We start from the raw sequence: 576,716 nt of genomic DNA on the forward strand, positions 1-576,716 counted from the left end.
AAATAAGAACAAAGTTGGGAGTATCACATCCTATTTCAAGATATGTTACAAAGCTGCAGTAATTGAAAATAGTATGGTACTGATGTAAAAACAGATATAACAGGACCATGGAACAGAAGAGAGAGCCCAGAAATAAGTCTATGTATATACAGCTAGCTCATCTTCAACATGGAAGCCAAGAATACATTTGGGGAAATGATGTAGAATAGTACACAGTCAACAAATGGTGTTGGGAAAACCAGATATCCACTTGCCAAAAAAAATGATATGACTTTTAGACTAGACACCCAGACAACTGGGTCACAAAGTAGAGATGTATGAAGTTCAGCCTCTTTGAAGAGAGATCTAAGCATAAGAAATATAAGGATCTTTAGAGAACAGAGAGTGGTGGTCTTGCTGAATAAGGAGGAAAGAAAATAGAATGAGCCTTGAAGATTATTTTTTTTTTAAATGTAGCATTTAGCACAAGTGGACATTGTGTTTAATCCAGGAGGTATTGAATGAAATGGGTCATATTCTATAGGAAAATTTATTGAAGGTTTTAGGATTCCTTGACTCCTCCCCTCAATACTTTTTTTTTTTTAAGCTTACTTATCTTTTATTTTTGGCTGTGCTGTGTCTTCGTTGCTGCATGAAGGCTTTCTTTAGTTGTGGTGAGCAGGGACACTCTCCAGTTGGGGTGCATGAGTGGCTTCTCCTGTTGCAGGGCCCTGCTAGGGTGCGAGCTCAGAGTTGTAGCCCATGGACTTTGTTGTCCCAAGGCCTGTGGATCTTCCTGGATCAGGGATTAAACCCATGTCCCCTGCACTGTCAGGCGGATTCTTTCCCTCTGAGACCAGGGAAGCCTTTCTCTACCTCAATTTTTTTTTTTTTTACCTGAGTTGTAGCTATACTACCCTTTTCTAAAAAGGAGATACTCTACTTCCCCTTTTCTGCTCCATTTCCTGATAGAAGGAAAAATAATCAAAAATCTTAATTCTTGTCTTGTATTTGAAAGAAAATAAACATTTCAATTTTCTAATATTTAGTCATTACTTTAGTAATAATGACCCACAGTTTTATTTTAAAGTTTTCAAACAGATTTTCCTTGGCAGTGCATCTTAATTTTGAGATGTCACAGGCTTTTGAAAATCTGACAGAATGATAGACGCTTGTCTCAGAAGAAAGTGAATAATGCCACCTTTACAATTTTGTAATCATGAGGCTCAGGGAGCCCCTGAAATCCATCATCCAACATACCCTAGACATGGGAGATTAAGCCCTCCTTCTCTAAAGGAACTTAGATGGAGTGTTTTTCTCTTCTTGCCTTAATTTTAATGATAAAACAGACTTCTTTGGTTTTGGATATATTAGGTATTTTTCTTGAATCCCTAATATTTTGCGTAAGTTTTGTTTAAAAACCCATGGTTTTTAATGATAATATATTTTGAGACTCTTCATGCCACTGAGCTTCTCCACAAATAACAAGGTGGAAGATCAAAGAAGTTTTGAAGAAAAAAAAAAGCAAACCTTGATTTCACAAAATCTATCTCTAGAGAATAATTTTCAGCCCAATGAATTTTCCCTTTGGCAACAAAATTATTTGTTCCTTATGCACAAACATATTTATTTGATTTTTCCTTATTCTTTTCCCCTGGAGGAGTACACTGAAGCTAAGCCGCCCACAAAGTATGAGAAATCTTTTCTAGACCTTTATCTAAAACAACAGATTGTAAACAGAGTAATATAAGACATGCAAAATTAATGTCTCTGCTTTTCAAATAATTTTTTAATAGCAACATTTCTTCATTCTGAGAGTTGCTTGCTGAGACTGCAAAGCCACTAGATTTTATTGTGGTTTTTAGCTCTTGGCGTTCCATTTTATAGCAATATATTGAATATATGTTCGTTCTCTAACTGCAATGTTACAGTCGATGTAGAAGATTCTTCAAGATAAGCATCTAGTCAGAAATGCTTTATTCAGGCCTAGACCTGTTCTGGTCATTGGTCCCAGGACCTTGAATAAAGAAGGATTCTATTACCATGACCTCTGTCTGGAGCACAGCAAACCTGCACTAATTGCTGCCACTCACCAAGCCAAGTGTGACTCCGTGATGCTAGAATATCTAACTCAGAATCATAGCAGTGGCCCTGCTCTCCTGCAATGGGAAGAGGGCACTCAGGGAAGCATCAGGTTGGTGAGACTGGCGTGCTTTATTAAAACATTCCCTTAGAGAGTCAGACTTGTGTTTGATATGAAAATGAAAGCCACAAGATTTCCCAGGGTCAATCTATGCAAAAGGGAGGGGAAGGGCTATCCGAGCTGATGAACAGAGGCCTTGGGAGAACAGAGATGCAAACAGAGATTCATGGGGCCAAAGAGAAAGTAGAACAAGCTGGAAATGGTGCTCTTGACCAAATGCAAGGAACGTTGCCAATGTTTAATTTTCTCACCTAAATATGATAACCCAAACAGAGACTGAAAACCTCTCCAATTTTTCTTAAACACATGTTTTGGAAATAATATAAGAGGAACATAAACAAAGTTGTTTCATTTTTTTGAAAGCCTTTAGATTGTTCAAGATAAGTGCAGCATTAATGCAAATGCCTGTGGTAAGAATCCAATATAAATCCAGCAACATTGTTTTCTTTGGTTAGTTCTGAGGGCTATGGCAAGATGTTCCCAAGAATTTGAATACTGAGGACTTTTGAGACCAATACATAGTAGATCCCTGCATAGATGTGCAAGGTCATCTAAAGCACCCCTCTGCTTCAAGGTACGTGAGGAGGATGGGGAGGATGGAGAGGGAGATACCTATAGGGAGCAGTGACTTTTTCTTTTTAAAAATTTTGTCAAAGATTAAAACAGAAATTAATGTTCTCACCATTCTGAAGGCTACAAGTTCAAGCTCAAGGGTGAGCAGGATTGGTTCCTTTTGAAGGGCTGAGAGGGAACATCTTTTCCACGCCTCTCTTGCAGCTTGGGGTGGCTGCCGGCAATCCTTGACATTCCTGCAGTATTCCAATCTCCTGTCATTACGTGGCTGTCTTTCTTTGGGCATCTGTGTCTTTACAGGGCATTCTCCTCTCTTTATCTGTCTCCCTGTCTCTTTTATAAGGACACTAGTTATGTTGGATAAAGGGTCCATCTTACTCCAGCAGGACCTCATCTAACTAATTATATCTGCAATGACTTATTTCCAAATGAGGTCCCATTCTAAGATTCTGGGAAAGACATGAATTGAGAGGGGCAGGGGATACTATTCAATCCAATACACTTCCCTTCATTCTCAATTTAAAATAGGCTGCAGTATAGTTTTGGAAGTGTGTCTATAAACTTCCCTGGTGACTAAGTGATAAAGAATCTGCCTGCCACTGTAGGAGAGTTGATTTCAATCCCTGATTCAAGAAGATCCCCTGGAGAAGGAATGGCTATCCACTCCAATATTCTTGTCTGGAAAATCCCATGGACAGAGGAACCTGGCGAGCAACAGTCCATGGGGTCACAAAAGAGTTGGACATGACTTAGTGAATAAACAACAAGCAACAAAAATCTGTAAACTTAGTTGTGGGCATGTGTGCTCAGTTACTGAGTCATATCTGACCCTTCACAACCTCATGGACTGTAGCCCCCAGGATCCTCTTTCTATTAAATTTCCCAGGCAGGAATACTAGAGTCTGTTTCCATTTCCTATTCCAGGGGATTTTTCTGACTCAGGGAGCAAACTCACATCTCTGTTTCAAGCATCGGCAGGCAGATCCTTTATCACTGAGCCACCTGGGAATCCCATTAACTTAGTCATACGTTGCTTATTATTGTCCAGCGGTGAGCAGGGCACTTCATTAAACCACATTCCAAGCATTATACTCAATTTCGGGTACATCATCCATGAGAGGGAATGTCATTGAACCAGAATATGAACATGATTATGAAGATTTTAGAAATGATGTTTAATGGGTAATAACTAGAGTTGTGCTATTGAAGAAGAGACTTGGGATGCCTTCACATCCTTCTGGAAGAGGACTGTCCCTTCAGAGGAGAGACAGTAAGGAGGATCAGATTGTAAATTACATAGATCACAAGTATGATCTCCTGCCTGTGTGAAGCCTGGTTCTGCATTCTGGGTGGGTGGGAATGGGGCTACCCTTCTCCATTAAACCAGATCCAGCTTCCATCTCTCAAAGGACAGGGAATACTGACTTTATATACTAATGTGATTACAAAAAAGACCTAGTCAGTCAGATTATGAAGCCACCAATAAGACTCAGAAGTACAGGGAAACAAGAAAAAGAAGTACAGAAAAAGAGAGAAACCTAGAACACTCATAATAACTAATGTGTTGAGAACTGAGTGTGTGTAGTGCTCAACAGTTTTCAAAAGTTTCACATACATGATTTCATAGAATCTCATAATAACTTTTTTCCTTCCTATCCCAGTATTGTCCCTGCTTCCTCCCCTTCCCCCTCCACACTGGTAACCATTAGTTTGTTCTCTATATCTGTGAGTCTGCTCCTGTTTTATTCACTAGTTTGCTGTTGTTTAGAGATTCTACATATGTGACATCATACAGTATTTGTCTTTCTCTGTCTGACATTTCATGTCCCATAGTACTCCCCAGATCCATCCTTGTGGCAGTGAATGGGAAAATTTCATTCATTTTTATGGCCAAGTGGTATTCCATATACTACTATGAATATATGTTCTATGTATTACCACATCTTTATCCATTCATCTGTTGATGGACATTTAGGTTGCTTCCATATCTTGGCGATTGTAAATAGTGTTGCTGTGAGCACTGGGATGCATGTGTCTTTTTGAATTCGTGTTTTTTGAATTATTTTTTTTTCCTAAATGTATATCCAGGAGTAGAATTGTTGGATCCTACAGTAGTTCTGTTTCCACTTACCATTTTTTATTTACTCGTTTGCCAAAATAATATTGAATATCTTTCATGGGCAAAATTTGTGCAAAACATTGGGATACAAAGTCATGAGTAAAAACAGACACAATTCTTTCCATCATGGAGCTTACAGATAGAAAATGGCAATGGTGACGAGCGCTGTGAAGGAGGAACATGGGCCTTGGAGAGCCTGGACCAGGGAAATCTGTTCGAGTCAGTGAGGCCAGGGGGCAGTTTTTGAGGATGTCCTATCTGAATCAAAATCTGGAAAAAATATGCAACAGTAACTCTGTGAGGAAGGTAGGGGTGCATGAGGGCACTGAGAGGAGGAATAGCAAGTGCCATGCTCCTGGGGCTCGGGGAGCTACAGCAAATACAAGACCCTGAAACACCAGGGTGTTCAGAGCTGGGGGGATGCACTGAGGCCAGGCAGAACCTCAAATGGCATTTAGAAGATTTGTATTATTTATCCCAACAGCCCTAGGAAATGATTGCTGGAGGAGGCATGGGATAATGATAAATGTTTTAAATATTGATGAACCATTATAATTATAATATGAAGGGTAAGTTGGAAAATGGAAGCCTGGAGATCAGGTCAGTTATTGTAGTTGCCCAGGTGAGAGGTGAGGGTAATTGAAAGATAATTTTGCTGATTGTGATGGATTGAAGTGTAAATATTGGTGAGACTTTTTTAAATGCTAGAATCAACAAGACTCAGGAAAGAATCAACTATGAAGGTGGCAAGGGAGAGGATCTGATCAAGGATGACTCCTGCTATTCTTCCTATGCTGCCAGGTAAAGTTAGTGCCATTCTACTGAGATAGCACACCAGGAGAGGCGGTTTTGAGTGGGAACTTCTTGAGCTGGTTTCAGGGATGTGCTTATTTTGAGATGCCTTTGAGATTTTCAAGTGGAAATGTCAAGACTGATGGATGGATTGGAACTCAGAGAGGAGGTTAAGGCTGAGAGATACACCTTTGTGAGTCATCTGCCTCTATTCCATGATATAAGATCTGTGTGTGGGTGAGATAGCCTGGGGGACAGATATAGAAGAAGGCCAAGGAGGGAAGCTGGAGAAAGTCCAACATTTATTCCAAGCCCCAATCTCTGGTTCCTGCCTTCCCAGCAGCCTTCAGATTCAAGGTGAGCTGACTCCAGAGAGAGAAGGCCTTCATCCTGGGGAGATCAAGTGGTCTCATTCCCAAGCCAGCCCTTCACATGTTGTTCCTGAGAATGATGTAGATTCTAACATAGGGTGAACACAAAGGGAGAGTGTGCAGATCGTGTGAATGAGGCAGTTACATTGCATGTTTTTGAAACTATTTATTTGTTACTTTTGGCTGCTTCGGGTCTTAGCTGTGGCACATGAGAGCTTTCCTTGCGGCATGTGAGCTCTTGGCGTGGTTTGCAGGCTTCTTTCTAGCTGCAGCACACGGCCTCAGTAGTTGCGGCGTGTGGGATCTTAGTTCTCTGACCAGGGATGGAATCCGCATCCCCTGCATTGGAAGGTGGATTCCTACCCACTGGACCACCAGGGAAGTCCCCTATTTTGTATTTTAGATTAGTGAGTTAGCGCTCTGATGCTTACACTTGTGCATTTCAGATGCAGTGAGTCATTCTCTCAGAACTCATAGGAGAGTCTCAGAGCCTTGGTCACTTTCAGAGGAAGCATCCAACACAGCTCTCTGTCTTATAGACCCCCTTTTCAGTTCCCATAAAACAGAATTATTTTCACATCCCAACTTTCAGTGTCTGTGGAACTGAGATTCTTAGAGGCCCAGACCTTGAGGAAGATGGAAACGATTGGGGATGAGTATTATGTGAAGTTCAAGGAACCAACATAAAGTATGGAAGGGGATTATCTGGCAGTAAAGACCCAGTTTGGGCTTCCCAGGTGGTGCTAGTGGTAAAGAACACGCTGCCAATGCAGGAGATTTTAAGAGGTGCAGGTTCGATCCCTGGTTCAGGAAGATCCCCTGGAGGAGGGCATGGCAACCCACTTCAGTATTCTTGCCTAGAGAATGGACAGAAGAGCCTGGTGGGCTACAGTCCATGGGGTTGCAAAGAGCTGGACATGACTGAACTGACTTAACACGCACACACACATGCAAAGACACAGTTTAACGTAGACATTCAGAATTTGTCAGAAAACTGCATTGCAATGTTATACAATTTTCTTCCTCAAAACCAAGGACACAAGCCTTAATTCCTTATTGTGTTCTCTGGATGTTCTTTTTGAGAGAAGAACAGTTCATTGTTAAATATTTAACAGGGATTAATGTTTACAGTAGGGAAGTATAATGGGCAAATCCATTGTATTTTGGTTTAAGCTTTTCTTGTCAAAGCCATTTTGTTTAAAAAGTCTCTTCCCTAATTTTGGTCTTTAGAGCATGAATGTATGTTCACATCTCCATAATTGTGTTCACATTTGACATATATTGCTTTTAGACCTTTTGTTTTGCTGTCATATAATCAAATTATGTCTTACAAATAAAAGTAGAAGTAGAAGGAAATGTAGACAAGTTACTTAACCTCTTTGTACCTCAATTTTCTCATCTCAGAGAAGGATAATAATATCTACAGAATGGGGAAAACAATTTTCTCCCAGTTTTCTCACTGTCCTCACATTTCTGCCTCTACATAGAAACTTCTCCTTCTGAGAGATCTTGGTATAAAGCTTTCTGCTCTTCCTTTCACCTTTCTTATTAGCTTGTCCCCACAGGAAAAGGAGTAATTTATATAATTGGTGGAGTGAAGAGTGTCTGCGATCCATTAATCAATCCGTGTTGCTCTGCTGGGCAGGGATGATATGCTAAAGTTTGATGTAAACACGGCCTTTCTCTCTCTGCTCCTCTATTTTGGTTAGGGTAAATGTGTGTGCTCAGTCTTGTTGGATTCTTTGCAACCCCAGGGACTGTAGCCCACCAGGTTCCTCTGTCCATGGAATTTTCCAGGCAAGAGTACTGGAGTGGGTTGCCATTCTCTTCTCCAGGGGATCTTCCGAACCCAAGGATCGAACCCGTGTCTCTTGTGTCTCCTGCATTGGCAGGCAGGTTAACTGTAATAGCAAATAGACCCCTAATGTGTGTTGTGGCTCATTTACAACAAAGGTTTATTTCTCTTAACCATCAGAGGAAGATATTTCTGGCTGCAGGAGGTGGGGTGAGTGAGTGAGTGAGTGAAAGTCGCTCAGTCGTGTCTGACTCTTTGCAACTCCATGGACTATACAGCCCATGGAAATCTCCAGGGCAAAATACTGAAGTGGGTAGCCTTTCCCTTCTCCAGGGGATCTTCCTAACTTAGGGATCAAACCCAGGCCTCCCATGTTGTAGGTGAATTCTTTACCAGCTGAGCCACAAGGGAGGCCCAAGAATACTGGAGTGGTAGGTAACTCCACCACTAAATCAAATACTTGGATAAGGTAGCTTATCCCTTCTCCAGCGGATCTTCCCGACCTAGGAACCAATCTGGGGTCTCCTGCATTGCAGGCAGATTCTTTACCCACTGAGCCATGAGGGAAGCCCCGGGGGGTGGGCGGGGTGGAGGGGTATCTTTCCAACATGTGATTCAGAGACTGAGAATGCTTTCATCTGTGGCTCTGCTGTTTTCTAGCATTGCAGTTACGTGAAGAGAGGGAAAGATGGTGAGGAGGGACAAAACCCCATCTTAGAAGCCTTGGTTCAGATTGGCACACCTCAGAGACTTAGATAAAAATCCACTAGTCTCTCAAGTGTGGGGTTTTTCGGCCTCTTTGTGCTTGGGGGGTTTGAGGCAGGTAATAATTCCCTAGGGTGTTTTGGAAGCCCAAATTCACAAAGTGTGTGTGCAGAGATATATATCTGGGCTGCTATATGAGGAGGGCTCTTCTCGCTTCAGAACTAAGTTAGATTCTTCAATCCTACTTCACAACATACTTGTTAAGTGCCCTCTCCTGATGCCAGAGTTTTGGGGTTCAAATATTGGTCTGCTATTTAATACCACATGTCCCTCTTTCTTCCTTTGTCTCTCTCTCTCTCTTTCCATTTCCTTTTCTATGAAAAGGGGATAAAATAATCAGAGCATTATTAGGCAATTAATTAATCCCTGTAAAGCACTTACTAAATGCTCAATACCAAATGAACAATTGTTATTACTAGTAAAAAGGTATTGTTTTGCTCTGACACCTGTCTGTCATTTCTCAATGAGACTGAATGCAAAAGGAATAGTCACATCACTATTAGTTGATCACTGATCATCTAACACTTACCTTCAAGTATACCTGACCTGTTCCTGGTACATGCTAGACATGATAAAAATGGAAAACATTATAGGTTTTCTGGTTTGTATCTTCAATTTGGGGCCTTAATTTTTTGTTGGTGTTTCTTTTTGTCTGTAGCCACAACACATACTGTCATCCTGTTCTCATTTGTAGTCTATAACTTGCTCTGTCAGAATGCTTAGATTTTTGAATTTGAATTTAATGTGCATAGATTCTCCACAGATGGCTCATCACTTGGTTTCTGTTTATTTCTTAATTGATGTTCAGCTCTGCTTGTAGACTGTCTCTTGCATCTTTAGTAGTTGGGGATCACTGAACATGATTTTTCCCCCTTTTTTTATTGAAGTATAGTTGACTTACAATGTTGTGTTAGTTTCTGGTGTATAGAAAAGTTATTCATATATATATATATATATATATATATATATATATGTATATATACAGGCCTACATGCTTCATATATATCTGAATACATATGTGTGTGTGTGTGTGTGTAATCTGAAAGTGTAATTTGTAGAGCCATAATGTTATAGAAAGAGCTTAGTGTTTTACATTTGTATAGTGCCTCCAACTTTACAAAGTAGTAGATCATATATGCTCTCATTTAATAACCAAATGAACTCTGTGAGTAGGTACCTCGGTTTCTGGATAAGCACACTGTGAATTTAGGAGGTTAAGCAACTTTGTCAAGATCACCCACTTTGCAAGTGTTTGGGCTACTTTGCAGGAGTCCTAGTCTCATATTAGACATTTTTTTCCATTTAAATACACTTCTTTTGAAATTGGTAAACAGATGCAATGTCAAATATCAGCTCTGCTATTTTATTCATCTTTTCTGCCCTCTAGTTTCTTCAACTCTCAGATGGGATTAGTAATATTGATCCCTAAGAATTTCTGTGAGGTTGGCCCCTAGCAAGCCTTCAATCATTGCATTAAAAGAAAGAAAAAGAAAACAGAAGAAGCAGATAGGTTAAGTCCTTAGAGAGTGAGGTTAAGTCCTTAGAGAGAAACATGATGGTTATGAGAGATTGTATTTTGCTTTTTATAATTTCCCATCTCTTCCATCTAAGAAGTTATCCAGGAACTTTGGGTTCCCTTGTCTTAAGAGGAGTTTGTGGGGCTAAAACAAAAGTATCTGAAGATGACACCCACTTCTTGTCTAAACCGGTAAATTAAAATAGATTTGCTAAGGTTAAAGTCTTATGGGATTAGTGGGGATTCTCAGCCATTTTCAACCCACTCCCTAGCAGTGCCTGAAGGAAGCGACAGAATCTTAAAAAAGGCATTGTAGATTCTGGAAGTTTGAACATTTGGCTCTGAGATTTGGGCATCAATGAGATTCTTAGGCCCCAAATGTAGCAGAAAGGCTACTGATCTTCAAGGCCTCCCCTGGGCTTAGACAATGAGAATGGCCTGCAGTAACCATGATGGATTGAACATAAAGGGTTCCCCTTCCATTTCAGTCAAACACATGAGCCATGGGACTCCTTAGAAAGTCCAGGAAAAGAAAGCAGTTGTCCACCAAATGGCTGTATTTTAATCTCCAAACAATCCAGCACAGCAGGGCTCCAGTTAGGTTTCTTTTTTATTCGAAGGAATTAAAGAAGGTGATGTTCCTTGCACACCTTATTTGGGGGACTAAGAGTTTCAACCACCAAATCAGCATTAGAGGGAGAGAGAGGAGGAAAGAGAGGTTTATGCCAAATGTGATTAACCATTGGAAGAAAAACAAAGTCTACACCTGAGAGAAAGAGAGAATGCCCAAATATGACTGAAGAGCAAGAGGACTTGAGGGCTTAAATGCTAATGGGTAGAAGTCATGAATTCCCATTAATCTTTTTTAACCATCCTGAGGAGAGGGGGATACCATAGCTTCTGCATAATAGTTGCCTACTGGACAACTATTGAGCAAATGCCTACATTCTTAGAAGCCTGGCTTAAGCAGCAGCATCAGTGGCAAACTACCAGAGAGGCCACCTCACTTTTTCATTCCTTGATGATAGGAACTATGCTACACCAAACTCATCTTTATATCCCTAGCATCACGTAAAAGAATGTACTCAAAACTCCCCTAAGCACATGATGGGCTGAATTATGTAATGAATTCCACTTTGCACAAGAACTCTGGGCTACCTCCTACAGATACTTCAGTTCAGTTCAGTTCAGTCGGTCAGTCCTGTCTGACTCTTTGTGACCCCACGGACTGCAGCACGCCAGGCCTCACTGTCCATCACCAACTCCCAGAGTTTACTCAAACTCATGCCCATTGAGTTGGTGATGCCATCCAACCATCTCATCCTCTGTCCTCCCCTTCTCCTCCCGCCTTCAATCTTTCCCAGCATCAGGGTCTTTTCAAACCAATCAACTCTTTGCATCAGGTAGCCAAAGTATTGGAGTTTCAGCTTTAACATCAGTCCTTCCAATGAATATTCAGGACTGATTTCCTTTGGGATGGACTGGTTGGATCTCCTTTTGGTCCAAGGGACTCTCAAGAGTCTTCTCCAACACCACAGTTCAAAAGCATCAATTCTTCAGCACTAGCTTTCTTTATGTTCCAACTCTCACATCCATATATAACTACTAGAAAAACCATAGCCTTGACTAGACGGACCTTTGTTGGCAAAGTAATGTCTCTGCTTTTTAATATGCTATCTAGGTTGGTTATAACTTTTCTTCCAAGGAGTAAGCGTCTTTTAATTTCATGGCTGCAGTCACCATCTGCAGTGATTTTGGAGTGCCCCAAAAGAAAGCCTGCCACTGTTTTCACTGTTTCTCCATCTATTTGCCATGAAGTGACGGGACCGGATGCCATGATCTTTGCTTTCTGAATGTCGACCTTTAAGCCAACTTTTTCACTCTCCTCTTTCACTTTCATCAAAAGGCTCTTTAGTACTTCTTTGCTTTCTGCCATGAGGGTGGTGGCATCTGCATATCTGAAGTTACTGATATTTCTTCCGGCAATCTTGATTCCAGCTTGTGCTTCATCCAGCCCAGATATTTCACTATACATTAAAGAGTGGTCCAGGATTTGTGTGGTGGTGTTGGTTTAGTCACTAAGTTGTGTCCGATTCTTGTGACTCCCATGGACTGTAGTCTGCCAGGCTTCTCTGTCCATGGGATTCTCCAGGCAAAAACACTAGAGTGGGTTACCATTTCCTTCTCCAGGGGATCTTCCTGACCTAGGGATTGAACCCAGATTTCCTGCATCGCAGGCAGATTCTTTACCTACTGAGCTAGGAGGATTTGTGTAGCAGACCTCAATGGCTCAAAACTCCCACTATTGTTTATTATCTGTGATCATCTGAAATTGCATTTTCCTCATTCTACATGATTACTGTTTACTAATCCAAACTCAAAGAATACAAGTTAATGTCTATTTGCTTTGAAACAGTCAGCAGGACATAGGCCACGTAATCACCCTCCATCTGTTTCTTGATGATTCCACACAAAATAGCAAGCATCCTCCCTGTAAGCCATAGTTCTTTTATGTGCATCTGGTGGTAGAGAAAAGGAATGCATTGCCCTCTGGTTTATGGTTCCATTTTAGTAACTGAAAAAAATACAAAAATAGGAAGACTATGTATAAATAAGTAACTGTAGCATATTTCTCTCCACTGTTGGTACTCATCACTTTATAATAGAGATAATAATTTAACATATGCTATTAAGTTGGACTTTATAATAGAAGCCAAGATTTTTTAGAAAAAAATCAATGCTTAAGTTGATATTTTATTTTAAACTGCCTTTTGTACGGGTAAATGCAGGGAAAGGATTTAATAATTCAGTCCAGCAAGCAATTACTATGCAACCACTGGGTGCCAGCAAAATTTGGGGAAGTTGCCTTTAACACTATAAGAGAAGCAAGTTTCTGTGATTTTTTTCAATCTACTTGGATCTTTCCTGGCTGTTTGAATTTTTAAAAATCTTTATGCTCAGTGGAGAAGTGGAGGAAAAGGTCTAACAATATGCATACTTAACTGTGGTCCAAACATGATTCTTATTTTTTCTCTGCCTGGAAATGGAAAAAATAGACAAATAGTTTTATTATTTACAGAAAAAAAAAACCTCTAAAGATTATTTTGTGATCAAAATACCTATTTGAAAATAAAATTTGGGGTATTCCTAAAGTCAGAAACCATGTATTAAGTAAAACAACATCATGGTAACAAAAAGTGTTTAATACACGGCTTTTATGGTGCTATTTTTATTTATCCACCACAGCTGACAAAAGCCATCAGTCAATAATCACCGAGAGCAGTCAGTCTGACTATTCTGATTAAAATTTCTGAGAAACCTAGAAAGCTCAAAATAAGTATAAGTAGGATGTCTTCTAAAAATCAATACACAAGCTGTGGTAGCATGAAGAAATATATTTAAATAAATGAGCAGTTGGGAAGACTTCAAAATAACTTTTTTATATTATTTATTTATTTGGCATATCTCTGACTTCTGCACTGGCATCATATAGGAGAATTTCTGTGCTCTCCTGATCACAGCTTCTCACATATCAGATCTAACAGCTATCTGAACTGGCACATCTACACAACCGTCCTGACAGGAAGTGCGTTAAGACAGTGGGTGTAACTAAAGCTGCAGATTTAGAGAGATAGCATCCCCAGTGACCAACTGGGCATGCGGCCAGAATATTGCAGGTAACATTTGTCTTTAGAGAAAGGGATATGTCACTGCACAAAGCCACCATCAACTCAACTGAAGTCCTTCTCTCCTAGGACTTCTTCCAGTCTCTTCTCGGAGTGACTGGCCACAGCTTAGGACTGTTCAGAGTGCCCTGCATGATATATGAACACCATCTTTTGAAAATGTATGTTTTGCATGCAGCCATCTTCACAGTTTATAAAACCAGATGTGTATAGGATACACCAGGAAAGAGACATAACAGTTCAGATGAAATAGTTGGGTTACAGTATGTTGAAAAGATTAAATAAAATATTTTTATTTTATAAATTAAAATTTGAAACCAGAAAACTTGACAACTGGATGACTTATAACCACACTGGAGTGATGAGCCTTTTCGGAGCAGGTGTTATGCAAAGGACTGGAGCACGGAAGGAATGAAGCTGTCTTTCAACATTTTTACCTCAAGGGAAATCATACAGAACGAATGGCAGAGATAGATCCCGAGCCAAGAGATGACAAGAGGACTTGCTCCATTCTCTGGAAAATACGATGATAAGAAACAGATTTCAGCTGTTCCTGAAGTTTTCCCTCTACTGGACAACAGAGCTGCTAAGAAATGAGGATACGCAGATTATGACATACATGTCACCCCTCCACCTGCACTGCGTCCCGACAAGTCACAAAGACACAAGTGTGTCTTTGATCCAAGTACGGGAGACCTACCTGTGAAGTAAAACCGTCTTCTTATTGAAAACACTGTATTCTGTAGAAGAATCAAGTAGGGCAAATGAGTATTTTTGTGACATTCTTTAGAAAGCAGCTCAAAATAACCTTTAACATTGGTAATCAGAGGTTCACATAAACACTTCTCTAGAAAGTAGAATCCCACTTTCACCTCCACCAATAAAAACAGACAAATAACAACTGAAGTTAAGAGAAATTAGGGGCAAAGTTCTGTTACTCTATTTAAGTACATATTATTTTTCAGTTACGCCTGCCCCTAACATTTGCGGAGCCCAAGGCATGAGTGTATATGAGTATAAACATATCCTCTACCTTGTAGATCAAATAGTTTTCTACTGTGACAAATATACTTCTATAACAAAATCTGAAAATGTGTGAAGTTACGATTTTTCATATGGCTGACATTTGGCAAAATACCAAAGCTGAATGAATTTAATTACTTTTGCTCATGTTGGGCATTTGGTTAATAGGTTAGTGATGTCTTGATAAATCATAAAATAAACAACTGTGGTATATACATTATCATATTTTTTCTATAAAATTACTTTCTTGCACTCATTTTTCATCTCAGCAAACTCATTATGTTGTGAAATCAAGATTTTTTACCTAATATATTTTCTGATAACAGTAATGATCTAAGGAACTAAATATACAATTATATCCAAAGTGTACAAAATGTATTTTCATCAAACTATGAATTTAAAAACATAAAACAATAAACATAAATTATGTTTATGTAAAAAACATAAACAAATTATTTTGTTTTCAAGGTAACTATTTCTTCTAAAATATTTATACAGAAAACTACAATTTATAATTAGTAACTATAAACACTTTAATCAAAGCAATTTAAATAAATCTCATGAAATAATTTTATAAGAATCAATTAACAATGTCACTATTCAAGGTTCCTGTGCTTGCCAGTGTAAAGAGTTAGTATCACACTTTATTGCTAGTCTTCAAATATAAATGTAAAAGAAATGAATTGTTTACTATCCCACAGCGTTCTTCAGCTGCCATGTACCAGAACTGAAAGTATCACACTAAATTTGTGAGAATGAACAGAATGGTAAAAGGAAATATATAAAGAAGCAAGGCACACTGGGACCTAATCAGCACAGCAAGATTGAGGGTGGTGAATAAACTGTTACTGTGAAACAAAAAACTCCCCAGCTGTTGGGTGACTTCATGAAGGGACTCTCCTGTCCAGCTGTAGAGTCCAAAGATGTTTGATGAGGTTGGGCTTGATTCCAGCAGGTATGGCTGTCCAAGGAGACCCAGCCTGCAGAATGGGAATACAGCCAAAGGAGTCCATAGGCATCAGCCTAGACTAGAAGTCAAGAGACAGATGGAACTGTGGTTTTACATGATATATAGCAGAACCTCCTTGAGCAGTGAGAGGGTCCAGGTAAGAGAGCTCAGCCTCCATGGATAAGCCCGTCAAAGTTAGGCAGAATGTCAGGGCCCCGGCCAAGTGGGCTTGGGTGCAGGGAAAAGCTCTACATCCAGATGGAGTTTGAAGTGATGAGAGAAAACCAAAACAGATGTCTGGATATATACACAGATTTAACCAACACAACTGGGGTAAGGGGAAAGTATTCATTCAGTAAGCAAACGGTGGGGGAAAACAGCAAGCACATGGACCCCAGGTCCTCTCTTCTTGCGAAGGGTGCAGATGTATTTTCTGCCATGGTGAGAATCATTCCAGGCTTTGGTTGAGGTTTGAACTTGAATGAAAAGGGCATTTGTGATTATTGTTGAGTGGCACTAAGAAGACATGAACTGAACAATTTAAAAATAGTGCCATGGCTTGGAATACATATATATTTTAAGTGCTTATATGGGATTGCTGGGCTTCCCAGGTGGCTCAGTTCTACAGAAGCAGATTGCCAATGCAGGAGGTGTGGGTTCGATCCCTAGGTCCAGAAGATCCCCAGGAGGAGGAAATGGCAACCCACTCCAGTATTCTTGCCTGGAGAATTCCATAGACCGAGGAGCCTGGCAGGTTATGGTCCATGGGGTCACAAAAGAGTTGGACATGCCTTAGTGATTAAACAACAACAACATGGGATTGTTGGGGAAATTATTTATTATGGTTTTAATGCATAGACCCAATATATTGGTGAAGTTTAATTTAACTATGATTACATTTTGACCTGATCTTTATGGGTAAATTTTGTATTGAAACATTATGAAAGTTTTCATTAATTTATTTTAAATGGATGTATATTATAAAATCAATTATAAAATCCTTATTATACCTCTTCAGACTCTTGAAACTGCTATTCCCTATGCATCAATCTGGGTCCTCATGACTCAGCAGTTACCTTAACATGGATGGTTTCTGCAACAATGTGAATGACTGAAATTGTGTACTGAGTTTTTGGCATCAAGCCTTTCCTGGTGACCCAGATGGTAAAGAATCTGACTGCACTGCAGGAGATGTGGGTTTGACCCACATCCAAGGAAGATCCCTTGGAGAAGGAAATGTCTACTGACTCCACTATTCTTGCCTGGAGAATTCCATGGACAGGCTACAGTTCTCAGGGTTGCAAAGAGTCGGATACAACTGAGCAACTAACACTTTCACTTTCATAAAACATATCTCTCTTATGAAACTAAGCTAATCCATGGACCAGCTCTGTCCATGAAAGTGCAAGTTTCTGAACACATGATCTTAAAAGAAAGACAAGTTATATGTTTTCAAGTGCTGAAAAGTAATTCTAAATTACTTTACATTCTAAAGATGACTTTCAATGCTGTCAGTAATACTGCTGTTGCATGAGATGTCAAAGAAAAGGGCTTTGGATTAGGAACTTGGATGTCAAGGGACTGGTGAGGATAGTGAAGTATTTTCCTGTTCTCACTGACTTTACATTGCAAAGGCTTTTTTGTTTTTATATGACCCAGGAGAAGCATAATTAAGGAACCAAGTAGTCACTTATATTTAGGGGCTGTACACTTTAATAATAAGTGGCGATTAGTGAATCACAGGAAATGGACACTATTTTTGTTGATGTTTTTCCTAAAAAGTTTCTATCTTAAATAATATTTTAGGTCCAGTGACTGATCTGAGATAGGAAATGACCTCTTCTAAGACCACTTTGGTAGAAGCTTTATTTTATGGACATTCAGCCAAACACTTTGATTTTAACTCATTTTATATTATTTCCTGCTAAATGCATTAGAAAAAACAGCAAACAAATTAATCTTCCTTTAAATACATGGTCTATTTTGCTGAAATAATTCTGCCAACTGTCAGTTTATTGAAATGTATTGGTGTTACAGAGATATGCTGTAATGTATATTTTATTTTATTTTTTTGTAATGTATATTTAAAAAATATATTTAGTAGGGTAACTTTAAAAAAATGAAGCAAATAAATAGTAATTTTTAATTCCAAAAACATCTGACAACTTGAAATGGTCTTAAAAGAGGTACTCTGCAAGTATTAATTAATTATCACTTACAGTTGATTTACCAGCATCTTTCTTTTTTACCTGTGGTAAAGAACACATAACATAAAATTTACCCTCTTGATAATCCTTAAGTGTACAGTACAGTATTGTTGACTATATGCAAATTGTAGGACAGCAGATCTTTAGGATGTTTTCAACTTGACTGAAACTCTGTACCACTGAACAGGAGCTCTGCACCGCCCCTCCCTGAGTCCCTGGCAACCATTCCCAGCATCACTTTTAATGAATGATCCTTGACTTAATATTATACAGTTCTAGAATTTTCCAAAAGTGTCTAGATGTATTCTTAAGGAATTTTTGTTGTTGTTTTGTGTTGCTTTTACTGAATAATTGTTTCCAGAACCTTTGAATGCTTTCCAAGGATGGATAGCCAATTTTTACCTCTTTGTTATCTGATGTTTCTGTTATAAAAAATTATTTTTAAGAGGCAGTTTTAATCAGATGAAAAATAGGAAATGTAATTAGTAGATCTTTGTGAATACATTCTATTCTGTAATCTCTATATCTGGCTTCAAGGTAAAAGACTAATTTTCCTCCATCTATAAAATAGTTTTTAAAAAGTATTTCTTTATGTCTATCTGTGTAGAGTGGCAGCTCCCTCACTTGGCTCTCAATACTAAATTGAAGTATAAAACTTCCAACAGTGGGAATTAATCTCTTCTCTGCCTGAATCTTAGCTTCTTCTTTAAAAAATTATTTGGAAATTCCCTGGCAGTCCATTGGTTAGGACTTGGTGCTTTATCTGCCAAGGCCCTGGGAAAAGTAAGATCGTATAAGCCAAGTGGTGCGGCTAAAAAAAAAGTGTTTTTTTTCTAGTTTATTTGAGATATATATGACACATGGCATTGTGTAAGTTCAAGGTGTATGGCCTGATGATTCGTCTTATACACATCAAAAGATGATAACTTCATACTGAAGATAGTTCTCAACATTGTGAATAAGCTAGACATTGTATATGATTTAAAATACAAAAAAAGCTTTTGAAACAAGGCAGGTATAGCATAGAATTCTGGGTCATCATTTACTAGTTGTACCATCTAGTGTAAGCTACTTCATATCATTGACCCTTGGTTTTGGGAACTGTGAAAAGACACTAACAATGCCCATCTGGTGAGACAGGGAATTCAGTTATACAGTGTATTTAAAATAGCTGGCATAGTGCTGGTAGAATGCCTCAGCAAGTAAAGAACCCGTCTGTGGTGCAGGAGACACAGAAGACCCAGGTTTGATCCCTGAGTCAGGAAGATACCCTGGAGGAGGAAATGGCAACCCCCTCTAATATTCTTGCCTGGATAATTCGATGGACAGAGGAGCCTGGTGGGTTAAGTAAGGTACATATGGTCGCAAAGAGTTGGTCATGACTAAGCACAGACACAACAAAATAAATACCTTTATTTTCCTCTGTCTCTATACCAGAAAGCCAGTTTAATTTGGCAGTAGGTATGCAGATGACACCACCCTTATGGCAGAAAGTGAAGAGGAACTGAAAAGCCTCTTGATGAAAGTGAAAGAGGAGAGTGAAAAAGTTGGCTTAAAGCTCAACATTCAGAAAACTAAGATCATGGCATCTGGTCCCATCACCTCATGGGAAATAGATGGGGAGACAGTGGAAACAGTGTCAGACTTTATTTTTGGGGGCTCCATAATCACTGCAGATGGTGACTGTAGCCATGAAATTAAAAGACACTTACTCCTTGGAAGGCAAGTTATGACCAACCTAGACAGTATATTAAAAAGCAGAGACATCACTTTGCCAACAAAGGTCTGTCTGGTCAAGGCTATGGTTTTTCCAGTATTATGTATGGATGTGAGAGTTGGACTGTGAAGAAAGCTGAGTGCTGAAGAATTGATGCTTTTGAACTGTGGTGTTGGAGAAGACTCTTGAGGGTCCCTTGGACTGCAAGGAGATCCAACCAGTCCATCCTAAAGGAGATCAGTCCTGGGTGTTCATTGGAAGGACTGATGCTGAAGCTGAAACTCCAATACTTTGGCCACCTCATGCGAAGAGTTGACTCATTGGAAAAGACCCTGATGCTGTGGCAGGAGGAGAAGGGGGTGACAGAGGATGAGATGGCTGGATGGCATCACCAACTCAATGGGCATGAGTTTGAGTAAACTCCGGGAGCTGGTGATGGACAGCGAGGCCTGGCGTGCTGCCATTCACGGGGTCTCAGAGAGTCGGACACGACTGAGCAAGTGAACTGAACTGAACTGAGCTGAAGAGAGACAGTAAAGGAGATGGGGAGGAGGGATAAGGGAAAACAATGTACTCATATAAGGTAGAAGTGTGCATATAGGCAGCCACCATGTTTGGCTTTTTTTAGAGTATTGTCGGCAATGGAATTGGCACCCATACCCAGAGTCAGGTTAGAAGATGGGTCAGTCAGGCAGTTGCCCCGTGCTCTGATCCATTAGGGATACAAAATTACACTGAAACAAATTGGAAATACAGTGTATGTTTGACTCCTTTTATAACTAGCAAGCTAAAAAGATGATTACTCCCTTGAATTGCAACTCAGAAATCCCGTTGGGTCAGAATCAGCCCGTCTCCACTGGAAAGTTTTGTAGCCTACTCGTAGGGGGCCTGGTTAATAACCCTGAGACTTAAGTCTCTAGTTCCCGTCAGCTGAAGGATAAAACTGACTGCAGAACATGATCTATGCTATTTGCTGAGAACCAATGATTTACAACTAAAGTTTAGATGCTTCTTCTGAAGCCTCAAAAAAGTAAAACCGATGCTAGAATAGGAACCACAGGAAATTGGGAAATGTTTTGCTGCCATGAATGCATGAGAGGAGGCATGGAATTTAAATGCTAAAAAGAAAAGAAAAAAACAACAGAAAACCTTGTAACCACATCCATTAAATTGTTTTGTTGTTGTTTAGTTGTGCTGGACTCTTTTGAGACCCTCATGGACGGCAGCCCACCAGGCTCCTCTGCCCATGGTGTCCATGGGATTTCCAGGTAAGAATACTGGAGTGGGTTGCCATTTTCTTCTCCAGGGGATCTTGTGATCCAGGGATCAAACCTGTGTCTCCTGTGTCTTCTGCTTTGCAGGTGACCTCTTTCCTATTGAGTCACCAGGGCTGAATGTTGGTGATTAGTGCAATTCAATGACAGTATAGATGTGAGTGATAATCCTACCTAGGTTAAAGTATTGTGTCACTTTCCAAGCATATAATAGGTTTGTCATTTTGAACATAAAGAAAAATACCTGTTGAACAAATATTTTAAGGATATTGGTTAGAAGGAGTGATACCTGCATGTCTTAATTGTGACTGTCCATCTTACTACTATTATTGTAGGTCATAAATGTTAACTCTGCTTCTCATACAGAGAAACACACTCAGGAAACAGATACAATTGCATTTAAATACCTAAATGCCACGTGTACCTAGTCACATACTTACATATAAATATACTTAATAAATAAATCAAGAAGAAGAAAATAAGAGTCAGATTATAAGGGCTTATAATAGTAAAGAGAAATACAACTTAAGCTGTTGTAATTAAACAGAAGTAGGGAATGATTTAAAAAAAAAAAAAGAACAGACTTGTTTATACTACCCAATTTCAAGACTTATAAAGCTTCAGTAATCAAGATAATTTGATACTGGCATAAAAATAGACAAAAGGATCAATGGAGAGAATATATATCCAGAAAAAGACCTACCCATACCTTAATTAGGGCTTCCCAGGTGGTTTTGTGGTAGAGAATGCCTGCAATGCAGAAGACAGGGGTTTGATCCCTGGGTCAGGAAGATCCCCTGGAGAAGGAAATGGCAACCCACTCCAGTACTCTTGCCTAGAAAATCCCATTGACAGAGGAGCCTGGTGGGCTACAGTTCTTGGGGTCACAGAAGAGTCGGCCACGACTCAGTGACTAAACAAGCATGTGACAATTAACAAAGATACAAAGGCAATTCAGTGGGGAAACAGACTTTTTAACAATCTGTGCTGGAACAATTGAATATCCAAGGACCAAAAGCAAACAAACACACAAAAAACCAACCAACCCCAAACTTTGAGTCATGCCTCATCCCATATATAAAAATGAAGTCAAAAGGAATCATTGGCCTAATTCTAAAACCCTGAACTATAATACTTACAGAGAAAAACAGGAGAAAATCTTTGTGACCTTAAAACAGACAAACATTTCTTGGGTCAAACACCAAAAATGAGATCTAAAAACAAAAAAAGATGAATTTGAGTTAATCAAAATTAAGAATTTCTGCTCTTTGAAAGACACTGACAAAACACAAGCTGAGAGAAATGTTTGCAAATTACTTGTCGTACACAGGACTTTTGTTCTGAATAAAGAACTCTCAAAATCCAATAAGAAAACAGCAATGGAATTGTTTTAAAGGGCAAAAACCCCCCCAAAAACGAAAACCCAAAACGTTTGTTGTTGTAGCCCACCTGGCTTCTTGGTCCATGGGATTTCCCAGGCAAGAATACTGGAGTGGGTTGCCATCTTCTTCTCCAGGGGATCATCCTGATCCAGGAATCCAACCCATCTCTCCTGAATTGCAGGCAGATTCTTTGCTGCTGAGCCACCAGGAAGCCTTCAAACACAGCTCCTGGTTTGCAAACAAAGCGGTCCTTGTGAGAAGGAAGGGGACCGCCCCTAAAAGCCAAGAGGCAGGGAATTTCCTGGTTGTCCCGTGGTTAGGTCTCCACACTTCCATGCAAGGTGCACGGATTTGATCCCTGGTTCGGAAACTAAGATACCACTTGCCATGTGGTATAGCAAAAACACAACAGAACTTAAGAGACAAAGAAATGGAAACCTCAGCTCTATAACTGCAAAGAACTAAAATTCTGCCAACAACTGGATGAGTTTGGAAGTTGAATTCTTCTCTAGAACCTCCAGATGAGAGCCCAGCTCTCTAAACCCCTTTGCTGTTGTCTAGTTGCTGAGTGGTCTCCAACTCTGTGACCACATGGACTGTAGCCCACCAGGCCACTCTGTCCATGGGATTTTCCAGGCAGGAATACTGGAGTGGGTTGCCATTTCCTTCTCCAGGGGATCTTCCTGACACAGGGATCGAATCTCCATCTTTTGCATTGGCAAGAGAATTCTTACCATTGAGCCACCAGGGAAACATTTAAAACCCTAAATTCCCATCATATGACATCTTGAACTGAGAATGCAGTTGAGCCATGCTGGACTTAGGACTACAAAACTGTGAGCTAATAAATTGGTATTGCTTAAGCAGCTAACAAAATGTAGAATAAGGAAAATAAGAAAAGAGGGAGGAAGAGGAGGAAGGGGAGAATGGAGATGAGGGGAAGAGGGGGAAATGACTTGAACAGATATAGCACCAAAGATGTATGAAAATAAGCATATGAAAACATGTTCAACATCAATAGTATTAGGGAAATGGAAATTAAAAGTATAATGAGATACTACTATACACTTAGTTAGATGTCTAAAATTAAGACTGATCCTCAAGTGTGGCAAGGATGTGGATTAACTGGAACTCTCATAAGCTGCTTATGGGAATGTTAAATGTTATAACTACCTTGGAATAAGTCTGGAAGTTTCTTAAAATATTAAACACTACCAAATGACTCAGCCATCCTGCTCCTAGGTATTTAACCAAGAGATATGAAAGTTTATGTTCAAATAGAGCCTTCTCATAAGTGTTGATTGCAGGGTTGTTTGTAAACTGGAAACAATTCAAATTCTGTTCATCAACAGATCAATGGAAAAACACATGGTAATACAGTCAGACAAATAGAATATTACTCAGAGAAAGACATGAAAAGAAATGAACTATTAATATGCACAGAACATGGAAGAATTTCAAAATAATTATGCTCAGTTAAAGAAAGCAACTCTCACCCCTGAAAAAGTGTATAGTGTTATTTCCATTTATGTAGAATTCTAGAAAATGAAAACCCATCTCTCCTGACAGGAAGCAGATCCAGTAGTTGCCTGTGTCACTTTGCAGTGTAAGTAAGGGGAGACACTTGGCCAAAATTATCAAAGGTAATGGATCACAACCTTCCAGCCCAGCACTGGCATGTGATTAACTTCAGGGAGGAGGGAGAGAGGAATGAGAGGCTCCTGATGCAGGTTCCCATTGGTGTTCAGCTTGGAACTGATGAATTTAATGTTGACATCATTTGTCCATTTCAATCCAAGGACTGACTCTCTGGAACTGACTGCCAAGAAAATAAATGCCTTAGCTTCACATCCACCATTGCAGACAACCTCTTTTCTGATTAGTTTGTATATCACAGGGCAAGATCTTCACACATGTGAGGGCAAAGATCTTTGTTGTTTTGTGCATTGAGATTTCAATGCTTTTGTTGGAGCAAAACATGCAAAAATGAAAGAACAGAATGAAAAGAACAAGAAAAAAAAGATGAAAGAATAAAGAGTATGGGAAAGAAAAGTACAGGATAGTGGAAGACTATATGTAAGGCCATAAATGTATAATTCACTTGCAATTATTAAATAAGTTATAAATTTTAAGATATTTATTCATTCAAAGGGGCAAATTAATTAAATTTATTGCAAAAGCTTTAAATGAATTGATTTTTGTCATTTATTTAATAGGAATCTAATCATCTTAATAGGAATAATAAGTGGATTAAGCATGCTTTATGACATGCAAATATATAGTGATGCCTTTAACATAATAAAGTGTCTTTAACATTTGGAAAACCAACTAATGCATTTATACAAGTGACTTAATATTATTTTATAACATTAATTATATATGATATATATCATACAATAGTACAATATTAATGAAATTAATTATATTAATATAACATAACAATATGTCATATAGTAGTTATATATTAACATATTAATATAATACCTTAATAATATTAAGTTATTTGTATAAATATTTTAATTGGTTTTCTAAATTTTGATTTTCATTAATACTTTCATTATTGTGTTGAATTTTGGGTTATGCTTACCTTAATTATTTCTAATAGATGGTGTGGATTATGTTAGGAAACAGTCTATGCATGCTTGAATAATTTATTCTTAAAAATATGTGGTATGCATGTATGTTTTATGGGGGAGTTTCTATCACATGTCAGAGTGTGGTCTTTGCAGGTGTCTATATCAGATTTGGGAAAAATCAAGCAAAAATGATAGACAAAGAAAGACTTCCACAGTATTTTATCCTGAACCTTCTGAGGGATGGTAGAGGAGAAAGAATATGAATTTAACCAAAACACCTTGGCTATAGCCAGGAATTCCCATTCCTGAAATAGATCCTAATGAAGATATGGCTGTTTGAATGGAGACTACACTGAGTTAACACATAGATTTTGCAGTTAAAAGACATATATTTCAAATGTCAGATTCATCACTTAGAGGCTGTCAGACTATAGACAATTTCTCAACCTTCACTTCCCTATCTGTAAAATATGGTGGTAAAGGTACCTATCTGCCAGGGCTCTTGAGAGGATTAAATGAGATCCTAACATAGACTGTGCTCCACAAAATGCCTAATACCTAAAAAGTGTTCAGGGCTGGTAGCCGTTTCATAAAAGCGGGTCAGACATGGCTGTGGAATATACTAGAGCAAGAGGATCCAGGCTAAATAAAGCTTTGACCGCCGGGAGGAGTAGGCAACTAGCTTTTAAGTGAAATCCTTGTGTTGTTCAGCGTAGTAGCCACTAGACAATGTTGCTGTGTACATTTCAATTAATTAAAATTAAATAAAACTTAAAGTTTAATGCCTTAGTCACAGTAGCCGTACTTTATATGCTCAGTAGCACACGTAGCTGATGGCTACCACGTTGAGGAGCATAGGTATTAAACCACCTTTGTAGAAAGTTCTACTGGATGATGCTGGCTCTAAAGAGTCTATCCAGGTTGGGCTAAGCATCAAGGCAATATTCATGAAAACTGGTTAATTTAGCTAAGGTCCACATCAAAACTAATCCTCTTTCTACTTTTTGATTTTTCTTTTATTATATAGAATCTGAGTCTTATAAAAACCCTGTTAACCCAAATCTGTGCCATTTTCAAGCTGTTAGAATATTTCTGATCTCTGTTTATACCAGTGCATGTAATTGCTTTCAGAGAGATTCTACGAAGGAGGCCGTCCTTGGTTTTTCGATCGAGTTTCTGAATTCTATCATTAGCCTCAACATCTCTGCAATTATCCATATCTGGTTATTAGCATGTTATTTCTACACTCCTCCTCCACCTCCACATCTCTGAACTGGAAGTGGGGCGACTGGGAGATTTTCAAGTGATCATTCTTTTAGTAGCAGCTGGTTTTTAATTGCCCTGGGTTTGTGACAGAGGGGAACAGGATCTCTATCCATTGCTGCTTCTTCCTAATTACATTCCTAATAAGACGGCAAGTTTGGGGATAAAGCATGGTTACATTTGTAGTATCTACAGGGTAGCATTTTAAGGTATGCTGGGAAATGTGGAAAGGTAACATGTGTAGCCAATGCATTGACTGTCATTAGTTACCCAGACAGCCTGGGTGCCTCTTTCAGCTCCCTGACCCACATTTCATCCACGCTCTGGTTTTTCTCCTGCAGGGTTATTTCCTGAGAAAAGCCCAGAGCTTAGGAGTCCCTCAGCAGAGAGCCCTGTTCTGACCTCCCTTAACAGGCAGTTTCACCTGCTGGGCTAGAGCCTTTCTGCTTCCTAGTCAATCTGTTAAGATTTTAGCAGGAGATTCTTGGATACCTTTCCACAAAACATATGGGAGATTGTAATTACTTTGGCCTGGTACAATTTTAGAATTGAGAGAGCAAGGAAGAGGTGCAAATCTTCTGTTCATAAATAACCAAATCTGTGGGCGCTTTAAAAGGCATCCTAGGCAGCAGGAGAATTTATGTGTCACATTTCACCCTTGGCACACTTTCCAAATGAATTGTTCAAAGAGAAGTTGTATTAGGACAAATAGAAATGACGACAAAGACCAGATGTGGATTTTTAGTTAATATTTATGCAACACCCAAAGGGAAGATGGTATTGCACAATAAACTAAAAATGTCTTAGGAAATAAGGAAATCTTTACCCCAAGGAACTGGCACTGCGGAGGTATGAATTATACAACAAAGGGCTGGGAATGCAGAACAAATGCAGGGTAGGTCGGGGCAACTATAAAAAATAATTCATTGAGGAAGTGGTGAGGTAGCAGATGTGTGGAAACTACTTGGGGAAAATAAGGGCTTAGCACTTTTTCGGCCAGTCTTGTATCTAAGGTAGAAAACTCAAGGCAGCTAGCTTAATTTCCTTCATCTGTGAAGAGCAATAGTAACTTTCAATAGAACATATATATATGTATATATTTCAGAACTCAAGCAGCAATCTCACAATGGGTAAGTACACTTTAATAAATTAAAAAGGAATGTCCTCAGGTTTGAAATGATCTCCAAGGAGAGTGATGACATCTTTACATCTTTAATCTGATTTCTCCCCAAAGTTGTTTAAGGAAGGTTGAAAATGCAGGCATTGGCTACTTCTGAGCCCTTGGAAAGCAGTGAAAGAGACCAAGACTTAATGCACTGGAAGAATACTGAGACCCATGTTAAATTATAGAAGGAAAATTTGCTACAAGCAACTGGATTTCTCACACACAGCTGGATCTCCAGCCTTTCATTCATCAGGGCTGGCAAGATGTGCCACTTTGTGGCATGTCTCACAGTGTCCTGTGCTTCTAATTCAGAGGAACTGGAGATGGGGAGAGGAGAAAAGGAGGGGGCGAGGGAGGAGTATAGGAAATGTTCCTTTAAAACTGTTGGAGTCTTGAAAATGGAGACAGCTCTGGGAAATGCTTACAAGCTTTTAGCAGGCTGAACCCAAAGCTCTTATACTTTCATTCCTCTGAGTCCTCTTAATTATTGAACACGGCTGTCTGTGACTTCCTACCTCTTCCACTTTCCTGCAGAGTCGATGCATTCTTAAGAAGTTTTAACTTACTTCCTCCCTCTCTCCTTTGTTAATTTTTCACTAACTCTAACATAGAGAACAAATCAGTTTGCCTTATTCTCTCAAGATTAAAGTTTGTGTATTTTCAGTCGTTATGGTTTCTGCTGAACATATTTACTTGTTTATTTATTGTCATTTTTTTTTTTTTTTTTCCTTTTAACTGTCCAGGTATTTATAAGTGCTGGGCATCACATGGGAAACAAGACTGATAAGGTCCCTCGCCTCTTGGGAGTTGCTCTTCTGATGGTGATTCTGATACTGATACCTACGATGAAGAAATTAAATGCAGGCAGAAGGGATAGGGATCGCTGGTGGAGAGGCAACCTCCTCAGGTGTGGGCTGGAAAAGCCTTTCTAGGCGATGACATTTGAACCAACTCTTGAATGCTGAGAAGGAACTGGAGGTCTGGGTAGAAGGCATTCCATGCGGGAGAAAGAAAAGTGTAAATTCCAGAGGAACAGGATGTCTGTGTGGCTGGGGTACCAGAGCACAGTGAGATGGGGAGATTCACGAGGCCAGATGGAGGCTTGGCTGGTCGTGGTAAGGATTTGGGTTTTATTCTATGTATAACAAGAAGTCACTGAACATTCCCCCCTCCCCCGCCCCCCCACCTAAGCAGGAGTTCATAGGGTTTCAGAAAGTTATAACTGAGGAGGGGGGGAAATTACAGTCAAAGCAAGGAGACCACTAAGAAAGCTTCTGCATTAGTCCATGATGGGAACATGGGTAGCTTGGATGAGGACTGCAACAGTGTGGATGTGATGAGATGTATTTTGGAGGTAAACATATAGGTTGTAATTGACAGCCTAAAGGATAAGAGGAAGTTAGAAAGAATGAAAGTGAAAGTGTTAGTCACTCAGTGGTGTCCAACTCTTTGCATGTCTATGAGCTGTAGTTCGCCAGGCTCCACTAGCTCATGGAATTTTCCAGGCAAGAATACTAGAGTGAGTAGCCTGAAGGCAGATTCTTTACCATCTGAGACACCAGGGAACCCTGGAGAGAGTAATAATAAGAGTTACCACTTCTATTGCATTTAGGTAATAAGTGCTTTACACATGTTGACTACTTTCATCTTCATAATTATGTACCCAGAGATAGGTATTATTATCATCACTGTTTCATAGGTGAAAAAACTGAGGAACAAAGAGGTGAAGTGATTGGCTAAAGGTCACCCAGATGGGAAGCACTAGAGTAGGGACCCACACTCAGGAATCTGATTCTAGAGAAGCTTGATCTTCTTCCAGCGTCCTAGGATCCAGTATCAATAGGTAAGTGCAGTGGAGAGATAGAGAGGACCTTTGATGGGCCAAACTTTTTGACAGTGGGCAGAGGTTATGTGGCTAAAAAGAAAATAAAAAAGTAAAGATCAGTCTCTACTTTTAAAGATACAATTCCCTCTTATATGCGTTTACATAAGTTTTTCCCAGGGCACAAAAATGGGCGCATCGTGCATGGCACAATATAATGAATAGTCATGGTTTCATCTGTGTCTACATCGATTTCCTTGTGAACTCGGGAAAAGATGGAGCTTTGTTTTGCAGACACCCAAACCACGGTACTTGATTTTCAGGCCACTGCCAGACATCCTGGGGATGGGGGTGGGGGGCTGATCAATTTCTCGGCGCCGTTTTGGAGAACTTGCTGGTTAGGCGCTGGCTAGGTTTGGGGGGCGGGGGAGAGGGGAAGTCGGCCTCTCCGGGTCAGTTTTCTATGCTCTGCGGCTGCTAAGCAGCAGGCGGCGCTGCAGCAGTGTACTTCGTGGTCCAAGGGCGCCGCTCATCCAGCCGGAAAGGCCGAGTCGAGAAGAGGTGTGGCAGGCAGCCCGCGGTCCTCTTCGGGCTTGCAACTTTCGTACCCAGAGCTCGTTCTACACAGACCGTTCTTCTACACAATATTTCATCGTGTTGGATGCCTTCCATCCAGTCCTGCATCCGGGCGGAAAGGAGAGGGCATTAGCTTCCCGTCTTTCTAGGTTTACGGGCAGCGCTGTACGGGGTTGTTAAGACGTCTCTCTGTGTTCTCCCAGTCCGCCTGACAGTTCCCTGGAAACCACGAAAAGCCGCCGCAGCTGCGGGTACGCCTGTGTGCGTGCTAATCTTTTTGTCCTCTGTTGGGGCCCTTTCTTTTTAAGCTAACTGCGGGAATATTTCCCTCCCCACCCGTCTCTCCATTGACATTCGGGACAAAGGTCGGCCCGGAGCTGAAATCTCTCCCTCCTAAGACGCCCCCTCAAACTCGTCCACCCCCCCACCACCCCATTTCGGCTCACACTGAGGGTGTCTGACGCGTCGCGTGTGTGTTCGTGGCGACCAAGTCTGCAGCACTAGCCAAACCTGTTCTGCCTCTCCCGGTCCCCAGAAGTCTCTGCAGCTGACCGGACTTACGCCTGGCATCGCTTGGCACACGCAGCAGCGCCAGGGTTGAGATCCAGCTGGTGGTGCCAGGCGCCGCCAGGCAGCAGCGGAGCGAGCGACCGCGTCCTGCCGCTCTCATTTCTCCTTTAGCTCCCGCGCCCAGGGCGCACTCCAGCTAGCTCTCTGGGCAGTTTTCCAGCCGTCGACCCTGGGTCCCCGCGGCTTCCCAGAGTGAAATCGAAGGTGAACGCAACAGGGGGAGGCCGGGAGGTGGGAAGGCGGAGCCTCCCGCCCGGGAGAGGGTGGGAGGAGCCTCCAGCCAGGGGGTGACGTGGGCGGGACCTTAGGGGCGGATCTGGGTGGGGAAAGGGGCTGGGCGGTCCGGGGATGGAGGGTTGGCCACGCAGGCGCGGGGGCCAGCGCCGCGAACCCCACGCGGGAGCTTCTGGAGGCTCCAGCCGCCGCTTCTCACTTCACCGGAGAAGGGGCTAGGGCCGGGAGGGGCGTTAATAAAGAGTGAATGAGCTGCAGCCGCTGTGGCGGCCGGAGTCTGCCCGAGCGCACAGGAGCCGTGCGCCCGGGAGGCGGCGAGGGGAGGCGGTTTGCCTTGTCCGTCCCAGCCGCCCTTCTCGCTCTCTCTTCCTCCCGCTGGTCCCAGAGCCCGGCTCGGTCCGGTCCCTCTGCCCCCACCCCGCACTCTCCCACCTTCTCCGAGTCCCACTCCGCACCTAGGGCGCCCCGCACTGCCATGGGTTAGGGTGGCGGCTAGCAGCCGCGCGAAGGACCAGCCTTGTGGATCTGCCGGGGGACGCGGAGCCCGAACGCCGCTCGCCGCTCGCCGGCGCAGGGCATGGGGAGCGCGGTGTGAGCCCGCACCCGGGGAGGACGCAGGAGCTGCGGAGACGGGCGAGGAGGAGGAGGAGAGCGGTGGATTGGAAGGACCCGAGGGAGGAAGGAAGGGTGGGGAAGCGAGGGAAAAGTGAAGCTGGGAGGAGAAAGCGGCGGAAGGTGGGGATTGATGCTTCTGTTTTTTGTTGCCGCTGCTGCCCTCGCGCTGGGAGCCGAGCCGGAGGGAAGGCGGTGGAGAGATGATTGCAGAGTTGGTGAGCAGCGCTCTGGGGCTCGCCTTGTATCTCAACACCCTGAGTGCGGATTTCTGCTATGATGACAGGTAAGGGGGTGAGAGGAAGGGGTGACGGGCTGCCTGGGGACTCCGCGGTGGCTTTGAAGCTTCCCTCTTTAAGGCTGGAAGTGCATCTTGGAGGGACTCTTCCCGCACCTGAAGGCTTAGGAGACCCGTAAGCATCGGAACCTAAAGCAAACATTCGGGACGCGGGCGCTCAGGGCGGGCTGAGGGAGTTTGGGTTCTTACTTTGCAGCAGGTTCCTCTCCCTTGCTTCTACACTGTTGGCAGACGCTTAAGTTTCTTAGCGGAAGTCACAGCAATTTGGGAAACTGTTTAATGAACGCATTAAAAACAATTCTTAGGTATTCCTTGGTGCAACAGAAGCACATTGAGCGATTTTATGTCTGGGCTGGAAGGAAGCTGCTCCCTGCCCTCTAATAGATCTTTCCTGTAACGTTTCCTTTTATTGATGGGACACTTTTATTTCCCGAGGTTAAAACACACACTTGACAGTTGCCAGAATAGTGGGGAGATCGCCCTGTTTCCACTTTGCCTTTTGACGCGTGGTGCACATTACTTTGCGCCAGGGCAGTGCTCCCTCACAATCGATGGAGTATTACTTTATAAAAGCCTGGGCCTTCATTTCTGTTTGGGAGTTTTACTTTAGACGTTAGCGACTCTTTTGTGCTAATTGGGGGAAGAAGACGCCCCTAGAGACTGAAGTTGTCTTCTGCATTTGGGTTAGTTTGGGTGGCTAATGAGACCTGAACTGTGTTGTCAAAGAAACTGCATCGATTTCTGGGAAATGTCACAGTTGTGCTCGTGTCTCTACCTATTTTTTTAAACGTTGTTAGTGTTTAGAAACTGATGAAAAGCTCCATTAGGGGAAATTCCAATTTGTGCCTTTCCGGTGACTTAATCTGATTACAATTAAAACAGATGCATAATTAAAATATATTAGGGAGAACAGCACGCCTGGCTAAACTTACTAACCGTCCTGGGGTGTTTCATGCTCCATTGAAATTAAACCATCCAAAAAGTGAGCACAGATTTACTTTGACAGCTTTTCAGCAGCCTCTCTGGGCTATGGAAAGTGAATGGATCCCCAGGGCCAGGGCGAGGCAGTGAGTGAACTTAAGCAAAGTGGTTGATAGGGAAGTTGAAGGCAGAATCTTCTCTTGATGGTGATTAGCCAGATTCTATATCCTCTACTGTACCCCCTCTCCCACTTAAAAGCGTGTTCATGGTTGTACGCCTCAAGTCACCAAATCTTGGTTCACACCCACGTCTGTTATGAAATCCCCTGGTAATAGATGCAAGATCCAGTAGACCCTTCTCTGTGCCTTATATGTAAGTGTCTATCAGATACTGGTTGATAGAAAGCCACTGTTAGACGTAAACTTTTCCTTAACTTTCAAGCAATGTACATACGGTCTTTAGCAATTACGCTGCAAGCTCTGAGGAATAAATGGTCTGTGTGTAAGAGTGATATGAGCTGCTTCTGTTCCCTCCAATTCTATGTTACTATGCACCTGCTATTTCTAGCGTACTGGCAGAAAAAAACTCTTGCTTTCCAGAGTTGGGTGACTTTTCACTCAGGTGAGCTCAGGGGAGAATCTGGGCTGTGACTGGTAGGTACTGTTGGGGACAGTTTGAAGAGTAAGTATTTAAGCCAATAATTAAGAGTTTATGTAAATAACTTACTGTAATACTGTAACTATTGTAGAACACTCATAAATGAAGCATCACTGGCGTGGCTACTCTTTATTGCTGTCCAGTTCTTTAAAAAGTACATGTCAGAAGAATCTATCCAATAAAGATTAGGGCTGGAACTAAACTACATTTGAATGTACTTTTCTCTGTAGACTTAAAGTTTATTTTGTGTTCTTGAATCCTCAGTCAGAAGTGTTAGTGTTGTAACTTGGGCAGAGTGTAAGTGTGATGATAAATTAGTTGTGCTTTGATAGTTGGCAATTGTAAGTTCTTTACCTGCTATAGATTGAATGGAGTGTCAAAATTCCTGACATACCTAGCCGCATAGACAAATTTAGTGTGATAATTTGCCCATATCATCTAGTTGATGCATGCCCAATATATGATATATAGACAATATATACCAATATGATGTTGAAGGCCTATAAATATGAATTATAGTTAGCTACAATTTGAAAAGTGTATTTGACTCTAGTTTTTCTAGTAGCAGAACTGCATGTGTGATTACATAGTCTTCAGAGTATGAAGTCTTACAAGTATCACTTGGTTTTTATGAATCCTAGAAATTATGAAGTATGTATTAGTAGGGGCGTGGAACTTACTCGGTGTCTGCATAGCATGTTCAGGTAATTCAGTGCCAAGGTGAACTGTAGATTGTGACTTTACAGGTAGACTTTCTGACCACTGTTCTAACTCAGTGGTGTGAGAAGAGGGAAAAAAGCTGGGAGTGGCAAGTGGCAATTGTAGGAGGATGGTAATGTGTTTATTTCCACCACTCCATTTCAGACTACAAGGACTCAGGTGTGAAACTTGTTTAAACTACATCTGTGGTTTCTGCTGCTTCCCTGTTTCCCCCCACCTCCCAAGAACTTTAGTGAAATATGGTTTCAAAGGAGAGAGCAGAACTGGGAGGGAGAGAGCAGCTCAAGGAGAGAGATGACTTTTATGCTCGACTTGCTTAGTGAAATCAAGACTCTGCATTTTAGCTGACGAATCTGGCATTTACTGTAGGGGGGCTTTCTATTGCTTCAGCTTAAACGTTATTGCTGTGGTACTTCTCCAAGTTATCATTTCTTTTAAATATAGTGATCAAGTTTACTTTATAAACTATATATGTAATTACATTCAGTGTTTGATGTAGCTTGGTTGAGATTAAGTGGTAATCTGAAACCTTCTTTTAGCAAAAGCAATTTCCCTATGGTAAAATTTAATATTTTACAAGTGTTTCTGTACTAAAGTTAAGAATATGGCTCTGATGTGATGAAACAAACAGTAAAAGAGTGGAATTCACCATATCTGATGAAAAAGCATATATGGTTTCAGCTTCTTCCCCCTCTCCCCTAGCCCTCAATCTAGTAATAACTGTATTGAATCTTAATTTGTGGTTAGAGTAAAATTGAAATTATAAATATACAGTCGTTGCTAAATTTTAAGTCATGTTGCATGTGACTTCTTGAAGGACCATTTCATTTTCTGGAGAAATTTAATGTTAGGCTAGTGGGGAAAACTTGCTGACCCCAAATTCTCTGCTCTCTGACATATTTTTTGAGGGTAACATTGTGTCACTTTCCCTTCATCCTCTTTAAAAGTTCTGTTATATTTTGCATAGAGATAACACCAACAAAGGAGTCAGTTTACTTCAAAGCAACAAAAGTAAACTATAATTGCTGTTTCCTACTCTGATTTCATTTTGCACATATCTTCTAATTGAATGCATGCTTTTTATAGTAGATAACAAGTAAATAAGTTAATGCCGCAAATTTATCTTTTTATTCTAATGTGAGTAAAATAAGACATTAGTTTAAAAAGACAATTTTGCGTTTCTGAAAGTAGGAAATGGACTTGTGGCTGCTTTGAAAAAAATCTTCCTTATTGCTCATTCTGCAGTTGTTAAACTCAACCATGATCATTAACATTATCTTTGGGTTTCTTAGTTACTGGTACGCAGTAATTTTGTAAAACTTGGTGAAGCAACTCCACAACAGGAATTTCTTCTCTTGAAATCAAAACCACCCCAGATTTTCAATAGCACATTCCTAATTTAGTTATTCATTTAGGTGTAAATGTAAATCTCAGTTTTAAAAATACTCATTTTTCCCCCCCTGAATGTCATAAAGAGTTTCATTAGCAGTATTTAAATGAAGAAATAGAAGATTTAAAGTATACACACTTTTTTTAAAAATATTTTTTTTGTAAAGATAGTAAACTGTATTTTCTACTTGATCTTTTAATGTTATTATCAGTTTGGGCTTTTGACCTGGTATAAGAATTTCTTGTGAACTGACCAGTTCCTCTAACTTCTCTGTTTAAAGTTCTCTCAAATAAATTTGCCTTGGACCAATCTGGGTTTGTTATCTTAAAGTTGTAGTATGTTCAGCCATTGAAGATGTGTCTGGTATTTAGTAAATGAATATTTAGGAAGAATTACTATAAAATCAAAGTAAATAAGAGAGAAGTTTGCTTTGTATCTAAGGTTGTCTCTTCAGGTCTTTACTGGAAGAAGCCAGTGTGTACAAGAGTGTTATTTCATGCTCGTTTCTTTCCCAGTTGAAAATGTACGGAAAAAACGAAAAAAAGGCCAGTGGATACAATTTACAGTTTATAAAATGTTTTATAGGACATTTTATTTTCTAGCTAAGTTTTGACTGTTTAATCAGATCTATGTAGAGAAAGTCATTTTGCTGTTTGAACAAGTACATCTCTTAACAGTAAATTAAAATTAAGTGAAGCCAGTATGGATTGCTTTGCCTTACCTCTGTTGAGCTTGTCACATGGGGTTTATCCTAGCAAATGACCCAAATACAAGCACTGAACGGACATGCACAAATGCCATAGGGAAATTTCTTGCCAGCCATCTGTCTCTTGTTGTTTTCATATATAAATGTACTGTATTGGCCGGCGGGGGTGGGGGGGAGTGTCTGTGTTATTGCATATTATCAGTTTACATCATATTGTCATCTGCACTTAGTTATTCAGAGCTAATGTACCCTGTAGTAATAGAATTCCCTGCTGCTATAATTCTGAAAGAGCCTCAGCTTTTTGGATTCCAACATGAGTTAAGAGCAGTTTGTCCTCTTAATCTCTTTGTTGCTGTTCCGCATGCTAAAAGCACCTATTTAAAATGCCCTTGATGGTGCAGCTGTTTATCAGAGGTGAAGGGTATGTTTTGTCTAAACCCAGCACCGTCAAAATACTAGGAGAGGACAAAGTTTACCTTTAAGGCCCTCTGGTAAATCTGTGGCTGACAAACCTACTTTCTTATAACTTCATTGTTCTCACCTAACATGCTTTTAACACACTAGTATTCATCTCTTAAATTTTTGATTCTCTCATGGAAGCTAAATCTTATATGAACTTTGAGTCGTTCCTTTAATGGCTTCAGAAAATTGACAAGTGTGGCAGCCTTGATGGAAAGGACAAGTGGGTTGCTGAATGCAGTGACCTTCTCTCTATGAATAGCTGTCTTCATTAAGAGCCTCGCGGAAAAAGAGGAGAGAACCCATCACCGGGAGCTACATCCGTCTACTTTTCATGGGATGAAAAAGGTGTAATATTTTGAATCATTACAGGTGGAATAATGCACAACGCTTGATGGTTTCTTTAAAGATTTGATTTGTATGTGTTTTTGAGGCATAAAGGGCTACATTGATTAATTCACTGATTATAAACACCACTAGACATGGGCTTCCCACGTGTATGGTGCGTAAAACAAACAGCAGCTGTTCCCCTTGCCAATAAGCGTGCCTGCCCATCCCTTTCCTGCCTACACTTTATTAGGTGCTTGTATAGTGTTTGAATCTGGGAGTCTGATGCTAGACATGAAGAAATGCTGATAGCTTGTCCTTTAGCAGCGTTTCGGTTGCATTGACTCATATTTATTTTGATGGATACTCACAGTTTTCAACTTTTACTGGGCTTCTGTTGGCTTCTTTCCTGGAGCATCTCTGCTGAGGACCCATGGTAGATGGTTTGAGCTGGATTTATTCTTGATCCAGTGCTCACTGGCACTTATTTGTACCTGTGGAAGTTTTAGAATGCTTTTGCCATATGGCTCCTTCCTGTTGTCCACGTCAGTTGTTTTCCATGAAGGTCTGCATTGGCTAACACTTTGAATTAGCTGGATTTGCCTTGACTAGTCATAGGGATTGAAGACTTTTGTCTCAGGTATTATTTGGGCTGTATTTTCTAGGCAGTTAATTCTAACAAGGTGCAGTGCTATCAAATTTCTATTGATCTTCTCCTCTCTGATGATTTAATTTTTCAGTTATGTTTGTCAGTTTCTCTGGTACTCAAGGTTTCTTAGAATAAAAGGTATAGTTGTTTGTTTAAGTCTTTTAGAAATTTTTTGGGATTACCATTTTGGGTTCATCCATGACCTTTCTTCTTTATAGTTAAGTGGGAAAGAATTGAGTAAGTCCATTTACTCTGGAGAAATTTGAAGAAAGTAGGAACACTGAAATGATTTATTTTCCCGATTCTATGTTAACCATTTTTATCATGTTTTAAAAGTAATTTATCTTATTTAAGGGCATTTCATCAAGTTAATTTGAGTAACTAGAAATGATTATTTTAAAGATGAGATGGAGAGAGATTTTGAACTTGCTCTTGTCTAAAGGATTAATTTGGAAAAGAGATTAGGATTGAAAATTCTCACTCCACCTTTAGATTCCATTTTGTTGTGGAAATAAGTGAAATTATATATACATTTACTTATTCCAAGGCTATATACACTTACCCCATTGCTTGAGGGCAGTGCTAATGTATTTGTTTTAAACGTACCTTAGAACATGGCAGAGGAGATGCTGTTTGCTTTCAATTATTTGGTCTAAGCTTTTGTTTTTTGATTTCTTTGCCAGGGCAGTTTGTGATATCAGAGTGAGGCAGGGTCTGAAGCATGGCTCAGCATGTAGCTCTAGTCAAGAAAACTGGGTAAATTACATACTTGTCAAATGAAACTCACATCAGTGCCCTTGGAATAGCAGCGGTGTGTTAGGTGTTGAGGCCAAATAAAGTACTTCTTTCCCTTTGTCTTTGATGATTGCCCTTTATTTCTGTGGAATTTATTATGATACATGTGTGATTATTCCTCAGGAGCATCACGTTTAGAAAAAAAATTCACTATAGGCTTATGATTATGGTTTAACTAGGAAACAATGTGTAAAAATATTGCCGTGGGGGAAAGGAATTTACTGACATTTGAAACTGAAAAATTCACAACTTTTGATGATGAAAGTGCTGTTTTCCTACTTGTCGTTCCAAGGATTATTGATTTCTTTAAAAGTAGAAAAATTCGACTGTTATAGCCTAGAAATTCTCACTTGGCATCATTTAGGAGTATTTTGACTTCAAAGGATGTGTTATTTGCTGAAACTTGGCCACTGGGGCAAAATGTGGCTCTTGACACTTTGAACGGTGTTAAATGATGGCACCGAAGTATTTCAAACAGTCATGATTCAACATTGTTTAAAAATCCAGTGGGAAAAATGACAGCCCATAGAACCGTGCATATTTGGAATTCCTTGGGTATTCATTTTAAGTGCAGTTCACAAGTTTGCTTTTTACAAAATGCTGTATTTTTTTTTTTTTTTTAAAGAAAGATGAAGAAGGCTAGTGAAATTTTTACAGCTGGGTCTTTTGGAATTTTGTGTTCTTTTTTTCAGTTGCTTTTAAGCATTCTATCAAGGCACTGAAAAGATGCAGGCCATAGCCTTGTTTTTTGTTTTCGCTTTGCTTTCTCAGATGGGTTATATGCCTATATTCAGGATATTATTGTAATGCATATTGTTATCCAGCATCTATTATAAATCCAAGATCATAAAAATAGTCTTTGAGCGAGGCAGATAAGTGAAAACACTTGGGGATAAGTAAACACCTTGTTTTTGTTAATTTCCGAATTGTCTCAGGTCAATGCTTTCTTTTCTCTTTGGGATATCTTTTGGATGAAAAAGTCAGTAGTCTGACTCTTTACAGTATCAAGTGCACGTTGACATGACATTCCTGCAAATTGTGGCCTCCACAGGGGCGCCTTGGGTGGTGACTGTAGAGACTGCATCTCAGGCTTGACTGCTTTTTGCAGTTTGGAGAGGACACTTGCCATTATAGAGCCATTTGGGAAAGGGGGGTAAAGGTGATAGCTCTGTTGTTCCCCTTAGGGACCTTTCTCGTTGTTTTCTGCACTAGCTTTTGTCCACCTCAGCCCTCCTATCTTCAGGTTTTTAAAGGTGTTATAAATACGGAGCCTCCTGCCTTGGATTGTAAAAGATGTCTTAAGGTAGATCACTTGGGTCCAAATATTTTGTCAAGTGTACTTCTTTTAGAATAGGATGTTTCTCTCCTCCTTCAGGTAATTAACTGCAGGTCTGCTTTCCCAAAGCAATTGAAAAGAGCTCATTTTGACAAAGCAAGCTTCTAATGACAAATTTCCCAACTACAAATTTGCAGAGGAAAAGTTCTCTGATGATGAAGAAGTTTAATCAGGCAAAAAGACATTTTTATTTGCAGAAATAGGCCCTTTAGAGGGAGGTAATTACTTATAGCTGATGTGAAAAACTGGTATACCTGAATTCATTTGGTAAACCTCATTTAAAATAGGAAGGTTATTCTTGTTATTCTATTGAAAGGAAAAGAATGGTACTATTGTTATCACTGAATTTATATGAAAGAAATAAGGTTTTACACTTGAACCCACTCTCACAAGGATACGTACTGACTTAACCAAAGAAAATGAATTTGAGATTTGAGGAGAAATCTATTATAAAGAATTGGAGAAGGAAATGGCAACCCACTCCAATATTCTTGCCTGGAGGATCCCAGGGACGGGGGAGCCTGGTGGGCTGCCGTCTATGGGGTCGCACGGAGTCAGACACGACTGAAGTGACTTAGCAGCAGCAGCTATTATAAAGACACCAGTGTCCAGCCTGAAACTACCAACTGTAGTTTGCCATAGGTAATCTTCCATTTAAAATATCCTGTTGAAATGATGTCTTTTAGGTTGCTTCCTCCACCTCTATATTTTCAAAAGCCTTTGCATTTTTCTTTTAAAAACAATAGTATTTTTTGCTTATAGTATTCCATGTTGAACAGAAAATGAAATTTCACTGTTACTGATGACTCTTACATGTCATCCACATAAAGTAAGCCATTTCTGTGAGAGACTATTTAGTACCTACTTTTTAAAAAAAAACAGTTGGGATATAGTTGCTTTACAATATTTTGTTAGTTTCTGCAATATTTTGTTAGTTTCTGTACAATGAAGTGAATCAGCTATATGTATCCATATAGCCCCTCCGTTGTGGACCTTCTTGCTCCCATCCCACGCCTCTAGGTCATCACAGAGCCCTGAGCTAAACTCCCTAAGCTATACGGCAGCCTCCTACTAGCTGTCTGTTTTACACATGGTGATGTATATATGTCAATCCCAATCTCCCAATCCACCCTTCCTTCCTCCTCTCCCAATGTATCTGTTCTTTACGTCTCTGTAGCTGCTTTTAAGTTCAGACCTGATTATGATATTGAGGATGCCTGTGGCGGGCAAGGGGGCTTAGACCAGGTCCTCTCTCATAACTACCTTCCCCTCCATACCCCACCTTCATTCTTTGATATGGATGATTGTCTTTTAAAAATTCTTCTAAAATGCTTTTTAAATTCTCAGTTTCTTTGAAACAGATGAAGGTCTTTGCACCTCTGCTTAAAAGCACATTTTCAAGCTGGGCTTCTTGTTGGATCTCTTTCCATCTATGTATGTGTATATGTATATATTTCTAGATCATTGCTTTCCAAACTTCAGTCTACCTGCATATCACCTGGGCTTGTTAAAATGCAGATTCTGCCTGGCTCCGGTCTAAGAATCTGCATTTCTGGCATTCTTAGATGTGATCAATGCTGCTGATTTCGTTAGCTCTGTGTGTTTTACAGACATTTGGAAAAGACTGCCTAAATTCCTGGATTAAAAAGGATTTAGCATAATCTTTTATATCTCAAAAGCATATGAGTTTTACCTTTTTATTTAATCTCTTTGTTTTGTTTTCTTATTTGCTTAATCATGGCATCTTTAAATTGATCATAAGTGTTTGAGATATTGTATATATTTTGAAAATGTAGACAGCCTGCTAAAATCTAGATGATCTCTATCGAAATATCTGTCGCTATCTTGTATTAAAATATCATCTTCTTTGTAACATTACTGTGGAGACAGATGTTGGGTTCTGATTTTGACAGACTGATAGGCAGTTGCCTTAGGCTTATGACTTGAACAGATTTGTTGTTGTGGTTCGGTCGCCCAGTCGTGTCTGGCTCTTTGCGACCACATGGACTGCAGCACGCCAGGCCTCCCTGTCCATCACCCTCTCCCGGAGCATGCCCAAGTTCATGTTCATTGCATCAGTGATGCTGTCCAGAAACTGATGCCTAAACGAGACTGTAGTCAGTGCCTTGATGAGTGGTACTTTTTTGAGCAATCCCTTGTAAGGAAACTTGGCTTACATTGCATGAAGACTCTTTTATGTCAGGCATGCAGCAAAATATGAACATTTAGGCAGCTGAAAGTAGGAAAGAGAAAGATTTATTAATGATATTCAGGCACTGGGTGATACTACTGAATAAAGGTATATCTACCTTTTGAAATGTGTTAGAAATGCTTGGGCCCCTATGATTTTTTTTTTTAACCTGGTACACTATACCTTAACTTTTGGGATTTTTCTGAATAGGTGAACTCCTTGTATATCTGACAGTTTACATGCCTACTTAGTAGAAATCGTTTTAAATAATTTATTCTAAAATAAGTTAGAATTATTTCTTTTTTTTTGAAATACTGTACTCTGTCTACAGAAGAACAGTAGGCCAGCATAAGAGAGTAGCATTTTAGTCTCGGAATTAACACTTTATTAACTAGTACTTGAGGTGCTAAGCCTCTAAAACTTGCTCTTCTAATTGGTCAGAAAGTGCAAATAATGATAACAACTGCCAACCACAGAGTGAAGATCAAAGGAAATAGTCTGATGAATGTTTTCTGTGTGTTTAAAGAGATGCAGGAAGATACAGTTAGAGGTAAGGGTGTTGGACCAGAGGATGAATGACTCGTTGTCCCTGAGTCATTGGCATCTCACTCTCTTCTCACCGGAAAACAGAGCTGTGTTCTCCACCATGTTCTTGCTCACTCTTTCATCTGGAGTCAGTGGTTGGACTCCTGCTGTCCCAGCTTCTGATCCCCCACCCTGCCACACCCCATCTTTGCTTCTCTTCTCTGTTCACCCTTTGATCAGTTGTCCCTGGTCTCACCATGGAAGCAGGTTTTGTTCTCATCTCTACCTTTTCTCCAATAGTTTGGCCACTTATTGGAAAAGACCTTGATGCTGGGGAAGATTGAGGGCGGGAGGAGAAGGGGGTGACAGAGGATGAGATGGTTGGATGGCATCTTCGATGCAATGGACATGAGTTTGAGCAAACTCTGGGAGATGGTGAAGGACAGGGAAGCCTGGAGTCGTGTAGTCCATGGCGTAGCAAAGAGTCAGACACAGCTTTGCAACTGAATAGCAACGATTCCTTTTCTGTTGCTTTCCCTATGTTGCTGGTCTCTGTGCTTATTTTGGATAGATATTCTGTCCAATCTGAGTACTTTTTTCCTTCTGCAAGGTAAAAGGACCAATTATAGTGCATCGGGTGTGAATAATCTTTGGTACTCTGGTTCTGCTTCGTAGGGCGTATTGTTACTGAGTACTCATGGTCTCTTTCTTCAATAAAACCTTTTTCTTTTGGGAGTATGTTCAGAGTCAGAGCAGTACCGGCAGCCAGTGATTAGGAAAGATATATGTCAGGTAAGCTGAAGTTCTTCCTGCATTGAAGTGTTTGTGTTAATCAGTGGTGTATTGAGAGTTTCCAGGAAGTATGCTTAGTACATGTACTGGAGGGTGACATCTAATATCTAAGCCTGGTGATATAATTTTGTAACTAATTACAAGTTTTTTTTCCTTTTCTTTTTAGAACTTTCCAAGCAACAGAGTGGCAGAAATTAAGAAAGACCACAAGAATTTTGAAATCAGATAGCCTAGGGATCTAATCCCAGAACTATTACTTGCTACTTATGTAATTTTGATTGTGTTACTAAAATTTTTCTAGCCTCTGTTCCCTGTTCTATAGAATGAGGATAGGAATACCTACTTTATAGTGTTGTTGGGAGAATTTATTAAGTTTTATAAAGTGCAGTGTTAGGGTCTTAACAAATATTTCTCATAATCAAGAAAATATTCATTAACTCTATAGCTGATACTTTAAGATGATTATTTAATAACATCTGAAAATATTGTAGAATATTTAGGGTTTTTTCTTTAAAGTCAATATTCAAAAGTTAAACATTTCTGATAATTTTTCACTAGGTATTTCAGATAGAATTAGTGTCACTGAGAGGGTTCAGTGAGCAATATTAAGTAATTACTAATTTTAAAATTCAGTTTTCACCTTGGGTTATAGGTTTGGACAAATGATTTTGAAATTTAACCATTATATACACACATATGCATATATGTATACACACCAAATTTTACCAGTAAAATGTTTGTGGTCTATACTCAATTACATGTATAACTGATTCACTTTGTTGTATACCTGAAACTAATACAACCTTGTAAATAAACTATACTCCAATAGAATTAAATTATTTTAAAAAACCATTAGCAATCAATTTAAAAAAAGTATATACAAAAACCTGAACTCAGATGTCTCCCTGACATCTTCACTGCAAAGTAACTTTCTTCTTTAGATTAGATGATAGATACTGTGTGTAGGAGCATATGAAAAATTATGATTTCTTAGCTTCTTGTAAGAGTTGTTCCACTCTCTGATGCATATCTTAGATTTTTCAGGAAAATCATTTAAGGACATATCTTAATATTAAGATATTCCTTATTAATATTAATAAGAAAAACATGGGAAAATATGGAAAAATATGGAAAATATGAAAATATGGAGTTATTTTGAATTATGTTGCAAAAGGTTATGTTGAATTGAGAGCCCAGATTCCAAGAATACTTTTTAAAAAAATTAATTAATTTATTTTAATTAGAGGCTAATTACTTTACAATATTATGGTGGTTTTTGCCATACATTGACATGCATCAGCCATGGGTGTACAGGTGTCCCCACATGCTGAACCCCCCTCCCATCTCCCTCCATACCCCATCCGTCTCTCTGGGGACAACCCAGGACTACTTTTTATATATCTTTCATTTTACAGTGAGTCTATCAGGTATAAAAGCTCTGCTTTTTGAAGCCTTTTCTGGGAAACTTGTTACTCTCTCACTGACTTGCTCTTTGATCAGGACCTATGACTCATATTAATTTATTTACAGTAGTTCTGCCTTTAAGAATATTGATCTCCCTTTTGATTCAACAGATCTTTCACATGTTTACTTACCACTTGACACTAACATTTCTGGCTTCCTTCCCCACTTCCTGCCCTCCTCTCTTCCAAACAAGAATTATTTTCCTCCTCAAAGTACAAGTAAGCTTAGGATGTTGAAGGTTTGTGGAATTGATTAGACTCTTTCCTGTTTAAAGGCTAGGTGTGGCTCTAATGATTTTCCAAGGTTTCTTCCAGCATAAAGCAGGTCACAATTTTAGGGTTTGGGATTTGGGTCCATTTGTCTAAAAAATGTATCTGAAATTGGCCATTGGGGGGCCATTGATAATGTTTTCAGTGAAACGTGCATTTTGCTCTGCATACAGTGGAAAATGAAGCACTGATAGAGCAAACCACATGAACCAAAGATGTTTTTACCTCAGCCATAATCGGCATTTTCTCTTATGTGTTACCTTCTTCTCAGTTGGAATGTTTACTCTGTTCTTATTGATAACTAAATTCTAACAGCAAGTGGCAGACTCTTAAAAAGGAGAGCACTTTTGGTTCTTGTTGGATAGCAGCCTAGTTTTCTCTAATGCACATCTGTTCCTTGGAACATTTTTAGAATATTCAGGTGAAAATTCACCCAGTATTTTAATAAACCAGGTTCTGTTACTGACGGGTTAAAACCATTTTTGTCATACTGTTTTAATTTATTAAAGGGAAACGACAAATGGTTTCTGCACGATGGCTCTCAACTCTCTGGGAGTGATTTAAATGAGTACAAGAAACCAATAATTCAAAGACCTCATTAAACATGCCTCAGCAGTTGATTTCTAAGACTAAAGAAAAGTGTAATAGCTGGATTTCTCCAGGGTGAGGGATTGGATGGGAAGAGGGGTTATCTACTCTGAAGGAGCTTACGCTTGGTATCCCTATAAATGAATTTTGGTGAAATTGGGAGGAGTTGACTTGAAGAGGATTCTGCCCGTTTCTTGTTTATGATACAATGCTTTCCTGTTAGGAACTGATCCTGTTAGGGATCATTAGAGGAGGGATCATTATGAAGAAATCAGGATGGGAGACAGAGGCACTGCAATGGAAGATGGGTCATTTTGATTGAGTACCTCTGTAGATTGGAACCAGAGCAGCAAATGATTGTCAGCTTCTTGAGGTTAAATCAAGACAGGTTGTTAGAATGGAATCCTCTGAATTCAGCTCCATTTGTTGGAAAGTGGTTCTTTGGCATCTTAAATTCTATGACAGATTTTGATTGCATGCTGAATTTGGGGTGTGTGTTATAAGACAGGAGCATGTTTGTATTTTTTTTGAAAAAGGCAGTTATCATAATAAGTACCCAGATGTTTATCTTTGTGTATTTGGAATTTGAATTCTGAGGATTTATTATTTTGGGAGAGGATTGGGTTTATTTTTCTAAGTAAAGCCTGAAATAATTAGCTAATTTAATGTTAAATTGGACACTTTATTCATATACTCAACCTTCAGATTTAATAAATGATATTTTATAAATGATATTTTAAAGTTAAAATTGTCCTAAATGCTAAGAATAATCTAGAGTTGAAATTTTGACTTTTATTTTGTGTCATCATTATTTGTGAAAACTGGTTGACAAAGAAGTTCAAAAAGTTAAAACCTAAGTTATGAAAAGAACATTATTTACTTTAAAAGTTGTCTCTAAACCTGAATAAAAGCTTAAACACAAACCAGAACTTAGCCCGAATGTGTTTCCTTTGAGCATCACTGGCAATCTGTATAAAAATAGAGTAAATGCTTTGTATGCTGCTTACCTACCGCATTTGGAAAAAATCTTTTGTATGTGTCTTCAAGCTATTTGTGTGTTCAGAAAGAATTTACCGGAATCGACTGAAATTGGTAGAAAGAGGTCAAAGAAGCAGGATAGCTATAACTTTATTGAAAACTGGATTTGTATTCTCTGTCTTAATCTTGAGTAAATGGAAGCTAGAGACTGATTTCATTTGTGAAATATTATCACTCTTCCTTCATTTAACGGAGATTCTTTGTATTTTAAATATGTTTTCCCAAGAAAATCACATGAGTTGCTGATGACTTCTATCTGCATTGGTTTTAGAAAAAAGAAAGAGATGAATAGAATGTAAGCAAGCTAATACAAAACTAATAAGGAGACAATTTCCTTATACCCATATCAAAAGATTTAATGATACTTAGTTATAACATTATAAATTGTTTTGTGTTTTCTGGTCACTTAACTCAGAGGCTGCAAACAGCTGTTGTTACTAGAAGTGATGGAAAGAAAGAAAACATATAGGTATGTTTACCATTTAAGTAGCCTGACTTGTGCAAGTTATAGTATAAAAAATGATAATTCTATTCAAAGATTATGAGAAAGATTTGAATGTGGTTCATTTTAAATTCAGGAAATCGACTCAAATAGACATTGGCCTTTGATTTAAAAGTGTTAAGTCATTCTTATATAGAACTGTTCTCTCTCTCAAGAAAGCATCAGTGTGGGATGCTTTCAGCTCATGTCATTCCTGTTTTTTTTTTTTTTTTTTTTTTTTTTTTAAGCAAGCATTTCTAAGTGCTTAACTGTGTCAGGATCTGCATATAATATGGGGGGGCATAGACTCTGAAGAAGATGTAGTCCATAATCTCAAGGATTTTAGAATCCACAGGGGAGACCAAGTAAATAGATAGTTTCTCTAACAGGAAGACATGCTTATGATTGTTAAGTACGTAAGAGGGGCACTTGACCCAGACTAGGAGGGAGTAGATAAGGAGCTCTTGTGAGAACTGATTCCTGAAGAATAAGAAATAACTTAATAAATATGGGGGAGAGGAGAGAGGGAGAGGATATGCAGGAAGAGAAAGTTATGGTGTCCGAAGAGCAGGGCATAAAGCTAGGGCAGAAGGTAGGGAGCGGGAGGGAAAAAAAAAATGTATTGGCAAGGGAGGCAAAAGTCAGATCATTGATGGTCTTGTGACCCCTGATAAAATTTGGAGAACTGTCTGAAACAGGGTGAAAGCGAAAGCACAGCGGCCAGAAAGATGTCTGTAATAGGATTATATTGGAGGATTTGTGTTCCTGGCGGTGATGAGGGCTAAAAGTAAGGTAGGGACAGAGGTTTAAAAAAATAATAAAGTATATTGGGAAAAGATGAAGAAAAGTTGATGTCACTTGCCAACAGGCTGGATGTGGAGGGTTTTAGGGGAGGGATTCTTCCCGGGTTTCTGTGTTTGAACAAGTGGGTAGAAAAGGAAGAGAGCCGAGCTCGGTTTGGGGGAGCCGGCGGACCCCTCAGTGAGAAGCTGTCCGCGCGTGGATGCGCTGAGCGCCCCGCGTCAGGCACGCTGTACCATGGCTCTGAATCGCCGCTGACACCTTGTCGTTGGCCCTTTATTTTTGTTAGCGTGTTATAGACTTTGGTAATACGATTTTAAGCGCCCCAAACCCAGTTCAGGAAATACAGAGCCTCCTGCTTGTCTGAACTTAGAGCCGCGTCTCTGGGTCTGGGCATCTCGGTGGCCACTGTGGCCAGTGGCAACCTCAGGCCTCTTCCCAGGCTCTCCCAGAGATGCTCCCGGCGGGGGAGCCTTCATCGTCCGGGCTTAGATGACGAGCTCATGGCTGAACGCACCTCTTGCCGGGTGTTGGAGTAAAGAGGAGACGGGCTTGCTTAGCCCATGCCACATGTAGTGTAGGAAAGAGGGCGTCTGTTAGGAGAAGGGACAAGCGATCCTGGGAAGGGGGCGGACTGCAGACGTCCATGCAGCCCAGGATGTCCGCGTCCAGTCTAGTAATACCCGCGGTCATTTGAGTAGGACTCTTTGGTTCCAATTCGATCATAAATGCAGTCTCAGAAGTCATGTGCATTATAAGGTGGTCATATATATGAGGTAGAACTTTCAAATAGGATGTGTGTGTGTGTGTGTACTTTGGATTATCATCCAAATGTTGGAGTGGACACTATAGCCGTCAGCCAAATCTACCCTTTACCCTATTTTTTTTTTTTTTTTTAAATATCCACATCTGTCTGCGGACCTGTTGTCTCAAGCTGCTGACCCTACAATGGCAGAGTTGGGTTGTTCCAACGGGGACCTTGGGGCTTGTAAAGTCTGAAATGAACTCTTGCCCTGAGGATCTTTCTGGTCCCCGAGATCACATCTGTGCCCTCTCAGGGGCCCCCTGACATTTGATGGGAAACACAGGTTTGAGATATACTTGTTAGGAGTGAAAGCTCAGGGGTCAGACTTACAGATGTAAAATGTTACTGACTTCCTTTTGCCTGGGGCCAGTATGACAGTGAGCCCTCGCAAGTGATTTTTTGGTAGAACTTGGCAAGCCCCCAGCTGGTCTGTCTAGAATAGCAGTCAGGGACTGGGGTGGCGGTGGTTTATGGGTTTTGTCCTAACTTGTCCCTGGATCCCGAGTGTGTTGGTGAGCAGGGCTTTGGGGGGCAACAGTGAGTCTTTGTGAGTTGGTGTCCCCTGCCATGCGGTCTGGCTGTCCCTTTGGGCCTGCAGGAAGCGCCCTCTGCTTCATCTGAGAGCAGCTGCCTGGGGGATGCTGCTGGAGCTGTTTGTGAGCCTGGCCCCCCTGACTCTGGAGCTGCAGGCTGGGGTCTCCCAGCAGTTGTTGCCCAGCTGTCTGCTGCTTTGTTACATTGTTTCAAAGGCTGCGCTTCCACGGTGCTCTCCAAGTGTTTTGCTTGACCTCCTCCTGGGTTCAGGCCTGGTTTGAGCTCAGCCCTAAGCAGCTGTTTGGTAGTCTTCTGGTGTCTGTTTTCTCATGGGGTAGCCCACTGGTCCTGATTTTCTGTGATGGAGGTTTTCACACCTGCAGAGTGACTCTGCATCACTACTTGGTTGTTGACAGCCTCCTCTTGATGCTTTTTTGTTCTCTGGGCTTCCCAGGAGGCACCCTCGATAAAGTGTGTTCAGTAATGCACTGGTGTTTTTTTTTTTTCCTCCCTTATTGGCAAGGAGAAAGGCAGTATGTTTCTGCTTTGAACTGGATTGCTTTCCTCCACCCTCTTTTAGAGTCTCACAGTGTTCACTGGTTGTGGTTTGGATGTGGTTGTCCTCAGGTAGAAAATCGATGTCAAAACCAGGACTGCCTTCTGCAGGATTGCATCTGAGTCTTGCACTTTCTGGGAGTCTTGTTAACTTGCCAGGTGAGAAGTGTAAGTTTTATAAAGCGATTGTACCTGGCTTTTCAAAATGTGTTTCTCGAAGTTTGGTTTGCAGATTTAAAATAATAGATTAATCCTTCCTGAGTGGAAAATGCTGCCTTTTATATTATTTTCAGTAGTTAGTTTGAAGACTAACTAATTATGTTTGCATGTGAAATGAACTCAAGAGGCCTGATAAATGCATGGAATACATTTTAGCCAGAAGCTACCAGTTCTGCTTAAAAACACCACCAAAAGCCCATTCATTTGATTTTCAATAAGGGCCTATTAAAAATTGTTAATGGATATGCCAGGTAGTAAACAGTTTCTGTGAAAGGAGACATTTAGATAGAAAGGCTTTAACCTGGAGCTAGTGAAATCAATTAAAATAATTAAGCTGGAAGAAACTCATTGAATCAAACATATATTGTAATATTGTTTAAAGGGTATCATAATAGTATGAGTTTGGGGAAAGTTCAATTCTAATGTTCAGTTTTATGAGTAGATATGTAATATATATATAAGTTTTTAGCAATTGTCTACTTGCCATAAACCAGAGGAGAAACAATCAATTTACAAATAACAGAGAGGCTGTAAATTTGCTGGCTACAGTTCTAGGCCTATTGTAATTCTGTAGTTTTTTCAATATGCAAGTGGTGAATTGCTAATGTTGCTCTGAGCCAAAGATCTGGTGATTTGTGAACGTGTCCAAGCAGTACTTACATTATGTAAGGCTTGGAGGTATTTTGATATCGGCGAAATACTTTATGGAAGTAATAGGAAAATTTATACTGTTGAAATCATATCTATAAAATCAGTGTTTATATTGAAGTTGCCCTCCCAACTCACATTTCAGATTTAAGGGTTTGGCTTGATGCTGTGTGATCAGTTGAGACATAGTTCCCCTCTGGCAGGGGTTCATGTCTGAACCTAACATCTTATTGGCTCTGCTCTAATCACATTGATCACTTTGAGCTATCGTCAAGGGGAGCGTGACTTCCAACATGGGTGCCCTGTTCTCTCCCACGAAGTTCCAAGTATTCAATACATTATAGTCTTCCTTTCAGTTGCTCCTCTTTTGTTACAGCTGTTATAGCTTGGGTTCTTTTTTTTTTTTTGGCTTGGATTCTTGCTTTTGCAAGGATGCTTCTTTATCTTCTGGGCAGTCCAATATTTCCATCTCAAGTCATTTCCAGCCCATCTATTGTGTACCTAAATCAAGATTTGAATGAATCATGCTTGTTATGAACATGATACTTGAATGCTGCATTACAAAAAGAAATATTTAGAAGTTGTGTATGTTAATTCTCCAGGGAAATAAGAGATTGAGAAAATGGGCTAATTATTTCTTGTTAATAGAGAGAAGAAAAATCAACTATGATGGATCATTGACTAATAGGAATCCTTGAGTTTATTCTTCAATTTTTTCCTCTCTGGTGGTGTGACAGTGGGCAAGTCAGTGACTTGTCTGAACTTGGGTTTGCTCTTTTATGGAGAGGACAGTAATTCCTGCTCTCATAGGGCTGTTATGAGCATGAAATTCAATTCAGCTTCATACACTTTAATTTTCTGCCTAATCCATTAGCTACTCTGTTAGTGGAATGGCATGCAAATGGTGAATCATGTGGATTTATTGAGGAAATATCACATTGTTAGAAGGATGGAAACCTCAAGACTGTGACTGCACAGTTTTGCATGTGTCCTCAGCATGGATAATGGTAGATGAGAAAAAAAAAATCTGCCTGCAATGATGATTCTTGGCCTAGCAGATAATGAGGGCAAGAATGGGTAATGTGGCTTAATGTTGTGGAGTTCAAATGTGGACTTGTCAGTAGTCTGCAGATGGAAACTAGGGTTAAGGCTGTGGTACTTGTAGCTCTTAGTTTTAGGTCTTCTGATGCCATCCATTCATTTGAGAGGAAAGTAGGCTCTGATTTTGAGGGTTATGTGAAAAATGGCATCATACTGGCAATGATGAAGTTTTAGAGAATGGTACAGCTATATGGAATATTGACAGTATATGAGAAATTCCATAAAAGTATGTAGGCATGAAGTAGATTATTGTATCTTTTAAATAGTTCAGTTTTGTGCAAAATATCATAGTAAGTTCTTTACATATTTCATCGCAGTTAATCGTTTCAACCCAATAAGGCAGTTATTGTGAACATGGAAACAGGCTCTGTGAAGTAGGGAACTTGCCTGAAGTCATTGGCTATTAAATGATGAATCAGATTTGAACATGTTCACATGTTGGAGCTCAGCTGCCTGATTCCCTCTGTGAAACCATTGGTATACATGAGAGTTCTGGAGATCTAAATTGAATCTTGTTTTTTTCCCAGTAACTGTAAGATTGCACAATTTACTCAAAGGCGTACTGAGTTTGTCTTACCCCACCTTCTTACTACAGAGCATACAGAGCTGCGTTGAGTGAATTTTGCTTTCAAATCAGATTTTTCTGTGTCATGGAACCCTTTGTCCATCTGATTCATCATCAAAACCCACCATCAACTTCCATTGAAACCCCCAAGCTTGTAGTGAACCAATATAGGATTATATGGGCTAACAAAATGTTGACATTTTGTTTCTGTCTTGGGCTTTGATTAATAATTTTATAAATTCAGTGATCTTAGCATTGAAGTGGCTTATATTAGTAAGAAAATCTGATTGTTAACCTTGACTTTTGATTAATAATTAGTTGGAAAATACATTGTGAAAAGACAGAGTTAGACGTAGAAGCTGTTAGATAGCAGGCTTTGGGTTGAGTGCAGGTGGATATATTTAAAGGGGTCTGTGGAGAAAATACTGGAAACTGCTGATTTGGATAATCTTTTAATACCTCTTTTAACTCTTGATTCTTTCACCCAAATATCCTTGATATTTATGGCGTATTGAAATAAGTCTAGTTTTCCGTGGATTCTGATGAAAGAAAAAGAAAAAAATGAAAACAGATGGAGAACCTGAAAAGTAACTCTTGGTTGATTGACAGTAAATGTGGAGAATGCTTTAGAAAGGAAATGAAATGTTGTCTCCAACAGATGGAAGTGTGTAAATTTTCCTTCCACTTTAGAGCTAGAATCACTGTGAGTGGTGATGTTTCAGAATGAGAAAAATAGCTAGAAAAGCAGTATGATTATCATCACAGGTAGGAGGAAAAGAAAGGGTTCCCATTGTTAGGAAAGTCTCATACCTAAAAGAAAAGCTTCCCCTTAGAGATGTGGGCCTACCCCTTCTTCCTCTTTCCCCTTTGATATCCTTTGTCCTCAGCGAGCAGCTTTTACCTTTGTTATCTTTCAATTTTCCCTCCTCCCTTCCTATTCTTTCATATCCTCTCTCTCTTTCCAGTTCCTGTTTCCTCTACACCCCCCTCCCTCCTCCATGCCTTCCCGCCTCCACCCTTCACCAAGGTTAAGTGATGCTGCTCTTGGGCTCACGAAGAGCCGCTTCATTGAGTTCCTGACACCGTGAGAGATTCTTTTTGACTCATTCACCTCTGGACAGAGGAGGTACCTCCCAATCATGCTTGGTGGTAATTCATGCCTGGGAATTTGATAGACAAAGTGCTGCTTGAGCTGAGCTTTAGGAAAGGCAGATGGCCATCTTAGGGATTCTATGAACTGTCTGGCTTGCCTGAAGTGCTAAGACTGCCTTACACATTGAAAAAACAGCAGGTTTTTCAGAACAACAGGTACTGAGGGCGTAGTTGGGAGACTGAACAGGAATTGAAATACAGAAATAGGTAGAAGTCAGTTTGTGATGAGGCCTGGGTATCAAGGTAAGGAGCGAAATCAGGATGGCCCTTGAAGGAGAAAGAAATGATCAGATTTGGATTTTAAGAGAGAATCCTCTAACAGAAGTGAAATGGATTGGAGGAGAACCCTATTGAAGGTAGAGAGGACAGATAGGAAGCTTTCACACTAAATCAGGAAAAAAAGCATGAGAGTTTTAACTGAAGCTAAGGGGATGAAGAGAAAGGCAAATTCTAGGGGTAAGGAGGACTCTAGAAAATTTGCTGCCTGGATGTGAGAACGGGTAAGAAAGAGTGTCACAATTTGTGAAAGTTTCTGATAACTGCTTGTAAACTCAGAATGTCCTCTGTATGAAGGAACTTCGAAGGAAACCAGTTTTAAAGGAAGAGATAAAGAATTCATCTTTGGACATGTTGAACTTGAGGCTCTCCCCTGATACAGAAACTAGTAGAGTTACAGGCAAACTGTAGTTGAATATTAACTGCTTTACACAATACTCAATGAGGTATTGTGTCCTTGACATGTGCCAGCCAGAGTTCTAAGCATTTTACATGGATTCTTCCATTTATTCCTTGTAATAGTTCTGTGAAGTTAGGAATGATTATTGTGAAGAAAGCGAGGCATAGCAAAGTTAAGTGACTACATATTTAGAAAGTGATAGAATATCAGCATACGATGTCATTTATGTACAAGGCCTAGAAAAGGCAAATGTCTATAGAAGAGAGAAAGTAAGGTGGTGGTTTCCTGGGAGTGGGCTTGGAATTAATGCAGATAACATCAGGGATCTTAATAAGGCTGAGAAAACATTCTGAAACTGATTTATTGTGATGGCTTTCCCACTCAATAAATTTACTAAACATCATTGAATTGTACACTTGAAATGGGTGAATCTTGTGATGTAAAGTAAAACTCAATTAAGTTGTAAAAAAAGTGTTTGGAGTTGGGATCATTATAAAATATTTTATTGTAGTTGCTGTTTTCACTGGGTTGCAATAGGAAAGTGCTCGTAGAGGTATCTAGGTATGTTGTACCTGTACTTTAAAAAAAAAAAAAAAGGTGTTTTTCTTTTCTTTTCTTTTTTTCTTTTAATGCCAGTCTTTCAGCTGTTGCTTGATTACCGTCTGTGAAGCCTGTTCCTGTTGCCTCTTGTGACTTGCTGTTTCTGATCTCTGTTGACATAAGGTGCTAGGTGACTAAGCTGGCTCCTCCTCCCTCAGGTTCTCATTTGCTCGCTCCCTTCCTTCTATATTCAGGAACTGTGTGAGGGACTAGGAATTAAAAAAAAAGAAGACAAAGCATTCTCATAACTGGTAGTCTAATATTCTAAATGACTCAGTGGGCCTCTGAGGCTTCCCTTCTACAGACCAGGAAGGAATCTTTACAGAATTGCTCCTCTGTTTATGGCTCTTGGTTTATTTCTTGGTTCATGGGATTTGGTTATAAGTAGAGCACAACCTTGGTTAAAGTGTTCACATTTTGTTACAGTCAATAAAAAGGGTTCCCTGTGACTGCTTTAGCAAAGATAACCTCCAGAAGCCAGATAATGACCAAAAAAAAGCAATTACTTCCTTCTCTCTCCCACTCTCACTGGCTCCCAAGTCCTGTCACATTCTCATCATTTCATTTCTGTCATAATGAAATGGTGAAAATTAAATTATGTATTATGATTGAATACAAGAGGTGCAATAGCCGTTTTGGTCCTTTTGTTTCTTTTGGAAAACTTGGTATGTAAATCATTTTTCTTCTTCTCTTTTCTCTTTGGTCAAATGAATCTGATTTTGAATGCCATAGACTTTTCTGGTAAGTCTTCGGCAAATCTGGTGCATTTTCAGGCAAAATGCCCATTTTTCATTGTATTTTATGACATGAAATGTAAATATTGTCTTCTGAGGAAAAAGGTTTTACTTTAATTCATCTATTCTTACTTGTGCCATCCGAAAATGGCGCAGATTGTTGGTAGAATTAAAAATGACCAGGTGCTTTTATCAGAATTAGTGGACACTTGTCAAGTGGGGCTTCTCAAGTGGTGCTAGTGGTAGAACCTGCCTGCCAATGCGGGAGACCTGGGTTCAATCCCAGGGTTGGAAAGATCCCCTGGAGAAGGGCATGGCAACCCACTCCAGTAATCTTGCCTGGAGAATCCCATGGATAGAGGAGCCTGGCAGGGTACAGTCCATGGGGTCACAAAGAGTCAGAGGCAACTGAGCGACTAACACTTTCACTTTGTCACATGTTAGTGGTTCATTCATATTTGAGTGCTTTGGAATATTTGGTAAATTGTTTCTGTGAGTGCCAATTAATTGTGGGAGCAGACATATGTCAGGTACCTGGATTTATCACCAAATCAAGTAGAGTGTTGCTTCAAGGCTGTGTCCAATAGTACCTTATGGTGCATCATTCATTATGTAGAAAATAAGGAGGTTGGGACATAAAACCAAGACTTAGTTATTGAAATGAGCCTTTTCTAGTTCTTATATACAAGCATTCTTAACACAATTTATAGAGAAATAATCATCATGTATAAAGCATCACACGTCTAAGGGTGGAAGATGAGGGGGTGATTTAGAATGTTGGGATGTTTGTATCCATGAGAAATTTATCACCTGTTCCCTGGTGTGCCAGGAAGTTGAGGACCTTCAAGCAATTCAGTGATAAAATTCTTTACCACATTGTGAACCTGCTCCCAAGACAAATTTATTATCTGCTGATTTTACTCGTAAGAGTAATAAGTGAAGGGTAATTTTTATGTTGTGCACTTTAAGAGGCTTATTTTAGGCACTTAAATTGAGCAAATAAAAATAAGCTCTTCAAAAAATTGGAAACAATTGGAAAATCAAAAGCAGGAATTGAACGTCACAAAACACTTTGAAATTTCCTATTAATTATCCAGAGGGCAGTCATTCAGGAAATCGTTTGGCACTGACAGTATATCAGGCATTTTGTAAATTTTTGAAGTTGTAAATTGGCAGCCTAGTTTTTTGTTTATTCTGAATTGTGTTACAAAAAAAGTAAAAAGCAAAGGAAAACAGAACAAAACAAAAAACCAGTAGGTAGCCAGACTGTAAAAATTAGAACACCCTACTGCCTGGTTCATATTTACAGCTTTCTTAATTTTAAAAGAAAATTAAGAATTTGACAACCATGGGCTCATATTCCTGCACGAACCAATTAGCAGGAGCAAAAGAGTGCCTGCCCCCTCATTACCAGTTTTATAGATGAGACAATTTAAGGAACAGTGTTAGGCAGCATCCCCAAGGACACAAAACGGGTTGTTGTGGAGTTATATTTCAAACTTCATCTAATCCAATTAAAAACCAAAAAAGCTTCTTCTTCTCTTAATGGTGCACAGTACACTTGGAGTTGCAAAGCGAAGCAAGATAGAAGCTAATGTTCCTTACATGTGGCACTGCTTTTTAATCTATGAAACTGAGCTTATCCAGTACGTCCCAACAATACACCTGTAAATCCAGGCAGGAGTTTTAATTCACAGGTTTCACGGTGGGAAACCCTGGGCATAATTTGCTCAGTCACAAGTCTACTAAGCCACTGTGTTGGATTAGAACCCTGGTCCCTGGACTCTGGTGCTGGAGTCCTTGTGATACAATGAAGATCAAGAGTTGGCCAACAGTTTGAGTATAAAGTCTGAACTTTATATTAAGTCAGAAAATGTGTAATTCTTAAATGTAGGATAAACCGTATGGCAGTGCCGTTTTGTCTGCCAGCAGTGGTCAAATTCAGCAATTTCATTTGATTCAGTGACTACGTGTGTAGATCTGCCTATTTACCATTATTTTTGATGTGTTTTCCTTTATGTTTACAGAGACTAAACCTTTCATAGGAAGTTGGAAATAGGAAGTTTTGAGCAGGTCTGTTGTTGTTCAGCCGCTCAGTCGTGTCTGACTCTTTGCAGCCCCATGGACCGTAGCATGCCAGTGTCCTTTACCACCTCCCGGAGCTTGCTCAGACTCACGTCCATCGAGTCGGTGATGCCATCCAACCACCTCATCCTCTGTTATCCCTTTCTCCTCTGCCTTCAGTCTTTCCCAACCAACATCAAGGTCTTTTCTAGTGAGTCTGCTCTTCACATCAGGTGGCCAAAGTATTGGAGTTTCAGCTTCAACATCAGTCCTTCTAATGAATATTCAGGATAGATTTCCTTTAGGATTGACTGGTTTGATCTCCTTGCTGTCCAAGGGACTCTCAAGAGTCTTCTCCAACACCACAGTTGAAGAGCATCAATTCTTTGGCGTTCAGCTTTCTTTATGGTCCAACTCTCACATCCATGCATGACTACTGGAAAAACCATAGCCTTGACTAGATGGACCTTTGCTGGCAAAGTAACATCTCTGCTTTTTAATATGCTGTCTAGCTTTGTCATAGCTTTTCTTGCAAGGAGCAAGTGTCTTTTAATTTTGTGGTTGCAGTCACCATCTGCAGTGATTTTGGAACCCAAGAAAATAAAGTCTGTCTCTGTTTCCATTGTTTCCCCATCTTTTTCCCATGAAGTGATGGGACCAGATGCCATGATCTTCATTTTTTGAATGTTGAATTTTAAACTAACTCTTTCACTCTCCTCTTTCACCTTCATCAAGAGGCCTTTTAGTTCCTCTTCACTTTCTGCCATAGTGGTGGTGTCATCTGCATATCTGAGGTTATTGATATTTCTCCCGGCAGTCTTGAATCCAGTTTGTGCTTCATCCAGCTTGGCATTTCATGTGATGTACTCTGCATATTAGTTAAAGAAGCAGGGCGGCAATATACAACAGTGCTGGGTGAATGCCTTTTCGTTCTTTATACCTAAATTACTTATGTAGTAATTTTCTTAGGGCCTGATAGGGAAAACATGATTCTGTTTCCTTTAATTAGGATCTCATAATGTATGAGAAAGAACACAATTTTGGTGTCAGCTAACCTTGGGTACGAAAGTGAAGAGGAACTAAAAAGCCTCTTGACGAAAGTGAAAGAGGAGAGTGAAAAAGTTGGCTTAAAGCTCAACATTCAGAAAACTAAGGTCATGGCATCTGGTCCCATCACTTCATGGGAAATAGATGGAGAAACAGTGGAAACAGTGTCAGACTTTATTTTTTTGGGCTCCATAATCACTGCAGATGGTGATTGCAGCCATGAAATTAAAAGATGCTTACTTCTTGGAAGGAAAGTTATGACCAATCTGGATAGCATATTAAAAAGCAGAGACATTACTTTGCCAACAAAGATCCGTCTGGTCAAGGTTATGGTTTTTCCAGTGGTCATGGATGGATGTGAGATTTGAACTATAAAGAAAACTGAGCACCGAAGAATTGATGCTTTTGAACTGTGGTGTTGGAGAAGACTCATGAGAGTCCCTTGGACTGCAAGGAGATCCAACCAGTCCATCCTGAAGGAGATCAGTCCTGGGTGTTCATTGGAAGGACTGATGCTAAAGCTGAAACTCCAATACTTTGGCCACCTCATGCGAAGAGTTAACTCATTTGAAAAGACCCTGATGCTGGGAGGGATTGGGGGCAGGAGGAGAAGGGGACGACAGAGGATGAGATGGCTGGATGGCATCACCGACTCGATGGACCTGAGTTTGAGTGAACTCCGGGAGTTGGTGATGGACAGGGAGGCCTGGCGTGCTGCGATTCATGGGGTCGCAAAGAGTCGGACATGACTGAGCCACTGAACTGAACTGAACTGAACCTTGGGTACATGTTCTGGTGCCATTGGTTTTGCAACTGTGTGATCACAACTTATGCTTCCTCTTAGATTCTCATTTAACTCACATTCCCATGGAAATAGCGCATCTGAATGTTAAGAAAGTTTGAGATGACTGTTGTAAGGTTTCTACAAATGTATGCCAGATAAATGGTAATTTTTATTATTTTTTGTTTGTCGAAAAGATTTTTATAATGAAATTTTTACAGTTAAAGAGATTTGAATTTTCAAGGGTAATGATTATTTGATCTCTCAAATTGCATACTTTGTGTTCTTACATTTTTTCTCTTTTGACAGTAGCTTTATTGAGATATAACTCATTTCATACAGTTCACCCATTTTAATTGTACAATTTAAACTGGGCTGGATGCAGCACAAGCTGGGTTCAGTTGTACAATTTAAGTGTTTTTACATTTATATTTTAAAAATTTAAAAAATTCATTGGGGAATAATTGATTTACAGTATTGTGTTAGTTTCAGGTGTATAGCAAAGTGAATCTGTTCTACACATCCCTATATCTACTCTTTGTTAGATTCTGTTCCCAGATAGGCCATTAGAGGGTATTGAGTAGAGTTCCCTGTGCTATAGAGAAGTTTCTATTTATATTTTAGATGTATGATATGACTAGGTATACATATACCTAGTGAAATGATTACTATTGTCAAGCCCACTAACGTATCTCCTCTAGTTACCATTTTTATATGTGATGAGGGCACTTGAAATCTACTCTCAGCATTTTTCCATTGTTTAGTACGTTATTAAGTACAGTTCTCATGCCTGTGCATTGGTATCTGCACTTATTTGTCCTACATAACTGCAATTTTGTACCATTTGCCTAGTATCTCCCCACATTCCCCATTGCCATGGCCTCTGGTAACCACTATTCTACTTCCTGTTTCTGTGGTTTGATTTTTTTCCCTTATTTTTAGATTCCAATAAAAGCAAGGTCATATAGTATTTGTTTTCTCAATCTGGCTTATTTGATTAGCATAATATTCTCAAGGTCCACCCATACCACCACAAAAAACAGGGTTTCCCCGTTTCTCATGGCTGAGTAATGTTTCATTTTACATAGGCATGTATATTTTCCTTTACACATTCATCTGTTGAAGGGCAGTTGATTTGTTTCCATATTTTGGCTAGTGTGAATAATGCTGCAGTGAAGATGGGAATACAGATATCTCTTAGATCCTGAGTTCATTTTTCTTGGGTATATACCCATGGTTTTTAATATATTCACAGATTGTGCAACTGTTACCACAGTGGTTAAAACACTTTAATCCCTTCAAAAAGAAATTCCTGTCACCTCTGTCCCTTCATCCTTCCTTGTCCTATGCAATAATTAATCTTTATTATATAGATTTGCCAGTTCTGGATTAGTTATATAAATGGAATCACATAATATGTAAGCTTCTGTGACTGACTTCTTAGTGAAATATTTTCAGGGCTTAACATGTTGTAGCATACTCAGTACTTTGCTTCTCTTTTATGGCCACCTATAGTCACTGTGGATTCCATTGTGTGGATACACCAAATTTGTTGGTATATCCAACAAATATACAGTTGTTGTACTTTTGAATTGTTTCTGCTTTTCGATTATCATGATTCATGCTTCTATGAACTTTCCTTTAACAGCTTCTGTTTGAAAACCGATTTTTAGTTGTTCTGGGAATTTTCTTAGGAGTAGAGTTGCTGGTAACATGATAACTCTATGTTTAACCAGTTGAGGAACTGCTAGACTATTTTCCTAAGTGGTCTCATTACTTTGCCTTCCCACTAGTAGTCTGTGAGTGTTCCATTTTCTCCACATCTTCATCAACATTTGTTACTGTCGTTCATTCTTGTCATTGTAGAGGGTATGAAATGGTTATCTTCTTGTGGGTTTGACTTATCTTTTCTTGATGCCTCCTGCTGCTGAACATGTTTTTATGTTTCCTTTTCATTTAATTAGAGCAAAACCCGGATTTTTGTATTACTTATCTTGTCCAGTTCCTAATGGCTGAAGGGAGGGTTGGATGGGGAGAAAGATTTATTTGGATCCAGGAAACCCAGCAAAAGATAAGTTAATAAAAGTTTCTTACCTCTGCTGTTTTTTAGCTGTTAAGTAGATGAGGAAAGGAAAGTAAGAATAGAACTAATTGCTCATCAAGAGAGGAGTTACAAATATAAGTGGTTCCGATACACATTTAAATTAGATTACATTTAATGAGAGGTTTTCTAAATGGAATTAATTTGAAAGGACACACAAGTCATTGGGTTTAATCTGTGTACCTTCCAGTAAATAGCTATGAATCCCTCCTCCCCTCTCCAGTTTCTGGTAAATAAAAGTTACTGTTCAGAAGAGCCTTTTTCTTCCTTGTTTCCCAAGCTTTCTGTAAATGGCAGCTGCTGGGTGGCTTCAACCATGCATGCCACCCAGTAAGAGATGAAACTCAGGCTTGTTCAGGTTTCATGTGGACCAGAAAACATCAAAGGAGTTTTGAAAGTAAAAAAAAAAAAAAAAAGATGATCTCTGTTTGCTTTTGTCTGCATAATAGTTTGAATTGTGTTTTCTATTTTCTGTTTTTTTTTTTTTTTTCTGAATTCCACAAATTCTGTTTTGGTACTTTCAGTGTTCACATTTAAAGAACTGAGAAATGACTTCTTTGTTATAGCTTACTACTGAATCGGGACTATGTCCACAATCATGTGATGAACCTGTTGTCTAAAAATGACTCTTTCCATCCAACAGTTCACTATGAGGTAATTTCTAAAAATAGTTAAGAGGACAACTGATTGATTTCAGCAAACTCCTTGAAAAAAAAAATCCAAGTTAATTTTGGTGAGAGAAGACAGAAATAGAGATTAAAATATGCAAGCTATTTAAAGATTTATGGAAAAGTCAGTGCCTTGCTCTGACTACATTTCTGAGATTTCTGTGATGATATGTGTGACCATTTATGTAGGAGGTAGTTTTTTTCAAAGTGCTTTCGCATCCCCTATTGTGTTTGACTGCTCATGAGAACTATGTGGTGTAAATAGGCCAAGAAGTTTTAGCCTCACTTTGTGGAAGAAATTGAGGTCTCAAGATGGTAATGACCTACCCAGATCTGTCTTCTGGTTATCCACAGATTGAGGATTAGAAATTGGGTTCTCTGACATCATTACTGCTTTTTCTGACACATTCTGTGGCTGTTTTCATTTTTGCTGGATTGCTGCTGGAAGAAATATAAGGTTTTTTCCCTTTGTGTATTTTGCAAATTGTTCACCAGCTCTCCCATTTCTGCCATTATAAAGACTCTCCTAATGAATTATGCATCAGCATTTGATTTAAAAAAGAAAAATCAAAGGACTTGGATTTAAGTAGTATTCTCACATGGAAACATGCTACTTCTTACGTGCTTTTCTTTTCCCCTAAAATGGTTTGTGAAAGAATGATTTAAATACTAATGTGAAACTTTCTGTAATGTTGCCACCTGAAGAAGATGTGATTTGCTAAGCTGTGGAGCAGAGGTAGTTTCAAGAGAAATTAACTTCAGTGGCATTAAAAAATTCTATTCTGGTTCTTTCTCCAGATTTCATGGAGTGTCAATAAAATCTATCCTAAGAAACAAAGCAAGTTTTGACAAGCAGCCCTCACTTTCCTGCCTCTTGTTATAATTATTTGACTGAAGTGTGCTCTGTCTTTAAGACTGCAGGTTTTTCATGACAAGTGCTAGTTCGTTGAATCTTCACAGTACCTATCGCAGAGCCTGACATGTTGCAGGCACTCATTAGATATAGACTGAATGAATGAATTAGGATTCAGTCATTCATCATCTGATGTGAAGGAGGATGATAACCATAGAATTGAAGAGACATTTACAACTATAGTAGTTATGAGACCTCAAGTCTTGTAATTTGGTACAAGAATGGGTTTTTGAAGCTTGAGAGTAACTGGTACACTTAACCCACTCACAAGTGGGATGCTGCTTGTGAGGGGAGAGCTTGTGTGGAGGTTTCCATTTGTTTCAGTTTAGGAACTCCCATTGCAGTTTTCTCCTCCCTATTAGCTGTGGTTGTGCAAGGCCTTCTGGGAGATGGGACCTAATACAGCTTTTTGCGCATTACCAAACCGAGGCACGGTCTGGAGTACATTGCAAAGCATCCTAGGACTTCTGAAAACACACGTCACCTGCTCAGTGCACTGAAAGGCAGCGAATAGGCTTTCTTACCAAGTAACCATTTGAATGCCAGCCTTTGTCACTTATAGCCTGAGATACATCACTCAGTTTCTCTGAGGTTTGATTTCCTCATCAGTAAAATGAGGATACAGAGAGCCTCTGGGTTTGTTATAAGAATTAATTGTTCTTATAATTTGTTAGAAGAGTTAGTGATAATAAAGGTTAATTACCATGGGGAAGGAAAATCTTGTCCAGTTTCCTTCTGATACAGCTCAAGTTTGAGCATTGAGATGTGCAAGCTAGGCTGGAAATTCAGAAGCAATCATTTATTAACTTTGGAGTCAGATGAAAGTGCCATAGTGTGCATTAAAAATCTATCATTACCTTAATGAGAAATGAAGAGAAATTGTCTATTGAGTCAGAGCCTCTCATCTGTCAGTCTTAAATAGGAGGGACATTACAATCATGCTACTTGTTAAACTTGAAAGAAATAAAATTGTTAGATGGAGACTTGGAAAAGAGACTGATAATCAGTTGTCAGGCTTATATTCAATCATGAGTCTTTTAGAGGTAGAACTGGTATGACTCTGAGAACATGTGGCCATTATTGAGTGACAGTATTGTCGCATATTTTGTTTCTTGTAGATAGCAGTATCCATTTATACTTTCCTAGGAAAAATTATTGAGTGACTTCATGACCTTTGATGGTATTCTTGTACAATAAACATCTCTGCCCTTGGTGATGAGGAGATGATACATGCAAACCGTAGAGTGTCAGAAAGTGAAAGTGAAACTCGCTCAGTTGTGTCCGACTCTTTGCGACTCCACAGACTATACAGTCCATGGAATTCTCCAGGTCAGATTACTGGAGTGGGTAGTCTTTCCCTTCTCCAGGGAATCCCCAGAGAGCAAACCCAGGTCTCCTGCATTGTAGACAGATTCTTTACCAGCTGAGTCACAAGGGAATCCCAAGAATACTGGGGCAGGTATCCTATCCCTTCTCCAGTGGATCTTCTTGACCCAGGAATCAGACGAGGGTCTCCAGCATTGCAGGTGGATTCTTTACCAACTGAGTTATCAGGGAAGCCCTGAGTGTCAAAAAAGGCAAAGATAACAGCTTCAAATTTTTGAGACCTCTTCCTATTAATTGTCCAAAATTTCAGAATATTCTTTTCTAGAGGTAAGAGAGCAGGAAGGGAATTACAAACTAGATTTGGAGCAAGAGGCATTTTACTTTTTTAAAGAAATGTTAATAAAATGTCTTAAAAAATCAGTAGAAAATACTTTTGGACGACATCCAGACTTGGAAGTAGAGTTAAGGGGGATTATTTTTTCAAAAGAACGTGCTATTCTGTATATTCAGAGTCAGTTTTCTTTTTACCAGTCACTTTCCTAGACTTGCTCTTTTATTTTCTGTCAGCTTCGTAATACCTGGAGGTGTTCTCATTAAGTGCAGATGTATTTGTTCTGAATATTAATTTTCTCTTGAACAGATTGCCTTAACAAACTGAAGTTATGATTTATGGATTCCATTTTTGTGACAAATCGTTCACAAAAGTGGTCAGCAAGCATAGTTGGGTCTCTCTGCCCTTGATTGGAAGTGGTCCCCAGTCATTAATTATATACCCAGATTGAGATTACAAACACAGAGAAAGCCTTAGATGATTGAATAGTATGTGTGACACCGACCTATCAGATGATGATAATGAGATGGTAATGACCCTGTAATTCTTTTTCCTAGTGAAAAAATTTGAGTTTTTCATATGTGCCAGGTATGGGGTTAGGCACTTTACGTAGATCTCCCAGTGACCCTGATAGGAAACTGAGGTTCCTGGACATAATATATTTTTCCCAAGATCACACAGCTAGAAAGTTGTAAAGGCAGGGTTTGGGCTCAGATAATATATTTTTGGGCTTCCCTGGTGGCCCAGATGGTAAAGAATCGGCCTGCAATGCGGGAGACCTGGGTTTAGTCCCTGGATAGGGAAGATCCCCTGGAGGAGGATGTGGCAACCCACTCCAGTATTCTTGCCTGGAGAATCCCCATGAACAGAGGAGCCTGGTGGGTTACAGTCCATGGGGTCGCAACGAGTAGGACACAGTTGAGCGAGTCAGCACAGCCCAACACTGTATACTTTTAACCAGTTATCCCACACCACCATTGAATTGCTGTACATTCCGAGGAAAGCTCCTTTTCTTGACTGATACACATTTGAGTGACCTGGTTAAATAAGGAAGGGTTGATGTTTTCTTTGTTTGCCCTCTTATTCTGATCTTTTATGTTGGCTTTCTTAAAACAGTTAAAAAAGAAAACACATAACATTTTTTCCCCAATCATAAATGCTCATTATGGGGGAAAAAAAAGGAATTAAACTGTATTTCTACCACCTCAACCCTATCATTATTCTTAACCCTTTGTTATATTTTCTTCTAGTCCTTTCCATGTATGTATTAATTTATTTCTTCTATTGAGATTAAATTACACTACTTATTCAGAGCATTTGCATTCTGTTTGTTAGGCCTTTGAGTCTTCCAGTTTGATTCTCTTTTATGGGTGTGACTGAATTGTCTCCAGAGATGCCAGTCTCATTCTGAACATAGGGGATACACAACTTAAAAAAAAATATCTAGTTTTAATTCAAGCCTTTACCCAGAAATCTGAGGGGTGGGGGTAGAGATCACTCCATAATGCAGCTCTGCTTGAAAGCACACCAGTGTCAGAGCATTCCAACAAGTCAAAAAGAAAGAAAAGAGAGAAGAATAGGGGGGAAAAAAGAGAGGGAGAAAAGGAGAGAAAAATCACAGTGGTATAACAGAGTATTATATTGTCGTACAAGTTACAGCTGATAAGCACTTTCATGATTGTTATTTTGGCAGTCATGAAATTTTTTTATGAATCATGAGACCTTTTAATGAGATTGAGTTTTGAGAGCCTAAAGCAGGAATGTAAAGTGCCTCACAAAATGGCAGAGCCACAACTAAGGATCTGGTCTTCATTTTCTTTTGACTCCTGGTGGTACCAGGAAGTCTCCAGCATTTGGAACACGCACGTCAGAAGGGCTGGAAATACCAGGCCCTCTGGTCCCTTCAAGGCCCTGGTATCACTTACCTAACTGGAACGCTTGCTTCTGTGCTGGCCCTTTGGTTGTGAGAAGTTTGCTAATAGAGATGAAAGTCCTATTCGATTTCTTATTTTGTGTGTGCCTGGAGCCTGTTAAACAGTAGGGACATTATTACTTAAAACTTGTTTTGAGATTATTTAACTTTCTTAATTTTTATAAGAAGTTTGTTTTTATTGAAGTAATCCTTCTAATTTGAAAAGTCAAAGATACTGTAAGACGGTTAATGAAAACCAGAGCCAGCCTCATCCACTCCTTGTCTTAGAGTGGTGTTTCCCTCAAGCAACCACTTTCATCTCTCTGAGCTCTTCTCCTGAATGAGTATCTGTGTTTCGGAAAAATAAGAGGGTGGCCCAGGGCCATTTATCAGTTATGTCCTAGGAAGGAAACAGTGCTGGCTACCCAGCCCACAACTCTGTCCATTTTAAACAACAATGAGTTAGCAGCAACAGATTTTTGGGTTTCCAATAAATGCTCTTGACTGTTGCCCATTCTCTTCAATTCACGTCCTTTACAGAGATTAACAATCTTACCATATTTATTTGTACAGTTTTATGTGTATTGCATAAATATTCTTCAGTGAAGCCACTAGTTTAAGAGTGAGCTGGTTAAGAAATCTCAGAATCAGAGACAACAGGATGAGAAAAATTGAATGGGGCCATCCCGAAGAGGAAGCTGTGGCCATACCTCAGTGCCCTCTGTTATTATAGCTGCCTTCTTTAGAATTTAATGAGCACACGTGCAAAGTGAGATCTACTTAGAAACTGTGGGATAAAATATTTAGAGCGGTAAAAAAATGAAGAAGTATGGCATACAGATATCGATATTGCCTCTCCAAGTATCTAAGTTGTTCTGATTAATGTGTTTGGACATGGAAAGCTATTGCATTCAGAGTAGCTCTGCAGCTATTTCTGGTAGCTTGTGGAGAAGCAGACATCTTCAATAAGGTAATTATTTTAAGTGCATCTGCAGCTATGTAATGTGCACATGTGTTTGTCATTACAGTTGGCACATTTAGAATCAAGTGCCAGTGTTATCTATGTTTATATATTCAAGAATTGAAAAAAACCTATTGAATATTGGCTGCTACCTTTACAAATGTGCGTTGTTTCAGAGTTTGCCAAGCACAGTACTTGATAGTTGTCACCACTTAAATTTGCTGTGTAATGTGTAGCACATAAGATTGTACTGGGCAACCTAACAGGCTTATCGCCGAACTGAGCGAATGCGACTTTGTAAGTTGCCAACGTGGGGCTCCAGAGTGTCTGGCCCTGTGGTGGTAAGACTTGGCATGTAGGAGTTCAGGGTTTTTTCTCATCTTTTAAAGGAAGAAAATTATATGTTAGTGAGTACAGTAATATTTTCAGTAAGGAGAAATAACATGCTGTCAGGACATAATTTGTGAGAAGTATTTAGTAGGTCATATACAAATTTTAGAACAGTGGGGATTTGGGACTAAAAATTTATAGCTGTGTGCTCTTAAAACTGTAGGCATCAGAAGCCTCTATTTAAATACTTGATATGTGTGTTAATTTGTTTACTTATCAATTTGTTGAAACTTTCAGGCTCGAACTATAAATAATAGGCTTTATTTTTGGCCATGCCAAGGGAAAGAACAAATGTGGGATTTAGCAAAAGTAATATCTTAGCTATACAGATTAGTTATGTGTGTGTACTGCAATTAGACTGCTGTGTATTCAGGAACTAGTAAACCAAGTTAAGTGTTTAGCTGGCAAGGTTCTGTTTTATGAGGAATAGTGTGTGTAATAAATGGCTAAATGGCTTGGCCTTAGTTCTTGGATCATGATAATATATGCAAAAACAACACACAGCCAATTCCTGATTAATAGTAAGTTTACCTAATTTGTAAGTCATGAGAGCTTTCTCTTTTTGCTCTTTGTTTACTGTCTCACCCCTTTCCCTTCTTATTTTCCTGTCCACTAGGAGGTAATGCTTGGAAAAACAGGGTGAGAGAGTGGTTGGAAATTTGTTTGGTTGCAATTGTTGCTGGTATTTTGGGAAGCTAAGGTTTGTTAAAGTGTTTTGCTGGTGTTAAATTTCAGGGTTTTTTTTAAATGTATTTGAAAGATTATTCAGCCTTCTTTACCAATGGCAATTTCAAGTTGATGCTGGCTGTGTAATACTAGTTTTGGAAGTTTGAAATTCTCTATCATGCTTTACTATCGATTTTTACACAGATTTTTATCAGAGTAAATGTCTCAACGGGCTTTTTAAAACAATTTTATTCGGGCTACTGTTTTATTGAGGACAGCTGTAACCTCTTTGCGTTTTGGTCCTCTTGATCTTAAAGTCTCAATGAACAGTTGAATATGATAGTTACTCACAAATAGATGAGGACTAATTTAGGTTTCCAGCTGTATAGAAGCGTGGTTTATCTGAATTTTTGTAGGTCACAGAAGTAACTTTATAGTTCTAATTTGGAATATTCCAGCACCTACCTAAAACACTGTTAGCTGGAGCTTAGGATATAATGAAACAGGTTCCTCTTGGGTATCATCCAGATAAGGTTAATTGCCCTAAGAGGACCTTGTAAGGGAATTTTCAAAGCATGGATACTAATACCAGCATCATGATAGTGGGCTGCATTTACATAATTACAGCAATTAAAGGCTTTGACTAATATTTTAAAAAATCATGGAAATTACTTTTATTTTTCTAACCTCTTTTTATTTTCTTCATGATACTTTCCATTGGTGAAGCACTTTCCCTATTCATTAGTATAGAAAAGTGAAAGTCTTAGTCACTCAGTTGTGTCCGACTCTTTGTGACTCTATGAATTGAGTAGCCTAGCAGACTTCTCTGTTTATGAGGATTCTCCAGGCAAGAATACTGGAGTGGGTTGCCATTCCCTTCTGCAGGGGATCTTCTTGACCCAGGAGTCAAGCCCAGGTCTCCTGCATTGCAGGCAGATTCTTTACTTTACCAGGGAAGCACATTCATTAGTGTATGTAAATAAAATTAAGAAAGCAAATTGAATAACAGAAATGCAGTTAGGAAACAGTGAATGTTGGGAAATGTAATTTATTTTAAGCCTGCTGATTCATAGAGAATTCACTGCTGTAAGGTAAGGGTAGCATATATGTTTATGGATACCAAAAATCATCACAGATTTCAGTGCCCTTTCAGTTCAATAAATATATATCGACAGCAATTCCACTCCTGGGTGTATGTCTAAAAGAAGCCCAAAAAATCCACTAAATTAGAAAAGTTACATGTACCCCACTGTTCATAGCAGCATTATGTATAGTTATCAAAATATGGAAGTAACCTGTGTCCATCAGCAGATGAATGGATAAAGAATATGTGATGTGTATATATACATACATACATATAATGGAATACTACTCAGCCATAAAAATAAATGACATTTTGCAATTTGCAGCAACACTGATGGGCTTTGAGAGCATTATGCTAAGTGAAATAAGTTAGAGAGATAAAAATACTTCATGATATCACTTATTGTGGAATTAAAAAATATAGTAAAAAGGAAGTAGGCTCACAGATAAAGAGAACAAACTAGTGGTTATGGGATCAGGCAGTAGGTTGCAAAGTGGGAGATACAAACTTTTGGGTTTAAGGTGAGTTACAAAGATGTGCAACACAAGGAATATAGCCATTTTCTAAATAACTGAATAGAGTGTAACCTTTAAAAATTGTAAAAAAGTAAATGATATTGTACACATTAAAAAAAGCATGTAGTGAGTACCTACTGTGTTACTAGGTATCATGATTAGTGTTAGGGATCAAAAGATGAATACACATACAGTGTACATGCCAGCTCCCTCCTTTGTGTAGAATTTAAGTTTATGGATGGCAGTCAACATTAAACAGCTAATTCAGTGTTTTGACTTTTTCCTTGTGTGTGTGTGGGTGTACCTTTCTAAGAACTGCTTATGGACAGTCAGTCTAAGTGACTAGTTTTACCTTTTTTTCCCTTGTAAATGACATGCCTTTGAATATACCTTTTTTACTTAATTGAAGTAAAGTTAATGTACAATACTATATTAATTTTAGTTGTACAACATAGTTATTCAACATTTAAATATATTACAAAAAACGACCACCACAATAAGTTCAGTAACCTTCTGTCCCCGTACAAATTTTTCACAGTATTATTGACCATATTCCTTCCGTTGTATCTTACATCCACATGACTTATGTGTTTTTTCACTAGATGTTTTTACCTCTTAATCACCTTCACTTATTTTGCCTCCTACACTCTCCTCTCCAGCAGTCACCAGTTTGCTCTCTGTATCTATGAATCCTTTTGTTTTCTTCTGTTTGACTTTTTGGGTTTCACATATAAGTGAGATCATATAGTATTTGTCTCTCTCTGTCTAGCTTATTTTACTTATTGTTAAAGTAAAACATCCATATTTTTAAACCTGGGTCCATCCATGTTGTTAAAAACGGCAAGATTTCATTCTTTTTAATGGCTGAGTAATATTCCATTGGGTGTGTGAGTGTGTGTGTGTGTGTACATGTATGTGTATATATAAATAACATCTTCTTTATTCATTCATCTATAGGTGGATGCTAAGGTTGTTCCCATGTCTTGACTATTGTAAATATTGCCACAGTGAACATATTTATGCATAGGGTGCAGAACTCTTTTGGAATAAGTGTTTTTGTGTGTTTCAGATGAATTCCCCGAAATGGAATTGCTAAATCATATGGTAGTTCTGTTTTTATAGTAGCTGCACCACTTTTCACCCTCACCAACAGTGCACGAGGGGAAGTTTGAAGTAATTATGAGGGAAGTTTTTTCAGACATGGTAATTTTGGGTGTCACCCTGATGACAGCGATGAAGCTGGAAGGCAGAGCAATTGGAATGAAGAGAAATAAGGAATGTGGTGACATCAGGGATATTTTGTTTTATATTCTTTGCAGGGGACACAGTGCAAAAGCCATTCTACACCTAAACTTGTATAGTTTTTTATAGATTATAAAATAAAGCTGAAGTTATACTAAGTAGATATCCGAAGTTTACATAGTTGTGGCACTGGTCTTTGAAATGTGTATTCTTTCAATTACATAACAAGGTATAGAATGACAAAGTTAGCTAACCAATACTGACTGAGGGACCATGTTAGACTTAACTTGCTTCTGTTACATCATTACTGTCGACACCTTAAACCTTTATTAAAAAACTAATGCGTGAATTCATTCATTTCTTCAACATCAGCTGTGTGCCTCTCATATATCTGGCCTTGGGCAAATCACACCAGGATGTGTGAGTAAATCTCTAGACCTTGGTAGTAAGGAGCTCAGATGAACAGATACATAATTATCATGCTTTGTAATATAAAGTTATGCAGGAATTGATATATTTTTCTGTTGGACTGCATAAACAACTACTGTAAGTTTAAGTAGGTCTGACTATGTTATCTTCTTAGGGTCTAACAAGATAAAGCAGAGACATCAACTGGGCTTTCATTTGGAGGTTCTGGGAAAGAGCTGCTTCTAAGCTCAATTCAGATTGTTGGCTGAATCCAGTTTCTTGTGTGTGTGGGTCTGAGGTTCCCATTACCTTGCTGGCTGTTAGCTGGGGACAGTGTTCTTCAAAGCCAGCAGTGGTGTGTCTAGTCCTTGTATTTTGAATTTCTCTGACATCCCCTTCTGTCACCTGCCAGGGAGAACTCCTTGCTTTTGAAGGAAGGGCTCATGTGGTAGTCCCACTCATATGATCACCCTTTTGCCCTAATCATAGCAGTGACACCAGGGGACAAAGATCATGAGGGTCATCTTAATATTCTGCCTACCACACTTGTTACTGGAAACAGAAGAGGAGATCCAAAATGCAATGAGAGAAGTTTAACATGGAGTTGACAGTTGCTGAGCCAGAGGAACTCGTACCTGGGTTAAAGTCTAGCACTCTCTTTATTGGCTTTGTCATTATCCAACCAGTATTTACTGAGGGCCTGTGTTAGGAGCAAGTCACTCTCAGAGACTCATTTTCCTTAGTCATAAAATCTGAAGAGTTATATTTGCCTTGAAGGGTTCTTGTGAGAATTAGAAGTAATATAAATAAAATACCTGACAAGAGGGGTGCTCATAAATGGAGCTATCAAGAGAATATATTGCAGAGAGTCTGAGATTTGTTGCAGGTGGCAAGGAGATATTGACATAAGTTAATTTGCACATTCTGTCTTTCATTTAACAGGTATTTATTGAATACTAAAAAGCAGCTGAGACTAGGAGGAAGTGAGGGAGATACTTGCCTCGAGCATAAAGTTTTAGGGAGAAAGAGTTGTACTGAAAACTTTTAATAAGGTAAATTATATGCTAATGTAATATTTAAAAAAATCAAATTAAGGCCAATTCAAAATGATGAATCAAATTTTCACATAAAGGCAGAAGCAATAACCACTTGTGCTTAGCCATATACCACTTGTCTGAGCCAAAAGGAAAAGTTGGTAATACTGCTACTAAACCAAACTTAGGTCTGCTCACTCACCCACGTGCAATAAAGCCAATCTATTGACACCAGGTTGTGGTGAATGAAGGTGTGACTTTTATTTTAAGGCACCAAATGAAGAGTCTGGGTAGCCGATGCTAGAAGGACCTGAACTCCCGGGTGAGTTTCAGGGAAGGATTTTTAAAGGCATGGTGGGGGAATCAACCTGCCTGACTTCAGACTCTACTACAAAGCCACAGTCATCAAGACAGTATGGTACTGGCACAAAGACAGAAATATAGATCAATGGAACAGAATAGAAAGCCCAGAGATAAATCCACGAACCTATGGACACCTCATCTTTGACAAAGGAGGCAAGGATATACAATGGAAAAAAGACAATCTCTTTAACAAGTGGTGCTGGGAAAACTGGTCAACCACTTGTAAAAGAATGAAACTAGAACACTTTCTAACACCATACACAAAAATAAACTCAAAATGGATTAAAGATCTAAATGTAAGACCAGAAACTATAAAACTCCTAGAGGAGAACATAGGCAAAACACTCTCCGACATAAATCACAGCAAGATCTTCTATGACCCACCTCCCAGAATATTGGAAATAAAAGCAAAAATAAACAAATGGGACCTAATGAAAATTAAAAGCTTTTGCACAACAAAGGAAACTATAAGTAAGGTGAAAAGACAGCCCTCAGATTGGGAGAAAATAATAACAAATGAGGAAACAGACAAAGGATTAATCTCAAAAATATACAAGCAACTCCTGAAGCTCAATTCCAGAAAAATAAACGACCCAATCAAAAAATGGGCCAAAGAACTAAACAGACAATTCTCCAAAGAAGACATACAGATGGCTAACAAACACATGAAAAGATGCTCAACATCACTCATCATCAGAGAAATGCAAATCAAAACCACAATGAGGTACCATTACACGCCAGTCAGGATGGCTGCTATCCAAAAGTCTACAAGCAATAAATGCTGGAGAGGGTGTGGAGAAAAGGGAACCCTCTTACACTGTTGGTGGGAATGCAAACTAGTACAGCCACTATGGAAAACAGTGTGGAGATTTCTTAAAAAACTGGAAATAGAACTGCCATATGACCCAGCAATACTACTTCTAGGCATACACACTGAGGAATCCAGATCTGAAAGAGACACGTGCACCCCAATGTTCATCGCAGCACTGTTTATAATAGCCAGGACATGGAAGCAACCCAGATGCCCATCAACAGATGAATGGATAAGGAAGCTGTGGTACATATACACCATGGAATATTACTCAGCCGTTAAAAAGAATTCATTTGAATCAGTTCTAATGAGATGGATGAAACTGGAGCCCATTATACAGAGTGAAGTAAGCCAGAAAGATAAAGAACGTTACAGTATACTAACACATATATACGGAATTTAGATAGATGGTGGCGATAACCCTATATGCAAAACAGAAAAAGAGACACAGAAGTACAGAACAGACTTTTGAACTCTGGGGGAGAACGTGAGGGTGGGATGTTTTGAAAGAACAGCATGTATACTATCTATGGTGAAACGGACCACCAGCCCAGGTGGGATACATGAGTCAGGTGCTCGGGCCTGGTGCACTGGGAGGACCCTGAGGAGTCGGGTGGGGAGGGAGGTGGGAGGGGGGATCGGGATGGGGAATACGTGTAACTCTATGGCTGATTCATGTCAATGTATGACAAAACCCACTGAAATGTTGTAAAGTGATTGGCCTCCAACTAATAAAATAATATTTAAAAAACAAACAAAAAAAAAGGCATGGTGGGGGAGGGGCATTGCAGGGTGTGTGATCAGCTTGTGTCCAGCTCTCTGATTGTTTAATGGCAGGGTAGCAGTGCAGTGTCACAAGGGTTAACATTATCAATTCTTAGGCTCCAGCTGGTCCGGGGGTTACACGCTCACCTTCATCATGTCTTTAACTTCTTCCATTTGGTAGAGGTTTCAGTATCTGTAAAACAACTCAGATGTGTATCAAATACTATTATCTATGTACTTCAGGGAGGAACCAAAGATTCTGTGATTGCCATGTGGCTGATTTACTATTTAAATTGTTATCAGTTCTCCTGACCTAACTGCTACTTTTGATACTCCTATTCACATCTTTTAAATCACTGATTCTTGAACCAGGCTTTTGTGACTCAGGAAAGGCTTGGGAGACTAGCTTTAGGCAAACAAGAGACATTGGGAGAGGTGTCTGTCCTGAAAGGTCCCGTTTGGTCATTTTACTGATTCTGTGTTTTATTTAAACATTTTTTGCATTAACTTGATTTTTAAAAAGATTATTTTACTTTCTTGTCCTCATTACTGAGTTTTTAGTCTTGTAGCTAAGGTGAAGACTTTCTTACCTAACCTTAGCCTGGGCTCTGCTCACCTGGTTTGTCTTTTCTTTTTCTTTGAGGTACCTTGGAAATAAGTGATAGAACATATTTAAATGGTGAGTAAATAGTATGGAAAATTTAATCAAATTTAAATTTCATTTTGAATACTATTTTGACTTCATTTAAGTATTATTTGAGGTTAGTATCCTGGCATTCTCAATAGCTCTTCCATTTCCTCATTTATTAAAATATTTATCAATCATTGTCAAAATGATTAACTTATTTTTTGACAAACATGTCCTGTGTATAAAGAACAGAATTTCTTTCTGTCTTAGAATTGCTTCAAACATCTTTCAGTATCAATAAAGTACCATTAGAGTGTTCGTATAATAAAAAGCTTGCCAGTTTTAACTTCTTTAATTCCTCTTTGATTTCAGTAGTTTTGAAGCTATTGCATTCTATTATGTATGCTTTTCAGTAATATAAATGGTGAGGGCAAATGCAACATAGTATCAGAATAACTTTTTTATTTTAAATCTTTACTCCGTTGTGTTTTCCTTCTACAGTTTTGTCTGAAAAGGCTAACATTTTCTATGGTCTGGGCATTATTCCCATGATGGATATTTAGTCCCATGATTACTATATTATTGCTAGCATTTTAACATTTCTGAGAAGTACAAACCAAGATTGCCACTTGCTGTTTTGAATGTGTTTCAAACAATAGGCTTTACCTAAGAATAAACAGTTGAAAAAGGAAAATGTTGGTTGCTTTCAACAAATCCAAGCTGAAATCTTTAATGAATGTTCCAGCTATACAACTTTTAAGATATTGTAGGGAGATTTATTAATCTCCCTTTTACCTTACAGATGAACAAATGCTGTACTTTTAGGCACTAATATATCCGTGATTTGAGATCTTCTTAAATTATGAAATGTAAGCAACTAAAGATCAGTTAGCATTTATGACTGTTAAAATGTCCAAAGGGAGGTAATATTGATTGATCCATTTAGAAATTGTGCTGAGTGGTTATAAACTTTGAATGACTAATGCTGTGAGTATTTTCCTTAATAAAATTTTGACTAGGAATTGTAAAATTATGATATTGTTTAATCTCCATCCTTTTGAGAAAATTAACATTGATTTAACAATAAAATTGAATAACAGTAAATATAACACTAATTTAGTCAAATAATTTCTTCCTCTGTTATGTACAACTGAACAGTCTAACGTGTACTTTTTAAAAATATTAGGTCTGAAATGACACTACAGGGAGAGTCACGTTAGTAATTAAAATTGTTATGTGCAGCTTTGTTTAGAAATGAATTTGAACCTACACTCAAAGCACCCATACTGGGAGACTAGACACTTATGTTTACTGCTTTAGAGCAACCACTCTGTGGGAAACTTTTAAAAATAGCCACATGATTAGTATATTTATTTAAAATGGCAGGCAGCTCTGCCTACCCCAGGAAGGGAGCAGGAAGTAAAAGCCATGGTAAGCAACATAATAGGCTTGTGTCTAGGTTTTGTTTATATACATATTGCAAATAGTTCAGGAATAAATGAATAAATAGTCAGAAGTTAAAGATTAAAACAAACATAGAACTTTCCAACTACAGATTTGATTGATTTTAAAGAAATTTGAGGTTGATTTAAATCTGTGATGCTCAAACTTCCAGAGAGTAAGCCACAAGCACTCTATTGAGTTTTGTTATATGCATTTTAAAGAGGGAACATGTTACTTTCAATACCAGTACCCAAAGGGAGACAATTCCCTGACGTCCTTCAAAAGATCACATTCCAAAGAAAGTATTTTAGGCAATGATGTGGAATAATAAATATATGCTGGGAGAAGGGAAGAAAGTCCATTGATATGGAAAGTTAGCTTTCAATTCTCAACTTTCCTGATAGGAGACATTGAATTCTGGTATTTTTCATTTTGCCTCTCTAAAAATTTCTAATAGTTCCAAGTTAAATAAAATAGTGTAACTCTTTTGATTTAATATAATTAAGTACTTTTCTTTCTTTTCTATTCATTTGCAAGTTTGCAAAGGGCAAATGGCAAAAATGATTGTGTTCCCTTAAATTAGTATGCCAGGGACAAACCTATATTATCTTTAGTGGATAAATGGGAGTGTCTTCTTTATTCATAAAACTACACCCTTCACGGTGGTAAGTTAATGTCATGGAGGAACTCATTTTTATCGTATGATTTTAGCTGCTTTATCAGATGTTCTACCTTTCAGTGTCTTATGAGAGTATTTCTTGTGATTTTGATTAAGAAGAGTGATCTGTTGCCTTTTAAATTTTGTGATCACTTATTGAATGACAGACATTTGCATTCCAGTTGTTAATAGTTTCTTGTGTTCTCTCCAATAGATATAAGCAACAGGTGGGCTCCAGTGATCCTTTAAGTTTCATAGTGTCTTTCAAGTTTAAGTGCTGTGTGATGACTTTTATTTAAGGCCTGGGAACATTTTCCTCTGACTTGGAATACGTTATCTGTTGACTTAGTAGGAAAATATAAAAGTTGAATATGTTCTCATTCATATGGAATAAGAATTGCAGATCATTTACCACCAAATATTTAAACATTTTGAGGGTACTGTGGCAGAGCAGAACCAACAGTTATTGTTCGTTCTTTTAATGTCAGTGGTAGCTGTTTTGACCAGTGATGGAAAAAAAAAATTAGTAAAATGATCCTTAGTAAGTCTTCTCTTTCGTTAATTAAAAATTGATACATAGAGAATTGCTTAATGAATGCTTGTCATGTGAATAACTGTAGCAGTGATTGTAACAATCATAGTGGCCAGTGTCTCTTTTTTTCAGCTTTTTTACAATTTAAGACATTAAAAAACAAAATACACATAAACAAAATAAAATGTAAAACAAAAATACACAGCTCAATGAATTATTATAAAATGATTGTATAACCAGCACACAGGTCAAATAGTATGTTTCCAGCACCCCAGAGTTCCCATATGCTCACTTCCTGTTATTCCTATATTCTTCTTTCACAAAGGTGATCAGTATCCTGGATTTTCTAGTGTCACTTCTTTGGTTTTCTTCAGAGTTTTCTTTTTTCTTTTCAATTTTATTGAGCTATAACTGACATATCAGTACTGTGTAAGTTTAAGGCATAGGGCATAATAAGTTGAAATATATATATCTTGAATTGATTGAGTGACCAGTGTCTTAAACAGTGTCAGTTATGTGTTGACCATGTGAGTAAGATACATCCGTGCTCTGTAAGAGCTCAGATTCTCCATCCTCTTTGCAAGTAGGTGTGGCCACAAGATATCATTCTGCTCAATGGGATGTAACTAGAAGAGATGTATGTAACTTGATAGTCGTTTCTTTTCCTGTTTCCTGCTGGCTGGAATGTAGGTGTGTTAGTAGGACCAAGATGGGCCAAAAACAGACGTAATAAGTTGATACAGGATTCTCTTTGGGTCCCCTATTATCAGGGACCTGCCATTTCTAGCACTGGACTGTATATTATGTAGATGGAATGATATCCCATCTTGTGTGCATCACTATTATTTTGGAATTTCTATTTATTTTTGCTGAACTTACCCTCTGTTAAATCTAATGAGACAAATTTCTCAATCATTGGTCAGGAGGCCAAGTAGGCTAAATGAATTGAATAATGGTTAGAAGGGCTATCTGTTTAGGAATAGCTGGGGTGTAATTAAGGCAAGAGTCCAGGGTTATCTAACTCTATGTGGATAGGAGATGCTAAACAGGAATCGAGGAAAGCTGATTCAGGAAAACTTACAGGAGAACATGAAGGTATACTGGCAAGAGTCCTAGAGTTGGCTTTACAAGATGTATATGGTAGAACCAGTACTGCTACTTACTGTTCATTGAGCCTTAGTTCTTTAAACTATGTTAATGTGATGGATTGATACAAGGATGAAATGGAACATGTGTGGTAAGTTGCTTTGTAAACTGTTTCCTGGGTAATTAGTACATTGAACATGTACAAGTTAAGGAATGAAATTACAAAGCACATTTAAATTTTGCTTCCTAGTATCCATTTAAAATATATCCAGAGGGTGGAGTTTATTCCCTGTTAATCAAAACTAACAAGTCTTCTGACTTTTTTGGTACTAGAAAGTCTTATGACTCCTTTACTTGCAATGACAGTCTCATTTGGGGAATAAATCAATCCTCTACTTCTGGTGGACTTTGCTGTAGAAGGGGAATCTGCATTCTGGACAGTGGGTTGTAATTGGCATTCATTCATTGCATCTGGTAATTCTGGCCTGAGTAAGTGCTGAAGTAAAGAGGAACCATGGCTTCTTGCAGCATACTTGTTTCTTCCTTTCTGTTTCTTCTGCTATCTTCTGTCAAAGATTCTTCTGAAATATAAGAATTGTATAAAAGGTCCACAAGAAAGTTCTTTTTTTTGTGTATTGTGGATTCATGCAGGCTTTGCATACTTAAGACCTAGCAGAGATACTCAGAGCTGAATCCTTTTCTTACGGGTGTGTCTCTGAATCCATCTGCCTTCCCAGCTGGGAGCTGCTGACCATGGCTCCCCTGGAGTGTCTTGTGTTTGTCTCTGGCTGACCCTTCCCCTTGGCCCTTGTTTTTTGATGGTCTGTGTCACAGTTTCCTTTGGTGATACTTCTTAGGAAGTTCCTGTGGCCTTGTTAGGAAGTATTCAGAATGGCTCCATGCTGGCTCTTCCTTCTGCCAGACCCACTGCTGATCCACAGGGAACACTTGCCCATCTTTGACCTCCTCTTGGAAGGGAAAACCATCAGTACTTCTCAGGTACAGCGTTGTCGTGCTGCCCCAGGCCACCCACCTGATATTTCCCAGGTTAGAGACACCACTAAATGTAGACTTCCAGCCCTGAGACAACATAACAAGCTTAGGATGTGCCCTTGAGTTTCCTCTTTCTTGAAGTGAAGGAGGTTGCACATCCCCTTTCTTCTTGTCTCTATGACCTGACATTTGTTCCCAATACATCACTGAGTGGTCAGATACTTTTGTGATGCCTACTTTGAAATTTGCATTTTAGTTTGCATCTCCCTGTGTATCTGATATTTGTCATCTGGGGCCTCAACCAAAGCTTATATCCAGTTATACATGCTTTTCAAAAGTTGTTTATTTGTATTCCCTTTCAAGAGGACTTTCCTAGGGGTAGTATTGATTTTTTAATTTTTTTTTTTTTTTAAATCTCAGTGCCTGGTTAGAAGACTTAATCTCAGTCCACATGTGCAGAGAAACGGAGAACTTTTTATTACTCTCTTAACTGATCTGGCCTTCCTTGCTTCCTGGATAGTAAGAAAGGGAACCGCTAAATTGTCAACTGGAAGAAACTTAGTCCAACACAATTAAGTCATATCTTTAGGTAAAATGGGAGGCTCTAGGATTTGCCTTCCTAGCTCTTTGCTCCCATTCAGGAATATGGGCGAGAAAGTGAGACATTTGGTAGAGGGGAGATGGGGTCCTTAGATCTGTATTCTCATACTGATGGAATTCTCATCTGTTTCTGTGATCAGGACAAGTGATTACTAAGATGTAAGTAGGTCTGTCTTTCTATTGAGAGAATGTGGACACATCCCTTTGTTTGGATCCCATTACTGCTCTTCCAGCCTACATATATTTCTTAACATTTGCATTTCCCTTCCTGGGCTACATAATATTCTGAGTCCACTGCTATACTTCTCAATACTATATGGAGGTGATCATGAACCAGGTATGGCCAAAGAAGATAGTCCCCCAAATGTTTTGGGGCTCCCCCTGAAGCACATCCCTTTCACATTGAGTGTAGGACCACTGTACTTACCTTTCATTAACTCTTCTGTGCTCTGTATCCTCATGACCAAGATCCTTTAAGATAGAAGCATGCTTTCATTTATTTCCTTCTGGAGACGTCCCCCTCTGTCATGTCAGCTTTATGTCTTCAGCCTCATGACTAAGCCTAAATGACAGAAGGCTGAGCCTAAATGAGATAATCAAGAAAACTGTGATATCTATAATATTTATATTATATGCATTCACTATATGGTAGATTGGAACACAAGCAGCTGGATAGTCTAAATGAGAATAAATGAGTTTAGAAAGAGCTGACTTCTAAAGAGGATGATTTTCTACTCTATGCTGTATAGCCTTCATTCCCCAGATCCAGCCTGTTGTTTATTACCACCCACGCATCTTTCGTACCCAGACAATGTGACCTCCTTACCTCTAGTATTTACCCTCTAGTGCACTGTGCTTGCTTCATATATACACAGTTACCTTTCTGTGATGATTTAGATTGTTCCTATACCCTTTCATCTGGTCCCATCACTTCATGGGAAATAGATGGGGAAACAGTGGAAGCAGTGACAGACTTTCATCTTTTTGGGCTCCAAAATCACTGCAGATGGTGATTGCAGCCATGAAATTAAAAGATGCTTACTCCTTGGAAGGAAAGTTATGACCAACCTAGACAGCATATTAAAAAGCAGAGACATTACTTTGCCAACAAAGGTCCATCTGGTCAAGGCTATGGTTTTCCAGTGGTCATGTATGGATGTGAGAGTTGGACTATAAAGAAAACTGAGCGCCGAAAAATTGATGCTTTTGAACTGTGGTGTTGGAGAAGACTCTTGAGAGTCCCTTGGGCTGCAAGGAGATCCAACCAGTCCATCCTAGAGGACATCAGTCCTTGGTGTTCATTGGAAGGACTGATGCTGAAGCTGAAACTCCAATACTTCGGCCACCTCATGCGAAGAGTTTACAGCACCATAGAGAATAAGACGTCTTAGTCAGAATGCAGTGTGACTTATGTATTTCATATGCATATTTTGTATTTTTTACTCATTGGAGAAGACCCTGATGCTGGGAGGGATTGGGGGCAGGAAGAGAAGGGGACGACAGGATGAAATGGCTGGATGGCATCACTGACTCGTTGGACATGAGTTTGAGTGAACTCCGGGAGTTGATGATGGACAGGGAGGCCTGGCGTGCTGCGATTCATGGGGTCTCAAAGAGTCGGACACGACTGAGCGACTGAACTGATACCCTTTCACCATCTTTATCATGAAATTGGTCTTGCGTTTACAGTAGTTGCTGTGGGCATTTGTCTGGTTAATTCTTTTCTGAACCTTCATTTACCCATTGGTGAATAAGGATAATGATTCTGACTTCATTCGATTACTGTGAGTGCGAAATGAAAGAACATATATGTAGCCTTTACTGCCATGTCAGGTAAGGACCACCAGGCGCTCAATTAGTGGTAGTTTTTGTTACTCCTTTTCACTGTTTCCCAGCACAAGGCTTCCCTTTCAGCCAGAGTGGTAGTATTAGTCTCTTAAACTTTCTGTGTCCCATTTGGACTGTCAGAAATCCTTGCGAGCCTTATTTGTTTTACAGGTGCTTTTCTGATAGTTTTATTTCCCACTAATCTGTCCTTTCTTTTAACCACCTTAACACTATAGGAAACATAACTCTCGCAGCACCATAGAAAACAAGACGCCTTAGTCAGAATGCATTGTGACTTATGTATTTCATGTGCATATTTTGTATTTTTTCCTCATTGCTTTCCATTGTTTTCTTTAGCTGATTGTATGCTTCTGGAGAGAGAAGTTTTGTTGTCTTACTGTGCTTTTTTTGTAATTAAGCAAACATATATTAAGTGCTTGATAACCAAGTGTTTCATAATTTTTTTTTTTGAAATTTGACTTTGTTTACTGTTGACCAGCAATAACTGTTAAATGACATGTATTAGACTTCTGTAACCACCTTTATGGAATATCAAATTACTATTTGCATGTTTGAGAGAAATATTAGCAAATATTATGGTGACCTTCTGAAATGTGAACTTTTAGTATTCTCATCAAAAGTCGTAAGAGTCACGTATGGTTTCGGTTAGGGCTTCCCTGGTGACTGATCTGGTAAAGAATCCGCCTGTAATGCTGGAGTCCTGGGTTCGATCCCTGGGTTGGGCAGATCCCCTGGAGGAGGGCATGGCCCACCCACTCCAATATTCTTGCCTGGAGAATCCCCATGGATAGAGGAGCCTGGTGGGCTGCAGTCCATGGAGTCTCAGAGTCGGACGTGACGGAGCGACTGATCACACAGCATATGGTTTTGGTCTGAAATGCTTTTGTTTGAAAATAATAGGAAACCTGTCTCTGGAGACTTTAAATACATAGGAGTGTGTCTGTCTCAGGAAACAGGAGATTCAGAGGCCGGCACCTGCGGCTCTCTTGCCACGCACCAGGGCCGGGCTCCCCTCTCCTGTTCTTGGCACGTTGCCTTGGATCCTCACCACATCCATGGTCGGGTCCGTGTTCTGGGCAGAGAGACGTGGAGGGAGCAAAGTATAGCAAAGTGCACGTCTACTTGGGTTTTGTTTTTTTGTTTTTTTTTTTTTTATATAGAGGTGACATAAACTTTTCTGGAAGTTCCTCCTGCAGACCTCTACTTCTATCTCCTTGCACGGATGCCGCCTGGTGACCCTTCTCTGGAGAGTGGCTGGGAGCAAGGGGCTGATGGAGTTCGGGGCAGGCACCAGCAGTATTCCACCCAAACGTTAAGCCACAGCTTCAGTAGTGACCTTCCCAACTACAGCCCCATTTTGAAAGTGCACTCTACTAGATGCCTCTTAGAAATAACTTTTTAGGCTAATGAGACTACCAATTTAACTTTTGTTTTGTTGGCGAGGTGCTGTCCTAGGTCTTTGTTACAGAGTGTGGACTTTCCTAGTTTCAGTATTCGAGCTTTCTTGCCCCGTGGCCTGTGCAATCTTGGTTCTCTGACCAGAGATGGAACCTGCGTCCCCTGCATTGGGAGGCGGATTCTTAACCGCTGGACCACCAGGGTAGTTCCCGTAATTGAACTTTCTGAAGGGATGTGTTTACATTTTTTTGAGGCGGGGGAATTCTCATGCTTGTTGGCTTTCTTTTTGTTGTCAAAGCCTGTCTGCAAAAGATACTGCAATCTCAGGTTTGGATTGAGAAATATTCAGAATATAAATCCAGTTTTATTGCTAGATGGGGGGAAAAAAAAGAGAGAATGAGGTATCAGTGAGCATCTTGAAAGATACAACAGGGATTTATTTTCTCTTCTGTTCATGTGTGTGCCCTCTAATTTTTTCATTCCTTCAGCAGAGCTCAGGCAACCTCAAATTAAAGCAGTTCATGCCATGCCGCACATGATGATTAAATCTGATCTGGCTGTCCTGAAGATGGACAGATAACAGTTGTTGCAGAAAAACCTTTTGTAGAATCTGAAAAGATGACTGTCACAAAGAACGCTCCAACTCCCCTGTGTTACAAGATAAAGTTAAATTAGATCAGCTGAGATCCTTTGCAGGTAGTAATCCCTTTAGTAATATTTGATATATGTTGACTGAACAGAAATCGAGTGTCCTAAGTGAAGTTCCATTATCCACGGGAGCCTGTTGTAAATACCACAGTGTTGTGATGTATGTTTAGCTAATTTCACGTCCTTTTGAAGCTGCTCTTCAATAGCTCGAAATGCTTATTACCAGTAAACATTGTGCATTAGCACACAAGAGCCTAGGGAAAACACCACTTAACCCTTTGGTGATGGACAAATAGATAATAGCGGAAGATGGGAATTAATTATCTTTATGCAGATATCACATCAGTCTGTGAAAGAACAGGGTTATTTATGCTTTGGAAAAAAAAATACCATTTTGTTTTCATGAAGATGCAAAGCAGGCAAATAGTTACTCAAGAATAAATTATTTGAGTTGATATGGATTCCATGGTTTATTCAGAGCATCTGGGAATAAAATGTGCATTTTTTTACCCCCCTGCCCCTTTTACATTTAAGAAATGCTGCTTCAGCCTTCTGATTTAGGAACTCTGGCTAAATGATTTGTCTTTTGTCCTGCTCTTTACATGGGTCAACTGTTTGCTTGTTGGCGCTATTCAAGGTAACGGTACTAAATTGTCATACTTCCTGGCCCTGACTGGAAAGGTCATTGCCTGCCTGTCTTACTGTGCTACTCAAAGCATTATGTAATACATTGAAGAATTTGTATAGAGAGGTCTTTCTTTTACATTAGACATTTCTTATAGTGATACAAAGAGTTTTGTTATAAAGTTAGAAAAAGGTATGGGGCACTGGAGTTTTTGAAATAACCAGGAACTGTGTGTGTCTTTTAAAAGTTCTTTTTCCTCACTTGCTCAGTTATTTAGCTTTTGGTGTATATCTGGCATTTTTTTTTATTGAAACAACTAATACACCGTCAACATTTTATCCATCTGCCTAATAAAGTATCTGGTTTGAGGTGTGTACATCACATTCCTGTTGCATCATGAAGGCCAGGGTTCAATTCATGGCAGTATTTGACACCGTGCATGTTTCTGTCTACTGGGTAGGGTGTTGTTGAATGCAACAAGTGTTTATGTGATGCACTGTATTTCAGCACTTGTGTGTATCCTGGAGATACAGAAGTGCTGTGACTTCTAGCTTTGTGAAGGGCCACACACACATACACATGAACACACGCATTGCGTTCTAACAGTGGCCCTTCCAGGTTCTCATCCTTGACTATTTAACAAAACGTGAATCTAAGACACTGTTATGAAGGGATTTTGCAGATGTAATCAAAGTCCCAGATCAGTTTACCTCAAGATATGGAGATTGTCCAGATGGGTCTAACCCCAAAAGGTAAGCCCTTTACAAGCAGGAATTTCCTCTGGCTGTGGCAGAGGAGGAGGTAAGAGAGCTTCAAAGCCTGGGAGGGACTCTACTCCTCTGGCCATTGCTGGTTCAAAGGAAGCGCCCTGTGAGAAGAGGTGTGGACGACCTCTAGAAGTTGAGAGGAGCTCCCAGCTGACAGCCACCAAGGAACTTGTCAGTCTTAGAAGAGCCAGGAAACAGAATTTGGCTAACAACCTGAATGAGCACAGACGTGGATTCTTACCTAGAACCTCTAGCCAAGAGGTTGTTGTAGCTATCACGTTGGTTTTGGTTTTGTGTGAGACTCTTAGGCAGAGGACCTAGCTGAGTCATGCTCGACTGCTGACCTACAGAACTGTGAGCTAATAATATTGGCCTTCTTATAAGCCTCTGCATTTTTGGTAATTTATGCAACAATACAAAATTAGCACACACATACAGATAGACAAGGTGATCCTCTCCTCTATGCCAGGAGATGTTAGAGATGCAGAGTTAATTTCAGTTTTCAGGACACCAAAAAAAAAAAAAAGAGAGAGAATTGGATAACATTATCAGAATTTTAGGTTTACCATCAATATTCTAATTGTATTCATAAGAAAATAGAAGTTCGCAGAAGTGATGATTTTGTCTAAGGTTTTAGAGCTAGGTAGTGGCAGAGCTGGGAATTAGCTTGTATCCTGATTGAAGAAGGTTCAATATTATTTCCATTCTGTCTCCCTATAGTGCATAATGAATTCTAGCTTTAAGTTGGAACCAAAGTGCAAAGCCAGATTATGGCAATTACTCTGTCATTATGCCAGATGTAAGGAAGGAGAGTAACAGGACAAAAGGCAATCTCAGGAGAGCATTATTATTTTTCCCTTAAAGAAGGAATAAAAAAGAATGTGCTTTGTTGTGATTCATTCATAACCCAATATAAAAACATTGACACACTCTGCAGTATTGTTTCCTTCCAGGTGACCCATGACTGAGCTATTCAATGATCCTGGTGTTATTTGATGTAATTTTGTGTTTTTTTTTTAATTTTTTTTTGCTTTAAACACATTTAGCACTTTTGTTTGAGCATCCTCAGTGATGGCAGCTCTTTTACGCTTGAGGGTTTACTTGATATTGTTTCCAAATAGCTTTTGGGTGGTTGTAATATGACAAGTGAGATTTGGTAATCAGTCTGAATAATCTATTAGTAACAAATATCATTCTGAGTAATATATAAGAAAATTGGTCTGGGTGATATAAAAAGAAAACACTGCTATCATGTATTAAAGTGGGCTTTTCTATTTGTTTCTTAAATGTAACAGACCATAGTTTTAAAGAAAGTTTAGAAATGGACCATTGTTTTCAAGGAAGCTTAGAAGTCATTTGGAACAATGTTCCCATTACTAGAGTAAATACACATTGCTTCTGGTAGGTAGGTAATGCAACATGTGCTTTGGAGAGAGTGGAATCCTGACTTTGACAACTTTCTAGTTGTAGGATCCTGGGAGAGTTAGTCTCTACATATCCTGCTTTTTTAATGTGTAAAATGGAGACAATAGCATTTTCTTTATGCCTGTCACATAGGAGATGCTCAATGAAAGAATGAAATGAATGGATTAAATAATACTGGTCTTGCAAAACTCTTATATATAAACCTTATCCATTTGTGCTGAAGCCTAGTTTGGTTTTCAGATTGTTACTTTTAGTGGTAAATTAGATGTTCAGTTTTGATGAATAAGAGTAGCCTCCTGTTTTACTTGAACCAGACAAATGGAATTCCCCTGTGAATTCCATTCTTTGCTAATTTTGTACCAAATCTATGGAGACCCTTTTGGTGGCAGCCTGGGGGGTGTCTGCTCATCATAGGAGGTGGGATGGGCCTTTCTCTGCTTTCTTAACCGTATTTTCCCTCTTTTCCGGAGGATGCATGCTACTGTGGGATCACTCTGGCATTACCTGAGCGTGCCAAACTCTTTTTTTTTTTTTTTTTTTAAATTAATTGAGCTGTATTTAACTTGCTGCATTGTGTAAGTTTGAGATTTACAACATACTGATTTGATGTCATAGTGCAGTATGATGGCCATTGTAGCAGTAGCTAATGCTTTTGTCACATCCCATCATTATCATTTCTTCTAATATTGGGGAAAATAAAGATTTACCAAGCTCTCTCATCTTGGACTTGCTTCCACTTTAGACACTGATACTCATTCCGGGAGTTTGTGATCGGACACAACTGAGCGACTGAACTGAGCTGAACTGAACTCATTCATTAATACTATGTAGCGAGACAGTAAAATCTTTGTTGCCCTACTTACATTCCAGTGGGAGAGACAGAAACCGCTTTTTCTGATCAACACCTGCCTGCTCAGCCTTGCTCACCTGAGTCTGAAAATGTGGGCATGACTCCCCCTCGTGCCTGTGATGCTTGTGTGTGTGTGTGGTGTGTGTGTGGTGTGTGTGTGTGTGTTTGTGTGTGTGTGTGTGTGGTGTGTGTGTGGTGTGTGTGTGTGTGTGTGTGTGTGTGTGTGTGGTGTGTGTGTGGTGTGTGTGTGTGTGTTTGTGTGTGTGTGTGGTGTGTATGTGGTGTGTGTGTGTGTGTTTGTGTGTGTGTGTGGTGTGTGTGTGGTGTGTGTGTGTGTGTGTGTGTGTGTGTGTGTGTGTGTAGCTGCTGAATTCCTGACTTTGAGGTCTGGCCTCAGCACGGAGAACTGTGTCTCTATTTCTTTTGGCCAATTCCAAACCTTATGTGATGTCACACCATACACTTATTTGTAGGTTTTGTTTTCCTTCCCTTTAATCATATGTGGTTCAAGTTATGAAATGCTTCTGAAGTTTTATATCCCTGAGCTCTCAAAGTTAAAACCATTTTTTAAACAATGTGTGATTGAAGTTACATGCTTCCTGTAATACTGACCCAATCAGACAGACTTCTGTTAGGGAGCAGTGTGCATGGTGGAGATGAAGGAATGAAATGGATCTCCACATCTCTTCCTCATGTTGTTGAGAGGTGACTGACACAGCCTGCGGTTTGCCATTTCTTTTTTTTTTTGGTTTGCCATTTCTTAAAGGGACTTAAAAGACTTTCCTATTAATTGTCACTTTGTTCTCCCATCCACTATCTCTAGTGAATAGAGACTGCGTTAGAAATAATAATGATGTTAATTATTTTATAATAATAGCTGATATATGTAAAGACTTTTTAACCTAAGGCTAAGTGCTTTGTATGAATTAGCTCATTTAATTTTCACAACAATCCTGTGAGATAATTGTAGTATCATCAGTCGTTGCGAGATAATAACTATTATCAATCCTGTGACTTTGGAGCCCTTGTCTTTTGAGTATATGCTTATAAAGCACCACACAAAGTGCTTCATCTGTAGTTTTATTTTTCTAGTTCCTCCCCACAGCCTTCTGAGTTATTATCCCACCGATGTATAAGCTCTATGAGGTCAATGACTGTTTTCTTCTTCTAGGCTAAATCCTAAAGCTGTTCAAATTTTCGAAGGTCTTCTAAAATGCATTTCTAGTTTTTGATGCAAAAGTTAATTGATTTAAATGTCAGCCTGTGTCTTATGTCCATGAAATTGGTTGGCTCTCCTAGGAAAATATAGGTAAAAGTAAATTGTACTACATGAGTTAGAAAAGCCTGATGGAGTTAGAATTCTTCAAATTTTCAAATTCTCTAGAGCATCTTAGTAGGTCATGTTTTGCCAGGCATTGGAACATTCTGGAATCCCGTAGTCACATCTGTGAAAGGGACAAATGAAGATGTCACCAGAATCAGGAGATTGAGAGTTATGTCTGGGAGTACACCTGTTTTTCTAGGAGATTCCCCTAGGGAATGACATCTGCTCATATTTCCATTATTCTGCCTCTTGTTCATCAGAAATGAATTGAGAGGATATTGAGAAATTAAGGTATTTCTTAGACAATAAAAGAGTAAATGCATTGTTTCAAATATGTTCCTTTCTCAGTGTCTTCTAGAATAGCAAATATTCTGTTATTGATTTTTCTCACCAGTAGTTTAATTCACTGAGTTCAGAAAACTGCTATAAATCAAAAACCCATGGGATGTCAGGCTTAGTGACTTTGTATTATAAGAAGTGGATGGCCCTCAATTAAAATAATAGATAGGCTCTGCTAATTTATTTGTAGAACAAAACTTTATAAATTATGTATTTGGATTTTAAAAGAGGTATTTTTAAAAAGTACTTCAGCTGAGTCAGTTCATGCAGTATTGTATCATTTTGAAATGCAAAAAGCACTCCTGAATTTACATGGCCTGGAAACTGGGTTTTCTTATATTTGATTTTCTCAGAGTACAGTATAATTGCACTCATCTCCTTGTGAACAGAAATGTTTGAGGATGGGTTAAATGAGCTATAGAAAGCACCTCAGAAAAAAGTGCCGTGTGAGACATAATTATTTTCCAAGTACTATCTGTGAGCAGCTTTCACAAATCAAAGCTTCCTTGAAATAGAGATTACAATCAAAGTTCATCTGTATACTATTGTATTTGGAGTGCTTGCCAACATTCCAACTTGCAGTCACTTTGAGGAGAAAATTCTTCAGGTTCATTAGTGTTGTAAGCAAATGTAACTTAAATTCTGATAACAGAGGTGACGGTGGGCAGGTAAGTTGAGCTGCTCTTTTTCATTTGCCTTTTTTTATTTTTTTAAAGATATGAAGCAGTGGTTGGTTGTGATGGCAATATTGTTTGTGCTTCTCCAGCATCAGCATCGGTTTCCCTTTTCTTCTTCTTACAGTATCCGGAATTTCATTTGGGAAGCCTGTCCTTCTGTATTCTATGTAGTTCAGGAGGGGCTGCCTTCATACTTCTCCTTGTTGTATGAACAAGGGACCATCTCCCGCTCACAGGGAGTAAGCAACCAATATTTAAGTGAGACTCAAGTTTTGAATTTTTTGTTGAAACTATTGGAAGGGAAATTGTTAACTTTTTCGCCTGGAGTTTCGTAGCGTATAGTAATAAGCGAGATAGTCTTGCTGTTGGACTTCCCTCGTGGCTCAGGGGTGAAGAATCCTCCTGCAGTGCAGGAGACAGCCTGCTTTGCAGGAGACACAGATTTGATCCTGGGTCAGGAAGATCCCCTGGAGAAGGAAATGGCAACCCACTCCAGTATTCTTGCCTGGAAAATCCCGTGGACAGAGGAATCTGGCAGGCTATAGTCCATGGGGTTGCAAAGGACACGACTTCACCACTAAACCAGTCAGCAGCAGTAAGCAAGATTGTCTGATGTGGTTGGAAGCACCCATCACTCCTGAGGGGAAGGCAGAACTTGAGCTGGAAATTCAGAATCCTGACAGCCCAGTCTGAATATCTTATCAGTTTTGTGATCCAATGAATTTTCTCTCTCTCTCTTTTTTTTTTTTTTGGTAGACAAGTATGAGCTGGGCTTCTATCACTTGTGACTGCAAAGATCTAAAGTATACACTCTTACTAATTTAATATTGGATCCACCTCATCCTCAAAATTAACTTGCTATACGTATCGTCCCAACTGAAGAAAAACACAGAACGTAAGAGTGGAAAGTTGTGTTTTATTTGGAACCTTACTGAGGGCTATAGCCTGGGAAACAGCCTCTCAGAGAACTCTACAGAACTGTTCCAAAGATGTAAGGGAGGAGCCAGCATACACAGGGGCTTCCCAGGTGGTGCGAGTGGTAAAGAACACATCTCCCAATGCAGGACACATAAGAGATGCTGGTTCAGTCCCTGGGTCGGAAAGATCCTATGGAGCAGGAAATGGTAGCCCACTGTAGTATTTTTACCTGGACAGAGGACAGAGGAGCCTGGTGTGGTACAGTCCATAGGGTCACAGGGAGTTGGACGCCACTGACGCACACAGGATATACAGGAAAACAAAAAATGACAAGATAAAATAGCAACAAAAATATGTAGTTGAATGTCAAAAGATGACTGCTAGTCACAAAAACAAACATCTCAAGTTAATGCTTTTCGTGTTTTTCTATGTATGCCGGAGTCTGGGCTCATTGAAATTATTCCTTAGATATGCATCTTAGCTCTCTAGGGCCAGTATCCTGTTTTGATCCATCCTGAGTTCCCCTCAGGGTGTATTGTTGGGACAGTTGTGGTGGCCGATGGCCTGATGGCAGGCCACATTCTTTGTTTACTGGAATGGCAGGCAACATTTTTGTCTGCAGTACTCATTACTTTTTCCTTTTTTTGATCAGTAATTTCATTTTTCTTAAAAAATTAAAAGATTTTAATTATAATATGAAAAGTAAATACCTTCTAAAGATAAAATGGCATAATAGAAAAAAACCCAAAACTGTTACACCCAGGCTCATAATTGACATAAATGGCCTTTATCTAGTTTGAGCAACAGGGTTACAGTAGCAAATTATCTCTAAATTTCTGTGGTGGTTTAGTCCTTAGGTTGTGTCAGATTCTTTGTGACCCCATGGTCTGTAGCCTACCAGATTGCTCTGTCCATGGTTTTATCATTTTCCTGGATTTTCTTTGGGCCTTTTCTGTCTTATTTTTTTAACTTCTTAGCTTGGATGCTTGGCTTCTTTTCTCTGTTTACCAATGAAAGTGTGTAAGATTCTAAAGAAAATTGAACAACCCAGGTCCTATGTCCCTCCCATCTATAATGATTTACAGTTTCAGGGCTTTGAGGTATAAGAAACACTCCCAAGGATAGAGAAGTCGTTGATTAACAGAATAGTCAGTTTTCAGTCTGTATCAAAAAGTTAAGGGGAGCACATGGGTTTTCTCTATAAAAGAAGTTGAACGTGCTTGGGAGCATTCATCCTGCCAAAAAAGCTGCATGAGGATTTCACCTTACTGATGTGGCCTCGCTGCTTTGGCAGGTATTACTGCTTCCAGATTCCCTCACAGCATGGGACAAAGGAATATACAGACCTCCTTCCTGCCTTTGAATAATTAGCGTCAGCGTAGTATCCTGAACAGTGATGGGATATAAACAAAGCAAGCGGATAGAGAACCTGGAGAGATTGGCTTTGGGGAATTATTTAGCAGTAATCACCAGCTCTGTTGACTGTGGAGGCATTTGTGGATTTTGACGGCATTTTCCTTTGGCCTAACAACATTTGCTTTTTATTGAAGGGAGTCAGTCACATAGTGGAAGTGATGGCCCTGCTACTTGTACGCACAGATGGGCAACCACCAATCCAAATATCACACTGTTACAGGAGGATGCATGCAAATGGCTCTATATGAGCCCCTTGCCTCAAGGGCCTTTTCCTTCCTGTGAGGAAAACTGAATCACTGTGTTAGCAGTGATGATAAAAATATTGCTATTTTAGAAGTTTTATTTTCCTTAATACCTCTTGTGTTTTATAATCCAGGTTCTTTTCCTGAAACAGACCCAGATTTCCAAGCATAAAAAGAAAATGCATGACAAACCCCAAATGTTCTCAGTTTTGGCCTGGCTTACAGTATGTAGATGACTTTATTTAGTATAGATATGTTCCTGCAAAGTTGAAAATTAGTCAGTCCCATTTTCCACATGGTTGAAGAGCTTGAAGTTTCAATAATTTTACTGGGACTCTGTTAGAAAGCCCATGGGAGCCTTCTCTAGAGATCGTTGGAACATGCAGTAGTTGTCTCTGGGAATCCACCAGGGGCTGGTTTTAGGATCCCAGATGCTCAAGTCTTAATGTAAAATGGTGTAATATTTGCATATAACCTACATGATCTTTCTTTATATTATACTTTAAATCATCTCTAGATTACTTCTAATAACTAATATGATGTAAAGTCTACATCAGTAGTTGGCAGTGTGGGACAAAATCAAGTTTTTCTTTTTGAAACTTCCTGGATTTTTTTTTTTTTTTTTTTTTCATATTTTCAGTCGACACTTGGTCAGATCCACAGATGAAGAATCTGCAGATAGGTAGGGCTGATTTTATTCCTCTGTTATTGTTGTGAGGTGCTTTGTTCATTTGGTTCCAAGTTGAAATAAAGGTTGCTTCGTTTGTGTAATTGCCTTCTCTTGACAGTTTGCTCATGAAGATTTCATAATCTTTAGAAATATTAATATTTGATTAGATGTGCTTGAATGTTTACAGAGTTTTCCATGTAAACTGCCTTGTCTCCCTTATAGCAGTGTTGAGGGGCCAGTAGTTTATTAATGTTTCGATCAGTCAGTTCATTGAAGACCATTCTGAGGTTCTACACGGCTTAAGACATGTACTCAGTGCTAGGAATCCCGCTGGCACAGTGCTTATTATCATAGTTCCTATAGGGATGTAGTTGCTATCTAAACCAAGAAAATAGTTATTAATGACTTATCAAAGGACTCCTTATTTGTGAGTCCCTCCCCACTTAATCCTACTAGCATCTCTGCTCTTTGGCATCAAGTCAATAAGTCTTTTACCAGCTTCTGTGAACATCTCAAAATCACATGCCAGGGCAATGCAAAATGCACACAAATATTGGACATTTTGCAAAGTATGCATGGGATTTCATAAAGTCAGTGAAAGTGGCTCAGTAATATCTGAGTTAAGATGTAATCCCATAGATAAATGAGAATATGATGAGATTGGATCAGGCAGTTATAACTATGGATAATTGCAAGAGAGGCCCTTTAAAAGAATGTGATTGATTCGGATTCTTGACTATTTTGGCAGAAATAGTGTTTTTTTTTTTAAGATTTTACTGTAATGTGAAGTAAGATTTGTATGGTACACTTTTCACTTAAACAGAAATTTTATTAAGTAAGTAACAGGGAGATCCTGTATAGCACGGGAATTACAGCCATTGTCTTGTAATAACCCACAGTCTGCAAAAAGTGCTGAATCAATATGCTGCATACCTAAAATTAGCGCAATATTGTAAATCAAATGTATTTCAGTAGAAATGCAAATTTATATGATTTTTATACTTATCAAAGAATATAGTAAAATATAAATTCTGAGCTACATTACCCAAATCACATATTTCTGCTTTTAGCAGGGAAAAAAAACCCATCTAGAATTTTGTGTTTATTATTCTGCTATCTTTTTAAAAGTAGTTTTATCATAGATGTATGTATCTATATGTATGTTTTTCTCATTTTGAGCTTTATGAAAATGATACTGAGGTCTATAAAGTCTTTGGTCATTTGCTTTTAAAAACAATATAATATTTAAAAATTCATCCGTGTTGTGATATGTAACTCTGTTACTGATTTTTACTACTGTATAATATTCTGCAATATTCCTGACAATACCAAGAGTTGGTATGGTTCTGTGGGAATTCTTAGATATTACAAATGTGAGTGTAAATGGTATAAAATTTTGAAAAACAGTTTAGCATTGACTTATTAAGTTATTTTATAGTTTCTTTCCTAGGTATAGATTCCAGATCTAGAAGGATAAACTTGAATTATAAATGTTATGGAATTATCCATTACAGTGTTCATTTCATAAGTGTAGTATATATAAGGTTAGGTGTGTGACTTATAACTAATATCATTAATGTGAAAATACAACTGTATTTTAATAGAATAATTACTTTCTATTCAAACACCAATTTAAATTCAGAGCATATTATCCCTTATAGTAAAAATAGATTTTGACAATAATAAAAACACTAAAATAAAGTGAAAGTTGCTCAGTGGTATCTGACTCTTTGTAACCCCATGGACTATACAGTCCATCAGATTCTCCAGGTCAGAATACTGGAGTGGTAACCTTTACCTTCTCCAGGGGTCTTCCAAACCCAGGAATTCTACCTGTCTCCTGCATTGCAGGCCAGTTAAGCCATAAGGGAAGCCCAAGAGTACTGGGGTGGGTAACTGATCCCTTCTCCAGCAGATCTTCCCAACCCAGGAATCAAACCAGGGTCTCCTGCATTGCAGGCCAGTTAAGCCATAAGGGAAGCCCAAGAATACTGGAGTGGGTAGCCTATCCCTTCTCCAGCAGATCTTCCCAACCCAGGAGTTGAACTGGGGTCTCTTGCGCTGCAGGCAGATTCTTTACCAACTGAGCTATCAGAGAAGCCCAAGAAAAACACTGAAGATTAAGATAATTCTGATTAATTTTGCATTCGATGTAAATATATATGTAATAGAGCTTCCCGTCTTGTAAATATTTACATGAACTTGATTTGAGAAATTCAAACCCTTGTATATCACTACAGAAGGCAGCATAGCCATAAAGAACAAATCCTGAATTGGGTGTCAAGAATTGGAATCTACCCAAGTGCTCCTCCTCTCAAGTCTCAATTGATCTTAACCTCTTAACATTAGTTTTATCATTAGTAAAATAGAGGTGATGGTGTCAGACTTATTTCCGTGGCTATGTGTCAGTTAAGTGAAACAACATGGGAAAATTCCTTTAGTGATAAAGTACTGTATACACTGTTTACTATTGTTACCATCACTGTTGTTTGAAGAACCCTGCTTTAGGAAGCAAATACAGGTCATGCCTTTTTGAACATTTATAAAGGAGAATGTGTCTCAGTGGCCTGATGTATATTGAAACAGACTTGTTTAAAGGATGTTTTGAACCCTGCTTAATACCAAATCTCCTCTATATTTTGTTACATAAAATGAACAAGAAGTTGTCCGAAGAATTTGAAGTAACATTTTCTCCTTATATGGCTTATTTAAAACTTATCTTAAAAGAGAGATAAGATTCTGTGGTAAAGTTTGAATACTTTTCTTTGTAATTTGTGGAAAAAATTCCTAAAATGAAACAAAAACACCCCTGTATGATGAGAATACACTAGAATATTGAAGCTTTGATCCTAAGTGTCAGGAGCTATCTGACATGGTTAGTATATAAGCAGTGAGGTCTAGCTAAGTACTGGCAAAATTCCAGTACCTGAGTGACTATATTATAAATTTTGTTAATAATAATTTTAAAGCTTGATATGTGAAAAGCTCGAACTATAAAAAGTTAAAGAAATTGACAAATTTTCCAAGCTAAATATAAGTTATTCCCTTTATAGATGACAAACTAGTTTGCACCCCCAACTAGTTTTTAAACTCTAAACGACTTGTAAATATCAACTCCAGTTAATGCCTGGATGAAGAAATACCTGTGGGTTGGAAACATGGGAGTTGATGGATAAAACTATTTGGTTAAATGTAAGGGTGCTTAACCCTTTGCTGCTCCTCTAAGCTAGATGCGAACCATATTATTTAATAGATTCTGGGGTACCTCAGTAACTTAATTTTGAGAGGATTATATCTAAAATAACTATCTGGTGAATGGATTATCTCTTGTGTTTTGTCCTTCCCTCACTCTAGTTTCTTCATTATTCAAACCATTCTGTCACTTTTGTCCAAAGTTAAGTTTCAGAATGAGAAAAGCAAATTATTAACCAAGTAAATTTGGGACATAGCTAATTTATACTTTAAAAAAAAATCCCTACGTTTTCTAGTTATTTTATTTCTGTTTCTTTATGAATTTCATTTCTTTATTTTTGGTTGCACTGGGTCTTCGTTGTGGAGGGCAGGGACTCCTCTCTAGTTGCGATGCCCAGGCTTCTCTTTGCAGTGGCTTTTCTTGCTGCAGAACGTGGGTTCTAGGCACACAGGTTTCAGCAGTTGTATCTCTTGGGCTTAGCTGCTCCATGGCATGTGGAATCTTCCCAGACCAGGGGTCGAACCTCTGTCCCCTGCTTTGGCAGGTGGATTCTTAACCACTAGACCACCAGGAAGTCCTGTTATTTTAAAATATGTCATCAGCATATTTGAGGAGCTCTCATTTAGTTGAATCTCTTCACAGATATCTGTAGTATCTTCTAGCACGATTTCTGACATCATTTGGCATTATCTTTGCATTTACAAACAGTATGAAAAACCACACAAATGCATATTCTCAGATTTTCATTCAATGATTGTATTTTCTTAGCTTTCAGTTCAATTCAGTTCAGTCGCTCAGTTGTGTCTGACTCTTTGCGACCCCATGAATCGCAGCACGCCAGGCCTCCCTGTCCATCACCAACTCCCGGAGTTTACTCAGACCCATGTCCATTGTGTTGGTGATGCCATCCAACCAACTCATCCTCTGTCGTCCCCTTCTCCTCCTGCCCCCATTCCTTGGCTTTAGGAGAATATTAAGTCTTCCACTAAAATTATTCCTTACTGCCCCAGGTTTCTTTGGAGGACTTTCAATACCAAATTGGCAGTTAGAAATTCAGATTCACCTATAGAAAAAAGCTTCTTAGCTTATGGATACAACACAGAGAACAGTAAGAAGCATGGGATCTTGGTCTTGGGAAGATAAGTTCAGATTTTATCCTTGCTACTTAAACAGCAGTGGGATCTTGATCAAGTTTGGTAACTTCTCTAAGTCTCCAGTTTCTCACTTCTGACAAAATGGAGTGTATTTTTCACTGTACTAATAAAATTTAGTATTATTAATATTAAAAGAAGTGCTGATAGAAAGTGCTTACCTGTCTGCCTGGCACATCATGATGCTTGGTAATGGTTCATGAGGTGTACACCTGATCTGTAGGAGGAATTGCTGAGCTGTGAGGCTTGGGACAGGTATGGTGTTGGCTGATGGCCCCACATGGAGACATGTGCTGTGGCCACCTTGTCCTCGGAGACTGAAATAAGTGTTAGCTTGAATCCCTGTCCCACATAGGTTGGAATTCCTTGTAACCTTACCATCTAGAGGGGTTCATAGAAGGCTAACACTTTTGTAGTTGTTGCCATCTCTAAGTTTCTGCTTTTATTGAGATCTGGATCTCACTACCCATTGTGTCTCCTACTTGTTGGCCTCTTTTCCATCCCCCTAGGAACCCCCGCAAGCTGAAGTGGCCTTTATCCTTCCCAGAGTCCTGCTGATGTCACTGCTGTGAACCCAGACTTAAATGCAGGTTTGATGTAAGTGAGGGAGTTTCTAGTACAACAGAGCAACAACTTAAAATGGACCCTTAGAGATTTCAGTCTTTAGAAGCGCCTCAGTGATTACTGCCTGGGGAAATGTTCATTCATTGCTTCTTTTGCCTCTCTGCTCAGGGACTGGCTGTCGACCCGATTGCTGACCATTTTCTCCGCCTTGTTTACCTTACGCATCCTTGTTCTCCCACATGCGTGTGCAGGGCTGCTCTAGCGCTGTTGAAGTGTTTTATGTCAATGCATCCTGGTCTGCACCACGTGGGTAATACCAGCCTTACCCTCATTCCTTACCTTTCTGAAAGGAATGCTGTGGCCACATAGCCTCTTTGTTTCCTTTGTAAGACTTGAGAGATTGAATATAGGGATGAAGAAGAAAGTGCTTAAGTCCAGAATGTCTAGAATTTCTAAATGAGAGGAATGGTATTGCTGGAAATAGATAAGAGGTAAAGGAAACTGGCATGGTGCTATAGAGGACAGCAATCTGAACATTCAGGGATTCTGTCATATTTGATACTTGCATCAGTCTAGGTTTAGAACACATAATTATCTTTTATTGGAATAAATTGCTTTACAATGTTGTATTCGTTTCTGTTGTACAAGGAATTGGATCAGCTGTGTGTATCCATGTACCCCCTCCCTCTTGGACCTTCTGCCAATCCCCACTCCCCCCATCCTACCTTTCCATTTAGCTCATCAGGAGCACCAGGCTGAGATTCCTGTGTCCTTAAGAGGTTAGGTGAAAAAATGAAAAAAAATGCAACTGTGGAATGGCAGATAGCAACAAAACTTATTTGCTGTTAACTCTGGTTCCTGTAAGGAGGAAAGGAAGTGCAGGAAGTAAGTCAGAACAACATAATGAGTGATCAGTCACCGAGCAGATGTTTGTCTGCTCTGCCTTGCTCAAATAAGGATCGTCACAGGAGGAGGCACTGAGTCTACAGCATTTTTTTTTCTTTCTCTTTTGAGGCTTTTATTTGTTGAAAAACAGGAAGCTGGGAGAGACATAGTAACTTCGTGTGTTGGGATCCCTCCCAACCAGGGGAGTGTGGCATCACAGAAAAGAATACACATTTGTTAGGATATTCCAGGAAGCCTACAATGTAAAGGGTGCAGCCTGGAAGCAGAAAGAGGGGGTCAGCGAACATATAAAACCTCCTCAGCTCTGTGATGTTGAAAATTGGTGGGAGGCTGGAGCACTGATTGCCCAGACACAGAGAAGCTTCTCAGCCTTCATGACCCAAAGCAGCAAGAGGCTTTTAACTCTAAAGCTGTCCCAGAGTCCTAGGCCAGCAGAGCCCAGGCTGGGACCTGAAGCTCTTTTAGCTTGGCTTACAGTGCCAGCCTCCATCAGAAGGAAGCCTCCCCACAAAGAATCCCTGTCTAGTAAGAGCTCAGTGATGTTGACATCCAGAGTTCTTGAGCATTTTAAACTGTTTTCATTTAAAGATTTTGTTTGATAATCTCTTTTTTAAGTTCTTTCTTTTGTTTCAATCTTTTTTTTTTTTTTTGACAAATACTTTTTGAGCCCTGCAGATATGACTGGGATGAGAAAATGGTAAATATGACAGGGTGCTTGCTTTAGGAAGCTAACAATCTACCTACAGGAAGGAGAAAAGTTAAGAACACCACACATACTATCTGACACAGGCTAAATTTTAATATATATTTAATGAATGATTAAATGCTGTGATACAAAAAGGTTCCCTGAGTATATGGGCAAAGTGTTGTCTTTGTCAACAAATTGTCCTTGAGTCAACAAATTGTCCTTTACTGATGTTTCTCTGGGATTTTTTTGAGAGAGAAGTGATAAATACGTGTTTTCACTTTGTTTGCCTTAACAAACAGCCCCTAGTAAAAAAAAAATCTATTTTCCTACCATCTCATGTTGATGTAAAAGCAGTACTAATAATTTTCATACAACTAAATGAATATTGCACCAGAGACTAAAATACATATAAAATACAGCATAAATACAGGTGATGATATACTAATACATTGCTGGAGTCTATGCTAGCAGTGTACTGTGCTTGTTTTCATGAGCGAGATTGGACTGTGATTTTTTCTTTCTTTTTTTAAAATGTATTTATCAGGATTATGCTAGCATCGTAAAATCATTTGGAAAGTTTTATGTTCTCTGAAACGTTTTATATAACATGAGTATGTGTCCCTTGGGTTCGTATGCATTTATCTATGTAACTGTCTTGGCTTGGTGCTCTTTGGAATGTATTTCACTGATTTTACTGCTTTTATGGCTATTGATCTGTTCAGTTTTGGTTTTCTACTCTAATTCATTTTTTTTTTTTTTCAGGAGAGTAATTTATGTCTTTGTTTAAAATTTTTTAAGATAAAGTGGTGAATGGTGTTTTCTTACAACCTGAAATATCCTTGTTGTGTTTTTCTCTGTATCTTCTTATTATTGAGTTATTTTATTATTTTATATATCTTTGAGAGACATGAGCACTGAGTCTAAAACATTTTTTAATATTCTCAAAGAGCTGTCCTCAGACCACAATTATAAGAACCATTAAGGTGTTAATTTGAAGTGGAAAGTCCTGAACATTAGCTCTTGCTTTTGAGTCTATATATTTTTAATATTTTCTCCAAATGATCTGTAGGTGTAGTAAGTTTTGAGAACTATTGATCTAGAGGTTTTGTTTTTCATGTACTTTTATTTCATAATATTTGTGGATATACTAATCAGTTCTACAATTTTTTTTTTTTAGTATTTTAATGAATCTCTGACTTGATTAGTTTTTTTCTTGGTATATTTCTAACTTCTGGCATTGAATGCTTATTACCTTTTTCTACTTTAAAGTGTTTAGCAATGAAAGCTTTTTCTTGTGAAATTGCTTTTCATTACTACCTGGCAACAAAGCATAGGTGTTAATTTCATTATTTTTTTGGAAAGTTTTCTATTTTTATTAAGGTAATATTTAATTTGCAAATTTTTAATTTCTACATCTTAAGATGATTTATAGTTTCAGTTAATTGTGATAATGGAAAGGCTTCCTTTTTCAAATGTGCTGGTTTCTTTTTTCTGTTATAATACAGGGTTAGTTTTAAAAATACTCCGTAACAATCAAAAGTGAACCTTTTATACAGTTTAGAACTTAATATATGTTTGTTCAAGCAACCTTATCAGATATAATATTCAGAATCTCTGTATGTCCATTTCTTTTGTGTGTTTAAATGGAAAATGAATGAGGGTCCTTAATTTTTCCTGCTCTGTTTTATTTTTACATTTATTTTCTTTTATGATTTTTTTAATACTTTATTTTTTATTGTGTGAAAGCTCTCTGATTTGTAGTTTTTTCAGTCATAATTTAGGGGTACTGCCCACTGTACAGACTTTAGTCTTGCTCAAGTGTCCTATGTAGACATTCTTGTCAGAGTCATTACATTCGTTCAATAGAAGAATTTATGTATATATCTCCCTTCATCCTTCCTGTCTTCTCCTGTCTGTGTTCATGCATCCCTATTTATCTATCTGTTTGTGTATGTATTTTCACTTGTATTTTGTCTTCATTCTAAGAAACTGTCTTTAAATGTAGTCACATAGTGCTTCCCTGGTAGCTCAGATAATAAAGAATCTGCCTGCAATGTGGGAGAGCTGGGTTCAGATCCTGGGTTGGAAATATCTCCTGGAGAAGGAGATGGCAACCCACTTCAGTATTCTTGCCTGGACAATCCCTTGGACAAAGGAGCCTGGTGGGCTACAGTCCATGAGGGTCGCATCCTTGACTGAGTATTTGTATCTTTTTCTCTTTGATGTTCTTGATGAATTGTGTTTTAACTTATTTGAGAGGAATGAGTCATTTTTGATGCTTTTGATGAATTGTTTTTTAACTTATTTGAGAGGAATCAGTCATTTTTAGTTCCAGTAGTATCTATCTTAAGTTTTAAAGTATGAACATAAAGTTTTATATTCTTCATTAGTATAAGAAAAGATACACTGATATCCTCTTTTAAAATTGACAATATTTACTCAAATTTATTTTCATCACACTTGTCCTCTATTTCTTTTTGGCATATTATTATCCTTTTTATATTATCATGTATTTATATTTTCTTTAAATTTTTTGTGCCTTTGTATTCTCTTTTATGACAGCATTTACAATATCTAATTTTTTCATCTTTCTCTTGGATCTGTATGTGTATGTATACCATCTTTATATACAAATATATGTGGTGTTGGAGAAGACTCTTGAGAGTTCCTTGGACTGCAAGGAGATCCAACCAGTCCATTCTAAAGGACATCAGTCCTGGGTGTTCATTGGGAGGACTGATTTTGAAGCTGAAACTCCAACACTTTGGCCACCTGATGTGAAGAACTGACTCATTTGAAAAGACCCTGATGCTGGGAAAGATTGAGGGCAGGAGGAGAAGGGGATGACAGAGGATGAGATGGTTGGATGGCATCACCGACTCAATGGACATGGGTTTGGGTGGGCTCCGGGAGTTGGTGATGGACAGGGAGGCCTGGCGTGCTGTGGTTCATGGGGTCGCAAAGAGTCGGACACGACTGAGCAACCGAACTGAGCTGAATAAGGGTCTTTGCATATGTCACAATTTTTCTTTCAATTAAAAATGAACAACTTCTGTATGTTAATCTTGAGTTATAGTGTTGCTTCCTTGGTTTCTGGGAAAGCTTGAAGTCAGTCTGATTCTTTGTAGTATAAACATTTTTCTGTCTCGATGCTTTTAGGATTCTTTTTTAGTTCTTACATCTCAAAAATGAACTAGGATATAGCTAGACTTTGATCAGTTTTCATTAGTTTTGCTGGTGTCGATCACTACCTTGCCCTGAGTCCTTCAGCTCTGTATCACCCTCTGAAAATTTCTTTCACAAATGTTTGCTGTTTTCTTCCTTTTCCTTGGTCTCTCTTTCTAGAGGTTACCTGTAGGGTGGTTTCTGCTCTTTCTGCACCCTACCTGGCTTTCCCTTTTTATTCATTTGATATTTCTTTGTCTTTTCCTTGGGATGGAGGAAGCTTGTTTTCTACTGATTGATTCTGCTGTTTATTTTGTTCTGTGAGTATATAAATTCTGCTATTGAATTTTCTGTTTCGGTAAACTTCGTAAAGAAACCCTACCACCTTAAAATCCTGCTACTTTATCAACCTGTTCTATACAAAATCTTGTTCTGGTTTTTCAGATCTGGTTCATAGAGACCATGTTGTCTCAGATTGTATTGAAAAGATTGAGTTTTAAGAATTTGTTACCTGAAGTAATTTCGTTTCAGAAATAAATTTTTCTTTGTATTTTATCCTTTATTTATTTATTTTTCTGATGCCAAATCCATCCTATATTATTATTGGAGTATAATTGCTTTACAATACTGGATTAGTTTCTGCTATATAACAAAGTGAATCACACACACACACACATACACACACACTGAACTCCCTCCCTCCTCATTACACACCCACACAAATGCACACACACATGCACACACACGTTGAACTCCCTCCCTCCTCATTACACACCCACACACACACTCACACACACGCACACACACTCTGAACTCCCTCCCTCCTCATTACCCACCTACCCTCCCAGGCCATCACAGAACACCAAGCTGAGCTTCCTGTGCTATGGAGCAGCTTCCCACTCGCAATCTGTTTTACCCCTAGTGGTGTATTATGTTTTGTTTTGAATTTACTTTGTGTACGTAGTTTTCCTGCTATATTGTCTTTGCAAATGGAGAAGTCTGTTCAGAATCATAGTTCACCTTGCTGTCCTGCAGAATTTCCATGAGGCTCCTTCTCTGAGAACTTGTGCTCGAGAGCAAGGGGATGAAGCTCAGCAGCACAGGATGAAGGTTCTAGAAGTCAAAGGAGAGACGGAGAGAAAGCTGGCACTTACGGAGACCAGCAGAGGAGTGTTCTGTCTGTGGCTTTCTCCACTCTGCTGTCTACTGTGGCTGTAGCGTCAGAACTCACACTTCCTCTCTGCCTCTTTGCTTTGCCCTCAGTGCCCCGTTTGCACTACGGCTGTCTTCCCTCCTTTCTGGAACTTCAGCTCTTTACAGAAGGAAAGGCCCTGGAACAATTGCTTGGCTGTGTGAACAGCGGGCCTCCCAGCACAGCCTCTCTGCATTTCGCTGAACGGTGTATGCCCATCGCCCAGGGCCTGTCCACACTTCCCGCTCACAGCCCTGCAAAGTGGGATGCATCTGTGGAATTCTCCCGAACAGGCTTTGTGTACTTCCTATAGCACTGGGTGGTTTTCCGGTGGTGTGGCCATATTTTAAGCCTTTAATGTCTTTTTAATTAGGTTCCATATATCCAGGGGAAATTCCTCAAAAGTTACTGACATCTTGATAGGGGTGCTTCCTTAATTTATAGTGTGGATGCAGGGTTTTCCACAGCTGTATATTTATGGGTCATTTCAGTTAAGGTTCTGAGAGCATAAAGTTTTTTGTTTTTGCCTAGAATCAGAACCAGTTGAAAGAGTATGGAAGTCAGGTCGAGATCTCACTGTGTTCAATTCCAGAGAAGGTGTTTTAATGTGGCATAATTGTGACAATCAGAAGTACTAATCCTTTTTTCCTTAACAAGGATTTTATACCTTGCCACAAGCAGCAGGGGCATTTGAGACCTTCTTTTCCAGGGACAGAATCTACCTAGTTTCTGGGTGGCTTAGGAAACATACCAAAATATATAATCTCTGCAGGTAGGTAGATCCCAAAGAATGCCAAGGAGGGACTGAGCCAGCCATGCTCAGCTTCATCCACAGCTCAGCCATCCATCGAGTCTCTCCATTTCTCTAAGGAGGACTAGTTGAGGGTTCATGAAAGTCTGACAGAATTACTCCAATAGCAGCATGAGATGTAGAGGTAAGTGCAGCTTCTGAACTGTCACCATCACTTCATGGCAAATAGATGGGGAAAAAGTAGAAACAGTGACAGATTTTATTTTCTTGGGCTCCAAAATTACCACAGACGGTGACTGCCTCCACGAAATTAAAAGGCGTTTGCTCTTGGGAAGGAAAGCTATGACAAACCTAGACAGCATATTAAAAAACAGAGACTTCATGTTGCCAACGAAGATCCATACAGTCAAAGCTATGATTTTTCCAGTAGTCATGTATGAATGTCAGTGTTGGACCATGAAGAAGGCTGAGTGCTGAAGAACTGATGTTTTTCAACGGTGGTGTGGAGAAGACTCTTGAAAGTCCATTGGACAGCAAGGAGATCAAGCCTGTCAATCCTAAACGAAATCAAACCTGAATTTTCATTGGAAGGACTGATGCCAAAGCTAAAGCTCCAATACTTTGGCCACTTGATGTGAAGAACTGACACATTGGAAAAGACCCTGTTGCTGGGAAGGATTGAAGGCAGGAGGAAAAGGGGATGACAGGGGATGAGATGGTTGAATGGTACCACTGACTCAGTGAATTTGAGCAAACTCCGGGAGATAGTGAAGGGCAGGGAAACCTGGCATGTTGCAGTCCATGGGGTCGCAAAGAGTCGGACATGACTTAGTGACTGAACACCACCAACAACTGAAGAATTATGATGATAACCTAGTAGTTACATGTGTTTCAGCCATCGTCTTCCCTAGATATTTCTGAAGCAGAAAACTGAGAAGTGATGTGAGAATATTTGTTTTTCATGGGCTGAATTTGACTTTCTTTTAACATAGTCCTTTCAAAATCTGAACCGATGTGCCTTTATTCTGACTTATTACTGAAATTTATCTGTGTTACCCCAAGTGTAAAATTCTACTACTGGACTTTAATTTTGCGTGTGGATCTGAATTTCATTAGAATTTAAGTATCCTTGAGTAATTTATTATTATACCCTTAATAAAATGCATGACTGCAAGTCAGATTCTGATTTTTACTTGAGTTTTCCTAGGAAATAATAAACCTTCCAGGCTGTGAAATTTAGTATCCTATTTAATACATTATGACTATAGTAAATGATCTGCAATTAAACTTCTCATATATGTATTTGATGAGTTGATTTGCCTCTAGTAGCTCTTGGCCCATTGTTTACAAGGGTATCTGAAAGAGTTAGGGTTTCAGATTTTCAGATACCTATAACATGTAACATTTGTAGGATTTTGGAAGAACTGAATGCTCTATTTTAGTTCAGCAAGATTTTTCTGTCTGAGGCTTTGATAACTGTCTTCCATAGGGTATAACCTACAAAAGAGAATGTGTTAATCCTCAAAGCAAGGTAAATAAACGCAACCACTGACCTTTAGAATAGCTGCCCCGGAGCCTTACCTTGAGATAATTTTTTCATTTGTACAAGAGTAGCCAAGGGGGAGATTGATTTGTCCTATAAGCCTCTTGATGAAACTGAAAGAGGAGAGTGAAAAAGTTGGTTTAAAGCTCAACATTCAGAAAACTGAGGTCATGGCATCTGGTCCCATCACTTCATGGCAAATAGATGGGGAAACATCTATTTGTGGAAACAGTGGCAGACTTTATTTTTTTAGGCTCCAAAATCACTGCAGATGGTGATTGTAGCCGTGAAATTAAAAGACACTTGCTCCTTGGAAGAAAAATTATGACTAGCCTAGGCAGAATATTAAAAAGCAGAGACATTACTTTGCCAACAAAGGTCCATCTGGTCAAGGCTATGGTTTTTCCAGTGGTCATGTATGGATGTGAGAGTTGGACTATAAAGAAAGCTGAGCGCCAAAGAATTGATGCTTTTGAACTGTGGTGTTGGAGAAGACTCTTGAGAGTCCCTTGGACTGCAAGGAGATCCAACCAGTCCATCCTAAAGGAGATCAGTCCTGGGTGTTCATTGGAAGGACTGATGCTGAAGCTGAAACTCTAGTACTTTGGCCACCTCATGCGAAGAGCTGACTCATTTGAAAAGACCTTGATGTTGGGAAAGATTGAGGGCAGGAGGAGAAGGGGACGACAGAAGATAAGATAGTTGGATAACATCAATGGACATGAATTTGAGTAAGCTCCGGGAGTTGGTGATGGACAGGGAGGCCTGGTGTGCTGCAGTCCATGCGGTGGCAAAAAGTTCACGACTGAACGACTGAACTGAAGTGAACTGAAGCACTTAATCTAAATGAGCCCATCATTCTTTTAATCACTCTACCCTACTTTAATGAAACCTTTATGGTGATCTAAAATAGCCTTATTAATTTGTTTTCTTGCTTATATTATCCTTCTGCTCTATCAAAACCTAAATTGTCCTACTCATTGAAGTATTCATGGCTGGGTGCCCAGAAGAGTCTGTTGAATGCAAAAAAGTCAATTTGCCTAGAGCTTATACCTCAGAGCAGAGATCAGAAATCTATGGCCTGCAGGATCTTGCCAGAGGACATCTGTTTGATACATTCAGTATCTTTTTGGTTTTTTTCCTCTTTTAATTGAATAAGTTAGCATTTATAAATTGGGTTTTAAATAAACACCTGGGTTTCTGGCTTCCCTTGAAAACTTGAAGGAGTTGGCAAACCTGGCCTCACAGCACCATGTGGCGTCACTAGCAGGACTGGATAACGACCATCACACATTAGAACACTTTTCTTTTTTCTTAAGCCTTTCTGACCCCCAAAGGTTTAAGAGTTTAGTACCCTTGCCTTCAACCCAGTCCTTAATTTCATTATAAATAAGAAGAAATAATGGTGTGACTTAAATGAAATGCTTTTGCATTTGACAACAATACAAATTATATTGACATGGGGAAAACAATGGTAAATGATTGAGTAGGACAGAGAGGTTATACATAAGTAATTAATGAATAATAGAAAGTGATAAGCACCATTTTAGTGGAACTCCATCATACCTGGGCTTCCCTGGTGGCTCAGATGGTAAAGAATATGCCTGCAAGGCAGGAGACCCCGGTTTGATCCCTGGGTTGAGACTCTCTCCTGGAGAAGGGAATGGGAACCCACTCCAGTATTCTTGTCTGGGGAATTCCATGGATAGCTGAGCCTGGCAGGCTACAGTCCGTGGGATGGAAAAGAGTTGAACACAGCTGAGCGACTAACACTCCTACTAAACCATCATACCTGCATTTACTTTGCATGTATATTTGTGTGTTTATATATATGTATATAAGAATTCATATGTTTAAGGTTGTTGCAGAAGAGAAAGGAAACTGGAAAAGAAGTAAGTAGTTCAGGAAGAAAGGTAGGTGAGCTGGAAAAGGGGAGCAGTGACACATAAGGAAAGAGAAAGAGGTGCTATTGCATGAATTCCCCACACTGCCTTCAGTTCATGTCTGCACCAGAATATCTGTGTTTCTCACCTTTGGTTTCATTCACATTGTATCTCTCTCTCTACACTGTCCATTGGATATTTAAATATGAATTGTTCTTAAATCATGGCCCGTAAATATAAATATGCTACTCTATTTGATGTTTAAGAGAACAATCAGAAATGTGTCCCCAGCTTGGCAGAAAAATTGGCTTAGGAATTACTGGTCTTTATAAGGGATTCTTGAGTCATTTTGATTAAACTACACTTTTGCCTATGTTCTCACCTAACTCCTTGCAACTTCTTTCTATTTAAGTTACTGTGGGCTATCAGAGGAAAGAGGTCTAACTTTGAGGCTGCAGGATCTGGAAATATTTCATAGAAGAAATAGCATTTGAGTGGAGACTTGAAAGATAGAGCTCCATCTAGACTTGTGTTTCCAATATGGTAGCCACTGGCCAAATGTTCCAATTAAAATTAATTCAGGAAATGAGGAATTCAATCCTTGTTGCACTAGCCTCATTTCCAGAGCTCAGTAAACTATCTTGATTAGTGGCTTATATAGTACAGAACATTTCCGTCACTGTAGAATGTTCTACTGATGATTCTGCTGTCTACTGATGGTGCACGTAGGAAGGAAGTACTTTACATCATTGCAGGAGGTAGAAAATTTTGGCCTCTGTTAAGATGAACAGTGAAGAATTAATTTAGAATATTTCCTGTCCCCACCCTCCCTACCCTCAAATAAATATAATTGTTTTTCCTCTGGAAACAAAAGCTAAGCCAAATAGTGCTAATTACCCAAGAAATTGTGGAATTTTACAAATGTTCCCATTCTCTACTGGGTCCCTGTTTTCATTAATAATTTGTGGAATTATTCAGCTGGTGAAAGTGATGTTGGGATAGATGAGGATATCTTCTTTTCTAAGTGGAAAAGAGAATATTACTGATTATTTTAGAAAATTATCCTTGTACTTCTTTATTGACATAGGTTTTAAGGAAGGTTTTTGTTTGTTTAGCTTTAAGTATGGTTGGGTATTTTGATGTATATGTAGTGTATTTTTTTTCATATAATTTATATGCCACGTTGTTTTTTTGATGCAAAAATTGAGCCCAAGTGAAAATGTTATATGTTACTTGGCTGCTCCTAAACTTTCCCCCACGCTGGTCTCCGCACAGTTATTCCTGAGTTAGTTACATTGGTTGTCACCTGGGACTACCAGCTTCTATGTCTTTTTGGCAGTTTTAGAGTCTTGCTTCAAATTATATGCAGTCAAAAGCTTGGCAATGATTTGTTACTGTTCAACCTAACGTTCTTTTGATTGTATTACAGTTTGTGATAAAATATCTGTTGATTTGTGATAAATAATTAATATTGTTCAAACTGTTGGAGTTTCCTAGGTAGTTGTTTATGTGCTAAGGATGAAAGAAAACTTTTCTAGCATATAATTTATCCACCGGGAAATGAGAAGGGATTTTTTTTTTTTTTTTTTAGCCAGGATATTGATGCTTGAGCCCTAAGTGGCCCCTGGGGACGTTTATTTCTTTTTATGATTTCTTACAGCAGATGTTACCTTTTCTTTTTCGCAGGCATTTCAGAGATGAGAATTTTAGGAAAGATATTTCTCTGTCAGAATGAAGAGTGATCCCTCCTTGTGGCATTAGTATGTAAATGTATTTTTTAAATGTGAGAATTGGACATTTTTGTTAGAATTGTTGCTCTGCCAATGGTTAGGGAGAATATTCCTTTCAACCAGGATATCTTTATCTCTTGATTATTTTACCTGGAAAATGAAGAACAATGAAGAGATATGAAGAGAAGAATTGATTTGGTCATCAATTTATAGGTTGAAGCTGCTATATAAAAAATAAGCCAAAATAGCAGTGATCTCAGAGTGACAGAAATTTATTTTGCCCTCCCTCGAGGGCTGATAGAACTCCTTCAATCCATCCTCAAGATTGGACTTTGATCTCATTTCTTCGTGGCTGCCAGGCCTTCCAGCACTGTCTGACTGCATGGAAGTCCCTGGGAAGAGAAAGTGGGTGGTACCACTTTCCTCCACAGACAGGACCTGCAAGTTGTCCTTATCGATTCTCCTGGGCCCCCTTTGCCAGAATTTGATCAAATGGTCATATTGCAGGAGAAGAGACCCCTTCTAAGGCCTGAGAATGGATGGGCTCTTGTCTAACACACGGAGATAAATTGTCCAAGGTAACGTGTGCTGATAAAGCAAGAGATTGCATGGGGAAGGGACGCCCAGGTGGAGTAGGAAGGTAAGGGAACCCAGGGGAACTGCTTTGCCACATGGCTCTCAGTCTTGGGTTTTATGATGATAGGATTTGTTTTCAGCTTGTCTTTGGCATTTTATTTGGAATCAGCGTCCTTCCTGATGACACAACACAACACTCAGCCAAGACAGATTCCAGCGAGGAGGATTTCTGGGAGGTTGGTAGGACATGGGGACTGGGGTCTCCTTTTGACCTTTCTCAAGTTCTCCCAGTTGGTGGTGTCTTGCTAGTTCCCTGTTCTTTTCCAGGATCTCCTGTTGTAAAATAACTCATGCAAATAGTTACTATGCTGTCTGGCCAGGATGAGTGGTTTCAGTCAGTGTTTCCCCTAACAGGGACGTAGCTACCAAGGAGGCCTAGAAAGTGTTTGAGTCTTCGTGTCCTTGGCCCCAACCCACTGTTTCATTGTCAAACAATAATGGGAAACATAGCAGCAGCAGTGTGGTGCTTCTGCCACAAACCCATGTGTTCCAGTCAACTTCCAAATAAACTGCAAATTCCCATTGATTAGATTGATGCCAAAATGCCATTAGTAAATAGGATTTTATTTTAGGGTTGATTTTTCTATTAATAAAAATGCTAATTTAATCATAAGGAAAAATTAGAGCAGGGCTGGCTAGTTTTTAGAGCCTGCATGAACTAAATAGACCAAAACAGGATTCCCATACTCAGGAGCCATGAGTGAGGGTGTAGGAGAGTAAACTTTTGAGAGAGGTGCAAATGAAGAAAAGTTAAAAGAGGATTTGAGCCATGATTGTGGCTGATTTTAGGTCTCATGAAGTACTTGGAGTTCTGGGTAACTAATAATGGTCACTAAACTTTTTTGCAATCTGAAAAAGAAAAATATTTTTCCTGGAGAATAAAAATGTTCTGCTTGAGGCCAGCCTTATTCTCTGGTAGCAGTAAAAGCCTGTGATATATAATGATGCTCATATTTCTTCCTTTTTCAATAGCACTGTGGTAGGGAATGTAAATGTACCAAGTCGCATGGAGTGGAAGGAGACAAAACAGCCCGTTTTCCTTTTATGCTTGATTTGACTTTTCTCTGACACATTTATAATCTATCAGTTTCTTTAGTCTGTAGTCGAGGGCTTGGCAGAGTTTTGAGAGGATTGTATTATTTCCTTTTAAGAGGAAACATAATTTAGGAAAAACTGTAAATGGGTTACCTCTATGTGTGTGCATAAAACCTCATTTCTGGTTTTACCAAGGAAATCAAGCATATGTACAAATAGAGTATCCCATTGAATTGAACCAACTTTTACGGAGTTTCCAGTGATACGTATGTAAATATCAGTATTAGCTCATGTGTGTTAGGAATGTCTTGGTTTATTCATGGTAGCCTTTCTAATAATGCCTGCTTTATATTTAGATCTTTCTTTTAAAAGATAAATATGCTAACCATAACATGACCCATGTATGTGCGCAGTTGCTCAGTCATGTCCAACTCTTTGCAACCCCAAGGACTGTAGCCCACCAGGCTCCTCTGTCCATGGGATTTTTCCAGACCAGAATACTGGAGTGGGTTATCATTTCCTCTTTTAGGGGATCTTCCTCACCCAGGGACCGAACTGGTGTCTCCTGCAGCTTCTGCATTGACTGGCGAATTCTTTACCACTGCACTGCCTGGGAAGCGCTAGCTTGGGGCACAGAGAGGAAGGGGCCAATGTAGGCCTTGCTGGTGGTTCCTGGGCATTATCAGAAGGTATGGGTCTGACATGAGTCCTAGGGAGTGCTAGTATCATGCCCCATTTCCACTCTGGGTGTGTGCTGGATTTGGAGTCACCTGCACACTTTGTTTTTGTTCATTTCCTGGTACGCTGTTAGTTTGGATACTTAAAACTGCTGGACAAGGGTGCATCATGTTAAGTTTTGAAAAGTCTACCTTAAACTGTTCTGAAAGTAAGAGCCCGCCAACATGCTTTGATTTCATGGTTTGCTCCTCTTCTGTGTTACCCACCTCTGGGGGTGCTCTGTTCACAGATTTTAGTGTGAATGGTGACCCTTAGGATTATGTAAGAGGAAGTCTCCGGTCACAGCCTTGAAATCACTGCGTTCATTGTAGTATTGGTATATTCTCACTGGAAAGACTTTATCATTTATTGTCTAAGCCAGATTTTGAGAGTGAAAGGGAACATAAGTAGTAACTACAGCAGAAAAACACACACAAACTCAGATTTTCCTCAAAAAGTGGGCACTTAGTTTGTTCTCCTTGTAACAATCAGTATACTATTTGGTTGGTTATTAAAATAGGTTGAATAGGTTTTTCTGTTTGAAACATTTCTGTTGATTATAATAAGGTGGTGAAACAAATGAATCAAAGTGAAATATCCTAAGAATGGTTTCCTTTTTCCATACTGTATAATTTCTAAAATAAATCTCTAAAGCGTGCCTTTAAATCTTTGAAGTGTTTTGTGGCCATATTTACCAAGGATGCACAACATTTCCTTCTTTTGTGTGTCTAAGTCCAAGTTTCTCCAGCTGCTAAACTGTTAAATTTATATTGAATCCTGGTGAGGTTTTTTCCCAATAAAATGTTCTGGAGGCAATTATTTAAAATGTCTTTCTTAAATTCTTTAAATCTGATGTTGACTTGCTCATAAACTTCCAGTTGCAGACTTACGTACTATCTCATCCCAAATGCCTTTTCTTGGCTTGACATCTCTTTAGGTACTGGCTCCCCAGCTGAATACTTCTCTCTTGCAGATTCCTCTCTTCACTGTCTCCAAAACTGTTGACGTTCATACTATCTTCATTGTTTTTCAGTGGAAAAAAGCCATTTTCTCCCTTTCCAGCTCCTTCCCATTCTCCAGAGTCCCTTATATCAGGGTCCCTTTCCTCTGCCTGTTCCTCTTTGTAATTGTACCATTTGAGAAAGTGAAGTGAGAAAGAGTTATGCCCTAGAATCATGTCTCAGATCCATCTTAAAAAGAGTTGTATAACTGGGTATAATATAAAATCACTCTATTCAATTTCAAGGATTAAATCTGGTAATATATGGAAATTACTTTTTCAACTGCAAAATACTATATAAATATTCATATGGTTCTTGTTCCCATCCCTTGTTTTCTGGTCAAGTTTGTTAGTTTCTACTAATTATGTTCAAGAGTCTTACTGCCCCCATGATATTGTACATAGTTAAAGCAGATGATATTTTACAATATCTTACAATGTTTCATTATGTCCTAGCCCTGCCTAGAGAGCTATAATAGGCACATTATTAAATATTGAGCATTCTAGGTCTGTCCAAAGTCTTCTCTCCAGCTTCATTCTTCTGAAGAAGTCTGAAATAAGGCTTGCTAAGTATTAAGCTAGAGAGTTTCTTTTATTGTGGTTGTCAGTCAATTAAGAATTCTTGCACAGCCTGACGCTTCAAGGCTGAGTGGCTCTCTGGACAAGCAATGTGACTGAGGACATTCCAGACAGATAGCATAACACAAGCAGGCAAAGAATCCCTAACATCAAAGTGGAAAGTGTAAGGAAATTGGAAATGGTTGCAGTGCTGCCTAATGATGTTGGTAGTGATGGGAACTAAGGTGGGTAAGGTTGTTAATGACCAAATGCTGGATGGGCTTACAGTAAATTTGCTGATGGGGAGATGTTCAAGGATTTAGGCATGGGATGCCAAATATCAAATAGGATCTATTAAACTGAGCATTCTTTTTTTTTTTTAATTTTTTTTATTAGTTGAAGGCTAATTACTTCACAATATTTCGGTGGGTTTTGTCATACATTGACATGAATCAGCCATAGAGTTACACGTATTCCCCATCCCGATCCCCCCTCCCCCCTCCCTCTCCACCCGACTCCTCTGGGTCCTCCCAGTGCACCAGGCCCGAGCACTTGTCTCATGCATCCTACCTGGGCTGGTGATCTGTTTCATCATAGATAATATACATGCTGTTCTTTTGAAACATCCCACCCTCACCTTCTCCCACAGAGTTCAAAAGTCTGTACTGTACTTCTGTGTCTCTTTTTTTGTTTTGCATATAGAGTTATTGTTACCATCTTTCTAAATTCCATATATATGTGTTAGTATGCTGTAATGTTCTTTATCTTTCTGGCTTACTTCACTCTGTATAATGGGCTCCAGTTTCATCCATCTCATTAGAACTGATTCAAATGAATTCTTTTTAATGGCTGAGTAATATTCCATGGTGTATATGTACCACAGCTTCCTTATCCATTCATCTGCTGATGGACATCTAGGTTGCTTCCACGTCCTAGCTATTATAAACAGTGCTGTAATGAACATTGGGGTGCACGTGTCTCTTTCAGATCTGGTTTCCTCAGTGTGTATGCCCAGAAGTGGTATTGCTGGGTCATATGGAAGTTCTATTTCCAGTTTTTTAAGAAATCTCCACACTGTTCTCCATAGTGGCTGTACTAGTTTGCATTCCCACCAACAGTGTAAAAGGGTTCCCTTTTCTCCACACCCTCTCCAGCATTTATTGCTTGTAGACTTTTGGATAGCAGCCATCCTGACTGGCATGTAATGGTACCTCATTGTGGTTTTGGTTTGCATTTCTCTAATAATGAGTGATATTCACCATCTTTTCATGTGTTTGTTAGCAATCTGTATGTCTTCTTTGGAGAAATGTCTGTTTAGTTCTTTGGCCCATTTTTTGATTGGGTCATTTATTTTTCTGGAATTGAGCTGTAGGAGTTGCTTGTATATTTTTGAGATTAATCCTTTGTCTGTTTCCTCATTTGCTATTATTTTCTCCCACTCTGAGGGCTGTCTTTTCACCTTGCTTATAGTTTCCTTTGTAGTGCAGAAGCTTTTAAGTTTCATTAGGTCCCATTTGTTTATTTTTGCTTTTATTTCCAATATTCTGGGAGGTGGGTCATAGAAGATCTTGCTGAGATTTATGTCGGAGAGTGTTTTGCCTATGTTCTCCTCTAGGAGTTTTATAGTTTCTGGTCTTACATTTAGATCTTTAATCCATTTTGAGTTTATTTTTGTGTATGGTGTTAGAAAGTGTTCTAGTTTCATTCTTTTACAAGTGGTTGACCAGTTTTCCCAGCACCATTTGTTAAAGAGGTTGTCTTTTTTCCATTGTATATCCTTGCCTCCTTTGTCAAAGATAAGGTGTCCATAGGTTCGTGGATTTATCTCTGGGCTTTCTATTCTGTTCCATTGATCTATATTTCTGTCTTTGTGCCAGTACCATACTGTCTTGATGACTGTGACTTTGTAGTAGAGTCTGAAGTCAGGCAGGTGGATTCCTCCAGTTCCATTCTTCTTTCTCAAGATTACTTTGGCTATTCGAGGTTTTTTGTATTTCCATACAAATTGTGAAATTATTTGTTCTAGTTCTGTGAAAAATACCGTTGGTAGCTTGATAGGGATTGCATTGAATCTATAGATTGCTTTGGGTAGAATAGCCATTTTGACAATATTGATTCTTCCAATCCATGTTTCTCCATCTGTTTGTGTCCTCTTTGATTTCTTTCATCCGTGTTTTATAGTTTTCTATGTATAGGTCTTTTGTTTCTTTAGGTAGATATACTCCTAAGTATTTTATTCTTTTTGTTGCAATGGTGAATGGTATTGTTTCCTTAATTTCTCTTTCTGTTTTTTCATTGTTAGTATATAGGAATGCAAGGGATTTCTGTGTGTTAATTTTATATCCTGCAACTTTACTATATTCATTGATTAGCTCTAGTAATTTTCTGGAAGAGTCTTTAGGGTTTTCCATGTAGAGGATCATGTCATCTGCAAACAGCGAGATTTTCACTTCTTCTTTTCCTATCTGGATTCCTTTTACTTCTTTTTCTGCTCTGATTGCTGTGGCCAAAACTTCCAACACTATGTTGAATAGTAGTGGTGAGAGTGGGCACCCTTGTCTTGTTCCTGATTCAGGGGAAATGCTTTCAATTTTTCACCACTGAGGGTGATGCTTGCTGTGGGTTTGTCATATATAGCTTTTATTATGTTGAGGTATGTTCCTTCTATTCCTGCTTTCTCGAGAGTTTTAATCATAAATGAGTGTTGAATTTTGTCAAAGGCTTTCTCTGCATCTATTGAGATAATCATATGGTTTTTATCTTTCAATTTGTTAATGTGGTGTATTACATTGATTGATTTGCGGATATTGAAGAATCCTTGCATTCCTGGGATAAAGCCCACTTGGTCATGGTGTATGATTTTTTTAATATGTTGTTGGATTCTGTTTGCTAGAATTTTGTTAAGGATTTTTGCATCTATGTTCATCTAAACTGAGCATTCTAATATAATCACTCATAGAAGATAGCAAATAAGAATATTTCATGTGATAATCCTTTCAGATGTAACTCGCGTTTATTATAATTGACAAACTTAACATTCAGGGCATAGCTGTACATTGTAAAACCTGCCAGGATAGGCTTATGATTAATATTTATGTTATTCAGAAAGCGCATGCTCATCCTCAGTCAGTTATGTCAGACTCTTTGTGACCCCATGGATCGTAGCCTGCCAGGTTCCTCTATCCATGGTATTTTCCAGGCAAGTAGACTGGAGCAAGTTGCCAGTTTCTACTCCAGGGGATTTTCCTGACCCAGAGATCAAACCCGCATCTCTTGCATATCCTGTACTAGCAAGTATGAGTTGTACTGTGATCAAGAATAGTGAAGATGTGATAATAGATTGGATCTTTTAGCACTGTCACTTAACATAGCAATGAAGCAAAATAGCCACATTCTTAGAGTCTGTTATATGTCTTAGCTCTAGCATTAATGGAGTCTCATCCATTAAATTTCTCCTTTCTTCCTCCAGGAAGGGTTGTTCCTTCAAAGATGGATGTTTCATAAGTTCCTTTCTGTACCACTTATTTGTAAATATTTCATTACAGGAAAGATTATTTTGACTAATTATCTGCTGTCTGTCTTTTCTGTTTCCCTTTTAGCAAACCCACACCCTCTGTAAGATCATTGATAAATTCAGCAGAGCACAATATAAATGTTTGCCAATATCTGTTTTTTAAACCTTTAAGTGTTTAATGCAAAACGGCTGCTTACTTGTCTGCCTTGGATAATGTTAGAGTGAAGGAGAATATTTTGTTAATTTTTATTAGCTAAATGAGTTTAACTGATCACTCCAGCATCTAAGGAAAATAGTTTTCTGTAGCTTCAAAGAGCTTTGCATGAGCTCAGTTGCTAAGTCATGTCAGGCTGTTTGTGACCCCATGGACTATAGCCTGCCAGGCTCCTCTGTCCATGGGATTCTCCAGGCAAGAATACAGGAGTGGGTTGCCATATCCTTCTTCAGAGAATCTTCCCGACCAAGGGATTGAACTCAAGTCTCCTACATTGGCAGATGGATTCTTTTCAGTGTAGCTACCTGGGAAGCCAGCCCCTCAAAGAGCAATAAAATGATTTTATTTCATTTTTCCCTGTTCTAAGAAATATAGAATAGATGGCTTTAAGGTAAGTTCCCTAAAATATCAGACTCAGTGTTTGTTTGTTTTTTTTGACAGCAGTCCTCACCTCTTTTATTGAATGTTCATATAATACTGATACCATTGAGTATATGATATAAATTCTATGTGTTGTACTGATACCTTATGATATGAATATATATATAAAAAACATAAATAGGGAATTCCTTGGTGGTCCAGTGGTTAGGGCTCTGTGCTTCCACTGTAAGGGTGCATGGGAAGCTGTGATCCACATGCCATGTGGAGTGGCCAAAAAATAAGCATTAGTAGCATCATATAAGAAGTTTGTAAAGTTAGTTTTCCTTCACAGTCCAATGGAATGACCAAGAACGATTAGGAAATGTGCTTTAAAAAAGTCTTGTAGAAATATAAACCAAAAATGTTATGTTTTCCCCAAGAGAAATTTGAACTAATACTTTCCAGTTTTGTGGTAAGAATGTATTTGCATCTCAAAGGTAAATCTTAAAGAATGCATGGGACACAAAATGTACTTACGTATTTGAAGAAAAATGTTCTATCTCATCTTCCTTTTTTATTGTTGATTTTTCAACATATCTGAAGTTTTTTTTTTTTTTTAATTCCACTTTTTAAAATAGACTTAATGGGCTTTCTGGCTGCAAATGCTTACTCTGAAGTTGCTGTATAGTTAGAGGAAAAGTTTCTTAGTAGGGTTACAGCTCTCATTTTGGTTACAAAAACAACTTTCTATTTTAGAAAGTAGGGCTAGAATAATGAATGAATAATGAATGTACATTTTATTTTGAGTTTTCTGAGCTTCTGTTTCTCTTTGTGTTATCTTACAAAAATTTTGCATTTGGAATTACAAATATTTTCTGACCTTAAATAACTTGATCACTGATATAAAGTCTATTCTCATACAGAGTAGCTAAAACTTACCCCAGGTTGGCTATGAACAAAAGTAGGATTAAAACAAAACAAAAAAAACAAGTCAAAACAGAGCAGGGGATTATGGTTGATGATCAGATCAAAATTAATAGAGCACAAATGCTGGAAATAACGCTCTTAAACTTCCTCAAATCAAATTTCTGTAGTTATCTTGCAGTCATTAAAGGACAGGTTTTTATTGCTTGGAGAATGCAAAAACCCACAGGCCTATAGTACATTTAAAAAAAAGGGTTCTTTGTCACATTTGAATAGAGTATGTGTGTGGAGTTGTTCTTTATTATTTTTTTCAACAGAAAAAAGAAATCAACAAGCTGGCAGTTCGTTGTACAGATTTCCTCTTTGTGGTGGAAATACTGGGATGTTGTGGGAGAAAACCACTGCCCATCTTAACAGAGATGCTAATTGTGTCCTGTAATTCTTCCTGGTTGCCATTGCGATGTTCTCAGCTGCCTTTTATTTGTTGTTTCTCCCAGACAGAAGTGATTACTAATTACATACCATGCTGCACTCAAGAAGTGGGCCATTTGGTTTTCTTTTCTTTTCTTTTGGTTTTGGAGCCAAAGTGAAAGGCGGATTGGAGGTTTGGGTCCCAACTGCTCATCCCCTACATGCCTGCGCTGCTTCCCTAATTTGCATGGGTACCTTGGGCATTGTCCTGTGAGACTGGGGTAGCTTGACCCCTTCTTCAGTTTAGTGACCCTTGTCATCTTGCTGTTCATTCCTGAGGCCTGTTTAATGCTAATTAGACCTTCAACCAGTTGCTGTTTACTACTGTGTGCTTTTGAAAGCAAGGCCCTCTCCAAAGGCCACATTGGTGGTCTTAAACTAAACTACTAGGATTGAAGGCCCCCCACCCCTGGAGAAAAGCCTCTTAACATTTCTATTTATTTAGAAATAGGTAACAGTCACATGATTAACATAAATAAACAAACAATGAAGCACTGAATTTTTGGCCTCAATGCTTCTTAATGATAGATGCTCCTTAGGAAGCTGCTGTAATCCTTAATCCTTAACTCTGGGGTCCTAAAAAAATAGATAATCTCAGTTCATGATCTCAGTCCCCACATTCACCTTGTGGACTGTGAACATTGGCTAGAGGTATGAGGCTGCTGCTGCTAAGTCGCTTCAGTCGTGTCCGGCTCTGTGCAACCCCATAGACGGCAGCCCACCAGGCTCCCTTGTCCCTGGGATTCTCTAGGCAAGAACACTGGAGTGGGTTGCCACTTCCTTCTCCAATGCATGAAAGGGAAACGTGAAAGTGAAGTTGCTCAGTTGTGTCTGACTCCTAGCTACCCCATGGACTGCAGCCCACCAGGCTCCTCTGTCCATGGGATTTTCCAGGCAAGAGTACTGGAGTGGGGTGCCAGAGGTATGATGAGAGTGCTGGAAAAGAGAGAGCAGGTTCAGTGACCTCAGGTTTAAGAAATAGTTACAATTTGGTTATCTGCTGTTCCATAAAACTGATTGAACAGAAAGACTTCTGTGGACCTTATGCTTGGCATGTGTTTGACCTTGGGAAATTTGGGCCTTGGAATTTATTCCTGGCTTCATCTGAAACATCAAATCTGCATTTCAGTTGAGAGTTCTGTGGGTCCTCCTGATGCTTGTCTAATGAAGGATCAGAAATGCCTCACACACCTCTTTGCCCAACACTGCCTGCTGCCATTCTTACCTTATGGACATGTTTAACTGAAGCCAGGGCAAGTCAAAGACGTCTCCATCACTTTGAGGAGCTGGCTACAAAGCTACACTTTGAAACAGAACCTTTGAGATGAGCGTTTGGCATAGTCACTGAAACACACTGTCTCTGAAAAGAGGACAATGGAAAGAAACCTGTGACCTGTGGCCATGGATATATCCTTTCCAGATGAAGTAAAATGTAGATGGCTGTTGAAAGGGTTAGGATTCAAAGGCTTGTGTGATACACAATACCTTTGAGTTACTTCTGAGTAGCCTCTTTATTCCCAATTTTGATAATATGGCAAATTTATTGCAATGAAATTAACAAGATTATTGACTGTCCCTTTATATACAGAATGAATATTTGGAGTTCGGGGAGGATGCTTCCATTTATTCTTTCATGGACATGATATATCTCATGATGACAGCCTGCTTGACTTGATAAACTTGTTTATGCAGTTTCTTTTACAATGAAAATTGGGTACATTTAGAATTTTTGATTAGAAATGCTTCAGTTAAGGGCAAATGAGATTAGATGGTGAATGGGTTTGAATAACTTCCTGGGGTGAAACTTAATAGTCAGTAAAAAGTAAGGAAGAAAGGTCATGTAAATCAGAGTCTTTACTTTGACAACTCATGGCATGAAAAGACAAACCTGTTTTCTGGTTGTTGGGCAGGTTTTTGGCTTTTAAGTAGCTTTTTGGTAGCTCTTTCTATAAGTTGGATGTGTAAGTGTGTGTGTGTGTGTGTCTGTGTGTGTGTCTGTGTGTGTGCGAGAGAGAAAGTAAAAGAGAGAGGGAGAGAGAGATGGACACGCTTGAGTAGTCCAAAGGCAAATTTAAAGATTCCCGCCTTTCCTCTTGCCCCTTAAGTTTGTCTCCTCCTCAAATACAAACATGAAGCAGGTAGATGGAGACAGACTTTCTTTTTCATTGGCCTTGACCTGACACTGGGATATTGTAGCCCAGCAAGTAGAAGTGTGTCTTGTCTATGGGATTCTACTTGTGCATTTTCTTTAGTAGTTATCTCTGTACCTAAATTCACATTCTCATCAATGAGGGACTCATGATTTTTAATCTGGCTGGAAAAGTGGTTATGCTGTGAAAACCTGGGAAGAAGTTCACTACCGACACTACCAAGTTGTCATTTTAGAAAGAGTATATCTTACTGTTGTTTTTCGAGCACTTGGAGAATCCTCATGGGAGTGATTTTTGTCCAAGGATACAAGCTTTTAGTGGAGGAGCAGGCTGGGGAAGAGGACTGAATCAACACCAGATGGTCCTTCCCAGTGCTTGCCTTTCTAAGCTTTTACAGAGTAGGGTTGCACCCCACCTAAATGCTGTGTAACAGGGTTGTGAGCAGCTGTAATGCAATTCTGTTTATAACCATCCTCCAGAAGCTTTAGAATTGGATACCCAAAGATGAGAAGAATTCTCGTTACTACCATATTTGACACTAATTACCCTCAGCCAATAGGAATGTATTGAGTAGGCCTGTCTGTTTGCTGATAGTTATTCTTGCCTGGTTTTTGACCAGTTTGCACTACCATTCCAAAAATATTGGGGGATGTACAGTATAAATACTTGGAAAATACATTACATACATATAATTCTGTAGCAGTATAGTACTGTAGCCAATGGAGGAGATGCGGGTTCGATTATTGGGTCTGGAAGATCCCCCGTATAAGGAAATGGCAACTCACTCTAGTGTTCTTGCCTGTGAAATCCCATGGACAGAGGGGGCTGGTGGGCTACAGTTCACGGGTTCTCAAAAGAGTCGGACACGACTAAGCAAAACAAATTAATATTTGAAAAATACATTATGTACACATAATACTGTAATATGATATTTTGTATATGACAGGTCTACAAAAATGGGAACTAAAATAAACAGATGCAGATAAAAGCTTCAGTGTATTTCTCCTATACCCCAGGGATTATCTTGTACCACTTTTCCTTTTGGGGAGTATGAAAACCCTCTTTAAAAGCATTGTTCAGGACACTGTGTCCAGAAGAAGATGGGCTGTGTTGGAGGAGGACCTACATATTTAGAAAGTGGAATGTAATTGACATGGTATGTCATTTTTTAAGTAAATTTTCTAGGTGGAGTTGGGTGTTAGGTCTGATGTATTTGCTATGCTCCTATGACTTGATAAAATTCATGTATCCTCCTGCCCTGTCAGAAATTAACAGGGGGTCACAATTTGTTGTCACGGCGTCCTACTTCACCACCGCTGGCCTGGCTGAGTTGGTGGATGTTGTAAGGAAGCAGCACTCTAGCCTTTTCTCTCTCTTGAGTATCTTAAGCCCACATCAGTTCTTTCCTTCTCGAGTTGTAGACCAAGGCTGACTCCCCTTTGGCTTCTATCTGGAAGTTCAGAAGTGGTTATGATATGCGGGGTTAGCACTTTGTTCAGGGCAAGTTCATGCTTCATTTTTTTAGTTTTGGTTTTTAATTTTCCCAACAAATATTCAGCTGGAGTTAACAGCATATCAATTTCCTTAGTGGAGAGCATCAGCTTTATTGCAGAATTCTGCCCTGGAGCTTTCTGTGCGTCATCGATTTATCTCCTCTGTGTGTGTGTGAGTGTGTTCCAGTCACATTAGATTTTTCAGAAAGTAGCCTAGGCTATAATTGCTGTGTCTTGTTTATTTTCCATTTCTATTTGGGAATGATGAGAGTGAACAGTTGAAGGCTCGCTCTTGTCACAGAAGGGAAAAGATTTGCCCTACCTTCCCTGTGTGTGTATGTGTGTTTGTTTTTTTTTTTTTTTTCTCTTAAGCCTACAGCAATGGAGGATTCATCAAGATACTGTTCAATGAGAAAGGACTCATTTTTTCTTTGCAAGCTCTCCTTAATGCGTGAAGCTGCTAGGGAATTTCTTGAGCACCAAAACAATAGATGAGAAAGATGTAGAGAACAAACTCCGTTTTGCTTTGATTTTTGTCGGAATTGGAACATTCTATTGGAAAAGGAATTTCCCTGCCTTGTGGTTAATCTTGAGCCCTCTTCTTCTTTCTCTTGGTATCAGCTATATTAATTTTTATTTATTTTGTTAACTATTATTTTAAAAAGTATTTTTGATTTAATTATTTGGCTGTGTAGTGTCTTAAGTTGCAGAGTGCATGATCTGTCACTGCAGTGTGAAGACTCTAGTTGTGGGACTCGGGCTTAGTTCTTCTGTGGCATGTGGGTTCTTCGTTCCCCGACGAGGGATTGAACCCACGTCTCCTGCCTCGCAAGGCAGATTCTTAACCACTGAACCACTAGGGAAGTCCCTTAATTTTTAATCTAAAACAAAAAACTATAAACACCCCAAAATAAATCACAGCAGGTTCTTCTGCACTGGAATGTAAGAAATTAACCTTTTCTTTTCTTTCTATCATGTCAGTATTAGTTGGTTTAGCAAGTCACTAGCAGTAAAGCTCTTTGTTTCAAACTAGAAAATCCATTTTGCAAGAAAAAGAGTTGTTGGCTGGAGAGGTGTTTTTTTACCTCCACATGATTAAATTATATGAAACATATTGTGAAGAACTCTTTCCAGTATTTTGAAATATTCCTGCTTACGTTTTATTAGTTATTTTACTAAGAAAAGCTCTTTAGTTTATCCTTATCAATATTATTTCCTGTATGACTTGTCCATCAATGGAATTTTAAAAGCCAGCTATCAATTTTGCCTATAAATTTATAACTATAGAAAACTTATTTTTTTGGTGGATAAAATTGTCATAGAGACTGTTCCTTCTGTCTCCCTCACCCCCCTCATTTGTTTTTCAGACTGGGGAAGTTGGCAGAATTTAAGCTTGTGTAAGAGATATACTTTTAGTTATTGATATGCATATGTACCTATGTATATATGTATTATGTGTGTGTATGTGTGTATGTGTATGCATATGCAATTATGTCTGTCTGTTTATTATTGGACTGAGTAATGTAAGCAAACTTTACAAGACAAGCAACAGAAGGAATGTTTATTACCACGTTCATTCTAATATCCCAAATGTCCTAAAGAAATTGAAATGAAATTGAAGGAAAAATTATAGTCTCATATATCTGATTTGAAAGCCTAAAGCTGGATTTTCCGTGTTACTTTAGGATTCTCTATAGTCTTCCTGATTCTAGAGACCATGACTCAGAGCTGACCCCTGACCCTTGGAGGAGCTGGTTCATTTCTGCAGCGATTTGTTCACTCTCTGATAGGTGGAAGGCCCTGGCTAGGAGTTTATGTCTCTGTTTCAATTTACAATTTCAGTAAATATTATAATACAATAAATATTATAACAGTAAATTTTATAAGTATAAGGCACAACTACTTTATATTGTATCCTCTCTCAGTTTTAGATTTCTTTCCAAGTTCTGGTCAGTGCAGAGACCATCTCTAAGGTGTTTCTAAATTTTTTGCCTGTAAAACCATATAGAAAATTAAGCTTCCCTGATAACCTGATTGTTGTTTTGCTGGTACCTTCTGATTTCCTTGTGTTCAGTTTGCTGAAGTTTCCTTTCTTTAAGAAGCAATAGATCAGATTGTCCATGCGTGCAGTTAGGAAAAAAGACAAGTAAGCATCTAAATTTCTACTTCTTCAAAGGAGTTAAAGTCTAGTTGAGAAATGACATATACACCTGGAAGGTTAATGATCTCCTCCACCCCAATTTTAATTGCGGTGTTAGTTAATAATGGAAAGGTGTTAGAAATGACCTAACAAACGGTAATGGCTCTCACAGTTTAGGGTCAGGAAAGCCCCACAGTTCAGAAATGGGGTTTATTTTATTTCTTCTATTGCCATCCTTTTATTCATGTTGACACTGAGATCAGTGGAACTGAATTAATTTCCTTCAATTTGTACTTTGAAAGTTATTTTCACTAGCTGCTATTTCTGGTAGAAAAACAGAATTTGGTTAATTTTGGGAGAGGGGAGAAATGAGCCTCTGTCATTATTTTGAAGTGGCGCCAATGACGGGTGTTGAAATGTGGACTTTGCTGACTCTCACTTATTGGGGATTCCTTGATTAGAATATTGCTGCTTCTTTTTGTCTCCAGCAGTGACTCATTCCATCATCTTTTAATAAGACATCTCAGGCCCCTTCGAGCTCTTCCTGAGAGACTTTCCCCAGCCTCTGCAAGGACCCTGGAGAGGGAACAAGCCCAGCGCCCAGGGATCCTGTAGATGTTTTATTCTAAGAACATGGTTACTCTTCAGTTATGCTGTAGTTGATCTATGTCTGTAGCATTTAAAAACGAATCCCTCATGCTTACCTGTTTTCTTATTATAAGTCAGTGAGAATGAAAAGTGCTTCATTTGCTTTCTTTGCAGTGTTCTGTATCTCTATAACAGTACAGTTTGTATTCAGCTGTGATGCTGTTTCGTTTGCTCAATGATGTTCACCAGGCTGTTTCTTTTTAACACATGTTTTGGTTGGATGGTGGAATTTTATATTTTAATGATTATACCCAATGAAAACTGGTAAAAATCTTTTTTTCCTATTTATATGTTCACTATTGGCTAAGTGAAGCAATTTTTTTCGTTTTCTGTATTTCCTTATTTTTTCCTTCCACAGTTAATTTTAGACGGTCTGAATAGGATGGGATGGCTAAGGGATATTATTTATGAAGTGTCATAGGACTTTTTTTCTGAACTGAATTTCCATTTATGTGTAATAGCTTTTTTTTTTATTTAACTGTTTCTGAATTGGGAAGGAGATGCTATTAAGGGATTGCTTATAATGATGTTTAGACTTTTATAGGGTTTGCACAGAACTCATCTATACGTAAATAATTTATATTTTTCCCTGTAGTGTTAGTATTTGCTAAACCTGCCTAGACTATTGTTTGCTAGGTTTGCTTCTTAAGGTCTTTATCTTCTATAGTTATCTTTCACTTAATTTATTTTATCAAGTCAGCACAGGTTTGTGTGTATATAATTCTCTTAGTGATTAAAAGCAGATATTGAATGTTAAATGTCCTTAGAACAACAGTGGGCTGAACTTTCCTTTCCCCATCCTGCTAAAGCATGTTTCCTATTTTAAGAGAGTAATATGTGCTTTCCTAAAATGGCATTTTGGTGTGAGATAGGAATAGACTTTCCAGTGTCCCAATACTGTTCCAGTGATTTCTTTACAAAAAGTCTGTCATGAGTTTCCTTAAAAAAGAAAAAAAGTCAGATCTGCTTCTGTATTTTAAATATGAATTGATAAGTAAGCTTCCATTATTATATTATTATATAATATTTTAGAAACATGTTTTGGATAAAGTACTTTTTATTTTGGGAGTTAATTATAGCAGTATTATCCATACAGCAGTGACATGACAGGACTTCTTCTGACCCTTTATTAGGGCTGTGGAATAAGAAAAGTAAATATTTTCCCCACAGATTCAGTGGAAGTATTCAAAATTCTTCCATCCTTGTAGGTACCTGTAGCTACTAGCAAAATTGAGGCTAAATGGCATATATTCATTGAGGACTCAGTTCTCTTGGTTACATGATATGTTTTTAGCAGCAGTTTGGTAGGCTCAGAACTGCAGGAATATGCGTAGTGGGGTTGCCAGGCTGGGGGCTTGGCCAGACTGGGATTGTAAATATGCCCCCTCTCCCCTGTGCCACCCTCCCCAGCTCCTCCCACCATGAGTTCCCCTTACTGCATGCTCCTTTGTGTTTGCCAGTGTCTTTTTCCTTTTTTACAGTTTGTTCAGTTGCGATCTTCCTAGTGTGATGAGCGAAACTGTTACTTTCCTTAGTGATTGTTTGCCCAGTTTGCTTTCCTTTCTCTCCCTCGCAGCTCTCCCAGAGCCTTTTCATGGGCAAGGATGTCCCCATCGTTTCCAGCTGGCACTTTAGTGGCTCTGAAAAATGTATGTTCCATTATGTCCTTCACATCTCACATTGCACTCACCCTGAGACCTAACTGTTCTTGGGTTCTTGGCCTCTTCTGTGTCTTTCTGAAGTTCTAAACCCCTGTGGCTTTTCTGTCTCTTCACTCTCAGAACCAAGGAACTCTGAGTTGACTTTAACAGGAAAGTGCGTTTCCTATTTTTGTCACCAGCTGTTCCTAACTTACTGACGGATGCTCCTTTCAGGTGACAAAGTGTTTCCTTGTGCCAAATGGCTTCCTAAAATCTCTTGATTCATTCCTTTTGTTTGTTTATTTGTTTTTGAAACCAGTTACTGAAACGTGGGATAAACAAAGGTAAGCATTTTTTTTTTTTTTAAATCTCTGAATGGCAAGTGTGAGAAGCAAGGCTTTGCCAGAAGAATGAGAGGATCCAGAGCAGTCTGGGAAGAGAATTGCATCCTATAGGCTCTAATTATGTGTATGCTGAATTCCAGAAGCTGTTAATAAAGAGGGAAGGTCCAGTAGGCTTAAGTATACTATTATAGTTAAGAAACACTTGAAATAAGAAATAAATAGACACATGTGGACTCTGTGTAAATATCACTACAGTAAATTAAAGGGCTTCCCCAGGGGCTCAGCAGTAAAGAAACCACAGGAGTGGCCAAAGGAGCCACAGGAAATGGAGGTTCGATCCCAGGGTCAGGAAGATCCCCTAGAGGAGGCCGTGGCAATCCACTCGGGTATTCGTACCTGGAGAATTCCATGCTCAGAGGAGCCTGGCAGGCTCCAGTCACGCAGAGTTGGACATGACTCGTGATAGGGATACATAAGACTTTGTGATTGATTATCCTTTCAGTTTGCTTTCTGGGTTGTATTGGTTTCTCACATTTTACCTGTGGAGTAAGCAAGGCAAGTATTGATATTATTGTTCACTTTACAGTGGAGGAAACTGCTCAGAAAAATCAGTGAGTTACCCAAGGTCAGGCTGTCGGGGCCAGAGTACCATGCTTTCTGATATTGAGCCCAGGACACTGTCACGATTGTGGAGCGATAGGTTGGGCTGGTGGGAGTTGGTTTGCTCTCTGGCTATGGATTCCTGTTCCTGTTTGAAAGATGCAAGATTTGAAATTTCTTTAATATTAGTAGTTGGTTTTGCTTTGATTTGGATTTGTCAGTTGATAACACTATTTTTCTCTCGTGGATTCTGTTTAGAAGAAAGAAATGCTGGCTTTGTTTAAAAGAAGTAAATTACTAGACTAGATTCAGTGTATTTGAAAAAATTCCTCCTTGTCCTTCCTTCTTTGTCTGTCTTCCTTCTTTCCTTGTAACAAATCTTAATAATTGCTGGGGTGCCACAGCCTCTGTGTAGGGGAGCTGGTGACATGAAATCATCCATAGTACTCAGATGACATGGGTGGAGGTCAGGCATCACCTTTGGTCTTCTGTGTTAAAGGACCAAATAGATACTCCTCTCCAAAGGCACTCAGTATATCCAATCCAATAAGCAAGTCATCTGGAGTGTGTTTTGCTTCTGCTCTGAAGAGGGAAGCCCACTCAAGAACATATATTTTGAGTTTGAATAATACAATATTTTCTTTCCTGGTTTCAGTAACAGTCAGTGAAAAAAGCTAACACACTATTAGATTTTTCTGATTAGAAAGCACTTTCAGGACAATACATGTGCCTCTACTGTAGAGAGAAGACACAGTCCTAGAAAAGTTGTCCTCTGATGGAGTTACTAAACCCTTCCCTCCTTTAAGTTAAATTCAATTAATTATTTACATAATAAGTTAAAATGTGCTGAGTATCTGAATCAGACCAAAAAGCACTGTCTATTTTATAATTCCTTTGTGATTTCCAGAAGTGTGCTGCTGTCCATTTATCTTTCCTTCAGCAGGACACCTTTTGATTGACTAGATGCACCCATACATATATACATACAACCATATTAGTGTTTAGCTGCATGATAGCTGTATGGGTTAATAATTCTGAATAGTTTCCACTACTTGGTATTTATACAAATCTGATTATTGGTATGTAAAGGATTAAAGGATGTATTATTTTCATTTTTAGGATTCCCCTCACTTTCACCTTCCAGATCTTGGGTTCTTAAGCTCTCAAAATAATAGTTAGCATTTGTAAAAGACTTTGCATTTTATATAGTTCTTTCATTTACATGTCTCACTGATATTATCTCAGGATAATAAAGTGATTGACTCAGTTTTTTTTTTTTTAATTAAAACACATCATTAGTTCTGAATTTAGGCACAGATTTACTCTGAAAATAATAACTTCTAAAAAGCATTATTTAATTAATGGTGATGGAGTTTTCCAGTGAAATGATATAAATTCAATTTATCCTTAATATTTTACATGCAGAGGAACACTCTTTCATTCTAAATGACTAAATTAGTGTTACTATCTCAAATGACACTTGATTTCCCTTTAAAAATATTCATTGTAATAAGAAATTAACAGCATGAGGATTTGAATTTTTACACACCTTCTTCCTATGCCCATTAGAAATGACTTAGGAGTTAGTAATCTTGTGTGGGGGTGGGGATGGAGGATTTTTATGTTGGAACACTGGAGCTCATTAGCATCTTTCAAACCCTAATGCTCTTTTGTTTCAGATAGATTTATTACACTGTCTTTCTCTCCAATTCACTGCAGTGTGTGAAGGTTCAATTGGAACAAACAAAAGAGATATATAACCCGTGAGCCAATTAGCATCACTTACAATGTTCTTAATAGGCTTATCTACTGTATATGAAACTTGGGAAAATGACTTAACTTTTATGCTTGCTTGATCTCTAGGGAAGGTTTTCAGCATCAGCTGCTTTGTACCCACAATGTAAATTTCACGTATTTGATTTCCAGCTCTCTGATAGAAAACCTCTTTACAATCCGATGGCTCCAGGGTGCCATGGTCACTCACTTGCAGCTATTCACCTATTTGCACAGGGTCTGTTGATGCGTGAGAAGAAGGCACATGTGACTTGGTCCTGGGGCAACTCTGTGCCCTGGGCCAGCATGTGGGACAGGGCACAGCCCTGCAATTTGTTCAGCTAGTGCCGGCTCCTGGGGCGCGCGCCTTCTTTCCAACTCCTCCCTTTAGCTTTTGTCCTCTCTCCTTTGACTGCTTGTCATTGAGCTTTGTTCTTGAAAGGTATAAATGATGCACGTTTCCCCTCTTCCTCTCCATCTATCGACTGAGACACAAAAAGGGTTTCTGTTGGTGGAAATAAATTGAGGTATATTGTTCGTGACATTTCACAAACAGGCCAAGCCCTGCCTTGCTTACCTAGAGAATGTTAATTCCAGAAACTAATGGAAGACTGTACCTCCTGTGAATTTAGCTGTTTTACATTTTAAGAAAAAGCATCTACAGTTTTTCTTGTGTGTTATGTCAAAAGAGTAACATGTATTGCTACTTTGTATAAAGGATTCTATTGTAAACATGTGAAAATGATACTTCAGTTACTGTAATATATGATATTTCAATTTGAGAAGGCAAATCTAACCACCTCTTGACAGTATATTTGTTAAGAGATTAGAGCTGGAAGACAGATCCCTAGTAACTGACTGGTTGACTTCAGACTCAATACTTGGCTGCTCTAAGTTTTAGTTTCTCCATTTGCAAACAAAAACAAAAAGACAGTAGTCATGGGATCCTTGTGAATATTCATATAAAACTACTGTAACAGTCTGCCTTGTAGTAAGCATGTCAGAAAAGGCAGCACTGATGCCAATAGAAATCTTTTGGAAAAATAAGGAAAAGGAGCCTAGGGTCGTAAGACACCGAAGACCACATGGAATAGTTCATCAATGAATCTCTTGAAATAGAAGTAGCTGAGAAAATTATATGGTAGGGCAGCCTGTTCATTCCATAAATTCTCTCTACAACTCACCGGTGTCTTGATATCCTGGTCCTGTATTCAGCCTAGTGTTTGTATCTGCAGGATCAGGATTGAGTTGCTTTACATAAATGTTGGTTTCCTCAGGTTTATAGTTGGAGAGCCTGATTAAATAATGTCCCCTCATCTTCCTCTGTTGTAGATACAGGTTTACGTGTTACCAGTGACTTTGGCCTTGCAGACGTAAGGCGATGTGCTAGAATACCAGAGTGTTCTGAGCACCAGAACAGTCCAGTCTCGTAGAAGACATCAAGTGTGTGTATCTGAGATGAGAGGCTCTTATGAGCCTTTTGAGTTGTTGGATTTTAATAAGATAAGACTGAAGAGGGTGGTTTGTTGGAAGGAGAGGTTGTCTGTAGCCAAGGTGACCTGGCCAGCTTCTTGCCAGTATTTCCATGAAAGTATTGAGCACAACGGAAGGGTAATGCTTACTAAATAGAGCTGGTTACTAAGGTATCTTGAAACAGGGCTGAAGAATGATTTTATTTGGTATAAAAAAAGAAGTTTTATAATAGTCTGATACCAGCTGAAGGGGCTGGTGGTAAATTGAACCTTTTGGCTTCTGATTTTACTAGTGAAAAAATTTCAGGGAAAGTTAGAGAAATTTACTTTCATGCATGCAGTGACCAATTATTTCAGATCCTTTACATACATTTTAAGTTACTCAACAACCTGCTTTATCTTTTGGTGAAAAAATTGATCAAAGTAACTTCAGCCTATTCTAGCAATTTAAGTAGTTGGTCTAAGAATAACTTTGTTAGTGTGGTTAGTTTATGGAAAAAATGTATTCTGTGTGCCAGATTTAATAAAGTGGTACTGACAGACATGTTAAATTTAATGTCTTTCTGAAGTTAGGCATAATTCTATATATCTTAAAAAGCAGTATTTTAAGAAGTGATGTTTGTAATCTCTGTAACCATTGGGAAATAGAATTTTAAAAAGTAGGTGGCAAAACATCAAGGGCTTACTGAATAGCACAGGGAACTGTATTCAACATCTTATGATAAATCATAATGGGAAATAATAAAAAAGAATGCACCTATGTAACTGGATCACTTTGCTGTAGAGCAGACATTAACACAACATTGTAAACCAACTATACTTCAACTTAAAAAAAAAGTAAGTGACAAAGAATTTTAGAAAAGTAGTATACATTTAGTTGATAAGGCAAGCAGTAGTTTTGTGAGGGAAAAGTGCAGTTCTATTTGTGTTTAGTTTTGAGGGTATGTTAGATGCATGGTTTAGCTTTTGTTATCTTTCTTTACTAAGACCACGCTAATATAGTATATTTGACTAATGCAGTGTTATTTGAAAAATAAGGCCATTTTATGAGTTAGAGCCAAGGAGATGGGGCACTAGGGGTTAGTTGAAATCTCACTATGGTCCAGAACCACTTCACGCCCCGTGTAATCACTGCGTTCTCTTGGTGTATGGCACAGGGGTGTAATGAAGTCCAGACCTGGATTTAGATCCTGTGCTTCTTAGTAGCTCTGTGACCTCGAGGAATATGATTAACCTCTGAAAACCTCAGTATTCTTGTTTGTTCACTGTGCATCAGAGTAACTGGCACAAAGAAATCACCGGCCAACAACAAAAAACGTGCTCACTTTGGCAGCACATATACTAAAAAAAAAAAAAGTTTCCTCTATTTCTCCTGCATTAGATAGTGTACTTGTAAACATTTTGCTCAGTATTTAGCATCTAGCCTAACCAACATACCCTGAATTTATTTAGTCTCTTTCTTTTTCCTGTCACCCCAGGACCTCTTCTCCACACTCTGAGATAGTTATTAGTAAATACTTATATTAATCAGGAGTACACTTTCCACTCGATCGCCAGTGATTTTTGTTACCAAATAAAGAAAAACGCCTTTGGCGTCCAGGGAGGATTCCTGCCCTGTGGTTCTCTCCTCTGCCTTTGGTTGAGTTTCCCTGGCTGACTCTAGGATGATTCCTGTAACCTACTGAGGATGTGGCTACATCTGGGGGTGCTAGCTGCTCAAAGCCATAATGAACCCCGAAAGGCCACCCTGGATCAATTTCAGCATTTCCTTTGGAGACCTTATCTGAGGTTGTAAGTATCCTCCTTAGCAGCCTCTTGGTCTGAAACCTTGGTTGAAGCTTCTTTCATGCCCAAGCCCCTTTGTTCCCAGTCCAGTTCTCTTAAGAATCAGAGTGCCCTGAAAATCCAGAGGAAGTTACCTTGGGAGCCTGAGTTATAAGTGCAGGTTCTGCAACTTGCCAGCTACTGGTTATGACCTTGGACAGGTTACTCAGTTCCTCTATGCCTCAGTTTCCTCACCTATAAAATGGGGATATGAAAGTTTCTATTTCAAAATTCTGTGAAATTCTTTTAAAGTCATCATCTGATTAGATATAATCAGACCAAAATAAAAGTTAGCTACAATAGTAGTTATGATTTAAGATATGTCTATGTTATAAAAAGGCTACATGATTGGTTCATGCTGTGCTTTAGATCAACAGAGTTTCTGAAACAATCAGTTTTAGTTGCCTTTCAAAATCAAGTTATTTACACTATACTCTTCATATATTGTTTATTATCTTTCCTGCCTTGTTTCCTGCAATTCTGATTGCTATTTGTCATAACATTGCAGATTCTCTGCAAGTCATTATGGAATTTTTATTTATACAATTGGAAAATAATTTTATGAAACATTATTTCCTGTAGGCCCTAGATGCTACTGTGACATTATGTGCTGCTAATTATAATTTCAAGAGAGGGGGATGGAGGCTGTCTTTTCATTCGTTGTTTAATTCATGAAGGCATTCCTTATTTTCTAGTGTAACAAATGAGATAATCACTTTTATGGACTTCAGAGAAATAGGCCTTCTTCACCAGACAGGTTAACCTGTCCCTAGCCAACCTCCTTAATAGATTGTCAAAGTGACTAGGCTGGCTGAATTTCTCATAGAAATGACCATGTGGTATGCTGATACGTGGTTGTTTTGGAATCACTGTCTTCTTCAAATGCCATCATATATATCGGTTGGTGTGTGAAATAAAGTCTAGGGAGACAAAAGTCATATCAGAAACTTACATGAAAACATCTCAGTAGCTTTGTTTTCTACCTCTGTGAATTGTACAGTAAATTCACTTTCTAAGATATCAGGCTATAGTCCATCAGTCTTTGAATTATCTGACAATGGCTTACTGTTTTATTCACATGTTTAATGCAAGTTTTTGAAGGTTTGATATAGACACCCAGGACAATATTAAGTCATTTTAGACTCAGTGAGAAGATTGGATCATGTGATTTATATAAAATACTCTGACACTTATAGTTCCTAGGTACTATGTATGCTAAGTTCTTTCAGTTGTGTCCAACTCTGTGTGACTCCATAGACTATAACCCACCAGGCTCCTCTGTCCATGTGATAGAATGGACAGGCAAGAATACTGGAGTGGGTTGCTATGCCCTTTTCCAGGGGATCTTCCCGACCCAGAGATCGAACCCACGTCTCTTACGTCTCCTGCATTGGCAAGTGGGTTCTTCACCCCTAGTGTCACCTGGGATGCCCCCTAGGTACTATGGTTATCTCTAAATTTCTGTTTACAGAGCATATTTTCAAAAGATATAAGGATTTACTACTTACAGAAATTGTGACTAATTAATAACTAGAAGAAAAGAAAATGTACCTTTGAAACAAATCCAGGCAATGATATATGCAGGCCAACTTTTGCTTTGAAGAGCAATGGTCGATGCTCTGGTCGATGCACTCAGAAAAGCTCATGCTGTATTCATAACTCCAGCCAAAAATACCATTCCCTCCCTAGACAGCATAAGGTCACTCCCTTCTGCCAGCCTTTGCATCAGTGTAGCTGATATTCAAGCTTAAAAAATATTTCCATGGGAGAATAGCTACTGGGTAATTAACTTATCTGTAGTAGCTATCTATAAATTTGAAACTTGCATAGACTTATTACACTCTTGATAACACTGATGAGAAATACACTCAGTGGTGAAAAATAAACTCAGTTCTGCGAACCAGAGAAGGTTAGTGCAGGCTGATGATGCAAGGCCTGCCTTGATCAGGAGTCACTTGGCTCTCCCTTCCAAGCCACTTATTACAGGAAGAGAGGTTGTGCCCTGCTGTTTCCCAGAGGTGAGACGTGAGCTTCATATACTAAGAGTCATTTCCTAGGGAAAAATGTGGAGGTAGAATAGAAATATGGTCTCTTACTTGCTGCTACTGTGGCCACAAGTCTTTTAAGGAAGTAGGGTGGTGTATTAGTTTCTTAGAACTGCCATAGCACAGTACCACAAGCTGGGTGATAAAAGAAAAATATATTTATTGTCTCCTGGTTCTGGAGCTAGAAGACTGAAACCAGGGTGTCCGCATAGGGGATTTCTTCTGAGGGCCGTGACAGAAGGATCTGTTCCATGCCTCTCCTCCAGCTTTTGGGGATTTGCTGGCAAGGTCTGGCATTCCTCAGCTTGCAGAAGCATCACTCTGATCTCTGTCTTCATCATCACATGATTGTGTGTGTTGTGGGTGGGGTGGTCCTGTGTCCAGAGTTGCCCCCTTTGTATAAGAACACCAGTCATGTTATATTAGGGCCCACCCTAATGACCTCATTTGAACTTGATTACTTCTGTAGAGACCCGATCTATCTTCAGACTAGGTCACATTCTGAGACAACAGAGGTTTGAACTCCAGCATATCTTTTGTGGGAGAATACAGTTCAACAGTTCTGACTGGTGAAGCCCTCAGAGTTCCTTGCCTGAGGGATCGTATCACACAGGAGCATGAGGGAGCATCATGGCAAAGCATTCAGTCAGGCTTGTTTAGTTGTCAAGAGTCGCAGGTTGAGTCACGTTCTCTGGCTTTTTAGGAGACACACATAGGAATAAGTAATAATAATGGTAAATAGCAAAGTAAATAAATGCAAACAAATAAAAGTCAATATAGTCTATGTTTGTATGGATGAAGTAGAGAGGTTAAAAATTGAACATGGCAACTATTAGCTGTGTGTGTGACCTCGGGCAAGCTGTTAACCACTCTAGCATCAGTTCCTTCATCTGTAGATAGCGATAGTGTCTTCCTCACTGAGGACTGCTTGCAGATTGAATCAGATGATACTCTTGAACTCTAGGTATAGCTTCTGGCCCCTGGTAGGAGCACACTAGGGCATAGTTAATAAGAAGGCAAACAAAGAAGCCTGAGGCCCTTGTGGATGCTGGGGAGCAGGCATGTCCCAGGTGGAAGGAAGCATCTGGCTTTTTACCTCGCAGAGTTGCTCACAACTCCCACTCTGCATGGTCTTGGCTCTCTTCAGCTGTGTCTCTGGGCACTTGATCTCGGCACTGGGTGCCCTGCTGGACATCAGGCTTCCTTTTCTTTCAAGTTGTTTTCTTTGTTGCACTTTCAGAGCTCATAATTTTGTTGTTAAATTGGAGGAAAAGTATAAACGTCAGAATGTACTCAAGCTCTTAAAATAATCAGTACTTATTAACACCACCCCTCCAATTTTAGTAGTTGTAGTGTTCCCACACTTCAGAACTTGGAGATGCATGATTTTTTCTCATAGATGAGATAATAAAAATGTCATGTCCACACTTTTTGGAGGGGTAGGGAGAATACCGGGTTTGTCTTTGTTGATTTTTGATTGGTAGAGTCAAATCCTATACAAACACATTTTTCCTGTTAGCATTTACTGGGAAATATGGAATGTGTTTGTGTGTGGCTTAGAGCTGTCCCTGTTGGTTGTAGATCATTTTTAAACAACAAAGAGGGGGTTAAATCAGAAACACACATTGGCATGCCTAGAAAACATATGCATGGAAGTGCTAGGTACCAGGCTATATTTTTGTAAATTTTATGTATTTTTGTATCAACGGTATTTATTTTTAAACCTTTTAAAGGGGAGGCTAGGGTTTGGACAACTTTCAAAACATTTGACCATGAGTTTTAAGAACCTTGCATGTGCAGGGCGAGGAGGAGGATCAGGCAGTAGTTTGAAGGCACTTAAAGGAGAAGAACCGATTCCCAAGTGAGGAATTCAAAGAAACTTGTAAAGTTTTCTCCTTGAAGGATGAAACTGATTTTGACAAAGAAAGTGTAATGAAAAGGCATGAGGTATAGAAAAGTGAATTGCCTGGTTTGATGGATAAAGGTTAGAGATAATGCTGGAAAGGCAGAATGAGAGTGAATTGTGGAAGGTTAAAAATGGCAGCTAAAGGTTTTAGACCTTGTGGTAAGGAACAGCTCCTTTAGGGTGAATCTGCTGTAGGAGGGATCGTCCAACAGTGTAGGATTCTTAAAATGGTATGGCGATGGGGAGCTTTAAAGAGCTTCCAGGGTATTCCTGGTTTATAGCCATATGGGCCTGAATGTTGTCAGTGGAACCTGGAACATAGAGGAAATGAAAAGAGGTGTGAAATACTATAAAAGTATTATCAACAGGACTTTATGCAGGGTAACATATGAGAGTGTTTTTGATCCAGGGTGTCCGGGAAGAGTGGGTACCATCAGCAAATGTAAGATATACAAGAAAAAGATGTTAAACTTTGGATATGTTGAGTTTGAATCATTGCATCCAGATAGATACAGCTAATAGGACAACTGGAAATATAAAAGAAACTCTTTTGGTGGAACAAATATTGGACTCATTCTTGTTGACAAGATAAGACAGTTGAGTTCTGTGGGATGGTAAATCAAAGAAAACAATATAGTTAAAAGGTTTCTGGTTTAAGGAGAAAGTGAAAACAGAAGAGAAAGTGAGCTTCTAAGAGCAGAAGAGGAGTACAGCTTTACAGAATAGTAGAGGAGAGACTTTTAGAAGGAATTGCATTGGTCAATAGCATTAAATGTTTTTATGAGATTAAGGAGATTGGCTGCTTTTCAGAAACCATTTTTGGCCAAGAGGAGGGGGTTCCAAATCGAAGGTAAACAGAGTTAAGGAGTCTGTAAATGTTAAAAAAGTGAAAACTGCTCATAATGACTTTTTCCCTAAAATTTTCAAGAATTTCTTTGGTTGACAAACCTTGATATTTTTCTTACTTGGAACCTACATTTCTGAAAGACAAATCTGGAAGTTTATAATGAAAGAATGTGTACTTCTTTGCCCCTGAGAAATTTGTAAGTCAGTGATGACTAAATTTTGACTTTAATAACAAAGGGCAGGCATTGTCTGAGATGTAATAGGTTAAATAAACATTTGTTTAAATTCCTCTTTTGCCTTGCCTTATTCCTTCATTAATATAAAAAGTAAGGGCTCATTTGATGACTGTTGATCAGATGATACAAATTTAAACTGAAGTCTTAAATTTCAGAAGTGGATACTATAGTAAGACTTTGTTTTCCAGAGGGGTTTTCATGACGAACTCTGCATTTGAAGCCACAAAGTTGGCATTCTCCAGAATGATAGGCTTGTATTAGGTTGACCAGATCTATGACTTGACAAGGGACTCAATATAAATATAACAGGTGGCCCTTATATATTTGATTTCCCATTTTTTTTCCCCTAAGCTCTGTCTTTGGATGCTGTCTTCAGTGTTGCTCTTTGAAATTAAAACACAGTAGCCATTTATTGAGGGGTTATTTTGTGCTACTTCTGGGACAACAGAGATAGATGAATGATATGGTTCCTCTCCTTGAGGCACATGCAGTCTATTGAGGGAGACAGAGAAGCAGACACATGAAGATTCAGCCATCATATAATATAAACAAAGTGCTGTGGGAGCAGGGCAGGGGGAGGGAAGGACCAGGAAAATTGGAAGGAAGTCTTTTATTTTGTGCAGTTGTATTAAATATTGTCAGATAGCAGCACTCTGAGTGGTTCACAAATGATCAAAGATACAGAAAATTCTGTTCCTTTATTTCTATCAGTAGCATTTTTTTAATATAAGAAGAAGTGACTCAATTAGTCACACAAGCAATGCTTAAAAATTACTTAAGTCTGGTACTTAAGAGTGATGTCTGTGATTTTCCTTAGCAGCTATAGTTCAAGTGCTGCTCACCTTGCCCACAAGGGCAAATCAGTATTCAGATGATAGTATTTCACATTTCTATTTATTTTATCCTCAGTAGTTGGCATTTCTATTCATTTTTTTCCTTTGGAGAGAAGAATTGAAAATGTGAATATATATATATATATATATATATATATATATGTATGTATGTATAGACACACACATACATATACACACATAGATATACACCCACATCTTTCTTAGATCCATGGCTTGTGTATGTGTTTTATCCATTCCTAGAAGATCTACCCATGACTTTATGATAGCACAAAACCTCTTTCAGTTCAAAACAAACTCTAAATATGTAGGACCAATTGAGAGGTTGTTTGAAGCAAACAGGATTGGGAAGGTTGACCTTCAAATTCTAAATAATTAACAGAAATAGTCTAGAATACAAATGTACTGCATGACTCAACATAACAGTTTTTAAACCTATGAAATACCATGTAAGACCATGATTGTGTTCACTGCCAAATGATTTTTCTCTTTATGGAAGGATTTACCCAGGGTTTCTTTAATTACGTAGTTTGTCCAGTGCATTTAAGTATTAGTTTCCAGACCATTAACTCCTGGACAGAAGACTGGAGGTGCAGAGAAGCTTAAACCAGAGTGCTCCTAGGAACAGCTTCTAAATTGTATTGTTCATCTGGAGTGGGAAAAAAAAAAAAAGGTAGCTAGTTCCCTTTGGTTCAGTGTTGATTGGTGGGAAAATATCATTTCCTTTTCATATCATGTGTAAGTGCTACCTCTGTGAGGTAAAGTAGATATAGTGCAGTTTAAGTTTCATCTGTAACATATACACCAAATGTAAACTTATATTGCAGCCATGAAATTAAAAGACACTTGCTCCTTGGAAGGAAAGTTATGACCAACCTAGATAGCATATTAAAAAGCAGAGACATTACTTGATCAAGAAAGGTCCATCTAGTCCAGGCTATGGTTCTTCCAGTAGTCATGTATGGATGTGAGAGTTGGACTATAAAGAAAGCTGAGTGCCGAAGAATTGATGCTTTTGAACTGTGGTGTTGGAGAAGACTCTCGAGAGTCCCTTGGACTGCAAGGAGATCCAACCAGTCCATCCTAAAGGAGATCAGTCCTGGGTGTTCACTGGAAGGACTGATGTTGAAGCTGAAACTCCAATACTTTGGCCACCTCATGCGAAGAGCCGACTCATTTGAAAAGACCCTGATGCTGGAAAGATTGAGGGCGGGAGGAGAAAGGGATGACAGAGGATGAGATGGTTGGATGGCATCACTGACTCAATGGACATGAGTTTGAGTAAACTCTGGGAGTTGGTGATGGACACGGAGGCCTGGCGTGCTGTGGTTCATGGGGTCGCAATGAACTGAACTGAAACTTAGATGCACCAGAAGGTTAATCTGTGAGGCGATGTATATTTTTGTGACTCTGTGTAATTAATATTCCACATATCTATTCTTGGACCTTTGATAAATAATACATGACCTCTGAATGTATAGTGAAATTGAATGAAGGTACATGGAGCAGCAGCATATGAGGCAAAATTCACCTTTCCTGGAGTAACTAACAAACACAAAATATCCAGACTAAACTTATTCTGAAAAGTGAAAGTTGCTCAGTTGTGTCTGACTCTTTGCAACTCCATGGACTATACAATCCATGGAATTCTCCAGGCCAGAATACTAGAGTGGGTAGCTGTTCCCTTTTCCAGGGGATCTTTCCAACCCAGGGATCTTATTCTAGGATGTCATAAATATGTCATAAGTAAACTAGTGGCGGAATATTGGCATAAAAGTATTGGAGTCACACTAATTCATAGGTTTAGATTGAGATTTAGGCTAGAAAGGAATTGTCTAACTTCATGTGAATATATGTGAGTAAAACTATTTAAAATATAAATGAAAAATTAAAAGCAGAATTACCCAGTTTATATGGGTAGCTATCTGAAATTGAGTAGCCCATTCTTAACTTATAATGGGCTCTAAGAAATGTCAAGTTTTATTTGATATAGTAAATAAAGACTTGAATAAATTTTAATTGGATGTAGAAATTTACATCTCTAGAGTTAGTCTTTAAAAAATGGATTGTGGCTTCTCTGGAGATTAAAAAGCAATAGAATCTATTAATATAAATTGAACTAAAATTTTGTTAAAATCCTAGAAAACTCAGAGATGGTTAATTACCTAAAACAACATGAAGTTTTTTGAAATGTTTCTGAAAAAGAAGTGGATGGTAATTTGATTAATATAGATGTATCTTTTAAAATTTTTTCCAGAATTTTTGCTCTTATTTGGAAAACAGTTGACAATATAATTTTTTGACAATATAATTTTATTTCTATGTATTATATGGTAATAAATTAATTACAATAAAATGACTTTTATATGTACATTGCTTTGCAGTTTTAAAAGCTGTTTTATGTTTAAAACCTTATTTAATCTCTCAAATTCCTAGATAAGGAAGGAATTATTGTTATTAGTTTGCAGATATGGAAACTGAACTGGAAGATCAAATACATTAATCATCAAGCATTATACACTCTCAGTTCTTTCATCTGTTTGTTTATTGTTCAGATATTCACTAATCACCCTCTATAATACCAGGAGGCCCTCTATGACTACTGGAGGCAAAGCTTGTACTAAGTCTTTTATTTAGTCCAGTATTCTTTCTGCTGCTATTTGTTGCATCTCAAATGCAATTAAAAATTACTATTTAAGTAATTCCTTCTTGTCTGTTTTGTTCAGATATTATAATGAGCCTTTTTACTAAGTAGAGTTTCTAATTAGCTTCAATTTATTTTGTATTAGATACATTTTTCTTTTCTCTTAACATTTTTGTGTATAAGTTTTCTATAATCAACTTTTTTTTCCCCAAATGTGAATTTGTATAAGTCAAAAGTTTTTCCCATTACTATATTAAATTACTCCTAAGCTTTTATATAATCTCTATCTCCATTTGGTATTAGCCACTGCTTTTAAGTTTTCTTATTCTCTTTAATCCATTACTCACCAATTTATTTTAATGAAAAAAGAAGGGTGTCTCAGTTGACTTTCTACCCTGAAAGAAAGCGATTGACTCTGAAATTATTTACTTTTAAAACTGCTAATATTTAGAAACAGTAAATGAAAGCATCTATGGTGAGAAATAAAGGATATTAACAGCTAGTTATCAGTAATATACAGTGGCATAAGTAATATACATTGGAAGAAAATTCCAAATCCAGTTCAATAAATTTTTCTTGATTGTCTACTCTATATCATGCTAGGTGTTTTATAAGATAAAGGAAAGGGCCTCAGAAGCCTCAGATCTTGCTTTCATTGTCATCATAACCTAGTTGGGAAGAGATTCATTATGTGTTGTACAGCTCACACTGCAGAGGAGAGTAAAATCAGTGCAGCTAGCTTTTTGACTACACGGAAGAAAGAATGCTTCAGTCGTCATGGTGTGGTTTTGGTGGGTTTAAGGAGAAAGTGACATTGGAACGCATCTTCAAGGAGGTGATTTCTGTAGGGGAAATGGATGTTGAGTTGCTGCCACAGAATGGGAAAAAAAAAAACAAAACCCAACACAGAAATGGTATACACATACAGGATATAAATGAAGCTGGAAATAGATTTTAAAAAGATGTTTTATTGCATTTAGACCTTCTCACAAACACTCATTTCCATTTTTTCTTGCTTTATGAACCCATGGTCCTTGGGCACAGATAGGGGTTGGAGTTAGGAGTGGATTTTATACGTATAATCAATCCTGTCAGTTGCCAGGAGCCTAGTGATTTGGGGATTGGAACGTGAGAGTGAATTGGGGATTCATCTCTGGGGTGAGTGATAGATAAAAAATAATCTTCATATGATTTTACTCTGGATTGGTGACTTTGACGAAAAAGCATAGAAATCCCATGCTCGGGATGTATAGTATGTCCTTTGACTATCTTTTATCTTTTATAGAAAAGTTTGTGGAATGGATTTGTATAATTTGTGTATTTTCTAAATTAGGCTAGTCGTTTCCATGTATTTTACCTTAATCTCTTTCCATTCTGGAGGAGCTAAAACTCTTGAGAATTTATATGAAGCGTCTCTTTCTGAAGAAACTTGGAAAGCTTTGCTGTTCAGTCGCCGAGTTGTGTCTGACTCTTGTGGCCTCATGGACTGCAGCATGCCAGGCTTCCTTGTCCTTCACTATCTGCCAGAGTTTGCTCAAACTCATGTTCATTGAGTTGATGATGCCATCAAGCCAGTCTCATCGTCTGTTGTCCCCTTCTCCTCATGCCCTCAGTCTTTCCCATCATCAGGGTTTTTTTCCCAGTGGGTCGGCTCTTTGTATCACATGGCCAAAGTGTTGAAGCTTCAGTTTCAACATCAATCCTTCCAGTGAATATTCAGTGATGATTTCCTTTAGGATTGAGTGATTTGATCTCCTTTTAGTCCAAGGGACTCTCAAGAGTCTTCTCCAGCACCCGAAGTCTAAAGCATTAATTCTTTAGTGCTCAGTCTTCTTTACTGTCCAATTCTCATATCCATACATGACTACCAGAAAAACCATAGCTTTGACTAGATGTACTTTTGTCAGCAAAGTGGTTTCTATGCTTTTTAACATGCTGTCTAGGTTTGTCATAGCTTTTCTTCCAAGGAGCAAACAAGTCTTAATTTTGTGGCTGCAGTAACCGTCCGCAGTGATTTTGGAGTCCAAGAAAATAAAATCTGCCACCATTTCCACTTTTTTCCTATGTGTTTGCCATAAAGTGATGGGACGGGATCCCATGATTTTCGTTTTTTTCTTGAGTTTTAAGCCAGCTTTTTATGTAATGATATTGTTTTGTCTACAAAGAGAAAATGTTGTTTATAATCAAAATCTATACCTGTGTAATGAGAGACAAGGGAAGTATAATCAGTTGTTCTTATAATAGGGTGCAGCCATGTGCTACCCTTTGCATGGGCCTTCACCGCATGCCACACCTTGCTATACCATTACCAGCAACTGTTAAGAGACCACTAATGGTCTCCTCAACCATCGGTCAGTGAAACAGTGGGTCCCTTCCCCGAGTGAGGGGCTGTTAATGAGTGACCGTTAGTGGTCCTGCTCAGCCATCGGTCAGTGACACAGTGGGTCCCTTCCCCTAGTGAGGGGTTGTTAATGAGCGACCGTTAGTGGTGCTGCTCAGCCATTGGTCAGGGCCCCCCCCCCCCCCCCGTGTGCCCCTCCCCCACGTGAGGGGCTGTTAATGAGTGACGTTAGTGGTCCTGCTCAGCCATTGGTCAGGCCCCCGTGTGCCCCTCCCCCACGTGAGGGGGCTGTTAATGAGTGACGTTAGTGGTCCTGCTCAGCCATTAGTCAGGGCCCCGTGTGCCCCTCCCCCACGTGAGGGGCTGTTAATGAGTGACCGTTAGTGGTCCTGCTCAGCCATTGGTCAGGGCCCCGTGTGCCCCTCCCCCACGTGAGGGGCTTTTATTGAATGACCGTTAGTGGTCCTGCTCAGCCATTGGTCAGGGCCCCCGTGTGCCCCTCCTCCACGTGAGGGGCTGTTAATGAGTGACCGTTAGTGGTCCTGCTCAGCCATTGGTCAGGGCCCCGTGTGCCCCTCCCCCAGGCAAGTAACTGTCCACGAGCAACTGTTAGTGGACACATTGAAGTTGAGTTTGACAGAGTGCAGATCCTCAGGTGGAGAGAGGTAAGAGGCGAATCCTAGCCTTTTCCCTGGGGCCCTCCAGGTCACCTCATCTTGGGCAAGTGGTTGAGTCGGGGGGCCCAGGGAACAAGCTAAGGACTGTGTCCTGCAGGGTTCCAGGACGCTCTCATGGCCAGCCACTGGCCAGGCCCAAGCCTTGCTGTTAACCCTTACTCCACCCCTGCCTCTGCGACCCAATGGCGGCAGCAGTCTGCATAGGGTGCCATCATGCCATCCGGGGGACCTGCCCCCACCGCTTGGGCCGCCTGAGGGCCAGTTGGGTCCTGGGCACCTGGCTCCTTCACGGTAATGGCAGAGCAGGGTCTGAGAACCTGGCCCTGAGGGAGCTGCCAGCTGAAATCTGCCTCCTCTTAGCCAGGACCTGGATGTCGGAGGCAGGAAGTTGTGCCTTTGGGCCTTGCCCTTTTTTGTCGGAACAGGGAATAACATTCTTTTGGTGGAGGATTACTGGAACCTCCTGACCGTGGTGACCTGACCTGAAGAACAAAAGTGCCTGACACCAGGAAGTTTGCAACAACTAAGCCTGCTCCTCCCTCACCTTTCCTAGAAAAGGGCTTTTGGGGAGTTTTGAGATTTCTAAGGCATGAGCCACGCATCTCCTTGCATAGCCTGCAATAGATCTTTCTCTGTTCCAAACTCTTGTCATTTTTGTGTTGTGGGTCTCCTTGTGTGTCAGGTGCACGTCTTTGTGTCTCAGTAGCATTCTTACACCCCATTTTCTTTAAAAAAGTAAAAACGGATTTTTTTTTCCCTTTGCTATGATCAAAGGAAGCTTATACTGCTTCCTATTTATTGTTGGAAGATTTTGATTTTCCTTGTTGTGGATGAGATTTTGTCTTTCATGTAAAAGGCAAGGGTACCATGCTTATATGAGTTCCACATTAAAAGCTGTTTTAGTTTTAAAGAACATAGAAATTAACTATAATCTACACTAATAACAACTATTAGGGGGAAAAATTAACATTTCACACATAACATTTTGATCCTCAAATTAAATTCATAAAATCTTTTAAGTGAGTGAAGTCGCTCAGTTGTGTCAGACTCTTTGTGGCCCTGTGGACTGTAGCCCACCAGCCTCCCCCATCCATGGGATTTGCCAGGCAAGAATAATGGAATAATGCCATTTCCTTCTCCAGGGTATCTTCCACCTGGGTCTCCTGCATCGCAGGCAGACTCCTTACTGTCTGAACCACCAGGGAAGCCCAAAATCTTCTTTAAAGCGTGAGAAATTTTATATTTTTCAGCCAGATTTTTATAAAACAGAAATCAAATGTTTTTCACTCAGTTAATGTAGGAAATATTTATTTAGCACCTACTGAGTACTTCTAGGTGCTACTTCTAGGTGAGTACTTCTAAACATTGTGGTAAAGAAAAATCTGCCTGCACATAAATTATATTCTAATGAATTAATGAGGTTTTATAATTTGGCTGCATACCATACATATTTCTTAAGCTTTTATTATCTATAGGTTATCATCAGTCACTTAGAAGCAATACAAATAGGAAAAATAAGTATAAATGGATATTTTACAGGAATACTCTGGGAAAAATTGTTTCAGTTATTTCGAACAAAGGGCAGATCTGAAGTTGCAAATTATTTAGAAACTCAAAATACAATTTTTTTTTTTTTTAATTGCAGGGTAAGAGCTCATACACATTTATCTGAATGAATGTACCCTTTGTAACATGATACTGGATCCTTGCTGTAGCAAAATTACTGAGTATGTTTTGCAAGGTTTGTTTGAAGTTTTCTATAGCATGATCTGCTTCCTAAGCTATTTAAACATATCTGAAATTTAAGGAGATTGTTGATGTCTTAATTTTTCTTTCTCAGTGGCTGCTACGTCTCACTGAAACACATTAGAAACAAAATCAATTATTGTAGTTGTCTTAGACTAGCTGTTATTGGATGTTATTTTAGCTGCATCTCTCTGTAATTCTGATGGTATGGAGAACATTGATTCATGAATCCTTAAGTTTCTTGGAAATTAAAGAAAGATTCCGTAGGAAGTAAGGATATTACTTTAAACTAATGGCCAGACTGAAAATATGCATGTATTACAGCTTGTCCATTTACTGGAAAATGTCAACAGACTTAACTAATTCTTTTGAATGGAAGGGGTATTTAAAGTGACATCAAATCGATGTGAAATACAGATAGAGCTAAAATCAAATGGAATTTTATTAACTTAATCTGTTGGATATTTTTTTCTGGATCATGTTGAATAGCTTTGTCAAAGACAGTTATGATAAAATTTTGGAGGCTGTCTTTTATATGTGATAAAGCTTGTTACTAGGCATGTTGAAATCAGTGAACCCATAAGATGATAAATCCTTGACTGGCTTGGTCTGTTTTCCTCTCTCCATTTTTTCATTTCTTTTACTCTTGTTTCTTTTGTAAATATCTTACAAGTCTGTAGACAAATTTTGAGAATTTGGTGTTTCTTTTATGCAAGAACTGTGACTGATTTAGAACATTTTTTATAATTAGAGAGAAATTTGAAGAAACAATAACATCGCTTATAGCTTCTATCCTTAGAAAAATTTTTATTTTTAATTATTTAAATAAAAAATATGTGATATACTTGATTGAGATCACATTAGATACCCAATTTTATCATTCTGTGGGAACTCAAATTTTAACAGCTATCAAACCAATACATTCATTTATGCCCTAGCCTCAGTGCAATATAATGATAATATTTTTCCTTAAAATGTGTAGGAACTTAACCACATAGTAGTTAGGATATATGTATTATATATACATTTCCAAACCTCTCTAGCAGTGTTGTCTGGTTTCTGCTTGAATGCTTATGTTTACGGAGCACTCACTACTCTCTAATAGTAGGCTGATATATTCCTGGGCATCATTAATAGTTGCTCTATTTTTATTGAGCAAAAGTTTCTTTCCATTATATTTTTTCCTGTATTAAGCTTTCCCCCATGAAGCCACACAGAAAATAGTTGTTCCCTTTTACAAGTGATAGTCTTTCAAATATTTCAAGGCAATTGTCCTATCTGCACTTTAACTTTTCACTTTCAACTTAATTGTACCATTTCTTTTGTTTGGAAACTTCTCATTTGGCTTTATTTTTAAATCCTTAGCCATTCTAGTCACCTTTATTTTGACATCTTCTATTTAATCAGTAGTACATTTAATATGTGGTCCTACACTGAGCACTTCCATGAAATTACAACTTCCTTGATCAGTCAGCTATGCATTTGCAGTTTCATAAGCTTTTCTGGCAACCAGTTTACACTCCTGGACTTGGTAAAATTTCTTCCTTACAGCCCTGCTCTTTTAAGCTATATTTCCTTCTATTATCTTTTCTGTGTACAGCTGTATTTTTGCCATCTTTTTAAGACTTAGTTTTAAGTGTGCCTTGTTAATTTCATATCTGTAGATTCATTCATTTATGTATGTGTAAGATGTAGTGCCAACTGAATTTTTTCTGGTGTCACATTGCATTGTGGTATATGGTACAATTGTGATTATACTACAAGAGGGAACAGGAGATGATAACAATGAAGATGTTGACGATTGGTAATTATGGCTACTTACCTGGTCCTGGTACAATTAGGTCTCACAACAGTCCTTAAAATACAGTTATCGTTATTATTCCCATTTTACAGATTTAAAAAAGTGTGGTTTTATAGAGAAAGTAACTTGTTGAGGATCATCTAGTGATTGGCAGAACTAGCTTTAGAATTCAGATAATTGGCACACCAAATCCATTTTCTTAACCACTATTCTGTAACTTCTGTCTTAGCAATTTAAGTAAGGGGAAGACTTTACTTTTCATCATGAATGGCCAAGGCTTCTGTGAGGAGATTAACTTTTGAGGGAGATGTTTCTAGCCTAGAAAGTTATTACCAGGTAGAGCTACTAAGGTGGGAAAGTGCAAGCATTGAGGTGAAATCCTGCTTGTCTGTGTGTGCTGTGTACTGTCACTTCAGTTGTGTCCTCTTTGCCTAGTTTGGTTATAATGTGACATATGCATGGGTGTATGGAGGAAAATAAGATAGAAAAAACAAACTAGAGAAGACCAATTGTTGGGAACCCTTCATGTCTAGCCAAAATAAGTATGTTGTGTTGGTAAGTAAAAGGAAATTTTGGATGATTTTTGAACAAGGATGTTTCATAGTCATCTCATGTGCTGACGGTGTAATCTTGATGTAGTATTTAGGGAGGATTAGAAAGGAAGCATATAGAAAGCAATCAGAGGAGAAACAAATTAGGGCTATTTCAGTAATCAAACTAAGGTAATGAGAGTCAGAATTACCAGTTATTACTGAAAGGAACATAAAGAGCAGATACAGAAGACAGGGCATTTCTTGAATTGTTTGATTTTGAAACCAAATGAATATTTGAGTTAGTAAGAGATGAAAATGAAGATGCTGCTCACAGAACTAGTCATATATGGTTGAGGAATATGAGGAGTAGTTGACCTTTAAAAATGTTGCGTTTGAAGTACTGTTTGAAATCCAGATGGAAAGATTTAATAGGCAATTTGAGAATCAGTGAAATGGAAGAAAAGATAAAAGTGGAGATGTTCACAAAAAAATTCAACTGAACAAATTTAATGAGCCAATTGACTTTATTCAGTGATTCATGAGTTGAACAGCATCTCATTTAGCAAGTAGAAAGTTGGTCCTAGGAAATGCACAAAATGAAAAGCTTTTAGAGACAGACAGAAAGAGACAGAAAAGGAAAGTTTCCAGCAAAAAGTGAATTGTTTCAGGCAAGGTCACTTTCCTTTGGGGGAAAGACTTGGATCTGTCAGGCAGATTACTTCACTAGCACTAATCACTTAATTCCAGATTGACTGGTTAAAGGTTGCATTTTTGGATAGGCTGAAACTATAATTAGATTAGATATTGTCTTGATTTGTCGATCTGTGGCTCAGCACAAGTGACTTCATTTGGGGCCTGTTATTTGTTTCGTTTTTTGAACATGTAAACTACTTTTAATGTAAAGGGATAGGTGTGGAACAATGTACAAGGTCATGAAAGAGGGAGAGGACATGCTAGGTGCTCCTAAACTTGAGATGACCACTGGGATTTTCTGAAAGTAGTATATGACAGATAACAGCTTGGGCATTTTCTTAAGGACTTTGTATGCAATTTCAATTTAAACTCTTCATTCATGCATTTCCTGATTTTTATGCTTCATTCCATGAGTGGGTCAACCTCAAACACTTCATTACAAAGACCAGATGCTAATTCCATTATCTTTGCCAAAGTTTCAGATTTTACTTTAAAATTAACAACCAGATCCTTGCCTTATTTTCATTCCTTTCATCACTCGGCTTGAATTTGTCATGGTTATTTCTCTGAACTCTTAACTTTTGTAACTGATAAATTCTATTGTTTCTTCTGATTCAGTGTTCCTAATATTTCCTTTCTTGTTAGCATCTTGTAGCCCACAGTCCTATGAATGTTTCACCATCAAGTAGGCTGAATCTACTGATCTCACTGAAGTTGCTGTAAAACATGTAGTTTATCCATTTGGCAAAATGTAGCTTGATTTATATTGTTTGGTAATGAGTTCTTTGGGTTTTTTGTGTGGTCTTCAGAGTCTAAGAAACTCATGGCTTAACATGCCTCTGGTAGCCAATCAAATTTATACCGACTAGTGGTAAGATTATTGTATTGGAAAATATTTAAAACCATACTTTTAAATGCTGTGTTTTTACTTTTACTAAGTTTTTAAAGAAACAAGTTGGAATTCCCTCAAGGAATTGATCTGACCTAACATTTAACATTGGAGGGGAAAATGTTGCTCCTCTGATATGTAGAATCAGGAATTGAATTTTATATTATCCTTGCATTTTAAAGGGATCATGATAGTCAGTCTCCATTGTGGAAAATCTCTTTCAAGTTGTATTGATGTGGGCAAGTGTTCTGCTGTAGATAAATATTTTGTTGCGTTTTCTGTCCCAAAAAGAAGCAGGAGTGAAAGTTTGGAGGATGAAACATTTTGATTATCTGAACAGTAAAGGTGTGACTCAGCAAATTTGAAGAGCCCAGTATACTTCAGAGTGACATGTTGAATCAGACTGAAGGATTATAGTGCCTATTCCCAGGAGAGAATAATGGACTCCATTAATGTCCATTATACAGGATGATTCTTCTCACTTCCTTAAGGATTCTAATAGACTTATATGAACTGCAGCTCTCTCTCTCCCCTCTGTAAGCAGATGGTACTTATCTTTGTATTTCCATTACTGAGCATAATACTTGATAGGGTAGGTATGTATTAAATAATATGAGTGAACAAATTTTGTCTAAAGGGAAATTTCTCCCTTAAAATTTTTTTCTTGAGTTGAATGTGCTGGTTATGCTTTCTCTAATTCTTCATTTTAGAAATGAAGATGGAAATTTTCCACTCAGAGAACATTTAGTTGCTAAAAATGTATAAACCTTAGGACAGTAGAACCTTAGGACATGTAAGCAAACCTAAATCATTCTAAAATGATCAGTGATAGTAGTAGCTCAAATTCTTTGAGTGAAATTATGCTTTACTCATGGAGAATTTATGTAAATGGAAAGGCATTTATTTATCACACGTGTGCAATCCACGTACTGTATTCATATCACCCTAGAATCAGGGGCCTGTAATGCTCATTACCTCTTTGAGGCCCTCAGAGATGTTTTTATTTATTTATTTATTGGTTGTACGGGGTCTTCCTTGTTGGACGCAGGCTTTCTCTAGTTGCAGTGAGTAGGGGCTACTCTTCATTGTGGTACGTGGGCTTCTGATTGCAGTGGCTTCTCTTGTTGCGGAGCACAGGCTCTAGGCACATGGGCTTCAGTAGTTGCAGGACTCAGGCTCAGTAGTTTTCGCCCCTGGGCTTTAGTTGCTTTGTGGCATGTGGAATCTTCCTGGACCAGGGATTGAACTCTTGCAACCTGCATTGTCAGGCATATTCCTACCTGCTATATTACCGAGGAAGTCCTGCCACAGAATTTTTAAGAGACTACTAGAAAATCTCAAAAAAAAAAAAAAAAAAAAAACAACCAAACAAAAAACCCTCTTGATTAGATGGTGCTCTGGTGATGGTTCTAAAATGTTGTGGCCTCTGGGACCTATTTGTAAGAAGTTAGTGTGTATGCCCAGGACAGTAGAATTTCATCCTCCTGCGTGTGTGTGGAGAGTGGCTCCATTACCTCAGGACCACTAAGAATCTGCTGTTTTTGCTTCAAATAACATTAAACTGAAGTTAAGATGTTAAAAAAAAAGATTAAGCCTATTTAGGGACACAAACTTTAACACTTTATGAAGTGGACAGTCTCCTTTCATAGAACTGCAAGATGGGGGAGAAATTAGGTAGCTTTAGGTAGCTTTTATGGGATAAAGAATAAAAAAACAGGAAAGCATAGGCGATATCCGATGGCTGGGGTTGCATAGTCAATCTATCTTGGAGTGAGAAGGCCCAAAATTGGCCTGGCATTTGGGGATTGACTGACCAGATATAACCAAATTTCCAGCCAAGCAGAGCATTTACAGGAACACAAAAGTTAGCTAAATTTTGGTTTGATGACATGCATTCTGGGCATCTTGGGCATATAAATTTATTTCTACAGATGAGAAGAACTGTTTTGACCTTTAGTTGTTTCTAAGAATGAAAAGGGGAGTCTTGCTAGTTAGTAAATTTGCAAGTACTATACTGGAAATATTTAGTAGAGATAGGAAAAATTAGAGAAGATTCTGATTGGAATTTTCTCTTGGAAGAAGGATTGCATAAGATTTGTCTAGGCAAATAGGACTTTTCTTCTGTATTCCAATTCATACTCTAGAAATATTTTGGGTTGAATTGTTGAAGTAGACAGAGCATTGGATATAAACATGAGAATACAAGTTAGAAGAAACCAGAATTTTTCTTTCTTTTATGAAAGTCAATTTTGTACATTTTATATATAAAGAAGTATTTTTCCTTTCCCTAAAGCCATCTTGTGTTTATTTCACTGTTATGTAATATTCTTTTGGGAACTGAGCCTGTAGTTCAATAATTCTGTATAATACCATTTGAACTATGTCATGTAATAATTCTTCAAGTTAATCTCTGTATGTGGAGTGACAAAAGGCCATTTGTGGTGTGACAACCTATTGCCATTGGCAAAGGAAGAAAGAACCGCTATGTGTGTGTGTGAGTGTTTACTACCAGTGACTTGTCTGAATCAAATTACTCACCCTTATTTATTAGATCATTTGTGTCTTTAATCATTAAACTTTGTTTTCTTCCTCAATGAGAGTGCACACAGTGAGGTCATATGAGAAGAAAATGGCACTTAAGTTGCTCCATAATAGTGAAAGTGAGTCACTCAGTCATGTCTGACTCTTTGTGACCCCATGGACTGTACAATGTGTGGAATTTTCCAGGTCAGAATACTAGAGTGGGTAGCCTTTCCCTTCTCCAGGGGATCTTTCCAAACCAAGGATCAAACCCAGGTCTCCTGCATTGCAGGTTGATTCTTTACCAGCTGAGCCAGGAGGGAAGCCCTCCTCCATAATAAGGACTGTCATTACCAAATGAACCAAGTTGATTACATGATCCTGATACTGTTAACTTTTTATACTCCCAGTTAGTTGTCTTTTGCCTTTCTGAAACAGAGAAGATAGAAATTGTAGTCTAAAATTCTCCATTATCACAAAGGTCAGTGTACACATCCAAGAACTACTGGCATGTGCCATTGGGTTTAAACCTGCCAGTGGGAAAATGCAGAGAGGCAAAAGGCAACAGATTGTGGAATTTAAAAAGATAACAGTTTTAAGGATCACCCAATCCATCGGGCTTGTTTGGTAGTAGAGTTGTCCGTATTATACAGGACTGAAGTATCAGTCTCTTCACTGGTAAGTTTAAGCTTGGTGGCACATGCCAGTCATTCCTGGGTGTGTAGGTTGACCTTTGTGATAATGGAAAATTTTAAGACTTTAATTTTCTTCTCTATCTTTGGTAGCATTTTCTATATTGTATTAGGCAGCACATTTTACTTACATTTACACCTTAAAGGAAGAAATGAACTGGAACTGATACTTTAAGATAGAAGTAAAATTGTTAATTTTCCCTTGTGTCTCATCATTCATTACTTGTATCTAACCTTTTGTTCTGATTACTTCTGAAAATAATTTAGCATTTCTTAGACATAGAGTCTTAACTTTTGGACCTCCCAGACCCTAAGTTTTAAGTTTTTACTTTATTCTAGTAATTGTCACAGAATGGCTGACTGGCCTTTTTTTCATATATATATGTTAATCAGTGGACAGTAGAACTCTAAATACTTCCAGATGATGGATATTATAGAAAAGTTATTTCTTCTGTGTTTGTTCATCTTGTGGTCTTTTCTTCTCAACATAAGTTTTCCATAGTAAATCTTTGCAAAGTTAAATTGTTCTTAATTATGGGAGGTCTAAGAAAATGATGGATGGCTTAACTTTAATGCTTCCATTCTTTTCAAACATTTAACAGAATTTTGCCTAACTCTTGCCATGCACTTGGCCACATGCCATTGACCATGATCTGATAGAAAGGTTAATTGCAGGTTCTCTAGGTCATTGCTAACAGTGAGCATGGATGTAGGTGAGGTATTTGTGTTTATTTCATATGTAAGTGTATCAAGAGAAAGGCCTCCTCTGGTTTGATTGTCAGCATTTTTAGGGTTCTTTAAATCTCTATAATACTTAGTATGGCAGTTCGCACTAATAGCTTCTTAATGAATACTCAATGATGTCAAATAGTGTTCTAGAATTTTTACCATCATTTATGTACTCTTTCAGAATTTTATGATGACGAGAGCTTGTCCTGAAAAGAGATCTGTTTTGAACCACATGAACTGCAAGCTAATTTAATTTAACATGCAAATAAAAAGCAGATCATTTGATGGCTAGATGTGCAGCCATAGACTTCATCTCAAATCTGAAATCGTTGTAGTAGATAAGATTTCTGACCACTAGCATGCATTTTTGTTATTTTTCATTGTGCTGTATAAGTTCACGTTAAGACCAAATTCACGTTAAGAGTCAAGATCTAACTTTTTCTAAGTAATTTCTGAGAATTAGTCTAGTGGTCATCTTCTATTATTTAATGAGTGTTTCACATAGTTTGTAGGGTTACTTATAGTTCATTCTAAATGTAAGAAAAATGCTAGAATTACATCTTCAGTAAGAGATGGTCATCTAGCCCCTATTTCAATGCTTTCTTTAAAAAGAAGAAAGGAAGATTACTACTTTTAGACACAACTTTGTCCATTTTTGAACAACTCTCATTATTAAAAATTTTTATTTCAGCTGAAAGTTAATTTTCTTCCTCATTACTTTCAACATTAATTTCTTATATGACATTGTACCTCTTTTTTATGAGACTTACTTCTCATTTTCTAACCTTTTATTTAACTTGGTTCCTAGATACTTTACTCTTCTGGTATTAATTTAGTTACTCTCCAGTTTATCTTCATTCCTTTTTCCCTTGCATTTATTAAACGAACCAATTGAGTGGGTATATGAGTATGTATGTGTGCTATTCATTTGTTTATATTTAACTTACACTGTTTCTAAGAATGTAAAAAACATTGAATAACCTCAGTTCTTTTCTCCATTTTTTTGGTAACTTCTCTATTGTTCTTTTTTTTGTTTTTGTCATTTTAGTGACATTATTGGCCTTTAAGATACTTTTGGTTTTTTTCTTTTTTCTCTTTAGTATTTGAATTTTTCTTTTTATAAACATTCAAATGATATACTACTCTTAATAGTGGCTAAAATTTAACTAGTTTTATTAGATGTTTGTCTCTAGTTTCCTAATGGAATTTTGCAGAGATTATAGAAGATGAGGGCTTCCCAGGTAGCACTAGTGCTAAAGAGCCCATCTGCCAGTGCAGGGGATATAAGAGATGAGGGTTCAATCTCTGGGTCGGGAAGACCCCCTAGAGAAGGACTTGGCAACCCACTCCAGTGTTCTTGCCTGGAGAATCTCATGGACAGAGGACCTGATGCTTAGCGCCCTTCAGAGAAGTAAATATTGCAACCTCCTTTAGTAATTCTTGTTTTTAACAGCTCTCTCAGTAAAGTTTTCCTCATTTCTTTTTTTTCAGTTTTATTGAGATAAATTCGACATACAGCACTGGTTAAGTTTAAGGTGTACAGCATAATGGTTTGACTTACATGCATCATGAAGTGATTACCACAATAAGTTTGCAAACATACATCATCTTGTATAGATATAAAATTAAAGAAATAGAAAAAAGTTATTTTCCTTGTGATGAGAACTCTTAGGATTTACTTAAATTTTATGTGTTAACAGAGCAGTGTTAATTCTATTGACCATGTTGTATGTTATACTCATAGTACCTGTATATCTGGAAGTTTATACCATTTGGCTTCCTTCATCTAATTTTCCCTCTGTCTATCATCCCTTCTCTGGTAACTATAAATCTGATTTTCTATGAATTTATTTTTGTAAATATAATTTATCTATAACACTATATGAGCTCCTTGTACACAACAAGGTGATTTGATATTTTGGTAACCTGCATCATCATTCACTTTGAAATAAAGTATTCAGAACTGGACACTGTTGATGACCTCATACTACTTACTAAGAAATATTATTTTATATGATATATATCTTTATTGCATTTGTTGCTTCCCTGGTGGCTCAGCTGGTAAAGAATCCACTTGGAGTGTGGGAGATCTGGGTTCAATCCATGGATTAGGAAGATCCCCTGGAGAAGGGAATGGCTACCCATGCCAGTATGCTGGCCTGGAGAATTCCATGAACTGTATAGTTCTTGGGGGTCGCAAAGAGTCACACACGACTGAGTGACTTTCACTATTACAATACTTTATATAGTAACATTACTGTATATTTTTAGTAATTCACCCTGTTTATCTCAATTGGTTTTACACACATTATATTCCATGGACTATACAGTCCATGGGGTTGCAAATCGTTGGACACGACTGAGCAACTTTCACTTTCACTTTCTTAATGTAGCTTCTTAATAACCTTCGGAGTAAGTTTAAAAGTGATGATTTCTGCTATTAAACCAGCACTCCCTTGACCTTTACTGGCGTAGTCAATTTGTGGATCTGGATTCTAGACTTTTCTATTCAAGGACATTAAATATCATGTTGCTTGTTTTGGTTCTTTCTATTAGTCTATTGGAAACATTTTGAATCTTGACAGAGCAAACAGGAGAATGAATACCTTCTTAAATTTTGTCCCTTTTAGGTATCTCACCCTACCTCTGGCCTTGATTTCCTCTTTCCTTCACCATTTTGTTTTCCTGGAACTGAAAGATACATGACCCCAAATTGAAAATATTGTTGTAGTTAAGTAAATTAATAATAACGTTTGCTTTGATAATCACTCTTTAAAGATATTCTTCTAGTTCTAATATAGCATTATGAGATATTTGCCTCATTTTATAGGAAATGAAAATGATGTATCATTTATAAATCAATAATATATTCATTCACCAAGTCATTTACTGTATCCCTGCTGTGTGATAGGAACATGGAAGTTTAATAATGTATGTGGCCTCTGCCTTGTACCTCTTACAAGGTGCTGTAAAATTTTCATCAGAAGTGCTGTGATACAATGGAATATTATTCAGTGCTATAAAGAAGTGAGCTATCAAGCCATGAAGAGATATAGAAAAACCTTAAATGCATAAATGAAAGAATTTAATCTGAAAATGCTGTATGAGTTCAAGAATATGACATTCTGGAAACGGCGGAACTATGGAGACCATAAAAAGATCAGTGGTTGCCACAGGCTAAGGAGGAAGAGATGAATAGACATGGCACAAAGGATTTTTAAAATAGTGAAACTTCTTTATGCTGTAATGCTGGATACATGTCATTTTACATCTGTCAAACCGGTAGAAGTGTTAATACTTCAAGACTGAACCCTGATGTAGACTATGGAGGTGGTAATGATGTATCACCGTAGGTTCTTTGATTGTAACAAATGTCCCACTCTGGTGCAGGATGTTGATGGTAGCGGAGGTTGTATGTGGGGGCAGTAGTGGTATATGGTAACCCTGTATTTTCTGCTCAATTTTTCTGTGAACTTGAAACTACTGTAAAAAATAATATATAACCTGTATTTCTCCCTTTTCTTGGGAGAGGATCTACAAAGATCTTGAAGGATTTATAAAATGTCAAACTAAAACTCAAATGCACCTCTAACAATGTATCCCCTGGGTATCCAAGTCAAACTCTATCATCAGCTGGTGGTACCAAGTAAAATGTTCCTGGGTAATTTTGTGACAAACTTGATTTCCAGTGAACATCTCCTTCAGATTCCCAGTAGCAAATGGAAAATTTGACAGTGTTACTAAAAGTAGGTGACATTTTTTCTGAAACAGTTTTATGAAAATGCTTGTGACTTTCCTGCTGTGGTGTCACTCTGTCGTGCTTAGTACAGCGGAGCACGTTACAGTGTGGTGTGGTTTCATTTTCCATGTGGCAATCTAGCAGTCACCAGACAAGTTAGCTTCATCATCCTCACACAACCTGGGAGTGAGCCACAGTGTGGAGGCGGGTGTGGGAGAAAATGCTAGAAAAAGAGAAAAGGAGAATGGAGGGGGCATCCTAAAAACCTGCTTTGGAATGATGTTAAAAGAAAGTCTAGTGTATTCTGAACATTTTTAACTCTTACTTCAGTGTTCTTTTATGGAACTGAAATTAACCTGTAAGAGTTTATCTTCTCCCACATTGTTGATTTTGGAAAATGACATATCCATAAATTAATTCTCTTATTAGTGTAATATTAGTGTTTTATATTCTGAAACATTAGCAAATTGGTGGAAAATCTTTATAAAATATATTCTGCACTTACCTTCATAATTGAAGTATATTGGATTTATCCTTCCCCATGACTCAATACCTTAACTAAGTAATGAGTAATATCACCATCATGTAATCATTGAGTATTTTTTTTTATTGTATTATGTAGACACATTCAGGAATTCGTTATATGTTTAGGGAAATTTTTCACTACACAAATGACCCCAGATGCTTAGTGTGATTTCACTATTTAAAAAAGAAATCTTTAATATTTTTTCCTTTGTAATTACACATCCAGCTGTTACTTCTTGCTCTTCATATGAGTACTATACCAGGCTTTCCACATTTCCTGATCTGTTAAAACCAATTTGCTGTGGAATGAAAAATAAAAGTATTTCATTTTTTTAAGAGTGAATGGATAATCATTAGCATAGATATTTTCCTTAGCTCAAAGAGAAATGGATAAAAATCTACAGTGGGAGAATGCACAGTTATTTGAGGATTTGGACCTTTCATAGTGCTCATGTTGACTCCCCTTCATTTTTTCCACAGAGAAGACCCATGTAGCCCAGCTCCTGAGAAGGGGAATGGGCAGCCATTTCTTTGCTCTGCTGTTCTAGTCCGAGTATCTTCTTGAACCAAAGAAGTTGTTGTTGTTGAGTCACTAAGTCTAAGTGTTTGCCTGTGTTCTGGTCTTGGGTCTCTTCTTGTAGTTCCCTTGCCCTCCCCTCTGTTTCTCTGTTATCCAAAAAAAAGAGAGTGAGAAAAGAGTAATGTGTAAATATTAAGTCCTGGTCTTGGTGCTGGTCATTACTCCGTTTCTGAAATAACAGATACTCTGTCTGGATCTTATAATATATATTGCAGAGACTTGACCTTTAAAGAGAGAATACCTAATAATTATGCAACAGGCTAAGTGCATAAGCAGAGTCCGAGACTTTTCGCTAGTGAGATTTGGTGGCCAGACTAGGTCAACTTGTGACCCTGATACTCTAAAAATATACATTACTAATTATAATAATTTGGTTCAAAGATTGTTCTCTAACTCACCTGTTAAATCAAAGTGTCTAGCACATAGCAAGCACTCAGTAAAAATGTGTGAATGAGTAGCAGTGAAATGCTAGTTAGATATTTGGGTGAAAATCAATTTCTATCACATCTATCATTGTCTGCAGAAAGGGAATGCTGTCAATACTTTATATAATGAAAAGATATAGAATGGATTATAAAGAAATCCATAGGAATTTCATGCCTGTGAAAAGTTAGTAACATTAAATGGCCTGAAAAGTCACTATTCACTAGGATGGTAGAAATGAATGACATAGATTCTATGATTTGTGATCATTGAAATTTGCATTTGAATTTTCTTTTTAAATGAGAGGTAAGCTAATTATTGATGAGATTGTTTTCAGGAAATAATCTATTAAAAATATACAGATAATTTAGATGTTTTGTTATAATTCAGCCCTTCCTTTGACAGAAGAGATAGGAAACTACAAAAACAGATTTTTACGTTGATTCACAGTTGTCTTCTGAAGTAATTTTATTTGAAAAATATTTGGATTTATTAATAGCACTAGAAACGGAAGGTATTTATTTATTTATTTATTTTTTGTGAACACAAATCAAATTTATTATATATAGCTACAAAGTTTAAAAGTCAGTTTTAAGATTACTGAGCATTAGTGTGCTTCTGCAGAAAATGTACCTTTTTAATCTTTAAGTAAAACAAAAAATAAGATCTCTCTTGCATTGTGTTTTAAAGAGGCATTTGAAGCCACATATGATTTTAAATAGTATCTTCTATATAGTTGATAAACTATTTGAAAAATCTTACCTGATTATCTGTTAAATAAAGGTACATTTCCTCTTTCTCTGTTACATTATATTTTGTCCTTGTGACATTTTTCCACAAGGCATTAGCTTTCAGCAGTTGTCTCTTATCAAACTAGACAAAGCTTTCAACTTAATTGAATTTGAAAATTACAGAGATTGAGCTGATTTACCAAAATGTATGTGGTTGCTTTAAACACATAAACAAAATGAATGAAATTGATATGTTGGCTTAAGCATACCAGTTGAAGAAAAGGTATAGTAAAAGGACAATTTGATTAAAAATAGAAGAGTCAATAAAAATGAGATTATGTGTACAATAAAATTTATGATAATGAACTTGACTTTTTTAGATCCTAAAATAGTGCAGCTGCTTTCCTAGGTGGGTTTGAACCACCAGTCTTTTGGTTAGCAGCCAAGTGCACCAACTGATTGTGCCACAGAAATGCACATACATACAATCTCTAAAACTTTCTAAAATATGTTAATCAAGATTCCATCAATGTTGATATTATATAGAAGCAGTTATTAGTATGATAGTCCCCAACAACATTAAGCATCTGCATCAACAAAGAGAAAAGTAATATAAAGCGAGAGAAAGAAAAAATTTGATGCCCGCGTACCTGTTGTTGTACCAGTTATGCCTGTTTTCTTTTTTTTTTTTTTTTTTTTGGTGGAAAGGAAAGTTTGCTTTATTTCAGATGCCTACAGGTGGGGTAAGGAAGAGGGAGGACATTTGTGCAAAGGCTGATTTCCCCCCAGTGGCAGCCACTGGGGCAAGCGCTTTTATAGACAGAAGGAGGGGACAGATGCAGAAACAGCACAGTCAGTTCTGACAGTCATCTTCAAATTGATCATCTGTGGCTTGACCAGCATGATCTTGGTTGTTTTAGGTACAGTTAATCTTCAGTTTCAGGTCCATTTGTTTCCATTTGTTTCCATTTCGCTGAGGTCAGTTCTCGGAATTGTGGCAGCTTATGTTGTGGGTATAGTCTGGTTATTATATGGTTAACTTCTTCCCCCTGGTGTTTTATTTATTTATTTATTATTATTATTTTTCATTTATTTTTATTAGTTGGAGGCTAATTACTTCACAACATTGCAGTGGGTTTTGTCATACATATACACCATGGAATATTACTCAGCCATTAAAAAGAATTCATTTGAATCAGTTCTAATGAGATGAATGAAACTGGAGCCCATTATACAGAGTGAAGTAAGCCAGAAAGATAAAGAACATTACAGCATACTAACACATATATATGGAATTTAGAAAGATGGTAATGATAACCCTATATGCAAAACAGAAAAAGAGACACAGATGTACAGAACAGACTTTTAGACTCTGGGAGAAGGCGAGGGTGGGATGTTTCGAGAGAACAGCATTGAAACATGTATATTATCTAGGGTGAAACAGATCACCAGCCCAGATTGGATGCATGAAACAAGTGCTCGGGCCTGGTGCACTGGGAAGACCCAGAGGAGTCGGGTGAAGAGGGAGGTGGGAGGGGGAATCGGGATGGGGAATACATGTAACTCCATGGAAGGTATTTATAATGAGACAAAAACAACTGGATATGTGAGGTGCGTGATCCTCTTTTCTTTTTCTCCTGCTGAACTTGCATGGGGCTGGCAGGCAGGACCCCCAGATTTGTCCGCCATGGAAGCAGAGACTTGCAGTCAGCGGAGAACCAAGGCATGGGGGAACAATACTGTGTTTTTAGAATAATTTCAATTTCTCATTTCAACTAAGCATTTTCAGTGCTTCACTGTTAGTTCTTCTTCTCACTGGTGCTTCCTTTTCTGCTTTTCAAGCATTTCATACCTAATTGCTTATTTTTCTAATCTTTTTGTCTTTCAAGTGTCTAACTATCTCTCCAACCTGGTAGGATGAAGGACTCCTATTATGTATTTTAAAAACAACCACCACCACAAGAGAACTCTACCAAATAGGTGTATATCTTTGCATATGCTGTGTAAACATAGTTTATTCAAATCACTGGGATACTCTGAGGAAGACTTAAGAAATAGAAATTTCCCTATAATAAGACATTTTTTTTATTCTGAGTTTTTATATTTAACTTTCCTTAATATGTCTTCCAGTTTGTTCACTCTGTGATTAAACAACAAACAAACAAACAAACCACCAGGTTGCCTGAGAAAACCAAGTTTCTTCAGTATTGGTGAGAGAGTTCACGTAAACAAAAAGTAACTGAAAATTTTACCACGGGTTCAAAAACTTATTTCAGATTGATGGTTGTGTTATATATCGTAAGTTGAGAGGAAGCAGCAGGTGATTCTGGTTTTATACATGTCAAGTTGATCTCCAAACTTCATTTTAAATAAAACATTTAAGCAAATTCATTAATCTATCCTGAAATATAATTTGAATATCATTGCATCCCATGAAAGAAACCAGCAAATGAGTACATGCTTCATTGTGGTTTGAACTTTGATTACATTGTTGTATATCTTGTACTCATAAGATATACTGGGGTAACCATCCTTCTTAGGAAGATTGTAGACTAAAAGGGTAATTGTGAAGGAAGGGTCAGTATGAATTATTGACATGCTTTCTGCTTCCGTAGTTAGACCCCTTGATGACCATGCTAATGTTGTCCCAATAATGGCTTTACTAAATATGTAATATTCTACTTTTTAAGTTTGTACTAGCTTTTTATCTTTTTACTCCACATCTCTAAAGAGTTCTTGTTCCCTGCTAAGTTTTAGAGCTTGAAGTATAATTTTAATGGTCAGCATAAAAAGATATTTTAAATTTTGCATTCCATTTCAAATCACTTACTTACATAAAAGGACTTGCAGAGATGGAGAGCCTCAATTATGTTCATATGTAATTATACAGCAACATTTGCTTCAAATCATTGCACATCTTTGGTGGGAATAGAAAGTATTTCTTAATTACTGGATGGATTGATTTTTTTCCCTCTGGTTGAATATATGTGGCCTTCCTGCTGAGCTATTTGAAATTCTCTCTTACATGGCCATATAACATGCAATCTTGTTTACTGGATATTAGAATATCTTTTTTGGTGGCCAAACCTGTAAGAAGCTTTCAAGCTTAATGCCTAAAGCCCTATCTGTGAAGTATTAAATGCCTGAATTTGATCTCTTTTTCTCTGAAAATGTACTTATTATTAGATCAACGTATTTCACTCTCAACTGAGATGTATCCCTTTTAGAGCTAAATAAGAGTTTAGAAATTCCCAAGTTCCTTATTTTACTGATGCAAAGACTGGAGTGTAATGATATAAATGATTTGCATAAAGCAATTCTTAAAATTGCTGATATTATGACTTGAATCCAACACACTGTTATTTTATTTTGTGGTGAAATTATAGCTAGGTCTGTTAATATAAATAAATGGTCTAAAGGAATATTGGAGGTAAGATGTAAGACATCAAAGACATTGAAAGTTATCTAACTACTATATCTTAAGGAATCATATTAAGCTGGTTTGTTTTGTATAGAGGTAAAATCTGTAAAGATGTAATACCTACTTCTTTTCTTTCTTCTGGAGGGAGGAGAGCAAGAAGGTAGTCGTGTTAATTGACCACTTATTCTTTGTCTAGCTGTTAAGGAAGTGGGTCTCAATGAATTAAGGAAATGGCCTTAGAAAGGGACCAAGCTGAGAGACGTCTCATGTTTGCTGGCAATCAAACTTTTATTGTTCCTTGCATCAGATAATACTGCCTTTAAATATAGGAGGGAAATATGTATGCAACTTTTGTGAAGTTTGAAAATAAAGTTTAATTTGAATAATCCAGTTTAGATTTTATCTTGCTATATTATAGGAGAATAGATCAGAGATCTAAAGTTATATGAGAAGAGGGGGAAGTTTCTAATGGGAGCAGGTCAACTAGAAACCATGCCTTTGCTTGTTGCAGTGCAAGGATGCACATCTTAAATGCTTTCAATTTTGAAGGGCCTTGATATACTCTAGAGAGAAATAGTCTTTGTAAAATACAGACATTTAATATGAGTGATAGACTTTACTAGGTTGTTTAGAGAAAAAAAGAAACCTCAAAAAGGAATTTTTTTCTGTCCTGAAAATGTTTACTGTTTAATTGCTATTGTTGTTCAGTCACTAAGTTGTGTCTGAGTCTTTGTGATCCCGTGGACTACAACATACCTAGCTTCCCTGTCCTTTACTATCTGCTGGAGTTTGCTCAAATTCATGTCCACTGGGTCAATGATGCCATCCAACCATCTCATTCTCTATTGCCCTCTTCTCCTCCTGCCCTCAATCTTTCCCAGCATAAGGGTCTTTTCCAATGAGTCGGCTCTTAGCATCAGGTAGCCAAAGTATTGGAGCTTCAGCTTCAGCATGAGTCCTTCTAGTGAATATTCAGATTTCCTTTAGGATTGACTAGTTTGATCTCCTTGTAGTCCAAGGGACTCTAAAGAGTCTTCTCTAGCATAATAGTTTGAAAGCAGTAATTCTTCAGCGCTCAGTCCAACTCTCACATCCATACATGACTACTGGAAAAACCATAACTTTGACTATACGCACCTTTGTCAGCAAAGTGATGTCTCTGCTTTTTAATATGTTGTCTATGTTTGTCATAGTTTTTCATCCAAAAAGCAAGTGTCTTTTAATTTTGTGGATGCAGTCTCTGTCCACAGTATTTTGGAGTCCAAGAAAATAAAATATGTCATGGTTTCCATTTTCCCCTGTGTATTTGCCATGAAGTTTAATTGGGAAATACTGTTAGCACCCATAAAACCCTTGGACCGTACTTGTAGCTCCCAAACAGTTGCTAGATTAGCTAATGCACATCACGATAATAGGTGTTTCAGCTTTAAAAAAAAATTAGATGTTAAGATACAATAATCAAGAGACTGAAATTCAGAAAGTTGCTATTTTCAGGGACAATCATTTGGGAAGTTACGTATTAATACTGCCTAATATAGTGATTAAAATACACACAGAATTATTATCATTTATTGAAAAGCAGTAGCGTTCCCAATAATCTTCAAGAAAACAAAACTGGGAAAACAAATCAGAACTTATTATAGAACCAAATTATAGTAATATGAGTGCTTTGATGAATAAAGTGTTTAAAGTACATTCCAAGTGTTTATGTTATTTTGACAGTAACGTTATTTGGGTGTTAGAATTCTCCGTGTAAGGCAATATGGCTGAAACATCTAATTTCCTGGCTGCCCTATGATTTCCTCAGTCTTTTTTAGTTTTTGTTGTTTTGTTTACAAATGAGAAGCCAGAGACCTGATTCAGATAGCTTTTCAATATCCTCACATGAATCCACAGTCAGAACCAAATCTACTTCATGGTGTCTGAGTTATTTTCATGGTAATATTGTAGAAACATAGAGTACTAGCTTTTGAAGGAGACTCAAAATCAGCTGTTTTGATCCTTTGTTTATGTCAAGATAAGGCCTTTTTCTGTACAACTTATAAGTAGCAAATCAGGGATTATCTGTTTTTTCATTTGAATTTTTTTTAATGAATGGCGTTTAAAAGAAAATTTGCACCCACCAAGCTTCTGGGTTTTGTGAATGTTTAAAAAAAATAATTTGCAAGTGAAGAGATTGTTGACTTTAAGAAAGAGGAATCAAAGTAATCCTAGCTTGGTGATAGAAGTTAGTAGTAATAAATATGTCATTAGCTAATTTTGGCAAACATCACCCCTAATTGATCCATATTAGTTTAAAAAAGTTATATATAGACAACTTAGTGCTGCTTAAGTATAAGTATGATTATTATTTGTTATTCAATCTCTTAAACCTTAAGATTACATGAGTTCTTATTTGTAAAGGTAGAATAGTGCCTGGCACATGGGATATAAAGTCTTTGTTAAATAAGTAATTGTTAATGTTAACTAGACTTATTGTGGTGATCATTTTGCAATATATACAAATATCAAATCATTATGTTGTATACCTGAAACTAATATCATATGTTACCTCTAAATAAATAGATACATGTTAAGTGTATAATAGATGGTGATACATGATCCATGCTTTCTAGTTCTTTAGGAAGAGGAGATGGATTAAGTTTTAAATGTTAATATTCTGAATTATCAGATTGAAAGTGTAACTTAGAAATAGTAAATGGTTGATCTTTTATAACATATGTAGTTACCCTTAACCTTCATCTGGCCTAATTTATTTAAATTCAATTTATTTCATTTGCAAACAATAAAATTAAATGTCAGTGGAAATATAAACTCTGCATGTATCAGGACAGAGTAATTACAAACCATTCAGGTCTGTGGATGAGACTATTTATATGAGTCGTTTTATTTAGTGATAATGATTGTCATAATATTATATTCATGTTTCTGAGGAAGAGAAACCAGAATGTGTCCTACAATATTTGATCTACAGAGCTGCCAACCCTGCATTTAGATTTCAAGTTGTGTGCTACTTGGTATTTGGTATTGTTAGAGATTTGTTTATTCAGGCAGCATTTATAGCTTGTCTACTTGTGTCAAAGCCTATGACAATTTCCCTTGCAGTATTTTTATTGGTTTTGAGAAGTTATTTGAGTACCTAGTATGTCCAGGCACTCTTCCAGGATCTCTGTTCAGTTCAGTCACTCAGTTGTGTCCAACTCTTTGCGACCCCATGTACTGCAGCATGCCAGGCCTCCCTGTCCATCACCAACTCCCGGAGTTTACTCAAACTCATGTCCATTGAGTCGGTGATGCCATCCAACCATCTCATCCTGTCATTCCCTTCTCCTCCCCCCTTTAATCTTTCCCAGCATCAGGGTCTTTTCAAATGAGTCAGTTCTTCGCATCATGTGGCCAAAGTATTGGAGTTTCAGCTTCAAAATCAGTCCTTCAAATGAATGTTCAGGACTGATCTCCTTTAGGATGGACTGGTTGGATCTCCTTGCAGTCCAAGTGACTCTCAAAGAGTCTTCTCCAACACCACAGTTCAAAAGCATCAATTCTTCAGCTCTCAGCTTTCTTTATAGTCCAACTCTCATACATGACTACTAGAAAAACTGTACCCTTGACTAGATCTTTGTTGGCAAAGTAATGTCTCTGCTTTTTAATATGCTGTCTAGGTTGGTCATAACTTTCCTTCCAAGGAGCAAGCAAGCATCTTTTAGTTTCATGGCTGCAGTCACCATCTGCAGTGATTTTGGAGCCCCCAAAAATAAAGTCAGGCACTGTTTCCCCATCTATTTGAAATGATGGAATTGGATGCCATGATCTTGGTTTTCTGAATGTTAAGTTTTAAGCCAACTTTTTCACTGTCCTCTTTCACTTTCATCAAGAGGCTCCTTAGTTCTTTTTCGATTTCTGCCATAAGGGTGGTGTCATCTGCATATCTGAGGTTATTAATATTTCTCCCGGCAATCTTGATTTTAGCTTGTGCTTCTTCCAGGATCTAGGAATATACTGGTAGAAAAACAGAGTATAATCTCTGCCCTTCCAGCCTTTTTGATCTAGTGGAGGAGAGAATCACTAAGCAAATAATTATCATTGTGCTGGGTAAAGCAGAGAGACTTCATCGACTCAGAAATGTTGGGAGGGTTTTTGTAGTTAACTTTGAAGCTGAACTTTGAAGGATGAGTGGAAGTTTGCAGGGTAGAGGTGGATGGGTTTAAAATGGGAGGAAAAACTTTAGAGTGTCTTTAGAAGAATACTGAAAATGTTGAGCTTTGTAACAGAAGCAATAAAAGTCTGATATGAATGAAAGTTTGGTATTAAGGGAGAAATGGCCTCAGATGTGGCTGAAAAGGTGAGCAGAGGCTGTGTAATCCTGAACTATGTATACAATATTAAAGGTTTTCATCCCTAGAGCAATGGGACGCACTTAAAAAGCATGGAGTTACGGAGTTACAGATGAGGTTTGCAGATCTGTTGCAAAAGCAATCTGACAGCTTTTTTTTTTTTCCTCTGAAGGGAATCTGTTTGGTTTCTAAGCAATGAGTGCAAGATTGGAAGGTTTGAACTAGCATTTTTACAAATTAAACTGTATCGTCTCAAACTGAATTCTATTGTGTCTTTATAATTGCACCTTTGTGTCTCTGCCTAGCACAGTGGCCTTAAAGTGTTTATTGATCTATACTTCGCTTAGCCAATATAAATGTCTGCAGTGTAGGTGAACTGGCTGTTTAGGGCCTCATTGCTGTACATTATATCTTGTCCGTTAGTGTTGAGAACAGTGTTTTGGTGATATTGGCAATAGTTTATAAAATAGCTTAGAGATAATGTTAGAACATCGTCGGATAACAGTGGTACTTTCCTATGAAACAGTATGTCCAGTAGCCCTTTTCTTCTTACCATGCCGTAATAGTCTCCCAGGGTATGTACTGTGTGTCTTCAGGTTTATTCTTTTCCCGTATCTAGTGCATAATTGGAAGACTAAGCAATAGCTTTGAGTTTTATGTGTTAAAAAATCATGCCAAACAAAAAATTAGAAACAGTCTTAAATGTCTGCCTGTACTCCTGTGTTGTAGACTCTTCATTCATTCTTGGCATTCACCTGTCAATGCAGGAGACTTAAGAAATGAGGGTTCCATCTCTGGCTTGGGAAGATGCCATGGAGGCAGAAATGGCAACCCACTCCAGTATTCTTGCCTAGAGAATTCCATGAACAGAGGAGCCTGGTGGGCCAGAGTCTATGAGGTGGCAAAGAACTGGATGTGACTGAAGTGCCTTAGCACGCAGGTTAATAAGTAAACCCAAGGTGGTTGGATGGCATCATCGACTCAGCAGACCTGAGTTTGAGCAAACTCGAGGAGATAGTGAAAGACAGGGAAGCCTGGCATGCTGCGGTCCATGGGGTCACACAGAGTTGTACACAACTGAGCGACTGAACAACAGCAACAACACTGATTATATATTATGGTTCTGAAAGATGCCTAATTGAAATAAATATTAAAAAAAAGAAGTTGAATATATGTTGGTTCTATATGGTAAGAGAAAGATATATGAATTAGCAAATAGAAGTGAAAGTGAAAGTCACTCAGTTGTGTCCAACTCTTTGTGACCCCATGGACTATCCTGTCCATGGAATTCTCCAGGCCAGAATACTGGAGTGGATAGCCTTTCTCCTTTCCAGAGGATCTTCCAAACCCAGGGACTGAACCCAGGTCTCCTGCATTTCAGGCAGATTATTTACTAGCTCAGCACAGGGGAAGCTGAAGAATATAGGAGTGGGTAGCTTATCCCTTCTCCAGTGGATCTTCCTGACCTAGGAATCAAACCGAGGTCTCCTGCATTGTAAGCAGATTCTTTACCAACTGAGCTCTCAGCAAATAGATAGGCTATTGTCAGTTGCTTTAACTTTGGTAACCGTAACAGCAGATAAAATTGGCTTAAACTATAATGTTATTTCTTATTTATGAAGAAATCAAGGGGAAGATGGTCTCAGAGTTGGTTTCCTGACTTAACCATGACACCAAGAGCTCATGATCTGTCCATCTTTATAGGTCAACAGTTTCTCTCCTGTTTTTAAGGTTGCTGCAGCTCAACACATCGTGTTATCATAGGAAGTCACCAACCTGGTAGGGGAAGGGAAGAGGGGTGCTTTTCTCTCTTGTCAATGAGAAAATAATCCCCAGAAGATTTTTTATTATGTCTTATTGACCAGAACTTAGGCTAAGTCCTCTCATAAGACAGAGCCTGCTAGACTGTAGGTGCTTAAAAAACATTCGTTGAATGGCTTTATCTTTAATGAAAGAGTAGTGGGATTGTCATGGTAATTCTGTGTATTTTTTTTTTTTTTTTTTTTTTTTAGTGAGCCAAAAGGGAGCTGTTTGAGATCATGGGTCTGAAACTTTTTTTTTCCCTAGATGAGGGAATAGATTGTGGTAAATACTAACACTGAAGCTCCTACCCTTGGTATCTGTTCCAATGTGCGCGCGTTCTCTTGTGTCTGTCTCTTCCTCTGTCTCTGTGTATCTCTGTGTACACTCAGAGAATGTAGCTGGTGCTGTGAATCTCCTAAAGGATCATGCTAAGAACTTTTTGTTGTGTCTGAAAGATGTGTTAAGAAAGGTTTTGAGATAGAAATCCTCTTTGCATTCTTTACTAATTTATTGTAAATAAATAAATTTTTATTTATATATAAATACTATATAAATTTATATATAAAAATATTTATATAAATATAAATATAAATTTATATAAATACTATATAAATATTTTTAATATAGTAAAATAAAATTTACTAATTTATTCTTTACTACTTTATTGTGTTATCACGACTAAATTTGTACTCATAGCTGAGTGCTGCCTTCATCATAGATAGGAAATGGTTATTATTATTATTATTATTTTTTATCAAAGCTGCTATTGATTATCAGGGTCAAATGCAGAATATTTTATGTGTGAAATACCCAACCATACCATGTTGAAGTGACTTGAAGATCTCGGTGAGCTTCTCAGGCTGGATAATCAGGTTAATAACCACTTTTTTCCATGAAATTAGACATGCTTGGTGTCTTAATTTTTTTGTAGTGGTCATCTAGCCAAATTCACTTCCAAGTGTGATGTTAAAAAGAAAAAAAAAATCCTAAAATAGAACTTTGAAAGCTGAGTTATCACACAGAGCAAAATGTCTTGTCAAACTTGCTTCCTTTTTTCTCACCCTAGCCAGACATGATGTACCTTTTACTTGAGATACAGCTGCTGTTTTTAATTATGTGTGTAATTCTTTTTTAAGTGGAACTTGTACTACACATTTTCAGACTGAATAAATAATATACTACTGTGGACTGTTTCAGCAGTTATTTTTTATCACAGATGTTGTCTTCGTAAGTGGCTTAAAGTACCTCTAGGTTTTGTCTTGGGTGATAATTTGTCCTATATTATTGCCTGGGGCATTTCTTTTGTAATTCCAACAGCATTTCTTTTGCAAAGCAGTGGTGAGGTTTTATTAAGCTCTTATTAATTTATAAGGCTCAGCCAAAAACAAAAACTACTGAAAGGCACAAGTCTTCACTACAAGTAAATTGCATGCCAATGGCAGCAACTAATTCAAAGCAGCTTTTGAATCCTAGGAGAAAGTTTTCAAATTCTCTGAATTATAACTTTAACTTAATTTGTCATCCAAAGAAATGAAACAGCTTTAAAAGGAGGAGAGAGGAATGGTGAACAGAAGGAGATGGAATAGATCTGTCTTAGGAAGCAAATGTTTTAGTTCTGGATTTGCATTCCCCATTCCCTTCTGCTTCCACCCCTGCTGCAAATTGAATGTAAACTTTGGGTCATGGTCAAGAAGACACTGTCCAAAAGATTTAGTACTACCTAAGGACTATCCAAGATGGCTTCAGTCTAGCACAATATTCCGTCTAATTGTAGTTAGACCTGGTTGCTTTCTTTAGTGGATGTTTTCCTCTTTCTTTTTTGTCTTCTTTTCTAAGATGTCAATAAACATTATGGAGCAGAACATATAATGCTGCAATATTTTCTGAAATGTTTTTTATTGACAGAGTTGTTTATTTTTTAAGGTAGCAAGGTGGAAAATGTTTTATTTTACCGTAGCATAATAAAGGAGGAAAACCAGCTGAATAAACATTTATCAACTAACGTAGGTGCTAAAGCTGGGTGAGAATCCCCATTCGAACCTTGTGAAGAGCCTTTCTTTTAGTTTATAGCAGATATTTGCAAAATTGCTAGTGAGCCTACAAAGCAGTGTCAACTGAAATAAGTATACTAGAAGCCTCTGTGTTTTAAAATGTAAATAGTTTGGACAGTGAGAAGTCTGTGCTCTTTGTTTGAATCTTTCTTAAGGTAGTTGTGGAGCATACTCCTTTTTCTCACAATGCTTCATTGAATTGTTTCATTCTCACTAAATGTATGGTATGTTGCCAAAGAAGTCTATAAGGAAAATGGAAATCCTGAACAAATATGGCAAATATACAACTGTTAATTTGTTAGTTAATTGGAATATTGACAAATTCAATAATGTGTTCAAGACTTTTGACCTCAACTTTAAGAAGAGTTAATGGTGACCAGAACTCTGTCTTGACACTTAAGGCTGTTGTCCAGTATATGAATAATTGGTTTTCAAAACATGAAGCAAATATGGCCAAGTAAGTAGGAAGCCTGGGAAAAGTTTTTCCACTGCCCAATCTTAAATAAAACAAACAAACACAGCAACAATGCCACAACTGTATAAAAATATGATAATTGCCCATCAGGTGTGTTACAGATGATTTTCAAGATTTAGAGATAGGAGGAAAATGTGTAAGTAGAAAAACATATATACTTTTGTAAATGAGAAGTTACAATAGTGTGTTTAAGTGTGATATGTGTGCCCTGATTTCAGGAGGTATTTGTATAGACGTTGGATATACAGTCCATGGAATACTCCAGACCAGAATACTGGAGTTGATAGCCTTTCCCTTCTTCAGGGGATCTTCCCAACCCAGGGATGGAACCTAGGTCTCCCACATTACAGGTGGATTCTTTACCAGCTGAGCCATGAGGGAAACCCATTTATTTTAAGGGTTTTTTGTCTATGGATATTATTGCTAAGAACAAGGCAAAATATAAGGAAAATAAAGAGAGGCAATTTAGAGAAAGGTATTAAGTAAATTATCTCCAGGAAGATCCCCCAGAGGAGGGCATGGCAACCCACTCCAGTATTCGTGCTTGGAGAATCCCATGGACAGAGGAGCCTGGCGGGCTACAGTCCATAGTGTCTCAAAGAGTAAGGCACAATTGAATCAACTTAAGCATTAAGTAAATTAGTAGTACAGTTAGTATATTTGTGTGATGGAAATCATGAAGGTTCTGTATAAATCACTTAAGGAATGAGAAATATTGAGTTCTGAATGTTGGTTTTAGGTGTGGTATTCTGCAGAGATAGAGCATTATTGAATCCCCAAATTTGTAGTGTACTTGAAATATATCTAGTGTAGCTCTCATCTGATCTTATTTATCATGACCATCTTGTCTCTGTTTTGGAGAACTCACTAACCTTTGAAGTGGTGCGTTCCATCACTAGACATTCAAGTTCTTTCATGTAGCTCAGTATCAAACTGTGAGTAGGTAATTCCATGATCTCTGTCTTCATGATAAGTTTAGATCAAGTCTAAATTTGATGTGATGATAAATTGGAGAAATTTATTTTTGTTCTTCTAAGTTACCTTTTACTTGGATAAATAAGCCTCTTTTCTTCAGAAGTTCCCCAAGTGACATGGTTCTAAGATTCACATGTCATTTTGTTTGCTTCTTTGAATATATTCCAGTTTTAAAGTCTCTTCTCAAATGGTTCCCTAAAGTTAGGTAACTTTGGATAATTGACTTAATCATTCTGAAAATGAGGATATTAGCTTAAATGTTACACCACCCTGTAAAGTAGATGGTGAATTTGAATTCTTCTGTTAAAGAGTGTGTTACAAAAACTAATTAGAAAATCTTTCTCATCACTTTTTTATTTTTGATATGTATAATGACAACAGGCAGTAGTAACAGTGATAATAGCTTACAGCAATACATAACAATACTGAGATATTTTGAACTTGTTTTATTCTTGTTATAGATATAATAGCTTTGATTATGTATTGTGTTTGTTTTTATTGCAGTCTGAGTTTGCATTTAAGTTTTTTCTCTTTGGTGCCACGTCCTGCTGACTCACTGCATTTTCCTTTTTTTCTGAAATCTTCAAGTATTTTTCCATTCATTTGTAGCTGACTCTCTCATCCTCTAGCTACTGACTTTGAGCCCAATTTTAGGTCTTAGGGTTTAATCCTCATCCCTATTAGACCTCACTTGGTTTTCTTCAGTTGGTCATTCCATTCTATCAGGATCTGTTTGGGTACTGAACTCTGTTAATCTAATCATTCCCCCCACTTAAAATACTATCAATATACATTCTTTTTTTTTTTTTTTTTTAAATCAAGCAGTCTTTTCCATCTGACTTTATTTCCCTGCTTAGAAATGGAATGCATACTCATTGAGCAATCATTGACCAACTAAATCAGTTCCGTTGGAACACTAATATTTAGTCAGTTCTCATTGGTTTGATACTTGCAGTTGATAAATAGCTATAGCCTCCTGTTCCTTCTGAGGCTCTGTTCTTCCTTTACTATCTTGTTCCCTCATCCGAGATGAGCTGGACCTCCCCAAGGACCAGCTACTTAAAGTTTAATGCTGAATGTAGTAGAGGCTCTAGAAAACCCTTTCAGCACTGCCAGTTCTATGTCAGTTGTTAATGTTTTGAATATCATCCCTGAGTATAATATAATGTATGCGAAATCCACAGCCAGCAACTGACCACTTACCTTAATTATAAGGTCTAGTCCTCCAGATTGTATTTGAGGCACAGGAGGGATTTTAGAGGGAGTTTTCAGTGATGAAAGCTATGTGGAACTTTACTGTGAAAATTGTTCCTCTCATTCAAATCAGGAAAAGGTTTGGGACTTTGTCTGTTCTACCTATCAACTTATTTTCCACTTTACTTTGTCTTATCAGAGTGTTGCTCCAGCCCTTTGCATCAGGTTTTCCTTTTGTTAGTGTAGAAAGTAAGAAACAATGGTATTCTTTGTATGTTCACAAACATTGTTGACTCTTGCTCCTGTGAGCCTATGGAAAAGGAGTCCTGTGTGTACTTTAGTTGGGAAATGATTTTGCTCTCCTTGTTAATATGCTGGGACAAACCTAGCTAAGTGGGACACTATGGTGGGCAAAGTAATGGCCTCCCAAATATAGTCATATCCTCAGAACCTGTGAATATGCTATCTTTAAAGGTTTAAAATGGGAGATTATCCTATGTTAATTGGGTGGGTTTGGTACAGTCATGAGGGTTCTTGTGGAAAGAGAGAGGCAGGCGAGTCAGTCAGAGAAGAGAGGATGAAAGCAGAGGTTGTATGATGAAATTTGTTGCTGGCTCTGAGGATGGGGAAAGAGCCCATGAGCCCGCAAATGGCTGCTGTCAGCTGGAAAAGGAACCAGATCCTCTTCCAGAGCCTCCAGAAGAACAGTTCTGACGTTGACTTCTGCCCAGTAAAACCCCTTTTGGATTTAAGGCCTTTGGAACTGAGAGCTGATAAATGTGTGATTTTTTGCTACTAAGTATATAGTGACATTAGGAAAATAATGCAAACACCAATATCCCCCCCTTTTCTTGCCACTAATTAGAGTTATCTGGTTGTAGTTCTTACACTGGTAAGTACAAGCCAGAGGACAGAAGAGAACTGCCTGGACCGCCTCCCTTCCTCCGTCATTGTGGAGACAGAAAGGTTGGGGTTTTGTGTGGTTGGTGTTCTCGCTCACAGATCTACTCAAAATTTTCTTCTATTCTACCATCATGTTTTTGTCTTTCCGTTTGCCTCCTCTGATTACTTAGTCTCTAATCTGTATAATATATACAATAGCCAAAAAAGAACAAAAAATAAGACCCTGCTAGATGAAAAGTAAAGATGGAAGTCTAATTTTCAGAAGGGTCTTTTCACATAAACTAATACCTGTTCTTGAAAAACTCCCCCCCACCCCCCCACTGCGTGGAATATGACATTCACTGTCACCTTGTCATAACAGAAGTTTTGATTCTTAATGTGAGTTACACTTGAAAGATGGCTTGACTCGGGATAAACCAACTACAGAGGTCTGCTTGATGCAAAATAAGTACTAAGGCTGAAGCTCAGGAAATAAGAAATTTGAAAAGTAAATGACTTGATTCAAGAAATGTAGAATAGTGACTTCTCAGTGGAGTTTAGTCAATTAATTTTCATCAGAGTTCAACTTTGAAATTGGGAAAACTATAAAGAACAGTTTGGCATGATTTTAATAGTCTGTTTTTGAAGTTGTTGTTTTAAAGACTAGAAGACTTTTTGATCAATAGAGAAGTCAATAAATGTAGAGCACTCCATGGTGAAATCCTTCTGTTCCAGACAGCTTTCCAGTTTGTTACACTAATTTTGTATCATTTAGACCTTTTAGACCATGCTGTGAGTTGCAAAAGAAACAGTATTGACTGAGGGGGATTGACTAAAACACAGTTGTGCTGCTTTATTGTAGGTTATTATTCTTCAAGAATAACTTTTAAAAAATATTTGATTGTATGTATGTGTGCATGCATGTGTGTGTGTGTGATTGTAAATGAAATGGGGGCAAGGGCCTTCCCAGTGCAGAAATTTCAAGACTGGAGACACTGGATTAGCAGAAATAGAATTTGAACACCAATCTAAAGATCTGATTTTTTTTCCCTAATCCTCCTCCTTCCTCACTATGTGATCTTGGATGAGAGCATTTATTTTCCTCTCTTAAAAAAATAGGAAAAGCATTTGTGACATCATGTGATTCATATAAAAATATTTTGAAAACTAGAAAGTTCCATATATATGTTAAGTCATGGTGGTTCTGATATAAAGTTCCTCATCATTCTTCTGTCCTCTGTTAGCTACTTAGGGGATCCAGAGAGAGTCACAAGCCACAACAGACTGGTGTGACCAGTGTTGACTTTAGTGTGATGGCAGCATGGGCGTCACGATGTCCGCCTGCTGTGACGAGTGTGGCTTTGTTTCTCTGTAATTGCATTGGTCTCCTAATACCATTTCTACCCTCAGTACTGCTAATGCAGCATGATCAGTATAAAAATAGTGTTAGTTCCAGAGTCGTTGCTTGTGAGCATAATGCAGATAATGAAACTCTTGTTTGGTTTGAAAGTTGGGCTTTTGGTGGGGTGTACTTCCTACCACGATGATCATTTTCAGCATATGGAGCCCATTAAGTGGTGTTGGAACTGGATTCACAGTTTAATGTGCTAACACTGCATCTGTTTCTGCCCTGATGATAGCACCTGGATCAGTTTAAAACTGATGTAGAAGTTTAAGATGTGGTGTAGTTAATTTCTAAAACAACTGTTGATCTTTATACGTGTGAACCCCATGGTCTTTCAAATTCCAGATGAATTCACTGCTATTTAAACTGATACCTGTGTGTGCTTCAGAATGGGAAATAAAAAACACGTGCCTTCCCCTCTAGGAACTTTTTTTTAATTTAAATTCTGAGAGGTGACAATGATGAGATTTTTTTTTTTTTCCTTTTTGGAGGGATGGAGAAGAAGATCCCTTTAGGTTGTCCCATTATAACATGTATCAAATAACTCATCCAAAATGAATCGTTGATGGATGATTTTCCTTTCTGCTTTGACAAGCACAGGCATATACATAGTCCAAGCCATTGATGATGCTGTAAGTCATTGATTCCTCTTGAAAGCCCTGGAATGGACAAGTATTAAAAATTAAAGTGAGGTTATTCTGTTACTGAGACTGCACATCTTATCTCTGTGGCTGGCTAAAAGCAGAGTGCTAGTTCACTGGAGCTTTGAAAAATGACTTTTCCCAATGACCTCCTGCTTTTTAAAGACAGCAGAGTTTGGAGTTTCTTTTTAGAGTGTTAAATGCCCTTGGAGGGTTGTAGTACAGTTATATTCCCATTAGAAAGATTGAACTTCTCTCCAGGATCCCCCCAGAAAAGAAACCATTAGAAGGCAGAGCGATATAGCATTTGGGGATGTCTGTTCTGTTCTCCTCCCCAAGGCAACTTTTAATGTTAGTTTTTCAATGTGGAAATCCATCTGCTCTGAGTGGAATGACCATGATAGAGTGTGTGACATTGCCTTTTCTTACAAGATGATCACATTTCTGATCTTAAACTCTAGACTGTCTTCCGGGTCATCACAAATTATTGCCAGTTTACTGCCCACCTGCCTAGGATTGGCTTATATGAAGAATGTATAGAGGACTCTTTCAAATACTATGTTGACTTTTACATTTTGTTAGTAAAGATTTAAAACATTTAATATGTATTGTCCTGCTCTTTAGAAGTTTGTATCTTTGAAAATAATGAAGTGTGTGTGTGCTTGTGTGTGTGTGTGTGTGTGTGTGTGTGTGTGAGAGAGAGAGAGAGAGAGAGAGAGAGAGAGAGAGAGAGTAGAAATCCCTGGAGTAATCCTTTTCCTACTTTGTGCAAGAAAAAAATAAGTCTTGGGAAGCTCAAAAAATAGTTTGCAGAGCACATTATAGTTTTATTAGACTTGATCTTTTTGTCAAAAAGAAATACCCAAGCCTAGCTTCTTTGATGATATACAACTATTGGGCATCCCATGAGGCCACTTCCCAGAATATCCTAATTAGACTGCCCTATTACATCAGTCCTGTGGCTTTTTTTCCTCTGTTACCCTTTTTGGTCCCTTCACTTAACCTTACTGTCATCTATTATCCCAGATGAGTTAGACTTCTGGGAACATCATTCTCACTCTCTTTAAGTTTGGCTAATGGGATTAATTAATGATATATACAGGCACAATTTCAAGTGGGTGTGGTGAGGGAGAGAGGAACAAAAAAATCTGAAGAATATGCTAAGAGAAAAGATAAACAATGACAGGAACTAAATGCTAGGTGGAATTCTGTGTTGTAGAGTGGTATACTGCAGGCTCCAGGAAGGCAAGGGAGGTGATTCACTGTGAGAACAGACATTTGCTAAGCAACTACTGTGTGTCATTAGTTAGCCTTATCTAATTTAATTATTATCTTACTTTATCTCCCCCCAGGAACAGCAGTTTAAGATGAGAACACTGACTCATCCATTTAGTATATTCAAGAGGAAACATATAAGTTGAGATCTGGCTAACTCTAAAGAGTGTGTACTCTGTGTGTGTGTGTGTGTGTGTGTGTGTGTGTGTGTGTATGTGTGTTTTACACTTAGCATGGATTTTAGGAGTTGCTTCAGATAAAAGATGTAGATTATTTTTTTATAGACTGGAGTGAAAAATTGGATCTGTTATGCTTAGATTCCTCTGATTAAATACTATCTCCCATTTCTTACAGAAAGGTTCTGCTTGTTTGTTTCATTACTTGTGAATTTATTTAATTAGCATGGATACTTATGTGTTGAAAAAAATTTTCTTTTATTGGCAATGGACAAGGTGACAGAAACTATGTTTAATGAAGACAGTGATGGTTAATACTGAGCAAAAATGATCTTGTGGTCTGTTTTGAGATTTCTAGTCTTGTGGAGGATTTAGTAGTCTTAGATACAGAGGGTAAAACAGACCCTTCTCATATCCAGCTCTTCCAAGTTTGAGGATGCAAGGGCCTGAGAAAAGGTAAAATATACCACGCTGAAGAGTCTTAAAGGGGCATGTTGGTGCTTTACAATTTGTTCTGTTTATAACATGAGCTCTGAGAAAGATGATAGTTTTCATTGTTCAGCATAAGTATTTTATTTTATTTTCAGCATAAGTATTTTAAATGCCTACCATGTGATTTATTTAAAGGGCCACAGAGCAAAAAGTGTCTGGGCTTCTGAAGTTTGATATATTTCCTGATAATTAAAGCTTGGTCAGGGAATGACATCTAATATATATTAGAAAGCACTATGTTTTGGAATGCTGATACATTTGAATGGTGGAGTTAATATCTTTCTTTCCTCATTCTGGGATGAAATATCTCTTGCCTTCCATGTCAAATTAGAGACTTGCTGGTGGTTTGTGGACCAAATGTTTGGGTACTTTGTGTAGGTTCATCTGTGTTAGTTTTAAATTAGAGTGTTTTCCCATTGCCTATCTGTTTTTCATCAGGGCTCATCTATTCTTGTGTCCAAAAAGACTCTGATTTAGCTGTGAGGCTGGTTTTATTGTAGGGATGTCTGTGTCTCCTGTCATCACAGGCAGTCCTGGTGAAACGTCCCATGTTGTGTGTGTGTTGCTACAATATGTTTAAAGTCTGATCTTTCTCAGATGTATGTGTGTGTATAACTATTTTATGGCTGAAAAGGGATGCAGACAGCACAATTTCTGCCAGAATATGTTTTCTATTATATTTTGTAATATGAAATTATAGGTTAGTTTTTGGTTTTCATAAAGCTGCCTTTTTCACCCGTCACTGGGAGACAAGTGACACCTTCCTTTGACTCACGTTTTCCAAGACTCCTTAGTGTTAAAAGAAGACTTTCCTTGTGGAATGTAGAAATTAAAAGAATATGGCACAAAAGCATTTTTATAGCCTTATTGAGTCTTGAGGGCAGAAATATGGATTCCAGACAAAATGCAATAATAGACTAGGATTTTACTTTCAAATCGTCTTACAAACACTTCTTGTGGGAGATTTATTGTCCATGTGGAGGAACAGAGCTGCTTTGAAGGTTAAATGGAATAGCTTAGAGAACAGTGTTCAAGGTCTTTCTCTGCCTCTTATTAAGTATATGCTCTTCTTTAACTAACTTAACCCATCCAGCTTAGTTTTCTATTTTATAGCAGTATTGTGAGAATAAAAGGAGATAATGTGTGTGTGTGCTCTGTAAGCTTTGTGATCTCAGTGTAAATATGAAGTAGCACTTGTTTTATTATGTGTGTTTAGTTAGAGTTAATGCTTCATTGGCAGGAACAGGACATTTCCCTCTCTCTGATAAAGCATGTAGACAAATCCTGGCAGAACTAAGAATAAGATACCTCTGAAAGTCCTATTTAAGCTTACAAAGCAGTTCAACCCCTGTCATCAAAAACAGAGCACCAGACATAGTGTTGGACAGATACAGCTTTTGTGTGAAATCTAGTTGTTCTGAAACTCTGAAGGATAAACAGAGTGTATGTAATTATGTATGATCGTCTCTATGGTATAGTAGGGTGTATGTGGACAGCAGTACCAAAATCCCACAGAATAGGTTGCTTAAACAACAGAAGTTTATTTTCTCACACTTCTGGAGGGTTGAAGCCACAGAACAAGGCGTGGGAAGGTTTGGTTTCCCCCGAGGCCTTTTCTTGGCTTGCAGATGTCCACCTTCTTGTTGATCTTCACTGTTTTTTTTCCTGTGCTCGTGTGCCTCTCCTGTCTCTCTCTGCGTCCAAATTTTGTTGATGACACCAGTTATTAGATTGCATTCGGGCCCAGCCTAATGGCCTTATTTTAACTTTGTTACCTCTTTAAAGTCCGATTTCCAAGTGTAGTCACATTCTGAGGCACTTAAAAATTCAACATAGGGATTCTAGGAGGACACAATTCGTCCCATAACATCAGGTCAGCAGCAGACGAGGAACCGAGGTTTGGATTCCGGTGGGAGCGGCTCTGATCTTTACCGGTGCACTTGTCTCTGGCAAGACTGCTAACTTGGCAAGTGCACATCTGCTTACTCATGGGGGTGGTGACAAGGATTCAAGATAGTCGTGAACATGAGCACATTTTGTAAAATGTAAAATCATGATATAAATGCATGGTAGTATTATAACAAAAGTACCTGTGAGGGATACATTGGCAGCATGTGGAAAATTTTAAGAGACAAAAGATCATTGCAAACATTTGGCTAAAAGAAGCTTCTTGGCTTATCTCTTTGGCTGAAGGAGGTGCATGGATAAAGAACGGTGATTTAGTTAAGACTTAATTCAGAGAAGACAGGAGTTAGGCTTACAGATAAACCAAACATCTGGATGATGTAGTGTGAATATCTTCCCATCTCCCAGTGCCTGTTTTCTTAAAGCCTGTTAGTTTCTTGGTTGGAACAAGATTTCCCCTGCTTTCCAGGGTCTGGCAGCAAGCGCTCTCAGTGGATTCCCAAGCAGTGGTCTTAGCCGGAAGGCAGTTTTCCTATTTACTTTAAGTGACGGTTTTATGATCCCTTCTCAAGGATATGATTTTTTTTTTAAGGTAATACTTGACTAGTTGGAAAAAACTTCCATGTACTTTAGCATATCTGTTCTGAAATGTGTACAGCATGTTTCTACACATAGGCAAGTGTTTTAACTGGAAAGGTGTATTCTAAGCTTGCATGCCTACCCGTTTAGAATGCATCTGGATAATCAAATTCTTAAGCACAAAGGTACATCATCATCTTTTATTCTTAAAAACACATAGAAGAAGGCTACAAATAGGTGTTCTTGGAATCCCATGGTTATGCTTGTGCTCTCTTTCTTGGATAGACACCAGAATCTTGTCTTTTTTGAAAGCTTTGAATTATATTAAAATATATAACTCATATTCATTTCTTCTCTTAAAAAAGACAAACATTTGTAACTTTCTGATTGTTTGTTTTTTTGGCTGCATGACACATAGGATCTTAGTTCTCTGACCGGGGCTCAAACCTGAACCCACTGCAGTGGAAGTGCAGAATCTTAATCATGGGACCACCAGGGAAGTCCTGTAATATTTTAAAGTAGAAAAATTATAAGGAACCAGTTACACTTTAACGCATAGACCCAATTGTAAGGGAAATATAGTATGAAATGTAAGAAAACCAAAATTTAATTACCTTTTAATAGAACTATGAATTTATGAAAACCTGTGAAACTGAAATTCATAAAATATACAAAGTAGTGTACTAAAGTGGTTCATAAACTTGGAGTTAACTTTTGAAAGTGAAAAAGCTTCATAGAACCTCTTCTTATTGTTGTGTGTTTGCTCAGTCATGTCTGACTTTGCAACCACATAGACTATAGCCCACCTCTGTCCATGGAATTTTCCAGGCAAGAGTACTGGAGTGGTTTGCCATTTCCTTCTCCAGGGGATCAATCCCATGTCTCTTACATATCAGGGAAGCCCAGAATCTCATCTACTGCTGCTGCTGCTGCTAAGTCACTTCAGTCATGTCTGACTCTGTGCGACCCCATAGACGGCAGCCCACCAGGCTCCCCTGTCCCTGGGATTCTCCAGGCAAGAACACTGGAGTGGGTTGCCATTACCTTCTCCAATGCATGAAAGTGAAAAGTGAAAGTGAAGTCGCTCAGTCATGTCCGACTCTTAGCAACCCCATGGACCGCAGCCTACCAGGCTCCTCCGTCCATGGGATTTTCCAGGCAAGAGTACTGGAGTGGGGTGCCATTGCCTTCTCCAGAACCTCATCTAGAGGTTGCTAATTTAAAGTCTGGAAAATTAGGAATAAAGATATTTTCATTATGCTTTTAAGTTGAGACTGATTCAACTTAGTGCAAATGTGAAGAAGGTAAGTTGTAAGTATAATATTTTATGTTATGGTGGCATCATGTAGATATAGTGAACAAGTAAATATGTGGAAAATATTTTTTATCATGCAATTTGCAAGGCAATGAAAGAATTTTAAGTTGTTAAGAAGCTAATATTAAGGTAGAGGACTATTTTAATCAGTGAAATTAAATGCTTGGAGTATGGTTTTCATGATAACCCCATGCTATTAGAGTTTGCTTTAATCTTGCAACATGCTTTTCATATTAATACTTGAATAAACATTTTTAGGTAATAGAAGTTTTAATTTTATAATTTAAAAAAAAATTATTTTACTTATGTTTTTATTGGCTGCACCACATGGCATGCCATCATAGGCAGGTCATTAGTTCCCCATGTCCCCCTGCAGTGGAAGTGCGGAGTCCTAGCCTCTGGGCTGCCAGAGAGGTCCTAGAAGTTTTCATTTTAAATCAGTAGCTTTCTTTTACATGGATTATTGAGTTTTTTCTTGACCATTTCCTATAGAAACTCTGAAAATGGCAGCATTGATTTATTTGTGGAACTAAAGACATTTAGTCAAGGTTCATCCTATTCATTTACTTCCACCAAGACAAGAGAGTCTGGGAAAACTCTAGACTTGGGAAGCTCTAGAGAGTGCAACAGCTCTGGGGTTCAGCTCTGGGATTCAGTTTAGCTGCTGCTGGGGCCATGTTTAATCAGATCCTTACTTTCTTTGTTTTAGGGGTGGGGGACTGGAGAGGGTTGCTGTTTAGATATAGTTCATAAAACTCCTTTATTGCTTATAGGAAAAACTCCTAAAGGGATGGAAGAGGGGACCACTAAGAATATTCTTTAGTTACAAGGCTGAGCATTCTCAGACTTACCTTCTTGCAAAGCTAGCAGTTACTTGCGGGCCACGTCCCTTATATGTTTGACAACAGGCACTTTGTTACTCCTGTGGCCTCTTTTCATCCAACATCAAGACAGCGCAATTTACATTAAAAAAATTGCTAGTTTCTTAGGAGGTCATCATCTCTGCCATTGAAGGGTTTACAATCTAGTAGGACGAGATGAAGATGGAAACAAGTAAGTTTAGGAATGTGTTATGTGTGTTAATGATAAGTTCATGCCTTAAGCATAGTGCCTTCCATTTTTGCAGGACCTGAGAGAAAACTAATATGCCCCAGAAACAGAACAGTGCCCTCCACCAAAATTTACTTGCTCTACCTCTTCCTCCAGGAATCTGAAATGCATTGCTTCTCCCCAGACTAAGACCAATCCTTAGATGTTACAGTGTATCTTTCATTTCCCTACCCTGGTAGCTAAGTATTTGCTATTAACTAGAGCTTTCTAAATATAATGGCTTATCCCTAAAGGACTCTAATGAAAGGATTATAGGTTAAGTGGCAAATGTGTGCCAAAGACTTTTGGGTAAGCCAATTACCTTGATGGTTTTTCTCAGTTAATTGTTAGTGAATGAACTGCTTTTAGATGAAAGTGATAATTCTCTTTATACTTAAATCAATGTAGATTTTTTCTAAAAGATGAATGCAGTTCATCAATACCAATCATTTCTAGTTAGAATTCAGTTCAACAATACATATTGAATGCCTCCTATGTGCAGGGCTCTGAAAGATAAATAAGAAGCTGCTCTGTTTCTTAGGTGTTAACAGTGCATTGGGGAAATAATGCAAGTTCTAATGAGACAATAGCTGAATTGGACCTGACAACCATCGGGGAGCTTGATGTTAGCAACATTGCTCTCCATCTCATGGAGGAAAGTAGTAACACAGAGTAAATGCCAGTGATCCCTGCCACTCTGTCGTTCAAACTTTACTCCAGCCCAACCAACCTATTGCTTTTTTTTCAGATCCCAAGCTCACCACCTTCTCACTTGCCTCATGGTCTTTGAAAATATTGCCCATTAGTCTGGTAATCTCCCAATTCAACTCCCTTTAACTCCTTCCATGTATGTAGACATGCTTTCCCCCCAGCAAGCTCTTGATCCCCTAAGACTTTCAGGAATCTGTTCTGTTCTCACACAGCAATCATGATTTCATTCTAGAATAGTATTTATCATGTTGCAGTGAAATTGCTTGTACACATCTTTGCCTCTTCTCCTAGACTGTTTCTTAAAGTCAGTGCATCTGTTTTGCTCACCATCCTATCTGCAGTGCCACTTAAATAGTGTTTAGCTCATCATGAAATGAATGAATAAATGAGTGGGTGAGTAATTTTCTTAAGACAGAATCAGTCCTTTTTGTTGAGCTGTTATTTTCAATAGGGTAGAGGAGGGGAACTATTAAAATCACCTGTGTCCTGATTTCAATGCATACATTTCATTTTACTCTTCTGAAATGCCTTTCATATATCATCCCATTTAAAATCCCTGATGACGGTAGTAAGAAGTCAGTGTTATTAATAGGAATGTGGCAGTGTGCAATGTCAAAATCTAGCAGATTTGCAACAATAATTAGTAAATACATTGGGGGAGACTGTGGTGTCACAAACGAGTGTTGGTGATTAAAGCACATTTGGACAGACATAAACTGGTTGAATGGACTGCCCAGGTGGCTCAAGTGGAAGAGAATCTGCCTGCCAATGGAGGAGCCATAGGAGACACAATCCCTGGGTCTGGAAGATTCCCTGGGGGATGAAATGGCAAACCATACCAGTATTCTTGCTGGGAAAAGCCAAGTGAGCCACAGTTCATGGGGTGGAAAAGAGTCTGACACAATTGAGCACTCACATACATACAAACTGGGTGAAGAATAACAGGTCAGGCAGAAAAAGGGAAAAAAATGATCTGAGCAAAGGCCTGAGAGCTGGGGAATTGACATTAGGATGCATGTGGAAAAGTAATGGGCAATTGGCCTAGAAGTCATAATGGGATTGGCTGTGAACTCTGGGCTTAGAGAGGTTATTTATTATGGTAAGAAATAGGGCGTGATGAGGGAGTCTTGTGAAGCAAAGTGGTAGTGTTAGGGTTATACTTCAGGAGTTAAATTTCAGGAAGTTTCTCTATCCACAGCTTGCATAATAGATCAAAAGGGAAATGAAAGCAGGCAGGGATGACTATTTAATTCAGTTTAACAAATAGTTGTTATGTGCCTAATATATATTGGGCATTGGAGAAAATATACTCTTTCCATAAGAGAACTTAGAGCCTAATGAAGGACACAAAATAATTAACAGTGACTTTTAGTAGAAATCTCTTAAGCAATAGAAGTCAGAAATGAAGGAGACCTGAATGAGGGGAAGAGAAAAAGAAAGTTAGAGGAGATTCAGGGGAAATTTGCATGTTGAATTTTTCACTGAGGTCTTGACCAGTGTCAAATTATCCTTAACCAAATTGAAAGTAGATGTGGGAGTAAAGAGAGAAGACAGGTTCCAGCTGTACTAGGAATTAACTGCCTTTTTGTCACCTTGATCTGTTTCTCCTTTTGTGTGTGTTGGCCTCATTCTTAGACTGCATCTTCAGGGCCCTTAGCACCCTTAGGGCTGATCTCATTCCCCTAAGATGTCCTTTCCCAGGAGATTATTAGAGCTGCTTTGACTCTGATTGACCTGGCTGGCTGCTAAGTCAGGTCTTATGGCCGGTAATGGGGATGGGGGATATAGTACACTGACTGGCCAAATCACAAGATAACTTTCATCAGGAGGTGAGGACAACAGCTTCACTCTGTTCACATGAATGGAGAGTGGATTTGGCCTGTTCTCAAAAGGAAAAAAAAAAAAAACAGGAGAAAGTGTTTGGAAAAACCAGTCCATGACACCAGGCAAAGTAGATTTCAAACATTTTAACATTGCCCCATTTGAACTTCAGCAAAATTTGTGAGAAGTTTGTCCACCAACTTGGTAAAGAAGCTGTGCTCTAGAGAGGCTAACTGGCCATTTGGTATTAGCAGAGGAACCACGATTTCATCATTCAGATACAACTATCACCTGGGCCAGTAGACGTGTAAACTCGTGAGCACCACCCAGGCTGAAGTTGTCAATGAGAAAGTGTCCCCTGGTTGCAGGCGTTGGAGATGATGACCACCAAGGTGAAAAGTATGGAGTGAGCAAAGGTCAGGAGACAGAACTGGGAAGAAACGTCCACATCTGTGACACAAGTCTGAAGGAGATGGTAGCCAAGGAGGGTTGGAAAGAGGAAGTCAAAGAAGATAAAAGTGTGCTTATATGCAATTACATTACTTTTTACTATCAAGTCTATTAAAGGACTATTATGTGGGGAAAAAAATAGGAAAAGACTAAAGGTAAGATGTAAATGTTTATTATTTTGTTCTGAGTGTCATTAAATCTTAAAGGATTTTAAAGTGAAGCAGTCATGACCATGATGCATAGATGTTGACAGCTGTGAACATGAAGAAAGAGCACTGTGTTTTCATGGATGGCTAGAGCAATGATTGTTTTGTGTTAACGGTGATAATAATACTAATAATGATAGTAGCTAATATGTTACATATATTACATGTAACACTGTGCTTTTTGCTAACTCATTAACTCCTCAAAATGGTCCTATAAAGCAAGTACAGTTGTTATCCTTATTTTGCAGATAAGAAAACTGAGGCACAGAGAGGTGGAATAATTGGTCCAATTGGTTCTAGAATCACTTTTCGTAACTATTTCATCTCACTACCTTTCCTGGAGATAGATAGGTGTGCTTGGGTAGCACAGAAACAGGGCAGATTAACAAAGGATTTATGCTCTTTCTTTTTTATCCTGCAGAACAAATTTCAATCCATCACCTAAAAAAAAAAATTTTTTTCTTTTTTTTTTTTTTTTGCTTTTTTTAAGTGTAAAGTTTGGCTTTTACTTAGTTTTTAGTAGAACAATTGAAAGTACTTGGGGGAGAGTGTGCCATTTGATGTTTGGAAAATCTAAGCATCATGCTTGCTCTGAAGGACTAATGGTCATCATTTATGTCGGTGCTTGTGACTGAAAAGGTCAATGGACAGAAAAAAAATAGCAGAGAAACACACACAAGGACGGTTGGGATGGTGGTGTCACATCATTCATCAGTTTTATAACAGTGTTGACCTTTTTCAACGTTTTTTAAAGGAAAAATCATAAGGCAGCAAAAAACAAAGAGCCACAAATGAACAAAACTGAAAACAGGTTAAAACCCCCTTGAAGACTTGAGAGAATAGATCTTTTTGCTTCGAAGGACAGTCTCCTAGTCCTGTGTTCTCTGGAGAATTCTGCCTACATTTGTATCTTTTCCACATCTGCTACTTCAACGTTCTTCATCTTTCCCAGAGTGAAAATTTCCTAATTGCTTAGTGTCTTTCTGAATTGTCAATACCCACTCACAGAAGAAACTTCAGATTATAACAGCATGAAATTTTGTTTTGACTTAAGCTTTCTATTCACTGAGAAATAGTAGAAGAGGTTTCCCTCTTTCAGTTTTGGATTCAGGTAAGAAAATTCAAATAGATGAGAACCTATTATGTTTAGTGTTGAATGACTACCTTTGCTTCTCATTTTACTGGCATATTGTTTAGATTCTATTAAATCCCTTTTGGTCCATTTCTTAAAATGATGAAAGGGATGTATATTTCATCCCTTATCACTGACTTGCATGTGTGTGATGACTTATACTCTAAAGCCCAGTATAATTTAGTCTTATTTCATGTTCTTGTGCCATAATATTCATTGAGTAAATAAAAACCTACCTAATAACACCCATCAGATAATTTTATCAGACTGATGTCTCCACTAGTGGAATATATTTTGAACATGGGTGAAATGTTTCTTTGCTCTTACATTTTTGTTTTATTGATGCTGTTTGCCGTTTAAATTTTTTCCTACAGTGCAGAAAATTTAGGGCTGTGCCTCAGTTTTTTTCTCACAGTGAAATTATGAGATTTGTTGTTTTGTCCTTTGTTTTGAAATTCTTGTTTCATTGGAGTTAGACTTATATCTTGTTGGCTGCTGCGGATTACTAGATTTATTGCTATGGACATAAGAAATTCTGGCGACTTTGAACCGAGTGAAAAGGAAAGCTGGTTGTGGAGCTGAACTAAGAGCATGTAGATAACTGGTTTAGAGAACGTGGCTCCATCCTATATGGGTCTGCCACTGAAAGGGTGAAATACTCTCCTAAACAAAACATGCTTCTCAGCTTTCCTTGTTGCTAAATTAGCCAAATCTTATCCCACAGTGTTCTGCTGTTGAGATTTCTGCTGCCCTGACTTTGAATATATGAGTGTTTCTGCATTGATATTAGAGAAATTCACATCAGTATTTAGGTTAATGTTTAGTGGAGGCCAGTTGACTTTTTATTCTCAATGGCTTGAAATCAACTTTCTCTGACAACACTGTTTGGCAGTTTTTCATATTTCTTTAAAATATTAATTATAACCCATCAAGTCTTAAGCAATTACTTCTGGGGTAGACTCTTGATGAATGTCATAACAAGGTGTTTTAATTTAATGGATACAGAATAACATCTGTTTCTAATATTTTAAAAGCCAATTTATATGGAAATTCATTTGTACACAGTCAATACACAGAGCCTTGTAAAAATCGAATCAAAATGGAAAATCAAACCACCATGATATAGTAGGTCTTCTGTTAACAAAGGATTTCACTGATGAGTAGATTCAGCTGCCACTCGCTAATACCCTAAATAAAGAAGAAAGAAAGTGAAGTTGCTCAATTGTGTCCCCATGGACTGTAGCCTACCAGGCTCCTCTGTCCATGGAATTTTCCAGGCAAGAGTACTGGAGTGGGTTGCCATTTCCTTCTCCAGGGGATCTTCCTGACCCAGGGATCTAACCCGGGGCTCCTGCATTGCAGGCAGACAGACAGTAGTTGTTTGCAGGCAGTAGTTTGGCAGTAGATTATATATGTAGTAGTGTTTGGCAGAGTAGATAAAACAGGCATCGATATACATTAATGGTAACTGGCTCATTCTACCCCCCAGGTGCACCTGATTTCAGAAGTTGTGGGTCAAGCTGAATTTAATAAGGGACTTTCTGTAGATTAGAATACAGTTTTTGTAGAATAGTAATAGCAACAGCTAACAGGGCCAAGATGTTCCTTGCACTAGTTCTCCAGAACATGCATGAATCTGCAAAGCAGTGTCCTTTGCTTTTCTGCGTAGAAGATAAATGAACAATTACAAGAGTTAGAAATGTGGAATCTCGAGCTCCTCCTCGACCTACTGAATTAGAACCTTTGCTTGCCTGTTAACAAGATCCCCAGGTGATCCTCATGTATGGTAATCATTTCCCTGGGCAGAGATTCTATCTAAAATTTATTTCTACTAACAGAGCTAGTCCTTCCTCTAAGTCTATCCCCTACATCAGTATTAACTTCTTAAAAAATGCCTATTCTCAGGCCTTATATCAGCCTGGCGCCTGAGATCTGCATTTCTAGCCATCATGCCACAGGAAGGCAATTGTTTGACAACTTCTTTGAAACTCTGCATTCATTCTCCAAAGGTATTTGCGTTCAAACAAAGAAGAAAAGCCTTTGAGGAGAAGAAATACAACCCTAATTGTGGTACCTAGTAAGTGTGACTGGGAGGATCTGAATTCAGTCTCCCTGTGAAGCCACTCTAAGGCTTTTTTGCATTAATCATGTATACCCGGAAGCCCATCTAAAACCCCGTGATGAGAAAGCTATGCAGGAAGGCGATGTTTCAGTAATATATTTTAGTAATGTGTTTTTTCTCTTTCTGTCTTTTACATTTGATTTCTTTTCTGACATTGTTTTTTAGCCGTGCTATCAAGACGAACCAGGACCTTCTCCCAGAAACCCCCTGGACCCATATTTTCTACAATGACTTTTGGGGGACCCTACTCACCCACAGCGGCAGCCACAAGTCCTACCGGCCCCTCTGCACTCTGTCCTTCCGCCTGAACCATGCCATCGGAGGGCTGAATCCCTGGAGCTACCATCTGGTCAATGTGCTGTTGCACGCGGCGGTCACTGGTCTCTTCACAAACTTCTCTAAGATCCTCCTTGGGGACGGGTACTGGACCTTCATGGCTGGCTTGATGTTCGCCTCTCATCCCATCCACACGGAGGCAGTGGCCGGAATCGTGGGCCGGGCTGATGTGGGGGCCAGTTTCTTCTTCCTCCTGTCCTTGCTCTGCTACATGAAACACTGTTCTACAAGAGGCTCCTCGGCCAGGACCTGGGGCTGGTTCCTGGGGACGGGCATGTGTGCCGGATGCAGCATGTTATGGAAGGAGCAAGGAGTCACGGTCTTGGCAGTTTCCGCCGTTTATGACGTCTTTGTCTTCCACAGGCTGAAAATGAAACAGATCTTACCCACCATCTACAAAGTAAGTGACTGTTGGGCATGAGCATCGGGTTACTGAGTACCCTCTGAGCCTGATCCCTTTTCCCCATTTGAAAAAGCAGATTATTCCGTTAAAAAGAGAACTTAAAGTAAGTTACTTTTTGATCTTCGTGAGGCGGAAGCGTCCTCTCTGGCCTGTCCCTACTAACCTGGGTGTCAGTCTCTGATTATTTTATTTCTCTGGTTTCTTAACTTAGTTTCATGATTTCCGAGAGGGTAGAAGGACAGTTCTGCCTTGTAAAGAATATGCATCTTTATTTATTTATCCTTGACTCCTTTATTTCAGTCCAAGTCCTGTAATCCAATAAATTGCCTGTAATAGGTGTTTGAAAAAATAACACAGCTGATCAGTGAGCTGGATGCTCGACTCTGGAAAGAGGAAATCCTCTGCCGTTTGTTAATATTACTTTTCCTAAACTGACTTTGGAAAACAAACCTCTCTGCTGTGCTCTGGGAAGTCACATTTTTAAATAATGAGTCATATTTACCTTTTCCTTGTTGTAGTGTATAAGAATAGAAGAGTCAAAACAGAAATTGGTTATTATAAGTTCTGCCCTGAGGCCAATTAAGACCTTTGCCTCAGGGCTTAATATGTGTTCTTCCGAATTCGCTCAGTGGTTTCAAATGCAGTGTTGTTTGAAGGTCACGGAAGCACTTTTGGGATCCCAAGTACTAGAAGATAACTGAGCAGTTTCCTGCTGGTGTGTTAAGGGGACACCTTGAGTGGACTAGTGCATCTTGAGAAACTGCCTGCTTCCCATCTCCACATCTTACCTCCCTCACAATAAACTCAGACTTGCCTTGCCTTTGAGTAAAACACTGAACTTGGCCAGTGCTTGCAACCTCAGACATGATTCAGACCAGCTCCTTTATCCTTTTGGATACTCTTCAGCAAGGAGTGTAATGGTTTAGGATACTGACCCTGAGAAAACTGTCAAGTATTGTGGTTTTAACTGCTTTTTTCCTCTCAATTCTTAATTTTACACAAAATCGAATTGGGAAGAAATTGAAGAACAAAATGGAAGGAAATAGAAACATTTATTTTGAAATGACTTTTTTTTTTAACTTAGGAATAGTAATTACTGCTGTGCTTCTGCTCTGTGGGGAAACAACCTGTTTACTTAGAACTCAAGTATCAAGTGCTTAATGAAGTTCTGTTGTGATTTCCATTAACTGCTGAATCTTGAAAACCCTCAATCGAGTTTGGTGCTTTGAAAACAACATAGGTTTGAAAGCCAAGCTCTTAATTTCCAATCAATTTTAAATATTCATTCAAAGAAATTTAGGGAGAACAATCTTTTTCTTTCTTTTATTTATTTATTTATTTTTAAAATCTTTTTCTTTTTAAAACCACATCATCAACAATAGCAAGTTTTCTTGTTGTACTGGAAATACAAATAGAATAAGTCATGGTCTTTGTTTTTTGTAAGGGTGAGAGCTATTTGGGGATGCAGATTGGGTGTTTTAAGACCTTGATAGCCTGTGAAGCGCTTTGTTTTCTTCTGCAGAATTTTCATCTTACCATTTCATAAATTAGGAAATTATTTTAATATATCAGTTCAGGACTTGCTTTTAGGATTTTTGAAGTTCTCTTCGGAGAAATTTTTAGTTCTCTAAGCTTATTTTCAAGGATAAAGTTGCTGATAGAACTCCTTACTATAAGCTTGTCTCATGTAATATTTGGGACATATTTATAAAAGAAAATTATTCTTTGTTTATCTCAAAGTACAATACAACTGGGCATCCTGTATTTTATTTGGCAGCCTTACTCATGCAACTACTGCTTAAGAAAATGAGAACTGCCACTAGTGCAAGGAAAGAAAACTTTTCTTTCTATCTAAGTTCTTTGGTTGAGCTAATAATTAAATTGCCATAGGACAGATTAACAGAATCTGCCTGCAGTGCAAGAGACCTGGGTTCCATCCCTGGGTTGGGAAGATCCCCTGGAGAAGGAAATGGCAAACGACTCCAGTATAACTTACCTGGAAAATCCCATGGACAGAGGAGCCTGGTGGGCTGCAGTCCATGGGGTTGCAAAGAGTTGGGCACACAGTTCCCCATCCTATGGGAAAGGACTTAATGCTTCGAATGTTCAGTGTCTTGAGGAGTTCTCAAGTGGAAACTTACCCAGGCTCTCTGGTAACCACTGCTTGTGGGCAAGGAAGTTAGTCATGGCAGCAATACCCTTCATCTGATAGTTGCTCTCTCAGCTTAGCTTTTTCTTTTTTCTTAGGTTTGGCCTTTTGAGCTTAATGAGGGCATTTGGATAATAGATTTTATAGATTTGTGAGAAACCTGGAGATGATCTATGCCTGGCCCCTTGTCTCCAGCTGAGGTGTAGAGAACCAGAGATGTGAAGGTCACCCAGAAAATGGAATCCCAAGAACTAGAAGACATATTTGTGACTGTCTAGTGATCTTACACTGTAAGGGTATGAAGATGAATAAAGAAATGAGATGACTCTGCAGTAGAGAAGGAAATAATAAGCATTGAATCTTAACTTGCACTGAGTGAGTCACCTTGAACTAGCTCAATGACCTGTTTCTTCATGTCAGAATAGAGATTATGTTCTCCCCTGGAGAAGTTGGGAAGGTTATACGGAATTGTATGGTGTTTGTTGTGAACTGATGCTGCTGCTGCTAAGTCGCTTCAGTCATGTCCGACCCTGCGACCCCATAGACGGCAGCCCACCAGGCTCCCCGGCCCTGGGATTCTCCAGGCAAGAACACTGGAGTGGGCTGCCGTTTCCTTCTCCAATGCATGAAAGTGAAAAGTGAAAGTGAAGTTGGTCAGTTGTGTCCGACTCTTAGTGACCCCATGGACTGCAGCCTACCAGGCTCCTCTGTCCATAGGATTTTCCAGGCAAGAGTACTGGAGTGGAGTGCCATGGCTTTCTCCATTGTTATGAACTGGATACCCAGTATTTGGAAGGCACTTAATGCATATTAGTTGAAGGGAAAGAGGTAATGTCAATGGAAATTATAATTCTTTATTTCAAGAAAGAGAAGGCCAAACTTTTCCAGTGGTTTGAAAGCATATGAATTAGGAATCAACTGAAGCTGAAGCATGAATATTTAAGCAAAAACTTCCATTTAGAATTTCATGACTATAGGGCTTGTAAACATTGGCATAGATTACATATGGAAGTTATAGAAAAATTTCATATTTTGTCTTTAAAATATATAGATTTCTATGCCTGGGGTGAGTTAGAAGAGACTCTGAAGAAAGTGGATTAAAAGACTTTTCAACCTTAAACGAATACATCTTGAATGTCTTACCAATTAACTCTACATCAGAGTTATCATAGTTTGCCAGATGAAATAAACTTCCCTGCCTTGTTAAAACAGAATTTATATGTAAACAGAAAAACCCAGTGCACAAATGTTTAGCTCTATTATGCAAACCAAAGAACTAGCCAAATGCTCAAAAATCTAAAAATGGTGGTCCTCCTCAAGCTGGAAACGATTAAAACTAGAGGGGCAATCTCTCCATTTTTATAGTTTTGTCAGTAATGTTTTTCTCATAGCAATCACACTCAGTTTCTCGCTTCACGTTTCTTTAGTAGTGTCAGATGTTTTGGTTCTGTGCTTCTTGTCAGATTCAGGTCCCAAAGTCAGCGTTTACTGGGATCAGGCAGAAGGAGCTGTAGGGACAGGAGTTACGCCCCCTCCCTGGGGCTTCTCCCCATCCTGTCATTGCAGTAAGAAAGTACAGGGTTCTGTTTGGGAGAGGTTAAGATTTTTCTAAGACTTCCATCTGGATTTTCTGTGACATCTCCTGTTATTTAGTATTGGTTACTTAAGAACAAATATGCCCTGTTTGGGCCAGACAGTCTTCCCGGGATGGCTGAATTTGGCCAGAATTCTTGGCTGCCATGTTTTGACTGCTCAGGTTCAAGCAAATGATGCCCGTGTCCATATGACATGTAAAATTTCTATAGTTCTGCAAAGGAAATAAGGAAGTCTTATTTTTCTTGGTGAAGGGTTTGAAAAATAGTAAGTACCCAGAATATTGTAGATATTTTATTTAGTATTTAGTAACCATGTATGGGATTCCCAGGTGGCTTAGTGGGAAAGAATCCACCTGTAGTACAGGAGACATGGGTTTTGATCCCGGGTGGGGAAGATCTTCTGGAGAGGAAATGGCAACCCACTCCAGTATTCTTGCCTGGGAAACCCCATGGACAGAGGAGCCTGGTGGGTTACAGTCCATGAGGTCGCAAAACTTGGACACAACTAAACGCACACACTGTCACACAAACACACACAACCATGTACAGTGTTTATATCTCCTGGGCACTGTTCTGAATATGCCAAAATATTAGCACATTTAACTTAGTAAATGCTTATCAAGAGAATAATATGACTTTTGAAATAATATGGTTGATTATAACATGAAATAATACAGTTTTCAATACTTAGGGAAAAAATTGGAGGATTTGTAGGAGATTAAATATGTGGGCTTCCCCAGTGAATTACTGAATTCACACTTAAAGACTGACTTTTGAAACGGATGTGCCTACAGTGGTAAAGTGAAATCTTATACCTTCTCCTTTCTACTGTGAGGATTTCATTCCTGATTAGTGAGGTCTGGAAGGTGGGACTGAAAGAGATGCATGTCAGAAAAATGTTGAAAAATAAGTTTTCTTGACCTCTCAACAGATGACTATTTTAGCGTTTCTTAGATGGTTTTCATTTGCTTAGCTTTATGTTGTCAAAAAGTAAGGGGGATGGGGAACCCTTGAAAGACACTTAAACTAGCCTTGCAAATAAATGCTAGACTTTTATCTGCCCACAAAATATTTTACAAGTCTCCCATGATCCCAGGAGGTACATGGGTAATAAAATCAGTAAAGGCAACATTTTTCTTACTTACCCAACATCAGTCATTGCTTGCCCAGTGGCCATTTTCTGTGCTTTTTTAACATCTGTTAACTGTTTTAATGTGGAAATATCTTTTTTTCCCCTTTATTAGCCTCATAATCACTTATTCAGTTACAGGTGGAAAAAAATTAAAAAGGAAAGGAAATCTGAAAGGGAGTGTAACAATTCTAATTATAGCCCAAAATAATTTGGAAAAATGAAGCCCTTTGAGTTTGATATTTTAAGACTTTCTCTACAGATGACTACATTTATTTTACCGTAGTTGCTTCCAAGATATGTGTTATCTGGATAACCACCTTTTTTTCAAATGAAATCTTGTGGCTCTGTTTCATGTAAACAAGATAAAGACACTGTATTACTAGAGAGGGACATGGGAGGCTTTGCCACTTTTGAAAAACTAAGTCATCTCTGTCTAGCAAAACTTTATTTTAATGCAAAGCAAGATGTGATTGATGGAGGCTGCCTGTGGTGAGCAAGTTTACCTTTATCTTGAGTATTAAGTAAGCTAGGCTCTATAATGGGATGCGACCATCAGACCCACACTAACAAATAGTTGCATGTTTCCAAACCATTTACTGGGCATATTTTGAGAATGGTTTCCCAGGGTCGGGGCTTATATTCTGCTGAAGGTTTTGGGCTCATCACTGTCTGAACACTGAAGATGTTAAACGTGGTGCTTTTGTACATCAGACTATATTGTGTGGCTCCCCACGTACAGAAGAACCTGCATAGCCCGCAGGTATTTGCACATTGGATCCACATGTGCTTTTTTTTAACTTGATTAGCTGCTTGGATGGCATTAGCAGAATCTGTTATCATTTATGGCTTCGTCCCTTTTCTTTCTAGACCAGATTGTGGTTTTACTCAAGATGTGACCCTCATATCCATTGCCTTGGACGAAATAGGATATATTTGCTGTTTCTGATTGTCTTTAAGCACCATCTGCGCCACTCTGCTTCAAGTTGTGTTCTTGCTTTCTGAGAATTGTCTTTCGCTTCGTTTGCTTTACACTTGACTTTGTGAGAATCTAGATATAGCAAGAAACTCTGGTTCCGATCACAGTATTTCCTCGCATTATTGAAACTGGAGGGGGTGACTATTTGTCATGCACTTACAAATGAATTTGGATTTCCTCCCAGTAAACTTGTTGTAGCGTTTAATATTCATGACCTGTAGTACTTTAAAACTTTGAACAGCTGCCAAGACCGCTAACCAGATAATACCACAAATAAAGTCGAGGTTCAGAAATATTTTTCAATTCCAAAAGTCAAAGATTAATAGGGTATTTTATTCCTGCAGGTTGGCTTCCTCACTCAGCTGATTTGGGATGATTCTGTATTCTGCTTGCTGTTTAGATTCAAGTTAAGTCATTTAAATTTGGGAAACTGACTATCCTTGCAAGTTTCTGTGATGCTTGCATTAGTGTTAATACCTGGGACAGCAATCTTATCACAAATTATTACTTTTTTAAAGGTTCATCTTTGTGCAAGGCACTGTGGTAGGTGAAGTGAGGAATCTAAGATGAATCAATAAAATCTGTTCTTAAGGGTATTTGAGAATAGTAGGAAGTTGAGAATAGTACATGTAAGTGTAGAACTGAAATTCAAGCTGGAGAGTGGTGAGGGTTGTCAGGCACTTGGAGCCCGAGGGCGCTTAGAGGACAGGGAGGTTACTTTCAGCTGAGGGGATGGGAAGCACCTTCTGGGGCAGAGGTGTGTGAGCAGGGCCCTGAAGGATTGTTTGGATGTAGGTATTTATAACTAGAGAGGTGGGGAAAAGTGGAAGGTGATGGGTGAGCATTTCCTTGAGAGAAACTCAGGGGAAGTTACTGAGGAGCACTGAGCAGTCCTTTCAGCAGATACATAAAGCACTTGCACTTAGTAAAATGAATTAGGAAAGGTCAACTGAGATAGCTGCTGTGTCTGATGATGTCAGGGCCTTTTAAGATATGATGTGACCCCAACATTGATGAGAGATGATGCATGGTTTTCAAATGTGCTAGCCCTTGTACTGGTCCACGGGAAAAACCCAAGAATGTACAGGCCAGCTCTTTCTTGCCTCTTGGGAGAGCTTTCTTTCCTGTTCTTTCCCTGAACCTGAGAGAAGGTCCCTTGGGGTGATGAGACTAAGGATTCGACTCGGGGGTGGAGGTTATGTCTCATTCTGTGAGTGTTTCCTATCAGTGTTTATCTCGTTCTGTAGCATTTAAAGGAAAAGCAGTTATTTTCTGAATAATAATATTATTTTACTCTTTATTCTGTAATATTTGACATGTTATTATACACTCCTAATGAGAAAAACAGGGAGCCCTTAAGGGCTTTCTCCTATGTCTGTTCTTCCAGCTTTGCTAAATGGTGTTCAGATATTACCATGAATGGCCACAAACACAAAATCCCTTTGTTTTGTACTCTTTCATACAGGAAGACAGAAAAAAAAAATTAAAAGGGTCCTTTTTACAGTATAAAACACTCTATCAGCACTGATTTCAACCAGTTAACTGAGTACACCATCAGTGAAAATGACACGCAAATTGGACCTTGTGATGAATAAATAATGAGTCTCATTGAAATCATCTCTGCTGTTCTCATAATACTGTCTGGGATGCGTGTTACATCACTCGGTTCAATTTTCGATAACCTGCTGCCTCAGAGGAATCAAATTGACTGACGGGGATCTCGTGACTGTCAGGCTACTCATATTCAACTGGGTTCTGTCAGTTTCACGGAAAATGATGTGGTTTGCACAAATTTGAAACCCATTGTCATTGCCTAGAAGTCAGATTCCTGTCTTAAACGCCTGGAACAATGGAAATGCTAATTTAGGATTGATTTCTCAAGTGTAAATATAAGCTATAGAAAGCCAGATTTCTGGAGTGTATTAGAGAGTCCTTAAAAGGTGTGAGCAGCGTGGGAGGTGGGGTGGATAAAACTGATTGTTAAATTCATTGATCATTGATAATAGGGTAAAGGTTGCATGGTATGATTTTTTTTTTAATATCCAGTTTCATACCTATCAATCACAGTATTCCTTTCTTCAGAAGGAAAATAAGAAATGAAAAGGGAAGAACAGCACTTTCTAATACAAAAGTCTATGATGATTTGGTACTAGGAAGGTCGATGTGTCCTTGCTCTCAGGGTTTGTCTTTACAACTTTGCATCACCCAGATGGCTCCTGTATGCTCTGTTGGTCTGATTACAACTCTTGCATCAAGTGGAATAGCATGAATTCAGAATTTAATACATGTTTCCTCAGTAATTATGGCCTTGATTAGTGAAGTCAGTGTTTTTGTTCCAGAGGACACTTTCTTTCTTTCTCCACATGTTTATTCATTTCATTTCAGGAAATCAAATAGAATGCGGAGATCATAATACTTCTCTTTGTTGTAATAAGGGAATCTGCAGCGCCTGCATTTGGGTGTGTGATTGTCATTTTGCTTATAATTAATGTAAGATTCAAAGAAAACAGCAAAGACAACACGAGAAAAATGAAGCACATTTAAAAACAAATAAATGACTTAGTTTTTAGGTTGTGAAGAAAATGAAAAATATATCCAGAATTTCTATTAATGTATTATTAAAGATAACCACATACCAAGTACATTTAGTAGTCATTGCTTATATACATCAGTTGTGACAGCTTAGAAGTAATTACATTTTATATATTTAAAAGCCACAAAAACAAACCAAAAAAAAAAAACCCAGCATTTTAATTTTGTAAATTTTGAGTCATTATACCTGTTAGCAGTACGAACCCAGCCTTTTGAAGGCATTATCTTAGTTTTTAATGCATGAGACACTGAGTCCCTTCCCCTTATAAAAGGGTGTATTTGTGTGTGTTCATGTTGTGTGTCCCACCAGAATAAACTGCATGAATACATGTTTATATAATGTCGGGTTATATCAAAGCTAGATATGAGTGGTTTGAGTATATTTCTGTAATTTTTATGAAATGGAAAACTCCAAACTACATAGAATTATTTCTCCTAATTTGAAGATTCAGGCAAAAATTTACCTGTTCCATCAAGTGACATTTCTTACAATCTCATAACAAAGTGTGATAAAAAGTTAAATATACCTCATACTATGAAAGCAAGTGATGTTTACTTTGAAGAAGCATGTGGTGATTGGCTAATCTTCTCATGTATAGATCCAGGTAAGAATATTTCAGAAAGGCCTTTGGATTGGTTCCTGAAGATTTAGATTTAAATGATGTGACTTTGGATAAATTACTAAATGTATTGAACATCAGTTACAGGGTCTGTAGAGATGACAGAATATAATATTTGCCTTGCCAAATTATTGCCAGTTATGATTATAGTAAATGTACACTCTCAGGCAGGTTTGTTTTCTGTAGTCGATATCACCATCCTCGACAGCATTTTGTTACATTTCCTTAGCATTTCTGTAATAGTGAACATTTTGTCTGTTGTCTTACAGAGCAGTCAGTTGACTTAGCTCTGACTTTTCTAATGGGATGCTGGGTGAAATGTCAATCAAAGTATTTGGTATCCTATTCAACAGTGCTGACAATTTAAAGAATATTGAGAAAAAGGCCCTTTTCAAGGAAAATTCTTCTGAACAACTGATTAGATCATTTATCTTTTGTTTGAAAATAAGTACACATACTCATTCTTTCATTTTTCTCCATTGATAATATCTTACCATCATTTCATAATTTTATAGCCTGATTTTTCCCCTGCAGGCTCAGGATGGTGCTGTTGCTTATGTATCTGGAAGTGGAGGGGATCCAAGCTTTTTCTGGTCTGCTCCCCACCAACACCCTGTTTCCTGTGTATTTGCTTTTCTTAAGGTTTATAGTAAGGAAGATTAGTGCAGTGGCTGCAATAGCTTGCAGCGTTCATCTCATTCTTTGGGGAAAGAGGAAGCACTGTTAACACCTAAGGGTGAATGTGCATCTCTTGCCTCCTCTTGTTCTTCGCTAGCCTGGCAGGCAACACTGTGGCAGCTGATTGTAGAATCTCTTATAAAAAACCTTTTCAGGGAAACATTGAGGCTGCTTTTTGTTGTTATTTCTGTTTTCCATAGTTTAGTTTATTTCCTTACCTCCTAAGGAGAGCAAAGACAGCAAAAGTTTTGTTGTTAAAGCAATACTGTTTTCTGGCTGCTAGAGATTTTTTAAAATATTTCAAATGCTTTAATAACGTTCAGACCAAATTGTTTTTATAGGAACTTAATGCCTGGTAACTTGGGCTTGCTGAGAAAAGTCTATAGGTAAAACTGGTTTTCCTTTTATAGGTAAGATTATACTTGCCAGTGGTAAAGAATCTGCCTGCCAGTGCAAGGGACCGCAAGAGACGTGGGTTGGGTCCCTGGGTTGAGAAGATCCTCTGAAGTAGGAAATGGCAACCTGCTCCGGTGTACTTGCCTAGAAAACTCCATGGACCGAGGAGCCTGACAGGCTACAGCCTATGAGGTCACAATGAGACGAACACAACTGAGCACACATGCACAAGATTGGTTTTGAGTTTGAAAAACCCAATGTTTAAGAATATGGTTTAATTGACAGGTAATAACTAGGGTGGGTAGTGGAGACTGTTTAAGCATTAGGATTTATTATGGGTTTCCAAACTGGAATCATAGTCAACCTCTCATGGGGAAACTTTTAAATCAGAGATTGTAGCTCCAAACTGGACACTACTGAATAAGGATATTTCGCTCTGCTTATTTTTTGATTTTTTTTTTTTTTTTGAAGTGGTAGGGAGGAGCTGATGTAGCAGGAAAAACTACTGTTTATTTACTTATGTCCTCATCTCACAGTTTGCTGTGCACGGCTTGTGGGATCTTAGTTCTTAGATCTACTTTTAAAAAAAATTCCTGCTGTTATCAAATCTAGGTTCATCTCCTTGCCACTCATAAGCCAATAATTCAAGAATCAAGTGTCAGTAGAAAGGAAAAGTGCTTTAATCAGAAAAGCTGGCAATCTGGGGAGAAGATGGACTCCTGTTCAGAGGCCATCGCTGTAGATTCTGCTCAACTGTGACGATTTTAAAGGGAACTAGTGGGGTGGTGGGGAGAGGCTGGTTTTGCATCATTCCTCGTTGTGTGCAGACTGACTCTCTCTCCAGATGTTATTTTACCCTTCTGTGATCTGCCTGCAGGATTGCTAGAAGGGCTTGGGGGGTGGCTGTTGCAGGTAGACAGCTAGTCATTTTTTAACAGCTTAGTTCTCCATTCTTCTCTTTATCTAGGAAAAAAATCAACAGGTTAGACAAGGCAGGGTGTGCATTCAGGAGACCATAAGTCAGGGGTTAGTTCCAATTGCTTAGTGATCTCAGCTTATAATTGTGTTCTTTTAAGGTTAGAGGGCAGCAGAAGTGGGTAAACAGGAAAGGGGTAAAAGAGCTGCTTTCTCTGTCATTTTGATGAGTAGCTGGGTCTGGAACCCACTTATGTTCATTGAGAATCTGATACCCCATACAATATTGTGAAACATTATAAGATTTTCATAAAGACACAAGATTTTGTGGTCTGGAAGGGATATTAGAAATTATCTATCTATATGCTAACCATCTCTTTTTACAGAATTTGGGGTCCACAGAAATTAGTTGGGTATACAGTTAACAGTACCTCTTCCTCTGGGTCCAGTGCTTTTACCACTGTGCACATTGCTTCCATGCCTTTAGGTTACAGAAACAAACTTGTGACAATGAAAATAATTTTGAATTTGCCACTTTGAGACTTCTAATGGACCACCGCTGTGTACCATTCCTCAGGTGTGTCATGAATAAGACTGCCTTCTTACTTACCCTAGATACTTTCTCTTTAGCTATGTTAGTAGATCCAGGATTTAAGACTTTATGTATTTGCCTGTTGCCATTCTAGGACTCCAGCTTGATTTAAGCCTTTCAAATGGAACATACTTTTTTTTTTTTTTTTTTTTTATGGCCACACCACATAGCCTAGAGATCTTATTCCTCTGACCAGGGATAGAACTCATATCCTCTGCAGTGGAAGTGGGGAATCTTAACCACTGGACTGCCAGGGAATTCCCTCAAATGGAACATATACTTTTGTAGCTAACAGAAGCTTAACACAAAGAGACTAAAATCACAGTGTGTTTTTCTTCCCTAATTTGATTAATTTCCTTTACTAACAGGATATTATGTTTGGAATAGATTACCCCTCAATAGAGGGAGCTTCTGTTTGAGGATACTGAGCCTGGGATTGATTTAGAGGTGGAGAAGATGAATACTGGCTTGGCTGTTCTCTGACACCCTGTTCCAGCTCTCCAAGGCACCGCTGTGCAAACTTGGAGCAAGAAGTTGTGCTTGTGCTAACTTGTGCTAACTTAGGCATTAGCAGTAGACTCATCAGGTTGGTGTATCTTTGTTCACCCTGTTACTCACAATTCCAGGAATGTTGTAGGATGCCACTCATTTCTTAAAGATGCTGAAAGTTTCTTGTGATCATACAATATGACTTTAGTTTCTTTCTGTTGGATGAATATTCAAATGAGTGACAACCCTAATGTCAAAAGAGAGGATGGTTCCAAAAATGAAGGTACTTCAGAGGTAAAAGTGCCAGAAAGGAGAAAATGCAGGGATGCCAATTGAAAAATGGGCAGGCTAAGTGAGAAAGGGGCTGAATTTAAGCTGTCAAAGCAGCAGCTGAAAGTTTCTGGTTCTTGGACAGGATAATTTGTAGTCTTTGATTCTCTTGCATTCTGCAGTGTAATCTTCTCTGCAGCCCTGCTGACTTCCATATTGTTTAAAGAGGAAGAGAAATACCCCATTTAAATTCATTAGCCTTCATTTGCATATACACAGAGCTGGTGGTAATTATGATAACAACCACCATTGATCAAGGCTTACTGTGTGCTAGCAAAGTGTCTTCTATGCATTTCTTTGTTAGACTCTATGAGAGTAGATATTATTTACAGATAAGGAAACTTCACTCCTCTAGGAGTGAAGTAATTTGGGCAAGGATTTCAGAGAGTGCCTAGCTAGGGAAGAAGGGATCTCCTTCCATAGTTTTAACACCAAAGCTCCTGGTTTGGTTAAAATGGAAAATCCAAATAAGATGAAAGAATCAGTCATTCTCATATTATTTGGTCTTGCAAGCAGTGCTGTTTACCTACAATAGTTAAATACAAGTGATACACACTTCTACATGCAATTATGAGTTTTATGGCTGCTAAAAATACAAAGATGGATAATATATTATCCCCGTTCCTTTGGGTAGGGGAGAGTCTTGAGTGAAAGAAAAACAGTGACCACTAAGTAGCTCAGATCATCCAGAATTTTGTTTTTAACTTTTTAAGACTCTGAGCCAACAAAGGTCCATCTAGTCAAAGCTATGGTTTTTCCATATGTGATGTGAGAGTTAGTCTATAAAGAAAGCTGAGCACCGAAGAATTGATGCTTTTGAGCTGTGGTGTTGGGAGAAGACTCTTGAGAGTCCCTTGGACTGCAAGGAGATCCAACCAGTCCATCCTAAAGGAGATCAGTCCTGGGTGTTCATTGGAAGGACTGATGCTGAAACTGAAACTTCAATATTTTGGCCACCTGATACAAAGAACTGACTTACTTGAAAAAACCCTGATGCTGGGAAAGATTGAAGGCGGGAGGAGAAGGGGATGACAGAGGATGAGATGGCTGGGTGGCATCACCAACTTGATGGACATGAGTTTGAGCAAGCTCCAGGAGCTGGAGTCAGACACAACTGAGTGACTGACTGAACTGAAAACCATTTCATGTTTGTGCATTTAATTTGGATTCAGAGTCAATTTCCATTTTTTCCTCCCTTGGTGCCTATCATGTGACAAGTTTGCTAGATGCTTTCTTATTTTTTCATTTTTTGAAAAATAGGTACGAAGTGTCTTCTAAATATGAGGCGCCTTTTTAGGTGTCAAGGATAAAGTAATGAAGGAAACAGACAAAACTTCTCTCTTAGAATTTGTGTGCGCATGTGTCCTCAGTCATTCCATCATGTCTGATTCTTTGTGACCCCATGGACTGTAGCCCGCCAGGCTCCTCTGTCCATGGAATTCTCCAGGCAAGAATACTGGAGTAGGTTGCCATTTCCTCCTCTAGGGGATCTTCTGAGCCAAGGATCAAACCCATGTCTCTTGCCTCACCTGTATTGGCAGGCAGATTCTTTACCACTGAGCCCCCTGGAATTTTACATTTGCTTTCTAACTTAACTGTCACAGTGACCCTGTGGAGTCATTGTTTGTACCCATTTTACAAGAGACTGAGTGAATCCCCCTGAATTGATTAGCATGCAGTGAAGCTGGATTTCAAAGGCAATGCTAATTCTAAATGCAGTGATCATTTTCAGTACAGATCATTGTCTTTGTGTTCCTTCAATTAAAATGTAGCCTGATTATTTAAGGTATTATATGAATAGGACTGATTGTGTGCATGCGCGTGTGTGTGTGTGTATGTGTATGTAGATGGTTTAGAAGCCTCCTTGAGAAGAAGTACTGGATACTCTCTTTCATCTTCCCATCCCAGAAGAGTAACAGGCATTGAGACTGGTACCCTGAGCTTGATCATCAACATCACATTGGCCTGCAAGGGCATAGCACGTCCACCGTGGTTTGTCCTACTCTAACAGATTGAAAAGAGGGGCCTTGTATTTACATCCTTTGAGGTCCGGCTAGGTTAGATTTGCTTCTGAGGCTCCTCATGACTTTCTCTACCTCTTCTGTAATGCATGGTGCTTCCCCAAAGCATGCAAAAGTGAATTTTCTGGAGTCAGTTCACATGAAAGCATTTGGTTTGACTCTGAATTCATATTGCTGCATCATTGCTAATAATGCATTCCTAATGACTTTATAAGGGAAAAGATAAGTCTGTGCTACAGAGTTTGCTTTATAATTCAGATTAAAAACCTTTTCCTAAAATTTCATTAGAAATATGATACAGCTTAGAATGACTAGCAGTGTTGTGATGTCCTATGCCTGTGTGTCTTTTGGGGGTCCTACCCTGCACAGACTGTGTCAGGCCTTATTGAATGTGGATTGTAAAGAGTGTTTTTTAGAATCTGAAATTCCCTACATTTATATAAAAAAGGAGCTCTAGGTTCCCTGACTCAGTACTCATAACCTTTAAGGCCAGATGTAACTCTGTTTTCTAAAATTTATTTTGGAGATAACAGGGTGCATAAACTCTGTATCATGTAACACCACCACCATTGCAGCATTCCAGACTAAGAAACTTTTAGTATTTCTGAAGGGAAATATATGAATATTTACAATAACTGGAATAAAGACTGTAAATAGCCGCATGTTAGGTTGGGCTTTTTTGTATTTCTTAATAGTTTTATTGAGATATCATTTGCATATCATAAAATCAGTTTATTCTTCATGTTGCTTTTGAATGTGTTCACCAAGTTTTTGCAACTATTACCATAATCTTAATTCCATATTTTGAAATTAAGAGCGAGGGAGTTTGGATCTAAAGTTACTGGTTTTCAAAGAGGTAGTGTTGTTTTAAACTTCTTTTTTCTTTTTGATTTCCCAAGTTTAACAAGATCTGTAGAAAAAAAGTTCTGACCTCAATCCATGTGGTTGGTTAAGTCTTACAGAGATTGCTGCATGTTTTCACTGGTGTCTTTAATATGCTTGCCTGTCTTATTTACTGTTTAACAAATTGGTTGTGGTGTTTGGGTAATCAGGGTATCTTCTTTGGGGTTACATTTGGGTCAGAATGCTTGGATCCTTATTTTGTTTTTTCAAAATTATGATAAATTGTAGGCCCCTACACAAATGTAATTTTCTGCAGTAAGAATCTGACATCAGTATTTGATAGCTTTCTTGGCTGTGTGTTTAGTACATGCGGCTCTTGGTTCTTGAATGAGTAACAATTGCTTATAGTGTAAATAGGAATCTAAGTACTTTGTAGTCTTTTTCATATATTTGCCTCTCAGTGTGTATTACAGATGTCTTACACATGCAGAAGTAATTGTGTTGTGTTTAAGTACATATTGTTGACTTATTTTTAGCTGTGTCCAGGGGTTTTTTCAAAGTGTAAAGGTGCTTTTAAAATCTAAGATAGACTCAATTTCCATTCCTTTTTAAAAAAAGGAAGCATATTTTTAGACAAACTAAACATATTTACAGATGGAAAAGAATTTGGAATCTTTCTTTACCCCTTTAAAGAAATGGCCATTCTTAAAATATGTCCCAGCTTATTCCCTAGCAGCTTTAAAAGAGCAATAACATAGTTAATTATGGGAGAAAGATTCTATAAAAATTTAATATGCCATTAAGACATTTGCTGATTTACATTAGATTTATATAAAGATTGTTTGAAGCTACACCTTTGCATGTAGCTGGTGGCCTTTTTCTAGGTTAATTACATTCGAGCCTCTGAAAAATGTTAGACATTTGAGAGAAGTTGTGATTTCAGAGATAAAGGGAACACGCTGTGAAAAGTATGGCCATGTGGCATAATGACATAAATCCTGCAGTTCTAATCAGGAGGCCTGGGTTCTCACAGTTTCTGCCACTACCTGCTTGTGTAATTGTGGACAAGTAATTTAACCTCTCCAGGGTTTACTTTCCTAATATGGAAGTTTCTGGAGATGCTTCAAGAACCAAATTGTATCATGTTATTTTTCATCATCATTAAAAATTAATTTCATTGCGAATCTTTTAAAAAGTAAGATCATAAACTTTGTCTTTGAAATAATCTGATTGGAAAGATGGAATTATTATGCCAATATGAAGTACTTCATTCATTCCCAGAACAGAAGATTAGATCCTCAAGTACTTATAATAATATTTTTTGAGGACTGAGTATTTATTGCAAACTGAAGTGGGCTTTGTGTTTGTTTCACCTTTCAGAGAAATCTGCCTTAAATTATCTTCATATCTCCCTTTGATCATGATGGTTTGACGTTATCTTTTTCATTATCTTCTAAACCTAAATACTTGATGCTTTAATGGGTTCTCCCAGAAGTCCATTATATTTTCTATTTCTTAATTCCCTATTCTAGCCTACAAAATTGTTTCAATATGTCATTTTACATGAGCCGTGCTGTCATTTTAGGCATGTAATTAGAAATTGACTTTGATCCTTTTTCCACGCAAGAAAAATAGTATGTTTTCTTGAAATACCAAATTGAATTTGCCATTCTCTGTAGGAATTGAAAAGGTAAAAAAAGCCTAAACGAAGTAATGTTGTCAAGTGTCAAACAGTGGTTTGGACTGAGAACTCTCCATATTGAATCCTCTGTCTCAGAGCCTCTGTAAAGGCTCATATTGACCCTTTACAAACAGTATAAAGGGTCAGATAGTAAACGTTTTCTGTTGTGTTGATTCCATGACAACGGTTTAACTCTGTGGGATTACTGAAAACACCTGGATGTTCTGTGTTCTAGTAAAACTTTATCTGAAAAACATGTGGGCACTAGATTTGGCCAGTCTGCTAACTTTATAGCTTGCTGACTTCATTTGGTACCTTCGCTGATATACACACCCATGTGCTTTAAGTCATACGTGCTCTCCATAGAGGCTAAGTTTGGGATAATATCTTTACAGTAGTATCATTCACTCAGTTCCCTATATGCATTTTACAAAGGACCTTCACATTCATTTTTATCTGAATCTTTAATACTTCTGTGAAGAGGATATAAATCTTCTTCTGTTACAGTGGTGGAAATCTAGAGCGGTGAATTTGCCTAAGGTGACCCTGAGACTCAACACAAGTCCTTTCCTCTCATTTTCTGTTCTGTATTTTATCTGAGTACCAGTGAGCTCACCATGCAGGTATCTCCAATCCTGCTCTGTATTAGTCGACTCTCCTTTACCCTAAAATTTTGAAGTAAATTCAAGTCCAAATTTAGCACTTCTTCTATTCTCTGGATACCAAATTCATTCAAAATAATCATGCAAAGTAAACTTTGGTAACAATTCCCCGCAAAGGAAGCCCAAGTAAGCAGAAAGCAGTTTCCAAGAATAACCAGCTCTAGAAGTTCATCACAGCTGTAAAAATATATCTTCAGTGCAAATTTAGCTTGTAATAGAAGGGTACTTGACTTTTTCATCTTCCTTGATTTTTTTTGTTTTTTTTGCAAATTATTAAGAAAGAGATGCTGAGGATATTTATTTATTCCTGTTTATACAAAGGCCAAGCATTTTTATTATGAAGGGGAGCTGTCACTGAAAAAAGAAAAAAAAGAGAAAAAACAACTGAGAAGTAAATTGCCAGTTGGGAGGTAGTGGAAAGCTTGACAGTATTACCGTGTTATAACTTTCATCCTGTCTTTTTGAAAATTGGCCATTTCCTTCTGTTTGAATGACGCGTGTTGTGCTAAGTCACTTCAGTCGTATCCAGTTCTTTGCAGCCCCGTGGATTGTAGCCCACCAGGCTCTTCTGCCCATGGGATTCTCCAGACAATTCTCCAGACTGCTGGAGTGCTGTTTCCTCCTCCAGGGGATCTTTCTGACCCAGGGATTGAACCTGCATCTCTTACATCTCTTGCATTGGCAGGCGTGTTCTTTACCATGTGTGCCACTGGGAAAGTCTTGTTTGAATGAAGAGCACTTGGCAATCAAACATCATTAGAAGTATTGATTGAGTTTTCCAGGTTAACTGAATCTCTAAGGATCCACGTGAATTTGGCATCTCTTTCCCTTTCTTTCAAACTCATCAAGCCACAATCTTCAGTCCTGAATGTTGTATAAATATTACATTTTATAAGTATTGTTTAAGGATTTTTTAAAAAGTGCAATTTTACATTTGGCCCTTTTTAAGGTTATTTCAGATTTTTTTGGCAATGATTTGTAATATTTTCTTCCTTATCTTAATGAGGCAACTGGTTGCATGAAGGAATGAATAAATAAAGCCTGCTGTTTTAAATAGTGGCCTGATCTGGGAATTCTGATTTTACCTCGTTGTGTCTCTGCTGCTGCTGCTGCTAAGTCGCTTCAATTGTGTCTGACTCTGTGCGACCCCATAGACGGCAGCCCACCAGACTCCCCCGGCCTTGGGATTCTCCAGGCAAGAACACTGGAGTGGGTTGTCGTTTCCTTCTCCAATGCATGAACGTGAAAAGTGAAAGTGAAGTTGCTCAGTTGTGTCCCACTCTTAGCGACCCCATGGACTGCAGCCTACAAGGCTCCTCCGTCCATGGGATTTTCCAGGCAAGAGGACTGGAGTGGGGTGCCACTGGGGTAAAGGACTCCCTCTCTCTATTGTCTTTTGTAGGTATGTAGACTAGAGAGATCTGATTGGAAAGTTAGATCATTGTATCAAGATTCTGCTGTATCTAAAACCACCCTCATTTCTGCCCTCCAACTCCCTTCTAGACTGCTGTCTTGGTTCCTTGTTCTTTTGTTTAGTCTTTTCATTTAGTGTCAGGTGCCAGTCCAGTTACTATGGATATGTTAACTTTAGCGAAGTAAACAGACACACCCCTAGCCTCTAGAAGCTTGTATTTCTGTGGGAGCAGTGAGACTTCTGATAATCATTAAGATTATATGTGTTTAGTGTCACTGTGGGCCTTAGCACCTTCAGACTTGACCTTTACAATATACCTTTCATATATGGTAGAAATTTATAAAACTGGAGAGCTTTGAGAAGGCGGGGATTAATGTAGCCTGGAGAAGTTGGGGAATGTCTTGTGGAATTTAAGCCAGAGGTGAAAAAGAATATCTAGCATAGTGGCAGCATTCGGTAGGTGGATGCAAAGTTGCTTCATATATAGAGTAATGAGGCTGATAACTCGATAATTTTGAAGTTTTGGATAGCTTTGAATACTAGGTCAAAATCTTTGGAGTCTATTCCTGAATTATTGTAGATTTTTGTTGCAGAGTATGATTAAGAATAGAAACAGAGGGATCACATTCCATGCCACACACACAAAGAGATGAAATTTCTGATCCCGAACTTGACCAGATAGCTCTGTGTTCTTGGTGAGCACATTTAAACTCAATGGGCATCCATTTCCTCACTTGCAGAAGTAAACATTGAGGAGAGAAATCTCCGGAGTTCTGGGATTTTACAAATAGATATCTCTGATCTCTAGGCCTCTTCTAGCATTTGCCCATCTGTGGCTTTTTGAGCTTCTCCTGTGGAAGTGAATGGTCTTTCATGTTGGATATCACTTAGAGGTTGGAGAGGGTGAGAGCAGGTTAAAGAACCTGAGGGTGAAGGACTGGAGGCAGTGGTCGCAAAATGGGAACTGTGTGGTTTGGTGGGGGCCAAGGATAGGACATGGCACCTTGGACTTTTAAAGGATATAACTTAGAGTCTTAGTCCTTCTACCCATTAACTCTGGGATTCTGGGCAACCTATTTCATCTGAGTTTCACCAACCCTTTTATAAAATACAAATTCACAAAGTTTACAAACAAGGTTTTAGAAAGAATTCCTTGAGATAGTATATGTAAAAACATTCTGTTTAATGTTTACTAAACCTTCATAATTACTCCTCCTAATAAATGATTACTCCCGCACTCCAGTGAAATATTATGACAGACTAGAACATTGTTTTCAAGGCACTGCTCTCTTTACTAGATGCTGGGACCTCATCTGGGAGGGATAAAATGACTTAACAGGTGTTTGAATTCATTAGGCAATTACACACAATTCTCTTTCCTCGTAATATCTGCTCTCTCACAGAAAAATAGAATGGAGCTTAATTTGTAGTCATGTTAGCATATCATTTGGATGACCTGAATTTATTTAGATTATTGAAGGAACAAGATACGTGGGTAGATTTGAGATATGACCCAGAGTAGAACAGAAATGACTTTTTGAGAAATTTGATCCTCACTGTAAAAGTGCTGGGATATTTAGGAGTTCTTCGAATAGAACCTATTCGAGAATGGAATTTCCTGGTACTCCTTAAAAGGGAATATTGGAGTCACAGAGGCTAAATAAAGACTCAAGTGTATCCTGTAATTTTTATTATTGTCTAGCTATCAAAATTTATAGCACAGTGTTATGATTTTTCATCTTTGGGTTTTGTTATTGCTTGACTTGCCCATGGCAATGGTTGCGTGAGTTTTCTACACTTCTAAGCATTGCTGGTGTCTATGCTGTGTTGAAGGTGCCTAACACATCACATCATGAGGGAACAGGAACCAGTGCATTTAAATAAGGGCATGTTAAATATGGAATAACAAGTCAGAGCATTCCAGTCAGATGTTTTAACCAATCACTTCCTTCCCCTTCGCTTCCTCTAGACTTACTGAGTGCCAGTCACACACCTGGAAAAAAACTTGCTTGAGTCCCAGTAGGGTTCTCGGGGCCAGGAGCCAATCAAAGTGATTGACAGTTTAGCCTGGGAGCATCCACTAAACCACAACTATTAAAGCAGACAGAATTCCCATAAGACAAATGCTTTTTGGATGAAATCCAGTGATAATAATCTATTAAAACAAGTTGTCTTATCTTATGAGTTAACTTGAAAAGAGAAATGGATGCAAGGTGAATTGCAAAATGTTTGCACATGTAACTTCAGTTTATTTAATTTTAAATAATTGGGGTATGGCATTGATTAGTGCTAATTAGAGTTGTGTTGGGCTGAAAGAATTATCCAAAATATGTTTTAAAGACTCATGAGAGATTTTTGCAGTAATTCTTACTTAAATCTAGGAGTTATTAAAATTGATATTACTAAAATCAAAGATCTACATCTTAAAAAATACTAGATTTTAACCCAGTTTGAAATAGTTAGCAATATCATTCTTTAATGATAGCTACAAAATCTGGACATGCTAAAAAGGGAAGATTAATGGGGAGAGTTTTAATGGTCCTCAAAATAGGTATTTAATAAATGCAGAATTTTTTTTCAAACTATCTTAAAGTCAGATCAAACTTTTGGGTTGTATTAAAGTCTTATTCAGGTGGAAGACAAATACTGCAGTGGTTACATAGGTTTCACAGTTGTCAAATTCCTTTCTGTCTCAAAATCTTGTGAAGTTGGCAATGAACTTTCTGAAGCACCTCAGTTCACAGATATAATATCTAAAAATCAGTGTATGTTTAAAATTTAATTTCAAATCTCACATTAAAAGAGGGAAAAAAAGAAATTAGATGGATAGCATTTACACAAAGATTTCATCTGTTTAGACTGGTAGCTACTACCAAAAGGCTCCCAAAATTCCATTTTGCCAAGTTGCTTCTGGCAAGAAGATATACTTGGAGAGTCCATCAGAACAGAACTTGAACTGAAAAACTTGCTTGTATTTTCATCTGTTCCCAAACATCTGGCTCATGGCCACTTGGCATCTATATCAATCATTTCTGTGTCTGCATAATATGAAACATGCAACTAGTTTTTTATTCATAAAGTATAATTTGAGGGTAGCCCTTTTGATGATTAATTTCAGCTAATAAAGGCATGCATTTAAAAATGCTTATTTGATGCTACAAATATCGGTGCTCTTAGAAAAGCCATCCTCTTTATTTATAATAAGTATTGCCATCTATTTTTACTATTTTCAGAAGAAATTCTTTTTTAGAGTAATAAGATGCATAGATGTGAGAGAACCTCCTCAGTTCAGTTCAGTCACTCAGTCGTGTCCAACTCTTTGTGAACCCATGAGCCACAGCACGCCAGGCCTCCTTGTCCATCACCAACTCCTGGAGTCCACCCAAACCCATGTCCATAAAGTTGGTGATGCCATCCAGCCATTTCATCCACTGTCATCCCCTTCTCCTCCTGCCTTCAATCTTTCCCAGCATCAGGGTCTTTTCAAATGAGTCAGCTCTTTGCATCAGGTGGCCAAAGTATTGGAGTTTCAACCTCAATATCAGTCCTTCCAGCGAACACCCAGGACTGATCTCCTTCAGGATGGACTGGTTGGATCTCCTTGCTGTCAAGGGACTCTCAAGAGTCTTCTCCAACACCACAGTTCAAAATCATCAATTCTTCGGTGCTCAGCTTTCTTCACAGTCCAACTCTCACATCCATACATGACTACTGGAAAAACCACAGCATTGACTAGATGGACTTTTGTTGGCAAAGTAATGTCTCTACTTTTTAATATGCTGAATAGGTTGGTCAGAACTTTCCTTCCAAGGAGTAAGCATCTTTTAACTTCTTGGCTGCAATCACCATCTGCAGTGATTTTGAGAACTCAGGGTGTAGTTATTGTTTTTGCCCACATCACCTATTCTTAGACTTAGTTTTTGGTTTAAGGTATTTTCGAACAACTAGCCTTAGTTATGGCTGACATCACTACTTTGCTGCTCCTCACATCTCTTTCTGTAGTCAATGGAAGAAACCAAGTTGTCCACCCAAAAAATATTTGAAAGAAGAGTTCTTTGTTCTGTAATAGAGTCTAGTAACCATAACTTCGCTTCCTACTCTGATCACTTGAAAATCTGGGCATGGGTGTTTGCTTATTCTGTTTGTCTTTAGCCTGAGGTAAAGGGAAGGAGAGATGATGATCCCTGTTCTTGCTTAGTAAGCCCAGAATGTTCTACTCAACTGTTCTTATTGAGGATTCCAGTTCTGTTTAATTCTGTTACAAATGACTAATAATTACTGTGTCTAAGTTTGTGCCAGAGTGTTGTCTGGGAATTTCTGAATGGTTGTAATCACCAGATATTGAGAGAATTTGAAAAATTAATGGATGTTTTCCCAGGTGAAAATTTTCTTTCAAAGACTCTAATTACTCTACCTCAGTTTCCCAATCAAAAAAAGAATATTATTTTATATCAGTGAGCATTTTGAGAATATAGACAAAATCCACCTGTGGATTGTATAGATAAAGAATAAGTAAATGATCATTTGTTCATTTAGACATTGAATTAACCTTCGTATCTAGCAGAAGATAAGTATAATTATAAAATGGGAACACATTTCCATGCCAAGACATTAAGCATTAAAATTATGCTTATTAATGAAAACCTACCTATAAAGGTATGTGTGTTTTTTGTTTATATACATATAAAATCTTTATTTTCTTATTAACATCTTTTGTATCTTCGTAGGAAAAACTCTCACACACATTAAATAGCTGTCTATTCTCTTTGAGAGAAGACTGCTGTATCTTGGCCTCCCCACTGAGTGAAGTCTCATTATAATTTGTCTCTTTATGTTTCCAAAATGCTGGCTCACATGCTTACCTCATTAATGAGACTGGAACGCATCTCATAATGGCTGGTCTGTGGCACTGAAGCCACACAGAGTTAAAAGAATGTTGCCCTTTAATCCATTGGCACAGGAAATGCATTTGCAGTGCAGTTGCCCACTTGAGAGATCGATAGAAAGAGTTCCTTTTCCCAATTCTGTTAATTTTGAGCACTTTTATTTTGATTTCTCCCCTTATTGTGTGTCATCGTAAAATACAGGGAAAGTAGTTTAGTAAGAACCGAAAGTGTTTCAACAGTCAGAGAGGTGTCTTCTTTGGTTTAAAGCATTTTTTGTTTCTTAGGTCACGAGGCTATTGTCTTCACATATTTTCTTCATAAAGGCTGGATTGTTTCATGGCTAACCTGATTTGACCATAGCGCACTGCCTGGTGGGAAGCGTTAAACCTCTTATTTTAAGCTAAACAAGATTACTCTGAAGGCTGGCATTAAGGGGGTAGCTTTTAGTGTAATGGTTTAGGGGCTGTGGCACAGCCGTGCAGTTTCAGTAATTGAACTCTTCGGGTACTTCAGTTTCTAATAGTTAGCTATGGAAGCAGCTCGCCACGGGTGCGCAAGGAATTGCTAACTGCTTCATTTCCCCATGTTAGCTTAATGAGGAAGAATGGGTCACCATGCCAACCAAAACACCCTAGCCATGGGCTTAGAAGCGTCCTTCCCAGGATATTTGCTTCTCTTTTGGAGGTTTCTAGTAAAACAAAAGCTGTGGAATGCCAGACGAAACTCAAAACAGGATTTGAAATCAGTATATCATCTCTCACACAGTCCATATAATCAGCTGTGATCATTTAACCCCAATTCAGTGGTCATTTACTTCATTCTTTTATGTTGTCCTTTGAATTTTGAAGACATGTAAAATGTTAACAGACATTTATGTTGATGTTAATTTTTCAGTTAATATTTCTTGGCTTCTAGACATTGTCCCCTCAGAGACCATCTATTTAATTTCACTTGGTTTCTAGTAACTCTTACTCTAGTAACAACCATTCTTTAGAATAGACTTTATTTTTTAGGACAGTTTTAGGTTTATGGAAAAATTGAGTAGAACAGAGTTCTCATATAGTCAAATATAGTTGTGCCATTCACCAGTATAGTATATGTGTTACAATTAATTAACCAATGATGATACATGCTATAAAGTTCATAGTTTATTCAAATTGCCTTCATTTTTTCTTTATGCCCTTTTTTTTCTGTTTCAGGATGCCATCTGGGAGAGCTCATTACATTTATTTGTCATGTCTTCGTCAGCTTCTTTTGGTTTTGACAGTTTTGCAAAACTTTATTTTTGATAAACTTGACAATTTTGAGGATTCCTAGTCAGATAGTTGGTAAAATGTTCTCCATTGGAATTGGCTTGTTGTTGTTCACATGATTAGACTGGATTTTTTGGTTTTGAAAGGAAGCACACTGATAAAGTGACATTTTCATCACAGAATATCAGAAATGAAGGGTACGTTCTATCAGCGTGATTTATCACTGTTCAGGTTGCCCTTGATCATTTGGCTGAGATAGTGTTTTTCAAGTTTCTCTTGTAAAGTTATATTCCCTCTTGTAACCATTTTCTCATATCATTTTATTATATCATTTGTCAGTATAGACTCATGGATATTTTATACTTTATATTATAACCTAATCTACTTTACTTCTTTTATTGCTCAAATTGTCTGGCTTTGGCCAGGGGAGCTCTTTAAGTATGCTCCTTTGTCCCTGTGACCCTTTGCTGTATCCTGGGAGGGGGGTGGTGTGTGTGTATGTTTGTTGAGCACTTTCTTACTTGATAGCACTAGAAGATTCTCCAGGCTTACCTTCTATATTTCCTGGCTCAGGCCTAAAATCAGTACATTTCTCCAAAGAACCTTGGTTCTTTTTATTGGAAAATGGTATTTGAAATCAAGATGTGAACACTAGGTAACACCTTTTAAGGAATAACTAAAGCAAAATTTTAAGTAAAATTAAGGAGTTTTCAACTATACTTAAATGAAAGAACAATAGATGGTCATCCTAGATGTTTTTCTCTTTACATAACATTTAAAAATAATTTTTAATGTCCATTTTCTCCAATGTTAGCTTCTATCACATGAAGACATATCACATAAAGAGAAAATTTCAAATAGGCTAATTGTTGTGATTGAAATGTAAAAAATCCTGTTGTTTCTGGTTGCTTTTTTATTACTAAATCCAAATATATTTGATTTTAAACTTTGGATAAATATCATGTATTATTCAGTGTATCACATACATGAATATGCTTTGAAACTCTTTGGATTTTTATATGACCATACTCTTCCCTTGATGAAAATCTTGTTGGACAAGTTATAATCTTGTCTTAAAAGTCTGTAGAGTTTTCATCAGTGAATTTTAATCTTTATCTGATTTTATGAAGCTGCTCAATATTTGCCTGGATATAAGGAATACTTTCTAATACATGGCCAAACTTAACCGAAACTATTATAGTATATTCTAGAGTCAGCGTGAATAAATGAAAAAATTCCTTATAATATAAAGTGTTAAGTAACTTGCTAACATATGTTTTTTTTTTTTTTAATGTACTAATATTTTTTTTAATGCTCTCAGTTTTTAATTCTTTTCTTACAAATACTGGATGAACCCACCCATTGAACCTCTTTATAATTTTGAAATATCAAATATTAAAATTATTTTATCTTGTCTGTTAGTTGGTATAGAAAAAAGTTTCTCATGTTGTATGTAGGGTAATTATTAATAAGGAAAACAATTTTTTCTTTGAAAGGAAACAGAACTACCCTGAAAACTTGATTATGGCAAAACTGATTAATCTCAGAATATATTCTAGAAAAAAATATCCAATTATACTTTTAGCCATGCATTCCTTCTTGTCATGTATTCAGAAAAATCTGTTTTTATATTAATGTTTTGGGGTGAGTCTCCAGTGAGAACTATTTCAGAAAGGAGAACATCGAGGTGAAATCCTGTATTGTTGATATAACAAAAGCTTATGACTTCAGTGATGAATGGTGAATTCAAAATAGAGGATGCTCAACTTTTGTTATGTCTGTATAGTCTTTTCTCTCAGTTATTCTTATAACTTTCAGATACTGATTTTTATCTACTTTATTATTACTGCGCTACTATCGTTGCCAAGGGCTTAATTTGGAATTAAATGAGCCTTATGCTTAAGTAATTTATTTTCATTAGTTTGCCAAAAAGTGAGTCTCATGATGGTTTTAATACTCTAAGGCGGAATGTTTACATTTTTCTTTCCTTGAGTCTGAAACAATTCTTTTCAGTTTCCTTTTTGTCTCACAAAATGTGAGAGCAGAAGGCAGTATTGGAGCTGCCATCATGAATGGTAGTTTTCCTTGAACAATATAGAGGGGAGCTGTTGTAATTGATTTTTGCTTTTCTATTATTTCATTAGTCAAAGATTCCCATGGAGAGGAAAAAATCACTGTATGGCTTTTATAATGACATCACCACTAATCATGTGGCAGGGTCTTCTCATCATCTTTGCCATCATATTTCAGGTGATGTGTGGGAAAGACTTTGATATTTTATGATAAATTTCTCACTATTTGGTTAAGCTCTAGCTACATCCTTTTATTCCATTAGTATCCAAAGACGAGAGATAAAATTGTCAGCTATGAATTTTATATTCTTACCTGATTTCCTATTTGACAGTTCCAGAAAAATCTCTAAAATTTTGTGATTAGAAATACATAATTCTTTAAGATGAAATGGAGATTAGATCTGGTTTCTCTTTTTATGTTAAAAGAGGATTTTAAAAAAAGAACATATTTGAATTTGTAGAGAAATTAGGCTTTCATGAAGCAGATTTATATCATTCTGTAAGTAGATAGTGAATTAAACCATTAAGAAATCCCATCCATTCAATAATTGACATAAAATATGTTTGCTGAGAGTTTTTTTAGGGATCTAGTCATTTTCCCATTTTAAATTGTACTTTTGGAATGAAATTATAGTCAGAAGAGTATTTTTCCAGAACATATGTCATTGCTTTTTTGTGTACTCTTCATGGAGAGAGATTGAGACAGGCAAAAAATGTTATGCTATATAGGTGACAAGGCCAGCTTTCTGTATATGATGATAACCAAGCTATTTTTAAATAGCCTTGGAGTTGTGCAATATTGTTTAATTTATAGCCCTTCATAAGGGATTAGGAATGAGGATTTAGCATAACAAGATTCAAAATGTGTGAGATGATAGGTTTAAACAGACTTTTGGTTTAAGGGTCAGAGTTAGTTTAAGAATAATTTATTTGAATACCTACAAATGTCAGAGTGTATATTAACTTCTGGGAATTCAAAGATGTGTCAGTTATTTTACCCCAGATATAAAAGAGTAGGGTAACATTATCATAATTTTGTATGCCAGCCAGTGTATATTGTGAAATTGAGAGATTTTCTAGGAGAATTAGGGTAAAGATTGCAAAATAATTATAGATAGATTGAATAGGGACATGGAAAAGATCTTTTAATTATGAAAATTAAGATAGCTACCATAATTATTAAATACAGAAAATTATGTACTAACACATCAGATACTTAAGTGCCTATAACCATCATTTAGATTTGTTAACATTATTTGTATGTTTCAAAGCAGAAAAGTTCTCTTTTAAACTCAAGAAATATAAGTTTAGGCATAACAGATCTTCAAACCTTTTGTTTTTTGTAATAAATTTTGAGGGGCTGTGAATAAATAGCAACTACTCAGAAATTTGAAGCTACCTTTGTTTCTTACCTATCAGTCCATCTCCCTGCCATATCCTGTCCCAGATAATTCATCATTTTATGTTTGGTTTAGTTATTTCTAGACTTGGAAAAAATAAACAAACCAACAAAAAACCTTTACAAATGTATGTATGCATTTGTTTAAAAACAGAGTATTATTTCCTGAATGGCTAATATGATTTTAAAATATGCATATTTTACACAGTGATTTTTTCACTAGCTATGTTACTATAAAATGATTTGTCTGCCTTAATTGCTATATAGTATTTTTCATGTTGATATATATTTATATAAATGTACATAGCTGCATACTATATATAGAGATTATTTATATGCTTTTCCCTTTAATTACATTATAGATTAGATCATATGATCATTACCATAATTTACTTTCATATTGATGTAATGAAGTTTTTAGTTCTTTCCTTATTTTTGCTTTTATTAATAATGCTTCATTAGATGACATTGTATTCGGATCTAAGAGGTTTTATTAAAGAGTATGTAACTAAATTCAGATGACCAAATAATAGGGGATACAAATTATTAATTTCCCTAAACACTTTCAAATTTCTCACCCAATTTGCACAATTTATGTTTTTTCCCTAGTGTGTGGTAATTCTCATTTCAGCACAATTTCAGGGACTTTTAATATCCAGTTCTTTTTTTTTTTTGCTTATGTTTATTTGAAATATGTTCTTTCCACTTCAGTTTTCACTGATTATTGAGATTGAGCATCTTTTCAAATATTTATTGTTCTCTTTTCTATCAGTTTCATGTCTGTAGTTTCACACCTGTATATATGTATATACTATTGGATTATTTGCTATTTTGTGGTTCATACTTAGAAGAGTCTTTTTTTTTTTTTTTTTTTTCTGAGAACAAACCCTTTGTCTTCTGTATGTTGCAACAAGATTTGGATATTTCAACCCTGAACTCTACTTATTCCAAAGATCTCAATTTCTTTGTAGTCTGACCTTCATGGCACTCATTTATTACACTAGGAATTCAATTTGTCCCAGAGCCTGAAACGAAGCATTGTTTACATTTCTTTATGGTTCCTTCATTTAGCATGTGAGGAAAATATGCCTTAGACTTTGTGAAATGAAAGCTAGAGTCCAACAGTATTTTCAGTGTTAATAATAAGGATTAGACTTGATCAAATATTCGATGATTCTTAACCTTGCCTGTGTTATAATCTCCTGTGGAGATTTTATACTAGAGCATCAGTATTTTTAAAAGCTCACAGTTGATACTGATCATCCTTTAGGTTTGAAAACTATCATTGAAGCCACTATGATCCTTCTCCTTATAAAGTATTTTTCTAGACAAAGTAGAATATGTGAAGCTCCAAGAATACATGGGCTCTCATTTCTTCTTACAGGTGTATATCCAGTATATCCAGTACATAAAAGAGGAGTGTCTGCCATGTAAATAAGCCTTATTAATGTGTTGAATGAACTGATTAGACTTTTTTTGGTTAAATTGCAATCATTTTACAATGCTCTCAGTCATCGGTTATGCCCAGATCATGTTTAAATGTCCCAGACTTGGGAATCTCATCTTCTTTATGTGATGTTTGACCAGTTTTGACTTTCAAGTCTAAGGTGGCAGCTCATCAGATTTCTCATGCCTTATCTTGAGAATACCTGTGTTGAATCATTTTGCTGCCCCAGTCGGAAAACAAGACAGTGCAGAGGTGCTGAGGCTAATCATATGGTCACTTGGCTCCTAGTTGTAGCTCAATCAAAATTGTTAATTTGACTTAATCCATAGATCAGAGTTTAGCGACCAAAATCAAGAAATTGAAGCTTCCGTCTCCACAGGATTAGTGAATATGAGGTTAGAAGAGAGACTTGGTTTTTATCAGAGTCCCATTCTTATAGATGATAATTTAAACAAAATTCTATGAGAAGGCATTAAAGAGATACAATTTCAACCTTTGGCTACCACTTTTTAAAGTATGAACCTACCTCAAGGCTTTAGAAATTCTTCTACTTTTAAAATTTTAGCCTTAATTGTCTGTAACCTATTAGCTCAGTTTCCTTTCATAGTATCATTTATTTAGCCCATGTAGATTTTGCTATTATGGGAGAATGAGCATATGGAATGTCTCACTTCAGAACCTTTGGGTCTCTTGATCCTGGTTATTATGTCAGTTGTTTAGATTAGAGACTGTACATGAAAATGTTTTAAAATGTAGAATACTTTATGCTAACACACATTTTCTTTTTCAGGCCTTTTCATTTTTCTCATTTTCTCAGCACTTAGCCTTAGGGGTTCCCAGGTAGTTCAGTGGTAAAGAATCTGCCTGCCAATGCAGGAGACAGAGGAGATGCAAGTTTGATCCCTGGTTGGGGAAGATCCCCTGGAGAAGAAAGTGGCAACCCTCTCCAGTATTCTTGCCGGGATAATTGCATGGACAGAGAAGCTTGGTGGGCTACAGCCCATGCAGTCGCAAAGAGTTGGATGAGACTGAGCATGCACACAGCCTTCTTATATAATATTTATCACTGAATTGTCTTCATTACTCACATCTTTATTTTGTAGTTGACTGGATTGATATTTTCTTCCATCATAATTAAGACTAGAATCATTTTATCATATCTTAATTCTTAATGATTTTTATAATACTTTATTAAAATTTAATATAATGATACTTTTATTAAAATTAATGAATAAGATAGTTTTGCCTTATGACATTTCTATAGGAATCAAAATTATATAGTCATTAAGGCTAACTTATGATTATATAATTATAATCAGAATCATGTGATCATTAAGGCTAATTTATGCTGAAGTTGAAGCTCCATTACTTTGGTCATGTGATGCGAAGGCCTGACTCATTTGAAAAGACCCTGATGCTGGGAAAGACAGAAGGAGAAGGGGACGATGAAGGATGAGATGGTTAGAGGCATCACTGACTCAATGGACATGAGTTTGAGAAAGCTCTGGGAGTTGGTGATGGACAGGGAAATGGCATGCTGCAGTCCATGGGCTCGAAAAGTGTAGGACATGACTGAGTGACTGAACTGAATTGAAGACTAACTTATTCTGGAGTTTCATGACCAGCAAAGAAACCTGATTACATTTCTCTCCCCTTGTAATTCTCTTACTCCCTTACTTTTCTTGCCTGACTATAGCTGTTTTTGTAATGCCTTCTTCCTCCCCCTCATTCTCTCTGCTTACCCCGACCAGAAGATACTGTAGTAGAATGGCCCTAGTTACATGTAGAGCACTTGGTTAATACTCAGTTACAAAATGGACTTTTGGTACAAATTCAAAGTTGAATTGTTTTCCCAGATGTGTCTTCTTTATGATAACTTGGTACCTTGCCTCATTTGTCTTTGCCAAATAATATGTTTCTCCTTTGTGTAATCTAAGAATACTCAATTATGTGATTGATCTAACAAAGTATTTCAGCTTTTATGGTTTTGTGGGTTTTCTCCCTTAAAATCAAGAAATTTTAGAACTTTTACTGGATGGAATTTTAGAGGAGCAAAGGAATAGTTTGTAGAAGTTATCCTTAGATAAAAGTGTGTCTTCAAACATTGGACTTTGCTAGGACAGACCTGAAATAGAAAGATTGGTGGTTAATGAACACATTACTCCCCCATCATTAAAAATTCTATATAGCATTACATAAATTAATTTTGAGCAGGAATCTGCCACAAATGTTTTAACACTTGTTAAACAGTTAATTTTAGGCAGTTAATTCTGTGAATTTAGCATTAATGTGTGTGTATGTTAGTTGCTCAGTTATGTCTGATTCTTTGCGACCCCATAGACTGTAGTCCACCAGACTCCTCTACCATGGCATTTCCCAAACAAGAATACTGGAGTGGGTTGCCATTTTTTCTCTATGGGATCTTCCCCACCCAGGGATTGAACCTGGGTCTCCTGTATTGTAGACAGATTCTTTACCGACTGAGCCAGCAGAGAATGATCTGACATTAATGAAAAATTTCTGTTTTGGGGAGTTTGAGTTTGAGGTACCTAACGTGTCTTTGACTGTGCCCAGTAGGAAGTTGGGTAAATGACTATGAAGATGAAGAAAAGTTAAGATGATATCATTGGTATTTAATAAAAATTGGTAATATCATGATCCTTGTTGACATAGGTTCAGAGTAGAGATGGAGCAGTTGATCCCGGATGAGTTCTGTGGTTTCTAGCAAGTAGAGCTGGGGTGAATGAGAGACAGTCAGAGGAGGAGAGTTCTGTGATGGTTGCATCATATGATAAGACACTGTTTTCATAGAACTTGTACATGTTCAAAATACATTGCTTTGTGGATTAGGATTTTTTCTTTTTTGGGGAGGGATGTAATTGGTATTTAACATTGAATTAGTTTTAAGTATACTACATGATGATCTGATATATTTATATATTGCAGAATGAATACCACAGTAAATTTAGCTAACATCCATCACCACAAACACACAGATTTCTGTTTTTTCTTTGTGATAACAACATTTAAGATGTATTTTCTTAGCAACTTTCAAATATGCAGGACAATGTTTTTAACTACCATCCCTATGCTATATATTACACCTCCAGAACTTATTTATCTTGTAACTGGACATTTTTTTTTAACCTTCTGACTGTCTTTACCCCTTCACCCATTTTGACTGTCCTCTCAACCCCTGCTTCTGGCAATCCCAGTCTGTTTTTACCTACAAGTTCAGTTTTTCTTTTTTTTTTTTTTAATATTCCACCTACTAGTGAGATCATATAGTGTTTGTTCTTTGACTTATTTCACTTAGCATAATACCTTCAGGGTCTCTTGTTGCTGTTGACAGAACTTATATTTTAATGGTTGAGTAATATTCCATTGTATATATATATAGCACATTTGCTTTATCCATTCATTCATTGATGGACACTTAGGTTGTTTCTATGTCTTGGCTGTTGTAAATAATGTTGCAGTAAATAGTGATTATGGGTGTGTAAGTATCTTTTCTAGATAGAGATTTCATTTTCTCTGGACAGATGTCCAGAAGTAGAATTACTGAATCATGTGGTAGTTCTATTTTTAATTTTTTGAGAGACCTCTGCACTGTTTTCTGTAGTGGCTGCACCACTTTGCATTCCCATCAAAAGTGCAGAAGTGTTCCTTGTTCTTCACTTTCTCACCAACACTTTCTATTTCTTGTCTTGTTGATAATAGTCATTCTTACAGTTGTGAAGTGGTATCTCATTATGATTTTGATTTGCATTTCCCTGAGGATAAGTGATATTGAACACCTTCTCATATACCTGTTGGTCATCTCTGTATCTTCCCTGGAAAAATGTCTGTTCAGATCTTCTGTCCATTTTTAAAAGATTGTTTTTTTCTCTTAAGTTATGTGAGTTCTATATATATTTTATATATTAAAAATATACATGACCAGATACATGACTTGCGAATATTATCTCACATTTTTAGTGGTTTGCCTTTTTATTTTGTTTGATGGTTTCCTTTGCTGTGCAGAAGCTTTTAAATTTGATGTAGTCCCACTTGTTTATTTTTGCTTTTGTTACCTTTTATAGGTTTTTTAAGCTAACTATTTGGCATATCCTTTGTATGGTACCAGGCACCTTTCTGAGTGTCTTTGAGGAAGACAGTTTTGTTTTGTTTTGTTTAATTTTTTTTATTAGTTGGAGGCTAATTACTTCACAACATTTCAGTGGGTTTTGTCATACATTGACATGAATCAACCATGGAGTTACACGTATTCCCCATCCCGATCACCCCTCCCACCTCCCTCTCCACCCGATTCCTCTGGGTCTTCCCAGTGCACCAGGCCCGAGCACTTGTCTCATGCATCCCACCTGGGCTGGTGATCTGTTTCACCATAGATAATATACATGCTGTTCTTTCAAAACATCCCACCCTCACCTTCTCCCACAGAGTTCAAAAGTCTGTTCTGTACTTCTGTGTCTCTTTTTCTGTTTTGCATATAGGGTTATCGTTACCATCTTTCTAAATTCCATATATATGCGTTAGTATGCTGTAATGTTCTTTATCTTTCTGGCTTACTTCACTCCGTATAATGGGTTCCAGTTTCATCCATCTCATTAGAACTGATTCAAATGAATTCTTTTTAACGGCTGAGTAATATTCCATGGTGTATATGTACCACAGCTTCCTTATCTATTCGTCTGCTGATGGGCATCTAGGTTGCTTCCATGTCCTGGCTATTATAAACAGTGCTGCGATGAACATTGGGGTGCACCAGATCTCTTTCAGATCTGGTTGAGGAAGACAGTTTTATATAGTGACAGAAAGTGTGCACACATTCTGTGCCATCTCTTTAAGAGAGAACATGAGCAGTGAAGCATTCCAGTTGGGGATGGTGTCAGCTCTTCTCCCTTTCCCACTGCCTCTTCGGAACTTAAATTTAGTTAATTTAACTAAATTCTTATTTGAGTTGAAAGAGTTTGCCAGAAATTTCTTATTAACAGTGATGCCCTTTGGCCTTCCTCCCTCAGTTTTGTCTTTATATTAAAACCATTTTACTTTTAAAAAGTTAATCATTGACACAAAAATTTTAGGATTCATGAGGAGCCTTATTAGATGTTTATTATCACTGATGTCATTGAGAGCACAAGATAGCAGATGAAAGCCCACTTTATAAATTCTGCAAAGAGATCAAGATAGTTAAACAGGGACTGGCATAGACATACCACAGTTTCCCTTATTATCTGAAAGTATTGATTCCTGTGAAACCTTTTATAAGCTGAAATAGCATAAAGCAAATAAGCTATATTCTTAGGAAACATCTTGGTAGCAGATGTACAAAATAAATGGAGACAAAGTGCAGATGGTCACTGAAACAGTTTAAAGCCGTGACAGCTTGATGCTCTGAGTGTAGTTCCTGGCGAAAAAGCTTGGTGATCCCACTCTCACTGTTTGTAACTGCCTCTGTAGATGGCTCCCTGCAAAAACAAATGCTGAACCTTTTTCACCTTTTTTTCGGTAAAAGTGAAAATCCTCTTTGCATTTTTGTTGTTGTTGCTAATGAGAATAGGTACTAATTTAGGTCTTTTGTAAAAGCAAAGTGGCATTAAGTGAACATTTGAAAAGTGGAGTATACCTATAACTAAATTCTCTTTTTCCTTTGAGCCATGCAGAATCCTGTCAACTCCAAGTTTTTTGACATGCCTGCTTTTTGTTTTCCCCAGAATCTAAACTATAAAATGATAAAAGACATTTATTAGATGTCTACTATATTCCGTATACAGTGCTGAGTACTTTATATTGTGGTCTCATTTTGACTTAATACCAGTTTTGGGAGGAAAATATTTTCAACCCATTTTATAGAGGTCAAGAAATTGAAGCTCTGGTTACTGGTATTTAGCGAGAAACAAGAGGAAAAGATAACTCATGAAAAGTTGTATACAGCATTGGATTCCATAGTCAATTTTTTTAAGCTTACAGGAGCCATAAGCATATTTAAAGGAGATAGAAACAAAGCCATGTGTTTGAAACCTAATACTCTGTTTTTAGTTGTCCATTTAAAGATACTTTTCATTTTTAAATGATCTGTTCCTGTGCGGTATTGATGATGATCTTAATTTTTTCCCCCTCTCTTTTGGTTTCAGAGGAAGAACTTGTCTCTTTTTCTCAGCATTAGTTTGTTAACTTTCTGGGGAACCTCCCTTTTGGGTGCCCGTTTATACTGGATGGGAAACAAACCACCAAGCTTTTCCAACTCTGACAACCCAGCTGCTGATTCGGACAGCCTCCTGGCTCGCACGCTCACCTTCTTCTACTTGCCAACCAAGAACCTTTGGCTGTTGCTATGCCCAGATACCCTCAGTTTTGATTGGTCAATGGATGCCGTGCCTCTGCTCAAAACAATTTCTGATTGGAGAAACTTGCACACTGTGGCCTTCTATACTGGACTCCTCCTCCTCGCCTACTATGGTTTGAAGAGCCCAAGCCTAGGAAGAGAATGCAACGGGAAATCTGTAACAAATGGCAAGCAGAATGCAAATGGACATAGCTGCCATTCAGAGGTGGAGTACGGGAACTCAGAGATTAAACCCAGCTTTGCATCCAAAGTAGAAAATGGCATTAGAAACAATGCATCGCAGAGAACACAGCTTCCTTCTACGGAGAACATAGTTGTTCTGTCTTTATCTTTGTTAATAATACCCTTTGTTCCTGCCACGAACCTGTTTTTCTATGTCGGCTTTGTAATTGCAGAGCGAGTATTGTATATTCCTAGTATGGGCTTTTGCCTCCTCATTACAGTGGGTGCCAGAGCCCTTTATGTCAAAGTCCAAAAGAGGTTTCTCAAGAGCTTGATTTTTTATGCTACAGCTGCATTAATTGTTTTCTATGGACTCAAGACGGCAATCAGGAACGGAGACTGGCAGAATGAGGAAATGCTGTATAGGTCAGGGATAAAAGTAAACCCAGCTAAAGGTAATATTTTATTTTATGCTTTTACCTGGATGGTTTACTCTTTCTGCCTTTTTATATCTTTCCTTCTTGCTTTTTAACAGTGTTAAGAAAGAAGAGGTTCTCATAATACTTACTTTAACATTTTCTTTTTTTTTTTTGAGATGAGCAATGTGACCATTTTAGAGACTTCCATTGTTCCATATTTGGAATAGGAACATGTTTTCCTAAGTTCCTGACTATACTTGTCCAGAGGAGTTTGAGCTTCTATTGTCTAAAAATATTGACTGTTGTCAGAATTTAGGAAAATGCTTGATCTCCACATTTTAAAATAGTGATATGGATGTCATCTCTTTTCATCATGTTATAAAAGTCAGGTTATCTCACTTAAATGCAGTTTAGTTCTTCTGTTTTCCAAGCATCGCCTGAGGAAATACCACAAGGCTTACACTGACATTTTTAAAAGATTTGGAGATGAGTCTACCTCTGAATCCCGGCATCGTGTCTGTAGGTGTCAGTGTGTGCGTGTGTAAGCATTGAGTCATCCTTAGCTTTGCAGAAGCTAAGTTATCTGGATGTTGCCAAGCAGTTTGCACATTCTCATTTGGAAGTAAGTCCTTAAGTCACTTAAGGAAATACACTTTTTACTGTTCAATGAGAAGATTGAGCATATTTTTCATGATTGCTTTTGACTTAGAAAATTATTTTAGCAAATCTCAAAATCCATTGCTAGAGTAGAAAGTAGCCTTTAAAGTATAAATGAATAGTCAAAAGCTGTTAATTCAGTGATTTCTCTGGTTTAGGGCAGGAAATGATGACAGAAGCTAGAGAGCAGTTGAATGAAAATAAGTGTACATTTTAAGTACAAAAATATATCATAGTAAATAGTGCCAAAGTCTTGTTCTTCATAAGCTATTTTTTTGTGATTTATCCTTTAAATTATGGCAGCTTGCATAGCGTTTGAACTGGGCTTTTTCTACTTTTTCCAACACATTTCTGTACCAGTATTCAAATACTGAATGTGTGAGACTGTTCGTAATGAATGGAATGCCTGCTGATACGTATCAGGATATTTATCCAAATATCTAGATGCCCCACAAACAACTGTGGCATTCCTATCTGATTACCAATTTAGAGTTCTTGAACAACTACTCATTTCTTTAAGACAAGGGACTGATTGTTGGTACTTAAAATGTTTAATAGATTGCAGAGACTTTAATGGGAGCAGAAACATTAAAATTGAGCTGATACATAGCATAGAATTCTTCAGTTCTCATGGAAAAATCTTTACTTGTGGCTTTTTACATAGTGAGCACTGCACAATTTATTGAATGTCTGCACCTGAATCTTGCTATAAAAATTGTTGAATGAGTTCTTACAGAATGCTCTTCGGCTAGTTTTTCTTCACTTGTACATGAGAATATATAAAACATGGCTAGGTTGCCAGTTTATTCTCCTGTTGTTTAAAAGAGATACACGGTAAGGAATTAATAGAAAACCCCAGGATATTTCATCACAGGGTTGTTTTAAGGATTTATTAAAAGTATCGTTTAAGTTTCAGGTTAAGCTACTGTAACAAAGAGGCAGGATAACAGTGGCTGAAAGAAGATAGAATCGTTATTGTTTCGTAACCGTCTAAGCCTGTGTAGTACAGAGCTGATAAGATGGCGCCGTGGGTCTTCTGGATCCGTGCTCCTTCGCTTTTGTTCCCTTGCCATCTCAGTAGGGCCACCCTGTCCCAGTGGCCCGAGATGGCTCAGTGTCACTTCAGCACTTCAGCTAACAGGAAGAGGGAGAGAAGGGACAAGTGGTGGGTGTTCCCATTCTCTTAAGAGCATATCACAGAAATTGCCATCCCATGCTCGCTCCCAGACTCTGGGCCACAGCTCACTACGAGGAGGGCTGGGAGATATTATCTCTATTCTGGTTCTCCAGGCATCCTGCCACACTATATTGCTCTTGAAGAAGGGTAGGGCTGATCCTGAGATGCTGCTATAAGTAGCAGTCTCTGTCCCCGGGTAGGTGAAAAAATTCCTGAATATTTTTCAGCATTAGCTACTGTACTGTTGACAGTTATGATTTCGACTTTGTTGAAATTTTTTTTTTTGAAATTATTTTGGTGACATAGTTAAAATGATTGGTCATTTCTTCATCCATCTGTTCACTCAGTAAAACAGTTATTAAACATGTCTGATATATTTTTGTGTCTCTTACTACTTAAGAAGTGTGATAGTATTTAGGTACTTCAAATATTATTAGTTAAATGGCTATAAATCCTGAGACATAAAAAACTGAATTCCTGAACAACCCCCCTCCCAACCTGTACTCCAGCCAAGTGCTTTCCCATCTCAGTTGATAGTAACTCCATTTTCTCAAAAGCTTTGCCCAGCATCAGGAGTTACCTATATCTCCTCTTTTTATTTTCTACCCTACATCCATTTCATCAGCAAATCCCCTCTGTCCTGTCTTCAAAAATATATCCAGAACTTGACCATGTGTTACATCTCCACTGCTACCGTCATGGCCCAAGTCACCACCATCTTTTGTCAGATTATTATTAGAAGTCTGTAGCGGAATCTCCCTGCTTCCATTTTCTTGCCTTTTAGCGTGCTTTTGTGAGAGTCAGGTGTGATGTTACCAGGTATTAATAATAGGGATTTAGGTAAAAAAGGCTTAGTGTGAGTTTTAATGTTATCTGACGCTGCGTTAGGTTTGAGTTCAATGTCTGCTGTAGATGGAGGCACTGTATCTGCCTGGCTCCCTTTTCCCTTCCAAGGTCTCTGGGCTTGAGCCCAGGCTCTCGCTCCTGTAAAGTAGCCATTTTCATACTGGAGCCCTGCAGGTGTGTCGGTTAAACGTCGGAGAAGGGCTGTGTCCTCTTTTTTGGTGATGAAATCTCAGTGTCTCTAGGTTGTTACCTGTATGAGAGTTTCTTAACTTTCCTTCTCTCTCCTTGTTGGGACAGGAAAGCCAGAGGGGATGAGAGGGAGGGGAGTGCCTGCCCCCCACAGCCCTGGGAAACAGCTGTGGTAAAGCTGCTTCCCTGGAGGGGAGACCTTTGTTGTGAAGGAGGATCATTTCATAAAAGTTCTTTTTTGCGTCCTCCGCAGAGCCAGGAAGGCCTGTTTCTTGGCTTTTCTGTGCAAGAACCTGGGAGTCCCTGGGCCCTGGAACTAAAACCCACAAAAGAGTAGATGCTAGATACCTCTAAGACTAGGCAGAAGTGTCTTACTTCTGAAGTAAGGTTCTTACTCTCACTTAAGCTCCGCCACATTCAGCCTTCAGCAGCTCTGCTCAGAATTGCCAGTTACTTACTCCTGTCAGTCTCTCCTCCAGGTAATCTCATCTCTCTGCAATTGGATTTCCCTTGAGTTTGCCGTTTGTTTAGCACATTCTTGTAAGAATGAGAGTGAGGAGTTCCAAGCCTTTTACACGTCTGAGTTGAACCCCTGCTTCCTTCTTCCACCTTTAGCATCTACCTTTCATCAGAGCCCTGATGACTCTTTTGAGCCATAAGCTGGACTGTCGTGGTCACTGCTCGCAGGGCTCCCCTGACACCCATTTCTCCAAACGCAGAGCACGCGGGCAGAGACGGGACACCGCAGTCTCCCAGCCTTGCCTTCGCTGGCTTCACTCCAGCCCTGCTGGCCCACATGTTGTGCCGTGCCTACGCCAGGGAAACCCTGGCCTCAGAGCATTGGCACTTGTTGCTGCTTTTTCTTGGAATGCGTTTCCTGGGATAGTCTCACCTCCGTCTCCCTCAGCTCCTTTAGGTCTCCGGTGCAACATTGCATTATCAGTAAGGTGCTTAATGTCAAATCGCCTGCTCTTTGTAAAATTGCAGCCTCCCTCCTGCTTCTGCTTTGTCTAGCATTCCCTGTCCTCTGTCCATACTTTGTTTTCCCCATGACATTCAGGACCATTTGACAGCCTATATTTTCCTTATTGCTGTGTTTATTGTTTGAATGTGTTGTCACTGTGCAGTATAATGCAGGACCCAAGAAGACAAGGAGTGTTGTGTTTTTTTAATGCTATGTATGTAGCTACTACGGCAGCGCCTGGAAGAGAGAAGGTCTTTTTGGGTGAATACACTGATGAATAAATGTTAGTCATAATCCTCCTCCTTAAAAAACTTACAGAACTTATTTAGAGATAAAAGATGTACATTTATTAAAGGAAGTGAAAGTGTAAAATATGTTGTTAATGTACCACATACTTGTTACCAAGTACAGGCTCGCTCTGCTCACCACACGACAGGCCAATAAATCCAGAAGAGGAAGTGTTGAGGCAAGGAAGAGACTTTAATCGGGGAGCCAGCTGACCTAGAAGATGGCAGGCTCGCACCTCACAATAATCATCTTGTCAGGGCCTGGTTGCCAGGTTCTCTCATAGATCAGAGATGGAGGGGAGGTGAGGAAACAAAGTAAAAAGACTGTCAGTCCTTGAGCATGTCCTTCACAGGTGGTTAGCTCAGGTTATCTCCCTGAGGCAGGCCATTATGTATGTTTATAATAACAAAAAAAGGGTTGAAGTCCTAGAAGCAGATCTAGTGTAAATTTAAAGTTAACCCTTCATTATTCCACACGAAAGCATGTTTCATAATAATTCAGTTCAGTTCAGTCGCTCAGTTGTGTCCGACTCTTTGTGACCCCATGAATCGCAGCACGCCAGGCCTCCCTGTCCATCACCAACTCCCGGAGTTTACTCAAACTCATGCCCATTGAGTTGGTGATGCCGTCCAGCCATCCCATCCTCTGTCGTCCCCTTCTCCTCCTGCCCCCAATCCCTCCCAGCATCAGGGTCTCTTCCAATGAGTCAACTCTTATAAGAGGGATAGAATTGGCAGTGGAGTTAGTTTTGGACTCCTTAAGTCCCTTCTGTGACATATGCTTCCATTTTGATACAAGGCAAAATTTTTAAAATCCAGGTTCCTGATTTTTTTCTAACATGTTAATAAATATTCTGGCTACAGTGACTTCCTTAGCAATTAACAAGACTGGTAGTCATCTTCTTTAAGATAGTGTTTTCTTAGTCTGTGATGTTATTTGAGCCTAACCAAAGATTAGAAATGCTTTAAAGCCAGTCTTATGTAACTGTGTTTGAGATTACAGTTATTTCATTGAGTTAGTTTTTTTTTTTTTCCTCCTTTGAAAGCCTTTGCAAATTTTGGAGTACTTCAGTCTACTATTACCTCAACAAAATATGATTTTAAGCCTCATGAAGCATTATACATGAAAGCTGCTGCCTTCAGTAATGGGTCATACAGACAGCTGCCAGTCATTAACTGATTGGATGCAAATGATGATGATGGGTAGAGCCTGTCATAGTGAGTGTGTTGCTAATTTATGGTTTAAATCTGGATAGTAGAGAAATGATAGCTGATTTGGACTATGTAAACCAGAAGTCCTCTCTCATTATGTGGTTGATAATGTCAGGAAAATACTAGACATAGTTGATTGCTGTAGTTTGCTTATTTACAATGACTCTGTGTTTTTGTGCTTAGGAAGGAGGAAATTTTCTTTGACTGCTTTAATGAGCAAGCTCATTATTTAATGAGCAAGTCAATATATTTATATTATTTAAATATAGTAATATTAAAAGTTTTTTTTTAGTGTGTGTTTAAAACACTGTGTTTTATATACTATATTGATACATATGTGCTTGACAAAAGCATTTCTTAATTCATTACAAAGTGGTTAAATGTATGATCACTTTTCTTTCTTGGCCTCTGGCCTTATCTAAATCCCCATGTGTCTTTGGCTCTTAGAGAATTTGGCACCATTGATTTCTGCTATAGGGCTTTCAAGGCACACTACACAATTTTGACTATCTTTCTCTCATTTCCACAGCTGTCTCACGTATGGTTTTGCCTCCTCTTAAAATTGATTCATTCTGCAAGGTTCTATCCAAAGTGTGCCTTCATTTTCCTTTCTGTATAGAGTCCAGAACGCTACTTGGGATATGTTAGTATGGAGTCAATAAATGTGTCATTGAATTTCCAAGTTACTTTCCCCGTGACTGTAGGATTTCTCGGTGATTTGTCTGCGTCTCAAACTCATCACCGGTTTTCCCTAAACCACCTATTTGCTGACTTCCTTATTAATTATGGTCATAAGCAGAGACTAACAAAGTTTTTACAGATAAACAGATCAGTGAGCTCATATACATAAAAAACAATGATAATGATAGCGTATGGGCAGCATATTTACTGTGCTAAAAGGCATTTACATTTTTTCAAGTTATAAATTAAAAATCAAATCAGCTCTTTAGAATGGTTGGTTTATTAACTCTATAGCAATTTGCTTTACAAAACATATGATTGTGATTTTTTTGTTTAGAAACAATTTCTGAAAATATTTAGAATTAATGAAGCAGGCTTCATCCAAGGAAAATTTAACATGATAACATTTATTTTAATGCTCTTTTCTAACGTAAATATGTAAAATTATATAAAATGACCACATATTTGAAATTATAAAGGTGATTATTCACACATCCTATATTTCCTTTATTCAACCCCTCCTTATGCAAATAACAAATATTGTCCATTTAGATATAGAAAAACAGAAATAGTTGTTTCAGCTGTGCAACATTTGACAGTTTTCTTTTTTCCTAGATTTCTGTGAAATTGATACTTCTATGTCAGCTTCACATGGTTGCAGATTTCAAGAAAACACGTATGTGGAAGGAATATCATATTATGTAGGAAAAAATTCATAATTTAAGTGAAATCTAAACCACTAAGTCATGTGAAACTTGACTAATTCATTGTGGATTTTATGGTCTAAGTTTTTGATTATCTCTAATTGACTGTCTTCTTTAACTGTGGTATGTTGCAATTAACCAGCTAACTTTGAGATTGTGTAATAAATGTTACTATATTTCTTAGATAATTTGTCAAGTTACAATACTTCTGAGGTAAAATGAAAAAATTTCAGATAAAAATAAAATTTAGCAGCTAAGTCAAGAAGGAAAACCAGTATGATATTTTATAAGACTGACTGTCTTGAGTTAAAAAGCTATAAAATACAAATTTTCATTTTTGACAGAGAGATGTGGTAGGAGAGAGCTAGCAAAACGTTCCCTAAAAGGCTGATTGAAAGAAAAACAATACAAAGTGGAATAAGGATTCCATAGGGTAAAGAAATTCTGTGTTTCTTCTTCTTCGGCTTTTTTTAAGTGATGTAGGATTCTGTTATTTTCTGTTCAGCAATCATGATACAATTATTGTACTAATCAAAAATCACAGTAGTAGAAGATGTTTATCAGTTTTCACAATCAATAGCCAGACAAAAAATAAAAGATCATTAAAATTGCAAGTCATAATGGGAACATGATTACATAGCAATATAAAATACTTAGATACAATTTGAGGAGTTAAGTAGCGTGATGTGGTAAGTGGAAGTGCATGCATGCACATGTTTTCATCTCCCCAACCAGTCATGTCTTTTGGCTCATGCATTTAATCCATTTACATTTAAGGTAATTTTCGATATGTATGATCCTATTACCATTTTCTTAATTGTTTTGGGTTTATTTTGTGTAGATCTTTTCCTTCTCTTGTGTTTCCTGCTTAGAGAAGTTCCTTTAGTGTTTGTTGTAAAGCTGGCTTGGTGGTGATGAATTCTTTTTAACTTTTGCTTGTCTGTAAAAGTTCTGATTTCTTCATCAAATCTGAATGAGAATTTTGCTGCTAGGAGTATTCTTGGTTGTAGTTTCTTCTCTCTTATCACTTTAAATATATCATGCCATTCCCTTCTGACTTGTAGAGCTTTTGTTGAGAAATCAGCTGATAACCTTACGGGAGATCCCTTGTATGTTCTTTGTCATCTTCCCCTGTTGCTTTTAATATTTATCTTTTTCTTTAATTTTTGTCAGTTTGATTATTATGTGTTTCAGTTTATTCCTGCCAGGGACTCTCTGTGCTTCTTGGACTTGGTTGACTATTTCCTTTCCCATGTTAGAAATGTTTTTGGCTGTTATCTCTTCCAAGTATTTTTTCAGGTCCTTTCTCTCCCTCTTCTCCTTCTGGGACCACGATAATGTGAATGTTGGTGTGTTTAATGTTGTCTCGGAGGTCTGTTAGGGTGTCTTCATTTTTTTTTTTTTTCTGTGTTCTGCGGCAGTGATTTCCACCATTCCATTCTCCAGGTCTTTTATCCATTCTTCTGCCTCATTTATTCTTCTCTTGATTCCTTCTAGTGTATTTATTCACCTCTGTTTCTTATTGTTTAGTTCTTTTGCATTTGTTTATGCTTAGTTGCTCAGTCATATCCAATTCTTGGCGACCCCATGCAATGTAGCCCACCATGGAGCGTTCCTCTCTTGATGGAATTCTGCAGGCAAGAATACTGGAGTGGGTTGCCATTTCCTTCTCCAGGGCATCTTCCTGACCCAAGGATCAAAGCTGGGTGTCCTGCATTGCGGACAAGTTCTTTACCATCTAAGCTACCAGGGAAGCTTATCTCTTCTAGGTCTTGGTACATTTCTTGAATCTGCTCCATTGTTTTCCTGAGATCCTGGATCATCTTCACTATCATTATTCTGAATTCTTTTTCTGGAAGGTTCACTATCTCCACTTCATTTTTTCCCCCTCTGGGGCTTTTATCTTGTCCTTTCATCTGAGACATAACTTTTTGCTTTTTCATTGTGATGTATGCGATTTTTGTTCTAGCCACTGTGAGACTGTGCCTCTCCTTGCTTCTTCTGTCTGCTCTCTGATGGAGGAGACTGAGAGACTTGTGCACCCTTCCCAGTGGGAGGGACTATGGTGGGATAAACTAGGCCTTGCTCTAGAGGGCAGGGCTGTGCTTAGTAAAGCTTTTATCCAGTTATCTCCTTATGATTGGGGTTGAGCTCCTCCCTGTTAGTTGTTTAGCCTGAAGTGACCCAGACCTGGGGTCTATGGGCTCCATGGTAGGGTTAGTGGCAACCTCTAAGAGGAGGTTATGCTATGGGGCCCCTTCCAGGACTGCTGCTGCCAGCTCCCCAATTGTCTGGCAAGCCTGCTGACCCATGCCTCCATGAGAGGCCCTCCAATTCTAGCAGGTAGTTTGGTTCAATCTTCTGTGGGGTCACTGCTCTTTTCTCCTGGGTGTTGGTGCATGTGAGATTTTGTTTGTGCCCTTCAAGGATGGAGTCTGTTTCTCCCAGTCCCTTTGTTGGATCCCCAGGCTGGGTAGCCTGATATGGGGCTCAGAACCTTCACCAGTGGGAGAATTTCTTTCATGTTATTGTTCTCCAGTTTGTGGATCACCCACCTGGCAGGTATGGGATTTGATTTTATTGTGATTGTGCCCCTCCTATCATCTTGTTATGGCTTCTTCTTTGTCTTTGGACATAGGGTATCTCTTTTTGGTGGGTTCCAGTGTCCTCATGTCAATGATTGTTCAACAGATGGCAGCAATTCTGGTGCTCTCGCAGGAGGAGATGAGCACATATTCTTCTACTCTTCCATCTTGAACTGGAAATCCTGTGTTTCTTCTTCTTAATTTGTCTCTTCTGAGTAGAAAAAAGAAATATAAGGAGGTTGACAAGGATGAAATGAAAATGTCTCATTGAAATGAAAATCTCCACCAAAGGAGAGATAAAAAAAGGAGGATATTTAAAAAATAAATATCCTAAATTGTTAAGGCACCTTTTAAGCCCTTGACTCTTGAGTAAGTTAACTGTGGTTTCTTATTGACATGGAGTAAGTCACAGTAGTTCAAAAGCATATGGTTTCCTCTAAGAACAGAGTAGCATGTGAATCTTTTCTTTGGTTCCAGTTCTAATGCCTGCAAGTACAGTTTTTCAGAGAAAAAAAAAAAAAACAAAGACAACACAACAGATTCAGTAAAAATGGTCCTATTGTGTATAACAATAAAGTAGGTGACATATCACTGTCTTTGGGATTACCATAACAAAACTTACAGAATCTTTATGGGTGTTTGAAAGCCTTTAACCCTAAAATTAGTGTTGTCTTAGATTGAATATTTTTACTAGTGGTTTTATTTCAAAGAAACAAACTCACATATAATTAAAATAAGTATGAAGTTATATTATTCTGATTTCCATATTAGTTTTTGTGTTTCATTCTTAAAATATTCGAACATTTCTTTGCTTCTCTTTTGTTAAACACATATGAAATATTTCATTCATTGAGAAAGATATCCACAAACCTTATATTTGAACTACTTAAAGGATACCACTATAAAACAAATAACACATTTGGCAGATTGAGAAAAGGCTATTACCAGAATCTTTGATGACACTCCTATCCATCTTCTTATTTCAGTTTCGTTGCTTTCGCTTGTGTTCTCTTATTTTATGCTAGAACCTCCATTACAATGTCAAACAAAAGTGATGACAGCAGATTTTTATTTCATTCTTTTCTAAGAAAGAATGTTTTAAATATTTCACCATTAATTATGTGCATTTTATGTTTTTCAGTAGACAGCTTTTATCAGAGTTTTTCTCTTATTTCTAATCTAAGTTTTCTTTCTGTGAATTAATATTGATAATAATAGGCATTTCCCCCACTTTATTTATGTTAATGAATTATATTAATAGATTTTCTAATGTTGAACTTGGTTTTGCATTCTTGGAATATGCCTAAGAATTACTAATTGTGTATTATCCAATTTATATTCTTCTGAATTTTTCACCCATGTTCCTGAGTGAGACCAGTGCTTCTCTTCCCAAGGCTTGAGTTTGTGTGGCTTCTCTTATCTAACATCTCTTTAGAAGCCAATTAAATCCCAAGCCCTGATTCCTCTTAGTTCTGCAAATTTACACAGGATGAATGCCATCTTCAGGACCTATTAACCTTCTGGACTCATGCTTTTGAACAGAGTTTCTAGGTTTGAGGATTCCCCTTGCTGTCCCATCAATTAATACCAAGTAGTGGTAGTGAAAGTTACTTAGCCGTGTCTGACTCTTTGTGACGCCATGGACTATAGAGTCCATGGAATTCTCCAGGCCAGAATACCGGAGTGGGTAGCCGTTCCCTTCTCCAGGAGATCTTCCCAACTCAGGGATCGAACCCAGGTCTCCCACATTGCAGGCAGATTCTTTACCAGCAGAGCCACAAGGGAAGCCCATCAATTAATACATTCACTGACAAATATTATATTTTCTATCTAGCATTTTTCAGTTCAGTTTAGTCACTCAGTCATGCCTGACTGTTTCTGACCCCATGGACTGCGTCATGCCAGGATTCCCTGTCCACCACCAGCTCCCGGACATTGCTCAAACTCATCTCTTGTGTTGGTGATGCCATCCAACTTCTCATCCTCTGTCATCCCCATCTCCTCTTTTCTTCAGTCTTTCCTGGCATCAGGGTCTTTTCCAATGAATCAGCTCTTCACATCAGGTGGCCAAAGTATTGGAGCTTCACCTTCAGCATCAATCCTTTCAATGAATATTCAGGGCTGATTTCCTTTAGGATTGACTGGTTTGATCTCCTTGCTGTCCAGGGAACTCTCAAGAGTCTTCTTCAACCCCACAGTTCAAAAGTGTCAGTTCTTTGAGGCTCAGCTTTCTTTATGGTCCAACTGTTACATCCATATATGGCTCCTGGGAAAACCATTGCTTTGAAGAGACAGACCTTTGTTGGCACAGTAATGTCTCTGCTTTTTAATATGCTGTCTAGGTTGGTCTAGCTTTTCTTCCAAGGAATAAGTGTCTGTTAGTTTCATGGCTGCAGTCACCATCTGCAGTGATTTTCTAGCTCAAGAAAATAAAGTCTGTCACTATTTCCATTGTTTCCCCATCTATTTGCCATGAAGTGATGGGACCAGATTCCATGATCCTAGTTTTTGAATATTGAGTTTATTCCAGCTTTTCCACTCTCCTCTTTCACTTTTATCAAGAGGCTGCTTAATTCCTCTTTGCTTTCCTGCCATAAGGGTGGTGTCATCTGCATACCTGAGGTAGTTGATATTTCTCTTGGCAATCTTGATTCCAGCTTGTGCTTCATCCAGTCCTGCATTTTGCATGATATACTTTGCATAGAAGTTGAATAAGCAGGGTGACAATGTACTGTCTTGATGTACTCTTTTCCCAATTTTGAACCAGTCTGTTGTTCCATGTCTGGTTCTAACTGTTGCTTCTTGACCTGCATACATATTTCTCAAGAGGTGCGTCAGGTGGTCTGGTATTCCCATCTGTTTAATAATTTTCCACTGTTTGCTGGAAAATTTCCACACAATCAAAGGCTTTGGAGTAGTCAATGAAGCAGAAGTAGATGTTTTTTTTCAAATTGTCTTACTTTTTCTATGATCCAGTGGGTATTGGCAGTTTGATCTCTGGTTCCTCTGCCTTTTCTAAATTCAGCTTGAACACTGGAAGTTCTTGGTTCATGTATTGTTCAAGCCTAGCTTGGAGAATTTTTAGCATTGCTTTGCTAGCATGTGAGATGAGTGCAGTGGTGCACTAGTTTGAACATTCTTTGGCATTGCTTTTCTTTGGGATTGCATTTTTATGTGTTCTATATAAGGAGAGAATCTCTGGACAGAGTTTTACCACACTAACAGAAAGAGAAACACCTAAGAAATATCCATAAATATGGCATCTATTAAGGGATAGTTTAGCTATGTTAGAAATTATATTTGAGAATAGAATTAAGACATAGCTAATATTTTTGAAATTTTATGTTCTCCTTCAAAAAGAGAACAAAACTGCTAAAGTAAGTAAAAAAATATATTAGAGCAGTGTTTTAGGCAAAATCAAATTTCAGGTATTTGAGTCTTATTAAACACAAAAGGCTAAAGAGCTAAAATATATTCATTTTCTGCTGTAATATAGTTATAGATACTGTCACAGATATAGCAGATTTTCAGTAAGACACACTTTTTAGTTTTATCCTTATTAATCATGCACAGCTGTACTTGTGCCCATAGAAGTAAAGGAAAATTCCTGTTAAGTCTTAAGGGATTATGGAAAACTCTGAGATGTTCAAATCATATAATTATTGAAAAAAACTGGGATTTCGGAGACTTTATGTATATTACTCAATGGGAAAACAGTGTGAGCCCTTCTTTATGCATAGGAGTGTTAAATTAGAAATCTTTCCTCTTTTTAGTCTTGCATATTAGTATTAATTTAAAAATCTGAATATTACTATCTAGTGGATCTCGTGGACAATACACGTAGGTGCTTACTAAAAAATAAGAACCAAACACTAAAAGTTTTTATTTAAAAATGCTAATTATTGTTTTCCAAGTAAGACACTACAATCCAACTTAATTAAATAGTAGAAATAAACAAACACAAACAAAACCTTTCTGGAGGGCAGAACTATATTAGGGCCTTTGTTGAGTCTTGTATTTAGGTGTCTAAATCTTAATAATACTAGCTGCCACTCTGAACACTTATTCAGCCACTTTAAATAGCATAATTCAATTCCTTCATGTAAAACATCATGGGATATTATTTTAAAATACCAGGGTTAATATTTTTCCCTGGGAGTAATGTAGGCATACATTTTAATTAGGAGAACTTTCTAGGAATTTTAAGTTTGGGAAGAAGGAACTGGATTAGATATTTAATACAACAGATGAGTGTCAAGTTTTGACTCGAACAGAGAACTGAGGTGTCAAGGAACTTTTCTTGGTAAGTGCAATTCTTTCCCTGGATGGTGGAAGAAACTTAGTCTTAGAGTATGTGGGGCTCTGTGCTTCACAGCTGGGAGTTTGTTTAATAAAGAAATGTAATAAACATTTCTTCTCTTTCTCTCTTCTTTTTCCTTGTGAAAAAAATAAATTTCTCAAAATATATATCACATGGCTACCAGGAGGGACCAGGAGGTCGGAGATATTTTGAGATAATATCTGGTTTTAGTTTATCACTTGTCTTATTCTTTGTGAGTTTTTACAAATAAGCTTTGGTTGTTTGCAATACTGGTATAGAATACATCATGTCTCTGCTTAGTCTGTTTTCATATAATCTGAATATTTTCCAAGGATGGCTTCAAGTCATTTTCACTCTAGTGGTTAAAACTGAATGCTGTTGTCTGTATTCATGTGAGTGTTGAAAACAATTTTCAAGCAGAGATAAGTTTCTGGGTTTACATAAAGAAAACATGAGCATATTAATTAGTGATACCATGCAAATCTGTGTTGTGACTTTTCCTTATCTCCAACCACAATATATTTAAAATTACTTCTGCTGTTGAAATTCTGTTATTAGGAAGCAATGGAACAAGATTTAAAAAATCTCTTTTGCTCTTACAGTTTAGGACAATGATTTTGAGGAAGTTTTTTTTTTTTTTTTTTTTTTTTTTTTTGGGGTAGATAATACTGTCAGTAAGGTTCTTTTTGCCATATCTTTGGGTTTTGTGGTGTGATTCTAAAACCAGGAGGCTTAAGTGACACTTTGGTCAGAGGTCTGCCATGTTCTGATTGTGGCTTTTCCAAATGGAGCCTAGAGTAGATATTTACTTTTGAGGCTTTTAAGTAGGAGTTTAGACTTAAAGAACTGTAACCTAACCCAGTCCTGATGACTACCTAGGAAAATGCTGCTTCTTTATGGATCTTAATCAACCTAACATGTAAATTCTATGAATGTCAGCACCATTTAGGAGGCATTATATGGGTTTATCCTCTAAAAACAGGTATCTAGTCATAATTTGTAGTCGGTAATATTTATTAAAACTAATATGTATCCAGTAGATGTTTTTTGTGTAAAAGAGACTTTAATGGGCACTGAAAATTCCCTGTTTGAGCTTCAGGAAAATGGCCCAGCCCTTCTCTTTCTCATGGTGCTCAACTGATGTGATAATGTCACCTGACTGCCTTCACTCTTCTGGTTCTTCCTATTTAATTTTCCCCTCTGTGTACTAGCTTCCTTTCACTGTTTGGAAATAGAACTTTCTTAGTTGTATGCTTAAGGCTGTAAAATGAATAGCATCATCCTTTATATCAATATCATGTTTTTCAAGTAATGCAAAAATGCCTCATACAAGTACTAGCTGCATAGCCTTTGAAGAGCCCTTATCTGTTTGCCCTATAGCAGCAAAAAAGGCAAAGAAAATTAACCTCCCTCTTTTTTTCTGTTGTTCGTAGTAGCTGAAAATATACAGTTGCCAAAGATTTGTGCATATAGTAAAGGTAATTGACATTTTTAGAAATTTATTTTATTTAATAGCTAATTTTATTTTATTAGCATTCAAGGATATTTGTCTACTCACATATTTTATTCTTCATATTTGTGCTTTTATTGAACATTTCTTACTTTTGAAATGCCCTCTTCTCTATTACTAACTCTACTTTTTCCATGTTTAGCACTACCTGCTGAGTTAAAAACTACTGTCAAAAATTAATATGTTGAAGTTAATTAAGGTTATGACATGGTGTTGTGATGTACTGTATTTGATATATACAGCATTTTATCTTAGGAACACCTATTTTAAAATAAAATGTAATCTTTATGTTTTTTTTTTTTTTCCTTAAAACTGGCTTTCTGGACTTTCTTGGAAGTCCAATGGTTAGGACATTGCACTTCCACTACAGGAGGCATGGGCTGGATCCCTGGCTAGGGAACATGCCAAAAAAATTTTTTTAAAATAATATTCTCAAAAGAAAATCACAAAAAACTGGCCTCGGGAGAATTTAATGTTGCTTTGAATTTTGCTTTTCTTGGCCTTGATTTGTTTGGCAGTGAAATTCTCAATAGCATGACCATAGATACTGAATATAGGAGATACACTATTAAAGGGTGTATCTACCTGGTTATGTTTTTTATGAATGATGATCTATTAATGATATATTATTCCTGTTCCATAGAAATGTACTTTGTACAGTTACACATGTATTATCTTATTTAATTACCTCAGTGATGCTAGAGTTTAACTTGGGCAAGGATTGTTACACCTGTTTTACTGGTGAGCAACTGAGAGGCAGAATGCTTAGGGAGCAAAGGCATGGTAGGCTGGTCAGATTTGCAGTAAGGTGGATAGGGTGGTCTTGGTGGTTCAGTCCTTAAGCCAGTCTCCTCTGGTCCTTGGAATCTCCCAGGCAACAGTGCTGGAGTGGGTTGCCATTTCCTCTTCCAGGGGATCTTCCTGACCCAGACGGGGATCAAACTTGGGTCTCCTGCTTGCAGGCGATCTCCTGCATTGCAGGCGGATTCTTTACCAACTGAGCCACTGGAAGTCAGGACATGAGGAGCTGTTATCCTCGTCTTTACAGTGTTGTTACAACCTCTCTGAGCTTCTCGGTGGCTGATCTGTATAGCAAGTACAGCAATAGCACTGTGTGGGACCAAGTGTATATAACACCCCTCACCCAGAGTTTGGCCCATATTACATATTTACTTACTACTGCTAATAAGAAATGGAAGAGTCTAGTAATTTACTTCAGTATACCAAGATCTAACTGGTAACAGAAATAGAACTAAAAACTTAGGTTTGGGATCTTTTTGGTTTATGTTTCCGCATCAAATTTCCTTTTAGTGACACATATTTGGAAACTAACCTGGGGCTATTAAATGGCAGAGACCCATTGAATGATGACAGGATTCACTGTGAGATAAAGTAGGTTGTGAGATTGGATTGTAAAAGAACAAAAGGGAGAATTTTTTTTTAATCACTTCTCTTCCCCTGCCCCCCACCACCGCATCTTCCCCCCCCCACTAGAGTTGTTTAGAATTTTTACCGTTTCTAAAGGTTCTTCATCTTTTAGAGCCGAACGAGACTCTATACCAATTATGATGGAGGCAATCTGTAAGAGAGTCTTTGTGTCAATTATATGCTGACTGTGAAATCAGAAACAACTGCTCTGTATATTTTGCTATCATTCTGTGTGTAATTGTTGAACAGCTACATGGGCTAAGAGATCAGCCAAATGTGAGGAATTTCTTATGAGCCTTTACTGAATTGCTCTGTCTTTTATATAAATGGGCTTCCCTGGTTGCTCAGACGGTAAAGAATCTACCTGCAAATGCAGGAGACCCTGCATAGATCCCTGGCTCAGGAAGATCTCCTAGAGGAACGAATGGCTACCCACTCTAGTATTCTTGCCTGGACAAAGGAGCCTGGCAGACTACAGTTCATGAGGTCACAGAGGCAGACTCAACTGAGCGACTAACACTTCATATGAATAGGGTCACTGTTTGTGGCATGCCAGTTATTATTCACTAGTTGGAGAAGACTCTTGAGAGTCCCTTGGACTGCATCCTAAAGGAGATCAGTCCTGGGTGTTCATTGGAAGGACTGATGTTGAAGCTGAAACTCCAATACTTTGGCCACCTGTTGCAAAGAACTGACTCATTTGAAAAGACACTGATGCTAGGAAAGATTGAGGGCAGGAGGAGAAGGAGACAACAGAGGATGAGATGGTTGGATGGCATCACCAACTCAATGGACATGGGTTTGGGTGGACTCCGGGAGTTGGCGATGGACAGGGAGGCCTGGCGTGCTGCGGTTCATGGGGTCTCATGGGTTAGTGGGTTAGTTAACCAGAAACTTCACAGAGAGTACCTTGCTATCAGAGAGGAACATGAAGCAGATTTTTTGTTTTGTTTTGTTTTGATTAAGATGCAGTGAGAAACATTCTGAGCCTAGATGGGAAATTAGAGTGAAGGTCTTTACAGAGAAGACCCAGCTTCACAGACCATGCGTGGTTCCAATTGTTGTTCTTCAGTCACTGAGTCCTGTCTGACTTTGTGACCGGGAGGACACAGCATGCCAGGCTCGTTTCTCCTCCACCATCTCCCAGAGTTTGCTCAAATTCATGTCCATTGAGTTGGTGATACTATCTAGCTATCTCATTCTCTGCTGCCCACTTCTCCTTTTGCTGTCAGTCTTTTCAAGCATCAAGATCTTTTTCAGTGTGTCAGCCCTTTGCATCAGGTGGCCAGAGTATTGGAGCTTCAGCATCAATCCTTCCGATGAATATTCCAGATTGATTTACTTTAGGATTGATTGGTTTCATTTCCTTGTAGTCCAAGGGACTCTCAAGGGTCTTCTCCAGCACCACAGTTCAAAAGCATCAATTCTTTAGTGCTCAGCATTCTTTATGGTCCAACTCTTATATCCATACCTGACTACTGGAAAAACTGTAGTTTTGACTATATGGACCTTTGCTAGCGAAGTGATGTCCCTGCTTTTTAATACACTGTCTAGTTTTGTCAATAGCTTTCATTCCAAGGAGCAAACATCTTTTAATTTTGTGGCTTCAGTCACCATTCATGGTAATTTTGGAGCCAAAGAAAATAAAATCTGTCACTGCTTCCACTTTTTTCACTTCTATTTGCCATGAAGCCTTGGGACCAGATGCCATGATCTTAGTTTTTTGAATGTTGATTTTTAAGTCAGCTTTTCATTCTCCTCTTTCACTCTCATCAAGAGGCTCTTTAGTTCCTCTTCGCTTTCTGCCATTAGAGTGGAGTCATCTTTGTATCTGATGTTGATCTTTCTACTGGCAATCTTGATGCTAGCTTGTGCTTCATCCAGCCTGGCATTTGGCATGATGTACTCTGCATATAAGTTAAGTAAGCAGGGTGACACCATATAGCCTTGTACTCCTTTTCCAACTTGAAACCAGTTCCATGTCCGGCTCTAACTGTTGCTTCTTGACCCACATACAGGTATCTCAGGAGACAGGTAAGGTGGTCTGATACTCCCATCTCTTTAAAAATTTTCCACAATTTGTTGTGACCCAAACAGTCAAAGGCTTTAGCATAGTCAATGAGGCAGAAGTAGCTGTTTTTCTGGAATTCCCTTGCTTTCTCCATGATCCAGTGAATTTGATCTCTGGTTCCTCTGCTTCCTCAAAACCCAGCTTGTACATCTAGAAGTTCTTGGTTCATGTACAGCTAACCCTAGTTTGAAGAATTTTGAGCATAACCTTGCTAGCACATGAAATGCACACAGTTGTATGGTAGTTTGAACATTCTTTGGTATTGTCCTTTGGTATTGGAATGAAAATGGACCTTTTCCAATCCTGTGGCCACTACTGAGTTTTCCAAATTTCTTGACATAATGAGTACAGCATTTTAACAGCATCATCTGTTAGGATTTGAAATAACTCAGCTGGAATTCTGTTATCTCCGCTAACTTTGTACATAATAATGCTTCCTAAGGCCCACTTGCCTTCACACTCCAGGATGTCTGGCTAAAGGTGACTGATCACCATCATTATCATCTGGGTCTGAGGACCTTTTTTGTATAGTTCTCTGTATCCTTGCCACTTCTTTTTAATCTCTTCTGCTTCTCTTTGTTCCTTACTGTTTCTGTCTTTTATCATGCCCATCCTTGTATGAAATGTTCTTTTGATCACTCCAGTTTTATTTAAGAGATCACTAGTCTTTCTTATTCTGTTGTGTTCCTCTATTTCTTTGCATTGTTTATTTAAGAAGGCCTCCTTATCTTTCCTTGCTATTCTCGCAACTCCGCATCCAGCTGGGTATGTCTTTGCCTTTGACCCTTCTCTTTCTCTTCTCTTCTCTGCTCAGCTATTTGTAAAGCCTCCTCAAACAACCACTTTGTCTTCTTGCATTTATTTTCTTTGGGATGGGTTTGGTCACTGCCTCCTGTACAGTTACAAACCCCCTTCATAGTTCTTCAGTCACTTTATCTACCAGATTTATTCCCTTGAATCTATTCATCACCTCCAATGTATGATCATAAGGGATTTGATTTAGAGCATACTTAAGTGGCCTAGTGGTTTTTCCTGAAGTGAAGTGAAAGTCACTGAGTCGTGTCCAACTCTTTGTGATCTCCTTGACTGTTCAGTCCATGGAATTCCCCAGGCCAGAATACTGGTGTAGGTAGCCTTTCCCTTCTCCAGGGGATCGTCCCAAGCCAGGGATCGAACCCAGCCTCCCACATTGCAGGCGAATTCTTTACCAGCTGAACCGTGATGGTAGTGGTTTTTCCTACTTTGTTCAATTTTAACCTGAATTTTGCAGTAAGGAGCTCATGATCTGAACCACAGTCATCTCCAGGATTTGTTTTTGCTGACTGTATAGAGCTTCTCTATCTTCAGCTGCAAAAAACATAATCTGATTTCTGTATTAACAATCTGGTGATGTCCTTTTGTATAGTTGTCCCTTGGGTTCTTGGAAAAGGTTGTTTGCTTTGACCAACAAATTCTCTTGACAAAACTCTATTAGCTTTTGCTCTGCTTCATTTTGTACTCCAGGGTCAAATTTGCCTGCTATTCTGGGTATCTCTAGACTTCCTACTTTGCATCCCAAGCCCCTATGATGAAAAGGGCATCTCTATTTGTGTTAATTCTAAAAAATGTTATGTGTCTTCAGAGAAATGGTCAATTTCAGCTTCCTTGGCATCAGTGGCTAGGGCATAGACTTGGATTACTGTGAGGTTGAATGGTTTGCCTTGGAAACAAACCAGGATCATTCTGTTATTTTTGAGGTTGCTCCCCAGTACTGCATTCTGGATCCTTTTGTTGACTATAAGAGCTAATCCATTTATTCTGAGGGAGTCTTATCCACAGTAGTAAATATAATGGTCATCTAAATTATATTCAACCATTCCTGTCCATTTTAGTTCACTGATTCCTAAGATGTTGATGTTCACTCCTGCCATCTCCTGCTTGACCATATCCAATTTACCTTGATTCATGGACCTAACATTCCAGGTTTCTATTCAATATTATTCTTTACAACACTGGACTTTACTTTTTGCCACCAGACACATCCACAACTGAGCATCATTTCTTCTTTGACTCCACTGCTTCATTCTTCCTGGAGCTATTTGTAATTGTTGCAACTTTTCCCCAGTAGCTTATAGGACACCTTCTGACCTGTCGTTCAATCGCTCAGTCCTGTCCAACTTTTTGCAACCCCAAGGACTGTAGCATGCCAGGCTTCTCTGTCCTCTGTCTCTTGGAGTTTGCTCAAATTCTGATCTGTGAAGGGGCTTATCTTCTAGTATTGTATCTTGTTGCCTTTTCACATTGTTTACGAGTTCTGAGGCAAGAATACTGGAGTGGGTTCCTATTTCCTCCTCCAGTGGACATGTTTGTCAGAACTTTTCACTCTGACCCATCAGCCTTGGTTGGCTCTGCACAGCATGGCTCTTAGCTTCATCAAGTTATGCAAGCCCTTTTGCCAGTACACAGCTGTGATCCTTGAGAGTTCTCATAGCAGACACTGAACTGTGGATGTGGGGGTGGCTTGTAGTCCAAGTCAGAATAGAGGTTGCACATGTAAAATGCTAAAGAATAATCCTAGATTTGTTAAAACCAAAAAACCTGCCCTGAACTGTATATATGGATATTACAATATGCACATAGATGTTATACTAATTAATAATGCTATGAAGACAATGTTAACATGTCATTGGAATACTAAGTTTTATTTTTTAATTTTTAATACTTTTCCCCTTATTAGGAATATACTGATTTTCAGGTGTATCTGAAGTAACCAAAGATAGAGGAACGAGAGAGATAATTGCATATTATAAAGTTGCTATAATTAGAATTACATAAAAGTAGGTAGTATATGTATTGTGATATCTTATGAATCATAATCTTTAAATTATATCTATTTTTTCCACTTAACATGTTAACCAGACCTTTTTTTACCCACTTAACATTATGTTTCTTTCTGTAATAATCCAAGGTGTAATTACCGTAGGAAATATAAATCCTTGTAGGCTTATATGTGCTGTGATTTCCCTGGATCATGTGAAGTGACTATCATGAAATCACTAAAAACTCAGGCTACAAAAGTTGACCCCCTTACAATGTTTGTTAATGGATAGAGTGGAAAAGCATAAACAAAACAAAACAAAACAAAACACATTCACATTTTTCTCAAGTTTTGTGCAGTTATGTGGCCCTTTTTTCCTTCTCCTGCTTGCTTGCTTCTTTTTTTACCATTTTCATTGAGGTTAGAAATTTTAACATAACAATTCCTCACATTTTAAAATGACACTTATATAACTTACATCTATGTGAACACTGTTTTTGGAACACATCTGAAGTCCAGGTGTTTCATAGTGGTTAAAACAAGGACTTCAGAACCTAACAGACATAACTTTTATCTCTGTTAGCTTTTGAGTGTCCCTTTCTCTAAGACACAGTTTCCTTGTCAAGTACTAACTGGATGATAATCTTTTTTAGGAGGACTAAAAGAGTTCGTATATATAGAAGCCTAAAAATAGGGCTATAATCTTAGATTATCAGGTACACTAGACACTCCTGTATTTATTTTCTTTTGTAGCTGATCTGGCTTAGATAACTGGCAAGATTTCAACGTGTAACCCCTCATTGTGGTAGCATTCTGATTTCAAATAAGTAACTCAGAATTGGAGGAAGCAAAATTTAGAATTTATCATGATAGTTAAAGCATTATTCAGTGTTTCGATTTTGCAAGATCTTTACATAGAACTTGGTGTTGATATAGGGACTAAAGACATGTATTAAAGTTTTAAGGTAAATTACAGCTAAAGGTGGAAGTAAAAAGTGAGAGCCCTTGTTGATTTTGGTGACTGTGTTCAGAGGATCAGTGTTAACGAAAATAGTGGTATGCTAACCCTGAAGTATGACTGCTTGTGTGAATGTTAAGTAGTTAAAATTTGAATATTAAGAGATTATTTCATCTTATTAGCTAGTTTTTCAAAGAGCAATGCATGCCATAATCATCATAAAAATAACTTTTTTTATAATCAATGAATATATCTTCCAGTTTTTAATGTAAAGTAAAAGTCTTGGAAAATTTTAACGTAAAGTAAAAATCTTGGAAAAAATTGCTCAAATCTGCATGCATTGATTTTTGTAAAATGTATCGAGCACTATGAAATTACAATAGTTGATACTTTAGAGTAAGTTTAAACTTACTCTGTGAACTTAGAACTACTATATTTGAATGAGATCTTTGAAAAAGTTTTGGAGTGATTCATTGTAGATCACTTAACATTTCCAGAAGGAGCTAACATTTGATTTTCCTCTTTAGAGGAACTTTTGCAAGATGGAAATATTTAATTGTTATTCTGCCTTTCAAAGAATATAAAGTAAACTGTGGCAGTTTGTGGCCTTTGAGTAGCTTTCCTTGTGAGTTAAGGTCATTTCTTAGTAAGTGGATACCTTTTAGGTGTAATTAAATGCCAGTGTGAAGGGCCCTTGAGATAAAAGAGTTGTTCTTGATTCTTTGCTTCCTGATTTCGTTCGAAAGAAAAATTTTGTTTTCCTTTTGAAAATAAAATAACTTCACAGATGAGATTTCCTGAACCTTATCCAGTGATACCTTGAAGCTTCGGTTCACCTTTCCTTAATATAATCATCATATATGCTTAGTCCTGAGAAATAAAGGCTTCTGTGGTAGCTCAACTGGTAAAGAATTTTCCTGCAATGCAGGAGAGCCTGATTCAATTCCTGGATCGGGAAGATCCCCTGGAAAAGGGTAGGCTACCCACTCCAGGATTCTTGAAGTTCTTCTGGTGGCTTAAGAATCTGCCTGCAATGCAGGAGACCTGGATTTGATCCCTGGATTGGGAAGATTGCTTGGAGAAGGGAACGGCTACCCAGTCCAATATTCTGGCCTGGAGAATTCCATGGACTGTACAATCCATGGTGTTGCAAAGAGTCAGACATGACTGAGCGACTCACTTTTCACTTTCCTAAGAAATAAGTCATGGGCTTGTTAAATAATGCTTTTTAAATTTCCATCACATATAAGGCACCTTTAGGGTACTTAGGAGTCCTTGATAAATGTACTTAATCTCCAGTATCTTTGAGCAGCAAACATTTATTTACATAGATATAACTATGTTCTCTTTCCATTGCACTTTCTAGAAAATGAGACATTTAAAATCCCATTGCCAAAGAAATGTGAAGTACTTAATATATTGTTTGGCATTTATTTTTCTGTGGTGTGGAAAATACATTATGAAAGATGGGTACCATGTAGACAAAGTTTGTTGGTACCATGGGTACTAAAGTTTGTTGTTTCTGGAGTATTTTGTCCCTACCAGTTCTGAGGGAATGACTTATTTGGATAATTTATTTTGGCTCCATTTTATACTTTAGTCCCTCAGTTAAATATGTGTAAATATTGAGTACTATGATATGTGATTTGACTTCGTAGTTAGACTCAGTATCGTGATGGTGAGATTTTGACATCTGGAAACAGATGTGGTTTTCTCTTGCCATGAACTTTGCAATGTAAGGAGTTAACTTTAGTTTATACATCAATGAAATGGGTATAGTGATGGCCCTCAAAGTTTATGTTATATAATTTCTGGACACGGCCAAGCAAGCATGTAGTAAACTTTAAATAAATGAAAGCACTATTACTTTTATCCCAGCATACGTATAGTTTATTTCTTTTCCACCTCCTTCTCCCTGTACGTTTTCCTCCTCTTTTTCTCCACCTAGGTTTGCAGTTGCTCAAGCTAAGCCCATGAGTTGAGACAGTAGTCCTTCAACAAGAGCAGCTTCTTACAGTATTCATTTTGTCAAGCAACAGAAATAAAAATAGTACTCTGAATATTTTGAAATGCTGTTGGGAAAAACTTTCAAAAATTACATGAAGTTTTTAGAATAAACTAATTACAGTTTTTAAAAATTTCAAATAAGTACTTTATTATCTCCAGTGTTTTAATGTGAGAATTGAATTCATCTCAGCACAGTCTATTAAAATACAGACTTTAAAAAACTGGATCCTTTTTCTTTTAGACTTTAATCACAATTTCTTAGAAGAATTCCAGGGATTTTAGTCCAATAAAACTGAAGGGTTTTAAAGATTACTGCATGAAATAATGAATGAATAACATACATGAGCTTAAAAATGAAAATGACATTAAATATTAGGAAAATACAAGATCTTTAAGTTCTATTGGTCCAGAATAAAATTTACCAAGTGCAAATTTGAAGATAACCTCAAACTTGTGTTTTGAATTGTCTTAATATCAACACAAGAAAAAGTTTAGTCAGTGTTAAAACCCTTTATTCCTTAGGTAGGATATAGGATACCTCCATCTCTATTTTAAAAGAATGTGTGGCATGATCTTAATTTTCCTTTTCCCCTTTTCTCTTATCCTCACCTACCTTCTGTCCCCCTTTTCTTCTCCCAGCTGCAGAAGTTAGATCAATTATATTCCTTAGTTGCTGGCCAGTTTTCAGGATGATCCCTAAAAGGTTCCTCTTTTATTCATATATTATTCCCTTTTATCTCTGTTCCTAGCTTAAATATACCTTTGCATCATAGGCAACTGGCCTAATGTAATTGATTTCTGTCCTTGGATTTATAATGTATCCTTATAAAGTATATAGTGATGCTTCCGGTAGGAATGAATTTTTAATATTTTTAAGTAATGTTGTGACAGTGCATTAGGTATTTTGAATATTTTTTGGCTTTTTAAGGTCTATTCCTGTTAAAATATTTACATGGAACTTGTTGATTCTCACTGCTGTATAGTAATCCATGAAGTTTCACATGATACTCCCGTAATGGATAAGTTGATTACTTTCTACTATCAGCCAACACTAAGAGACTTGTATTAAATATCCTCTTAAGTGTCTTCCTTGGTGGCTCAAACTGTAAAGAATCTGCCTGCAATGTAGGAAACCCCGATTGGATCCCTGGATTGGGAAGATCCCCTGAAGAAGGGAATGGCAACCCACTCCAGTATTCTTGCCTGGAGAACCCCATGAACAGAGTAGCCTCATGGGCTACAGCCATGGGGTTGCAAAGGAGTTAGACATGACTTAGCAACTAAACACCAAAAGCAAGCCTTGGATTGAAATCTCTGCTTTCGTACTCCCGTATTAACTTTGCAAGTTCTTTCATGTCTCTGAGTCTGTTTCCTTATCCATGCAGTGGACAGGATTTTTATATACAGTACTATGTTGAGAGCGCAGTGAGACAATATTTTTCAAGTGAATGTGATATGACACGTGGCATGATTAGGTGCTGCATAATGGTAAATATATGCTTCTCCTCTGTTCTCCATCAGAAGCCAAACCTTTCCAAGTATGAAAGATTATTATTCTCTGTAGATAGAACTAAGTTTGTAAAGTGCATTATATTTTATCCTGTTCCTATAAGCAATGCTTGACATTGTAAACTGTGAAAAGCATCCATTACAATGATATTAATGATAATAGCAAACATTTATTGAGTGTTTGCTACATGGCTGGCACTATCTTAAACACTCTCCATATACTAACTCATTTAGTCCTTGTCAAAAAACCCAGGAGATATTATTTTCCCCCATGTTGCTGATTAGTAAATGAAGGCACAAAGTGTTTAATTACAGGGCATGTGAGCAAATTTGGGATCGAAAGATTCTATACATTTTTATGCATTAAAAATTGGTATCTCAAACCCTTTCATTCTCCATAGAGAATTAGTAATTCTCCAGGTAGATAGATCTTGACACATACAAGCCTTCTCATCCTCATCTTCTAGTTGGGAGGGACTCTGGTTTGAGGGCCCAGCACTCTATCTCCTTGTGGGAAAGAAAAAGGACAAGAGAAGCATCCAAGTTTGAGGGGTAGGTCTGCTTGAGCGCCTTGCTTTGTGGGCCGCTGGTGATGGGGTATCTTATAATATTGAGGAATCATGATTGTTTGGAGTGAAAAATAAAGGGTATACTGAAAATGTAATTTTTTAAGTGTGATTATTTGTGATACAAACTTACTGAATTTCCCACTTGTAAATTTATTAGTGGGAAATGTGTAAAAGCATTATATCTGAGTAAACCATATATATATATAACTATTTTTAGAAGCATAATGTTTTGTTGATATATTCTGATGACTATTAAGCCTCTATATATCTTTGATCTTAGTTATCTTCTTTTTGATTCCCAGTTCTTCTGTTAATTATCAGTGTTTTTGTATTTGAATGAAACCTTTGGGCTTCCTTGGTGGCTCAGAGGGTAAAGCGTCTGCCTGCAATATGGGAATCTCGGGTTCGATTCCTTGGTGGGGAAGATCCCCTGGAGAAGGAAATAGCAACCCACTCCAGTACCCTTGCCTGGAAAATCCCATCTACAGAGAAGCATAGTAGGCTACAGTCCATGGGGTCGCAAAGAGTCAGACACGATTGAGCGACTTCACTTTTATTTAAGATCATTTCTTACAGTTTCTGGTTTAGTAGGTATACAATAATTTCAGTTCGTGAAGAACTCTACTGAAATCTGAAAGAGCTTCAAATCTTTGTAGGTGATCTTAAGGTAACATTGTTCTTGGCCTTATGATAAACTGTATGTGTATATATTTGCTTTGAGACATAATCATCATCTTTTAGGCTTTCACATGTGATTCCCCCAGTTTGAGTTTAAAGGAAATAAATTTTCTTTCTTAAAGATGTTTTATGAGGCTTTTTTCTCTCCTTGTGGTACTTCCTGACGGCCTGATAGTATATCATATATATTCAGAATGACACTAGTCTGAATACTTCTTTCTTTTTTTGGCAGCGTGGGGTAACCTTGGAAATGTTCTCAAGAGTCAGAGCAAAATTTCTGAAGCTGAAAGCGCCTATAGAAATGCTTTGTATTACCGAAGTAACATGGCTGACATGCTTTATAATTTGTGAGTATGCATTGCTTTCCCTGATTTGTTATCTTTGAAACATGTAATGAGCAGATTCACTTTCACTTCTGGAAATGGATATGATGATAGCTAATATTCTGAAAGTCTCTTCATGAATCATGCTTCTGAGGCTAGCAAGTGGATGGTATTTCTATTACAACTCTTTGTTTTGGGTCACATCATTGATATTCATGTGTATTGACATAATATGGCTGAAATTTTTGAAGTAGTATGCCATATAACATACAAAAATTGGTTTAAATACTTTTAGTTTTTGTTTTTTTCCTAAAGTTTGTACCTTAGTACTTGGGTTCATAAAATAAGACTGCAATGCATGATGCTCTATATACTTGATATCTTGATTTTTTTTAGTGGTAGATTTTATCTTCTGTTAAAGAATCGCTGGTGTCAAAGTGTGTATGTAACATGCACCAAAACTGGGAAGTGACCAGATAAGATAATATTTTTCTTTTTCCACCCTGTCCTCCAAAGATAGTGATGATTAGGTTGGGGTAATGGGATAATTTGGAATTCTTGTGTATGTTAGGTTAGAAAAATCCCTCGGGGAAAATGTTCTTTTGTTCTTTGAATGGAAAGCCCAGGAGGTGCAGTTAGATGTAAGTGGATAAATGCAAGTTAAACTGAAATCCTCTTCTGTCTCTTGTATTTGATAACTTTTTGTAAGTAATAGAATCTTAGTCTAAACTTGCTTAAACACAAAGGAGAATTTATTAGCCCCCATAATTGAAAAATTCCTGGGGTTGACTAGATGAAGGCATAAATAGATCCAGATGCTTTATTTTGTTTTGAGTATTTCTGGGACTCTGTCTATGTTAATGAGATGACTCCTACACCTCTGTGCATATAAGAGTGTTCTCAGGCTCTGAAGGAGTTGTCTTGGTGTGTCTATTAATCCTGAAAAAGGTCCTTACTCACCTTCCTAGGGTCATGCATTCTTTCTTAACTGAAACAGACCTCCATTGACAGTGCCTCCAGGATTGGAATAGAAGGGCGGAGGACCAGTTCCCTGTAGAAAGGGAACAGGCATCATAAGGTGTCTACTGCTTGTGTTTAATGACTGCAATGCAGTATCCATAGTATTAAACTAATTTTTCAACTTCATTTCTAAAATGGCTAAACCTCAAAGCACATATATTTTTTTTAAATTTCAGGAAAAAAAAAGCCAAACCAAAATCAAGATTTTTTTTAAGGGAAAACAGACAAGCTGAGCTCAGTTTAACTTCCTGTTTTTACATCTAGCTTGGCTTTAACCTCCTAGACTTTAAAGCTGGGGGCTCAGTCCTTTGGCCTGTAGTCTAAGTGAGATCAATATGTGTTTTGTGTTGAACTGCAATGCTCAATTTTCTCTTTTTAACTTGGGCCTTCAAGTGGAGCGCTCCCTCTCCAGTTATACAGCCCTTGATATTTACAATTGTTTTATACTTCATCGTATATATAATATATGTGTGTGTGTGTGTGTGTGTATATAAAACCATCATTTCCCTGAAATAATTTGAGATTGTGTCTTTTTCTTTTCTTGAATGGATGTATCTACATTCTCTAGCAAAGTGCCCCTCATGTCTTCTTCATCTAAATAATGTGATGATATCATATTATTGATTCATAGTTTATTATTTAATAAGGAAGAACCTTATCAGTTTAACAAATTTATACAAATGTTTATTTACTTATTGCCTCTGAAAATAATATTGTCAGAGGGACCTTTTGCCTTGCAGTTTGGGTCACATATGGCCACTTTGCTTTTTGTGCCTGTTTTCTATACATTTTTGAGGATGGGGGGAAGAAAGCTGAACAACTAGCATCTCGTCTCTGAATTTGTTTTTCTCATCTGCAGCCATTGGTTAAACAGTTAACTATCTTTTGGTGATATTTGTTGGGCAGGGTTTGAAAGAAAAAGCAAATGTCTACCCACATTTATTCTTTGAGAAATTTACTCAATTAGATGGAATATACTTTAGGTATAATTTTAAAACTGCATTTTATAGCTCCCTCTGTGGATACATATATAAACTGTGAAAACAAATAGATAAACCTCCCTAAACCCTAAGGAAAATTCCTGCTGGAGAAGTGGTTGTTAACAAGATTGGGTCCCCCCACCTCACCCTTTGTAGGAAATGGGATATGTCATAAATAGTGTCAAAGTAATGTTTCTAATATGGCAACTTTCTTTAGCTACACTTAACTGTTAGCTTAAATGAACAGGCAATTCCACAAGAAAAGGTGGCAATGATTTTTGATGTATTGTGTTATATAACCCATGTGGTTCACAGAATTCTAGTACATAATTATGTTTCAAAATAGGTGAATCCTTCAATGATTTTTAGTTAAATAGTAATAAAATACATCAATAAATATTTTGCAACCCATATATCATAAATATTCCTGGTATCAAATATACCTAGGAGCAATCTTTTTTTTCTGTTTATTTATGTAGTTAAAAAAAACCCAAGGTTTTCTCAGGGACAATTAAGGACTGTTTGACAAATAAACATTTTTTAAGATATATATGCTATATCACATGACTTTCTCTACAGAAATTGTTCCTTGTTCTATTGCAAATTCTGAAAGTAAAGGAGTTTACTTTGCTCACTTTAGCCCAATAACATTCCTTTGTGGTGGCAGCAGATGTTAATCCCATTTCATATTATCAGTTAAGTCTCTTAAAGATGCTTTATGACCAAAACCTGAAACTAATGCAGGTATTATAGTAGTTAACCTGAAATGCTCATATTTATCAATGAATTTTATAGTTTTATTTATTTATTTTTGTCTGTGCTGGGTCTTCATTGCTATAGGCTTTTCTGTAGTTGAGGCGAGTGAGGGCTACTCTCCAGTTGCAGTGCCGAGGGCTTTTCCTTGTGGTGGCTTCTCTTGTGGGGAGCGTGGGCTCTAGGTCTCACGAGCTTCAGTAGTTGTGGCTTCTGAACTCTAGAGCACAGGCTCGGTAGTTGTGGTACACAGGCCTAGTTGCTCTGAGATATGTGGGATTCTCCCAGACGAGGAATCAAACCTGTGTCTCTTGCCTTGCAAGGCAGATTCTCTACCACTGAGATTCTCCATCACTGAGCCATAAAAGTTGTTGAGAATCACAAGCTCCTATTAGGTCCTCTACTTTGCCTTAAATAAGTAACCTAGATTTTTTAAAAAAACATATTCAATGTTCATAAATCTATGTGCTTTGTAAATTATAGAAAAAATCATGTTGCCGGAAATTTTTATTTGGAATATAACCTGGAAACATACTTCATTTTGTAACTTCAAAATAAAATTCCTAAAGACAGGTTTGCCACCACTGACCAGACTCAGGGTGATTCTAAGAAGCCAGACATAGTCTTTAAATTAATTCCTATAGTTTTATGTTTATATTTTAAGAATATAACTAGCACAACTAAATACTGTTCTAGGAGGGAAAAGAGAAAAAAAGAATGATTTGGAAAACGATTAAGTAAGAAATAGTACTAATGACAAATGGTTATATCTGAAGTTTAGGAAGCATTGCATTAAAAGATTTTAAAACTTTGAGGACTTCTTTTATACAAGATTAATTAATACCAAGTTATATCCAAGCAATGCATAAGTATAGCTATCAGTTCAGTTCAGTCGCTCAGACGTATCCGACTCTGCAACCCCCATGGACTGCAGCATGCCAGGCCTCCCGTAGTTTACCCAAACTCATTGAGTTGGTGATGCCATCCAACCATCTCATCCTCTGTCGTCCCTTTCTCCCACCTTCAATCTTTCCCAGCATCAAGGTCTTTTCAAATGAGTCAGTTCTTGGCATCAGGTGGCCAAAGTATTGGAGTTTCAGCTTCAGCATCAGTCCTTCCAATGAATATTCAGTACTGACTTCCTTTAGGATGGACTGGTTGGATTTCCTTGCAGTCCAAGGGACTCTCAAGAGTCTTCTCCAATGCCACAGTTCAAAACCATCCATTCTTCAGCATTCAGTTTTCTTTATAATGCAACTCTCATGATGGAATAATTTTAAATTTTTTTCTTTTGGAACAGTTACTTGAATTACATTTATGTCCTAACTACTCATGTTAGTTGCTTATATATGTTATGACAGTTTGTCTTCACTTGATATCTACACAAAAAGGAAAATGAAACTCAGATAATTTGTGTAAGATCACACACACAGTATAGGAGCCAATATTTGAATTTAAGATGTTCTGACGCTATAAGGCTGCAACAATAGTATTTCTGCCCAAGCTGGCAGAAATAAATCAAGATTTTGAGGGGAAAAAAATCTCAGTATACAGCTTTCAAATTCAGGAAAATAGTTAATTCAAATCACCTTTCATGTAGAAATAAAATACTTGGAATTACATCTAACAAAAATATGTTAATTTTTTAATGATAGTTCCTTAGTTTATTAAACTCAGGCTGTACTATTTTGTTAAAAACATCATGGGTTTGTATGTCTGAGCCAAGAGTTGCCTTTGAGAAAGTACTGTGGAAACTTTTTAATTGCCTAAACATGATCACATTCTGATACTACTTCAATCCATGTTGCAGATTATAGTCATATAATGTGAAATTTATTTATTTTTTTATTTTTATTTTTTTTTTATAATGTGAAATTTAAAACAATACTTGTACCTTTTTGTGTTGAGGTATAATTGACATGTATGATTTTATTAGTTTCAGATGTACAATGATTCAATATTTATTTATATTGCAAAGTGACTGCTATAGGAAATTGAGTTAACATCTGTCACCATACACTGTTACAAATTTTTTTTCTTGTGATGAGAACTTTTATTTAGCATCTCTCTGTTAGCAGCTTTTAAAAATATATGATATAATGTTATTAACTAATCACTTTGCCATGTGTTCCTTGTATCTCCAGGTCTTACTTATCTTATAACTCAAATTTGTACCTTTTGACCCTGTTAACCATTTTGCCTACTTCTAACAATTATACTGTTAATAGCAATAGATGTATTACATTTATTGCATAGCCTGTATTTAGTCTTTTATTCATATTGTCAAATTTATCAAAATTCAGTTGTTCCCACAAGTTGTTTTAAGGCCAGTTTAACAGATCTGCCTTATGATACTCATTTATCTTTTCAGGTGTAATAAATTTTCAGGGACAAGTCAGATGGACCATTGCTTGGTGATTTACACTGTCAAATCTTATAAATACACAGCCGACTTTCAACCTTTTAACTACACTGCTCACTGCCATCAGAAATATAATTGATTTCTCGTCTGAAAAATACTCAGTGTTCTTTCATTGTTATAGATTTATCCCAGTCAGTCTGTTCCAATTGCTACCTAAACAGGGAATTCAATAGAACACTGAATATTTCATTAGGCACCAGATTTCAGAATGCAGATAATAAAGTTAATGTGGTTTAATCATTTCTTGATTATCTTACATAACAGAGGGTATTATTTCTGTGGATAATAGAGATTTTGCCACCATAAATTAGCTTTCATTTTTGTTCTATAAAAATGTAAGTACTCATCTAATCTGAAAAGCTAGGAAAGGAGTAATACAATAAACTAATAAATTTAAGAGAACTAAAAATAGAAAATGCTAATAAAGTAGAATATGGAGAAGCAATGGGAAGTAATGAATAAGTATAAGAGCTTATTCTATTAAAGGATCAACAATTTATGGCAAAGATCATAGACAAAGTACAAAATCTCAAGTATACAATATCGAGAATGAGAATAGGCCTGCATTCAGACATATGGAAGCTTAAAATAACAGTGTTAGTTATGGGTATTAAAATCTTAGTAATATGCATACTGTTCTGAGAAATACAAATGATTAACATTAGTCCAAGAAGAAGTAGACAATCTGAATCAAAACCTTGGAAAAATGTGAAAATCACATTGAAGAATTTTCTCCCCCAAGGAATCAAGTTAAGGCATTTCATGAGTGAGTTCTATCAAATCTTTAATCAAATAGTATTTGTTGCACTAGTTATACTTCTGTTATTTTTGTGAAGCTAGAGAAAATGGATAGTAAAAAGTCTGATGAAATTGAAAACCAAAAAGCAGAAGAGAATAATGACAATGAAACTCAAAAAGCAAACAAGCAAGAACAAATAACAGAATCACAACAGGCCACTTAGACTTATGAATATACATGTAAATGGCAACCTACTCCAGTACTCTTGCCTGGAAAATTCCATCGACAGAGAGCCTGGTGGGCCACAGTCCATGAGGTCGCAAAGAGTCGGCTATGACTGAGCACATCAGTACAATATACATGTAAACATACCTTAAAATTAATATAGTAGATGCAGTAGCATATTAAAGATTACAACACCACTTTCAAATGGGATCTATTCCATGATTTATGGTGAGTATTCAATACCACAATTCAATTGCTATGCTCTAAATTTAAAAAGTCAGAAGAAGCAAAAAATTATGATCATCTCTAGAAGTGCTAGGAAAGCTTTTGATCAACATCTGCATCAGTGAACAAGACATAAACTAGGAATAAATAAATATTTCTGCAACATAATGATTATCTGTCTAAAGTTATAGAAATATCATATTTTATATTGAAATACAATGGTCATTACGATTCAAATTCAGCTTCTTGAGGTAGTGGCAATTTCTTGTTGGTCATTATATCTCTCCATATCTATAGAAGTTCTAACTGTATTTGTTGATTTTATAAATGATTTATGAAATTCATATCAGAGCAGAGGAGATTGCATTTATCACTAGAAGCGATAAGGTTAGCAATGGATATTAGATAGCCACATTTGTGGTTGTTTGAATGATTGTTTTGATCATTGTCATTGAGCAATTCTGGACGACAAGAGCCTTCTTGAGTAAGGTGTCTAGAATTGTATTTTCTTAAAGTTTCAGAAACAAATACATTTATGTTAGGGTTGGTTCTTGTATTAGTTTCCCAGGGCTGCCACAATGAAGTATTGCAAAATACGTGGTTTAAAATAATAGAAATTTATTGTGGCCCAGTCCTAGAGGCTAGCAGTTCAAAGTGAAGGTGTCCACAGGGCATGATCCCTCTGAAACCTTTAGGGAAATCCTCCTTTCCCTCTTTCCTGTGGTTTGCTGGGATTCTTTGGAGTTCCTTGGCTCATAGCTGCAGGACTCTAATCTCTGCCTTTGTCATCACATGACGATCTTCCTGTGTAACTTGTCTTTGCATCCACTTACAAGGATACCAGTCAGATTAGGGGCTCACTCTTGTTATCACATCACATCTGCAGTGACCCTTTTTCCAAATAAGGTATTGAAAGTTACAACTTCAACACATCTTTTTTAGGAGAGACATATTTCAACCCACAATAGCTGCCTATTGGGAGCTTTATTTTGAGGCAGAGTGACAGATTCTGTCCCCAGTGTCAAGCACAATGCCACGCACGTGAGTTTTTAATGGATGAGAGGGGTTAAGGGAAAGACTCCTTAACAAATCTAAAAATTTACATAGAACACGTTTATATATCTCATGATGCCGAGATCTCTGTCTTCAGAGGAATTAATTTAGGAGGATAGAGCAATGAGGGAAATGTGGGGTACAGAGTTGTCACCTTAGATGCAATTCTAATGAGAGATTTTTTTGTTCTGGGTTAGGTTTTGAGGACCCTTGAGAGGTTAGAATGGAGAAGGCAATGGCAACCCACTCCAGTACTCTTGCTTGGCAAATCCCCTGGATTGAGGAGCCTGGTAGGCTGCAGTCCTTGGGGTTGCTAAGAGTCAGACACCACTGAGCAACTTCACTTTCACTTTTCACCTTCCTGCATTGGAGAAGGAAATGGCAACCCACTCCAGTGTTCTTGCCTGGAGAATCCCAGGGACGGGGGAGCCTGGTGGGCTGCCGTCTATGGGGTCGCACAGAGTCGGACACGACTGAAGCGACTCAGCAGCAGCAGCAGCAGCAGAGAAGTTAGAAAGATAAAGAGATTACAAAATGGAAGTGGTGAAACTACCTGATAATGGGATTGAGCCATTCCTTGAATCCTCATTGAAAATAAGGCATGAGAAGGCTATGAAAGTGAGATCTGTAGAAATTAGGGGGAAGTAAAGTGAAAAAGTGAAAGTTGCTCAGTCATGTCTCTTTGCGACCTGACAGACTATACAGTCCATGGAATTCTCCAGGCCAGAATACTGGAGTGGGTAGCTGTTCCCTTCTCCAGGGGATCTTCCCAATCCAAGATTGAACCCAGGTCTCCCACATTGCTGGCGGATTCTTTACCAGCTGAATGACTAGGGAAGCCCAAGAATACTGGAGTGGGTGGCCTATCTATCCCTTCTCCAGGGGACCTTCCTGAGCCAGGAATTGAACTGGGGTCTCCTGCACTGCAGGCCAGTCTTTACCACTGAGCTATGCTGGTAAGACTACCTGATGATGGGGTTGAGCCATTCCTTGAATCCTCATTGAAAATAAGGCATGAAAAGCCTATGAAAGTGAGATCTAGAAATGAGGGGGGACATAACACTTGACCAAATGGCTAGAGTTCAGGACAAGGTTTCCTGCCAATTTCCATGGGTATGTGTATGTAAGGAATGGAGGTAGGTGCTCAGAGGATACCAGGCAAATCGACAGGTCTCACAAAACAGAGAATTCAGGAGAGGCTATCAAACAGGAATGCCAGGAAGTGCTTGCCATGTCTAATATCAGATGAATGGGACTGAGAGACTTTGGTCATATTCCATTGGCTTGGAGTCATCAGAGCTCTGGATACATGAATCATCGGGCTCTTTAGTGATTCCTGGAAGAAGGTGAAACAGCTTGCAGCTACCCACCTACTTGTTCACATGGCAAGAACAAGACCTAACACTATATACTTTCATTTTGTTTTAATTGGTCATTTTTAGCACTTCATTTGTACTTGAATGCAGTATTGTTGTAGAACACTGAAACAGTACTGAAAAATCTGAGTAAAATATAAAAGTTATTATTGCATTCCTTACACATCTTATCCCCTCCTCTGGTACATATCTTTTTACTTTTTTCTATATGTAATTATAACATGTAGTTATACAAGCATAATTTTAACTTTTCCCCTGCATATGTGCATCACCAGTGATTTTTTACTCCTGGGTATGTGTACAGATGTGTCATAATTTTCATTACTACCTCTAATTATATTGTTTCAATTGGGTCTGCTACATAGACATCATTAATAAATGTCCAGTAGGATGGTTTCGAGACTGTGTTGCTTGATTCTTCATTTCCCTAATTACCAGTGGAATTTGTTTTGTTTATTAGCTGTTAGCAATTTTTCTGGAAATTAATTATTCAGGTTTCTTACCCAGTTCTTTTTTTTAACACCAAAAACATTTTGTATTGGGGTATAGCTGATTAAAAATGTTGTGATACTTTAAGGTGAATAGCGAAGGGCCTCAGGCATACCTAATTCTCAGCCATTTTACCTAATTCTTTACTGAGATGTTTTTCTTGTTGATTTGTGAGGTTTAAGGTAAAAATAGGCCCCTCTGCTGCACTTACATGTATAACACAAACGTTTGTTCTGCAGGTATTTTCTCCTAGTTTTTGCTTGTATTTTTAATTTTCTTATGATAATCTATTGTACATAACTTGAGTCTATATATATATATATATATATATATATATAATACATAGACCCTTTCCTTTAAAGCCTCTGCATTTTGTCTCTATGAAGACCAGTCGTAGGCTAATATTTTTAAAAGCTATTGTCCATTTTTTAATGTTTTTAGAATTTTTTTTCTTCAGCTACTTAGTCTACCCTGTATTAAGGTGATTTTACCCCCAAAATGAAACATAATGTCCCCATAATAACTTATTGACTGCTTCTCACCTAGGCTGAATTATATGTAAACAAAGGGTTGTTGTTATGGGCTTTATTGTGGTCTTTTGTTTGTGGTCTTTTGATAACCTACACCAAGAACAAATTGTTTTATTTAATATAACTTCTGATATATTTTATATTTTAAAGGGTAAGTTTCCCATTCTTGTTATTTATTTTCAAGCACTTCTTGATTATTCCTCTGTGTTTTATTTTTAATATGAACTTATCATAGCCTTGCTAAATTGGATTAGAAGTCCATTTGGGCTTTTAGTTGATTTTTCAGTGACTATATATTCAAGGGAAATAAACTGACATTGTTCTACTCTTGAAGTATCCCTTCCAGGTAAATGTATTTCTTTATTTATTTCAAATTTTAAATTTCCCATATTTAAAGTATTAGGTGTGGGACGGTCTCACATGTTTGTTGATGATTTATTCTGTTTTTTTTTTTTCAAAAAAGTATTTCTGCTAATGTGAATTAGAATCTTTTATTCCCACTCATTACAGTTTAAACTAGTTGTTCTGATTATTTAGATTTTACTTTTTTCTAAAGGTAAGAGTCCAAATTTTGTTGTTGCTTTATCATATGTCTGGGTTTTAGTTGAAAGTTCTTTCTTGGATTTTACCCGAATGTTATATTCTTATTTGCTGGGAGACCTTTGCACATACTATTTGTTTTGCCTACAACATTCTCTGTTTTCTCCTCTTATGACCTCTTTATACCCTACTCCCCATCCTTTTTGCCTGGCCTCATACTTTTACATACCTGTATACTTCTCTGGGAAGATTTCTTGATACCTTTCTTATTACCAGAATTGGAATATGGATAGTTGGCCCCAGATGTTACCATAGCAACTAATACTTGTTTCTTTTTAGTATGGATCATATTTACATATTGGGCTTCCTAGGTGGCACTACTGGTTAAGAACCCACCTGCCAGTGCAAAAAGATCGCCTGGAGGAGGAAATGGCAGCCCATTCAAATATTCTTACCCGGAGAATCTCGTGGACAGAGGAGCCTAGCAGACTACAGTCCATAGGGTCGCAAAGAATCGGATATGACTGAAGCAACTTACCATGCACACACGCATATTTACATACATGATACCATGTTCTTGTTAGTTACAGTGCAATCTCTGTAAGGCCAGGGGATGTTTAGGTACCATTCCATACCTATTACCAAGCACCGTACCAACCACATGAGCTTTAAATTGTGCACTAATCCATGGTGACTAAGAATCTAATGAATGATTTAAACTCTGTATATATTGATTAATTAATGAGTTAATAATAAACTATTAAATGAGTTGATTAGTGAATTCAGTGAGTGAAAATAAACGAACAAAATGCAAGTTTGCTGAAAACAGTCTTAGTTTTGCCAAGTACATCCAGTCAATTCCCGTCTTTTCATGTTACTAGTCATGTTCCCATTTGACTCTTCGTATTGATTTATTCCACTATTTTTTCCATTATGTATACCTATGAAAAAGCCATGCCCAGAAAATGTAAGAGTAGTAAAATTACCTCAAGGGTAACATGGTTATTGTATACATACTGAGGTGGGATAAAGATTCTGGAATATATCATCTGATGTCAAGATCTGACTTCTCATTTCCTTTCTCCCACCAAACCCAAAATATTTTCTTTATGACAAACATATTGAAAAAAAAAACTTTTTTTAGAACTGATAAGAGAAAATAATTATGTTATATAATTGGATAACCAGTCAAGGGATGTTTCAGCACAACACATTCTGGTATCTTTGTTAATCAGAAAAACTCAAATAGTAAATAATAAAGTATTTACTTGTATTCTGATTTATTAAAACTATGATGATGTTTCATGGTTCCTAAAATAGAAAAATAATCTGTTTAAAATCCTACTTGAGATATGTAAGTGGCTATACAACTGATTTTTATTTATAGAAATACATTGTTTAAATATATCTTTCACTAATTTTCAATTCTAATTTGTAGACTTCCTATAACATTAACCATCTCTACAGAAAAAGTGGCTCAACTAAGGATATAAGTGTAGCCTTTATTGAAAATATTTTCAAAAGTAAAAATTAGTAATTATTTGAAATTAGGGCAAATTAATCATGCTTGATGATTTCATCAACCATTTATATGCATTTGTGCATGTAAATTCTTGAGTATTTTTTAGCATTAAATTATCCACTAGAGATTTGGATGCTACACTATATGCTGTAGAATGTAAAATGCTATATACCACATTCAAGAAATTTGTCCAAGTCTTCTGTCTTGTCAAGATGCCAGGATAGATTAATACAAGAGAATTAATATATGATGACCTGGATGTCTGTAGGATGATAGAGAAGTCAGAAATAATTTAATGGAGAAGCTAAATTATAGTACATACAGATTGATTACAAAAGACACACAATGAAAATTTTTTCATTGCAGGTTTTATAGTGTAAAACATCATCTGTGATTATTCAAAGTACAAAGTATAGGTAACATGAAAGATCATTTTAAGCTTTCAAAGTATCTAGTGAGTTTTTGCAAGTGGTTTGCAGGAAGAAGCCATCAGGTTAGGTGTCTAGGGTACTTGGTTGCCTGGGGTGATCAGTCCCAGAGAAACCTACTTGTGTAATAAAAACACACAGAAGATTGACAGGGTTATCCTGTAGAAGTAGCGTTTTGGGGGGATTTCCCCCACTCTATTGTCACAGAAACTAGAAAGACTCAGTCGCTCAGTCGTGTCCGACTCTTTGAGACCCCATGAACTGTAGCGCCCTAGGCTCCTCTGTCCATGGAATTCTCCAGGCAAGAATACTGGAGTGGGTAGCCATTCCCTTCTCCAGGGTATATTCCTGACCCCGGGATTGAACACGGGTCTCCATATTGCAGGCAGATTCTTTACTATCTGAGCCACCAGGGAAGCCCCAACTCAGAGTCCAGTCAAATCATCATGGGAATCATTAGTTTATTTGGTAAGCATATCTATCCAAGTGTTGAAAACTTTCAGTATATAACAGTATCAGGCAAAAGAATGTTAGATGAATTATAATGATATTAGTCCAGGACAGCTTGATGCTATGAAACCTCTTGACTGAAGTTCCTCCTTCTTTGGAAAGCGCTGGAATAAGTGCTATTGGCATTTACCTCTGTAAATCCTCACTTACAGATCTTTTTTCTAAGTCACACTACCTTTCTTACACTCAGAGTTTTGTATTGCATTCAGTTTTTGTGTTAATACAATTAAACAGGTTATCACTTCATACCTGCTAACTTCAGAGCCATCTTATTTTTTTCCCCACAGTTCATTTTTGAATATCATTTCTCTGAATCATTGTGACTTGATTTTACAGTTTAGCTTTCAAGGTAAAATCTGTTTTCTTGCCACTCTAAAATCCCCAATGCTTGTAATACCTATGTCAAACATCACTGATTTTCACACATTTATGAGATGTACTGACCAATTATAAAGTTTGATTAATACAGATATTTTGAGAATGTTTATAGACATGAACCACTTCAGTGGAAGAAAGGAAAAGTGAAAGTTGCTTAGTTGTGTCCGACTCTTTGCGACCCCACGGACTACACAGTCCATGGAATTCTCCAGGCCAGAATACTGGAGTGGGTAGCCTTTCCCTTCTGCAGGGGATCTTCCCAACCCAGGGATCAAACCAAGGTCTCCCACATTGCAGGCAGATTCTTTACCAGCTAAGCCCAAGAATAATGGAGTGGGTAACTTTCCCCTTCTCCAGGGAATCTTCCCAACCCAAGAATCAAATCAGGGTCTCCTGCTTTGCAGGAGGATTCTTTACCAACTGAACTATCAAGAATGCCTAGAGGAACTAAAGAACATCCTGATGAAGGTGAAAGAAGAGAGTGAAAAGCTGGCTTAAAACTCAGCATTCAAAAAATGAAGATGATGGTGTCTGGTCCCTTCACTTCATGGCAAATAAATGGGGAAAAAATGGAAACAGTGACAGATTTAATTTCTAGGGCTCCAAAATCACTGTAGACGGTGACTGCGGTCACGGAATTAAAAGATGCTTACTCTTTGGAAGAAAAGCTATCACAAACCTAGACAGTGTATTAAAGAGCAGAGACATCACTTTGCCGACAAAGGTCCTTCTAGTTGAAGCTGTGAGTTTTTCATTGGTCATGTATGGATATGAGAGCTGGACCGTAAAGAAGGCTGAGCACTGAAGAATTGATGCTTTTGAACTGTGATGCTGGAGAAGATGCTTAAGCATCCTTTGGACAACAAGGAGATCAAACTAGCCAATTCTAAAGAAAATCAACCTTGAATATTCAATGGAATTACTGATGCTGAAGCCGAAGCTTCATTTGGTCACCTGATGTGAAGAACTGACTCTTTGGAAAAGACCCTGATGTTGGGAAAGATTGAGAGCATGAGAAGAAGGGGGTGACAGGATGAAATGTTTGGATGGCATCCCTGACTCAATGGGCATGAGTTTGAGCAAACTGAGGGAGATAGTGAAGGACAGGGAAGCTTGCTGTGCTCCAGTCCATGGGGTTGCAAAGAGTTGAACATGGCTTAGTGACTAAAGGGCTTCGCTGATAGCTCAGTTGGTAAAGAAATCCACCTGCAATGCAGGGGACCCTGGTTTGATTCCTCGGTCAGGAAGATCCCCTGGAGAAGGGATAGCCTACCCACTCCAGTATTCTTGTGCTTCCCTTGTGGCTCAGCTGGTAAAGAATCCACTTGCAATGTGGGAAACCTGGGTTCGACCCCTGACTTGGGAAGATCCCCTGGAGAATAGAAAAGCTACCCACTCCAGTATTCTGGCCTGGAGAATTCCCCTGACTTACAGTTCATGGGGTCGCAAACAGTCGGAGATGACTGAGCAACTTTCACTAAGCGACTGAACAACAACAGCAAATAGTCATGAAACATTTGCAATTTGTTTATTGGAAATAAGGTCTCAGTCATTCATTCAACAAATATTAGAGCCCTCAGAGTGATAGATGTTGGATGGTGAGAATAAATTGACAGAATATAGTTTCTGTCCTCGAGTAGGTTGAAATTTGGATTTAAAAATATGTTAATAAAGCAACATCTCTTCTAAGCAAGGGATATTTGTTTTATTATGAAAAGGCAAAGACTTAGCTCAGCTTGGAGCAAAACAAAGAATAGTAAAGAGAAAGACAAGAGAAGTCAAACTAGAAAGACAAACGAACAAGTTCATTTAGGAGGATAATTGTACAGAATTGACTGTGTAAGTTTCAGATGACTGTTGGGCATCCACTAGGCAGCTAGAATGTGTTTCTACTACTCATGAAAGCATCTTGAGGTAGAGGATGTAGATTTAGGAGTAATTATAAAAGTATGTGAGTTGAAACTAACCGTAAATAATTGTGGAGGGTGTGTGTGTGTGTGTGTGTGTGTGTAATGTATGTATATATATGGATAAAGGAAAGAAGGACCATGGATGGAATCCTGGGTAATACCAATATTAAAGGAACGTGGTATTGATAGTGGAACCATAAAGTGTGCTCAAAGAAAAAGAGAGAAACCTAGGGTATTTGATGCCATTGAAGCTGATATATAGGAAAGCAAGAAGGGAGAAAATGGCCAAAGATCATGTGCTGTAGAGAAGTATTTCTATGAGGATTGTGTGTCCCTGTGGGGGAAAAATATTGACATTAATCATAGGGCTAGAAACTGGGAAATATTATGCATTTCTGAATGTAGTAGAGGATAACATTTTGTTTTCAAAAAGCAACAGGATATCCTGGAGAATAATTTTTTCCTACAAAATGCATGGACACAATGACCAAAGAATTGAAATCCACACTAGGAACTGCTTAGGAGCTGGGGATATAATTTATTTATGTCTTTGTTTCTAGCACGTAGTGGAGACCTTGACACCTCCTTGGTACTAACAAGTGCTTTTGGACAGGACTGAATTAAACCACTTATTGTTTTACACTCATTTCATTATAGTGATGGATACTGCACACTGTGGTATTGATGTCTAGGATTGCTTGCTGGAACTGTTAAATGTTGCCCTTCCCATTGCAACCTAAAGTAAAATTGAGAGAAATCAGAATCTTTTTAAAAATAGGAGTCTGGCAACAGAAAGGAGGAGATTAAATCCTTCCTCTGCTTGTTTGTATTATAGGTTTTCTATTACGAATATAGTTTTAAAATGGCACAGTGTGGGTCATGCTTTTGCATGTAGAAGTATTCATTCAAAATTAACTGTGCAGAGAGAGTTAAACTATTTTCCATGTTGGAAAAATGATGAAAGACATTTTTCTGAAATCTCATTAAAACGGTCTTTAATTTTATAATCATTGTTTATGCAGAGCACTGTAGGTGCATTTGAAGACATGTATTGGAAAGCCTATAAAAGAGGTTTATTAAGAGATTCATAATTGCATCCTGTGTTTTAGTGCCTCGTGTTTGGTTTAACTTTAAAACTGATTGAAAGTTGCTCAAATGGCCAGAAGCAGTTTTGTTGTTGTAGCTCCTAAAATTATATTCATGTGGACAGTGCTGGCTGATAGGCAGCAGGATTTCAGATAAATTAATTTTAATTTTCTCAGAAGGAGGTTTTACATCATGGGGAAGAAAAAATATCTTGCTCTACTCTTGTAGAAAAATGAACAGAAATGAATTTGTTATTTGTGTGATTCTAGTCAGTCCTCTGCAGATTTACAATTACTGTGACTTAAGAATTATTTCCTAGACACACCAGGACACACAGTAATCTTGTCTTCCATTTTATTTTTTTCTCTTACACAAAACTTAACTAATTTTGCCTTCATTTTGGGAGAAGTTGCTTCATATGTTGGAGAAATTTCTTAAAGTATAATTGAAGTTTTGAGGGAGACCATCTGGATATTAAGATGATGAATTTTAAAAATTAATATCTTGTCATCTGCTGCTTATTTTTGTCTTGCATGCTATTCATATAAATAATGTACTAAATTATTACTGTGGCTAAATTATATCTCATATCACTCACTTCTTTCAATTTTTTGCTCCAAAAAATTGCATGAGGCTCCCCAGCTGCCCTATTTAAACTGTAGCCCCTGCACTGCTCTCACATTCCTATTCTCCTTTACTTAATTCTTTTTTTTTTTTTTTTAACATTTATCACCTTCTAGTGAACTTTATAAATTCCTATTTAGCTGTATATAGTGGTATTTAAATGAGTACAACTGTTAGTTCATTTAGTATATGTAAGCTTTATGTAATCTCCCTGAAGACAGAGTTTATATGTAGCCCAAGTGCCTGGTATAGTGGTTAGCTTATAGCACAAGCTTGATAAATATGTGTTGGATGTATATTTATATGTGCTGCCCATGATTTAGGTACATCCATTTTTCTTAAACTCTTTGTGTGTGAAGGGTGTGTCACGGATTACTTTAGGGCCTTGCCTCCCTGCTTTTTCTTTCTTCCTCGATCCCTGTTTACCTCTGTAGAAGAAGAATGAGTACCAAAAGATGCTCTTTTTCCTTACTCCTCCATTGCTTTCAATTACGGTGCCCCTACATTGACTTTCCCCAGGCACCCTTATTTGTGGAAGTGACTAGATAGGGGGTTGGGTGAAAGGCAAGAGGGAGGCGTGTTCCCATCTTGCTGTTCTGATAATACGGAGAATAGAGTAAAGAAATACCCACCAGTCATCTAGAGAAGAAGACCCAGATCCAGCCTGGTCAGTGAAACCACATCTCATTTCCAGGGGAAAACGACAGGCAAGCACTTTGTTAAAGAATAGAAGTTTCAGGTTAGGGGATTCATCTGAGCTACCCTGAAATCTAAAGGTAGTCCAGTTTTTAATGCCATTTAGATTCTATGGATTGTCTTTGATTTATTTCTTTTAATGATTGTGTGTGTGTGTATCCCCTGTATCTTTGCCTAATTGATGTAAAAATTCTCAGGAAGTTCTCTAAATCTTCAAAGATTAGATTTTGGAGTCAAAGCAAACCTGGGATGTAAAAAGAGTACTCAGTCTCCTGAAACTTAGGATTGGAGAAGAGAGTGGAACTGTAATTATAAGCAACAACTGATATCGAAGAAAGATGAGCAAGATGGCCAATTTCTAGACTCTTCTCTAAAAAATAGTAATGGGAAGCCTTCAGAGATGAGAAGTTTCTCTGAGCAGGGCCAGTACCTTTATAAAATATGAGGGTGGAATACACAGAAAAGACAGGAGAATAAAAAGCAAGTGGTGCTGAAAGTATTCACCCATTTTCTCTTCATTGAACTCCTCAATCCCCAACCTTCCATCATTCCACTCAAATCTTATGCTTCCCCGCCAGTTCTTTTTTTGTGTCTTCAGCCACTAATTTGCCTCTAGCTCCCATTGCTAGAACCTGTAAACAATGACTCTTGCCACAAACAGATCCTTGCTCTCTTGACCTTTGAGTTGAGTGAAGGAATATGTCTTTTCATCACCAAAAGTAAACCTGAAAGGTTAGTTTTAGGAACATTGTTATAAATGGTGTTTTGTTTTAATTCCTCAAGTACTTAAGGATAAGCCCCTGAGTGAATTGTTTCAAGGTTGTAAAATGTATTCCAGGCCAAAAGAGATAGGCTAAAACTTTCATTTTTGGAACTCCTCTTGCTTATTCTTAAGTTAGAAACTGCTGCCCTGACCTAACACCAGTTCCTGCTGGTCTGTGAGATACATGATACCTTTTCCCCTTTCATAATTTATTGCTTCAACAGCAGACTTTTGTTAGAGCCCTGCTGTTGAGGGGCAAAGAAAACACCCACTTCATTGAACATTTATGTTTAAAGTGAGTACATTGTACTAAATCTCTGTGTGCCTGTGGAAGCATCTCTATCCCACATTATAACCATATCTATGATGGAATCAGAGCCTGACTGTTTTCTTTTTTAGTAATATTTTTTTGAGTGTGTTGATTCCTGTGGAATTCACGAATGTTCATTATTTTTTTTTCCCCCGGTGTCTTAGCAGACTAGTTTAAGTTAGATTTCCTTGTTTTGGACTTCCACCGTGCATCAGACTGCATCATGGTACCCTGTAAACAACTTTGTTACTGCTTTTTGAATGATCCCTTCCAGTCATTAAAATCTCTATAATGGCCCTTTCAAACTCTGTTTTGAATGAATGAATGAACAAATCAAGAGTCTCATTACCTCAACTTTTACTGAGTAGGACAGGCTTTGGCGTGTATGTATATTCCAGCTTGGGGTTCCTAAGCAGTGATTGGGCACCGTCCAATTGATAAATGTCTCTCCTTTAAAAAATGACATTATAATTACTCATCCATGTTGCATAGCCCCTGTAAATAGCAGAGAATAAAAGCCAGTCTGTATAGAGGTTAAAGTTCCATCTTTGGTAGTTACCACTTTTTGTGTTAGGTGTGTTTTTTTAATTCTTAATTTTGCTTGTTTTAAATCACAAAATTCTCTTAAGAGCATGAGGGAATATTTGAAAGAGATTTGACTATGATCCCAGAAAATAGATCTATTTGAATAGTATTGGTTTTTGTGGGGAGAAGAGGAGTAGAAAAGAGGGAAAAGTTTTGTTTTTTAAAAAGTTGAACACTCGCCTTTGCATCATGGAGGCAGATTTGTGAAATACTAAGGGCAGGGTTTTGGCATTAAACAGATTTGGATTCAAATTGCCCATTTATTGATCTTGTGCTTGATCAAATTGCTCAATTCTTATTCTTCATCTGCAAAATGAGATTCTGATATCACTTGGTATTGTAAGGATTAAATGCAGTGCCTGGAAACTTGATGTCATTGTATAATAGTGGAAGCTAAAGAGTTTGTTAGCTGTTGGTTTTACCCCATTTCTAACTGTACACAGCTCTGCTTTTGTGGAGGATATTGCTTATACTCACTGGTAAGCATTTGCATTAAGAGGAATGGGTCTTAGGCCCAAGATTAAGTTACATTGATCAGAGTCTCCAGAGAAACAGAACTGATCGTGTATGTACTACAGTAAAGAGATGTATTGTAAGGCTTGACACATGCAGTTATAGGGGTTAAAGTCCCACAATCTGCCCTCTGTAACCTGGAGACCCAGGAAGGTTGGTGGTGTGGTTGAAAGACCTTCAGAGAGCCTGGTGTAAATTCTAGTTCGAGTCTGTAAGCCTGAGCACCAGGAGTGCTCAGGGCAGATCTCTGTCCCAGCCCTGGCAGAGAGGAAGAAATCTTCCCCTTCTCTTTTTGGTTCTAATTCAGACCTTCAACAGATTAAATAATGCCCACCCACAATGGAAAAGACAGTCTGCTTTACTTCATCTGCTGGATACATTGCTGATCTTCCTGAAACATCCTCACAGTTACACTCAGAAATAATGTTTAGGGACTTCCCTGGTGATCCTATGACCAAGACTCAATGCTCCCATTGTAGCAGGCCTGGGTTCCCATCCCTGGTCAGGGAACTAGATCCCACATATTACAGTTAAGACCTGACATAACCAAAGAAATAAACATTAAAAAAAAATGTTTAACCAAATTTCTGAGCTCCCTATGATTCAGTGAAATTGACACATGAAATTAACTATCACAAGTGTATTGGTTACAATGCACTTCTTGGTGAAGTTGATTTGGTATTGGAGGCTGTAGTTTATCTACCTTTGAAGCAAGTCTGAGATGTTTATTATATATTGGGGTTGGCATGTACAAATATAGAAAGAGAGAAGAGAAATTTGTTGGTATAGAAAATAAAGAAGCACTGGGTATATATGAGCAGGAGAGAGGGGGCAATTATTAATGTTTAAACTAAGAACAGGTATGTATTCCCAGTCTACCACTGTGGGGTCATGGAAAGACAGTGATTTGAAGCCTGGCGGTTTTGAACTTAAGTCTCATCTTGAGGCTTTGTGATTTTATTACAATGGGCAAGCTGTTTAACTTTTCTCTCTGATGTTTTCACATCTCTAAAGTGAAATGAGTAATAATAGTTTAAGTTGCTAATTTTAAGTATGAAAAGAAATAATATAGAAAACACTATCATAAAGCCATCCAGCTTAATTCTCTTTCTTACTTCCTATTAAGTACTGTGTTTTTTTAACTAGGAAAGTATATTCACACCTATTATTATTGTGTGACAGGTAGAGGAAAATGTAGCCTTAATTATGTATTCAGAAGACAGGTATAAAGTGAATTATGCATATATTAATATACAATATAGTCTGCAAATACCATATCCAACAATAATTAACTAAGTGGATTTGAGTAACAATTCTGATTTGGTGGTTCCTTATTTGTAAAATGGGGATTATACCCTTATAGGTTTATTAAGAGAATTACATAAGATAATAATTGTGAAACATTTTGTTCAGGACCTGTTACAGAATAGAAATGGACTTATATGGGTAAATGCTTAACTAGCTGTTATAGTTCAAGTTTTAAATCAGAAGTATCTTTGTAATGAATGTTCCATTTAACTGAGTCTTCATCTTTTTTTCAGACATGTTACTATAGTGAGACTATATTTCTCTTTCTTTAGACCATAGGCAAAAACTTAATTTTAACATAAAAAATATAAAAGCTACAACTTGTTCATTTTCCTATTATTAATTGATGGGGTTTTAGTAATACATTGGAAAAATAAAAACAATTTTTTTGTGGATGCTTACTGCCCCATATTTGATAGGTTAGAATAAAAAATAATTATCATTATTAAATAGGATATCATTATTTTACTTTATTCAGTTGTCAAAGTTTATATAAAAATCAAATTTAGAACAAATAAACAGGTCTGTGTCAAAAGAAAGATACCAGGGAGGAGGCTTAACTGTGTTCACTGACACTGGATTGCTTGGCAGTTCTGTGACACTTGGAAGTGATGTCCAGGGAACCAGAGTTCAGTTGTGGGGAGGTATGTGATAGAATTATGTGTGTGCATCTGTCTAGTTCATGTCACGTGGTTGCTGTCTTTTTCTCCATCTCCATTTCCATTCTTCATCTAATAAGAATACAGAGCAGGGAAGCTACGTGCTCATTACTCTGTTTAGTGGAATTTAACCTTTTCAAGAAGTGACATCTTTTGAGTTTGCTCAGAGCACATATAGTATATAATAATCATGTATAATAACTTAACAATAGTTTAAAATAAATATCCAATTAAATTATGCTTTTTGTAGCACACATTATTATTCTAATAAATTGAAATTGTATGTTTTAAGTAAAAAGAACTTTTTATATTCCCTTTCTTGGTACTTTTCTATCCAAAATTCTCTTTGTAAAAAGGTTATTTTTACCTATTATATTGAAATGGTTTAATTTAGAAAAGGAGAGAAGGAAAGTTGCATTTTTTGAGGGAAAAAAATGTGAGTAGAGAGAAATCTTTTGCTTGGTCCTCAATAAAAAGTTTGTTATCCTAGGGTGACCTGAAAGTCATAGACATGCCATGTGAGACCAAAAAATTATATAACTTTGTCTCTGAAATCTCCCATGGAACTCAGTCACTTATATCTCACTGAATCCTCTGAGAAGAAAATTCTACCTATTTTCGTTTCGCTTGATAATTCTATGAGTTTCCTTCTTTTTAGTTATTTGAGGATTGAGAGGATTAATTAAAATGTTTTTATATAAAAAATGCTACTAATGCATTACTCTTTTGGGCAAAGAGTGGTAACTCTGACCTCTCTGATGTCTGGGCATTTAGTTTAAGAGTTCCTATTTCATGCACCTATTATGCTCTTGAGTTATTTAAGTTTAATTGAATATTTTAATTGCAAATTTCATACTTGGCAGTTGCCTCATCTGGTTATCACTCAAAACCAGACAACCCATACTTTGTATTCATTCAAATATAATTAAAATAAGTTTTCCTTAAAATTTTCTATGAGAGCCATACTACATATTAAATATTTTATAGATAGTTAAAAAAAGAAACCATAAATGAAACAATACATGTTCTTCTTTTATCAGTAGAGAACCGATAAGAAAGGTAATGATTAGAAATCCCAAATAACATTAGTTTAAGCTATCTAAAATTGTATTTTCTGTTCAGAGAAGTTGCAGTCCTATGGTTGTAGGAAATTTTCATGAAGAGCTCAGTTTCCTGGACTCCCTTCAGTTTCCTGTCTACTGTCCTCAGAACAGGGCCTCCACCTGTTCTCAACAAGACAGAGGAAGGATAAGGCTGAACATTATCCCTCCTCTTTAAGAACTTTTCCTAGAGGTGCTCAGGCCACTGAGCTTTTACTCCATTGGACAGAGTTCAGGCGCATGGCCAAGGCCACTGTACCAATTGGTTCTGATTCTTTGTATATATTTAGTGGTTTGTGCATACTAGATGCTTAGTTTCTAAACTCTTGTATCATTCTAAACCTTGGCATTACTGCCATTAATTCAAGCTATAGTAACTTGCTTTATTTACAGTCCTGTTTTTAAAAAGGACTTTTGAGTTTCACTCCGTTTACTGCTGGGATAGTCACTTGAAACTTTTGCCTGATATCTATTTTATCAAGCAAGATTTGGGGACATTTGTGTGTTATGAGTTAAACAGGCCATTATTATCACTTCTGTCTGTTAATAGAGATTAACAATTTATTTTTCCAAATATCTTATTATGAACAGAGCCTAAAACTAGGCATTAATCTTGAAATAACAGAAGAAAGGCACCTCTGATATCATTTCACAATTAAATTATATAAAATCTCATTCTTTGAGTCATTAGCTAAATTAGAAAATTTGACTAGGTAATTTGGATTAATGCAAAGTTTGACTGTGATGCCAAGCCAATCCTAATTAACTTCAGTTGGGAAATTTCAAAGGCATGCATACCTTAGGAAAATGTTGAACATCCAAAACATATGTGTCTATATCTGAGGAAAGAAATCTTCGTTACAAAGTACATACATGTGTTAAAGTATAATAAAATAAAATAAAATTCAGAAGAAAAGGCTCAATTGAAGATGAACATGATGTTTTTGTTAGTAATTGGACCTTAGGGATTATAAATTATTTTGTCAACCATTGCTATAAACAGTAAGCTATCTGCTGTATATATTTATTTTTTCACTTCTTATCTTTTTTTTACTTTTTAGTTTGTATTGGGATATAGCTGACTAATAATGTTGTGGTAGTTTCAGAGGAAAAAAGAAGGGACTTAGCCATATATATACATTTATCTATTCTCCCTCAAACTCCCCTCCCATCTAGGCTGCCACATAACATTGAACAGTGTTCCACGTAAGCTATCTACTTTATTTTGATGACTAAGAATTCTTGCCCAGGGAGTAGCAAACAACATAATACTGAAATATTTTTAATATGATCTAAATTTTAAATTGCCTTAGCTTTTCAGTTTCCTGAAAGTTCCCTACATAGATAGTCATTTAATTTCCATGAAACTTGCCATTACTGCTACTGGTAGATGAAAATGCTGCCCTCTGTAACTCTGGTTTTTCTAAGCATAGTGGGCTTGGTCTGTCTGGAACTCCATTCCCTGCACACTTGCTTTCTGTAGATATTTTATCTGGGCTGTCATCATGGAAAGGTATCCCTTTTGTGGATTTCCAGAATACTTTACATTTCATTTACACTGTATTGTGAGTGTTTGTTCATATGACTTCACCATGAAATAGCTCTTTCAAAAAATATTGATCTGTGTTTGGTAACCTTCTTCTCAATATTTAGTATGTTGTAGGCATGCCATAAATTATGTTGTAATGAAACTGAAAAAAAGAAAGCTGCTATTCTTTGTTGTTGTTTTTCATTCACTAAGTTGTCTCCAACTGTTTGCAAGCCCATGGACAGCAGCACTCCAGGTTTCCACGTCCTTCACTGTCTCCAGGAGTTTGCTTAAACTCATATCCATTGAATTGGTGATGCCATCCAATCATCTCATCCTGTCATCCTCTTCTCCTGTCCTTAATCTTTCCAAGCATCAGAGTCTTTTCCAATGAGTTGGTTATTTGCATCAGTGACCAAAGTATTTGAGTTTCAGCTTCAGCATCAATCCTTCCAATGCATATTCAGAGTTGATTTCCTTTACGATTGACTGGCTTGATCCCCTTGCAGTTCAAGGGACTCTCAAGAGTCTTCACTAATACTACAATTTGAAAGCATCAGTTCTTTTGTGCTCAACCTTCTTTATGGTCCAACTCTCACATGCATACATGACTACTGGAAAAAAATAATAGCTTTGACTAGATGGATCTTTGTCAGCTAAGTGGTGTCTCTGCTTTTTAATATGCTGTCTAGGTTTGTCATAGCTTTTCTTTCAAGGAGCAAGCATCTTTTAATTTTGTGGCTGCAGTCACTATCCACAGTGATTTTGGAGCCCAAGAAAATAAAATCTGTCACTGTTTTCACTAATTCCCCATCTACTTGCCATGAAATAATGGAACCAGATGCCAAGATCTTGGTTTTTTGAATGTTGAGTTTTAAGCCAGCTTTTTTACTCTCCTCTTTCACCCTCATCAAGAGGCTCTTTAGTTCCTCTACTTTCTGCCATTAGAGTAGAATCTTCTGTATATCTGAGGTTGTTGACATTTCTCCCGGCATTCTTGATTCTAGCTTGTGATTCATCCAACCTGGCATCTCGCATTATGTACTCTGCATGTAAGTTAAATGAGCAGGGTGACAATACACAGCCTTGTCGTACTCCTTTCCCAATTTTGAACCAGTCCGTTGTTCCGTGACCGTTTCTAACTGTTGCTTCTTGACTCGCATACAGGTTTGTCAGGATGCAGATAAGGTGATCTGGTATTCCCAGCTCTATAGAATTTTCTATTTTACTATTTTTTAGTATTTCCCTGATCTTAACAGTTCATGACACTATGTAACCCACATCCTGTTCACCCATTGTCTGTGTAAGTGTCCGCTTCACTCAATGCAATACATATTCTTGAAAAGTATACTTTTCTTCTGCTAATGTGCTTTATTAATACCAACTTTGAACACGTCAGATTTCAACCATTTTAAAGACCTTTGTTTGAACCTGAGGCAAAATGTAGCTTTACTTGAAGATTTCTATGTTTTTGACAGTTCTATATTGAGGGTAACTTTCTATTAATACCAAGAGCCACTGACATTTTGTTTGACTGTACTGACAGTGGTAGGGAATGGCATGCTTTAAAAAAATGAGAAAATATATTCTTCTGTATTTCTAAATGAAAAGTCAGTAGAAATGATGATGAAGTTTTTATTGAAAAAATAATTTATTCCCTGTATTTTGCCTTTTTACAGTCTATGAACTATATAGTTCATGTATGTGATTATCGAAGACAGGAGGACCCTATATTCTAAAGAAATGCATTGCAGTTAGTACATATGAAATACTAAATGTAGTTTCTTAACCTGAGCACTGTTGACATTTGGGCCAGAGATGTCTTTGCTTTGTGGTGACTGTCTTGTGTCTTCTAACATGTTTACACTTTTAATGGCATACCTGACCTCTATCCACGAGATACAAATAGCATCCACCAGTTGTGACAGACATACACGTTTCCAGATGTTGCCCAATGTCCCCTGGGTGACAGTCATCCCTGAGTGAGAAGCACTGTGCTAAAAAAACAAAAGTGTTCCCCTTCTGTCTCTGTCAATATGTAGAATCAGCCAGAGGTCGTATGTCTATTTATACTCACTGTTTGTTTTTAACTATGTCCAATCCACTGTTACCATGGATTTGACTGGTATTCATTTAGCAAATGTCTAGAGTCTTGTGATTGTTAAAAAAAGGATATATAGACCAAGATGGAGTTGTTGGGGGAGACTAGGGTAATGATGGGCAAAACTTTCACAGGAAAAAGAAAGTCTCCACACTCAATGGTAATTCCTAGAACATGATCAAAATCAGGTTAACAAAATGCTGAAACAGTTTAAAAGAGGACATTTTGTTGTTTTTTTCCTTTAAGTAAAGTGGTCTTTAGTCTAAGTATTAGAGTGAATAGTACTTTGTACATCCAATTGTGTTTTCTTCCTTCAACTGTAACAAGTATTTATTATTTCTGTTTCCCCAATTTGTATTCTTCACTGATTGCTTTATTCCAGTGACTGTGGTCCTGAAAGATAAGTCATTTGGGGGAAAATATAAGAAGTAATATATTTCAACCTATTAAAATACACTATAATATATCCATCTTCACATAAAGGTGTGTGCCACTACTTACTAGAGATCAGCAACATTTTTTCAATCTCTCACCCAAAAGATACTTTTAAGTTTACATTAATGAATAGCATGGGCCAGTTTCCTTAATTGTTAAGCAACTTCATATAATATGAGTAAAACTATTTCTTACTAGATTCTGGTTTGATGGTATATTAAAATGTATTGTTGTTTTTAATGTACTACATAGAAACTTAAAGACTCTATTGACATGATCAGCATGTAAACACACTGGGTCATCTATTTTAAACAGCTGTGGAAAAGCCTTTGCTATGAATGCTCTATTAAGATACAGAGCCTCCTTTATAATCTGGCAGCTGGACTTGAATTGTGGGACACTTCTTGCTAGTGGTGTGTCCTTCAGTATGTTGCTAAATTTTTCTTACTCCAAGTCCATCATCTGTAAAATGGGGCTAGTATAATATCCTGTCTCACAAGATTATTGATGAGTAATAATTAAGCTAATATATGTAAATGTAAAATATCATATATAACATTATAAGTGCCAAGTAAGTTTAGCTGTTTCTATTACCATGACTTATATGATGTGAAGGACTTCTACCCCACTGTCTAATCTTCAGTAAAATAAGGAATGGATTCAGTAAATGTGGAAAGCAGCAGGAACAGAATCATCCTTGTTACAGTACTTCAACTGACCCAGATTCACCCTGAACTGACAAAATGGCAGTTTGAGTCCTTTGAATTGAACATCAATTCAAGTTCACATTACACAAAATCTGGAGAATGTTAGAGCAAATGAAACCATAATCCAGAACCCATGCTTCTAGAACTTAATTATCTTCTCTCTCTCTTCTTTTTTACTTTCAGAAAGAGCATGGAGTTTATTGTCAGAGAAACTATGTTCCGATCCTGCCTTTGCCTCTTATTAACCATAAAACCTAAAGTTTAGTTGGTAAATTCTCTATGGATCCCCTGTGTAACATGGGGCTGATGATGATACTTTTTATTGCTGACTAACTACTGCTTACTTTCAACTCTCTGTCAGTGGCACTTGGGCTCCGCGAATCTTTCCTTGTCTGTTCCTGAACTAGAGTGGTGTTACTCCTCTGTCCTCTATCATGGTAACTTTCCACACCATTTATTTTTTTATTTGTCTCCCTGAATAGATGGTGCATCCACAGACAAGTGCATTTACCTTGTTCATATTTGCAGCAGGTGTACTAGGGTATAGTTGATGCTCAACTAAATCCTTAGCCATAAGAAACTGGTCACTACAGGTGTCTAACTTGGACTCCATTGCTAACTTTATTCAGATATACAGAGGGTGATGCTATCTAATTCAAAGAGCTACTTTATACATAATCCTGGTGATTTGCTACTGCATCACTGTGTGTGACTGGTTTTCTCCAAAGAACGAGGCAGGCTGGAGAGGATTGTCTAGGAGTGGTTGTCATGTAGTATTTTATGAGTTGGAAAATGAGACCGTAATACATCAGTGTCAGGGAGCCCGTGAGGCTGAATACATAATTTTCAAGGCTTGTGGGCTTTAGGCACATTTTCAAAGATATGTGCTCATCACCTCATGTTCTTTCTGTCTAGCCTAACAGCATATTTTCCCTTTAGAAATGTAATTATATGCAGACTAATTCGTGGGCAATTGCAGTTATTTAGGTGACAGGAAAGATAAAAAGGGCTCTGTTAGATCTATAAAAGTGAACCTTGAGGGGCCACAGTGAAGAGCCTTAGAAAATAAGAATTGGTAGGCTTTGGAGACTTCTTTAAATGTGGGCCTTGTGAGAGGGAGTGTAAAGTCGAGAGTGACAGCCAGGTTCCTGATTTTAGGCAGCGGCGTGAGTGATGGTGCTGATTGCTGAGGGAAGATTTTTTTCTTCTTTTATCTATCTCATTTATCTCTTTATATAATTTTAAGTGGGAGATATTACCTTTGGGTTTTGGATATATTGGCTTTGAAATTCCAACAAGCACCTAGATTGACGTGGCTGAGTAAGGTGCTGGATTTTCAACAGATCTGGCTGTCAGGAGAGAAATCACTATTTTAGAATTGAGAATAGTCAGCATATGAGCTGGATGTATGCATATTGTCATGCAGACACTACTTATCAAGAAAAGGAGAAAAAGACAATGATCTGTGAATTATCAACTTCTTTTAAAAAAATATGAATAAAGATGCGCTTTTCTTCATACTCTGAAGTATAGTTTCAGGGATATAGAAATAAGGAAGACCAGTTTTCCAGAAGCTAAGGAAACACAGAGTTTCAAGAAGGAAAATGGGTTTAATAGTCACAAATGCTACAGTTGAGTAGGTCGTTCATATAGGCAAACTCTTTGGGGAGTTTAATTGTTAGTGGAAATTTGATTATGACATTTCAGCTGAATTCTAGGAAAAAACCTAGATTGAATTTAGGGGTAAATGGGATTTGAATCATTGGATATACATACCACAAACCATTATGAAAAAAAAGAACCTGACTTTGGAGGGAAGCATGACGGTAAGAAGTAAAGAGTTGTATGCAGGAATGATAAGGTGGTAAGATTTTATCTTCTCCCCTCACTGAGAGGCAAGCAAACATTTTTGTAGTCTTGAGGGAAAGGAAGTTGCAGTGGGGATAAAGATTGAAGATAAGGGATAAGGAGGGGCTCATGGGAGAGCTTTAATTCCTAAGGAAAGTAGGAAGACTTGGGTTAAAATAAATTTCTCTTCTGATGACATTAGCTTTTTATCAGAGAAGAAGTGCCTCTTTATCTGCACCTCAAAGGAAAGACACTTAAGATTGTAAATAAGTTTCTGAAATGAGATAATATATATGAGCTTAGTTAATTGGAAAACATTTTGTCTAAATTATTTTTATAAAGGATATTATTTTTTGTGGAAAGTATATGTGTTCTTTCTCTTAATCAATTTTACTTGCTTTTAAAGACAACTAAACATTTTCACAGACTCTCGAATCCTGCAGGAAGCTTTGTTTTCCCTTGTACCTGGCAGCAGAAAAGTGTACTTAACAGCAAAGAATATCAATTTTGTAATCAAATTGTTGCTCTAAAGTTTTAATAGATATGTACATTTCTGTGAATATATAACTCTTAATATGATTTGAAGTGGTTTCATTTATTCACATGGCTCTTTTAACAATAGAAATAATGAGGTTAATCTATGCTAATAAAACAAGTGAATCAACTTTAATTTCAAATTGATTTACTTCATTATTTTTCAATCATGCCCATTAAATAATAAGCTGAGTATTTTAAAATACCCTACAAATGATAAGTTTTTACCAGTAGGCTTCTCATTTTTCAAACCTCCAATTTACTGCCTTTTGAAGACCTCAGGAGCTGGCAAGTGGAATCTGCAGTTTGAGGCTGATGACAGTAGTACTCAGGTCCAAGAGAGGTGCCAAATTCCCGTAAGACACTTGCTGATTTTAAGAGAGCAAAGACAGGTCACAGAGCCCTTTGTGAGAGCTTTCAGAACTTAGTACCAGGTCCCTGACGCTGGTTTTTCATAGACATAATAGTAATTGATTCTCACTTTGGTCATGACAACAGGGTCTGGAAACGCTGGGAATAATCCATGTGACTAGTCACTGCTGAAGCAGCCCTCTAGGGAGGTGCATAGAGTCTGAGGGTCTGTAGACAAGGGCATGTCTCACAACAGTGAGCTGAAATTTGCTCATGTTCTGAAATTCAAGCTTATTTGGCCAAATCCAAATAATAAAGAAGTAACTATGTGTATGGCCTTCAGTCTGTGTTCTTTGATGGAATCTGATTAGATTCTGACTCCCATCCTGTTCATCCAGGTTACCTGTTGCTTTTTGGGAAATTGTGGGCCAGTATTTCCCAAGCAATAGGGCTAATGGAAGAGGCGTCTTAGGTTTAAATGTGTGTGTGTGTGTGTGTGTGTCTATATATATATATATATATATATAGTTCAGTTATATATATGTATGTATAGTTCAGTCACTAAGTTGTATCCGGACTCTTTGCAACCCCATGGACAGCAGCACACTAGGTCTCCCTGTCCCTTACTGTCTCCTGCAGTTTGCCTAAGTTCATGTCCATTGAGTTGGTGATGTTATCCAACCATCTTATCCTCTGCCGCCCTGTTCTCCTGTCTTCAATCTCTCCTAGCAGCAGGGTCTTTTCCAGTGAGTTTGGCTCAGGTGGCCAAAGTACCAGAGCTTCAGTTTAGGGCTTTCGACAAGTTTCTTTTCTAAAGTGATGGAAAACTGTGCATGTTCTGAGGAGAAATGCAAGTGGTTGGTAATTCTAGTGGGAGAGAAAAGACTGCTGGCAAGGGGAAAGTTCAGTGAGGGGTAAAGGGCTTTTAAAAAATACTTCTTAATACTTTCTAATGCAACGTAAATGCAACTGATACCTCTCCAAACATTTTCTTTCCTGAGGAATCATTTCCTTCTATTAAGAATTTATTTTTATAGTACCAGGTCATTTTTATGACCCCATTAACCATTTTTATTTTTGAAATATAAAATGAAAATTTGTGGTTTTATGTATGCTAATACTGTCTTGTCTCCAAATTTCTATTTTCCTCACGCAGAGGGTTACTTCTACAGGAGAACAGCAGGTTTGCAGAAGCACTGCATTATTATAAGTTGGCGATTGGGAGCAGGCCCACACTGGCTTGTAAGTTCTGTTCTAGTCCTTTTAAAATATCTCTTTCTTTCTCCATGAAAATGGTGACCTAAAGCCTCATGGCTTAAAAAACATGATACTTCTATTTGTGAATGCTTTCCAATCAAATTAAGATCCTTTAAAAAGTACATCTCTCTCAATTTTAATGTTTTGGTGTCTGATTATCATTTTGATGCATTAAGAAACATACAACTTTTATTCATCTAGTTTCTAAGCTCAACGTATTCTGACACTTTGAAGGCAGAGCCTACTATATATATTATATATATATTATAATATATATATATATTAGTGACACCTAATACATTTATTTATTAGTGGTACCTCATATATATATATACATTAGTTATACCTGTACTTTGTACTACATTATTGTTCTTTTGTATGTTTGTTCCCTGGAGGGTCACTTCTTGGTTTTCTTTTAAAATCAGAAATAATGCATAAAAATGAAGTTGAAGTAAAAATAGCTTTAGTGTTTCCACAGTGTACATCATCTTCTCTCATTTATATCTCCACTTTTTTACCCTTCAGCTGCGTATTTAAACACAGGTATTATTCTAATGAACCAAGGAAAGACAGAAGAAGCCCGACGCACATTCCTGAAGTGCTCTGAGATCCCTGATGAAAACCTAAAGGACCCTCATGCCCACAAGAGCTCGGTCACCAGCTGTCTGTACAACCTGGGGAAACTCTATCATGAGCAGGGACACTATGAGGTCAGGCCAGAACCTCTCTGCCCTGTTCCTCCCCCTTGTTCTGATCTGATCTCAATGATTTCTACCTGTAATCTCATTGTAGGAACATTGATAATTTAAGAAACTAGTTCGTATTTTAATAAAAGAGCTTTTATTTTTTTCCCTTTTATTTATTTATTTATTTTTTATTAGTTGGAGGCTGATTACTTCACAACATTTCAGTGGGTTTTGTCATACATTGACATGAATCAGCCATGGAGTTACATGTATTCCCCATCCAGATATATATAATAAAAGAGTTTTACGGGGAAATTCTTTTGGGGAAAAATCTCTATTTAAACAAAACACATTTTTTCACTATGATTTTCTCAGAGTAATATAATGACTCCTTACGAAAGGGAAATAGCATGCATTACTGCCCAAGTTGTTTGCTTACCATTTCTTTGATTTTATGATTTAAGACATGTTATTATTGTTATCTGTATTCATTGCCTGATGTTAAAAAATACACTTTTTTATACTCTGCATGTTAAGTGATTTGGTATAAATCCTATTTGTTTCTTTTTATTCTTTTAAACACAATAATGCAATGAAAGCTAATTTTATTGTTTTCTGAATTGGGAAGAGGGGGAAAGTGATAGATACAGGATCTTGTACAGGAAGTTAGGAGGATTACTTAGTCCTGTGTTCCCTATCTCTTACATGAAGCTTGCCTCCATGGGTTTTGTCTCTCCCATTCGATACCATGACATACTTTCTCAAACCACTCCCCCAGAGACTCTTGCATGATATTTTAAGACTGCAATCTGAGGATCAAGGTGCAATTTTTAAAAATATTGCATTTCATGATCTCAGTATGTCTCAGTAGCTAGAAGATTGATTAGTTGATATTTTGTTTAGATTGTACTTAATTGCTTGACTTGAAATAATGACGAATTGTAGAGGACTATGGGTGACTCCAAAATATAAATTTTTCTAGTTGTTTTTATTGTATAATCTATGTGAATTGAGAAATTTAAAGAGTATTGGTAACATTTGATTCCTTTTTAAACTTATTTTTTTATGTAACCTTCACTGACTGGGTTGAATGGTTTTATTCAAGAAATTGAGGTAATTTGATATCAAAGAATAGCTCAGTTGAATTTTCCTCTAATGAACCATTTAGAAAGAGCAATGGAATATTTTAATTTTGGAAAGACACTTATTTTGTTTCAGTGAATAGCCTTGTACTTTATTTCTTTTTCTATTTCTTAAATTAGGATGCCCTTAGTGTATACAAGGAAGCAATTCAGAAAATGCCTAGGCAATTTGCCCCACAGAGCTTGTACAACATGATGGGTAAGTAAAATAGTAATATTTTAATTGATATTTCAGGGATCTGTAGAAAAATTAAAACCTGTACTTGTTTTAAATGGATCTCTAATAAATCGTGTTTTACTCCTCACTAAAAATAACCCTATTCACAATTGGATGTCACATTTAAATTTTCACAAAGCACACCTATTCTAAGAGCAAATAAATATTGTTAATATAGTGATTCTCAACAAATTGCCTGGATTCCAGAGTTGTTGAAAAGGGGCTCATAAACCAAAGTAGATATCAAATATTAGCTAGACTCTTGAGATTACAAATGATGAATAAAGTACATATAGATTTTGATGAGCTTATCAAATTTCTGATAATTTTTGATCATGTTATTTTCTTAATCAGAATATTCTCAAAAGTAACCATGCTGGGATATAGAGATTGTGATTTTCATGCTTACAATAGATGAGAATGAGCCAGCTTGTGTGGTTTGCATTGATAAAGGTTTGGATTGCAAGAGGTTTTTTTTTTTCTTTTTTTCCCCCAGGGTATTATTTTAGAGTAAAAGCAATACTGTGAAGAGTATAAATGTTCTAGTACAATTGTTCCTATTTCTACATTGAGTAATTAGCTCAATTTTCTAGAAAGTATGCAAGTGAGGGCATCGATTTTTCTATGTGCAAGAGGTCGAGAACTAGAGTTACTAATAAAATCTGCCTATAACCTGTGATTTATTCATGACAGTCACATAGTAAATTGTTACCACAGCTATTTGATCATGGACACGACACACCTAAAAACCGTCTTTTCAGTATGTGACTCTTGAAAAGAATCCCCAAAGTTTAAGATGTCCTGTTGATTAACGTTGCTGTTTCTAGATAGGGGAGAGAAGTGAGGGGGCTGTTTTTGTCTTCCAATCAAATATTTCTTTTTCTCCCAAAGTACAAATTCAGCCTCAAATTTTCCTTTCATTAACCCTGGCTAAGTTTTTAAAAAATATCTGTAAGCCTTCCTCATGCATATAAACTATATGTGACTACATCATTTCTAGGATTATTTTATACTTCTGTATCCTGTGATTTGAGAAATTTGATCATAGCCATATGCCTCTTAAGTACACATAAAAAAATCCCATGCCTTCCCTAACTAGAAAATATGTGCTTGGCAAGGACACTCACTTCTACTGTTTTTTTTTAAACAAAAGAAAATTTAGAAATGTTTTAGAGCTCAAACAAGGCACACATCAGCAAAAAGAAAAAAAAAAAATGATTTGGAAGAGGTTAATATATTCATCTGTCTCTTGAATCCTGACCCTAGTTAGCCTGGACAGCAGCAGGGTGATTTAATGCTCCTGTTAAAGAGAACACTGAAGAATTTTTAGTTGCTATTATTTTTCTCTTGGATAGTATCACTAAAAGGTAAAATCTAGCTTCCTTCAATGTACTCTTGTCCTTACCATCTTATGAGGTAAATTGACGCCTTTCACTATTTGACATTTTACTGTTATTTTGTCCACCCAGGTGAAATGTACATGTCCATAAAATGTGTACCTAGAATATGTAGATGTATCAGTTGAATGAACTTTTCTGTGTTAGTGCTGGATGGTTATTCATTTCACAGTGAATATTGAAAGAACTGTGTTCTCTAGTTTTCTCTAAGGCATATTGGTTTTAGTTTATAATTTCATTTTTAACACCAATGCTTAGGAAGGACTATTTCCCAATTTTCCTCAATTATCAATGAAGATCTTTTTCTTTAAATTAGGAAAGGACTCAGCTCCTTGGCAATAGACTACATATGGCATCTTCGTTGTTAATAGGAAGTGTGGTATTCACTATAGTTAACGATTTCAAAAATTCATTCAATTATTTTATGTAAATACATTTGATTGAAAATTCAGCTGTTACCTTGGGATCTGTGTCTCATATGGTTACACAGATGCTGAGCACTCATAGGCAGCAAAAGATAAGTATGTCCCTGGGGTGATTGCTTGGTTCTTTGTCTTATTTTCCATCATAGAAGGAGGGAGCCGCTTTGCCCAGACTCTGCAAAGCCCTCTAAAGATCTGCGAGGGGAGAATTTCAATACAATTTAAAATTCCAGATTTCTTCCGTAATTATAGTGGCTGCCTTCTGTTTAATTTTATGTGAAGGTCTGTCAGCTGACTAGCTTTTGCAGTTTCAGTTGTTCACGAAACTATAATTTTCTCTGAGAGTAAGTTCACCTCCTAATCAAATGGGTGATATCCTCTGAGTGTTGGCTTTGACTCCTAATACATTTTGATTAGCCCCCATTTGACAAGAAAAAGAGTGGCCCAGGAGATAAACTGCCCTATCGGTTCATCAGCTTCATTAGTCTGTCAGCATGTGCTGATTATCCTATCAAGTTTATCAACAGCCTTGAATATGTTTTCTAATTCTCATATTTGCATATTATTGGTGCCCTTTAGGGATCAGTGATGGATTTTAATGTCTGGCTAGATTTAGCCTGCAAGTATTCATTTTTCTCATGGCTCATTCATTTACCCCTTGAAGACCACTACCCCCAAGCACTTTGCATGGGTATATGCAAACATTTTTTTTTCTTTTGTTTGGAGAGGTTAGGAGAAATAAAAGAATATGTTTGAAAAAATACAATTATATTTTAATTCTATTATTTGCTTAATAACGCAATTCATTGCAGCTGCTTAAAGAAAACACACACTCTGGTCCTTTGTATTTCCCCTTCCCTCGAACATTTTTTGAAAAACATCACTCCTTGCTGCATGCTAGTAGTTGACTTACCCCGAACATCAAATGAGCCTATTTTTTGAATTTGTGTATTAATAGAAAATAACAAGATTGATTAACTCGCTATCCCAACTTAAAATTTTCCGTGTTTTATCATAAAACTATTAATTTTTATTGTGGCAATTTATAAGTAAAATTAAAAATCTACTCGCATAGACATTTTCATTATTCTCTTTGTTTTCATAGCGTCAAGATGATTAAGTCACAATAATTGAGGATTGTGTCCCATCTAAAATTAAGTAAATTTATAAGCATGTACAAATCACTTTTTAAAAGATATTGTATATCATTTTTATAAACAAAAATTAAACTTTTACCTAGGCAGCAATTATAATTAGTAAGGTATGAAAATACATGAATTATTAAGAGGCCAAATCATAAAAAAATTGCTCCTAGCCAGTTGTGCGACTTCATTTCTGAATTTCCTCTTTAGAGGAAGTTGGACAGATTACTTAACTGAAGCCTCAGTTTCCCCATCCATACGGTGCCTGTAATGGTAGTGTCTGTTTGAGGACTAACTGAGATAATGAAAGTAAAGAATATTGGACCAAATGCCCAACCTAATCAGTGGTTCACTAATATCTTCCTTTGTAATCATTATCATTTCTGTGGGCCTTAAACTCCAGAAGTCACTAATTATATTTTCTGGCAGTTCTTTCTGTATTAACAATGTAAATCTGATTTCTATATAGATATAATTTTGAGATAGTGATGGCTCTGGAGTCACCAACGTGGATTCTATTTAGTTCTGTCCTATCTATAATTGCTGTATTTTCTCTGGAAGTCCATGTTTCCATATCTTTCAACAACCACAGTCAAAATCCTTCTTTTATCGTTAACTGTATCAACCAAAAGTGAAACAGCCTGCTTAGTTAGTGCCCAATTAATTTAATTCCATTAATATAGTATTCCCTCTAAATTAAAATCATCATATTTAGAGTTTTTTCTCCTTTTCCTTTCATTACTTATTTTCTCCCTAGACTTAGTCAAAATTATTCTTTATTCTGAAATTATTCTTTATTCTGACACCCATTGTAGGCCTTTATTGATTCTCAATTTCTCCTCTTCTTAAATTGTAATTGATTTTTAGAATCATAGAATGTTAGAGATCAAAGATTCATATTTTTTAAATCCTCCTAACATAATCTTTTATTTTATATGCTGGAAATTCACATGCAAAGAGTTAGGTTGATCTGTTGGGGACTGCACTATTTGTGTTGGAGACAGAAGTGTGGTTTCCTGATTTAAATTTAAATGCTTTCCTATTTTGCCAAAACTGGCATTCTTTACTATGTCAATATAACTTATCTTTGCCCATTTAAAAATTAGCATATGGAGATGGTAAAGGACAGGGAAGCCTGTCATGCTTTAGTCCACAGAGTTGCAAAGAGTTGGACACGATTGAGTGACTGAACAATAACAATATCTATATTTACATATAGATTTATCTATATAGATATGTGGATATAGATATCATTCCCTGTCAAATGTATGTTAAAAACCTTTTCATCTTAAAAAGAATGAAACACCTACCAAATTGTTTCATCACATATGTATAAAATATGCAAGATATTAAAAATTTTTACATGTAGGATAACTTTTAACCACCTTCATTTTTTTCTCTTCTTTCTCTTTATTTCCCTTATTGTGTATACTTAAGCATTGTTTTTGAATAATCCTAAGAGATTGTGGGAATCAGTTCTATCAGTATGAATCTTTCCAATCCCAAAGGTCATTTTTAAGCCTATTTACTGTTTAAAATTACGTGGCTTTCTCAATGCAAAGTGATTGTTGGGTTTAATTATGTAAGCAATTCAGGCCATTTCGTCTTGGTAATATATCTTGAGAACAAAAGGACATGATGTATTCATGGAGTGAGAGTCTAGAGTTAATGCCTTGTTGTTGCAGTCTGCAATCACTATGTTTAGAAAAATCTGTATGCAAAAAGAAAAAAAAATATCTTAAGGATACAAGTCCTGAGTTGGGGGGAGGATATGGAGGTGGTGGTGGTATGAAATTGAAATAGTTCATAATCATATAATTTCTGCTCTCATAGAACTTTCTAAATGATTTTACAATTAGTCTAAAACTCTTGTATCTTTCCTTAATAAGTAAATGGCTATAAAACAAATGGATAATTGTACTATTGTAGCTTCAAGAATATTTTGTTTATAACTATGTAGGCTATGCTATGTTGACTTGCCAAACAAACCAAAACAAACCAATGAAAATCTCAAGCTTTCTTTTTTTCTAATGTGATACTATTATCCCAATTTGCGTATATATTCTTGTTTTTTTTTTTTTACATGAATGTCTGTGTTGGGTAACATGCTTTTACTGTGGGGAGTGATTGTATTCTTCCAAGGGAAATGCATGATAATGATCTTTGCTATTTATTAACTTATTTGCCTTTATTTTGATCTCCTAGGAAAATACTGTTTTGATTCTCTTATTTCTGATAATTCCTAGATCTCTTTTTGTACACACCCCTGTACTTATAAGATCGTAGCTCAGTACTGGAAAATATATTTTCCTCCATCAGCCTGCAACTACCAAGTCTTTTACTTACATAGGTTTAAGATTGACAGGATGCTTTCTTCTAGCATTGTTTCATAAAAAGAAGAAATTTTGTGACTTAATTTCCAGTTTTGCAAAATTTCCCCACTTTGAGCTAGTTAGTGAGAATGGTGAAAGTACCAATAAATAGATTACACAGTGAATTTATTGGGGCATTTTTTAGAGTAAAAAGCTTACACAAATTTTAAAATTTGTATTTTTGAAAAGTAAACTTGTGGGATGAGAAAGTTGTGTCATAATGACTATCAGGGAATGTTAGGTTCCTTACTCTCATTTAGCTGAGGAGAACTGACTAGATGTCAAATGTACTTCCTGAAAACCAAACACCAAAATTCTCACTTGTAAATGTATCCTAACTCACTGGAAGGATGTAGACTCTGAATTCGGTTAGTAGGTTGGCTGTCAAAGAAGTCTGTGTTTCTCTCAGCCCCTGTACAACTGGCTTTTCAGCTGATTGATTTCTTTTTGTGGGATTATTCCAGTGTGTGTATCTATGTGTGTATATATGTTTACCTCAGTTTTTTCAGAGTATATTTAGAAATATTCAGAGTAAATTTCTCACAGGATGGTTCACATGCTTAATTTTTCTTCTATGACTGGTGGTTCTTAAGTGGAATGCTCGTAATTTAGCATGCTGACTGTGAAAAGATGGTTTTTACTGTATGAGATTTGAACTTCACATCTTTCAAGTGTGGAAGCATTAACACTCCAGTAGTGTTAAGCTTTTTATACCACCTACTTCCCCTGTTTCGAGTTCTGGTGATTTTCTTATGATTGCTTCCATTGGCACTCAAAAATCTGTGAGTCAGCCTTTCAAATATGATATGACTATATAACTGGATTAGCTATTGATTTGTTTACCTCCAGAAAGAATATTAACTTTGAATTTTTAAGCTAAATCTATTCATTGAACTTTCATTTCTGCATCATCAGAAGAGACAAGACCAGGAGAAAGGAGAAGACCAATGCCAGGACATTTTAGAAATTCAGTTTGTAAGCTATGGAGCCAATAAGATAAGGAAATCATGAGTTTTTGGCTATGTATCAAAAAGAATAAATATATAAAATGTATGTACACAGTTTGCTCCTAAAAGTTCATTTCTTAGTATGAAACTGTAGTGTTTTTTTTCCCTCTTTTTACCATTCATGCTTGATTTAAATTCTACATTACGTACTATAGTTACAGACATTAATTTGCTAGGCATTAGACTATACACTACAAAGGCCAGCCTCCAGTTCAGCTGCATTAAATAGGTAATATATTTTGTTTAAAGTTTCAATTAAACCCAGGACCAGAAGATATATGGTCCCTATGGGGAGTTTGAACATTTTCATGCCAGTACTAGGGTTGCTGAAGGATCATGCTTAGGTCTAGATGTCGCTTTCTTTCCTGGAAATGTGAGACAGTTGATTATATTTCACTGCTATTAAAACCACACAAGCCCACCTGTTACATTAATTCATACTTTTGCCAGTTTAGTGGTAAAGGAAAAGACTGAAGCTTAAAAACCTTATTTTTAAATTGAGTTATAAAGAAATGAATATACTCAAATTAATACCTAATTATACCCTTATTATCTGATTCCCAAGTAGTTTCAATATATTCTACTTTAAAAATATGTTTTCTGAGGCTTCAATAGAAGTAAATGAGAAAAAACATGTATAGTTTGCTCTTTCATTTGGTACTTTCCATGGAGTGAATCTTTTACTCGGTTAATAAATATCAGTGGGATTGTTCTTAGAAAATTAATGTATTGTTATGCTATACTTGGAAAGTTAACTAAATTTCAAATCCTGGCATTCTTAAAAGATGCCAGTTTTGATAACATTGAGATGAAATAGACATAATGATGAAGAAGGAGAAAACCATATATGAAAAATAGTCTTAAAAATCAGTGTTGAGAAAATGATCATTTGTTGCACGTATTTAGAATGGACCAGTAATACAAATGAAGTTAAAAATTAAATACATTACTAATTGTATGTCCTTTGCTGTGTATATATTTATATCTGTTTTTTCTAATAGGTAGGGAGAGATTGTTTTCTACAAGAAAATCTCGTTTAACTTCCCCATGCGGTGTTACATAGCTGTGATTTTATTTATAATGATAAAAGTTATTGTCATATTCAGATTAAACAAAGCATTAAAATAGAACATGAAGAGTTTTGTTCCAAATTGCAAGTCTTTTTTTTTTTTCCTCAAAACATGTAATTATGAGCATGGGGTTCTATAAGCTGTTAGTAGAACTGTATTTTAAGTATCCATTGAAAATAGGATGAATTTTTAAATTTCTGATCTCTCTTAGTGATTAACATTCGTATTAAAATTTATAGTATAAAATACATTATTCATTACATATTATAGTCATGCTGCTTAATCCATACATATGAAGTGTATTCCTAAGATGTGTATAAAATAAAAAATGCTTTTATTATACTTTTCTGGTGGTTTCCTGCACATATTTATATCTTATTTTTCTGAATACTATTTTCATTAATTCTTCCCAAACTAGTACTACATTTACTCATTCTTTTTTCTTCTGTCTGGAGTAAACTTTGGGTTTTTGTCAACACAATTTATAACTTCTTTGCATATATTTCTAGTAGTCTCTAAGTATGTCAGTTCTATTAAGCCATTTTATTTTATTGTGATTATCTTGTAGATAGTATTATATTTGGAGGGAGAGGAACACACACACATGGAGAATCTCACTTTCTCTTTTTGGGAAATTCTGAGCATTTTATGGGATTGTCTCCAACATTTGTTTGATTGATTATTTTTAGTGATTTATTTCCTTGAAAACATAAAGGAAATTGATAAGCCTAGGGAATTTCAGGATACCCAGTTGCAAAAAGAGCTATAGTGACACAGGCTCCTGGCTGTTTTTCAAGTTAAATTTTGATGGCACATCAAATGTTTCCAGTTTGTAACACTAGGTATTAGGAACCTTTCAAACTTTCACTGAAGTTTAACCTCTTTCTTCATGATTAGTGTTTCAACTTAGTGAAACACATATTCAGTTTTTTACCCTGCATTTCCTCTCTTTGCTTTAAAACCAGCCCTTCTGGCTTCAAGGATTTCCCTTGAATTTGATGCTATAAGGACTTGCCCCTAGAAACAGATCAAAATTTATTAATTTTTTTATAGATAATAAATATGAAATTAAATATGGTTGAGGGAAGGGAGTTTTTATAAAAGTTGGTCTAGGAGAATTGATTAAATGTTTGGAAAGAATGAAATTAGCTATCTGCCTCACACCACATGGCAGAATGTATTTCATATGGAATAGGTAGCCAATTTTAATAGTGAAACTATATAATTAAAGGGGAATATATATCCCTATGGTGGGGAATAGTTTTTTGTGCATAAGAGATAGTGATAAATTTACACAGGAAAAGTCAACTGATTTGCATGTGTAAAATTTAAAATAGTCTGAAATGAAAAGCTAGTTAACTGTCTTTTGCGAAAAGCTAGTTAACTGTCTTTTGCCTATCATAAGAGAAAGATAAATGTCTTAATTAAAACTGGCTTAAAATCATTAAACAATGACCCACAAGTTTAAAAATATTGATGGTTAAATTTTTGTGAAAAAAATTTGTGAAAACATGCATTTTTTGGGAACTCCCTGTCAGTCCAGTGGTTAGGACTCTCTGCTTCCACTGTCAGGGGCCTGGGTTCAGTCCCTGTTCAGGGAACTAAGATTCCACAGGCCCCACAGTATAGCAAAAAAAAAAGAAAATAAGAGAAACCAGAAAACAAAAACAACAATATATTCATTTTCATTAGTTCAAGGATTTCACTGCTGCATATGTGTTCTAAGATAATAAAATGTATATTAAAAAATAGAAAAGGATGATAATTGCTAAAGTAGGTTTAGTACCTACAAGAATATGGGAGGGGAATTTAAATACACAAGCAATTAATATTGAATGAGAAAATATATTTTGGAAATATAGCATATTTTCATTTAATACAGTACTGCTAGAAGGAACCTAAATATTTAAAACTAGCAAAATATTTTACTTATAATTTACTTTTTTAGTGTTTAAATTGTGGAAAAACAAAATTTTACTAATCAGTATCTATGATTGATGGGATTCATTTGGTTTAATAAAAGTATCACCTTTCAGACTTTCTACAATGAGTAAATATAATTAGATAATAAATATATAAATGTTAGAAATAAATTTAAAGAAGTAATCAGGACTTGGATCTAGTCCATCTTGAGTAGATCGTATAGAAAATCCATCAATTTGACATTTCCTTAAACTAGGGTATTATCACTGGTTTATGAAACAGCTATAAAGATTACTGGACAGTGGTTGTCTATAAATTATTACCTAATTTGGGAGATTAAAAAGTTATTTAGTCTTGGCTCCTCATTTAGTAGATGGTAAAACTAAGGCCTTTTCAGTGTAAGGAAGTTGTAGAACATTTGCACAATGAAATACTACTCAGCTAAAAACAGGAATGCATTTGAGTCAGTTCTAATGAAGTGGACGAACCTAGAGCCTATTATACAGAGTGAAGTAAGTCAGAAAGAGAAAGACAAATATGATATATTAACACATATATCTGGAATCTAGAAGGATGGTACCGACGATCCTACATACAGGGCAACAACAGAGACACAAAGAACAGACTTCTGGACTCAGTGGGAGAAGGGGAGGGTGGAATGATTGGAGAGAATAGCACTGAAACATGTATGTTAGCATATGCGGAATGGATGACCAGGCTAGCTCGTGGGTGAAGCCAGGCACCCAGGGCCTGTGCTCTGTGACAGTGTGGAGGGATGGGATGGAGAGGGAGGTATAGGGGTGTTCAAGATGGGGGGACAGGTGTATACCTATGGCCAATTCATGTTGATGTATGGCAGAAGCCATCACAATATTGTAAAGTAATTATCCTCCAATTAAACTAAATTAAATAAATAAAAAAACATTACAGCATACTAACACATATATACGGAATTTAGAAAGATGGTAACGATAACCCTATATGCAAAACAGAAAAAGAAACACAGAAGTACAGAACAGACTTTTGAACTCTGTGGGAGAAGGTGAGGGTGGGATGTTTCAAAAGAACAGCATGTATATTATCTATGGTGAATCAGATCACTAGCCCAGGTGAGATGCATGAGACGAGTGCTCGGGCCTGGTGCACTGGGAGGACCCAGAGGAGTCGGGTGGAGAGGGAGGTGGGAGGGGGGATCGGGATGGGGAATACGTGTAACTCAATGGCTGATTCGTGTCAATGTATGACAAAACCCACTGAAATGTTGTGAAGTAATTGGCCTCCAACTAATAAAATAAAATTAAAAAAAAAAAAAAAGAAAGAAAACTAAATGATAAAATAAATAAATAAATAAATAAATAAATCAGTTTAAAAAATAAATAAATAAATAAATAAAAAAACTAAGTCCCTTTCAAAGAACCTGTTTGTCTACAACCATACAAAGTTTTAATGACAGAGTAAGAATTAGAAGCCCAGTCATCTTATTATTCTTTTTGTTTGTAACTCATAATTCAGTGCTGCATCATAATTATAAATAATTTTACCAGATAAATGAGACAAAACAAGTTAATAAGTCAATTAATTAAAATGTATTTAATTCATTTTAATATTCTATGCAAAATTAGTTTCTAAGGGAAGAACAGTAACATATATCAAATAAATAAAAACAAACTTGAAGATGGGTAAAGTGCTCATTAAAAGAAAAATGACCAGCACAGAGAAACATTACTTATAAAAACCACCAAAACAAACCTGATATCTTAAACAGAAAATAAGCATTCCATAAAAAAGGAATGATTACCTTAGTGACCAGCCTGTTCCTCAAACTGGGAAAGCTTGGAAAGTAGACAGATTACCAGAGAATGCCTAACTTTGAGGCAAAGTATCCTACAACACTTGCAGTAATGACAATGAGATGCTTTCACCGTATCAGCAAGAGGAAATCTGCTAGAAACCATGTGGGGCTATATTCTGAATGTGCCCATTCTTTAGAGGCCAGGAAAAAATGCTGTAACCTATGTGAGGCCTTTTATAAAGACAGCATTTCTCCCCAGGGTGCTGGTGTCCCAGTATTTTGCAAACATACTTCTGAAACTTTCATAACTCCTGAAATTATAGCTAGGTATACGCAATTGTGTGTTTTTCATAACCTTCTCACTCATGTTTCTCTGTTCACTGTGGCTTTGCTCCCAGCCATTTGCTGTATGTTTTATTGTTTCCTTGGTACTTTTCTTCATTCTAAAACATGGTATCTAGGAAATTACATTTTTAAACACAGATTAACTGAAATTTTAAGCAGTAATTGTTTTAAAGTTTTTTGTATTATTTGTTTCAAGTACACCTAAAAATCAAATTTTAGAAAAGTTTGATAGTGTAAATATATATGATAAACATATCTCTGTCACAAGATTGTAAGTACCAGAAGGCAGCCGTGAATGCTGTCTCATTAAACTTTAGGTTTACTATCATATGTATTATCCATGTTGGCTAACCTAAATTGATAGGCAAGATACATATTTAAGAATTCAAAAAAAGAAATTTAATAATTACTGTAAGAGTTGAGTAAAGAGTGACTACTTTTCATAAAAGTGGTCAAAATTTGTTTTTTTTCAAATAGGAAATTTGGAGGGTGGAGAAATTGGATGAACGTGGTCAAAAGGTACAAGCTTCCAGTTATAATACAAAATACCAGGGATGTATTAAGTTGGTACAAAAGTAATTGTGGTTTCAGACTGATTTTTAAATCAATTTAACTAGGTTCAAACACATCTTTATTAATCAAAATAGGAATTATTACAATCAACACATTTTTTGCTAATGAGAGATAAGTTTACTTATTCCTGTAGCATAAAAGTCCATGCCTTGGGATTTTGGAAACTCTTGGAAGGCATTTTATGCCTCTTACTGGCTGTGGAAGATTTTCCCTGCAAAAAGTTGTTGAGATGCTTGAAGAAGTGACAGTCAGTTGGCGAGAAGTCAGGTGAATATAGTGGATGAGGCAAAACTTCACAGCTCAATTTGTTCAACTTTTGAAATGTTGTGTGGTCAGGTGTTGTCATGGAGAAAAATCAGGCCCTTTCTCTTTCAGGCCCAACAGAAGTTATGTCATTTCTGTTGAGTAGTACCCCTGCAGGCATCGCTCTTTGCAATGCATCTCATCAGTTTGCTGAGCATACCTTCAGATGGAATGGTTTCACTAGGATTCAGAAAGCTGTAGTGGGTCAGACGGGCAGCAGACCACCAAGCAGTGACCGTGACTGGTCTTTTGGTACAAGTTTGGCTTTGGGAAGTGGTTCGGAGTTTCTTGGTCCAGCCACTGAGCTGGTCACCACTGGGTGTAGTATAAAATCCAATTTTTGTCCCATGTCACAATCAGACCTAGAAATGGTTTGTTTTTGTGTAGATTAAGAGAAGACAACACTTCAAAATGATGATTTTTTTTATTGACAGTCAGCTCATGAGGCACCCGTTTATCGAGCTTTCTCACCTTTCCAATTTGTTTCAATTTCCGGATGACCATAGAATGATCCATATTGAGTTATTTGGCAACTTCTCTTGTAGTTGCAAGAGGATCAGCTTTGATCATTGCGCCCAGTTGGTCTTTGTCAACTTCCGATGGCCAGCGACTATGTTTTTCATTTCCAAGGTGCTAGTCTCCATTGCAAAACTTCTTGAACCACCACTGCACTGTACGCTTGTTAGCGGTTCCTGGGCCAAATGCGTTGTTGATGTTGAGAGCTGTCTCTGCTGCTTTATGACCTATTTTGAACTTGAATAAGAAAATCACTTGAGTTTGCTTTTTGTCTAACATTATTTATATAGTCTAAAATAAATATAAAATTAACAGCAAGTAATAAGTCATTAGCAAAAAAAAAAAAAATGAAGTGAGAAGTGCACATTAAAATGATGTATAAGCCACATTTGTTTAAGGATGTATTCCAATATCAAACAGCAAAGTTCAACAATGTAAAACTCAATGACTTTTGCACTAGCCTAATGTTCACTTTGATGTACAATATCATATAGCAGTATTAACTGCTTAGAGCATAGATCCTCAGAGTTCTCATGACAAGGGAAACAAGCATTATGTTATATCTATACTATATGAAATATATCAAGTAACCTTATTGTGGTAATCATTTCAGAGTATATGTCAAGTCATGGTGTTGTATACCTTAAACTTTTACAGTGCTTTATGCCACTTTTATCTAAATAAATCTAAAAGGGGGGGAAGAGGAATCTAAACTGAAATATAGAAATAGAAATGTATTATTTTGTGCAAAAGCAGAAAAAACAAAAGGCAGCACTAGCAGATAGCAGTAATGTGTACCCCTGTATGCTCTATTCTTTATCTGTAAGCCAGAGCTGTCTGGTAACTTGAAACAGGAGAATTGCTGAGATCTGGACTCTTACATCATCAATAATCTAGCATTCTTTCCTTTAAGGAGTTAGCCTTTGCCTGGGTTATTTAGATTCAGGGCTTTTTAGGGAGGAAGAGTGACATTATTTGTTCTACATCTGAAACTGGTTTATATCTGCCTGAAGCCAGCCTGGAGACATCCAAATCCCCTTTGTCTGTGAGTGAAGCAAAAATAAATCTGGGTGATGAACCTGATCACTATATCATCACACAGCACATCTCTGAATTCTTATGAAAAGTGCCTCTATTATGTCATTTTTTTTGTACAATGAGAAAGAAAAATACTCATCATTGCTTCTTTCCTCCTGGGTACTATAAACATTTTTTTTTTCTATTATTATAAGTTAAGAAGAATTACAGTACCACAGAAGATGACTTAACCCACCTTCCTGCACCCTATTCCCAATCAAGTATCTTCATTCTCTTCCTTATTGAATTTACTGAATTTTCTTTTCCTGTGATCATTTCCTTTATGGAATTTTTATGATTTTAATATTTTAATCAAGCTTTAAGGATTGCATATACACCATTCTCTCTCCTAATACTGAATTCAGTAATGGTATTTTTTGCAGTTATTTTATTTCTTCTCTAATTTTTTACATGTTTGGACTCAATGGTATGGTAGAAAGACAGAGAATCTAATCTGAATCTTCAGTGTCGTTTGCTTGTTTTTGAACACTGAACAGGTTGATTAAGCTCAGTAATCCACAGTCACCTCATTTGTAAAATGAAACCAATACTAATTCAGAGTATCAGAATAATATAAAAGCATAAAGGTAATACACTTAATGCTTCAGAGGATATTCAATAAGTAATAAACTTTATATGGTTGGTAATTGCTTGATGCAGTGGCAAAAAGGATGGACTTTCAAGACATTCAGACTTTTTTTTTCTTTGATCTTTGGGCCACCCCACATGGCATGTAGGATCTTAGTTCCCCGAGCAGGGATCAAAACCACACCCCCTGCACTGACAGCACAGAATCTTAACCACTGGCATGTCAGGAAAGCCCCCAGATCTTTTTTTTTTATTTAAATTATTTATTGATTTTACTTTACAATATTGTATTGGTTTTGCCATACATTGACTTGAATCCGCCATGGGTGTACATGCATTCCCCATCCTGAACCCCCCTCCCATCTCCCTCCCCATCCCATCCCTCTGGGTCATCCCAGTGCACCAGCCCCAAGCACCCTGTATCATGCATTGAACCTGGACTGGCAATTCGTTTCACTTATGATAATTTACATGTTTCAGTGCCATTCTCCCACATCATCCCACCCTCGCCCTCTCCCACAGAGTCCAAAAGACTGTTCTGTACAACTGTGTCTCTTGCTGTCTCGCATACAGGGTTATCTTTACCATCTTTCTAAATTCCATATATATGCGTTAGTATACTGTATCAGTGTTTTTCTTTCTGGCTTCACTCTGTATAATGGGCTCCAGTTTCATCCACCTCTTTGGAACTGATTCAAATGTATTCTTTTTAACGGCTGAGTAATATTTCATTGTGTATATGTACCACAGCTTTCTTATCCATTCGTCTGCTCATGGGCATCTAGGCTGCTTCCATGTCCTGGCAATTATAAACAGTGCTGTGATGAACATTGGGGTGCACGTGTCTCTTTCAGATCTGGTTTCCTCGGTGTGTATGCCCAGCAGTGGGATTGCTGGGTCATATGGCGGTTCTATTTCCAGTTTTTTAAGGAATCTCCACACTGTTCTCCACAGTGGCTGTACTAGTTTGCATTCCCACCAACAGTGTAAGAGGGTTCCCTTTTCTCCACACCCTCTGCAGCATTTATTGCTTGTAGACTTTTGGATAGCAGCCGTCTGACTGGCGTGTAATGGTACCTCATTGTGGTTTTGATTTGCATAGGATTATTTGCTGTGCAGGTCACTTGTTATTACTGAGCCTTCCTCCTCATTCATAAAAAGCCCCTTATATGAATTAGAAATGAGAAATATGAAGCTCCTACTTTGGCCATGCCAGGAATACAGCAAGTACTTGGGCTTATATTGTTTGTTGTCTGAACCTTTATTGAATTGCCTTTTAAACACATTTAAATTCATCCATGATTATTTTCTTGCATTTTTGGTTTTGTGTCTTGATTTTATTACCATTGTATAGGCTGTTTTTGTTTTAAAGTTAACCTTAAGAACTAAAGAATATCTTATATGCTACATATTTCCCTGTTAAGAATTGAATCCAGTTTGAGGCAGAAACGTTTTTAAAGGTCAACCATGGATTATTGTTGCTCTTTCTTACTCCTTTAATTCAATAGATAAACTCAAGGCAAAGTGAAATGAACTTGATGGCCTGTGTATCACAAGCTAGAAAACAGTTTCCCATGAGTGAGACAAAGTATAATTTTCACCTGAGCTGGAGACTTGGAAAGTTCCTGATTGTTCACTACCAACAGATTAGCAATGCACTGAGATCAGGCCATCCTGTGTTTGAACTGCAGCTTTCTACGTCTATGGTTTTGTCTGTTTAATTTAGCTACTCTGCTTTTCAGTTTTCTCATCTGTAATCCAGGTTAATTAAGGACATTCCTTAATTTAAAAAAATGAGGTACAGAGCAACTAATATAGAGACTGAAAATATGTTTCATCTCACAAACGTAATCTAAAACTTAGTTGGTACTGGCTGAGTGAGGGTGAGGTGTTAAGGACCTGTGTGGGGCTAAGTGAGAAAACCTTCTGTGCTCCCAAAGGTATAGAATGGGAGGAGTGGGTACATGTAAGTCAGATGTTTGTTCCTTGTAGTTTGCTACCCTAATTCACAATAAACATTCAATAAATGCTATTGTCATCATTATTATTGAGATACAACAAATGATTACTTGAAGTTTTTCTAAGTTGTAATCGATAGAACCTAAGCAGGCTGGTTATTTACGTTTTTCATATACTTGCCAAGATGCATTATTACATTATATTTTTTATTTATGGTCCTTTGATATTTTCCCGCCTCACAAGCTTTATAACTTAACAAGTTGCTTATGAGTTCTTACTGAACAAAGGAGGTCAAGTTAAATAGTTAGCAAATTAATAATATTTCATTTCAAAATGGGTTTTAATAATGATAGATTTCTGACTTGGAAAAAAAAGGAGTATGCTTTTTGAAGTGATTTTCAAACATCAACTACTTAAATATGAAGTTTTGAATCTCAAAAGCACCATGGACTTAGGAGTCCCCTATACTTTCTCTGTGCCTATAACTTACTGTTCTACAAATTCATTGTTTTTTTTAAATAAATTAAAAGTAGAAGCCATATTAAATGCAGTGATTGTCAACTTCTAAAAGGTGATCTCTGAGCAGTTGAAGACTATAAGTAGAATTTCAGATTAATTCCAAACAGAACCTCATAAAGCAGACCCATCTTTCAGCTCTGACTCTGAAATTTCTACTGGCTTTAAAATGCATTTCAGAGGTAGTTGAATTTTGGTTATCATTAATTGCTTTAAATTTTTTAATACTTGATTTTACATTTTTATATAAATCATATCTAATATTTAGTATAAAGAAGTGGTTCACCCTCCCCAAGAAAAATTACTGTTTGCTTTATTTGGAAATGTTTATTAGTTCAACATTGCAAAAAGAAAATTGCCTGGCAGTGTTTTACTTATTATGAGATATGATAATAAGACAATATAATTATTACAAAAACTTGAAAAAAAATCTGTACCTAATCCTACCACTCTTAACAACTATGCGTATTTTGTGTATTTTATTATAGTCTTTGGTCTTTGCTTCAGTACTTCTTACATCTCAACCTGAGCACTTGATTAAGTCTAACCAAATTCTTCTTAAATGGAAACATGTTTTAAGCTTTAGGAAAAAAAAAAAATCAAGCTATCATTTTTATGATAATATAGTTTAAGGACTATTTTCAGAACTAGAAACACATAGATGTGTGAGTGGTGCATATATTTTTGTTTATGTTACGTGTAATTTGTCACCAATATTTTTACTAACTGGACAGGCAAAGGGCTCTCAAAAATCCTGGAGATACAGATCAACTCAATTCATCAAACATATTTGTATTGACAACACTGTGGTAATGTAAAGAGAATTTGATTAAAATAAAAGGAAGCCAGCTCTTTCTTTGAAGCAAAGATATACAACCAGTGTGGGTGATACATTTAGGAAAAGCCTCTGATTATTCCTCTAAATGGAAAGAGCCATCACAATTCTGATTAGTCACACTGTTATAAAAATCTGCTTGAAAAATAATGCTGGTCACCAGTTTGTTGGTTGGTCTCAGAAATTGAGTAGTTTCTACATTTGAAGTGTTTAATATAATATTTAATTTAAATACACAAATCATCTTGCAATCTAATCTTCCTATCAAGTGGAATATTCTTAAGTGTAGAAAGGAGAGGCAGGTGGTGATAAGAAGGCAGCTGATACACTTTTGGCTTATTTCTGATTTTTTTCTCTTGTTTGGCTGTTAATGAAAAGCTATTTGGTGGGCAAAATTTATATAAGTTGAAAATAATAGCTGATGGCTGAAAGGCCTTAGACTAGCTTTGTACTTGGTAGTGGGCATGCTCAATAATTGTCACATATTCACTGGATTTTCCAAATGAAACTGGTAAATTTTACTTTACTTATTAACATATAAAATGCAAATAATTTCTGAAAAAACTAAGATCTAGCACCAATGTTTCTTCCCAAATATTTTTAGTTCCTTTCCCCCCTGCCCCCCAGCCACATCGCATATGGGCTCTCAGTTCCCAGAACAGGGACCGAACCCATGTCCCATTGCTTCTGCAGGGATTGAACCTGTGTCCGTTGCAGTGGAAGAATGGAGCCCTAACCACTTGATCACCAAAGAATTCCCTTTAACTTCTTCATTTAATGTTACTTTCTCAACAGAGCTTTCAACTTTAGTGTGTAGGACCTTGAACTTTTGTTTGAACTATTCTGTAAATACTTGAGTTTGTAAAGGAAAGAATGAATATGAATAAAAAAGAACAAATGATTGTAGATAAGAAAGACCCAACCTTAAAAAATGAAATGGTGACAAAGCACGTATGATTGAGAGTTAGACATTTCTAGATTAAAAAAAAATCAAAGCTTTACTGCATACTACATTTTTGACTTAAGCATTTCACTTAATTTTGCCAAACATAAGTTTTCTCATCTGTGAAATTGACAGAATGATGACTTTAGGGGAATCAAGTGAGATAATGGATGAGAGTACTTCTTACAGAATCCGAAAATATATGGAATATAAACATATGATATGATGCTGTTGCAAATGTTCTTGGAAAACTGTATCGTCAGATTGATTTTTCTTTTGATTCTTTTGTCAGGTGAAGCGTACATGCGATTAAGTATGCTCCCTGAAGCAGAGCATTGGTATATGGAATCACTGAGATCCAAGACTGACCACATCCCTGCTCATCTTACCTATGGGAAACTGCTTGCTCTGACAGTGAGTAACTGTCTCTCTCACCCTTTAGAACTTGGTTCTCCTGTGCAGATTGAGGTAGATGGGGTCTGAGGTGCCAGTTCCTGGCCAGTTAGTTCAGACTGTTAGGATGTAATGATGGCCATACTAAATTAGAACAATGTACAAAAAATATAGAAAAATGAGTTCCTTTGGCTATGGGATTTGCCATAGATAAAATATGATGTGTATCCTTGATGTACTTAGTTGAAATGTATAAATGGAGAATCCAAAATTTGTGATTATATAATGAACTTGTCAAAATAACAATATTTGTATAAAGATTATGTTCTGTAAGCCAGTGTTAACCCCAGATTGGTTATAACACCGGATTCTTTCCTAAAAGCAAGTATTATATAAAACATTGCATGTGTGTCCATCAGTGTCACCTAGAATTCCTATTAACTAGAAGTCATTCTGTAAGAGAAGTGCACCCATAATTTGGCTGCCCACTGTGTGATGAGTCTCTTGGCCATATTTCTATGAAAGCGATATTAGAAGCATAAGGACTTGTTCATAATCGACCACTGTGACTTACAAAAATTGTAATTTTATGTGCTTCAAAGTAATAATAATATTTTTTTTCTACAGTCAGAGATTGTTCAAAATATTTCAATAGCTTTTCTGAGTTCACCAACTAATAAATGGTACAACTAGCCTTCAGTCTGAATCTAAATATATTGTCTATGTTATTTTAGTCATATCCCTTAATTTCCAGTGTTACTAAAAATAAGTGAATATTAGCAAAACATAGAATGGTCAGTAAAGTAATTCCTAAGTAAATTCATAGAAAGGTATCTTATAATTGTTTAAAAATAATGTTATTTCCCATAGAAGGTGATAAGCTAAACAATTAGAAGTATTACCTTTCCATTCTAAGATACCACTGAAATGCTATTTAGAGATTGTATAGGCAGACTAAGTAATCAGAAAACGTTTCACTACAACACATCTAGGTGTGCTTAATAAAATACAACAGGTATGCTCTTAATGCATGGCTCAGCTCAAAGAGTAGGAAGAGAATTTCCCCAGGGTAGAAATAAAGCAGTAACTAAACACCAGAACAGTAAACAGTAGGCTGATCTTAAAGTTGATTTGGGATAGTTTACTAGTCTTAACAACCCATGAGAAGGAGCTTATTGTCTGTCTTTCCTTCTTGATGGAATAAGAGATTAAGTCTTGGACAGACAGAAGGCCAGGAACTAGGTGTCTCAATAAAGTAGGAAAGTTCGTATCCTCTGTGAAAGAACAATGCAGAAAAAGTTCACATACTCGTAGAAGAGGGCAGCATGAAAGTTTGCCTGTCTCAGCATGGAATCTGAAATCTTTGCAGAGAATTTGTCACCACTGTCCTCCGCTCACTGGGGTTTGGGTTTTGAATTTATTTTACTTGAATGAGTAAGGAATTCCTAGGCCAGGAAATTAAAGTCAGTTCATTGAAAACTCTAGCTGAAGACGATACTAAACATGTCTTTTGAGAAGACATATTTAAATCTAGAAGGAGATTTACAGGGTGGGTTTTTAAAAGAACGGTGAGCACAGAAATGTTGATTGTGTGAGTAAATCAGAATAAACTTTTACTGAATGAAATACTGAGAAGGAGTAACCTCATAGGAACAATCAGAATGCAAGGGGAGGTGAAATTTAAGTTGATTTTTGAAACTCAGGTAGCAGAAAGAGGTGTTACAACTGATCCATCAAAACAGAATAAACCACTGTCTAAAGGAGGTTTGGAATGGGATAAAAATAAGAAATCTAGAGACTGAAGAGTTGGTGGTAGCTGACATAGAAGAGAGTGCATTAAGGAGAATAAAATAGGGTAATCAGTTGTCTCTCCTCGTGTGCACAAGCCTAGTAGCCAAGCACTCACTGCAAGTCAAGGGAAGGTGTGTTCTTGGTGGTGAGGCAGTGGAATGAGACAGCTCTCTCACTCAAACAGCTTGCCCAGTCGAGGGTGGAATGCAGAGCAGAATGAAAAGAGGACTGATCAAATGCTTTCCAGTGGAGTACTCAGATTGTCAATACCTGTCCCCTATTACACGCAGAACACAACTACACAAGAGTTGATACCCCCCAATCAGCAACACATATACACAAACCTCACCTCCCAAGAAATGGTAGCATTTTTATCTGGAGAAACTGAATCACTCTGGGGAAAAGATTTCCATATACCTACATTTGGAGATCTCTCAAAATGACTAGCTCCTTAACCAGACATACAAAAGTGACTCTTTCCAGTCCAGAAAGCATGTTTATGCCTGAAGAATTCATTCAGCTTTTATTAACTCAACTTGTAAAATAACAACGGGCAATCAGAGATCGTCTCTCGTATTAGGAAACCCTGAAATGTAAAAGATTGGAGCTGAAACAAATGGATTAGCAAAAGGAAATGAGGGAACAGAAGGAAAAAAATCGTTCGAGATGGTAATATAGCATTTTGTGGAGTGCAGGATGACATAAAAAAATAAATATGAAAAAATGAGAGCTTTTAGAAATTAAAAAGTGATGGCAAAACAGTTTTCATTTGAAGCGTAGGAGAATAAAGATGTGGAAATGTTTTCATATACAAACAAAAAAATAAAATATGTGAAAGAAAGAATTATGAAAGAAATTAATATGGGGCCCCCAAAAATAAGGAACAGAGAAAGGGAAAGAACATGACTCAGAATTGGAGGGTATGAGTTGCTGTTTGGGCCATTTACAAGATCATACTACGTCTAGTCTAATCAGTTAGAAAAAAATGTGTTTTACCTTATGAAAACCTTTTCCATTTCCTATTCTGATAGGATGGTAATTCACACAGCTCCAAATAAGAAGAGAATTCATATATACCTCTTGCTGCAACTACTGCCTTTAGATGTTCTTATGGAATTAAAATAGAAACATTTTAAATTAGATTGATAAATGGCCACCTTCAAAATATACCACCTTCAAAAATAAAATTTTCAAATTTTCAAATTGTCAGCCTGATTTATCTTTCCTCCAATAAAATTACTTGGAAAGGAAAAACATTGAAAACTTATCTGTACCTAATTCTGAATATACCTAGACTGTGACATAACTTTGTATATAGAAACTACGTATTCTTTATTTTTCTTTCTTGTTTTCAAGCCTGAATATTTTAAGTTTCCTGTACTAAAACTATGATTTTGCAAGCTGCTTTATTTTTAAGAAGATGTTTTTAAAAACAAAATTTAGCAGTTTTAATTTACTGAAGCATATGGAAGGAAGGGAAGAAAAGACATGTATTACAATTCAAATTCTAATCCCCCCCACCAATAGAACTTTTATAGTTTCCGAGTTGCTGATTAGATGAAATATAAACCCTATTATGGAATGGCTTAAACTCACAGTGCCAAAAAGTCCAAAACCATCCTTAATAGTTTCTTTTTGAATTATGAGATTTGGCAAATTTCTGATCCCAGTGGATTGCCTTTGTCTAATTTTGGGTTTCTTAGCCTGGTAAAATGCCATTGACTTAACATGAAATTGGCAAGGTAGAAAATGCCACACATTTTGACTTCTGAATGCTTTAAATATAAAATATTATAAAATGGAATTGGCTGTTACTCTGAAGAGAGAGGAAAAAAATGGAATGGTGCTTTTACTGTTCCATCAGAACTGACCAAAGATACAATATGTACAACTGACTTGCAACAAAAGTAGACTTATATTGTATATTAAGATTTCATATAAAGAATTATATTTTTCTGAAATAACTTTGACAAAAACAAAAATGTTGGTGCTTTTATTATAGCCAGTTGTATGTCTTTCAGAACATTTTTATACAAATTTTTCTTTAAGAATTTTTAGTATAGATAGTATTTAGAAAAGTTCAAGAAGATTTAGGATTTCCCAGAATGCTTTGACAAATTCCATAGATCAAATCCTTTTTTTTTCCTCTGACAAAAATGTCCTTTTCCTCTCTCTGCCTGTTCAAATTTTATTTCCCTCTGTGAAGTCTTGCCTGCATCTTTTAAGCAATTATTTTTTTTCCTTTCTCTATACTTCATGATTTTCAGTGTCTCTGTAGTGGTACTTTTTCAATTGAATGGCAGATATAAATCTATGTCTTTTGACCCTGAATGTGGGGCAGAGACTAAGTCTTTACTTATCTTTTTATACATTTAGTATAAGGCATTTCACAATCTTAACCACTGTCCTTGCACCCTCCTCTGTATTTCTCTTGTGAAGTTATGTAAGGGCTGGCCTTGTGTCATTCCCCCCGGTTTTGTTTAGATGCAATTGCTGTGTAGTACTATGTAAGTCGGGCTTCCCCGTTGGCTCAGCTGTAAAGAGTCCTCCGGCAGTGCAGGAGACACAGAGACATGGGCTTCATCCCTGGGTCAGGAAAATCTCCTGGAGGATGAAGTGGCAACCCACTCCAGTGTTCTTGCCTGGGAAACCTCATGGACAGGGGAGCCTGCAGGTTCCAGTCTGAGGGGTCCCAAATATTTGGACACGAGTTAGTGACTAAGCAACAGCAACAGGCTATATAAGTTAAAGGTGTACAGGTAGCTGATTTTTAAATATTCTTGTTTCCCTAGTCTGAATCTCATGTCCTCATTAGTCCCTTCATTTTGCCAACATGTGCATTGAGATTTATTAATCCATGCTAAGGCATCACTCTTAATTCCCAGAGGTATATACTGAATAAATTAATGAGAGTGGCTTGATTGTAGAGTGGATACAGTGTAATTTTCAAGACACTGGAAGGGGAGGTAGGCACAAGAGGGTGTACATCTCCTCAATGTCTGTGATTGATATGTGTTACTTCATGAAGCTTTATGATGAGTACTACCTTCGTTTCATAAATGAGAAAACTGAGCTTCTAAGATATGTCCCAAGAATAAATAAGCTACTCAATAATACAATTGGATACATCCTCAAGGACTTGTGAATTAAGCATCGTTAATATTCATTCTATATTAAATAGTTTTGTGTGGGGATTTCCTCCCTTTTATACCTGATTAGAGATGCTAAAAGTAAGCTAGTGCTCCTGCCTCCCCATAAGGTATGAAAATAGCTTATTTCTAGGCATCACCTCTAAATACTAGTTAAGTTTGAGTGGGTAAACACATTTTTATTGTTAAGCTTTATAGTTCATGAGCTTAGGACTTCTGTTTTTGGCTGTTGACACTTTTTAGGTCCTGTCTTAATCACCAATGTTCCACGGTGCCCTAGAAAATAGTTAGTTCTGCTTTAGGGTCATTGGTAGCCTCCATGTTTAAATATAGTTGGACCTGGTTTGACCCAACTATAGAATATATAGAACTTTCATACCAATCTCATGTTCAGTTAAAATACTAGACACAAGTTCTCTTTAAAATTGTGATTTATTCCTTGTTTGAACTTTGTTACCTAGGACTAATGCCATGAATTTAAAATTGGACAAGCATTGAGAAAGAAAGGAATAAGTTTCCATTATCACCATGTTTCAAATGGTTTTATAGTTATTTCTAAAACCATGTATGTACTTTAGTTGTGTGTACATCCTTACTTTTTTGTTTTTTTGTTTTTTGTTTTTTGATCCTCCTTTTGTCCTTGTTCAGTTTATTTCAGCCAAATATTTTGTAGTTTTTTTGAGCCAGTGAAATTAGTATTGATTTAAATTGTAGTAAAAGGAACTTGGCTGTTAGGTTATTTTCCAGATTTAGGTTAGTAAGAGAGAAGGAAGGATATGGGAGACTCTGACAGTAATTCTTGATACAGCAAACCTTTATTTTGGCTACTGCATGGAAGTACTGAGCCAGATTTCTGTGTCTAGCCAAAGTTAATTGGGCTACATAAAACTCCAGTTGTGAAAGTACTTGAAGTTCCATGGAAAAGTTCCGTACCCCAGGCTAGAGTGGTGTCAGTGTAGTTTATCTGGAAGTGCAGCATTGTGTGTTTCCTTGGGCCTTTTGTAATGATTATTACTGTTTAGAGCTGAGATTATTTTTCCATTTGGTCTTCTCTAAAGCAAAACTCTTCCCACTTTGCACGTTGACTAACATTTAGGTTCCTTTGTTTTATTATAATCACCGTACAGTCATGTTTAGATTGGAAGGAGCAGGAAACAAAAATTTTTCCTGTGACTCACTGAATGATTATTATGGACATATACCCTTGAAGTTACAAAACTTATTCTGTGAAAAGAGAAGGCATATATCACATATATTGTGCTACTGAAATATAGAAGAAAATTTAATTCAATGAAGTGTTCAGCTAAGCATTTTATATGAAGTTGCCATGTCTAAACTTATTAGCATTCTGGCAGTAATTCACTTATCATTGTATTATTTTTACTCTAAATCATAATGAATCTTATAGTTGTTTTTATGCATTTTGATATGTAGAATCAACCTCTTTTTAAATTTAGGTATAATTATAGAATCAATCTTATAATTACTCTACTTGTTGCCACCAAGTAACCTATGAATCCAAGTACCTCTGAAGTATATCAGAATTTTATTCTGCTTTTGCATGTCAGTTATTGAAAGTCATTGTTAAGAGATATTTTCTTTTGTCAGATATTCTCAGAAATAGTAAAATCAAAATACTCAAATTCTCAGGCATTGAAAGTCACGTGAAATAATGATACCTGGCTTTATATATAAGTATTATGATGCTATGTTTGAAAAGAAATGTTAGCTTTTTATTTAGGGATAAATAAGATGATACTGGGTTTCCCAGGTGGCTCAGTGGTAAAGAATCTGCCTACCAATGTAGGAGACACGGGTTTGATCCCTAGGTTAGGAATATTCCCTGGAGAAGGAAATAGCAACCCACTTCATTACTGTTGCTGGGGAAATCTCATGGACAGAGGAGCCTGGCGGGCTACAGTTCACTGGGGTTACAAAACAGTCATATACCATGGAGTGACTGAGCATGATACAACATAACCTGACATCACAATTTCCACCTTGTTATTCTTTCTGCTGCATTATGTTGACTTTCTTGTCATGTAGTAAAGCGTGAACACATTTTAATGTGAGTTAAACTTTGTTTATAATTTATATTTTTCAGTTTGATAATTTTAATAGAAGAAAATTTGAGCATCTTTAGTTATTAAAACAGCACACTTATTTAAACCCATGTTTACTTTTTGCTCAGTTGGTAAAGAATCTGCCTGCATTTCAGGAGACCTGGGTTCGAGCCCTGGGTAGGGAATATGCCCTGGAGAAGGAAAGGGCAACCCACTCCAGTATCTTGCCTGGAGAAGTCCATGGACAGAAGAGCTAGACAGACTACAGTCTGTGGGAATGCAGAGTCGGACACGACTGAATGATTACTTTTACTTTATTTTTTTAAAAGGTGGTACTGACCGCATACATTTTCAAAACAAATGTCTTCTATTCCAATGATTGGACCAATACTTCCTAAAGAAAGTTGCCTTTTTTTCCCCCGTAACATCTGAATGTTTGTATGTGTGTGTATTTATACAAACAGATCTACACACAGAGGCATATATGTAAATAAACCCACATCTGTTCTGAAATACGAGAGATTTCATTTTTGAAGCCTCATAAACAGTAAATAGTACAAATGAACCTATTTTCAAAGCAGAAACAGAGACACTAGGCGTAGAGAACAAATGCATGGACACCGAGGAGAGAGCGGGTGGGCTGAGTCGGGACATTGGGGTTGACATGCAGACACTGCTGGTCTGCGGTGCGGTGCTCAGTCATGTTTGACTCTTTGTGATCCCATGGACTGTAGCCCGCCAGGCTCCTTTGTTCATGAATTCTCTAGGCAAGAATACTGGAGTGGGTTGCCATGCCCTCCTCCATTTATACACTACGATGTAAAAATAGTTAGCGAGAGCCTACTGTATGGCACAGGAGAAGGAAAGGTTCAACCTGTTCACAGGACATATATTAAGTTAACCTTACAAATGCATTTCAATGTACATTAGGTACAGACAAATACTGTTTGATTCCACTTATACAAGGTACCTAGAATAGTCAAATTCATAGAGTCAGAAAGTATACTGGTGGATACCTAGAGCCTGGGAGTAGGGAGGGAAAATGGGGGGTTAGTGTTTAATGAGGACAGTTTCAGTTTAGGAAGGTGCAAAATTCGAGATGGATGATGGTGAGATTTGCACAACGATGTGAAGGTACTTATTGCCACTGAACTATACAGTTCAATTTGGCTAAAACCGTATGTTTTATATTGTGTGACTTTTACCTCAATTAAAAAAACGAAAAAATAAAAACAGGGGCTACTCTTTGTTGTGGTGTGTGGGCTTCTCTTGTTGTGGAGCAGGGGCCCTAGAGCGTGTGGACTTCAGTAGTTGTAGCGTGAGGACTCAGTAGTCATGGTGTACAGGCTTAATTGACCCAAGGCATGTGGAATCTTCTCGGATCAGGGATAGAACCCGTGTCCCCTGCAAGCAGATTCCTTACCACTGGACCACCAGGGATGTCCAAGAAATCTAATGTATTTTTTAATCTTATTTCTCCATTGGTACTTTCTTTTCTCTGACTTTAAGATTTTCTCTTCGTCTTTAGTTTTCCATAGTTTGGACACACTATGCCTAGGCTTATTATTTGGGGAATTTCTCTGGTTTAGTGCTCTCTGTGTTTTCTGAACCTATGGTTTGGCGTTTATTATATTTTGGGAAGTTGTGCATCAATATTACTTTAAATATTTCTTCTGCCCTCTTGTCTTTCTTTCCCATCTGATATTCCAGTTACTGGTGTGTTACATGTTTTGAAATTTTCCTGTAGTTCTTGGATGTTCTGTACTTTTCATTCATTTTTCTCATTACATTTCAGTATGGAAAGTTTCTGTTGACTTATCTTTAAATTCATTGACTCTTTCTGTGGTCATGTTGCGTCTTCTAACGATCTCATTAAATTTATTCTTCATTTCTGTTATGATATTTAGCTTTTCCTTTTAATTCTTCCTTAGAATATTTCTCTGCATACATTATACATGTGTTCCTGCATGTTGTCTACTTTTTCCATTAGTTTTTCACATGTTAGTCATAGTTATTTTAAGTTTCTTTTCTGACATTTATAACATGTTTCATGTTTCAGTATCTTAGTATGGCTCTGATGCTAACTTCGTCTTTTTGGACTGTTTTTCTTCCCTTTTGTCATGCTGTGTAATTTTTGTGTGTGAGATGTTGGATATGTTCAGTTCATAATGGAGTATATTTCACAAAGACTATTCTTCTTCACCTGCCTTCACCAGGAGGGCATCTTTTTTGGTTCTTTACTGTGAGAACCTTGCTGGGTTCTTTGGAAATTAAGACCATGAAGGAGTGGGAACCACACTCTCCACCCAAAGACTGGCCTTCAGGAGTTTCTCCCTCTCAGGCTAATCCACATTGGCTTCCAGCAGGTCATCAAAAGTACTACTTACAGTGTGCCCATCAGTTCAGAGCTCCTCATTTGATGAAGACTCTTTGGGAGGTTGATGTCTAATGATTTCTATGAAGCCTTCATGGCACATTTACCAATTGAGATCAAGAGGGCCTGAGATGTTGACAGTGGTAATTTAGACCTGAGGTGAAGATTATTAAGTAGACTATTAAATTATCTATCTAAAGGCAGAGAAGTTCAGATTTCCTATTTTCCATCTCTGTGTCACCTCTGTACTTGATTTTTTTCCTATTTAGTGACCCACATTTTCTTGCGATCTTACACATTTTCTCTTGAGAGAGAAAATCTTATTCTGTAATAATGCCAAAACACCCATGTGTGTGTGCTTTTCCTGCACACTCAGCTGATACTTGGGAAGGATCCAGTTTGGAGATATGCTTGTCACATGCATTTATACATACAAACTCATTCTCCTGGTAATCTGCCAGTCTCTGACCATTTACTGTGTGTGTGTTTTCCCTTTTTGCCTGGATTAAAGGTTCCTATAATTGTATATGTACTACTTCTGGTCACTTCACACTCTGGAAATTAAAGTGAATGAACTTTGCTTACTAAACAATGCATATTAAACATTGTTTAATATTTAATTTCAATAGCTCTTTCTTTGTAAGTCATAGAAATTTATTATTCACAGAAGGTGACTCAAGAATCATTAGACTAACAGAAAGTAGAAATTTGGTAACTTGTGTTGTTAAGTAACCTTATTTTTTTCAAATACATGGATTTTGAGATGGTTGGTATCAAATGAACCTTTGTTAGCTTCAGGGTCTTTTAATGGTGTTAAAACAAGGAACGTTTTCTCCATTAGACTGACTTTGTAAATAATTTCCTGAATTTGGATATTGTCAAGAGAACTTGTAAGCCACCAGAACTTGGACTGAGCAGGTACTCTGTTGTCTCGATGCTTGGCCAACTTTTTCTCTGTGAACCAGCTGAAATATGATACCTCCTTTTTGAGACCTCCCCTCCCTGGACTTGCTCAGACACAACAGATTCCTTGGTCTCTGTGTTCTCCTTAGGTACTATGTGCAATGAGAGCCCTTTTAAGTATGATCTTGCAATTGGTAAAGGCTCATTTCCAGAGTCACCATGGTATTATTCAGTCTATAAGAGCAGGAGTCATCTCATAATCCAGTGCCTGGTGTGCTTGGCATACAGTGGATACTGTCTGAATCTCTGCTGAGGGATGGAGGGGGTGGGTGCATGAGTGTATGGGTGGACCTACTCCATAAAGCTCATCTTTAAATAGCATAATGATTCCTCATAATAAACTTCTGGACCAGGTCAATAATGTAAAACCTTAACTGTGAAACCAGATTGTCTCTGTTTGAACCCCAGTTCTGACAAATCAAGCTTTTGTGCCTTGGACAAAGTAGATTAATCTTACCATCCCTCAGCTTCTTGTTTTGTAAGACAGATAATAATAATATCGCAGGTATAATATAAGGATTTAAAGTGACAACACACAGAAAGTTCCTGGAATAGCACCTGGCACGTAGTAAGCTGGTCTTACAGTGTTTCTGTTCTTTTCTTATAACCTGTAAAGAGAAAGTAGAATTGCAATGTGCTAGGACATCAGACTCCCAGAAAAATCTGTCTTGGGGAAGCAGAGATGAATGGAAACTTAATTACGCTTGACAAAGATCAGATGGCCTTGTGCTGTGAAAGGATATCTTTGTTCATGTCTTCTTTGTTAGGAGTGTGGAGGAAATAGGAAGCTGAGGTCACAGTAAGACCTCACCGATGCTGCTATTGGAGTCTCCTGGTTTCAGCTGATATTGCAGTGTCATAAAGCCATTGTTGACTCGTCTGATTTAGGTGGATACTTGTGAGAGGGAAACAAGAATTAGGGTAACTATAGAATATTTGTCCAAACCAGGAAGGAGTGGCTATTATTTTTACACTATAACACTGGACACAGAGTAGTTTCAGGCAAACCAGAATTACTTCTGAGAATTACTTACAAAATGAGAAACACAGTATACTATTTCAATATGCATGTAGTCTGGTTGGTATAAGAACCTTTCTAGGACATTTTGGCTTCCCTGATAGCTCATTTGGTAAAGAATCCTCCTGCAATGCAGGAGACCCTTGTTCGACTCCTGGATCAGGAAGATCCACTGGAGAAGGGATAGGCTACCCACTCCAGTATTCTGGCCTGGAGAATTCCATGGACTGTATGGTCCATGGGGTCCCAAAGAGTTGGACACGACTGAGCCACTTTCACTTTCAAGACAGTTTACCTTTGATAGGACTCTTTACCTTAAAGTCCTTTCAGAAGAAAATAAGGGGGTCATTCATTCCAATTCCATTTAATTTTGTTTGTTAATAAATTAAAATGCAGTGGATTTTAGGTCTTGGCTACTATGGCCAATCTCAGTGTCAGCTGGCTGGATCTAGGGGAAAAGGAACTGGCATTCCTTTTCTCTGTCATGGATTGAAAAGCAATGGAAGCAAAGGAGTATGATGTGAATTAAGAGCTTAACTTTCTTTAATCTGAATTTTTAACCAATGGTGACTTCCCTGAATTGAACTCCATTTTTTAAGCCAGTAGAGTTTAATCAGTCCATATCCTTTGGCTGACAATTGAGAAAAGCAAAGCCTATTCAAATTAGTGACTTTCCTTGGTGATTCATCTCCTTGGTATCAGAACCAGACTAGAATTCAGGTTTCTGGTGCGCTCAGATGGTAAAGAATTTGCCTATAATGCAGGAGACCTGGGTTTGATCCCTGGGTTGGGCAGATCCTCTGGAGAAAGAGATGGCTACCCATTCCAGTATTCTTGCCTGGAGAATTCCATGGACAGAGGAGCCTGGTGGGCTACAGTCCGTGGGTCACAAAGAGTCAGACACAATTGAGTGACTAACACTTTCTGTGACTGAATCCAGTGCTTTTATTCAGTACACTGGTTCAGTCATCAAAGTAATTTACATCTAAATGAATTAAATAACCCTCTCTATCCTTACTGCTGAAGATTTCTACCAAAAAAAGGTATGAAATTAGGGAGTTATTTACATCTGGCTTTATCTTCTTGTGAGAGCATTTGGATTTTAGAGTTGTGGCAGCCTGCCAGTGACAAATGGAGGTGCAGTGATCTCCTCCAGTCATCCACTACCTTTTATGGTGTCAGGGGATTGCTTGTTCTCCTTGTGACCCAGCTGCAATGCAGCTGTTGTTGGCACTCCTGCTTCTCCACTCTCACAATGCAGCTTTCCTAACCATCCCCTTGGGGTTTAACTTCTGAGCACGAGTGTCAGCTCTCAACTCTGTGAGCCAAGGCCGCCTCTTGAGGACCAATCAGCGTAGCAGCTTTCCACGCCACGGCTAAACAGTTTGGGATGGAGCAATTCAGCAATTTCTCATGACAAACAAGAAGCACCCATTTGCACAAACAGTGCAGCCGAATGGTTGGAGTTGTTGCAATAGCTAAATCTAGGGGCTTTCCAGTGACACTGATTCATGAAACAGAGATCACATGGACCACTTTATCCATCTAAAGTGTCCTATTAGTGTCTATTATCTGTGAACTTGTGGTGCCATCTTATGGACCACGGAAGGCTAATTGAAATTGTGGTTTCTTTTTTTTCCCCCTTGTATAGAGGAGGTATTGACAAAAGTGACGGGTGATATTCTGGATATCGCTCGAGCCTCATGATGTCAGATTTACCCACTGAAGCCTACACACTCTATCATGGAGGCAGCAGGACTTTTCAATGAGAATATGAAGTGTGTTTTCAGTATTTGCTTTTCCAAGATATTTCAAGTTTTCATGCATTTATGACTACCTACCATGCATCTGGCAGCTTTCCAGGTGGTGCTAGTGGTAAACAAGCCACCTGCCCAGGCAGGAGATGTAAGAGTTTCAGGTTCAATCCCTGGGTCAGGAAGATCCCCTGGAGGAGGGCATGGCAACCCACTCCAGTATTCTTGCCTGGAGAATCCCATGGACAGAGGAGCCTGGAGGGCCACAGTCCATAGGGTCACAAGGAGAGTCAGACATGACTGAAGAGACTTCACGCACATAGCATCTGGCCCTTGGCTAAAAGGGAAGTCACTCAGTTGTGTCCGACTCTTTGCGACCCCATGGACTATAGCCTGTTAGGCTGCTCCATCCATGGGATTATCCAGGCAAGAATACTGGAGAGGGTTGCCATTTCCTTCTCCAAGGGATCTTCCCAACCCAGGGATAGAACCTGGGTCTCCTGCATTGTAGGCAGATGCTTTTACCCTCTGAGCCACCAGGGAAGTCCTGGCCCTTGGCTGAGTGTTGACTAAACCAATCTCCTACAGATGTTTATGATTAGAAGAAATTACAAGTGGGAATAGGTATGGGGTATGGTAAGGGTCTGGTAAGGGTCACAACAAAAGCAAGAATCAAGTGCTCTCTTAGGGGACCCAGAATAAAAAGACTCAGTTTAAAGAATTCTGAACTGGTTTATTTTGGCCTTGGTTATAATTGGAAAGTTAACTAAGAATTCTAGAATTTTGAACTTTTCTCTTTTAATTTTCAATTCAACTATGAAAAAGTAAATCTACACATTAATCTTTATTTCCAGTTCCAATGTATGTTTTGATTTTCTGTATTCTTTTTCCAAACACTCAATATGCCTCATTACCTTCTACTGACATGATCACGTCCCCTCTCCTTCAGAGCCAGTCATATTGACTGAGGGTATTATTTTCATCAACTCTCTCCCCAGACTTAGCCCAACTCCTTCTGGCTTCAAGACCTATTATGCTGTAAAAATATAAAAATACACCTTACTGAACTTACTAGTGTCTGATCTCTATGTCACTAAACCCACTGGGTGTTTTTCAGAAATTGACATAATTGACTATTCGTGTCTTCTTGAAATACTGTTTTACCTTAATTCAGTTCTCTTGATTCAGCCTGACTAACAAACCACATCTTTGACAACTCAGACGTCTCAAAGGTACCTCAGTCTGTGCAATTCTCAGAACTGAGCTCATGATTTCCCCCCCTTAACCTGGTTTTTTTTTCCATTGTTTACCTACTTTATCTCAGTTTCAGGATCAGAAACCTTGAGGTCATCTTTGTGACCTCCATCTCACACCCTCTCCCACTCCTATCCATCTTGTAATCCTATCTGTATTACCTAAATATCCCTCCTGTCAGTCCACTAATCTTCCTCTCCATTATCAGCCCATCACTCTCTTTTAAAAGCCTGGATTAATCTGCCTGCTTCCCTTCTGTTCCCATTACAACTGTTATCCACACAACCTTCAGAGTGATATTGACAAAACAGATAAGGACAAATTCCTTCATTTAATCTATCTGCCAGGTGGGCTCTGCCTTCAACCTTTTCGAGTAGCCCACCTCTATTCCTTCTCTCTGGCTCCCTCACCCTGGGTTTTTGCAGTGTTTTTGCCACAGAGATGTTACCTTTGTTGTGTCTCTACTTCACGTATTTTTGTCTCCCTTCAACTAGTCAATCACACAGCTCTCAGATTTTTTAGAGCAAACAGCACTTCCTTTTGGAAGACTTTCCCAAGTACTTCAGCTAGTTCTAAGTGAAATTCACTTAGAATATTATGTTGTACTTATAACACCTACAGTTTTGAACTCTTCATGAAGGCAAAGGTTGTCCCTTATTCACCATTCTTATCCTAGTGCTTAACACAGTCCCCAGTAAATATTTGTTGGATTAAGGAAATAAATGAATAAATTTAATGGATTGCTAAAAGTTCATTGTTTTCATTACAAACAGATATTTTTCTATTTAATTTATGAGTCAAAGAGAAATTCTGTGTACTATTCTGAAGTCTAAATATAGCTCATTTTGATATTTAAAAATGATTTCATAATTCTAAAGTAAAATTTTAGGATGTATGTATCTGCAATTTAATTATAAATGTGTTTAAAGAAAATTTCTACTTCACCACAACATCCTTAGACATTTTAATAATAAAATATTCTGATAAATTCATTTTATAGATGGAAAAGAATTTAAACTTAACTGAGTTAAGGGTAGCAATGCAATGTAACAGCCTAAGCAATTTGTCTAAGCAATTTGTCCAGACAGAGCTTAAGATGTGGTTGTATCCTATCAAATTAATTATCTCCTACTGAACTGTTATTGTAGTATGTGTGGATGACCTCTTTAAGCTTGAAGGGAAAATATGCAAGTGTAGAAAGGAAGTAAAATTTTGTTATATAACAGGATAAGCTAAACATCTTTCATTATGTAATATTTTAGAAATTGACTATTTGTATTAATACCTTAAAAATCTTAACATTTTTTTACTCATAAATGTCAAAGCTGTATAGAAAGCAACATATAATTTATTTTTTACTAATATTTAAAATACTTGTGAAAGTCAAGCTACTTATTTTAAAGAGTTATTTAAAATATTTTTCTTCTCTTTTACTGAAACCATGCTTTAAATAGAAGGCTTGTTTTGTTTTTGTTTGGTTTTGTTTTTGCCCTTTTTTCTTTTTTTTGCTTTCCTCTTGGTATTCTTGCAAATTTTCCTTCAACTTCTCAGGGAAGCTACCAGATATCTGGTGTTTTTGCCAAGCCTTGTTCTGTGACTTCCTCTCTGGTCAGGCTTTCTGAATTAGTCCTCCATACTCTCCTGCTCTAGCATCTCAATCAAATAGGAATTGATTACTCCACTACACATGCACCTTCCTACTCTTGCTCTCAAGAAATCTTTTTCTTGTGTATAAATGATACCTGCATTCACCTAGGTGCCACAAGCCAAAGCTATGGAGTCATCTTTGACTCCTGTTTTTATGTCATACCTATATCCAGTCTTACCAGTCATATATCTACAAGATATTCCGCACCTAACCACATCTCACTGGCTCCTCTGCTTTTACCCGAGTCTTTGCCATGGAGTATTAACAGCCTCCTAAGTGGTCTCCCTTTTTCCTGTACCTCATGCAGTCAGTTTTCCAGTCAAGATCTCAGTTTTTTTTGTAAAAATATGTGAGATCATGTTGTGCTTCCATGGTGTTCCTTTCTAGTTAAAAGAAATTCCAGGGCTTGCTTCAGCAGTACATACACTAAAATTGAAATGACACAGAGAGGATTATCATGGCCCACACACAAGGATGACATACATTCATGAAGAGTTCCATGTTTTGTGTAGTTCCCATATTTTGGTGGCTTTGCTGGTTAACACCAAGGAAATGCTATGAGTCAAAGCAACATGTGACATTCAATACTGAAACTGTGACTTTTACTACCAAAAAAGAAAAGTTAACTCCAGACTCCTTACAGTGACTACTTTGCCCTATGCAGTCTGATCGCTCCAGTCTCTCACGCTCATTTCCTGTGATTCTTTGTGGAGTTTACTCCCCTGCAGCCATATTGGTTTTCTTATTAGGTTTTAATATTCCAAACATGCCATGTCTTTGCATGGTTCACTCACTTCCTTTACTTAGGTTGCTTTTCCAGTGTCAGCAGAGACTTTTCTGGACGACTTTCTCAAACTCCATCCCACCCGCCGTGTGTGTTGCTCTCTCACATTAGCTTGTGTTATTTTTTTTTACCAGACTACTCTAGACTGACAGTGTCACTGCTCCTGTGTGAACTATCATTCCACCACTAGAGTGTGAACTACAGGAGGGCAGGAACTTCATCTTGATTACCAGGACTGTAATACAGCATGGCACATCAGTTCAGTTCAGTTAAGTTGCTCATTCATGTCTGACACATGAATCACAGCATGGCAGGCCTTCCGGTCCATCACCAACTCCCGGAGTTTACTCAAACTCATGTCCATCGAGTCGGTGATGTATCCAGCCATCTCATCCTCTGTCGTCCCCTTCTCCTCCCACCTTCAGTCTCTCCCAGCATCAGTGTCTTTTCCAATGAGTCCACTCTTCGCATCAGGTGGCCAAAGTCTTGGAGTTTCAGCCTCAGCATCAGTCCTTCCAATGAACACCCAGGACTAATTTCCTTTAGGATGGACTGTGGTTGGACCTCCTTGCAATCCAAGGGACTCTCAAAAGTCTCTTCCAACACCACAGTTCAAAAACATCAATTTTTCAGTGCTCAGCTTTCTTCACAGTCCAACTCTCACATCCATACATGACCAGTGGAAAAACCATAGCCTTGACTAGATGGACCTTTGTTGGCAAAGTAAAGCAGGAGCTTAATCCATTTCTGTGTAGTGAAATGTCACATCTCTGAAGAATTCCATTTCCAGTAGATGAAGTTGTTCTGTGTTCTCAGGACACTTAGTTTGGCACTAATGCAGCAATATTTTTTTTAATAGTTTACTTTATGTGCATACTTCCCTCAGCATCAGTCTTAAGATACCAGAGAACAAATCCTCTCATTCACCTTTGAAATCCAGCAGTAAAATGAGCCAGTGATACAGGTAGTACTAGCCTCCCGTTTAAAATACTCTTTAATTAAAAAACAAACCAATTAATTAGAACATAATTATGCAGAATCTTGCAACCTGCTTATTTCATTTAGCAATGGATCATAAAATGTCTTGTGGTTTAAATACTTTCTACAAAATCATTTTAATAGATACATATTTCATTGAAATGGCATGTGGTTAACCAAGTCTATGCTGGTAGACACTGAATTTGTATAAACAATGCTGCAATGAAAATAAATAGCTACCTCTTGGAATTTACAGGTATTTCCTTAGGACAAATAACTAGAGATAGAATTGTTTAGCCAAGTGTATCTGTGACTTAAAGGTTCAAATTACTCCCAGGAAGATCTTACTATCTTTTACTATACTTTAGCTTTGTGTTAGCTGAGTGCAGTTTCTAATGAACCATCAGGAATACTGAGTTCTGTAATTTGGGAAACTTTGCTGATAGATGAATATTAACATCTCAATGTATTAATTTACCTTTTAGTTAAATAGTATATTGCATAAATGTAACATATCGTCTGTAGGGCTATCGACCCTTATATTCTGGTATTAGCAAGCTGCTGATTTGTGCCTGTTGCTCATGTAACATGTTTGGCGTTGAAGCCAGAATACCAGCCGCATATGGGTGATGTACTTTAACTTCTTCGAATGAAATCCAGTCTGCTGCAGTCTTTCATCCCACTTTGTCTGCCATTTCATTTCAGCCAGTTTTATGGCCTCATCCTGTCCAGAGGTTCACCTAAATTTGAAGGCCTATTGATATTCAAAAAGCTAGGAAGGAAGCTGCCCAAGTCCACTGGGTCTGAGCTAATTCCTCACCTTGAAGTCTGATGGCTCTGCAGTGGGACCTGGGATGGGTCTCAGGGAAGCTTTGCTCAGGTCTGGGAGTTGTGGTTCTGGGCCCCAGCCTTGCCCAGACATGCCCCAGAGCCATTGCTCCCTGCTGAGGTCTCAACACTTATTCTGGATGCTACCCCTGGACACTGAGAGGTCACTCCCTGTCACCACTGGCTGCCCTTAATTTGACATATGTTTAGACTTAATGACAATATATTCCAAGTGTCTTCTTAATGACAATATATTCCAAGTGGCTTCTGCTTTGGGATGTTTAGGAAAAGAGATCACCAAAGACCTGACAATTACAGAAGGTGAAACTTGAGGGACTATTCAGTGAGAAACACAAACTATTATCATTAAGCTATTTAGCCACATTCATTTTTTTTAATTTGTAACATTATTCTACTATTTTTAAAACTTGCCAGAAGAAATAGTATTCTGCCCCTAAAAAAATGAATGTCATCATCAAATTTTGGGTCCCTGATAATTTGATGGTAAATATTGTAGTAGTATAATAATAAAGTATTTCATCCTGAAGGTTATCATTGCCCTTGCCCCTTCACTTTGCCTTTAATTAGGGTTATCTCTGGCTGATTATGCATAATGACTTAGAGAGGGACTTTAGAACTAAATGCTTTGATGTAAATCATCTTCATTAGTAAGATTTAATTCAATTGTTAGATTTTTTAAAAAATGATCTATTTCTTGTGAGGAGAAAGCGTTTTATATCCTGCAGACACTTCACATATAAACACTGATGTTAAGATGTACTATCAAACAATGCTTCTTCTATTTGTAAATGAGAACCTTCACAAATTATTTTTTCAAGGCTGTTTTATTGCTTTTCCTTTTTGCACTCAAACTATAACGCAGCTGTAAATAACACGTTTACCAAACTATATATAAGCTTTTGGGCTTCCCAGGTGGCACAGTGGTAAAGAATCCACCTGACAATGAAGGAGACGCAAGAGACGTGGGTTCAATCCTTGGGTGGGTAAGATCCCCTGGACTAGGAAATGGCAACCCACTCCAGTATTCTTGCCTGGAAGATTACATGGACAGAGAAGCTTGGCACTGAGCATGCACACACTAAGTTGCATATATGCTTTCGCGTGCTCAGTCATGTCCAGCTCTTTGTGACCCCATGGACTATAGCCCACGAGACAAAGATTCCTCTGTCTATGGGATTCTTCAGGCAAGAATACTGGAGTGGGTTGCCATTCCCTTCTCCAGGGGCGAATCCAGGTCTTCTGCAGGCCAGGAGTATTCTTTACTACCAGGGAAGCCCATATAAGCTTTTAGATCCATTTTATTGGCTGCTTCCCTTTCTTATTTCTTGTCCATGTAGATACACATTTGAATGAATGACCAACAGTTAGCACGGTCAGACATTCCCCCAAAATAAACACTAAATGTATGAAAGTGACTGCTGGATCACAATTGTGGAAAGAGACTCTTCTACAATAAACTTAAAGCAACGTCTAAGTAGGAGTAGGGTGACCTAAGCAAAATCCTCTGGTTTATTTTTTATATTATTCCAATGGATGTTACTGGGTTTCCTAGTTGACTCAGTGGTCAAGAATCTGCCTGCCAATGCAGGAGATGCAGAAGACAGGGGTTTGATCCCTGGGTTAGGAAGGTCCTTGGAGAAGGAAATGGCAACCCATTTATTCTTAGCTGGAGAATCCCATGGACAGAGGAGCCTGGAACATGGGATTGCAAAAAGTTGGATATGACTGAACTCCCATGCCCACAACTGGTGTTCCTACCAATGCTGAAGACACAAGTAATCCCTTTTTGGAATATAAATATTTGGATGAGAATCAGGCTAGTCTGAGGACCACTTTTTATGGTCTGTCGGGAGGCTTGGGTTCAATCCCTGAGTTGGAAAGATCCCCTGGAGGAGGGTGCAGCAACCCACTCCACTATTCCTGCCTGGAGAATCCCCATGGACAGTGGTGCCTGGCAGGCTGCAGTCCATGGGGTCACAAAGAGTTGGACACAAGTGAACGACGAAACACAGCACAGCACAGACCTTGGCTCATGTGACAGTTTCCACATGTAAAGTGGAGAAATTACTGCTTTATTCATAGCTCTGTTCAGTTCAGTTCAGTTCAGTCGATCAGTCGTGTCCAACTCTGTGACCCCATGATTGCAGCACGCCAGGCTTCCCTGTCCATCACCAACTCCCGGAGTTTATTTAAACTCATGCCCATCGAGTCAGTGATGCCATCCAGCCATCTCATGCTCTGTCGTCCCCTTCTCCTCTTGCCTCCAGTCCCTCCCAGCATCAGGGTCTTTTCCAGTGAGTCAACTCTTCACGTGAGGTGGCTAAAGTATTGGAGTTTCAGCCTCAGCATCAGTCCTTCCAATGAACACCCAGGACCGATCTCCTTCAGGATGGACTGGTTGGATCTCCTTGCAGTACAGGGGACTCTCAAGAGTCTTCTCCAACACCACAGTTCAAAAGCATCAGTTTTTTGGTGCTCAGCTTTCTTTGCAGTCCAACTCTCACATCCATACATGACCACTGGAAAAAACCATAGCCTTGACTAGACGGACCTGTGTTGGCAAAGTAATGTCTCTGCTTTTTAATATGCTATCTAGGTTGGTCATAACTTTCCTTCCAAGGAGTAAGCATCTTTTAATTTCATGGCTGCAATCACCATCTGCAGTGATTTTGGAGCCCCTCCAAAAAAAAAAAAAAAAAAAAAGTCTGACACTGTTTCCACTGTTTCCCCATCTATTTGCTATGAAGTGATGGGACCAGATGGCATGACCTTAGTTTTCTGAATGTTGAACTTTAAACCAACTTTTTCACTCTCTTCTTTCACTTTTATCAAGAGACTTTTTAGTTCCTCTTCACTTTCTGCCATAAGGGTGGTATCATCTGCATATCTGAGTTTATTGATATTTCTCCCGCCAATCTTGATTCCTGCTTGTGCTTCTTCCAGCCCAGCGTTTCTCATGATGTACTCTGCATAGAAGTTAAATAAGCAGGGTGACAATATACAGCCTTGATGTTCTCCTTTTCCTATTTGGAACCAGTCTATTGTTCCATGTCCAGTTCTAACTGTTGCTTCCTAACCTGCATATAGGTTTCTCAAGAGGCAGGTCAGGTGGTCTGGTATTCTCATCTCTTTCAGAATTTTCCACAATTTATTTTGATCCACATAGTCAAAGGCTTTGGCATAATCAATAAAGCAGAAATAGATGTTTTTCTGGAACTTTCTTGGTTTTTTGATGATCCAACACATGTTGGCAATTTGATCTCTGGTTCCTCTGCCTTTTCTAAAACCAGCTTGAACATCTGGAAGTTCACGATTCATGTATTGTTGAAGCCTGGCTTTGAGAATTTTGAGCTTTACTTTACTAGCGTGTGAGATGAGTAGCTCTGTAGTTTACTGAAAATGTGACCACATGAATCACTAAGTAGTTACTATATGCTATTAAGTTATGTACAAGAAAATAATGGTAGCCTGTTCATTTGTTGACTGATAATTATATTTATAGAATATTTGAATGGCTATAGATGAAAAAGTAAGGTCATAAGGGAGTAATCTTATTTAGAGGACAAAATTAGTATGCTACTTACATTACAAATATATTTATGTAAGAATGTAGAATCTTAATATTTTCAGGTCATTCAGTAAAATAGCAGTTCTGAGCTATGGCATCAAAACACACGTGTGTAGGGTAATAGATATATGAGTGATTTGCTACTAAAAATAAGTAAAATGATTGGTGTATGGTTAACTTTTAAAAATGAGACAGTTCAACCTGAAGCCATTGATAGTATACAATTCTCTCATGTTTAATATTACTGAATGCTTCCTTAGGTAGGAGCTCCAAGTTTGGGAGGTGTTGTGGTTGTGTAAATATTACTACATAAGTATCTATTTTTATATTCCTTCATTTTGTAGTTGGAAAAAGGATTGGTCAACTGTCGAAAGAGATACTGTTTACCTTGTATACCTGCTCAGGTGGGCACCTGTTTCTGAGCAGGTAAGGTAGCATCCAGTTTAATTAGAAAACAAAATAAATGTGCTGCAAACTAATCATATGCAGTAGAACAGGCTACCTAAACTTTACCGAATATTTGTGTTAATGTGTATGTTTTATTGCTGCCAATCAGAAGAGGACCTGACCAAGCCTAGTTCCGATTGAGGATGCTTTTTTTCATGAATTTAAATGATACTAATCTTGAGTCTGTGTTTTTCATCCTCAGTAAAGTGCTGCAAATGTTATAAGTCAGGAAATCTGAAATCTATAGTAACATTGAAGATGTGAGTTGGAAGAGTCTTTTATTTGAGGAAGAGGAAAGTGATAGGAATGGGAGACATTTTATAGGAAAATTGTGAAGCTTAGTTTCTACCATGACATAGAGTTCTACAAAGTATTTTTGAATTTTGGTAATTAGGAACCAGATGGTAGCCTTCAAGGTGGAAAGAATGATTTTTTTTTTTTTTTTTTTTTTTTTTGAGGAGCTAGGAGTAAAATCAAAGAATGTCAGAGCTTTCTATGCCATCAAGTAAAAAACCCGTCTTTCTCCTTTGATCACTATTTACTCAAGTGCCAAATTATGAAGAGAATAAAAATCTCAGATGATTATATAAAATTGCTGAAACCAGTAATTTCCACTTGACTTAATGGTTTTTGGCAACCCCTCTAAATTGGTATTATGTTCTTTTTTCCAAGTGAGGAAAAAGAGGTTCAGAGATGTTACAAAAGATACTGAATCACACAGCTAAATAGAGGCAGCAAGATTCAAACAGAGGCTTGTCCGGTTCCAGGTCAGATCTCTCAATGAGAATCAGAGAAAGTCCTTGTTAGTCCTCAGTGCTGTGTGGCTGACTCCGTTGCTTATTGGGTCACTTGTTTTCTATGCACTTCCTGCAACTCGTACGTGCAAGGGACACTCTGTGTGGTTCAGTTGAATGGTTATGTCCTTAATACAGCACAAGGAATTCAATAAAATTTTCACTTAAAAAAACAAATGAATATGCAGATATGGCATAGACTTGGCAGTGGAAACTAAGCCACTCCACTCACATTTCCCTTATTTGTCACACTGACCACAGTCCCTTTTGCTTGGTTTTCTCAACCACCACAAGTGTCCAAACACCCCAAACAAGACACACAATGAGTAAGGATGCTTGATAGGAGGGGTTTTGTATAACCAGAGGCTAGTCCATAATGCTTGCTTGTAGAAATGCTGACATAATCTAAACAATGCCAAGAAAAACCTGCTGAGACATGATTTCTTCTTCTTCTCTACTTTTTTAACAAAAGTCCCTCTAAAACAGTAATAGTGAAAAGAGTAAGCTTGATTAAACTTAGTGTTACCTCCCTACCACCCTTCCTATGATCCAGTAATATGTGTGTTTGGCTGGCTTATGCATCTGACTGAATTTTAAATTTTATATACTCTTCTGAGACTTTTATTTTCCACATAAGTGGGCACTTGACTAAATAGTGATCAAAGTACAAAGATGGGTTTTTACTTGGTGGTTTGCTGCTTCCCTCAAAAAAGAATGTTCTGGCCTTCTATATATTTGTTTTGCATCTAGGAGGTGGTAGGGCTCACTGTCTTTTAATAACCTGGTTCACTTGAGTAACCTGAGAAGACTGGCCTTTGAATTTTGATTTATTTTTTAAAGTTGTATACTGCTGCTTTAGCTCAGTCAGTAAAGAATCTTCGTACAATGTAGGAGACCCGGTTCAATCCCTGGCTCTGGAAGATCCTCTGGAGAAGGAAATGGCAACCCACTCCAGTTTTCTTGCCTGGAAAATCCCATGGACAGAGGAGCCTGGTGGGCTACAGTTCATGGGGTCGCAAGAGTCGGTCATGACTTAGCAACTAAATCACCACCGCTGCTGCTTTGCCAGTGTACTAAACACATAAGAATTTGACTACACTGTTTACTGTGACAGTGATTAGTGAGCCACTTTCTTCTCTTCTGTCCTTAAAGCTTAAGTGGAATAAAGTTCACAGACGCCTTTATATTTTTGTATGAAACATTTGTCCAGACTCTTTACCAATGATAATTTTCATTTTGTATCTTTGTTTTATTATCTTGTGCAAGTTCTTAGTATATTATTTTCCAGTGATGATTTAAAGACTGACCATGAGTTTTGAGGCTCTGAATAAAAGCAAAATACAGTCTTTGTCATTCAGAACTCTGTATTTTATTGCATACTGTGTATGTATATGTATGCAGAGTACATCATGTGAAATACCAGGCTAGATGAATCACAGGCTGGAATCAAGATTGCTGGGAGAAATATCAACAGGTTCAGATATGCACATGATGCCACTCTAATGGCAGAAAGTGAAGAGGAACTAAAGAGCCTCTTGATGAGAATGAAAGAGGAGAATGAAAAAGCTGGCTTAAAACTCAATATTCAAAAAATTAAGATCATGGCACCCATCCCATCACTTCATAGCAAATAGAAGCGGGGAAAGTGGAAGCAGTGACATTTTATTTTCTTGGACTCCAAAATCACTGCAGATGGTAAATGCAGCCATGAAATTAAAAGATGCTTGCTCCTTGGAAGAAAAGCTATGACAAACCTAGACAGCATATTAAAAAGCAGAGTCATCACTTTGCAGATGAAGGTCTATATATTCAAAGCTATGGTTTTTCTAGTACTCCTGAATGAATGTGAGCATAGGACACTAAAGAAGGCTGAGCACCAAAGAATTCATTCTTTTGAATTGTGGTGCTGGAGAAGACTCTTGAGAGCCCCTTGGACAGCAAGGAGATCAAACCAGTCAATCCTAAAGGAAATCAAATCTGGATATTCAATGGAAGTACTAATGCTAAAGCTAAGTTCCAGTACTTTGACGATCTGATGCAAAGAGCCAACTCATTGGAAAAGACCCTGATGCTGGGAGAGTTTGAGGGCAGGAGGAGAAGAGAGCAGCAAAGGATGGGATGGTTGGATGGCATCACCAACTCAATGAATATGAATTTGAGCAAACTCCAAGAGATAGTGAAGGACAGATAAGCCTGTCCATGGGGTCACAGAGTCAGACACAACTTAGTGACTGAACAATAACAACACTCTACAAATAAAATATGTTAATGTTTATTATAAGCATAGAATATGCCTATCTACTGTAACAACTACTTCATGTGTATCCTTTCAGATAATTCTGTAATCATGTGAAATAGATTTTATTATCATCATATTAAAAAAATAATAAATGCTCGTTTTAGAGCACTTTTAAGTTTACAAAAAAACTGAGCAGAAGATATAGAATTGTCATATAGTCTGTTATCCTCCTACACTTCTCTGGTTGTATTAACTTGAACTTGTCTTGTACATGTTATGACTGATGAGCCAATACTGGCACATTATTATTAATTAAAAGCCATAGTTTACATTAGGGTTCACTCTTTGTGCTGTGTATTCTCTATGTTTTTGACACATGTAGAATGACATGTTATCTGTCATTACAGTACTGTACAGAATAGTTTCATTACCCTAAAAAATCTGTGCTCCACCTGCCCTCTTTTTTTGTAATAGAGGAAGTTATAGCTAGTAGATAAAATTATTTTCCAAGGGTCATTTAGCTACAAAAGTGTGAGAGCTGCTCTGCCTCCTGAAATCTGTGCTCTTAACTCATATCGTAGACTGCCTAGTTCATCACAATTATTTAATCATTTAGGGGATCCTATCTTGGTAAGATTCTTGCTAATTCTTACTAACTTCAACAAAGGGTAATATGCGTAGCAAGTATTTTGCTTGTGCTTTCCTTTGAAGTTAAAACACTGTGAGAAATATCGCAGGAGAATTTTCAATGTTTAGTTATTGGATATTTGGCCAAATGTTTCTTGTAAATTAAACAAGAGTTATTGACATGAGTAACATTAGTAAAGTGAAAGAAAGTCAGTGGTCTGATCGGTATAGTTATCACTTGCTGCTGGAATAGTGGGTGAGTAAAAGAGCAACAGAATGAACTTTTTAAGCAAAATGAATAAACAAAAAGAAAAGGTCTTTTGGAGACATGAGTCAAAGTTGCATAAAATGTAGAATATTAGATTAATCATATACCTCTATCTTTGGAATAATATCTCCTTAAGAGTGGTTTTAAAAATATGTATGTGAAGGGAAAAGAAAAACATCACATGAAGCTGATGTGGTAGACAGTGTATGAATTAGAAGGAATGATCACATGAGATTGTTTTTCTCTTCTTTAGACCCACAGCTTCCGGGCACCACCCATGACTTGCTTCCACCCAGTTAACATAGATCTTCATCTTACTCTTGCCATACAGGACACGGCTTTTTTAGGAAGGGTCTTCTTTGGACTGTTCTCTTAGCTTGAGTCACCCCCTTTTTGTTACTCTGTAGGCAGTTTTGGTTCAGAAGCTACAACACAGCAAAGAATGTCTCGTTTTAGAATCTGCCTGGATTATGCTATTATTTCATGAAAAATCAGTTTATTACATATAAGCCTTTGCTCCTACTTTTTGCTTATTTTCTTCTGAGATTGATGGTAATGTTCACTTAAAACTGTAGCTAGGGAGAAGATCTAGCTTTAGACTAAATCCTGATGTAGGTATGTTGTAGTCCTGAGTGACAGCAGCAAGGATAAGCAGTATTCGCTTGAGATTCAACAACTTGTGACTTAGTTTCTTCCTATATAAAGTAAACATTAGGACAAAGTCATCTCAAAAACTAAAATGATCATCATTCTTTACAAAGAAGAATGAATGAATGAATGTTGACAACATAAATTGAAGGGAGAAAATAAAATAGAAAATGAAAACACATTTCCCATCATTCCTGAAAACTCTCTCATCCTTTTGGTTTCCGTGAAACCGTTTTTTCCCTTTTTTCTCTTGCTCTCCTAGTTCTCTGTGACATCTTTGATGAACTCACTTTCCCTGTCTCTCCTAACCCTGATGTTTTCCCAGATTCTGACTTCAGTCTTCTCTCTCAACACATTCTGCTTGATCATCCCATTTAGATTAAAAACAAAGCACTGCTTTTTGATGATGAGTAACAGGTAGACATTAGTCTACCTCATACGGTCCCAAGAGGTGAAGAATCCTTCATGATGTGCTGCTGAATCATCCATTTTCTCTGTTTTTCAAGGGTCGTAAGAGTGAGGCTGAAAAGTTCTTCTTGAAGGCTATTGAGCTGGACCCCACCAAAGGAAACTGTTACATGCATTATGGTGAGTGGTTGATAGTTTTTTCCATGTCCCCCACAATTATGAATGCTGATATGAGATTCAGGTTGCACCGATTAAGAACATTTTGAGAGGACATTGACTTCACCATTGCAGACATAGCCTTGAGCTGTAGTCTTGCCTTCTTGTTCAAAGCAGTCACGGTAACAAGGGCTATGCCTTATGTTTTCCCTTAGTTATTTTCACAGGACTTCAGTGGTGAAAGGTATTTTCAGGCCCTCCCCCCTCCCCCAGTTCAGTTTGGAGTTTAAGTGAGATCTCATCAGCAAATCATCTCACTCCTTGCCTGATGCATGGTATATAACTAAAATATTAATATTAGCTCTCTTTTCATTCTAAATTACAATATATTGTTCACTGAATGTAATATTTGGAAGCTTTAGAGGCTTACCTTTTGGCTACCAAATCTTGCTTTCTGGAAGATTTGGAGGTACCCCAGCCTCTAAAGGCCTGAGATTGGGGATTAAGGATAAAAACTGTAGACTCTAAAGGATGTGTTTTTCACTAAGTTTACCCTCAGTTTATCTTAACCAGTTCAGAATGAACTTATATAACAACTCTGTTACACTCCACACTCTCGTTAGTAGTGAGTCATGTGTTCCTTGAGGCGATGTATATAGCTGGTTTGGTGTCAGGTAAGATGTACTGATTTCTATCTTATTTGCATTTGCAATAGCTTTCAAGGAGCTGAAAAGCATTTACTTTTGCTGATCCCTTGGAAAAAGAATTTTTTTGACACTATTGACTTTGATGTGTCAAGTTATTATCAAGTAGTAAACTTAAAGATAAATGGGAATGAAATATCTTGAGGAAATAAAACTGTTATATTTGTATAATATTAAATTCCTTCTCCCGTTTTCCAGCTAGTAAAAATGAATCAGTGATGGGCTGTGAGTGTGGAAAATGAAAATTTAAAAATGGAGGATACTCTTAATTAACCATCAGTTCATTTTATACTGTGTGTATATGTTTATTTTATTTATTTATTTATTTTTTTATTAGTTGGCGTGTATATGTTTATAAATGTAGGGTTGTGATACTTTATCTTTTCAGCATGGCACAGCATGTAATTTCATGCAGCTAACTGTATCACCACCCCTGACTTTCTTTCACAATGCAGTTTTATTGCCATGTTAAGATAGTAGTCAACTAATTTAAGTTTACTGCAGAATTTAGTTTATTTTTTCAGGTTTTCTTATATGAAGTGTTTTAAATTAGGGTTTTCTCATGCATATTATTTTGGGTATCCCTACTGAGCTAAAGTAATTCCCTGATTATTTTCTTAGAGTGCTGAAGAACCTCTTGTCATTTTATGAAATAGGGTTTTTTGTTTTTTTTTTTTTCTTTTAAATCCTGTCTTTCTGCTTGCATTTTCTGTACCTCAAACTAATTCTACTTAATTGCATCATCTAAGCTTCTTTCCCATAATTTTATTATATACTTTAGATTTTTCACAACCAGTTCCTTTAAACTTCATCATTGCTTCATTTGAAATGACATTGGGAAAAGAAAAAAAAAAACTATTAATTTTAAGAGTTAGCTCCCTTATTCTGACTTCTCTGTCTTTACTCACTACTAATCTTTTAATTTATTTTTTATATTTCAATATACTCCTGAATTTTTTTTTTCTGGGGTGGTAATAGGGAGTATTACTTACAGGAGAAATTTTTGGATTTAGTTTTAACAGAAAATGCAATAGATTCTTTATTGTGTATGTTATTAGGAAAATAGTGATAAATGTTCTGTAAATGCATGTGTAAAACTAATTCTTCTTAGTACTCTTTGGTTATTTTAAAATTTTTGGCATATAGCCATTACTAGAAGTACATTTGTTTTCTAAGGGAGGGATGGCTGCATAATTCAATATGCTTTTATGAATAGTTTCAATATTTTTCCCTACTCTGGAATAAGAAATAGAAAGGAGTCCAAAAATGAGGCATCGGAAAGCGGTAGTTAAGGCAACATAATCTACAAACAGACAGGAAGCCCATAACTGAGTGCCTGATATTCCTGTCTCACTGTGCTCAAGTTATTTTAACATGTACATTTAAGGGAATATTAAAGTTTTTGTTTAGAGAAAGTCTGCTTCAAATGAGTAAAATTTAGAACTGAAAGGTTCTTTTACATTTATCTAATGTAACCTCTGATGTATAAATCAGTAGATTGAAACCTAGAGAGATGAAGTTTTTGCCCAAGTTAGTTGTAAGTAACTAAATTTTGGGTCCCTTGATAACTGTCATTGCTTTTCACCTATAATATATATTCCATTTCTTTTCACAACATTGTAAATGGACACAGTTAGATAGACACAAAGCATCTATTGTAGGCAGACACAAGGTGGCTGGGTAGGTAGATAGGTGTTTTGGATTTGTCAGCCCTTTTGTGCAGTTTTAGAATGTCAAATTCACATAAATCACAACTTAAAATTCTTAGCAAAGGGTTTTTGTTAATTTTAATTTGTATAAGATGCAAAGCACTGTTCTGTTTTCAGAATGGAAGTTGTGCTGTATAGGTAATAAATAGGATGATGTCCTTTTCAGAAGGTGATGTGATGGGAAGTAGAGTATAAGAATTCTTGAAACCAAATAGTCAGGTGAAACATTTTTGAGGAGGTGATATTTGAAATCTAAGCTGATATTTTAAATCTTGCAACTCTTTGAAGAGCCAGATATGAGCATTTCAGACAAAGAAACAAAGTTCAAAGGTCACAGGCAAGAACAAGCTTGTGTTCACAGCAAAGAAAGAGGCTACTATGACCAGAGCTTATTAAACCCGATGGAAAAGTGGAGGGGATGAGACTGGAGGGGAGGCAGAGCTAGAGCCCCCAAGCCCAGGAGGCTTTGGTAACCAAGCTAAGGAGTTCACTTTTTATTTTAAGAGCAGTGGAAGGAACCATGTGGTGAGACAGGATTAGAAAAGGATCAGAGTAGAGCAGAGAGAACTCGATTGCTATCTCACAGGCGAGAATGATGGTGGCTTAGGCTGGAGAGTGGTTGTGGGGATGTAAATATTTATAATGAAATTATACACTTACCTTCCTTAGAAAATTCTGAGGTAATTAACAGGAAGGACCTACTTTTCATTTTTGCACCATCAATACCCAGCATATTACCAAATTACAATAATGCACAATTATTGCCGAGCTCAGTTAATTTTAAAATTGAACACAGGTTCCAAAGCTGACTGAAAATTTGCTATGTTAAATTTTGTATTACTCCTTGTCCAAGAGGATACATATTATGGTTTTTATATCACTTTTTCCCCCCACATACTGGTTGTGGATATTCTTTTTCTTTTTTTGGTTGTGGATATTCTTAAGGGTATTTATGCCCATGGATTGAATGAATAATGATACTTCAGCTTAAAAATAAAAGTTTAAATGAAATATTAATGTTAAATGAATATTTGTGTAATGTAAATGAAATATTAAATGTTGTTTTGAGTCTTTTTGTAATGCCTTTGCAAATGGTAATGAACATGCCAGAGTGAGTGAGTTTTGTTCTATTGGAAATTCGCTCTGCCTAGTGATTGTGGGTTTTTGTGTTTTGGTTTTTTTTTTAGCTTATTAATGGTACGGGTGACTTGGAGTATGCCATCCAGTTGGGACTAGACAGAGGATATTATAGGAATTTGTAGTGACTGCAATGGCAATTAGAAGGCAGTATCTAAAAGTGTTGTTATATTGTTATTTGTGTTTTAAACCCACTTGTTTTATGCCTTGGGAGAAGGGATTACATTAGAGATTGCCATTTTTTCTTCACGTTGACTTTCAGGAAAGAAAACTAAGAAGATTTATAAAACTGGTTTATTAAGTTAGCTAAATGTAGCCTTGTAGTATGTATAGTCTCTGGGATTAAGATTCATCTGTAAAGTGAAAATATTGATATGGGCTTTCAAAGTGTTTACCAACTCATATTTCACATTGTTACTAATGTATACTTAATTTCTCACTGATCTTTCATCAGAAATTTTAAGGAATGGAAAATAAATAGGCTTCAAACTATGCTATCGGTATTAGTATAATATGTTCATAGCGCATCAAGCTTACAGTGAGCTTCCATGTCCACATAAAATAAATCATATCTGGTCTTTATAGAATTTAATTTATTAATAAGTGAGCATTTGGTGCCTGGATGTCTCTTCTGTGCCTGTTAGCGAAGGGATTCTCCATATATTTTCTTTTGGCTCCAACAGGAAGCTTCTGCTGAAGGAATGAAAGTTAAGACAAGTCCCTCCTTGTTTCTTGATCTTGTTTTGTGTTTTAAAGGATTACTGGAAAACCATTTTGTCAGAAAGAATATTTTATAATTTGTTTTTATAATACATAGTAGTAAATTTGATGTAGACTGAAAAACTAAAACCAGTATGTCTGTTATAAGGTACCTACTATGCATAAATCTGGGACAGATGTCAAGTCATTAGATATTAAGCACCAAACCATAAAAAATTAAAAGGGAACAGATTGTGACAAATTCTAATGAGACGTACTTTTTTATGTAGATCTTGGGTGGTTCTTCTTTTCCTATCTATCTCTTAACCGTATGTTTCTAAGAGCAAAGAATTTAGCCTCCTTTTCTTTATGATTGATCCTTTCTCTCAGTGATGTTCATTTCCAAGGATTCAACTATGTAGTGATGAGTCCTTTTTAAGATTTTCTTTTTTTTTTTCTTTTTAAGATTTTCAAATTTTATTTTATTTAACTATTTGGCTGTGTTGGGCCTTAGTTGTGGCATGCAGGATCTTTGATCTTCATTGCAGTATGTGGGATCTTTAGTTGCTGCATATGAGCTCTTAGTTGTGGCATGTGGGATCTAGTTTCCTGACTAGGGAATTGAACCCCGGGGCCCCTGTGTTGGGAGCACAGAGTCTTAGCCATGGAACCATTAGGGAAGCCCCTATAGTGACCCATCCTGATCTTCTTCCTCCAACTCAATATTTATCAACCACCATAAGTGTTACCAGACTCAGGTCTGACTGCTTGCTGCTCAGAAACCAATGCTCCAGAGGCATGTACTGGTAGAAAGGAAAAGCTGCTTTAATCAGAAGGCTGACTATCTGGGGTGAAGGCAGACTCATGTCCTGACAGCAGCTCAGAAAATTCTGCTCAGCTATGATAGTTTTTAAAGGCAAAAGGGGGAAAGGATCTCTGAGATTCATCAAGGCAAGAGGTCAAGCTCTGCATCTTTTTCCATTGCGTACAGGCTAGCTGACTCCTCATGATCTCTTCAGATGTTAACTTGCCTGTGTTGTCTGCCTGCAGAATTGCTAAGGGGGCTGCTGGGCATAGGAAGCTAGTCATTCTTTAACTATTTAAGCATTCATTCTTTTTTTAATCTAGGGAAAGAATCAACAGGTTAGGCAAGGTATTGTGGGCATTCAGTAGAGCATAAGTCAGGAGTTAGGTTAAATGTTCTAGTGATCTCATTTCTATAAGGTTTAAGCAGAGCACAAATAGACAAACAGGAAAGGGGCAAAAGAGCTCTTACAAATCCTCACTTGTCAGACGTTATTCTGTCCCTATGAGATTAGGCGTGAAAGTCTGTCTTCTGAAATTTCATGCTGACAGAAGGGCACCATATTCTCCGAGGAGTAGATGTTGACATGGCTTTGCAGCATGTCTTTGCTGGCAATCTTAGTTGCCTGCTTACATATATGAGCAGAAAAGTTACAATTATTTTGACACCCACGGTTATTGATTATTATGAACAATAGTATTAATTCCTTTCTCTTGAGGCCAGTTGTGCTCAAGATAGAGCAGTTTATGCCATGGCTGTGGTCTGGTCATCACGCAGTTAGCTTTCCCCTCTGGTAGTAGTTATAGTTGGGGCTTTTTTTATGGTTCAGACAGTAAAGACTCTGCCAGCAATGTAGTAGAGACCCAGGTTCACTCCTTGAGTTAGGAAGATCCCTTGCAGAAGGGAATGGCTACCCACTCCAGTATTCTTGCCTGGAGAATTCAGTGGGCAATTAGTTATAATATCTATAAAACAACTCAAAAATGTGTATCAGAAACTGATAATTAACTACTTGAGCTTGCTCTTTTGTGACTTAGGAGACTTGAGAAACCTCAACTTTTCTGCAAAAAACAGGCAAGGGAGATGGAGAGATCCTTGTGCTTGGGTGGGGGTCAGGAGGGGCAGCAGGATTCTACCCAGTTTCATAAAGGTACAACAGGGAATAAGACAGGCTCCAGTGTAGACTGGAAACTGGAAAGGGAGGCACAAATTATAAAAATGATGATTGAATTATAAGTGCAATTAGTTTTTAAAAGGAGACACACTGTCAACTAGGGGGACTTGACCTGGGTGGCTGGGGTGCAGAAGAGCTATGCCTGATGCATGTAAATGATAAGTAGGAGTTCTCCAGACAAAAGTGTAGAAGAGAGAGGATGCAATGAAGAACATCAAACCAGAGAAAATGCTGAGGCAGAAGGCAAAGCATGTGTCTGGGAATAGTTCAAGGATAGAACTAGAACTGTAGTTAGATGCTAAGGGAAAACACAGGGCATAGACATCCAAACTGAAGTACATCCAAACTGAAGTACATCCAAATTATGAGAACTGATCATTTTTCATCTTGGGTCACAGAGAAGTGTGAAGTTTTTTTAAGTCTATAATTAACTGTGTGTGTGTTTTTTTTTTTTAAATCATTACTACCAACAAGTTTAGAATCCTGAAAATTTATTATTACATTTGTCTAACATTTTGTGATCTTACCGAGTGGTTTCTGACCTTGATCTTGTTTGGTCATTATTTAACCTCTGTGAGGTAGGAATGGATCACAATTACATTTGGCTAAAACAGTAGACAGTATATGTTCAGAATTTTCAAGTGACTCTCAGATCAGAAATTTTCAACATATGTCCATGGTGGGAGAAGAACTTGAAAATCAGCTCTTTCAACTTTTAAGTCCAGAACTTTCTACTGTTACCATCATAGGCTACTATTCTTCAGAATAATTTATGGATATTAAATCTCATTTTAAAAAGTAGTCACTTTTTAAATAGTTAAAGGTAGAAATAGTTAAAACATTGGGTTTGATTTTTCATCAGTGAACACTTAAAGTAAAGCCTGAAAACTATTTAATGGGTTGAATTGGTGAGAGGCGTGTGGTTGCTTTTATTATTCATAATTAAAATAGAATGTGACAGTGAACTGAGATTGGTTGTGTTGAAGCATTTCATTTTTAATCACTTCAGAAATTATAAGAGTAATTTTAAAAATTAAATAAAGTACTAAATATTGGTATTTTCTTGATTAAAAATGAATATATGTTTTTAGCCTTTGCAAAAATTACATGGAGATTCCAATTATGTTCAGTGCTTCAGACTAAAACATTTTGCTAAAATATCAGTGTTTTGTGTGCCTTTATTGCTCAAGGACAGTACCAGCAGTTCACAGGTATGTAATTAGAACAGGATTTTTCTAAATGTTGTTCCAAGCAATTTACTTCTTGCCTAAGATTTTTTACTTCTAAATTCACTTTTATAGCAATATGTTTAGTAATTTAATATAATTTAATCTTCATACCACAATAAACTGTGGAAAATTCTGAAAGAGATGGGAATACCAGACCACCTGACCTGCCTCTTGAGAAATCTGTATGCAGGTCAGGAAGCAACAGTTAGAACTGGACATGGAACAACAGACTGGTTCCAAATAGGAAAAGGAGTACATCAAGGCTATATATTGTCACCCTGCTTATTTAACTTATATGCAGAGTACATCATGAGAAACGCTGGGTTGGAAGAAGCACAAGCTGGAATCAAGATTGCTGGGAGAAATATCAATAACTTCAGATATGCAGATGATACCACCCTTATGGCAGAAAGTGAAGAGGAACTAAAAGCCTCTTGATGAAAGTGAAAGAGGAAAGTGAAAAAGTTGGTTTAAAGCTCAATGTTCAGAAAACTAAGATCATGGCATCTGGTCCCATCACTTCATGGGAAATAGATGGGGAGACAGTGGAAATAGTGTCAGAGTTTATTTTTTTTGGCTTCAAAATCACTGCAGATGGTGAATGCAGTCAAGAAATTAAAAGACACTTACTCCTTGGAAGGAAAGTTATGACCAACCTAGATAGCATATTAAAAAGCATAGGCATTACTTTTCCAACAAAGGTCTGCCTGATCAAGGCTATGGTTTTTCCAGTTGTCATGTATGGATGTGAGAGTTGGACTGTGAAGAAAGCTGAGCACCGAAGAATTGATGCTTTTGAACTGTGGTGTTGGAGAAGACTCTTGAGAGTTCCTTGGACTGCAAGGAGATCCAACCAGTTCATCCTGAAGGAGATCAGTCCTGGGTGTTCATCAGAAGGACTGATGCTAAAGCTGAAACTCCAATACTTTGGCCACCTCATGTGAAGAATTGACTCATTGAAGACCCTGATGCTGGGAGGGACTGGTGGCAGGAGGAGAAGGGGACAACAGAGGATGAGATGGCTGGATGGCATCACCTATTCGATGGGCATGAGTTTGAGTAAGCTCTGGGAGTTGGTGATGGACAGGGAGGCCTGGCGTGCTGAGATTCATGGGGTTGCAGAGTCGGACTCAACTGAGCGACTGAACTGAACTGAATCTTCATACCTGTGTGCATTTTATGTGAGATACTCTCCAGAGACTTTTAGAATTAAAACTTTCCCAGGAGTAAAATATTAAGAAATAAGGAAGAGATTAGCTAAGTTTACAAACCAAAAATAAATGGAAAATTACATGATTTATGTGTTTCAAAAAAAGAAGACAGTTAAAGGACAAACAGTTACATGGTAGGAAATAGTTTACTTAAAAGCAAAGGTAAAAGATAGGGCTACTTAAGATGTGAGAAACTCGATAGAATTATGAGTAAAACAGAACACAAAGACTCAGGGGTATAGTAAGAATAACAAATAATTCTCAAAAGAAGAAATATAACAAGTTTTAAAAGATGGGTAAGCATCCAAGTTCATTAGAAATCAAATTCAGGTAACAATGAATTCCTTTCAGTTGCTCTAGCCTGTATTCTCAGTAATTCTTCTCTTGGTAATATATCTTAGGAAAATACTAATTTTTTTCTGTGTTTAAGGTTATCAACAGAGTAATTGAAGCACAGCATTACTATTAGAGGAAAAAAATTAAAAAACATCTAAATGTCCCAGAAAGGAAAATAAATAAATAAACTATGGTTATTCCCTTTTGAGGAAATATAAATCCTAGGTTAAATTTATAAAGAAAATAATAAGAGGCAACTATCTATTATGCATTATGGTACATGAAGAATCATAAATTATACAAAATACCTATATCATTTAAAAAAGTAAAGTAAAATGAGGAAAAATGTCAAGAATTTAAGCTTTTTGGACTTCTTCAGTTAATTTGGGTGGGCAGGCTTAATATTTTTAATTTTGTTTTCTTTGATAAACATATTAGTTTTTGAAGTAATGATTACCTTAGCAAAATGTGAAAGAATAAGCATCTTAATCTATTGCCCAGTCTGTAGAAAAGATAGGAAAATTATTATAGGAACCAAATAATTATCCAAAAATTATTTACTAGAACTAAATACGTAAAGTTTAAGACATTAAAAATTAGGTGATAAAGGAATAAAAAGTAGAGGAAGGCATCTTGTCTGAATTCTCTTAAATACTGTATTTCCTTGATGAATTCATCAAATAAATATAATGATTGTACAAACATTTACTAAGTGCTTTTATATCCTGAGAAATTCACATGTAGCATCTCATTTAATCACCACAAAAGCTAAGTGGTGAAGTTACCTGTCTCCAGTTTGCAATGAGGAAGGTGAGGTCATCAAGCTATAAGGCAGATTACCTAGGATTTCAGTGCTGTTTAATGTAGAGATAGCATTTGAACTGAAACACTCCTGACTACCACGTTGCACTGACATCATCTCTATGTCAGTGTAAGGGATAAACACAGGTGTTTTACATCTATGGATGCTTTATTGGTGGGTGATACCATATGTGTCAAATACACTGAAAGTTGGGAATCACTCACCTTTTATCATTATTTGGGGCATTCAGAAACAGCAGACTATTTCTATTTATCTTGTCAAACATGAACAACTTATTTAAGGTCCACGCTTCAGTGAATGATGAGACAGTCTTTGTTCGTCTGTTATTTTTTACCTTTTACTCTGAAGCCATAAAAGACTTAAAAATAAGAGAGAGAAATCTCTATGAAATTCATACATTTATTATCAGCATTCCATTCTTGGTTCTGTCTGAATTTCCTTTTGAGGAAAGAGAATGGCGAGAATGTTATATACATATAATATTTACTACTTTGAATCCACTACTTACTGGCCTTTTAAATTGCATTTTCAATTACTTTTTATAGAAATAATATAAAATACTCCTTAAAATATAAACACTAAAACTAAAACTCTTATTATATTCAGTATATATCAATCTATGATTCTTATGCATTGTATACTTGAGTCTTATAAACCTTTTTTCATAAAACACATTTAAAAACTAATTTATTGTGGTAACAGCAATCTGGTGTCATCCAGCCTGACCTCATTGTCATACAAATGGCCACTTGTTAGTCATACAACTGTAAGCAAATTCCAAACCTCTCAGTGCTCCCATTTCCCCATATGGAATATGCCGTATTTCTGAGATTCCAAAATGATATCAGGTCTGACTCACTGTCTTAATCCATTCAGGTTGCTACAACAAAACACCACGGACTGAGTGGCTTATAAACAAACAGAAATGAATTTCTGACAGTTCTGGAATTCTGAGATCAGGGTGCTAGCACTGTCTGGTGAGGGCCCTCCTCTGGATTGCAGACCTCCCCTGTAAAATTGTTTGGGGGAAGAAATGAGGAAGCTCTTTGAGCCATCTTTTATGAGGACACAAATCTCAGAGCATTCATGACCTAATGACCATACAAAGACACTACCTACTAACACCTTGGGGGTTAGGATTACAACATTCAGACCATTTCACCAAAGTTGTATTATATTTCATTATGTTTCTAGAAAGAAATTAATACTACAGTTAAAAGCTATACAAGAATGATAAGATGCTTCATGTTATTAGGATAATTAAATCAATTCAAGTATTATGGCATGGCCAGACTCCAAAGTTTGGAGAATATACATAAAGGAATCTGCTTGGTGTCATGCCAGGCACAAACGTATCTATTAATGCTAGTATTCTTATTATTGAGGTTCAGTCTCAAATATTTGCATTTTTGACCCAGTTGTAGGTGCTTTTATGTATGTTTTGTCACTCCAAGAATCTTAACACTGGGAAAAAATAACATTATGCCTGTTTTACAGAGCAGAATTTAAGATATCAAGAATGTAAGTGATGTATTGAAGGCCCTATGCCTAGTAAGGGTCTGAACCTTGTCTGACCTCCAGCCCATGATATGTTTATGGCCTTATGCTTTAAAAAATTCACTCTAACTAAATGTAAGTCTGTTGAGTCCACAAAGGTGACACAGACTCAGAATGCTGAGATTTTGGTGGAGTGCTGGTGGAGATACTCATGGAGCTCTTATAATCACCTACTTGAAAACCTCAAGAAGGGCAGCTCAGTCACGAAGGTAGGGAAAGAGCCAGAAAGGAGCAGATGGAGGGAGGGGGCTCATGTAGAGAGAGAGTGAAAAGACAGGAGGAAAGGCCCCAGCCCCCACCCTGTGCAGCTTTATTCATGCTATGTCATTTATTCCTTCTGATAACACAGTGAGGTTATCCCTGTTTAAAAAGTGAAGAACCGGAGACTCAAAACCAGAGAATCTTGAATATAACGAGGTGACCTTTCTCCAGCGCTGAAAATAGTACTTCACGCAAAGAAGGTGGCCAGTCAATATTTTATTTAACACAAGAATGACTAAAGAAGGATAGACTGGTTTTCTGTTAGTGTTACTCTTTCCTTTTCTTACCTCCGCTTCCAATTTTTGCATGGAGATAGAAGGAAATGGCAACCCACTCTAGTATTCTTGCCTGGAGAATCCCAGGGACAGGGGAGTCTGGTGGGCTGCCGTCTATGGGGTTGCACAGAGTTGGACACGACTGAAGTGACTGAGCAGAGAGCAGAGGGAATCTACTTTTTTAAAAATAATGTCTGACTAGATCTTGTTCTGCTAAGAGAAAGTGGACTAAGTTCATGCCTTAGTCCATTAAGACTACTGTAACACAATATCGTGCTTAAAAACAACACAAATTTATTCCTGACAGTTCTGAAAGACAAAAGTCCCAAGATCATGCTCAGCTTGATTCAGTGTCTGGGGCCCGCTTCCTTGTTTATAGCCATGTTCTGTCTAGTTCTCCTGTGGTAGAAGGGACAAGGGAGTGCTCTCGGGTCTCTTTTATGAGTGCACTAAGTACCTCTTAAAGACTCTACCTCTGCATAGCACCACTTTAGGGTTAGGCTTTCAACATATGAACGGGAAGACGGCATAGGCTTTCAGACTGTAGCAGCAATTTACATGTATTCTTTTGAAGATTTTATATAGGACTCAAAAAGATAAAAACAAGAAGTTGAGAACTAAAGTTTTGGACTAGGACATATAAAGTGCGTTGGATTTTGGATGGTGGATCAAGGATTTTGGAATGAGGCACAACCAGTCCTACTGTAGATTACTTCCTTGAGTGTGCTTTCTGCTAGCTTCTTTGCCCCTCAAATTCTTAATCTGGAGATGATTTTTACTGCCTCAAATGAGAGGTCATTTATAATTTCATGAAATAGCTAGCATGTAATAAATGCTCATTTGTTGTTTGGCTGCTCAGTTATGTCCAACCAACTCTTTGCAGGCTCATGGACTGCAGCCCACCAGATTTCCCTGTCTTTCACCATCTCCTACAGCTTACTCAAACTCATGTCCATTGAGTCAGTGATGCCATCCAACCATCTCATCCTCTGTTGTCCCCTTCTCCTCCTGCCTTCTATCTTTGCCATCATAGGGTCTTTTCCAACCAGTCAGCTCTTCCCATCAGGTGGCCAAAGTATCAGAGCTTCAGCTTCAACATCAGTCTTTCCAATGAGTATTCAGGGTTGATTTCCTTTGGGATTGACTGGTTGGATCTCCTTGCTCTCCAAGGGTCTCTCAAAAGTCTTCTCCAACACCACATTTCAAAAGCATCAATTCTTTGGCACTCAGCCTTCTTTATGGTCCAACTTGCACATCCATACATGATTGCTGGGAAGACCATGAATTTGACTATATGGACCTTTGTCAGCAAAGTTATCTCTGCTTTCTATTACACTGTCTTGGTTTCTCATAGCTTTTCTTCCAAGGAGCAAGCGTCTTTTAATTTCATGGCTGCATTCACCATCTGCAGTGATTTTGGAACCCAAGAAAATAAAGTCTGTCACCGTTTCCATTGTTTCTCCATCTATTTGCCATGAAGTGACAGGACTGGCTGCCATGATCTTAGTTTTTTGAATGTTGAGTTTTAAGCCAGCTTTTTCACTCTGCCATTTCAGCTTCATCAAGAGACTCTTTAGTTCCTCTTTGCTTTCTGCCATAAGGGTGGTGTCGTCTGTGTATCTGAGGTTATTGATATTTCTTCCTGCAATCTTGATTCCAGCTTGTGCTTCATTTAGCCCAGCATTTCGCATGATGTACTCTGCACATAAGTTAAATGCTGAGTAAATTCTAATAATCTTAAAATTATAGTGAAAACCATACTAATATCCTGGAGAATGAATGAATTGTATAGAACAATTTTTTAATGAAGTATATAAATAAGGGACAGAAGTTAGGGGAAAGGGAGATAGAATAAAGATATAGGAATTAAGAAAAAGAAGAAATCATTACCTGTCAGCATGCAGATGGAAAGACCAGAGACAAAGGGAATAATTGCTTGTAAGAAGAAGAAGGATTATAAATGACAAGCAATTAGGAACAAGAGAAGAGTTGGGGAGGAGAGAGAGAGAGAAGGAGGGAGGGAGGGAGGCTGTCCTCCCAGTCTTAGCGATTTCATTCAGTGACTGAATGTACTTGGGAGCTTGTTTGCAGTCTGCCTCTGCTTAAGTAAGACAGCTGTTCCCAAAGTGTCTGCATCCTGCCATTGACTCCTCCGTGCCCTGTGGACACATTTGTAAGTGAATATCTCCCAAAAGCCCTCAGGAATTTTGTGGAGCACAGTGAAAATACTGAGCTCTTCTTAAGCAGAGGATGTAAGCTCCTTGACCACTTCTCTCCAGTCTCATTACCACCCACCTTAACTTAGTCTCAGAGGCATGTTCCTTTCTGGAGTGACTTCAGTGTCTGCCCTTGAGTCTTGAATATGTCTTATCTCCTTCCTTACAGCTCCCGTGTCTCAGATTACACAACATCCTAGAATAAAATGTGACTACTTCTGCCTGTCTTTAATTAGGTTGTACCCCTCATCTAGTTATGGCTTTGTCCTAATCTTCAGGTGATGAAACTCAGACTGTTTAAAGTCTTAGCCTGAATGTCTTGTCCTTGATGGAGCATACTTGATCCCTATTGAATCTCTTTATTACCTAAATCTATAATGCAATCGGTTGCCTCCCCACTCCTTGCCCCCATACCACTCCTCCCCTTTCTCTGATTTCTTCAATTCCTCCCTGGGCCCCCCTTCTCCTTCTTTGTCCCCTCTAATTCCCACTCTCCATCTGACAGTCCTCATAACTCTCTCGGTTTCATAGCCCTTCTGAAAAGAGTCAGGGGAGAAATAAAAGCAATAAAGCAGCACTGGCCTTCCTGGCCTCCTTTCTGGGTGAGCACAGAGCCCGAGCCTGCTTGTCGTCTAATCTCCTTTGCCCTGGACACCTTTTGTGCCACCTGTCCAATTCAGGCCAGATTCTTGGCCACATGGTCATGTAGGGACAGATCCAGGACCTTCCAGCCTGAAACTGCACTGTCCAGATTGATCGCCTGGGTGTCCTTTTCCTTGTTTTTTAGGCCCACCTCTTTTCTTATCCAGTAACTGTGTCACAGTTACCACTCTGTCTCTGTCTCAGTAAACCAGAGCTTTTATTAACTCAGACTGCCAAAGCACAAAAACATGAAGCAGCAAAACTGGAATTGAAGGGAGAGAGAGATTGGTGTGAAGACTGAGAGCAAACGTCACTCAGACATTCATCAAACCTCCCTTCAGAGAAGCAAAAGAGAAGATTCTCCTCTCTAATTTTACTTCTCCCAGGCATAATGAGCACGTTAACAAGTAGCCTTTCTTCAGTAGAATCTCTTTCCAAAAGCTAGTCTAAATCTTGTGCATTTGGTTATTACCCACCCATCTTATCAGGACTTCACTACTCACCTCCTCAGTTAGAAATAACACAGAAAGTGCTCACTCACCTCTGCTCAAGTTCACTGAATCTTCTTATAATCAGATGTCATAACCATTATTACATGTCAAAACCAGTCAGCCCAAATACTTCCACAGTGCCTTTTATTCTTCCAGTCGTCTGACACTTTGGGAAGAGCCCTGAGGTATAGATAAATGCTTCTGGATACTAGTAATAGACAATAAAGGACGGAAATGGTATGGACCTAATGGAAGCAGAAGACATTAAGAAAAAGTGGCATGAATACACTGGAAACTGTACAAAAAAGATCTTCATGACCCAGATGATCACGATGGTGTGATCACTCATCTAGAGCCAGACATCTTGGAATGAGAAGTCAAGTGGGACTTAGGAAGCATAACTACGAACAAAGCTAGTGGAGGTGATGGAATTCCAGTTGAGCTATTTCAAATCCTCAAAGACGATGCTTTAAAGCGCTGCACACAATATGCCAGCAAGTTTGGGAAACTCAGCAGTAGCCACAGGACTGGAAACGGTCAGTTTTCATTCCAATCCTAAAGAAAGGCAATGCCAAAGAATGCTCAAACGACTGCACAATTGCACTCATTTCACACGCTAGTTAAGTAATGCTCAAAATTCTCCAAGCCTGGCTTCAATAGTATGTGAACCAGGAACTTCCAGATATTCAAGCTGGATTTGGAAAAGGCAGAGGAACCAGAAATCAAATTGCCAACATGTGTTGGATCATCAAAAAAGCAAGAGAGTTCCAGAAAAACATCTACTTCTGCTTTATTGACTATGTCAAAACCTTTGACTGTGTGAACCACAAAAAACTCTGGCAAATTCTCCAAGAGATGGGAATACCAGACCACTTAACCTGCCTCTTAAGAAATCTGTATGCAGGTCAAGAAGCAACAGAACTGGACATGGGACAACAGACTGGTTTCAAATAGGGAAAGGAGTACATCAAGGTTGTATATTGTCACCCTGCTTATTTAACTTATACGCAGAGTACATCATGAGAAATGCTGGGCTGGAAGAAGCACAAGCTGGAATCAAGATTGCTTGGAGAAATATCAATAACCTCAGATATGCAGATGACACCACCCTTATGGCAGAAAGTGAAGAACTTAGGAAAGAACCTCTTGATGAAAGTGAAAGAGGAGGGTGAAAAGTTGCCTTAAAGCTCAGTGTTCAGAAAACTAAGATCGTGGCATCTGGTCCCATCACTTCATGGCAAATAGATGGGGAAACATTGACAGACTTTAGTCTTGGGGACTCCAAAATCACTGCTGATGGTAACTGCAGCTGTGAAATTAAAAGATGCTCACCGCTTGGAAGAAAAGTTATGACCAACCTAGATGGCATATTAAAAAACAGAGACATTACCTTGCCAACAACATTCCATCTAATCAAAGCTGTGGTTTTTCCAGTAGTCATGTATGGACTCTAAAAAAAGCTGAGCACCATAGAATTGATGCTTTTGAACTGTGGTGTTGGAGAAAACTCTTGAGAGTCCCTTAGACTGCAAGGAGATCCAATCAGTCCATCCTAAAGGAAGTCATTCCTGAATATTCTTTGAAAGGACTGATGTTGAAGCTGAAACTCCAATACTTTGGCCACCTGATGTAAAGAACTGACTCATTGGAAAAGGCCCTGATGCTGGGAAAGATTGAAGGTGGGAGGAGAAGGGGACAATGATGAGATGGCTGGATGGCATCACCGTCTCAATGGACATGAACTTGAGTAAACTCTGGGAGTTGGTGATGGACATGGAGTCGTGGGGTGTTGCAATCCATGCGGTCACGAAGAGTCGGACATGACTGAGCAAATGAACTGAACTGAACACTTACCTTGTGCCATTTATCTATATTTAAATTTGATTATAAGTTGAGCAAAGCCAAGCAATTCACCTCCATCTAGAAATGATGCAGTTTGCTTGTGGTACCTTGCACAACTCCGTTTTCAAATTTATATACATTTTATAGTTAAACTATCTTCATAATCTCCCTTTTCCTCTGCTAGATGGAAACTGTTCCAAAAATAAATGTTGCATTTATCTTCTTATCCCCATATCTTGGGTTGGATACTTTAAACTTCAACTTGTTATTTTCACAAATGGTTGGAATTATTTCACAGTGCAATAGAATATAATAAATTTTAGACACCTTTCATAGTTTGAACTTTTCTGAAATTTAATGTCTTTGAAGGTATTAACATAATTAATGTCTGGATCACTTACATTCCAAGGGAAATTCAAAGGTCTGAAATCAGGCCACCATGGTGCTCAAGTACAAGAGGCACATTCACAGAGACTAGTTGCGAATGGCACCCTCGTGTAGTGTGCACGTGTGACCCTTCACCGCAGCCTTGCCTAAGGTCACTGTGAGGTGAGAGGCTATGAATAGGCAAGCACCTGATGACCTGGGCTGGCTAGGTTTTAACTTGGTCTGGAAGAAGAAGCAGTTAGCCTATGAGAGCTAACTGCCGCATAGAGCCGCATAGAGCTATGACTCGGCTAATTCAGTCCTGCCATTGAATATGTATTTAGTAAATCCCCACTGTGTGCCAGGAATCAAGAGTAAGCCACTGTAATATCTGGGGTAGAGCATTCCAGGCGGAGAGAATGGAAAAAGACCCTGGTGAAGAGGTCTTTGTTACTCTGATGTGTTAGATGACCAGCAGGAGCCTACTGTAGATTCAGTGAACAAGAGGGAGAGAAGTGGAAAACAAAGGAGATGAGGTCGGAGAAGCATGTGAAGGTTGAGTGTAGAACTCTGTGTTGGTCACATCGGGCAGGATAGTCCAGTGTGATGACTTTCAACTTTCCTGAGCCAGCTGTGGAATGACAGGACCCCTGACTGCTGTGTTGAGAGTAGCCTGTAGAATCAGGGGCAGAGGTGTAGAGACCCATAGGGAAGTCACTGCTGGTATCCAGGGGGAGAGGGTGGTTTGAGACAGGGTGGCATCGGAAGTAAGACAGTTCTAGATATATTCTGATAATCTGATGTCCTCTCTGAGGGGACTATTTTAACAAAAATTCTCTGTTCTACCTGAAGATTTTCATTTGCCTTTAACCATTTTTAAAGGCTATGTATGAGTGATTTTTCCTCAAGAGAATTGGATTATCACATCACTTATTACTGATTGTTTTAGTTTCTTAATTTAGTTGCACTGATCATAAGACTGAGTTTTTCATAATATTTTTAGTGAGAAATGACAGTCCCAACTAATCATGGGAGTTTAAATGCAGAACATCTGGAAAGCGGTGTTTGAACCTACAGCTTAAGGCCAGCTTACAGTTTTATGAGTTTCTACCTTTCAGACAGCTTTTTAAATCCAGGAATTAATGAAAGATTGATCTTCACAGGCTTGTCATATTGATATGTTGGTAAAAATCTACAAAGTAGTTAAATTATTCAGTGAGACAGTTGTCTAGAGAAGAAGCAGCATACCTCTAATGCTGAAATAGTTGAATTCAAAACTCTCAACTCCTTTCCCCTTCCCCCTGTGAGGTTACTTACACTCTGGGCCTCTAGAGAAAGTTTTCTCTTTTTATATCCTCTTCTGCCTTTCCCTGCTCAATGTATTTTTTGTTTTATAACTTTTCATCTTTTTTTTTTTTTGTCTTTCTCCCTTTAATTGGATACTAGGAAATAAGATGATTGTAATGAACTTGGGTAAGACAAATTACAAACAAAGAAATAATGATAAGGTATGGTAGCACAGTACACCCAGAGAACAAAATGTATTTTACTTAAATTTTTGTGGTTTCTTTATTTGAAATTCTACTCAATTATCAAGCGCAAAGAATGTGTTTGTCTACTGTATGTGAAAGAGAAGTGATTTCTCAGAGATCTAGCCTGTTAATGAGGAATAATGCTCTTAGATCTCATTTTGAGTTTGAGAGAGTAAACTTATATGTAGTATTTCTTATTCATATACATATGTATTTCTAGCTGTACATGTATGCAGAACCTGGTCATTATGCCTATGACGTGAGGGAGGGCATGTCACATGCAGTTGATTTCCAGAAGAGCTCAGTCTTACTGGTAGCTAATCTCAGACAGGAGTCCAGGGTATGGTGCAAAACATTCATTTTCTTGTTCGCGTAAGATAGCTGGCTCTTAAGCTGTGGGCCCTGTACTGGCAGCATCAGTTTTCTGTAGGAACTTCTTAAAAATGAAAATCATAGGCTCTGCCCTAGACCCACTGCATCTGAAATTTTAGGAACAGGACCTAGCTCTCTGTTTTATCAAATCCTCAAAGTGAGTATGATACGTCCTAACACTGGAGAAGCACTGAGAAAGGCAGTCTTTCAGGCCTTGCAGATCTGCCAGTGTGGATGGGCTCCCCAGAGGGCCTGCACCCTCAAGTTTTCTTCCTTTCTGTTCTAGCTCCCTTCACTGCCCGCAGTGTCCTGACTCAGTCCTGTCTCAGAAGGAAAGTGAAAGTGTTAGCCATTCAGTTGTGTCAGACTCTTTGAGAGTCCATGGACTGTAGCCCACCAGGCTCCTCTGTCCATGGGATTCTCCAAGCAAGAATACTGGAGTGGGTAGCATTCCCTTCTCCAGAGGATCTTCCCAACCCAGGGATCGATCCTGGATCTCCCGTGCTGCAGGCAGATTCTTTACCGTCTGAGCCACCAGAGAAGCCTCAATCTCAGAGCCCCAGTAGGAGATCCAGCTCACCAAGCTTCAGGATCTGGCTCAGTGTTGGTGGGCTCAATGGTCAACCTTTGTATTCTTCAGTGAAGAGTACTTCTGGCTCACTTGCTAGTACTGATCTCTTCTTCTAGCCTTGATTCAGTGCTTTATTATGTAAAACAGTTCACCTCCCAATAGTAATCAAGACAAGAGGATTAAGATCACCAGCCTGTCACATGTGCTAGAAATGGGGCAGTCATGGTGGAACAATTCTGGTTTATCACCCCTTGTTCCAATACAATTAACAATACCATTCTCTTTTACTCTTGTAAGTGCTCTAGTTTAGACTGGTAAATTATATTACAGTGAACTTAAACAGTAAGCAATTCTAACACTACTGGAAAGTGATCAAAGAAGGCTTCACCAAAAAGGAAGTGTTTTAGGAAAGGAGGAGTGTTTAAGAAGGAAGTGAAACATGTCCTATTATACTATGTGGGCAAGACAGGCAGCCTGGAGATTGGGGCGGGACAAGGCAGAGAAACTGTAGAGGCTGGGAGTTGAGGGCCAAATAAGGATGTGAAGCAGCAGGTTACACTAAGGGAAGCAGGGTAGTTCAGAGTCTGGAGCTGGGCTATGGTGGGAGCAATAATAGAAGAAGCTAGTAGAAGAGGAGCTATTAAGGTAGTCTTTTAGGAGTAAGAGCAAATTTTGTTATTCCCCAATAACATATCAATTTGGGATCTTTGGATAATTATGTAGAGGAAACCTAGCATGTCTTTACTTCTTTATTTATGTTGGTTCTGTGTATTTGAAATGCTTTTTGCTCTATTTTTCCATCGGTTGTGAGCTCTATTGCAAGCAACTGTTTACTGTATAACACAGTATAATAATAATGTATCAATATTTTCGACTTTGGTTCAGATTTTCAAATTCACTTAAAAAACACCACATGATTCACATTGCCTAATGTTTTATAACTTTATAATAGCAGAACACTAACTGGACTATTGAGATCTATGACTTATTGAGAACAGAATGGAGGGAATTAAGCAGATACTTTACTCATATGTTGTATTATTGTTTTTCTGCATGTTAATATGATGAATGAATCCTCCTGTTAGAAAATTATCATATAGGAATTTTTTTTTTGGGGGTCACCATTTGCAGTATTAAAAATTATGTGCTTCATGTAGTTTTGGGATCTTGAAAGCTGCTACAAAGTCTATGTTCTGTGGCAAAGTTTACCTAAACTGTAAGGAAATGTTTTAAAATATTTTAAAAATTGCCTATTTGATTTTACATAACTAATTAGTTACTCTTTTTTTGTTGTTGATGAACATCAGAGATAACGTTCAGCATTAGTAGAACTTGAAAGGCTTTACCCTGGTCATTGCATATCACCTGTCCTTCTAGGTCATTGAGTATCATTGTCTTCATCGCCTTGACTTCTTGTCACTGTCCCTCTGTTTCTGCATGGACAGTATAGATTTCATTTTTTTCCTCCAGAACTAATATATCTCCTTTTCCTTTTACCATCTGGAATAATAAGATAACCTTCATTATTCCATTAATTGTTGCATTTCCCTTCTATTAATACAGAATACATTTTCAGAATTAATAACTGGAAAGGAAAAAGAATAATTAATAAATTCCTACATTATCCTTTGTTTAAATATCACATAAGTAATTAGTATATTTATTAATACATTTAGTTAGGTAAATAGGCCTTGAAGATAGGTAGCAATTAATATTATGTTCTAATTTTTAATCTGTAAGAAGCATAACTAACTGAAAAATGAGTTTAGCCTGGTATCCTGTACCAAGGCATATGTGCAGAGATATTAATATTCAGTATGTTGCAGATTGTCTATTTTTTGTCCTACTTTATTAAAACCTCATATACTTTAAATTGAATCTCATTTCAACATGTCTGTAGAGTTAATGTCTACATGAATTCCTTAAATAATACATTTTTCTATGTATCAACATTACTTACAACTCTGTTTTCTTAATAGTTTTCTGATCCCCAAATTATGTTTGTTTTGGGAGATGAGAAAGGTGCCAAATGTTTTTTGAAAAACTAAGAAAGTGATATAAAACGTTTTGTAGAAACAACTAAAGGACCTCCAACTCCTGTCAAAAAAGTAGGATTAAAAGCCTAGGCCTGGCTTTACTCTCCACTCTTTACCAGTTGAAGTTTAGAAGCCAGGCTTAAGTACAAGCAGTGACTGTGGTTGATTATAAAACCTTAAAGTGGAAAGTTTCCTCTGTATTTTAAGAACTGCCTTTTAGATCAGAAGATAATTTGTAATATTTACTAGATAAGCAGTAAGCAAAGAATTTACCATTTTTAAAGTTTTTCAGTTTCTTTGTATGCCTTAGGACTTGTAAATCATTTTTCCAGCAATATTTCATAGTGTGAAAGTCTTGAACTCTAAGAAAACAGGAATCTCAAAACAAACAAAATAAAATTAAACAACTCTATAAACCTGTCAGTTGCCTAGGTAGTTTCTGTATACCTCTGTCCTCCCTTGATTTGATTTTCATTTGATTATCTGTATCAGATAAGGTTTAACATCATTACTTTTGCTGCTAATAAATCCTGACCTATAGAAAACAGCCTGATCTCTCTGTTTGCATATTTACAGCCTTAAAATTGGTCCCAACTTTTTTCACCTTTCTTTGCCTTTACAATATGATTTTTGGGTAGCATCATACAACAGTTCTTGAGAGAGAGTTTTGAAGAATTGTGTGGCTTTATCTGCAATAATTTTAACCTTGCAAAGCTGACCTGAAAGTAATCTCAAAAATGTGAATTTGTGAATATTCTTTCGTGTTTAGTAGTCAATCTATAAGATAATCCTAAGCCAATCTTTCTATGTTCTTTCAATAATTCTAGTGTTACTTAGATAAGGAAATAAATGTATCTTAATATGGGTAGTATGGTGCATAGGCATCAGAGACAAAAACTGCTTTAAAGGACCAATAATTAAAATCAACTCAACTTATTATCGTATATCTTTTTTTCCTACAAAGCAACTCTCACCTTAGAGTCTCAGAGGTTTATAGCTAATAATTAAATTTTACAGTAGTGATGCAACATAATGATTATAGTGACTTACATAGGTGAAACAACTAATGTTTAAACCAGTTGATGAGTGGCTTACTGAAATATATTGCACCTGAGCTATAGATTTAGCAGAACTAACATAGTGCCTTAATCCCCACTTTGACCATCAGAAAACTAAAATCTTCCCAGAAAATTTTTTGTTTTGTTACACTTAAAACATATATATATATATATATATTACATATTTGTAACATACCTTTAAATTTGTTCATTTTATTTCTTGCTTCAATAGTCTATGGAAGATTTTTAAGAAAAAAAAATGTGTTAATGTAACAGATTTGGTGCAGTGTTCTGCAATGTTCTACAATGTTCTGCAATTTTTGAAAGGCATATAAAATATGCCTGAATAATGAGCATGTAGATGTGCGGCACACATAAATCTTAGCTTTGTATCACCTTTACCACAGTTCTTACAGTTTTCTCTATAGCAGCTTTAGTTGTTTCACAGGATTATTATTTTCTAGGTTGCAGCTCACTTGACTTCATGCTTTGCAGGTCAGTTTCTTCTGGAGGAAGCCCGCCTCATAGAAGCAGCTGAGATGGCGAAAAAGGCAGCTGAACTGGACAGCACCGAGTTTGATGTTGTCTTCAATGCTGCCCACATGCTCAGGTATGGTTTTGCTAGTGTGCCTGTAAGGACTAACACTAGAGCTTTAAACCTATTCAATTAATCTAATTTAATCAATTATACTGATTCCCCTTTTTGTAAGTACCACCTTACACTACATTCCAAAATGAATTATGCTGCTTAATCATGTTAAAATCAGTTGGGTCTGTTTAATTCATTATGATTTATGTGCCCAGTATATAGAGTATATGAGAGTTTAGGATTCTCTGAAAATTATTTGAGACCCTTTTCCATTAAAAAATAATTGTCAATAAAATACAAAAGGAAAACTGCAAAATTGGAATGAATAATTGTCTAATTAAATTTCTCCAAGACAGGACATGTGTCAATTAGTCAACTGCATCTCAGTATTTGTGTTTTGTATTAATTATTTTGAATGTGGCACGTGAATACATTTTATTATGCTTGATAGTAGAGAGGATTATCAAATATAAATATTCTGAAGGCCTATCAAATTCAAAGATGGCCCTATAATTAACATTGTTGTTACATGTTGAAGTAGTATGTTTTTAAACCTATTTATGCATCTCTTCTCAGAAAGATTGTTTTGGAGACTAATTACAATAATTCAAAACAATTAAAAGTCATATGAACAGTTTTTGTGTCAATATAAAATGAAAGTGAATGCATTAAAGGAGGATGTTTTTAAGAAACTCAAATGATTTATACAGTTGTTCAAAAAGCATTATTTATTCTATTAGCCATGTATACACCCCTTCAAGTGGTTACTTGAAATCCACTCTAAAAATCTCCATGCAGGTGCTTCCTTAGGTAACATTCCCACTGTGGCTCAGAGCCTGGCTTCTGGGAAGTTTCTGATTACATGGATCACTCTTACCTGGGAAGAAGAATAACAGAGAATTGGTCCACCTTTGGATGATTTTAAAAGACGGACTTTTGAGAAAAATTGAGGAACATTTAAAAATAAAAATTTTTTGAGATGATTGTAGATTTGCTTGCAGTTAAGAAACAACACAGAGAGATCCCTATACAATTTATCCACTTTCCCCAATGGTGATATCTTGTAGAACTACCATACAGTATCAAAACTAGTATTTTGACATTGATAATAATCTACTGGTTTCCCCAGTTTTACTTATACCATTGTGTGTATCTGTGTGTATTTAGTTTTGTGCACTTTTATTACACGTATCAGTTTGTGTATCCATCATTCCAGTCAAAATACAGACGATTTCGATCACCACAAGCATCCTGTCCTTTTGTAATCACATACCCACCAGGAACCAATATTTAAAGCAAGCTTTATAAATTACTTTGAGATTTTATTTATAATTTGATCTTATTAATGTAACTATATCTTAGTGGTTTCCTCCTTGGCTTTTAATAAATTTTTAATAAGAAATTCAAAGTCTGAGAGGAAAAAGAATACTGTGAGGTTTCAGTTGAATACCCTCATTTCACATTAATGCTTAGCATTCCTAAAGCGGATACTTTCAAAGAGAAATCATGATTCAATAAACTATTGGTATATTTTAAAAATAAATTGTAACCAGTTTGCAAGAACCTTCAATGGAAGGATAATTTTTTTAAAAGATAAGTTTAATGTGCATGACAAGGTCAGGTGCTGTGATGGGAAGGGGACTTTTTGTTCTTCATGAATAAAACACTATGCTTTTAGTCACAGTAAACCATTTACAAGAATGTGCACGCACAAGTTTCTAGATGCTAATTCATCTTAATCATAATAGATACTTTCATCAGCAAGACATTTTGCTACATATTAAATCAATATCTGAAATTCAAGGTCTACCAATGTTCGTTATAAGGACAATTACAAAAAAGGTCCTTGTTAAATATATCACTTGTAATTTTTCCTTAGTTACCATAGTGCTAGAAACCAGTGGAAAGTTTTGTAATACATTGGCAGCATGGAAATTCTTAGGATTTATTTTTCAAAACCTTCTCTCTGGCTTTCTGCAGTATGCATTCCTTATCAAGTTGCATTCAGTCAGTGCCTTTCTATTGTGATTGCAAGAATGACCACCGCAGCCTGCCCATATCCTATTCAACTTGGTGGCAGCTCCTATGAATGTTTTTGCTTATTTTTTCAGCTCTGTCAAATTCAAGTATTTCTTGAATGCTTACTGTGCAAGCTGAACACCAACCTCTTCCCTTATTAATAAAGAACATTTAGAGGTTTTCTGAAAAATAATAAGAAAGGCTAATGATTTTCCCTTGAATGCAGCCTTATCAAAATGGTTAGCTGTCAAGATTTTGCTTATTCATTGTTGCACCTAATATTTCCCTTGGTGATGCCACATTGTGGTAAATTGAGTTTGATGTTAATTTTTCCTCAAGAACTCTATTCTTTCATAAGATATATAGGAGACAGAATTGCAAGGTTTAGTGATGAGTTGGATGTGAGGGAAAGGGCAGAAGTCTCCCTGGCTGTGTCTTGAATTAATGGTTGACCTAAGATCCAAAATCAGCAATTTAGGAAATGTTAGAGTTCAAGACAAGATTTGAAGCATCCTCATTTAACTTCCTTTTCCTAGGCTAATTCCCAGTGAGTTGACCCAAGGAATCTATTAATAGACAAAAAGCTGCTCATCACAAAAGCCAAAAAAGAAAAGAAGAAAAAAAAAATTATTCCCCCAGAAGAAACTAGATTGGAAGAGCCCATCAAGGGGAAAATCTTTATCTTATTCAGACCTTAAAGAGGCTAGAAATTTGCAAAATTTCTAACAGATTCATTTTAATTCTCAATAATAGATGAAGATCTTTTTCTGTAGAATTAGAACATTTCTAATTAACCCACTCCAGTATTCTTGCCTGGAGATTCCCATGGACAGAGGAGCCTGGCAGGCTACAGTCCATGGGGTTGCAAGAGTCGGACACGACTTAGCAACTAAACCACCACCACCAATTTCTATTGTCAAGGTGATTCACAATAGCACTATGTGGTTTCGAAGTATTAATGCTGCTCACCAAATATATTTGGGCTTCTGACTTGAAGAAACATAACGGGACTGCACTTTCTTGACTTCTCCTAAGTTGAAGGTCTCCCTGGGTCTTTTTGGGTCACTGAATGTGTGTAAATGTGATATATGTTACTTTCAAGCCATTGTAGGAGTCAGTGGAAATAGATCCTGAAATAATCAGTGGGAGACAAACCTCCCTTCTCACCTGCATTAGATAGGTTGAATGAGTGCAAAACAAATTTTATCCCTTCACTGAGATTTAGGATGTGTCTGTTATTGAAGTGTAATCTAATCTGTCTGAACTGAATATATCTGTGAAAATAAAATAGGTCGTTGAAAAGAGGGATCAGGTAATGTCAGAAAAATTTACTCAGCGATTAATAGGATCTCTGATTTTATAATTACAGTGGAGGTAATGTAAAATTCATAGATAGATAATTTAAACAGAAATTATAGATATTTTCCCAGTACTTACTGAAAAACAATAAAGATATGAAAATGATGGCTGAAAGTATAAAAGATTGGAGGATAGAATGATAATGGTATATACACAGTAGTTTTATATATATATATATATATATACACACATATATATACATATAATTATGTATAGCATACAACTGTGTACATATAGTTATTTATACACGTATATAGGTAGTGTTTATATACTACTATATACATGTAATATGTATACATGTACATGTACACATGTAATATGTGATACTTTTGTCTGCATATATAAATACGTGTATGTAATTATATGCTATTATATATGGCACAAAAATGAACAAGTGTAGTGCTAGTCTCTCAGTTGTGTCCAACTCTTTGCTACTCCATAGATTGTAGCCCCCCAGGGTCTTCAGTCCACAGAATTCTCCAGGCAAAAATACCAGAGTGGGTAACCATTCCTTTCTCCAGGGGATATTCCCACCCCAGGGACTGAACCTGGGGCTCCTACATTGCAGGCAGATATTTTATCATCTGAGGGACCAGAGAAGCCCATATATGGCATATATACACATATAATTGTATTTGTTTTATAGATGTTAATGTCAACAGAAAATTTTTGAAGGAGAACCTAGAGCAGATAAACAATTATCAACAGATAGAGAAAATTTCCAAGATAGGATGAAGGAGTTTAATCATCATATTAAAAGTCAAATTAATGAAAAGAGAATTACTCCTAAACTTATCTTCATGTTTGAGTCACTATTTTTAGTTGCTCACTAAAGAATCCACTCTTGCCAGTTTAAACAGAAACAGGATTTATTGTAGAGAATTCTACAGTCCACAGGCTCTTCTGACAGGACTGAGAATACTCTACATAACCAGAAATAATTTCTACCGCCTGACTTTCCTTGCAGCACAGCAGATTTTAGAATCCAGAGCTCTGTCATCATCACCCACAAGGAACCAAGAAGAGCAAGCACCACATTCATGAGATGATTCTTCTGGGTGCAGCTGCCCTTCCCCCACCACCTCACCCCCAGCCCATTATGCTTACTTCTGACTTTGACTCTCATGAGTTTGCATCTGATTGATGGAACTTGAGTTTTGTGCTGATACTTTGACTGGAAGAAAGCTGGAAGATGAGGGACTTTCTGGCTTTTGCCTTGTTTGGGAAGACAGGATCCACATTTTGGCTAATTACTAAATATATTTCCAGGAAGAGTGATCACAGATGTTAAAGGCCTCACATAATATTAGAACGTTGACTACATGTGTTGACAGTTTTAGTACTTCAAATAAAATGGAAAAGGAAAAAGTACTGGATGTTTCCAGATGAGAGCATTAAAAAAAAAAAAAAAAAAGCAGCTTGGTTATCATCAAAGGAAAATATCAAAGGAATTTAAAATACTAAAACTTAGTAGAGTTATGTCTATAGAGTTGTGAGAGGAAAGTATTGAATCAATTATTCTGTTAGAAGCATCTTGTATGAATGGGTTTATTCAGTGTTCTCCCAGAACTGGAAGCTTGAAAGCACACACGGATATTTGACACCTGAGAGGAAGGATTGAGATGCTGAAGACAAATTTAACTTATTCCCAGCATTCATGGGCTGTGATGAAATGCTTTTTTTTTTTTCTTTTTCTTTTTTAAATCCACTTATAGGGTAATGAAGGAACAAAAGTAGCACTTGTTCAAATACTCCCTGTCTACCTGGACCATATTTTACATTTTATGTGTCACCTTCTTAATTATAATTGCACATATATGAAGAAGATATTTATATTCCCATTTTACAGATGAAGATACTGAGGCTCAGTGTTAGTTATTTCACACGGTTGGTAAAGCTGGGATTTATGCTTAGCACATTCTGGCCAAGTTTAATACTGTTGTCACTGTGTCCCGTTGGCTCCCTCACATCTTTATAACTGAGCAATTACCTAGAAGCTGTGACTCCTGAATTTACTGATGGAAAAAGGATTTACAGGGAGTAACAGATTTTCAAATATGTCAATCCTAAATAGTAAGATCCTTCCAGTATTATTAAATTACCCTATATAATAAATTTTAGAAAGTAGATTTATAGTCATAGGAGAGTGATCTCAAGTTTGTACTTGGAGATGTTAAGTTTTTAGACATATCATCTTAGGATAGTGTCATACTGCTGAGATAACTGGTTTCCTTTTTTCCAGGTCTAAGGGTCCGAGTTGTCACTGCTTCCTAAGTAGTAAGAAAGGCAAAACCGTACCAACAGGTTCCCAATGTTTCCCTAATTTTTAGAGAGCAGAGTGAACATTTGAGAAAAAATTGTTATCTTTTGGGTTTTATTCTCAAATAATTTTACTGGAAGTGACATAAAATTGAAGTTCTTAAGGGATAAAGGAACAAAGTCAGATTATTTCTCAGAGCGGATTATGTATGCACACACACACACACACACACACACACATGCACACATATGTTGGATGTTGGAAATATCTCCAAGGCCCTCTGGGTCATATGCTTTCTTCTTTAATACTTAGCAAATTATCAAAGACCACTTGAAAAGTTACTGGATTTTCCATTTATGAATTGTACTTTTCTGACCAATTTTGGTCAGGAAGGGCTTGTTTCAACTAGGTCATAATAGGTTGTAAGGTCTTTAAAGCAAAGGGGCGTGACAGGGACTCTCCTGCTGGTCCAGTGGTTAAGACCATACTTCCAATGCAGAGTTCACAGGTTCAATCCGTGTTCAGGAAACTGCAATCCCACATGCATCACTGCCAAAAAGTAAAAAAAAAAAAAAAAAAAAAAGGAGTAAATAAATAAATGGGGCCAAGAAATTAAAAAAAAAAAAAAAAAACTGTTAGAAGAGGCATGGCAGATGAGGTTGAAGGAAGGTAGGCATCTTCCTACTTCATGCCTTGCAGACATTAATATATGTGTGAATCATGAATCACCAGAGATCTTGTTACACTGCATGTTCTAGTTTAGGATGTGTAGGTGGTACCTTTACCCTTCCAAAGAAAGTCCCAGGTAATGCTTATGATGTTGGTTCTTGGACCTCTCCTATAAGGAAGTTCTAGCTTGCCTTTCCTTTTGTCATCGCTCTCAACCCAGTCTCTCCACCCAAGCATTACACCTTGAATATAAGTATTATATGGGAATATTATAGTGGACATTACCAGTACACATTTCCTCATTTCCTCTCTCTTTATTGTGTAATCTTTACAGATACAGGCTTAACCTGTCCTTAGCAGTGCTGAAAGATTTGAGGCCATTAAAGAATGGGCTGACACTCTTATGGGACATCAAGAAATGTCTAACTTTAAGGAATTATTTTGTAAAACTAAAACATCAACAAAGTCTTTTCTTCTGTTACAGCTACATTTCCACTTTGCCTCTCTCTCCTTAATGTTTAGCATTGAGATGGATGCCTACGGACCATGAGGCCACTTTTTGTTTCTTGACTGAGAGTTTTCATTTGAGAGTCCTTGATGAGCATTAACAGTTAATTCTAGGAGTTTCATTGCAAGGATTTTTTTTCTGCTCCATTATTTTTACATATATGTGACTCTGATTTTCCTATTTTAAGATTTTCCATACATTTTTATGTCCTTGTTTATTTCAGTTATACATCTATTCCTACCATACATTGATCAACTAGAATTAAAATGTGGCTCTGCTTCGAGTAACTTAAAGTTAAATGTAAGTTTAGCAAGTTGGCACAAACCCAGGAAACCTCAGCTATTGTTTCACACTACTTTCATGATACAGGGAACAAACAGCTCTCTAGTTTAAAAAAAAAATGCTCATAATATATTCTTGAACATGATCACCAAGACTTTAATAAAATATTGTCTTTTATATGAGTCAAATAGTGATTATCATCCACATTAAATAATTTCAATTCAAAATTGGCAATTCACAAGCATTAATAATTGTAGTTAAAGATGGTCTTCAAAATGCTCCTTGAGTTTTTATTTTCTGTATTCTCAGAGAAGTCATTTTAAATTTACCAACTTTCACAGAATACATAAAAATATAGGTAATTGTAAATAATTCTTTAATTAGATCCTCCTCAAACATTTTACAGGATATGTTAAGTTGCTGTTTCATAACGTAATTGATCCCCAGATTTCTTTTATACATCTTATCTTGTATAAAATATAAAAATTTTATAGAATATAAATATTTTATATAGAATATAAAATAGAATATTGAGTCCTAAACCTGTTCTAAAAGACACTTTTCTGTCATAAAATAATATCAGAGAAGAATTAGTAATACAAAATTTATTTCTTTGTTTTTAGCATATAAGCTTCATAGTCCCTTGTGCAAAAATAGAATTCCATATTAATCAAATGATGACATTTGTTTGTGACTTTTGTTACTATCTGTTTAAATTCCGAGCCTGTCTTTTCACTGACAGCAGAAAAACTGAATCTAAAGACCAAAAATACAATTAGCCCAATCCAGTGATTTCTTCAGAAGTCAAGGCTTACTTCATAGTTGAGTTTACAAATACCTTCTGGCTTTTTCTGCTTCCTATCTTTTCTGTCCCCAAGAGGCCACAGGTAATATGCAAAGAAAGAGGACCTTACATATATGATGGGCAGGAGTTAATAATAAGAAGGACCCTCTGTATGAGTCTGCACTTGATGTCTATTGTTGGCATAGTGGTTAACTCTTTATTCTCTAGATAAGGGACATAACGTACTTTCCTGGTGGCTGGGTGGTAGAGAATCCGCCTGCCAAGGCAGGAGACTCAGGAGGCGTCCGTTCAGTCCCTGGGTGGGAATATCCCTTGGAGGAGGAAATGACAACTCACTCCAGTATTCTTACCTGAAAAATTCCATGGGCAGAAGAGTTTGGTGGGCTGCTCTCCACGGGGTCACAAAGAGTTGGACAGATCTGAGCTCACATGCACAGGAAACGTAATGCTGCCTCAAGGTAACATGTTAGATGAGGACAGTCACCCATCTGGACTTAGTGTACTTTCTTGGTAAGAGTAATTTTTCTTCCTCACTATCTCATTCCTGGCTTTTTAAAATGTACTATGACCAGAGTACACGGGTGTCTGCATGTGGCCTGGGAGATCTCTTGGCAGAGCCAACGGCTTTCCCCTTTACACATTCTGAATCTTCTAGTTGGATATAACTGGAAGCTAGTGTTCCATTTTCTGTCTAATTGTGATCTCACACACACCTGCCGCCAATAATAAGGGATCATGGGCGTAAGAAAGTGAGTATCCAAACACTGTTCTTGCTTTTTCTCATTTTCTAGTTCCTTGCCTTTCCCCTGAGTTCCTCTTCTTCCCCTATTTTTAGGAGAGGGTGAGGTTCATAGTGCAAAACATGATATCATGCATTTCACCATTTTCAAACTGTCCTTTGCTCAGCTGGGTCTGGTGAAGTTTACTTCTAATCAGTTTGGGGGTTAGGGTTACTCAGGAAGTAAAACCTGTCATTGCAAATGTTCTCCATATTTTCATTGTTTCCAATCTCATTTCTTACATGTAAATCATTGCTTTTAAATCATAATAATCAAATAACATGTTTTTTCCCTTTCTCAGTATTTGATGTGGGAACTGCTGTGATCATCTGCCACAGAACAGTGTATCGCATGTCCTTCTGATATATCTGATGCTTACAGAGCTATCTGCCTGGTCTTGTGGTTCAGATATTTTGCTTTAGAGTCCTTGATTTTGAGTTCAACCATTTACCAGCTGTGTTAATTTGGGGGATGTCAACTTCTCTAAACCTAATTTTAATCATCTTTGAAATGTGATTAATAATAGCAGTCAGTTCATGGTACTGATGTAACTGGCAAATGCAGTAATCAATTCATGGAATTTTATAAATGATAGAGAATTTAGTATCCCAGAAAAGGAATAGTGAACAAAGAAAAAATATGGGTGTACAGGAAAAATATATTTTATCTGCTTCTTTAAATAGTTTGATCCCAGTAATCCTGGGAACCTGAGTCCTGTAATCAGTCTTTAACACCAGTGGTTAAGTTTCTAGACAATATTTACTAGAATCCCCTAAGCAATTAGCTGAATATTGCTAATTTCCTCAGTTTTCAAATGTTGATTAATGATTCAATCATTTTAGCAATTAAGATTTATTAAATACTCCCCGGATGCTTCTTTCAGAGGGGAGTATGCAGTATAGTTTATGCCTTAAAGTAGACCCTGGACAGCTCCTCATTAGTTTTCTTTGTAGAGAGTATAACAAGCATACACATGAAGATTGAGTAGATAGAGCTGATACACTGTTTTCCCCACAGTTTTACATTTGTTGCCATAAATGCCTGATAGCTAGTCAGTAAAAACCATTTAATATTAGAAGCAAAGTCTGAGTCAACATTAATTTTCACAATTATATAGCAAATATAGTAAACTCCACTATTTATATTTTTTATTAAATGCAATATCATTAATTCTACTTCTGGATTAATAGACTAAGTCATCTAAACTAGATTTTTCCTTTGAGAATTCAAAAGACTGAAGACAGGGAAGGCTTGATAGACTGATAACCCTTTTAGGGGGAGAAACCTTTTTTCAGTTGCATCGATTATTATTTTAAAGGCATTTTACCCAGTGAATTCCTTAGTTCCACTTTTGATCCTTACCTCCCTCATGACTTTGAATGTCCATAAGATGAATATTAATGATAGCCATACTTTCTATATTTGACATACACTGGTTTATCTTGCTTCAAAGTGACCTACTTCTTTGTAGTATTAAGTTACTCTAATTTCCTACCTCCATGCCTTTTATTTTGCTCTGGAGAAAGCCTTTCCAGGGCATGACCTAATGAATTCTGGTTCAAATTTCCAAATGAATCTGAACCAAAGTGATCTTATAATTTGATTGAGGGAACCTTCATTAAGTATCCTAGTGAGAGAGTTTTTACAGTTTCATACCAGACTAAAACACTTTTCTTGACATGTTGAAATTGAGCTTCAGTGTTTATGAGAATATAAATTGCAGCAGCACGTTGTAACATGTGAGTCCAGTAGAGTCTGAAGTCAAGGGTTTTTACTTTCTCATAACCCCGTTAAAAATAGCAATGTTTCTAATTATTTTTCCTTTAAAAATTAGAAAAATATGTCCTGCTCTCTGGAGAAATGTTGTCTTCACTTATTCCTATAATTTTTATGGTTGCTTGGTATATGCCTTTATAGTTTTTATGTGGCCTGACCAAAGTGCAAATTCAATTTTATAGGCATGCCCAGTTTGGCTTCTCTTTTAAAGAGAGTAGTAGCTTTCTAGTTGAAAAGGCTAATTTTTGTTTCTTCTCTTTATTCCTGGTCTCTTTGCAATCTTCTTATCTCAAAAGCTTCTTCATGTCACAGTTTCAAGAGAACACTCCATTTAATTGCAGAATCTCAAGGCATTAACTACTGTTGTTCATGTTATAACTGTGCTGTACATATATCTAAAGCTGAATTTGTCTTTTTTCTATAGCGTTTCTTTTCTGCCCCACAAATGTGTTCACCAGACTACTGTGCGAACTGCAAGAGCTTCTAACTCTCATTATCTACTATTCTGGAAGGTTTTCTGAAAGCAGCATGGCATGATCATAAAATGTATTGTTTTCTGTTTGTTTGTTTTTAATATTTTATTTATTTATTTGACTGCACCATGTGGGATGTGATCTCTTAGTTCCCTGTACCAGGGATTGAACCTATGCACCCTGCTTCGAAGTGTGGAGTCTTAAACAGTGGACTGCCAGGGAAGTCCCAAATATACCATGTTTTGATGGCTTATTGACTGGACTTCCTGGAAACTCAAGACATTTGATTTCTTCTATTAACCAGTTTGCTGTGAATTGCAAGAATAGACAACGCACAAACTTATCTATAAAGCTTAGTGTACATCTTATTTGTGTCAGTCAACTGTGACAGTCACGGTATTTATGGTAATTAAGAAAAACTGACTGGTGCTCTTTGAAGGCTGTGGGAACTGCAAAATTCAAGACAGGCTGGAAGCCTGAATCAGCAGGAAGTAAGGTAGCCCCAGGCTCTTCCTGTAAAGAAGTAGGACATCCAATAACAATTCTTTACAGGAAGAGTCTGAAAGGACATAGCCCTGTTGCCTCCACCATTGTGAGCAATTCTAACTGTTTCTTCATCTTACAGCCATTTGCTCAGGAATCGAGGTCCTAAGCAAGAATGCCCCTTTAGCTGAGTCTCCATCACATGCCTACCCTTGTGGCCAGAGAGCAAAGAGAGGGAGAAGCTGACTTTTTTTTTCTTGGTAGACTACAGACATTGAAAGTTTCTTCTCCTGAATTGAAAATAAAGTAACTTTATAGATAGATACAGATTTAAAAAAAAAAAAACTGGAAACATTTATGATTTTCATAAAACAAAAATAGCTAGATAGTAATCTTGACAACTTATTTTTAAAAGTAAGGGTTTTTCTGGGACATCGTATTAAAGCAGGAGAATCTCAACCGAGTAACATATTATCTTGTCTTGGAAAAGAAAAATGACATTTCTAATTTCTAATGTGTAAATTTACAGTAATATCTGCTGAATAGGATTAGGCTGAGATACTGAGATATTATTTACAATGCCTAAAAGATCATGACAAAGTACATTATTTGTTGTTTAGTCACTGAGTCATGTCTAACTCTTTCTGTGACCCCAAGGACTGTAGCCCTCCAGGCTCTTCTGTCCTTGGGATTTCCCAGGAAAGAATACTGGAGTGGGTTTCCACTTCTCAAGGGATCGTCCCAATCCAGAGATTGAACTTGCATCTCCTGTATTGCAGGCAGATTCTTTTATTGCTGAACCACCCTGGAAGCTCCATAAGTACATTGCAGCATTCAATTTTTAATTATCTTTTTCTGCTTAGTCAGCTTATTATTTGATGGACATGGCTTGTGGCTCAGCTGGTAAAGAATCTGCCTGCAATGCGGGACACCTGGGTTCAATCCTTGGGTTGGGAAAATCCCCTGGAGAGGGGAAAAGCTACCCATTCCAGTATTCTGACCTGGAGAATTCCATGGACTGTAAAGTCCATGGGGTCACAAAGAGTTGGACACGACTGAGTGACTTGCACTTTAACTTTGTGATTTTTAAAAAGTTAATATTATTTTGCTTCATAATGATTCTGTTCATCAGTCTGAAATTTTGAAATGACTAATATAGTTTGATGTTTTTCTCTTTAACAGACAGGCTAGCCTCAATGAAGCAGCTGAGAAGTATTATGATCTGGCAGCCAGACTGCGGCCTAATGTAAGTACCTTCATAATGAGAAGCATTACTCAAAGAGATAGATTCACAGCATGTGAGAATTATAGACATAGAAGCCTTGTGATACTGGGGTTTTTCCTCTCTGATCTCTTATTTTGAATACATGCTAAATGGCTGATTCAACCATAAAGCCTGCCAGTCTGAAGCCTCTTTCTGTTCCCAGAGGTACACATTTTGCTGTTTACTACCCTGTGTAAAGCACTGTATATTTTTATCATTTGAATACAGGTTTTAGCACTATTAAATATTCTGCATTTGGGTGATTATTAACATAAGTTTTTTGAAAGTATTTTTGCTGTGATGTTGCATACCTCTGGATTTCCTAACGTCTCACTGATTCTTGCATGTGGTCAAACCTCAAGCTGTGTTCAGTTCAGTTCACTTGCTCAATCATGTCTGACTCTTTGTGACTCCATGGTCTACAGCACACCAGGCCTCCCTGTCCATCACCAACTCCCAGAGTTTACTCAAATCATGTCCATTGAGTCAGTGATGCCATCCAATCATCTCATCCTCTGTCATCCCCTTCTCTTCCCACCTTCAATCTTTCCCAGCATCAGGGTCTTTTCCATTGAGTCAGCTCTTCGCATCAGGTGACCAAAGAATTGGAGTTTCAGCTTCAACATCAGTCCTTCCAATGAATATTCAGGACTAATTTTCTTTAGGATGGACTGGTTGGATTTCCTTGCAGTCCAAGGGACTCTCAAGAGTCTTCTCCAACACCACAGTTCAAAAGCATCAATTCTTCAGTGCTCAGCTTTCTTTATAGTCCAACTCTCACTTCCATACATGACTACTGGAAAAACCATAACTTTGATTAGACAGACCTTTGTTGGCAAAGTAATATCTTTGCTTTTTAATGTGCTGTCTAGGTTGGTCATAGCTTTTCTTCCAAGGAGCAAGCATCTTTTAATTTCATGGCTGCAGTCACCATCTGCAGTGATTTTAGAGCCCCAAAAAATAAAGTCAGCCACTGTTTGCACTGTTTCCCCATCTGTTGGTTATGAAGTGATGGGACCAGATACCATGATCTTAGTTTTCTGAATGTTGAGTTTTAAGCCAACTTTTTCACTCTCCTCTTTCACTTTCATCAAGAGGCTTTTGAGTTCTTCTTCGCTTTCTGCCATAAAGGTGGTGTCATCTGCATATCTGAGGTTATTAATATTTTTCCCAGCAATCTTGATTCCAGCTTGTGCTTCTTCCAGCCCAGCGTTTCTCATGATGCACTCTGCATATAAGTTAAAGAAGCAGAGTGAAAATATACAGCCTTGATGTGCCATGTCCCTATTCCAGAGTCCTCATTTCTAATAACTGTTCTTTTCAACTTTATCAAGTATTTTTTATAAGAATTTTTCCCTGAGTAGTCACACTTCCGTAAAGTAAGATGGATGGAAATTAGATCATTACTATTGAAATAGAGTAACCATTTATGAGAGTATAAGAACTGGTTTTGTATCGATCTTCTGAGCACTTTTTTATTCACAGTACAACGCTGAATGCCATTTCTTTTATTCTCATCCACACTGCTCTGCATCACTCTCCAACACTAAAACCTCCACTCTGCTCTCTAGATCTCCACCATCTATTGAGAAATGTAATTTTCAAGCATTAATGGTAGTGCACGTGTGATGTGATTAATGTGACTACAAATAATGGAATCAGTCCCATTTCTTTACAGTAACTCATCCATTGGACAAACATCTATAGAGTGCCTGCTTTGTGATAGAATACAGAGATTTTATACTCTAAAAGACCACACAATGTAGCAGAGAAGACTGAATATAATCAATTAATTGAAATACAGTATGGAACAAGAGGAGGATTAATGCTTCCTGAAAGCAACACACAAAGGAAGTAGCTTTTTTTCAGGAGACTCAGCTGCATGTAACCTTAGCTCTTGAATCTAAATGTCCCCAGTGTCATTAATTATAAGATGATTTAAGAATCAGTTAAGCTGTTTGGAACAGAAGAAAATAATTTAATAGTTGTAAGAACAAGTATCACCAAAATTTATTAAACAGTTGTTATGTGTCAAGCATTATGTTAAGTACATCATGTGAATTCTCTCATTCATCTCTCACAACAACCCACAGATACTTCTGTGATCCTTGTTCTGCTGAAATTCAGAGAAATGAATAACTCACCCAGTATCACAGCTAGTAAGTGGAATCACATTGTAAGCCAGACTGCTGCGTGTATAAGAACAAAGCTTAATGGGAAAAAAATGCAATTTTGTCTTAGAAAATGCACCAGAAGTCTAGAAAAAAAAAAACAAAAAAATGATCTCATTTATTTATTAAATATTTAGAGAGCACCTGTTAAGTGCCAGACACTATTCTAAGCACTAGATACACAGCAGTGAACAAAACTGAGAAGAGTCTGTGCTTCTTAGGAGTTTATAGTCTAAAGGTGAGGAGACAGAGCAGAAGCAGATTAAGTATATAATATGTCTGATGCAGTAAGTGCTTTGAGGAAAAACAGAGCAGGAAAAGGGAATTAGGAGTTGCAAGGGGACATACATATGCAGGAGGCACAGTTTTGTATATGTCCAAGTTGAGCATCTTTGTGTAACATTTCTAAGAAAAGGATTGGACTTAAAACCTTAAACTTATTACTGTAATTGCACTGAAGACAGGAATCAGGAATTTTTTGTTTGACTTCCTCCCTTCCTCCCTCTGATCTTCCTTCTTTTCTTTGATTAATATAATTGATTGATAGGATCAATGATAGAATGATATAATAGTCTTAATATGCACACTAAATGATGGTAAGTTCAACCTTTATTCATCCAGTAGCAGTCCCTTGACTGTCACTTTTATTTTTGTTAAGTGGTTGGTCAACTGGCCGTTTTCAGCACATTGTACTGGATTAGTGAGTAAAGGGCTGTATCTGAACTCTCTGACCATACCTCAGAAATGAAAAAGACAATGGGGCACCACATGATTTAAACCTGACTTATGAGATTATTTGTTTTAAATGACTGGCCAAATCATAAAATCAATGTTTAACTCAAAGTCACATTTATAAAATCCCAAAACGTTTCTTCATACACATGCTGCAAATTGCTTTTGAAAAAAATGCATTTATTCAAATGATATTTCCCTTATCTGGTAACAATAAATTAAGTAGTTTATAGACTTGGATAGGATATGAGGTTTATATGTAGCAATAGCAAATGATGTTACAGTTTATGGATCAACATATGTGATCTTTCTCTAATCTATTTTACAATTTGTGTTTGGTTTCCTGTACATAATCGAGTAACATGCCACTGAGACAAGACTGATAAAATACAGACCTTGACAATAATATAGGTTTCTATTCTGAAATGAAGTGACCGATGTAAACAACTGCCCCATGCCTCGAATTATTAACATTTAGCATGTGATCTAAATTAAAACATCCATCTGACATCTATCTTGCTCATAGCTGTTTATTCCTTTTGTCATAGAAACATTCTTTGTTATTTCTGTACTTAATAAATTTCAGTTACCTGTTTATATGAGAACTTGGTAAACAGACCTCAACTCTTATTTCCTATTTAAGTGCTTTCACTGTCTCTTCTATTTTTCTTGTCTACATGGTAATCTAATCTTACTCTTATTTTTCATAAAGGATTTTTTTCTGTTTAGTTTCAACTACAACAATCTGTAGCTGTATGTGGGAAACTCTGTGGATTTTCCAACAGTGTTTGTATCATATCATGACTATGCAAAGTAACATTTTTAGTTTTAACCCTCATGTACTACACACTTGTTATAAGAAGATTGTTCACTATCTGTGGGGTGGATTTCCTTTTAGTAAAATTTCTATTCCATTTCTTCATGATGTTCCATGCGGAATTATTTTATGTTTTCTCTTCTACAAAAGACTTATTTTTCTATACAACTTGCTTTAAAATTATTGATTGACTTTCAGGATTAATAATATTCGAAGAATTCCAGTGACCCAAATGCTAAAATAATGAGGGAAGTCTAAATTAGCAGGTACCTATAATTGTAAATGTTAGATTCTGATATTATGTCTTCATCAGGGATATTTAATACATCGGCATTTGCTGAAGTGCACATTTAGACTAAAAAAATACGTCTATTACAAAAATGATACCTAATTTTTATTTTTTGGGGAGTGATTGCTCTAAAATGAAACTTCTCATTATATGAAAACATGTTTTCGTGGTGGGAAAACTACCAACATTGCCATTTTAGGTTTTTCCACTTTCAGTTTTCCATTTTTATAGATAAAATTGATCTTTCTGTAGAGAGTACTTTAAAAAGACAATGCTTTTCTGTCTTCTCTCCCACTTACGCACGTCAAAAACTGCTGACTCTTAAGGACCGGAGGGAACATTAAAATGAAACTGTTTTGTTCCTCCTGTGGGAAGTAAGCCAAATTCTGCATTAATTTATGGGCTTTAAAATTTTCTTTAAAATGTGAATAATGGGAAATTTGCGTAGTACAAAGTCACCCAGTTCTGTTTGGCTTTTAGTCAATTACAGAGTTGAAGAGAGTAATTTCTAATGATGAGGAATTATATTTCTATATATTTTGTATTTTTATGCATGTAGTTGCTTTTGGTCTGAATTCATTCAAATTAACTTTTAAATTAAGTTCCAACATTGTATAAAACCCTATACCAAGTGAAGTAGAATTTCCAAGTTGTGAGAAGTTAACCCTGACCTTGAGAAATGTCCTATCTAATGTGGGCGGAGAGTGAGGGAGAGAATGCTTGGATTCAAATCCTTACAGTTCAGGGCAGTCAATGACGCTACATAGTGAGTTGTGGAAGCTAGGTTCTGGAAAAATGTACAGAAGAAAAAAATTACTTTCAGTTGAACTGATCCTAGAAGACATTGAGTCAGAGTTGACAAACTTAGAGAATCTTGAAATGACTGGACATGCATAGGTGAAGTTTTTAACAGGATGAACAGAAAAGGGAGAAATCTGGCAGGTAGAAGCATATGTATTAACAAGGACATAGCCTCAGAAAGCATAAGCTTTGCCAAAGGAACAGTAAGCAGCTATGGTTAATATTGCCAGTGGTGGAAGGGCAGAGAACAAGAGTAGGAGAAGATAGAACTGAAAAATAATATAAAACCAAGTGAAAGGCACTGAATACCTTACTGAGAATGAGGAGTTTATATTCCAGAATTGTGTTAAGTAGGATGACATAATGAAAATGATCACATTTATATGATGTGATGAGGAATGTGAGTGCATTGGGAAAGTAGAGATGACAGATACAGCTTTGAGAAAACCAAATAAAAGGTCCTTTAAATAGTATAGGCACAGACATAATAGATCCTAAAGTACAGAAACACTGTGGAATGGAAAAGAACATTCAGAGAAAGCAAGTATATTATTTAATAGGATATTAGTAGGAAAACTGACTCAACAAGTGTTCCAAATTTTTGAACTTCGGTAACTTGGATTAAAAAAACAAAACAAAACAAAAAAACAGAAGTAGGACAGAAGAGTTGTTTATTTCAAGAAGGAAGTGTTAATTTTGGACCAAGCTGATTTTAAGTGAGAGGTGGGATGTTCTGATTTTCTATGGGATGTTCTGATCAAGAGTTTGGCGGGAAGACCACCATTAGGCATAGAGATGGGGAGTCATTTGCAGAAACAAGATAGTACCAAAGAGGAAAAGGTCATTGAGGAAGAGAATTATATCACCATAGGTATCAACTTTGGTGAACAATCTCCACTACTGCTAAACAATAAAGAAAAACAAGGATGAGAGAGTCCTTTGACTTCAGGGGAAAAGATGGTTACCTTCATGAGTTCAGTGACATGAGCAGAAGTTTTTGATGTTAAGAAAATGGAGACTTGGGAGCAGAGCATTTAATCTGTAAATAAATGTGGAGGTAAATGAAGAGGCAATACCAAAGAAATATTAAGTGTGTGCTTATTAAATGTTAAAAATACATGTTCAAGGGAATATGTATGTGTGAATGTGTTTAAATTTGAGATTTTAAATGTGTCCAAGTAGAGGGGAGACAAAGAAAGTATTGAAGATCTTAAAGGATTATTTCCTCCCCAGAGACTGAAGAAGAAAAAGTATATTATAAAGATACAAGGGGGGAAACATTAGAAATAAAGGGAGCTTAGGTAGTAACTTACTACTGTTGTATTGTTTTAACTCTCTGCTGATCCTGTGGCGAAAAGGACAGGATATGAAGTCAGAAGTCTGTGGGTATCTAGATATGCTGGGCCATGCAGTAGATAACATTTGATATAGACTTATACTATCTATACATGATGAAAAAAAAAAAGCTGGCAGAGACACTGACATTAAGCCCTTTGTCATTTTGTGATAATTCTAAGTAAAGTTCTGAAATCACTGGTAGATTACTTCTAGCTTTGATTCAGTTCTCTGACTTTTACAATAATTGTTGTATTCATCCTTTATATTTCCAATATGTGTAATATTTTATAAATGTTTTCCAGTGTGCATTGATTTGTATGATTTAAAGGGGAATGTGTTCCAAGGATTGGGCTGTCCAATAGAAAATTACGTGTATCCATTATACCTTTCCTGGGCACTGACAGCATAAATTATTTGAGTGTTACTATAAAATCAAAGGTGATGTTATCCATTTGGGCTCTTTAGCAATGATTATATGTCAAAAGATCAAATGAGAAATGAGATTCAAAGAAATGAGCTTACTGTAAGAGAGTGGAGTTGTGTTTTGAGCTAGTACATAGATTCTGCAATCTATTACTTTCAGTTTGGACTACCCTTTAATGGTAAATATGGTAGTGGGATAGGGAAGGGAGAGATAGCCAAGCAATAGAAATAACCATGGAGACTAGAATCTGGGGAAGAAAGGTTAAAAATGAACTCTCATGGAAGAATTACTGTCTGGTAGAAGAGGCAGAAGATATTCTGAGTTATAGTTGTTTTCTGGTGGAAAGATATTCCTCAACCCTAATTAGAACAAGAGACCGTGAAATTAAGTTAAGCAGGACAGAAGGACAGATTCAGAATTGACCATATAGGGGATTTTAGTGGGGGAAAATTACTGAGATTGCTGTCTCCTTGGGGAAAAAAATGACAGAGTTAATAATAATGTGTCTGGGAAGCAGTTAAACCACATTTCTGCTTGTAAATAGAGGAAAAACCATATGGCCTTTTCCAAAACTTTTCACAAGGTTCTGTGATGTGGGAAAATCACATACCATGTGTCTCTTGACTTTTAGGCATTAATAATATATGGATCCCAGAATCAGCAGTTTGACTTTATGAGTAAAATGTGTTTTAATCTTGCAAATGTATTTCCCACTCTCACTAGTCATTTCAGTTACAAATACATCTATATATTTTATAGTCAGAAATGGAGTGAGTTAATGGACTTCTCCGATGGTCCAGGGGTTAAGACTGTACTTCCAATGCAGACAGCTTGGTTTCCATCCCTGGTTGGGGAACTAAGATCCCACATGCTGCTCAGCGTGGCCAAAAAAATTTTGAAAGTAAAAAGATTTTTAAAATGAAGGAAGTTGACAAACCCAGAATAAATGCGTTTCCGTCACGAGAGAAATTGCCATAGTTTTCCCCCTACATTTTACATGGTTTCCTTAAAAGGGCCCAGAGATATCATTGAAACAAAAACAGTCGGTTATTCACACATACCCACTTAAATCAACAGATCTAAATTCTACCTCAGTTCATAAATAGGCGTAATCTGATTGATGTTATGTACATTTATGCAAAGAGCCAGAAAAATCAAATTTCTAATTCTTCATGTCTAATTTTAGCAAGATACATGCCCACTACCCTGAGAGCTTCAGTGATGCCAGGATCAGTTTTAGTTCCATCGCATTCCTATCTGTCTTCAAACCTCTTTCTACTGTAGATCTTTCCAAATTATTTGGATGTTGCTTTTCTTCTAACAAGTTAAAGTTGAGTTTTTGGTGCTTTCATTTCTTTCCGCTTGCATTGCTGTTACTTTTTGTTATCCTTCTGTCTCAAAATGTTAGATAAACCAGAAAAAAAATGATTTTCTGATGTGGTTACTGCTTTTGTTTATCATCTTGTATAATTCTTCATGGTTGGAAGACAAGCATGCTGAGTACAATCCACATGTTTACTAGCTGTTGGTGTGGGCAAGTTGCGCCTAGAGTGGGGTCAGGTATTTGGGCTGAACTAAGCTGCATTTAAAGTTTTTTCATCCTTGGGGTATTGTTATTCATCACAATCCACATGCAGTCATTTTTTGAACACTTTTTTGAAAATGTGTGTACGTGGTGTGTGTGTGTTTAAGATTCACAACCAGAAAAGGCTGAGGGGATGTGAGGCATGGGCAGAAACTTATGTGGCGATTGGGTCTAAAGAAAATCAGCTTGAGTATATTGAGGTTAAAGAACATCAAAACTGTTGGGGAATTCCACTTAATTATGTTCTCTGATTCCAAGCATGTTTATTTTTACTCGCATTTCTTTGTGGGGGTATCCTTTGCATGGATATATAGCTGTAAGTGTTTCAATTGTGGGACCACACACTAAAATTACATTTAGTCTCTTCTCCTCCAGAAAAACTAGATTCAGGTTTTGCTTTGCTTTTAACTCGGCTAAGGTAACCACACTGGCCCATGTTCCTTCCTGGAAATATCAACTAGGGTGGACCAGTAGCTGCTGCCATCAGAAGGATGTGACCTCCCACCCCTACTTCCTACGTTCTTCATAATTCCCTTTGGTTATTTCCACAGCTGGTCTTCCCCATGTCTTTTTTTTTTAAATTTATTTTATTGAAGTATAGTTGATTTACTATGTTGTATTAATTTCTGCTGTACAGAAAAGTGATTCACTTCTATATATATATATATATGTACACACATATATGTGTATATATATGTATATACACACATGTATACTATATGCATTCTTTTTTATATTCTTTTCTGTTACAGTTTATCACAGGATGTTGAATATAGTTCCCAGGAGGGCCTTGTTATTTATCTGTTCTATATACAGTCAATAGTTTGCATCTGTTAATCCCAAACGCCCCGTCCACCCCTCCCCCACCCACTCTCTGCCTTGGCGACCACAGGCCTGTTCTGTGCATCTGTGAGTCTGTTTCTGCTTGTAGGTAAATTCATTTGTGTCATGTTTTAGATTCCACATATAAGTGATATCATATGATACTTTTATCTCTCTCTGACTTACTTCACTTAGTATGATAACTGCTATTTCCATCCATGTTGAGGAAAATGGCATTATTTCTTTCTTTTTATGGCTGAGTAGTATTCCACTCTATATAAAATTTCTCTCTCATTTTTATTAACCTTTCAGACCTTTATGTTTCTGATCCTCTATTGGTCTTATGGGGCCATGTTTTTCTAAAGATACCCTGAAACGTTAACAAAAAGCCATGTTTATATATAGTTCTTATCCCATCTGTCTTCTGATTTTACTGCAACATTCCACTTCTTTTTTTTTGTTTGTTTCCTTATTTTCAAACTACTCCTAACTTCTTGTTATCAGTCTGAACTCTTGCATCTACAGATAAAATAGTATTATACTTTACCCTAAAGACAAAAGTTGGGCAGATCCTGAGAAATAAATAGACTGATGGATTAATTTCTTCTTGAAAGTCCTGGTCTTTGCTAAAGAAAATAAATTTTTCTGTGCTTTTGAAGATAGTAAGGAAGACTTTATTCAGGACTACTGAGATAAGTGTCATGACTATGGAAGGAGAGGAGAGCAATGACAGCAGAAGCAGCAAGGGGTGTTCAGTGGATGGCAAGTCACTGAGACCTCAAGGGTAAGAGGCTGCTTGGTAAACCGACTTAGCAGAATTCTCGTTGAAGACAAGCCAGTATGATCAGATAGTGAGGATGGGGAGAGTCTCAATTAACTTAGCAGAATTCTTTACAACTGGGCTAGGCAGGCCTAAGAGAAGGCCTAGAGATGAAACCTCCTCAAAAGAGGATTCAGAGGGGTGTCTCCTTTGGTCAAGGAGAATCTGTGTCATCCTGAATGACATTATTTTTCCCAGGCTGAGTTGTTATAATGTTAAAATTCTTGTCACTAGATAAGGTCGAAATCAAGAGTTTCCTTTATCAACTTGAGAAGAATTTGCTTCAGGATTTTGCTAACAGACCCTACAAGAGAGCTGGAAAGAATGACATCTTTAAGAGAAGGGAAAAAAAAATGTGTATGCTACAAATTGTTTCAGTCCTTTCCTTATAATCAACTGTGACTTTCTCATATACCAAGTGCCAACAAATGGCCACTCTGGTATGGTATTCAGAGTTTTATCAGTTGTCCAGAATCTGTGTTGCGATAACAGCAAAAAAGTAAAACTATAGAGGACTAAACTTCATAGGGCTTTTATATTTGACTTATTCTCATTATTTCTATGTGGTTTTCATCTCTGTTGTTGTTGTGTCACTGCATTAAATGAGATCTCTAGCAAAATAATTCCCAGGAAGGCAGCTCTGAGACACACTGCAGCGTATTATGACACGTTGCCCTCTCAAAAACTAAATGGCAACTTAAAGAGGGCAAATGTCGTGCCATTAAAGATCTTGTGACAAGAGTTTGAAATGCTCAGTTCACTGAATTTGTTGTATTTTAAAAGTAATTTCTTCAGCTTAGGAATGCTAAAATTTCAAGAGAGTAGTAATTTTGAAAAGATTTGTTAGGATGATTTACCAAATAATTTATATATTTATACATATGTATATATACAGATACATAATACGTCCAACAGTTTATAAATAAAGAAAATAATTGCTTAAATTACATGCAGAAATAATCAAATGTGTTTTTGAAAGTGTGATATGATAGATCTCAGCAAGCTCAAGAATTGCTAGATGTAGAACATTACTGCTACCGCTTTCAAACACTTTTTTTTCCCTTATTCTCCAATCTAAGTTATTCTATCCTTAACTACTTACCTGTATAATCATATAAAAGACAGCTGGATATTCCCCAAAGAATCTGTATTTGTACTGGTTTATTTCTTGGTTCTACTTGTAATATTCATTGGTTGTTTATATAGGAATCCCAATAAAAGCTACTAAAATGAATGGATAAAAATCCTCAACATATATTTAGTTTTCCTGCAAGACAGATTTTTTTTCTTAAATAGATACTGCATTTTCCACTACCATTAGAGAAAGTGATGGTGGTTTTCTCTTTTCTTTGTAAAGTTCAGCTATCTTTTCCCAAAGAATAATACTATCTGTTAACTTTTTGGGTGTGGGGCTACTTCAGGTCTTCGTTGTCGCACACGGGCTTTCTTTGGTTGCAACAAACTGGGGCTGCCCTTCTCTGTGGTGTGCAGGCTTCTCGTTGCAGTGGTTTCTCTGCTTTGCAGGACACAGGCTCTCGGTCACTCAGACTCAGCAGTTGTGTTGCATGGACTTAGTTGCTCTGCAGCTCGTGAGATCTTCAGGACCAGTGATCGAACCTGTGTCCTCTGCATTGACAGAAGGATTCTTACCCACTGGATCACCCAGGATGTCCCTGTTAAACTTTTATAATCATGGCTTTCATCTCTTTCAACTGACTGAACTTTTATTTATAATCACAAGTATGCTAGTTTACATACCTATCAGCAAACCTAATGGCAGAAAATGAAGAGAACTAAAGAGCCTCTTGATGAGGGTGAGAGAGGAGAGTGAAAAAGCTGGCTTAAAACTCAGAATCCAGAAGACTTAGATCATGGCATCAGATTCCATCACTTTATGGCAAATAGAAGGGGAAAAGGAGGAAGCAGTGACAGATTTTATTTTTTTGGGCTGCAAAATCAGTGCTGATGGTGACTGACTGCAGCTATGAAATTAAAAGACACTTGCTTCTTGGAAGAAAAGCTATGACAAACCTAGAGAGTGTGTTAAAAAGCAGAGACATCACTTTGCTGACACAGGTTCGTATAGTCAAAGCTATGATCTTTCCAGTAGTCATGTGCAGACGTGAGAGTTGGGCCATGATGAAGGCTGAGCACCGAAGAACTGATGCTTTCAAATTATAGTGCTGGAGAAGATTGTTCAGAGTCCTTTGGACAGCAAGGAGATCAAACCAGGCAATCCTAAAGGAAATCACTCCTGAATATTCATTGGAAGGACTGATGCTGCAGCTCCAATACTTTGGCCACCTGATGCAAAGAGCTGACTCATTGGAAAAGACTGATGCTGGGGAACTTTGAAGGCAAAAGGAGAAGGGGGAGGCAGAGGATGAGATGGTTAGATAGCATCACTGACTTAATGGACATGAATTTGAGCAAAGTCCAGGAGATAGTGAAGGACAGGGAAATCTGGCATGCTGTAGCCAAAGGGACTGCAAATAGTCAGACACAGCTTTGTGACTGACTAATGACAGTCAGCAAATTAATGCTACTGTAATAAATATATCTTTAATATGCACTGATATCCATGATTAGATGCATTATTAAAATGATACCAGAAATTGTGAAAAACCAGATTTGAAAAAATGTCAATATGAAAATAATGAAAGAACAAAGGACTTTAAACATGCATTTCTATAGGTTGCTGTTCTTAACAAATCTCAAATACATGGGCAGCTGTGCTTGCTTATGAATTTACTTGTCTAGAAAGAGATTTCTATGTAGCATTTGTAATTTTTCACTTATGTTTATTTAGTTTTCTTTACTTTAATATCTTCTTTTTGCTAAAGTTTTCTTAGGCTCATGCTGAGAGCACTAGATTCCACAAGTCTTGAAGAGGGAATTATTTTGCTGCCCAGAGAAGATTATGTACTTTGATTAGTCTTGGAAATCTTTACTGGATACATGCACATATGCTCATTTTTCCTTTCATTGAGTAATATATCATTATCATTTTATTTTCCGGTATGCTGATTGACACAGTAACTTCCAGACATTTTCTTCTTATGAGAAACTTAAGAGTGAGCAGATGATGTGGTGAGCAGATGATAGTTTATGCCATAAGCACTGGAGTACCATATGATTGCTTTAAACCCATTGTTTACATTTGCATTTGTATAAACTGTGTCTCCATGTTTGGAGGAAACTTTTTCTCGCACACTTAATGAGGTAAATAAAAGAGAGCACTCACCTAAATGGAAGTGATAATATTGAGTGACTTAAAAGTTGGTAAGCAGCTATTATATATCTATATTTCTGCTTGTGTTATGAATTATTGGCAAACAATATCTCCATAACTTATAGAAGAAAAAACATGATAATGTTGAGATCAGACAAATTTTTTTTTTAATTAGGAAGTCTCAGCCTAATAACATCTATACTAGTTAAACATTAAAAGTTCAAATCTACCCCATGTTTATTTACAGATGGAGAGACAGAGTCAGGGTAATTTTTTCGGGATCTCACAGCTAGTGGTAGAGTCAGAATACAAATCCAGCCAAGCAGAGTGCCTGTTATATGTCAGGTTCTGATATAAGTACCAAGGATATAATGAGAAACAAGAATGTTGTGATTCCTGCTGTATCAGAGCTGTAGCTGATGCAGGCTTAGGATTTAATTGTTTCTTAGCTTTTTTTATGAGTGGTTTATATAATTTATGAGTTTTGAAAGTTTGCATTTTCCACAGCTTGTACAATGCCTAAAAATGCATGAACTCACTATGTTGTCTTCAAGAACTATTTAGGGACTTTAAGAAACATAGCAAACAGATTACTATTTTCATATTGTTTGAGATGTATTGGTTGTCTTGGACTGACTTATACAACCACAGTAAATATGCTCCTCATTTTCTCATAGAAATAATTTATTTCCTTTTCTTTAATAAGATGATGCAAGCAAAATCATGTTGTGAAATGTTGGTTTAGGATTTGAAAGGCCAGATACTTTGGACAGTAGACTCTTACTTACCTGGTGGTTTCTTTGTAAAGTTTAGCAGTTGATTTGTGTTCTTTAAATGCAAGTTGTGATAGAATGATATGGATGTATCATATCAGATCTTATTTTATTCCTAATATATTTATTATGGTCAGAAGATGTATTTGAAATATATAATATGCATGTTCACACATTAAGGTTATTTTGATTTCCAGTACAACCCCATAGACTGCAGCACAAGGCTTTCCTCTCCATCACCAACTCTCAGAGCTTGCTCAAACTCAACGTCCATCAAGTTCGATGCCATGAGTTTGAGCAAGCTCTGGGAGTTGGTGATGGAGAGGGAAGCCTGATGTGCTGCAGTCCATGGGGACACAAAGAGTTGGACACAACTGAGCGACTAAACTGAATGTTTCAATACACAAGAAGCTAAAATTCTACATATAAATAAATTAATATTAACATTCTCCTTTTAAAAATTCCTAGAAAGGAAAAAAAAAAGCTACATGGAAGTATACTAAATTGATTGGATATTTTTAATCTGTTTAATGAAGTGTCATTAATGAGTATTACAGCAAGAAGATTTTATTGAGTAATTTAGAATTGATCGTATAGTCCTTAATTTATTCAGTCCTAGTATGTCTCATATGTCTAACCTGAAGTTTCTGGATATGGTGAAGATGTTTATTTGAAAGGAACTATAGGATGTAGATTTTATATGACTCAATTCTTTTTAAAACTTGAATTTTTAACTCTTTCTTAATGGAAATTTATCACCTCCTCAAATATGTATGTGCTACTTAAAGTGTACTAGAACATGCTGCTGGTAAGTCACTTCAGTCCTGTCCGACTCTGTGCGACCCCACAGATGGCAGCCCACCAGACTCCTCCATCCCTGGGATTCTCCAGGCAAGAATGCTGGAGTGGGTTGCCATTTCCTTCTCCAATGCATGCATGCTAAGTCGCTGCAGTCATGTCCGACTCTGGCAATAACCAAAGTTCTGCCAGATATGTGCTGCCAGTAGCCTCAGAATAAGTTAGAATTCCTGGCAAAGTCAGTAATGATGACAAAGCATGATATACACCATCAGTAAAGTTTGAAAGTTAAAGGGCAATTCTTTACTACAGGTTTTGAATGTCTATTTTGAACTGCTTTCATAAAATTACAGTATATAGTGCTAAGTGGTCCTTGATATAGTGAAACCTCTTCAGATATATTTTAATGTGTTTAAAAATCAAGTTCTTATTTTAGCATGTTTTCAGGAATCTATATGCATCACAACCCTCTTGGTCTAAAAACATTTATCACTTAGTCATGAATCATATTTTATGTGCCTTAATGGCAGCAAAACATTTTTAATGTTTAGGGAAAAGCTATATTCCACTCATATGGCATCAATGAAAAAAGATACTTTTTTCATACTTTCAACATCATACTTCCAACATGATATTTCACAAACTGGGTTTTGCTTTCTGCATTGTGCACAGACATGTGTAGTACATAGATTTTGTCTATTTTGTGGGTGCTGCTATAAATAGCCTTCTTCAATGACTTCACTGGTTTGGGAAGAGCAGTCTCTACCCAGTGTTCTCCCAGTGGAATCATGCCGTTTTCACAGGCCCTGGCAGGCAACATACCTTAGCAGTATAGGCTCTGTAATCAGATGGATTGGGTGTACAACAGGGCTTCACCTCCTCTCACTCTGAGACCTTGGATATGTTGCTTACATCCCTAAGCTTCATTTGCTCACTCTATAAATGGAGGTAATAATAACTACCTCAGAGGGTTTGTTACGGGAATTAAACAGTATGTACAGAGCACTTAAAATACTTCTTGGTCCACAGCCAGTGCTAAATTATTTACATTGCAGGAATTTGTCTATATATTTTTCACATAGAATAATTCATAAATAAAGAAATCAATTCCACTTGCCAGGTTACATAAACAGTGAACAGATCAGTGTTACCCTGCTCAGATTCAAGCATGCTCCTTCCTCCAGGCATTTATAATCATATTCTTTCCTCTGGCTGCCATGCTTTTCCTCCAGATAGCAGCATGGTTAGCTCTGACACTTTCTAAACTCCCTGTTCAAACGTTAATAGCAACTTGTGTCAGTAAGATTTCCCATTCTGCCCCAGGGGAAACACCACTGTACCAGTACCTACCTCTTTTATCCTGTCCTGTTGTACTTTTTATCTTTGGTTTTATCAACATATACAGCCTATGTATTTTCTTAACATCTTCGCATTAACTGCATCCACTCTCCAGAACATGAGCTCTGTGATGGCAAGGCCTTTGTTTTCTGTGTTTGCTCTCCCCGGCACATACAGTGGTGCCTGGAAGACAGTAGGTGCTCGGTCAATATTGTGAAGGGATTCCCAGGAAGCTTCTGTCCCCTCAGTCTGTGTTGGCTTCCTGTCCTTTCTTGTATGGACATCTTGCAGCACCGAGTGTAGTTCTCGTGTTTGAAACATGTTGTGTTAAACATGTCCCTCCCCCAATAAAACTCAGCCTCTAAATGCAAGCCAACCACAACATGGGCTGCTCAGCACAAAACACGATGATCTTTTACAATGTTGGAAATAAAATCAAATACAAGGAGACTGGCTGCCAAGAACACATTGAGAGGCTGTACTGTAGTTTACTGAAGCATCACGAGCCATGTGAGTGAGTTTTTGAAACAGGTTTTCAAGAGTAATGTTGATCTTTTAACTCTCACTGAATGGAGAATCTTGAAATAGTTTCTTGCTGCTCCTGACCTGCACACACCCTGGGTCTCTTGGGTCTCTTCACCTGATTCTCAGGAGACAGTGATTCTAATGAACTGGGTGCTCTCTCAAATTTTAAATGAATTCATACTCTCATGAAATTCAAAATCACTCAGATTGTTGGGTCTCTTAATAAGTGTTCATATATTCAGTTTCTGAAACTCAGCCTGTGGTACAAGTTACAACAAATCTATTAGAATGAGTAGCTATAAACTTTAGGACCAGCTACTGTACAGTATATGATCCAAATAAGGTATATTTATCATTACCTAGAAAAGCAATATTAATTCTTAAACTTCTTTGTTTGACCCAATGGTATGACTGCTTTAGAGACCTCGGTTTCCTCTACAAAACACAAAATAAATAATAAGGTACAAACTGATTTTACAAATCCATTCAGACTTTATTGAAAACTGGCCAAATATTTTCAAAAAATTAGCCCCTAAAAGGCATTTATTCCTCTCCACAGATAACTTACCCTATATAAGATTTCCTTTTTTAAAAAACTAATGACACACCAAGGAAACCAGAATTGAAAGAGACACATGTACCCTAGTGTTCATTGCAGCACTGTTTACAATAGCTAGGACATGGAAGCAACCTAGATATTCATTGGCAGACCAATGGATAAGAAATGTGGTACATATACACAATAGAATATTACTCAGCTATTGAATTCATTTGAATCAGTTCTAGTGAGGTGGACGAAACTGGAATCTGTTATACAGAGTGAAGTAAGTCAGAAAGAGAAACACCAATACAGTATACTAACGCATTTATATGGAATTTAGAAAGATGGTAATGACAACCCTTTATGCGAGACAGCAAAAGCGACACAGATGTAAAGAACAGACTTTTGGACTCTGTGGGAGAAGGTGAGGGTGGGATGATTTGAGAGAGTGGCATTGAAACATGTATATGACTGTACGTGAAATAGATCTCCAGTCCAAGTTCAATGCATGAAACAGGGCACTCAAAGGCGGTGCACTGGGACAACCCAGAGGGATGGGATGGGGAGGGAGGTGGGAGGGGGACTCAGGATGGGGACACAGGTACACCCATGGCTGATTCATGTCAATGCATGGCAAAAGCCACCACAATATTGTAATTGGCCTCCAATTACAATAAATAAATTAGTTTAAAAAACTAGTGACAAATATGTCAATGCTAAAAATAAGAGTATGTGAAAAAAACATAATAATAACCCAAAATTTTTCCTCCCCATTAGTCAATTTTATGTAGAAATAAAATAGGACTAGATCTTGTGGTTTATTTCCCAGTGCTGTTGTCTATGAGTGACCTATTTTGAAATTTGAAGTCAGAATAGGACAAAAACATCAGTGAAGAGGGAAATGACCAAAAAAAAAAAAAAAAAAAGAAAGGTGTGGCACTTATGTGGAGAGGGCAAGTGTGCCAAAGACCTAATATGACAGCCACAGCCCTGGGAAATTTAGGGTTTTATGTCAGCTGTAAGAATGAACGAAAGGGTATAGTCTCTAAAAGAAAGCTGCCTACATTTTAAGAAACCTGATTGTGGTTAAATTTTAAAGACAGAAGGTACAAATTGACTAAGCTAGTATGTGTGCTTTCCAGGGAGATTCCCCTCAAGCCACCCCCGACCCCGACTCTTCCTGCTGTCACTGTGTCTAGCCTGGTAGTGATTCTCTTGGATCAGGAAGCAAGGGCCAGAGTGCTGACTGTACCTTCTGTGTTGGAATTTGGTGGTGATGTTCTGATTTTAATGGGGTTGTGGGATCAACACTTTATCATTGGAAGAGAGCACTCAAATTTGAGCCCATTCCCCAATTTACACGTGCTATTAGTTCTTCTGTGAGTTCCTTCAGTTGAGGAAAAGTAGAACAAGGGTGGAAAACCAAGAAGTGCACATATATGTATAAAACTATGGCTTTGAGAAAAGGTCTTGGTGGAGTCAGCATTTGTCTTCACTTCTCTAAACAGGTAATGTTACCAAGTTTTATCCTTTATTTGCTTTACCTCTTTCTCAAATTTGCCCCAGAGAAAGCATAGATTGCTTTATTTTTCTAAAGGTGCTTCATAGATAGTTTCTATCATGCTACAAACAATTTTGCATCCTAGAATTCTCATTGGGACTTCATTTGTTGTTTGAAACCCTATTCATAAAACAGTAGGAAGATAGTGGTGTGTGTTCACTTGAACTGAGAGGGATATTTCTTATGCCTTAATAGGTGGTTTAGAAATTAATCATTTGAAAAATCAGTTGAAAAAACTCTGCAAGGCCTTTCCTAATATAGTTTTCCTAGACTGTTTCTGGAAACAATAGGGCAAATTTACTATCTGATTAAAACCAATAAGAAAGTCAGCTTTGATATTCATTAAATAAGCCCAGGATTCTACATTCACTCTGGGATTCTGTTTTAGGTCATCTGTAATGATTTGGTTTACAATTAATGCTAAAATATCTTGTATCACAACAGAAGTAATAGTTCTCTTATTTACTACTGAGTTTTTAATCTTCCTCCTGCCATTGACCTTGAGCCCAAAGGCTAATTTTCCAAGAATAGAAATAGTAGTCTTGACTTTGTTCTGTACAGTGAGTCTTGTCCCTAGCTGTATTAGAATCTCCTGGGGAACTTTCCCAAAGTTGTGAGCCCTAAGTCTCACCAGACACCCTGACTTTAATTGGTCAAAGACCGAACCCATCACCCTAGTTTTTAAAGCTCCCTCCTTGATTCTAATATGCCATGAGATTGTGGGCCCCTAGTTTAACAGCTGGACTTCTCAGGCGGTGCTAGTGGTGAAGAACCCACTTGCCAATGCAGGAGATTGAAGATCCCTGGGTCGGGAAGGTCCCCTGTAGGAGGACATGGCAACTCACTTCAGTATTGCCTGAAGAATCCCCTGGACAGAGGAACCTGTGGGGCTACAGTCCGTCGCAAAGAGTCAGACATGACTGAAGCGATTTGGCACACACATGCAGTTTAACAGCATTCTTTTCATGATTGGCTTTTCTTACATCAACCAGTGCCAGCTAAACCATTTACTTTGTGATCTTGAGTTTATTCCTTAACCTCACAGTCTTTCAATTTCCTCTTCTGTTAAATGGGTTATTAGTAGTACTTAAATCATAAAATCATCTTGAGAATCAAAGGAGTTCATAGATTTTAAGCATTTTAAATAGTGCCTGAAACGTAGTATATATAATATATGTTAGTCTCTCAGTCATGTCCAACTCTTTGAGACCCAGTGGACTGTAGTCTGCCAGGCTCCTCTGTCCCTGGATTCTCCAGGCAAGGATACTGGAGTTGGTTGCCATTCCCTCCTCCAGGGGATCTTCCTGACTCAGGGATCGATCGTGGGTCTCCTGCATTGCAAACAGATTCTTTACTATCTGATCCACCAGAGAAGTGTGCCATAAAGGTTAGCTGTCATCAGCATTATCAACTGATTTTAAAATCAGAGTGATAATAGTGAGCTTTGGATTGCTTCCTTCTGTATACTTCCTAACTTGGGCTCTTCTGGAACATCTGCTCATTAGTGCTTTTGCTATATTATAAAACCGAGTGCAAGGTCTGCTTTTATTCTAGTTCAGCCACTTAACATGTTGCATTGCATTCGAATTAACTTGAATTTGTTTTTTTGTGTTGGGCTGGTGTGAGAATTGAAAAAAAAATTGAAGGTCACATCATGAGTATGCAATGAATGTCACTATAATTGTTATTGTTTTAAATTAACTCTTTGGTACTTGCTATTATTAACTGAAGTGTTTCAGAAGATAACTAATTTACAATACAGCACACACATTTTTGTATTTTTTATGTGCATTTAACCAAACTAAGTAATCACTTGGGCCCAATAAGCACTCTGAAACTAAATCAAGCAAATTGCTATAGCATGCTCTCTAGTCAGCATGATGCCTATGTTAGAAGTATAAGAACAAAAGCATGAGCTACAAAATCCTTAAACTTTAAATCCTTAAAATCTTTACAGGCTCATTGTGAGAGTCTCAGTTTAAAGTATGGCATGGTGGTGAGCAAAAGAAACTCCTTTCACCTCTAAATGCTGACCTCTGCTAGGTCATGATCTTTCTTAGGCAGCGTTGCCTCCAGGGGTTTTTAGTGTTGCATCTTGATAAAGGCAGAACAAGGGATTGGCTTGATAGTGTAAAAACAAAAAGGCAGAGTTTTATGGTCTTTTTGTGTTTCTGTGCATGTGCTTTCTGCTTGCTACATTTTGCAGAATTCAATGCATATATCCTAGGATTACAGTCAATATGGGCTCACAAACTCAAATTATAATTGTGATAGAGCACATGGAGAGAAAAAGCATCTTCCTGTCTCCATGTTTACCATTTTTTATGCCTTCCTTTTCACATCAAATTCTTAAGAAGTTGGTTGAAAGACTAGGCACAGTCATATTCTGTAAGATTGTTACCATGGTTTAGATGTTTTAAGTGTGGCATTAAAAGATCTGATTTTCAGAAGCCTTAAAGGAGAAAGGTTAGATGTAGATGTATTTTCTTAGATTTCGTCTTTCTTGGAAAAAAATTACTGAAATCTATGTGCTGAGTGAAGGAGAAAAGAAAGAAACCAATTACAGTTGGGGAAATCAAATGAAATATAATCACTAAAGTCCTTTATTCTAACGTCATATCCTGCTAAAAGTAACACATCTATGCCCTTTAGGGAGAAAGCTCATTTGCTGTAATTTAATATTGAAGGTTCTATTTCCACTGTTATGCATTGAGTCATGCAGCTGACATATCACAAGTGTCTACAAAAAGTTAACCTCTTTGGATAAGATGGTTTTCTGAGATTAGCATTTATCGAATCCCCAGGGTTTATGAATGGTGCCATCTTCTGCCCTGGCACTGAGCAAGAGACATAGATACAGCTCCAAGTCTGCCCTTTTGTTAGGTGTTCCCTCTCTTCTCAAATCTGTCTTCCCTCACTTTCTATCTTTTCCCATATTGCTCTTGTACCCACCTCAGGGCAATCCTACTATTGCATGAGTTGTCTGTTTCCTTCTTAGATCCATTTCCCAGTAACTGCCAAGTGATATTTCTAAAATGTAAATCTGTTCCTAATACTTTACTAATGAAGTTCAGAACTTACTCATTAGGTTCCTCTTACACCCAGCACTCCAAGAGCTCCTCTAAGGCTCTAGCTCATTGAAACACAGGTAGATCAGTATATACATTCAGTCGTATCACGTATAACCCAGAAAACCCCAAACCTGAACATGATGTGACTGGCCAGATAAAATCACATTTCCTTTAATACACAGATTTCCTTTAATATACAGATAGCTCTCATTGTTCATATAATTTCTGGGTTTTCCCCAAAGAATGGCTTCATGTTCTACAGAAGTTTCTGGGTGGTTCCCTAGTCACCACGGTAAGCCTTTCTCTGTCCACAAACACTTTGTTCTAAAGCTCAACACATCATTTTTGCCCTCCCTTCACTGCCCTTCTCCTAGCATGCTTTGCTCCAAATTCCTAAACTGCCTTTTGCATAGGTGGTACTAGTATTTGCCTTAAATATTTTAGGAAGCTAGACTATAACTGAAGGTCATTTTAAGGAAGAGTGAAACTTCACGAAGGTATTACCATCATTTTGCCAAATTCTAGTCTATTGATGAACATTTCATTTGCTTTTTCACTCTCTCTTTGTAAATGCTGTTATAAGCAATGCTGCAGTGTACCTTTTTCATATTCCTGTAAGATTTTGTTTTTACTTCTCCAAGATAAACTCCTAAACATATGATTGCTTAGTCAAAGAAGATGCTGTTAATAGTTGCTATACTGCCAGATTATTTTTCCAAAAAAGTTACAATTCACATTGCTACCAGCACAATGGCCAGATTGGAATAATATCCCTCTTTTACAATTATTAACAACCTGAAGACCAAAAATTGGTACCTTTTGTCAAGTTGCATCTTTATGATCACTGCTGTGGTAACACATCTTTTCATATGTTTTATGCACTAATCATCTGTTTAGTATCTTTTGTGAGACTTGCCTATAACACATCTAACATAACAACATAAAAAAAAACGCCTATTTTTCTACTAGATTTCATTCTTATCAAGATGTCTATCTTTTCCACTATGGCATGTGAGTTTACACACACGTAGAGGAAGGGGGATGAAAAGATAGGTGTGACAGCATAAGTACCAACGTGTATATGCTGGTGTGAATGGGAAGAAAAAAGTGGAAATAATGAACTTTCTCTGGAAAGGTACATTTGTGTTCCTTCAAGAGCCATGCGTCTGCTCTTCGTGCATCCCTAACTAGTCTGCTGCCTTTGTGGCTGCCACTGTGTTTTAGAGATGACCTTGTTTTCTTCCCTCCCCAAAAGGCATACTTTTGCAATATTCTCACCCAGACAGAAGGCAGGCCTGACTGCTCCGAGCCCCCAAGAGAACCTAAGGGACTCCTCCTTGCATTCTGCCACCCCAGAGAGTATTAGCCTCTTCTGCATGGTCATAAATGATTACAGACACGGCTGTGTCCTGATGTATTGAACAAAAGAAAGGAAGTTCAGGGTAAGAATTTTCTTTTACACAAGTTACGCATATCCATTCTGCTTACATTTCAGTGGCGAGAACTTCATTCCATCACCAAGCCTGGCCAATGACAAAGTGAGGAATATTTTATCTATGGTAGCCCTTCACTCAGGAAGAAGGGAAAACCAGATTGGCCTAGGGAGCAATCAGCAGACTTCACCATATTATTTATATCATTTTCATCATTTATCCTTACCTTTCTAAATACATGTTTCTATTTATAATAGGTTGTTTTGTATAGTTCAGTTGAATAAATATAGCATCTATGTTCTTGCTAGCCCCATGATTAAAAACCAACCTTTTATCATAGGTTCCCGATCAGGCATCCCTCTATGAAGCAGTATCAAGTTGTATTTACTACAACCACAAAGAGACAAGCAAAACTCGGATGTCCCTTTTCTTGAGAAATAGATGCGTGCAAAGTTAAACAAAAGCGTAACACATCATTCCTCCTATAGTTATGTAAACAGCTGTTTGCACACAGGTTTGAAATGTAATTGTGGTAATACGGAACATTTTTAAAATATGATGTATTCAATGTTGAAGTACTGTTTATGCTTCAGAGATCCCTGTTCTGTCTCTTGGGCAGCATATAAGGAAATCTGTTGACTATTCAGTGTTACCCTGTGTGTGTATTTGTATGTGTGCACACATTCCACTATCAGAGTCCATTTTACCTTATCCTGTGGAGTAGCTCAGCAAGATAATCAGTAATGCAGCATTAGAGAAGAAAATCCTTGCAAACTTAAGGTGCACAGCTACGTTTCTTGTGATCAAGTGATATTTTGCATATTTTAATATTTTCTACCTTGACTGAACTTTACCAAGAAAAGCAAAGAAAAGGAAAAAGGAAAACACAGCCCTTTAGACATCTCCAGACTTCTCCTTTTTCTTTGTGTCTGAGAATTGCAGCTGCCAAGTTCAGTGAATGAGAAAGGACCTCCAATGAATTCCCAAAGGTATCATATAAAACGGGGAAGAAAGGGCAGTAAAATATTTTTTATAACTCTTACTCTGACTTTTTTTTCCTGTGTATCAAATAAAGTTGTCAGCGTGTTGTTGGGCTTGTTTTTGTGAGAGTCTAAGAAGGTAGCAAGGGATTGTAGCAGATGAGTTTATACTCAACTTGTGCCTATTATATCTCTACAGAGGAACCTCTTCTGCCCTTCTTGTCTGAACAGAGGAGGAGATAAACTGAGGTCTCAAAATGAAGAGAACACTAATAAGCTCCCTTAGATGAGGACAGTGCTAAGAGGGACAGGGAGAAGAGGCATATTTTGAGAAGTATAGGAGATCAAATGGGCAGCATTTGATGATTCTTTAGTAGGGGCAAGGAAGTAAGGAAGAGGAAGGAGTCTGTAGTTTGGGTGATCAAGTGAATTCTGCCACTTGTTATTTAAATAGGGAATCTTAAAAGATGAATGTTCTCATAGGCAAGACAATACATTGATGTTGACTGCTGGTTGTACTTCACTGCAGATCAGGCAACTGAATACAAGCCTGAAAATTAGGGGAGATAGAGATACAGATTTGGAGGTTACTTTAAAAACCTGTGGAAGACAGTATAGAGATTCCTAAAATAAATTCTACCATATGACCCAGTGACCCAGCAATCCTACTCCTAGGCATATACCCTGAGGAAACCAAAATTGGAACAGACATATGTAACCCACTGTTCATTGCAACACTATTTACAATAGCTAGAACATGGAAGCAACCTAGATGTCCATTGATAGATGAATGGATAAGGAAGTTCTGGTACATATACACAATGGATACTCAGCCATAAAAAGGAACACATTTGAGTCAATTCTGATGAAGTGGATGACCCTAGAGCCTATTATACAGAGTGAAGTGAGTCAGAAAGAGAAATATAAATGTTGTATTCTAATGCATATATACAGAATCTAGAAAGATGGTACTGAAGAATTTATTTACAGGGCAGCAGTGGAGAAACAGACATAGAGAGTAGAGCTGTGGACCTGGGGAGAGGGGAGGAGAGGGTGAGATGTATGGGAAGAGTAACATGGAAACTTACATCACCATATGTACAATGGATGGCCAATGGGAATTTGCTGTATGGCTCAGGAAACTCAGGAAACAGGGGCTCTGTATCAACCCAGAGGAGTGGGATGGGGCGGGAGACTGGAGGGAGATTTAGGAGGGAGGGGATATATGCATACCTGTGGCTGATTCATGTTGAGGTTTGACAGAAAACAACAAAATTCTGTAAAGCAATTATCCTTTAATAAAAATAAAGAAAACAGAACACAGTAAGTGTTTTTAACCCAAAGTTTGTGGAAAGATATCAAAAGGTTTTGTGATGCCTGAACTTGACATGTTAGGGCCAATTAAGAGTGAAATCTGGGGTGTGCTGGGAGGGTGGTTAAAAAAAAGGCAGAAAAAAAAGAGTGAATCTACAAAGATGACTAAGAAAAAATTCTTGCAGAGGTCGGATGATCATGGGTATGTGTATGTGAGTGTCTGTGTACACATATGTTTAGGCAGAACCTACATATTAGATGATGGATTTGATGTAGGGTGTGAGGGAGAAAAGTCAAGACGATCCTATGGTTTTTCACTTAGGAAACTTTCAGAAGAATAAAATTGCCATATCCTGAGATAGGGAAGACTCCCCAAGGGGCAGATTTAGTGAGTGAATGAATGAGTGAAAGAAATAGAGAATGAAGGTGTTTTAATAGAGAATGCAGCTTTATAACTTTATCACAGTGACTTCACTAACGATAATGCATTTCTAAGCCTTACTAGACCATTGTAATGAACAAACTAATTTACATTTAGTAGCTTCTCATTTGCATGTTAGCCATGTGTTATAAAGCAGTTGGCCTTGCAAATAGCTTAAATATGTCTTCAGGAAACCCTCTCTACAGTGTTAATTTGCTTAAAAAGCTCTTTCTTCTTAAATATTAGAAATGGAAATTTACATTCAGATGAGGAAGACTGCTCTGTATCTGATGATTTCTTCTTACTATAAAAATATGACATGTATATGATTGAAAGAAAAATCTTGCAAGCATTGCAGATGCGTCCCTTTGAACCAACACAAACCAAGTTGCTTTTATTCAGTTGAATTTACAGATACTTTACAGATTATTCAAATATGCCTTCTGTGTTTCTGAAAGAGTTTATGGGATAGTTTTAGAGCCACTGTTTGGGATAGTAAGTTCTCTGTCACATTTAGGAAGTTTGCCATACCTACACCAAAGCATGTGTGGTGTTATCAGTGGGAGAAGCTACCAGGGGAAAGGCAGTGTGTGGGGGCCCTTCACTCACTAAGTTCTGATAGTCGTGAGTGAGTAGTCATGTCTCTCTCTCCTTTGCTTCCTCAGCAAGCACTTGTTAGCCTAGTTTTCTATCAGGGCCTTACACATGCACTTCTTTGTCCCAACTCTGGAATTTGAACTTGTACCTCCCTTATCTGTGAATTCTGCTCATTCTTCTGATCTCAACTTGGCAGTCATCACTGAGGGAAAACTCTGAGCTGCATTTTCTTCCTACAGTTTGCTTCATATTTATAGTTTGTGTCATAGTTGACCTTCATTTAGTTTTGTGATGATTTGATGTTCATTCCTTTCACAAGACTGTAGGCTCCACGAGGGCAGAGTGTATATTTGTTGTATACACCAGCACATTATCTTTCCATAGTGAATGCTTAGCAAATAGCTGTCAAATAAATAGATGAAGATGGGATCTGCCTGCAGTCACACACCTAACTAGTGGCAGAACCAAGATTCTAGTTCAAGCCACTGCTTTCTCTGCCTCAAATCTCGGGTTCCTCAATCTGATCCTCTAATTTAGCCATGAGAATTGTTTTTCAACGTTTGTTCCAGGATTCCCAGGTGGCACTAGTGGTAAAGAATCTGCCTCCAGTGCAGGAGACTTAAGAGCCATGGTTCGATCCCTGTGCTGGGAAGACCCCAGAGGAGGGGATGGCAACCCACTCCAGCATTCTTGCCTAGGGAGTCCCTTGGACAGAGGAGCCTGGTGGGCTACAGTCCATAGGATTGCAGAGTTAGACACAACTAAAGTGGCTTCCATTGCACACATGTTTCTTTCAAATAACAAATATAAATATTCTTTGACTTCTAATTACTGATAATAACCTTTCCCCACACTTCTTGGGGAGCAATGGAATCATTTTTCTAACAGAAGTTTTATCAGAAACCAAAGATGTAAAAACTGAATTCACCTTAGCAAAGGTGCCCTACCCAGTGCATGCAACCGTACGAGGCACTAACTTTTACTATCTCCTGATCACCAGCACCACCACCCTCCACGAGCTCTTCATGCTGTGACACTTCATGCAGCTTTACCCTCCCATTCCCCTAAAATTCTCCTCCTGCCCATGCGTCCTGTCCTGCTCTTCTCCCTGGCCCCATGAATCCATCCTTGAAAATCTGTATCAAATCCCATCTCTGTGTACCACATCATTGTTCCTAGCAGCAAAGAAAGAAGAAACAACCTATACACCCACCGAGAAGACTTGGTAGATGGATTAGGGTGTGTTACACTCTTCTGAGGATTTTAGAATAAAAGTATGTCGTATCTTTTTAATGAATATAGGCAGCTTCCCAGGTGGCCCAGATGGTAAAGTGTCTGCCTGCAATGCGTGAGACCCTGGTTCAATCCCTGGGTCAGGAAGATCCCCAGGAGAAGGAAATGGCAACCCACTCCAGTAATCTGGCCTGGACAATTCCATGGATGGAGGAGCCTGGTGGGCTACAGTCCATGGGATCGTAAAGAGTCGGACACAGCTGAGTGACTTCACTTTTCATTTTAATGAATATGCTATACAAAGAGAGAGAGAACTCTATTTGCATTGCTGAGTGATTTTTCTCCATAATCATGAGTGTCTTAATACCAGTGCACACTAAATTACTTCAGTCATGTCTGATTCTTTGTGACCTGCCAGGCTCTGTCCATGGAATTCTCCAGGCAAGAACACTGGAGTGGGCTGCCATACCCTCCCCCAGAGGATTTTCCCAACCCAGGGATCAAGCCCTCTTCTCTTGTCTCTTGCATTGGCAGGTGGGTTCTTTACCTCTAGTGCCACCTGGAAAATCCTTAATGCCAGTTCCTCCTGAAAGGTCTAATTTTTTTTTTTTTCAGGCTTTCCTTTTTTGCAAAAGAATGAAATATGGTACATCCTTTTCCCTCAACTGTTTCCCAGGGAGTTCTTAATTTCTTGATTAAAAACCTTAATTTTGTTCTTTTTTCTTGCACGGTAGGTGTTAGCCTTTAGCATTTATGTTGAAGATTTATAACAGTAATGAAAATTTCCAAACTAAATAGCAATAACCCCATGGGTAACCAGATGAGTTCAGTTTAATTTTTTTTCTCTAATAAAATTCTTTCTGTGCACAACGTTCAGTCTTCTCACAGTGGATTCTCAATGTACACTTGTGACTCCGAGCTGAAGTTTAACCATATGCTGTTGTGAATTTCCTTGTGCTCTGTTAATATATTTCACTTTTTGCCAGAGTCCAAATCCCTCCAGCATTTGTGTCTATGCTTTTTTCACAAATATTTATGTCTCCTCAGCTGCCTCTTGAGAATAAGCCAGATTAGGAGATTCTCTAAGGCTTATTGTTGTTTTTCAACTGAAGAATTTACAAAACAGAATTTGCCCCCACAAATTAAAGGACGAAAAATGTTAATTTTTTTCAGTTTGGGGTTGGTTACCTTACCCTTTTAAATAATCTATTTTCACCCTTGATGTAATTTTTTCTACTAAGACAGTGCTGTCTTCTGGAAGTTTGTACATTATCACTAAAATATTATGGCTCTTCATTTGGTAACATGCTGTAAAATAATATGTAACACTCCTATAGTGTTTCATACATTTGCCAAATATTTGTATACCTACTTTATTATTCCTCATAATATCTAATGAAGAAAACAAAGGTTATTTTAGTAAGTCTATTTACTTTTTTTTAATTTAGGAAACTGATTTGGCAGTGTTGGATAATTTTTCCTAAGTCATATAGGTAGGAAATGCTAAAGTAAAAATTAAAATTTGGATCTTCCTACTATTAATCTAGAATTGTTCCCACTTGCCATTTTGGAGAAAGAGATATATATATATGTATATATACACACACACACACATACACATGCATATACTATTTCAGTATGTTTGTCTAAAACATTTCCTTCTTTTTGAGGAATAAGTTTATCAACACCTTTAAAATCTGAGGTCTTTTTGTTATTCAGCAGGAATAATCTGTCTGATCAAAATATAATTATGTAGATCAGATAGCTTGGAGAAACCCTCATTGTAATGCTTTTTAACTGAGATAATATATGTGATGATAATTCTTTATTTTGCTTATCTGAAACACTGTTTTTTCCCATAAACAAATACTAGCAAGAATGGCTACAGTTAAGATGATTTTTGCACTTTTAGCACCTAATAATCACTGCAGTAAGTGTTACAAAGCTTGTGGAACTTTCTTCCAGAAAATAAGTATGGTGCTACCAGCATATCCTTGATGCTTCTAATTGATTAAAAATTATTTTATTACTTTAATTGCTTTGCAATTCATGTTTTATAATCTTAGTTTTCCTTATACTTTGGTGGATAGCTGAAAACAATATTAACCACATTTTTAATCATTCTCCACTCAATAGAACTTCATAAATGAGAAAATACTTATTAATCAAATAAAATAACAGGTATTTAGCATGATTGCTTGTGACATGAGTTTGCATTCAAAAATTAAAAACCTCAGTAGGAGTTTGGTGTGGTTAATCTTGGACACCAGTGTTTTGTTTTTAATTTTCTAAGCATTATAATTGTAATCCTGTTGTTTGTAAGCAGTGAACCAATTATAAAGATACAAATTTCATGTTTCTTCAAGTAGTTATTGATTTATTTTCACTCTTAGAATGGATGAAGGAAGAAATAAAGGCTAAATTAAGAATAACTTCATTGACCCCAGATACTTTTTATAGTGTTTCAGAAAAATCATACAAAATTCATGTTGGTGCAGATAGATTCTCTGTTTCTCTCAATACCTCTGTCTGTCATTCTCTCCATCTTACAGTTAGCCTTATGCCCTCAGGGCTGCAGGATATTGTCAATGCAGTCTCTCCAGATGTTTGTGAGAAACATTGAGAATCACTGCCAGTGTTTACCATGATGAAACAATCACTGTATTACCATCATAGTAAGTTGGAAGAATAGAAAGGGAAATGGAAATAGTGTGGAAAGAATTGGGTTTGGACTCAGCAATACTGATCACTGGCTGTGTTACTTTGAACAACTTAATCTTTCAGGATCTGAGATCATGTAAGTGTATGTGCTTTGAAAAAACTTTAAATAGCAAAAAAAAAAAAAAAAAGTGAGATACCTGTAGTACAAATAATGGAAGACAGGCTTTCAGACCCATTAAGACACTAAGGGTTAAAAAAGATCTACGGGCTTTGTATACAATGCCTATCAAACAAATAATTGCGCTGAGAATGAAAATGATTTGTCATGTTTAAGGTTAACAGTGGGCTAATGCTGTTTTCACTAGGGAAATTGTGTGTAGAAACAAGTAACAAATTCCGATTTATAAGGATAGTGCAAATACTGCAGGTGACAGCAGTGCATATGTAACTAGCTTACATAGTGACATTAGAGTGCAGATACTCCTGTAAGTGAGTTTGTACCCACATGAGAAAAGGCATGATTTTGGATAGACAACAGTAAAAGTAGACACACAAATCCTTCATCCATCCTGGGAAAATCAATCCTGGCAGCATGAAAAGTATGCCACTTTTTACTCTTTCTGTAAGTGAAGAAAGGAACAAAATGTATTTGGCCACTAGTCTAGTTTGCTGCTTAATGATACAGGGAGAGAATAGACAAGTAAATTCATTTCTTCTCCTTTTTATGGGGATGAAATTAGACTTTGTTTTGGCAAGAAATGTTATTCCCCTGCTTACAGCATGATATCAGACTGAAATATAAGAGATGGGTTGTGTCAAAATGCAAATCAGTCAGTGTTCATTATAGGAAAAGGACCATATACTGCCAATAAATAAACTGTGGGTTGTATAGTGGTTCTCAATGGTAAGCTAAACAAAGTGGAGTACTGCCAAAAGTGGATAACATTCTAGGAGGATGTCAGTGTGTTTCATTAGCTGTCTGTGTACTTGTTTTTATTTATATTGCTTATCTGTAGATTTGCCGCTTCTTCACTTCCCTTGAGTTTGAAAACATTTTGAGAGCAAAATCCAGTTTCCTTTTAACTCCCCCCTGTTACTTTGAATGGTCTTCTGCACAAGATGCAGGCTCCATAATTGTTGTTAACTAACTCCTCTTTAATATCTCATCTTCAAGTTTCAGGGACTTTTATAATCACAAAGACGTCCACTTTGGTCGATAGAGAAGGACACAGAGGATAGGATAATGTTTTTCTTCTGAAATGCTGTCGTACTTTTAAGGGGGAGATGAGAACCACTCTTTTGAAGGCAAGGGGCAAACTCCAGCTTCAAACTGGAGTTGAAGATTCTAAGTGGTGAGTCCCCTGGAGAAGCAGGATTCTCCTCAGCATGGAGTCCACTGGCAGCCCTGCTTTCCTATTAATGAGTTTTTGTGCTATTTACCAAGCAGAGCCTGCAATGGAGTCAAGACTCTCCAGGTGAAATATGATGGTTTGAGGTTAGTAGCTTTCTCTGTTTGTAGTGACAGACACAAATCCTCCCTAGAGAATATTATTTTTAGCTACTGAAGTACATGGAAAATTAAAGCTAATAATATGAACTACAAGGATGCTAGAGCAATTTGATAATAAAATTAAGAAATGTGTTCATCAGTCATTAGAAACATCTTAGGACATGATTTTGGTGCCATGATAAAAGTTCCAGAGGCTACTTTAGAACTTCAAGTTAGGTGTTAGCAAGTAGTAATTATCTTGGGGGGAAAAAAAATTACTAAAAGGTTATCCTCACACGCCTCCTCACTAGTATTTGTTAATGAAATTGTTGTGTTGTTTTTTTCCCGTGGTACCATCAGAACTAATCTAAGTCATGCTTTCTATCCCTGTCCACAGAAATCACTCCAGAAGACCTAGTTCTCATAAGTCATACCCCTTCCCCAAAATCTAATCCCCTTAAGATTCTGTATTTCTCTCCTTTGCCTGCATTGCCCATCATTCACTGCCCAACTCTTGAAATGTTTTATTAACTGTGTTCTGTCAAGACAGTCCTCTTAACCAGTTGATCTTCTCTGCCTCCATGACCTCATTTCACACAGCCTATCTGCCTGCCATCTCTAGCTCTGGCACCAGCTTCCCAAATGCTTCAGTCACAACTAGGATCTCCAGTCCATTGTGGATCGTGAGTGTTTCAGTGTACTTGATCATCATACCTCACTTTACTCTTTATTGAGATTGCCTTTCAAGGTCAGTCATGATCACTTCCTTGCGTGCAGCCTTGGGTCCTGTGCTTCTTTTTGTCCCATCATGTCTTTGGGACCCTGGTTGAATCCATCTCTGCTGGTTCGTTGTCTGCATGTTGAAGCAAAACGTAGCTCGAGAAGACAACATACTTCAAGCTCAGTATCACCACTTCAAGGCAAACCTACTACAATTTTCTAGTCTGTCTAACGTTTTTCTGGATGACTGTTCACACTTAACTGTCTCATCTAAAATATTCATAGCCCTTCTTCCATCACGCACTCAACTGATGGCCTTGCTTCCTCTTTCACTGAGAACGTAGATGTAATTAGAGGGAACTTCCACAGTATCCCATCAGCAAATTTAACCATCTATTAGCATCCGTGCCTTTAATGCTACCTTTCCGCCTATTGTTATGGATAAACTGTCTGTGCTTCTAGCTAGAACCAAACCCTTCATTTCTTCACGAAATGATTTTGTTCTTGACTAAGGATGTTACCCCTCCCTCTTTCTCTGTCTCTCCCCCCTCCCTCTTGTTTTTCTGTTTCTGCATTGCTGACTCTCATATTAACTATTTTTCTCTCTCTACCAGATTTTTCTCATCAGCATTTCAACATGATATTATGCCTCCAAAAATTCAGGGACAAAAAGACTCCCCAAGTGATTCCTAAATTTGTATTTCAGGCTAGTATCTCTTCTTTGGATTCCAGACTAATCTATTTAGTGCCCAATTAGTATCTTCACTTCCAGGGGTCCCTTCAGGCAACTAGTCTAGAACTGAGCTCCTGATCTTCTCATACCTTCTCACATTGTCCTTCTCCCTGCAATAAATCATTTCATTCTCCTAGCTGCATAAGCCAACTTCCTCTGCAACTATCCTTGTGAAAGATGTCAATATCACTGCTGACCTATAATACTACAGTTGACTCCTTTATTCATCTACTGCAACACAGCATTTGAAGCATAAGTCAGATCATGTCACTCCTTGAGAAGCTTACTCCTTCAACTGCTTCCAATTATTCACTCAGATAACATCTTCTCTTAAGACCTTTCTTAATCTTCCTATTTAATATTGACAAACTTTTGTTGTAGCAGACCAGACAGCAAATATTTTAGGCTTTGCAGTTATAATGTGTCTGTTGCAACTACTCAGCTCTTTGCATGCCGTTGTAGCATGCAAGCAGCCATAGACAATACATGATTGAATGTGGCTATGTTCCAAAGACATTTTATTTATGGGCATTGAAATTTGAATTTTAGGTAGTTTTCATGTATCTTGATGTATTCCTCTTTCTTTTGAGGGTTTTCAACCATTTAAAAATAGAAGCCATCAGGCTCCTCTGTCCATAGGATTTTCCAGGCAAGATTACTGGAGTAGGTTGCCATTTCCTCCTCCAGGGGATCTTCCTGACCCAGGGATTGAACCTGTGTCTCTGCGTCTCCTTCACCACAGGCCGATTCTTTTCCTCTGAGCCACCAGGGATGCCCATATCACAGTACAATATGCTATATATTTTACTTATTTTTTTCATGTGTATCTTTCGAGTAGAATTTAAGCTCCAAAAGGCCTGGGGTTTTGAACTGTTTTGTGTACTACTGAATTCCTAACATAGGTGCTCAATAATTAGATGAATGAAAATGTGAATAAATTTTATTAGAAAAGAAAGTAAAGAAATTTGGCTATAGTGGATGAGATCACTGTTGAATGCAAGTGTATTTATTGAGTTGACCAAAAAGTTTATTCAGTTTTTTCTATAACATCTTACAAAAAACCCAGATGAATTTTTTGGCCAACCCAATATTTTAGAAATTCTAATCATAGAACTACAGAAGACATGTGTTAACCATTTGCAGCCTACAAAATGTTCCTTTAGTGCCTTTCTTCTTGAAATTTTTATTATTTCATTGTTATAGATTTTTTTCATCCTCCCTAAATCCCATTTATTTAATAAGAAACACAATGCATTGATCTACCTGTTTTGGGGATGGCCTGGCTTCCTGTCCTACTGTGGCTTGTCAACTGAAAAAAATTACACAATCTCAAAGTTGAGAGTTATGTCTTATCTGGGGAACGTTCTGAGGATTTCAAGCCCAAAACACAGCATCTCAGATAATGCTGAGAAACTATTCCTTAAGAGGCCAGGGCTGGTAGCCAGGATAAATTTGAGCTTTTGCAAGAAAAGACCAGATAGTCTGAACATCAAAACATTTCTGTTAGTAAAACAAAACCAGATACTTCAAGGTAAGGAAGTTAGCACTTTTCTGTGCATAGGACTTCCCTGCTGGCTCAGATGGTAAAGCGTCTGCTGCCTACAATGCAGGAGACCCAGGTTCAATCCCTGAGTTGGGAAGATCCTCTGGAGAAGGAAATGGCAACCCACTCCAGTACTCTTGCCTGGAAAGTCCCATGGACTGAGGAGTGTGGTAGGCTACAGTCCATGGGGTCGCAAAGTGTCAGACATGACTGAGTGACTTCACTTTTGCTTTCTTTTCATGCATAGGAAGGGACTTCCCTCGTGGCTCAGGGGTAAAGAATCCAACTGCTAATACAGGAGAATTGAGAGATGTGAGTTTGATCCCTGGGTCAGGAAGGTCCCTTGGAGTAGGAAATGACAACCCACTCCAGCATTCTTGTGAGGAGAATTCCATGGACAGAGGAGCCTGGTGGGCTATAGGCCATGGGGGTCACAAAGAGTTGGATGCAACTGAGCATGCTCACATGATGTATAGAAAGATTCACGAGTCAGGGCTGACTGAAATCATTTCTTTGATGTTCACTTTAGCTAACTAGGACCAGTATACTGTGTTTTCTCATCCTGAGTTGTCTCAGGGTGCATTGTCAGGGGTGGCTGAAGCAGCCGACTTTGTGATAGGCTTGGCAGTAGGCAGCTTCTTTGTCTGCATCCTGATTTTCCTTAGGGCTTACTGTGCGGGCAGCTGTGATGTGATGGCTTGATGACAGCAACATCCTTTATTTACTGATATGGCAGACAATATTTTAGTTCACAGGTTCTTCAAATTCTGGAGCTAAATGGACCTGCTGATTGACTACATGCCTTCTTGCTTCTCTGCTGGAGGCTGCCCTCTCATATGACCACTGTAAGTGGTCATGTTCATTTAGCGTCCAGGACTTAATTTTCTAAGAATATTGGCTTTGTAATTAACTGCTCAATTTCTTCTTCTCTTGGATGAGCCAAAGAATTTCACAAAGTTCTTAAACTTCTTTGACAGAAGTAAATGAAAGTGTTAAATTATAAGCATTAGAGCATAGCTTAATTTCTGTGAGCTGTTTCAAGATACTGAAATTGGATTTAGTTATTATATGTAAGGGACATTAAGCATTTATGACACAAATGACCTGTAGTTTAATTAGATACTTAGTGAAGTATTCATAAGATACTTTGTTTTCAGAATAGTCAATATGTAATAGAAGTAAAAGGATCTTGCTTTTAGTTTCTTAGGTGAAAGATTTGAGATGTACCTCCCTTGTACTTCTAGAGAAGCTCTTTATGTTTTGCTTGTTCAGATACAAATCATGTAGAGGTGAAATGTAGCCAAGTTTTTTCTGTGGTCTGGTATCAAGTCACTATTCAAGGTTGTTGCATTGTCAATACAAAGTTATGTTTTTTGAGTAGGTGAAATGTATTACTTTGTGATTCTGTAAACATATTTGACATGCATCACATAATCATTATGGTTTTCTGACAGGGCACTGAAGATGAGTCTAAAAGAAATAAAAGTTGGCATGTGAGAATTAATCATTGGAATAATTCATTTTGTTCTACCTTCCTTTTCAAGTCTTATTTTGGTTGTTATTTGCGAGTATGGGTGAATGACTATTCAGTAAATATATTTGAAATTCACAGTTTTTTGGACTTTTGGTCTATGCAGTTGCTTCATTGATTGCTTATTACTTGGCTGCTTGCTTGTTTTATATTAATAGGGTAGACCAAAGAAGGAAGTTAAGAAAGTGTATAGCATTTACAAAAATATAGCTACTCAGAGAAGAGATAAGAATAGGTCAAGGCAATAGCAAATCTGTTTTATTTACAATTTTGAAAGTACTATGCAGAAAAATGTCATCAAGCCGGTCTGTAATGTCTTCCTCTAATATGCTGACTCTACAGACTTTACGTTAGAAGGAGCAGTCTGAATGTGACAACATTCAGATATGAACATTTCTGAAATGAAGGCCAAGTGTGCAATTGAATGTGAACATTTCCGAAATCTTGAGAGTTTCTGAATCATTTCAGAGATCTTGAGCGTGAATGTGAGACTATGTGAGTTGCATAAGTTCTGCCATTTAGCCTCCCTTGATTTGCCATGAGTATTGATACACAAAAGCCATGTTTATTTTTACATTTTCAGCAGGTGTGACATTTTGACAAGTGTAATGGCTTGGAGTACAGCATGGCTTCACCTTGATCAGTGTGTCCTGGTGGAATATTTTCTGAAATGATGTATGCAGACCTTGCATCATTATTTTTCCAAGCATGTATCAACAAAGTCTTGGTCCTAGGAAAGTGCAAATAGAATGCCATGCAGCAGACAGTATGTTTACATTTTATTTTTAGTCCCTCGAAAGATTTATAGTTTCTGGAGGAATTACTTTGCTCCTGCTTGTTACATTTGATCTGATCGTCCTAACTCAGGGTATTTGCCAAACTTTCCACTTGCTGTGTGCCTGAAGTTTCTGGTGCATTCTCCCAGGGATGTGTGTTTCTTCCTATTCATTCTGTGGTGGACAGTTGCTGCCTTCTAATGTCATGTTGAAACGTGAATGCTCTGAATGGCATTGTCACCTTTGCATTAATCCTGCTTATTCACACCAGGATCCCCATCTGCTTTATAAGAGGGAAAAAAATGTGTTATCCATCTTTAGAGAGTGTATGCCTAACCCAAATTTCACACTAATTCACTGTTTTAAGGTCTCTGACATGCTCATTTCCATTAAAAAAAAAAATGGGTATTTTCTATTAGTCCCATACAGGAGCAAATTTATCATTTCCACAACATGCAAACTAGTGTTGCTCAGTTGACCTCCATCAGATCAAAGCTATTCATTGGCAAACACAGAAGTCAGTTAGAAAAGTGATGCATATAGGTTAAAAGTAATCTCCTGAATTTGATTTTCATGGCATCTGTCAAGCCTTTTTTCAGGTGTAACTTTGATTCTGTCAATGTGGTATGTCCATGCCTCTTGCTATATTGTATTTTTTTAATCAGATCAATTAACAAGCAAAGAAAAAAAAAAAAAAGCCAGCCCTCCTCCTCCCCCTGGGAAAAATAAGAATTAGCTCTCTGTTTCCATCTTCCATGGCAGCTGAGTTCTTAAGTATTATAAGTCCAAATCTCAGCTTTCAGCATATCTCTGAAAATACATTTTAATAACAACATGATTATTCCAGTGACATGTTTCAGCTCCTTGGAATGAGCAGTCATTGTACTATTCACACTCATGCATCACACATACACATTTGGATGGCCTGTACAGCTGGGAATCCTTCTGTGTGATGTGACTGTGATTGAGAAAGCATGCACGTGTTCCTCCCTCCCCTTCATGCTAAAGAGAAACGAATAAAGTGTAGAGTGAATTATATCACTTAAATCATGTTTGGGCTAGAAACAGACAAGAAATTAGGTTCAAAGAAAAGGAGAAGAAGATGCTATGGGCTTTTGTAGCAGCTCTCTAGATTAATACGAGAAGGCAGCTCTTGGTGTTTGAGATATATGATGTTTGCTTAGTGTGCAGATCTTTTTCTAAACTTCTTTCCTTTGATGTTTCTAACCATCAGTGAAGTGAAGTGAAATCACTCAGTCATGTCCAATTCTTTGTGACCCTGTGAACTGTAGCCTACCAGGCTCCTCCGTCCATGGGATTTTCCAGACAAGAGTACTGGAGTGGATTGCCATTTCCTTCTCCAGGGGATCTTCCCGACCCAGGGATCGAACCTGGGTCTCCCACATTGTAGGCCGACACCTTACTGTCTGAGCTACCAGGGAATACGTTCATCTTATTTCCATTGTTTTAATCTACATGCACTTTAAGCCATCATATATTTTCCCACACAGGTAGAACTTTTTTTTTTTTGGGTAGAACTTTTATTTGGTAGTTTCTTTGAAATGATGAGCTATGTGGGGCTTCCCCGGTAGCTCGGTGGTAAATGCAGGAGCCACAGGAGACGTGGGTTTGATTCTGGGACAGGAAAATCCCCTGGCGAAGGGCTTGGCAACCCACGCCAGGATACTTGCCTGGAGAGTCCCATGGACAAAGAAACCTGGCAGGCTACAGTCCATAGAGTCACACAGAGTTCAACAGGACTGAAGCAACTCAGCATGTAGGCCCGCATGATGAGCTACATGCTTGCTGCAAATCAAGACAAACAGTGCACTGATTGCATTTTATAAAAGCTGTGAGTGAGAGATGGGGGAGAAAAGGGTTATTATGGGATTATACGAAATGTGTGTGAAACTTTTGAAAACTGTAAAGCATTATAGAATTTAAAGAATCATTCAATTTAAAAGGTAAAAAAAAAAAATAAAGGAAAAAAGCTGTGAGGGAGACCTAGGTAGCCTGGGATCAAGATTTTGCATTTGGATCATGTGAGAGACTTCCTGTGAAGTTAAGAGCATCAGGAAAACCTGTCTTTGAAATGGAATCATCCTTGGTGAAGAATAATTTCTGAGGTCTTATCCTTAATTTAGTAGATGCACTTTAAAGTCTATTAGAAATCACCACTACCTTTGAAGTAACTCTGTTACAATCACTGTTTGTTATCCACCAAACCACAACTGTTGGCATTTTGATTGCCATAGAAATGAATAGCACCCCACATTGTGGCAATCACACCCATCATAAAAGTTAAATGAACAGTGTTGTAATACCCACTGTGATGGGACAGATGTAAGAGAGAAGGAGTGAGCACACAGGATAAAATATCTCACTGACAAATTGAAACTACTCCCTTAATACAAGTAGTGTCTTGCTTGTCACCTATATCTGTTTTGTTTTATTCAAAGCTGTTTCTAAAACACAAATACTGTGTTGAAACTGAGAATCAGAATAAATCATTTCTATTATCTGTCAGAATGTGCCTTGCCATTGCTAGACTCCCTGTGTTGTTTTCCCTTGCTGGTTGTACACTTTGGTAAATCTTTTTGCAGAGATGCTTTATTCAAAATACAACTGTAGTCAAAATATAACTTGCAAAGAACTATCATTTCTGAGTTGGGAGCATTGCACCGGTTGTGGGGTTTTTGGTTCCTAAAGTTTTGTGAAAGGTGATTTAGTTGTATTAATATTTCATTTTTAATAACAGTTTTCTTTCCACTTTGGTTTACTCTCAGAAGGTTTAATATGGTGACTGTCTCTACTGACATCTGAATCTCCAGGCTAATTGAAATGCATAACCCAGCTCTATTCAGATGTCTCTCCATTGCTGTCTCTGCTCTCTGCAGTTTGCTTTGAAAAGTAACAAAACTGCTTCTGATGTGACGCATTCATTTCAAAGGTTTATATATCATTCTCATTTTGGAAGAATAAAGAACTTGAAGCAGCCTGATCATCTGTCTTGTCTAAGAGCCTCACACCCATGAGGAGGGACTCCCCTTTCACCCCGTGGCTCTGTCTTCATATCTCTGTTAGAAGTGTTTGATTCTCCTTTGGCATAGAAGAATATGTAGTCAGGCCCTGGATTGTAAGTCCTTGAGAGCAGTGAAGCCTTCTTCTGTTCAGTCCCCTATAGTTCTCAAAACGGTGCATGGATATCAGTTTCATCTACCTCATAACATTTCAGGAGCATAAATGATATATAATAGAATGTACACCTCCTAATAGTTTGCGATAAATGCCAAGTGTGCAATTAAAGTTAGCTCAGGCCACATGCAGACTGAAAATATATGTTGTTCTTTTCATCACTTAGAGTATCTGGCAGCAACCTTGACATATAGTAAGTGTTTAATAAATGTTTGTTCAACTATGCTGAGATTAGACTAGAATTTACCTCTCTGAGGTCACCTCTTTTTGCTCAACCATACAGATTTTCTTCTTTCAGAAAGCGTTCATCGAGAGCTTCTTTCACATGCCAGAGTTTGGCAGTAGCATATAAAAATGATTAAAGTAAATTCACTATCTTACCCTCCAGCATAGAAGATAGACACAATAAATAGATAGTGTTGCAGTTAATGTATGTAGGCAGTACTATGGAGACATAGAGGAGTAACCTATGAATATGGTCATTTTTGAAAGGATCAGAAGTTTGTCAGAGTGGAAGAAGAGCTTTGTCAGAAGAGGAGTTTGATGAGAAATGGATGGTCCAAATAGCACCTGGCAGAAAGAGAAATTTCACGTGGCTCATGCAGAATGTAGATGGAGGGCTTCTGTGGGGCGCCAAGTTGTAAAGGGTTTCTTAGCACTGATATGAAGGGTGGATTCTTTTCTGTCAGCACAGGTGGATCCTCTAAAGCCCCGTTGTATTTATGAAAGACCAATGGTCCGGTCAAAGGTATTGGAATAAGGAAGAAGCTGAAGGTGGGGAGATTAGGGGGTTGATAGCATTTAGGAATGGTATAAGATGTTAACCCAGGTAGGGCCAGTAGAAATGGAGGGTGGTAAGGAGAGGAAGAATGTGAACATGTTCATCTTAAATTTCCTTGTTGGCTCTGAGAAAAGGAACTAAGAAGAAGTCAGAAAGCAAGGAGTCTGAACAGACAGAGAAGTAGGCCATAAAGAAAAGTCAGCGGTGAGTGCTGGAAGCACCAGCCAGGCCCTGCCATCCTTCCCCACACACAGGGGTCCAGGGTCCCCTTGGTCACTGGGGTACACTTTGGTGACTGCCCCTCTTGCCACCCAGATTTCCGTCATCATCCTCTCGCCATGTTGAAAGTGCACCTATATCAAGGATTTTCTTTTCTGTGTATGACAGATTCTCCACCTTAGAAACAGTGGTTATCTGATTGTCAGTCTTGAGAAAGGGACTCTGACCAAGAAAACACCAAGCAAGATGGTCTTATTTACCAACTGTTTTGAGGTGGTGGGAGCTCTGGGTATTTCCCTTTCAGATATCACCATGTAGTTGACAATCTTTACAGAACTTATTCTGTCCAAATATTAAAGAACAGGTGGATCACTGAAGAGGAAATGTAAAAAGCTAATAAACTTCTGAAAATATTATTAACCTCTCTAGTAATCAGGGAAAAAGCACATAATAAGATACTGTTTTAAAACTCTCAATTTGCAAAATTTAAAAACTAGATAGTACCAAGTATTATTAAGGATATGAAATAAAGGTCTTAATACTAAAGCATTTTGCTCCATCCACACAGAAGAGTAATTTGGTGACATCTGTCAAAGTTGAAGATCCCCCATGTTCAGCAATTCCACTCTTAAAAACTCTCCCATAAGTTCGTGTAGAGATATTCACAAGAATATTGATGGCAGCCTCTTTTTTTAAGATGAGAGTTTTTTTAAATTAAAGTATAGCTGATGTACAGTGTTATATCAACCCCTGCTATACATCAAAGTGATTCAGTTATTCATATATATACACATTCTTTTTATAATTATGGTTTATTATCAAATACAATTCCCTGTGCTGTGTGGTAGGACCCTGTTGTTTATCCACTCTGTGTGTAATAATTTGCATCTGCTAACCCAAATCCGCCAATCCATGGCTCCCTTACCCCTTGCACTTCTTGGCAACCACAAGTCTGTATTTTATGTCTGTGGGTCTGTTTCTGTTTCATAGGCAGGTTCATTTGTGTCTTATGTTAAATTCCACATATAAGTGATCATGTAACATTTGTCTTTCTCTTTCTTGCTTACTTCACTTAGTCTGATCATCTCTAGTTGCAACCATGTTGCTGGAAATGACATTACTTCATTCTTCTTTTAAGGCTGAGGAGCATTTCATTATATGTATGTACCACATCTTCATTCACTCACCTGTTGGGCAGTTAGTTTGTCTCCATGCCTTGAGTATTGTGAATAGCACTGCTATGAAGATAGGGAGGCGTGTAGCTTTTTGAATTATAGTGGCAGCGTCCTTTAGAAGAGTCTGTATGCCCATCCTTCAGAAAATGGGTAGTCAATTCAGCGGAATTTATGTGAAAGAGCTAAACATCACATATATCAACAAAGATAAACAAAATGAAAAGCAGAAATTTCAAGTTCCAAGTGAGTGCTTGGCAGGTTGGCATCCCATGATGGATAATGACAGATGTATAAAATTAAAACTTACATACAAGGTCATACATTTTCTATGGGCACACAAAAAAAATAAAACTGTGAAACATACATTGGAACAATAAATACCAACTTCAGGATAGTGGTTTTATTCAGAGGAAGAGGAGAGTTCAGTGAAAGATATTTGGGGGCTTCAATTGTCTTTATAAAGTTTTATTTGTTAAGCAAGTAACAGTTTTTATAGTATTCTCTGAAATTTTGTATGCCCTAAAATATTCATAATAAAGAAAAAACTCCACATACGGCTTTACCTTTGTGTTCGTTCATTTAGTCTTTTACCCATTGGTCTTTCAACTACCCATTAATTTATTCTTCTTTTCTGTCAAAATAATTGAATTTAAACAGTCTGTAAAAATGGTTATGGCTTAAATAAAGTTGGGAAAAAGGAAACTAGTATGATTAAAAGAGAGTGTAAGGCAGCTTCATGCTGCCAAAAGACGTTTAGATGAATGTATATGTGTGCATGTGGAAGAACACAGTGAATGAAGGGTATTTAGCTTTCTGGCTTGGCATTAGACCATTAAGCATGCCAATGGGACCAAGAAGGATTGGTGTTGGAACTGAGGGGAATAAGATGTCTACTTTTGTCTCAGTCCATATTACACTTTTTCTTCCACAAGCCTGATAATCTTAAAAACTTTAATTCCATAATTATTTATTAAATATTTGCCAGGTACAAGACACAGTAAATATAAAGAGATCCTTTAATGTATGCAAAAATAATTTTTTCATGAATATATTTCTTAAAAGTTTATATCATTAATTTTTAAGCATTGTGGTACAGTTACTGCTCCAGTAAATTAAATTGGGTAAGCAATTTCGGCTGAAGCCAGTTCAACAGCAGTAGGCAACTTTCATTAAGTTATCATGTACAACTACTTGAAAAAAAGTAATAATCCGTTAAAAACTTCAGACTGTACAAACTCATTTAAGTTTGCAAATTCAGAAGGGAAGTTAAAGGAGGTTATCTTGAAAACATTCCCCAAATGTGTAATGTATTAACTGAGTGATACCTAGGTAAGGCTAACTTGAGACAGTTTTTCTTAAAATTTATTTCATTCTTATAACAGTAAACATACAACTATATGGATAATTTCAAAAACACTTGGAGTGAAAACAGATATATAAAACTAGACTGTTACCTCTGGCTTCATCTTTTTCATAGCTTCTCTTGCCTATTGATTTATTTTCATAAAAAGGAAGTGGTCTCAGGGCCTACTGGAGGACAGAGAGGCCAGTTACTGTGTGGGTTTTCAGCTCTAGAACATTTCAACCAAGTTCTTCTTTTCCTTTGTTCCTAGGAAAAGAGTGCCCTCTGTTCAAAATTCTATATTTTAATCCTGTTCCCAGTAGAAAGATGAATTCCCAGTCCTAAATCCCCTTGTGGTCTCACTATGCCTTCTCCATAGATAACTTTCCAAGAGCATGTAATCGGCAAGGCAAGGAAGGTGACTGTTTTCCAACCCGGTGTGATCAGGATACCCTGTGAGTACAGCTGGGTTCCTTGGGAGCCTCAAGAGCGTTAGATTAGAATCAGACTTTCATAATCTTGCCTTTGCTCTACCCCACCCCAGTATACATCTATTATTTTAATTTTGCTTATTTCCTCCAGTGCTAAAGAAGTAAACCAAAGACCACAGTAAAGTAACAATAAAAGCATAATTCCCTAGAGACTTGGAAAAGACGTCGTTTGTTGCCTCAGTATGGCTTCTAGTCAACCCCTTTGATGTAAAGCATCTGTCCTCTTCAAGGAAACAAGAAAGATCTGGTTCTCCTTTCTAGTCTGTGAAGTAGGAGCTGGTGTCATTTGCTGTGAAGAGTACAAGCCCAATGTTCCTGAGTTGCAAGCTGCCTGACTGCCTTGGTTAACATCCTGGATATTTCGTCGGCTGTCTTTAATAAAGGAGGTTGTATGTGAGGGAAGACATCAGCAGTTGTGGTCGGGTTTCTGTTCCCCAGCCCATGAGTCACGGCTGGCGGAGAGCAGCGACATCACTGTGTAAGCAGCCAGCCAGTCACCTGGACTTCTTGCCTTTCCATTACACAGTGAGGTGGTCTTCAAAGGCATTTAGAAAACTTACATGCTCTTCTTTGGTTATGAAAATTCTTCTCATTCCCTCTCCTTCTGCCTAACAATATCTAGTCATTTATGGCTTCTGTTAATAAAGTCTCTTTGGAACATTTAATCCCTAAAATAATGACATGGCCAAGAGAAGACTCCTACTTTATGAAAGGATAGAGATATGATCTGACATGCTTTGTTCTATACGAACTTCATCCTTTTATAGGAAACTTCATCTCAGAAGACCTAAAAGGACATAATCTAGAATCTGGAAATGATCTCTAGAACCGCACTTCTCCAATTTTAATAAGCATACAAAGCGTCAGGGAGATCTTGTTGAAATTTAGATTCTGACTCAATATGTGGCACCTGAAATCCTGAGTTTCTGTCAAGCTCCCAGGTAAGGCCGGTGCTTTTTGTAGCAAGGCTAGAAGACCTGAAAGCATTCAGTCCAGTGGACATCCACTAAGCTACCCTAGTCAGTGCTGTGGAAGGGAGATAGAACAGGCTTAAAAGGTAAAGCCCTTGCCTTGCCTTTGAAGAGAGAAAACAACCGTGTAAGAAGAAAGTCACCTGTATGTACTTTTATTCATAACTTTTTAACAAAAACATGAAACTGTTTATCAATATAGTGGTTGACTATTAAAGTAGTTACCTAAGGCAGTGATACTCACGTCACATGTGAGCACACCGGTGTGTAAATTTCATCAGTTTCTGTTTACTCAAGTAAGAAGCTGTAGTGATGCTTTAAGCATTATATATATCCGTAGAATTTTAAAATTTTTTGAAAACTTTTTTAAACTCTATTAAAATAGACATATTTAAACCTAAATGTCTCATCTGAACATAGAAATATATAACTGCTTAGCAATATTCAATGATATTCTTAAGTATGCACATTTTTAGTTTATTTGGATTTTTATTCTTTAGAGAACACAATGAGTATATGTGAGCTTTCAAGAGATTGATTATCCCACATGAACTTCATAATGTCAATTTTTTATTACTTTTGCTTAATGAGTATTAGCATGGATAATGCAAAATTACAATTATTTCAAAACATCATTATAAATTAACATTCCAAACTTATTTTGATAACAGATTTAACTTCCTAGTTGTGTTTTCTTAGAAAATATTAACTTTTTTCATCACTTGATAGCAGAAAGTTTACTTCGAAGTAGTCTAAGAGAAGGACCCCAGGCCACAGTTTAGTAGCAATAATAGAGCCTGTTTATGTGACCTAATATGTGCTTCACCAGCTGTGTTCCCAGCTGGCTTTTCCAGCTTTAACCTAAGAAAGGCTTCAAACCTAGTATAGGCAGAGCCAGTTCACAAATCCTCAGCATTTGGACTCACAGTGGTCATTCAGGCGCATTGACAGATTCTGCTTTGTGTCTTTGAGATGCTGAGTAGACAGAAAAGAGGAATTGACACTTTTACATAATCATATAATATCAACAAGCCTATGAAGCAGGTTCTGTTATCCCGTTTCCAGAAGAAACTGGTCTCCATGCTCACTCAACTTCAGGGGCAGAATTGGCGTTGGAACCTAGGCAGCGTGACTCTGTAACCTCTGAGTGTTTTTAATAATCCCCTTGAGTTGCAATTATAGTTAGGTACAGACTCTGATAATAAAGTGGTTCAAGAAATAACCACCACCCCACAGAGCCATCTGGTTTCTCTCAGCCCCATCACTGCGCCTTTTCTATTTCTGGTCAGTAAGGAACGACCTCCAACCGTGGTTCTCCCTCCCCATTTCCTTTCTTCCCACTCTGGATAGGAGGGAGTCGGAACATTTTATCTACTTTGCATATCCAGTAAGTCCGCCTGTGAACATGCTTCACCATCAATTTAATAGCTGTGTATTGACAGTTGTGCTAAGCTATGGGAATGGACATAATTCAGAAATGTGTTGCAGCATCAAGAAACTCAGTATAATAATGTGTGGTGTGATTAAAAGTTCTTTTAGAAAGACAGAGTAGGTGGTGTTATTTTAGGTTCCCTATGTGGAGCTCTTCACTGCACATGTAATTTAGAGCTATGTTTATTTGGCTTGGTGTTTAAAATTAGAAGTTGACCATCTGTATTTTTCTTGATAAGTGTGGAGTCATCCTGACCAAAAGGTTTTTGAAGGTCAGGAATAGTTTATATTTGCAACATTATTTTTGAAAAGGAAAAAGGATACAGAAAAGTTGGGAAACAGTGCCCAGAAGTTGACTTAAGAGAACTTTGGTGTACATCCAGAGACATGTTAGGCAGCCATTGAAGTAAAAATTATAAAGTATGTTTAACAATATAAAAATCATAAACATGCATGTGTTAGACCTCAAGCAAAATAAGACAAGAAAAGGTGAACTTGACATTTGTAGAGTGTTTATTATGTGCATGTACTATGCTACATTTATTTTCTCACTTTGTCTTTCTAACAACATGCAAAAAACTGATGTTATTTCAATATTTCATAAATGGAAGAATTGGGGCACAGATATGTTAGGGGACCTCACCAAGGTCACAGCTGGTGGTTAAGCAAGAATTCAAATCCAGATCTCTTCAAATCCAAATCTGATCATCTTTTCCCAGTTGATTTACTCTGAGCTATTCAATCATACCCCATCCCCCAGCATAATTTTTGATTTAGAAATAATTGTATTTACAGTAAAGAGTAGAGTCATATGAATTCAGCTGAAAAAAATGCTTGCATTGTGAAAACACTAAATTATAAAAATAATTGTGATTATTTTAGGCTCCATCATAGAGTTGCCAGGACAATTAATAGTTGACACCAGCTGTAAAATGGAAAGATAATCTTAGCATAAACAATTTTAGTTTTATCTGATGTTTGAAGTATGCATTTGTGTAACTGCCAAGATATTAACTGTACTTTGTTAGCTAGAAAGTTCCAGAAGGCGAGCAAAGTGATTTTTTTTTTCCCTTTGGGAGGACCTTGTTGTTTATTGTTAACTAATGTTTGAGAATTTGGGTATGGGAGCCTTTGTATTAAACAGTACTACTACTGTACATGCTAAGTCACTTCAGCCATGTCCAGTTCTTTGCGACCCTATGGACTGTAGCCCACCAGACTCCTCTGTCCATGGGGATTCTCCAGGCAAGAATACTGGAGTGGGCTGCCATGTCCTCCTCCAGGAGATCTTTCCAACCCAGGGATCGAACCCACGTCTCTTAGGTCTCCTGCATTGGCAGGTGAGTTCTTTACCACTAGCGCAACCTGGAAAGCCATGCTACATACTATGTTGCTATATTTATTATAAACATTGACCATTGTAAGTTAAGAGGTTAAAACTTTATCTCATTAAACTACTTGAGTTAAATTTAGAAAGGGTTTTAGTGGTTGCATTTGAATTTTTTTCAGGGTTTTCACCCTAAAAACATCAGTAAAGACACATATTTGTCACCTTTTCCCACTTGTTCTTTTTTTTTCCCTTGGCATTGAGTTGAAAAGAAGTTCAGTTTTTTCCATCTGAAATTATATCCCTTTTAACTTTTTTTCTCCTGAAAGGACAGTCTGACTAGGTTACTAGGTCTTCATATATAACCTCTACTTTCTCATTAAAGGAACAACTATTTCCCTAACTGCCTGCTCTCCTTAAAGCTCAAAGTGCACAGCAGCTGTTTGAAAGCTTTTTTTTTTTCCTTTCTGGTATCCTTATCTATTGGTATAAATTGCTAAATTGCTTCCATAAAATGCCTCCAGACATAAGGGAATCATTTGCATAAGTGGATGAAGATTTTTGTCTTCCATGAAGGAAAGTTTACCATGGTCTGTTAATCGTTTTCCTTCCTCTCTCTGCTTCCAGTATCCGGCTGCTCTGATGAACTTGGGAGCCATCCTGCACCTCAACGGCCGGCTTCAGAAGGCTGAGGCCAACTACCTGCGGGCGCTACAGCTCAAGCCTGATGACATCATCACACAGTCCAATCTCCGAAAACTCTGGAACATCATGGAAAAGCAAGGCTTAAAGACTTCCAAGACCTGACACAGGAAGGCCGCCCTGCGCCCTCCTCCCTACATGAACCCGGACTCATGAAGGAGCAGAGCTTCCCAGCAGTGCTACCACGAGAGCTAGTTCGGACTTGGAGACCAGGGACAGAGGTCCCTGAGGCCACCGCCACTTCTGGGAGTATCCACTTTGCTATGGACACAGCCTTCAACACCAAAAATGGGGAATGTTGGAAACTTCCTGAAGGATATAATCGTTACCCATAAAACTGTAAACCCAAGCACTTAACAGGATCTTTTGGCATTCTTAAAGGGGGAAGGGGTGTAAGTTTCAAATGTGGTTCTTTTAGGAAAGCTAATTTAGAAATTATACTGTTCCTTAAACACTGTGAGAGAAAGTCAAGAGTGTCTTTTCAACCGTGGTAAACCATTAAGGTCAAGTGTTCATGGGCAGTGATTCAAGTGTGGTGTGAATTCTGGTGAGCTGGCCATTTGTCTTAACGTTGCTGCCTTCCCTCTTTGGGCCAGCCTACTTATCAGTTTCCAGAACCTAGAAAACTTTTCTTTTTCTAATACTGTGTCAGGATCTGTCAGAGTCTGTATTTGTTTCCTGACTGGTGCACATAACATTTTATGATTTAGATGTCACCATCATGTGGGCATCCTTTGCTTTTCATGATCTGTAATGGATGTGCAGGAGAGAGCAAACCACGTTTCTCACTGGTGTCCTCGGAGGGGAGGGGAGAGGCCCATGTGTGCCAGTCAGGCATTTTTTACTTTGGCCTCACCAACTTTTCCCAAAACTGCCTAGGAGAATTCATTGTTTTAATTCTTAGGCTTTTGAAATTGCCTTGTAAAATGGCTATTCCTAGTTAATGCCCATGCTTATATAAGGAAGTAAATCAAAAGGAACTTTAAAAAGTGTTCTAGTTCCAATACCCAACCAGCAGCTAGTCCAAAAGGGAAGATGCTTGTGCCTTCCAGATGTTGCTGGGTTAAAAATCAAGTCTGAAAAAAAAAAAAAAAAAATCAAGTCTGCGTGAAAATGTTACCGACAATTTTATATTTTGGAAAGAATTGGTGTGAAATGTTAATCACTTTCTAATAGGTACCCGAACAGCAGTGCTGATAAGTTTTTGAGAAATTATTTTTAATCATACTTGTTCTTCCCAAAAGACTTTAAAAAAATGACTTATTTTAAGCTGCAGTAGACTGTAGCATTAGTCCACGTGTTTCTAGGTTTCCTGCCAAGTGCTTTTTGCTGTTGAAAACTATTTTTCACTAGAAAATTTGGCATTTTATTTCATTGCCTATTAGTAACCACTTCAGTGATCATTTCACAAGTAAAAGACTATAAATGAAGTAGAGAGAAACATTTATTGAACATTTTTTGACTTGCAGTCAAACTTTGCTACTAAAAATTAACTTTGTAAAAACAGCAATCCACTTTCCACTTCTTCCTAGAGAAGGTAGCTATACAATACATATTTATTTATTTATTATTCTGCCATAGCAAAATAACAAAACTTGATTCATTAAGTCAGTTCTTTGCAACTTAAAGTTAGCTTTTTTCCTTGTACTTTCATACTCCACGTATATATGGTCAGCATCCCCATTTAAGGGAAGCTACACGTTCAAATAGATCATGTGTTTCTTCATATTTTGTATGTTTTGCTGTGTATCTGAATATGGTGGGGTAAAGAATTTAAAGTAGTGCTTCTATGGCATTAGTGTTTTGGTGAGAAAGATAATGTAGTGAGAGAGATTTGTTAATGGCATTAAAAGAAAGCCCTCCAAATATGTAACCTATTATTGGTAAGCATTTCATTGAAGGGCCAAAAGTTAAATTATAACTAAATCACTGTGTTTTCAGAGTGATATTTAATGTTTAACAACAACAAACCCATGGTCAAACCAAAAGCCTGGGTTGAGGTATATTTTTCATCTTTTAGTGCATTGGCAATTACAAAAAAAGAAAAGAAAAAAAGGAACTTAATATAAGGATATAGAGGTGAATTCAATGTCTAACATTTTTATTTATTTAAATAGTTATTGACATATGATGGCTTCCTCGTCTTAACATTTTGTCTTTAAATTGTTACTGTTCTTCCTTTCACACACTTGGTTCTTGATAGTTTCACTGAATGCACAGTAGAGGCACTTCATGTTGACCCAGTTCCCAAGTAGCATAATAATTGGACCTGTGTCATAAAAATGCATGGATCATTAATAACTAAATGTCCCTGACACCTTTCACTACAGGGCTGGACTTAGTAACTGACCAATGTGGGGGGAGGGTTGGGGGAGGTCTACAGAACATGGTCAAAAAATGTCTCCGCTCAGGGATTTATGGTGGATTATTGCAGACAGTGCTAAAACTATAGAGCACAAGACAAGTTTACTAAATTAAAATTTTATTTTTTTGAGAAACTGTTATTTGTATAAATTATCAAGTTTTGTAGGCTTTCCTTTTGTAGAAATAATTGTTTTATGTGCCAGAGAATTTTGATTTTGTTTTCAACAATAAAGCATTGATAACAAATATGTTTATAAGCCTTTTTTAAAATCTTCTACAGGAGTAACACTTACATTCTCTTGGATTTTAACAGACCTAGGAGAAATTTGGGAATTTCTGGAAACTTTTCGCAAACACCATTTTAGATACTAACTTCGTAGATTCCTTTAGGTTTGTTTGCTTTTTAATAACCTCAAGCAAGTTGTGTCACTAATTTGACACTTTCTCATTTGATCCAGAATTTTCTTGCTAAACCAAAGCTCTTCTCTGCACTCTTTGGAAGCCAACAGTGAACCAACATAATAACATCAGAGAGCAGTTGTAAGAAGTTGGAGGAATGTTTTAGAAAACGTGGGAGAAAACTTCACAGAAATTTCAAGTGAATAAGAAACTTCAAATAAGAAACTTTGCAGCAGTACTCCAAAGAGAAATATATCTCAAATTTCTATGGAATAACGATAACAAAAGGTCAATGTGTGGCGAAGTGTCAGAGAGAATGAAAAAGCCAATTTAGAGTCCTCTCTGATTGCATCCCGTAGGAAGACCATCCAAAATCACATAACAAGAAGGTTACAGCCCTGGTACGTGCACACCTTTCTCTACTACAGAGCTAAACATAGCAGAGTTAGTCTGATTGCATTGTCATTTCAGCTTGTTCTCCCCTTGCAGCATGTGGCAATTCCAGTGCCGAAGCCAAGTTTTCTAGCAGTATCCCTTCATTAAACTAACTTGAGTCTTAAATAGTAGCAAATTCTGTGGTATTGAAAATAATACATAGATTAAGTGAAAAATACTAGAAATGATTATAACTTTTAAAATATATATCTTTTATTTATTTATTTGGCTGCACTAGGCCTTAATCATGGCACATAGGATCTTCAAGCTTCATTGCAACATGTGGGATCTTGAGTTGCAGCATGAGGACTCTAGTTGTGGCATGTGGACTCTAGTTACATGTGAACACTTTAATAGCAGCATGTGGACTCTAGTTGTATGTGGGCTCTAGTTGTATATGTACTCTTTAGTTGTGGCATGTGGACCCTAGTTGTGGCATGCAAACTCTTAGTTGCAGCATGTGGGCTCTAGGTCCAGAGAAGGCAATGGCACCCCACTCCAGTCCTCTTGCCTGGAAAATCCCATGGACGGAGGAGCCTGGTAGGCTGCAGTCCATGGGGTTGCGAAGAGTCAGACATGACTGAGCGACTTCACTTTCACTTTTCACTTTCATGCATTGGAGAAGGACATGGCAACCCACTCCAGTGTTCTTGCCTGGAGAATCCCAGGGACGGGGGACTCTGGTGGGCTGCCGTCTATGGGATCACACAGAGTCGGACACGACTGAAGCGACTTAGCAGCAGTAGCAGCAGCAGGGCTCTAGTTCCCTGACCAGGGATTGAACCTGGGCCCCCTGAATTGGGAGCATGGAGACTTAGCCACTGGACCACTAAGGAAGTCCTTTACAATTCTTAAATTATCCTTGGAAACCCAGTTTTTCCCATGTAAGAGAATAAACAAGACTTAGATGCCTTTTCTTTCTTAGTACTGGAAATGTCTACGCTGTGAAAATTGTGATCACTACGGTGAAGACATCAAATAAAAAGTCACTTGATCCCCAAATCTCAACTTTTTAGAAAGTGATTTTCAAAAATATCAAGTTGATCATGAGCAAATAGTAAACGTAATTTTCATTTATGGTCTACTGTATGTTCTTCTTCTCAACAATGTGCCAGCCTAGAAGAGCAATGTCAGAAAAGAAAGACACGAGCTTCACTGGTTTCAGAGTGTAGTTACTCAGTCCAGGTTAAAACTGCCTTTACTTTAAAATAGAACCAGTTGTGTAATGATTTCATATCCTAAGACCTCTTAATATCTGACATTTCTATAGCTGTTGCATAACTGCCACTTGTTTTTGAAACTTGGTTAAATCACTTAACTTGGGGGCCTTACACTCTTGGTTCATGGAAAAATTGTCTTCCATGAAACCCGTCCCCCATACCAAAAGGGATGGGGATGATTCTTACAAACAATAGAAGTCTGTTTCTTACAGTGCTAAAGCTGAAAGTCTATAATTAGAGTGCCAGCACGGTTGGTGAGAGCCTTCTTGAAGGTTGTGGACTTCTCATGTCCCCTCCCATGGTGGAAGGGGTGAGTGAGATCTCTGAGCCTCTTTTCTAAAGGTGCTAGTTCCATTCCTGAGGGATCTATCCTCCTGACCTAGTCACCTCCTAATACCATCACCTGTGGGCATTAGGTTTACAATATGTGAATTTTGGTGGGATGTAAACTTGGCATCTGGTCCCATCACTTCATGGGAAATAGATGGGGAGACAGTGGAAACAGTGTCAGACTTTATTTTGGGGGCTCCAAAATCACTGCAGATGGTGAATGCAGTCAAGAAATTAAAAGAGGCTTACTCCTTGGAAGGAAAGTTATGACCAACCTAGATAGCATATTAAAAAGCAGAGACATTACTTTGCCAACAAAGGTCCATCTGGTCAAGGCTATGGTTTTTCCAGTGGTCATGTATGGATGTGAGAGTTGGACTGTGAAGAAAGCTGAGCGCCGAGAAATTGATGCTTTTGAAGTGTGATGTTGGAGAAGACTCTTGAGAGTCCCTTGGACTGCAAGGAGATCCAACCAGTCCATCCTAAAGGAGATCAGTCCTGGGTGTTCAATGGAAGGACTGATGTTGAAGCTGAAACTCCAATACTTTGAAAAGTTGACTCACTGGAAAAGACCCTGATGCTGGGAGGGATTGGGGGTAGGAGGAGAAGGGGACGACAGAGGATGAGATGGCTGGATGGCATCACCGACTCAATGGACATGAGTTTGAGTAAACTCCGGGAGTTGGTGATGAACAGGGAGGCCTGGTGTGCTGTGATTCATGGGATTGCAGAGTCGGACACGACTGAGTGACTGAACTGACTGAACTGAAACATTCATAGCAACCTCCTTTAATCTTAATGATCATCTGTTGTAAAGAAGTAGAGAGTGGGATTTGTGGAATATGGAACAGCTAAAGAAGTGCCAGAGCAGGTGGAGGAAACACCTCCAGACTCGGGTTCACTGCCTGACTTCTCTCATGCCCCAGGACAGGTGAGCATAGGGCAGGGACAGGCTTGCTGCCTGCTAGCTTTGGGACATGGACTGCTTATTTCATCCTCTGAGCCCTGCTTTCCTTAACTGTGAAGCTGGAACGTAACCTCATACATCCATAGGGTGTTTAGCATAACATAAAATCCTTACAGCTAAGTTTTATCCTATAGTCAAGGAATAAGGCAATGTATAATCAAATTATATAACAGTTTTAACAAGATAACTGAAGTTTTATCTGTCAAATTTTCACCTTTGTCTTCTGTATTTTGTGTTCTACTCAGCAACAGCTCAAGATTTCCTTATAGCTCACTCCTGATTGTCCTGTACTTATGTCTCTCAGCAAAATAGGGTTGTGTTTTCCTCCACGATCAGAACTAGAGAATCAGGGTCTTATGAATATGATAGTTTTTACAAAATAATAATAAAATGTATGAAGTAGGGAATTTGGCCCGGCTTAGGATCTTAATACTTTGCTATAGAAAGAAAGGGAAAGTGAAGTCACTCAGTCGTGTCCAACTCTTTGCGGACCCCGTGGACTATAACCCACCAGGCTCCTTCGCCCATGGGATTCTCCAGGCAAGAATACTGGAGTGGGTTGCCATTTCCTTCTCCAGGGGATCTTCCCAACCCAGGGATTGAACCCAGGTCTCCGGCATTGCAGGCAGACTCTTTAACCTCTGAGCCACCAGGGAAGTTCACCAATAAAACAAAACCAAAAACTGTGTCATCTTTTCTGAGCACAGTAAATCTAATATCAGCAACCCTTTTTACAACTATAAATTTATTATTATGATTGGTTATACATTAACCACCATGTGTCTCTATTTGACCACCAATCTACCTTTTTGAGAAAGCGAAAGTCTTTCTCTTTTTGAAAAGGGAAAGGATGGGCACGTGGAGAATGAACAGTTAGTTGCCATTAGTAATAATTAAGTTTCTGTTGCAGAGGGAGGAGAATTTGGTTGGAAGCGTTTGAGACTGTCCTTTTTGGTTGCTTAATAAGCTGCCAAGATGAGCCACTCTATTGTGGGGGAGAAAAAGTTGAACAAGGAAGAGCCTGGATAGTACAGCCAGCGAAGAGGCTGGAAAAATGTTAACCCATTTCAAGTTTCCGCTTGAACTGTCCATCAATTCCAATCTAAAATGTATTTAATTTCTCTCCTATCTCGTTTGGATTTGACAGGTATATCCCTCATTCAAGACAAAGCTATCAGCTCTTGTCTAGTCACATGGAGAAAATAGAGTTCTATATTTCAGTAATAGCTCAAGACTCCTAGAAGCACTTTTTTCAAACAATTTTCTATCATGTATCTTTCTTTTCTATCCAAGAAGACTCAAAATGAAATAACTCCTCTGAGAACATTCTCTTGGCATCATCTTTGAGCAGCTAGAGACTTTAATAAAAGTTTATAAAACATACTGAGAGATAAGTCAAGCAATTTAATTTCTTTCCAAAAATACTAAAGGTGTCATAAAATAATTAAAATGCCTTTTTTTCAGTTGGACACTCCCCTTGTATTGTGTGTTAGATCATTTGTTACCAAAGAATCAGAATGTGTGAGGGAGGAGTAGAAACAAGTGAATACCTTTGATTTAATGCAGGCCCTTTTCTGATCTCCCTTAACAAGTAATGACCACATTGACTCTAGCAATAATTAGCTTTTTAATTCTTTAGACATCAACTTATCAAATTACATAAAGCCAATTAATAATCTCAATAGGCTTTCATTTTTAATCTGTTTGTGTTATTCTAAATATGTAATTATATTTCACATCTAGATATTTTATGTTTCCTTTGCAATTGACTACTATTCTGTAAATGTGCCTTTGCCTGTACTTTATGATGATGGCTGTTGGGGAACTTTCAATGAAATTATGATGTTTTAAAGTATCTTTTCAGAAATCTGTCCTATACCACCAAAGATTTAGGTGTTTCTCTGTTGTATTCTATTAAAAATCAATGGAATAATTTTACATTAAATGATATGGAAGAGTACATCAATATTAGGTGTCATCATAGCCCGCCAGATCTATTTTCCTGATTACCCTATTGATGACAGTTTTAAAATGTACCTGTACTGGCAAAATGCCACTCTTTCTGAAAAGTGGGCCAAGGAGCCCACTTTATCTGTTTTTTGTCACTTCTCTTTATAGCACTAATTTTTGTTTGGACTTGTATTCATTTCAAAATTTTTCTCTGTGAGTGATGCTGAAGACTAGTTAGCCTGCTACTACTTCTCAATTCAGTTCAGTTCACTCAGTCGTGTGAACCACTTTGTGGTCACATGGTCCTTGGCACATCAGGCCTCCCTGTCCATCATCAAATCTCGGAGTTGACCCAAACTCATGTTCATTGAGTCGGTGACGCCATCCAACCATCTCATCCTCTGTCGTCCCCTTCTCCTCCCACCTTCAATCTTTCCCAGCATCAGGGTCTTTTCAAGTGAGTCAGATCTTTGCATCAGGTGGCCAAAGTATTGGAGTTTCAGCTTCTGTATCGTCCTTCTGATGAATATTCAGGACTGATCTCCTTTAGGATGAACTGGTTGGATCTCTTTGCAGTCCAGACAAGGGACTCTCAAGAGTCTTCTCCAACACCACAGTTCAAAAGCATCAATTATTCAGCACTCAGCTTTCTTTACAGTCCAAGTCTCACATCCATACATGACTACTAGAAAAACCCTGGCTGTGACTAGAAGAACCTTTGTTGGCAAAGTGATGTCTCTCCTTTTCAATATGCTATCCAGGTTGGTCATAACTTTCCTTCCAAGGAGCAAGCATCTTTTAATTTCATGGCCACAGTCACCATCTGCAGTGATTTTGGAGCCCCCAAAAAATAAAGTCTGCCAACTGTTTCCACTGTTTCCCCATCTATTTGCCATAAAGTGATGGGACCAGATGCCATGATCTTAGTTTTCTGACTGGTAAGTTTTAAGCCGATTTTTTCACTCTCTTCTTTGACTTCCATCAAGAGGCTCTTTAGTTTTTCGGTTTCTGCCATAAGTGTGGTGTCATCTGCATATCTGAGGTTATTGATATTTCTCCCAGCAAACTTGATTCCACCTTGTGCTTCATCCAGCCCAGCATTTCTCATGATGTATTCTGCATATAAATTAAATAAGCAGGGTGACAATATACTGCCTTGACGTATTCCTTTCCTGATTTGGAAACAGTTTATTGTTGCATGTCCAGTTCTTACTGTTGCTTCCTGACTTGCATACAGATTTCTCAAGAGGAAGGTCAGGTGGTCTGGTATTCCCATCTGTTTCAGAATTTTCCACAGCTTATTGTGATCCACAGAGTCAAAGGCTTTAGCATAGTCAATAAAGCAGAAGTAGATGTTTTTCTGGAACTCGCTTGATTTTTCGATGATCCAACGGATGTTGGCAATTTGATCTCTGATTCCTCTGCCTTTTCTAAGTCCAGCTTGAACATCTGGAAGTTTACGGTTCACGTACTATTGAAGCCTGGCTTGGAGAATTTTGAGCATTACTTTGCTAGTGTGTGAGATGAGTGCAATTGTGTGGTAGTTTGAACATTCTTTGGCGTTGCTTTTCTTTGGGAGTGGAATGAAAACTGACCTTTTCCAGTCCTGTGGCCACTGCTGAGTTTTCCAAATTTGCTGACATATCAAGTGCAGCACTTTCACGGCATCATCTCTGAGGATTTGAAATAGCTCAACTGGAATTCCATCACCTCCACTGGCTTTGTTTGTAGTGATGCTTCCTAAGGCCCACTTGACTTCACATTTCAGGATGTCTGGCTCTAGATGAGTGATCACACCATCATGATTATCTGGGTCGTGAAGATCTTTTTTGTACAGTTCTTCTGTGTATTCTTGCTTTCTCTTCTTAATATCTTCTGCTTCTGTTATGTCCAAACAATTTCTGTCCTTTATTGAGCCCATCTTTGCATGAAATGTTCCCTTGGTATCTCTCATTTTCTTGAAGAGATCTCTATCTTTCCCATTCTATTGTTCCCCCTCAGTCAGTCTCTCCCATCAGTAAGCTTCCATAAGCCTCTTCTCCTTCTCCATCAGAGGGCAGACAGACTGAAAACCACAATCACAGAAAGCCACCCAATCTGATCACATGGACAACAGCCTTGTCTACTTCTCAAGTGGCCACAAAGTGATATTCATGGAAATCGCAACAGGAACAAGAGCAGGTATTAGGTTTGACCTCTGCACTTTCAAATGAAGGAGCTGTAGCTTAGAGCAGTCAAATGACATAGCTTAGACTACACATTCACAGCAATCAAACACAGCAGGTAAAATGTCGAGTCCTAGCTGTAGGTTACATCCTCCATGGCCCAGTGCCAACCATCTGGAGTTTGTGAAGCATCTTTCTTCTTTGGAGGAGACGGTTGATACCAGTGAAGGTTTGCTCATGGATTTTTTATGGCTGGCAGACATGCTGCTACTGTTGCTAAGTCACTTCAGTCGTGTCTGACTTTGTGCGACCCCATCCCTGGGATTCTCCAGGCAAGAACACTAGAGTGGGTTGCCATTTCCTTTTCCAATGCATGAAAGTGAAAAGTGAAAGTGAAGTCGCTCAGTCATGTCTGACTCTTCGCGACTCCATGGACTGCAGTCTACCAGGCTCCTCCGTCCATGGGCTTTTCCAGGCAGGAGTACTATTACTAAATTCAGTGTGGATCCCTGATTTAAGACATAAACTCTTCATTTTAGGATAAATTTATCAACCATGCCTAACTAAACACAGCTGACCTCAGTAAATGGTACAGGAAAGTATGTGTTGATGGAACCATTTCCAAAGATCCATTCTTGTCATCTGATGACTGCTCAGTTATTTCTTCTGACCTAGCCATGATGAATCAGTGATCCAAAGCTCATTGATGATTTCAACAGGCACAATGTGCAAGATTTCAGTAGATATAACCAAATTGGATATGATCTTTCATGTTGGGATTGGTTAGCTTTTTATCTTTGTTTTACTTGAAGCTGTTCTATGTAAATCTTTTGGAGTGTACTAGCTAGATGAACTATGTAATCTAGATGAAAGTCTTTTATAGACCAGAGAATGATTGTAAAATATGAATTTGCATGCAAGTTCAGTTGCTCAATTGTATTTGACTCTTTTGAGACCCCAGGGACTATAGCCCACCAGGCTTCATGGAATTTTCCCAGCAGGATTACTGGAGTGGGTTGCCATTTTCTACTTCAGGGGATCTTCCCAACTCAGGGATTGAACCGGTGTCTCCTGAATTGACAGGCAGATTATTCAGCTCTGTGCCACGTGAGAATAAGATATGAATTGCATGCCATTTTTCTACAGCAGTGTAGCAACAGGAAATAGATTTGCTACAAGTCTTATGATCATTGACTAATCTGTGTGATTCCCTTCAATCAACCTTGTCCATCTCCTCTCTGTAATGCACATGCAAGTGCTTGCACACATTATACACACACACACACACACACACACACACTTACACTCTAACTCACTATGTGACTGGAAAGTTTACGACCAAGCATGAGTCAAAACATAAGTGTCTGTTCATTTGATCCTCCTGGATAGGAAGTCATTATCAAGAATGATATATACTTTGAGATGTTTTGATTAGCAGAGGAAGTAAAGTGAGATCAAAGCTTTTGTCCAAAGATGATTGTTTTCAAATCCAGACAATCAAGGGTCAAAAGGAGATGGGGGCAGGCATTTCTTAAGATATTGTTATAAACACCTTGGTACGTTTCTTCACACTCTTCTCTGTGCCTGTCAACAACCAAGCTGAATCACTCCTTTATCTAGGGTACTTTCCTGTCATTCTGAAAAAGAAATACCACTCAGATAATGAGAAGACACGACAAATGAAGATTTGTAGCTCTGCATTTCTAGGATAAGAGAAATTGCCAAACTGACCTTTAAAAGTCTTAGTTTTAAACATATTTCATTTTGGAGACATTAACCAGATTATTAAACAATACACTTCTCTAATTAAGCAATACAAATTCTCTACTACAGGAAGCAACACATGCAGTAATTCTGCAGTGCTGAAAATGAGGTGACCACCCAAATGCCCCAGTTGTATCACCCCTCTCCATTGGCTTTAACTCCCTCAAAGACTTTATATCTGATAAGTGGCATTCAACTTGCTCCTTTAAATTGCAGGGCAGTGGGGTCCTTCCCATAGATATAAATCTGAATAAAGAGAGTAAATTATTTCATTTTTTTTCACTCTCAAGATTGTGTTCCTGTTGTCATTGTCTTTTTTGCATGCAGAATGTTTTGCAGTTTTCAAAAGTCTTCATTTTATTTTTATACTTATGCTTAGAAACAATTTGGCAAAGTAAACAAGAGAATCATAATTATCCTCAAATCCAAACTCCAGATGAGGACTCAGAATCTTACAATGGCCATACGACTTGTTCAAGATCATGTTCAGTATAAAAGCAGATCTTTCTCTCTCCTAATCTGATGACTTTAAATCCTGGGCAGACATTGATGAATATGGACACAATCAATACACCAGGGGAGTCCTGTTTCCCTTTCTGCTCCCCTGAGTCTTTGAGGATCAGATGTGATTGAGGAGTGTTTCTGCCTGAAAGAATTTCACTCTGAACTGAAGACCAATTCCAACTACATCCATACATGGTCAGAAAGTAGGAGGAAGAGGAGAGGATCACTCAGTTGTATGAATACTTCGATCACAACCACTTTATTATCTTCCTTTGCTTGTCAGTAGTGGGGGTTTGGCATGGATTGCTTCTCATTAAAATGTTGTACTCACTGAAGCTTTCTCCTGCAGTCTAGGTGGCAGCTGAGCTCAGCTTGATGATTGGCCTCCCCGTCTTCCGCGGGGAGTTCAGTGCTGTTCCCGCTTCTCGTTGATACCTTCCTCTTAGATCCCAAGGCTGTCAGCCTCAGCCTCCACTGTTCCCTGCTGGCTTTTCCTTTTTCTGCTCTGCCTTTCAGAGCCCTTTCTTTTCTGGTTTCCCCTAACACCTTTTGCATTTATGTCTGTGGCCAGTTTAAAAGGTTTCAGTGATGGAGTGGATTTAATCAAAAACTTAAAATTGAATATTAAACATCCTGGTTTTCTGTATTTCTCTAGCCACCGCTGGCAAGCGAAATTTCTCACTGGTCACTTCTCCCCATGGGTTTCAGCCCCCTTCCAGGCAGTTGTCTTTTCTGTGCTCACTCCAATCTCGAAACTCCTGTCATCTGCTTATACAAAGGCCCCCAGACCTATTCTGCTGGAAGGAAAGCTGATTTTCCAGGTGTTTTTCCTAAAACAGAATTTGAATACTGGCAGCCTAGAGGCTGAATTTAGCCTCCACACTTTTTTTTTTTAATGTGAACAAATATTTAGGAATCCAGAGTTAAAAACAAAAAGCAAAACAGAAACTTGGGTTTCTGGCTTTCCTTGAAATACAAAATATCTAGCAACTAGGGTCATATCTCTGCGGGCAGTTGCTGTTCCCTTCAGATAGGACTTTCTGCCGTGTGTCACGGTCCCCACTGCCCTTGCTTACGCTGGGCCTCTGGAGGCATTTGAGTTCAGGACTCCTGCTCTGATCAACGACCGTTCCTTCCTTCCCAGGTGACTGTCACATCTGCTGTCAATATTTTTTTCTCCACTACATGATCTTATAAAAATGTACTTCAAACTGTTCAAAGGTGATGATTTACCTAGAATTTTTTGAAACATTTGATTATTTCTTTAGGCTAGAAATTCTGTCACACCATTTTCTTTTTTTAATGAGTTATTTCACTTTTGGAATATTATGAACAGTGCTGCTATGAACATTTATTTGCAGGCTTTTATGTGAACACATGTTTTCAGTTCTTCTGAATAGGTGCACAGGAGTAGAATTGTGGGGTCATAGAATTATCCTATTTTAGTTTTTTGAGCAACTGCCAAACTGTCTTCCACAGTGCCTGCCCCCTTTGACATTCCCACCCCTAGTATATGAGAGTTCTAACATCTCCATATCCTCACCGACACTTAATCTTTGCTTTTTAAAAATATTTTTATTTATTTATTTTTGGCCATGCTGGGCCTTTGCTGTTGTGCTGGCTTTCTCTAGTTGTGACGAGCGGGGGCTGCTCTCTAGTTGGGGTGGCGGCTGCTTCTGTTGGGGAGCATGGGCCCGGGGTGCGTGGGCTCCGGTAGCTGCGGCACCCGGGCTCCAGGGCATAGGCTCGGTGGTGGCACCGCACGGGCCTAGTTGCTCTGTGGCACGTGGGATCTTCCCAGATCAGGGACCGGACCTTTGTCTTCTGCATTGGCAGGCAGGTTCTTTGACCCTGAGCCACCAGGGAAGCCCCCTTTTAAAATTATTTTTTGTAACAATCCTAGTGGATGGGAAGTGGTATTTCATTGTGGTATTAATTTGCATTTCTGTAATGGCTCACATCATATAATTTAGTAAATTTTTTAACTTTAGTAACAATAAAGTTTGCAAATGAATTGGAATAATTGGCAATATTATGGAAACTTCTCTTTTCTCTCAATAGCTTTAATGTTATTAACTATTCAGATATGCCTGGCTTATAAAATTTAACTCTTCGTTGGCTTTTTTGACTAGTAGATATTTGCAATTCATCATGCTAGGAAAAAAGACCTCCTCCTAATGTACCATATTGCCTCAGAACAGAGTTATTTTTCATATTCTTTGTCTTGCAACTTTATCCATTCAGCTACATTTATACAAATAGTTTTAAAAGCCTCCTATTGCAGAATTTAATATTGATGGATGGAGACCCAGTCTCAAATCTACAAGGGTGTGCTGCTGAGGGAACCAAAAAAATGAGACAGATGTTTTAAGAACAGGCATATTCTGTTTCACCTCTTAACTTTAACTGGAGATAATAAATGAACACTAACTAAATCCTCTCTGTGCAAGAATTTTGCTCTTGAATTTGGTTCATTTATTAGGATTTTTTTCAATTAATAACAAATTGTAACTTTTGAATTCATAAATACCTGATATATCGGATTTGTAAGGTGATTAAAGTTTGTTTACTTCATTAGTTTCTATGCAGAAGTCTATGTCAAATCCTATTAAAAGTATCATCAGTTTAGGAATTTCTTATCTGAAAGGCCTGTTTGCCCTCTCTGTCTCTCCATAATTGTCTTCAATAGCGTGAACTTGATTAATGAGCTGTTTCATTTTTCAGGATAAAGTTAACATTTTCCTTTTCCCAGCAATGCTAGCAAATTACTTGATTAATATCAAAAAGCTTTCCTTCACACATAACCTTTGAATAAACAAGTTGTGATACTGTTGGCAACATGTTAAGAGGTATTCCTGTAAGTAAGCTATAAAGGAAATTGCCTTTGTAATTAAATATATAAAGAGGGAGCCTATTTTCTGCCTGCTACAAATCTTTTTCTTTTTTTTTAAGTTCCCTCTCTCTTGTAAGTGGAGAATGTATAATGAGATTGGGCCAAAGCAGAACCCAGAGTATCTTTTCTATGTTGAGTTTTCATTTGCATTTCCCTCACCATTGGAAGCCAGGAAGAAAACTGTGAAACATTTATGAAACTTAGAGTTTCCAATTCATAATTTTAGGACTCTTTAGGTTTCCCTTAAAGTGTGGCAACAGGAAATAATTAGTCCCATGTTGACTGAAAGATAGATACAACCCCCAAAAAACTTTCCTAATATTATTTAAAAATCAAAATCAGGAGAACAGCTGTTTCATGGAGCAGAGAAAAGGCCTTTATGAAGAAGAAAAAATTTTAAATGAAAATGGAGGAAAATGAAAGGAATTAAAATATGTCCTCATCATATGCTAAGTGCTTTCTATATAGCCTATTTCATATGGAAAATTAAACCTACCCTTTGTTGCTGCGTTGTTAGTTCCCTATCCAGTAGTCATTTCTCCCTCTGAGTCAACGCTCAGAACACCAACTCTGTCATAGCTTTTTGGCCAGATCCGGTAGGTGAATTGTCCTTGGTTTGAGTCAGAGGTCAGCAAACTATGGTCTCCTGGCCAAATCAGGTCTGTCTTCTGTTTTTATACACCTGTGACCTCAGATTGTTTTTTATGTTTGAAAAAATCAAAAGAACAATATTTCATAACGTGAGAGTCATGTCACATTTCTGAGTCCATAAATACACTGCTGTTGGAATGCAGCGGTACCCGGTCGTTTATAGATAGCCTATGGAGGCTGGAATGGCAGGTTGGAGTGATTACGGCACAGACCGTACGGCCTGCAAAGCCTAAAATATTTACTATCTGGCCTGTTATGGAAAAGTTAGACGACCCTTTGTCTAAGAGAATCGTGATAGACTTGTCTCTGGCTTTTCCAGGCCCGAGTCCAGCTGGCATTGCCCATGTGACAATGAAATGCAAGCAGAGGTCTGCTAGGGGAGTTCTGGAAAGGCTGTGCATTCTTCCTAAAAGGCTGGCATCTTACCTCCTGCTTCAGGTCTTGAATAGGAAAGTGAAATCTGGAGGCAAGAGCTTCTATCTTGCAACTATGGGGTGATAGGTATAAAAGCCAAAGCCAGCACCTAAGACCTCAGTTCCTGATAAAATTCCTAAGCAGCTGAACCAAGGCCCTTGCCTGCCTATTGCCAGATTTCCTGTTACCTGAGAAAAGTCACCCCCATCTGGAAGGCAGTCTTCATTGGGCAAAATATCTTCCTCACTGACGTGCCCTTTTTCTTTCCTTTAGACCTGTTTGGTCTCAGTAGTATAAGAAGAGTTGCAGGGGCCAGGAGACCCTTTCTGGCATCTGTTTGGTATGTAGGAAGTGGGTAGCCATTCCATCTTTATGCAGGTAAGGTCACACCTGAGTTTGCTCATCCTAACAAACGAATGTCCTCAGCAGCAGCATCTTGATATTTGGGGAAATGGTTATGAGAACAGCCTGTCTCCCTTTGTTACTACAGGTAGCTCACAGCAGAAGGTCATCTGCATCGCTGGTGGCTGTGGTCCTTCTCCTCCTCCCTACTCCCAAGTTAGATGTTCCATCATCTGTTCTGATTTAATGTTCAGATTAAAATGTTATTCTATTCATGATGCCACATTCTGTGTCTTATGTCAGTCTATGTGCATAGCTCTAAATGCTGCAGGAACATGTCTTACTCCACTTCATCACCCTAGTCTCTAGCGCAGTGCCTCATACATTACAGGTGATGAAGGGGTGAATGGAAGGCAAGTAAGCAGCCCAGTTGTCAAGATAAAAGAATGTAACATGGACTACAACAAATTTATCAGATATTTGTTGAATCTCTTGTTGTATGCCTTTTTCTGGGCAATGGGAATAAATTAATGAGTAAAACCAGCATTATTAGAAAAGCTAGCATTTACTGAGTACTGGTCAGAGTAAATGCCAGATATTATTCTAAACACTTTACAAGTACTGATTTATTTAATCTAAACAATAATGCTGGTGAACAAACTGAGGCACAGAGAGGTTAAGTAACTTGCCTCCAGTCACACAGTCAAATTTTTTGAGTTAGGACTGGGATTCATAGCCAGTGAGCCTAGCTCCAGGATACAACTTCCTTGCTTATTATTATACTTTCAAGCTGCTTCTCTCATGTATTTAGGTGCAGAGAATACAGTGTGAAGAAAACTACTGCCCTTCATTATGGGATTCTAAAGCAAAATAATGTAAGATATATTTTGCATGATGGAGATCCAGGTCCAATTTGCTAGGTTTCTAGTCCTGAATGTGCATGTATTTCAGTGTATTAATTAATCTCTCTGTGTCTCAGTTTTCTTATTAGCGAATTGGGATCATAATGATATCTAACTCACAGGCTTATTATAGACATTGCATGAATTAATGCATATAAAGTAGTAAAACCTGGACCTAGCATTTTTAAAGTATAAAACAAGGATTGGATGTCATTATTGTTGCTGTAGTGGATAGTTTTGTAATTTACATTGTAATTATAATAATAACAATAGTTTTTAATATTATAATACAGTCAGGGAATATCTGGGATTCCCTGGTGCCTCAGCAGTAAGGAATCTGCCTGCAATGCAGGAAACGTGGGTTCTATCTCTGGGTTGGGAAGATTCGCTGGAGGAGGAAATAGTAACCCACTCCAGTATTCTTGCCTGGGAAATCCCATGGACAAAGGAGTCTGGCGGGCTGCATTGGACATAACTGAGCAAATGAACACACACAGGGGATATGTAGTTGGACCATAAATGATCTCATAAATAAGTATTTAATGACAAGTAGTGATTAAGTGTTGAACAGGTATATTAAAAGAGTTCTCCAGAGAATCAAAACTAGAATGAGTAGGATATTATTGGCTCATGAGGAGAATTGGCTCGCAAGAGTGCGCAAGCTGAGAAGTCCCAAGATCTGCTGGAGACCCGGTGGAGCGGATGGTATAGTTCCAGTCCAAGTCTGAGCTCAAGTCCAAGAACTAGGAGTGTGAAAGGTGTAAGTTCCAGTCTGAGTCTGAACCGGCGTCCAAAGGCAAGAGAAGAGTTATGTCCCAGCTCAAACTGCAGGCAGAGAAAGCACATTTTCCCTTACTCAGCCTTTTATCCTGTTCAGACGCTCAACAGATGGGATGAGGTTCACCTATGGGAGAGCACTTTGTTTTACTCAGTCTACAATTCAGATGTTAATCTCATGCAGAAACACCCTCACATACATATCCAGAATAATGTTTAACCAAATGTCTGAGCGCCTCATGGCCCAGTCAAACTGACATGTAAAATCACCCATCACAAGGCCACCTCTTGTCAGCTTGGCACCCATTCACATCTCCTTAACCATACTTAATCTCCAAATAAAGACAGAAATAAGAACACAATTCTGCCAAACATGATACAATTATCCCCCCTTCCCCAGAAGAGAAGGAAAGTCCTTGAGGGATGGTAACTCTTCTCCTTGATATCCAGTAACTTAAGTACTTTTATGCCAATTCGCAGTCCTGAAATACTATGCTATAAAGTCAATACATCTTATGTTACATGATAAGGGAATAAGAAAGGAAAAAATATGCCGCTCATGTAAAGACTTTTATTTTACTTTATGGCAACATTCTTTACTCGACCTCCTGGATTTTTAAAAAATTCTCTTTTGCACTGTGTTAATGTTTACTTCACTGGGGAGACCATGTGATAGCGGGGGAGACATGGATAATTGATCAGTGCCTTGGGAAAATGTATCTGATGGCTGGGGAAGAACAGTTTTGGCTTGAACAGTTTTTCATTAAGCAGAGTGCATGATTTTGAGTCCTGGAGGTTGGGCCAGGAGAGGAGTGGACTCTGAAGGAGCAAGGAGCAGAAGACTCTAGATGTGAGCTTCAGCCAGGGCCTAGGAAAGCAGGGAAGATGCAAGCCCAGAGTCAGATACACTCAGCCATAAAGTCCAAGCACTGGAGGGGGAATCAAGAGCCAGAAAAAAGAGCCCCAAATCAGAACCTGGATCCAACCAAGAGGTGGGTGAAAAGGACAGGGCAAATCAAGGTGGTTTTTGCAATTGTTAAAATTCCTGGAATGTTCCTGGTTACTTCTCATGGGTTTCAGCCTGGCTATACTTCTCCGGGACATGCAGTGGACTATGCTGTTTTAACATAAAATGGAGTGAAATATAGGGCAAAGAGAATAAGAAGCATCATTCATATTCAAAGCATCACACTTTTTATAGCCCTAAACTATTTCATATGATCATGCATTTTTCACTTCTCTATAGAGCTATGTATACTTCCATTCATTCATTCCATACCTATCCTTTAAGGAATGGAGATGATTTAAAAGGCCTTATGTGATGAGAACAAACAATACATTTATTAGAATTAGAAGCAAAGAATTATGAAAAAGAAAACATGAAAACAGATGGAAAACTGAGATGAAGTAAAATGGCAGGGAACCATGTTTGTGTTTCATTCCTCAATATTAAATGAAAACCCTCAGGAAAAATATGAAGGGAGCCCATCTCATAATATATTAATGGGTGAGAAGGTTAAAATGAAGAGTAAACTGGGTGTCCCGACCCAAGATGTCTCTTCCTTCAAGTCAGTGAAGAGTCCTTGGTGTCATTTCCTCTCACATATAACAACAATTACCGCTTAGTGAAAAGAGCGATGGTTAAGAATCAGCAGTGTCTAAGTCTTTCTCTGACACATGACCTTGGAAAATTTATTAAATCTTTCAGATACTCAATATTTTCATCTGTTAGCTGGAGATCCTGTGGAACTTAGACAATGTATGTGATACATTTAGTAGAACATGCCATGACATTTGAAAATGTTCTATCTTCTGATTCTTTGAATTGCCTCTTTATCATATGAGGCTTTAATAACCATTACTGTTTTATCAGTGTTTGCCAGAAGAATTTCTCTTTGAATCACTGATTGTATTCTTGGCATAGCCACTAGGGGACTCAAGTAAAATAAATGCAAACTGACAGCAACATTGACTAAAAGTTTGTAAATCTTTGTAAAAGAACAGGCTGCAGATGAAAAGCTTTCCTTGGTTTCAAATGAGACAAAAACTTATAAACCAAAATACTGTGATGTAGAGGAAAAGCCCATAAGAGATCTTTAGTGTTTTCTCCCAATGTCTGTTTTGCAAAATACAGCAAATAATCATAATAAAGAGTTAATTGGAAAGCTTCTTTGAATCACAAGCAATTATCACAAAAGGATAACTTTTCCAGTGAATGTCATTGAGGTTTATAGGAAGAAAAACAGAACACTTTTTTTTCTAGAGGAGATGCTGGTATTGCGCGGGACGGGCTGAGGAGTACTGGTTCAGAGAGAAGGAGTCTACAATGAATGGTCCTGATAGATTCTTGGATGCTGCCAGAAGAACAGAAAAAGAATTGAGGAGAAAATAAAGAAGACATATTAAAGACCTACTAAGTGAACAAAATTGCACCAGAAGCTTCACTTTGATTTCTCACTTAAGCCTTACAATATTGTTAAAAGGTGGTTCAGCTCTTTTTAATCTAGTAGGAGGGAACCAAGATTACAAGATTTACTAGGATTGAGTAACTGCTCAGGATCCAGCTGTTAGTAGATAAACCATGATTAGAAAATGAGCTTGTCTGATTGTAAAACTTACTCCGTTTCCCTTCTGCCAGGCTGAGAGAAGGTTTCTCTTGGATAGCCAGCTGCAAACCGTTTTCAGCCAGACTAGACTGCTATTTATCACCACTGCAGTAGTTGCCATTTTCAAGATTGGGATACAAAGTGTGTAGTTGACCAGGCCCGGGGAAGAGTGTACATCTGGTCTGTTGTCTCCTGAGGGGATCCTGAGGAGGGAAGCAGCAGCAGTAGTGAAAACAGCCTGAAGCAGGGCATAGGAATGCCGGTGGATGGCATCTTACCGCTCCTTTCTCTCAGCTCCTCTGCAGAGAGATTACTGACGACAGTAATGTTAAAAATACCTTTACACAAACAGTATTTTTATCTTTCCTAGAGAGCTTGTGTGTGTGTGTGTGTGTGTGTGTATATATATATATATTTATGTATATATATATTTTTATGTATATGTGTGGGATATATACACATTTTTATACACTTGTGTACACACACACACACACACACACACATATATAATTTAGGGCTTCCCTGGTGGCTCAGTGTAGAGAATCTGCCTGCCAGTACAGGAGACGTGGGTTCAGTCTCTGGGTGGGGAAAAAACCCCTGAAGAAGGAAATGACAGCCCACTCCAGGGTTCTTGCCTGGGAAATCCCATGGACAGAGGAACCTGATGTGCTGCAGTCCATGAGGCCACAAAAAGCTGGACACGACTTAGCAACTAAATAACAACAGCATATATATTATTTATGTACACATTATTTTTTAATTAATTTATTTTAATTGGAGGCTAATTACTTTACAATATTGTAGTGGTTTTTGCCACACATTCACATGAGTCAGCCATGGATTTACATGTGTTCCCCATCCTGAACCCCCCTCCCACCTCTCTCCTCATCCCATCCCTCTGGGTCATCCCAGCGCACCAGCCCTGAGCGCCCTGTCTCATGTGTTGAACTGAGACTGGTGATCTGTTTCACATATGATAATATACATGTTTCAATGTTATTCTCTCAAATCATCCCACCCTTGCCTTCTCCCACAGATTCCAAAAGTCTGTTCTTTACATCTGTGTCTCTTTTGCTGTCTCGCATATAGGGTCATCGTTATCATCTTTCTAAATTTCATATATATGCATTAATATACTGTATTGTTGTTTTTCTTTCTGACTTTACTCTGTATAGTAGGCTCCAGTTTCATCCACCTCATCAGAACTGATTTAAATGCATTCTTTTTAATAGCTGAGTAATATTTCATTGTGTATATATATCACAGCTTTCTTATTATTTTTATATGTATATAATATTATAAGCATAAAAATATATATAATACTCATACATGCTATTATACATAGATATTATTCTATTCTTCATGGCCATAATTTGTGGTTATGGAAAACATATTAAAGCAGAGAGATCTGAAATCTAAAGTAATAGCAAGTGACAGACAAAAGCACAAACCCAGGTCTCCTGACTATTTCCCGTTACAATCCCAGTACTCGATAGAAGATGCCTGTCTGTTTTAATTTGCCAGTTCCAGAGGGGAATTGCAAAGCTCACTTCCTATTTGAAATTAAGATCCTTTACTTCCTCAGAAGAAAGCCTCTATGTACAAAACATAATGGCATAGTAATGAGCTCCCCTAACTGTATCAACTATCTACGCACACCCTTAAATATTCACTTCCTTTGCTTCTCCTGGTGTCCAAAGTAAAAATCAACAGGAACAGTAGGTGGCTTGGAGAGTACAGAAGTTGGAAATTCAAAGATATTGAATAGCATATAAGAATAAGTCCTTATGAATGGTGAAATCTTGGTTTCAAAATATTTCCTTTTTGGAGGAGATACCAGGCTGAGGAGAAGGACCCCGTTATTTAGAGACAGCTAGGGGATTATGAGCAATCACTCTTTTTCAGTTTCCTGTCTTTGAAAATGTGTGATCCTGCCTAATAGCTCTTGGCCAACTAACTATCCATTAAACAAAAAACAAAGATGACATATTTTTTTAGACGAAGCCTCTCTGTTTTGTGCTAATTATATTTGATCACTGATACCTTGGGACCACCCTGGTGGCTCAGAGGGTAGAGTGTCTGCCTACAATGTGGGAGACCCGGGTTCAATCCCTGGGTTGGGAAGATCTCCTGGAGAAGGAAATGGCAACCCACTCCAGTATTCTTGCCTGGAAAATCCCATGGGTGGAGGAAGCTGGTAGACTACAGTCTGTGGGGCGGCAAAGAGTCGGACACAACTGAGTGACTTCACTTTCACCTTACTGATATCTTGAGAGCCATACAGGGTATTCACGGGAGGTGGAATTAGCATGTATCAGGAGTTTGGTGTAAGAAATAATCTATCCACCTTGTATTCGCTGACAAAAGATGAGAGCCAATACTGTGCAAACACAATAGGAAAATTCCTTTGGGGACTCTGGATCAATCAATCATGAAGCAAACTGTGGGATATGGGTATAATTATTTATACATCTTTATTTCTTTATTGAAGAACATGAACCCTAAAAAATTGAAACACCAGCCCATTTCAGTTTCAGTTCAGTCACTCAGTTGTGTCCAACTCTTTGTGACCCCATGGACTGCAGCACACCAAGCCTCCCTGTTTATCACCAACTCCCAGAGTTTATTCAAACTCATGCCCATTGAGTCAGTGATGCCATCCAACCATCTCAGCCTCTGTCATCTCCTTCTCCTCCTGCCTTCAATCTTTCCCAGCATCAGGGTCTTTCCAGATGAGTCAGCTCTTCGCATCAGGTGGCCAAAGTATTGGAGTTTCAGCTTCAGCATCAGTCCTTTCAATGAATACTCGGGACTGACTTCCTTTAGGATGGACTGGTTGGATCTCCTTGCAGTCCAAGGGACTCTCAAGAGTCTTCTCCAACACCACACTTCAAAAGCCTCAATTCTTCAGTGCTCAGCTTTCTTTATAGTCCAAACTCTCACATCCATACATGACCACTGGAAAAACCATAGCCTTGACTAGATGGACCTAATTCATTTTAGATATTCAAAATTATAGAAATGGAGAAAAGAAAACATCTATGGCAATGATTCTGAACTAGCACTGAAACTGAAACATAGCTTGATGTCAAATTACTTCTTTTAAATCAACTTGTGAAATGACATAACCATATTTTATTCCTCTAAGAAGAATTGTTCAGTTCCAACCATCTGCTAAATTAAGCAGCTGTAATTATAATGAACAATTATAGCAGACCTGATACAAAAGGGATAATAACTTGATGTAATAAGACAAAGTCCTAGGAGGCTATTGCAATCTTGAAGGTGAAGATCAAAATTAGAACAGTTTTTCTTAGTGTACTGGAACTCTAAGCATGGTTAAGTTCAAACTGCAGCATCACATTTTAAATTCTTTATTTCATTTTAGGAAAAAATGGTCACTAAATTCCATCAAACTTCCAGTTTTCTAGATTTTTCTTTTTTTTACATGTCTCGTGAGATCACTTGTTTCTTACTGATTTCTTAGCCCTTTCTGTATGCACATACAAAAATCTTTTGCATAACTTCTAGTAAATGTGTGTGTGTGTGCAGTAAGTCACTTCAGTCATGTCTGACTCTGCAAAGTTATGAACTATATGTAGCCTGCCAGGCGCCTCTGCCCATGAGATTCTCCAAACAAGAATACTGGAGTTGGTTGCCATGCCCTCCTAGAGGGGATCTTCCCAACCCAGGGACTGAGCGCATGACTCTTATGTCTCCTGCATTGGCAGATGGGTTCTTTACCGCTAGTGCCACCTGGAAAACCCCTGATAATTATAAGAAGACCAAAAATTAAAAGAGTTGGTCTCCTAAGTACCAGTAAGCTAAAGGATATTTCATTAATGAGTCTAGCAGTTTTCTTCTTTGGTCCTTAAATAGATGTTCAATGTTTCTGCAATTTTATGGCAGTTTTAACATATGTGTTTGAGTCCAAACACATTTTCCATGAAGCTAGTTGCCTCAGACTAGTATTATTGAAGGTGAAATAGTAATGTTTTTTGGCCTTGCCTGCCCTGGAATGTTGCCTGTTGTATTCTCCAACCAGAGAACTTATTTTTATAGCACAGATTCACATTATTAAATATTAGCAGGGACTCCTCATCAAAAAAGAAAAAAATAATGTATTTACATGCGGCTTCAAGTTCACAGAAAATAAAATGCCTTAGAAGTATTTTTCCCTACAAATGCCAACAAAGCTAATATGGTAGGGACATTAAGACTTCTAGGACAGAACTAATTCATGTTTTAGATTTTCAAAAATGTCATTCTAACTGTGTTGCTTCCCCCTGACAGTATGAAGGCCTGAGATCAGGGGAACCTCCCTCTCTTTCCTCACGCACACACTCACTTCCATGGAAGATACCATTTGTGAATCTTTACAACAGTCTCACTCAGGAAATGCCTTCACTGCACTTTACAGTCACTGGAACCATGAGGTCTAGAAATTGACTAAAACACTAATTATTATAGTTGTATTTAGAGGTATTATTGACAGGGCAGATTCCAGGGAAAATGCAAAAATTTCTCCTAGTCTAGCAGCATGCTCACGTATTAATTTAGTAGAATTAAAAGTGTTAAGATTACACAATGAAAATATTATTCAGTTTAGGAGTCCTAGTGAGGTTAATAAACACAGAGGTCCTAAAGGGCCTTTTTTTCTTTTTTATCATTAAATGTACCTAGTGGAGTCTTTAACAAGGCTTTCTTTCTCTTTTTTAATGCCTTTTTGTAGGGATATTGGGGTGATTCATTCCAAATAATTTTGCACTCTGTAAAACCGAAAGACCTATGAGAAAGTATTTGCCTTTATCCATTTGTTTATCCATCTATCCATCCATCCATCCATCTATTCACCCCCTAAGCATTTATTCACTCACCAAATACTTCTTGAATCACTACCATGTTCCAGGCACATAGTGAGCAAGAAAGATAGAATTTCTGCCCTCCTGTGGCATATATTCAAAATAGAAAAGATAGAATGTTGTAAAGAATGACTGGTCAGGTGTTTTTGACAGATACTGTGTTCGTTTCAGCAAAGAGGCAAAGATTTCCCTTGAATGTCATTCCCAGGGATGTAGTATCCTAGGATCGTGGCCTCCTACCCTTTCTAAAGGCTTCCACGTTCCAGTGGGACTCTGAGGCAGAAGTCTCTGAGAGACCACATGGACCAGAGAGGACAGATGCTGGAGCGTAGATGATGGGCCGGAGTGGCAAGAAGACAAAAGTGTCTGGTGAAAATGCTGGCAGCAGTGTGCCAAAGCCACACAGATGACTATTATTTTTGCAGAATGATGCAGTTTGTCTCACATGACAAATGTTAAACTGAATACAATTCTGCTTGTTTAAATGGCAGTTTACAAGGATTATTACTTTCACTTTTAGTGTGATTATCTAGAGAAACAGTGAATACACGTTAGCTAGAGAGGAGGAAATAGATGACATACTGATTCTGTATCAGCTTTGCCTCTGCAAAGGTCACAGCTATCTGGGGTTTTTGCTTCTTCCCTGGACCGTTACCAGGAACTTTGTAGGAACCACAGACTTCTATCCTCTCCCCAGACTGTGGATTCTCTCCCTGCCTCTTCTACCCTGTGGTTGCAAATGCTGCTCTGGAAGACAGCAACATAACTGCAACTCAACGGCATTGAGGCATTTAAATGCCTCAGTGTTCAATGCCTCTACTTCAATGTTTATAGACTAAAATTTGCCTTTCTACCTCAGCTTCCCCTATAGTTGGTCCATGCTGAACTAGCTCTTCAATTTTGAGACGGTATTTACACTGTCTTGAAGAAGAACCAAGTTCATGACCAGAGTGATCTTCTCGAAAAGAATGTATTCAATGAATTATTTATCAGGACTCTTTGGGATATAACTGTTGCCTTGACAATAGCTTTAGCTTTTGAGTGAATTATGGGATCTACAGTATTGACCCCAAGGAATGTCTATGGAGGTCAGGAAAGTGTTATGTTTTATAACAGCACCAAGGCAGCAGTAAGAGGTATGAGATAGCTGGTGGATTTAAAGAGCTGCTTTTTCAGACAGCTTATGTTTTCATTATCTATGGCAGGTTTATGTTAAAAAATGATAGTCTAACAGTGAAATAATTAACAGAATAACTAAGGCAACTAGATAAAATATGAGAATTCAGTCAATTCAGTGATTTAGTATCAGGTAGAAAAAATAACTCATTTTTTAAAAATAATTTTTTGAGAGGAAAGATATTCCTGGATGCATTATTCATCCCTGTGTGTATACATAGCATAACTATTTTCTTATGATGTAAACAATTTGCAGCAACTGATCAGGTACAATGTTGAAAGGAGATGTTTTTGTTAACCATAGATTGCAAACTTGAGCTCTTCTTGCCTTCAATTTCCCCTTATTTAAGGATCTAGCACACTTTTTATTTCTATATTTTAAATGAGAAATATTACTCTTGAGAAATCTGTATGCATGTCAGGAAGCAACAGTTAGAACTGGACATGGAACAATAGACTGGTTCCAAATCAGAAAAGGAGTATACCAAGACTGTATATTGTCTCCCTTCTTATTTAATTTATATGCAGAGTATATCATGAGAAATGGTGGACTGGATGAAGCACAAGCTGGAATCAAGATTGCCAGGAGAAATATCAATAACCTCAGATATGCAGATGACACCACCCTTATGCCAGAAAGCAAAGAACTAAAGAGCCTCTTGGTGAAAGTGAAAGAGGAGAGTGAAAATATTAGCTTAAAACTCAACATTCAGAAAACTAAGATCATGGCATCCAGTCCCATCACTTCATGGCAAATAGATGGGGAAACAATGGAAACAGTGACAGATTTATTATTTTGGGTTCCAAAATCACTGCAGATGGTGACTGTGGCCATGAAATTAAAAGATGCTTGCTCCTTGGAAGAAAAGCTATGATCAACCTAGACAGCATATTAAAAAGCAGAGACATTACTCTGCCAACAAAGGTCTGTCTAGTCAAAGCTATGGTTTCTCCATGTGAGAGTTGGACTATAAAGAAAGCTGAGCACCGAATAATTGATGCTTTTGAAGTGTGGTGTTGGAGAAGACTCTTGAGAGTCCCTTGGACAGCAAGGAGATCCAACCAGTCCATCCTCAAGGAGATCAGTCCTGGGTGTTCATTGGAAGGACTGATGTTGAAGCTGAAACTCCAATACTTTGGCCACCTGATGTGAAGAACTGACTCATCTGAAAAGACCCTGATGCTGGGAAAGATTGAAGGTGGGAGCAGGAGGGGATGACAGAGGCTGAGATGATTGGATGGCATCACCGACCCAATGGACATGAGTTTGAATAAACTCTGGGAGTTGATGATGGACAGGGAGGCCTGGCGTGCTGCAATTCATGGGGTCGCAAAGAGTCGGACATGACTGAGCAACTGAACTGAACTGACTGAAGAGTAACAATTTTTTAATTTCTATAACTCTCTCTCTACCCAGTCTGTGATAAATTGATACCTTCTCACAAGGATAAATGTAAATGTAGAGCTCCAGACTGAGACATGCCATTCTGCCATTCTGGTCACTTCTCTGATCCTCTCAATGATGTCTCCTGTCTCTCAGAAGCCTAGTGTTTGATTCTATCAGGGAAGTTTGTAATTTCTTCAGTTCTGTCTCGTCACAACCAAAATGTGAAGCGAGGGACCAGTGTTATAGCCCTCAGAGGGACCAGTGTTATTATAGCCTTTGGACAGACCCGTGTTACAGCCCTTGGTAGGACCAGTGTTACAGCCCTCAGTAGGACCAGTGTTACAGCTCCGTGTTACTGGTCAGTTTTATTTAGAAAGTAAAGGAAAATACATCCTCAAGGTATGAGGGCATGGTGACCCAAAAGGCGCGAAGAGAAGAGAGGCCTCCAGCCCATCTCTTTTTATGACTCCTCTTTTTATATGTTTTTTCTCCTCCCCCTGGGACTGCCCTATGTAATTCGGGCTAGCCAGAAGGGCTGTTTGTTCTACCTGAGGTCCTCACTCTGGTCCTTGGACCTTCCTTTGGTCTTATTTCATGGGCTTTTCCCTTCCTTGTCTTTTAGCCACCACCATTCTGGACTCCTTTTTCCTTTTCTAACTACCTAACAATTCCATATCTGGCTAGCCTTGCCCGTGGCTCAGGCATTTGTGTGTTCCATTCTTGATCCACCCCACACCAACTATCACATCAGATGTGGAAAGTTGACTTAACATCAACCTGAGTCACCTATACTTACATGGTGCTCAAGGTCCTGCTGCTTTTTATCTTAGTATCTCATAGATCTGTGCAATGTGATTCTCATTTTTTATTTTATTTCATATGTCTTGCCCTAGATCTCTATAGTTCTCTTGGAGTTTGGGAACTGATCTGGAGGATCCAGCATACCCTGCCTAGCACTGCTTCTCTGACACTTTCATCAGTGACTATTGGTTGAACACATTTGCGCTAGGCATTATGCTGGGTGCTGGAAATAGAGTTTTGGACAAAAGAGACACAGTTTCTGTCCTAAAGGGGTTTAGAGTCTAATGGGAATAATAGGTGCAAGAGAGTAAATCAATAAATTGTTGAAAGACATTGAAGAAATGATTACAAATGTAAGGGATGTTGCAAAATGGGAAGGAAAGAATGTTATAAAAGGGTATAATGAGGGAAAATACAAAAAACCTCATAAGGTCAGAGAAGGATTCTTGAGGAAATAACATTTAGGCTGAGATCTGAGAGCTGAGAAGTAATTAAATAAGTAGGTGACTGCAGGAAAAATTGGAGGAAAAGAAGTGGCACCTCAAGCCGTGTTTGAAAATGATATTCTGGCAGTGGAATAATTAACTAAATAAGTAAAATGATTAGCTAAAATGTGGGAATCCAGTCAACTCAGTGATTTAGGCCAGGAAAGTCTGTTAAGACGCTGCATTCCTGAGATCAAACCCCATCTTCGGTCAGATGAGGGCATTGTGCTTTCTTCCATGAGGCTGGAAAGATCAATGAAAACCAGATGAAGGGGGCCTTGTAAGTCACAACAAAAGACTTGGATTTTATTCTTAGATAATGAAAAACACTGAAAGCTTGGTTTAACATATTTAAATTATGAAATAGTCTGAAAGTACAAAATAGTGTGAAAAGAATACGTTAGGTACCTGTCTAGTCATCATCAAGCCTAATATTTGCATTTGCTTCACAAGTTTTGAAGAAATAAATGTTTCACTTCAGCTAAAATCCTAAACACTGGTCCCTCTCCATCGCTTTCTTTCCAGATAACCACTATCCTGAAGTTGGAGTCTATCAGTCCTGTGTAATGATGGCAGTATCTAACGAAGCTCAAAAAGTACAGTCCTCATGACCTTGGAAGTTATCTTCTAGGTATGTATTTTGAAGAGACCTTACAAATATGAGCAAGAAACATTTTGAAGAAACTTATTACTCATTGTAGTGAAAAAGTGGGGCTGACATAACCATTCTCAATAGAGGGATGAATAAAGAAACCCTGATTTAGTCATACAATGGAACCCGATTCATCAGTTGAAAAAAATGCCTTGGAGCTTATGAATTGTTGATGGTAGCATTAAAAACTAAGATGTCTAGTCAAAAAGGCTGATTCCAAAGGAATAGATGGTTCATGTATAAAATAGTTAAATATATAAATAAAGAAATATTATTTATGGAAGCAAATATATGTAGTGAAAATGTAAAAAGCATTGAAACTTCTAAGGATATATATATATATATATATATATACATATATATATATATATATATATATAAGAAATTGTATTTTATAAGCTTAGTCTGGCTACAATTTTAAGAATGCAATCCCAAGAGTAGACCAGTAAAGAAGTTACTACAATAGAGGAGTTGAACCACAGTTGAAACTTTGATTAAGGGGAAAAATGGATTCCAGAGCTATTAGAAGGTAGAATTTTTAGGATACAAGTTTGGCTATGAAGGTATAATGGGTAAAAAAGAGTCAAATGACTTTCAGTTTTCTGGCTAGAGTTACTTGGTCATTTGTGCTTCTGTTTACTGAAGAGGAGAGCAAGGCTTGTACTGGCAGCTCCGGGAATGGGTGGAGGTAATAAACACATTGTTTGCAACAAGAATGTGAATTGCTTTCTTCAACTAGAGATGTTGGGGATGTATCAGAAATGGGTCTGATAGTCAATAGGGAATTCTGAGATGGAGATAAACTTTGAGAGTCCTCAGCATATACTTGGGAGGCCATTCAGTTTGTAAGAGTATGTGGAATTGATTAGATGGAGTATACAGAACAAAAAGAAAGATGACCTAGGACTGAGCCCTGAAGGGCGTTAAAATGTAGTGTTGTCATTGTAGGCTGAGAGGAAGAGGTCATAGAAATACAGTGAAAAAACAGATGAGAACACAATATGGAGTCAGAGAAGCTAAGGACACAAATTATTTGCAGAAAAGGGGGACAGCCAACAATTTTGAATGCTGATGATACTTCAAGCAAGAGAAGGGATGAGAAGAATCTGTTGGATTTTGCTCTATAGAAGTCATTGGTTATATAAAAGTGAGCACATTCAGAAGAATGATTGGGCTGAAAGCCATTTAGGGTGGGTTCAGAACTAAATGGAGGAATGGAAATGGAGAGAAATGAGAGGTAGAGACACCTTGTTGGAGTCTTTTGTCTGGGAAGGAAAGGACAACCATGGGTAAGAACTAGGGGAGTAGGAAGCTAGGGTGAAAGGAATGATTGTTGTGTTTTTGTACATTTGTTTCTTTAAGACGAGGCAAATTAATGTGTTTAAATGCTGCCAGGAAGGAAAGATTCGGTAAAGAGGGAGAGATTGAAGATGTTTAAAGAAAAGAGAGAAGATAACCAACAGGTGAGTTCCCCCCAAAGAAGATGAAATTCAAAGCATTCTATAATGATTTATTCTTTAGTTAATTGATAAATGAATAGAAAAAAATAGGTCATTTATCCTGAAATAGTAGTAAAGCATAAAAAAATGGCTGTGGTGTGAAAAGTTTTACTGATTTGGGTAGTGTTGAGCTGAGGGTTTTCACACCTGATTGCCTCTATTGTCTCTCTGAGGCAGGAAGTGGACCTCCTTTTGCGGAAGGAGTGGGTGGGATTTAGAGGTTTTAGGAGAGCAGAGTCTGCAGTGGCTGTTGTGGAGGGTTGGCATGAATTCTGAATCAGGAAACAACAAAGAGTTTCTGTCACTTTTTAGTTCCAAGTTGAGGTTGGAAATTATGAATTCACGGTGGTGCTAATGTCCTTGGACCATGCTCATGTATCTATGCTCTGTTCCCTTTGGATTAATTCTTTTACAAGAGTCTCCTCATTTCTTCCTACAGACAGACTACCCTTCCAGATGTGCCTCACGTGTCTGAATTCACAGTCAATATAAGGCATGGGTCACTTTCAAGGAGCCAGTGTTGATTTCTTAAACTATATCCAGCAAATTCGAAAGAACCCTATATGAAGGTAATACCTGAAGGGTTAGCTGTCTCTAAGTATATCACAAGCTTTCATGGACTTCCAAATTTATTGTGTTTTTAAGCCCTGAAAGAAGTATTGGGTATTTTATTTAAAGCCCTCTGTGAATGACAGCATGAGAACCAAGAGTTCCATTTCTCATGAAGAATTTGTAGAGTCTGTGGCACAGGTTTCATCAGCCCTGGGCTGGAAACGCAGGGCCTTGTGGTGCGCCTCTTAAGCGTGGCAATGTGTGTGTTGTGCAGATTTTTGTTGTCGTTTGGGCATCATCTTAATATGGGAAAATGTCATAGGTATTCAGAAGTCAGGGAACACTGTGGAATATCCTCATATGGTTGCTGTGGTCTGATTGAGTCAGCAGGGTATTGACACACATTTGCTTTTCCACAGATTCAAAAGAACCAATGTTTTCTTTTCAAAAGTGACTTCATCTTCCATCGTAAATGTCTCTACTCTAAGGCCTGGTGAGAGAATTCCTTGGAAACCAAAGAACATTTAGTCATTTAATGTGTGTGTGTGGGTGTTTTTCTCTTTAATTTATGAAGTTCTTTGAGCAAGTAAATTAAAAAGTGGTGTGTTAGTATTCCACATTTTGTTATTTTTGAGGTGAATTTATTTCATAAGCAAGTCTATAATTTAAGCAGTGTTTGTGATCTTCTCTGAAGCTTTTAGTTATCTCTATGCCATGGAAATTGGTTTTGCGTGAGTTTGATCAGAAAAGCAGTAGAATGATCACCAGTTGTGGAATAAGAAAACTTGGGTTCCACTTCTAACTCTGCTACTAATTTAATCTTGAGTCACTCTGTTTTTTGACCTATGAAAGGAGGAGTTTTATTAGGTGATTCTTAAAATGTTTTCCAGATCTTAATCTCAACTTTAGGAGTTGACACAGCTGGTAGGCAGCATGTAAAAAAGGCTAAACATTGTTAATGTTTTAAATTCTTATATGTAATGGTAATGGTTTAGTCACTAAGTCGTGTCCGATTCTTGTGACCCCATGGAATGGGAACCTACCAGGCTTCTCTGTCCATGGGATTCTCCAGGCAAGAATACTGGAGTGGGTTGCCATTTCCTTCTCCAGGGAATCTTCCCAACCCAGGGATCAAACCTAGGTCTCTTGCATTGCAGGCTGATTCTTTACCGACTGAGCTACAAGGGAAGCTCTTATATGGCACAATTAAAAATGTGCATATTTAAGCCTGGGGATTAAGCTCATAGTATACATTCATTCATTCCATGATGAGCACCAGAAATTTGGCAAACAACTATGAAAAAGAAATGTATCAGTCCTCTGGTGATTCACATTGTTGCATGGTAGGAAATGTCAGCAGTTATTGGAATAAATATGATAAGTGATCCTGCGATAATGTCTGCATCTCAAACTTCTCTTCTTAGTATATCCAACCTCCTATGCAGTATCTTTACTCATCTGTCTTTAGCACTTTAGACTTCACGCATCTCAGACTGAACAATTGAGCCTGCTCTCTGCTCTCAAAATACACACTTCCTAATTTTTGTAAATGACATCACCATTCACCTGCTTGCTCAAGTCAGAAATCTAAGCATTTTGCCTGACTTCTACTTTTCCTCACTATCTCTGCATCTAACCCATCAGCAGACCCTGATCAACTTATGCTCAGAACTTTGACTTCCCATGGCTAGCACTCTAGTCCAATCCACCGTCATACTTCATCTGGACTGCTCTAAGGACCTCCTTACTGCTCTCCTTACTTCCATTCCTATCCCATTCCAATTTATTCTCAAAAGGCAGTCAAAACAATGCATTAAAAATATAAATTCAAACATGGCACTTTCATTCTTGGAGCCTCCTTTGACTTCTTGTTGTATCTCAAATGAAATCCAAGAATTGACATCATCTGCTCCTCTGTTTCTCTAATCTCATGGCTTTTTACCCCTTGGCCAGAAAGCTCAGTCACACTGAGCCAAGCTCTCATTCTTCAGCTTTCAATGCAGAGATCTTCACCTCAGAGATGATTTCTATTACCATCTAAATAGATTGCACATCCTCACTTCTTTTTCTGTTTTATTACCACCTGCTCTTATTTTTCACCACACTTATAACAGCATTTAATTTGATTATAATTTTATTCCCTTGTTTATTGTTTAACTTGCCCACTAGAATGATATTTTTATTTGGGCAAGAAATTTGCCAGTTTTATTCACTTAGCCTCCAGCATAGTCCTTATTGTATATTAATTATTAAATTAAATATTTAATTAAATATTACTTGAAAAAAATCAGTCCAATAATTATGACTTTTTCTGCTTTGCAACCTGAAAATGTCAAGGAAATGGAAACAAAAAGTATTTGGTATTTCTGCTTTTAGATGGGACATATCCATGATGTGTCTAACAGTTACCAGTTATGCAAAGATTGACATGATTAAAATAATAATTTGCAATTTATAGTAGCATCACACCCTTCATTTTTTGAAACAATGCATCTATGAAGAACCATAAAAAGAGAAATTCTTAATTGAACTAAGTCCAATTCTATTTAAGTACTTATTCATGCAGCAAGTTGCAGAAGAGTTTTAATTAGTAATGTGCTTAATGACTGTCAAACAATTTTTCACACCGTTCAACTTTTACTTTTATACTCCTAACAAAATAATCTTATCCCTTCTGACTAATTTTTCACTCATAAAAACCTAAGTACTAATGTTCTAATAAATTGCCAATAATTTTTGTGTGAAATGATTTCTTTACTTTTTTGGTCTTTCCTATTACATTGTGATCTTATTTATTTTTACATAAGATTGAATATCACACTGTGATGATAATTTTATGTTCATAAATGATTGAGAAGGAGAAAGAAGGAGATATAAAAATAATAAAGCAACTTGTAACTTATATGCATTTGAAATTAATAAAAAACTTGTGAGTGATGCAAATGGAGTTATTTAAGAAATATGGCTGTGGGCAGTTCAAATTTTATAGTGATGTATTAATTTTCCATAGTAGATAATGCAGTAGGCTGCTTAGAATCTATTAATACAGAATTGTCTCTTTTGTGCGTGTTATTCTCACTTTATGGAATATTTGTACTCTCCTTTGAAGACTCACTACATCTCTAGAATTCTTAGTATATAAGAATCTATCACATAACAAGTGCCTAATAAAATTTTGTTGACCTGAAGTGAAATATTTCTAGATTATTAAATCCTACAGAGCTTATATTCTATGCCACATGAATTATTTTGACAGATCTGAGTTATATTTTATATTTTAAAGATATGATGATCACTCATATTTTTGTCATTTACAATTAAATTTTATTTAGTTTTTGGATAGGAATACACATAGGTTGTGTTTTTAGGGAAGTGTAATAACCACTATTAATAATCTTCACATGCTCTCTTTCTTTTTAGTCTTTTTCCTAGGTATATTTTAAGGTCATACCATAACATAAGGATTTGTTGTTTGTACTTAATGTGTCATAAATATTATCACAGTGTTTTTTAACAACTACAAAATATTCAATTTGTAGTTATATTTTAACTTACTAGATGGCAAAGAATCTGTCTGTGATGTGAGAGACCTGGGTTCAATTCCTGGGTCAGGAAGATCCCCTGGAGAAGGAAATGGCAGCCCACTCCAATGGGTTGCCTGGAGAATTACATGGACAGAGGAGCCTGGTGGGCTTCAGTCCATGGGGTCGAAAAGAGTCAGACACAACACGCACACACATGCTACTTTTAAATATCTGGATTATTTCCTCTCTATGATAATATAAACCACACTATGACTAATATCTTGTGGTATAAATCTTTGTCTGCATTTTTTTCCCATTGGATAAAATGACTGGATCTCATGATAGGGATATTTTTATGCATTTTGAATTGTGTGGAAATAGCACTAAAATTTTTTGACAACTTTTAATAATAGCTACATTTACTTTGAATACTTCAGGCACATTTTCTCATATTTCCCTTTTGGTAGGTATTAATATTATTCATCCCTTAAAACAGTTGGAGATTTCAGATAATACAGTCAAGGTCACATAGCTAGTTTATGCTAGAACCAGATTTTAAGCATAGTTTGTTTGTTTTTTTCTGACTACAAGGATATATAATCTGAATTGGTTTGTTTGGCCGTCATAACAGAATACCATAGACTAGGTGACTTGAACAACAGAAATGTGTTGTTTCACAGTTCTGGAGGCTGGAAGCTCAAGATCAAAGTGTGGTGTCTTTCAAGGTCTGTCTCCTTGGCTCGCAGAGAGCTGCCTTTTCACTGTAGCTTTATGTGGTCTTTCCTCTGTGCATACTTGTCTGTGTTCTGATATCTTTTTCTTTTAACGACACCAGTCGTATTGGATTAGGGTCTGCCCAATCAAACCTCATTTTGCCTTAATTTCCTCTTTAAAGGCCCTATTTCCAAACACAGTCATATTCTGAAGTATTTGGGGTTCAGAATTCAACATACGAATTTTAGAAGGATACTTTTTAGCTTGTAACATCATCCTTTGCAATAAATAACATTTTCCTAAAGGAATAGTCTACTTTACACTCAATTGTGAAATGTTTCTTTTCCAATGTGGAATAAAAGAAAATATTTTTAATTAAAAATGTCTTTTAATTTTTCTGGAAATTCTAGACAAAACAATTTGACATAAAACAACCATAGCAAAAAGAAGTATAGCAAAAAGGAGAAAACAGAATTATAATATGTAGCTGATGTACAATTAGATGTACAATTAGAACTATATCCCACCCAAAATTAACACAAAAGTTCTTAAAGTTTTGAGGTATTCTTTAAAATCTTAGATATAAAATATTCAAAGCAATCATTCTTCCATTATTAATTAAAAGAATGTTGTTCCAACAACATTAATTTCGTTGTAGGAATTTGTATTTTAAAATATATGTACAATAGTGTACCTGCCTGTAACCTGTATATAAAAGTATGACAAAGCGAACAAACAAAACAAACTAAAGCAAACACATCTACAGTCCACATCAGCTTAAGACATGGAAAAAGCACACTTCCCTAAATGTCTTTCTGTCCTTTCAAACTCCAAGATGTAATCACAATTCTGACTTATTTTCCTGTTTTTAAAAAAATGACTTGTTCATATCTATGTACCAGTGAGCCATGCATTTTCTATTTTGGTTATTTTAGCACCCTAATAGAAGTGGAGTAAGTCTGTGTATGCTCTTCTGTGAACAGTTTTTTCATTTGACATGTTTTTTGAGATTTATCGGTGCTGTTTTGTAAAGTGGAAGTGTATTCATTTTTGTTGCAGTCTAGTATTCCATTAGCAGCAGCAGCAGCAGTATTCCATGATATAAAAATACCACAGTCTATTTATTCATTTTCCTGCCTAAGAATGCTCAGAGTTGCCACTTTTTAAAGTTATAAATAATGCTGCTTTCAAGGTTTGTGTTTCTTAGGATACATGTTCAAGCATATTCTAGGGCAGTGGCTTTTAAACTGCTTTGACTCCAACCCTCAGTAAAAAAATTGTTTTACATTGTAATGAAGTACACATACAAACACTTAACATGTGTATGTGCATGTATAACTTAAGACAATATGTTTACAGAATAATGTTACATGCAGTGCTCACTGGTATTTTCTATTCTGTTTTTTTAAATGCTGATGATGGACCAAAAAATTGATTTTATGGTACTAATATATCTCTTTTAAAGCCAGTAGAGAATAATGTAGAATTTTAATCCATACTAATAACATGCAATGCTTCATATTATCCTCCAGAAGAAGGAGGGCTTTAAAGTTCTACTAATACGGTAAAACTTTCAAGTCCATTTTAATCATATCATTTTTTTTCTCAAAATGCCTCTGATTCTGGTAGATATTACATCACCCCCTTTTCTTTCTAATCAGTTTTTCCTGCCTCTTTCTAGTCTTTATCACCAGTCTCTTTGCCCATTCAAAATCTTTCTCTTTGTGTTTCTCTAATCTTTTATTATATAGAAAAATTTAGCCATAGGATTAATTCACCTTGAAACGGGAGGTTTTATATAACATAGTTTCCAAAATGCAGGTATTTATCCATTAACGAATCCTCAAATCAAGGTAATAGATAAGATCAGTCTTTTTTTCATTCTAATATGCTGCTGTTGCTAAGTCACTTCAGATCAGAAAATAAGTAGGTTTTATTTTGCAAGGTTTTTGCTACAATTCTGTGTGTGTACTAGGTTGCAATAATATGTATTTCTTCTTTTAAACATGCAGTGAAGTATTTATTTCCATCATATTCTCCTTAGTAAAAATAACAATAAAAACAGACAAACCAAAACAACTTTTTAATCTTCTTTACATTGAGTGCAGTATGTATTCTAACACCCTCTGCCGCCTTTTATCACTGTAACCTCTGGGGAAGTTAATATATGGCACAGGCTGACCAGGGACTCAGGCAATCCATTGGTATTAGACGTCAAAGGATCTGAGTGTTATAACTGCCCACTGTAGCTCTTAGCTCCACCTATGCCTTTAATAGGGATCAGATTGTGTTTTTATTTTCAGAGTTACTTTTTGACGCTGAAATCTGGGAGGATTTCCCTATCCCAGAAGTTAAGCAATATTGGCTTACTTCTCAAAATTTCCCCTCCAGCCTTGCGGTCTATTCTCACTGAGCAGTGCCTGGGTGATCATGGTGGTCCTGCTTGCATCACACTTCACCACATGTAAGCAGATTCCGGGGTCCTGCCTGGCTACCAGGAGCCTTGGGGTTGGAAATTAACCTTTCTGCCCAGGGGCTCAGTGGTCAAGAGGCCCACTGGAGTTCTCCAGGAAGGCTTCCCCCAACTCACTGCACAAGTGTATCACATAGTTTCCTTATTCCTTCAGGGAAACGCCTTGTACTTTCTCTCTGTTCATTCTACTTTGGTTTGGCCAATCTGTGAGTGTTTTCTGTCTCTTGGGCAATGTGTTGATCCATTGTTGATTCTTCCTTGTTCCAGTCATTTCCAGTTCTTTAAACTGCACTCCACATACTCTTCAAATTTTGCAACCATGATCTTTTCATTCTGTGTAAATGTTCAGGGAAAATCTCTTCCTAATGTTTACATATGGTTATAAATATAAGAATTCACACATCTCTCCATCTTTTCTTAAGCTCTTTAGAATGAAGTGCAATGTTGTTCTACACACACAGAGATTTGGGACACTGAGTTCTCATGAATTATAGTACTGGAGTCCTCTAAACTCCTAGGTCATCTCTGCTACCTGTCTACCTGTGAGGCTTTATACACGATATAGTACTCAGGCATATTCTAATCATGGCTCCATAGACAACATCTCACATATGCGTGTATTTTCAGATTTCAGTGTTTTAGGTGTGTAAATATGTTACATGCGTAGAATAATTTTTTTCCTTATGCTCCAGTGTTTCTAGTTAATCTGTGCCAAGTAATATCCCCAGAGATTTCAATCATAAGGGTGGCTTCTCAGATGATGCTAGTGGTAAAGAATTCTCTTGCAGTGCAGGGGATGCAAAAGACACTTTGATCCCTGGATCAGAAAGATCCCCTGGAGGAGGAAATGGCAACCCACTCCAGTATTCTTGCCTGGAGAATTCAATGCACAGAGGAGTCTGGCAGGCTACAGTCCATAGGAGTTGCAGAGTCAGACACGACTGAGCATGCACACACTCACAACTTATTCTACAAAACGAAAGATAAGAGACACTAAAGGGGAATATTTTTAAATGGCAAAGAGGCTAAGTGGATCAGTGTTTTTAAAAACTTACTTTGTAACATACCCCACAGTCTTCAGACATTTCTCTTTCAGAGGTCACTTATGAGCAAGTGAAGCATAGCAGGGTTCTGAAGCAGCTCAAACATTTCTGCCTCAAACCTAGTAGTGTGGTAACCTCTGCACCTATTGACTCAAGAGAGCCAATTTCTAGCCCTGCCTTCAGTGACATCATGTTAGTGACAGTATCAATGTTGAAACTGGCCACAGTGGGAGTAGCTATATCACAGAAGTTGGCAAGTGTGTTGCAAGTGAGTGCTCTTTTTTGTTGACACATTTGCGGGCACACATTTGCTGATACCTGATCTTTCTTTGATTTTCTTTTTTCCAGGAAATAATGTAATTTATTAAGACATACCCTGTAGGGAAAGGTTGGGTTAATCTGCAATTTTCAGTCTAGAATTTCACATGGATTATTCTATTAGAGTTAAGGTTTTATAGCATTGTGTCCATCTATGTTTTCAGTGGAAACATCCAGTCTTGAATACTTCCTTAACACTCTAATCTGTGAAAAACTGAAAGCATGATAAGGGGGGATTCCCACCCTCTTATTCTACATTTGATGTGGCCTGTCATCATACTTCTCACCAGTTTGATAGCCACTGACTTGCCCGTCACAGTCATTATAGGGATGCAATGTTTCCTCCATTCTAAGGTGATAATTCAGACTGAGTTGCAGCTGTCCTTGAATTTTAGGGCAAATATTCTAGACAGAAACACTTAAGGGTTAACCTGAATGTGATTGGACCCACGTGGAGACCTCTGTTGTTGTGCTGGGCGGCCCATCCTGGGAAACAAACAAAGGAGAACAGTCACATAAATGAAAACACGACACACATATGCCTACCAGATCCCGAAAGCACAGATACCCTGTGTGGACCTTTATCAAAAAGTCTGAGACTGGATGAGTGGCTCTCAGCGGAGGGTGATTTTCCCTGGGGAGACATTTAGCAATGTCTGGAGACTTGCTGGTTGTCACAGTCAAAGGAAGAGCGCGGCTGTCCCGAGGGGCCAGCACCTGCTCCTCAACTGAGTAGAATGCACAGGAGTGTCCCCACGGTGAGGGGCTACCTGGGCCCCAAATGGCAATATGCTCGGGCTGAGAAACCCCAGATTGGAGAGATACGGGGGCTTATGAATCTATCACCTTAGAGGACTTTCTTAAGATTCTGTCTTGGGACTTCCTGGTGTGCCAGTAGTTGAACTCTGTGCTGTCACTGCTGTGGGCCGGGATTCAATCCCTTGTCAGGAAACTAAGATCCCATCAGGTGCTTGGAACAGAAAAAAAAAAGCCCTCAACATTTGAATTACCCGCGCTCTGTGTCCTTGGCAGTTGTCACATCTATTTCCACAACTCCAATCTTCAAGCTGCCCCACCCTTCCTCTCATAAAATTCACACTTCCTTTTCTTCATTGGAACAATTTGGCTGTAGTTTATTTTTCTTCTTGTCTCCTGTTTCCCTTGCATCCTTCAGAATTATCTTTGCTTGCCACTCTACTCAGCAGGGCAAATGAGTTTCTCTAAGATCTGTTTTCCTTAGACAGTGTAGGGAAATTATAAATATGGTTTTCTTTTCTTGTACATGGGAGAGCTAAGTTAACCTTAGAATACCTGAGTAATCTCTCTCTTAACTTTAAATTTGCTTTTTCTACTTAAGTTTTCATGCTTTCTACTTTGTTCTTTATTTGAGTAATTAAATGCTAGTAACTCAGCAGGTGGATTTTTCCCAGCCGTCAGAATTCCTGCTAAAATATGGTTTAGAACACCTTGAATCAAAAGCAATCTGACAAAGTGGTTTTTTAAAGAATTGCACAATTAATGTGCTTCTTTGGAAAGTTTATTTTCCATCCATTACTATGCATTGAAGTAGAATTACTAATTGTTATTCAACTATATTTCATTGCAGTTAAGTGGCTTCCAACATTTGAAATTAATTTACTCCCACTACTTCAGAAGCTACTAATAGAAGCCTCTAAATCACAATCTTGACAGGAGAGCTTCATGTTCTTTCCAGATTACATTGTTTTTGCAATTCCAGTTTTAACAAGGTGATTATATCCTTGAATTTTTGTACTTCGCAAATTTTTTTTAGGTGGAGTGATATGGTGACGCTAAAATAATTCTTATTTTTTTAGCTGGAATCTTAAATCTTCCTGCCTCCTAAATGATATTCCCAAATTTTACCATTCAAAGAGAGACAGGCCCAAGTGGTCTCTGGGAAAATTCACACAGAGTTTTACAAGAGCTCTCATACATGGCCATGTACGTGGAGATAAAAGCACTCCAAAGATAAATTTGCTTCCTTCTAGACAAAGTCATCTGCTACTCATGGAAGTCAAATTTAGAGTTACTAAAATCACTGAAAACCTCTGATATCTTCTAAGGAAAAATAAGTGAGCAGACGCTGGAAAATTGAGCAGTTACTGTTCTTTCTTAATAGGAACTAGACAGTCAGGTTAAGCTGTGTTTCTGCTACTCTGTAATCTACAGGCAAATCACTGTACTTCTTTTTCTAATGAATTAGTTTTTATTTTGGCAGCACTGGGTCTTCATTGCAGCACGTGGGCTTAGTTGCCCTGTGGCATGTGGGATCTTAGTTCCCCAGTCAGGGATGAAACCCCACACTGGGAAGCAGATTCTTAACCACTGGATGGTGAGGGAAGTCCTAGACAAATCACTTTACTTTTTGGAACTTCTGTAAAGTGGGAGCCTGGTGGTGTCTGCCATTACTCGGTCACAGTGCTGTGTGGATGATTCAGGGAGCTAATTATTCTCCTTATAAATATTTTTTTGTAACCAAGCGTGTAACAGATACTACAGTAGATAAAACAGATGATGCAGTGATGAACAAGGATGTGAAGGTCTTTGCTCTTTTGTAGCTTTTACTATCTAGCACTCTGTCATTTAAAGAGCAGGACATACTATAGCACTAAATCCAGTATCTCAGGCCCTCCTCAAGCCTGAATCAGAATCTGTATTTCAACGAGATTCATATGTTGATCCTCAGGTGATTCATGTGTGTGTTATAGTTTGATAAACACTGTTCTAGCCGATGTTACAGAAACTAACTTGAAAAAAAAAAGAAAAAAAAAAAAACTAACTTGAAAGTTAGGAAAGTGTAATGCAAATATTTTTCAAAGGCCAGATACTCCTAAAACTAAACAGAGAAAGATACAAACTGTATTTAACATTTCAAAGAAACTATGCACATGTACTTAATTATCAGATACTTTCTGTTAAAATTATAGGTGAAAGATAAATTATAATTATTATTTATAGTATTATTAGAAAGTGTCTTTTCTTTGTGGAAAGAATATACAGTTAAGTCAGAGAATGAGAAACAGAGAGATGAGTCAGGAAATAATAGAGATGACTTGAGACGGGAAGTGAGTCTGAAAGGGAAAGAATAAGTTAGAAAGTATATAGTTTGTCTCCAGACATCAAAAAGAAGAGTGTAATATATTTCAGGGCTTGATATCCGTGAACAGTCAGAACAGCCACAAACTACTGTCAGTAATTTAGCATTGACATTATGTCAAGCTCAAAATCCACACCCACAACCTCATACTCAACCAAATTGCATGCAATTGCTTATGACAAGTCCTCGCTGGAATCCTCTTATCATGGCAAACATCCTCTATGTTCTAAACAGTGTCGTGAAGGGAGAAAAAAGAAAAAAAAAAAAAATGTCCTGAGCCTGGAGCATAGATTTTCTGTAGAAGCAAGCAAGAAAAAAATGGATTGGCTCTACAAGAAACCATTATCCATCTGAAAAGTTGGTTATAAATTTTATAGACAATATACATGTGAAATAGACACTGTCAAGCATTGTGTCCTAAAAGGTAAATAATTAAGTAGACAAAGGTGACTTTTCCTATTACAGATCAGTTGGTTTCAGTTTAAGGACTGAGAAGATTCCAGAAGTAACCTTCCTATTATTGATTTTAAACTTGCTAGAAGAATACAGTGCTGGAACACAGCCAAAGTATTATGCCAACAGTGTAGGATTAAACACTCACCAAATTCTGCTGCTCGGGCAGTATACTATTCATTGATGGAGTGCTTAATAACAGAAGAGAAGTGAATCCGGTTCACCTTTTCGTGGGAGGTGTTTACAGGGTGGTACCAATAGAGCTTCAGTCCAACTCTTCACGAAATATTAATTAGGCCACTAATATATATCAGGCATAGTGAGATGAACAAGTTTGCAATCAAATTGAAGATATGAAAATCATAATAGCAACTGAATGAATGTGAATCTTCATGTAGAACACAACCCCAGACTTCACTTTGTTCCTATAACTGGCCTCTGTAAAACCTCAGCAGTAATGTTATTGCCTAGATGTAGCCAGTGGAGAGACAAGTTAATTGTAAGTTTCGTGTGGCTTGAGTGTTGTTTATGCAACACCAGCATAGAGTGTGGAGGTGAGAGCAATATCAAATAAGAAAGGCAACAAGTGATTTAATAACACTGATCTTCAAACATTTGGGAACCAACTGCAACAGTCATTACCATTAATTCATAGAATGATGAAACTAGTTGCCTCTCTGACTCCAGAAAAAATTGGCAAAGTAAACAAACAGACAAAAAACATTGCATACTATATTCCCTTTATCATATAGTTTGCCATATTTATTTTAGGGTAACTTTCTATTTTATTATTTATCTTCTCAATTGTAAGCTCCCTGAAAGTAGTGTTTATATTGGTACCATTCTGTTTGTACCAAGTAGAATAATGTTTGATATATATTCATTCTAAACGTTTCTTGAGCACATGCTATACGACATCATTATCCTAGCTGTTACCTGAAAACTAGGCTCACTTCTTGATTGGTGTTAAACAAGTAGACACGAGTAAATCAAAGTTCATGAGAAGAAAGGATTTATCCTTACTTGCAGCAAGTAAGGAGATCACCAGGGATCTTTCCAAAAGCAGTGTCTCCCTGAACAGTAATAGTGAAGAAGTTTTAAGCCAAGTTCAGTTCAGTTCAGTTCAGTCACTCAATTGTGTCCGACTCTTTGTGACCTCGTGAACTGCAGCACGCCAGGCCTCCCTCTCCATCACCAACTCCCAGAGTTTACCCAAACTCAAATCCATTGAGTGGGTGATGACATCCAACCATCTCATCCTCTGTTGTCCCTCTCCTCCTGCCCTCAATCTTTCCCAGCATCAGGGTCTTTTCAAATGAGTCAGCTCTTCGCATCAGGTGGCCAAAGTATTGGACTATCCACTTCAACATCAGTCCATCCAATGAACACCCAGGACTGATCTCCTTTAGGGTGGACTGGTTGGATCTCCTTGCAGTCCAAGGGGCTCTCAAGAGTGCTTCTCCAACACCACAGTTCAAAAGCATTAATTCTTTGGCGCTCTGCTTTCTTTATAGTCCAACTCTCACATCCATACATGATAACTGGAAAAACCATAGCCTTGACTAGACAAACATTTGTTGACAAAGTAATGTCGTTGCGTTTTAACATGCTGTCTAGGTTGTTTATAACTTTCCTTCCAATGAGTAAGCATCTTTTCATTTCCTGACTGCAATCACCATCTGCAGTGATTTTGGAGCCCCCCAAAATAAAGTCTGACACTGTTTCCACTCTTTCCCCATCTGCCATGAAGTGATGGGACTGGATGCCATGATCTTAGCTTTCTGAATGTTGAGCTTTAAGCCAACTTTTTCACTCTCCTCTTTCACTTTCATCAAGAGGCTCTTTAGTTCTTCTTCATTTTCTGCCATAAAGGTGGTGTGATTGGCATATCTGAGGTTATTAATATTTCTCCCAGCAATCTTGATTTCAGCTTGTGCTTCCTCCAGCCCAACCTTTCTCATGATGTACTCTGCATATAAGTTAAATAAGCAGGGTGACAATATACAGCCTTGACGTACTCCTTTTCCTATTTGGAACCAGTCTGTTGTTCCATGTCCAGCTCTAGCTGTTGCTTCTTGACCTGCATACAGGTTTCTCAAGAGGCAGGTCAGGTGGTCTGGTATTCCCATCTCTTTCAGAATTTTCCAGTTTATTGTGATCCACACAGTCAAAGGCTTTAGCATAGTCAACAAAGCAGAAATAGATGTTTTTCTGGAACTCTCTTGCTTTTTCGACGATCCAGCAGATGTTGGCAATTTGATCTGTGGTTCCTTTGCCTTTTCTTAAACCAGCTTGAACATCTGGAAGTTCACGGTTCACATATTTAAGCCAAGGGTACACGCATAGTCACGAAGGGGCTTTAGCAAAGTGAATTCAGCATAGAATTGAGGCAAAATTAGACAGAATCCATGCTTTAGTTGATTGAAATCAAGAGGATCAGAAAATAAACTTTATTTTTTAGAGAAGTTTTAAGTTCATAGAAAAATTGAATGGAGAGTACCAAGTTCCCATATACCCCCTGCCCCAGCATATGCACAGCTTCCCCCACTGTTTACATCTTGAACCAGAGTGATACATTTATTACAGTCTATGAACAATCTATATCGTTTGTACTCAACGAAAGTTCATTTCAATATCATCTAGGAAAAAGTAGCCTCACTGCCTTAGAAACCATCTGTGCTCTGACTATTCATTTCTCCCTCTCCCACAACCCCTAGAACCACGTTTTTTTGTTTTTTTACTGTGTGCAGTTTTGCCTTTTCCAGACGTCACATAGATGAAATCATACATCATCTAGTCTTTTTAGATTGACTTCTTTCACTTAGTAATATGCATATAAAGTTTCCCCTGTCTTTTCATGATTTGACAGCTCATTGTTTTTTAGTACTGAATAATATTCTATTGTCCAGGTATACTGTGGTCTTTTTATCCATTCACCTCCTAAAGGACATCTTGGTTCCTTCCAAGTTTTGGCAGTTATGAGCAGAGCTGCTATAAATATCAGTGTTCAAGTGTTTGTGTGGACATAGTTTTTAACTCATTTGGTGAAATGCCAGAGAGCCTGATTGCTGGATTGTATGGTAAGATGTTTAGCTTTTGTAAGAAAGTGCCAAACCCTCTTCTAAAGTGGCTGTATCATTTTACATTTCACTTCCCATTGCTCCACATCCTCATCAGTTTTTCATGTTGTCAGTGATTTGGATTTTGGCCATTCTAATGCATGTGCAATGGTATCTAATTGCTTTTATTTTAATTTCCCTTATGATATATGCTGTGGAATATCTTTTCAAATGCTTATTTGCCTCTTCATATCTTCTTGGTAAGGTGTCTGCTAGTTTTTAGCATTTTTTAGATAAGATATTTGTTTTCTTATTCCTGACTTTAGGAAACCTTTACATATCTGTATAATAGCCATTTATCAGATACATCTTTTGCCAACGTATTTTTTTCCAGTCTGTGGCTTACTTGCTTTTTCTCTTGAAATTGTCTTTTACAGAAAAAAAGTTTTTTTAACTGTAATGAAGTCTAAGTTATCATTTATTTCTTCCTTTGATCATACCTTTGGTATTGTATCTCAAAGTCATTGACATACTCAAGTTCATCTAGATTTTCTCCTATATTATCTTCTGGGAGTCTTATAGTTTTGTGTTTTACAGTAGGTCAATAACCTATTTTCAGCTAATTTTTGTGAAGGGTATAAAGTCTGTTGCATGAATGTCCAGTTGTTCTAGCAGCATTTGTTGAAGGTGAATCTTTATTCCATTGTATTATCTTTGCTCCTTTGTCAGAGATCAATTAACCATATGTGAATCTATTTCTGAGATTTTTATTCTGTTCCATTGACCTATTTGTCTATTACTTCACCAGTACCACACTGTCTTACTGTAGATTTACAAAGTCTTTTCAAAATTAATTCATTTATGGCTGTACTGGGTCTTTGTTGCTGCGCAGGCCTTTCTCTGGTTGTGGTGAGTGGGAGCTAGTCTTGCGTTGCGTTGCAGGCTTCTTATTGTGGTGGCTTATGTTGCTGCAGAGCATGGGCATGCAGGATTTGGTCATTGTGGCCCATGGGTCAGTAGTTGTGGTTCCCGGGCCCTAGGGCACAGGCTGAGTAGTTGTGGTGCATGGGCTTAGTTGCTCTGTGGCATGCGGGATCTTCCCAGATCCGGTATCCAACCCCTGGCGCATGCATTGCAAGTGAATTCTTTACCACTGAGCCACCAGGGAAGCCCTGTTGTAAGTCTTGAAGTCAGGTAATTTATTCTTCTCCTTTCACGTTGTGCTGGCTACTCAGGTCTTTTACCTCACCATATATATTTTAAATCAGTTTCCTGATACCTGCAAAATAACGTACTGAGATTTTGGTTGGTATTGTACTGAATTTATAGATCATGTTGGGAAGAACTGACATTTTTTCTTTTTTTAATACTTATTTATTTGGCTGTGCGGGTCTTAGCTGAGGCATGTGGGATCTTAGTTCCCCAACCAGGGATTGAACCTGGGCCCCCTGCCTTGGAAGCACAGGGGTCTCAGCCACTGGACCACCAGGGAAGTTCCAAGAACTGAGAGAATATGGAATATCTCTCCATTTATTTACTTCTTTGAGTTTTTTGACCAGAGTTTGATAGTTTACACATATAGAGCTTATCCATATTTTATTAGATTCAATAGCATTTAAAAAAATTTAGTCATTAAGCTATTTCCAAAATTTTAAAAACTACCTTTCCAGCTAGACTGTTAGCTGCATAAGATCAAAACCAATGACTGCATTGTTTACTACTATATGTCTAGTGGCACATAACAGATACCTAAGATTAAAAGTATTTATTAAATAAATGAAATAATGAATGCTATATGCACTGAAATATATTATGTTGTTAATGCTAGAGTTTCCTCCACAACATTCTCACCTCAAATGAATAGTCTATCCACTTGGTATTAAATTACCCTTTGCCACTGACCTGTTCCAAAAAGAATATGGCTATTCTCTTCCATGAAATGTTAGAAGTGCTGGAAGAGTCTAGTGAAGATATTTCTACTCTTAAAAGAGCCTTCTTTGTAGGCTTGTTGCTGGATCTGAATCCAGTACCTGGAAATTACACAGCCACTTTACTTCATGTGCCAGCATGAAGACAACATGAAGGATGGAAGTACAGAAAGACTGAGGAAAAGATGAATCCCAAACTGGTCCTTGAAAAATGTTATTATGCTGCTGAGTCAGCCATGTGGAGTCTTCTCCTCTGGATGCTTTGTTATGTGTGATATTCAATATCCTAGTTATTTAAGCTAATTTTAGCCTCTGGATTATCAGAAAAAGTTGAACATTTAAAAATTGGGTTAGATTGAAATTTTCCTATTTGACATATGTTGTTGTTATTTAGTCACTAAGTTGTGTTTGACTCTTTTTGACCCCATAGACTGTAGCCCACCAGGCTCCTCTTGTCCATGGGATTTCCCAGGCAAGAATACTGGAGTGGGTTGCCATTTCCTTCTCCAGGGGATCTTTGTGACCCAGGAATTGAACCCACATCTCCAGCATTGCTGGCAAACTCTTTACTGCTGAGTCACCAGGGAAGTCCATTAGAGGTCTACTTAAGCTAAAAGCAAATGTCCTCAGTTGGGTAGAAGCATAAAAATCCTGATACTTCCAGGTTGACACTAGTTGATATATTCACCTTCTCACATTCACTTCCAAGAGTACACTGGGTTCTTTTGTTCTGCCCTAGGTCATCTTTGTACATTTCTTAGTGGATACTTCTAGGTAATTAGGTAGGTATTTTTGTTTATCCAAGTGTTATGTTTATATATATTATCTTTTTTAAAATCTAGGATGTAATACTTATCACCACCTTAAATTATTGATGTATAAAAATAATGACCTCAAATTAAAACTTCATAAAAAAAAAAACCCTTATAGAGTAAACATCTGCTTACATAACCTTGTCGTTTTCACTTTTAATTATCAGATTCTTCTACACTCAGACACACATACACCACCATAATCTCTCTTTTTTATAAACACTCTTTTACTCCAACAATTATCTTTGTGTTGCCTGTATAACTTTGAGATGAAGGGAATTTGAATTGTTAAGTGGATTAAAAGGTTAATTGCCTAATCTTGGTTTCTTTTCTAAAAGGACTATTTTGACCTATACAAGTTTCCTGTCTGGAAGCTAGGAATCTTTTGAAATATACTCTTTTGAAATATACTCTTATCTCAAAGGTTAACTACTTTTACATATTATTCTAGTTTCTTGGCAACTGGTATTTGTCATTTTGTGCTACTATGTTTGGAAAACTATGATCTCTAAGCTTTGTTTCTTTCAAATATTTTGAGAAAATATTATGGAAAAATGTCATAAACATTTGAATAAGCCTTGTATATTTCCTTCTTTTCAAGATGTTTGCAGTCTGAAAATAAATTAAAATATCTGAAAAATTGAAGCTATTTAAGGAATTATTCTATTTCTATTTTTATTAAATATTTAGGATGACAAAGTGGCCCTTCAAAGGTGTTAGAAAAATATTTCATTTGCAATAACTTGCATAACAAAAATGTTTGAGATATCCCAGTACAGTTCTTGAAAGTCCTGGTGAAATAAAATGCAATTATTCTCAGCATACCGTTAACATTTAAGCATCTTGTGTTCAGTAATGGGAATTTGAAACATTTCACGCCTTAAATTTCCCCATTGTGTTATTAGCTTGAATGTTCACACTTTGTTTACGTGATAAAAATAGAGCTAGTATTGATTTTATTGGGCTCAGCTTCTTGAGTTTCATCCTAAATGATCATCGTTTCATTTTTACACATTTGATATATTTGATTTGGATTCAGGGATATTTAAAATAAACTGTTTCTTAGTGACATTAAAGCACTACACTGAAGAAGTAACATTTAAGAACTTGATTCCACTCCTGTATAATTTTTAGGAACTTATAAAAATAGAGAAAAACCTGAAGCAGAGCTGTCAGAGTTAATATCCTTGTTAAATTATTTTTTTCTTTTACCAATTTAAAAGACAAGGTCCTTAGTTAATGCATTTTAATTCTTCTTTTCTTTGTAAAATAATCTCTTTTATTTAGGAAGAGACCTAAGTCAGTGTTTAGACATTTCCATGAAGAAAAAGTAGTGGAAAGAAAAGCACTAAATGGGATTGTCAGGAAGGGAAGAAGAAAGCCAAAATAATAGGGCCTGAAGGCATAAGGGCAGGAAAAAGTGAAATAACAGAGAGAAAGAGAAACATCAGAATTAGAGGATAAATAGCACAAAGAAAAATGCCTGTGTTTCAGATGCCTAAAGTGTGCTAGGTTAGGGTAAAATTCATTGGCAGATGAGGCAGTGACTAAAGAGAAGGAGCAAATGGGGTTGGCTGAGTTGGGGTGGGAGCAGCTATTACCTCATGAGAACATTTAAATGGCATGTCCTTAAAGGCCAACAAGCTCCCATGTGCCCTGGCTGCCATGGAGCAAGAAGCAAAATGGGCCAGTATAGCACAACAACTCTGAGTCAAGAATTGCTTCATTTCCGGGGTCTTTGGTCTTCCAAAACAAAAATACCAAGTCTGTAAAAATACAAAAGAGTACATTAAGAGTGTAAAACAATGTTTCTCAAATCTAATTACAAGTTAGAATCACTTGGAAAACATTCGAACCCAAACATCTCAGGATAAATCAATCAGTGCCAGGGCATCAGGTTTTGTGTCTTGTTCTTGGTTTTTAAAGTTCTTCAGATGATTCCAAAGTACAGCCTGGATTGAGAGCCACTAGCAAAAAGAATGACTATAAGATTAATACTCATATATACATCAGAGCTTAGGATATATAACATTACCAATTCCCTTGAAGGCCTCTGTGTTTCTTTAACAGAATTACTGCTGCTCCTCAGCCCAAATACACAAAGACATATATATCCTTCACCTTGTATTAATCATTCCTTGCTTTTCTATCATGCATCTCCAAATATTTTAATTTTTAGCTTTCTGGTCTTAGATCTTTTTATAAATGGAGTTATACTAAGTATGAGGCTTCCCAGGTGGTGCTAGTGGTAAAGAACCCACCTGCCAATGTAGGAGACATGGGTTCAATCCCTGGGTTAGAAACATCCCCCAGAGGAGGGCACGGCAACTCACTCCAGTGTTCTTGCCTGGAGAATTCCAGGGACAGAGGAGCCTGGTGGGCTACAGTCTGTGGGGTTGCAAAGAGTCAGACACAACTGAAGCGACTTAGCATGCACCCACACTGAATATGCCGCTGCTGCTGCTAAGTCGCTTCAGTTGTGTCCGACTCTGTGCGACCCCATAGACGGGAGCCCACCAGGCTCCCCTGTCCCTGGGATTCTCCAGGCAAGAACAATGGAGTGAGCTGCCATTTCCTTCTCCCCTACTGAATAAACTCTTTTATATAAAGTATTTCATGGAATTACATTTTCTTGATGATTCTATTTGACACATGTAGTTACTATTCATTTGTTTCACTGTTGAATAATATTTGTTGTATGAACATAAACCAGTTTATTGTAATATCTTATGGTATCTTCTTAATATCACTGATAAATGTGGCAGATGCTTTTTCTTGTCAGTCGATCATAAAGAAATCTTACAAGGCTGTGAGTGTGGGTTAAGGCAGCAGGGGCAATGCAGCAGGATGTGCTGCTATGTAGACATTTAAACCATCTGCTCATTCAACTTACTTGGGCGTTTGTAGACTTGCTTTAGTTTGACATTTTTGTACCATTTCCACTTGGTTTTGAATTATTGCTTTGCATGACTGAACTAAAACTGGGTAGATCAGTTGAAAAAAAACAATCCATGACATGTTTCAAGATCTCTGGATGCTCTCCGATCAGATACTCAGTCTTTTGCTAGGCCCAGTAACAAGGGTAAAACCAGGACACGGTTTTACTTCTATCCCTTGGGGGTCAGCAGTGTGATTCCCCTATTTGGTTTGGCCAAAGGCTCTGTACAGCCCTTCTTGCCCTGGACAGTTTAAGTGTCATTGAACTTGCTGGGTCATAAAATCCAATTGATAAACATGTTTCACTATGGTCAGACTTCATGTCGTTCTTTTACTTTAAGCCCCATAACTCTCAGACTTAGTTACTTGTTTAATGGGTCAGTGCAGAACACTCAAATATGACTTTTGCCTTCAGAATCCAAACATGCGTAGTAAGTATTAGGACTTCTTCAGTGCTAAGTGAGGCTGTGTATGACAGTTTTTCTTTGAAGGGATTTTCCTGGCACTCTATAGACCAGTTAACCCCTAGAAATTTGACCATGATGCTGGGCCCCAGAAATGATACAGAGTTTATTTCCTTCTGGTACTGATAACCTCCTAAAGTGCTTGTTACATCCTGCCTAGCAGGTCAGATTGGTGTGGTGACAATAACACAGTGAACTGGTGGGTGGCGGGGAGGTGGGGGATGGACAAGAAAGTGAACTAGTTCTCTGCAGGCTGATTATGGTAGAGAATATGAAAACTGAAATAGCTTTGAGGCAATGCAGTGAAGATGCACAAGGCCCATGGCGGGGGTAGGCTCTTTGGATGTCCTGTCCTCCACGCTGCTGATGCCTAGCCCAGCTGGATATCCCAGGACTGTTTCCTTCCTTAAGATTCCTTTAGCATCCTGTACTGATAAAGCTTAACATCAAGCTCATTTTGAAGGAGAAAATCCTCAGTGAGTCTGCTATTTGTCCCTGCCTTTATGGGCTTCCCTGGTGGCTCAGATGGTAAAGCGCCTGCCTGCAATGCAGGAGACCCAGGATCAATCCCTGGGTTGGGAAGATCCCTGGAGAAGGAAATGGCAGCCCACTCCAGTACTCTTGCCTGGAAAATTCCATGGATGGAGGATCCTGGTAGGCTACAGTCCATGGGGTCGCAAAGAGTCAGACACAACTGGGCAACTTCACTTCACTTAGATTCAACCAGTCCATCCGAAAGGAGATCAGTCCTGGGTGTTCATTGGAAGGACTGATGATGAAGCTCAAACTCCAATACTTTGGCCACCTCATGCAAAGAGTTGATTCGTTGGAAAAGACCCTGATGCTGGGAGGGATTGGGGGCAGGAGGAGAAGGGGATGGCAGAGGATGAGATGGCTGGATGGCATCACCGACTTGATGGACATGAGTTTGAGTAAACTCTAGGAGTTTGTGATGGACAGAGAGGCCTGGCATGCTGTGATTCATGGGCTCACAAAAAGTCGGACACAACTTGAGCAACTGAACTGAATACTGAAGGGGACATTCACAGTTGAGAGGAAATACAAGGAAAACTGACACAATAGGCATTAAGCAGCAAAAGAGACAGAAAGCCTTTGTCAGTTGATGCCAGCTAACCTCTGTCATCCACCACTCTGCTCCTAGCACAGTGGGCTCAGGCATGAAATAGCAATGGTGGCAAGGATGGGGTTTGCACGGGCTCCCATCCACCAGGGCTGCCATCATAGAATGTTTTGCTTGCCAGAAAGAGACACATGTTATACCTCAGAATGGTCCCTTCCCTCAAGGAGACCAAGGAATTAATTGGTAAGAAATTGAGTACACCAGATTCCTTATATCTTGGAAGTCAGTGGTTTGTCTAGAACTGACACATATTTCCTACATGTGTTTAACTTGCCTTCAGAGAACCTTACTCAGCACCCCTCTAAAAGAGTTTATTGTTGTTTGATTCACTGATATGTGATTTAACATGCCTCATACCAGGAACCCATCTAATGCAAAGGAGCTGTAGCTGTGAGTGCTTGACTTGAGATTCAATGTTTCCTTCGCCTACCCAACCACCCAGAAACTTCTGGCTTGGTAGAGCAATGGAATGGATTGTAAAGGTGCAACCTGAATATATCTTAGGGACGATACTCTGCAAAGACAGGCCTCCTTCTCCAGGCACAGCACACACCCTAACTAGCAACCATGAAAAATGCTCTGTCCTAATTAATCACAGTGTAAGGGCCAGAACCAAATACTGGAAATAGGAGTGGACACACAGACCATCATTCTCCGTGATCCACTTGGAGATTTTATGTTAACTGAATCCCCAACGCTTAAGTTTATAGAGAGCCTGGTTCCCAGGGAAGCAATATTTCCATCAGGGGAGACAGATTCCTAAGAAATTTTATTCCATGGTTGCCATCTAATCACTTTATATTCCTCATTCCAAGAGACCAGTAGACGAGAAAAGAAATCGCTATATCAGCAAGGGTAATTGACTCTAGTCTCCACTACACACTGAAGGTGGTAAGAATATATTTACCACTCCGATGATCCAGGTGTATGTCCTTTGTCATTTCTTTGCCCACTTTTGATGGTGAGTGAATAAGAGCAGCAGCCACAACTGAAGGAGGGCTTAGTGAATAATGCTTAGAACAAGTGTTTGTCACCCCACACCCAAAGCACCTAAGCCACTAGATGTAGCCAAGAGTGAATCGGGAATTGTCAGTAGGGTAGGAAGACAATGAACGTCAATTGTTATCTCCAGGAACTGTTGAAATTGTGAGGGCTGTCATATGTCCACTAATTTTGCCCTGGCAAATTTACACAGAAGAGAGAAACTAGAATCCAGGAGGAACTGTTTCCAGGAAGGTCAACTTATAGGAAGCAGGTAGCTCCAAGTGTGGGTGCCTGTGGAGGCTGTGGGGAACCATCCCGAGGTGAATCCAGGTTCCGCCCTCATTCCCCCAGCCACTGGGAGTGTTGAATTCTGACAACTCACAGCTGAGGCCCATCTCGGCATGGCCGTCAGCCAAAGAGCTGGGCTTTGCCTAAGTTTATGGCGCCTTCTCAGAGACAGCTGCATTCAGTGACAGGTCAGAATGGAAGTCAAAGTGCCCAGCTTCCTTGCCTCAATTCAGGGCCTCTCTGAAGGGCCATCCCAGCTCCAGAACCTGTACAAGATTGATAAAGCCTTCTCCTGCAATTCCATTTCAGTTCAATTTCTCCCTCTCAATCATGCTTCACTCCCTAACAATGCTTTTCTGGAGAGCTCTCACTCTTAAATCTCATGAAGGCAGATCTTTTCATCAAAGTGTTTTCTCTGGGGTACCTGAACAAAAATAATGTCCCACAGTCTTTTACATTTTCATATGTATATCCTTTCTCATTCCTTTTGGTTTGTTTCCGTTTTTTGAAAACCTCATTCCTAGTTCACTGAAAACACTCACCCCCTTTTTCAGCTGCATTCAATCTGCTGTTCAGCTCATCTATTAATTTCTTAGCTTCAGATATTTTCTTTTTTTCACTTGTGAAATGTTCATTGGATTCTCTTTTATAGATTTTAATTCTCTGTTAAATTCTCCACTCTTTGATCTACTTTGCCTCTCTTTTTCTCCATGTTTTTTAACATTAACCAGAGGTGTTTGAAAATCCTTGTTTGCCAACTCCAGTATTTGGCTCACTTCTCCTTTTCTCATGAGAGTTGGTCATATTTTCTTGTCTTCACACTTTTAGTACTTTCTTAATTCATGTTGGTGCTTTAACTCTGGAGGCTCTACATTAGGTTATCTTCCTTTATTGATGAAAAGAGTGAGGATGGGAACTCCTGAATCCAATCAGACATTAATTAAAGTTGGGACTGGGTTTCTGCTTTAGGTAGACCCAGCCCACTTCTGCATTACCCTCGCCCCTGTTTGCTGTGCTGCTTCTTCACCTGCACAGTTTTGATTCTAAGTCAGTATACTGCTGTCTCCTCGTTTGGAAGACTGCAGAAAATTCAGCTATGTCCTTCAGAGAGCTTAGCTCAGCTCTTTGGTCTTCCTGCTTACATTGCTTCAAAATACAACCTGTTCCTTGAAGGTAAGACTGGTGGTATATTGAGTTAGGTTACTTCCATCTGGAAATTCCAAGTTGCATTCAGGAAGCTTTCCTCCCAGTTTCTCAGCTTCCTGTTTAGCACAAAACTTAGCAAATGTTCTTTGGGGAGGAGCGGTTATGAGTTTGAAACCTCCCAGGTTTCCAGTTTATCACACTAGTCCTGCAGAATCATTGAAATTTTGTTAGTTTCTCTTTTCTGTAGCCAAGGCCCAGAGTTTCCAAGCTGGAGCCTCCATAAGCACCTGGAATCAGAAAATGCTTGCATGGGAAAGAGAAAAATCCTTGCTCACAAAAAAAAAAAAAAAAAAAAAAAGAGAGAGTTTTTCTTCTTTCTGGAATTTTAGTTTGTTGCTTCTGAGGTTCCCTGATGCTTTTAAAATAATATATGTATAATTTTTCTGGCTTTGTCTAGTTTTAAAGCAAATGTGCTTTCTTGTTCTGACCTATTCTAAAACAAAATTCCCCTTGTCATTCGTTTTTAACTCCATTAATTATACATTGTTAGTATTATGGCTTGGTAAGATCAAGCATTCAATGATTTATTTGAGTTGAATTCATTTATTACAACCTAGTTTTTTTTTTTTTTTCCTTATAGTCAATTTCTTTCTTCTTGAAGCCCTTTCTTTAGAAGTTCCTTTTAAGGAGCGTTTGTTGATGGTAATGATGTTAGTAAATGTTTGCATAAAAATGTCTTTTTTCACCTCAATACTTAAAATATGGTTAAATTGGATATACACTGAATGTTATTTTTTTTTCTCTTGAAGATTTAATCCAACTCTCTCTTGCCTTCCATTGTTGAGAATAAATTGTTGGTGTAATGTAAGCACTTTGTAAGTGGTTCTATTTTTCTGTTGGGCTTTTAAATCTTCTTATATATGGTGCTTTTTCAGTTTCCTTGGATGGCTCTGACTGTAGATTTATTTATTTCATTGTGCTTAGGATGTATTTAGCTTCCTGAATCTTGGAGTCTTTTATCAATTCTGGAAAATATTATTACGTCTGAATATCCCTTTCCCCCCTTTCCCTCTAGTTGTCCTAGAAGTCCAATGAAGTGTTTATTATATTGCTTCATTACATCTTCTAAATCTTTTACTTTCATCTGTATTTTGCATCTCTTCCCATAAGTTTTGTTAGGCATAATTTCTTCTGACTTACCTACCAACTTACTAGTTCTGTTTAACTATATCTGTTTCTGCTGTTGAATTGGTTCAAAGAGATTTAAGTCTCCAGAGTTTCTGACTATTTCTAATTACTTAGGTCAGATTTTATAAACCTATTTTAGAACACATAACTATCTTATTTTTAGCCCTTTTATATTTTATATGTTTCTTCCTGAGCTACATTCTAAATATTAGTTTTATATCTTTCAATTCATTGATTCTCTCTTCAGAATGTAATCAGTGTTTAATCTGGAGTTTCTAAATTCAATTATTGCATTTTTATTTCTAGAAATTATATTTAGTTCTTTCCAAATCTGCATGGTAAATTTAGAAACTTTGTTACTGTTTAATTGTAATTTTAGTGTATTAGTTTAATATAGTATTTTCTTAATAGAAGCATTTATATTATCCCTGTGATATTTTAGTAATCATAGTTTTTGCTTTTCTACTTTATGTAGTTTATTGTTTCTGCTCTCTTGTGCATGGTCGTTTGTCTCCTTACGTGTTTTTTTATTTTTACTTGTAATATCCTGGAATTATATCTTTGAGAATACTTGATCCTAGATTTAAAGACTGTTTGTAGAGACAGAATTTGTGTTTCATCCTCAAGGTACCTGCTGCTGCTAAGTCACTTCAGTCGTGTCTGACTCTGTGTGACCCCATCGACGGCAGCCCACCAGGCTCCCCCGTCCCTGGGATTCTCCAGGCAAGAACACTGGAGTGGGTGCCATTTCCTTCTCCAGTGCGTGAAAGTGAAAAGTGAGAGTGAAGTTGCTCAGTCGTGTCCGACTCTCAGTGAACCCACGGACTGCAGCCTACCAGGTTCCTCCATCCATGGGATTTTCCAGGCAAGAGTACTGGAGTGGGGTGCCATTGCCTTATCCGAAAGGTACCTGGGTACTCTCAAAAACTTTGAAGCTACTCTAATTTTTTGTTTGGACTCCCCCCCCCCCCCCCACAACACCTGTGAATATTAATTTCAGCACTATATTCTATTGAGGGCAGATATTTCAATTATTTCTCTCTGTGGAGCAAAGTTTTTTTTTTTTCCCTTTGTTCAATTATTTTAATCAAAATCATTAGGCTAAATGTAGTTAAAAATAAAGTCCCCAATTCAATGACTTAACAGAATGAAAGTTTATGCCTCGTGCCAAGCCTGACATGAAGGGAGCTTCCCTCCCACATTTTAAACTTTACAGTGTGGAGTATGTTACTGCTAGAAAGCCAGTTCTGGAAATGGAGAACATCATTCCCACCCACATCCTACTTGGCCAGCATGCTCTCACACAGCCCCCCAAAAACTGCAAGGAAGGCTGGGAAGTGAGCCTTCCTCTGTGCCCAGGAAGAGAAAGGGTTATGGTGAACACATAATACTGTTTCTGTCACATGCAGCAATGTTGAAAGCTGTTTGGGTGTCTAGCATTATGTCAAAGTCTCCATTCTGACTTCCCAACTTGCAGAGAACCTAAGTTTTTTCTTTAACACTTAGGCTCTAGGGCTTGTGGTCAGTTAAAATCACATCCTTGGGAATGCCGTTTTTAGTGTTGCAGTGCTTTATGGGTTTGTAGTTTGACAATTCTGGTTTCAGAGAATTTCCCTTATTTTTCTGCCAGCTCATCAATGAATTTGTGTTAAGGGTGGTTATTTGTTTTTAATGAGTACTCATGCATTCTTCTTAGGTATTTTGTACCAGGAAGATTTCTTAGGACAACTAGTCTGACATATTGCTAAAAATGAAAGTCAACCTCAAATTTTTGAGTTTATTTTGGCCCCATCTGATAGCCATATACTGTGATTTCTCATATGGAAGAAGAAACTGGGAGGTTTCCTCATTTTGAAAGCATCTGAATTGTTAGGGCTGCCAGATAACTGCTTTCTAGTCATACTAGAATTTTATACTTTATGTGAGAATCCAAGCTATTCCCAGACTAAGTTGCTTGAATTGTTTCCAAAAGACTGCTGTTATCTAGTTTTCATTTTAGTCAGTACTATGTCATCTTTCTCATTATTGTTCTTTCAAGATGTCCTTCCGGGACATTTAATCTGGGGAAGAAGAACTAATTTGATAACACAAGACATGTTGATGCTTGAACAACATGGGTTTGAACTGCATAGTCTACTGATATGCTGATTTTTTTTTTTTTATATAAATATGACCCAAGTTAGTTGAATCCAAAGGTAAGGAGGAACTGTGTATACAGGGTTGATTATAAGAAATTATGAGATTTTTGACTATTCAGAGGTTTGGCATACCTAACCCCCACATTGTTTAAGGGTCAGCTGTAAATTCATAATTACCCACATTCCAGTTAAAACTAATATCAGTTCAGTCACTCAGTCATGTCTGACTCTTTGCAGACCCATGAACCACAGAACACCAGGCTTCCCTGTCCATCACCAACTCCCAGAGTCTACCCAAACCCATGTCCATTGAGTCAGTGATGCCATCCAACCATTTCATCCTCTGCTGTCCCCTTCTCCTCCTACCCTCAATCTTTCCCAGCATCAGGGTCTTTTCAAATGAGTCAGCTCTTCACATCAGGTAGCCAAAGTATTGGAGTTTTAGCTACAACATCAGTACCTCCAGTGAACACCCAGGACTGATTTCCTCTAGAATGGGCTTGTTGGATCTCCTTGCAATCCAAGGAAATTTCAAGAGTCTTCTCCAACACCACACTTCAAAAGCATCAATTCTTTGGTACTCAGCTTTCTTTAGTCCAACTCTCACATCCATACATGACTACTGGAAAAACTATAGCCTTCACTAGACAGACCTTTGTTGGCAAAATAATGTCTCTGCTTTATGTTCTCCAGGTTGGTCATAACTTTCCTTCCAAGGAATAAGCGTCTTTTAATTTCATGGCTGGAATCACCATCCACAGTGATTTTGGAGCCCCCCAAAATAAAGTCAGCCACTGTTTCCACTGTTTCCCCATCTATTTGCCATGAAGTGATGGGACTGGATGCCATGATCTTAGTTTTCTGAATGTTGAGCTTTAAGCCAACTTTTTCACTCTCCTCTTTCATTTTCATCAAGAGGCTCTTTAGTTTCTCTTCATTTTCTGCCATAAAGGTGATGTGATTGGCATATCTGAGGTTATTGATATTTCTCCTGGCAATCTTGATTCCAGCTTGTGCTTCCTCCAGCCCAGCCTTTCTCATGATGTACTCTGTGTATAAGTTAAATAAGCATGGTGACAATATATAGCCTTGACGTGCTCCTTTTCCTATTAGGAACCAGTCTGTTGCTCCATGTCCAGTTCTAACCATTGCTTCCTGAACTGCATACAGGTTTCTCAAGAGGCAGGTCAGGTGGTCTGGTATGCCCATCTCTTTCAGAATTTTCCACAGTTTATTGTGATCCACACAGTCTAAGGCTTTGGCATGGTCAATAAAGCAGAAATAGATGTTTTTCTGGAACTCTCTTGCTCTTTTGATGATCCAGTGGAGGTTGGCAATTTCATCTCTGGTTCCTCTGCTTTTTCTAAATCCAGCTTGAACATATAGAGGTTCATGGTTCACATATTGCTGAAGCCTGACTTGGAGAATTTTGAGCATTACTTTGCTAGTGTGCGAGATGAGTGCAATTATGTGGTAGTTTGAGCATTCTTTGGCATTGCCTTTCTTTGGGACTGGAATGAAAACTGACCTTTTCCAGTCCTGTGGCCACTGCTGAGTTTTCCAAATTTGCTGGCATATTGAGTGCAGCATTTTCACAGCATCATCTTTTAGGATTTGAAATAGCTCAACCACAATTCCGTCACCTCCACTAGCTTTGTTCACAGTGATGCTTCCTAAGACCCACTTGACTTCACATTCCAAGATGTCTGACTCTGGGTGAGTGTGAGTGATCACACCATTGTGATTATCTGGGTCATGAAGATCTTTTTTGTACAGTTCTTCTGTGTATTCTTGCCACCTCTTCTTAATATCTTCTGCTTCTGTTAGGTCCATACCATTTCTGTCCTTTATTGAGTCCATCTTTGCATGAAATATTTCCTTGGAATCTCTAATTTTCTTGAGGAGATCTCTAGTCTTTCCCATTCTGTTGTCTTCCTCTATTTCTTTGCATTGATCACTGAGGAAGACTTTCTTATCTCTCCTGGCTATTCTTTGGAACTCTGCATTCAAATGGGGATATCTTTCCTTTTCTCCTTTGCTTTTTGTTTCCCTTCTTTTCACAGCTATTTGTAAGGCCTCCTCTCACAGCCATTTTGCTTTCTTGCATTTCTTCTTCTTTGGGATGGTCTTGATTCCTGTCTCCTGTACAGTGTCATGAACCTCCGTCCATAGTTCATCAAGCTCTCTGTTATCAGACTTAGTCCCTTAAATCTATTTCTCACTTCCACAGTATAGTCATAAGGGTTAAGATAAATGACATCAAATATTGATTTTATAGTTAGTATTGACATTTCCATTTTCAAAAAAGAAAACTAAATAAAGTTCCTTTGTGGTAAAAACAGACCAAAGAATCAAGAATTAAGATAAGTGGTTCAATCCAAGATTATTCCATTTTTAAGCTGTCATAGATCATGAACCAATTCAAATGTCATGTTTAATTACTTGTAAAAAATAGTTTCTCTTTTCCTCAAAGAAATGATTACTGTGGCATTGTTGATTTTATTTAGATTCCATTGATCAAGACTATATATTCTCATATAGTGTTAACTTTCTTTTGCAAAAAAAAAATAAGGTTTAAAACAACTTTTGATAATTTTTTGCAGACTTTGAGAGGCAACATCAGATGAGCCCAGTTGAGGATTTTAGATTGTAATTAGCTTTAACTAATTCAGTGTCTTGATAAAGTCTCTTGTGTTTTTGTTATATTTCTAAAAGAATTTCAATTTGAAAAAATTGTGTTAGCCCCAGTTTTCTTTCTGATTTTATAAACTAACTTCAGGAACTCCACCATAAATGTTTGCTAAACAGTAGAATCAGTACTCTATAAGGCAGACTTAAAACTTTTTCTAACTTTTTCTCAAATTATATCTTTCAGATTTTCAAATGAGCAGGTTGATATTCCTTGTTCATTTTTTTTCCTGTACTGCTTCCTTTAAATATTTCACTTTTCTTCCAATTACTAAGAAATGTTGATTTTATGAATTTAATTGAGCTTACCTATTGTAGTCTTAAATTCGTGACAGGTGCTCTAATACTGTTAAGGGAAGCACACTGACTGAAACCTCTCACCCTGGCCAGGCACCATAGTAACCATGTGCATGAGTTGTTTTATGACAGGAGGTCCTGGTAAGTAACACAGAATTAATAAGCCACCACCAACCGGAAGAGTTCAGGAAAGGTCAAAAGGAGACACCACATGTCTGATCTCCTCCCAGAATCCTTCTCTCTGGCATCCCTCTTGGCTGAACAAGGAATGCACCACCAGGAAGCACTCTGAGTCAGATGATTGGCTAAAGACAACCCGGAAACTAATCCCATCGCCATAAAACCCGAGACTGTGAGCCACGTGGCAGAGCTGTTCTCCTGGGTTCCCTGAACCTCCTGCTCTCCGCCCAGGCGCCCCTTCCCGATTCTCTTGCTTTGTCTGCACATGTGTCTCCTCAGACAATTCATCTGAGTGTTAGACATGAGCCCAGTTTCGGGCCCCAGAAGGGGTACCCCTTCCTGCAACAATACTATTGCCAGTTTAGTCATAGAAGGTAATTATTGCCTTTTAAATATTTTATTTCTTGAACCATTTCCTGTCTTGAATTTTGACAGGTAATATTCCTTTGTTTTGCTCATTTCTTTCCATGACAATATAGATTGTTACATGAATAAGACACTGCAGCTTATAAATAGTATCTTTAACTCCATTAAAAGAGAACATGTATTAGTTAAGCAAATTCTACTGAGTAAATTTAAGATCAAAGTGACTTTATTAAATGATTCATGAACCTGATAGCAACCCACCTATTAATAGTAAACAGGTTCTCCAGGAAGTTTTACAACATGGAAGGCTTTTCTAGAAATAGGGTGGGACAAGGAGATTATTAACAACAACACAATGACAGCAGAAGTTGTTTCAGGCTGGGTCACCTTTCCTTAGTGGGAAGGACAAATAATCTTATCATGCAGATTACCTCATTATGGCTAACCAGGAAATTCCACACTGCTGGCTTAAAATTCCATTCCTAGGAGAGGCTAAAATTGAAGTTGGGTTAGATATTACAGTAAGTCTAGGAGAGCTTAGCAGAGTTTGGGGGCTTGTTTCTTTTTAAAGTAGTGTTTGCTTTTAGAAAAGAAATTCTGTTCTGTGGCCCTTGGGCAGGTTTTTTCTTAGACATTGTTTTGACTTATTCATAGGTCCAAAAAGGTTTCCAACCTGCATCTTATAACTTTTATAAAGATGAAGGAATATCTGTTAGTGAAAGCTAAACTGGCAAAAGCTGAATGTAGAGTATAAGCATCAGATGGGCAGCATAGACAGGGGAAGATAGAGGATTTGAGGAATGGATGACAACACTTGAATTGGAGAGGTCAGGAAAGATTCAAGGAGAAAACAGGACTTGAAATAATCTATTATACTTTTCATTTTTCTTCTCTTTGTTAAGCCACAAACTGCTAAACATTTTATGGGCAACTTATTTCTTTTGTAGTAGGATTATTTTACCAGGTTAAGTTGAAAAGGGAAATTCTTTATTCATATATCTAACATCTGGAAAAACACATCCTATAATTCAAGTAGGTAGATTTTTATATCTTAAGGGAAGCTTTGTCAGTGAATCCCATTGAGATTCTTTCACCAGAGAAATTTCTATGTACCCAACATTTTACAATGTTTGGCTGTTCTTGAAATGTATGCATTGATCACAGGTTAAGAATCACTGCTTAATATTTTAGTACCAACTGAATCAAATTTGAAAGTCTTAAGGAAGAAGGCTACAATAGAAGTGAATGATTAAGGCACTTGAGTAGTTTCTGCCACTTTTTCTGTATATTTCTATAGCTTTGTCTATTTTGTTATTCAGATTTGAAGTATTAAAAACTGTACTCATGTATTAGATACCCTAGATGAAATAAAGTATTCAGGGAGAGTCTAAGGAGAGAAGCTAAGAGGAGGAGGGTGGGGAAGTTTCCAGAGAACCAGAATAAACAACTTCTGATGAGAACTCTGTGTATTGGTTTGCTACAATAACTTAGATGATGTCAACTGAAAAAAAAAAAAAAAAAGGTATCGTGTGAGAGTTGTACGCTTTACTTTTTGGAGCAAAATGAGGACTATAGCCTGGGAGACAGCATTCGTAGCTCTGAGAGGTAGAGCTCCAAAGAGGTAGCAGGGAGGCCAGTTTATATGTGATTTTGGTGAAGGGGGAGTTCAATCAAGCACATATTTTTTTTGCAGAAGGTTATTGCTGGTCACAAGGAGCAGATGTCACCATGAAGGATTTTAGTACTTTTATAGATACAAGAAGATGCAAGAATTGGATTCATAAAGTCATCTCCTGAAAATATCTGTCTGAAGACCTGCTCTGCAAGTTTTTCTCAGAGCACAAGTGTAACTCATTCCTCGTCTCCTCCATGAACTCCTTACAGGGAGTGTTGAAGGTCAGCAGCTATGAGGCTTATAATTTCATCCTTGTAAAGGCAGATGGCAAGTGCCAATTTGTAGATGGCAATGGCTTCAAAAAAAGGAATGTATTGTCTCTCAGTTCTGAAGGCCAGAGGTCCAAGATCAAGGTTCCAGTTGATTTGGTTTTTGGTGAGGAATTTCTTCCTGGCTTACAAGCAGCCTCCTTTTAGCCATATCCCCAAATGGCCTTTCCTAAGTGCATGTATGGACAGAGAGAACGATTCCTGGTGTCTCTTCTTGTAGACATTAATCCTGTCAGAGCAGGACCCTACACTTAGGACCTCATTTAACCTAATTGTTTGCTTAGAGGGCCCATTTGCAAATACAGCCATACTGAGAGTTAGGACTTCAACGTATTAATTTGGAGAGGAGGGGAACAATTCATTTCGTAACACTATGTGCCTCATAGTTGTCTCTAAGTCAATAAGGAGTAGCCAGGGTGTTCTTCAAATTGTTTCTGAGTCACTTATGCTCAACTCATGTGACCAAATACAGATTTAGAGGTTTCTGAACTCACATATTTACTGAAATAAAATTTCTGGTATTGAAGCAAAAATACCAATTCTAAATAATATCAGGTGATTAATTTGTACATCACATACTGAGAATCATAACCTTATTAAAGAGTTGATACTAGCTGAAATCAGCAATTTCCATCAGAGATGCTATTTTATTAAGTACTTATTAAACTGTTCCTGTGTATAGCTGCAACTGCTGAAGACATTTTTTTCTTCCCTTCTAAGTTCTGGCTGGTCTAAAAATTAAATTTTCATGAGACAGATTAACAGGAGAAAATAATATGTATACATGGGAGAGACCTAGGAAAACTAACCCCTGAAAATGGCCAAAACCCTCACCTTCAATACCATCTTCAGCTAAACTTAAACAGGATGTTGGGGCAGTGGTTTTAGACTTTAAAGGGGAGAAAATAATATTAAGATAGAAAAAAAAATTTTGGTAACTAATTGTTTGTTGGGCCATGCAGAGACAGTGGGACAGAGTGGACTTTGATCCTAGCCCATATCAAATTTCCCTACCATACCTGACCCATTTTCTTTGTGGGTATCTCTCTGACACCTCTCATATGGAACAGGCCTTTTATCTAAATTCTTTTGAGGCAGTTAAGAAGGATGTAACAAGAAAAACTTTCTGAGTCATTGTTATGCATTCATTCATTGGAGATTTATTTTTATGTAATTTTGTAAAAATTGTAGTTGCCTTATATTAGTTTCAGATATGCAACAGTGATTTGATGGTTTTGTAGATTATACAAGACAGAAAGTTAATTCAATATTACTGACTCTGTTCTCTTTGTACATTATATCCTATGAATTGTTTTATAGCTAGTAGGTTGTACCTCTTAATTCCGTTCACCTATTTCACCCACTCTCAAACCCTCCCCCAACCCCCCACCCCGGAACAGTTTATTCTCTATACCTATATGTCTCTCTATGTTTTGTTCATTTGTTTTTTTAGATTCCAGATGTAAGTGAAAATATACAGTATTTGTCTTTCTCTTTCATATTTCACTTAGCATAGTACCCTCTAGGTCCATCCATATTATTGCAAATTGCAAGATTTCATTCTTTTTTATGGCTGACTAGTGTTCAATATTGTGTGTGTATGTGTGAGATATATATGTACAAAGATTTTATATACCTATAATATTAATATATATTATTATTTGTTCATCTGTCTGTGGATATGTAGGTGGGCTTTCATATCTTGGCTACTGTAACTAAGACTGCTGTGAATTTTGGGGTCCACGTATCATTTTGAATTAGTGTTGGGATACATGTATCATTTTGAATTAGTGTTTCCATTTTCTCTGAATTCCAGAAGCGGAATTGCTGGATCTTATGGTAGTTTTATTTCTAGCTTTTGGATTGTGGGCTGTGTTTGCATTTCTGATTTTGTATAGATTTGCAAGACAAAAATAGTTGCTTCTCTTAAGCCTTGAACAATTTGCTTCAAGCTTCTACTTCACACTGTGTGGTCTCAGACTATCCCACTGGCTCCCATTAGCTTGTTTGATTAACATTGCTTGAAGTTGGGGGGCGGGGTTTACATGGTTTTTTTTTTTTCCCCACTTATTTTTATTAGTTGGAGGCTAATTACTTTACAATATTGTAGTGTGTTTTGTCATACATTGACATGAATCAGCCATGGATTTACATGTATTCCCCATCCCGATCCCCCTTCCTTTTATAATATCAGGGAGGGGAAATGTTCCTTGGTGAGACAGGACACCCATCCTTATAACACAGTCATCCGAAAAATAGGCAGCCACATTGCATAAAGTCCATTTAAATACTTCCACTTCATTTTCATGAACTCTTATACTTCTAACCATTGCCTCCACTAGGACCCCATTGACAAGTCTTGGTCTTACAGTACTGGGTAGGGAAAATGTTTCTGGTCAGACATCCATTCCCATGAAACATTAAGACAATGTTGACATAACCTCTTCACATAACACCCATCTAAACATTCCAGCCTTTATAATCTTATCAACCCTTGCATTTTTTAAATATAATTGTTTCTGGGCCCCACCAATGATTTTGGTAGCATAGCTCATGGGGTTATTCCTGTTAACTTCTATTTTTAATTTTTATTTATTTATTAATAATTTGACAAGGGGTCGAACCTATACCCCCTGCATTGGAAGGCAGAGTCTTAACCACTGGACCACTAGAAAAGTCATCCCAGGAAACGTCTCCTTTTTATTCCCAAGCCCCTTTACCTACTTCTGTATAAAGGACCTTAGGTCCCCAGGAGCATTCAAGCCAATGAACCCTTTTTGTCAATTTTTAATTTGATTATTCAGCCTAACTGCTATCCCCAAGTGATTGCTGGTTAGGTTTCTTGCTGTAAATTTTGCCTTCTGAATTTTTAAGTTTCTCCAAACTGGGGTAAATAGAGTGGACTTTGGACCCTTTAGTGTTAGGGGACCAGCATGATATCCCTTTGGCCTACTCACCCTTCAGTTTTGCTATATTAAAACTTTTGTTTTAATCCCATCAGTGTTGGTTTTATTCATCCCATTTCTTAATAGCCATCTACAACTTTTTACCCTGCTGGGGTGAGTCCCATAATTCTTTCCTTTCTGATTCTTTTTTCTTCTGCCTCTTTGAATAGTGCTCTTCAGAAAGAGACACAACTGTATTTCTTAAAAACCCTTCAAAAGTTTCCAACTTGTTGGGAAGAAGCCCTTGGTTTCCCCTTGGGTTCTTCCAGTTCTTTTGTTAAATAACCTAATATTTTGGTAGCATCTGTAAAGCCCATGAGGGGAGACTGACAGGCAAATGTGATGAGACTTCTTGAGCTGTTTTTTTTTTTTTTTTTTTTTTTTAATCAAGAGAGTTCTTAAGACTAGCTATTCTATTTCTGTGTATCCACCTTTTAATTTGATCCTTACTGGGTACCAAGAAAGTAACAGTTTGCTGTGAAGGTGCACTAAAGATTTACCAATTTAGAAGTTTTTCCAATTTAAAGGACCCACTGTCTGGTCATTGATAAGTAGAATCTTAATAGTGACTCAAATGATAATCTTTTTTATGGCTTAACCATGGTTGCAAGAAGCATCCCCAGAGGAGAGTACAAAAAGATGAAGTCCTCAGAGGGTCTAGAAAGTCCCCTCCAAAGAATATTCTAAGAAAGTAAAAGCCCTTGTTGCACAAGTTTAGTTACAAAACAACAAAGGTTGAGGTGAAAAATATCCCTTATGGACTGGGACCCCTTATGACAAACCCCCTGAAAGCTAGAATGGCTGGACGAACAGATGCCAGTCTCTGTGTTACCTGCTTCTAAGCACCTGGCTATGGCTTCTTTGATCCCAGTCTATTCAGGGTTTCCCTGGTGGCTCAGCTGGTAAAGAATCTGCCTGCAATGCAGGATACCTGGGTTCAATCCCCGGGTTGGGAAGATCTCTTGGAGAAGGGAATGGCAACCCACTCCAGTATTCTTGCCTGGAGAATTCCATGGTCAGAGAGGCCTGCGGGCTACAGTCCATGGGGTCACAAAGAGTCTATTCAACTGACCACCAGATACACACCAGTATGTGCACCTTCCAGATGGCAGAAATCAGAAAGTATATCCTCACTGGTCATAAAGTCAAACTCTTAGGATATAGAACAAGACAAAAGACACAACAGAGACAAAGGGAAAGTGACCATCTTTGGGAGAGTAATTATAAAGCTGTGAGTTATCCTGTTAAATTTACTAGGGTTGTTAAGTCCAAGGAATTAGCTCCACACATATTTTCTCCTGATAATCTTAATTTTAGCAGGAAAAAATCTTACCACCCTCCTTTCCAATAGAATCTGCAGGTGGAGATCAGGGAGACTGACATGGTAAGAATTCTTATCTTCTGTTGGGCTTTTTCACTTGTCTCAGGATCTTCACTTTGCTGCAGCAGCCTCTAGGGAAGTGTCCAACCTCTGAAGCTGAATCCTGCCAACTACACCAACTGTTTGGAAGGCAGAAGATTTCCTCTGCTTTTTTAAGTCTTTCTGGCTGATTTAAGAATTAAATTGTCATGAGACAGATGAGCAGGAGAAAAAAAACTTTAAAGCTGAATTACATGAATTACATTGGAGAGAACCAGGAAGACTAATTTGCCAAAATGGCTGAAGCCCTCACCTTAGTTACCATCTTCAGGTAAGGGCAAAGGGGGATGTTGTGGGTCATGGCCTCGGAACTCAGAAGGGAGGAAGAAAACTCACATGGAAGTGAAAAAGCAAATGTTTGATAAACAAATGTATGATGGGCCACGCGGAGACAGTGGGACAGAGAGTGGCCTGATCTCCAGTGTCCCCCACCACATCAGGCCCATGTTCTTGGCAGATATCTCTGGTCATAGCTTTACTCGGGGAACAGGCCTTTTATCTAAATTATTTTAGGCAGTTAAGAAGGAAGTAACAAGAAAAGTTACTGAATTTTCTGTTTCTTAAAAATGATCAGCCTAAATTAATCCTCATGCCACAGAGACACTTTGTTGGTAAATTTTGCTCCCGTATACAAACTTAGTAAGTACTCTTTCACTAAATACTTTTGTCGCACCCAAACTGTGAGAATAGTTTTCTTGTCCTTTGATGGTTTGCTATATTGCTTAGCAACATAGTTAATTTAATGAAAAATCTTGTCATTTGGACCCATGTAAAGAAAAAAAAAAGTCTTGTTCCTTGGTATTGTAGTTGGCATAAATTCTAAAGAGTTATTTATTTGAATTTAGTTTAAAAAAATTGAGGAAGGTAACAGATTTTCTTACTGTATAAAAGAATGCCAACGCATGATTAAAAAACAACACTTTTCTTTGAATTGCAAATATCCATCTGAAATTGCCAAATTTGCATGTGGGGAAGATGAAAGGGAAACCTGCCTTTTATTCAGTGGATTGATGGTTGCTCTGTCAGATATCCAGGGGCAAAAATCAAGCAGAAGAAACAAGTTTCTATTTGCAAAGTGTTAAAGCAACAGCCAGATTGTTTCTTCTTCACTCACTGTGCACAGTGTGGGCTGGCACCGCGGTGGTAGCTTAGAAATTTCAAATACTGTCAGGAAAAACAAACCCAGCCCTCCAGATAGAATTAAAGGGTGAAAAACAGGCAAGGAGGAAGACCTAGAATTTATCTGCAGTTAACAAAAGAATGATATATCTGCTAACAGTGGTGGAAACTGCTTGCAGGGGAGAGAGTGATGTCAGGAAATGTCTTTCTCCCATTTTGCTGTCTTTGTTCCTGAGTAATAGCCTAAATATTGATTTAATTACCAGTGAATTATTTTAAGGTGTGAAATTTCCTTTATGACCCCACAAACCTATATAGTCTGCATAATGCTGTTGACTTGAAGAGTTCATATTTTACTCAGATATTTACTGAAGAATGTCTTAGGAAATTTTTCATTGAAAACTGAATGGTAAAAAGGAGAATAAAACCTTTTTTCCCCTTTTGTTATGCTAAACTAGTTTTAAGCTACTTACCTGGAGTATGTACAAGGCAAATACTTGTTGTGGTAAATAATCTGCTTCTCTCGCTCTCTCCCCATAAAAAATATTAAATTTCTGGAAATTTCCTTTTGGAATCATTATAATATCTATCACTAATATTGTATAGACAGTTTTAGCATAAACACAGGGTTAAAGTGTTAATGATACTCTGGTCACAGTGGCTGAAAATAAACTAATTCTTTCCAAAAAGCTGGAGTCATTTAGTTTTGGGGCTTCCCTTCTGGCTCATACAGTAAAGAATCTGCCTGCAATGCAGGAGACCTGGGTTTGGTGGCTGGGTTGGGAAGATCCCATGGAGAAGGGATATGGTTACCCACTCTAGTATGGAGAATTTCATGAACAGAGGAACCTGGCAGACTACGGTACATGGGGTCATAAAGAGTTGGACATGACTGAGCAACTTTCACTTTTCAGACAGTTTTACTGACAGTATGGGTTGTTTGCTGAAATGACCAAATGACCAGTTTTCTTTTATCTGTTGCTGATTGGTTTTCTGCATTTCATTGTTGCCTTTTCTTACTCAGTACAGGTCAGATTTTATCCTGGTCATTTTGAAAGTATTTTTAGGTGGATTGGTGATAAGAATCTGTCTACCCCTCTAAGAATGCTCCAAACTGATTTTCATCTCTATTAGTTTAGCTTGTCATGTGGTTTAACTTAATAAGTGGAGATGGGGAAACGATTGATGCTACTAAGATACATTAGCTATAAATACTTTCATAGAATTTTTTGGATAATAGATTATTTTGCTAAATAATAAATTTCTCAGGGAGTAGAAGATGCCATGTTAAAAGATTTTAGCCACAGGATGACTAATCTGGACTATGGGATAATCATTTATATTTGTACACCATTCAGACACTCAGGAAGAATTCTTGTGAACTCAAAAAAAATGATGGAAAAAGGTGGAAAATGATTGTAAAGTTAATGAACTGGCTGCAGCACAAGTTTACATGCCAATCCTGCTTGTGTTACCACAAGTATAAAATTCTAAACTTGCATGAGTGCTCAGTCATGTCCAAATCCTTGTGACCCCATGGACTTTAGCCCACCAGGCTCCTCTGTCTATGGGATTGTCCAGGCAAGCATATTGGAGTGGGTTGCCATTTCCTCCTGCAGGGGATCTTCCCAACCCAGGGATTGAACCTGCGTTTCCCATTTCTCTTGCATTGCAGGCAGATTCTTTACCACTGCACCACCTGGGAAGCCCAAGATTCTAAACTTAAGGATTTTGAAAAATTGCATAGTTAGATTTCTGTGAATAAACACACACATGCCAGTGCTTTTCGACCACTAAATCAGGTAGTGATAAAGGGAGCCAGATTAGAGAAGTAACTCAAATCATTTTACTATTTTAACGTGTATGCTTACTTCATTGTTTTAGCACAGTTGTTTTGAAAGCTGCGGTTATTAAATGTTTCTATGCGTTCATGTTTAACAGACTTTTCCTGATTATGCCTTTGAATAGTATGTAGATGCTCAGAAAATAGTTATTGAAACAATGAATGAGTGAAGCCTTCTTAAACATTTTATAAAGAAAAAATATGTATGTAATATATAGATCTGATATGTGTTGCATTTTATAGTACATACATTATCTATCATATGTATGTGTTTGCTGCTGCTGCTAGGTCGCCTCAGTCATGTCTGACTCTGTGTGACCCCATAGACGGCAGCCCACCAGGCTCTGCCCTCCCTGGGATTCTCCAGGCAAGAACACTGGAGTGGGTTGCCATTTCCTTCTCCAATGCATGAAAGTGAAAAGTGAAAGTGAAGTCGCTCAATCGTGTCTGACTCTTAGCGACTCCATGGACTGCAGCCTACCAGGCTCCTCCGTCCATGGGATTTTCCAGGAAAGAGGACTGGAGTGGGTTACCATTGCCTTGTCCGGTATATGTTTGCTAGTGTCTAGTAAAAATTTTTTTTTAACTTGACTTGCTGGGTCTTAGTTGCAGCACACAGGATCTTTAGCTGCAGTGTGAGAAGCCTTTAGTTATAGCATGTGGAATATAGTTCCCTGACCAGGGATCAAACCCAGGAACCTGCTTTGGGAGTGCAGAGTCTTAGCCACTGGACCACCAGGGAAATCCTGTGTCTAGTAATTTGAATTGATTTTATATTTTTGTATCTCTTTACCTATTTACATTCCTGTCATTAATGTGTGCCATAAAAGTAAGATGTAAAAGTATGAGTCCCTCTCATTTCTTATCCTCTTTAGTAGCTAAGTTCTTATTCTGTCTGTGCTTTTCTCTAGTTAAGGTTCATTCTTCCAAAGAGTTGACTTCTCACTCAACTCTTTCTATTGCTCCCATACTTGTCTTTCCTCCTCACAGAATGCTTCTGGTGTCCTTTCTTTTCCATGATGTAATTTCCTTTGGTTATTGAAGACACTTGGTCTGTATAGTCATTTAAACTAATGATGCTCATACTATTACATGACTACATTTTTTTGTGTGTGTGATTTACTATGGTTTTTAGATCAATTAAGCATTCTTTAAATTTTTTCTGAGTAATTATAGAGACTACCACATTTCATCTCTCTGTAAAACTCATTCATTATTCCAGGCTAATGAAGTCCAGTTATCTCTCCTACTTTTAAATATGAAAGTTTTCTAACTTCAACTGTTGTTGTTTAGTCTCTGAGTTGTGTCTGACTCTTTTGTGACACCCTAGACTATAGCCCATCAGACTCCTTTGTCCATGGAATTTTCCATGTAGGAATACTGAAGTGGGTTGCCATTTCCTACTCCAGGAGAATCTTTGGGACCTAGGGATTGAACCCACGTCTATTGCATCTTATGCATTGGCAGGCGGATTCTTTACCACTGCACCACCCAGGAAGCCTACTTTCAACATGACTCTTTTCTAACGTCAGTTACTTTCTCATATATACCAAGAATTTGGACAACTTTAAATGTCTTTTTTCATCCCTTCCCCTGGTTCATTTCAATATTCCTCACCCTTTGATACCTTCAGAGTTTGTAGTTCCATTCCAAACCATGTAAACTATATTCTTCTACTCATTATATTGACAGACCGTACATTTTTATATCATCTGAAATTCCAAATTTCTCCAGTCTTTTCCATAACGAAATCTTTCAAACAACTCATCAGAATCCTATCTCTCCCATTAACATTATAGCCACTATAACTTTTAGAAATTAGCTATATTTTTCCTTAGCATGTTCATCACTATTAAGAATTATTTGTTTACTAAATAAATACTTCTCTCTCAAAAATGCCATATAACTTTATTTCTCTCTCAAGAATGAAAACTCTTAGAGAACAAGAGTTTTGTTCATGGTACAAGGCCAAAATTTACAACAAAGCACAATGTAGAGTGGGCATTAGATAATATCTGTTGAATTGTTGAATGAATAAGGTAATTACAGTGAATCAGGTGTTTTCTTAAAAAAAAATTACTGTATGTTAAGTTAACTCTTTCAGTCATGCCTGTAAGATTGTTTCCCTAAAACTGTCTCAGAAGCATGTGCATTTTGGGGTTAATGTTTACTTTAGAGTAAGTTTACAAATATGGTAAATTATAGTACAGTAAATTAACTATAGTATAGTAAATAAGCTATAGTAAATTAGGCACATTATCTTTTATGATTGAATGACACTTTTGTCCATCTGTCTACATTCACTTCAGTTCAGTCACTCAGCTGTGTCCGACTTTTGCGACCACATGAACCACAGCACACCAGGCCCCCCTGTCCATCACCAACTCCCGGAGTCCACCTAAACCCATGTCTATTGTGTTGGTGATGACATCCAACCATCTCATTCTCTGTTGTCCCCTGCTCCTCCTATGCTCAATCTTTCCCAGCATCAGGCCTTTTCAAATGAGTCATTCTCCACATCAGGTGGCCAAAGTATTGGAGTTTCAGCTTCAACATCAGTCCCCCCAATGAACACCCAGGACTGATTTCCTTTAGGATGGACTGGTTGGATCTGCTTGCGGTCCAAGGGACTCTCAAGAGTCTTCTCCAACACCACACTTCAAAAGCATCAATTCTTCTACGCTCAGCTTTCTTTATAGTTCAACTCTCACATCCATACATGACTACTGGAAAAACCATAGCCTTGACAAGATGGACCTTTGTTGGCAAAGTAATGTCTCTGCTTTTTAATATGCTGCCTAGGTTGGTGATAACTTTCCTTCTAAGGAGTTAGCGTCTTTTAATTTCATGACTGCAGTCATGATCCACAGCGATTTTGGAGCCCAAAAAATAGTCAGCCACTGTTACCATTTTCCCCATCTACTTGTCATAAAGTGATGGGACTAGATGCCATGATCTTAGTTTTCTGAATGTTGAGCTTTAAGCCAACTTTTTCACTCTCCTCTTTCACTTTCATCAAGAGGCTCTCTAGTTCTTCTTCACTTTCTGTCATAAGGGTGGTGTCATCTGCATGTCTGAGGTTATTGATATTTCTACTGGCAATCTTGATTCCAGCTTGTGCTTCCTCCAGCCCAGCCTTTCTCATGATGTACTCTGCATATAAGTTAAATAAGCATGGTGACAATATATAGCCTTGACATACTCCTTTTCCTATTGGGAACAAGTCTGTTATTCCATGTCCAGTTCTAACTGTTGCTTCTTGACCTGCATACAGGTTTCTCAAGAGGCAGGTCAAGTGGTCTGGTATTCCCATCTCTTTCAGAATTTTCCACAGTTTATTGTGATCCACACAGTCAAAGGTTTTGGAATAGGCAGTAAAGCATAAATAGATGTTTTTCTGGAACTCTTTTACTTTTTTGATGACCCAGTGAATGTTGGCAATTTGATCTCTGGTTCCTCTGCCTTTTCTAAAACCAGCTTGAACATCTGGAAGTTCACAGTTCACATATTGCTGAAGCCTGGCTTGGAGAATTTTGAGCAGTAATTTACTAGCGTGTGAGATGAGTGCAATTGTGTGGTAGTTTGAGCATTCTTTGGCATTATCTTTCTTTGGAATCCGAATGAAAACTGACCTTTTCCAGTCCTGTGGCTACTGCTGTTTTCCAAATTTGCTGACATATGGAGTGTAGCACTTTCACAGCATCATCTTTCAGGATTTGAAATAGCTCAACTGGAATTCCATCGCATCCACTATCTTTGTTCATAATGATGCTTCCTAAGGCCCACCTGACTTCACATTCCAGGATGTCCAGCTCTAGGTGAGTGTGAGTGATCACACTTTTGTGATTATCTGGGTCGTGAAGATCTTTTTTGTATCGTTCTTCTGTGTATTCTTGCCACCTCTTCTTAATAACTTCTGCTTCTTGTAGGTCCATGCCATTTCTGTCCCTTATTGAGCCCATTTTTGCATGAAATGTTCCCTTGATATTTCTAATTTTCTTGAAGAGCTCTCTAGTCTTTCCCATTCTGTTGTTTTCCTCTATTTCTTTGCATTGATCACTGAGGAAGGCTTTCTTATCTCTTCTGGCTATTCTTTGGAACTCTGCATTCAAATGGGAATATCTTTCCTTTTCCCCTTTGCTTTTCACTTTTCTTTTCACAGCTATTTATAATGCCTCCTCAGACATCCATTTTGCTGTTTTGCATTTCTTTTCCTTGGGGATGTTCTTGCTTCCTGTCTCCTGTACAATGTCATGAACCTCCATCCATAGTTCATCAGGCACTCAACTAGCCAATCTGATCACATGGACAACAGTCTTGTCTAACTCAGTGAAACTAAGCCATGCTGTGTGGGGTCACCCAAGATGGACAGATCATGGTGGAGAGGTCTGACAGAACGTGGCCCACTGGAGAAGGGAATGGCAAACCACTTCTGTATTCTTGACTCGAGAACCCTATGAACAGTATGAAGTGGAAAAAAGATAGGACATTGAAGGATGAACTCCCCAGGTCAGTAGGTGCCCAATATGCTACTAGAGATCAGTGGAAAATAGCTCCAGAAAGAATGATGTGATGGAGCCAAAGCAAAAACAATGCCCAGTTGTGGATGGGACTGGTGATAGAAACAAGATACGGTGCTGTAAAGAGAAATCTGCATAGGAACCTGGAATGTTAGGTCCATGAATCAAGGCAAATTGCAAGTGGTCAAACAGGAGATGCTAAGAGTGAACATCAACATTCTAGGAATAAGCGATCTAAGATGGACTGGGATGGGTGAATTTAACTCAGATGACCATTATATCTAGTATTGTGGGAAGGAATCCCTTAGAAGAAATATAGTAGTCATCATAGTCAACAAAAGAATCTGAAATGCAGTACTTGGATGCAATCTCAAAAACGACAGAATATTCTCTGTTCCTTTCCAAGGCAAACCATTCAATATCACGGTAATACAAATCTATGCCCCGACCAGTAATGCTGAAGAAGCTGAAGTTGAATGGTTCTATGAAGACCTACAAGACCTTTTAGAACTAACACCCCTAAAAGATGTCTTTTTCATTATAAGGGGTGGAATGCAAAAGTAGGAAGTCAAGAAACATCTGGAGTAACAGGAACATTTGGCCTTGGAGTACAGAAGGAAGCAGGGCAAAGGCTAACAGAATTCTGCCGACAGAACGCACTGGTCATAGGAAACACCCTCTTCCAACAACACAGGAGGACTCGACACACAGACATCACCAGATGATCAACACCAAAATCAGACTGATTATATCCTTTGCAGCCAAAGATGGAGAAGCTTTATACAGTCAGCAAAAACAAGACCGGAAAGAGACTGTGTCTCAGATCATGAACTCCTTATTGCCAAATTCAGACTTAAATCGAAGAAAGTGGGGAAAACCACGAGATCATTCAGGTATGACCTAAATCAAATCCCTTATAACTATACAGTGGAAGTGAGAAATAGATTTAAGGGACTAGATCTGATAGAGTGCCTGTCTACTTTAAAGACTGCAAACTTAATTAAAGGGCCAAAAAAATAACACAGTTAGTTCTTTCTAACCATAAGTATGACTTGAGAAGTGATACAAATATATATGTTATAGCAAATTTTGGAACAGCCTAAATCAATAATATATGAAATTTCTTTATATTTTACCCAGAAATCAAAACTCCCTCCAATGCATTTATTTGGGATCATCTAAATAGGTTGCTTTACTTTCTTACTTTTGAATATTATGTTGTAACTCTACTTAAAAAATATATATATATAAAATTCCCATTGTAAAATGAGAATTAAACAATGATGTGAGCTTTCCATCAGTGATGCTATTGTTTATAAAGTATCATGTAGAACGTAATTGAGAGGGATAACATCATATTAATCCTGTGTCCCTCCAAAAGCAAAACACTGTGTCTAACTTTGGCAGGAAACAGTGCTTGAAAAATGATCACTCAGAGTGATTATACTCTTGAGAGCTAGTATTTAATATGAATTTTTATTCATTTTCTCAAAATTAGCCATTGCATTTTTGTTTGTCCTTTGTCATCATTAAAGTCTATGATAAATTATCATGTAATTATGATTGAATAATACATAGCCAAAAATTCATAGTCTCATAGGAAGAACATCTTGAAAGCAGAATTTCAGGGCTAGATGGGTCACTAGAGATTAGCCAGTCCTACCATTTTATTTTACAGATGGGCAAAAATGTCCCCGAGAGGGAAGTTGACTTGCCTGGAGTTTTACAACATTTTAAAGGGATTAGAATCTAGGTCACTCAGTGCTGGGCTATTTCCATTTTATTAGATGATTGTGTACCATTAGGCACATTCAGAGAGTGATAAACCTATTTGTGCAACATTTTCTGTGGAGGTGATTTCCAAACTTTTTCAATAACACACTCTAATGAAAAATTTTGAGAATACACTTAAAATATCTAAAATTATTTAGTAATAAATCACTTATTAAAGTACTATGTATATAATTTTCATAATAGAAATTTAAAAGAATAATGTAGAGTAATAACATTTACAAATAATTTAATTTTTATTATTAATACAAGCATCCTTTTCTATTTTCATCCAACCTTATTATTAGTATTGTAGCGGATGAATGTGTTATAATTTAATATGCTTCATTATTTTTGAAAATCTTGGTTTAAATATTATTTAGAGTGATGTAAGAGTCAGGTTTTGAATTCAGGTTATTTGGATTGTTGGTTTTAATGACTATAGTGGAAATAGGACATTTAAATGGAAGAAATAGCATACAAACTTCCACTTATAAAATGTGTAAGTTCTGAGAATCTAAACTGCAGCACGGTAACTAGTTAGTAATACTATATTATATACTTGAAAGTCACTGAGAGAATAGATTTCAAATGTTTTTATCATACACAGTCAGTTCAGTTGCTCAGTCATGTCTGACTCTTTGCGACCTCATGGACTGCAGCATGTCAGGCCTCCCTGTCCATCATCAACTCCCGGAGTTTACTCAAACTCAAGTCCATTGAGACATCCAATCATCTCATCCTCTGTCATCCCCTTCTCCTCCTGCTCTCAGTCTTTCCCAGGATCAGGGTCTTTTCCAATAAGTCAGCTATTCACATCAGCTGGCCAAAGTATTGGAGTTTCAGCTTCAACATCAGTCCTTCCAATGAACACGCAGGACTGATCTCCTTGCACTCGAAGGGACTCTCAAGAGTCTTCTCCAACACCACATTTCAAAAGCATCAATTCTTTGGTACTTAGCTTTCACACAGTCCAACTCTCACATCCATACATGACCACTGGAAAAACCATAGCCTTGACTAGATGGACCTTTGTTGGCAAAGTAAAGTCTCTGCTTTTGAATATGGTGTCTAGGTTGGTCATAACTTTCCTTCCAAGGAGTAAGTGTCTTTTAATTTCATGGTTGCAATCAGCATCTGCAGTGATTTTGGAGCCCCCAAAAATGAAGTCTGACACTGTTTCCACTCTTTCCCCATCTATTTGCCATGAAGTGATGGGACCAGATGCCATGATCTTAGTTTTCTGAATGTTGAGCCTTAAGCCAACATTTTCACTTTCCTCTTTCACTTTTATCAAGAAGCTCTTTAGTTCTTCTTTACTTTCTGCCATAAGGGTGGCGTCATTGGCATATCTGAGGTGATTGATATTTCTCCTGGCAATCTTGATTCCAGGTTGTGCTTCCTCCAGCCCAGCCTTTCTCATGATGTACTTTGCATATAAGTGAAATAAGCAGTGTGACAATATACAGCCTTGACATACTCCTTTTCCTATTTGGAACCAGTCTGTTGTTCCATGTCCAGTTCTAACTGTTGATTCCTGACCTACATATAGGCTTCTCAAGAGGAAGGTCAGGTGGTCTGGTATTCCCATCTCCTTCACAGTTTTCCACAGTTTATTGTGATCCACACAGTCGAAGGCCAGGCGTAGTCAATAAAGCAGGAATAGATGTTTTTCTGGAACTCTCTTGCTTTTTCGATGATCTAGCGGATATTGGCAATTTGATCTCTGGTTCCTCTGCCTTTTCTAAAACCAGCTTGAACATCTGGAAGTTCTCAGTTCATGTATTGCTGAAGCCTGTCTTGGAGAATTTTGAGCAATACCTTACTAGTGTGTGAGATGCGTGCAATTGTGCGGTAGTTTGAGCATTCTTTGGGATCGCCTTTCTTACGGATTGGAATGAAAACTGACCTTTTCCAGTCCTGTGGCCACTGCTGAGTTTTCTAAATTTGCTGACATATTGAGTGCAGCACTTTCACAGCATTATCTTTTAGGATTTGAAATAGTTCAACCACAATTCCATCACCTCCACTAGCTTTGTTTGTAGTGATGCTCGCTAAGGCCCACTTGACTTCACATTCCAGGATATCTGGCTCTAGGTGAGTGATCACACCATTGTGTTTATCTGGGTCATGAAGATCTTTTTTTGTATAGTTCTTCTGTGTATTCTTGCCACCTCTTCTTAATAACTTCTGCTTCTCTCAGGTCCATACCATTTCTGTCCTTTATTGAGCCCATTTTTGCATGAAATGTTCCCTTGGTAACTCTAATTTTCTTGAAGAGATCTCTAGTCTTTCCCATTCTGTTGTTTTCCTTTATTTCTTTGCATTGATTGCTGAAGAAGGCTTTCTTATCTCTCCTGGCTCTTCTTTGGAACTCTGCATTCAAATGGGAATATCTTTCCTTTTCTCCTTTGCTTTTCGCTTCTCTTCGTTTCACAGCTATTTGTAAGGCCTCCTCAGAGAATCATTTTGCCTTTCTGCATTTCTTTTCCATGGGGATGGTCTTGATCCCTGTCTCCTGTACAGTGTCACGAACCTCCATCCATAGTTCATCAGGTCTGTCATAGTTCATCTCTGTCTATCAGCTCTAGACCCTTAAATCTATTTCTCACTTCCACTGTATAGTCATAAGGGATTTGAATTAGGTCATACCTAAATGGTCTAGTAGTTATCCCTACTTTCTTCAGTTTAAGTCTGAATTTGGCAATAAGGAGTTCATGATCTGAGACACAGTCAGTTCCCAGTCTTGTTTTTGCTAACTTTATAGAGCTTCTCCATCTTTGGCTGCAAAGAATATAATCAGTTTGATTTTGGTATTGACCATCTGGTGATGTCCATGTATAGAGTCTTCTCTTGTGTTGTTGGAAGAGGGTGTTTGCTATGACCAGTGTGTTCTCTTGGCAAAACTCTATTAGCCTTTGACCTGCTTGATTCTGTACTCCAAGGCCAAATGTTCCTGTTACTCCAGGTGTTTCTTGACTTCCTACTTTTGCATTCCAGTCCCCTGGAATGAAAAGGACATCTTTTTTGGGTGTTAGTTCTAAAAGGTCTTGCAGGTCTTCATAGAACCATTCAACTTCAGCTTCTTCAGCGTTACTGGCTGGGGTGTAGGCTTGAATTACCATGATATTGAATGGTTTGCCTTGGAAGCTAACAGAGATCATTCTGTCGTTTTTGAGATTGCATCCAAGTACTGCACTTTGGACTCTTTTGCTGACTGTGATGGCTACTCCATTTCTTCTAAGGGATTCCTGCCCACAGTAGTAGATATAATGGTCATCTGAGTTAAATTCACTCATTCCAGTCCATTTCAGTTCGCTGATTCCTAGAATGTCAACATTCACTCTTGCCATCTCCTGTTTGACCACTTGCAATTTGCCTTCATTCATGGACCTAACATTCCAGGTTCCTATGCATTATAGCTCTTTACAGCATCGGACCTTGCTTCTATCACCAGTCCCATCCACAACTGGGTATTGTTTTTGCTTTGGCTCTATCCCTTCATTCTTTCTGGAGTTATTTCTCCACTGATCTCCAGTAGCATATGGGGCACCTACCGACCTGGGGAGTTTTCTTTCAGTATCCTATCATTTGCCTTCTCATACTGTTCATGGGGTTCTCAAGGCGAGAATATTGAAGTGCTTTGCCATTCCCTTCTCCAGTGGACCACAATCTGTCAGACCTCTCCACCATGACCCATCCGTCTTGGGTGGCCCCACATGGCATGGCTGAGTTTCATTGAGTTAAACAAGCTGTGGTCCTGTGATCAGATTGGCTAGTTTTCTGTGGTTATGGTTTTAGTGTGTCTGCCCTCTGATGCCCTCTCGCAACACCTACCGTCTTACTTGGGTTTCCCTTACCTTGAACTGGGATATCTCTTCACAGCTGCTCGAGCAAAGCGCAACCACTGCTCCTTTCCTTGGGTGAGGGGTATCTTCTTATCATCGCCCCTCCTGACCTTGGACATGGAGTAGCTCCTCTTGGCCCTCCTGCGCCTATGCAGGAGCTGCTCCTTGGAGGTGGGGTAGCTACTTCAAGCAGGGCCCCTAACCTTTGGGGTCTGGGTAGTTCCTCTCTGCTGCTGTCCCTGACCTCGGGTGTGGGGAAGCTCCTCTCGGCCTCCGCTCCTGCGCTGTTGCAGCCTGGCACTCTCTGTCGTTACCCTTGACCTTGGGTGAGGGGTGGCTCCCCACGGCCACGTTTCCGTGCCGTCCAATGCATCCGCCGCGCTTCTGCGCGATCCGTCGCAGCCTGCGTGCTGGCAGAAATTGTTCATTGGTTGCAGCTAATTTAACATGATATTCAATTTTAAACTGATTCACTAATTATGCAAAACTTTGTAGGTTGAATTCATCTTAAATTCTAGTCTCTCCTGGGAGTCAGTAATTTGTTCTTGCAAACAAAATCTAGATTTTGAACAAATGCTGTAAATATCTAAAACTGTTTCTTTGAATGAAAACGTACAGACAAGCTTTTCATCTAAAATGTTAATATGTACATATTTTGACAATAACTACACATCTAGAGAGATAGTTCCCAAATTTTTTTTCTTCAAAATGTGAAGATATATTGGAAACTAACTGCTTTCTCAGTCCTTATTAAAGTTACAGTGCAATGCAGTGCAAGTTGCTCAGTCATGTCCGACTCTTTGCGACCTATGGACTCTACATTTCATGAAGTTCTCCAGGCCAGAATACTGGAGTGAGTAGCCTTTCCCTTCTCCAGGGGCTCTTCTCAACCCAGGAATTGAACCCAGGTGTCCTGCATTGCAGACGCATTCTTTACCAGCTGAGCCACAAGGGAAGCCCAAGAATTCTGTAGTAGGTAGCCTATCCCTTCTCCAGTGGATTTTCCTGACCCAGGAATTGAATCAGAGTCTCCTGCATTGCAGGCAGATTCTTTCCCAACTGAGCTATCAGGGAAGCCCTAATGTTAAATTCATAAACACTGTAAAAATGTTCATTGTAAATAATACGTGAATTCACACTTCAAAAGTCTAGATAATTTCAGTATTTTGGAAAACATCTTGTCTGATTTGATTAGATTATCATTATTTATGTTTCAATGTGGCTGATGAGCTGGTACTAAAAATTATGAGATTTAATCTGCATTTTTTATTGTTCAGTTTTTCTCTCTTCCTCGTATCACCAAGTCATGACTTCCAACAAAAATATCCTGTAGTTTTATACCCATTCAATGAGGATCAATTTATTTACAACTGGATAATATAATACACAAATCTCCTCCTTGGTTACCTGTACAGTGAAATACTCTCGTTTGAAAGTACAAAGATATGAGTGGGACCACTATATCAAACTCTCCATTGTGGAACTTCTGTTTCTTTGGTATAGCAACCCCACATGACATGAATTCATCTAAATATGAATCTAGTATAGGCTGAGTGATGACATTGCTATGAAATTATGTTAATAGCTAAATACCAATAAATATTGTTTTTTTGGTCATTCTTTAAAAGTGTAAGTAGAGATTTTAATTTTTTTTTCTGTCACCCCAATAAGTCATTTTGCATACACAGGTGGGTGTCTTCACCCCTCCTTGCAGTTAACTATCTTTTGTGAGGTTGCTTATCTTGTTTGCCTAATTTTTAAGCTGAAATCAAGAATGTAACAAAAAACAGTCTAGAGAGAGTTGGCTCTGACTAGTTATCTATCCAGATATAACTAAGATGATGTTGAAGATTAGTCTAGCATTCTCTTGAGAAGTTATCTATTTGTTGATAGTTTGAGTGTCTTGGTTTGATTTGTCCTGGAATACTACTTTCTTGAATTGGGATTGAATTACTGCTCATGAAAATGTTAAAGTTTCTTTGGTGTTCTAATTGCTCAAAGTTTAAGTTTCATTGATACTTAGATGCACTTCACAGAATATGTTGTTCAGCGACAGAACAACAACAAAGTGTTTCTTAAGAGATTACTAATAGCTTAAGGTGAACGATGTCAGATTCATGATCTCCAGGGAAGATGATTTAGCTTCAGGACCAGGGACTAGGCTTGATCACTCAAGAGCTTTTGTATAGCAGAGTTTTATTAAAATATGAAAAGGGAGAGAGAAAGCTTCTGACATAAACATCATAAGGTAGATGGAGAGTGCCCCACTCACTGGTCTTAGAAAACGGAGCTATATACTTTAAAAATGGATTATTACAATAAATCAAAAGAGTGTTTCAAGGTTGTAAAGATCTTACTAGACCCACTCCCACAATTTACGTTTTAAGATAACAAGATTAGTCAGGAGGTTTTCAAGAAGGAGAAGCTGTCCTCAAGCAGGAAAAATTGTTGTTATATAATTCTTAGTATAGAGTTTAAACTGAGTTGTTTGTTGTTTGTTGTGTAATCATCAGTTCCAGGCTTAAAGAAAATAATGTTTTATGTGACTAAGACCAAGGCATGTAGAGAACAAAAAAAAAAGTTTCTCCTTTCCTTCTCCTTGAGAATTCCAGACCCCTCTCTTTCCCTTGGGAACCCCAGACTTCTTATCAACTTGCCTAGGAATTGACTCTCTCATTCCCTCCTTTTCTTTTAGGACAATTATGTTGCCAAGGGAAACATGTATCATTTTCATTCCATAGCTACTTCCTGATGTGATAGGGTGCTGTCCCTAAATTGTTGAGACAACATATTCTCCTAACCCTCATATTGAGGGCCTCTGACCCAGGGGCCCCAAGTAATAGTTAGAGGAGGCTGTGGCACTCACAGGAGCCTGGACAACCATTTGTAACCTAAAAGATTTCAGATGGTTAGGAACAAACCCCATTATACAGTTAAAAATGTAAGGCAAAATAGTCATTAAACCCAGTTAAAATATAATCAAAATTAAAAGTTACATTATGTCCGTAGTTTCATCAGTCCTTCTTAGGATTGCTAGATGTCATCACATCAAGAAGAGGCATCACATATGATTGTTATTGGTGAAGGTATTCGCAGAGTTAAGTGGAAAAACCCACCATGGGAAGCCTTCAATTGTTGAGGAGTTGAAAAGCTGAAAGCTGAGTCAAATAGTTAGTTCTAAGGATTTAGCATCTATGACAATATCTGTGTGCACAAACAGTCTATCATAGAGACACTCCCTTCTTCTGAGGGGCAGTTCAAGCTCTCATTAAAGCTATGGTGAAAACTTTAAACCAACAGTTTTGTGTTTCCTGAGTTACCTTATGCAGATACCTCTTAATAATGTCATTAGGCTTTTTAACTTTTTCTGAAGATTGGGGTCTCCAGGAACAATGTAAGTGATATTCTTTTCCTAGAGCTTTTGATACCCCTTGAGTTACAGCAGCTTTAAAGATGGAGCCATTGTTGCTCTGAACTGTAGAGTTTAAGATCCCACTTACATCATGAGAAGTCAGTGCAGCAAGATTTTGTGCATTGGTAAACTTACTAGCTTTGGGCATTAGCAAAACAACAGTGGCAATTACCCTCGAGCAATGTGCCATAGCCTTTTTTCAGTAACAAACATATAAACTCTGATCATGTGGGCAAACTCAAAGTGGGAACCTGCAAGAGAGCAGTTTTGAAGAGAAGAGACTTAAAAGCCTTTTGAGTCTCTGGGGACCAAATCAGTTTGTTGGTTTGAGTCTGCTGAGTTTCAGTTATAAGTTTATATAAAGGTCAGGCAAGTTCCCCATAACCCAGAATCTGAAAGCAGCAATAGCCTGCAATACCCAAGAATCCTCTCAGTTGTCTTAAAGTCATAGGTAGAGGATGATTTAATATAGGTTTAACTCCAGAAAGCAACCTTCAAATCAGTCACTGAAAAATATTTGGCTCGTTCAGGAATTTCAGACAATAAGTTATAAGGATTAGGCAAGATATACAAGATTTGTATATCTTGAATTAGTTTTCACTTATCATTTGACTTTTTTACATCCAAAATAGGAGTTATATGGACTGTTACAGGGAATCAGTAGCTCGTGTTCCTTTAAGTTTTCAATGATGGGTTTTAACCTTTCCTTAACACCTCAGGCTTTAATGGATCCTGCTTTTGGTGTGAAAATAGGTGAGGGTCTTTGAGCTTGATAAAGACAGGAACAACATTTTGTGCTCAACCCACAGTTTTTCCATTAGCCCACACTTTGGGATTCATATTTTGTTCAATAAATGGGAGAGAAAGAGCAGTCTCCATATTTGTGAAAACAGAGGCCTGGACCTTGTTCAGTATATCCCTCCCCAGAAGGGGTGAGGGAGACTCCAGCGACTTGAGAAAATAGCACAGTGTCCCAGTTGTAGCTTAAAGGATGACTGAAATAATAGCATTTGGCTTGTCCAGACAGCCCCATTACGGTAGCGAATCTGGAGGAAAGCGGACCAGTGAGCACAGAGAAAGTTGCCCCAGTGTCCAAAGGAAAATCTACTGATCAGCCCCGACAGTTATTAATACCCTGAGTTCCTCAGGTGTAATTAGGATGAGAGCTTGTTTGTGGATCCCTAGGCACCCTCAGTCCAGATTGTCTTGAGAGTCTGACCCCTGGGGCCTACACCTCGGAGGCCAGTCTCTTCTCCATTATGGTCCTTTGCAGACCAGACATGGAGCTGTGGATGGCTTAGATGCCTGAGGGCAATCCCACTTGAGATGCCCCTCCTTTCCACAGTAATAACAAGCTCTTCCCTTTCCACCTGGGTTCCTCTGGGCATTTTTTCCTCAGGCTGTTTCAGAGCAGGTCTAACAGCCATTGTTGGGGCTCCAGACTTTTGTAGGTTCTTTTATCTTCCTATTTTCCTTCTGGTATTTTTTACCATAATATGCCGTCTGAGCCAGTTGCAACAATTACTTTAAAGACTGATTTGGTCCAAACTCCTGTTTTTGTAACTTTCAGCAGATATCTGGAGCCAACTGAGTGAGAAATCTATCTTTTAAGATCATTTCTCCCTCTGAGCTTCCAGGATCAACATCAGTAAACTTGTAGGGAGCCTCCCATAATTGTCTAGGAATTTACCAGGAGTTTATCAGGAGTTTCCTTCTCTCCCTGTTCTATGTCAGCCAACTTAGCATAATTTTATAGTCTTTAGCATGTGCTCACTTGAGCCCTACAAGAATACATTGGACAAAGTGGCTCTGTTAGAGGAACTGCTTGGCCTTCAGTAGGGAGGAGGGCTATTTTGTGTTTCCTCTTTCCCCTGCCATCAAGCCATTCATCTCCAAAAGTAGTAGCTTCTCCCAAAACTTGAGCTTTCAAGTCAGGAGTCAGCATCTGTCCCAAGACATGTATTATATCTCTCCAAGTAAGGTCATAAAGTAAAATTAGTGCCGTAAAGACCTCTATGTACTTTTTGGATCCTCAAAATAGTCTTGACCACAATCAGGACAGTTTGAATTTCTACTGAGACTGAGGCAACCCCTCCTGGAAGGGTGCCCCAATTTTCAGCCTGTTCAGTTGGGATCCCTGGATACAGGGGCAAAGTAAGAGAACAGGAGGTAGCTGAAGGTTTCACACCCAAATCTGTACACTTAGGACATAAGTCTGGCATGTCTCACAGAGAGATAAAGAGCAACACATACGTCACGTCTACCCATTTCTCTTGCTTTCTACAGAACTGATCTAATTGTGAAACAATATTATAATTGAGACCCTTCAATAACAGTTCAGTGTTCCCCATCTTCCAAAGGATACTGTGGCCATTCAATATCACAGAAAAAGATGAGGCATGTCTTTTTTAAATTCTGGGGATCAAACTTGTCTCAGTTTTTTTTTTCCCCCCCCCCCGATACATTTTAAAGGAGTGGTTCTGGAACTTCTAGCTCCCATCTGTAAGGGAGAAAAAAAGTGGCATTCACATCCGTGGCTTCTTTCCACCAGAAGCATCCTTCCCTGTTCTAGATGGAGGTGTAGACAGACTCTCCACTGAAGCTTTCCTTCCCTGGTTGGATTTAGTCCATCCCTTACTGATACAGTCACCTTATTCGTCCCTCCTGGTTCTACCACTGAGGCAGGGTGGAGATGCACAAGGGATAGACCTGATGGTATTCTAGACTGAATTAGTTCCATACCACCAAGACCTTTGTTTGATTTTCCCTTTTCTCTGATGCCACCTCGGGTGAAGCAGAGTAGCTTTTCAGAATGTCTCCCAAGCTAGTACTGCTAGGGGAAGCATCCGTCTTGCGTGTGCCCATGCACATTCCTGAGTACAGTCCTGACTGCAATAGAGCTGGTGAGTCATAAAGGGGTGAACAACAACCAAGATGTCCCTTCTGAGCGTCACCACACCCGTATTGCAAAAGAGGTGGTGGAGGGTTGACCAGCGAGGAAAAAGTGATTTTTGTCCTCAAGTTACTAGGGCCAGTCCTTCCAGTTCATCCCCACAGATTCCACAAAAGGAATATCTAGGGAGTTGAGACAGAAGCCAGATGAGAGCCTCCTGTGGCCCACTAAGAGCTAGCGCCACCAAAGGAAGAAGCCCACTGTACTTCCAATCTGACCAGATCCTGCCGTTCCCCATCTGTGTCCTCAAAACCCTCATGGTCACCAGCAGGGCTTCTGTCCACATAGATTGGAGGCACAACCGTGACAAAGACTCACATTTAGTACTCTGGTCCCTGAGGCCGGCAGCCAAGAGCGTGACCTCTAGCCTGAGAGATATTCCTGGATCTAGAGCTCTGCCTCACCTCCAAACATGCTCTTGTAACTTTCAGCTCCTAGCAAGGCTAGGCGCTTCCATACTTGGGGTCTAAGTAAAAATACATAGTAACAACATGGATCACAATTCCCTTGAAAGTCTATAATCTGACAGATTAGGTTAGTAGTTCTGATTCCGCATACATTTACAAAATGGTCAAAGAGACCAGGAAAAGATGATGGAGAAAGCAAAGTTACGGCCACACACTTTGCCCATCTCTGGCCGCTCCCCTTGCAGGGACATTGGGTGTCTCTTGGCATTGGCAGGTCAGTATAAACCCCCAACGTGGTTCCCCGTTTTGGAGCTGCCTTCGGTCATTATGAGGCACCTTGAAACCAAAGAGCAGGGCTCAACACTTGCTTCGCGCAGGGTGTGGAATTCATTCACACAAGCACACCGTAAAGTTAGTAAAGTAAAGCAGAAAATATGTATACAGAGATAGCAGAGAGGCTAGAGCTCTTGAGTGTTCTCACCTTGTCCAGAAGATCCTGGACGAGCCCCCAAGATGATAGCTTACAGTGTAAGATGTCGGATTCATGATCTCTGAACATGATGATTTAGCTTTGGGACCAGGGACTAGGCTTGGTCACTCAAGAGCTTTTGTATAGCAGAGTTTTATTACAGTGAAAAAGTACAAAGAAAGCTTTTGACATAGACATCAGAAGGGATCAGAGTGTGCCCCCCTCGCTAGTCTTAGAAAAGGGAGCTATATATTTTTTAAGCTGGTTATTATAATAAATCAAAAGAATGTTTCAAGGTTGTAAAGATATTGTTAGACCCACTTCCACGATTTACATTTTAAGATAACAGGATCAGTCAGGAAGTTTTCAAGACAGAGAAACTGTCCTCAAGCAGGAAAAAAATTGTTGTTATAAAATCCTTAGATTATAGAGTTTAGACTGAGTTGTTTGTTGTGTAATCATCAGTTCCAGGCTTAAAGAAAAGGAACGTTTTATGTGACTAAGACTAAGGAATGTAGAGAAGAAGAAGAAGAAAAAAGATGTTTGTCCTTTCTTCCTCCTTGAGAATTCCCTATCTCCCCTTTAAGAGCCCCCAGACCTCTCTCTCCTCCTTGGGAGCCCCAGACTTCTTATCAAGCTGCCAAGGAATTGGCTCCCTCATTACTTTCTTCATTTCGGTTATTTTGTAGCTGGTCTCTCTGTTGTGAATACTCTGTGAGCTGCTCTAGGTTGTATGATCTGAAAGATGATTAGCTCAGATTAAATGAAATGTTAATGACATGACATTCGCTCTGTGGCTCTGCTGTATACATGTCATTTAAGATAATTTTTTTAAAGTTGAAGTTTAACACTTAAAATTGCAATATACATATTTTCCATTTTCCTTTATATAAAACTGAAAGTTATTATACTAAACCTTTGGTTAGAAGAGATCTTAAACATGATAATGTAGACCATTTGGGTATCTGCTTCAGCTATATCATAGAATATTACATTAGTATTCTAGAGGGTGGATTCCTACGTTGTATCATATATACAAATAAGTTCAAAACAGCAAAAACTCACGTGTAAAAGCAGAAACTGTAAAATTATTGGTAAAGCAATAGGTGTAAATCTTTTTCACCTTGTATTAGGTAATGGTTCTTAAAATATACAACTAAATCACTTCTTGGCTTTCTGGTTAAGATCAAGTGTAAAACATGACTGCAAAACCAGAAGCAATTGAAAAACAGATAAATTTCCTAAAATTTAAAAACTTTTGTGCCTCAAAGGACATTAAGAAAGTGAAAAGACAGCCCACAGAGTGAGAAGGAATAATTTCAAATCATATATCTGATGAGTCTTATACTCAAATATTCAAAACTTTTACTACTAAATTTAAAAAGCTTAATAAAAATAAGTCATCTATATAGACCCTTTTCCCCCAAAATAAAATATGCATACAAAAAGATGCTTAATATCATTACTTATCAGGGACATGTCTATCAAAATATCACTTCACAATAAAATATCACTTCATACCTACCATGATGGCTATGTTTTGCTTAGTCATCAAGTTGTGTCTGACTCTTTGTGACCCCATGGACTGTGCCACACCAGGCCACCCTGTCCCCACCTCCCATAGTTTGCCCAAGTTCATGACCATTGCATTGGTGATGCCATCTAACCATCTCATCCTCTGTCACCCTCTTCTGCCTTCAGTATTTCTCAGGATCAGGGTCTTTACCAGTGAGTCAGCTCTTTGCATCAGGTAGCCAAATTATTGAAGCTTCAGCATCAGTTCAGTTGAGTAGAACAGTTGTGTCTGACTCTTTGCGACCCCGTGGACTGTAGCATGCCAGGCCTCCCTGTCCATCACCAACTCCCAGAGTTTACTCAAACTCATGTCCATTGAGTTGGTGATGCCATCCAACCATCTCATCCTCTGTCGTCCCCTTCTCCTCCTGCCTTCAATCTTTCCCAGCATCAGGGTCTTTTCCAATGGCTCAGTTCTTCACATCAGGCGGCCAAAGTATTGGAGCTTCAACATCAGACCTTCTAATGAATATTCAGGACTGATTTCTTTTAGGATTGACTGGTTGGATCTCCTTCCAGCCCAACGGGCTCTCAAGAGTCTTCTCCAACACCACAGTTCAAAAGTATCAATTCTTCAGTGCTCAGCTTTCTTGATGGTCCAACTCTCACATCCATACATGGCTACTGGGAAAAACATAGCTTTGACTAGACAGACCTTTGTCAGCAAAGTAATGTCTCTGCTTTTTAATATGCCATCTAGGTTTGTCATAGCTTTCCTGCCAAGAAGCAATCATCTTCTAATTTCATGGCTGCAGTCTCCATCTTCAGTGATTTTAGGGCCCAAGAAAATAAAGTCTGTCACTATTTCCATTGTTTCCTCATCTATTGCAATGAAGTGTTGAGACTAGATGCCATGATTTTAATTTTTTTTTTTTAATATTTAGTTTTAAGCTGGCTTTTTCATTCTCTTTCTTCACCCTCATCATGAGGCTCTTTAGTTCCTCTTCACTATCTGCCATTAGAGTGGGATCATCGGCATATTTGAGGTTGTTGATATTTCTTCTGGCAATCTTGATTCCAGCTTATAACTCATCCAGCCTGGTGTTTCTCATGATGTTGGTTGGAAAGATTCCTTAGAGAAGGGATAATCTACCCACTCCAGTATTCTTGGACTCGCCTGGTGGCTTAGATGGTAAAGAGGCTGCCTGCAGTGTGGGAGACCTGGGTTCGATCCCTGGGTTGAGAAGATCCCCTGGAGGAGGGCATGGTGACTTACTCTATTATTCTTGCCTGGAAAATTCCATGGACAGAGCCTGGCAGGCTGCAGTCCATGGGATCGAAAAGAGTCGGACACGACTGAGCAACTAAGCATACAGCACAGATTTGCGTGTAAGTTATGTGACAATGTGACAATAAACAGCCTTGTACTTCTTTCTCAATCCTGAACCTGTTGTTTCATTTTCAGTTCTAACCGCTGCTTCTTGACAGCATACAAGTTTCTTAGGAGATGGGTAGGATGGTTTGGTATTCCCATCTCTTTTGTCAGAGTTTTCCACAGTTTGTTATGCTCTACACAGTCAAAGGCTTTAGCATAGTCAATGAAACAGAGGTTGATGTTTTTCTGGAGTTCCCTTACTTTCACCATGATCCAGCGAATGTTGGCCATTTGATCTCTGGTTCCTCTGACTTTTTAAAACCCAGCTCGGATGTCTGGAAGGTCTCGGTTCATGTAATGCTGAAGCCTAGCATGCAGGATTTTGAGCATAACCTTACTAGCATGGGAGATGAGAGCAATTGTCCTGTGGTTTGGTGACTATAGTTATTGTTTTTGTTGTTGTTTGTTTTTTTAAGGAAATAACAAATATTGGCAAGGATGTAGAGAAATGGGAACCCATATACTTTTCTGATGGGCATGTAAAATAGTGTAGTGCCTTTGGAAAACAGTTTGGCAAATCCTCATAAAGTTAAGCATAGAGTTATCACTTGAATCAGCAGTTATCCAAAAGAGCCACAAACAAATCTTCGCACAAATACTAACACACAAATATTCATAGTATGATAAATGAGAGCCAAAATGTGCAAAAAACCCAAATGTTCAACTGATGAATGAATGAATATAATGTGATATACCCATATATAGTTGACCCTTGAGCAGTGCAGAGTCAATCTGTGTATCACTTGCAGTTTTTCCTCTATATGGTGGTTCCTCTGCATCCACAGATTCAACCAACCATGAACTGTTTAGTGCTATAGTCTTTACTATTGACAAATACCTGCATTAAATGGGCCCACACAGTTCAAATGCCAGCTGGAATGGAATATTATTCAGCAACAATAATAAATGAAATACTGATACATTCAACAGCATGGATATGAGCTGAGAATCAATAAAAACTATCATTTCTCTCCCCAGGGGAAAAACATTTCCAAATATACAAAAACTTTACCACACATTTCTGGACATTTACAAGACTCCTAAAATATTTTGTGAAATACTAAGTCTCTTTGACCCCAAGCTAAGAACCCCTGACTGTCAAGATGCTGGATGAAATGATTTGATCTTAAATAATTCTGGCAGCTATTGTTATAGTAGTTACAATATTTGTGTGGCAATAACAATCAAAACAGTTACAGCAATAGCGAGCACAAATGTTGACATTTATCGATAATTTCTTGCATTTTGGGGGCTGGACTTTACAAGCATTTTCCTATTTAATGATCCCTACTCTCTACCTACAAGTTAATTATAAAATGTATAATGTAGATAAAGCATTGGAGTAGAAGTGAGGAGTTCTGATACCATTTCAAACTGATTCTGCTATTAATATCAATTAGCTTACATAATTTTGAGCAGTTACCAAGTTTCTGGGTATCAGTTGCTTTATATATAAAATGATAACATGATTAGGATATATTATTCTTTTAACTTCTTTGAAACTATTATTGGAGGAGGGCATGGCAACCCACTCCAGCATTTTTGCCTGGAGAATCCCATAGACAGAGGAGCCTGGCTGGCTCTATAGTCCACAGGCTGGCAAAGACTCAGACATGACTGAAGCAACTTAGCATGAAGCTATTATATGTTATTCTAGTTTAACTTAAGTTGGTTTTGTGTTTAGTATAAATGCATATGATATTTAAAGCAAGAGATTATTATTGCTAAAATACACTTAACAAATATATTATTTCTAAATCAAATAAGCTGCTTTTCAGGGGGTGTTTTAGGGAGGGACACTAAAAATGTCACAGCTGCATAGACAGCAGGGTCAAGACCTTGTGGGAATTAGAGATGGTAGGAGTCCAAGATAAGAAAATAGCTACTTTGTAGATCTAGTTAATTCTTCCTTGACAAGTATTTTCTCTAAGGTAGGAAACTATTTACTGACTATTTACTCAAGCACCAGAGGGACTCTGCAAAAGGACTAACTCTAGAGAGTTTCAAAGGAAGCCCAAGTGAATTTTGAATATATTTATAGAATAAAAGAATATAATTTATTATATTTATATAATTATAAAAGAATATAATTTAAACTGAGCTATTTTTTTAAAAAGATAAAATTTAAACTGAACTATTCACACAAAATCTTATTTTCTGAGTGTAAACTTGCCTTGACTAAGACTTTTGTGCCTTCTATCTGAAAGTTTCCTCAGTCACATGTTGAGGCAGAAACAAAATATCCACTTGGAAAACTGGGTCCTCTCTATGGACCCAATTGGGTTAAAAGGAAAGTAGAATTAATTCCTAATGAATAAAAGTTTCTCCAAACTAAATTTCTTTACTTTGACTTCTGGACAAAAATACTCTGGAGATCAAGTTGTGCCTGATCAGGCATCTTGCTTCTGAGACAGCCATTCCATGGTTAGAAATGGAGAAAGATGTCTTTGGATAATTGAAGAGTAGTTGTCAAGAAAGGGGCCAGAGAAAATACAATGGAGGAAATGAGGAAGAATATAAAGAGCTGAACGGAAGAGAGAGAGATCCAAGACACCGGTAGTATTTACTTAGGGAGTAAATTGCATCTTACACGGGGATTGAGGGACTAGCATAGTATAGAATAGAAGATGTTATGAGCATGTTTTCCAGTTTTAATGTATTCTTGTTTTTGAAATGAGAAAGCATAAATGGAAGAACTTTTCGCTTTGCTTGGTAAAGTACTGCTTCTAGTATTTCAGGACCCAACTTCATTTTGCCTTTCTCCCAACTTTCCTATTTCCAGCTCCTGTAGGATTGGCTACTGTCCCTTTATGCTTTTATTATATGTGTACATTACAGCATTCTGTGTTTATCTCTTATATACCATATATCACATTGTATTAGCACTCATTGGCTTACCTGTGGGTTTCCTCTAACAGAATATGAGCCCCTTGAAAGATGATCAGATTTATTTTACTAGCACCTAGTCTGGGTCCTGGCAGAACTGCACAACTCAGATTGGGACTCAAACCCTATCACACCTCAACTGGGACTTCAACACACCATCCCTGGCTTAGAAGGGGACCTGATCCCACAAGCTCCCAGCAGAAACCACACACCTGGTCCCAGATCTTAATGAATGAAACTCAGGTTCTTATTTTCAGTGCAGAAGGAATTCATTGTGAGACAAAGTGATAGGCAAGAAGTAGATTTATTAATATAGAATGCTCATAAAGGATACAGACAGGCAAGCAAGAGAGCTCTGCCCCAAGAGCTAAGTGGGAAAATAGGTTTATATATGGTAATAACAGATTTCATAGACAGAGTGTGGGCCATCTTAGAAGGCAAGGGGCCCTGAAATATGTCATTAGTTTTTATAGACTGGGTAATTTCATAAGCTAATGACTAGGAGGGTTATTTCAACTATCATAGAGATGAAGCAGAGATTTCCAGGAATTGAGCCACTGCCCACTTTTTGGCCTTTTATGGGCAGCCTCAGAATTGTCATGGCACCTCTGGATGTGTCACTTAGCAGGGGCTAATGTCTCAGAAGAAGCATATAACGAGGATCAAGGTCTACTGGAAGGTGAATCTTCTGTCGTCTCAGGCCTAGAGTTCCTCCTAGTTCTTGTTGTGTTCCCCAGTGGCATTGCCATTCTTTTAAAGGCTGTCCCCTGCCCTGTCCCCCCTTGTATCACTGGCACATTTACATCCAGCCAGTCGATCAAATGACTTAATGAAAAATTACTACCCGAGGTCTTTAAATTTTAGAAATCAAAATATTGGTGTGGTTTTGATGTGATCCTGTCATCTTTAAAAAACAAAACAAAAACCCTTAATTCTGAGCCTCCCGAAGTTGCTGGCCTTCTAGAATTTCATCTTCTTTAGAGGCTGAGGTGGCTACTCTGCTTTTCTAAAAGGCAGCAGAATCTTATATAGTCTAGACAATAGGATGTCAGAAAGAAAAATAGTATGCATTTCAGAATTGTATTCTCAGAAATACAATTCACACAAAGTAAAAAGACTTAGCCAGGTCTCAGCAGGAGTAGGATGAGGATAGGCCGTGGGGACAAAAAGATATCACACAGATTCTAACTTGGAAATAGCCTAATGCTGCTGGACTTGGGTGAGTGTTAAAAATGGGTCACAACTGTCCTTCCCATTCTCACTTCTCTTTGCCTGCCATATGTATCATGGCAAGTGGAGATGGAAGAAAACTATAGAGAAAGATTGTTGTTGACCTAAGTCATCGTGGTTCTTGTAGATCAGAAATAATAAAATCAAACCATAGGAGGATAGAGGAGAGTTTTCACCTGAAAACCTTAGTGAAAGAAAGAGAGATATAGGAGAAGTGAATGTTTGGGTCAAGAAAATGATTTTCTTACTCATCATAACTGAGAAAATGCTCTCAAGTTTGAAAGTCCCATAAAGAGACTCATACTTTTAGTAAAAAAGTGAGCAGGGAAATGAGAAAAATTGAACCTACAGGTTATAAGCTACTATGTGAAACTATCATGAAATTCAAGATAGAAAAAAAAAGTTTGGAAATTAATTTTTTCAGAAAAAATACTATTTATTTTCCTTGTATGATGAAAATCTCTTGTGATAACTAAGATCTATGTCAGTGGTTATCAACTTCACCAGTAGTCAGTTTGAATTCCACTTGTTCACTCCTCCACTGACTTTACATTTTGAAAAAAAATGATAGTTCAATTACATGTATTAATAATCATTTTTTTCACTATGTAAGTTGGAAAGTAAGGGAGATGCGACTTTGAGATCTTCCAAACTGATCATTTAATTCAGAAAGAACAGATTATAAAGAAAATAGTAGAAAATAGTGGCTTCATCAATTCAAATTGTTTCTAATTTAGCGGAAAGTGCTGTCAACTGCAGTAGTTTTGCAAAGACAGAGGACCGATAAGAGTTTCCAAGCTTTATAGGCTTGTTAGGAACACACTTTAAATTACCTGATGTGCTGTCCAACTGTTAAAAAAAAAAAAGAAGAAGAAGAAGCCTTTTGCAATAATATGTAATGGGAATTTTATTTCATTCTATCACTTTCTGAATTTGAAGGTTGAAACTAATCAAAATCTCCTCACACAGGTTTTGTGTGTGTGTGTGTGTGTGTGTGTGTGTGCGTGTGTGCGCGCGAGTGCGTGCGTGTGCGCGGTCAGTCACTCAGCCGTGTCCCTGTCTTTGTGACTCCATGGACTGTAGTCTACCAGGTTCCTCTGTCCATGGAACTCTCCAGGCAAGAATACTGGAGTGGGTTGCCATTTCCTACTCCATCCATCCACATGGTTCTGTTAAACACAATCATTTATCAATTTTTACATCTTTAGCTTACTGGGAAGACAATAGTGGTTGTCAAGGCATGATTTTATTTTTTACTACAATTTTCTGCAGATTTAAATATTGAGGCTAGGTCTAAGAAAAGCTATGAATTAAAACTGATTTTGAAATTTTTACTGATAATCACTGTCATTCTATCAGCTGAGGAATGAGTTACTGGCAAGCGTGGCCCCAGCTGGGTTTAAACATGGAGCAGCCTATCTGTCACCAATGAAAAAACTGGTTTGAGTACCACATTACCTGGGACAGAGTAACTAGAAGTGACCTCGGACTATGTGATTAGGCCATTAATTTTAGCGTTATGTTGAGGGAACCTGATATTGTCTAAGGAAAATGAACTAAAGGCTCTGACACTATAATTTCTACATACAGGATTGGGAAAAACAAGAACACAGTTAACTCAGCAGCACCACTGAAATCTCTTTTTACATAATAAAGGGAGGGTGCATTCTAGTAAACTACTAGCTAAGTAGTTTACTTCTATTAACCACTATTACTGCTACCAATGTTATTATTACTAAAAACAAAAACAGCCACAGCTTCCATCAATTTATAAGCATCTCCTCTATGCTAGTGCTTAACATTTAAAATCATTATTTCAAATTCTCTCAACAAACTGTAAACAAGTAGTATTTCCAATCTTGAGAGTAAGAAATTGAATTTTGCAGAAATTGCTTTCCTCAAGTCAACTTATATTATGTGGTAGAGCCTGGATTGACCTGGTTGAATTACTTCTGAACTTCATGTTTCTTAGTTTTTGTTTGTTTGTTTGCACTAAATACATTGCCCAGATTCCCTAACAAAGTTCCTGTGATAAAGACAAGGAAGGAAGCAAGATGAATGCCAAAGAACTAGCCCGCACCCCTGGCATTTCACTGAGTATCAGGAATCTTCTGCTGCTCCAGTCCTCCTACCAAGTTGAATATTTGGGTGGAGGAGTTATTTATTTTCTTTCCTATTCTCTACTTGTCATATGCCCTTTCTTCTATATCCATTCATACTTGGCAATAGAATCATACAAATAATTAAACTTTGTGATATTTTTATTTAGGTTTGAGAGATCAATTGTTTGCTATTCTGTTGTTCAATTCCTGTTTATGCTTAAAGACTGATATTACTGTATCCATTAATGAGAAAACTTAGGATTTTGAACCTGTTCTGTTTAGTTCTAAGAAATGAAATTTGTAGTCCCAGTGGAAAAATGACAATCATCTTCAACCTCAGTAGGTGTAGATTTCTATGTTTAAATATAATCTTTGCCCTGTTACTACATGATTAGGGGATGGTCATTTTTGAAGATAATGCAAGTCATAAGCACCCTTTTTAAAATAAATATATTCTTCTCTAAAGCAGAAAGATTATCTACATGATAAATCCAACTGGTACATGATTTTTGGTGAAATTAGCCGAGAGTAGAATCTGAGATAATTGGCAATCACTCTTTGTTCTTTTTGCTGCTTTGTATGTTTACGCATGATCCTTCTCTGACAATTCTGAAACCAAGGACAATTAATAGTTATTAAAAAGTGTTCAAGCTCATATTTTCTTATATCTTGTGTTATTGTTCAGTTGCTAAATTATGTCCAACTCATGATCCTATGGGCTGCAGCACGCCAGCCTTCTCTGTCCTCCACCATCTCCTGGAGTTTGCTTGATAGATTATCAAACAAGTCAATCTACTTTTGTAATGTTCAACATTTCTTATTGTGATAAATGTACAACCCTGCATGTATGTGTATAATTTTATATTGATTTTACTTGTTGATTTTTGCCCATGATAAACACAAAGGCCCTATATAAAGATGGAAGGAAGACTATACCAGTAAACTATATCATTTATGTAACATTGTCTAGAAAGTGGCTACAGTGTCCCTAGCAAGGTGCAGTCCAGTTCAGTGCAGTCACTCAGTCGTGTCTGACTCCTTGTGACCCCATGAATCGCAGCATGCCAGGCCTCCCTGTCCATCACAAACTCCCGGAGTTTACTCAAACTCATGCCCATCGAGTCGATAATGCCATCCAGCCATCTCATCCTCTGTCATCCCCTTCTCCTCCTGCCCCTAATCCCTCCCAGCATCAGGGTCTTTTCCAGTGAGTCAACTCTTTCAACTCTTTGCATGAGGTGGCCAAAGTATTGGAGTTTCAGCTTCAGCATCAGTGCTTCCAATGAACACCCAGGACTTATCTCCTTCAGGATGGACTGGTTGGATCTCCTTGCAGTCCAAGGGACTCTTGAGAGTCTTCTCCAACACCACAGTTCAAAAGCATCAATTTTTCAGTGCTGAGCTTTCTTCACACTCCAACTCTCACATCCATACATGACCACTGGAAAAACCATAGCCTTGACTAGACGGACCTTTGTTGGAAAAGTAATGTCTCTGCTTTTTAATATGCTGTCTAGGTTGGTCATAACTTTCCTTCCAAGGAGCAAGCGTCTTTTAATTTCATGGCTTAATTTAAAATCAAAGCAAATTGGAAGTGGTCAAACAGGAGATGGCAAGAGTGAATGTTGACATTCTAGGAATCAGCGAACTAAAATGGACTGAAATGGGTGAATTTAACTCAGATGACCATTATGTCTACTACTGTGGGCAGGAACCCCTTAGAAGAAATGGAGTAGCCATCATAATCAACAAAAGAGTCTGAAATGCAGCACATGGATGCAATCTCAAAAATGACAGGATGGTCTCTGTTTGTTTCCAAGGCAAACCATTCAATATTACGATAATTCAAGCCTGCGCCCCAACCAGTAACGCTGAAGAAGCCAAAGTTGAACGGTTCTATGAAGACTTACAAGACCTTTTAGAACTAACACCCAAAAAAGATGTCCTTTTCATTATAGGGGACTGGAATGCAAAAGTAGGAAGTCAAGAAACACCTGGAGTAACAGGCAAATTTGGCCTTGAGGTACAGAATGAAGCAGGGCAAAGGCTGATAGAGTTTTGCCAAGAGAACGCACTGGTCATAGCAAACACCCTCTTCCAACAACACAAGAGAAGACTCTACACATGGACATCACCAGATGGTCAACACCGAAATCAGATTGATTATATTCGTTGCAGCCAAAGATGGAGAAGCTCTATACAGTCAGCATAAACAAGGCCGGGAGCTGACTATGGCTCAGATCATAAACTCTTTATTGCCAAATTCAGACTTAAACTGAAGAGAGTAGGGATAACCACTAGACCATTCAGGTATGACCTAATTCAAATCCCTTATGACTATACAGTGGAAGTGAGAAATAGGTTTAAGGGACTAGATCTGATAACAGAGAGCCTGATGAACTATGGACGGAGTTTCGTGACATTGTACAGGAGACAGGGATCAAGACCATCCCCATGGAAAAGAAATGCAAAAAGGCAAAATGATTGTCTGAGGAGGCCTTACAAATAGCTGTGAAATGAAGAGAAGTTAAAGCAAAGGAGAAAAGGAAAGATATTTCCATATGAATGCAGAGCAAGGTGCTGTGAACACCAATAATGATTCATTTCTGCTGTCATGGGATATAGGTTAGGGGAGTAGCACATAGGCACATTTCTTTGGATTTTTTTTTTTTTAACTCTTTTTCCTGGTCTATTTATGCTTCTGGAATATTCTGAAAGGGCAGAAGTCTCAGAGTCAGACTAAATTATACTCAGTCTAGCTAGTTCTGAGCTCAGCTCACTCTAAACCTCACTTTTCCCATTTGTAAAGTGGGAAACAGTTATCAGATTACAGGAAATACTGTATGTAAAGAGTGCAGCATAACAGACTGGGAGGCACTTGATAGCTTTTATTACTACCTTCTCTGTTTCCTTCTAACACCCGCCTCCCTGCCATTGCATGCTATTCTCTGTGGAACTCTTGTCTATGAAGTCTTAAGAGATCAGTACCCGTGGATTCTAGGACTACAGATCCTAGCACTAAGACCCAGCTCCTTTGGATTAGGAAATCGAGCGTCTTGGTCAAAGATCAGACACAGGGAAATCAGAGGATCGTACCTGGGGACTGAGGGTCCTCAGCATGATGAGGCATTTCGATTTACTGTTTTATGGAGGTATCGTTTTCATTCTATGCTTTAAAGATATAGGCATACCTCATTTTAATGCACATTGTTTTATTGTGCTAAACGGGTACTGCATGTTTTAACAAACTGAAGGTTTGTGGCAATTCTGTGTCAGGCAAGTCTATCTGTGTCAGTTTTCCAACAGCATTTGCTCACTTTGTGTCTGTGTCATATTTTGGTGACTCGTGCATTATTTCAAACGTTTTCATTATTATGATATTGTTATGGTATCTTTGATCTTTGTTGTTGTAATTGTCTTGGGGCACCATGAACTATATTATATACTGCTGCTGCTGCTAAGTCGCTTCATTCGTGTCTGACTCTGTGACCCCATAGATGGCAGCCCATCAGGCTCGCCTGTCCCTGGGATTCTTCAGGCAAGAACACTGGAGTGGGTTGCCATTTCCTTCTCCAGTGCATGAAAGTGAAAAGTGAAAGTGAAGTCGCTCAGTTGTGTCTGACCCTTTGCAACCTGATGGACTGCATCCTACCAGGCTCCTGCATCCATGGGATTTTCCAGGCAAGTGTACTGGAGTGGGTTGCCATTTCCTTCTCCAATACTCTATATTGACAACCTTAATTGATAAATGCATGTGATAAATTGATAAATTCCAAATGCTTCACCAACTCACCCTTCCCAATCTCTCTCCCTCTCTTCAGGTCTCTCTGTTCCTTGAGATACAATAAATATTGAAAGTAGGCCAGTTTGATAACCCTACAATGGTTTCTAAGTGTTCAAGTGAAAGGAAAGTTGTATATCTCTCATTTTAAATCAAAAGTTAGAAATGATTACACTTAATGAGGAAGGCATGTCGAAAGCTGAGGCAGGCCAAAAGCTGGTCCTCTTGTAGCAAACAGTTAGCTCAGCTGTTAATACAAAGGAAAAGTTCTTGAAGGAAATTAAAAGTGCTACTCCAGTAAACACACAAATAAGAAAACAAAACAACATTATTGTTGATATGGAGAAAGTGATAGTGGTCTGGATAGAAGATCAGATTAACCACAACATTCCCTTAAGCCAAAGCCTAATCCAGAGCCAGGCCATAGCCCTCTTGAATTCCATGAAGGCTGAGAGAGGTGAGGAAGTTGCAGAAGAAAAGTCTGAAGCTAGGTTGACTCATGAGGTTTAAGGAAAGAAGCTGTTTCCATAGCATTGAAGTGCAAGATGGAGCAGCAAGTGCTAATGCAGAAGTTGTGACAAGCTATCCAGAAGATCTAGTGAAGATCATTAATGATGGTGGCTACACTAAACAACAGACTTTCAGTGTAGATGAAATGAGTTATGTTGGAAGAACATGCCATCTACACTTTCATGGCTGGAGAGGAGAAGTCAATGCCTACCTTGAAAGCTTCAAAGGACAGGCTTACTCTTTTGCTAGGGGCGAATACAGCTGGGGACTTTAAGTTGAGGCCAGTACTCATTTACCATTCCCCAAATCCTAGGGCCTTTAAGAATTTTGCTAAATCTACTCTTTGTTCTCTAAATGGAACAATAAAGTTGAAGTGGTAGCACATCTGTTTATAACACAGTTTCTTGAACATTTTAAGGCCACTATTGAGACCTCCTGTTCAGAAAAGATTTCTTTCAAGATTTCAAGCTCACTGACCATACACCTGATTGCATTGCATAAGGTCTCTGATGGAAATATATGATGAAATTCATGTTGTTTTCATGCCTGCATTCTGCAGCTCATGGATCAGGGACTACAACTTTCAAGTCTTATTATTTAAGAATTACATTTTCTAAGGCTGTAGCAGTTGTAGATAGCAACTCCTCTGATGGATCTGGCAAAGTAAATTAAAACTTTCTGGAAAGTATTCACTGTTCTAGATGCCATTAATAACTTTTATGGTTAATGGAAACAATATCAAATATCAACATTAATAGGAATTTGAAAGGAGTTGATTCCAACTCTCATGAATAACTGAAGGGCTCAAGACTTTGGAGGAGGAAGTAAATGCAGATGTCATAGAAAGAGCAAGAGAATTAAAAGTAGAATATAAAGATGTGACTGAATTGCTATAGCTTTGTGATAAAGCATTCACATTGGGGAGTGCTTCTTATGGATGGATATGCAAAGAAAGTGGTTTATCAAAATGGAATTTACCCCTGGTGAAGATGCTGTGAAGATTGTTGAAATGCCAGAGGATTTAGAGTATTACATAAACTTAGCTTATAAAGCAGCAGCAGAGTTTGAGAGGATCAACTCCAATTTTTTTTTCATTTATTTTTATTAGTTGGAGGCTAATTACTTTACAATATTGTAGTGGTTTTTGCCATACATTGACATGAATCAGCCATGGATTTACATGTGTTCCCCATCCCATCCCTCTGGGTCATCTTAGTGCACCAGCCCTGAGCACTTGTCTCATGCATCCAACCTGGACTGGTAATCTGTTTCACACTTGATAATATACATGTTTTGATGCTGTTCTCTCAGATCATCCCACCCTCGCCTTCTCCCACAGAGTCTAAAAGTCTGTTCTATACATCTGTGTTTCTTTCTGTCTTGCAGATAGGATTATCGTTACCATCTTTCTAAATTCCATATATATGTGTTGGTATACTGTATTAGTATTTATCTTTCTGGCTTACTTCATTCTGTATAATGGGCTCCAGTTTCATCCATCTCATCAGAACTGATTCAAATGTATTCCTTTTAGTGGCTGAGTAATATTCCATGGTGTATATGTACCACAGCTTCCTTATCCATTCGTCTGCTGATGGGCATCTAGGTTGCTTCCATGTCCTGGCTATTATAAACAGTGCTGCGATGAACATTGGGGTACACGTGTCTCTTTCAGTTCTGGTTTCCTCAGTATGTATGCCTAGGAGTGGGATTGCTGGGTCATATGGCAGTTCTATTTCCAGTTTTTGAAGGAATCTCCACACTGTTCTCCATAGTGGCTGTACTAGTTTGCATTCCCACCAACAGTGTAAGAGGGTTCCCTTTTCTCCACACCCTCTCCAGCATTTATTGTTTGTAGACTTTTGGATAGCAGCCATCCTGACTGGTGTGTAATCACTGTGGTTTTGATTTGCATTTCTCTGATAATGAGTGATGTTGAGCATCTTTTCATGTGTTTGTTAGCCATCTGTATGTCTTCTTTGGAGAAAAGTCTGTTTAGATCTTTGGCCCATTTTTTGATTGGGTCATTTATTTTTCTGGAATTGAGCTGCAGGAGTTGCTTGTATATTTTTGAGATTAATCCTTTTTCTGTTTCTTCATTTGCTATTATTTTCTCCCATTCTGAAGGCTGTCTTTTCACCTTGCTTATAGTTTCCTTTGTTGTGCAAAAGCTTTTAAGTTTAATTAGGTTCCATTTGTTTATTTTTGCTTTTATTTCCAATATTCTGGGAGGTGGATCATAGGGGATCTTGCTGTGATTTATGTCGGAGTCAACTCCAATTTTGAAAGAAGTTCTGTTATGGGTAAAATGCTGTCAAAGAGCATTTCACACTACAGAGAAAATATGAAAGGGTCAATCTGTGGGCCAAATTTCATTGTTCTCATATTTTAAAAAATCGTCAGAGCCACCCCAACCTTTAGCAGCCACCATCCTGATCAGTCAGCAGCCATCAACTTGAGGCAAGACTCTACACCAGTAAAAAGATTAGGACTCACCGAATGCTTAGATGATGGCTAGCATTTATAAGCAATAAAGTAACTTTTTTAGTTAAAGTATGTACATTGTGGTTTTTTTTTTTTTTTTTTTTACATAATGCTATTACACATTTAATAAAGTGTAAATATAACTTTTATAATTCCTGGGTAACCACAAAATCCATGTGACTCACTTTATTGTGATATTGCCTTGTTGTGGTAGTCTGGAGCTAAATCCATAAGGTCTCTGAGGTATTCCTGTATTAGTAAGTAAAGTCATTATTAAGCAAAACATACATAGCAAATAGTAAAAGAACCATTAATCAAAAAGAAAAGAAAAAAAAAAACAATTTTATATGACTAAATACCTAGCTCTAGTAGAATCAACCCCCTCCCCACACCCCCGCCAATTAGTTTTCTGGGTATTGTAACAGACATAAAAATCCCACATATCCTTGGCACACAGTTTATGCTCAATATGTATTTGCTAAACAAGCAAATGAACAGCAAAAAAGAAGTGAATAGGCCTGCCCTTGATTAACTGAAATTTTGAAAGACTCCCTAGAACTAGTGATTTACAAGAGGTAGGCAAATCAGTTAATAGTTTTGAATTTTATTGATATTGGTGAAGATTTGAAATGTGTATTAACTCTGCTGAAGTTAAACCTTTAGGTACATACATGTTACTTTTTCAAGCTTTCAATCCAAGAGCACAGAGGCAGTAACTTTTCTGTACAGAAAAAATATAACTACTTTATAGCTCAGTTGGTAAAGAATCCATTTGCAACTCAGGAGATGCTGGTTCAATTCCTGGGTCAGGAAGATCCGCTGGAGAAGGGATAGTCTACCCACTCCAGTATTCTTGGGCTTCCCTTGTGGCTCAACCGGTACAGAATCCACCTGCAATGTGGGAGACCTTGGTTTGATCCCTGGGTTGGGAAGATCCCCTGAAGAAGGGAAAGGCTACCCACTCCAGTATTTTGGCCTGGAGAATTCCATGGACTGTATAGTCCATGGGGTTGCAGAAAGTTGGATGACTGAGCGACTTTCACTTTCACTACTCAAATTTTTTTCAGAGATATAGTATACCAAATGCCATGTATTAATCTAGAGTGACACGTGATGCCTGAATAAATGAGCAGCGTTTCTTGCCATTAACACAGTCCTTGTTGTTTGACAACATTAATCAGAAAAATGTGTTACCTTTTAGAAAGAAGCATTATCCATTGTTTTAGGAAGTTCTCCAAACATTAATACATTAAAAGCTTCTTAAATGTTATCTTACTTTGTAATTCAGTTTATGATATAAAAATTCTTGTTGAAATTTATTCTGGTTAAAAGTCATTTTCTCATGAAAGATAAATAAGAAGTGGCCAATGGTTTTATCCCTTCATTCCATGATCTCACTGAAGTTCTGGTAATGTTCAGATAGTGTTTCACTTAGTTGGACAATGATTTAGAAAAAACAAAGCATTTGAGCAAACACATAAAATTAGAGACTTCTAGGGAACCTACAGAACATCTAGTCCAAACCTGCGTTTCAGGAACTAGAAAATTGAAAAAGAGGAAGAGTAATTGTTTGCCTCAAGGTTGTTCACTTTGATAGGGAAAGCAGTGCTTTTTTGAAGGAATCATGACGCTTTATCCGGAGGGGAAATTCTCTTTCAGATAAACAAGTTTATGTAAGTTTACAAATGCCAGCCTTGAGGTTGGCATACTTGTTTGTTTGTTTTTAAGTGCATTTGCTTTCTCTTAGTTAATTAATTGGCCATGACCAATTTGGCCATGCCTCTTTTCCCATGACCTCTAACATCCTTACAAGAAATGTTTTAAAGAAGAAACTGTGAAATAGAGATAGTTATACAATGTTGGCTCTTTTCCCAAATTACCATCAGTTGACTGGTTTTTAGCACTGATCCATATATTTGGGGCTTCCCAGGTGGCTCAGTGGTTAAAAAAAAAAAATCCACCTGCCAATGTAGGGACTTTGCAGGAGCCTCGGGTTCCATCATAGAGTTGAAAAGATCCTCCAGAAAAGGAGATGACAACCCCCTCCAGTAGTCTTGCCTGAAAAATCCCATGGACAGAGGAACCTGGCAGGCTATGTTCTCTCGGGTCACAAAGAGTTGGACACAATTTAGTGACTAAATAACAACAACAGCAATGCTTTTTTCCACCCCTAATAGCTATTCGTTAGACCCTCCTGTTGTCCCTAAAATACCATACAAAGTTAATGCCCTGACAAGAGAGGATTGGGGTTTTTTTCTGCTTTGGTTTTTGTGTGTGTATGTGTGTGTGTATTTATCCTTAAAATTCTCCTAATAGATCATATATACCATAGTTTTTTTTTTTTTAAACTTAATGGCCATTAAATAAAAATATAACACCTTTTTTTTTTTTCCAATTGACCCATCAATATAGATATCTATAGAATTTTTCCATATACAGACCCCCTTTTTAGAGAAATAGCGGGGCAAATACATAGTAGATAATATAGTTTATGTTATGATTTGCCTGATAACCAATGTCAGACAGTGGGAAATTGGGTGATAAACATCAGTAGATCCTACCTTACTCAGATAAAATTGAGTCTCTTTGCCATTTTGCAGTATATGACAATTTCGTTCACAATGATAATAGGTGGAAATTCAGCTTATTTTTGTTAGAAAAAGTGACTTCTCTCAGTAGCATCATTTGTGGCAAATTGTGGTAGAGCAATAAAAATAACAGAGAAGCAATAAACTGTTGCTTGTGTTTATCACAAACAATAAAATCCCATGAAACTAATGTTTCTCTTATTTCTTATCACATCTAGAGAGATTCCATTTTGGCATTTATGTCATGTTTTACTTAAGATTTTTTTCCTAGAAAGTTTGTTTTTAAGAAAAAAATTCTGTGTAACATAGTACCTGCCATTCAAATGTTCTTGGCTTCCATTTACTCATCTGTAAAATTAATGTGTTGATTTTTAGACATTTTTTTAGGTCACTTCCATTACTGAAAGTCAGATTCTATTATTTAGTTATACCACATTAAACAGTTCCTCCTTGTTGAAATAAGATGCATTTGTGTGTAAGTGATCAAAAATCTTATCTACACTGTACATACTCATTCATTTTAGCCAGTGTGTACAATTTGCTGGCAATTTGCGCTTACTGACATAAATCAAGGATTGGCAGACCATGGTCCCAGTCTGAATGTGACCTGACACCTATTTTATGAATAAACCTTTTTAGAATATAGCCACGTCATGTTGATTGCCTCCGTCTATGGCTGTTTTTATTCTCCAGGGCAGAGTTGATGAGTTGTGAAAGAGCATATTGCCCTCAAAACCCCTAATATTTACCATTTGGTCTTTAACAGAAAAAAGTCTGCAAAATAAAAATATTTTTATGTATATGTTCATTTTATTGACTCTGTTACAGATTTTTATTTCTCTACAATAAGATTTTTTGTTGTTAGCATCATCCTTGCATTTGTGTATGTATGTGTATTTGATCATGATAGTAAATCCCACCTTTGTTTTGTTTATTTTTCAACCTAACATTCTGTCCCATGCTAATATTTCAATTTATTTTACCTTAAGTGAACAAGTGGTGACTTGTCATTTCACTTAAAGGACAGTAAAGGATAATAGTCCTGATGATATTTAAAGGTGACAGAAATAGCTTGAAAAGAAGTTGTATTTTCATGAAAATGCTGTCAATGAATTGAGGAGCCATTTTCAGATTCTCTGTCACTGTAGTAGGTTGCATTAGAATTTTTTTTTCTGTGATGATAGGAAGAGAATGTTCAAATTGTAATTTGTCAGGTTATTTTAAGTTTCATATTTATAGGACTTTGAGTTGATTGGAAAGTAAATCCCAATTGACCAAACAGGATTTTTCAGACTGCTGTTTTTCTTTCTAAAATGACCTTTTCATCCACGGGTCATTTTTGGGTTTTCCTTGATTTTGTTTTTCCATATAGCATGGTGGAGAGAGTGGAGAATGAAGAAAAAGGGGAAAACTGAAGAAGCAGTCAGAGGCACGTGAGGCAAGGGTCTTGTTTTAGTTAACATTTAGGCCTGATAGTTGCTTAAGCTTCATGGTTCCCCATCATCTCCTTAGGAAATTAGACTTAATGCTTAATGCTATTTCATAGTTGACTCTATTATATGAGAGTATGATTAATGAAGATGACATTTACCCTGATTGTTGTGCTCTTTAGAAAGATATTCTCCATGAAGAGCTCGTGTTTCTAGGCTTCAGATAGGGGTGACGTTCTTCGGGAGAGAAATGCAACTGACCTGTTTCACTAATCACACTTTCAGGTACAGATTATTATCATAGTGTTTCTTGTCAGACTCATCAGAGGAGAGATATTTTCTTTGAAGTACAGTACTCATAAGTTTCTGAGCACTGAATTACATAACCTCTTTCTCCTCTGTCTACAGTTCATTGAAGATGCTAACATTCTGCCTTAAATTAAACTGAATTGTTTGAAAAATTCCAGGAATCTTTTGTTGGAAAAACTTTAAAGTTCCCAACTGTGGCTTAAATTGGTGATCCAGAACATGAATATCTAAAAGCAGACAGGGTTTGCATCCCATAAATTTACCTTTTGGGTCTCACAAGTAGGAAGATGACACAACTGTTCCAATCTTTCAGGGATTCTGATATCCTTGTCCTTTGTGACATTCAGCCATTTTTGCTCATCAGCATCAAACATCGAAAAGTTTAGATCTGTTCTGGAGTTATTGGAAGCTAAATGGGCCAGAAATAGTACTAACTGAATTGCTATATAATTCTGTAGATATGGAAAACAATATTGATTTTGTACCAGGGGACAAAGTAGTCTAGAAAAGGGGAACTTGTCTGAATTTCTTCCCCACTGAAGCAGACACTGTGGTTGCTGTGTCTGGACTAGATTTATTTGTTAATTATTAATTGAGTTTCTCATACACATTAGCCACTGGGTTTGCTTTCCTGGAGGTCAGAGTCTAACAAGACCCAGAGGCATTGTCCGAGCCCCACTGTAGGTAGGACAGATACACAAGACTGACCTGAAGGCCCTAGACCACGGTAGCCAGTAGAATCTAAAAGATAGCTTTGAAGGAACAAATCTAATGAAATTTAAGACAGATAGTCTAATGAGAAAAGTATTAAAAGTGTTAGTCACTCAGTCGTGTCTGACTCTTTGTGACCCCATAGGCTGTAGCCCTCCAGGCTCCTCTGTGGGATTCTCCAGGCAAGAATATTAGAGGGGATTGCCATGCCCTCCTCCAGGGGATCTTCCATACACAGGGTTGAACCTGAGTCCCCTGCATTGCAGGCATATTCTTTACCATCTGGGCATTATTTTGAAGGACCAGGCAGAATCTAGGCATGGGCTCACAAGTCTATACCAGAGTTATCAGGCAGACATGAGGGACTGGATCAGATGATTTGATGAAGAGCTGGGATAGGGCCTTATTCAGAACACTGAGCTGTTTCAGCAGAACTCACCTTCTGACTAATGCAGAATCATCTTGGCTAAGAGCCTCTGAAATATTAAGAGCAGACTCAGTCACAGAAATCTTGGAGGAAATTATTTTTTTACTTTTAAATGCTCCTTTGTTACTAGCATCTGGAACATCAAAGTCATTATCCCACAGTAACACCTCAGGAATGGTCTTAAGAAAAGATACCATGGATTTGTAATTAGAACATAATGTTTTCATATTCTTTATTGCCTCTAACATACTTTAAAATAGCTTTTACCTACTCAGCTAAAATGTTTTCCTTGCCGTTATGTTTAGGCTCTTGCTTAGTTAGGTCTTTCTCTATGTGTTGTGAAAAATCAACTTTCTTTCTATCAATGCTGTAATTACTTGGTCACAAATCTCAAGTTGTTAGAGTCCAAATGAACCTTTCTTGAAACATTCATTTGTCACTCCACCTTAGGAGAAGTGACAACTTTTTATTTTTTATTCTACTCATTGATAGTTACATCCAGGACTTTATCTCATTGGAAAGAAACATTATAAATCAGTAATAACTTATGTATTATTATAAATTTAGGAAGATCCTACTCTGAGTGTTGTGGATCTACTGAGAATATAAACAGATTCAAAGAAAAGACCTGTCTCCTTAAGGAGATGAATATACTTCCTCGAGTATATTTTAATACTTTAATGCTTCCAGAATCTAGATGAGTCGTTGATTACAAAAGATTGTTGCCAGTCACAATTCAATTTTTTTAATCCCATAATATTGCCAGTTAATTGATGAAGTGCCTTGCATTCAGAGGTGTTTAGGAATAAGAATATGTGGCTTTTAAACATTTTTTGACATTCTCATATTTTAGAGGTGTCTGCTCTTTTGGAGCTGTCTAATTTCAGCTGTAAGTGTGATAAGCTTTCCTTTCTAACCCTATTAAAATAATATGCTTCTATTCACTTCTTCTTTTGCCCTTTTAAAAAGTACTTTTGCTTGGCAACTTTATCCTTTTACAATTCCTTTTCCTGCTTCTGACATAAACCCTTACCATTTTCCTTAAGCTTTTCAATCCATCCTTGAGTCTTCACTGTCAAAAGATGATCTTTCAGTCTTGATCAAATAAAAGAGACTTGCTCAAATTTTTTCCAAACTATACCTTTCCAGCTTTTATTTCATTAGTCCTGTCTAAGAAAATGATCTTCTCATCCACTCCCATCTCTTTTGTGGCTTTGCCCCATTATTGACTCCCTCTTTCTATACCATCTTCCATTTTCTTTGTATTGATTCCTTCTCTTCAGATTCTGACCATGACTGACTCTTTCATATAACACAAAATTATACAAAATAAATTTTTAAAAAAGAAAAAAATACCCTTAACTTACATTGGCTCACAAGTTTACTTTCCTTCTTCTTACCCTTTCCAAAAAAGGTCAAATTCATCTCTGTTGCCCAGTTCAGCCCCTTAGTCATTCCTCAACATACAGTAATCTGAATTTACCTGCCTTTCGAAATTGCCCTCAGTGGTCAACAACTCTGCCCTGGTTACAACATCTAATGATCTTTTCTTAAGATTCTGCCTTTTAACATGTATAGAGTTTGTACTGATGACTTCCCTCAGGCAACTGCTACTTATGTGTCTCATATTGGTTTATTTTCAGCATCCTCAACATACGATCTTGAATTTGTTCTTAACTGTTGGTATTTCCCAGCTTTCCACATCATTATTTCTCTCATTTTGCTTTCTATTTTCCCTCCCACCCATTACTAATTCAATATATCAAATCAGCAGCAAGCCCTCCTAATTCTACCTTAGAATGTCTTTTCCCGAGCAATCCTTTTCTTCTATTTTTACTACTAAATCTTTAGTTCAATTTCTCATTGCCATAAAAAACATATTTGAGCTCCTTACGGTGTCCTACTTCTAACCTGTCCTGTTTCAAATCCTGTTTTGAACTGACCTTTTCAGTGTATTCTCCTGATGCTTTCCCCCAAGTCTTGCCACTTTGGGTCATATATTATCTCCTGAATAATAATTTTAGGAATAAAATGTTGGAAAGCTTACTGTTTTTAGCTTTTGATCATTTTATTTCTTCTGCTTACAGTTTCTAACTTTCATTTTGGAAAATTCTGGCCACTTATAAATAAAGTAAAATTTATTTTTTACTTTATTTGGTAAATAAAGTAAATTGATTGATTTGGTAAAATTCTAGCAAGTAAAATTCTAGCCACTTATAAATCTTTATACACGTGTTCTCTTCTTTGTTCCCTATTTTTTGCACTCAGGCAGAAATAATTCCTCCCTTCTCCATATCTCAGTTGTGGCTCTTTTGCTTTTGTGTACAAAAATGTAGTCAGATTAGATTAAATGGGAAGAGATTCAAGGGGAAAAAAGATAAAATATCCTTCACTTACATAACCATTTGTATTAGTAATCTATCACTGTGTAACGAATTAGTCCCAAATTTAGAAGCTTGCCTACTAAAAATCTTATCAGTCATGTCCAACTCTTTGTGACCCTGGGGACTGTAGCCCACCAGGCTCCTCTGTCCAAGGGATTCTCCAGGCAAGAATACTGGAATGGGTTTTCATGCCCTTCTCCAGGGGATCTTCCTGACCCAGGGATCTAGCCCGTATCTCTTATGTCTCTTGCTAGAGGCTTAAAACAATACATATTTTCTATATCAGAATTTATGTGAGAACAGAAACCTGGGTGTAGCTTGCCTGAGTCTTCCTTAACTTCGTGGCTTTTCAACAGACGGCAATTGAGATATCAGCTCAGGATTTGCACTATTACCTTTTTTGATTGACTGGGGGAGGATTCACTGCTAAGTTCAATTCCAAACTTTCAGTTCCTTGAGGACTGTTGCACTGAGGCCCTCAGGGCTTGTTGGCTGGAGGGCACCCTCAGCATCTTGCTGTTCAGGCTTCTCCAGCATGGTAGTTGCTTCAACAATGCCAGACAAGAGAGAGTCCAGTAGCAAGACAGAAATCACAATTATGTGTAACTTAATGACAGAAGTACCATCCCGCTATCCTTGTGATATTCTGTTAGTTAAAAGCAAGGTTATCTCACTTGCAAGAGAAGGGAATTATACACGGTTGTGAATACGGGAGGTCAAGATCATTTGGTACCATTTTGGAAGTCTGTCTATCACAGACTGTCTGCCACCCAGCACTCATAGCCATCCTATAAGGTCCATTGCAATAGTATCATCTTACTTGCCACAGAAAAAATTAGCATTGAGGAACAAAGTAACTTGCTGATGGTCATCCAGTGAATAAGTGAAAGAACTCAGATCCAAAACCAGGCAGTCTGTCACCAGAGTCCTGATATTGAATCACCGTGGAATCCCAGGAAAGGAAGAAACCAGCATAACTCTGGGACTTGCGGCAGCAGCTCCAGGGAAGTAGCACTAATGAAAGTGGAATTTTATTCTAGTATTTTACTGACAGCACTCAGCTGCCAGATTTTTATATTTATTTCACTCAGTCTGTATTCTTATAAAAAAGTCTCTCTCTGCTTGCCATCCAGTGGGTAGCCTCCTCTGGGTCTCATCTCTGCCTTTGATTGAAATAATTATAGCCAAGAAGATAAGTTTACCTAGTACAACAAAGCTTCAGGATTTCTGGCAGAGTGGTATTTCACAGGCAATGGGATGTGGAGTGAAAAGATAGGTCTTTTGGGTCATGCCCTAAGAGAATTCACCAAATCACACTGTATCACTGTGAGTTGTTTTAATATGCATGCTTTCCAAGGCAGTTTTCAGACAGAGCTGACCACATCTCATGTCTCTGTTGAATCCCAAATGTCCAGTACAATGAAACTGAGCCTTATTGAGATTTTTCTGGGTAGTTTAATTTTCTTTACTTATGCCTTTAACCCTTATGGGACTGACGATGTTAAGAATGAGACAATCTGAGAAACAATGCTATTATTGCCTTTGACAAGAACTACAATAAAGCAAAAGGCATGATCTTCTAGAACCTTTAATTATATAAAGTTTGGTGCTGTCATCTTCAATATATAATTGTGTTACTGAGACTTAACTTGAAGGTTTGGTTTCATTCTGTGATACTGACAAGTGCTCAAAATGATAGGTAATAGAATCAGAGTAGTAATGGCATCTTGCACTCTTTTCCATTTTAAAACATTATCTCTTAAGCACCTTTATATGGGGAATGTTTACATAGACTACAATCCTTCCTTTTCCTTGAAGCCTGAAGTAGTTATTCAATGTATATTTATAAAATAGGTCTTGTATATGAGCCAAAGGGATGGATATTGATAGCACTATAAATATGGCAGTTTCTGCTCTCCACAAACTGTCTACTGGGAAAAATAATAAATATACAACCATTGGTAAATGTATGGAATGTTTACAGGAGAGAGAATCAGAAATAATTTTTCCATGAAGGTCTACATATTTGTATTAGTTATAGAAATATCTGCCTTAAATCAATTGTTTCAGTTGTGTTTGCCTCATTTCTTGTATTAAATAAATTCCTAAAGAGCATGTAACTGGATGAGATTGTTTCCTTCAAATCTCAACTCATGTATCTTTTTCTAGTAAGCTTTCTGCCACTTCCCCCTCCACATGCCTCATGTTCCCAGAGCATCTGGCTTTATCTCCATTTGCTTATTTAGACTATAAATCTTTATTTTATTGAGCTAAAATTGACATATTATATTAGTTTCAGGTGTACAACATAAGGATTCGATATTTGTATGTATTTCAAAATGATCACCACAGTAAGTTTAGTGAACATCTGTCATCATCCATAGTTATACTTTTTTCTTGTGTTGAAAACATTTAAGATTTTTTTCACTTAGCAATTTTCAACTATGCAATATAGCATAACTAACTATCATCATGATACTGTATATCACATCCCTATGACTTATGTATCTTATAAGCAGAAGTTCGTACCCCCTTTCATCAAGTTTATCTATCCTCTAGTCCCTGCTCTTGGACCACCAATCTATTCTCTGTATCAATGAGTTTAGTGTTTTCGTTTTTTCCCTCCACATGTAAATAAGATCTTGTATTGTCTGTCTTTGACTTAATTTCACTCAGCATGATACCCTCTAGATCCATCCATGTTGTTGAAAATTACAAGATTTTATAATTTTTTTAATCACTGAGTAATGTTCCTCTGTGTGTGTGTGTGTGTGTGTGTGTGTGTGTGTGTATGAATATTTGTGCGTATTTTCTTTATCCATTCAACTATTGGTGGACACACTTAGGTTGCTTCAATATCTTGGCTATTAAAAATAATTGTGAAATGAACATTAGTGTGCATATATCTTGTCTAATTAGTGTTTTTGTTTTCTTTGAATGAATACCCAAGAGTGGAATTGCTTGATCATATGATAGTTCTATTTTTTAATATTTTGAGAAACCTCTATATAGTTTTCGATAGCGGCTGCCCCAATTTAAATTCCCACCGCCAGTGCCCAAGGATTCTCTTTTCTCTACATCCTCACCAACTCTTGTTATTTCTTGACTATTTTATAGTAGCTTTTCTAATAGGTGTGAGGTGAGGTGACATATCATTATGGTTTTGATTTGCATTTCCCTGGTTATTAGTGATGCTGAACATCTTTTCATGTACCTATTGACCATCTCTATGTCTTCCTTGGAAAAAAAAAGTCTATTCAGATCCTCTGTCACTTTTCCCCCACAGTGTAAAGGGTTTCTTTTTATATGTGTAATATAGGCAAAGTGATTTAAGTCAATAAATTTTTAAGGAATTTCCACACATCCTGATTCTTTCCACTGCCAATCACCTTAGCTCCTCCAGTCATAATCTTCAAAACAGCCCTTTCAAAAAGAAGTTCTGCTCAATCCACAACTGTCATGTGTATCTGCCCACAATTATTTTAGTTGGGCCTCTTTGATCTTCAATGGAATGTGCTTCAAAATTTCCCACCTGTAATATTGGAGATCCAATTTCCTCAAGCAGTTTACTATAGCATCATGTTTAGGGCCAGAAAATGGATCTGCCCAGTTCATGATGGCACCCTCTAAAAATGTATTAAGTTCAAATCATATTCATTCTTAAGTTATCACACCCTGGAACTTGACAGAGATCATTGTGATATGCCAGTACCTAAGATAAAAGACTTTGAGTAAACTCCGGGAGTTGGCGATGGACAGGGAGGCCCGGCGTGCTGTGATTCATGGGGTCGTAAAGAGTTGTACATGACTGAGCGACTGAACTGAACTGAAGATTAAAAAAAAAAAAAAGTTTGTTAGGTTTTTCATAGTTTAATGGGCAGCTGTCTCTTGTAGCTCTTTCCCACAGACCTAACAGGTAGTTCTGTGAGTAAAGGAAACTACATGTTACCCTCTGAGGCATTTCCAACAAAGTAGGTTTTATAGAAAAATTGGGATAGACCATTGGGATAGACCTCAACCTCCTTCCCTTTTTTTAATCAGGTGGTTTTTCACTGTCTGTAGTTATATGAGTTCTTTATGTATTTGGGGGTATTAACCCTTACCAAATATATTATTTGCAAATATTTTTTCCCATTTCATAGGTTATTTGTTCATTTTGTTGTTGGAGAGTATAAATTCTTTATGGAAGAGAATTGACATCTCTTATATCTTCAACCTTAAACTTTCTGGCACTCTAGTTGGTCTTGCCTACTGAAAATATGTCTTAGACTAAGCACGTTGGCATCACCTCTAAGTTTTTCAGGAATACAGGCTCTCAGGGCTCACCTTAGATCTATTGAATCAAAATACTTTAATATTATTTCCCAGTGAGTGTGTGCATACAAACTTTAATAGAGTCCTAGGGGATATAGTGTATCATAGCACACAATTTTTTAAATGTAGTTAATGGATCATCAATATCAGAATCATTGCATTTGGGTTAGGGTGATGGTTTGGTGGTGGTGGTAGCGATTAATGATAGTTTATGAGATTATAAAAATTCACATTCTTTGGCCTCATCTCAAAATCTGCTAGAAATGATAGTATTCATGTTTCTGTATTTTAAACAAGTTCTTCAAGTGATTCTCATCCTTATAGAAGTTTGAGAAGTGTTGGGTAAAGTGTCTAAGCTCTGGAGCCAAATTCTCTGTTTCCTACTTTATAATATGGAATAATGATAGTGCCCATCTATTTGACTACAGAGCTGCTAGACAGATTGCATGAGATCATATATGTAAAGTGTTTAGCATGTTCTTTGGTGCTAGTAATCAGATGATGATATTAGCTGCTAATAGCTGGAGCAACATATTTGGTATTCAATAAATGCATATCTGCCTATAAAGTAGCTGGCAATACAAATATTATTTTCACCTTTTTTATAATCTTATTTATGCCTTTGCCTAAAATATATTGTGTTATTTTTTCTTCTTCTTCATTTTCTTCCCTTGGAGTTTCCTTCTTGTGTGTGTCTATGTGTCTTTTGTAATATCCTTCATGGTATTTAGTTTAAAGAAGTTTCTTGATAACTTGGTTACATGATACATTTGCTGACTTTACTAATAAGAGACATGAAGGAGTGGCAGGGCAAAGAAAGACAATACTATAACCCTGAGAGAAGTGTGAGGCAGACAATATATAGTTAAAAAAGAAGTATGGTTTTGTAGCCACTTTGAAGCAGTAGCCACAAGTCAATAGACTCTTAGAGTCAAAGTAAAGTGGACACAACATTTTCACAGTGACCTAGTCATGGAAACTAACATTCTGGACTGAACTTAAAATCTTCTGAACTTGAGTGTGCCTCCAAATATATTTTTCCTAAATGATTTTCAAAGGTCATGTATTTTAGATCCTCAAAGTTTCATATCATTAAGTAGTTGATTGGTATAAAAGTTCATTTGCATATGGAAAGAAGTTGTGCATCACAGAGAAAGAAAAATGCAAGGTGTGTTTTGATAGAAACTGTAATTTAACTAGAGCAGAAAGTTCAAAGTTAAGAGTAGATTGATTTAAAATATGTTGGTTTGCATTACACCCTTCTGTAAAAGCTTTGAATGGGTTAATTTTGCATTTGTAAGAAAATCTGAACTCTCTTCTAACCAGGAAGACCTTCTGGATGGGCTCCTGCTTACATTTCCAACTTCCTGTCTTAGCACCAGTTCCCTAGCTGACTTCTGCAGCCAGGTCTCCTTTCCAAGCCTTGGGCAGAACATGTGGAAGTTACTCAATAGATACTTAGTATATTAACTGATGGGATGGATAAAAAAATGCATGCTAAATGGATGAATTTTGTTTTAAATGAATGGTGTTTTGCTTTCTTTTTCCTTAAACTAAATCTAGCCTACAGAAATGAATTTGAATAAAATTGAAAACAAAAAACATTGGCTAGTGTGAAGAGTGGTATTGACAGAGACAGAAAGCTTTGTCTATAGGACTATGTCTTTTTCCCTGTAACCAAGTGCCCCTTTTATGAATCTGAGCTTCAGTTTCTCCTTCTATAAAAATAAATCTACTTTATTTATTTAATCACTTTCCTTCCAAAAGAAACATTTGCTTGTTTCAGTTATCCCTTTGTATTTTTGATTGAAACTCAGCTAATTTTCAAAAGTATCTAAATCTATACCTAAGTGAATTTCAATAAGATATTTTTTTATTGATTTGTGTAAAAAGCAGAAAAAACCCAAATCTCTTTTTTCATGGAAGTTTTGAATTGACAATTGAAGAGGTATTTTAGTGCTATTTGGTTATTTTTTAGTTAGCAGCCTATGTGTTGGCAACCTCAAAATGTTTAAACATGGAAATTAAAGCTGCAAAAAATAGGTCTGGATTTACTTTTGGATGAATCCAGAAATATCAGTGAAGTATTTCTTTTTACCACAAGCAGATACTTAATCTGAGCCAATTCTTTTGGACTATCTGTACTTTTACCTTATAAATTAATTCCTCTGGTAGATGACCTGGTTTGGAAACATGGTAAATAAAAATAACCTTGTTAATAATCTTATGTTTGTTGGAACAGCACTTTATAAGCAAGTAATTATGTGAGTACAACAGGGCACGCATTACTGAAGCTTAAGTAAACTGTGGTAAGTCTCTAGAAATTACTGTGTACCAAGGACATCTGGCCCATAGTAAGGATATTTTTATCCACAGAAAGCTATATCTACCAAAAATGTTCACATGGTCACTGAGAACTTCTTATGTGCTGCTTCTACTGTTGGGCACCACAGATACAAATTAGTGAGACTTCGTAAACCAGATGTTCTGACTCAGTGGTAGTACTTAGTGGTCTGTGGATGAATATTTGAGGGTCCTGGAAACGTCTGCAATTGAACACTAAACCTTTGTATATTTAGAATATGCATTTTCTTGGAAGTGAGTCTGTTATTATTATCAGACTCTCCAGTATCTTCAGTATCTCTGTAATTGCTTATGCGTCAAATGTGGTTTACTTGACTATATTCCTCCATAGACTCTATCATCAAACATGAGGCTATTTCATTATTAAAACCCTGGTGCCAAGCTTAGTACTTACCACTGAAAAGGGCATTCAGTGTTGATGAATAAGTGAATAAATGAACAAATGAACTGTATCATCTGTTGCTAGTGTCTACTGTTTTCTCTTGCTATGATATGGCCCTTTCATTCCATTTTTTCCTTGACGTGGGGAGTGATGATGTTCAGATTGGGTTTGCTATAAGTGTTCCATGCTGGAGTCCATTTAATAGGGTGTTTATGCTCCTAGATTTCTGTAACAGAGCTGAGAGAAGAATAACTTTTAGCATATTGTATAATAAAACCATTTAAATTCTTGTTCTCATAAGAAGAAATAAAGTTAGTAAAGTTTTCCAAAGATCTCTTCCCTCCAAAATTGTCACTATATTTTCTACCATGTGACCCACTATTAAATTGATACCTGATTTATTGCTTATTATACAAATTAAGGTAGTTTACATGTGGGTTATCTTTCAGACTTCTGGAATCTGGTCCTCTCTTCCTCTATGACACATTTGTAAAACACATGATAAAAAATGTATAATGGAATCATGACAAAATATTCCAACTATTTATTATTTGACTAATATCCCATAAATTTAGAGGGTTTGATAGGGGGACTAACTGGGAACTAAAGTGCATTCTGGTGTTTATCTGTCTATTCAACTCAATAAATATTGTAAAACAATATTTGATACCAAACAATTTTGCCAGTTCAACAAAAACTTTGAGAATCTGATAAGAGAAGGGTATGTGTGTGCAGGAGGAAGGAAGGCAGTTCAGAATGAATATTTCTGACTAGAAGGAGGATCATATCCAGTTTTGGAGGCATTTCAGTACATCAATTTCCTTATGGTGAAGCTGGTAGCACTGATTTTTTTTTTGTTTTTTGGTTGTTCCAGGGTCCTAAAGTCTTAGTTCCTGAACTAGGGGTTGACGCTGTTCCTCCTACAGTGGAGGCATGGGTCTTAACCACTGAACTACCAGAGAAGTCCCAGTTACACCCATTTTTGTTTTATCCCATTGCACTCAGCTAAAAAGATGAATGAATTCCAAAAGAGATCCCTGGTAGTGTACAGACACTGGGGCTATAGAGCTACACCATTTGCCATGTGAAAATATTACAACTGAGGTTACTTAGGAAAAAAACCCAGAAATGCAAGTATGAGTCATTCACATAGAAAGGAAGGAACCCTGTACCAAAGGATTTGATATATTCTCTCAAGCCAGGTTTGGATCAGACTAAACTATTGCTTTTAGCCACAGAAGGCAACAGTTTCCTTTTAAAACCATTGGCATAAGGTATTTCAGTATAGTAATTGAATTGTGTTTTTATTTAAAAGAACACAAAAAGAAATATCAACCCAGGTTGTTACAATATGTTGAAACATCTGTCATGAATAGATAATGCCGTTTCCCCACTTTGTTTCTATTATCTGTTCTATTAAGAGGCAATAAAACTGGAGATCTGGATCTTTGTTTTTTTAAACAAAATGAATGCTTTGACTATAGAAACTACCTTCCTAATATTTAGTGTACCTTATTGAATTTTTCCCTTTTTTTTTTTTTTTTTTACTATTTTTGAAAGGTATTGTGGTGAATCATGCTGATTCTTTGTCATAATTTGTTGGTTTAAAATCTCATGTGAATATAACAACCAAGCAAAAGGGATGAGAAGACAAGGAGACACACACAAGCAGTTCTGCCGGAGCACTCAGAGTGAGAGCGCCGGCCCGGGACCTGTGACCGAGGAGTCTGTTTGAAAGGGGGATTGCACTAAAATAATTTCAAAGTTTTCATATAGCTAAGTTTCATATAGGAAACTTAGCTCTAAGCTAATTCTTCTCTTAAATTTATGAAAGGCAAATTTAGGTTAGGAAATGTTATGAACATTAGTATTTGTGCAGTTAGTGTCATGTACCCATCCATAACCTCAGATATGCAGATGACACCACCCTTATGGCAGAAAGTGAAGAGGAACTAAAAAGCCTCCTGATGAAAGTGAAAGAGGAGAGTGAAAGAGTTGGCTTAAAGCTCAACATTCAGAAAACTAAGATCATGGCATCTGGTCCCATCACTTCATGGGAAATAGATGGGGAAACAGTGGAAGCAATGTCAGACTTTATTTTTTTGGGCTCCAAAATCACTGCAGATGGTGATTGCAGCCATAAAATTAAAAGATACTTACTCCTTGGAAGGAAAGTTATGACCAACCTAGACAGCATATTAAAAAGCAGAGACATTACTTTGCCAACAAAGGTTTGTCTAGTCAAGGCTATGGTTTTTCCAGTTGTCATGTATGGATGTGAGAGTTGGACTGTGAAGAAAGCTGAGCACTGAAGAATTGATGCTTTTGAACTGTGGTGTTGGAGAAGACTCTTGAGAGTCCCTTGGACTGCAAGGAGCTCCAACCAGTCCATCCTATAGGAGATCAGTCCTGGGTGTTCATTGGAAGGACTGATGCTGAAGCTGAAACTCCAATACTTTGGCCACCTGATGCAAAGAACTGACTCATTGGAGAAGACCCTGAGGCTGGGAGGGATTGGGGGCAGGAGGAGAAGGGGACAACAGAGGATGAGATGGTTGGATGGCATTATTGACTCGATGGACCTGAGTTTGAGTAAACTCTGGGAGTTGGTGATGGACAGGGAGGCCTGGCGTGCTGATATTTATGGGGTCGCAAAGAGTCGGATACGACTGAGCGACTGAACTGAACTGACCTATTCAGGGTATAAATTCGAGCTAGAATCCTGAATTCATTTTTTAAAATTAATTTGTATTGGAATATCACTGATTTACACTGTTGTGTTAGTTTGTGGTGTACAGCAAAGTGAATCAGTGACACATACACTTACATCCATTCTTTTTTAGATTATTTTCCCCTATAGGCCATTGCAGGATATTGAGTAGAGTTCCCTGTATTATACAGTAGGTCCTTATTAGTTACCTATTTTATATACAGTAGTGTGTAATATTAATACCAGTATCCCAACTTAATCCTCCCTGCTGCCTTTCCCCTTTGGTTACTATAAATGTATTTTACTGACAAAACAAACACAGAATCCTAAATTCTTAACCCCACATATTTAGCAAAGCACACTACGTTTCATGAATGTTCTCTTCTGCCTAAATTCTCTTCTCCATCTTTATGCTTGTTGTAAAGTACATGAAGGGAATCCCCAGAAATATATTCCCTAATATGATTGACTTTATTAGTTACCTATTATGCATTACATGGTATCCAAAAATTTAGCTAAAGCAACAAATATATATTATTTCAAAGTTCCTGGGAGATAAGAGTCTGGGTGCAATGTGGCTGAGTCTTCCAGGGCATAGGACACCTCAGGCTGTAATGTAGGTGTCAGCCAGGGGTATAGACATCTCCAGGGTTGGGGAAGGTTCTGCTTCTAAGCTCACTTATGTAGTTTCTAGCAGGACTGAGTTCCTCAGAGGCTGTTGCCTAGGGTCTACCTCCATTCCTTGCAATATTTCAGTTCCTAGCCTTGCCACTGGCTGCTCACAGCATAGTAGTTTGCATTATCAAATTGAGGAGGTAACCAAGGCCATTGAAAGAGTGCAAGCAAGGGACAAATCATCATCTTTAAAACCTAATTCTGCTGTGCTTTTTACTAAAGGTAAGTCGCTAGATTCAGCTCACACACCAGAGTGGGAATACCAGAAGTTAGGGTCACTGTGGGCCATTTTAGATGCTGCCTGCCACATTCACCAAATTCCATTGCTCTCTGCTCTTACAGATTGGTATGACTCCCTTTGGAGAACTTCAATTATAGCAATAGTACATGAATGGAAAGATGGATTGAGAGAGAGGCCCTAGGTTGTGGTCTCATTCGCATTGTCTTCATTTATATAGTTTTTCATGGTGACTGTCTCCCGCCTGGACTAGGAATTTCATGAAGACAAATGATTTGTCCTGCTCCCTTCTCCTCCCCCAGCATGTGAACTATTATATCTCCAGAACTTCTCAGAGTTAATGGTACACATTGGAATATAATGTTTTATGAATAAATGATTGAATTGTCCCCAAAAACACTAGCCTTGAATACAGATCTCTGTTGGAGGCAGAAATCTGTATTATGTAAAATGCCAAGTAAAAGGAAGTTCCATAACATGTTAGAATTCTCTGGTGCCTTACTTCCTTACACATCAGACATTCCATATAGCATATATTCCCATACCAAACATTATTATCAGCATGAAATCTTAAAGAGCAAGCAGATTGTTGGGAGCAAGGATAGACTGCTATTTCATCACTTATCTACTCACAAGTCAGTGCAGAGATTTTGAAGACATTATGTGTTTGAGCCTTAGTGTTTCATGTGCCTGCAGTTAAATGTACAAGATGTTCCCTGACATGAAAAACTTATTATCTAATTGATGGATTAAGATGAATGTCTGAGAAGGCAGTTGGTGTTTTGTATATATTTCAAGTGTCAAAAGACTAAAAAGAGCAAAAAGAGGTGAAGGATGCTAGGGAATTTTCTGTTGAACTGGTCAAGGCAGGCTTTACAGTGGTTCTGGTGGTTCATTTGTATCTTTAAGGAAAATGAGAATTTAGATGGCTAATGTAGGCAGGGGAGCCAAGAGCCCTTTTTGAAGAAAATACTGTGGACAACAAAGGAACTAAGATAGATAGGAAAGCCTGATAAATTTTAGAGGAATAATGAGAAAAAACAATTCTTAAAGGAGATTCAGTGGCATTAAAGTTCTTCTTGATTTTATTTTGAAAGAAACTTAATGGTCATGAAATTTTGTATTTTCTTTTTTGAAGTTCTTTAACTCTGGCCTGGCACTGAGATGCAGGGGATGATAAGGCCAACCCTAGATAAATTTTGGAAGAAGTCCCTAGTTTCTGACTTAGTGAAGGTATTAGCAGTTCAGTTGTTCTGACTCTTTGCGACCCCATGGACTATAGCCCGCCAATCTCCTCTTTTCATGGAATTTTCCAGGCAAGAATATCGAAGTGGGTTGCCATTCCCTTTTCCAAGGGATTTTCTTGTCCTGGGGATTGAACCCAGGTCTCCTGCACTGTGGGTAGGTTCTTTAGCATCTGAGCCACTAGGGAAGCCCAGTTTCTGACATAAGGCTACATTAAATAATTCTCTGTATCACCTTACTAAAGATCTTTGAATTCAGAATTATGTTTTGCCCCCTCTTTTCTTCAGATTTCAGTGATTTAAGAATGCAGATTACTACAAATTCAGACTGAGGCATGAGTGACTAATACTCCTAAAACTCTTCTGAGTTATTAAAAAAAAAAAATCCAGGAAGGAGACTATGCCATTTATTACTCTGGGAAAATGAAAATGTACCTTGTATTCTGCAGGTTTGGAGAGGAAGCCAATGTGTATACATCTACCTCTTTTAGATTTTTATTTCGCTTCCTTAAAGGAACCTTGTTGCAATTTCTGTCCAATTCAGATATCATACTGGCTCCATGCAGTTCAAACCAACTGTTTTTCCTTCATTGCGACTTTTGCAGGCCCCTATTCTGATCCAGAGCCAGGACTGGACGGGTTTGTTTGTTAATGAATTGGGGAACTGTGTGTTGGAGGGTATATTAGTCTGCCAGGACTGCCACAAAAAGAATACCACAGGCTGGGTGACTTAAACAACAGAGATTTTTTTTTCTTAGAGTTCTGGAGACTGAAAGTCCAAGATCACATTACTCGCAGGATTGGTTTCTCCTGAGGCCTTCCTCCTTGGCTTGCAGACAGGACCCTTCTCACTCTGTCCTCAAGTGGCCTTTTCTCTTATATTTGTGTTCTCACTGACTCTTCATCTTTGTGTGAGGACACCAGTCCTATCATATTAGGGTCCTACCCTTGTGACCTCATTTAACTATTATGACCTCTTTAAAGGCCCCATCCCAAGCTATAATCACATTGGGGGTTAGAGTTTCAACATATGAATTTGGGGGGAGACACAGTGCTATCCATAACAGATAAACTTTCACTAAATAACTTCACAAGGAAGACTCTTAAGGTTATACTGTGTAGGAGCCTAAAGAGAAGAGCGCAGCAGAGGACGAGATGGTTGGATAAAATTATAACACAGTGGACATGAAGTTGAGCAAACTGTGGGAGATAGTGGAGGACAGAGGAGACTGGCGTGCTGCAGTCCGGGTTGCAAAGAGCTGGACACGACTCAGTAACTGAACGACAACAGGACCGCGTAAAGAGTACTGACTCAAGACCCAGCATTTTTCAGTTTAATGAACATTTATCGCACACCAAGTACTGGGCTAGGCTTTAAACAAAGACAGTAAAGACCCTCTCGTACTCTTTGCTTCCTCAGCCTAACAGATGAAATGGAGGTGCAAATACATATTTACAAGGTGTGATGGTTAATTTTAGGTGTTGATTTGGCTGGGTCACAGTGCCTGGATAGGTGGTCAAACATGACTCTGGATGTTTCTGGGAAGGTGTGTTTTTGTGGGCAAGATTATTTATTATTTTTATTTATTTATTTATTTATTTTTTAGCATGATCATATTTTAATACACAACGGGCAAGATTATTTAAATTCATGGACTATGAGTAGCGCAGATTGCCATCCATAATGTGGGTTGTTGTTTAGTCACTTAATCGTGTCTGACTCTTTGGCAACTCCATGGACTGTAGCCCACCAGGCTCCTCTGTCCATGGGATTTTCCAGGCAAGAATACTGGAGAGGGTCACCATTTCCTTCTCCAAGGCATCTTCCCAACCAGGGATCGAGCCCACATCTCCTGTATCAACAGGCGTATTCTTTACCACCAAGTCCCTGGGGAAGCCCCCATAATGTAGGTGGGTCTCATCTCTTTAGTGGACGGTCAACAGAAGAGTGACCTCCTGAGCAAGAAGGAATTCAGCCGGTGGACAGCCTTCAGACCTGAACTACAGCGCTGGCTCCCCTCGCAGGCTCCTGCCTGCTGGGCCACCTTGCAGATTTTGTACCTGCAGCCTTCATGAGTTGTGTAAACCGGTTCCTTAAAGTAAATCTGTCTCCACACACAGATACACATACTTTCTATTGGTTCTCTTTATCTGAAAGTCCCTAACGAATACACCAGATAATCTTTGTAAGCAGAGTGCACTTTATTCCTTCAGTCACCTGCCCTTCCCTCTGTGGACTTCCCCTATTCAGAGTGTGTCTGCTGTGGGATGCTGGCATGCAGGCAAAGAGCTAGAAATGTCCATTTAATTGAGCTGTTTTCAAGCCGCTAGCCAGAAGGAGGCCATGTGGCCTGGTTTTCATATTATGTGGTCTGATTTTATGGTCAGGAATTTACAACTTTACAAGAAGGAGAGTACAGAGATGATCAAACTATTCCTCTCTCTGCTCCAGTTGTTCTGGATGGAGGGCAGAGGATTCTCTGTGTGAGAGGATGGAGAGAATTGTGCACGTGGACACAGTACCACCACTGGGAGGGGGTGTGTATGTCGTCCGGGGCAGGGCTGGGCCGGGGTGCACCCTAGGCTCTGTGTAATAGTATTTCTGAAAGTATTAGGGGGCTTTGTATTTCCAGAGCACCTCATTTGGTAACTCACTGATTTATAGTCTTTTCTCAATAGCCTCCTAACCTTGCCCGAGGGGATCAGTGATAAGCATTATTAACACCTTAGTGGCATCTAGGGACACTAAAATGCAAGGAAGAGGGTGACCTGTCATAAATCACACTGCAGACCTGGGAAGGGATGCTCTTGCAGAGGACTGTTTTCTCCTGTGTTCATTCTTTGAAGTCACTGCTGGGGTCTGAAAGCTTTTTCTTTTGTTCTGTGGGAAATCTCATTGTTGTCATTTGTGGTATGTAAGTAGAGGACCGAAAAGCTTCTTAATGAGTATATAAATGAATGTTCTATTTTTCATTCCTGCAATGGCAAGTCAACCAGTGAAGAATTCTGTTGACTTGAAACAAAATTAAAAAGGGTCTGACATGTCCTATTATACTCTTATTTATTGTTCCACTTGGTTCATCACATGCAGTACCACAGGTTCCAGGGACACTGAAGAAATTTTAAGCCTCAGCTACAGGTGTTTATTGGAGACGAGATGCAAAACAACAACAACAGAAAAAGAAAGACAAAAAAAAATTAAACACATTTGATTCCTTTAAATGAAGTATATCATAAAGTATATAATGACTCTTCAAAATGTTTTCTTTTGCCTCACCAAAGCATGAGAAACATACTCCCTTTTAGCATTTTAGCTTTTTATCACCTAATCAGGAGGGTCACATTCAAAAAAACTTGAAAATGTTCTTTTCCTTTTTCTCTTTTATCCCCGAACTCCAGCTCTTGAGACCATCCTACCAAACCATCATTGAGCTTATGAGGAAACTGATTCAGGGAGATGGAGTGACTTGTTATTTATCATTTTTGTTTTTATTTTATTTTGTGTACATGTGTATTTATGACTAAGATAAGGCTGTTTCCAGCAAAATGAAAAGATTCCAAACGCAAAAGCATAATCGTGTTCACCATGCTTTTTACAACTTTCACTCAAACTTTGCCTGCTACAAATCTGCTAAAGTAAACAAATAGTAAATTGGTAGAGACTAGTGTTGGACTTGACTACAGTTCTGACTGAACTGATGGTGCAGTTGAATCAAAGCCAATGGTCGGAACGGGCATTAGGGAATACAAAGGCTGTAGTGTGTTTTTCCTTTAGTAGTGTTCTTTCATTACTGAGGGAGTGAAAATGGCTCCATAGCTTCCATCTGTCTTTTCAAACTGTTGTCTATGGAGTAAGAACAAGGATTTTGGTGTCAAAGAAACCTAAGTTTTAGTTTTCTCACTTCTGTTTCATTTCTGTGTAAGTTTGAGCAAGTGGAATAGCTTTTGGTAGAATGATAACTACCTTAGAGAGTATTGCAGAGATTAAATTGTGCAATAGCTATGAAGTTCTTCTGAGGACAGCTTCTATTATCTTGAGGTTATTATTGTTAATGATTGCTGTTGATATTATGAGTTTTCTCCTTTGATCTCTTTTCATATAATTTTTCATCCTGTCTTTTTTGGCAAAACCTGAAATGCAGCCTAGAAAAGGGAAATGTTATAGTCAATGAAAGAGCCAGGGGCTAGGGTGCATCCCAGTGGTCAGAATCGATGTACACAACATAAAATGATTGCTGCTTACTTCCCTCCAGATAAATGAAAATAACAGTACCAAAAATAATGGAAACTACCAATTATTAAGTGCTTATTCTGTGCAATATTCACTATTAAGGGTTTTGTCCACATTAGCTCTCTTAGCTCTCTTTTTAAACGCTGTAGGTTGTTTTTATTCATCTTTTTTTTTTTTTTTTGGACAAGGGTACTGATGGTCAGGGAACTAGGCAATTTTCTTTCTTTTTTAAATTAATTTTTTAATTGAAGGATAATTGCTTTACAGAATTTTATTGTTTTCTGTCAAACCTCAACATGAGTCAGCCACAGGTATACCTATGTCCCCTCCCTTTTGAACCTCCCTCCCATCTCCCTCCCCATCTCACCCCTCTAGGTTGTTACAGAGCCCCTGTTTGAGTTCCCTGAGACACACAGTAAATTCCCGTTGGCTGTCTATTTTACATATAGTGATGTAAGTTTCCATGTTACTCTCTCCATTCATGTCACCGTCTCCTCCCCTCTCATGTCCATAAGTCTGTTTCTCCACTGCTTTCCTGCAAATAAATTTTTCAGTACCATCTTTCTAGAGTCCATATATATGCATTAATATATGATATTTATCTTTCTCTTTCTGACTCATTTCACTCTGTATAACAGGCTCTAGGTTCATCCACCTCATTAGAACTGACTCAAATGCATTCTTTTTTATGGCTGAGTAATATTCCATTGTGTATATGTACCACAGTTTCTTTATCCATTCATCTGTCGATGGACATCTAGGTTGCTTCCATGTTCTAGCTATTGTAAATAGTGCTGCAATGAACACTGGGGTACATATGTCTTTTTCAATTTTGGTTTCCTCAGGGTATATGTCTAGGAGTGGGATTGCTGGGTCATATGGTGGCTTTATTCTTAGTTTTTTTTTTTTTTTTTAGGACTCTCTGTACTGTCTTCCATAGTGGCTGTATCAATTTGCATTCTCACCAACAGTGCAAGAGCATTCCTTTTTATCCATACCCTCTCCAGCATTTATTGTTTGTAGACTTTTTGATGATCGTTGTTCTGACCAGTATGAGGTGATATCTCATTGTAGTTTTGGTTTGCACTTCTCTAATAATGAGTGATATTGAGCATCTTTTCATGTGTTTGTTAGCCATCTGTATGTCTTCTTTGGAGAGATGTGGGTGTTTTCCCCACTTTTTGATTGGGTTGTTTGTTTTTCTGGTATTGAGTTGTGTGAGCTGTTTATATGTTTTGGAAATTAATCCTATGTCAGTTGTTTCATTTGCTATAATTTTCTCCTGTTCTGAGGGTTGTCTTTTCACCTTGCTTATAGTTTCCTTTGCTCTGCAAAGCTGTTAAGTTTAATTAGGTCCCACTTGTTTACTTTTGTTTTTATTTCCATTACTCTTGGCAGTGGGTCATAGAGGATCTTGCTTTGATTTATGTCATTGAGTGTTCTGCCTATGTTTTCCTCTAAGAGTTTTATAGTTTCTGGGCTTACATTTAGATCTTTAATCCATTTTGAGTTTATCTTTGTGTATGGTGTTAGGAAGTATTCTAATTTCATTATTTTACATGTAGCTGTCCAGTTTTCCCAGCACCACGTATTGAAGAGGCTGTCCTTGCCCCATTATATATTCTTGCTTCCTTTGCCAAAAATAAGGTACCCATAGGTGCATGGGTTTATTTCTGGTAATTTTCTTAATGTGAATTAGCTAGCTGATTTCAGAGTTTGTATTCAAACACAGACATATCTGATCTTCATTCTTTAAATATCCTTAATCATCATCATGTAGAATTCTAGAACAGAAAAATGAGATTGAAAATTTATAAAGCTTGAATCATGACATGCTCAACTGCAATGAAAATCACAACTTTGTGTGAGTCTTGGATATGCAGCCTCCTTTACTGATAGGTATTAAATGTAACATACATATAGCCAATGAAATTTTGTGTGCAGAACTTATAAAACACGATTACAAACAAAAAAGAGAAAAGAGGGAAAAAAAAAGAAAAGAAAGCAACAAAAACAACAACAACAAAAACAAACAAAAAAGAAAATTGAACAACCTGAAAAATAGGTGAAGATATTATTAGTTAGAATTACATTCGGCTTCAAGTGGCACAAAATCTCAAAATAGTAGAAATTTATTTTTTCCCACATAAACAGTGACAAGGTAACTAGTCAAGGTTATTAGTAATTCAAAAGCTGGTTGGTATCTATATCATATAATAACAATAAAACTGTTTTAAAATACATGAGAATGACAAATAACATAAGTAAGCTAGTGGTTCCCACCACGCAGAGAAGCCCAGGAATGTGTGGAGGCAGATGACTTAGCGACCTCAGTTTTACTTATTACTTTTCTTTCCTTAGCTAGTCGGTGGGTGAGACTCCATTTTATTTTCCTTATGTGTGACTGAAGTATTTCATAATACTAAAAAGGTGGTGTGTGTGTGTGTGTGGGGGGGTAACTACAGGACAATCATTAGGAGGTTGAGAGAACTAAGAAGAGGAGGAAAAGAATACCCAACTATCTAATTACCGGCGTATCTACTCAGAAGAAACCCCACAGTTACTGGAAAGGTGAGCTCAGGGAGAGGATAAGTCTTTGTTTCTCTTTTCCTGTTTGAGAACGATAGATTCTTGCTTTTGCTTATTCTTATAGTAAGCTGCAAAGGGGTAATTATTACAGTAATGCCGTATTGGAGATTTTTAACGTGCTCTGTTCCACAAGACAATATCCAATAGTTGATGATTTAGCTACTGTATGTGATAGCTGCTCTCCCTTCCTGGGGAGGGTTGGTTTTAAATGGGTAGGGTTGTTGTTCGATTGTTAAGTAGAGAGGAGAGCAATATTGTCATTTAGTAAGTAATGACCAGGGAAACTCTACGGACTTTAGTTCAGCATTGCAAAAAAATGCCAACAAGCTCCTTGGGTGGGGGGGAGGGGGAGATGGGGGCAGGGGCAGAGATTCTGGTAGAACTACCCTTCATCTGGTACAAGAGGGGCATGTATGTAGGCATCCGTGTGTATGAATCAGAAGATTTTTATCACGTTGGGACTTTATTTTCTGCCAGAATGACAGGAATATAAAGGAATAAAGGAAAAACTCCATAAATTCAAGGGAATTATTACACTCCCTTCTACACTAAAGATGTGTAACACTAAAGTTGTACACAAAGTCTATGTGTTTACTTTGACTTTGTTTACTCTGACCTCTTGGTCTAGCCCATAAGCTTATATTTTCTAGACAGTGAGTTTTCACTCTTCCTTATTCAAAAGAAAAGGTAAAAGCAGGAAAAAAAAAACCCTCAAGACTAACCACATAAATGATAAATTTATTGAAACCATGTAGATTTGACTTTATTAACCCCTCCATGAATGCTTTAATTTTTCTACCTTGTATTTTAATTTTTCTACCATTTCTTTTTATGTAACAAATGATCTTGTATCACTAACATCTAAAACAAGTGTTTAAAAAACAGTCTGAAATAAACAGGAGATATTTGAATTGGAAACTTTGTCTCCTAAGTGTTGCCTGCAACTGAGATCTCTATGGTAAAAGTGTCTATTATTGATGCCAGAGAACTTAAATCTGCAGAAAGAGCAATTTACATTCATTGTGGCTGCTACCAGAGTGGCTGATTCTTAAATTATTTATGCAAAGAAGCAAATTGTTCTGTTCTCTTTCTGAAATTATGCCGGTTGCATGCTTAACAAGGCTAAACTTCTCACTGAAAATTCAACTTCTTTTTCAAGCTCGTATTTTTTAATCTTGTCACTCACTGTTCACACTGAGGAAGATGAATCATGAGCACAGAGCACAATGCTTTACCCAGACTCTTGAGAGAGTAATAACTAGAAGCTGTGATAGCAGATTCCATAAGCAAAATCTAACAGGTTTATACTTGGCTGGTAGGGCTATTAACGTTTCTTGAAGTTATACTGCTGAATAAACAAGCTTGGGGCATTTTTTTTTTTTTTTGCTCAGCAGAATACATTCAGTCAAAAAGCTGGAGGTTAAATGACTATGGCCCAAAATCTGTTTGCTATAAAACTAATGAACTTTATGTGCCAAAGAAAACTCAGACATATCAGAGTTGGGATTTGGTTTACTAAAGAAATAGAAAGGAACATAGCCCAAGTGGTTTATAAGAGACGTGAAACTTTAGAAAATTGGAATTATTTTGGACATTTATCACCAAGCCCAAAGCAAACCAATACACCAAAAATTTTATATATGCTAAGTATTACGCCCAGGGCTTTTTACATAAATAGTCTCATTTATTATTAGCAACCCTCTTTGTGGTAGGTGTAATTGTCCAGACTCAGGAGAGATGGCTCAGTCATAGCTAACAATTAATTGATCATGGAGCAGTAAATGGATTTCTGAAGTTTTATTTTGGTACAGTGGACTCTGATACATAGGTTGAGAAAAGCTCATTTCTGTGGGTTTCTGCAGTATAAGAAAGAAGTATAATATATTTCAAAAATTTTCTTAGTATCATTAACAGGATATCAGTTGGTCCCAACAGGTACTTTATTTGGTGACTCAAGCTGGAAGTGTGGTTAGTGCTTCACCATAAATTGCATGATCTCTCAGTAACATAATTTTGTCTAAGTTCACATCAGGAAACAATTCTCTCAAGAGAAAATAACCAGAATTAGTTTCCCTGGGTATTTTTGAGCAGGCCTTGCCTCGTGTTTTCTTCTTGTTCTCTTCCTCTGTCAGCACCGAGCTGTTTTTATTTTAGTGGTTTTCAAGTACATTTAAAGAAAGTGAAGTTGCTCAGTTGTGTCTGACTCCTTGAAACCCCGTGGACTGTAGCCTGTTCATTCCATGGAATATTCCAGGCAAGAATGCTGGAGTGGGGTGCCATTTATTTCTCCAGGAGAAGTTTCTGATCCAGATTGAACCTGGGTCTCTTGCACTGTAGGCAGACTCTACCATCTGAGCTACCAGGGAAGCCCAAGCTATACCTACAGTAAACTACCTACTTCCATCCTTCTATTTTCTTTGTTTCCCTCTGAATATTCTAGGCCACATTTGCTAAACTTATTCTATATTTAAATTGAATTTTTCTTGTTTTAAAAACATATAAAAATATACCTTAAGTTTATGATCGATATTGCATTAAATTAATATAAAATTTGGGGGAGTCTTGGCTTTTGTTTTTACTGTAGACCTTCTCATCTAAGAACATATTTCCATTTGTTCAATGTTGTATCTCATTCTTCAGTAAGATTTTCTAGTTTTTTTCACTCTTGCAAATTGAACATTTAATACCATTTTCAGTTTTTAACCAGCTGTTGCATTAGTAATATTTTATTAATGTATATACCATCATCTTTAGTATCTTATTTAATATTGTACTTTTGCTGGAGACTCAGGAATATAGAACAAGGAAAGATTTACTGAGGGGACTAATCTAAGCTTTGAGATATCATATATGAAAGAGGAAGGATCTCCTTTCAATAAGATTTTGGTCAAGCGTGTTACATGTTTTCAAAAAGTGAAGGAAAGTGAGGATTTAGAATATAGGAAGAGACTTGGACAACCAAAGCAAAGTTTCCATGATGTATCAAATTGCATGTGTTCAACAGTTGATTGTTTTAAAAAATTTCTTCAGTAATTCTTAAAGTGAAATGTGAAGATACAGGATGGTGGCTGGAGAGTGAGCAGTGTCACATACAGGGTTTTCTTTTGGGGATGTGTTCTTAAGCAGAAGGGAATAAATCTACGGAGAGATCAGCCTGAAGATCAAGATGAGAGGGAATGATTGGGAAACCAAATGCTTGAAGGGCAAATTGATGGCAAAATTTCTGTCATTTTCTTCTTGAGTGTAAAATAATTGATGTTAGGTGTAGCATGTGATACCACCGTCTTACTTAGTTCAACCTGTATACGATCTGACCTCAATGTTAAACTTGATTCTTCCAGTTGGAGAATGCATCAATAATATGTATATTAGAGTCTTATATTAGTTCATTGATTATCTCTCGACTTATTCAAATTGATTTCAATAGTGTTTTTCAAGGAAAAAAAGTAGGTAATTATTTCTCAGATTGAGAATGCCAAATTATACATTGATCATATTTGCATTTTCTAGTAAGTTGTTTTTAGTCAAATGGGAGATTTCCCTTCAACTTCAGACCATCATCTTCAATTAAATGGGGTTTCTTGGGTGCCAGGAAGTGCTCCAGTGCATTTCCGTGTACTATCTCTTTGAAGTTTCAAAGCAATACCATGATAAAGATAATATGACTCTCCTTGTCTGACAGGAAAACTGAAATACAGAAAAGCTAAGTCAGGTGGCCAAATTTTCATAGCTAGTAAGTAGCAGAGCGGGTATCTGGACTGCTGAAGTTTCAGTTCCAGTTTCAGCCAATTTGTATTTAACCAATATAATTATTGCCTCATTTCAACTTCTAAAATGTAATAAAATGTAAAATGTAAACCTAAAGCATAAAGATAGTGAAAGAAAGAATTTGCATGGTAAAATGGGGCAAACACATTTAGAATTTCAGAGAAGGATGGAATATTGTTCACTAAATACAGACATAGTGCATGAATAGCTCCCCAGTTCATCTTTTTCTTGTGGAAGGTCTTTTAATTTGGAATGATCACTTCATAGAGTGTATAATGTATTTTGGCCAATGGAAGACTGAGGTTTACATATCTAAAACTCTGCACAAGATTGTACCACAGCAATGTGTCAACATCAAATAGAATGGTCTTGTGTTCCAACTTTTCTTCCCATAGAGTTCTGGTTCCATGATGTCCCCATCCTGTGAGGAAATTTTTTGTCTCAGCCTTTCTGAATGCAGGGGTGTTCTTGTAACTTTCTCCAGTCAATGAAATATGGGTGTAAATGACCTGTGTAAATTTTAGGCAGAAGCTTTAAGGGCCTGTGGTAGTTTTCCATGTTTTGTTTCTCTCTGTCAAAAATCATCAATATTCCAGATAGAGTCCTAAGTTCTGGAAAGAGGCAACATGCAGCTGAAACTTACAATTCCTGATAGAGACATAGTTTCAGTAAAAATTGACCTTTGCTATCGTAATTCACTGGGATTTTAGACCACGTGTTTTCTGACTTATTCTAGCTGATTCTGATAATAGAGTTGTACTTGAGTGATGTAATCATTTAAAGTTAAAATTAATTTTTATGTCATTACTGAGAGTATTTCGGAGATGAGTGTAACTTAACTGATCCAGTTTCTGGGTATACTTAAGTTTCTCTTCAGACTATTAAACAGGTTTTAAATCCATGGCCAGTGATGAAATATGCTGAAGGGACATGTTTATGTTGTTTTTCATTTCTACTGTCCTACAACCTTAGTCTACCAAAGAGACTTTAGATTGATCTGCTTCATTTCCACATTTGTTTCTGTTATGAGACAAAAACTCATAGTTGATAAAGTGTTGTATAAAAATATAAGTACATCCACACATCTTGTTTTCCTCTCTAACCTAAGTTGTCTCAGTTTATTTCCCAAAGCAAAATTTTTCACTTAATAAATAAACTGGAACCAATGTGCTTAGGCATGAACTTTCTATCATCTCTGGGCAATAAATAATACTTTGATCACTAGCTCTCTCTGCGTTGTTAAGAGGAATCATCATATCTCCATTATAGTAAAGTCTGTTGCTATTAACTCTTGAACAAGTACCAAGAATTCCCCATTTGAAAAAGACTTTGATAGCAAGTTATTGTCAATTCCAAATTCCATCCCCTTATTTATACTTCTGACTTGATGTTCAAATTTTAAACTGTCTTTATTTTCTCTGACTTAAATGTGTGGATGAATACATGTTGACTGACAGTTCACATACCCCACCCTGACACCCTGAAGAATTGCCTACCTTTGTGTTGCCTAACATGGACTCCCAAGAGACTTTTGCATGGGCTGAAGAGATGAAATTTCCTACTTCAAAAATGACAACTTGGTTGAAAATCTACCCAAACGTTTTTAGGACCGTCAGCTTTTTGTTCTTTTTTTTTTTTTCTGGCGAGGCTTTATTGGGGTCCCTGCTGCAACAAGAGGGAGTGAGAACCAACAACAGAATCCCTTGTTTTGCTTACTCCGTGAGTAGGGAGGGAGCATGTACCTTAGATGGGGCTGGGGTAGGGGTGTGTCCAAGGGTCAGTCAGAAAGGGTGGCTTAGTGTGGTTTGACCACCCTTCTGGTGGGGTTGAGCGCAGGGAACATGCTCAGTGCCCTGCTTTTCCTCCTGGTTCTTTAGAAGTGGCAGTAGGAATGTTTTGGGGTTTTTTTTTTTTTTTTTAAATATCTTTTTAGGACCATCAATTTAAGGCTGCTTAGGATATGTGTTTTGGTTTATACTTTAGGTTCAGTAAGATGGTGATAGAAACTTCTGATTGATAAATGGAGTGGCAGAAACAGACTTTCAATCTGAGGATCTTATTCTTACTAACACCCTACACTCTATGCTATTTCTTATTCTTATTTTTATGCATTGTAAGTAAATAACATGTATTCTGTAAGCAATTTCTTTTCATGTTGAACAATCATAAAATATTAGAGCTAGAAGCGTTCGTGCTCATCTGGTTGAATCCCCTCTAAAATGAGAGAGTGAAGGACTTGTCTCAAAGCTAATTAAGGGCCTGATTCTTAGTCCAGTGCTTGTTCTCCTCTATGATGAATCCATGTTCCTATGTCAGCTAAAAACATTAGGAATAATGAATTATTGTTTGCATTTGGATAGGTGCTAGAGGAACATTTTGAAGTGAAATATACAGGGAAACAGGAAATTTGTTATTACTTTTGATTTTCAATGAGAAAAGCAAACGTCTATATGCCAGCATCTCATGTGTAGGCAAATACAGCATGAGAGGGACAGAGGGACCGAACTTGTCTCTTGGTTACAAACCAGAGTGACTTCTTGAGAGAAAACATAAACTGACCTGAAAATATCTATATTTAAACCTGCCTTTCCCAAAATGCTAGGATGTAACAAAGTATAAAGAAGCAACCTGGTTTGGATATGTTTTATGTAACCAGAAAGAGTAAATGACTAGGAACTCTAACTCCAGATCCTTAGCATATATATTTTTAAGATCAGAATACAAAACAATAGCAATTCTTGAATTTGGGATGGGTCTAGACTTATAGTACAGTGCTATTTTCCTCATGTGAACGCATGACTAAATGGCTCCTCCTAGACAGTTATTGTCGGAGAAGGCAATGGCACCCCACTCCAGTACTCGTGCCTGGAAAATTCCATGGACGGAGGAGCCTGGTGGGCTGCGGTCCATGGGGTCGCTAAGAGTCAGACAGGACTGAGCAACTTCACTTTCACTTTTCACTTCCATGCATTGGAGAAGGAAATGGCACCCCACTCCAGTGTTCTTGCCTGGAGAATCCCAGGGACGGGGGAGCTTGATGGGCTGCCGTTTATGGGGTTGCACAGAATTGGACACGACTGATGCGACTTAGCAGCAGCAGCAGACAGTTATTGTGAATTGGTGTATTTCCTGACTTCTAACATTGGAGTCAAAATATACACTTGATGTACTTTCCAGGGCCCTTGGGAGGTCAGGATGAGCTAACATCCAAGGTGGTTATTTAAAAGGTAAAAATACATATAAACTTTAAATTGATGTATTATAAATATGAAGTTTATGCTTCCATAAGATCTCACAGTGGCTCTACCAGGAGTAGAAAGGGAAACTGGCAGCTTGTTTGTAGATTATCTCAGTAAAGGCAATTTTTATATACTGCGTAACTCTTGACAAGAAAGCTCAAAACTATCTTTGACATATGCTATGAGTATTTCATTATGTACTTTACATATATTTTTTATAAAAGATTTCAATATGGCAAGGCAAAAACCTAAAGCCTCACTAGTTAAATTTAATAAACAAACACTTCTTAATCATGTGAAACCTCATTATTATCTACTGCAAACTGAAGAGATTTAAAATGAAAATTGATACCCTTTCAAGGTAGAAGTTGGGGATAACATTTGAGGCCATTTTTTATAAGACTATGCTGATGAACATTGCGGTTGTGTGTGAACCTGTTTGCAGGGTCAAATGCTGCTTTCATAATTTATTTTTGATTGTTTTTGCTTTGATTATTAATAACCTCACTCATTTGAGAATGTTTGTATTTTATAACCCAGTGTATAGTGAAGTACAGTGAAGCCTGGTATGCTACAGTTCATAGGGTTGCAAAGAGTTGGACATGACTTAGTGACTGGACAATAAGCATAAATATCATCTACTATATTAAATTAGGAAAATGTTTGGATAAGATCTTATACACTTTTATGATGCTTTTTTGAAATATGTTAATGAGACCAAAGCAATTTGATAGCAAGCCTTATGATATGAGAAACATAAATTCTTCCAGTTGCTATGTTGGTATAAAAAATGTATTACTTTTTCCATTTCTACAAGAGGCTGATTTCTATGGGTAGAAATTTCTATATATCTTGGTTATAGCATTTAGAACAGGCATTTAAAAATTGAAATTGGTATTCTCTGCATCGAACATCGCACATATCAAAGTTTTCAACTATGCAAAATGTGACTTATTAAACCATGTTAGTTTTCATAAAGTAGATAAAAATATAATGTATATGATAGGCATATGTAAATTGTGGGTACTATTTTTATTAGGACATTCCAAGTTATTTTTTTATAATTAGAGCTAATAATAAAATTTGCATTATATGTATTTCATTCTCTCTACACTCCCATATACATACAGTATTATAATAAAAAAATTCTTCAGCCTTTAGCAACTTGTTATTAAATGCTGCTTATTTTCTTTATTCCTCAATCCATATATCTACTTATTCAAACACTAATTCATTTATTCATTCAATATTATTTATTAAACATGGATATTTGCTCTAAAATTTCCAAGTTACTCTTATTTTTATTTTACTGAATTTTTGAGTTAAAAATTTTTGTTCTCATGTCTGTATTATGTCTATTCATATCTGTATAATTTTCCAAATTGCACATATGAGTTGTCTTTTAGATAACATTGAATCTTCATATTTTCATTTTCTGCTGGATTCTGGCTAGAAAGGTTTTTACTAGCGGTGGATTGGTAGAATCACACTCAATTAAAAATTTGGTTATTAGTCTGAGGAGAAAAATGAATACTCAAGATACATAACATGCTTCTACTGTGTTCTAGCGAAATTTCCTATTGGATCTTACTACCAAACTCATTTCATAGTTTAATCTAGTATTTTTTGCTGGCTAGTCGCTCAGTTGTGTCCAACTCTGCAACACCATGGACTGTAGCCCTCCAGGCTCCTCTGTCCATAGGATTTTCCAGGCAAGAATACTGGAGTGGGTTTCCATTTCCTACTCCAGGGGATCTTCCTGACCCAGGGATCAAACCTTTGTCTCCTGCATTGTAGGCAGAGTCTTTATCACTGTGCCACCAAGAAACCCCTAATCTAGTATTAAAGTCTGTCATAAAATTTTAAAATTACATTCATGTATGCAGTAATCCACAAAAGACATTATATGTCTATTTAATTTTCTGTTCCAGTTATTCTTACAGCTTTCGGTTTGAGTGAAAGTGAAAGTCACTCAGTTGTGTCCAACTCTTTTTGACCTCATGGATTATACAGTCATACTATGCAGTCAATTCTCTATCATGTTTTATAATGCCCTGAAAGCTTTTAATGACAATTTGTTTGTTATCAAGATTATTAACCACAGGCTACTCCCACTGCCCCTCCCCTTTGCAGATTTGTTATATATGACTTATTTTGTAATTATTGCTTGTAGAGTGGATTCTTCTTTCAATAGGCAGTGAATTCTAGACACACTTCTATTTTGAAAACAGTAGACAGGCTTATTGAGATGACTGTAAAAATATCCATGAAAAATTCAGCTTTTAAACATTACCGAGATGTATCAAGTTTTCTAGGAGAAAAGGTGAGAAAGGACTGAGAGAATCATAGAATTTAAAAGTTATGATTAATTGAAATTCTAGTAAGAGTCACAAGGGCTGGGTGTCATTTATCACACTGATTTGAAATGAGAGATGTGAGACGTCAAGTTTAGGCAAGGTGAGGTGGGAATTTCAAGGGAGCAATGCTTCTTTTTATTCTCTTTTGAATGGAGGTTGACAACCCATAATAGTCAAAAGAAAAGAAAGCCCATCTTTAAAGAGGCTCTACTCTATGATGCTGAAGCCTGTCTTTGGTTTATCTTCTAAATTCATTCTTACTCTTTTTATTATTACTCTTTGGACCTTTATAGAAAGAAAACAGCAAGGCATTAGAAAAAAACATTACTTAAGTATCTTAAAGTCATAGTGTTTGGATAAAAGGACATGTGCAAATATTTTTAATTAAATTGCCATATTATTTATCACGTTGAAAAGAAGATTGATGTGGTTATTGGTTTCTTGGTGCATCAAAGCATGACACCTCTCTCAGCTTTTATTTGGAAGCACCTGATAAACAGATGAAAGAATTGGGTCTGGAAATCATATTTGGAAAAATGTGGCTTGGCCTGTACCAGGAAGTCCTGCTATTACTTCATGTGCGAATTTATCCTACCTACAAAGTCATGGGCATTGATAAAAAGCCACTGCTATCCCATCTGGGCACCTGACTGTAAAATTTAGGGCAGGGAAAAGTAGTGTTTCCTGCAGACGGCTGCCTCTCAGGAAGAGAAGGGAAAGATGGGGGAACACACTGGGCCCCCCCTTCCAAACCTGCCAAACAGATGAACTTTCCTCCTCCCCTCAGAAAAGTGAGTAAAGTATAAGGCTACAGGCCAGGAATTTTTTTCCAGTAAATCTCCTCCACATGGAAACCTCAGGGTGAAGAATGCATGTATGCCTTTAATATTTTAAAATCTTGGAGGTCTGAAATGCATTCAGATCCATTAGCCATTAAATCATGTGTTGTATTCTTTTAAGTAAAAGACACAAGGAAGATTAATTTCCATCACAATAGATCTAGGCTCCTTTCAGTTAATATAAAAGGTATATCAATGTTTCAAAAAAATGGGATTTTTGAGCTGATTTCTCTTCATGTTATTTTTTGGAGAGAGAATAAAATATTTGCTTTAATAATTCTTAACCTGGAGGGAAAATTTACCAAAAGAAAAAAATCCAAATATTTTAGGTACTATAATTCTACCCAAGTCTCTCTCTAAGTCTTACTATTAGACTTTATTTCCCAACAATTGGATTGATCTTTCAAGTGTATGTTTGTTGTGAGGACATCTATACAAGTAAATGTTCGATGTGGTCCTTGCTTTGTTTATCATTAAATACCAGAGAAAGTCTCTGCCTTCAAGAAATTTATATTTTGGTAGGAAGAGCACATAATAAACATAAATACATGTATCAAGTAGTGATAAATGCTGTGAGTAAAATCAAGTAGCCCCTGGAGAAGGAAATGGCAACCCACTCCAGTACTCTTGCCTGGAAAATCCCATGGACGGAGGAGTCTGGTAGGCTACAAAAGTCCATGGGGTTGCAAAGAGTCGGACACGACTGAGCGACTTCACTTAAAATCAAGTAGTGATAAGTGTTGTAAGGACCAGAAGAGAGAAGGAGGTGGTGCTATTGAGAAAAAATGACAGTAGATAGAGAAATACAATAATTTAGGGTGTTACTAGTGTAGAGATCAGAAAAACTAGAAAAAGCCACTTACAGAGTCCAAAAATACATAACAACTGAGTCAATAAAAGAATCAAGAGAGCGTGTACCAGGGAGCCACTGAAGAAAGTATTTCAAAAAAAAAAAGAAAAAAGAAAACATCGTCTGATTTGAATGCTGCTGAAAGTTACAACATAATAAGATAGGTATCACTGCTGAGTTTGGAAACATGCAGAAGTAGACCTTGATAATGGTGGTTTTAGTGAAGACAGAAGCCTAAGAGATGGGCGTTCAGGAATAATTGCTGGGTATAAGAGAAAGGACAGTGCAAGCAAAGCACAGTCCTTTAGATAAACTGATCAGTACTCAGAGGCAGATGTATTGGTAAAGGGATTTATTGACATGATTGCTATTATTTTAATAAAGCCATATGTCAGTGTGCAGGACATTTTTCTATGTGCTCTATAGTCATCTAATTTAATATTCTTAACAACTATAGTTGGACACACTATGGTTATTTTTGTTTTAGTGGAAATTTGAGGACAGAGACATTAAATCTATTGTGTGAGGTCACACAGATAGTCAGGTGTGCAGGTGGTAATTCAACCCAGGAAATCAGAATCAATAGCACTTTCCAGAATCAGCCTCCCAACCCTGTTGCTAAGGTGCAGGATGTTTGTGTGTTGGAGGTCATATACTGACGGGAACGTTACTATGAGGAAACTGAGGATTTAAGGGAGAAGGGAAGGAAAACTGTAGGAGCAAATGCCGTGAGTATGCAACAAGGGATCAGTGCAGTTCATAAAGAGTTTGGTCTTAGGACGTAAGCCGGATAGTTCATCCATTGCGATAGGACAAAAGGCTAACTCTTTCTATGCAAAGGCAGGAAAGTTTTATCTTTGATGCTAGGAGAATGACAAAGTTCTCATCTAATTATTTCTATTTTGTAGTGAAACATGAAGCCAGGCCTTAAGTTGAGAGTGAGAAAAAGGGATAAAGGTAATGGAGTGTTGAAGAAAAAAATAGATGGTATAAAATTGTGTGTGTGTGTGTGTGTGTGTTGTGGATGGGGGAATTAAGTAACTAAGAAAATATATAAGGATGCTTTGGGCTGGTGAGAATCTACTTGATATTTCATGTCATAAAAATAAAGTGAATCCCATCAGCACAGTCTTCAGAGGTATTTTTCTAGAGCCAGTTCAGCTGCTATCTCTACATGTAACAGATCAAATAGGTGAAGAAGAATATTTAACCAGTTTTGAAGTTTTGTCAGGTGAGTGTTATAGCAGGAGATAAGGATGAGGGACTTGAGGTTTTATGGAAGGAACCTTGGAAAGTTCACTGGTTAAATGAGGAAGTTGGTAGACAGAAGGAGCTGGTAGACAGTGACAAGTGTGTAAAGTCCTAAATGGGAGTATCAGAACAGTTAACACACTTGAAGGCAATAGAAGTAAATCTGGCAAAGAGCAAACAAGCTCCACTCATAAAATTAACTTCCAGGGTCATTAGAAACCATATCTTTAGTTTCAGCGAAATGCAGTTATTTAATCTCAATAAATAGCAATTCTACTGGAGTCAGTTACTGTGTTTTACATTTGGCAAAGTTGTGTGAATGCTTTTCTGTGTGTTCCAAATATAAAGTGATTCTACTACATGAATATTTAACACTCACTGGTGCTGATGGTGTCACAGGCAAGGCCATCACTTGTCTATTTTGGTATATAAAATTTAAATATTTAAAAATAACTATCGTAATTACATGCACTACTAATAAGCACTTCCTATATGCAAGCCGTGGACTAACACCTTAAATGTATTAATTCATTTACTTCTGTCAACAGAACTATTATACCAGTTTTTTAGATAAGGAAACAAAGACATAGTAAACCATAGAGCAATTTATTGATCAAGATTCTGTCAACAGGGACAGAAACCAAACTTACTCACAAGCATATTGGCTCCTGTAGCAGGAGGGTCCAGGGGAGTGTTGTCTAGCACAGCTGAGTTTAGGCTCTCCAGAAAGGTTACATAACACTTACTTTCTTCTCTTTGCTTCCCTCTGAGTTGGATGCATCCTCAGTGTGGCTCTTCCCCAATACTCTCCCCTCCCAAGCCTTTCCCACAGTGGCTTCTATTCGCTTCAGACTCACACACTTATAGCTTGTTAACCTTGGTGGAAAGAAACATTCTCTTTCCCAGTAGATGCTACACAAGTCTTAGGATGACCTGGGAAAAATATTGTGCCTGAACTGATCGCTGGAACCAGTGGAATGTGTTTTACCAATTGGTTAAACTTACATCAAGAAGGTGTTGTGTTGATCCAACCTGAATTTCGTGAACCAAAATTTGGGGAGGGATTGCTTTGTAAAGGAAATTTGAGATGCTCTTATTAGTTGAAGGGGAATTAGAGGCAAGGCAGGACTAAAATGAAAGTTTATTGATTTTAGTGACTGTCTTCAGTGATCTCACAGGGTCATTTATTGGTTCCAGGGTCATCAAAGCCAGCCTAGTGAAGGATTATGGAAAGTTTATCAAGACTAAGAGCAATATTTATGTTCTTGTAGGTAGATGACTTGTACTATTTGAGTAAAATTACCAAAGTTTTGGGCTGTTCTTCCTAATACTTTCTAGTCATCTTCTGAACACTTGCCAATATGCAAGGTTTTGCTCGGTTTGTTTTACCAAATTGTGTTCCACTTTTATTTAACTGCAGCTTGCACTTACATAATGACACTACTGTAGGAAGAATTTTCAGTGGTGTTTAGACTAAATAATAACCGTAATTTGATGCACAGGGAGATTGTTCTCAAAGGTTAAATAATTCATTTTATGATTCACATGGGCTGCAGTGGAAATAGAAACTCCGTCTTGGTTTCTTATTTCGCTTGTTCTTTCTTATTCCTATTTTTGCTTCATGATTAATTTTTTCTCCGGGAAGAGGTTGAAATTTATTAATGTGAATGATTAGGGTGACGTTAGAAATCTAACCTAGGGCATAAAATACATGATTCTGTTTGACTTTAGGGAAAACTTTCAACATACATATATCTGAAAAAAAACTGTCTAATATGAAATTGTTGCATCCCATAGTTATCATGTAAGGTTATTTTGCAGTTATTTTTATGAAAAGTTTCATATATACAAATCCTGATTATATCATATTGAGCATTCATTTCCATATTACTCAGCTTCAAAAATCATCAGTTCATACCCATTTATTTCTTCTGTGTTATTGTCTAATTTGCACTTTATAAAAGTAGCACTTTTAGTGATAGTAACTCTGGTAGAAATGATTTGAAATATATTCAGAAACCATTTAGGTTAGTTGACCTAGGTAAGAACCTGAATTTAAGTAAATAAGAGATTTAAATTAAAAAGTACATATGGAAAATATACAGAATTGACCTAATCTGGCAATTGGTTGAATGAACAGTGCTCTAAAATATTCTAATAAGGGAAATGATGGTGTTATTTGATTCTCTTCTGTCCTGTTTAAACATTTAAACATTACCAAGGTGCTACTAAATGATCTTGTTGTACTGTATAATTCTCTTTTGTGGTAGTGAAAATGATTATATATTTATGTAATTTTATGATTTAAATTAATATTCAGATTAAAATTTTTACAGATTTTCCTATTTTTTTGAGAGAGGAAGCAGAAATGTAAGAGTATACTTGACATATAACAGAAGCTTAATAAATGTGCTTTTGCAAACACGTAAGTACATTGTTCAAGAAATAGTTTAAAAGTGATTTTTAAATAACATTTATTTATTTCTGGCTGTGCTGGGTCTCTGTTTGATTTTCTATGGTTGCAGCGAGCATGGGCTACTCTCCAGGTGTGGTCTGCAGCCTTCTCACTGCAGGGACTTCCCTTGTGGTGGGGCGTGGGGTTTAGGGTGTATGGGCTTCAGTAGTTGTAGCTCCCGGGCCCCAGAGCACAGTCTCAGTGGCTGGGGCACATAGGTCTCCTTACTCTGCGGCATGTGAGATCCTCCTGGATCGGGGATCGACCTCGTGTCTCTTGCATTGGTGGGCAGATTCTTTACCATTGAGCCACCAGGGAGGCCCTAAAAGTGATTTTTTATTTTTTACATCTCACTACTCTTAGAAATCACTTGGGTATGTTTGTAGGGAGAATACAACAGTAATATTTTATTTGTCAATTATACTTCAATGAAGGGCTTCCTTGGTGGCTCAGACAGTAAAGAATCTGCTTGCAATGTGGGAGACCTGGGTTCAATCCCTGGGTTGGAAAGATGTCCTGGAGGGGGGGCATGGCAACCCACTCCAGTATTCTTACCTGGAGAATCCCATGGACAGAGGAGTCTAGCAGACTACAGTCATGGGGCCGCAAAGAGTGGGACATAACTGAGTGACTAAGCACAGCACATACCTCAGTAAAGCTTACATTACACACACACACACACACACACACACACACACACGGCTTAAGAGAATACAGCAGAATAAGGCTGTAAAAGTACAAACTAAAGAGAGAGACGCCTAACAGAGAGAAGGAAGCAAATGGATAAGCAAATTGTTGGTTTAGTTAAATTCCTGTGACAAGTCAAGTGGCTGGATGATTCTATTATTCTATCACCCTATGAGTTAAAAAAAAGAAACTTTTAATTAAATGTAGTGTATATATAATCATATTCAGTGACTCTCAGGAGGTTAAGTTGCAGCAATACTTGGTTTAACACAAATATCATATAGAGAAAGGAGAAACATGCCTTTGATTTCTAAAATTTTTATTAAAGTCTGTATTGGTGTTTCAAATACAACAAACCATGAAAAATGACTCCTCTCCTACCCTAACTTCACTACTTGTAAGTAACAACATCAGGGAGGAAAAGAGAAAGCCTATGCTTTGATCATCAAAATATATAGTGTCCACATAAAGTGAACTCTTACAGGTTGGCATTATGGGAGTTGATACTTGGAAAAACACATGGGGATAGATAAAGTGCAAACTTATCTTTTTACCTTGGAAATTTCTTAATTCCCACTGTAAGAAAAACTCTCCCTACCATGCCCCTCCCCAACCCCATCCCTACCCCAGTACTCTGAAGAAATGTAGAAACCTCAGGTAAAATGTTAGGTCATCAAAATGGAGAAATTGGAGTACAACCCTTTTTATATACAAACTTGATGATTAGTATTCTTTGAACTGAGAACAGGCAGAGTCCTAAAGAGAGACTATTCTTTTTTTAAATTGAAATATAGTTAATTTGCATTGTTTAATTTTTGCTATATAGCAGAGTGATGGTTATACATATATATACATTCTTTCTGAATATTCTTTCATTATGGTTTATCACAGAATATTGAATATAGCTCTTTGTGGTATACAGTAGGATTTTGTTGTTCAGAGACTATTCTTTTTAAAAGCATAACCTCTTCTGGAAGCTATTTTCCTTTTAATGAAGTGAGTCATCAGGATATAATAGAATCCCTTACTTGTCTTATGATGCATATACATGGATAATTGATTTCCTCATGTGAAATATATAATATATTTCTGAAATCATGTTTTTCTCCAAACTGTGGGCAACTATTTATTTTAGACTTTAAAATATCATCTGTTATTGTTTTCCTTATAATTTAAATTGTGCTAAGGTTTTATGAGTCCTTTTACTCTGAACATGCTGCTCTCACTAAAATGATTGTTTTGTGTACTTTTTGGCATTCAGGGCAAAGGCGAGTTGGATAAATCATGGAAGGGGTCGTTTTAAATTAGCAATTCCCATCCAATGCAAAATCCCTCTCCAATTCCGATAACATTTGCAAAACTTTACAATTTCCTGGATCCTCAAACCCTTTTTAAAAGTCATAAGAGTAGTGGTCATATAGCCATGTGGTTTTTCACTTATATTTACAAACATTGACAGAAAGAGCTATATGATAATATTCTTTCAGTTTGATTAAATATATTATTTCAATTAAGAAATTAGCTCTAGGAAAGAGACAGGCATTTCTTTATTCACTTCATTATTTAACTCAATAAATGTTTATTATCAATAATGTGTTATGCCTTGTGTTAAAATACTAAAAGTTAAAGTATGGATAAGATATATTCATATTTTATACCATACATATACCATAATTAAGTCTGAAATATAACTGAGTGTTATGGCAACTAAGGATTTGATTTGTTTGAGGAGCTTAAAATAGAATTCCCCCAAAATGAAATGAATTAACTTTAGGAAGCACTGTGTCAATAAAGTTTCTATAATAATTTGATGAAAAGAGTGAGTGTTATAGGCACACTACTCAAAAAGAGCCTGTGACAGTAGCCTACTCAGCCTTTCAGCAGCTGTCTTATCAAATTCCATTTCTGTATGTAGTTTTTTGGCAATAGTTTCATCAACTAAAAGAGTGACTGACATGTAATAAATATTTGTTGAATGAGTGAATGAAGCAGTAAATTATCATTGTCAGCCATAAATATTCAACTGAAAAATTTTCATTAGACAGTATTTGTATTTTGGATAGATGGTCTCTCTTGCCCAAAATTAAAGAATCAAGTTGATGGGTGACAAATTAAACTCATAAATACACCTTTCTACTTGAAAACTCAAAATTGATGATGTAGTGTCAGAAATACTACATGATCCATGACATTAAATGATATCATCACCTGAATTTTAAAGGTGATGTGGCCTTTCCAATGCTTGGTTTATGAATTTGTTTTGGTTTTATAGTTACGTAAGAGTTAACATAAAGCATTTGTAAGTATCTGTGAATGTTCAGTATTATTCACCTAGAAGGAATGAGAAAACTAACCTGTCTAGACTCACTCTTGGAGGCCACAGCAGATTATAAAGGGCAGAGAGTGACATTTATCATGAGTGCGTGAGTGGACTGGCACAACCTTTAGAGGTGTGAGTGAGGATAGAGAAAACTCGGCAGGTTATTTTACTGTTTACATGAATCTACTTCTGCTTCCTGAAAAACACTGGAAAATTCCTTTTTTTCCCCTTAGTTTTCAGAGGTTGCATAGACTGTGAACACCAGTGAACATTTTCCTTATCGTTTGATTATGATCAGAAATAGCAGTTTGGAAATGGAGATGAAAAGCGTTGCTTATAGTCAAAAGTACTCCAGACTAAAGTACGGTAATCCAAAGAGTAATTGTGATCACTGAATGAGTCTACTGCAATTATAGGCACCTGGATTCAGTGGTGTAGACAAAAAAAGCCCTGACCTTATGGGAGGATATTCCTTGTACTTGAGGACACAGAGTCAAGTGGAAAGAAGGCTGCAGTGGTGATTTGGAATTGGAGTGCCTGCTCAAATGCTCATTAGCTTTTTGACACTGGCAGACATTTTGCCTTTGCTTCCTTGTCCATAAACATGATGAAGTTGGACTTTGTAATTTTTTTTGACTTTGTATTTTGAAATAATTTCAAACGTATAGAAAAGTTCTTAGAACACTACAGAAAACCCCATAAAATGCTTTTTTTATATAAAACAAATTCACCCACCGTTACAAAGTCTTTAACAGGAAAAGGATCTAATTCAGGATCCTCTGTTGGATGTAGTTGTCTTATCTGGAACTGTCCTCATTCATTCCTTGTCCTTCATGACCTTAAGATACTGGAAGCTTACAGGCTGGTTATTTTGTCCAATTTGACATTGTCTGGTGTTTCCTCTTCTTAGAGTCAGGCTATGAATGTCATAGTAGTGATTCTGTGCCCTTTTCCCTGTAAGACATCATCTTTGGGTTGCTTTGTCCTGTCATTGGTCACCTTCACCTTGAAGATGATGTCTTCTAGATTTTTCCACTGTAAAGCTACTGTTTTCTCTTTTATAATTAGTATATATTTTGTGGGGAGATACTTTACACTACATAAATATCCCACTCTTCATTCAAGTTTCATTCACTAGTTTTGTGGATGTTTTTTGCCTGAATTAATTATTATGATTATGGCTGACAAGTGGTAATTTTCAAATTTCATTTCTTCTGCATTTATTTGTTGTCATTTACTGTATGGAAAACTTTGTTATTATTTATTTATTTCAGTGTGGGGTTATGGATTCTTATTTCATTCTTTTTCTTACATGTTTTGTTACTAAGTCTTTTGATACAAAATGTCCCAGATTATGCCAGTGGGGCCAACTTATCTTCTGTGTCTTTCTGATATGATTCCATCACCCTCTGCGCATTTCCATAATTGCTGGCATAACATTTTCTAGGCTTATTCTGTTATTTTCTTGCTCAACCTCTAGAATTGGTTCTTCAATCGAAGGAGTCAGAGTAGGTCTTAGTGAGTGTGTGCTGATCGCTATTGGAGTGTCCCTGTTCCCAGATGCTCTGACTCTTCAGAGCTAGAGCATACATATTTATCATCTAGATATCCTTTTTTTTTTTTTTTCCCATGTGTACAATTTCTTCCTCTTTCAGTGAGAAAGCTCAGTTTAAATTTGTTAAATGTTCCAATCCCGGTGAGCTGCTGTCCCGCTTGAGATTTTCTGTGATATCAACCCCTGCCAGGCTTCTCTCCTTTCTTGATTGGGACTGTCTACTGGCTCTTTATCTGAATTATTGAGATAGAAAATAAATTAAGAAGGAGAGAAGAAATGGAACTCTTAATTATGAACAGGGAAAATAGTGGCAATATGTATTATTTAAGATAAGTAAGTATATGATACTCTATCAAGGTAATATAATGATTGGATTGGGTTCATAATGTGATATTAACAAAGTAAAGTGCAGAATATATTTTTAGTTTCTATATTTATACCTTCAATTGGCTTGTCCCTTAAAATCTAGTTTTCTTCTCTAATGGCAATAGTAGTGTCTTTGGACTCCACATTAGCTATTTACACCATTTTTCAGTGTAGTATCTGAGGGAGAAATCTCTGAAAGGGAAAGAATGAATACATGAATTTCTTGATTTCATTTGGCTAGCTACTGAGAGATATGCTGCCCAAATTTTTTTGAAAAAAATGAACTTTAAAAATTAAAGTTATATGAGTAAATTAAAAATAAACTCTCTAAGGACAAAAAAAAAAATTCCAGAAACTCCCAATATTTTGTGAACCTTAAAAGAAGTTAAAAATGGAAATGCCCTGACATTCTTACTTTGAAAGGTTGAGCTTAAAAATAAAAATGACCTGACAAACACAAACTGATTAGACATTGAACCATAACATTTCAAAAACAGACTGAGAACAGATACGTCTGAACAAGATAAGAGCAGTGCTGAGAGCCAGGCAAGATTCTCCCAAGGAAAAAAAAATATAAGCAGGGATAACTATATTTCAGTGGGCATTTACAAAGAGATAATACTCTGGTGAGGTAGAAAGGTATATTTAATGAACATTCTAACTAATCATAGAACCATAGCTTGAAAAACTTGCTGTTTTGATTTTCTCGGCTATTATTCATTCTCACAATCTTTCAAACACATAACATTTTACTTACAGGGGAATTTTGTTTTCCTGGTTTTTCCATGGACATTCCTAAATCTTCAAATTCTGGTTCATTTTTTAAGACCTCGTTTTTAAATACACAGTGAGTTTTTCTAGCTGTTTCAAGGTTCTCTGTTCTTAATCTTCCCCTCTATCATGATAAAGATGGATGACAGATTTGGTCATGCACTAGCTAGTGGCTATCAAGCTTCCCTAAAGAGAAAATATATTTATTCATTGAATGGCTGCTTTTTTTTTTTTTTTTTTAGCACCTACTATGTACAATCACTCCATTTGACATCACTACCTCAAAAACATATTTGCAGTCATGGAAAAAATTTTAAAATGCATAGTAACTATAATAACTCAGAATTCTCCTGGTTGATTTGGCTGTTTCAATCAGATTCTTAGTAGCAGAAATGAAGTCAACTTAATTTAGAAAAGGAAGAATCATGGGAACAATCAGTGGAAAGTCTAGACAACCCAGTTAAGGAAATTAGCAGGGAATAAATGTGGCTCATCTGTAGGATACATAGCCAGGATCTGGATAATGGGTAGCTTATACAGAGAACTGGATGAGGTAGAGAGACAATAGTGTGATTTTAAGCATCTGGAATACCAGTCCCAGTGTCCTGGGGATAATTGAACTTTTAGCAATTAAAGTCCCACGTCCAAAGTAACTTCTTAATCCTTAGAACAGTTGGTCACACTTTCAGTAACATTTGGCTAAAATTATATCCTTGTAGTAGAATAAGATCTAAATATCTTAATTAAAATCATAGAAAAGTGTGCTTCATAGTCAATATATAAAACCCTGAAACAGAGGGGTGAAAATTCTGTTGAAAGAATAGTAGGTGCTTTGACTTAATTGGTCTCTATAGTGATCCTTATTGATTCATAATTCTATGTAGGCACAGCCACAGCTAAATTCATATAAAAATTTCTCCACTTACTTCCTGATCCTTATTAAGCTCCTCATTCATTTAACAGTCTTCACTGGAATCTTTTACTACAGCTATTTGTTAACTCACCATATAGACATTACACTGTCTAATTTGCTCACTAATACCTTTTGACATTTATTTCTTACAACAAGTTCTTGAGGTACTGTGGTGTCAACATTTTGCAAATGAAACAATTGACTCTCAGATGTTTAGCTACTTGCTCTTAGTCACATATCTAGTGATCAGCAGAGCTGAGAATTAAGTGCATATTTACTTGACTCCAGAGTGCATGCTATATCAAAATCATCTCCCAGTAGTCACTGACATTTTTTTCAACTGTATTATCTCTTCAGGGAGATAATAACACCCTGGAGGGTAGATCATACTTGCTGCAAGAACTGTATATTGAATAGAGCATCACTTCTCAAACCTAAGAAGCCTTTACAAATATTGGTAGCTAGATTTTTCCCACAGAAATTC

The 576,716-nt window shown here is 37.7% G+C and overlaps 1 protein-coding gene, 1 non-coding gene and 2 pseudogenes across 3 annotated transcripts; 3 read left to right on the forward strand and 1 right to left on the reverse strand.

Moving 5' to 3' along the window:
• Nucleotides 1–30,720: 30,720 nt before the first annotated feature.
• TMTC2 (transmembrane O-mannosyltransferase targeting cadherins 2) lies at nucleotides 30,721–424,908 on the forward strand. 2 transcript variants are annotated; one of them, XM_065934163.1, is made up of 12 exons: nucleotides 30,721–31,455; nucleotides 191,680–192,250; nucleotides 228,533–229,361; nucleotides 256,708–256,822; nucleotides 288,203–288,288; nucleotides 288,829–289,013; nucleotides 290,252–290,330; nucleotides 309,421–309,542; nucleotides 337,244–337,325; nucleotides 360,843–360,957; nucleotides 373,532–373,595; nucleotides 422,242–424,908. In XM_065934163.1, exons 1-12 carry the CDS (start codon nucleotides 31,373–31,375, stop codon nucleotides 422,419–422,421), a joined length of 2,511 nt encoding a protein of 836 aa, XP_065790235.1. In that variant the 5' UTR covers nucleotides 30,721–31,372; the 3' UTR covers nucleotides 422,422–424,908. The 2 variants fall into 2 exon arrangements, 1 of the variants encoding a protein (XP_065790235.1); XR_010663044.1 differs by lacking the exons at nucleotides 337,244–337,325; nucleotides 422,242–424,908.
• On the forward strand, nucleotides 325,942–326,042 carry LOC136168053 (U6 spliceosomal RNA; annotated as a pseudogene).
• Nucleotides 424,909–475,766: 50,858 nt separating the features above from the next.
• TRNAC-GCA (transfer RNA cysteine (anticodon GCA)) lies at nucleotides 475,767–475,838 on the forward strand. The gene has a single exon. It is a non-coding gene; the product is annotated as a tRNA-Cys (tRNA).
• Nucleotides 475,839–539,995: 64,157 nt separating this feature from the next.
• Nucleotides 539,996–540,133, reverse strand: LOC136168111 (small nucleolar RNA SNORA18; annotated as a pseudogene).
• Between the last annotated feature and the right edge of the window lie 36,583 nt (nucleotides 540,134–576,716).

The sequence above is a fragment of the Muntiacus reevesi genome, chromosome 4, assembly GCF_963930625.1.
Source record: "Muntiacus reevesi chromosome 4, mMunRee1.1, whole genome shotgun sequence".
NCBI classification, from domain to species: Eukaryota; Metazoa; Chordata; class Mammalia; order Artiodactyla; family Cervidae; genus Muntiacus; species Muntiacus reevesi.

Excerpts from the sequence above, each read along its gene's own strand:
- TMTC2 (XM_065934163.1), top strand. The coding sequence starts at position 31,373 with ATGATTGCAGAGTTGGTGAGCAGCGCTCTGGGGCTCGCCTTGTATCTC. Across the intron at positions 288,289-288,828 it reads GAGCAGGCCCACACTGGCTT|CTGCGTATTTAAACACAGGT; the intron begins GTAAGTTCTGTT and ends TTTACCCTTCAG. Across the intron at positions 309,543-337,243 it reads GGAAACTGCTTGCTCTGACA|GGTCGTAAGAGTGAGGCTGA; the intron begins GTGAGTAACTGT and ends CTGTTTTTCAAG.